Genomic DNA, 576,716 nt, shown 5'->3' with positions numbered 1-576,716 from the left:
CTCATTCTGCGTGATCACTCAGTAATTTCTTCTATTCTGACGGCGCACCTACCGTGCCAAGATATGAATTTGAATAGTGGATTGAAGCAGGAAATTGATGACGTGCAAATGGTTTGTTCCCAAAGTAAGGACGTGCAGAATTGAACGCACCGCACCCCAACTATAACTCATTGGGTTCAACGTACCCGGTTGGTTGGAAAGGTTACTCCTCTCGAAGGTAGCGATAGGGTCAAACATGGGAAAGGCGGGGCCAGGAGTAGATATACCCATTTTTTATTCGACGAAAACACTCTCCGTCAATTGTCTATTTGCATAGGCAGGCCAGGTTGCAGAAGCAGAGGCGTGGGCTCCGTTGTTATAGTGTAACTAAACTGAAGTTCAGGGTTACTATGCTGTGATAAGAAGGAAATGTAACTTTTTCAAATTCTACACTTTACAGCTAAATGCACTATTATGTGCAAAGCGGATACTATAACAATTATTTTAAGTCGGTTTCTCTAAAAACTGAAATTGAAGGCCTTGGGCGGAAAAAAAGAAACTTGAGGTATGTGATATTTCATTTTAAAATAAGGGCTGCCATGATTTAATTGTCGCTTTTGTAAAACGAGCGTTTTTGTAAATAATAATAATGATAAAACGCGACGGCGAGGAGGATGCGTTTAACTTAAAGCAGCACTATTGGGTTTCCTTAATCGCGGTGTATTATAATCAGTGCCTAATCTTTTAACAAATACATAATTATATGTATAGTGGCGCTGAATTTAGTTTTTCTTTATGGTAAAATTGAGTGTTAACAATAACAAAAAATTATTTAGCTATTTCTACGCAAGCCACTGGGGGGGCTGTGTGGCCTACGGGAACAGAGGATTGCAAAGTTTTTACAAAGAATCCGCTTTTTTGAAAGAAAGGGAACACGGAGCAAATGAACCCTCAAGTAAATGAAATAAATCCAAATAGTCTGAATCATCAATGGGTATAAAAATAATACTATTAACCCTATATGTCGTGTGTGATTGTAGGAATAGTTTCAAAACGTTTATAATTTTGTGTTAAACGCATTAGCGCCGATGACATTATTATGGGGGACTCGCTGCCTTGTGGGCCTTTTAAATGGATAGGAATGGGATCCTTTACGCTTTCCCTAACTTTATTTTTTACATTTAAAATGTACATGGTCTCCCGTTTGTGTGTTTGCAGAACACCCTGACCAGAACTGAATTATCCAGAAGCCGGTAAGCCACTGACTAACGCACATTGTGTCTCTTTGCGTTCCCACTGTGCGTGTGACAGCGGCTAACCAGCTTCTCGGGCAGCGCTCCCGGACCCGCGCCCGCGCCTGCGCCTTGATCGACAGAGAGAAAGCGAAAGCGAGAGCGAGCCTGGAGAGGAGGAGGAGGAGGAGCAGCAGCAGCAGCAGCAGCAGCCCACGGAAACCTGGACATCTTCAGCACAGCCATGGCGAGTCGAGGAGGCAGCATGAATCATCATCCTCAAGCCCTTCCCTATTACTTCCAGTAACACTTCTGCGTGGTCATTTAAGTACGTTGTGCCGTTTCTCAAATTGTGTGCATTCAGTATGGGAATCGCTACACAGAGATAGGAATGTCATAACATTTTATCAAGTGAGTTTGATGGACCGAATGGTCTGTTCTTGTTTCTTACACTTGTGTTCCGACTACATATCGAATGAGCTAGAGTCCTATAAAATATTATTATAGTGGGCTTTGTGCTGTTGGGTTTGTCATGTCATAATTCGGGTTGCACCTTATTAGGGCTTAGCAACCTAATGACACTTGGTAGTTTTTTATTTGTAAAAATTAAAAACTGCAATCGGGAATTCAGCTTCACATTCCTAATATACTGTGTTGTGATGAGTCCTACTACTAAGCCACCAAAGTCAAACAGACCATTCGGATTCCTTGGAGGGACCAGAGACACGTGTGCACACACAGTAGTGTTTAATATATAGAAGAAGATAGTGGGGTGTCCAGTTCTGATCCTGGAGGGCCATGGTGCCTCCAGATGCCACTTTCTTAATCAGTGACTATTTTTTTGCTGTTAATTGTCTGCTTTTTTCCTCTTCGTTTTAATGGCCATTTTTTTTAAGACTCTGAATTGCTTCTTTTCTCCTTAAATGTTAGCCACACCAAAATGAAATGTGAAGAGGAACAACTGATGATTAGGGCTTCAAAGTCCAACTATTTTGTTAATTGGAAGCAGATTCTTGTTGTTAATTAAAGCCATTATTCAATTCTCTAGCTTGTGCATGCTCTCATTCTTTCACAGAAGACATTTTCAAAACTGATGCTTTCCTTTATTCTAAGAGCACCACTAAAATGTTTTGTGGACGCTGGAAGATAAACATTACTGAGACCTTCACCTTTCTTTATTTTTAAATATTGTTTGATGAGCACAAGTTAGCTGGTCAAGAGTTGGCTTGTTTTGTACCTGATTATTGTTTGGCTGCTAAATAAGGAGAAAAGAAACAATTAGGAGCCAGAGTCGTAAACAACAAGTCAGTTCGAGGATATGAGGGGGCCTGAGCATATCCCAGCAGTACAACATTTATGCACATTCCTGCACATGTGCAATGCCAGGTTCCCTGCCCTGCATGTCTTTTGTGGATGTGTGACAGGAACCCATGCAGACAACAAAAACTGATTCCTTGTACAGCCCAAATCACACAAGGAATTCTTCAATGGACTTAAACAGGCCCTGTTTTTGACAGCCCCCCAGCCTTAATTCTCTAAGACAATGAGCAGAAACTTCAAAAAGCTTTATAAGAAAAAAATGGAAATCTTAGGAAGGGCAATTAAGAGAGAGAGACCCTCGTCCAGGTAGGATGGGCATACACTGGGTGCCAATAAAATGGGGTAAATACAACACCCAAAAGAGAACAGAAATAATCTTCACAGAGCTAGATGGCCAATTTATCATGACCACCTCAGAAATACAACACAAGAGTGGACACTATTTTGCTCTTGCACAGCACTTCTCACCAAGTGCAGGTGCAGAACGAGGTGACCACTCTCAAGGCAAAACTCAATAAATACACAACTATCACATATAACGATACAAATTTGTTCAAATATATCAAAAACAAAGTAGAAACAGAATTAATATAAATGAAAAAAAAAATATTTGTCTATCAGTAAATCGTAGAATCACAGATTGTAGAAAAGGAGTCGGAGACAAGACAGACACAGAGTCCAGGAGACCTCCGCCAACAAGCCGTGTCCCTCCAATTGGCCGTCCCATAGCTGAGTTAGTGCTTGGCTGGCCAATCAGATGAAAGGACCCTCCTACCTAATGATTCCAGTGCTCCTTTATCTGAGATGACATTTCCATGGGCAGTAAAATAGTGCCACCAAGTGCCACATGATTGTTTGTGCAGTTCTTCCCAGGTTTCATCAGGCATGAAATTTGAAAAGCAAAGCCCTAAATCCATGTTGTGCCACTCCTATTTTGGAAAATGAATAAGTTAACCAAATAATGATTATTTGAAGTCGCTGTAGTGAAAAGTCAAGCAAAATGACACCTTTCATTGGCTAACTAGAAAGATTACAATATGCAAGCTTTCGAGGCAACTCGGGCCCCTTCTTCAGGCAAGAGGTATGATTACATCTTACATACAGATGTTGATAACATCTCGCCAGAACAAGGGGCCTGAGTTGCCTCGAAAGCTTGCATATTGTAATCTTTTTAGTTAGCCAGTAAAAGGTGTCATTTTGCTTGACTTTTCACTACATTCATAATGGCTAACACGGTACAACACCCTAGTACTATGGAAGTTTCTAGAAAGTCAAAACCACACAGTGGGTGCATGGCAGAGACATCGTACACAGATTTTACAAACACAGACCCATTCTCATTTTCCTATTGGCATGTCTGTGGATTGTGAAGAAGAATTCATACCAATACAGGAGAAAACTGTCATGACTTCACAGAAAACAGGTATCTGCTATGCTGTACCAACTTCAGTCATTCATTTTGGGTTGTTGGAGGTGAGAAACCATCATGGCAGCATCCAAAGCTGGAGGATACTGTAATCCATCACAGGACCAATACCAACCAATAATTTTAGAATAACTGAATAGATCAGTCTGTCTAACTCATCTGTCAAAACTCCCATATAGTATCTATATATCTATCAGTCATATTGTGCCTTCCATATCTATCAGTCTGTCTGTCTGAGTCATGCTTCTAGTATTAAAACACACTGCAGGGGTCATCAAAGATGTTCTCTTGTAGAATGGAAAACATGTAGGAGTGGCAAAAAAGAGTGACAGTGCAATAAAAAAATAGTAAACACAGTCTGAGTCAAGCTGAAGATGATTTTAGGCCTACGAAGCACACCCTGTCTTGATCTCTACTTATTTTGTCCCCACCCTCTAATCACACTGCCAACTGTCATCTAGCATGACTGACAACTACTGTCATTCGGACTGCTTTGGGTATGCTGCCTGGTGTGTCCAGTTTCAATCTCTTTCAGTCAGATATCCTTACCCTTGAGTCAATTTAGAGTTGTTGATCAACCTAATGTAAGGTATTTGAGATGTGGGAAGGAAACTGGACCACTGGAGAAAACCAGCAAAGCAATGATGAAATGGAGACTTAGTGGGTCTTCTGTAATTAGAATTCAAACTTTTATGTATGGTAGTTATTTCCGATAAGGAATACAGAAGTTTTAGAGTAAGGAATATAAGTTTCAAGGTAAGATTGTTATTCTCGCTAATCATGACACAGGAGAGTGGCAACTAGTAATGCGCAAACCCCATAGAGCATGGATGTTAAACTCCGGTCCTGGAGGGCCGCAATGGCTGCAGGTTTTCATTCTAACCACCTTCTTAATTAGTGGCCCATTTTTGCTGCTAATTAACTTCTCTTTCCTTAGTTTTAATTAACTTGATTCAGGCCCCTTAGTTGTCTCTTTTTCCTTAATTGGCAGCCAAACAATAATGAGCTGCCATGTGACCAGCTAACCACATTATCTGAAGGTAAAGAAAGGTGAAGGTTGATCTCTCAGGTCACCAAACATTGTGATGGTGTTCTTGAAAAAAACAAGAAAATCAAAACTTTTGGAAATGTCAGCTGTAGCAGAATGAGAGCAGAATTGAATAACAGCAAGAATTGGCTTCTCATTAAGGAATTGGTTGGAGTTTAACGCTCCAGTTCAGCTGTTGGCTCGTTTCACATCTTATTTCTGCTTGGCTTCCGTTTAACGAAGAAAAGAATCGATTGAGAGGATTGAATCCTTAAAAACAGGGCTATTAAAATGAAGGGAAAAGGAGTTAATTAGCACTGAAAACTGGTCAATTATTAAAATGAAAACCTGCAGCCACTGTGGCCCTCCAGGCCCAAAGTTTGACACCCATGCCATAGAGTTTGCTTCATCAGGCTTTCAGCAAAATCATGAACACGTTTGCTTTGCGTTTGAAGTCAATACGGAAGGAGGAACTGCGCTCGTTTTGAGAGGATTATGATGGTGTGGTGGCCTTTCAAGGAGCCCTGAGGGCTGGGGAAAAGGTCTGCCAACTATGCTGTGAGGCAGCAGTGCTAACTACTGCACCACCGTGCCTCAGAGAGAGAGAGATAAGTAACGTGAGCTTTTTTCATGGACATTTTTGATACTGTTTGTCATGGTCCAGTGTTGTGCTCCATGGACACGAATTCAGTCAGAAACTTCTCCATTAAAACATAAAACTAAAACTTTTTCTCGGCCATCACTACAAACTACACAGGGAAAATAATTTTTTAGGTGGAGTATTCCTTTAAGCATTTTTACCAGTTATAATTCTATTTCCTCTCTAATGGCCACCATTGGGTTACTGACACCATTATTTTTATGAGCTTGATTGTAATCACCTGTCATACTGAATTAGCCATGCTACCTTTCAAAAACAGGTAATGAAATAAATTAAAAATATTCGCTATCTCTTGCCCTATGTGTACCTTCAGTGTCTTTCCTCTGTACAAGTATTTGCCTGCGTGTGGACGTCTCTTAACCGGCGCCCGCTCTTTTGACTGTGTTCCTGTAAAGCCTGCTCTCATTAGTTTTGAGGCACCTTTCTCACCTCCTGCCCACTTTTAAACTTTCTGTCTTTGAAGGTGGCTCTCAGCATGCCTCCTCTGCCATTTCTTCTCTTTGTGTGTCTAACACTCGCTCTTCATCATTCGATCGCATCATCAAAGCCATACAGACCAATCATGCTGCTGTAAAGCAGGGGTTCCCAAACTTTTCAGCTCACGACCCCCAAAATAACCGTGCCAGTGACTCGTGACCCCCACTATCCTCAGAAGTGGTTAAAATATACAAATGTTGCATAGCGGTGCACATGCGCCAATAGGCCTATCCAAACATGAGCATGACAACACGAAATAACACAATGGTCTAACAACCATATAATTTTTTTTTAATAGTAATTTACTCATTTGTTTAATTTCAACAAAATATCCTATCCAAACGAGCATGACAACAAAAAAGAACATAATGCTCTAACAACCATATAACTTTAAAAAATTGTTATTTACTCATTCGTTTAATTTCAACAGAACACCTCACCTAATGAGATGGGTGGGCGCAGCAAGTCCATTCTTGGGTTAATTTTGGAGACCGCGACTCAGAGATCATCCTCTAAGTTCAGTCGTGACCTGTATTTATTTTTAATCTACGTGCGTGCCGAAAAAGTCTTTTCGCACAAGTAGGTAGTGCAAAACGGCATCAGTACAGCCAACATACGAAATGTTATTTCTAAAAAATTAAATTAATTAATTTCTTAAAAGTTTTAAAAAAGTATTTGATTTCTTGGAAATCGTCTCACGACGCCCCAGAGGGTCGCAACCCCTACTTTGGGAACCACTGCTCTAAGGGACAGGACACTCACACACGTTTATAGTAGAGAGCTATGAATAGCCCACCCTTTAATTTTCTAACCTCCTTATCCAGTTCAGGATTGTAGGCAGCCAGTTTTATCCCATGTCCCAAAGATGTGTGTTACGTTAATAGGCAGCTGTAAACTGGCTCAGTGTGAGTGTGTGTGTGATTTGTGATCGTCTGGTACACCATTTGGTGGAGATGGCTTAATGCTGTGTGAGAGTGAAGAGTGCCACACGAAATACTGACTGATTTACAATGTAAAATCCTTGTAAATGTGCTTAGTAATGAAACACGCGGACACACAGTCCAAATTAGTTTTGTTACATCTGTAAGCTTTTGATTATGATTAAGATCAAGATTTGAGCCTTATTAGTATGTGACAGATGTTATAGTTTAGGTACTGCAAAAACGCATCCATTACTTATTTACCCTTATGTAACAAGACCCTAACACAAGCTTCTTTTGGTCTGCACAACGCTTATTAAACATTAGAGAGTTTATTCATGTCTGTGTTGTGTGGCATATTGGCATGATGTTAAAACTACTTGCTGATATGAAGGATTCACTGGTCTTGTACTAAATACGTAATATCAAGAGAAGTGCCTCTCCCTGAAGCCGCCTCAGACCATTCCAAAATGACGTTTTGTTAATAGATTTCATTGCAGGGATGAATAAACACTTCATTGGAGCTTTGTAAGTGTTATGAAGACCCAAAAAGTGTTAAAAGGTCCTGTTACATAAGAGGAAATGAGTAATAGGTACATTTTTGTAGTACCTAAAGTGTTACTGGATTATTATAAGCAGTATTAAAACCAAAATGGTGGCGTCTGATCATTGTCTGTGTAGAGTTAGCAGGTTTTCCTCAAGGTGCCCCTGTTTTTCTTCTTCATTACCCAAAGACTGAATTGTTAGTTTATTGGGGACTCTAAATTGGTCCATCAAACATATGTAGTTTTTAATATCTGGAAAAGATTTGGGATTAAATCGCTTAGAGATCTTTATATAGACAACATCTTTGCATCCTATGAACAACTTCATTTCAAATTTAACTTTCCAGCTACACATTTCTTTCACTATCTTCAAATTAGGAACTTTGTTAAACAGAACCTGCCCGATTTTCCTCATCTTGCACCCTCCTCCATGCCGGAAAAAATATTGCTCAATTTCAAGGACTCAGACACCATCTCTGCAATATATAAAATTATTTTACAGTCCCTCCCTTTCAAAGATCCAAGAGGATAATGGGGGAAAAGATCTCTCATCATCATCTTATCAGAAAAGGAGTGGAAGGTAGCAATGCAGAGACTTCACTTGAGTTTCATATGCGCAAAGCATACAATTATTCAACTCAAAATTATTTATCCAGCACATCTATCTCGCTTAAAACTGTCCAAAATGTTTACTCTGTTGGGCATGCTCTCTTTCTCATAGGTGGGGTCGATTTGCTTTCAATCCCATTTTTTGTAAAACTCGATCTATTTGTATGGAATGATTACAACAAAATAAAAAAAAAATAAAAAACAATAAAATAAATTGGTCTATCATGACTGACTTTGCCCTATGATGGACTCGTACTCAATTTGGGGGTTGGCAAATACTATGAAGAGTGCTATATGAAGTAAACGTTGGCTGATTGACACTTGGCGTGCTTACATGTGCTTCAATAACTCGATTATTTACAGAAACCTGATTTCTAAAATGCCATGTAAACCCTTATCCCAAATAGAGAAATCAGGTTATTGGACTCTGAGAAACCTGATTAACAGAGGTAGATTACTCTGCGAATAAACCAGTTATGTGGGAATGTAAACCCTTAACCAGGTTACCGTGAAGGATTTTGTAGTTGTGTACATTTCCACTGCATTCTGTTCGCCTGATTAGCTTTGCATACGCTTTTAGCAGCCACGGGTACAAGCATTCACAAATTAATACGTTTCCATGGGCTAATGTTTGGGTGAAATAATGTCTCTCAATTTTTCGGAAAAATCTGAAATTTTGTTGATGAGTTGAACACACAGTGCTAAACTTAGCAGCAGAATCTCGAGAGCAGTAGGGCAACACATTAAAAGTAACTTGCGTTGCGTAGTCTGATTTCTTAGTATTGTAACGAGTAACGTAATGTAAAGCTAAATTTCTTGAAGTATAAATACCTCAACATTGTTATTGCAGTGGCACTGGGTGTAAGGTTAAGAGAGCACTTACTGGTATGGCGGCCCTTTGCAGGGCTCAATCACTCGGCCTAGCAGAAAAGAGTTTGCAAAGTGCAATCCGCTAACAGAAACCTATAAATAAAACATCGATTTGACTTAACATCCATCCATCCATTATCCAACCCACTATATCCTAACTACAGGGTCACAGGGGGTCTGCTGGAGCCAATCCCAGCCAACACAGGGCGCAAGGCAGGAAACAAACCCTGGGCAGGGCGACAGCCCACCACAGGGCGCAGCACACACACACCAAGCACACACTAGGGACAATTTAGAATCGCCAATGCACCTAACCTGCATGTCTTTGGACTGTGGGAGGAAACCCACACAGACACGGGGAGAACATGCAAACTCCATAAGGAGGACCCGGGAAGCAAACCCGGGTCTCCTAACTGCAAGGCAGCAGCGCTACCCACTGCGCCACCGTGCTGCCATTGACTTGAAAATGATTACAGGCATCATGCTTATTTTCTGATTCATGGTGGCCAATGATAACTTCACTGATTTTAGAGGAAACTTCCAGAAGATTACTTACAAGTGTAAATGCGGATTATTAAGAGACCAGGTTTCTGCCTTAACCGTATTTTGTTTGTGCATGTAAATGCACTGACGGAGTATTCTTATAAATTAATTAAATTAGTACTGCGAAGAACATTACATTGAAATAGCAGCAAGGAGACTGCAAATCATTGTCTATGTAGATAGAGGGTGTATGTTCTCCATACTGTGTGTCTCCTTGAGGTAGCCTGGTTTTCTTTCTGCGTGCCAGAGACAAGCTGAGTGGACTGGTGACTGTAAATTGAGTGTGTGTGTGTGTGTGTGTGCCAATCTGAGTTGGATTAAAAGTATCTGAGAATGTTATTTGTACAGTCACATCCATACGTATTTGGACAGTGATACGATTTTCATAATTTTGTCTCTGTTCACCACCACAATGGATTAGCAATAAAGCAATCCTTATGTGATTGAAGTGTAGGTTTACCAAAAATATCATTATGAGGCGCTTTAAGACTGACAGCCACCATATTTCCATGGGTTCAAAAGTATATGGACATTTGACTGACAAGCTATTCCATAGCGAGGTGTGAGCAGGCCCCCCATTATTTCCTTAACTGTTAAGCAGGCAAAAGGTTTGAAGTGATTCCAAGTGTGAAATTTGCATTTGGAAGCTGTCACTGTGAACTCTCAATGTGAGGTCCAGAGACCTGTCCTTGCAAGTAAAATATACATATAAAAAAATAAGTTTTAAAAACCACGCTTATATTTAAAAAGTTTACAGTAAACCCTCGTTTATCACGGTTAATCCGTTCCAGACTCTACCGCGATAAATGAATTTCCTCAAAGTGGGATTCTTTATTTATAAATCAAATATTTTTGCACTTAGAGCATAAAAAAATCTGTTTACGACCTTCTAAATAAGTTTTTTAACATTATTAGAGCCCTCTAGACTTTATCTTTTTACCTTTTTTACTCTATTTTTCTCTATTTCAATGATCACTTCTATCACTTTCTTTTATGTGGAATCACTCCCTGGACACTTTTTACTACTTCTGCTACTTGACATGGATTTTTACACGCCGAGACTCGCCTATTCAAATAGTCAACTTCAAGCACTGAGAAGAAATGCGCACGCTGGTGTGGTTCCCTATTTACCTGACGAGGTCAGAAGATGATATCGGGGCAGCCGAGCCGGCGCTAAGATAAAAGCCAAGTGGCTTGCGAGAAAGTGGCGCTATAAAACCTTCAGTGCCTTCTGTGATCCTGGGAAAGGTGAACTCACTACTAATTTTTTGTGAATTTCCCCTTGGGATTAATAAAGTATCTATCTAGACATGAAATAACACCCTTTAGTCAAACGTTTAAACTATGCTCCATGACAAGACAGATGACTGTTCTGTCTCATAATTAAAAGAATGCAAACATATCTTCCTCTTCAAAGGAGTGTGCATCAGGAGCAGAGAATATCAGAGAGAGAGACAGAGAGAAGCAAACAATCAAAAATCAATACGTGCTGTTCGGGCTTTCAAGTATGCAAAGCACCGCACGGGAAGCATATCATATATCATTGAGGAGTTTTATTTAATACGTAATACATGCTCTGATTGGGTAACTTCTCAGCCATCCGCCAATAGCGTCCCTTGTATGAAATCAACTGGGAAAACCAACTGAGGAAGCGTGTACCATAAATTAAAAGACCCACTGCGTGATATAGCGATGGATCACTGTACTAAAAAGTAAAAAACAAGTCTTTCATACATCACTCGTAAAATAAAAGGTGGGCGATAGCAGAAACACCAGGAGTAGTCAAATCAACCATCTGTTACATTCTTAAAAAGAAGGAACGCACTGGTGAGCTCAAAAACACCAGGTCTGGAAAACCAAAGACGATAACTGTGCTGGATGACTGCAGAATTCTGTCTTTGGTGAAGAAGAACCCCAACAGTGCAACATTTAGCCAAACCAAGAACACTCTCCACGAGGTCGACCTATCATTGTCAAAATCTACAATGAAGAGAAGACTTCATGAAAGTAAAGACAGAGGGTTTACCACAAGGGACATTTTTTAAAAGCCTGTCCAGTCCTGGAACAATGAAAGTAAGCTTAATATCAGAATGCTGGAAAGAGAGGAGTATGGAGGAGAAGAAACGGCTCATGGTCTGATGAAATGCCACCTCATCTGTAAACCATGGCGGAGGTAGCATTGTGGTCTGAACCTGCATGGCTGTGAATGGAGGTCAGTGACCGATGTTTATTGATGGCTTTGCCCCCTGCTAGCTTCGCTCGCCCACCCCTTCCCCCATGCTACGCGCCAGCCACTTCGCTTCTCTACCACTCACGTTGTGTTGGGTTGAAAGCACGCTAAGGAGATGCGGTCGGATCATCTGCTGCCGAGCTGCGTGTTCTGCTTGTCGAGCTGCATGTCGATCATCTAAACGCCTGTACAGCAGCTGTCCTTTTGTCTCATGGGACGTCAAAGTGTCCTCCCAGAACATCACGTCTCGACTCAAGTTTTTTTTTTTATTATAATACAGAGATATGACTGCTGACAGAAGCAGCAAGATTAGGGGAGTCCCGCATGTCATTCCCGGGCTCCCGTGAATGACACAGTGCACAGGCATCTCACATGTGAATGGTTTTTGAACGGCCGACACTTATTTTTAGTAAAATTACAGCAATATGTTGACACCAGTAAAAGACTAACCTTAACTACAAGCAGTTCATGCTGTCATATAAGTACATGTATCTAGTTAGTTGCGTAATAAGAGCGTAGAAAGCACAACGTGTCGAGCGTGTGGTCGTCCAGGCAAGAGCGCACCTTCATGCAGAGTACACCAGCCGCCGAGAAAGCACACTCTGCCTCCACTGAAGTAGCGGGCACAATCATCAGATACTGATACACTTGTTCTAAACAACACCCGTGCATGCCGTTGCTCTGAAACACCGCCATTTCAGATTTTACTGATGCATCCAGTTTCCTGCCATCATTCTGTGATGGCAAGTTTCTTGGCACAGCTAATGCGGATGCAACATTGCAATTTCAAGCTGCTGTTCAAAGCTGTTGTCTGATGAAGACACCAGCCTGTACTGTCAACAGCACGTGCCGCAGACGTCAATGAACTCTGCCCCGTCCCGGCATTCGTGATCGGGAGCCCAGGATTGGATTCCCTAAGCAGGATGATTTCTAAAGTGTACAGAAAGTGCTATACTGTCTGCTCAGATCCAGACAAATGCTGCAAAACTGATAGGACGACACTTCACGGTACAGATGGACAATGAGCTAAAACACTGTGACAGCAAACCAAGTGCTTTACAACACAAACAAGTGGAATATTCTTCAATAACCAAGTCAATCAATCGACTTCAACCCAACTGGCCGTGCATTAAATTTGCTGAAGACGAAACTGATGGCAGAAAGTCCATCAAACAAGCAGGACCTGAAGACAGCTGCAGGCTGGCAAATTAACAGCAGGGTAGGGTGGATGCCCAGCACTTGGAGATGGCCAGGGGTTTGGCAAAGGATTTTCAACCAAATATTGAAAATTATCCTTATATATAATACGCTACCGTGGCTGTCCGTTTGTCTGTCCAGGTTTTTAAATCACTTGCAGCTCGCAAACCGTTTGACCTGAACTTTGGTACACATATACTACGTGATGTCTGTTATCCGCTTTTGGGGTGATGATTGACCTCCAAGGTTATTCCTGGTTTTATTTCTCAGCATTAGAAAAGCAGAGGAAGGAGCGAACACGGGATATGTGACGGAGGTGAAAGTAAGAAAGTTTCTTAATGTGATTTATGTGGGCTGAATAAGAAAGGGAGGAATCAAAAATGACAGCGAGATTCTTTTCAGTAGAGGCAGGTCTGATGAGATCACCGCCAAGATGGACTGGGAAGGAGCTCATTTTATTAAGTTGCATTTTAGTGCCAATTTGCAGGAGTTCCCTTTTTTGTTACAATTTAATTTTAAAGAGTTCTGCTCCATCCAGGTTTTAATTTCACTAAGGCAGGTTGTGAGCTGAGAACGCTCTGATGAAGTTCCACTTTAACATTGAAGTAGAGTTGAGTATCGTCTGCATAAAAATGATAACCAAGTCCATAGCTATAAATAATATGGCCAAGGGGAAGCATATAAATACAGAAGAGAAGAGGGCTGAGGACAGAGCCCTGAGGAGCTCCTTGTGTGACTGGCGCTGAGCTGGATCTGCTGTTGCCAAGACTAACAAACTCTTGCCTATCAGTCAGATAGGACTTGAACCACTGGAGGGCAGTGCCAGAGATACCCAGTATGTTCTCCATTCTGGACAGTAGAGTGTCATGTCTGACCCGAGTGTCAAAGGCTGCACTGAGGTCTAACAGAATTAATATGCTGGTTTGTCCAGAGCCTGCTGCCATAAGCAAATCATTGGTTACCTCGTAGCAGAGCAGTTTCACAGCACTACGTCGTTACTGGTCATTAATATAATGATTGTCTGTCCAAATACTTCTGAGACCCTGAAAATGGGGGGACCATGTATAAAAATGGCCGTCTTTTCTATTTCTAAACAGCTCATGTTTTTGTTGAACCCCTTGAATTAAAAATTTAAGTATACACTTCAATCACATCTTGACTGCTTTGTTTCAAATCCATTGTGGAGGGTCACAGAGCTAAAATTATGAAAATTGTGTCACTGTCCAAATATTTATGACCTGCCTAGTATGTAAAAATCTAAAATGTCCAGTATTTTTGCTTGGCTGTGGCACAAATTCTAACCGTGACTTGTGTAACAAAGTTTTGACTGTTTGATCAAACTGACATGCCGTTTTTAAAATATTTTCTGTATGAAGGGTTTGTAAAGGACTGTATTGAATCCCGCTTGGTGTGTAATGTTAATCCAAATCAAAATTTAAAAATAAAGCAAACCTGGTGTACAAAATGTTCTCCAGCTTATTGTGTGCTTTCTTGAAGCTGCCGGAGCTCAGAGGCTGACTGTTTATGCAGTCAGGCGTTTGCCATTTTGGTTTTACTTTAATGTTGTTTCATTAGTTTTGGGTGGTGGGCATCATTTATATTACTTCCTAATTGTCACAAAAGCTTTTAATGAATAAAATGTAAAAACTGAACAAGGTTCTTCATTAAAAATTATACAGTCATATGAAAAAGTTTGGGAACCCCTCTCAGCCTGCATAATAATTTACTTTCAACAAGAAAGATAACAGTGGTATGTCTTTCATTTTCTAGGAACGTCTGAGTGCTGAGGTGTTTTCCTAACAAAGATTTTTAGTGAAGCCGTATTTAGTTGTATGAAATTAAATCAAATGTGAAAAACTGGCTGTGCACAAATGTGGGCCCCCTTGTCATTTTGCTGATTTGAATGCCATTCACTGCTCAATGCTGATTACTTGCAACGCCAAATTGGTTGGATGAGCTCGTTGAGCCTTGAACTTCATAGACAGGAGTGTCCAATCATGAGTGGTCAAAGGTATTTAAGGTGGTCAATTGCAAGTTGTGCTTCCTTCCCTTTGACTCTCCTCTGAAGAGTGACAGACAGCATGGGATCCTCAAAGCAACTCTCAAAAGATCTGAAAACAAAGATTGTTGAGTCTCCTGGTTTAGGGGAAGGCTACCAAAGGCCATCTCAGAGGTTTAAACTGTCAGTGTCAACTGTAAGGAATGGAATCAGGAAATGGAAGGCCACAGGCACAGTTGCTGTTAAACCAACTCAGGTCTGGCAGGCCAAGAAAAATACAGCAGCCGCATATGAGCAGGATTGTGGGAATGGTGACAGACAACCCACAGATCACCTCCAAAGACCTGCAAAAACATCTCGCTGCAGATGGTGTTTCTGTACATCTGGCAATATTCACTATTAAGTACAAAGGGGATTTCAGAAACCGAGCTTCCATGAACAAACACTAAGCACAGAGAAAGCATTTTGAAGGACTATTAATCGGCCCTGTTCTCCAAGAGGGGGGTCTCTCATGGTACAGGTTGGCCTATGCTGCCCACTGCAGAACACAAGATGCCCAAAACCATTGGCAACAAAACAAAAAAAAGCAAAGTATATGGCGTGATATACTTTCCGAAAAGCAGCACTAAAGGTTCATTTTGAAGCTAGAAGCTGTCCGCTTCAGAGCGAAGTTAGGAACCTGGACATCAAGATGGTTAGAAATACAGATGTGATGAGGAGCGACAAGGGACTATGTGGGCCAAAGAGTGAAGGGAATGGAAGTCAAGGGGAAGAGAAAGCGAGGGAGGCCAAAGTGGAGGTGGGTGGATAAAATAAAAGAAGAGCTGAAGGAAAACTGGGGAGAAGGTGGATCAAGCACATGGACCCCACATAGAAGTGGGAAAAAATGAAGAGGAAGAAGAAAAGAAGGGATGAGGTCAGAGGTGAAGGTCCACTAGTCTGTCTTTGGGCAGTTACTTTTTCAAATTTATATTAATAGCATTTATTTTTCTATGACACTAAGCTTGTAGGCAGCAAAAATAGTTCAAAAAGACCTGAACCATCTTCAAAATTGAACACATATATATGGAAAATGGATTTTAATGCAATCGTGTACTAAAGGGTACACAATTGACAAAAATGATTTTTAATTATATGGTAATTATGAGATGGGTTGACGCTGTCTACCAGGAAATAAAGCCTTAAAGGGATTTTAGGAGTTTACATGTACACCAGTTTTTCAGCCCCTATGCAATACCCAGAAGAAATTTAAAAAGGCAAACAAGTTTGGTTATATTATAAAAACTGCGGAATACAAATCAAAAATGGTCACGTTCAGACCCTAGGTCTGCCTGGTGTCCTGTGTGTAGTTTCCAGTCACTGCCCTACAAAATGTCATGACAGCCCTAGAAATGTGCAGAGGAGAGCAACACACTTCGAGAACTACTGATTCTTTAATGGCTGTTTATGGTTTTTACTGGGTTGTGTGGTCCCTCATAGCTCCATTGATTGGCAAAACACCATTTCATTCTGGGAAGGGTCCTTGGCACATCAGGTTGTGCTTTGCAAAACTTCCTAATGGGTTAGGAAAAAAAACCCTGAAATCTTTAATGTGTGGTAGGCTGCCTAGCAGGACTCCTGGACTTGGCCAGAGTTATTGTATACACAAAGGGTCCTTTTTAAAATCATGACCGGTTGATACTTCACAAATCTGTTACTATCTATTCAAGATTACTTGCTGTGTGGAGTTGGTTATAGATCTAAATAAAATAAGCTCTTTCTAAAAACCGTTCTGTGGATGGAACCAAAATGGTTCCCCGTGGCATCGGGGCCCAATTAAGGTGGGAGCTACTGATGCTGCAGCATTAGGTCCATTCCTGAAATAGGCTCAGATGAGAATTTTCCGGAAGCTGAACAGTTTTCCTTTGCCATATTAACCTCCAAATAATTCTTAAGAGTAAAATTTGGAGTCCGACTCTCAGACGCTAGACACAGCGATACTTATTATACAGTTACTATTGTTCTTTGCGCTGTTACGTAACTATAACGTCGTTGTGTTTATTGTTAACCGAAGATTTCAAGTTAATGCTATCAATTTTACGTTAAACAATTTACTCTGTGTTTTTTTGCAATATCTTGGGGATTCTTGCCACTTTATTATTGTTCGGTAAGTGCCACGTAGTCAATTGTTCACCTTGAAAGTTAGTTGCACAGTAAAAATCGATGGCTATTTAAATGGTTATCTGTAAAGGTAAAACTAAAAGGCCCGCGGGTACCGTCATGGATGTTTAGAATTTTTAAAATCCTCGACAGGATTCTGGTCTATTAGGAAATTAAAATCGTGGACAAATTTTTACCCTCAAGAGCCTGAACTGAGTCACATTGTAATAAAGGTAAGAAAGGTCAGAACAGACTATACTTTCTGAGAAGGTTGGCATCCTTCAACATCTGCAATAAGATGCTGCAGATGTTCTACCAGACGGTTGTGGTGAGCGCCCTCTTCTACGCGGTGGTGTGCTGGGGTGGCAACATAAAGAAGAGGGACGCCTCACGCCTGGACAAACTGGTGAGGAAGGCAGGCTCTGTTGTAGGCACGGAGCTGGACATTTTGACATCCGTGGCAGAGCAACGGGCGCTGAGCAGACTTCTGTCAGTCATGGAGAATCCACTGCATCCACTGAACAGGATCATCTCCAGACAGAGGAGCAGCTTCAGTGACAGACTGCTGTCACCGTCCTGCTCCACTGACAGACTGAGGAGACCTCACACTATGCGACTCTTCACTTCCACCCGGGGGAGTAAATGCTAACATTATTCAAAGTTATTGTCTGCTTTTTTATTTATTTTTTTCATTTTTTTTTTTTCATTTTTATTACTATTTAATTTAATATTGTATCTTTGTGTCAGTATACTGCTGTTGGATTATGTGAATTTCTCCTTGGGATTAATAAAGTATCTATCTATCAATCAATCAATCAACATTTATTTATATAGCACATATTCATACAAAAAATGTAGCTCAATGTAGTCATCTATCTATCTATCTATTATATAGTGCCTTTCACATCTATCTATCTATTATATAGTGTCTTTCACATATCTATCTGTCTATCTATCTATTATATAGTCTTTCATATCTATCTATCTATTTGTTATATAGTGCCTTTCAATATTATCTATCTATCTATCTTACTCTGTTTGCAAATTCATTTTTTCTTACTCTGTTTCGTAAGAGAATTGTGAAATTTTGTGTATTTCATTGTTAGGTTTTCTGCATTAAGTGTACTTTTCAGACCATTGCTATTGAATGTTGATGTTACATAGTTTGATGTTAATCTCGAGTTGTTACGATACTACGTCGTCATTATTATTCATGTTCAATAAAGGCTGGCTGGTTGTGTCGCAAGCAATTAAGGCTCCTCGTTCGGTCTGAGTGCGCGTGTGCGGTGAGCGTCGAATGCACGAGCGCCAATGCCCAGAAAAAAAATAGGCCTTTTTTGCGCTGCAGCATCAGGCCCAATTTCATCGTAATCTGGCCCTGCGTGGCATAACTCTGAAGAACCACTCGGGCACCTTCAGCTTTAAGAGTGTGGGGCTCAAGGGCATGGCACGTCTTACTGTGAGTGGCTCAAGGAATGAAACCACTTTAGTCTTAAGCAGCAAGGGCTGCATGTGGACCTACAGTTCCTAAGTGAGATCTTCAATAGAATAGATGCACTTCTTTCACCCCCATAACTTCCACAATGAAGGGCACTGACAAACACTATCTTTACACAGACTTAGGGAACCCTCGAGAAAAAAACAAATTCTAGATGACACATTGGAGGAACTTAGCTATTAAGATATTTTATCAAGAACACGGGGACACGGTCAGAAACTTGTTAAGGGGACATTTCACACAAACATTAGGAAGTTTTTCTTTACACAGAGAACCACAGACCAAGTAGTGTGGTAGACAGTAAGACGGTGGGAACTTTCAAAACTCGACTTGATGTTTTATGGGATGAAATAAGTGGAGAGGACTGGCGAGCTCTGTTGGGCTGAATGGCCTGTTCTCATCTATCTAACCATCCATCCATTATCCAACCCGCTCTATCCTAACTACAGGGTCACGGGGGTCTGCTGGAGCCAATCTTAGCCAACACAGGGCGCAAGGCAGGAAACAAACCCTGGGTATAGGGCACCAGCCCACCACATATGCACACACCCACACACACCAGGGACAATTTAGAATAGCCAATACACCTAACTGGCATGTCTTTGGACTGTGGGAGGAAACCCACGCAGACACGGGGAGAACATGCAGACTCCACACAGGGAGGACCCGGGAAGCAAACCCTTAAAGGTCTCCTAACTGTGAGGCGGCAGCGCTACCCACTGCGCCACCGTGCCGCCAGATTATTCTAATTTCAAATTCTAATTTGTTAAAAGGTAAGTTTGGTATTTTTCATATCACGTTTATTTCTTCTTATTTGACACATAAAATTAGGTTGTAAAGTGAAGCGTTTTTATAAATTTGACAAATTCCTGGGGCATCAATTGTAAAAGTTTGCATGACTTCAAAAGTGTGAAAATACACATAGACCAAAAAAACAGGAATATGCGTATGCCAAAAAAAAAAAAATCAGATTTATAAATATTGGTTTTAACCCCTTAAAAAAATCCTGGTTCTTTAAAGGCACTTTATGCCTCTTTACTGAGTTGTGTGGCTCCTGGTAGAGCAGGGGTGTCAAACTCCAGGCCTGGTGGGCCGCAGTGGCTTTAGGTTTTCATTCTAACCCTTTTTCCGAATCACTGACCAGTTTTCACTGCTAATTAATTTATTTTCAGCTCATTTTCATAGTCCTGTTTTTAAGGATCCAATCCTTTGAATTGATTTTTTTCTTCATTAAATGGCAGCCAAACGAAAATGAGACATGAAATGAGCTGACGGATGACCAGTTAAATTGGGTCTTCAAACTCCGACCAGTCTCTTAATGAGAAGCCGATTCTTGCTGTTAATTAAACTCGTTATTTAATTTTGTGGCCTGTTGCTGCTCTCATTCTGCCACAGCAGACATTGCCAAAACTGTTGATTTTCTGATTTTTCTAAGACCGCCGTCAAACTGTTTTGGTGGCCTGAGAGATCAGCGTTACTAAGACCCTCACCTTTCTTTATTTTCAGATATTGTGCGATGGGCTGACATTTCCAAAAGTTTTGATTTTCTTGTTTTTTTCAAGAACACCATCACAATGTTTGGTGACCTGAGAGATCAAACTTCACCTTTCTTTACCTTCAGCTAATGTGGTTAGCAGGTCACGCGGCGGCTCGTTTTGTGTCTCATTATCGTTTGGCAGCTAATTAAAGAAAAAGAAACACCTAAGGGGCCGGAGTCAAGTTAATTAAAATTAAAGCAAAAGAAATTAATAAGCAGCAAAAACAGGTCACTGATGAAGAAGATGGTTAGAATGAAAACCTGCAGCCCACCAGGACCAGAGTCTGGCATCGCCATTTCAGCACCATTTCATTCTGGGGCAGATTCTCTGCATATGATGGTAGCTCCTTGTGCTTTGAAAAGCTTCTGAAATCTTTCATATATAGTGGTCTACCTACAGGACACTAACAGATTAGAAGACCCCAAGAGATTCTTTCAGTATTTTAGTAGTAAAAGAACAGTTAAGGAGGAGGTCAAGTCCATCAGGAATAGTAAAGGGGAATTAAAAGATACAGACAATGAAATAGCAGATGCCCTAAACTTACATTTTTCTGAGGTGTTCACAAGTGAGCAAGTGGATAACCTCAGAGTGGTAACAGGGACTACTAAGGAGGTACTGAGGGATTTGGAAATTGTAGAGGGAGAAGTGCTGCTCAGATTAAATAAGATGAAATCAAACAAATCACCAGGACCAGATAATATTTATCCTCGTGTTCTTAAGGAGGCTAGTGAGTACATATATAAACCCTTGACACATATTTTTAGGAAGTCACTGTGCACTGGAGAGATTCCAAAGGACTGGAAAATGGCAAATATCATCCCATTATATAAAAAGGGTGACAGGGCAGATCCAAGCAACTATAGGCCAGTAAGCTTAACAAGCATCACAGGAAAATTAATGGAAGGAATTATTAAGGATAAGATTGAGCAACACATGACAAGGACAGGAGTTATTCTGAACAGTCAGCATGGGTTCAGAAGGGGGAGGTCGTGTTTTAACTAACATGCTGGAATTCTATGAGGAGGCAACAAAAGGATACGATCAAAGTGGAGCTTATGATATTATTTATCTGGACTTTCAGAAAGCATTTGATAAGGTGCCACATGAGAGGTTGGGCATCAAGTTAAAAGAAGTGGGAGTTCAGGGTGATGTTTTTAGATGGGTGCAGAATTGGCTCAAACACAGGAAGCAGAGGGTGATGGTGCGAGGAACCTCATCAGAACTGGCGATGTTAAGAGTGGTGTTCCACAGGGGTCAGTGCTAGGGCGCTGCTATTTTTATATATATATAAATGATTTAGATAGGAATATAAGTAACAAGCTGGTTAAGTTTGCAGATGATACCAAGATAGGTAGCAGATAATTTGGAATCCGTTATATCATTACAGAAGGACTTGGATAGCATACAGGCTTGGGCAGATTTGTGGCAGATGAAATTTAATGTCAGTAAATGTAAAGTATTACACATAGGAAGTAAAAATATTAGGTTTGAATACACAATGGGCGGTCGAAAAATCGAGAGTACACCTTATGAGAAGGATTTAGGAGTCATAGTGGACTCCAAGCTATCAACTTCCAAACAGTGTTCAGAAGCCATTAAGAAGGCTAACAGAATGTTAGGTTATATAGCCTTGATGTGTGGAGTACAAGTCCAAGGAGGTTCTGCTCAACCTTTATAACACACTGGTGAGGCCTCATCTGGAGTACTGTTTGCAGTTTTGGTCTCCAGGCTACAAAAAGGACATAGCAGCACTAGAAAAGGTCCAGAGAAGAGAGACTAGGCTGATTCCAGGTCTACAGGGGTTGAATTATGAGGAAAGATTAAAAGAGCTGAGCCTTTACAGTTTAAGCAAAAGAAGATTAAGAGGTGACATGATTGAAGTGTTTAAAATTATGAAGGGAATTAGTACAGTGGATCGAGACTTGTATTTTAAAATGAGCTCATCAAGAACACGGGGACACAGTTGGAAACTTGTTAAGGGTAAATTTCGCACAAACATTAGGAAGTTTTTCTTTACACAAAGAACGATAGACACTTGGAATAAGCTACCAAGTAGTGTGGTAGACAGTAAGACGTTAGGGACTTTCAAAACTCGACTTGATGTTTTCTTGGAGGAAACAAGTGGATAGGACTGGCGAGCTTTGTTGGGCTGAATGGCCTGTTCTCGTCTAGATTGTTCTAATTCTAATTAAGAAAACCCGAACTTAGCATGAGTTAACTCGGGGTGGGCAAAGTTATTCCTGGAGGGCCGCAGTGGCTGCAGGTTTTTGTTCCAACCCAGTTGCTTAATAAGAAGCACTTACTGCTCAAGTAACACTTCTGCTTCATTTTAGTTGTCTCGCTCGTTACAATTCAGAACTCTTATTGCTTGTTTAAGTCTTAAACTGCTGTTCTCTTGGTTTTTATTGGCTTTTTATTAGCAATAAGATTCAAATGACAAAAGAAAGCAGCTTGTTACCATTTACACTTGTGTGTGTTTATCATGCACTATTGGGTTTAATTAAATACTTGGAAGGAAAGTGAAGAGAAAAAAGTGAAAGATTGAGAATCACTCATCCATTTTAGCCTTCAAATCATTTGGATGATTTCCTTACAAAGGGGAAGAACATCTAGGATATGAGAATGGCCTGACATGGCAGAGTTAAAGCACTAAACAAGCTATGAAATTCAATTATTTGCAAGGATTGTTTTCCAATTAAGCAACTACGTTGGAGCAAAAACCTGCAGCCTCTGCGGCCCTCAGGACTGACTTTGCCCACCTCTGAGTTAACTGGACATATTCGGCAAGAGTCTTTTTAAAATCATTAGCCATTTGGTATTTCTCAAATCTGTTACCGTCTATTCACAGCTATTCAGTGTATGGAGACTTTCATGCATCCTCTGCAAAAAATGAAATCTAAGCAAGTGAAAAATATTTATATCATGACATTAAAGTTTGTTTTCCTGATTGTAAGAATGGTTGACTTATCAAAAAAATTTTAAAAAACGAGCAGACCCCCGTGACCCTGTACTTAGGATATAGCGGGTTGGATAACGGATGGATGGATGGATGATTAGAATTATATATACTATAAATGATTATTATAAACGTTATTTGATTAAAAATAAAAAACAATTATTTAGCTTACTTTAAGAAATATTGTCAGGTAAATTTTGCTTACCCCACTGGAAGACTGTTTTGCTAAATAACACAACTCCCATTTAAAGTTTTTTTTTTTTGTCTAGTTTTTGCATACGAATTTTTGCAGTGTCCGAATTAATAAAAGCGTTTTTCAGGAACCTTCATGTGGATGAGTCTATTGAGAATCAAAAATGGATCCCCTATAGCATTACTCTGTATATCCACTCTGGCCCCTTTATTTTTAAGAGCTCAAAGGCACTTCAGCCTTTATAAATCACAATCATCTCGTAAATTTGCATTCGTGAACGCAACTCAAACCCCGCCCAGTTCCGCCCCGAAACAAAGATATATGCACCATGCTAATCAATCTCATACATATGCAATTGCAGTGCTGCAGACCTCCATTGGCTGGTAGTGTGGTCACGTGACTCATGCAGAACCGCAAAATAGAAGTTCTTGTAAAGGCACGTCATCAATCTTTATTTGGTTGCCTAAGCGCTGGTGTCAGCAACAGGCGCAAATGTGTTGAGTGGCAACATGTTACTCCAGTTGTAAACGTCGTAAATCGCACCATAACTGCAATAAAAAATAAGGTCTGACCCCTGGCGACGAACCGGATTGCTAATCCCCAGCAAAGTGTGTGTGCAATGGCATGAGGAAAACACACTTCTACACTTGCTGATTTCGATCTGCGAATGGCATCTGTAATTGGAGATGCCTTTTAATGCGATCCTCACGATTTGTCAGCCTCTACCTGGCATCACAGATGACTTGTATTTTAATGCAATGTTACTGCTTACAGTTAAGAAAGGCAGCTTCATTCTCGCTAGTTGCCCTTATCACAATATGAGTGCCTTAAAGTGCTTCGATTACGTTAGGAAATGGGGACGCTGGTCAAATAGCCTTTTTATGTTGGAAAAAACATGTTCTGTTTTATGTATGTAACTCACACCATACGAAAACTGGATGAAACAATTTGTCGGTCGGTTAAATTGCTTGCAGCATAGTGGACAAGATGGAATGAAGCTCGACTGGGATATTCCTAACCTGACACCTGACAACCAGTTATCGGAAAAGTGACAACACGTAGTTTAAAGTAAAGAGGAAAACAAAAAAGTTCATTCACCATGTTTGAGCTTTAATATTGCAAAGGCCAGCATTGTCAATCTAGAGATGGGCGGGTTCTAGACAGGTGATTGACAGCAGGGTATTCACAGGCGTGCTAAGCACGGAGTTCCATCAACCCCTGGGACTTTCCCTTTATACACTGTTTAAGTTCGAGACGGCAGGTGGAGACTTCCGTGGCATTATAAATACAGCCTTGCTGATGACTTTGAGATATCTGGGAAAAGGGACACGACACGACACGAGACGAGATTCTAAATTGTCCCCAGTGTGTGCTTGGGGATTGTGTGTGTGTGTGTGTGTGCGCCCTGCCTGGGGTTTGTTTCCTGCCTTGCGCCCTTGTGTTGGCTGGGATTGGCTCCAGCAGACCCCCGTGACCCTGTAGTTAGGTTAAAGTGGGTTGGATAATGGATGGATGGATGGATGGACACGAGACGCTGGAGGACGATCGAGAACATTGCCAGAGTGTAACATCTACCCAGTGAGGTGACTTGTGTGTCGTTTGCGAATTTAATTTAGCTAGAAAACCGCTATAAATTATTTTTTGTGGAATAAACGCGCCGGTTATTGAACTTAACCTCAATTCTGTGTGTGTCTCGGTCATTCCATAACGCACATTATAATAACGGCATGATGATATAAATAACTGTATACCGGTCATCATTTAGCTGGTTTGCATTTCCCTACTTGATCGAGGGTGTCCCATTTCCCAGTTTCTCTGAAATGTTACGCACACATCGATCAGTTGCCGTAAATATACGCACGTCCCCCACCAACAATCAAGTTTTATTTTACAAATCTTGACGTTTGCGTGGGAAGTTGCCAGTACACATTTTTGAGCCCCTTTTTGTGCATGCGCAACGTTTTTAAATAAGGCCCCTGGTATTTTCGTGCTGCTTACATTGGGGATTAAGAGTATATGAGTCCATAGGTGAATGAAAAAGACTTACAACTTACCGAATACATCCACCCGGAAACAAGTTAAGGTTTCGATGTTAGAAAACGTGTCTTCAGCGTTTATGATGCGCCCATGTGATAACTAAAGGAAACTAGAAATATTTTAATTACAGATTCTTGGAACTATTTTTCTTGAGGTAAGAATACACACCCGTTCCACGGTTGCACTTCGGTCCCAATCCGGGTGGTAAAATCAGCGCATGCTCTCAACCCTCTCCTCCGCAGAATTCATTTCCAGTTCGCTTGTCTGTTCACATCTTAGGAGTGCATACACTGTGTGCACAATTATTAGGCAAGTGAGTATTTTGACCATTTCATCATTTTTAATGCGTATATTCCAACTCCAAGCTGTATTAACTTGAATGCTTATTGGATTTAAGCACGTCAGGTGATGTGTATTTGTGTAATGAGGGAGGGTGTGGCCTAAGGAGATCAACACCCTATATCAAGGTGTGCAGAATTATTAGGCAGCTAGTTTTCCTCAGGCAAAATGGGCCAAAAAGAGATTTAACTGACTCTGAAAAGTCAAAAATTGTAAAAAGTCTTTCAGAGGGATGCAGCACTTTTGGAATTGCTAAGATATTGGTGTGTGATCACAGAACCATCAAACATTTTGTTGCAAATAGTCAACAGGGTCGCAAGAAACGTGTTGAGAACAAAAGACGCAAATTAGCTGCCAAAGATTTGAGAAGAATCAAACGTGAAGCTACCAGGAACCCATTATCCTCCAGTACTTTCATATTCCAGAGCTGCAACCTACCTGGAGTGCCCAGAAGTACAAGGTGTTCAGTGCTCAAAGACATGGCCAAGGTAAGGAGGGCTGAAACCCAACCACCACTGAACAAGAAACATAAGTTGAAACGTCAAAACTGGGCCAAGAAATATCTGAAGACAGATTTTTTCAAAGGTTTTATGGACCGATGAGATGAGAGTGACTCTTGATGGACCAGATGGATGGACCTGTGGATCAGTAATGGGCACAGAGCTCCACTCCAACGTGGAGGTGGGGTACTGGTATGAGCTGGTATTTTTAAAGATGAGCTAGTTGGACCTTTTGCATTGAAGATGAACTCAAAATCAACTCCCAAACCTACTGCCAGTTTTTCAAGACACTTTCTTCAAACAGTGATACAGGAAAAAGACCATGATTTTTATGCAGGCCAATGCTCCATCACTTGCATCGAAGTTCTCCACTGCATGGCCAGCCAGTAAAGGCCTTAAAGATGAAGGAATAATGACATGGCCCCCCTTCCTCATCTGACCTAAACCCTATCGAGAACTTGTGGGCACTTCTTAAACGCTAGATTTACGGGGGAGAAAAACAATACACCTCTCTGAAGAGTGTCTGGGAGGCTGTAGTCACTGCTCCACAAAAAGCTGATCGTCAACAGATCAAGAAACTGACAGACTCCATGAATGGAAAGGCTTATGACTGTTATTGGAAAGAAGGGTGGCTATATTGGTCATTGATTGATTGATTTTTTTTTGAAATGTCAGAGATGCTTATTTGTAAATTTTGAGGTGTTTGTTTATTATTCTCACTATAACAGATGAAAATAAACAAGTGAGATGGGAACATTTTCATTTTTCCTTTAGTTGCATAATAAATCTGCACACTAATAGTTGCCTAATAATTGTGCGCACATATGTATTCCCCTGATGATGTTCACACTCACATTTCCGTTGTGAAACATTCAGGTTTCAGGTTTATTAACATTTTGGATTGACTGATAGCACTGTGTTTGTTCCATATTAAAATTAATCCTCAAAAATACAACTTTCCTAATAATTCTGCACTCCCTGTATATAATGAAGTTTATCAGCACGCAAACAAACCTCTCTTTGAAGCTGCTGACAAATTTTGTCTTTTGCGAAAAAGGTTTCAAAATACAGTACAGGCCAAAAGTTTGGACACACCTCCTCATTCAATGTGTTGTCTTTATTTTCATGACTATTTACATTGGTAGATTCTCAATGAAGGCATCAGAACTATGAATGAACACATGTGGAGTTATGTACTTAACAAAAAAAAGGTGAAATAACTGAAAACATGTTTTATATTCTACATGTAGTTTCTTCAAAATAGGCACCCTTTGCTCTGATTACTGCTTTGCACACTCCTGTCAGGTGACAACCCGTTGAAGCTCCTCGAGAGAATGCCAAGAGTGTGCAAAGCAGTAATCCGAGCAAAGGGTGGCTATTTTGAAGAAACTACATGTAGAATATAAAACATGTTTTCAGTTATTTCACCTTTTTTTTGTTAAGTACATAACTCCACACGTGTTCATTCATAGTTTTGATGCCTTCAGTGAGAATCTACCAATGTAAATAATCATGAAAATAAAGACAACACATTGAATGAGAAGGTGTGTCCAAACTTTTGGCCTGTACTGTATGTGTATCCATGCTGTAAACAAAATCTTAAAAAATGTTTTTTTGCAGTTTCCGTCAACTTCCTTGTGGTAGTTAACGATACCATAAAGTTACGGCTTGTAGTGTTTAGGAGGAAAACAAAGCCATTCAGTGCAAGAGGCCCATACATCCTGTTCACTTAGATTCTCCGGAATGACACCAAGTTCTAATTCGAATGTCCCTAAAGGCGTATCTGTCTACCGCAGTTCTTGGTAATTAATGGTTCTTTGTATGATGACAGACTTTGTTATATTTGTGCAAAATTTACAAGTTTCCAACTGTGTCCCCGTGTTCTTGGTGAACTCATTTTAAAGTCACCATCTCGATCCACTGCACTAATTCTCTTCATAATTTTAAACACTTCGATCAGGTCACCTCTTCACCTTCTTTTGCTTAAACTGTAAAGGCTTAGCTCTTTTAATCCCTGGAATCAGCCTAGTCGCTCTTCTCTGGACTTTTACTAGCACTGCTACTTCTTTACTTTCTCGTATACGAAGTATTGTAATCGTCCAAAAATTCAATGTAGAGATTTTGATGAACCTCGATGTTTTAGACTTCCCTAAGTCTGATTTACTTTCTCGTAGGGAAAGTATTGCAATCGTCCAAAAAATTCAATTTCAAGATTTTTATGAATCTCGACATTTTAGACCTCCCTGAGTCCGAAAATACCATTTCTGGAATTATGTCTGTGTGTCTGTGTCTGCATTTATATATGTATGTGTGTAAACACGATAACTTGAGTACGCTTTCACTTAAGGTCAACCAAATTTTGCATACAAGTACAGTATTAGGTACAAAACATAGATTTCTAGCAACCTTTGGGCAATTTCCGCTAACTGGAAGTGGTACGTTTACTTTTATTCATGCAGAGTCCGATTTGTTCAACTTTACTTTTTTAATAACCAGGCTCGCTAACCCCCGGCTCGTGCGCTATGTGCTGACCACTTTGTGCTTCTGTCACTCGCGTATGGGGAAGCGGATGTACAATTAAAACATATTGTTATTTTCATGGGAATTGTTACATATGCATAATAGAACTAACTATTTTACATTACAGCGAGTAATCATCCACAGTAAAAAATAGTAAAACATAATAAATTGCAGTTAGACGTCTTATATCATTGAAAGATGCTGAGAAATTAGTTCACGCTTTTATTTTCAGTCGACTAGATTACTGTAATGCACTCCACTCGGGACCACACAAAAAAGACATCAATCACTTGCAACGAGTGCAGAATGCAGCGGACAGAATCCTAACTAGGAAGAGAAAATCTGAGCACATCACACCAGTCCTGATGTCACTACACTGGTTGCCTGTGCCATTCAGGATTGACTTTAAAATACTGTTTATGGTTTATAAAGCCTTCAATAATCTGCTCCATCTTATATCTCAGAATGTCTCTCACCTTACACTCCAAATCGTAACCTTAGATCCTCAAATGAGTGTCTGCTTAGAATTCCAAGAACAAAACTTAAAAGAAGTGGTGAGGCGGCCTTGTGCTGTTATGAGCCTAAAATCTGGAATAGCCTGCCAGTAGGAATTCGCCAGGCTGATACGGTGGAGCACTTTAACAAACTGCTAAAAACACATTACTTTATCATGGCCTTTTCATAACTTCATTTTAGTTTAATCCTGATGCTGTGCATATTCAATTAATTATCATAACTATTCATGGTGGCTCTAAAATCCGTACTAACCCCTACTCTCTCTTCCGTTTCCTTTCCCGGTTTTCTGTGGTGGTGATCTGCCCCATCACCACCTAATCAAAGCACCGTGATGTTCCTACATTGATGGATTAAAAGCCAGAAGTCTGCATGAGCATCATCATCAAGTCCTCTCATGAGAACCCTAAATACCAACAGGACTGTTTCATTTATGTGCGGTAGAATGTCTAGAGGGGACTGGGTGGTCTCGTGGCCTCAGACCCCCTGCAGATTTTTTTTTGTTTGTTTTTTCTGTCCTTCCTGGCCATCGGACTTTACTCTTATTCTATGTTAATTAGTGTTCTCTGATTTTAATTCTTACTTTGTTTTTTATTCCTCTTTTCTTCATCATGTAAAGCACTTTGAGCTACATTATTTGTATGAAATGTATGTGGTTGTTGAAAATTATGTTTCATGTTGCGTTACAGGTTTTCATTGTGTTATACGTTTTCATTCAGTTTAGCTTTGAAATTAACGCACTATTTAAACTTACACTTTTACTGTAAAACTTCAGTAACAACAATATTTGGAATGAACTTTTCGTCACTAGCACATTGAATTTTGATTCCGTGTTTGGAGTTACAACACAACGTATGTATGAGTGAATTTCGTTTCTTTCTCTCTAATAAATAAACTGACTTTTTTGAATGTTTGTCCCTGCGATTTGTTAATTGTCATAGCCAAAGCTATTCTAATGGGAAAGTGTAGATGTTTTAATATGAATGGCATACTGTATCAAGATCTCCTTTGGTGTCTAATTTGCTCCGTACTTGTAAAATTTTTATTCTTATATTGTATTGAGGATTTGTTCTGTTCTGTGTATTGTATTGTATTGTATTGTATTGGGGTGGCGCGGTGGGTAGCGCTGCTGCCTCGCAGTTAGGAGACCCAGGTTCACTTCCCAGGTCCTCCCTGCGTGGAGTTTGCATGTTCTCCCCGTGTCTGCGAGGATGCGGGTTAGGTGGATTGGCGAATATAAATTGGCCCTAGTGTGTGTTTGGTGTGTGTGTGTGTCCTGCGGTGGGTTGGCACCCTGCCCAGGATTGGTTCCTACCTTGTGCCCTGTTGTTGGCTGGGATTGGCTCCAGCAGACCCCCGTGACCCAGTGTTCGGATTCAGCGGGTTGGAAAATGGATGATTGTATTGATGCCCTTCCTTTTGACACCCATTGCACACCCGACCTACCTGGAAAGGGGTCTCTCTCTCTCTCTCTGAACTACCTTTCCTGAGGTTTCTTCCATTTTTTCCCTAAAAGGGTTTTTTTTTCTTGTCTTCTTAGAGAGTCAAGGCTGGGGGACTGTCAAAAGGCAGGGCCTGTTAAAGCCCATTGCGGCACTTCTTGTGTGACTTTCTGATATACAAAAATTGTATTGTATTGTACAAACCGGATTCCAAAAAAGTTGGGACACTAAACAAATTGTGAATAAAAACTGAATGCAATGATGTGGAGATGGCAAATGTCAATATTTTATTTGTAATAGAACGTAGATGACAGATCAAACGTTTAATCCGAGTAAATGTATCATTTTAAAGGAAAAATATGTTGATTCAAAATTTCACGGTGTCAACAAATCCCAAAAAAGTTGGGACAAGTAGCAATAAGAGGCTGGAAAAAGTAAATTTGAGCATAACGAAGAGCTGGAAGACCAATAAACACTAATTAGGTCAATTGGCAACATGATTGGGTATAAAAAGAGCTTCTCAGAGTGGCAGTGTCTCTCAGAAGCCAAGATGGGTAGAGGATCACCAATTCCCACAATGTTGCGCAGAAAGATAGTGGAGCAATATCAGAAAGGTGTTACCCAGCGAAAAATTGCAAAGACTTTGCATCTATCATCATCAACTGTGCATAACATCATCCGAAGATTCAGAGAATCTGGAACAATCTCTGTGCGTAAGGGTCAAGGCCGTAAAACCATACTGGATGCCCGTGATCTCCGGGCCCTTAAACGACACTGCACCACAAACAGGAATGCTACTGTAAAGGAAATCACAGAATGGGCTCAGGAATACTTCCAGAAACCATTGTCAGTGAACACAATCCACCGTGCCATCCGCCGTTGCCAGCTGAAACTCTACAGTGCAAAGAAGAAGCCATTTCTAAGCAAGATCCACAAGCTCAGGCGTTGTCACTGGGCCAGGGATCATTTAAAATGGAGTGTGGCAAAATGGAAGACTGTTCTGTGGTCAGACGAGTCACGATTCAAGTTCTTTTGGAAATCTGGGACGCCATGTCATCCGGACCAAAGAGGACAAGGACAACCCAAGTTGTTATCAACGCTCAGTTCAGAAGCCTGCATCTCTGATGGTATGGGGTTGCATGAGTGCGTGTGGCATGGGCAGCTTGCATGTCTGGAAAGGCACCATCAATGCAGAAAAATATATTCAGGTTCTAGAACAACATATGCTCCCATCCAGACGTCATCTCTTTCAGGGAAGACCCTGCATTTTTCAACAAGATAATGCCAGACCACATTCTGCATCAATCACAACATCATGGCTGCGTAGGAGAAGGATCCGGGTACTGAAATGGCCAGTCTGCAGTCCAGATCTTTCACCTATAGAGAACATTTGGCGCATCATAAAGAGGAAGGTGCGACAAAGAAGGCCCAAGACGATTGAACAGTTAGAGGCCTGTATTAGACAAGAATGGGAGAGCATTCCTATTTCTAAACTTGAGAAACTGGTCTCCTCGGTCCCCAGACGTCTGTTGAGTGTTGTAAGAAGAAGGGGAGATGCCACACAGTGGTGACAATGGCCTTGTCCCAACTTTTTTGGGATTTGTTGACACCATGAAATTCTGAATCAAAATATTTTTCCCTTAAAATGATACATTTTCTCAGTTTAAACTTTTGTTCCGTGATTTATGTTCTATTCTGAATAAAATATTAGAAGTTGGCACCTCCACATCATTGCATTCAGTTTTTATTCACGATTTGTATAGTGTCACAACTTTTTTGGAATCCGGTTTGTATTGTAATGTTATCTGCGGAATATGTACTACATTACCTTTCTTGTCGCCTGTTAAAATTTTACGTCAAAATTGTTTGACCAATTTTCAATACAACTAATCTGTCCAATTGCCTAGCCCATCACTCATAAATAAATTACAAATTGTATAACATTACGATACGTCCTTCTTTCAACAGTAATTCAGAAGACCGGATGGTGTTAACGGTTGTTGATATTCTTCATGATATTGTAAGTTGATGTTTTCATCTTCTGCACCATCACCACCAACTTTTTCAGCAGAGTCTATTGCAGGGGTCCTCAATCACAGTCCTGGTGGGCCGCAGTGGCTGCAGGTTTTTGCTCCAACCCAATTACTTAATAAGAAGTACTTATTGCTCGAGTAACACTTCTGCTTCACTTTAGCTGTCTCGCTCGTTAAGATTTTGAAACCTTATTGCTTATTTTAGTCTTAAACAGCTGTATTCTTGGTTTTTAATTGTCTCCTAAGTAGCAATAACATGCAAATGGCAAAAGAGACCAGCATTTCTCCATTTAGCTTGTTACCATTTACACCTTTGTGTATTTATCATGCACTATTGGGTTTAATTCAGGGCTGTGGAGTCGGAGACGGAGACAATTTTGGGTACCTGGAGTCGGAGTCAGAGTCGGCAAAAAGTTAACCGACTCCGACTCCTACTAAATTTAAATGGGAATTAAAAAAGTAAGTTGAAATGTCCCAATTCACAAACAGTCATAATGAACTACTTCTCTGCTGTAAGTGTAAAGCCCAATGCATGCAGTGCATAATGTTACCACAAAACGAACATGTCAAGTAACCATGAAGCATGCTTTTCATTGACTGTATGCGTCACTATATGGGATGTAATGCACAGGTAAGGTGCGGCACCGCTTTCCATTGTGTCGTGTTCCACTGTTACAGGGAACTGTGAACCTAGCCTAAAGCCCCCCATACATTTACAGATGCACTGCCGATTTTTCGGCCGTTCAACGAGTCATCATGCGTCAAACGCCTGAAAAATCATCTGGTGTGTTCTCAGCTCCGTCGGCTCCCCTTCGCTATGCGCTAGGAGCCGGGAACACAGATCTCCCTACCCGTCTCCAGCAGAGGCTCGTTCTGCTGATCAGCTGGCCGGTGAGTGACACAATGCACTAAACTTCCGGCTGGCTGACAGAGGAGACAGCCACTGCAGCAGACAGAGGCATCACATTACTTTGGATGGGGGCGGTGGTCGAGATTTTCGGCAAGCTGGATCTGCCCGTCTATGTGGACACCCGCAATCTGCGGCCGCCAATCAATTGTGTTTGTCTTTAATCTGGCATTATAGTAGAGTGTTGGCTTCCTAGCCAGTAGTTCTGTGGTGAAATGATATGTATGTTGCCTTCCTTTCCTTCAATGGATGTAGAAAATACATTAGCATAGTATATACATACAGAGGAGTCGGAGCCGGGAAGTCAGAGTCGGAAGATTTAGAAACTGAGGAGTCGGAGTCGGAGCATTTATCTACCGACTCCACAGCCCTGGTTTAATTAAATACTTGGAAGGAAATTAAAGAGAAAAAAGTGAAGGACTGAGAATTACTTATCGATTTCAGCCTTCAAATCATTTGGATGGTATCCTTAGAAAGGGGAAGAAAATCTAGGATATGAGAATTACTTGACATACCAGAGTTAAAGCACTAACAAGCCATGAAATTATTGGCAAGAATTGCTTTATAATTAAGTAACCGGGTTAAAACAAAAACCTACAGCCACTGTGGCCCTCCAGGACTGTGATTGAGGACCTCTGGTTCTATTGGTATGAATTTAACCAATTTGCCGTGTAACCGATCGTCAATTTTCGCGTTAATTCATTTGACTTCATTGTTTCTTGGTGCTAGGATTGCCCGTGTACTCATTTCTTCTGTTGATAATCCTTCGAGATAAAATTCTTCAATAAGATTTGGACATAATACGTCTTTTTTTAATTGGGAACTTTAAGAGAGGAAAATGTAAAAATGTATAAGAGCTGAGAGTGCAAGAACTGTGTCTGACAAAAGCATTCACGTGAATGAGACATGAGAGGACCGCGGGCGTGGGCCGTGAACCGGAAATGTTTGAGAGGAGGGCGGGACCCCCTCTGCCAACTTGAAAAAATCTCTTGCCAATAGTCTTGTCTCAAGCTTTTCTTTTATAACAGAGAGATTGTTCAATATATTATTAATTTGATTTGACTTGTTGATCGTTCTTTAATGTACATAATATAAAAATATAATCATTGTCTTGCGGTTTACTCCTCAAATATCCATCCCCGTATACGAGATAGTCGAGGGGAGACCACTCGCGATTTTTTTTCTAATATGGAGACCAAAACTGTCCACAGTAGAGCACTGTACAGTGCATTACTTCCATTGACTTGTACTCCGCACATCATGACATATAACCCACAATTGGCTAAGCCGCTTTACCGATAGGTTAGGAACGCTAAACTGTTTTTAATCCGACTCGGGGTGGCTATGACAATTTTCTTGGGCCTTGTTTCTTTGTTATTTTGTTTTTAGCCTCCCTTGATTTTCTGTGCTCCAAATTCACCATGATGCCCCCATTTCAATACCCACATGCAGTAAATACGCAGAAATTAATACTCACAGTTGACTTCAGAAACACTGGCACTCCTTAAAAAAGTGAACAAAAACATTAATAAAGATAAAACATACAATGACTCAAGTATTCCTCAAATATTTGGAGAAATTGATGACCCTATATTTAATACAAAACAGTTCCTTCAACGTATGTCTTTGGGTAATAATTTATCTTGTGTCAGAGGTGGCTGGGGTGGTGACCCGGCCGGGACGCCCAGGAGGACTTGCGACTTCCCCAGACCATCTGGGGGCGACCTCCCTGGTTCCATTGGGGGCCCTACAGGGTGAAGCTTCAAAGCTCTGTACCCGTGGTCACCGCCAGGGGGCGTCCCCATGCCTTTGGAGCCCTGGACCTCAGCACTTCCGCCACACCAGGAAGTGCTGGGGGGAAGAGGAGCAGGGACACCCGGAGTGCTTCTAGGGATACAGCCGGCACTTCCGCCACACGGGGCGTCGGGGGGAGATTCCCGGGGAGCACCTGGAGCACATCCGGGTGTGGATAAAAGGGGCCGAGAGTCGGGAGCGGAGTGGACTGAGCTTGCTGGAGGCGGCCTGAAGAAGAGAAGTAAGGCATTGTGTGGCCAGGACTTTGAGGACTTTGGGGGTTTTGTGGTGCACTTGACTGTTATATAAATTGTAAATAAACGTGTTTGTGGGTGATATGAACGTGTCTGCCTGTCTGTGTCCGGACCAGCCTCCACACTTTGTCAAAAACGTATATAAACAAGACCAAATAAATTTGCATCTATGGGGAAAAAATGTTTCTTGGTGTTGTTTATAGTGAACTTTTGTTGTCTAGGAACTTATGTCTCTGGCCATTTCCTGTATCAGTGGGGTAAAAATATGAGGTAACACACATGAAAAATCCTTGTCATCAATCAACATGGGTAAAACCAAACAGCTCTCAACTCAAATGAGAAAAATAAAGTTGTTGAGCAGCATAGTTTGTGGAATGGCTACAAAAAATAGGCACTTGATTGAAAATACCAGTAAGCACAATCAGGGCCGTAATAAAGAAGTTTGAAAAGCACCCAACTGTTGAAAATATGCCAGGGAGGTGACGCATCTCTGCATGTTGTGTCCAACCCCCAGTGAGGACGATGCTAAGAGAGGCAAAGAGGAGTCAAAGTTTAGATGAAACTTGGGGATTCACTGTTTCAAAGTCAACTGTGAGACGACACCTCCATGACCAGAATATTTATTGGCATGTAGCACAAAAGAAACCACTCCTGAGTCCCAAGATGCAAATATCACCATCTCAACTTTGCCAAGCAACATTGGAGATACAACTGGAATTGTGTGTTGTGGTCAAATGAGGCAAAAATTGAGCTTTTTTGGCAAAGCACATCATTGCCATGTTTGGTGAAAAATGGAAACTGCATGCAAAGCAGAGCACCTCATACCCACAGAAAAATATGGCGGTGGCCCTGGAGATGACTATATATTGTCCTTATATACTTTAGGGGGAAGCATGGTGGCATTGTGGTAAGCAATGTTGCCTCACAAATCCAAAGCATGATGCTTGTATTTCACATTCTCCCTGCGTCTGTGCGAGTCTTTTTCCTGACACAGTTACTTACATTTCAAAGACGGGGGTGTGCCATCAATGTGAGTTTAGATGTGTGGGCATTGCACCCAGTGCTGGCGGGATAAGCTGTGGCCCTGGAACCTGAACTGAGCTTGCGAATGTTATGCTATGTTATATATATGAGTACACAGGTTTGTATTCTTTTTGTTAATTTGTAGCAGTGACATTTATACAGCTCATCTTTATTAGCTACAGATGGAGACACCATTGTCAGTCTCACACAGCCACGCACATGAAGCAATGACATGTTCAAGCGTGTGCTGAGGCAAGCTAAACCTGGCCTTTCCAGACAAACGTGTTTAATTACAACAACGTTATGGAAGATTGCTCTCATAATATCACTCAAATCAAATTACCTGCCTAGATTTTTAAAGTGGTATGGCAGCTCAGTGGTTTCCATTCCCCCATAACACCCTCAGACCTGGCATCTTGTCCAGGACGGTTTGCATACTCTTTCCCTCCATGTTTTCTCTGGAGTCTTGTGATTGGAGAATTGGCAGCACTAAACTAGATCAGTGTGCGTGTAAATGAAAGGGTGGCATCTCATCTGGTCTGGTTGGACTCGATAGTGAAAACAGAAACTTCACAAAATACATGAATGGATGCCAGGGTCCTGCTTAGATTATCTATCTATCTATCTATCTATCTATCTATCTATCATATAGTGCCTTTCCTATCTATCTATCTATGTGTTATATAGTGCCTTTCACATCTATCTATCTATCTATCTATCTATCTATCTATCTATCTATCTATCTATCTATCTTATAGTGCCTTTCATATCTATCTATTATATAGTGCCTTTTCATATCTATCTATCTATCTATCTATCTATCCATCTATCTATCTATCTATCTATCTATCTAGCTATTATATAGTGCCTTTCCTATCTATCTATCTATCTATCTATCTATCTATCTATCTGTCTATCTTATAGTGCCTTTCACATCTATCTATCCATCTATCTATCTATCTATCTATCTATCTATCTATCTGTCTATCTTATAGTGCCTTTCACATATCTATCTATCTATCTATCTATCTATCTATCTATCTATCTATCTATCTATCTATTATATAGTGCCTTTCCTGTCTGTCTGTCTGTCTGTCTTCTATCTATCTATCTATCTATCTATCTATCTATCTATTATATAGTGCCTTTCCTATCTATCTATCTATCTATCTATCTATCTATCTATCTGTCTGTCTGTCTGTCTGTCTGTCTGTCTGTCTGTCTATCTATCTATCTATTATATAGTGCCTTTCCTGTCTGTCTGTCTGTCTATCTATCTATCTATCTATCTGTCTATCTTATAGTGCCTTTCACATCTGTCTATCTATTATATAATGCCTTTCATATCTATCTATCTATCTATCTATCTATCTATCTATCTATCTATTATATAGGGCTTTTCCTGTCTGTCTGTCTGTCTGTCTGTCTGTCTGTCTGTCTGTCTGTCTACATGTCCATAGATGAAAACATGAAAGCTCTCAAAGAAAAGAACACACCATAGCTACTGTGAAACATGGAGGAGGCTCACTTATGTTTTGAGGTTGCCTTGCTGCATCTGGCACAGGGTTCCTTGAGTCTGCGCAGGATAATCTCAAGACTATCAAGACATTCTGGAGCAAAACGTACAACTGCCCAGGGTTCATTAAGCTCTGTCTCAGTCACAGCTCATGGATCCTCCAACAAGATAGGAGCCAAAACACACAGCTAAAAGCACCCAAGAATGGCTAAGAAGAAAATATGGGGCAATTGTGAAGTGGCCTTGTGTGAGGCCTGATTTGAATCCCATCTTACATCTATGGAGGTAACTGAAACAAACTGTCTGGAGAAGACCCCTTCAAACCTGCCACAGCTGGAGCAGTTGGCTCAGGACGAGGGGGCCAAGCGACCTGTGGACAGGAGCAGAAGTCTCACAGGGAGCTGCAGGAATCACTCGTGTGCAGGGATTGCAAACTCTAAAGGTTGTGCATCAAAATAATAGATGACGGGTCACATCATTGTTGTCCATGCCATTTTCATTTGTGTTATTATTTGAAATATTCTGTTGAATCAAAACTCTAAATCCAAGTCTGATTTTTGTTAAAGACAGAATAAACAATGAGACAACTGTGGGCTCTTTTTTTTCATAGTCGGGTATCAACAAATTTGGCCAAGTCTGTTATCAAGTATCGTGTTATGTTGGATGCCTTCTGTTTACCCCTGCAGGTCTGTTTGATTAAACTATAATTCAACATCCCAATCAGTCTGACCATTATCTCTCTATTATAAAAAAAAAAATCCTGGAAAGGAAAAGCAGGGTGACGAGACGTGATCTTCTCAGAAGTTCTCGGGAAGACATTTAAAAGACCTGCGAGACAAAAAAGACTGACCACGGAGCGTCTCACGGAGACCTTAAATATGAGACTTGGTGCCAAGAGATTGTCCCAGGGCTGTCTTGCGGTGTGACCCGACATTTGCGCGATAGACATATGAGCGCCGACAAAATAGCGCCGATTAAAACGCGGCATCAAAATCGCACAGACAAAATCGTGAAAGTTTTATTAAATATGAATTACTAGTTTAAAGCATATATAATAATGTTTATTTTAGAAGTCAATATTATGAGACAAGGCACGCAGATAGTCCTTAAGATCACGCCCTGCATATGTAGGAAGAATCGCAGCAAGACGTCTTGATAGTTGAGCGTATTTAGACTTGCTGGCTGCCTGACTGCTGGTAATTCCGCTTTGTATACGACGCGTTATGCCGACCCTCGACTGAGTTACTTGTTCGCGGTATGCCATCAGCAGTTATAACAGTTATAATCTAGCACATAATGTGTACATAAGGCGCACGTACGCATCCCACTCTCTTGGCCTCTCTCGCGATTTTGTCGTGCCAATTTTGTCAGCGCGCATTTGTCGAAAACCAGTTAGCGAGTTTGTTGGCGCTCATTTGTCCGTCGCGGTTTTGTCGGGGCGCATGTCTATCGCGCTTTTGTCGGTGAACCGTCTTGCGGGGACGTGGAACACGAGTTTCTTGCAAGACACACCTTACTTACAAAAGATATCATATAAAAGCACACCCATCAAAAAACACTCGGTCGTGTAAAGGCACATAGCACACACAGATCCTGTGCTCTCAGCAAAGAAGAAAGAGCAGCGCGGAGAAAAGAGACCCAAAAGCGTTGGAGAGAAAAAAAGACAGATAAGAGATAATGAAAGCAGCGGAATTCGAAAGGCTCAAACAAACGATGGCATGATACACATACAGAGAAAGGTACAGAATATGAAAGCCGTAAAATTTTAAAGTATTGTAGCGTCCTAGCCAGGGTGAAGCCTTTTTTGTTTTAAGTGACTGTTAGGTTCGGGGTATTATTAGCGGGGTATTGATTGATACGGTAAGGGGGGGCGAGACCCGGGGGATGAGGGGTTGGAGAAGGTGCTAGAAAGTTGTATTTGGGGTTACGAAGTCGCCGATTGTTCAAGTAAAACTTTTGTGACACTTTATTACGTCAGTCGCTACAGTATCTTAAAAAAAGATGGTAAAGATCACATTAGCGCAAACAAAAGGAAATGAATCATCAGGACCAGGTGTAACTGAAAAAACAGCAGGACAAAGCGAGGTCAGAAATAAAAGGCAAAGAGTAGACAACAAAATCTTTTCGCCTTCGCATCATTCAATGCACAAAATGTGGATTTACACAATAATGGACCATACGAGAATCTGTGGTCCCGTAACAGTTAAAGCAACGATTCCAAAGGAAAAAAAGAAACTTAAAATTGTATATCTGATTAACCAAACACAGGGGTTGGCGAGCGAAGCGTGCAGGGGGCAGAGCCCCCTAGTTTCATTAAAGGGCTTCTTAAACTCTGGGTTACCACCGTTAGGTTGTGAGGTATTATCATATTTAATGGTAATGGGTTAATGATCTGCATTGTGGGTCACAGTGGCTCATTGCTCCAACGGTCATCCTCGATTAAAGCTCTGACAATTACTGTTCAAGATTCATCCAAGGGGATGGCACCTCTGCCCCCTTACTGCACTGATGATCAGCCATGTATTCAACATGGAATGGGTCTCAAAGACAATAATAAAGGCAAATTTGGATCACGACCAAAAAAAAAAGAAGGTTGAATAGTTTTAACACTATTTTTAAATAGCTAAAACTTCAAATGAAAAAGAAATGGGATTACTGCCAGGATAATAGAGTTAAAGCAAGCAATTCTTGAGACGGCACATCACCCAGTCGTCGGCTCCCTGTTGGAGAAACTCACTGAATGTTATGACTACAAGTCACTTCACATACTTAACTCTTTTAGGGTTGATGTTGACTTTTGTTGAAATTCAGGGGTAGAGGATGGTAATCAGCTGTAAATTGCGACAAAAGTCGCCCTTACTTTTTAGTTCGACTCTCTTTGCTTGAAGGAAAGTTATGTAGCTTTGCTGATTTGACGTCGATTCCCTGCACGTGCATGAGAAGTGAAGAGCAAACATCTGGTGAGACTAAAGCAATTCTCCATGGACGTTTTACATTTTATCACTGAATCGCACTCTGACTTTTCAGAGTCTGAGTTTGATGCAAGTGATCTGGAAATGTATATCGAAAATGAAAATGAGGTGCCAGCTGATCGTGGTGCTGAACACATAGATGATACGCTTACAGCAGCGTTCGCCTAGGAGGACCACCACTTGTGATGACGTGAGGTACAAACCAGACTGCATCACACTGGGACTGCCACCGTCGCCCACCTGTTGTGCAAAGACAGAGGGGTTGCCGGCGTGCCATGCATTCCTGCTGGCCATTCAAGCCGCCCCTGTGCAGCCACTGCTGCAAGAGATGCCGAACAGGCGTGTGGTGTAGCGGGTCCACAGCTCATTGTGCAAAAGCCATTCGTTTTAAATAAATGATCGCGGCTTAGCGAGGGGACGTTGGGCCATAGCGAGCTGTGGGGCGATCCGTAGGGTGTGGGCGTTTCTCAGAGTGCACAGGTGAGGAACTGCCCACATTCGTGATTGTCCCATGGCTAATGGTGCAGCTGCTGTGGCCCTCGTCATTTAAAAAGAAGCGCGAGTCGGTTGTGAGGGTGGAAAAATGGAAAGAGGAGAAAAGAGAGATAAGGAAAAGAGGACGGAGGTTACAGGGAGCGAGGAAGCAGGCGGTGCGTGCGTGTGGAGAGCGCGATTGCGCGATCGAGGGCAGCTGTGAGGAAGCTGGGTGTAAGGCCGTCACCCGGGTGTTTGAGTGGATGTTGCTCCCGCTGAGCGACCATGTAGCGGGAGTGACCTGGTGAAAGCGATGAGCCGCAGAAGGCCGCGGAAAGGCAGCGGAAGTCGGGAGGCTTGGTGGTGGAGTCCCCAATGTGTGCGTCCTGGCCATTGGGGTAATCAAGTCTCGGGGACTGGGATGAGTGCCATACCGGAGCCAGGGATCGGGAGGTCTCCAGTCTCGAGTGTGTAGAGGAGGGCAGCTGCAGAGAGCGTCTTGCCTGCTGCTAAGCCCAAACGGGATAAGCAGGTGAGACGCTAACTGAGATGCTAACAGAAAAGAAGCACCGAGCTTATTTGTTGTTTTTAAGACTGCTTCCTAAAGAAGATTTTAACCTCTGGTTTTTAAGGATAATGTTTTTCTATTGGTTTTAACCTCATGTTTTATTGGATTATTTATTTAAAGAACTTTGAGAACTGCACTATTTGAACACCTGTTTTGTTGACTGTTTTAAATAAAAGCACTTTTTGCACCACCCCTTGCTCAATTGTTTATTTGCCTCCATTGACTAGCTCACTCGGTTTCATTATCGACGGTGTTGGGTTCAAGTGCTTCCAAACCTCAAAGGGAGTGTGGAGCCAGAACCCACATCGTCACAAGGCGCCAACAGCAGCCACAGCACGTAGCAACAGACATTTTATGTGTGAAACTGGTGCATTGTGTGCTGTTCAAAAAACTTAGTTTTTTGGAAAAAATATTCAGCCCTCAAAGAGTTAAGGACGAACTGTAAGAACATTTGAACAGTGGAACAATCAAGACAAGAACATACCAGTCATATCCACTGAATTCTTCTAAAATAACATCAAGTCCACTACTTGGTCACTTATCCCAGGTGTCTGTGGTTCTCTGTATAAAGAAACACTTCCTAATGTTTGTGTGAAATTTCCCCTGAACAAGTCCACGAATGTGTCCCCGTGTATTTGATGAACTCATTTTAACGCCACAGTCTCAATCCACTGGACTGATTCCCTTCATAACTGTAAACACGTCAGTCAGGTCTCTTGTTAATCTTGTTTTGCTTAAACCGATTTTGAATCTTTCTTCATAACTTTAGTTCTAGAATCAGCCCAGTCACTCATCTGCGGACTTTTTCCAGTGCTGCTATGTCCTTTTTGTAGCCTGGAGACCAAAGTTGACAATAGTTTCTGGTATAATTTCACAGGCAATACTAATGTCACTGTTGCTATTGCTGCCACCTGACAGCACTCAAAATCCTCTCATTCTCACATCTTCCGATATCCAGTTTGGGGTCACAAGGGTTTGCAAAAAGCGGAAAGCAACCCCAGATGTGCCACGAGTCCAACTCGTTCACACACCCAAATCACATTGGCTGGCATCTGTACAGTGTTCATCCATTCTCTCTGTGTCTGTGTAGTTCACGCCAGTGTACTCACAGCTATGTGCACTGGATCAACTGGTAATTCTGAAATGTCCCAATGTGATTTGGGTGTCGGACTTGTGGCACATCTAAGGCTGCTTTCTGCTTTTTCCAAACCCTTGTGACCCCAAACTGGATATCGGAAGATGTGAGAATGAGAGGATTTTGAGTGCTGTCAGGTGGCAGCAATAGCAACAGTGACATTAGTATTGCATGTGAAATTATACCAGAAACTATTGTCAACTTTGGTCTCTAGGCCAAAGTAAAATATGTGCGAATTGTTCTTAAAAGTGGGTGAGGACAATAAGATGGCTCACTGAGTGTCACATTTCCAAACCAATCCAACGTCTCCTAAAGGTGGCACTCAAAGTCGGGGCGGTGATTTTGAACTGCAAGGAGTAATGGAGCTCTCCTTAACCTGTTCCAACAAAGAGCAAGCTTGTGACTACGATAAGCTGAAAAGTCTTCTAAGAAAACCCCATTAAACATAACTGTGTGTGTCACATGCGTACAGAACACATTGCACATGTTAAAACTAAACACACTCTGCTGCAAGGGGGAAACCTTTCTGTGACATCAGATTATATACCGGCATTCAAATACGTTAATGGACGAGTGGCAAAAGTGAACGATACATTGTCGCAAGTGCGGTGTGTGCTCCTGGTTGTTCGTTTATAGTGATGGTGTCAGATTCGAAGTAAGGGTGAAAGAATTCACGTCTATGTTTGTGAAAAAATGAATTGCAAAGTATACATTTGAAGTAAGCGGTGTGCCACTCCATGTCAAAAGAAGACAAAAAGGACAACCGTTAAGAAAGCCACAAGGGGTGCAGTCTTCAGTATTCAAGACACCCAAATCAGTAATGACACCAGTAGAACAATGGACAACGGCAACAACAACAACATTTACTTATATAGAACATTTTCATACAAGTTCAGTGGGCTGGCGCCCTGCCCGGGGATTGTTTCCTGCCTTGTGCCCTGTGTTTGCTGGGATTGGCTCCAGCAGACCCCTGTCACCCTGCAGTTAGGATATTGCAGGTTGGATAATGGATGGATGGATTTTCATACAAGGGCAGCACAGTGGTGCAGTGGATAGTGCTGCCGCCTTGCAATTAGGAGACCCACCTGGGTTCGCTTCCCGGGTCCTCCCTGCGTGGAGTTTGCATGTTCTCCCCGTGTCTGCGTGGGTTTCCTCCCACAGTCCAAAGACATGCCAGTTAGGTGCACTGGTGATCCTAAATTGTCCCGTGTGTGTGTTTTTGGCACCCTGCCCAGGGTTTGTTTCCTGCCTTGTGCCCTGTGTTGGCTGGGAGTGGCTTCAGCAGACCCTTCGTGACCCTGTAGTTAGGATATAGTGGGTTGGATAATGGATGGATGGATAGATGGATTTTCATACAGCACAGTGGCGCAGTGGTAGTGCTGCTGCCTCGCAGTTAGGAGACCCGGGTTCACTTCATGGAGTTTGCATGTTCTCCCCGTGTCTGCGTGGGTTTCCTCCCACAGTCCAAAGACATGCAGGTTAGGTGCATTGGCGATCCTAAATTGGCCCTAGTGTGTCTGCTTGGTGTGTTTGTGTGCCCTACGGTGGGCTGGCGCCCTGCCCAGGGTTTGTTTCCTGCCTTGTACCCTGTGTTGGCTGGGACTGGCTCCAGCAGACCCCCATGACCCTGTAGTTAGGATATAGTGGGTTGGATAATGGATGGATGAATAGATGGATTTTCATACAGCACAGTGGCGCAGTGGTAGTGCTGCTGCCTCGCAGTTAGGAGACCCGGGTTCACTTCATGGAGTTTGCATGTTCTCCCCGTGTCTGCGTGGGTTTCCTCCCACAGTCCAAAGACATGCAGGTTAGGTGCATTGATGATCCTAAATTGTCCCGTGTGTGTGTTTTTGGCGCCCTGCCCAGGGTTTGTGTCCTGCCTTGTGCCCTGTGTTTGCTGGGATTGGCTTCAGCAGACCCCCGTGACCCTGTAGTTAGGATATAGCGGGTTGGATAATGGATGGATTTTCATACAGCACAGTGGCGCAGTGGTAGTGCTGCTGCCTCGCAGTTAGGAGACCTACCTGGGTTCGCTTCCCAGGTCCTCCCTGCGTGGAGTTTGCATGTTCTCCCCGTGTCTGCGTGGGTTTCCTCCCACAGTCCAAAGACATGCAGGTTAGGTGCACTGGTGGTCCTAAATTGTCTCTAGTGTGTGTGTGGGTGTGTGCGCCCTGCCCGGGGTTTGTGTCCTGCCTTGAACCCTGTGTTGGCTGGGATTGGCTCCAGCGGACCCCCCGTGAACCTGTAGTTAGGATATAGCGGGTTGGATAATGGATGGATGGATTTTCATACAAACAATGTAGCTCAAAGTGCTTTACATGACAAAGAAAGAGAAAAAAGACAATAATTAAAATTAGGGAACACTAATTAACATAGAATAAAAGTCCAATGGCCAGGGAGGACAGAAAAAAACAAAAAAAAAAAAACTCCAGACGGCTGAAGAAAAAAATAAAATCTGCAGGGGTTCCAGGTCACGAGACCACCCAGCCCCCTTTAGGCATTCCAACTAACATAAATTCAGTCCTCAGGACGAGGCCGCATAGCATCCGCCTTCTGACAGCACGTGTAAATGAATTAGCCGAACTCAGTCTATTGGTACTGGATAGGTGGGCCTAAGAAAGTCCAACTGAGTTTGTCACACTATTCAATAGTAGTAGAAATCAGTACTGGATGGGGTTCTCTATATAAAATAAAAATCACAGTTGTCACCACCGTTGACGGGCTTTGGGACCCTGAATGATTCACAGTACCTGCTAGAACAACTTTCTAGAAGTATGAAAACAAACAAACTACAGCTTTGGACTTGTAAAGTGCCTTAGGATTATTTTATTACTTAAAAGTGCTGCATAAATCAAAATCACAGGTTCAATCTCCACATCTGACTCACAGCGTAACCCTCAGCATTTCACGTCACCTACTTATGCAATACCTGCATTACATACAAAATAGTTGTGCAGATCAACTTTCCATTAGGTTCACTGTAAAAATACAATATATAAATAGAAATCAGGTTTGCATGAACTGTTACGCGGGCATGTTGGTAATCATCCTTGCTAAGATGGGAGGTAAATGTTGTTTTGTTTCCCCTATTTAGTTTAAATTATGTTGTCAGTGTACATTTTCCAAAAAGGAGGTTTACCTCATAGTTAATAGTTTGTTAATTGTATGTTTTTTTTCTTCTTTTATTGTAAAGCTCTTTGGCCACATCATTCCTATGTTGTTTTAAATGTCCTATAGAAATAAATTGACATTGACATTATGCCTTATAAATTACTTAACCCGCTAGGTATCAAAATCTACTAAAATGAAAGCAATAGCCAATTAGCCTTGGATGTTCATAGTGCCTTGAGTTGGTTTTATTGTGTAAAGATGCTAAATAAAAAACACAGACTCAGTGCTCATTGAATCTTAGCAAATCTGATCCATCCATCCATTTTCCAACTGGCTGAATCCAAATACTGGGTCACGGGGGTCTGCTGGAGCCAATCCCAGCCAACACAGGGCACAATCCCAGGCAGGGTGCCAAACCACCACAGGACACACACAAACACACACTAGGGACAATTTAGATTCCACCTAACCTGCATGTCTTTGGGAGGAAACCCACGCAGACACGGGGAGAACATGCAAACTCCACACAGGGTCTCCTAACTGTGACGCAGCAGCGCTACCCACTGCGCCACCGTGCTGCCCTAGCAAATCTGATGCTCCAGTTAAATAATATACAGTACATATACAGTATACTGTCTTAGAATGGCGGAGTACCTAGAGAGGAGCTGTGGTATTGTATGAGGAAGTCGGGAGTGGCAGAGAAGAGTTGTACAGGATATGTACGAGGGTAGTGTAAAATATCTATATATATAATTCACTAAGCCGACAGAACAAGCAAGACAACCATGGGATACGCACGGCATAGCCACGCCTGCCAACTCACAGAGACCCGCCCACCAACTCTAATGAGACGAGAACGCCTGCACGCCCGCCCGCCTGAATGTTACCAGCATTCACCGCAATGCATTCACCGCAATGTACTGGAGTGTAAAACCATCGCAGCTTTTAACTCACCAAACACCGCCACCCTGTCTCTCAAGGCATTCACACTGCAGGAAGGCAACCATGGGAGATGCAAGAAATAGCCACGTCCGTCAACTCGCAAAGCCCCGCCCATCAACTATAACGCTGTAGGATACGACGACAACTCACAGAGACACGCCCACCAACTCTAAGAGTATGGGACGAGAACGACATGACGGTTACCAGCGCTCACCGCAATGTACTGAAGTGTTAAACCATCACAACTGCAACAATTCACCAAAAACCGTCTCAGTCACTTTCTATACCTAAGAAGATATATAGATACTCATTATTCCCCGGCACGCGTCCACCCACGTTCTCAAGGCATTCACAGTGTCTGCTCATGTGCCCGGACGCAACAACTCACCAAACACCGCGTCACCAGCTTTCACCGCAATGTACTGGAGTGCAAGACTATCGCAGCCGCTACCTCACAAACTGTCCTTATTCACCGGATATCCCTGACCCGATCAGATTCAAAATTGCCTTTTACTTTTACACGGAGACAATTTCCAGTAAGATTGGCCTTTGCAATGACAATTAATAAAGCACAAGGCCGAACTTTCAAAAAGATATGCCTGTATCTGCCAAAACCAGTTTTCAGTCGTGGAGAATTATATGTTGCTCTCTCCAGAGTTCCATCTTTTCAATTACTTACAATTGTATCCTCAAAACCACCCCATTTGGATAACTGTGTCTTTCCGGAAGTATTCAGCCATCAATAAATTATTATGCGGCGTATGCTATGCTGCGGGTTGGCTAGTAATATATATATATATATTTTAGGGGAGAGGCTTGAAGGCTTGGGTGACAGCAATTCATCCACCTGGACCGACCTCTTTCTCCCAGAATGCCTTAAATACTGAAGAGGTGCTATCCTAACTAGTCTACCTTGGATGGAAATCAGGACACTCAATCTAGCTTTATACCATACATTTTTTGCATTTATTGTTAAGAATTACATGGGTTTGGCCACAAGATGCCCCAAAAGTCTAACCTTGTCTTGTTCTTACTTTTACAGTACGTATATTTTAATGGAGTCTTTGAGAAAAATAGCAGTAAACATGGACCATATTATAACAAGTTGTGAATCCTGGTGCAGCAGTTCATTTTTAGAAGGTCCATTGACTGGACCTTCTGCCTGGTGTGTTGTGAAGTGGGTTGCAAGTGGGTTGATTTCCACCTTTGGATTGACAGTCGTGCTTGAATTACCAATGGGGAAACACAGCCACCGGAGGGTCGTGAAGGTACTTATATGGGGAAGAGTGGGCTGTGACACCAAAAAGGTTGAGAAACGCTGCCCTAGGGGATCCACCACACAAAGTTTGACACTACGTACAAATATAACCAGCTTGTGTCTACTCGTTATCAAGATGAATTATGTAGGTTACCAGATGTGAAAAGAGCCAGCATGTTTTTCCATAAAGTTTCAGGTGATGGGAGCACAGAAATAGGAGTAAAGAGTCCATTAGGTAGGCTGATTTGTATTTTCCATTAAATAAAATGAAGATATTGTATTTTCGTACATTCTTATTGAGCATGGCACTGGAGAGTTGTAATGTGTTGTATGTTGGTCGGACATTAAGAATTTCAATGTACTCTCAGTTCATGTGACATTATTATTACTACTGCTCTCAACTAGAGCTCCCAATGAGAGTAAAGTTCAAAGTGAGCATCACCTCTCTCCTGACATATGACATAAACACAGAGGCGGGGGTCTTCCATCCCAAAGGGGACTGGGCGACCTCGTGGCCTGGAACCCCTGCAGATTTTATTTTTTCTCTCCAGCCATCTGGAGTTTTTTTTTTTGTTTTTTCTGTCCTCCCTGGCCATCGGACCTTACTCTTATTCTATGTTAATTAGTGTTGTCTTATTCTAATTCTTACTTTGTCTTTTATTCCTCTTTTCTTCATCATGTAAAGCACTTTGAGCTAAATTATTTGTATGAAAATGTGCTACAGAAATAAATGTTGTTGTTGTCCTCCTACTATATGTACATACTTCTACCCTAAATATAGAGTGGATTTAAAAATAATTGTGACCCCTTCACTTCCTATAGTACATATTTACTGTGCTGTGCGTGCGTTTCATTTTAAATGGACTAGGGGGCTGTGCCCCCTGCTCGTTTCGCTCTTTTCGCTGTTCCGTTATTTCACCGGGTAATATTTTCCGTTTGTTTGCGCTAATGAGATCTTTACTATCATTTTTTTGAGACTTTCGAATTTTCCTACTTCCATTGTCTCTGACCTGCTCTGCACGTGTATCACACCGACGTTTTTGAATTCTTTACGATGCACTACTTTGTCTTTTTCCGGCCCTGGGCTTTCTGTTTTGCATTCTTTTCTCTCCAACGCTTTTGGGTCTCTTTTTGACGCACTGCTCTTTCTTCTTCGCTTGGTCGTTGACGTCTCATTTAGAACGTATGAAATTTTTAAGCCCTGAGAGCACAGGAAGTGTGTCTGCCAAAAGCATTTCAACAACTGAGTGTTTAGATGACTGTGATCTTGTGTGAAAATGGTTGTAAGTAGGATGTGACTTGCAAAAGTCACTGTCTCGCGGGACTTGCTTCCAAAGGTTGTAAGTATCAAGTGACTTGACCATCTCATGGGATGTGAAAGTGTCTCTCTGTCTCTCTTCAAATGAAAAGTCAGATTTTTTTTTTTAAAATAGAGAGATATACTTGCCAATTTTGTCCATCAATCTACTCTCCATAACCCAAAGTATTTTTACAAAGGTTTGCACATTTATTAAAAATCAAAACAATAGACCCTTTGCTTTGGCACTTCAAATTGTGGTCAGGTGCATCCTGTTTGCTTTAGTTCTCATTGAGATGTGCCTAGAACGTGATTGTGGAGTCCACCCATGAACATTTAGAAAAGCACACATGCACCTGTGATTATGAGGCCCACAATTCACCTGCTTATGTACACAAACCAGGAAGAAGTTTGGAACCACCTAGAGTTGACTATCCAGCCAATCAACAAAGACCTTGATCAGAGAGGTGACCAATAACTCAATGGTTACTCTTATAGAGTTTCAAAAGTCTTCTGCTGAGATAGGAGGAACTGTTGGAAGGATGACAATCTCCACAGCAGTGCATCAATCAGGTGTTTATGACAAGAGTGACTAGATGGAAGCCACTCTGGAGTAAAAATCGTGCGACAGTTTAAATGACTCAAGAGAGCATGAGAAAAAAATTCTCTGGTCTAATGAGACAAAATTTTAACTCTTTGGGCAGAACTCTAGCAGTTTGTCTGGTGAAGACCACACACTGCTCATCACCTGCCTAGTACCATCCCTGTGATGAAACATAGTGGTGACAGCATCATGCTATGGAGGTTCAGGGACAGGGAGATTGGTCAGAACTGAGGGAGAGATGAACACAAATACAGAGAAGTCCTTCAAGACAACCTGCTCCAGAGACGGGGACGATGGTTCACCTTTCACTGTGACAATGGCCTAAAGCACACAGTCAGGACAACACTGGAGTGGCTTCATGACAAGTCTCAGACTGTCCTCGAGTGTTTCAGCCAAAGCCCAGACTTGAACCCCACAGAACATCTGTGGAGAGACCTGAAGATGGCAGTTAATAGATGCTTCCCACGCAGTCTAAAGGATCTTGAAAGGATGTGCCAGGAACAATGGGAACAACTGCACAAATCCAGGTATGCAAAATTTGTAAAGACTTGTCAGACCCAAAAAGACAGACACAGAGTTGGAATTGCTGCCAAAAGGGCTTCTACAAAGTAAGGAATTATGGGTCTGAATACATCTATGAATGAGAGTTTTCAGTTGTTGATTGTTAATAAATTTGCAGACCTTTCTGAAAGCAAGTATTCTGGCAAATGTATCCATTTAAAACTATACATCATAATAAAGTGTGCAGAGAATCATGGGGTCTGAATATTTTCTGAATCCACTGTATATTTATTGTCACACATGTGCACATGGGAGGCAGTCAATGGGCTTAACTAAGAGTAAAACGCCAGGTCAGGTGTTAACAAAGTGCACTAATGTCTGTTCTCCATCCTCTGCAGATCACCAGAAGGAAAGACCACCTAAACCCCAACCAGGTTACACTTCCATCTCCAGACCACGCCCTCCTACTGACCTCACGTCCACCTCTTCCCTGTTGGACCCTCCTCTTCCTTCCCACTGCCTATAAAGCCAGCCACTTGCCTTTGCCCAAGGCAATGCCAAAGGGCGGGCTGTCTGTCATGCAAAAATTTGCGTACCCCTGGCCTTGAATTTTCATCTTGGTCTCAGTCAAGAATTGCACACCACCACCCATGAACTGAATGTGTAAGTCACGGTGGGCACAAAATTGGACTTCAAGTCCTTCTCACAACAAACTGGACACCAGCAGTGCGCATCAGCTGACAGGAAATGCTCATCCGTGCACACCATGTGTCACATCAGCGGCATGCAACCATATGACATAGCCGACATGAAAACAACAGGTAGGCAATCACCCTGCCCATCTGGCATGAAAACAGCCTGGGCGACAGAACGACATTACAGAAACCTCGGCAGTCGCCAGGACCGGTGTGTGCACCGCCTGATCACTTACTTATACAGTAAGTCACTGTATAAAAAACAGTTTCTAAATGAGTAGATCTGCATAATAGAGATTATTTTTTTATACAGCACCAATAGTATTTAGGATTAAGTTGTGCAGAAAATAAGTAAAATTGTACGCAGTGATATTTTTGGGGATGTGTATAATTGATTCAGAAGAAAGGCAAGCGGCTACAAATGCCAGATGAATGCACATCGATGGAACTCATGTTTCTTTGATTTATTAATACTAAACCTTTGTTGCTATTCAGAATAAATACTCAGAGTTTATAAAAAGCTTCATTTTGAAAATGTTTCAAGTCGTATGGTTCCCAAACTATGTGATTTCCCTGCTTGTCTCCTTCCATGATACTTCCATGAAACAAGGTCTTTAAGTAGGCTCATATGAAAATGTCTACAAGCATTTAAATGGCTGTAGATAATGCCATAATAGGGTAGAGTAGACTGAGTATTAATATTTCAGTTAAATATTTGGTGTGGCACTCTGTCTGCAGATTTTATTTTTTTCTCCAGACGTCTGGAGTTTTTTTTTGTTTTTTCTGACCATCAGACCTTACTCCTTTTCTATGTTAACTAATGCTGTCTTATTTTAATTTCTTATTTTGTCTTTTATTTTTCTTTTCTTCATTATGTAAAGCACTTTGAGCTACACCATTTGTATGAAAATGTGCTATAGAAATAAATGCTGTTGTTGATCGGATGTGCATTTACATGACATATCTATGTAGGAGGAGAACAGGAATCCCAGTCGGATCACAGGATGTTTTATTACCTGGACGGGAGTCCAGTATGATGATGGCAAGGGGTGAGGGAATACATTTGTACCCAGCTGATATGATTTAAAGGACGGCCTAAGAAAAGCAGAGGATCAGGAGTCGTTCCGTTCCTCATACATTGAGTGGCAGTGGTCCTTGTATGGTAACCCAGTCAGGACACCTGCAGGGAAATGGGAGTCCCCACGTGCAGAACTTTCAGGGTCCCTGGGTATCGATAGAGGGCGCTGTCAATGGCCTGGAAGTGTTTCCTCAAGGAAAAAGCGTGACACCAGAAGCATTCCTGGGTCCAACTTAAAAAGGAGTCCACTGCCTCACATCGGGGAGTCAGAGTCGGGAGGCATCGGGCAACACTCAGTGACGGTATAGAGGGAGGAAGAATTGAGTACTTGGTATTGCTATTGTGGCCGATTAGTGGAGAAGTGTCTTATGAGAATAAAAAATCTTTTCTTTTATTCTAAACTAGCTGTCCCCCATGGCTCCGCCCGCATAGTAGTGAAACAGGACAAACATTAAATATCAATTAAAAATGTAATCATTTGTATTGAGAAGAATTTATATTGATAGCTTTTGTATCCGAGGGCCTCTTGATATACAATAGTTTTGTTTTTGCCATCAGGGGCGATAATGCAGCTGTGATCTCTTTGCCAAAGATGTAAAAATTTGGCAAAGTATCTCTGGCCAAGCGGAAGGTAGGTGCACTCCAATGTCAAACGTTACCTCCATACATAATCGTGTTCAGCTTTAATGGGAGAGCATCTCCCGCATGGGGAAAAGAGCACATGGCCGTGATATCTCTTCCAATTAGCAGGTACCCTCTAAAAACACATGTAGCTGTGATCTCTCTCTCTCAAAAACGACTTTAACAATCTCTAGATGATAAGCGGGGTGCCACACATAAGCCAGACACTCGCAAACTAAAGCAAACCAAAATCCCTGATGCCATAAGTTTACAAAAAAATGTGAAGGCGCCCTCGACAGAGTGTCCGGATTGCCAAGTTTCCAGCTGCTTAATGTGAAGTGGATTGCGTAGGCCAGTCATACCAATGACAAGAAGACTGGCAGCGTCATCTGTTGACCGTCACCATCGAGATACATACTTCATACACACCGGCAAAAATTTTCAAACCCCTTAAAAGCTTGTTCCTGGTTTCACGTGCTACACAACCTTTGAATTAAACGGGCACACTTATGGTGGCCCCAATTTTGGGCCTCGACTCCTTCTCAAGCAAGGTTGCCTTGTTCAGTAAAAAAATGTCTAGCCAAAGGACAGGTCAAAATCTGTATTGTGACACAAGAAACCAGTCCAATACCTGACATCTACAAACTGGTACCATCAAAGAGTTGGGGGTGGGATGCTAATAGAATTGTGCTAATTGAAAAATAATCTAAAATACTTCACAGTCCAAAAAAGACACAACCAGCGGAAGCCCAATTTTCCCTGTGGACATTGGTCAAAAATAGCCCCACTGAGCTGTAAAATCACAGACCTGACAATACTGTTCTCCTGGCAGGTGGAAATGCAGCCATATGCCTAGCATGACAGGAAAAACAAATTGATGCACACGGCATGCGTTCACGCAACATAACTGACAGGAAAGTAAAATCTGTGACAGCTGTCCACGGCAAAGAACACTGGACAGGCCGCCTAATCGTGTTCATCACACAACTTTCAGACACTTTGAAAAATGAAACAAAGTTCTGAACGCCGTTGGTTAAAGAAAAAGTTGGCAGCCCCCTCGGCAGAGTGACCTGAGTGGCTGGATTTTGTGACATCCACATTTCTAGCCACTCACCATAAAGCACACTGTGCAGGCAGATCATGAGAACGATAAGAAGAACAGCAGCACCATCTGCTGACCATCAACTACAAGGTGTGCACTTCAATGCAAAAGAAAGTGATACACACAGGCATGTCACGACACAGGCTGTGAGTAGGACAGCCATAAACAAGTGTCTGTCGAGAAATGAACAAATCTTCAAGGACTTGCAACTCCCGCCAGTATCCGAGTGTTGATTTTACATCCTAAAACCAAAGATGAACGCGACTTGGGAAACGAATCACCATGGAGCACCTGAAGGACTGTGGGCTACTGTGGAGTACTTAGATCAATATGGAGCAGTTAGATAACTGTGGAGCACTTATATCAAAATGGAGCACTAAGATCAGAGTGGAGCACTTGGGTCACTGTGGAGCACTAAGATCAGAGTGGAGCACTTGGATCACAGTGGAGCACTAAGATCAGAGTGGAGCACTGTGGAACACTTGGATCACAGTGGAGCACTTGAAGGACTGTGGACTACTGTGGAGTACTTAGATCAATATGGAGCAGTTAGATAACTGTGGAACACTTATATCAAAATGGAGCACTAAGATCAGAGTGGAGCACTTGGATCACTGTGGAGCACTAAGATCAGAGTGGAGCACTTGGATCACAGTGGAGCACTAAGATCAGAGTGGAGCACTGTGGAACACTTGGATCACAGTGGAGCACTTGAAGGACTGTGGACTACTGTGGAATACTTAGATCAATATGGAGCAGTTCGATAACTGTGGAGCACTAAGATCAGAGTGGAGCACTGTGCATCATTTGGATAACCTTGGACCACTGTGGAGCACTTAGATCAATATGGAGCAGTTAGATAACTGTGGAGCACTAAGATCAAAATGGAGCACTTGGATCACTGTGGAGCACTAAGACCACAGTGGAGCACTTGTACCACTGTGAAACACTTGAAGGACTGTGGACCACTGTGGAGCACTTAGATCAATATGGAGCACTTAGATCAGTGTGGAGCATTTGAAGGGCCGTGGACTATTGTGGAGCACTTAGATCATTGTGAAACATTTGGATCACAGAGGAGCACTTGTATCACTGTGGAGCACTTGAAGGACTGTTGGCCACTGTGAAGCACTTAGATAACCAAGGAGCACTTGGATCAATGTGGACCACTGTAGAGCACTCAGATCACAGTGCAGCACTGTGGAGCACTCAGATCACTGTGGCACACTATTTTTAAGGGGGAAAACAAAAGACTGTATTGCCAAAATGGAAAAGTATTGCTTGCTCAATATAAACTACCACATGGACTCAACATTACGCCTCCCACAGGAAGTGCAAGAAGCAGCTATGTAGACCAAATACAAACTATCAACAGCTCCTTATCTTCTGCGTCCATATGAGCCTCTATTGATAATCCCCCAGAAGATGATTATCTACAATTTCAGAATTCATAATCAGGTTTGTCATATTGATGGACTACACCCCTTTTAGCGGAAGAGGATCTAAGGTTACGGGATGGAATGGCAACATGTAGAAGGTCAGACAGATATGGAGGTGCGAGGTTATGGATGGCCTTAAAAGTTAGCAGCAGAATCTTAAAATCAATATGAAACTTGATCGGGAGCCAATGAAGCTGCTGCAAGACCGGAGTAATATGGTGAAAAGATGGGATTCCAGTGATGATAAGTGCTGCCGAATTCTGGACTAACTGAAGCTTGTGAAGAGATTTATTAGGGAGACCAAAGAGGAGTGAATTGCAGTAGTCCAGCCGAGAAGTGACAAGACTATGAACAAGAATGGCAGTGGTATGAGGAGTGAGGGAGGGACGAATGCGATTAATATTACGTAAGTGGAAGTAAGCAGACCGGGTGATGTTATTAATGTGACATTGGAAAGATAGAGTACTGTCGAGGATGACACCCAGACTCTTGACCTGAGATGATGGGGAAACAACAGAGTTATCAATAATAAAAGAAAGATTATTGGTTTTGGATAATGATGATTTTGAACCAATGAGGAGAACCTCAGTTTTGTCACTGTTTAATTTAAGAAAATTTGAAGAGAACCAGGATTTAATTTCAGAAATGCAGTCAATAAGTGAGGGTGGTGGAAAAGAGGAGGTGGGTTTACCATCAAGGTAGAGCTGGGTGTCATCAGCATAACAGTGAAAATTAATGTTATATTTGCGAAAAATATTGCCAAGGGGAAGAAGGTAAATAATAAAAAGAAGAGGCCCCAGGACAGAGCCTTGGGGCACACCAGAAGTAACAGCGGTGGGTTGGGATATGAAAGTTGTAAGCTGTATGAACTGAGTGCGGCCTGAAAGGTAAGATCTAAACCAATCAAGTGGAGTGTGGGTAATGCCAATCAAAGATAATCTATCAAGGAGAGTGGTATGACAAATAGTATCAAAGGCCGCACTCAGATCAAGAAGGATGAGAATAGGTAGACTTCTGTCTCTTTTCTGTCATATAATAATATTAGTTGGAAATTTCCTAAGACAATGCACCACGGTTATAGTGTCACTAGTTAATCAGAGGTACAGTATCAGAAGGACAATGTAACTAACTCAGTTCTTTGCTGTATATGGTAAAGTTTCTAAACTTGTTTGGGACTGCCCCCAACAGGATGACACGCCAAAGAGTTTCCCGAAGCACGATCGCTGTGTCTGTTGCTGGGGCAACCGCAGGCACCCAGTGCTGCTGTGGCTTGCAGCTAAAGCAGATCCGCTATAAGCGATTGCCATCGATGGGTGATGCAACGAACATTATAAATGCAGGTAACAGGACTACTTGGCCACTAACCTGGCCACAACCCTGCCGGATTGCTATGTCTGTGTATAGGAGAGTGGTAGATCCTGCTACAACAAATAACCATGCTGTTCCTGTTTCAAGCTGAATAAAGCTGCTTTTGCTAAAGTGCTGAGACTAAAGTACTGAGATGTAAGACAGGGACTCGCACGTCACAATACAATATTTATAGTTATTTCCAAGGAAGCTACTATTATTTACCAGTAATAAGTGAGAAAACTATCTCTGCTGAGCCTTGACACTCCTCTGTATAATTGGATTCTGGTCTTATTCATGGAGAGGCCACAGTCAGTGTGCATTGGCAGCAGAACATCTAATACCATCAGGGATGAGCACAGGTGCCCCCCAAGGCTGTGTGCTGAGCCCACTATTGTTCACACTGCTCATCCACGACTGCACCGCCAAGTCTGAGTCCAACATCACTGTCAGGTTTATGGGTGATGCAACCATAGTGGGCCTCATCAGCAACGATGACGGCACATCCTAGTGGGAGGAGATTGATCATTTGTTGAGGTGGCGTGGTGAAAATAGAGTGACAGTCTCCAAAAGACTGTGTCGATTTCAGAAGAACATTGGCTGACTATTCACCCTGCTCATCAATGGCTCTGCTGTGGACAGAGTCAGTAGCAACAAGTTTCTTGGGGTGTGTTATTTGTGATGACCTCTCCTGAACAATCAACACCAATTCTCATCTCGAGAAGGCACAACGACGCCTCTTTTTTCTGGGGAGACTGAAGCAAATTGGCTTGCCACAACCCATTATTACCATCTTTTACAGAGGAACTGTGGAAAGTGTTCTAACAAGCTGCATCACTGTGTGGTTTAGACTGTAAGACTCAGCGGCGTGTAGTGAGGGCCGCTGAGAGGATCATAGGGGTCTCCCTCTCCTCAGTCCAGGACATCTTTTAAGACATGCCATCTGAGTACAGCCTACGCCATTGTGAAAGACGTCTCTGACCCATTACACGCATTGTTTGACCTCCTGTCGTCAGGTAGAAGATACCGCAGCATTAGAACCAGCACGGCCAGGTTCTTTAACAGCTTCTTTACCCAACCTGTCAAGACTTTTCAACTCCTACATTTCTCCCAGTACTATATCCCTATAACATTCCACCAATTACGTACTGTCACTTTGCACTCTGCATTTTAATATGGATATTCAAACGTTATAGTCTTCCATCTTTTGTCTTGCTTATATTGTATTCTTGCTCTGGTTTTTGGTAATGTTATGGTGTATGTTAAATGAATGTTGTTTTGCCTATGCACCTGGGACTGTAAAGAACAAACTTTAAGTCGAGTTGGGTAGAGTTGAGTATTAGTCCACTAGAGCTCCTCACTCTTGAATATATTGCTCTATTATAAAAAAAACCTTGGAAGGTTGGAAGGAGACGAGCATTGATTTTCTCAGACAGACACTTTCATGTCCTGTGAGACGAGTCTTTGTGCCAAGAGATTTAACCACGCGCAGGGCCGGAAATAATATGATATCCAACCATCCATTTTCCGATCCTGTTTCATTCAGTTCAGGATTGCAGTGGTAGTATTGTATGCATACAATCACACATACGCACTACACCAATTCAAACTCACTGTCCTTCAGTTTTTATATTAAATTTGAATTATTTTAGTCAAATGAACCAGGATGAATCAAAATTACAGGACTTTCATTGCAGGGTATTGCAAGCACCCTTTGTTTTATATTCCTCCTATATTGTACCAGTAATTTATGCATCTGTTCCAGTCAGTCTCTGTTTCAATTAATTTGTGATGTGGCAATAGGAAGCAAGTATATAGCCACAAAACCTGCTTTCATTAATTTATAAATTGGGAAAGGATGGACGCCATGGGTCCAGGAATTCTAGTATTAGCTTAGTTTTAGAAAGGAAGAAGTACGGAGACACTTAAAAGATCCAACACTCTGATCAGAGTCATTCGTCATCAGGATGTGACAGCCAATCAAATGTGTGCAATGTCACATGTCCTGAAACCCAACATGTGCATTTTACACATAACCATGGCTCATCAAAGGGACGATGACAGAAGGGCAGCAGAGGAACCAACGTCACAGATCGAGACTCATGTGAGCATTTCATCTGGAAGTCGGAGAACGCAATCTATGAATAACACCAACTGCTCATTCAGAAGCTGCCCGGGACAACATCCACCCCTTGACATTTCTGATTTTCTGTAATCTTTTATAAGACACTTTATTTCCAGACTTCGCTTTCTATTTTACTTTCTATTATATTTTCTTCTATTTGGTATTTTTATCTTAATCAATACCATGTTGCCTTTATATTTTCTATACTTTGTCTTTAATCTAGAATGACTGAAATAATAAAAGGGCACCAAGTGTGAGCAAAATTGCCTCTTTCTTTCTTGTCCACAGGGCTTACTAAGTGTTTTGATGTGAGATTTTGCATATAAGTGGATACATATTTTGTATGTCTTTATTTGTAATTTAGGCAAAACTAAGTCAGGAAAGTGAATTTTACGACAGAGTTGTGGGAAGTGTTTGAAACAAATGTTTCTCTGCTAGAGTCTCTCTCTAATCCCCCACACAAAGCCAGGTTACCTAACTGCCAAGCTTTACCTCAACAAATTGTCTTGGGGGATGGCAGGTGATAAGATGTTATATTTGTATGGCTGTTTGGAATTGGCTTGGATCAGAAACCTTTAAGTACCACGATGCCCTATTGGCTGTAGGGGTTGGACAGAACATCTATAAAATGTGCTCAGTTAACCTCACTCTCTCTCTTACTAACAACTGATGAAGGAGCATCTCTCTCTCTTACCAAACTGATCCATAAACTGAAAGGACAACACAATGGAGGGCACAACCATATTGAGACAGGCATGCGGCCTGTTCTGAAGAAACCACAAATGATGCCTTAACTAGAGACATTAAGTAACAAACAAGTCTGTGTGCCGCCTGAAAATACACATGACCATTTAATCAGGTTGGATGGTTGCCAATATTCAAATGTACTTTGCATATTGTTATAATTTATGAATACAGTAATCCCTCCTCGATCGCGGGGGTTGCGTTCCAGAACCCCCCGCGATAGGTGAAAATCCTCGAAGTAGAAACCATATGTTTGTATGGTTATTTTTATACATTTTAAGCCCTTAGAAACTCTCCCACACTGTTTATAAATATTCTCCGCACAGTTATACAGTAAACCCTTGTTTATCGCGGTTAATCCGCTCCAGACAGATAAATGAATTTCCACGAAGTAGGATTCTTTATTTATAAATCTAATATTTTCGCAGTTAGAGCATAGAAAACCTGTTTACGACCTTCTAAATACGTTTTTTAACATTATTAGAGCCCTCTAGACATGAAATAACACCCTTTAGTCAAAAGTTTAAACTGTGCTCCATGACAAGACAGAGATGACAGTTCTTTCTCACAATTAAAAGAATGCAAACATATCTTCCTCTTCAAAGTGCGCGTAAGGAGCGGAGAATGTCAGAGAGAGAGTAAAGTAAACAATGAAAAATCAATAGGGCTGTTGCGCTTTTAAGTATGCAAGCACCGCGATAAAGCAGCGGCAATGAAGGGATCAATGCGAAGGTAGCCTTTCAGCATTTTTTACAGGAGCGTCCGTATCTTCTAAGCAAACAGCCTCTGTGCAAAAAGCCCCTCTGCTCACATCTCCTCCGTCAAGCGCAGAGAACGTCAGAGAGGGTGAGAGAGAGAGAGAGAGAGCACGAGATTAAAGCAAACAATCAAAAAATCAATAAGTGTGCTTTTGGACGCACCTCTATAAAGCGGCATTTCTTAGAGGATCGTCCGTATCCACTAGGCAAACAGCTTCTGTGCAAACAGCACCTCTGCTCACAGCCCCTCCGTCAGGCGCAGAGAATGTCAGAGAGGGTGAGAGAGAGGCAGAGACAAGCAAACAATCGAGCACCGTGCAGGAGGCATATCTTATAGCATTGAGGAGTTTTAGTTAATATGTAATACGTGCTCTGATTGGGTAGCTTCTAAGCCATCCGCCAATAGCGTCCCTTGTATGAAATCAACTGGGCAAACAAACTGAGGAAGCATGTACCATAAATTAAAAGACCCATTGTCCGCAGAAATCCATGAATCAGCGAAAAATCCAAATATACATTTACATATGCTTACATATAAAATCCGCGATAGAGCAAAACCGCGAAAGTCAAAGCGCGATACAGCAAGGGATCACTGTATTACCAATAAAACATTGTTTAAATTTTAACTTAACTCCTGCTTGTCTTTTACTATGCCTAATTGCCTTAGGTTATAAATGTAGAAGGGAAGGTGGGGAAAAGTTATCATCTTATATAATACGCTACCGTGGCTGTTCGTTTCTCTGTCCAGGATCTTAAATCACTTGTAGCTCGCAAACCGTTTCACCTATTGACTTGAAATTTGGTACCCATAAACTATGTGACATCTACTATCCGCTTTCGGGGTGATGATTTTTATTACTCTTTTTATTTTTATTTTATTTTATTGTAGAATCAACTCTCAGCAGCGAGCAGCAGGGCGGCAGTGGGGCGCAAGTGTATGGGCGTTGTTTTCATTCCCCACCACCTTCACTAATCATTCTTGAGGTAGATTGAAGACTTAAGTGAAAAATTAAAGAAAACGTACTAAGTAATTGCAACACAAAAACTAACTTAATCAGTTTTAACGCGAAAAGATGCCAACAAAAGAAGAGAAGCAGCGGGGCGCTAGGGTGGAGAAAAGAAGAGCTGCTCAGGAAGCAGCAAGCGCATCAAACAAATGGTAAACAGAGACAGAAAGAGGATGAAAACTATGAATGCTCAAGTCAAGTGTATTCACTACACGTTATCGTGCAGTACGCCGTTACTGGTATACTATAATACCTTATAAACAGTGGTAAGTCTGAGAGACATGAGGCATTCTAACATCCATCCATCCATTATCCAACCCGCTATATCCTAACTACAGGGTCACGCGGGTCTGCTGGAGCCAATCCCAGCCAACACAGGGCGCAAGGCAGGAAATAAACCCCAGACAGGGTGCCAGCCCACCGCAGGGCATTCTGACAAAGGCTACTTATTAATAATACAAAAAGAGAAAGTAGAGCAATATATTACTCTACCAAGACAAAAAACTAAGGCTATAGAGGCTGCTTCTTAACAATTAACACAACTGCAGTAAAAGTAAGACATTTTTTAATTAGTAAGTGGCAAATAACAAAGAGTTGAGCTTTTATGTGTGTCGCAATGACACCCGCATGTTTGTCAGCGCTGGTGATAGTGAGACCCTATAAAGAGAATCTTGTGTGGAATATTGAGGAGTGACTGGCAACTGGCACCACTCGAGACTTTGCCTGGCTAAGATGTCTCTGTATGTGTGTGTTAATCTTCAAGGCAGAGAGAAGGTGAACCCAGTAAACATTCACACACACTTCACGATAATATACTCACCACTTAACATTACTAGGGTGACCACATTTTCAAAGCCTTGTGTAGCATGCATGTACTCTCCGAGTACAGTACTGTACTGTGCGTTAACTCACATGCCCACACATCACATCCATCCTCATTTGTTTAATGCCTGCTTGGTCTCATCATCATCATCATCAAAAATGGGCCAGGGCAGGGGAAAAACAAAAGAGTTTCATCACAAATAAACACAAATGCTTCTACATCAAATCTCTACTCATTTTTTTTAAATGAAATCTCAGAGCATTTGTTCTATTACATTCATGGATACACGTCATATTTAATAGTGCATAAACATTCACTATTGCTTTTTGAGCAAACCCAGGATGTTTGATTAGTTTTCAAAGATTCGTATTAAATATTTACGCTTTGCCAAATACATTAGTTATATCCAGTTGTTTTTTTTTTTAAACAAAGTAGTGGCGGTATGCATACGTTGTGTTTGGATCAAGTTTGATCAAGCTGCGGTGACGTCACGATGGAATGATTAAGCAGGGACAGTGTTTTAATTAAATCCAAAAAGAACTAACAAGGTTGTTAAGCAATATGGACAAATGCAGTATGTACTGGAATGGGTTAAAATAGAACGGATGTATACATGTAAAAATATACACCTTTGGATAGCACACAACTGATTAGAGAACCATTTAATATTGCAGCTTCCCAGCTGTGGTGAAGCCTGGAGGACAAGGGACTACTGAGTCTAGTGGCGAGGGTGTTGAGTGGGACAGAGGACTGCTGTCGGGGATATGATTGACAATAAAAGGAAGAGAAAGGGTGGTAACTTGAGCGGGGGGAGTGAAAATGGAGGTGGGGATTTGTGGACAGATTGGGAGATAAGGACGGGTGGTGAGCTTGGATGAGAGGAGTGGATTCCGTGTAAGGAGCCAGAGTTGTTCTTTTATGGCCACAATAACACTGGTCAACAAACATTATGCTACTGGGATTCCTTCATCTGTACTTGAACAAATTTCACTTGCTGACTCCAAATCTGAAAACAGTTTTTCTCCAGCACATCCCATTTTTTTAGTTATGATGTTCCAGGTCTTGGACCACTAGGGTGACTGGACAGTAAAGACGATGCGTTTTAGCATTTAAGAAATAAGTTTGGTCTCCAGAAAAGTGAAGCCAAAATTAAGGAAGGTGTTTTTGTTGGCCCAGAAATCCGTGAACTGATGCTTGACGATGAGTTCAAAAGGGAACTGAAGCCAACTGAATCAGCACCCTCATTCGTGCAGGTTGTCCAGAATTTTCTTGACAGTCACAGAGCAGAGAATTATACTGAGCTTGTGGAGAATATACTGAAAGTATATGGAAGAGAGGTGAAAAAGAGAGTGCAGGCAGGGTGGAATGGGTGGAGAAGAGTGTCAGGAGTGATTTGTGACAGACGGATATCAGCAAGAGTGAAAGGGAAGGTCTACAGGAGGGTAGTGAGACCAGCTGTGTTATATGGGTTGGAGATGGTGGCACTGACCAGAAAGCAGGAGACAGAGCAGGAGGTGGCAGAGTTAAAGATGCTAAGATTTGCATTGGGTGAGACGAGGATGGACAGGATTAGAAATGAAGACATTAGAGGGTCAGCACAGGCTGGACCGTTTGGAGACAAAGTCAGAGAGGCGAGATTGTGTTGGTTTGGACATGTGCAGAGGAAAGATGCTGGGTATATTGAGAGAAGGATGCTAAGGACAGAGCTGCCAGGGAAGAGGAAAAGAGGAAGACCTAAGAGAAGGTTTATGGATGTGGTGAGAGAGGACATGCAGGTGGTGAGTGTGATAGAACAAGATGCAGAGGACAGAAAGATATGGAAGAAGACGATCCACTGTGGTGACCCCTAACGGGAGCAGCCGAAAGAAGAAGAAAATATTAGCTTACGGGAGCCAGAATGTGACTGAAGGTGCATTTTTTACATTCTCATCTTTTTTCCACCAAATCTCAGCATTCTCAGAGATGAGCATGGAGAAAGATTTCATCACGATACAAAGGTGACGGAAAACCGATATCAGGGAAAATTTACTCCGAGCATGATGGGTGACTACTGTTGGTTCACACGAAGAGAGAAGGATGTGCAGTACAAGCGCAAAAGCAATTGCCTCAGACAATTTTGAGCACACTGACCTCGCTTTTATATTGAGGTAAATTGACATAACCGTGTTTTAAAATGTCTGTGGTGTCATCTTCTGGTTTGTTTTCAGAATAAACACAGAGTTTAAACTCTAGATATCGTGTTGATATAATATATTAATATTCAAAAGTGTCAAAACGGAAATGATGTGTATCTCAAAAACCTGACGTGCTAGCTTAATTCTGATTTCATATATGAAATCAGCGTTAAAAAAAACTTAATAAAGAGCTGCTCTGAAGTTCCCAGTAGCAAACAAAAAATATTCTTTTGTAGACCAGTGTAATGAGAGGTTTACAGATAATGGTAAATAGTTTTGGTTCAATTTCATTTGTTTTTTGATTTACATTTGTGCATTCTTCTTAGACTGTCGCAGTCATTTCTGTGTCCTATGTGTCTTCCTATCCAAACCTGTTACGGTGAGGCTGCTACAGTATATAGTTGATGGCACAACCAGTTGTTACAGCCGAGATGCAGGTGTTCTGTACCAGCATACTGTCACAAAAACACAAAAAACGGTTATATCCATCTGTAAACATCAGGTTGTTTTGCTAGCTTAATTTGTGTGGTAGAATATTTGCCTGAGGAAGGGATTCTTCTTAAAGGCTTTTTGTGGATGGGACAGATGGTCATCAATGTCTAACTCTCTACTGTGCATGACCGAAAAAATGGTTTTGCAAAGAGTGCACAAATCTTTAGCTGCTAATTACGAGTATATACAAGCATGATGTGGTCCGGGACGCCCAGGAGGACGAGAGGAGAGCTTGTGCCTCCTCCAGACCGCGAGGGGGCGTCCGTACTGGTTAGGTTGGGGGCCTCAGGTACAGGGCTTAGAAGCCCAATCCTGTAGAGGCCCATGGCCACCGCCAGGTGGCGCCCTGGAGCCTGAGGAACCCTGGAGCCCAGCACTTCCGCCACACCAGGAAGTGCTGGAGGGAAGACTTGTTGTGGCGACCGGAGAGCTGCTGGGAGGACAGCCGGCACTTCCGCCACGCTGGGGCGTGGCCAAGGAGGGAATGCCGGAAACACCTGGTGCTCATCCTTGAACACTATATAAGGGGCCGCCTCCCTTCAGTCTGGAGCAGAAGTCGGGTGGAAGAGGACGGAGCTAGCGGGAGGACTGGAGGCGGCCAGAAAAGAGAGAGAGAAAAGAGAGAAAGAGGCATTGTAAGGCCTGGAATTGGTGAATCGGTGCAAGAGGCACTGGGGAGTTGAGCGCGGGATTTGTAAATACTGTAAATAAACGAGTGTGTGGTGCAAACAACGATGTCCGTCTGCCTGTGTCCGGATTCAAGTTCACAATGAGCAGCAGGCCAAGAAAGAGAAGGAAAAGGCATCTTGTCCTCCTTAACCTGTCCGCTGCCTTTGACACCATTGACCATGAGATATTGCTGTTGTGGCTTGAACATCTTGTTGGGCTCATAGGGGCTGCTCTTAACTGGTTCAAGTCATATCTAACTGGTAGACACACTTCAGTGACTTTAAATCTCTCTTTTTCATCTACTGCTCCTCTTAAATGTGGTGTTCCTCAGGGATCCATTTTGGGGCCTATCTTATTCTCTATATACCTTCACCCTATTGGAGCTCTTTTTAGGAAATTTAACATTTCTTTTCACTGCTATGCTGAAGCCACTCAGGTTTATATTCCCGTCTGCAACTCTGCAATAAATCAACTGCACAACTGTCTTTCTGAACTAAGATCCTGGGTGGCTAATAATTTTCTTGATCTGAATTAAAATAAAATGGAGGTGCTTATAGTGGGTCCATCAGCTAAAGCCCAAATTGGTCTTGGACTTCTCAGCTATTTCTCTGTCTTTTGCAAACCTCAAGTCCGCAATCTTGGTGTCATCTTTGGCAGTAACCTCTCTTTTGAGAAATAATAAGGTTAATTCTGTAGTCAAGAGTTGCTTTTTCCAGCTTCATCTTTTAGGTAAGATCAAGCCTTTTTATCTTCTAGGGATGTTGAGAAAGCTACTTGTGCTTTTATCTTTTCTCGCCTTGATTACTGCAACTCGCTGTATTCTGGGATTAGCAAATCCCAGACACGCAGGTTACAGCTGGTCCAGAAGGCTGCTGCTCGCTTTCTGCAAGAAAATCTGATTCTGTTTCTCCAATATTAGCTTCTTTACACTGGCTGCCTGTCAGTTTTTTCGAATTGATTTTAAAATCTTGTTGCTAGTTTTTAAATCTTTATATGGTCTTGCTCCTGCCTATTTATCTGAATTGTGTGTTTTACACCAGCCATCCAGAGTGCTAAGATCTTCTAGTCAGTTGTCTCTTGTTGTCCCTCATACGAAGTGTAAGACTGAAGGGGACAGACAGGACTTTGGCTGCTGCTGCTCTTTGCCTGTGGAGCTCTTTACATCGTCACATAAAGGAGTCGTCTAGAATTTACCACAAGATTAAAGACTCATTTCTATTCACTTGCATTCTGTGACCTTCAGTAATACTGATGGTTTCCTCATTGTGATTATGTAACATTACTTTTATTTATTATTTATTTTATTTATATTCATTTATTTTATTTCTATTTATGTTATTTGTTTGTTTTTCTTTTATTCAATTATTGTAAAGCACTTTGGCCACAGCATTCCTATGTTGTTTTAAATGTGCTATATAAAGTTGACATTGATATTTGACATTGACATCTAAATCTTCATCAAAGTCTAAACCGGGCTCAAGTTCAAGTTCACGATACGGCCTGTCAGACACTGACATGGAAGACACGGGCAAAGGAACACATCTTCTGGGACCTCAAGCTGCTGCATCAGCTCCATTGAAAGTGGGATCAAAACTGCGAGTGAGGCGGGCAATGAGAATTCGCAAATCTCAGGAGGATTATCGGAACTAAGAATGGCCTTTCTATTTCCCACTGTCAACTACTACCAACACCCCCAAGTGACTCAATATCATCAACTCCCCTCGTAACTCCACCTTTGAAGCACAAAGAAGGTGGAAATGAACTGTCTGAGCTGAAGGTAATGATTACCGGACTCATATAAATGACATATAGAGTAACATAAAGGATATAAAGAAAGATATACACAAGAGAAATGACATCAGGATGTCAAAGACCAGGAGGTACGTTTATGTAATAACTTTCCTGAAACCTTTAAAGTACTAGGGTGTTGTACCGTGTTAGGCATTATGAATGTAGTGAGAAGTCGAGCATTTCGCCTGAAGAAGGGGCCTGAGTTGCCTCGAAAGCCTGCATATTGTAATCTTTTCAGTTAGCCAATAAAAAGGGTCATTTTGCTTGACTTCTCACAGAAATCTTTAAAGAAATTCTACCAAGAATTGATTAAAAAATAAAGGAAAAAACAGATAAGTTTGAGAATAAAATGAGTGTACTTGGTGCTCAGCTTGAAGAAAGTAAGCAAACTCGTATTGCAGAAGTTGAACAGCTGATACCCACCGCTGATTTGTGAGATTCAAAGCATGGGTAGCAGCCTCTTCTCCAGGTTTTATACCTCACTACATGCAAATAACTTGGGAATGTAAACAACCAATTGTGGCTGACAGCTATACGAAACATGAAGGGCGTGGCTTTGCTTGTGTGTGATTGGTCAAGTGTTATCTCTGTCAGCTGAGCTCTGTTGTTTTAGATGAGCAGCCGGTTAAAACCAGGACCTGTTATTATTACAATTAAGGTATTTTGTGGGATGCCAGGACTCATAGCTTGAAATTGGGACTGTCTCGGTCAAAACAGGACGTTTGCTCACCCTAAACGTTACACCAGCTTTCAGAATATTCAATAAATGAAAACTGCACAGTAGAACCTACAGAGATAAAGGGTGAACTCCACACAGACAACACAAGCCTAGGATTTCAGCTCATGACTGCAGAGCAGAGGTGCTAATCATTCTGCCATGCTGCCCATTTTTCATTTCTTTTAAACGTAAAATTAACATAATTAACATTGAAAATCGATCTTGAGTTACTTGAAATTCCAGGACTGTCCACTTCTTGATCCTGCAATCATTATCATCAGCAAACGATCAACACAGAGCGTGATCTCCCAGCTGCGGTTGTGGTATAGTGTGGCAGATCCGAGATCTTGACGTTGGTTTCTACCAAATGGTTTTTCTTCTGGCCACCACGTGTACAATCTCAGTTTTTCAGTTGGATCATCCAAGATCTTATTTTCAAACAGGAGGTGTATCCTGGCAAATGAAACGAGAAGAGACAAAACTTTAGTCATTAGAGGTTAAACCCAGGGAAACATTTTCTTAAAAACTGGAATGGGACCGAGGTTTCCTTTAATTAGATTAGTGCCCTCGTGGAGTATTCGGTAGTTGAAGGAATAAATAAATACACCATTGTCCATCCATCCACCCAGAGCCGCCCCTCCTATATGCACATCACACACTGTGTGATTGGAGGCCCATTGGGGGCTCACAGACCTCTCTAATTCGGGATCTTTGCTGAACAACCAATTGGATTGCATATTGTTGTCATGTGGTTTACGTGACTTGAGTCAGATAACTCCTCCCACAACTCTCTTAGTCATAGTGTAGAATCACTGACTTATAATCTAAAGTGACAGCCCCCTCAATGGAGCTGAGCTATGGAGGTCTGCAGTTTGACTCTGTTGGGGTTATTGCTGTTTGATGAATCGTCACCTGTTTGAGATGATTTTAAATTAATGAGCAGAGAGACGGCTTGACGTCAACACCAGTCAGGAGCGCAGAAAAGAAAAAAATGAAAGCGTGAAGAAACAGCTCACGATGCACTCGTAGGTATTTTTGGAAATCCAAACTTGTCCAACTTTCAGTAAGCTTGTCAACGTTACTTCAATTGCCACTACTCTAAAGCTAGAGATTTACTAGAGTAACAATGGAGTAACAATAGCACTATGTGTGATAGTCTTGATGTTCACAGAGTTACAACACCCAGCTGACACACAGTTCAGGATTATTTATCACCACCGTATTAACCTCAGGACTGATTCACGCTGTCAAAGGCTTACGAATGTTTGTCGACATATAAGGTGGTCTCAGTGTTGTTGAATTGAGGACACATTTATACATGTCACCAACATTGCCATTAAATATTGAAGTCCAAATCTATGGGTTGACCTGCAGATTGCAGCAAGCCCTCCAGTTACCAGATTTTTTAAAACTTCATCTCATCAGGACTTCTTGAGGACCTCCATGGCATGAGAACGTATGAGCAGTTTGGCTATCATTAGCATCACCTCAGACCTCGCACAGAAGCTCCGGTGTGATGGCCTCATAGAGGACTTTGCCTTCAGAAAATGTACACGTGTGCTGTTATGATATGCAACAAAGAGACTGAAGAAACCCTTAACTATTCAATATTCCAGTTTAGATTATTTTTAAGAGTGTTTGTATTTTATGTGTTAATAGTTAAGTGTGTGATGTGGACTTTTTGTTTATTTATAAATGTATTGCTAAAATTAAAGCTGTTATAAGGAACAGAAGAGCAGTAGATCCAGATAGAGGTGGGCTGGGAAGGCCCAAGAAGATTCAGTTTGGCTACAGGTAGCACTACATCCTTCCATTACCTTCTTACCAACCCCTTCATAAAGTTGACTCACAGAGGGGGAAGCTTGGCCTGAAAACAACACAAACAGCCAAATAACTCTGACGAAGCCCGGACATTACAGCAAGAGATCAAAAAAGTATTTGAAACGTCAAAAGAGAAACCATAAAAAAATAATTACTAGTGAAACCAAAACAAACAGCAAGCATTTTTTGAGTATGATAAAGACGATAAAAGAGAGAATTAGGGACACAAAAAGCGAAAAACATTGAAAATGAAAAGGAAATAGCACATGAACCGAATAAATATTTCACGCAAGTATTTATAAAGAAAAAACGAAAGGAACACCCCATGTAGAAGTAAAAACATAGCCTTTAAAACAGAAGAGTCAGATGTGCCTCAAGGCCTCCATAAATCCATCCTGCTATATCCTAACTACAGGGTCACTGGAGCCAATCCCAGCCAACAAACCCCAGGCAGGGCACCAGCCCACACACACTAGGGACCATTTAGGATCGCCACTGCACCTAACCTGCATGTCTTTGGACTGTGGGAGGAAACCCACGCAGACACGGGGAGAACATGCAAACTCCACGCAGGGAGGACCCGGGAAGTGAACCCAGGTCTCCTAACTGCGAGGTGGCAGCACTACCCATTGCGCCACTGTGCCACCCTGCCTCCATACAATGAAGTCTAATAAAACCATCAGACCTGATGGGATTTTTACCAATTGTGTTGAAAGAAATGAAGAACATCATCCATAAACTCTTATTAGGCTTATCTGAGCAGCCACTTCAGAAAGGAGAAGAAGCGGAGGACTGGAAAGTTACAAATGAGACTCCAATCCACATAAAGGAGACCTGCTAATTACAGGGCAGCCAGTCTTATATACTGTATGTGCCATGCAAAATTATGGAAGCTATAAAAGATATAAATTAGAAATCTAACTATATGGAAATAAAATACTAAATAACAGCCAGTTTGGGTTTTTGAGAGGAAGGTCTTACCAAAGCCATCTATTTGATGTTTTTGAACAGGTTGGCAAAAACAAAGAAAAATGACATAATTTACTCTGAGTTTTAAAAAGCCGTTGACTCAGTCGTCCCACACCAAAGATTAATTATGAAACTCAAAGCTGAAGGCATCAGACGTGACCTGCAAAACTGAACCAACTCAAGTAGGTTAAGTGGCAGGAGACAAAGAGTACAGAGAAGAGGAGAATAGAGTGAGGTCATCTGTGGAGACCCTTAGTGGGGTCTGTCTTTGGACCCTTGTTACTTTATCTGATTTATATTAATGACGTTAATTCAAGAAGACCTGGACAAGCTGGGCGAAAACCTGGAAAACAGAGTTTAATGTAAAAAAGTGAAAAGTGCTGGACAAAAAGAACATCAGTTATAAATACAAGATGGGAGACACCGCACCGTCATAGAGGAAGCAACCTCTGCAAAGGGGGTTTCCAGAGGGGGTTTATCCCGATACAATATTTTCATTATCTAAGCAATGAGCAGAGGCAATTAAAAATTTAAATAAAATGTTAGGGTACGTCTTAAAAACTGTTGAATATAAATCGAGGGATGTTATGCTTGGACTTTATAACGCACTAATACAGTTGTCCCCAAACATGGCCCTGGGGACCCCCTGTGGCTGCAGGTTTTTGTTCCAACCAGATTCACAATCAGTGATAATAATCGATAACAACTGATCTCATTTGATTAGCTTAACGAAATCTGTACCAACCCCTACTTTCTTTGTTGTTCTTTTTCCGGTTGTCTGTGGTGGTAATTTACGCCATCACCACCTGATCAGGGCACCGTAACGTCCCTACATTGATGGATGGAAGGCCAGATGTCCACATGACCATCATCATCTAATTCTTCCTTCCACATGAAGCTTCAAAACCATGAGGACTGATTGAGATCATTGACGTGAGGTAGAATGCCCAGTGGGGACAGGGAGGTCTCGTGGCCTTGGAACCCCTGCAGATTGTTTTCTTTCTCCAGCCCTCTGGAGTATTTTTTTTTCTGTCCTTCATGGCCATCGGGCCTTAGTTTATTCTTTGTTAATTAGCATCGCCTAATCTTATTTTTATATTTTCCTTCATCCTGTAAAGCACTTTGAGCGCCATCATTTGTATGAAAACATGCTTTAGAAATAAATGAAGGTGGATTGGCGATTCTAGATTGGCCCTAGTGTGTGCTTGGTGTGTGGGTGTGTTTGTGTGTGTCCTGTGGTGGGTTGGCACCGTGCCCAGGATTGGTTCCTGCCTTGTGCCCTGTGTTGGCTGGGATTGGCTCCAGCAGACCCCCGTGACCCTGTATTCGGATTCAGCGGGTTAGCAAATGGATGGATGGATGGTGTTGTTGTTGGTGGTGGTGTTTTCCTTCTCTTCTTTTATTCTACATTCAGAAAAGCACAGCAGTATGTTTTTTACATTTGTAATATGTTTAGAAATGTTTATTTTTTCTAAAGATATAAATGCTTAACTCTTTTGTTGTTTTCCTATTATCTATCTATCTATCTATCTATCTATCTATCTATCTATCTATCTATCTATCTATCTATCTATCTATCTATCTACATTCATTTTTAATCTTGCCTACTACACTATCTATCTATCTATCTATCTATCTATCTATCTATCTATCTATCTATCTATCTACATTTTTAATCTTGCCTACTACACTATCTATCTATCTATCTATCTATCTATCTATCTATTTTCCCCTTTTAGTTTAGTTTGCTCCCTTCACGTAACCCTAATAGTGAAAATTAGCAACAAGGAGAGCAGACACCCGGGATGAAGAAAGCAGCAACTACTTCATAGTCTGATCCACTAATTAGTAAATAATCAATAAATATCTAGAATGAAAACCAGGATGGAAACTATCAGTAACACATTAAAAAAAACCCTATATATTCCTAATATAACTGCTTTATCTTTATCCATCCATCCATTATCCAACCCGCTATATCCTAACTACAGGGTCACTGGGGTCTGCTGGAGCCAACCCAAGCCAACACAGGGCACAAGGCAGTAAACAAACCCCGGGCAGGTTGCCAACCCACCACAGGGCGCACACACATACCCACACACCAAGCACACAGTAGGGACAATTTTGAATCACCAATCCACCTAACCTGCATGTCTTTGGACTGTGGGAGGAAACCCACTCAGGCACGGGGAGAACATGCAAACTCCATGCAGGGTGCAGCATATGCCATGCTTTATACATTTAATAAAAATTTGCCAAACTTAAGTTTTATTATTTTTACATTGACCCCCAAAACACAGAAACTAGGAAATAATGCCTCACTTAATTGGACCACAAGTCCAAAGAAAAAAAGAAGTTGGATCGAGCAAACACCTGCAGTCACAGGGGGTCCCCCAGCACTTTGGTTTGTGAACCACTGCACTAGTGACACCACATCTGGGGTGTTGTGTGCAGTTCTGGTTACCACACTACAAGAAAGACATATCAGCACTTGAAGCTGTGCAGAGGAGAGCAACCAAGTGCATCATGGGACTGAAGGACATGTCCTACTGTGACAGACTCAGAGAATTAAACCTGTTCAGTCTCAAGCAGAGGAGACTGCATGTGGGCCTATTCCAGGTCTGATGATGTAGATCCAGCAGACTTTTTTCAAATTAGCAGAAAATCATGTAATCAAAGACAACGGTGGAAATTAAGAGGAAGGGCATTTAGGACTGAAGCCTGGAAGCACTTCTTTACATGAAGAATTAAAGAAAAAGCAGCTGGATGACATATTGGGACATCTTAGCTATTAGTTAAACAAACAGGCTTGATGGAATCCCCAGGGCTGTCGTAACGTATGGGCACAATGGACACTGACAGGGGGGCTCCAGGAGCATAGGGGCCCACAATGTTTCTGATGCTTATGTATCAAAACAGGGCCCCCAGCACACTACTTTGCCCAGGGGGCCTATGATGCTGTTAAGATGCTCCTGTGATGGCCTGAATGGGCTCTTTTCATTTGTCAGGCTTCTTATGTTCTGAATGGAGTGGCAGGGAATGCTTAGTCACATAAAGATTAACCTAACAAGGACGATGTTGGGTTTCGAAAGAAAAGGTTTCTTCTCTCTTAAAACCACATCAATGTAATAAATTGAGCAAAACACAAAGAGCTATGGTTCTAAATTAAAATGCCAATTAAAACAGTTTTTCAAGCAGATGAGGTGAGGTGAGGCTCCATCAGGATCTGATCTATCACATAATGATTGGCATGGGTTAGATCTTGGATTTGGCACGGGTGTAGTCCACAAATATAATGATGAACCTGACTGTGAATTCTGAACATGTACTGTACATACCATGCGCTGGTAATTATCAATAGACACTTTTTTTAATTCATATGACTTTTAAACACATATTTACAAATTAACATTTAGACTCGGCAGATAGTCCTTTGCAGTGGATCACAGCATGACATTTAATCCACCGTCAAATCGCCTATTTGGACGTGTGTCTAACATGTGCTGAATTGTCTGCCTCTCAGCTCCACAGTCACAAGATGGTGTTTCTGTGATAAATCATTGTTGCATCAGATAAGCGCACCTTCCTTGGTCCATTCTAATTCTATTCAGCAGTACCCAATCGCGTCTTCTATAGGTCAAACCCAGGCACTCGGGACGTCAGATTGTCGATGAGGTTGGGATTAATGGGGTTTGCAGCAATCCACATTTGTTTCCAATTCTTGTCTAAACAGAACTCTTCGCCAGTCAAAGCTGGGTCTTCTATCCATAATGGTTTACATGAATGCAATTGGAGGTCACGTAGATTTGAATTTCTACAAATAATAAAGAGTTTGCAAACTCGTGACACTTGGTAAATTTCTCGTATGGTGACAGCTTCACACCTTCATTTTGGCTGTATTGGTTAGCACTGGTAGCCAAGCAAGCTGGGTTGATCTTACTAGACCAGTGGTTCTCAACCTGTGGGGGGGAGCGCAAAGTAACAAAAAGGGGGGCGCGAAGATGTGAAAAAAAGAAAACAAGAATCAACAATCTGAAAAAAACATCTGCTGAAACCAAAACAAATTAACAATAAATATAGAGTTAGACAAATGTCGATAATAGTTAAGTAGGTATAATAAAATATGCATCTACATTTCAAAAAAATGATTGAAACTGTTATGAAAACTTGGGTCGCAAATACTTAAAGGTTCAGAAACGCTGTACTAAACATTGCGTTATCTAGTTGAACGCCAATTTTGGATACAAAATACTAAAAAAATGTTTCTTACATTTTCTAAATACTTATTTCAGCACCACTAGAACACCGTTTCTTAAACTACGGGTCGAGACTTTTTGGGTCACACACGGTCGCGACTCACTGTTGCATTTAATGGGAAAAGGTTGTGTATGGTTTGTGAAATGTCTCACGATGAATCGTCACAAGCAGTATTGACTGTCAGGAGAGATTCTCCTAGTAGGACAGGATTTGATGGCCTACATTGAAGAAGCAAAGCGCAAGTCGATACCCTAAGAATTCGCACCTAATGAATTGTTTATTACTTTTAAGGAACTACGGAGCTTCGCCCCCTGCTCGCTTCGCTCGCCAACCCCCATTTTTGTTTTTCCGGATACACACTTTTAAGATTTTTTTTTTCTTTGAATTGTTGCTATTTCATTAGTTTCACTTTTATTTCAGAACTTCTGTAAAAACAGTATTTGTAATCTTTCAAGTCCCAATGTGCTGAATCTTTTTAATGAGGTCAGTGAGACGTGTTTAATGACTTTGTACCATAATTCAGGTTAGGTTTCTCTGCTTGGAATTTCAGCACAGACAAAACGATCGACATCATCAGCAGTTAATATTTTTTTTTTGCAAAGTAACCAATAAATGCATGTGAGGTAAACTCCGTTTTTGAAATTCCCTTAACTTAATCTTCAAAGCCTTACAATATTTACATACGGTACTTCTGACATATCACCTGTGTCCATATATTCGATCTCCATGTGCCTTTCCGTTATTTCTCCGAGTAATAATTTCTCTTTCTTTACGCTAGTGCGATGTTTGCTTTCTTTGGTTTGACCCTGCCATTTTTTTCTGCTTTCATATTCCGTGTCTTGCTCTGCATGTGTTTCGCACCTACGTTTTTGTTGAGTCTTTTCAATTCCACTGTTTTCATTTTCTCTAACCTGCTCTGCATGTGTTTGGCCCCCTTGTTTTTTAACCTTTTTTTGACGTTTTACTTTGTTTTCTACTCTTTGTCTTTTATTTCTGACCTCACTTTATCCTGCTTGTTTTTTTAATGACACCTGGTCCGTGGTGATTACTTTCCCTTTTTCGAGTAATAATTTCCATTTGTTTGCGCTCCTGCGATCTTTACTTTCTTTTTATACTTTCTAATTTTCCTACTTTCATGTGCTTTAACTTTCTCCACATGTGTATCGCGCCAACTATTTTTTTTTGAGCCTTTTGAATTCCACTGCTTTCATAATCTCTAACCTGCCCTGCATGTGTTTAGCGCCAACCTCCAGACTGATCATGCTTTTTTTTCAATTCCACTTGTTCCGGGCTGATAATTACTTTCCTTATTTTCTGAATTTGCACCTAGATTATTCTTTTTCTTTTTTGTCTCTCCAACGGTTTTGAGTCTCTTTTTTCCGCGCTGCTTTCTTCTTCATTTAGTCGTCTACGTTTCATTTATAACGTATTATCCTTATACACTTTATATGCGCTGAGAGCCCTAGATCTGTGTGTGCTCAAAGCCAAAATATGTTGCTGGCTGCCCTTGCTGTTATTTATTTGTAAGTAGGGCGTGTCTTGCATGAATCTCATGTTCTACATCATGGCGAGACGGTCCTGGGTCAATCTCTTGGCACAAAGTCTCAAGTTTAAGGTCCCCGCAAGACGCTCAGTGGCCAGTCTCTTTAGTCTTGCGGGTCTTTTAAGTGTCTTCCGTGATCTTAACATGATGATCACGTATCATCTCCTAGTCATTCCGTCCCACAGGATTTGTTTTTATAATAGACAGATATCCATATGCTTTTTGACACAGTTCTCCAGACAGTTATAAAGTGCCACGTTAATGACATCACAATGATTAAAAGATGTGGCCACGCCCCTAGCAACGTATTGTGCAACACGGCAACTAACTTCACAAAATGGTGACACACAGAGGAAAAACAAAGAGGGTGCCATGGTAGACCAAAACCAATAGCGATAAATAATTTTTTCCCAGAAGGTAAACTAACGCAAATATGTTCTGACTTTAAAAAACATCAGAAATCCATTTGATCCAAATGCATTTAATACACAAAAATTAATAATCATGGCAGGGACGTTTCAGCATCGTAAGTCATGAACAGGCACAATTCCAAACCAGATGTTCCTTAGATTAGAAGAATTAAGACATACATTTGTTTCCTCTGCAAAAGCCAAATGACAGCTTTGTGGCTATGCAAATTTTGAATGCTCATATTATAATATGGAACAATTATAATATTGTATGGACACAACAGAGGTTTCAAGATAAGGTCCATGTTTGACTAATAATACTTGCCAATCCTAGTGCCGGAGAGTACTAAACATCTTGCATGTTAGTCTTACTTGCACGTAATAATGTCATTGTATGTCACATGTGATGGTAACCCTGAACTTCACTTCCTACAAAGATCAGATGATCTGCTGTAGCATAGATTGCTGCTATAAAGATGTCTCAAGTGACGTCACACGCTATGCAATATGTGCTAAAAATAACATTGATGATAGCAACTCCATCCTACCTCCACCATAATTTCCAAAAGCCTCCATCCATCACTTCACCCCTACTCCTGGAAAAATAAGCTCACTCCTCCCTTTCCTTGCACCTCCCTTAAGGAAGCCCCCAAATAAATAATTATTTAAAATATCCCCCGAGGTTAAAATAGAATTATTACCCAGGGTCCTTATGTTAAGATTTTCTTTCTTTGTTTTTGTTTTTTTTATAATACAGAAGAAACCCTAATAGTCAGCTCAGGGGGATAATATAGGATGGGGGCCTGATGTTAAAAATCAGTCTCCTTTGTTTTAAAGAACAAATAGTAGTGCTAGTGGCTCTAAAATCCGTACTGACCCCTACTCTCTCTTCTGTTCTTTTCCCGGTTTTATGTGGTGCCGATCTGCGCCACCACCACCTGATCAAAGCACCGTGATGTCCCTACATTGATGGATTAAAAGCCAGAAGTCCACGTGACCGTCATCATTAAGTCCTTCCATGAGAACCCTGAATACAAAAAGGACTGTTTCATTTATGTTAGGTAGAATGTCCAGAGGGGACTGGGTGGTCTCGTGGCCTGGATCTCCTGCAGATTTTATTTTTTCTCCAGCCAATCTGGAGTTTTGTTTTGTTTTTTCTGTCCTCCCTGGCCATTGGACCTTACTTTTATTCTATGTTAATGAGTTTCGTCTTATTCTAATTCTTCCGTTGTCTTTTTTCTCTTTTCTTCATCATGTAAAGCACTTTGAGCTGTATTATTTGTATGAAAATATGCTACAGAAATAAATGTTGTTGTTGTTGTAGTTCATTAGAAAATTTGAATACCTTTTTAATCACTATAGTCTTATAACCTCGTTCTTATTGTCCTTTTGATGTCTGTTATGAGCAGTTTCTAAATATCTATTTAGATTTGAATTTAAAGTCATTTCAATTTGACCAGTAGAGGGGCACCATTTTTTGAACCCCCTACTAGGCATCAAAATTTTAAAACGAAAATTTAAAATATGGTAGATATAATCAAACTTGAACTGTTGGATATGGTTTGGAGAAATTTAAAGGGTCTTTAAACTTAATAACAAATAATTAATAGAAAGGGTGTTGTTTGTTTAAAATAATTGACTTATAGATAGAGCAGTGTACCCATGCATCAGCCTTCGGCTTATTATCCCCTATCCTCATCCTGACTCAAACTGAAGAGCTAATTACATTATCAACGTTCTAAACCCAACGGCAAAACACAAACATTTAATCTTAGCATGTCCACAGCCTGACATTGTGGTTTTTACACTCTTTTACACTCTATCACAAGATAGTCTGGTCAACATGGAGTGGTGGGCATCCCTTCTCGTCAATTTACAACAGAAAGTTTCTTAACAAGAAATAATCTGACTGATACAAAATGGGTGCTCTTGCCGTTTTATCCTCAGAATGGTTCTGGTTATCACAACAGATACCTTGGTATACTCTGACTCAAAGGAGGACTTAGTCAATTTGGATTTGCATTTCCACCTGGGAATTAATAAAGCATTATCTAATCTCATCTAAGGTCTTATTTTGACATTTTGGTATCAAAATGGGTCTGGTTATCTTAGATGATTACTTGGTACTCTGAATGAATTGCTGCTTCTGGAATTTCCCCTTCTTGGCCTTTTTCTATCTAAATGGGAGTGGAAATCTGTCAGTTTGATTGATGGTCCTGGCATCTAGAAATGGATGCTCTATCTGTATTCTTGCTATCTGGGCTGCAATACAATGGCTTACCCTGGTCTCTAACCTCCAAAAGGTCATGCAAAAAGACAATTTCATCTCTGGGATTAAGTAAGTACAGTCGACCCTTGATATACGACTGGCCTGACATGCGAACAACTTGATTTATGACCAAAATTTTTGTTTTGAATTACGACCACCATCTTGTGTTACGACCCGAATGCGGTCACGTGTATCCACTTGTGCAATTGTAAACAAACAGCCGAGAGCATTCGTAAGCGTCAGTCGGAGCCCAGATACATGTGTTTGTGGACGTAATTTCGTCAGTGCAGTGATTTATCTATATATATAATTCACCATGGCAAGCAAGACGCATAATTGCTAAGGAAGGAAGAGAAGGTAACGAAAGTAAAGAATGCGATTGTTAAGGGATGTTAGCTAGCGGTCTGGCGCGGCACATGATGATGTTCAGCACCGGTTTGCTTTGGAGTGTATTATTACAGCAGTTCACAACACGACCAGCTTTGAACTGAGTGCTCGACTACTGTCATTATTAACTTGAGAAACAGCGATCACAATCAAAACGAAGAAGGAAATTGTGCGGAAATATGAGAGTGGTGTTCGTGTGACCGATCTCGCTAATATGTACAGCATGTCGAAATCCATCATCTCGACAATTTTACAAAGAAAAGATTTGCATAAGGAGGCTCCTTCTAAACAATAATCACCTTCCGTTTCATTCTCCTCCTCCTCCCTTCCTGCAGCCCAAAGATGTCAAATTAAATGGTGAGTACAGTATGAAATTGTTGTTTCTGGTAGGCTAGGCATTTTTTATAACTTTTTGGTTAGTACATTAGAAAAACTGTTGGTGTTTTGGTAAATTATGCGCATTATACAACCATTTTTTTATGATGAAAAGGTTAAGTAAGTGTTGCTGTGGAAGGATCGAAGCGCATTATGGGTATTTCCATTATTTCTTATGGGAAAAATAGTCTTGACTTACAACCAACTTGAGTTACAACCAGCCCTCGCGAACGAATTGAGTTTGTAAGTCAAGGGTCCACTGTATATCAAATTAAAAAAAAGAGAGAATAGCTTTCAAAATAATTGGCTTGATATTTTGGAAAAGAAGCATGGGAATAGGGGGAATGGACACTATTATAGCAGTGACCCAACCACAGCAATTCCTTTTCTTGGGCATTTTACTAATATCACAGAAGTGGTTTCATTAGACAACCACTTTATATTTTGACCATGGTATAGGAGTGCGCCCCCTCTGCAACGTACCATGGAAATGGATAAAGAGATTTAAGCTTTCTTTCTTCACATTCTGACATCCTGATTGGTATAGTTTCCACAATCATTCACTTAACATTGGGTCATGTTAATGGGTGCCCCGTTCGCATTTTAAGTTGTTATTACAATTGATTGCAGGGCATTTTAGCTGAAAAAGTGGTGTGAAGAGCTTCCCTTCTTGAAATTTTGCTATTAAAATGGAGAGGAGAATTCAGAGTCAGTTGCTTCATGTTCACATCATCAGGAAACAGCTGCTTTACTGATATTCTTCCCATCAAAATGGTCAGAGTTTCTAATTGTTTAGCACTTCAGATGAATGGGAAGTCTTACAGCTCGCTCTGCTGTACATTTGTCATATTTGGTTGTAGTAATGAACATCTCTTTGGCTTCAAATACCCAACGAATGACACAAATCCAGTGTTTGCTGATTCATTTTCAGCCATGAAGTTTGCTCTTTCAGTAGAACCACTAACTCATCAATGAGATTTTGGGCTTCTATTACATGTTGTATTATTCCAAACGTTTGCCTCATGCTTTAAAGGTATTGTGGCATGAGCCACATGAATTGCAGGCCAGTATCACAGTTTTGAAAAACTAACATAAATAAGTTTTATTTTGCAACAAACATATAATTGACATGCCACAGGTATGGAGATCGCCAATGTTTTTGAAACATAGCGTGATGATTACTTACTACACTGTTGTTGGTGATGCAGGATGCTTTGATTTTCTCCATAACATCCAATAGATATGCAGCTTAGATTATCTGGAGACCCTAAGGCTTTGCTCACACTACTACATTTTCATTTAAAAATGCAGACATTAGTCTCTGTTGTCATCTTTCATCCACACTACCACAGCATTTTTAATACCAAAAAACTGAGACTTTTGAAAAGGTTCCCTATAGCTATTGTCACAGATTGCTGGGGCCCTTACCCAGCCGCGACACCTGGAAGGACCAAGATGTGGCACTTTTGTCCTCCGGGCCATGAGGGGGCAACTGCCCTGGACTAGGAGAGGACCACGGGAGAGGAGCAAAGAGGTTCTAACCTGTTGGGACCTGTGGCCACCGCCAGGGGGCGTCTCAAGCCTCGTGGGACCCAAGAAACAGTTACTTCCGCCACACCCGGCAAGATGGCGGATGAGACTTCCCGGGACGCCCGGAGTGCTTCCCACACCAGGAAGTGCTGCTGGAAGGATGTCATTGGACACCTGGAGCACATCCGGGCGGGAATAAAAGGGGCCACCTTCCTACAGTCGGGGAGCTTGAGTCGGGACTGGGCGCAGGACGAAGCTCCCATAAGGAGAAGAAAGGCGGCCACGGACGTTGATAAAGAGGTGATCGGTGCTGAGTGTACTGTGTACTGTGTTTGGGACTGTGTTTTTGTACTTTAATAAACGTGTGCATTTTTATAAAGATGTGGTTTCCGATTGGTGGTGTGCGGGTTAGTCTCACACTATGTATTTCTGAAAAAGTTGTAGTGTGGATGGGTGAAAATGAAGAGGCAGACTCTAATTGTTCTCTGATTGGTTCATGAGTTCTCCTATGGGAGAAAACCACATCGTAATATAGTGGAAAAAGGGAAGTTGCCTTCCATGGCACTGGTTGTGTTAGAAAAAAAAATGTTGAAATAAGGATGCAGTTCACCCCAACAGGTTTGCCAGCCCCATCCACCTAATTCTTCCAAAACAACATCAAGCAGAGCTTTGATGGTCCATAAAATCCTACTGTCTGCCACACTCACTTATTCTATGTGTCTATATTTCGCTGTGTGAAGAAAAACTTTCTAACGATTGTGCAAAATTTACCCTTAACAAGTCTCTAACTGTGTCCCCCATGTTCTTGATGCACTCATTTCAAAATAGCCGTCTCAATCCACTGTATTAGTTCCTAAACACTTCGTGTCACCTCTTTATCTCAATTTGTTTAAACTGACAAGGTTTTAATGCCCTTCGACCCTTCCTCGTAACTCATACCCATGCAGTCATGGAGTTTTTCGAGCACTGCTGTCATTTTTATAGCCCAGAGACCAAAACTGCATGCTGTACTCCAGTTTGCTTACCTGCGTTTTCTACAAAATGAATGCGGAACACATTTGCAAAAGGAAAATGATTTATCAGTTGCTACAGATTTGCGATAAACCCCATAGCTGGCATCTAATGGAGGACGTTCCCACTTCCTATTTCCACCGATGTGCACATTCCCTATGACATGGGACACGGCAGCACGAGTGGACGCAATGGTTCTCGCCTCTCTGTTTCAGTGCTTGGTTGTATTAATATGTGTGTATGTAATATGTGCAAAGTGGTCAATGACTTCAGGATGCACAGAGCAGATGCACACTCTGCATCAACAAGGACCTGGTGGAGAGGGTCTCACCTCAGTTAAGCTCCTGGGAAGATGTTTTTATAGAAGAAATAAGTGGATAGGATTGGTGAGCTTGTTGGGCTGAATAGCCTGTTCTGGTCTAGACATTTCTAATGTTCTAAATCATGGGTGTCGAACTCCAGTCCTGGAGGGCCGCAGTGGCTGCAGGCTTTCATTCTAACCATCTTCTTAACTAGTAACTAATTAACTTCTTTCGTCTTAATTTTTATTAACTTGACTCAGGCCCCCTTAGCTGTTTCTTTTTCCTTAATTAGCAGCCAAACAATAATGAGATCAAAAACGAGCTGCCACATGACCAGGGGTCTCATGCATAAACGGTGCATACGCACAGAAATGTTGCGTAAGAATGTTTCCATGTTCAAATCGCGATGTATAAAACCTAAACTAGGTGTAAAGTCACGCACATTTACACAGTACCTCATACCCTGTCGTACGCAAGTTCTCTGTTCGGTTTTTCAGACTGGCGGCACCCAGCGTCAAAGCAGTGCTACTGTTCGTGTGTGGTTACCCTTTATTTTCCTGACACAGCTTTATAAATACACTGAAACTATCCGCAATCAATTGCTCCTTGTAGAACTGATTGTACTTATCCCAAGAACTATAAACGCACTCAATCAATTGCTCCTTGTAGAACGGTTTGTACTTATAAGTACAATTACCTCACTGTAAACTTGCACTACAGTTATAATATCGCACAACCTGAGCCACTTTATAAAGCGCGTATTTACATATGATGATGGTATCATTTTTAAGATGAAATGCAGCAAAATATGTTGATTATATTATAAAGATAAAACTTTAAGTTCATTTAAATAATCTGTATTGTTAATAATTAAACATGTGAGGACACGGTGCCGCAGCGTTAGCTAGTTCACAGATTGATCCTGATTGATTGCTGTATGCTGGAAGGATAGATGGATAGCATAATTAAACACATACTACGAAGATATTTCAATGTTTTGAAGAATCGTCATTGTAAGCTTACAGATGGCTTAACGTCTATTACAGAACTGATTGTGTGGCGATTGGGTATTTGGAGAACGAAAAGTAAGGACAGGAATTGGGTGTTAATACGTTTGAAAGAGACAGTACCGCCACCGTGTTCCCATGTTTAATAACATGCTTTCATTCCTATCATCATGAAAAAGATATCACGTATATATCTCAGTACTTTAATTATTTAGACAGCTGTAATATCATGAATGTAATGGATTCTGTGTCCTGTCGGAGCAAGAGGAAGCCAGTTTAAGAACCACGTAGTGATTCACTTACAGAGCACAAAGAAGATCAAATACAAAACAAAGCATTTAACGTGTTACTTTAGTTACGATGGGATTTGAGAAACTGGTAAATTAATCGATTTTAAGATGAAGTTTATGATGTTCTACTTTAATGACAAAATAAACTACGTGATTAAAGTGGAAATTTCGAGATTATTTTTTTTTAATTTATTTTATAAATTTTATTACAATCAATACATAGCAATCAAGTTTTTACAAAAAAAAAGAATTAAGAACAGATCGATCCCCACCCCTGAGAGAGAGAGCAAGCCAAACGGTGTAAAATTTAAGGCTTGTAAAATACCTAAATTAATAAATTCTCTGTGCTTTATAAACTTATTTTAAAATATTACTGATTAGATCCTGCCATGTTTTGAAAAAGTCTGTACAGATCCTCTAACTGAGTATTTGATTTTTCCAATTTCAAATAATATAACACATCAGTTTCCCACTGACTTAAAGAGGAGAGTTTGGGTTCTTCCAGTTTATCAGAATAAGTCTGCGTGCCAACAGTGTAGTGAATGCAATCACAATTTGTTTGTCTTTCTCCACTTTAAGACCCTCTGGAAGAACCCCAAACACAGCTGTTAATGGGTTAGGAGGGATTGTGAGTCCAAGGCTGTCTGAGAGGTAATTAAAAATGTTTGTCCAGAATAATGTTAATTTGGTGCAGGCCCAGAACATGTGACCCAGTGAGGCTGGGGCTTGGTTGCAACGTTGCAGGTTGGATCATGCCCTGGAAACATTTTGAGAGTTTTAGTCGAGACAGATGTGCTCGATATATAATTTTGAGTTGTATAATTGTATGCTTTGCATATGGAGCTCGAGTGAATTCTCTGCATTGCTACTTTCCACTCCTTTTCTGATATATTAATTGAGAGATCATTTTCCCAGTGTCCTCTTGGATCTTTGAAAGGAAGGGATTGTAAAATGATTTTATATATTGTAGAGATGGAGTCTAACTCCTTGAAATTGAGCAATATTTTTCCAGCGTGGATGAGGGTGCAAGATGAGGAAAATCTGGAAGGTTCTGTTTAACAAAGTTCCTGATTTGAAGATAGTGAAAGAAATGTGTAGCTGGAATGTTAAATTTGGAATGTAATTGTTCATAGGATGCAAAGACGTTGTCTATATAAAGATCTCTAAGCAAGTTAATTCCAAATTTTTCCAGATATTAAAACTGCATATGTTTGTGAAGGTTGAAAGAGGTGGTTCTCTTGCAGGGTGCCACAGAAGAAGCTTCTCCGTCTTAAAATGCTTTCTACATTGGTTCCAGATTCTAAGTGAGTGGAGCACAATTGGGTTATTAGTGTATTGCCGATAACGTGTGTTTATTGGAGCACAAGCAAGGAATACAAAGAAGTACTGCAGGATTTTACTTCTATTGCGGTCCATGCCTGTGTATGTTCTTCTATTTGTGTCCAGGTTCTTATCGCCTGTATATTTGCCACCAGTAATAAAACTGGAAGTTAGGTAGAGCCATGCCGCCTTCTGCCTTTTGTCTTTGTAGGGTCGCTCTTTTGATGCGTGGATGTTTTGAATTCCAAATAAATGAGGTTATTGTTGAATCTAATTGCTTAAAGAATGATTTATTAATGTATATTGGATGTTTTGAAATAAAAAGGAGCTTAGGAAGAATATTCATCTTAACAGTGTTAATTCTTCCAGCTAGTGTGAGATGAAGGGTTGACCATCTATGCAAGTCTTGTTTAATTTTTTCCATGCAGACGATAAATTTTGTTGATAAAGAGCTTTATGTTTACTTGTGATGTTTACCCCGAGGTATTTAAACTGTTCTGCAATGATAAAAGGTAGGGTGTCTAATCTAATATTATATGCTTGAGAATTCACTGGAAAGAGTACACTTTTATTCAGATTAATTCTGAGACCAGAGAGCTTTTGAAATTCTGTGAGTGCTGCTAAGACTGCAGGCACAGAATTTTCTGGGTCCGATATATACAGTACCATGTCATCTGCATATAATGAGATTTTCTGTTCCAGTCCTTCTCTGCTAATCCCCTTTATCTGATCAGTATTTCGACAATGTATTGCCAGTGGTTCAATGGCAATTGCAAACAGCAGGTGACAAAGGGCATCCTTGTCTTGTGCCACGCTCTAGTTTAAAGTAGTCTGAGCAAATGTTATTGATGCAAACTGAAGCTTCTGGGTTAGTATACAGTAATTTAATCCATGCACAAATGTTGGGCCAAACCCAAACTTCTCCAATAGTAAAAGGTATTTCCATTCAATCATGTCGAATGCTTTTTCTGCATCCAATGATAATAATATTTCTGGGGTGTTTGATTTAGTTGGTGAGTATATTACATTAAACAGGCGTCGAAGATTTGAAGATAAGTGTCGGCCCTTAATAAATCCAGTTTGGTCTTGTGATATTACGAGGGAGCATTTTCTCCATCCTTCTGGCTATGATTTTAGAGAGTATTTTAACGTCGTTATTCAGAAGTGATATTGGTCTGTATGATGCACATTGTAATAAGTCCTTATTTTGTTTTCGAAAGACAGTGATTAGTGCTTGGCGAAAGGTTTGTGGAAGAGATTGGTTATCTCTGGCTTCTGTAAATGTTGCTAATAGGAGTGGAGCTAGCTGAGCGGAGAATTTCTTGTAAAACTCTGCAGGGTATCCGTCAGGGCCTGCTGCTTTTCCACCTTGGAGTGACTTTATAGCATCTAGTAATTCTGATAATGACAGAGGTTTATCAAGTTCCTCCACACTAAAAGCGTCAATTTGTGGTATCTGTAATGTATCCAGAAATGCATTAGATTGTATATTGTCTTCTTTAAACTCAGTAGTATATAGGGAGTTATAGTAGTCTCTGAAAGTGCATTATATTTTTGTGTTCGACGATTTTATCTCCGTTCGTGTTAGTGATTACCGAGATTGCGTTGCGTACATCTTGCTTGTGAATTTGTTGCGCTGGAAATTTCAAAATTAAAGTTAACATTTCTTACTTTTTTCTCCACTGTGTGCCTATATTTTTTTTCTCTGTACCCTAATAAGCTTTCATACGACACTCAGACGTTGGGCTACGACTCACCTTTTCACAGCAACTTGGATATGTGACAATTTTTTTTTATTTCGGGTAATGTGCGACTTTGTGGACTTGAGCTTTCGAGTTTCTCCAACACGCTATGTCACTCGATCAACTTCCTTTTGTTGATTATACCACGGTTTAATTAAACAAATAGAATGTTTTTCCTTTGCCATCACTTGGCATTCGTTGAAATTCTTATATTTTCCCCCGTGCTTTTCCCATTGTCTTTTCACAGAAGGCTGAGCTTAAGGGCTATTTATATTGATTTGCATATTCATAGAGGTGTAATTCTGGGAGGAGTTGGGGTGGGACAGAAGGCGTGTGCAAGAGCGTTACTTTTCACGTGGACCGGAATTTATGGAGCAGAAGAACGTGGAAGTTGGAGTACGCACAGATTCCTGCATCTGGATTTTTCTGTGCGTAAGCACATTCCGGCTTTTGTGCTTACGTCATGTTATAGTGCGAATTCTACGCATGACATTATGCATGAGGCCCCAGCTCACCTGTGCCCATTACACAATATCTGAAAATAAAGGTGAAAGGCTCAGTAAGGTTGACCTCTCAGATCACCCAAACATCTTGATGGTGCTCAAAAACAAGCCTAATTAACAGAATGAATGGGATTCTCAATAAAAATCTAGTTGGAGTGCAATTGGTGGGAGTTTGAAGCCCCAATTAAGCTGGTCATCAGTTGGATTGTTTCTCATTTCTGTTTGGCTATCGTTTAGTGAAGAAAGCAATCAATTCAGAGGACTGAATCTTTAAAAACAGGGCTGTTAAAATGAAGGGAGAAAGAATTTAATTAGCAGTGAAAACGGGTCACTAATTAGGAAAAGAGTTAGAATGAAAACCTGCAGCCACTGCGGCCCTCCAGGACTGGAGTTCGACACCCCTGTTCTAAATGATACATTTCGGAGGACTTGTCCTGGGCTGTAAACATTCTGCCCGTGGTCAAAAAGTCCCAGCAACGACTATATTTCCTGAGACTTCTCTGGAAAGTGGAAATGAAGGGGGAGCTGCTGCTGACCTTCTACTGCTCAACCATCGAGAGAGTTTTATCAGACTGTACCTCAACATGGTGTGCTGGCAGTACAGCAGCAGACAGAAAAGCTCTACAGAGGGTAATACTGTATCTACAGTAGAGAAAATCATTGGCTGCTCTCTGTCCTCCCTAGAAGATCTCTCCAGCGCCCAATGCCTCTGAAGAGCCAGGAAAATAATTAAAGACCCTCCCCATCCTGGCCACTCATTGTTACCACTACTGCCCTCCAGCAGGTGGTACAAGGACAATAAAAGTAGAACGAAAAGATTTGCAGATTGTTTTTATTCTAGTGCCATCAACATTTTTAAATTTAAAAAACTCATACAGCTATAATATTTTTTTTTCTAGTAAGTACAATGAATAATTTAGTGGATAATAATGTCTATTTATTAGTTATAGGATGTGTGCTTTTTATTTTTTTTGCTTGTCATTGTTGCTGTACTTGCAACATTTACAGATGTACAGTAGCTTTTTCAATTACATTGTACTGGTACAATGACAATAAAGGCTTCCTTATCTTAGGCAAACTTCTATCGTCATTTTAGTGTGGGTGGAGATGCTTTTTGTAAGCAATGAGAAAACACTGGTTAGATGAGACTAAACTTGGACTTTTTGAGCATCATGTGAAAATCCATGTGTGGTACAAACCCAACACTTCCCATCACCCTGAGAACACCATTCCCAAAGTGAGGCATGGTGGTGACAGCATTATGCCTGGGAGGAACATGAAAACTGGTCAGGATTGAAGGAAATATGAATGGCATTAAACACAGGGCAATTCCTGAGGAAAACCTTTTTCAGTCTGCCAGAGATTTGAGACTGGGGTGAAGGTTTACCTTCCAACAGGACAATGAATGACCCTCAACATACTGCCAAAGTGACACTGGAGTGACTTAAAGGGTGTGATAGACGGCCGGCAACTCAACCCGGCTGGGACGCCCACAGAGTGGAAAGATGGGGGAAATTAACCTGTTTGGGACACTACTTCCCCCCAAACGTTAGATGGCAGCTTCCCTGCAGTGTAGCGGTGCCCCGGATTCCTGCAGGGCACCATGGGACATGTAGTTTTATATCACAGCCCTACTGGGTACCGTGTGTGCTGCCAGGGGACACTGCAAAAGAACCTAGGGAGTCATATCTTCCCCATAGCCCGGAAGTACAAAATCACAAGGACGGAAACCAAGAAGTTCTTCTGGGCTGAAGAAAATTCAAGTTCTCCATCTAATCCGGGCACTATTTAAAGGACTGCTGTGAACCCAGAACGTGAGCCAGAGTCGGGTAAGGGTGGATGAAGCTTGCTGGGTGGTGTGAAGGAGAAAAAGAGAAGAAATGTGTTTATTATCGTGCTTTGTGATTTACTTGCCTGCGTTATTGTGGCTGTGGTGCTGGGGGAACACTGGGAAGAGAATTATTAAAAGATCTTCTTGGTGCTTTTACCTGGTGTCCTGAGTGTCTGTCTGTTGAGTTTAAAGGGGCAACAGTGTCACATAGCATCCACAAGGGAGACACTGAAATGTCTTGAAATGGCCGAGTCAAAGCCCAGACCTCAATTCAGTTGAGAATCTGTGATATGACGTGAAGATGGCTGTACACCAACACACCCCATCACACGAAAAGGAATTGGAACAGTTTGGACTTGAGGAATGGCCAAAAATCCCAAGTGGCGAGATGTGCAAAGCTAGTCGAGGCCAATAGACCTGCAGCCAAAAATTCAGCAAAAGAGATTCTACAAAGTGTACAACAACAACATTTATTTATATAGCACATTTTCATACAAAAAGTAGCTCAAAGTGCTTTACATAATGAAAAATAGAAAAATAAAAGACACAGTAAGAAAAAAAAATAAGCCAACATTAATTAACATAGAATAAGACTAAGGTCCAATGGCCAGGGTGGACAGAAAAAACAAAAAAAAAATTCAGACGGCTGGAAAAAAAATAAAATCTGTAGGAATTCCAGACCATTAGACCGCACAGTCCCCCACTATTGACTTTGGAGATCAATGCCTATGCATACTCAGGATTTGTTCTTTTTTTTTTCTTCATTATTGTTTTCCAACCATTAACCAACCTGCCACATCCTGACTACAGGGGTCTGCTGGAGCCAACACAGGGTGCAAGGCAGGAAACAAACCCCAGGCAGGGCACCAGCCCACCGCAGGGAGCACACACCCACCCACACTAGAGACAATTTAGGGTCGCCAATGCACCTGACCTGCATGTCTTTGAACTGTGGGAGGAAACCCGCACAGACACGGGGAGAACATGCAAACTCCATGTAGGGAGGACCCGGGAAGTGAACCCAGGTCTCCTAACTGCGAGGCAGCAGCGCTACCCACTGTGCCACTGCGCCACCGTGCCGCCCCATTATTGTTTTGTCTCAAAATAAAAATATTTTCCATCTTCAAAGTGGTTAGTATGTTATGTAAATCAAATGGTGCTAACCATGCAAAAATCCACTTTAATTCCAGATTGTAATGTGACAAAGCAGGACAAACACCGAGGAGGAGATAAATAACAAAGGGGGATGTATGTTAAGTTTTAAATCAACAGGAAAGTGTCTGCTCTATGGAATAAAGAATAAAGATGACAGACAGACAGAGGAGATTGTTCCTCCCTCACACTATGCGACTCTTCAATTCCACCCAGGGGAGTAAACACTAACATTAGTTCAAGTTATTGTCTGTTTTTACCTGCATTGTTATTACTCTTTAATTTAATATTGTTTTTTGTATCAGTATGCTGCTGCTGGATTATGTGAATTTCCCCTTGGGATTAATAAAGTATCTATCTATCTATCTATCTATCTATCTATCTATCTATCTATCTATCTATCTATCTATCTATCTATCTATCTATCTATCGCCTTTCATATCTATCTATCTATCTATCTATCATATAGTGCCTTTCCTATCTATCTATCTATCTATCTATCTATCTATCTATCTATCTATCTATCTATCTATCTATCTATCTATCTATCTATCTATCTATCTATCTATCATATAGTGCCTTTCCTATCTATCTATCTATCTATCTATCTATCTATCTATCTATCTATCTATCTATCGTGCCTTTCATATCTATCTATCTATCTATCTATCTATCTATCTATCTATCTATCTATCTATCTATCTATCTATCTATCTATCTATCTATCTATCTATCTATCTATCGTGCCTTTCATATCTATCTATCTATCTATCTATCTATCTATCTATCTATCATATAGTGCCTTTTCTATCTATCTATCTATCTATCTATCTATCTATCTATCTATCTAAAGATTGAAGGATGCTAAATACTTTAGTCAGTTTCAACACATTTCATGTTAGAGTATAAGGAGACCAATACTTTTTAGCCACCCATCAGATGTCAAGTGTTGCGGTGTCACATCTACAGAGAGGCACAACAGGAAGAGAGATGGCCAGATAACAGTGTAGGACAGCCTACCATTACCCATCTTGCTTTGCTACTCAAGCCTTTTGCTTAAAAAGCAGCTGCCATACCCTCCTAACTTCTCTCCGCTGGACCTCTTCAGAATGCAGTTTCTGAGCCTTATCTGATAAGGCAAATCAATCTCTGACAAAGTGGCAGGCAGGGATGTCTCCTCCTTGCACCATGTAAACACTTGGTGAGGGAACAAAGAGCCACAACTCAACAACTGGCGACCTGGATGGACAAACCTTTGCGCCAGTTGTCAACCAAAAGATCAGCCTTATGCACACCCAAGGAACCAATGGCAAAACACTAAGCCCTTCCTTTAAAAGCCATTACAAACACCAGATCCATGCCCTCTCTACCTTCAAAGCTCTCGGCCTGGCCATAAATTCTGCTCCATAGCAGGAGCACTATTGCCTGGAGTTGAATACTAGCAAGAGCTGGAGCAATCCCTTTTACTCTGAAGGGTTACCTGGTACTGAACTGCAAGAATGGAGAGACTTGACAAGGGTGCCACAAGTCCAAACGTTGCTAAAGTGAAGCAAGTTGCATGAGCAAGAGTAGAACAGTACGTAAAAACCATGCATTTATCTTGAAAAAGATGGGAGTTCAGTGATCACCAGATAGACCGCAGATGTAGACCTTATGCTAGCCAAAGAGGGCACCTGTGGGCAAAACCTTGAAAAGAAACCTACAGTAGTAATTGCAACCAGAAGGTGCAACCAAGACAAAGAAGGAGATGAGCTCCTAAACAAAGAAACTTCTCATGTGCTGGAGAAAACCAACCCAGAATGAACAAAGCATGGCCTATAGCAAACCGTAAGTACACCTACTTTGACTCTGAGGGCTATCATTTTTCCCTACAAGGTTTTTTTTGAGAGTTTTTCTTGTCTTCTCAGAGAGTCAAGGCTGGGGGGCTGTCAAGAGGCAGGGCCTGTTAAAGCCCATTGCGGCACTTCCTGTGTGATTTTGGGCTATACAAAAATAAACTGTATTGTATTGTGTATTGTATCAGTTGTAACTTACTAGTTAGAATAAAGCCTGCTACTGTATTGTGGTATTGGTATCACTGTAACTTAGCAGTAGCAACTTTGTGAAGGACAATTCTTTAGCTTTACGTTTTTTTCCTAAATGAAGTAGGAAAATACAGAGTTGCATCTCGCTCGTATGCACAGAAACTGTCTGTGTCAGGAGTTAGCCAGTGTAGAATACGGTTTGAGTAAACCCATGCCATGGTGCAGATCCTAGGGGCTTAATAACTAGCTAAACAACTTATCTACAATAACCACAAGAACTGAAAGATCAGAATTCATACGTCATATGCCTTTTTCTATAGGAGAGAAAAAAGTTCAACTAAGCTACCTTTAATGTATGTTTTGTCTCGTTTGTTATTGTTCTGCATCATGGAATGTTGCATCCATGATGTGCTTCTCTCAACTGAAAGAAGGCCCCATGGCGGATGTTTGCCGAATGGCAGACCAGCCACATGAGTTACCTAGTAGGTAACCACCCATACAATCAGGTCGGAACTCAGACTATGAATGCAATGAATATAAATACTCCCAACTCCAGGTTGTCAAATAAACAAACCACACGCCGTGGCGCAGCGTAAAGGGACTTCGTCGCTGATGTCCGAGGTTCGATCCCCGCAAGGGGAGCAGTGGAGTGTGCACGCCTGATGAGCCCAAATGAGGGAGAAACACGTGTCACATACTCTTTGCATTATTTGACACACTCAACTAAAAACATTTTTTGCTGATGGTATTAAAAAGTTGGTATGACGCTGAGAAAAATTGCATCGCAAAGGAGGGTGACTATGCAGAAAAGCGATGTTATTTGGTTTTGAAATTCTTAATAAAGTTTAAAAGAAGTGCAGAAACTTACTGAACATCCCTCGTATGTTTTCTCCACTCAACATCCAACTAGACTTAGCTATGATAGTTTGCACCAATCACATTAACTTTTACTCAAATTAATTGTGTGTTTGGAAGAATATATGCTCAGCTTGTATTGTATTTATGCGGACATACAGTAGGTGTCTATTTAGGGTTTGCATTCTGCTAGGTCTGCGGTGGGTTGGCACCCTGCCCTGGATTGGTTCCTGCCTTGTGCCCTGTGTTGGCTGGGATTGGCTCCAGCAGACCCCCGTGACCCTGTGTTCGGATTCAGCGGGTTAGAAAATGGATGGATGGATGGATTCTGCTAGGTTGACTTTAAATCCTATCACTAAGGAAATATAAGCTGTTGTTTAACAATAAATAATGAACTGGGATTCATGTCTATTAAATAGTTTCATACTAGTTATTTTCTTTAATTTGTAACCAAATCTGTAACTTTATAGGTATGGAATATTTTGGAGTTTCAAGGACAGACAATTTAAGATCTCTGTAAGCAATAAAACTGATTAATGTATTGCTAACTATGGATCCCCAGACATGACCCAGAACTTGTTGGTACGAAGTAAGCAGGTTGACATTGCTTGATAGAATGGCAAGGTTTGGGGGAGATTTCCAAGCTATAAAAAACTGGAGACTGCGTTAAGTGGTATTCAGAGTTTTAATGTAAAGTTCTGGATCAGCATTAATGCTGCTAAAGACCTCCTTTTGTTAAATTAAAATATTGTTATCTTATTTTCTTCCTCATGTGTGATACCAAACATTTACAGTGGTGCAGTGGCTAGTGCTGCTCCATTGTGATGTGGTAGCCTGGTTTACAATCCATTGTGCAGAGTGGCATGGACTCCGGATGTTCTCTGTGTGCGTATGTAGGGTTTTATTCTGCATTCTTTGTTTTTTTCCTCTTCTCCTACAGTTTCACTAATGTCCCCCTATGCCGGTTATTAATACTAAATTTACATTGTGTGGGCGCGCGTTGGCCTTGCAATAGACTGGCACCTTATCTTCTCTTGCACTTGATGCCGAGGGGATACTCTTATCTCTCCGTCACCCTGTGCTTCTTCAAGAATATTTTGTTATGCAAAAACACATAACTATTTAGAATCTGCACTGAAGGGCTGCATTGACATAACGTAACTTATTAAGTGGTCTCTAAGTAATACATGACTGGGTTTGTATCCATCAATGTACATTTACATTTATTTGCCTAGCAGACACTTTTAACTGAAGGGGCTTGCAGAAGAGGTCAACATAATCGAGTAATCATTAGGCAGGGGAACTTTTTGGGACCAAGTGTTACAGGACAAGAGTACAAAGCTGTACAAGTAAAGAGCTCAGAACAAAATACATGCCAATTAATTAGATTATAAAAATCTAACAGACATAAATCCACCAAATAACAGTCTTCAAACCAATTGATGGAGTCAGCAGTTCTGAGTTCTGATTCCACCAGCTAGCTACACATGAAAAGAGTCAGGATTGACATTTGATGACCAGACCAGAGTTCATCAGCAGACGTGAGTGGTCGAGACGGAGCAGAGGACCCCCATATACTGTAGATAAGTGCTGTCTCTTATGCTCCTCTATAGGAGGAGCATCAAGGATTTGAACTAAATATGGGCCACTATAGGAAGCCAATATAGAAATGAAATAAACTGACATGTCATATATTAGTAGATTTCAAAGCTTTAGAGCATATTGCAATGTAGCTTCTCTAACACACACACAGCAAACACTGAGTTATTTTTATGTTAAAATACCAATGAAAACTTACTCATGAGGTCTCAAGCCTACATCAACGTCACATGTAAGGTCTGGGGCTGGATGAAGGAGGCGGAGGATTTTTCTGTCATTTTCAGATTGTTCCATTTCTTTACTGGGGTCCCACTAATGGGACGGTTGCTGCTAAATTACTTTGATTTTATGTACTATGGCCACAGGCAATTGCTTGTATTAATTGTATTTAGTACGTCTTTACACCAAATGGATTCACTGCATGAAATAATTTACCCTTAACTTGTCTCAGGACCCCGATTTGGTACAATCTTTCTGGATGCAAGGAGACAGCAATAATCACTGAAACAGCCAACCAAGATTTAACACTTAGTTTACACATCCATCCATCCATTCATTCATTTCCTAAACCTGCTTATGCATAGCAGGGTCACGGGGAAGCTGGAGGCTATCCCAGCAAGCACTGGACATAAGGCAGGAACCATGAAGGTGACATTGAAGACATTGTCACCACACGGGGTGCCACTGAGCCCCGAACACCAGACACAACTCCACCAACCACAGTTTAGGGATAAAATAAAAGATTATTTATTACCAGAAGACACGTTTCAATCTAGCAATACACTTGTCATAACTAAAGCTCCTTCTCCATCTTCTTCCACTCTTCATCGCAAGTTTCGCCATCTTTCTCCTCACTGTGAGGCAGAGTGGCTAATGTTATGTCAAACTTGGAAGCAGGTTTGGTGCCTTGGCACGGCATGCACTTCTAGGTCATTCAGAAATTCCCCAAAATAGGACGCTCCATTCTTCACAGTAAACCCCATGGCAACCAAGGACCCCAACAGGGTCACCCTTCTGTATCACAACACCCAGGCAACCCTTCCAGTGTCCATGATGGGTTCCAACCAGGGGAACATGGCCAGCTCTCTTGTTGTGGTTTGAATTGTTCAAAAGATCCACTCTTCCCTCGTCCATCCTTGATTTGATCGTCCTGACTAGAATAGAAACTGAAGACCATCACGCCCAGGTTGTGTCTCCATTCTTGTGCTCTATCTATCTCTTAAGAAATCATCCCCGAGCCCAGCCCATCCAGTCCATCACTTACAACATAGCAGCACTTGAATCTGTTCAGAGAAGAGCAACCAGATGCATCCCAGGAGTTGAGGACATGTCACACCTTGACAGACTCGAGCAGAGGAGACTGCATGGGGACCTATTTCACACCTTCACAATCCTCAAAGGCATTGATAAAGCGGATCTAGCACAATTCTTTTAGCTTAACAGTGAATCACATATGACACAAACTAAGAATTAAAAATGACAAAAACAATGTCTTTGGAAGTGACATGCAAAATACATGTAAAATATAGAAAACTGCAGCACATGCATCTGGAATAACACATGCCGAAATTGGTGTGAGGTAAAACAACCATTCTTCTTCTTCTTCTTCTTCTTCTTCTTCTTCTTCTTCTTCGTCTTCTTCTTCTTTCGGCTGCTCCCATTAGAGGTTGCCACAGAGGATCCAAATCTTCCTGTCCTCTTCATCTTACTCTGTCACACACATCACCTGCTTGTCTTCACTCACTACATCCATAAACCTTCTCTTAGGCCTTCCTCTTTTCGTCTTGCCTGGCAGCTCTATCCTTAGCACTGTAAGACGCTAGGGGTCGCTGTTGTCCCTTTAACCCCAACAGACAGAAGCTCAGGACACAAAGTAAAAGCATGAAGACGCGGTTTAATCGCTTTTCTTCTAATTAACAGCGCCCAAAGCACCACAGCCACAATATTATAGGTACAGGAGTGGAACCACGGTTCACGAACGTCTCGGAACACGTACAAATCGGTTTACGACCAAAACGTTCGCCAAACTTTTGCATCTGTTCACGACCACACACTCGGTATACGAACAAGCCAGTTTCTCTTTCGTTTGTGCGCGCCGATGATTTCCGCACGTGTTCAGTCTCTCCCTGTGCATTCCCTGTGCAGCAAGCGAGGCGCACACACACAGGCGCGCGAGAGAGAGAACGAGGGAGATGGCTGGACGCATAAGGCAGAGAAGGTAGTTAAAGAATGTACCAGGCTTCTTTTTGTTTTCACTTCTGTTTACAGCGATCGGTTCGTAGCGTGTATTGTTGCAATGTTACTTTCTTGGTGGTATATTAAATTACAGATTTTTCAAATGTTCATTTTTTTCCCTGTGCTTAAAACTCATTAAAAAATGTGTTTTTAGCGAGTGGTTCCTAGGACTATAGCGCGAACTCTTGCAGTGTTAGTTTTCTCTGTTGTTCAAGGTTTTCTCAGTGTTATTCAATGTTTTGACATTTAGTTTACTATTACGCTGTGCATTCTATGGTGTAATTAAATATATTTGTGCTTAAAAACTTTAAGAAATATATATTTACATACAGTTTGTACGGTCTGGAATGGATTAATTGTATTCACATACAATCCTATGGGGGAAATTACTTCGGTTCACGACCAAATCGGGTTATAACCAGAGTTTTGGAACGAATTACGGTCGTGAACCGAGGTTCCACTGTATTTTACAGGTACAATATCTCTTTCCTATTTCTTCTCCTCCACACCTCCCAGCAAACTTTGTCCACCCTCACCCGACTCTAGCTCGCTTGTTGGGTCTTCTGCAGTCCTTTATATAGTTCCTGACCCGGAAGTGCTTCTGTTCTTCCTCCCACGTGACTTGCCAGCGGAGAATTCAAGTTGTGTTAATCAGCCCTGAAGTACTTCAAGGCTTCCGTCCTCATGATCCACTAGTACTTCCAGGCTATAGGGAAACTATGACTCCCCAGGTCCTTCGACAGCTCCCACTGGTGGCACCCATGGCACCCAACAGGGCTAAGAAACCGAATTCCAAGTCCCAGGATGCCCTGAGGGAAGCCGGGGCACCGCTACACTCCAGAGAGCTGCCATCTAGCGTTTTGGGGGAGGCAGTGTCGACAAGTAGCTGCCTAACCCACATCTTTCCATTTAGGGGCATCCCAGCCGGGTTGAACTGCCAGCCGTCTATCACAGTACCCTTCCCTCATTATACCCAGAATCTCTCCTCTACACATGTCCCAGCCAACACAATCTCGCCTCTCTGACTTTTGTCTCTAAATCGTCCAACCTGAGCTGTAACTGTAATAAAAAAATTGTACTGTGATTTTTTTTTAAACCTATGTGGACTAATATAGATAGATAGATAGATAGATAGATAGATAGATAGATAGATAGATAGATAGATAGATAGATAGATCTTTATTGTCATTGTCACCCTCTAATGTCCTCATTTCTAATCCTGTCCATCCTCGTCACACTTCTGTTACCATCTAATGGCAACGTATGCCTTCGAATAAGGATTGTTTTCATATATTTCATATATTTTTCTATTTAAAAAATATATTTTCAAAATATATGTAACATATTTTATACTTTTATATATTTTTTCACTATTCATTTATATTTGAATAATCATGTTTACTCTGATAGCCCTAACATGCTTGCCTTCTCCACATCACAAGAAAATCAATCAAACAATTGTCATATTTCTTTGTTATTCTCAATTAGGAAACATTGCACATACTATTATTGCTTATTTCAATGTCAAATTACAGTTAATTATTTCAATATCGATGACATAGATTCAGGTGTACCAGCTCAGTAAGCTTGGGAAATTCACAGATGATACTAAAATTGGAGCAATGGCAGATACTAAAGAGAAGGAGTCATATTGGGAGCATGCACTGATACTAAGGACACAGCAAAAATAATTCATATTCAAAAAGACACAGACAAGCTACAGAATGGCCAAACAATTGGAAAAATTATTATGTACTGAAACGCAAAGTGCTACACATGTGGGGCAAAAGGAACGTCAATTATAAAAACAAGATGAGACACCCCATCCTACTCAAGGACACCAGTGGAAATTAAGGGGAAGTGTATTTAAAATTGGAGCCAAGAAGTTCTTCTTTAAACAAAGAATTGTGGGAGTCTGGAAAAAAATACCGAGACGTGTAGTTGAAGCAGAAACCTTCACAACATTTACAAAGTATCAGGATGAGATATCAGAACAGCTTAGCTATTAGCTAAACAAACAGACTTGGTGGACTGAATGGTCAACTCTCATTTGTCAAATTTCTTATGAGGAACATTATATTCAGACTATATAATGCACTAGTGAAACCATATCTGGGGCATTGTGTGCAGCTCTGGTCACCATGCTATAAGAAAGGCCTAATCCAGGTCTTCAAAATCCTCAGAGGCATTGATAAAGAAGATCCAGCACGATTCTTCCAGGTTAAAGGTGGTGTAGGTACTCAAGGACACCAGTGGAAATGAAGGGGAAGTGCACTAAGGAAAGACGCCAGGAAGGACTTCTTTATGCAAAGGGCTGTGGGAAATCTGGAAGAATCTACTGGTTTCCTCCCACAGTCCAAAGACATGCAGGTTAGGTGGATTGGCGATTATAAATTTTCCCTAGTGTGTGGGTGTGTGTGTCCTACAGTGGGTTGGCACCCTGCCCGGGATTGGTTCCTGCCTTGTGCCCTGTGTTGGCTGGGATTGGCTCCAGCAGACCCCCGTGACCCTGTGTTCGTATTGCAGCGGGTTGGAAAATGGATGGATGGATATAAATCAAAACCTTAATCATTATCTCCAATCTTTATCCTAGAGACCGGCCATTATTAACAAAAACCTTTTTTTTTTTTTGCTCGTGTCGGTACATGTAGGTACACTAAAATGTCAGCTAATATTACAAAGAGCTACTTTATTTGAATTTCACATGCTGCATAAGACTGTTAAAGATAAATGGCAATGTCTTTCTGTACCTTTCGCTGCTATTCGTTCTCCGTTGCTGTCCAGTTCACTATCGTCTTCATCTTCTTCCAGGTTTGTCCGTATTTTGGTCAACCCAGCACGAAAATGAAGCAGTTTTAGAAACCGGTATATCCGTATTCCTTATATATACACACGCAAAGATACAGACGCTTACAATGTACGCTAGTAGGCAAATATCAAAGACCCGGCTACTGTTAGAGACCGGCTACTATTTGGCCGCGTCCCCTCTGAAGCCCGGCGCTTATTAGAGACCGGCGACAATAAGAGACTCGGTGTTTATTGGAGCATATACGGTATATCTCAAATGTTGTAAATCATCTGGATAAAAGAGTAGGCCAAATAAATAAATGTAAATGTATGAAAAACGCAGTAACACCAGTGGTAACGGGTACTCTCGGGCTGGTCAAGAAAAGGATGGAGAACTACACCAACAAAATCCCTGGTAATTTCAAGGTACAAAACGTTCAAAAGATTGTCCTCCTTGGCACTGCTTATGTACCGAGGAGGACTTGATCCATCAAGTGAACCATCACACCCTCATGGTAGCCCTAAGGTCAAGGGATGGACTCCTGTTCACGAGCGAATAGAGTGGGATTTTAAGGAAAGATAATAATAATACATTGCTTAATTATATCCCAGGAAATATTTCTAGGTATGTTTATGTATACTTACATTGGGTATTGAAAAGAACCCTCCAAATATTTCCATATTTTTGCTTTACAGCCTTAAATGAAAACACGCAAACCAATATTTTTTCCAGCTTTACTAACTCAATGCAATCTCTAACATCCAAGTGAAGGATATCACAGCTACAGTTCAGAAGAATTTTAAAAAATAAAAATCAACATTATTTTCAATACCCACTGTATATTTATTCATTCATTACGTATTTATTTTTTATATTAATATAATGTACACAACTGTGGCCACTATAAATATGGTTACATATTTACTGCTCACATTCTTTTCATTTTGTTCTTAATAATGCGCAACTCTTTTTAATTTAGCAAGTGTAAGTAAGCATGTCACTACATATTCGACTGAGTATGGTTGTATGTGATAAGGTTTAATTTGTTCAAGTTTATGACACGGACGTGCTCCTCGTGAAAGCAAAACTGTTTCCACCCGGTTTCGAACCGGGGACCTTTCGCGTGTGAGGCGAACGTGATAACCACTACACTATGGAAACTATCACGACTTTAAAATTATAGAAAGCCAAAGATATATGTGGGAAATTGTTATTGTTATTTTTAGATGTGTTATTTTGTTTCATTTTAAAAAGTACATTGATTACGATTCCCTACCAACCCAATACTTCACACAACGCTACACCGTCATTCAGACCGGAAGGTATGAGGAAACGAGAATCGATTCGTTTTTTTAGCGAGCCAATCAACAACGAGTGACGCCCGGAAAGAGCAAATCGTCTGGGAGCAGGAATTGTCAATCATTTTGATCGCGCCAATCATCCTCGAGAAATGTTATGCGGGCTAATGGATCAGCTACAAGCTGTAGGTGGGGAATAAGCTGCACCGCTCTGCCTTTTACAAATGGCGCACTGTTTTAATTTGTTTTACTTTGCAACTTCACTGCGAGTTAGGTGAGTCGAGGTGAAAGCGTAGCATAATAATATTTTCGTTGTCTCTGTGCCACTGTCGACTTCCAAAAGTGCTCCGCGCTGCAAGAGTGTAGCAAGCGGGGGCGTTTGTAAGACAGATCCTAAGGCACATTTTTATCATGTGAACCTTTCATTTGTCCGTGTCAGTCGTTCTTGTTTTATGTTTTAATCTACGTTAATATTAGCTTTATTTTCATGACCGATGAAAATAATGCTGTTTCCACCCGGTTTCGAACCGGGGACCTTTCGCGTGTTAGGCGAACGTGATAACCACTACACTATGGAAACTTACATGAAAGTGCTTGTTAGTGAGGAATCAATCAAAATGACAAAAAAAGGTGTCACTTTGTTTGACTTCTTAGTGTATTTATAACAGTTAATGCGGTACGACACTTTAGTACACGGGTGTCGAACTCCAGGCCTAGAGACTTTGGCTGCAGGTTTTCATTCTAACCATCTTCTTCATTAGTGACCAGTTGTTGCCGCTAATTAACTTCTTTTGCTTTTGTTTTAATTAACTTGACTCATGCCCCTTAGTTGTCTCTTTTTTATGTAGCAGCCAAACAATAGATATAAATATAAACAAAATGAGCCGCCACATGACCGGCTCACCCGTGCCCATCACACAATATCTGAAAATAAAGAAAGGTGAAGGTCTCGGTAAGGTTGATCTCTCAGGTCACCAGAATGTTTTGACAAGCAGAAAATCAACAGTGTTGGAAATATGCTGTGGCAGAATGACAGCAGCAAGAAGACACAAAATTAAATTATGGGCTTAATTAACAGCAAGAATCAGCTTCTCATTAATAGATTGGTTGGAGTGAAATTGGTTGGAGTTTGAAATCCCAGTTTAGCTGCTTATGTGTTGGCTTATTTCCCATCTCATTTCTGTTTGGCTGCCATTTCATGAAGAAAAGAATCAATTCAGAGGACTGAGTCCTTAAAAACAGGGCTATTAAAATGAAGGGAAAAGGAGTTAATTAGCAGTGAGAAGTGATAAGGAAAAGGGTTAGAATGAAAACCTGCAGCCACTGCGGCCCTCCAGACCTGGAGTTTGACACCCCCGTCAGTACTACGGACATCGTAATAAGATTTCTTATTAAGTGTTCCCCGACCCAGTTATTAATCGCTACGTATTTCTTCAACTGACTTCCTGAGAGGAGCCGCAGGAAGCGATCGCTACACAGAATACATTCACTTCGTGATATTAACTGCTTTCTGAACATTTACAATGTTAAGATAAATACTTGGTATCATTTTCATGATGAAATGTATTAAAGCATATATTAAACATGTGGGGGGCACTGTGGCATGGCGGTTGCGCTGCTGCCTCGCTGCAACTGAGTCTCGGGTGTTCCCCGCCTTGAGTTTGCTTGTTTTTTTTTGGCGGGTTTACTCGGCGTGCTTCCTTTCAAAGTCTCGTAGGACGTGGGGTTTTGTTATGGAGGAAGAGGAAGGCAGTTTAAGAAGCACATAGTGGTTAACATGAGTCAGGAAACACTTAATACAAAGCATTTAAAGTGCTACATTAGTTATGACGGGGTTTGAGAAAACCAGCTAAGTTAAACATGGATTTTAAGTTTACGACATTCAGCGTTAATGGCAAAATATTCTCGACATACTCTTTTTTTTTTTTTCTTCTCTGTGGCCCTAATACGCTGCCGTAAAATCCCCTAAAAATATACCTACTTGTTTTTTTTTGGCTATGTTTAATGTATACATTTCACGATGGATTAGCACTGGGCTGTCAAACCTTGGTCCTGGAGGGTCATAGTGGCTGCAGGTTTTCAGTCCTTTTTTCGTTTGTTTTATTGAATTTATTAATATCAAATAACATTCCATGCACATAACTTTTACAAAAAAAATAGAAAAGGTTCTAAACAAATCAATCTCCACCCTTGAGATCTAGGCTGGCAGTGTAAAACTTCACGCTAGTTAAGACAAAAGAATAGATAAAATAATAAATGAATGAAGATAAATGGAGTAAAGGAAGGGAGAGATCCTGCTTCCTCGATTTAAATACTAATTCTAAAATGTTGTTGATCACACCCTGCCAGGTTTTGAAAACGTTCTGCACAGATCCTCTAAGTGTGAATTTGATTTCTTCAAGTTTCAAATAGTATATCATATCAGTTACCCACTGACTTAGAATAAGAAAGTTAGGATTCTTCCAGTTGAGCAAAATAAGTCTACATGCCAATAGTGTAGTAAAGGCCATTACAGTTTGTTTGTCCTTCTCCACTTTAAGCCCCTCTGTGAGCCCACCAGACACATCTGTTAGTGGACTAGGTGGGATTGTGACACCAAGGCTGTCTGAAAGGCATTTCAAGATTTTGGTCCAGAATGATGTTCATTTGGTGCAGGCCCAGAACGTGTGGCCCAGTGAGGCTGGAGCTTGACTGCAGCGCTCGCATGTTGGATCTCGCCCTGGAAACATTTTGGACAGTTTTAAACGAGAGAGATGCTCTCGATATATAATTTTGAGTTGAATAATTGTATGCTTTTCGCATACGGAGCTCGAGTGAATTCTGTGCATTGCTACTTTCCACTCTTCTTCTGAGATGTTGAGTGAGAGATCCTTTCCCCATTTTTCTCTTGTATCTTTGTAAGGGAGGGACTGTCAAATGGTTTTATAAATTACAGAAATGCTGTCTTAAGTCCTCGAGACTGAGCAAAATTTTTTCGGGCATAGAGGGAGTAGGGAGGTGAGGAAAATTGGGCAGGTTCTGTTTAACAAAGTTTCAGATTTGAAGGTAGTGAAAGAAATGGGTTGCGGGAAAGTTACATTTGGAGTGTAATTGTTCGTGGGATGCAAAGACGTTGTCTGTGTACAGATGTCTAAGTGATTTCATTCCGAATGTTTTACAGTAGGGCAGCACGGTGGCGCTGCTGCCTCGCAGTTAGGAAACCCGGGTTCGCTTCCCGGGTCCTCCCTGCGTGGAGTTTGCATGTTCTCCCCGTCTCTGCGTGGGTTTCCTCCCACAGTCCAAAGACATGCAGGTTAGGTGGATTGGCGATTCTAAATTGGGCTTGGTGTGTTTGTGTGTGTCCTGCGGTGGGTTGGCACCCTGCCCAGGATTGGTTCCTGCCTTGTGCCCCGGGACTGGCTCCAGCAGACCCCCGTGAACCTCTGTCCGGATTCAGCGGGTTGGAATATGGATGGATGTTTTACAGTAAAATAAATAGTTGGATACATTTGAGAGGGTGGGAAAAGGTGCAGAGGGGCGGCACAGTGGTGCAGTGGTAGCGCTGCTGCCTCGCAGTTAGGAGACCTGGGTTCGCTTCCCGGGTCCTCCCTGTGTGGAGTTTGCATGTTGTCTGTTTGGGTTTCCTCCAGGTGCTCCAGTTTTCTCCCACAATCCAAAGACATGCAGGTTAGGTGGATTGGCGATTCTAAATTGGCCTGTTTGTGTGTGTCCTGTGGTGGGTTGGCACCCTGCCCAGGATTGGTTCCTGCCTTGTGCCCTGTGTTGGCTGGGATTGGCTCAGATTCAGCGGGTTAGGAAATGGATGGATGGAAAAGGTGCAGAGGTGCCACAGATAAAAGCTTCTCCATCTTAAAGTACTTCCTACATTGGTTTCGTATTCTGATTGAGTGAAACGTAATTGGGTTGTTAGTATAATGGCGATAACTTGTATTTATTGGGGCACAAAGCAAGGAATATAAAGAAGTACTGCAGGATTTTATTTCCATTGCGGACCAAGCCTGTGTATGTTCACCTATTTCTGACCATGTCCAGGTTTTTATAGTTTGTATATTTACTGACCAGTAATAAAATTCGAAAGTTAGGTAGAGGCATGCCACCTTCTGCGATTGGTCTCTGTAGAGTCGCCCTTTTGATATGTGGATGTTTTGAATTCCAAATAAATGAGGTTATGGTTGAGTCTAATTTCTTAAAAAATGATCTATTGACATATATTGGAATGTTTTGAAATAAAAAGAGAAGCTTAGGAAGGATATTCATCTTAACAGGTTTTCATCCTAACCATCTTCTTCATTAGTGACATGTTTTTGCTGCTAATTAACGTCTTTTTCCTTAGTTTTAATGAACTTGACTCCATAGTTGTCTCTTTTTCTTCATCTCACAAAGGTGAAGGTGGTCTCAGTAAGGTTGATCTCTCAGGTCACCAAAACATTATGACGGTGCTCTTAGAAAGAACAGAAGAACAACAGTTTTCGAAATGTGTGCTGTGGCAGAATGAGAGCAGCAACAGGCCATGGAACTAAATAACGAGTTTAATTATACCAGCAAGAATTGGCTTCTCATTAAGAAACTGGTTGGCGTTTGAAGCCCCAATTTGGCTTGTCATCTGTCGGCTCATTTCTGTTTGGCTGTCATTTAATGAAGAAAAGAATCAATTCAGAGGGCTGGAAGGGAAAAGGAGTTAATTAGCAGTGAAAACTGGTCACTGATAGGAAAAGTGTTAGAATGCATCCAGGCCTGGAGTTCGACACCCGTGGTGCTGCCAAGATAAGCTCCAACCACCCCACAACCAGGTGGTATGTTAAATTATCTTAATACTTAACGTACACATTAATAATTATGTGCAGACTTGATTGCTATGGTGGATCGATGTGAAAAGAAGTCATTTTGTTTTCATTGTAATGTAACTCCAAATCTTCTATATAACTGTACAATGCCTACCTGTGGCGCCTAGTGGTCTTTCAAACAGGGGAAGCACATTTTAGGCCTACATCATAAAACAGTTCATTATTGCCTCATGTTATTTATACATAAATTCTGCCCTCCTGTAACCCAAAGACTTGACTCATTTCCTCTCAATAGCCAGCAGACCATGGTTGCTTAAAATGTGGTTTTGGCCCATTGTGTTGTGGCTGTTTGACTTGATTCGTGTTAAGCAGGAGAGGCTCCTCTCTACACCTGCTAATGGAGCTCCAGTTGTTGCCACTAAGCACAGCAGCTTGTATAGCTGAGGCATTGCACTCTCCACCTCCTTGTATTTAAAAAACACCATTACATTGTGCCTGAAGAAGGGGCCTGAGTTGCCTGGAAAGCTTGCATATTGTAATCTTTCTAGTTAGCCAGTAAAAGGGGCCTATTTTACTTACTGCAGTATGAGATTCTTCTTCATGCTTTCATTTTTTTCTTTTCTGCTCTCCTGACTGGTGTTGACGTGAAGCCGTCTCACTGCTCATTAATTTAAAATCATCTCAAACAGGTGACGATTCATAAAACAGCAATAACGCCAACAGAGTCAAGCTGCAGACCTCCATATCTCCACTCCATTGAAGTGGCTGTCACTTTGGATTACATTGGAACCTCGGTTTACAACCGTAATTCGTTCCAAAACTCTGGTCGTAAACCGATTTGGTCGTGAACCGAAGCAATTTTCCCCATAGGATTGTATGTAAATACAATTAATCCGTTCCAGACCGTACAAACTGTATGTAAATACAGTAATCCCTCCTCGATCGCGGGGGTTGCATTCCAGAACCCCCCGCGATAGATGAAAATCCGCGAAGTAGAAACCATATGTTTGTGTAGTTATTTTTATATATTTTAAGCCCTTATAAACTCTCCCACACTGTTAACATTATTAGAGCCCTCTAGACATGAAATAACACCCTTTAGTCAAAAGTTTAAACTGTGATCCATGACAAGACAGAGATGACAGTTCTTTCTCACAATTAAAAGAATGCAAATAGATCTTCTTCTCTTCAGGAGCAGAGAATTTCAGAGGGAGAGAGAGAGGAGCTCGCAAAGAAAAGCAAACAATCAAAAAATCAATACTTGTGCTTTTAAGTTTGCCGCGGCATTTTTTAGAGGAGCGTCAGTATCTTCTAAGCAAACAGCCCCTCTGCTCACATCTCCTCCGTCAGGCGCAGAGAACGTCAGAGAGAGAGAGCGAGATTAAAGCAACAATCAAAAAATCAATACGTGTGCTTTTGTGCTTTTAAATATGCGAGCACCGCAATAAAGCGGCATTTTTAGAGGAGCGTCAGTATCTTTTAAGCAAACAGCCCCTCCGTCAGGCGCAGAGAATGTCAGAGAGGGTGAGAGAGAGGCAGAGACAAGCAAACAATCGAGCACCGCGCAGGAGGCGTATCTTATAGCATTGAGGAGTTTTAGTTAATATGTAATACATGCTCTGATTGGGTAGCTTCTAAGCCATCCGCCAATAGCGTCCCTTGTATGAAATCAACTGGGCAAACAAACTGAGGAAGCGTGTAGCATAAATTAAAAGACCCATTGTCTACAGAAATCCACAAACCAGCGAAAAATCTGTGATATATATTTAGATGTGCTTACATTTAAAATCCGCGATAGAGTGAAACCGCGAAAGTCGAAGCGCGATATAGCGAGGGATTACTGTATATATATTTTTTTTAAGTTTAAGCACAAATATATTTAATTATACCATAGAATGCACAGTGTAATAGTAAACTAAATGTAAAAACCTTGAATAACAGAGAAAACTAACACTGCAAGAGTTTGCGCTATAGTGCTAGGAACCATTCGCTAAAAACACTTTTTTTTAATGTGTTTTAAGCACAGGGAAAAAAAAATGAACATTTGAAAAATCCGTAATTTAATAAACCACCAAGAAAAGTAACATTGCCACAATGCACGCTATGAACCGATCGCTGTAAACAGAAGTGAAAACAAAAACAAGCCTTTTCTACCTTATGCGTCCAGCCCTCTCTCTCTCTCACTCTCTCTCTCGTGTGTGCGTGTGTCTCTATTGCGCACCTGTGTGTGTCTCTCCATCGCGAGCCTGGAGCACCTGTGTGTGTCTCTCTCTAGCACGCTCCTGTGTGTGTGTGTGTGTGTGCCTCTGTCTCGCGCGCCTGTGTGTGTGTGTGTGGCTCTCTCTCTCTCTCGCTCGCTCGCTCGCTGCACAGGAAATGCACAGGGAGAGACTGAACATGTACAAACCGAAAGGGAAACTGGCTTGTTCGTATACCGAGTGTGTGGTCGTGAACCGAGGCAAAAGTTTGGCGAACTCTTTGGTCGTAAACCGATTTGTACGTGTACCGAGATGTTCGTGAACCGAGGTTCCACTGTATACGTCAGTGATTTTACACTATGACTAAGATGAGGGTTGTGGGAGGAGTTATCTGACTCATGTCACGTAAACCATGTGACAACAATATGCAATCCAATTGGTTGTTCAGCATAGATCCCGAATCAGGGAGGTCTGCGAGCCCCCAATGGGCCTCCAATCACACAGTGTGTGATCTGCATATAGGAGGGGCGGCTCTGGGTGGATGGATGGACAATGGTGTATTTATTTATTCCTTCAACAACCGAATACTCCATGAGGGCACTAATCTAATTTAAGGAAACCTCGGTCCCATTCCAGTTTTTCAGAAAATGTTTCCCTGGGTTTAAACTCTAATGACTAAAGTTTTGTCTCTTCTCGTTTCATTTGCCAGGATACGCCTCCTGTTTGAAAATTAGATCTTGGATAATCCAAGTGAAAAACAGAGATTGTACATGTGGTGGCCAGAAGAAAAACCATTTGGTAGAAACCAACGTCAAGACCTCGGATCTGCCACGCTCTACCACAACCGCAGCTGGGAGATCACGCTCTGTGTTAATCGTTTACTGATGATAATGGTTGCTGGATCAAGAAGTGGAAAGTCCTAGAATTTCAAGTAACTCTGATCAATTTTCAATGTAAATTATTGTAATTTTATGTTTAAAAGAAATTAATAATGGGCAGCATGGCAGAATGATTAGCACCTCTGCTCCGCAGTCATGAGCTGAAATCTTAGGCTTGTGTTGTCTGTGTGGAGTTCACCCTTTACCTCTGTAGGTTCTACTGTGCAGTTTTCATTTATTGAATATTCTAAAAACTGGTGTAACGTTAAGGGTGACCAAACGTCCTGTTTTGACCGAGACAGTCCCGATTTTAAGCTATGAGTCCTGGCATCACACAAAATACCTTAATTGTAATAATAACAGGTCCTGGTTTTAACCGGCTGCTCATCTAAAACAACAGAGCTCAGCTGGCAGAGATAACACTTGACCAATCACACACAAGCAAAGCCACACCCTTCATGTTTCGTATAGCTGTCAGCCACAATTGGTTGTTTACATTCCCAAGTTATTTGCATGTAGTGAGGTATAAAACCTGGAGAAGAGGCTGCTACCCATGCTGTGAATCTCACAAATCAGCGGTGGGTATCAGCTGTTCAACTTCTGCAATACGAGTTTGCTTAATTTCTTCAAGCTGAGCACCAAGTACACTCATTTTATTGTCAAACTTATCTGTTTTTCCTTTATTTTTTAATCAATTCTTGGTAAAATTTCTTTAAAGGTTTCAGTGAGAAGTCAAGCAAAATGACCCTTTTTATTGGCTAACTGAAAAGATTACAATATGCAGGCTTTCGAGGCAACTCAGGCCCCTTCTTCAGGCGACATGCTCGACTTCTCACTACATTCATAATGGCTAACACAGTACAACACCCTAGTACTACAAAAAACACCAAGAAATCACACAGCTTACCACTATGTGGCATGGATCGTGGACTATCTTACAGACAGACCTCAATATGTGCGTCTTGGGAACTGCAGGTCTGACATTGTGGTCAGCAACACAGGAGCGCTGCAGGGGACTGTACTTTCTCCGGTCCTTTTCAGCCAACATACATCAGACTTCCAATACGACTCGGAGTTCTGCCACATGCAAAAGTTCGCTGACGACACTGCTATCATGGGCTGCATCAGAAATGGGCAGGAGGAGGAGGAGTATAGGAACCTAATCAAGGACTTTGTTAAATGGTGTGACTCAAACCACTTACACCAGAACACCAGCAAAACCAAGGAGGAGGAAAGCTGGTGGTGGATTTTAGGAGGCCCAGGCCCCTCATGGACCCCGTGATCATCAGAGGTGACTGTGCAGAGGGTGTAGACCTATAAATACCTGGGAGTGCAGCTGGATGATAAATTGGACTGGACTGCCAATATTGATGCTCTGTGTAAGAGAGGACAGAGCCAACTATACTTCATTAGAAGGCTGGTGTCCTTCAACATCTGCAATAAGATGCTGCAGATGTTCTATCAGACGGTTGTGGCGAGCGCCCTCTTCTACACGGTGGTGTGCTGGGGAGGCAGCATAAAGAAGAGGGACGCCTCACACCGGAACAAACTGGTGAGGAAGGCAGGCTCTATTGCAGACATGGAGCTGGACAGTTTGACATCCGTGCCAGAGCGACGGGCGCTGAGCAGACTCCTGTCAGTCATGGAGAATCCACTGCATCCACTGAACAGGATCATCTCCAGACAGAGGAGCAGCTTCAGAGACAGACTGCTGTCACCGTCCTGCTCCACTGACAGAATGAGGAGACCCCACACTATGCGACTCTTCAATTCTACCCGGGGAGGTAAACATTAATATTATACAAAAGTTATTGTCTGTTATACCTGCATTGTTATCACTCTTTAATTTAATATTGTTTTTTATCAGTATACTGCTGTTGGAGTATGTGAATTTCCCCTTGGGATTAATAAAGCATCTATCTATCTATCTATCTATCTATCTATGTATCTATCTATCTATCTATGTATCTATCTATCTATCTATCTATCTATCTATCTATCTATCTATCTACTATCTATCTATGGCAATGCAAGTCATGATTTGAATAATGGACTGGGAGTTCAGATCTCATTCTCCCTGAATCAAAGAAATGGCCATAACTTTCAGGAGTTACACTTTGGAATGCCTCCTCAGGAAACACCTGTCTCATTTCATCAGATTTCCATGGATCGATTAGCTCTAGGAAGCGCATACTTTCCAGATTTGAAAAACACAGAGAAATCTGCCCTATATGATTGTCTAGGATGGCCATGTGCAGATTTCCGTATTCCTGCAGTTGTGACAGACGCTGATGCTTTGGCCTAGGCTCGTTTTAAGGGTCAGACATGAGACGTGCTGCTTTTGCATAAACAGCTTTGAAAACCTCTTCTGGCCTCTTCTCCTTTGCAAAAGCAAGGAGGCTCTCAATTACGTCTTTGCAGTGAAGACCATCCATAGCCAGCCCTCTGCTATACAACGTCAAAGACCACATCTGTTTCTGAGACAATGTGGTTGTATGTGTTCAACATGAAACCAAACTCAGAATCCTCTAACAATAGCAACAACAATAACGTATACTTCTATAGCATGTCTTCATACAAATGATGTGACTGCAAGTGTTATACAAGATGAAGAAAGAAAAAATATAAAAATAAAATTGGGCAATACTAATTAACGAAGAATAAAGTAAGGTCTGATGGCTAAGGAGGACAGAAAAAAACAAAAAAAATCTCTAGAGTGCTTGAAAAAAAAAATCTGCAGACCATGAGACCACTCAGCCCCACTGGGCATTCTTCCTCACATCGATGATCTCAGGTTTTCAGGCTTCACGTGGAAGAATTAGATGGTGATAGTCATGTGGACCTCTGACCTTCAGTCCATCAATGTAGGGACTGCATGGTGCCCTGATCAGGTGGTGGGGGCGCAGATCAACACCTCAGATAAACAGAAAAAGAACAATAGAGAAAGTAGGGGTTAGTATGGATTGTGGAGCCATGAAAAAAATGGTAATTCAATGCATATACAGAATATCAGGGTTACACTAAAATGAAGCTACAAGAAAGCCATGTTAAAGTAATGAGTTTTTAGCAGTTTGTTAAAGTGCTCCACTGTATCAGCCTGGTGAATTTCTGTCGGTCAGCTATTCCAGATTTTAGGTGCATAACAGCAGAAGGCCACCTCACCAGCTCTTGGAATTCTAAGCAGACCCTGATTTGAAGATCTAAGGTTACAATTTGGAGTGTAAGGTGACAGACATTCTGAAATATAGGATGGATCAGATTATTGAAGGCTTTGTAAACCATTAGCAGTATTTTAAAGTCAATTCTAAATGACACAGGTAACCAGATTTTCTTTTCCTAGTTAAGATTCTGGCATCTCAATTCTGCACTCGTTGCAATTGATTGATGTCTTTTTTGGGTGGTCCTGACAGGAGTGCATTACAGTCATCTAGTCGACTAAAAACAAAAGCGTGAACTCTTTTTTCAGCAAGTTATAAGGGATCTAATTTCTGCTATATTTGATAGTTATAATTTGTTACTAACCCTCACCTATTCTGTTTCTGTTCCTGGTACTCAAATGTGGCACTTGGTGCCACGGCCCACCTGCCAAGTTGTTTTGCCTGCCTAAGGTAAAGTCATCCCTGATGGAGGATCGCAGGAATTGTGGGGTAGAGGGCTCCTTTCATCGGATTGGCTGGCCCAGCACTATGGAATGTCCAAATGGAGGTGGCAGCTTGATGGCCGAGGTCTCCAGGACTCTAAACAAATCCAAATCATATTATGTGATATCATCTACTGTTAAATTCTGCTCAATACTTGTAAAATTTTTATTTTTATACTTTATTGAGGATTTGTTCTGTTCTATGTATTGTATTGTATTGACCCCATTCTTTTTAACCCCCACTGCACGCCCAACCTACCTGGAAAGGGGTCTCTCTTTGAACTGCCATTCTCAAAGTTTCCTCCATTTTTTCCCTACAACGTTTTTTTGGGAGTTTTTTCTTGTCTTCTTTGAGAGTCAAGGCTGGGGGGCTGTCAAGAGGCAGGGCCTGTTAAAGCCCATTGTGGCACTTTTGGTGTGATTTTGGGCTATACACAAATAAATTGTATTGTATTGTATATTTCTTAAGTGAATCTGATTAATATGCGATTTAAAATTTAGGTTACAGTCAACAGTTACCCCTAAATTCTTTACATCTGTCTTGACTTTTAATCCTAATAGCTCAAGTTGATTTCTAATACCCTCATTATATCCATTTTTTTGCCAATCACTAAGATTTCTGTTTTCTCCTCATTTAGTTACTACTAGAAAATTACTGCTCATCCATTCAGAAACACAAGTCAGACATTAGGGTCAGTGAGCCAAGAGAGTCGGGGTCATCAGGCGCTATTGATAAATACAGTTGTGTGTCATCAGCAGAGCTGCGGTAGCTCACGTTATGCCAAGAGATAATCTGATCTCATGGAAGCATGGAGATCGAAAAGAGCTGCGGACCCAGGAGAGAACACCATATAGAATATCAGGGGTCTTTAAAGTAAAATTACCACAACTAACAAAGAATTGTCTACCTGTCAATCACTTCTTAAATACATTGAGGGAGTCAGCATTACGAAAGGAGGTGGGCAACCCGTTCCACCAACTAGAAACTACCCAGGAAAAGAGTCTGGATTGAGACTTGATGCCAACGTAGAGGTGGCATCACCGCATGCTGTTCACTGGCAGACATGAGTGGGTGAGAAGGAGCAGAGTACCTCACCAGTGTCTCCATGTACTCAGGTGCTGACCCACTGACTACCCTGTAGGGCAAGCATCAAGGATTTGAACTTAATGTGTGCTGCTGCATGGAGCCAATGTAGCGACCTGAAGAGAGGAGTGACATGTGCCTGTCTCAGCTAGTTAAATACAAGGTGGGCCGCTGCATTCTGGATGATCATTGATAGCAGATGCTGGTTCTCCTGCCAGAAGCGAGTTGCAGTAGTTCAGCCGCGACAAGACCAAAGCCTGGACCAGAAGTTGTGTTGCATACTCTGTCAGATAAGATCTGATCTTGTACAGCGTGAACCTGCATGAATGAGAAACAGTAGAAATGTGGTCAGAAGAAGTTAGCTGCTCATCAGTCACAACCACAAAGTTACACACTGACTTGCCAGGTGTTAGCAACTGTTTTGTCTTGGTAGAGTTCTCTATTACTCTCCTCTGCCTTTTTGTATTCTTTATTGTGTAATATTTGTCAGAATACCTCAAATCCCATAGACCAGGGGTGTCGATCTCCTGGCATGGAGGGCCGCGGTGGCTGCAGGTTTTCATTCTAACCCTTTTCCTAATCACTGACCAGATTTCCCTGCTAATTAACTCCTTTTCCCTTCATTTTAATAGCCCTGTTTATAAGGCTTCAGTCCTCTGAATTGATTATTTTCGTCATTAAATGAGAACCAAACAGAAATGAGACGTCAACCGAGCCGACAGATGACCAGCTAAACTGGGATTTCAAACTCCATCCAATTTCACTCCAACCAGTCTCTTAATGAGAAGCCGATTCTTGCTGGTAATTAAACTCGTTATTTAATTTCATGGCTTGTTGCTGCTCTCGTTCTGCCACAGCAGACATTTCCAAAACTGTTGATATTCTGTTTTTTCTAAGTCCACCATCACAATGTTTTGGTGACCTGAGAAATCAGCGTTCTGAGACCACCTTCACCTTTCTTTATTTTCAGATATTGCAAGATGGGCACAAGTGAGCTGGTCATGTGGTGGCTTGTTTTGTGCCTCATTATTGTTTGGCTGCTAGTTAGAGAAAAAGAAACAACTAAGGGGCCTGAGTCAAGTTAATTAAAATTAAGGCAAAAAGAAGTTCATTATCAGCAAAAACAGGTCACTGACGAAGAAGATGGTCAAAATGAAAACCTGCAGCCACTTCTGCCCACCAGGACTGGAGTTCAAGAACTGTGCCATAGAATTACCAGTTTATAAGATACTAGCAACATACACGCGCTTCGCAGAGGAGAAGTAGTGTGTTAATTAAGTTATGAAAAAGAAAAGGAAACATTTTAAAAATAAAATAACATGTCAATGTAATTGTCGTAGACTTATTTTAGATAGATAGATAGATAGATAGATAGATAGATAGATAGATAGATAGATAGATAGATAGATAGATAGATAGATACTTTATTAATCCCAAGGGGAAATTCACATAATCCAGCAGCAGTATACTGATACAAAGAAACAATATTAAATTAAATAGTAATAAAAATGAAAAAAAGTTAAAATAAAATTAATGTTAGCATTTACTCCCCCGGGTGGAATTGAAGAGTCGCATAGTGTGGGGGAGGAACGATCTCTTTAGTCTGTCACTGAAGCTACTCCTCTGTCTGGAGATGATCCTGTTCAGTGGATGCAGTGGATTCTTCATGATTGACAGGAGTTTGCTTAATGCCCGTCGCTCTGCCACAGATGTTAAACTGTCCAACTTTAATCCTACAATGGAGCCTGCCTTCTTAACAAGTTTGTCCAGGCGTGAGGCGTCTTTCATCTTTATGCTGCCACCCCAGCACACCACCGCGTAGAAGAGGGCACTCGCCACAACCGTCTGGTAGAACATCTGCAGCATCTTTTAGTACTGAGAGTGAATTTAATGTTTGTAAAGAGTTAAATTTTTGATTGTAAATGCTGTGTATGAGAAATGCACATTTTTAGGCAGGGAGCCAACCACATGATAGGTGCACAGACAGAGGCCGTGCGGAAAAAGGAAGGGGGACCGGGGACTCCCCTTGTGCATCTCTGCCATGAAATAAATCCTCTGTTAACGGAAATAAGGAATGAAACCACCAAAAGGAGAGCTCAGGTCCGAAAGTTCGTTACGGCATAATGGTGAGAACCGCTAAAAAGAAGACGTTATTTTGAACGTTTGTTACTGGGCACGGCGCGAAATGAAACATCCTTAACGTTTGTAAGTACAGTGTAAAGGATGAGCATGGGAAATGTGGGCTTCCTACGTATATTGGAAGTTGCAGAAATAGTGAGGAGGGGTTTCCCCTATCTAAATATACTGTTTAGGGGGTACACCCGTTTCCCCCCTTGGGTGTTGCAATAGGACATGAAACATACCTGACTTTTGTAAGTACACTGCAAGGAATGAGCATGAGAAATTTCAGCTTCCCACCTATAAGGAAAATGGGAGAATTAGTGATGAGTCAGTGAGGGCTTTGCCTTTATATGTGTAGATTGTACTTTATAACTTCTCCCTAACTTCCCTTCTACATCTGTAACTTCAGGCAATTACATAGAGTAAAAGACACGCAGGATTAAGTTACAACTTTAAATGATGTATTTTTGGTAAATTTCATAAAATAATAACAATAAGCAAAGTACATTTTAATATGGGCCACCATACAACCTGATAAATGCTGATGTGGAGTTTCAGGCGACACAGAGACTTTCTAATTACTTAAAATGTCTCGAGTTAAGCCTGTCTCAATATGGCTGCCCAGTTGTGCTTCTCAGTGTGGTCTTCTTTTCAGTCCATGCTGTGTGTGTTAGATGTCCCTTATAATACAACTTACAAAATACCCGCGCTTCGCAGCGGAGAAGTAGTGTGTTAAAGAAGTTATGTAAAAGAAAAGGAAACATTTTAAAAATAACGTAACCTGATTGTCAATGTAATTGTTTTGTCATTGTCATGAGTGTTGCTGTCATCAAGGATTTGATTATCATTATTTCTTTTTATCATGTTTGTATTTGGAGGACGTGTTGTGTTCAAGTTATATTCCGTGTTTGTCAACCGTGGTAAAGATAACAGGTTTCATTCATCGAAGTGTTCACTGCCCAAATCGGTACTCGTGAATCTAAGATGTTTAACAGGCATTCCCGGTATTAAGTTGTGGATTTGCCTGCGAATATTTAGCGGCAGCGTGTCTATGAACTTAATTTAAACTTAAGCTTTACACCTTGCTTTCCTATTGATATGTCTACAAAGGCTTGTTCAGATTCAGAGGGTTGTTCCTTCTTTACTGCATCAATAAACAGCTCGTCTTCCTCTTTATCTGAGACATCACACACTGCATGCACAGGTTTACCTTTCCCAGTCCTGCAAACTTTAGCGAAGTGGTTCAATTTACCACATTTTTTACACTGTCTTTCTTTAGCTGGACATTGACTTTTTCCACCGTGTGCTTTGTTTCTGCACTTATGAATATGCGTGTAAGCGTCACTCGCTTCATATTCTTTTGCTGCCTTCTCAATTGTGTAATGCGTTTTTTCTCAGCGCTCTTTGGAGCTCTTGCTTTTTGTGTGCGTACTGTGTTCACAGTCAGTTTACGTTAAGTTGAACACATACTAGAGCACTCTTTGTAACAGCAATGTAAATATAACAAGACTTATTTGACTTTTTTTTTTTTTGTGGCATTTTATTGGAGGCGGAGCTTCCCGTGTAGTCTTAGAGCAGTCGCCTCTGATGCCTACGCTACAAAGGATTTATCACTTGGAATTACAGATTAAACTCTTTAACTCAATACCAGAGGACAGTTTTGCATTTTGAGGGCAGAAGTATCTCACTCCTACATTTTGCTTGCATCTTTACAATACATTTGACCTCACAGCATATTTACAGTCATAGGAAAAAGTTTGGGAACCCCTCTTAATTCTTTGGATTTTTGTTTCTCATTGGCTGAACTTTCACAGTAGCAACTTCCTTTTAATATCTGACATGCCTTATGGACACAGGAGTATTTCAGCAGTGGCATTAAGTTTATTGGATTAACAGAAAATATGCAATACGCATCATAACAAATTTAGACAGGTGCATAAATCTGGGCACCCAACAGAGATATGACATCAATACTTAGTTGAGCCTCCTTTTGCTCCTTTGAGCCTCTCGACGCTGTCCTCCTATAGCCTTTGATGAGTGTCTGGATTCTGGATGGAGGTATTTCTGACCATTCTTCATACAAAATCTCTCCAGTTCAGTTCAATTTGATGGCTGCTGAGTATGGACAGCCTGCTTCAAATCATCCCATAGATTTTCAATGATATTCAAGTCAGGGGACTGTGACGGCCATTCCAGAACATTGTACTTCTCCCTCTGCATGAACGCCTTTTTAGATTTCCAACTGTGTTTTGGGTCATTGTCTTGGTGGAATATCCAACCCCTATGTAACTTCAACTTTGTGACTGATGCTTGAACATTATCCTGAAGAATTTGGTGATATTGGGTTGAATTCATTCGACTCTCGACTTTAACAAGGGTCCCAGTCCCTGAACTAGCCACACAGCCCCACAGCATGATGGAACCTCCACCAAATGTGACAGTAGGTAGCCGGTGTTTTTATTGGAATGCGGTGTTCTTCTTCCGCCATGCAAAGTGCTTTTTGTTTTGACCAAATAACTCAATTTTGTTCTCATCAGCTCAAAGCACTTTGTTTGAAAATGAATCTGTCTTGTCTAAATGAGCATTTGCATACAACAAGCGACTCTGTTTGTGACGTGAGTGCAGAAAGGGCTTCTTACTCATCACCCTGCCATACAGATGTTCTTTGTGCAAATTGCACTGAATTGTAGAACGATGTACAGATACACCATCTGCAGCGAGATGTTCTTGCAGGTCTTTGGAGGTGATCTGTGGGTTGTCTGTAACCTTCTCACAATCCTGCTCATATGCCGCTCCTGTATTTTTCTTGGCCTGCCAGACCTGAGGTTGGTTTAACAGCCACTGTGCCTGTGGCCTTCCATTTCCTGATTCCATTCCTTACAGTTGACACTTACAGTTTAAACCTCTGAGATGGCTTTTTGTAGCCTTCCTCTAAACCAGGAGACTCAATAATCTTTGTTTTCAGATCTTTTCAGAGTTGCTTTGAGAATCCCATGCTGTCTGTCACTCTTCAGAGGAGAGTCAAAGGGAAGGAAGCACAACTTGCAACTGACCACCTTAAATACCTTTGACCACTCATGATTGGACACCCCTGTCTATGAAGTTCAAGGCTTAACGAGCTCATCCAACCAATTTGGTGTTGCCAGTAATCAGCATTGAGCAGTGACAGGCATTCAAATCAGCAAAATGACAAGGGGACCCACATTTGTGCACAGCCAGTTTTTCACATTTGATTTAATTTCATACAACTCAATACTGCTTCACTAAAAATCTTTGTTCAGAAAACACCTCAGTGCTCAGATTTTCCTTGGAAATGAAAGACATACCACTGTTATCTTTTTTGTTGACAGTCGAGTCAATTATGCTGCAGGCTGAGAGGGATTCCCAAATTTTTTCATATGACTGTATATTTGTATAAAGCTCTAATCTTGCTCCTTCCTATATTTTGGAGTGTCTGACCATTCCCAAGTCATAAATCAGGGTCGTCTTAAGAGCATCATAGGCCCCGGGGGCAAAGTAGTGCACTGGGGCCCCTGTTTTGATAGCAAAACTGAAACATACATAGGCATCAGAAACATTGTGGGCCCCAGCTAGTGCCCATTGTGCCCATACGGTAAGACAGCCTCGGCATAATCTTAGATCTTCAAACACAGGTATGCTTATAATTCCAAGTGATAAGTAAAAGAAATAATGAGGTGGCCTTTTTCCTGTTATGCACTGAAAAATCTGAAATACATTACCAGTTGAGATATGTCAGGTGTGACAGATATGGGGCGCTGTTGTCCCCTTGAATCCTCAGACCAGACGCTAGACACCAGATAAAAGTCCAAAATGTTGACTTTTTATTATAAATAAGTGCACAAAGCACCCTCCACTCCACAATACTCATATAAATCACAATAATCAATAATCCAATAACAACCCTCCTCTCACAGACGCATTGTTCCCTTCCTCCCAACTCAGCTCCCCCGTCTGGGATCTCCCACAGTCCTTTATAGTCCTTGACCCGGGTCAGGTGAAAACTCTGGAAGTACGTTGTTTCTTCTGTCCCCGTGACTGTGACATACTTCCAGGCTGTATTGAAAATATAAGTCTCTTGGCCTCCCTGCAGTACCCCCTGACAGGGCTGTGCATTAAAACTCCACATACCATGATGCCCTGCTGGAATTCGGGGCATCTCCACGTTGCAGGGAGGGCTCCATCTGGCGGCTTGGGGGTATTGGCCGGGATGGACTGCCGGCCATATATCACACAGGTTAACAGCATAAAATATTTAAAGAAAAATTCCAAAAACCCCACTTTTAATTTTGACATTTCCTTACCTGCATTTGGCACACGTATAGAAATATCACGGATTTGCAGTTATTATTTTTCTCGACCTTTCTTCATTTTCTTTTCCAGAAATGCCACCACCATCTAATCAAAGCCCTTTACAGCCGCTTGTGATGCTGCTCCTGTTGGTGAGACCCGCTCATCGAATCTTTGAGGACGAAGCTAAAAACAATTCAGGAACGAGTGAAGCACATTTATGTCAGGTAGAATGCCCAGTGGGGGGGCTGGGTGGTCTTTTGGACTGCAGAATTGTTTTTCTTGTTTTTTCACCAGCTGGAGTTTTTTTTTTTCCCTATACAGCCATCTAATCAGAGCATCACACTCTTTATTAGAGACTTAAAATCAAACCTATAAATTAGGGCTCTACTTTATCTATTACTAGCCATCCCCCATGGCTTCGCCTCCGTATTAGTGAAACAGGACAGTGAGGAGGGTCCCTACTCCTGGCGTCACGCTTCCACCTAACTATGGCCTGCAGCCTCTGTCTCAGAATAGTGTGAATATATTGCTCTTGTAATTATGATTCTTAGCGCGAAGCGAGAAGTCGCAAAATCAACCGGAATGTTCAAGCAAATTCTAGAAAAAAAAGATCTAAATCCGTTAAGTAGTTCTCTCGTTCGCTAGCTAAGCGGAGGTAAAGTACAGTAAAGAGTGAGGAGGGCCGCACTCCCCTCTCCTCGGCCCGCTGCTTCTCTGTCAGATTCGTGCAAATAAATCGGTACCGCAAGCGAACTATGATACTTAGCACAATGAGAAATTTGCTAAATTAACTGAAATGTTCAAGAAAATTATAGAAAAAAACTCGATCTAAATCCGTTAAGTAGTTCTCTCGTGAAAAGACAAACAGACAGACTGACAGACAGATGTTGGTTTTTATATAAACTGCTCAAATAAATTAAAGGACCACTTTGAAAACACCTCAGAGCTCAATGGGAAAAGAAATCCTGCTGGCGATCTCTACTGATATGGACTGATATGGTGATGTGTTAGGAGCGAAAGAATGGCAGCCACATGAAATGAAAATGATCAACCTACAGAGGCAAAGACACCCCGAAAATCAAAGGCGAGTCCATTTTGTTGAAATGTCATTGCAGCAACTCCAAATCGTACTCAGTAGTTTGTATGGCCCCCACATGCTTGTGTGCATGCCTGACAATGTCCTAATGAGATGATGGATGGTGTCCTGGGGATCTCCTCACAGATCTGGACCAGGGCATCACTGAGCTCCTGGACTGTTTGAGGTGCAACCTGGCGGCATCAGATGGAATGAAACATAATGTCAGACCCAGAGGTGCTCTACTGGATTGAGGTCAGGCGAGTGAGCGTGGGGGCCAGTCAATGGTATCCATTCCTTCAACCTCTCGCAACATGAGGCTGGGTATTGTCGTGCACCAGGAGGAACCCAAGAGCCACGGCACCAGCATAGGGTCTGACAATGGGTCCAAGGATTTCATCCCGATACCTAATGGCAGTATAGGTGCCTTTGTCTAGCCTGTAGAGGTCTGTGTGTCCCTCCATGGATATGCCTCCCCAGATAAACCATCGCTGATCCACCACCAAACCAGTCATGCTGAATGATGTTACAGTCAGTATAATGTTCTCCTCGGCTTCTCCAGACCCTTTCATGTCTGTCACTTGTGCTCAGGGTGAACCTGTGCTCATCTGTGAAAAGCATAGTGCACCAGTGGTGGACCTGCCAATTCTGGTATTCTATGGCTAATGCCAATCGAGCTCCATGGTGCCAGGCAGGCAGTGAGCGCAGGGCTCACTAGAGGACGTCGGGCCCTCAGGCCACCCTCATGAAGTTTGTTTCTGATTGTTTGGTCAGAGACATTCACACCTGTAGCCTGCCTGCTGGAGGTCATTTTGTAGGCTCTGGCAGTGCTCATCCTGATCCTCCTTGCCCAAAGGAGCAGATACTGATGGGTTAAGGACCTTCTACGAGGGGCCCTGTCCAGCTCTCCTAGAGTAACTGCCTGTCTCCTGGAATCTCCTTCATGCCCTTAAGACTGTGCTGGGAGACACAACAAACCTTCTGGCAATGAAACGTATTGATGTGCCTGCCATCCTGGAGAAGTTGGACTACCTGTGCCACCTCTGTAGGGTTCAGGTATGGCCTCATGTTGCCAGTGGTGACACGGACCATGGACAAATGTAAAACGAGTGACAAAACAGACGAGGAGGGAATAATGTCAGTGGCCTCCCTCCACCTGTTAAACCATTCATTCCTGTTTTGGGGGTCGTCTCATTGTTGCCCCTCTAGTGCACCAAAGCAGCTGAAACTGATGAACAAGACCCTCTGCTACTTACCTGATAGCCCACAAGTTTCATTGACTTGATGTTATATTCTGATTAAAAAGTTTTCCTTTAATTTTTTTGAGCAGTTACTATAGAGACTAGTAGTTCTGTCGTGTCAGTGTGTGTTGATTTATTCTATGTTACTGTTTTTTGTATCTCATTTATTCGTTTCTATTTTATTATTCTTACCTTTCAACTTTTTCTTTGACATCTTGTAAAGCAATTTGAGTTACATAATTTATATGAGAGTGTGCTATAGAAATGAACGTTATACTGTGTTGAATTATGATTATGTTTGATAATAGCCCACTTCCAAGTAAATCAGAGGTTCAGCGTGTTCTTACATTTCAGAATATTAAGCATGTAGATCCTGAGAATTTTATTGGTTTACTTAACCTAAAGCCTGTTTTTCCTTTTACTGCCCTGCCATCAGAATTAATAGATCATTATAATGCTGTTTTGTCTTCTGCGTTCAAAAACACAGACTGTTTTATTTACTTGTACTGCTCCCTGGTTTAAATCTGAACTCCGTCAGCTCAAAACTATGGGCCGGCGGCTGGAGGCTCTGTTTAAGAAAACTGGTCTTGTTGTACATAGGGGAGTATACTTAGGTCATACAGCATGTTATTCTACAAAAATGCTCTTTCTGCTGTAAAAATTTGGAAAATTATTCTAACATTTTTAGTACAGGAGGGAATAATGCTAAACCTCTTTTTTTTTTACCGTGAATGGGCTAATTACACCACCAGAAAATGTCGTCCACTATTGACTTATTGGACTTCTTCAGTTCCAAGATTAGGGAGATTCACCAGCAACTTGCATCTCGTATTCCTGCTAAACAAAGTGACATGTTTCCACTATTACCCATATGCCCTTACTGAATACCTTATTCCCAGAATTAACTCTACCAATTGAAAATGATTTTTCAAATGATTTTCGGCAGCTTTTAACAAAATCCGATTCCTCTACTTCTCAGCTGGATCCAATGCCTACTAGTCTCATTACGTTCTGCTTGCCATGTGTTTCTTCTTTGATCTTCTTCTTCTTTTGTTGCCACAGCAGATCATCTTCTTCCATATCTTCCAGTCCTCTCCATCTTGTTCTGTTACCCCCATCACCTACATGTCCTCTCTCACCACATCCATAAACCTTCTCTGTTCCTCTTCCCTGGCAGCTCTATCCTTAGCATCCTTTTCTCATATATACCCAGCTTCTCTCTTCTGCACATGTCCAAACCAATGCAATCTCGTCTCAATGACCCTCTAAGGTCCTCATTTCTAATCCTGTCCATCGTCGTCACACCCAATGCAAATCTTAGCATCTTTAACTCTGCCACCTCCAGCTCTGTCTCCTGCTTTCTGGTCAGTGCTGTCGTCTCTAACCCATATAACATAGCTGATCTCACCACCATCCTATAGACCTTCCCTTTCACTCTTGCTGATACCCGTCTGTCACAAATCACTCCTGACACTCTTTTCAACCCACTCCACTCTGCCTGCACTCTCTTCTTCACTTCTCTTCCACAATCCCCATTATTCTGTACTGTTGATCCCAAGTATTTAAACTCATCCACCTTCACCAGCTTTACTCCCTCATCCTCACCATTCCACTGACCTTCCTCTCATTCACACACATGTATTCTGTTTTGTTTTGAGGGTCTCCTTAACCTGCTCCCTACTTTCGCTACAGATCACAATGTCATCAGCAAACATCACAGTCCACGGTGACTCCTGTCTAATCTCGTCTGTCAGCCTGTCCATCACCATTGCAGATAAGAAAGGGCTCAGAGCCGATCCCTGATGTAATGTCACCTCCACCTTGAATGTATCCATCACTCCTACTCCAGACCTCACCATGGTCACACTTCCCTCGTACATATCCTGTACAACTCTTACATACTAGTCTGCCACTCCTGAATTCCTCATACAATCCCACAGCTCTTCTCTCCTCACCCTGTCAGATGCTTTCTCCAGGTCCACAAAGACCAAATGAATCTCCTTCTGGCCTTCTCTCCATGTCTCCATCAACATCCTCAGAGCTAACATCACAGCTCTTTCTTGGTATTAATCCATACTGCTGCTCACTGATCATCACCTCCCTTCTTAACCGAGCTTCCACTACTCTTTCCCATAACTTCATGCTTCATGTGTTTCTTCTTTGATAACCTCTATAATTAACTCTTCCATTGCTGTTGAACTGCTTCCTCCTTCATTAAAAATGGCTTCAATTACACCAAGTTTGAAAACAAAACAACAACAACAACAACAACATTTATTTATATAGCACATTTTCATACAAACAGTAGCTCAAAGTGCTTTACATATTAAAGAATAGAAAAATGAAAGACACAATTATAAAACAAAATAAATCAACATTAACATCAATAAGAGTAAGGTTTAATGGCCAGGGGGGACAGAAAAAACAAAAAAACTCCAGACGGCTGGAGAAAAAATAAAATCTGTAGGGATTCCAGACCATGAGACCGCCCAGTCCCCTCTGGGCATTCTACCTAACATAAATGAAACAGTCCTCTTTGGGTTTAGGGTTCTCACGGAAGGACTTGATGATGATGGTCACGTAGACTTCTGCCTTTTAATCCGTCCATCATTGTTGGAGCATCATGAAGCTTTGAGTAGGTGGAGGTGGCGCAGGCCGGAAAAAGAAACAGAAAAGAGAGTAGGGGTCAGTACCGATTTTACAGCCACCATGAATAGTTATTTTGAGGAGATTAAACATATAGAGTATCAGGATTAAGTTAAATTACGATTAAAATGAAGTTATAAAAAGGCCATGTTAAAGTAATGTGTTTTCAGCAGTGTTTTAAAGTGCTCTACTGTATCAGCCTGGCGAATTCCTATTGGCAGGCTATTCCAGATTTTAGGTGCAGAACAGCAGAAGGCCGCCCGCCTCACCACTTTTTAGTTTTGTTCTTGGAATTCTAAGGAGACACTCATTTGAGGATCTGAGGTTACGATTTGGAATATAAGTGTCAGACATTCCGATATATAAGATGGGGCGAGATTATTTAATGCTTTATAAAAAACCTGGTTTAGCCCCAGAAAATGTTCGTAATTACCAACCTATTTCTAATCTTCCATTTATAAGAAAAATTCTTAAAAGGTAGTTGCTTCTCATGAAATAACCTGTTTGAACAGTTTCAATCGGACTTTCATTCGAAACATACAACTGAAACTGCACTGTTCAGAATTACAAATGATCTTCTCCAGGCAGCAGACATGGGACTTTTAACAATTCTTGTACTTCGGGATCTCAGTTCTGCATTTGATACTACAGTACATCCCATCAGATACTTTTGGAACACTTAGCTAATTTTAGAATTTGTTTGAAGTCCACTGAACATAATACACTGATTCTTATCCAACTTCATTGTCTCCCTCTCTACTGCCGTATACAATTTAAACCATTGATCTTAACATTTAAAGTTCTCCACAGTCTCGCTCCTCCCTATCTTAGTGATCTTTTACAGACTCGTACCCCTTCTTGCCCTCTCAGATCCTCATCTGCATCTTTACTTTCTGTGCCACACATTCAACTTTGTTCCATGGCAGCCAGAGCTTCCTCTTACAGCCTCCGCAACTCAGGAATTCTCTCCCTGCTCACATGGGCCAACTACTGCTGATTCAATGATAAGATTTAAAACTATTCTTAAAACACACAGCTTCATATTGGCATATCAGAATATGATTTTACTATTTGTCACTGAATTTAATGTACGTTTGTTACTTCTTTCTTGCTGTATTGCTGTTGATTTTATCTGTTCCTGTTTAGATTTTATTGTTGTTTAATTCACTGTAAGGAGAACTTGAGTGTTTGGAAAAGCGCCCTATAAATAAAGTGTATTATTCAGTCAGTCATTATCCAACCCGCTATATCCTAACTAGAAGGTTAGCAGGGATCTGCTGGAGCCAATCCCAGCCAGCACAGGGCGCAAGGCAGGAACAAATCCTGGGCAGGGCGCCAGCCCACCGCAGGGCATCCACACACCAAGCACACACAATTTAGGATGGCCAATGCACCTAACCTGCATGTCTTTGGACTGTGGGAGGAAACCCACGCAGACACGGGGAGAACATGCAAACTCCATGCAGGGAGGACCCAGGAAGCGAACCCGCAGGTCTCCTTAAATGTATTATTAAATTACTATTATTGTTATTATTATTAATAATAATAATATTACTAGCTGTGCTACCCGTCTAAGACAGGAACACATCTAAGCAATAAATGTAGTCCTCAGCATTATCATTTTCTGTGCACCATGCAATAACTACCTCTTTGTTATATGCCATTTAGTATAGGATTCTTAAAAGCAGTGTTAACCTGTGTGATACACCATCTGTTGGAATGACAAATGCAATGAAAATATCTCTGCTTGCTGTATGGGATTTGTAAAAGCAGTGTTAATGTTTGTGATGTGCCATTTGTTGAAATGACAAATGCAATTCATCTGTCTCTGTTATATGTCATTTGGTTTTGGATTCATAAAAACATTTTTAACCGGTGTGATGTGCCATCTGTTTGAATGACAAATGCAATAAAAATATCTCTGTTGTATGCTATTTGGTATGGGATTTGTAAAAGCAGTGTTAATGTTTGTGATGCATCATCTGTTGGAATGACAAATGCAATGCATCTGTCTCTGTTATATGCCATTTGGTAATGGATTAATAAAAACATTGTTAACTTGTGTCATATAGTGGGTCCACGGCTCAGAATAAAAGGCCAGTTTTAAATAAATAATTGCCGCACTTGCAGCTTATAGAAGGGGCGTTGTAGTTTGGTTCTCAGGCGCGACATGCTATGGCCGTTTCCTTGCTTACGTGCACAGGTCAGGAATCGTCTGCATCCATAATTGAGGCCAGTAGCTGCTAATCGCCACACCTGTGCCACGTCCCCATTATATATATTAGGAGCGCGAGTGCGGAGGAGGAAAAAAAAGGTCGGAAAGAGAGAATGGAGGTTAAGGAAGAAGAGGAAAAGGCAGAAAGTGAAACAGACCTTCATTCCTCTCCTCTCCAGAGCAGATCTCCACCTCTCCAGGGTCTCCTCCACCAGCTCCCTACTTTCGCTACAGATTCGTCTTGTAAATTATAAATAATGTTTTGTTATTATAATTATCATTGCACAGAATTTAACATCTGTTGTACATGCACAAGCAGGCTGAGGGTCCGGCCGCAGGACTACAGTGCCAGGAACAGCTCATCACCTGGGCAAGAATGTACTTTAAACCTGCCAAATCCCAGACCCTGGTGTTGAGGAAGAGTCTCGTGATGGACAGGTTTCATTTTACCTTGGATGGCACTGCCATCCCATCCATCACCAATAAGCCAGTGAAGAGTCTGGGGAAGGCCCTCGACTGTAACCTTAGGAAAGCAGCCATTCTCCAAACAGCTTCCAAGGACCCCCCAGAGCTGGCTCGCCATGGTGGTTATCCCACATTTACCTGGCAGGTTCAAAGCCTGGATCTATCAATTTAGTACCTACCTACCTCAAACCCTATGGCCTCTGCTAATATACGAGGCCCCCTTGAGATCTGTGTAGTGCTGGAGAAGGAGGCCAGTTAGCTATTAGTGATGGCGGCTGGGCACTATCTCACATTTTGAGCAGCACAGCATGGGCATGGAAGGAAGAACAAGTCCATTTAATAGTTTGGACAAGGAGTTCAGGGTTTCTCCGTAAGGTGGCAGTGACGTGCCACAGTACATGGACTCCAAGGACCCAAAGTGGCAGCAGAAGCAGGCATTTAGGTAAGGACGGCTAGGAAGTGGAAAGTGCAGGAAGGAGTGATGATGGCAGAGTCCCAGTTTAGACATAGGGCTCTGGTGGGGACAATGGCAACTGGGCAAGTGGGGCCGGGCTCCTTTCCTCAACCCCGCTATGACAAAACCAAAGGCAAGGACATTCAACAAGTAATCCTGAAGGAAGTATGGGCTGGGGCTGAAGAAGAGAGCTACAGCAAGATGGTGGGCATGCGAGATGGGAGGATGTGCTCGTGCGAAGGATCTCCTGGGCTGACATCTGTCAGGCAGAACCCCGGGACATTAAATTCATGATCCCAGCTGTCTACAATGTTTTACCAAGGCCTGCAAACCTCCACGTCTGGGGCAAAAGTGATCCCCATTATAGAGGATTGCTGGGGCCCTTACCAGGCCGGGAGCTTATTTTGGACACTGTGTCTCCTGGAACACTAGGGGGCAGCCCCTCCTGGCTGGCAGTGGGGTCACTGGTTTGGAGCATAGAAGCTCAACCCTGCTGGGGTCCGTGGCCACCGGAAGACGCTCATTGCACACTTGGTGTCCTAAAAAAGGAGCCAGCCGCCACTAATCGAGGAGCCAGAGCTGGGAGGAGGCTTGCCGGGAGAGAAGTGGAGGCAGAGAAGTAGAAGAAGAAGCTGGAAAGGCTTTCGGCTTGGACTCTGTTTTGGTGCTTGGTGTACTGTGCTGTGAAGCAGAGAAATAAATGTGTGCTGTGTGGCAAACTCTTGTCTCTGCCGGATTGTGTCGGGTTAAGGCGGCAGTACGCACCCCTGAACTTCACACCATGCATGGCCTGTCTGTCCTGGAAGAGGATCACTGAAGCACATCTTTAACAGCTGCCCTAAAGCCTTGGAGAAAAGTCGCCAATGCTGAAGGAAAGGGCAGAGTGCATTACTTACTGCCATTACTACCAGCAAACAATGATAATTGATAGATACATAAATAAAAATAAATAAATAGAAGTTTATTGTGGGCGGCATGGTGGTGCAGTGGGTAGCGCTGCTGCCTGGCAGTTAGGAGACCTGCGGTTGCTTCCCGGGTGTTCCCTCTGTGGAGTTTGCATGTTCTCCCCATGTCTGCATAGGTTTCCTCCAAAGACAGGCAGGTTAGGTACATTGGCGATTCTAAAATGTCCAGCAGGTGTGTGTTTCCTGCCTTCCACCCTGTGTTGGCTGGGATAGGCTCCAGCAGACCCCCATGACCCTGTAGTTAGGATATAGCGGGTTGGATGATGAATGGATGTTTATTGTGCAGAAATTTCAAAATGGACTATTGAAATATTGAATTGTCTGATCGCAGTGGACAGAAAAGACCCCTCAGAGATGCTTCTTAACCTGGGGGTAAAAGTGCTCCAAGACAGCGCCGCCTGGAGGGGATTTTTTCATGATAGCATTCCTTTTGTCATTTAGGAAACAGTCGTTTTCAGATTAAGAGTAAATTGTCAGTCATGTCAGGGAGCCAATCGGCCAAAAGACAACGCGCCCCCTGCAAACCGATTCGCGAATCATCTGTGAGAGCTAAGAAATTTGCATATCCATTGAAAAATACCATCAAGTGCGCGCGGCTTTTCAAGGCAGGACAAGGAAAAAAAGGTGCTGGACAGGACAGCAGACCTTCAGAGGTCCACCATAACTCCGGCACTCGCGAGTTGAGTCGATCTGTAAGCGCAACAGAAACGCGATCGAGTCCGACTGAGCCGGAAATGCAAATAGGATGAGAAACATTTGGAGGGCCATCGAATGGTTGATTGCATTTGATTAGATAATCTTGTTTATCCTATGAGGTAATTCAGAAGTTCGTAATGGAATTAAATTGACGGGGACGAGTATTAATCAAACACGAGTTTTATCTTTAGGGGTTGGTGATCAAGACCAAACTACAGCACATTTAAGCTTTTGTATGAATTAAGCCTTTTTTTAATAATTCACTGGCACGATCTTTGAAAATAATTCTGTTTCCACCCGGTTTCGAACCGGGGACCTTTCGCGTGTTAGGCGAACGTGATAACCACTACACTATGGAAACTCACATGAACAAAGGAGTAACAGGTCGGCATACACCATGTGGTTTTTGCCCGACCTGCATGTGAAAGTTGTAGTTTGCAAAGTATAATGAATCTTCTTCTTTCGGCTGCTCCCGTTAGGGGTTGCCAAAGCGGATCATCTAACACATGTTATTTATATAGCGCCGGTGTGACGTGCGAACAGCCTCGATAGTTTCTTGACACTGTCATTAAATCGGACGCCGTCGGCTTCATGTCGACAGCTGTGAGAATTCGTCGGAGCGGACAGTGAGCGTCTTCCTTAGACATATACTGTATAGGTAGACGCCGCATTCACTGTGTTGCCCAGTCGACACGATACGTCAGCGCGTCCGCCTTATTGCGAGTGGCAAAAGTGCCATTTAAACTAAAACAGGTAGACGTGGAAAACGGTTTTCTGATGAAAAAACAATAACGTTTAAAACAGTATCGTTTACATACAACAGATTTGGCGAATCGTTTACTTGCAATTATTTATATCCATTTATACACATAATGGCAATTATTAAATAATAATAATAATAATAATATTATTATTAAATAATTCCTCCCATGTAAGTAACATTTCTCAGACTGCCTTCTTCCATCTCTGAAACATTTCTAGACTTCGTCCTGTTCTTACGCAGCACAGTACTGAAGTATCGGTTAATGCCCGAGTCACCTCACGTATAGATTACTGTAATGCTATTCTATCTGGCATCCCACAAAAACGTATCCATCGCTTACATCCATCCATCCATCCATTTTCTAACCCGCTGAATCCGAATACAGGGTCACGGGGTTCTGCTGGAGCCAATCCCAGCCAACACAGGGCACAAGGCAGCAATTCTGCTGCCAGGATAATAACCTGCGGTTCTAAATCCACTGAACATACCACACCGATTCTCTCTCGGCTTCACTGGCTCCCTGTTAACTAGAGAATACAATACACAATCCCGCTCTGAACATTTAAAGCTCTCCACACCTCACTGATCTCCTCCAGACTGGCACTCCTCTCGCTCCCTCAGATCCTCATCTGCAGCTCGACTTTCTGTACCGCACGTCAGACTCTCTTCAATAGGAGCTCGACTGTCTCTCCTGGTGCTCCTCAACTCGGGAATTCTCTTCCCTCTCATATTCATCAGCTCGATTCAATAACACATTTTCAAACTGGCATGCCAATTGTGAATTCTGCACTGTTACTGCCAGTTATCTTTGTTTGTTTGCTAATTATTGCTTTTTGATTTATCATTCTCTTGTTTTAATTTTACTATCCATCCATCCATTATCCAACCCGCTATATCCTAACTACAGGTTCACGGGGGTCTGCTGGAGCCAATCCCAGCCAACACAGGGTGCAAGGCAGGAAACAAACCCTGGGCAGGGCGCCAGGCCACCGCAGTTAATTTTACTAATGTTGTTGATTTTTATTGTAAGGTGACTCTGAGTGCTAAGATTATAAAACAGGATTTTCTAATGGCCAAATATAACCAATACAATTGTTCAGCATTACCTATGAAATGTAATCCCCCTGTGATCTGGTTTGGAGCGTACAGCGGTTTGTACAATCCCAAGCAGCACATTATCCATTACTTCACTCCACAGCTGTGCCACTCGCAGTATGGCGGCGACATTGACATACGATGCTGCTGGTCAAGTGGTGTCTAGATAGATAGATAGGGTGGTGCTTGAAAGTTTGTGGACCCTTTAGAGTTTTCTAGATTTCTCCATAAATATGACCTAAAACATCATCAGATTTTCACTCAAGTCCTAAAAGTAGATAAAGAGAAACCAGTTAAACAAATGAGACAAAAATATTATACTTGGTCATTTATTTATTAAGGAAAATGATTGAATATTCCATATATGTGAGTGGCAAAAGTATGTGAACCTCACAGATGATCAGTTAGTTTGAAGGTGAGGTGTCGGGTGTTTTCAATCAATGGGATGCCAATCAGCTGTGAGTGGGCACCCTGTGTTATTTAAAGAACAGGATCTATCAAAGTCTGCTCTTCACAGCACATGTTTGTAGAAGTGTATCATGGCACAAACAAAGGAGATGTCTGAGGACCTCACAAATAGAGTTGTTGATGCTCATCAGGCTGGAAAAGGTTACAAAACCATCTCTAAAGAGTTTGGACTCCACCAATCCACAGTCAGACAGATTGTGTACAAATGGAGGAAATTCAAGACCATTGTTACCCTCTCCAGGAGTGGTCGACCAACAAAGATCACTCCAAGAGCAAGGCGTGTAATAGTCGGCGAGGTCACAAAGGACCTCAGGGTAACTTCTGAGCAACTGAAGGCCTCTCTCACATTGGCTAATGTTCATGTTCATGAGTCCACCATCAGGAGAACACTGAACAACAATGGTGTGCATGGCAGGGTTGAAGGAGAAAGCCACTGCTCTCCAAAAAAAAAACATTGCTGCTCGTCTGCAGTTTGCTGAAGATCACGTGGACAAACCAGAAGGCTATTGGAAGAATGTTTTGTGGACGGATGAGACCAAAATAGAACTTTTTGGTTTAAATGAAAAGTGTTATATTTGGAGAAAGGAAAACACTGCATTCCAGCATAAGAACCTCATCCCATCTGTGAAACGTGGTGGTGGTACTATCATGGTTTGGGCCTGTTGTGCTGCATCTGGGCCAGGACGGCTTGCCTTTATTGATGAAACAATGAATTCTGAATTATATCAGAGAATTCTAAAGGAAAATGTCAGGACATCTGTCCATGAACTGAATCTCAAGAGAAGGTGGGTCATGCAGCAAGACAACGACCCTAAGCACACAAGTCGTTCTACCAAAGAATGGTTAAAGAAGAATAAAGTGAATGTTCTGGAATGGCCAAGTCAAAGTCCTGACCTTAATCCAATCGAAATGTTGTGGAAGGACCTGAAGTGAGCAGTTCATGTGAGGAAACCCACCAACATCCCAGAGTTGAAGTTCTGTATGGAGGAATGGCAGCGTGCAGGACTGAGAAAAAGTTACTGGAAACGTTTAGTTGCAGGTATTGGGGGGTCACAGCAGATACTGAAAGCAAAGGTTCACATACTTTTGCCACTCACAAATATGTAATATTCAATCATTTTCCTTAATAAATAAATGACCAAGTATAATATTTTTGTCTCATTTGTTTAACTGGTTTCTCTTTATCTACTTTTAGGACTTGAGTGAAAATCTGATGATGTTTTAGGTCATATTTATGGAGAAATATTCTAAAGGGTTCACAAACTTTTAAGCACCACTGTAGATAGATAGATAGATAGATAGATAGATAGATAGATAGATAGATAGATAGATAGATAGATAGATAGATGACACACACACACACCAGAATGACTAAAATGGAAGACATTTCAAAAAGAAAGAAAACTTCCACCTTGACAGTCTCAGTCCCAGTGAGTTTCTATGCAGCTGTATTGCTGTTAGTATAAAGGAGCCCCCATTGTGTTTCTTGACACATGTCTCCTGAATGATTTGTTGGCTGAAAATCCTCAGTGTTGATGTGTCACAGATAGATGGAGGAGTAAGTAAACCAGACAGGCCTGTTCCTTGTGGTGCTCCAGTGTTGCTCACACAGCCCTTGAGTCTCACAGACTGTGGTCTTCCTGACAGATAGTCCATCATCAGGACACCACAGGCTCATCCACCTGCATATCTCTGAGTTTGCCCCTTAAAAGGGATGGCTAAATCAAAAAACATCATCCTCACAGTGCGGCCAGCTTTGTCCAGGTGACAATAAGCCTTGTGGAGCAGACTGATAATTGCATCCTCCACTACAATCTTTGTCCAACAGGCAAACTGCAGTGGGTCCGGGTGGTCTATCACACGAGGACTCATACAGACTAGGACGCCATGGTGGCTGGTTCGCTTACTTGATGGGGTAAAAATCATAGTATTACATTCCTAGGTCTGAATCGCAATCTGATTATTTAGGTGTTTGTCTACCAGGTAACGTTTGTGGTTGGTCGGCTGAGGTTCGATCCCCGTAAGGGGATTCAAAAGTGTGTACGCCTGATGAGCTCCAATAAGGGTGAAATACACCTTGTGTACTATTCGGCAAATACTGTATCACGTAGTCATATGAAAAAGTTTGGGAACCCCTCTTAATTCTTTGGATTTTTGTTTATTATTGGCTGAGCTTTCAAAGTTGCAACTTCCTTTTAATAAATGATATGCCTTATGGACACAGTAGTATTTCAGCAGTGACATTAAGTTTATTGGATTAACAGAAAATATGAAATACGCATCATAACAAAATTAGACAGGTGCATAAATCTGGGCACCCCAACAGAGATATGACATCAATATTTAGTTGAGCCTCCTTTTGCTCCTTTGAGCCTCTAGACGCTGTCCTCCTATAGCCTTTGATGAGTGTCTGGAGTCTGGATGGAGGTATTTCTGACCATTCTTTATTACAAAATCTCTCCAGTTCAGTTCAATTTGATGGCTGTCGAGTATGGACAGCCTTCTTCAAACCATCCCATAGATTTTGAATGATATTCAAGTCAGGGGACTGTGACGGCCATTCCAGAACATTGTACTTCTCCCTCTGCATGAATGTCTTTGTAGATTTCGAGCTGTGTTTTAGGTCATTGTCTTGTTGGAATATCCAACCCCTGCGTAACTTCAACTTTGTGACTGATGCTTGAACATTATCCTGAAGAATTTGTTGATATTGAGTTGAATTAATCCGACCCTCGACTTTAACAAGGGCTCCAGTCCCTGAACTAGCCACACAGCCCCACAGCATGATGGGACCTTCACCAAATTTGACAGCAGGTAGCAGGTGTTTTTCTTGAAATGCGGTGTTCTTCTTCCGCCATGCAAAGTGCTTTTTGTTCTGACCAAATAACTCAATTTGTGTCTCATTAGTCCAAAGCACTTTGTTCCAAAATGAATCTGGCTTGTCTAAATGAGCATTTGATACAACAAGCGACTCTATTTGTGGTGTGACTGCAGAAAGGGCTTCTTACTCCTCACCCTGCCATACAGATGTTCTTTGTGAACGATGTCCAGATACACCATCTGCAGCGAGATGTTCTTGCAGGTCTTTGGAGGTGATCTGTGGGTTGTCTGTAATTATTCTCACTATCCTGCCTCTGCATATGCCGCTCCTGTATTTTTCTTGGCCTGCCAGACCTGAGTTGGTTTAACAGCAACTGTGCCTGTGGCCTTCCATTTCCTGATTCCATTCCTTACAGTTGACACTGACAGTTTAAACCTCTGAGATCGCTTTTTGTAGCCTTCCTCTAAACCAGGAGACTCAACAATCTTTGTTTTCAGATCTTTTGAGAGTTGCTTTGAGGATCCCATGCTGTCTGTCACTCTTCAGAGGAGAGTCAAAGTGAAGGAAGCACAACTTGCAATTGACCACCTTAAATACCTTTTACCACTCATGATTGGACACTCATGTCTATGAAGTTCAAGGCTTAATGAGCTCATCCAACCAATTTGGTGTTGCCAGTAATCAGCATTGAGCAGCGAATGGCATTCAAATCAGCAAAATTACAAAAGGGACCACGTTTGTGAACAGCCATTTGATTTAACTTCATACAACTAAATACTGCTTCACTGAAAATCCTAGTTCAGAAAACACCTCAGGACTCAGATGTTCCTAGGAAATGAAAGACATACCACTGTTATCTTTCTTGTTAAAAGTCGAGTCAATTATTATGCAGGCTGAGAGGGGTTCCCAAACTTTTTCATATGACTGTATTTATGATCTGAATCTCAAAACTGAGAGAATGTAACAGATGTTCGTTTATATATAATAGTCAGCATTGATCAATCCATCCACCTGGCTCCTGAATGCTTCCAACACAATCCTCAAGTATCAGACCTGGATGGTACCATGAAATAAAATGAGGCTCCATCACTGGTACTCTGGGGGTTCACTCCACCTTTGTTGCCATTTAGAATTTTTTTTTCTGCATCCCCTTCCACTCTTCACTCCAGGGGTAAGTTCAGTTCGTGCTGTAATTTCTTCCTATTCTCTCTCTATGCCATTTCATGGAGAGCCACATGGGGGCGCACTTGACCGTTAGTTTACTCAATGCGTTGTATTTTTAAAGGTTTGAGTAATTTAATGGGATAATTCGAGGAGATCAACTACGACAGAAAACGGACTGATTTATTCGGACTAATTTTCCAATAAAACTGTACCTTGCATCTTCATTTTTTTGTTGAATAATAAATTATGGTGGCACAGCACAGAAAGATGAAGTTCAACAATTAATTATTGGACAGATATTTCTGGACTCAATTTATGTTAATGAATTTCAAACTGCTTTGTTTCATGTCTGTTTAAACAAATGCATGACTTTATGTGTAGTCACTGTGTAATTGGCAAAGTTTGTATCTGAATCTGTCTGTGAACTTGTCATAGTGTTCACTCTGAGCCTCAGTAAAAAGTGCTATAAACGACAAAGACACTGAATTGAATTGAAAAACTCTGTATGTGAAATGCACTATATTAAACAGATAAGTGAGAAAGATGCTATTTAGCAGATCTGGAGGATACTAGATAGTTGCACATACAGGTGCTGGTCATAAAATTAGAATATCATGACAAAGTTGATTTATTTCAGTAATTCCATTCAAAAAGTGAAACTTGTATATTAGATTCATTCATTACACACAGACTGATGTATTTCAAATGTTTATTTCTTTTAATTTTGATGATTATAACTGACAACTAATGAAAGTCCCAAATTCAGTATCTCGGAAAATTAGAATATCAATTAAGACCAATGCAAAAAAAGGATTTTTAGAAATGTTGCCCAACTGAAAGGTATGAACATGAAAAGTATGAGCATGTACAGCACTCGATATTTAGTTGGGGCTCCTTTGGCCTGGATTACTGCAGCAATGCGGCATGGCATGGAGTCGATCAGTCTGTGGCACTGCTCAGGTGTTATGAGAGCCCATGTTGCTCTGATAGTGGCCTTCAGCTCTTCTGAATTGTTGGGTCTGGCGTATTGCATCTTCCTCTTCACAATACCCCATAGATTTTCTATGGGGTTAAGGTCAGGCGAGTTTGCTGGCCAATCAAGAACAGGGATACCATGGTCCTTAAACCAGGTACTGGTAGCTTTGGCACTTTGTGCAGGTGCCAGGTCCTGTTGGAAAATGAAATCTGCATCTCCATAAAGTTTGTCAGCAGCAGGAAGCATGAAGTGCTCTAAAACTTCCTGGTAGACGGCTGCGTTGACCTTGGACCTCAGAAAACACAATGGACCAACACCAGCAGATGACATGGCACCCCAAACCATCACTGACTGTGGAAACTTTACACTGGACCTCAAGCAACGTGGATTCTGTGCCTCTCCTCTCTTCCTCCAGACTCTGGGACCTTGATTTCCAAAGGAAATGCAAAATTTACTTTCATCAGAGAACATAACTTTGGACCACTCAGCAGCAGTTTTGTCTTTAGCCCAGGCGAGACACTTCTGACGCTGTCTCTTGTTCAAGAGTGGCTTGACACAAGGAATGCGACAGCTGAAGCCCATGTCTTGCATATGTCTGTGCCTGATGGTTCTTGAAGCACCGACTCCAGCTGCAGTCCACTCTTTGTGAATCTCCCCCACAGTTTTGTTTCACAATCCTCTCCAGGGTGCGGTTATCCCTATTGCTTGTACACTTTTCTCTACCACATCTTGTCCTTCCCTTCGCCTCTCTATTAATGTGCTTGAACACAGAGCTCTGTGAACAGCCAGCCTCTTTAGCAATGACCTTTTGTGTCTTGCCCTCCTTGTGCAAGGTGTCAATGGTCGTCTTTTGGACAACTGTCAAGTCAGCAGTCTTCCTCATGATTGTGTAGCCTACAGAACTCGACTGAGAGACCATTTAAAGGCTTTTGCAGGTGTTTGAGTTAATTAGCTGATTAAAGTGTGGCACCAGGTTGAAAGTTTCACAATATTCTAATTTTCCGAGATACTGAATTTGAGACTTTCATTAGTTATCAGTTATAATCATCAAAGTTAAAAGAAATAAACATATGAAATACATCAGTCTGTAATGAATGAATCTAATATACAAGTTTCACTTTTGGAATGGAATTACTGAAATAAATCAACTTTGTCATGATATTCTAATTTTATGACCGGTACCTGTACTGTATCTCCTGTTTTGTCTAAATAACATTTAATTATTCAATCAAAACTCTTCATAAAATATTTAAAAACAAAAGTAAAACATACTAAAAAGAGAATATGTTAACATTATGATAGATAGATAGATAGATAGATAGATAGATAGATAGATAGATAGATAGATAGATAGATAGATAGATAGATAGATAGAAAGGTACTAATACATACAGTAGATGTGAAAGGCACTATATAATAGATAGATAGTTCAACTGATATAATGCAGAACTCAACAGTAGATGTGATGACTGCAAGCTGCCCAGGCCCTGGAGCAACATGGCAACCTCAAATCATAACATTTCCACCAGTGTGCTTCACAAGTGGTATGAGGCTCTTCTCCAGAAATGCTGTCCTTGGTTGGCACCCAACATGTCTACTGTTATTGTGGCCAAACATTTCTCTGTCCAGAGCACATTGTTTCAGCAGGCCTGGTCTTTGCCCAGATGTTCAGTGGCAAACTGCAGTCCTGCTCTGGTGTACCTTTTGGATACCAAAGGCTTTTTCCTGGCTCACCTCACATGCAGATCACATCTGTGCAACTTCTTTCTGATTGCAGATCCTGAATGCAAATTTGGGGGTCTTGGAGATTTCGTTTAGCATCAAACTGACAGATCTTGGAGTGATTTGCTGGGCCCAACTACCATAGAAATGAGAGACTGTTCATTTCTTTGTAAGTGAGCAAACTCACAAATTCAGCAGGGGAGCACATACTTATTTCTCAGACTGTACAGCTGTTGTTCCCACCAATGGACCACACAGTATTTGCGAGAATCTCTGTGTGTCTGGCCTAGCACAGATATTCCATCTCGTCTGTCTATTCGGCACCCCATTTCTTTTCCACTTGGCTCCTTACCACTAACATTCAATAAGTTGGCACACAACCTTGAGGTGGTGATCAATGACCAGCTGTCCTTCAGTGGCCATGCTGCTGCAGTCTTTCAGTTTTTCGCGTTTACTCTCAACATCCATAAAGATCAGACTATTTCTGACAGAACATGCGGCACATCTAGTCCATGCTTTGCATTTGTCACCTCTGGACTACTGCATGTCTCTGCTGGGAGGAGTGTGGGTGTGTACTCAGCCACTGCAGCTGGTATTTTACCAACTGAGATGGGCACATGTCACAGATGTCTTTTCAGATCTCTACACTGGCTTCCTGTAGTGACATGTATTAAGTTCAAATCCTTGTTGCTGGCCTACAGAGTAGTCAAAGGGTCAGCACCTACATATCTGGAGACACTCCTGAGGTCCTCTGCTTCTTCTTGACCAAACAGATCTTCTGATGAAGAACATCTGGTGATGCCATCTGTGTCTGGTATCAAATCTCAGTCTGGACTCTTTTAATGTGGAATGAGCTCCATAAGAAACAGCCAGGTCTTTTTTCAAAAACATGTATAGTTCACCCAACCTCTGGTAGTTTTCTTAATTATAAATACACACATTTCTTTAACATTATAACTTGAGCACACAGGCTTCTAACTTTATACTTGAGCACAAGGCTTCCAACATGTAAGACATATTTATAAAAATAGTGAAACAGGACAAAGATGGAGTAGGGTCCCGCCTGGCTCCCCACTCCTGACGTCACACTTCCCCTACCCCTCGGCCCACAGCCTCTGTCTCAGATTAGTGAAAATAAATCACTCCTGCAAGCGAACTATGATTCTTAGCGCAATGAGAGAAGTCATAAAATGAACCGGAACGCTCAACCAAATTATAGAAAAAAACAGATCTAAATCCGTTAAATCGTTCTCTCGTTCGCTAAGTAAGTAGAGTTAAGGTTACACCCCGAGGCAGACAAGAGAATAAGGAGGGCCCGCAGCCCAATGAGTCTCTCTCGGATTTGCGCTAATAAATGTGTACCACAAATGAACTATGATAGTTAGCGTGATGAGAGAAGTCTCAAAATCAACCGGAACGCTCAACCAAATTATAGAACAAAACAGATCTAAATCCGTTAAGTTGTTCTCTCGTTCGCTAACTAAGCGGAGTTAAGGTTACACCCCGAGGCAGACAAGAGAATGAGGAGGGCGCGCAGCCCAATGAGTCTCTCTCGAATTTGCGCTAATAAATTTGTACCGCAAGCAAACTATGATAGTTAGTGTGATGAAAGAAGTCGCAAAATCAACCGGAACGTTCAAGCATATTATAGAAAAAAAAACAGATCTAAATCCGTTAAGTCGTTCTCTCATTCGCTAACTAAGCGGAGTTAAGGTTACGCCCCGAGGCAGACGCGTGAGTGAGGATGGTCCTGCCCCCCCTCCCCTCAGCCTGATGAGTCTCTCTCGGATTCGTGCTAATAAATCGGTACCGCAAGCAAACTATGATACTTAGCACGATGAGATAGTCACAAAATCAATGGAACATTCAAGCAAAAAAACCAATCTGTCCGTTAAGTAGTTCTCTCGTGAAAAGCAGACACATACAAATGGGTCTAAAAAACTATAAGAAATTTTGCACTTGGACAATGAAACTTTTAAAACTGTTTCTTAGCGAGCACCTATGGGCTAAGGGTGAACTACATTCCAAAGTCCTGAGTCTTCATGGTTTGGGAGATTTCGTGATGAGTGAGTGGCTTTTATATATATATACAGTATATAGATAACAGGTCAGGTAAACAACCCTTAATTATAGGTAACACGGTCCAGAGGGTCAGCAAAGCCGTAGTATCCATGATTTGGACTTCTGACAATGAATATTCATATCGTTGTCCATCAGGCCGATGCGTTTCAGGACCCTACCCCTTCGTCAGGGCCGGACAAACTAGAATCTAAAATTAAATAATCTTCACATCTCGAGAGAGACAGAGGTTGGGAGCATACGCTGATAACGCGTTGCCATATGCACCACAATGATGATCCAACTGAATTGGGACCCGAGTGCAGCGGGTGACACCTCAGCACCACACTGGAACAGTGGGAGTTTTTTATGATAACTGGAGTGCCAGTCCTGCCACCAACCGCAAAGTTTTCCCTGCAAGTCAGAGGACCCGCTTGCAGATTAACATCACACCCAGAATGAAGCAATCGCTAGGTTAAGGGCCTTCCTCAAGAGTCCAACGGAGTCGAGTCACTTTTGGTGGGATTCGAATTGCAAACCTTCCAATTACTGGCACAGATCTCTAACCTCAGAGCCACCACTCTGCCCCTCATCTCAAGACACTACATACGTAGACTGTATACTCAGAAAGGGGTATTCACAAAGAAAAAAAAAAACGACCGGAATTACAAGATTTTGGAAAACTTCTCAGGCAAGGAGTCTACAATTTAAAATGACGGACATCTCCAGTATTTAAAGAGCACCAACTAGTTAATAGATCCTGGTGGGCCTGTTAGTCCAATACATGAATTAATTCAATTAGGGCCTTCTTTAAGACCGCATAGCCTGAGGAGCATAATACAATGTAATTAACTGAAACAACTCTCACAATTACACAACAGAGCATATATAAAATTTACTAAAAGTTCATATATATGTTTAACATGTTAGAAGTCTGTGTGTTGAAGTTATAATATTAAAAAATGTGTGTATGTATAGTTAAGAAAACTCCTTGTGTTACAGAGGTTGGGTGAACTATAAATGTTTTTGAAAAATGACCTGGGTGTATCTTATCTCGTGTCTTTATTAACTTGCAGCTGGTTTAGTATAACTCTGATGGTCTTTTGATTAAGTGGTGGAGTGAGCAGCCCACCTCCATTTCGAACTACTGACTTCCTTAACTCTTTGAGGGCTGAATATTTTTTCCAAAAAACTCAGTTTTCTGAAAAGCACACAAAGCAATAATTTCAACATAAAATGTCTCTTGCTACGTGCTGCGGCTGCTGTTGGCGCATGTTCAGCAACTCTGGCGGCAGTGGCTGCACAGGGGCACCTCGATGGCCAGCAGGAATGCACGGTGGGCCAGCTGCCTGGCTGTCTTCACACAGCCGGTGGGCCGCGGTGGCAGTCGCAGTGTGACACAATACGGGTTGTACCTCTTGTCCTCAAAAGTGGTGGTCCTCCCAGGCGAACGCTGCTGTAGGTGTATCAGCTGCACAAACGATCCACTGGGGACTGATCAGCTGATGCTGGTACCTCACTTTCATTTTTGATGTCCATCTCCTGATCACTTGCATCAAATTCCAAGTCCGTCAAGTCAGAGTCCGATTCAGTGATAATATGTAAAATGTCCGTGGAGTATTTAGTCTCTCGCCAGATGTCGATGCCATTTTAGAGGTTCTTTGTTCTTCGCTACTCATGCAGGGAGTCGAGGTTAAATCAACAAAGCTACTGAACTTTCCTTCTAGCAAAGAGAGTCAAACGTAAATGTAAGGACGGGTTTCGTTGCAGATTACAGCTGATTACCGTCCTCTACCTCTGAATTTCGACAAAAGTTGACATCAGCCCTGAAAGAGTTAATGTGTTCAAGAGGTATTTGAAGCCCCCGTTGTTTGGTGAATTTCTTTCTGTTATTTGTTAGGTGGTGCAGTGATAGTGGGGAGCGTGCACTGGTACAGCGTTGCCGCGCCCGCCACACAATGAAACAGCTCGGGATCCTGGTTGGCAACTGCCCAGGCAGACATGCGGTCCAGTCCCACCCTCTGGAAATGACCCTCTATTTGCCACAGCCAGGTGTTACTTGGGTGTCCCCTTGGCCTGGTCCAGCTGCTCAGGTCCCTGACAATGAGGATCCTGTGATCGCATCACCCTCAGGGAATTGTGCCACACGGCTGTAGTGCCTAAACTGATGCTTCTTCACAATGCAGGTCATGTGCCTCATTCGGGACTCCATGAGCAACACAAAGTCAGATCAACGGTACCCAAGAGACACAGTACTGAAGGAGTCCAGTCTTCATCTCAGGTCACTGGATAGCGTCCATGTCTCACAACCATATAGCAAGACAGGAAGCACCAGGACAATAAAGACGTGGACCTTCGTCCTTTTGCAGAGATATCAGGAGAGCCACACACCCCTTTCTAGCAACCTCATGACCCCCCATGTTCTCCATTTCGTCTACTGACTTCATAGGAAGAGTCACTAGAGACATGAATGTCACTCCTGAGGTAAGTGAACCTCTCGATGAGGTCGACGCTCTCTCTGCAGACAGACACACTGCTGATGGCCGTGCCCAAGAGGTCATTAAAGGCCTGGCTCTTTGGTTTTTATCAGGACACTTGCAAGCCCAGACACTCAGACTCCTCACTCAGAATCTCAAGCGCCTGATCATAGCCTCCATTGACTCCGCGAAGATCACAGCGAAGATCTCACTTCACCAACAGATGCCCCACAGCTGATGCTGATGCCTCACAGTAAACAGATCAGCACTCACATCTTGGGTTCTCCCTGTTTGGAGTTTACATGTTGTCGTTGACTGTGAAAAAAGCAAGAGTCCAAATAAAAGGTTGGGGTGCCAGCCTGTTTACAACAACAACATTTATTTCTATAGCACGTTTACATACAAATGATGGAGCTCAAAGTGTTATACAAGATGAAGAAAGAGAAAAATATAAAAATAAGATTAGGCGATACCAAGTAACAAAGAATAAAGTAAGGTCCGATGGCCAGGGAGGATAGAAAAAAAACTCCAGACGGCTGGAGAAAAAAAAAATCTTTAGTAGTTCCGAGGCCACGAGACCACCCAGCTCTGCCCAGGGCATTTTACCTCACATCAATGATCTCAATCAGTCCTCATTGTGTTCAGGGTTCACATGGAAGAATCTGGCCTTCAATCCATCAATGTAGGGACTGCATGGTGTCCTGAACAGGTGGTGGGGGTGCAGATTGGCATCACAGAAAACCGGAAAAAGAACAGCAGATAAAGCAGGGATTAGTATGGATTGTGGAGCCATGATAAAAATGATAATTCAATGCTTATACAGAATATCATCCATCCATCCATTTTCCAACCCGCTGAATCCGAACAGTGGGTCACGGGGGTCTGCTGGAGCCAATCGCAGCCAACACAGGGCACAAGGCAGGAGCCAATCCTGGGCAGGACACACACAAACACACCAAGCACACACTTAGGGCCAATTTAGAATCGCCAATGTACCTAACCTGCATGTCTTTGGACTGTAGGAGGAAACCCACGCAGACACGGGGAGAACATGCAGTCTCCACGCAGGGAGGACCCGGGAAGCGAACCCTTAAAGGTCTCCTAACTCCGAGGCAGCAGCGCTACCCACTGCGCCACCGTGCCGCCCACAGAATATCAGGGTTACACTAAAATGAAGCTATGAGAAAGCCATGTTGCAATAACGGGTTATTAGCAGTTTGTTAAAGTGCTCCACCGTATTAGCCTGGTGAATTTCTATCGGTCAGCTATTCCAGATTTGAGGTGCCTAACAGCAGAAGGCCGCCCGCCTCACCACTTCTTTTAAGTTTAGCTCTTGGAATTCTAAGCAGACACTCATCTGAAGATCTGAGGTTACGATTTGGAGGGTAAGGTGTAAGACATTCTGACATGGAGCAGATTATTGAAGGCGTTGTAAACTATAAGCAGTATTTTAAAGTCAATTCTAAATGACACAGGTAACCAGTGTAGTGACATCAGAACTGGTGTGATGTGCTCGGATTTTCTTTTCCTAGTTAAGATTCTGGCAGCTCCATTCTGCACTCATTGTAATTGATTGATGTCTTTTTTGGGTGGTCCTGAGAGGAGTGCATTACAGTCATCTAGTCGACTGAAAACAAAAGCGTGAACTCTTTTTTCAGCATCTTGCAAAGTTATAAGGGATCTAATTTTTGCTATATATCTCAAGTGAATCTGATTGATATGTGATTTAAAATTCAGGCTACAGTCAATAATTACCCCTAAATTCTTTACCTCTGTCTTGACTTATAATCCTAATGGCTCAAGTTTATTTCTAATACCCTTATTATATCCATTTTTGTCAATCACTAAGATTTCTGTTTTCTCCTTATTTAGTTTGAGAGTTACTACTCATCCATTATATGAGACAAAATAGCGGGAGCACTATGGTGCAATAAAGAAATAAAAGCTATGCTCAGGCATTGGCTGCAGCTGAGAAGCTCTAGAGAGTGGTCCGGCTTTAGGGTCAGAGCTCCATAGGGTGGGTGGCCCATCTCTCATACGAGACTCCTCCTTCCGGGAGTGCCCTGCTTTTATATCTCAGGGACTGGAAGGGGAGGAGTCACTTGTCCTCAATGGGCATCTTCTTGAAGTTTTGGGTGGAAAAAAAAGTAAGAAAAGAGTCAGCGATCGCGTTCCTTGGAGTCTGACGAGCCTGGAAGGAGACCCTCTGACACACATGCGTGACAATGTTCTCCCCACTTCTGTGAGGGTTTCCTCCCACAGTCCAAAGTCATGCAGGTTAGATATATTAGCAATACTAAATTAGTGTGTGTGTGTGTGTGTGTGTGAGTGAGTGTGTGCACCCGGTGACGGATTGACATCCTTTCCTGGGGGTTAGATCCTGCCTTGTGCCCTGTGCTTGCTGGGATAGGCTCCAGACCCCCATCATTTTCCTTCTCAGGATTAAGTGGACTTGGAAAATGGTTTGGCATGAAATGAGTTATTAGGAGGGTGGCACAGTTAGGAGACCCAGGTTCGCTTCCCGGGTCCTCCCTGTGTGGAGTTTGCATGTTCTCCCCGTGTCTGGGTGGGTTTCCTCCGGGTACACCGATTTCCTCCCAAAGTCCAAAGACATGTGGATTGGCGGCTCTAAATTGTCCTTGGTGTGTTTTTGTTGTTGGCACCCTGCCCAGGATTGGTCCCTGCCTTGCTCAGTGTTGGCTGGGATTGGCTCCAGCAGACCCCCCGTGACCCTGTGTTTGGATTCAACGGGTTGGGAAATGGATGGATGGATAGTTATTAGGATTTTTTTAAGCAAAGAATTGTAATCTGCTTGTATTTTGTTCTGAGCTCTGCACTTGTGGGGATCAATTATGTCCCTTTGTCCTAACACTTGTTCCCAAACGGTCCCCTGACTGTTCCCTCATTAGATTGGGGGAAATAAGTATTGAATGAGTCATTCCCTGTCATTACCCGTACCTTTATTTATGGCCTTTAATGTTGTCAGCTCTTTAAAATTTGTGAATTTCTTGAGTTAATAATATCTATGTCTGGTGAGAAGTTCATGCCAATAAACTCATTGGAAATATATTTACGGAAAAAATGTTGACGCGTTCAATACTTATTTCCCCACTGTATATTGACCTCATTTGTAAATGTCTTTGGACAAAAGCGTCTGCTAAGCAAATAAATGTATATGTAGGCCGCGTCGGACCAAAAAAGATAAAGAAAAAAAAAAAAAGATTTCAAAACGTTCGTTAGTCATTCTTATAAGCGTAATATTGGTCCATCCAACCATTTTCTGACTCGCTTATCCCATGCGGGGCCTACCTGAGCAGCCTAGACAGGAATTATCCCTGGACGGGTCGCCAGTGCATCGCGGACCCTCACACAAAGCCATTCAGAGATGTCACTCATCCTTGGACGTGGCAGTAAAGTCCACGCGCAGACGGGGAGAACGCGCGCACTCCGCACAGACAGTGCACGGCCTGAGATTCTAACTCAAAAGGTGCACCTAGAGTGATACACGTTTATTAGCTTTTCTACTTAAAAACGAAGGGGTTTATTGGTTCTCCTTCCCGAAGTGTTTATTTCGTCCTTCCTCTGTTCACGCTTGTCATGAATTGTCCCCACTGAATTGCCATCAACTGGCTATTTCTGACGGAGTTTGCGTTTTTCGTGAAGAGAGGTAAAATGGCCCGGTCCCTAAGCTGACAGCCAAGCGGACGCCGCGCCGCTAGTGCGCCTGCTCGCTGGTAGGCAGAGCAGAGGGGAGCATCCTGCCCAGGGCTCCTCTCAGGTCTCTTGTGTCATTGATTTGCAATGCGTTACTGTCCGGCTTGTTCGCTTCGGCTTCAACGTACTGCTCGGGCTTGTTTTTTGGAGTGACAGCTCTGCGGGATTTGTACAGCCTTTTTCGTGAGTGGAGGAAGAATGAAAAGAGGAGAACGAAAGTCTGCCCTGGTGAAAGAAGGCCATCGCAGCAAAAGGTAGGGATCGGTCTTTACGCGAGCGGCACTCGTTAAGTGGCAAATTAAACGCAGACTCAGCCCTTGTCGGTATTAACGGGGGCTTTCAAGTCCAGTTCCGCCGTCGCTGTCACTTTTATAACTTCCCACGCCCAGGGACTTAAAACAAAGCCTCGGCGTCATTATTTTTTAAACAGAACGCTTTCAGTTGCGAAGAAGCGCTGTGCGAGGACAAAAAACCGTTACATTTTTTCATGGCCATATATAGAATAAACTGTGATTGTGTTACAGTAGGTATACCGCCTCAACAAAAAAACAAAACAAAAAAAAAAAAAACCGAAAAATTAAACTTGGCTTTGAACGGTGTTATTTTGATCGGATCGAGTTGCAACGTGGGAGCAAAATGCGCTTCCTAAATGGGCACCGGCCCTGGGGTGATCAAATATCCGCTTCAGAAGCGATGAGACGATGAGGTCGCTCGAGATGACTGACCCATGGCGGTTTGGTAGTTTGGGGAGTCTGGAATGGAGCTGACGGGCTCTTTAGGAGTCTAGCGGTGTGCGTTATGAAGTTGTCTGGCCGTCATTCCAAAAGTCGTGATTTCCAAAAAAAAAGCATGGAATTTTGTTATTCTGTTTAAAAAATAAAAAAAACAAAAAATCACAGAAGACTAACACTGTATGCGGTGGGCTGACGCCCTGCCCGGGGTTTGTTCCTGCCTTGCGCCCTGTGTTGGCTGGGATTGGCTCTGGCAGACCCCTGTGACCCTGTATTAGGATGTAGCGGGCTGGATAATGACTGACAGACTAACACTGTATCTGTGCTCAAGCTACCCATCCGTCCATTATCGCCTAATCCAGTGCAGGGTCTAGCGCAAAGATGGAATCAACCCGCTATTAAGCGATTCAGTAACATCCATCCATCCATCCATCCATCCATTCATTTCCTAACCTGCTTACCCAGGGTAGGGCCATATGGAAGCTGGAGCCTATTCCAGCAAGCATCGCCTGCAAGGCAGGAACATCCATCCAATTCCTAATGTGTTTGTCCAGGGTAGGGTGGCAGGCGGACTGGAGCCTATTGCAGCAAGCATTGGGAACAAGGAAGGAATATACGTTTCTATCCATCCTTTTCCTACAACAGCAACAACATTTATTTCTATAGCACATTTTCATACAAATAATGTAGCTCAAAGTGCTTTACATGACGAAGAAAAGAGGAAAAAAAAGACAAAGTAAGAATTAAAATAAGACAACACTAATTAACATAGAATAAGAGTAAGGTTCGATGGCCAGGGAGGACAGAAAAAGTAAAAAAGAAAAACTCCAGACGGCTGGAGAGAAAAAAATAAAATCTGCAGGGGTTCCAGACCACAAGACCGCCCAGTCCTCTCTGGGCATTCTACCTCACATAAATGAAACAGTCCTCCTTGGATTTAGGGTTCTCATGGAAGGACTTGATGATGACGGTCATGTAGACTTCAATGTAGGGACATCACGGTGCTTTGATTAGGTGGTGCTGGTGCAGGTCGCCACCACTGAAAACCGGGAAGAGAAACAGAAGAGAGAGTAGGGGTTAGTACGGATTTTAGAGCCACCATGAATAGTTATTATAATGAATTGAATATACAGAGCATCAGGATTAAACTAAAATGAAGTAATGAGAAGGCCATGTTAAAGTAATGTGTTTTCCTAAACTGCTTATCTAGGCTGGGGTCGTGTAGAAGCTGGAGCCTATCCCAGTAAGCATCAGGAACATCTCATCTTATTTTCTGAAACTTTTTTTCCTGGTGAGAATTGTGATGGCAGCAGGCCAGGCAGGTCAGCCCAGACTTCCCTGTCCCCAGCTACCAATTCCAGCTTTTTCTGTTGAATTCCCAGGCATTTACAAGCTGGATGTGAGATGAAATCCTTCTAGCGAGTCCTGGGTTTGCAGCAGGGTCTCCACATGCCCGGAGCAGCTTCAGGTGGAAGCCACTTCGGGGTCTGAAACCACCTCAATAGAGTCCTCCTGATCTGCAGCTCTACTCCGAGGCTCTCCAGACTCTCTGAGCTTCTCATCCTATCATGGAGTGTCAGCCCACCACCCTGTGAATAAACCACATTTCTGCCGCTGGCACTCACACTCTCATTGTTTCGGTCATTACCCATAGCTCGGGACTATAGGTGAGGGGTGTTGATCGACTGCTAAATCTCGGAGTTTTGTCTTTAGAGTCCGCTCCTGCTTCATCACCCCATACCGGTCAGTACAGCACCCACAAAACAGCTGCCACCGCTCCAATCTGCTTGTCAATCTCACATTCTCTTTTTCCATCACTCGTGAGCAAGATCCTGTGATTCGTGAACTCTTCTTCTAAGAGAAGTTGTTCTCAATCTCACCTGGGTTCAGACTGATAAAAGTTGTCTAAACACAAACAGAGACTCTCAATATGTATTTGCAACTCTCTGTGCAAAAGTCAGGATTTATAAAAGCAAACAGGAGAACTGGTGGATGTTTATGGCAACTCTGACCCATTTTGAAGAAACGGGGAAAACGACGACATCCTCGATAAAATAGGGTAATGCGGCCAAACCAACTACCGTATATACTTGCGTTCTACGTTCTCCTGCGGATAAGTCGGGGCTTGATTTTATCGTATAATTTCTGGTATTTTATAACGTCAGTCATATAAGTCGAATGTGGAAAAGTCACTCTATTGGTCCAAGAGATTATGATCTACTAACACCTGCCCACCTGAGAGAGTAACCATGGAGCACGCGGCCTTTTGTTTCTATGCATTGTGCCTACGTGACCACACAGTGATACCCAAACTATTCTGAAGAGATGTTTGCACCATTTTGTGTTTTTTTTGTATCTCACACCCTCATACACCTTTATCGTAAAAGCATCCCTTATCTACGATCGAAAGAAAATATGAAGCTGGTTTTAAATTAAAAGTCAATAAAGTAGCGAAAGAAATTGGCAACAAAATTCGATGTGTCTGAGAAGCTGATGTGAGATTGGAGGAAGATTATCATATTTTTGAATGGGCATATAAGTTGGGCTCTGATTTTATGATCAGTGGGTTTCAAGAGCCGACTTTTACGCGAGTATATACAGTAAATAACAACTCAGGTGTATGATAATTCATGTCACTGAGCCGCTATTTTAATGCGTGTTGACGTGACGAACATTTTAAACCTCAAATGTGAGAAATACGATTTATGGACTTTATTTTAATTCTCGTTTAAGGAGATCAGTACTGCGTATTTGCAATGAGAAAAGTTTTTGTTTATTCGTCGGTACGTATCGGACACCTCTGGTCACGTCTCAGAATCCGAAACCAAAGCAAAGTAAAAACACAACCGTGATTCACTCCTTGTGTACGGAAAACTGTAAATCTCAGGCGCTTCTGCCTGTTCATAGCCTAAGGGTTTCATACAACATGGCTGGTCTGGCACTGCTTGAAAATTATGCATATAGCCAAATATGAAAGGAACGAGCTTTATGGACCGGCAGGATTTATTTATTTATTTTTTACCCATGATGATGGCGAGTTTTTCAGCTGATTCAGGTGCCCAGGAGCTACTTGGTTTTTCTAAAGTAATTGGGGGCAATTGACTGCACTCATGACCTCATAGTCAGAATGACGCTGCCTGTGTTAACTGTGAGCAGTGACAGTCCCTTAACACACAATACATATTTTGGTCAACTTAGAAAGGTAAACTGCAGCAGTGTCCCGTTCACCTAACGTAATCAGGGCAATTGACCGCACTCGTGTTGCAATAAGGGCACCTAGTGAGTAGGATGCTGCCTGTGTTAATTGTGAGCAGTGACAGTCCCTTAAGGCACAAGCTGTTAACCGACCAGTGAGGTGCTACATCCTGTTTTCATATTGTGTGGGTACATAAAAATAAAACATAATGTATTTTGGCCCTCAACACACGATACATGTTTTGGCCAACTTAGAAAGGTAAATTGCAGCAGTGCCGCGTTCACTTAACGTAATCGGGACAATTGACCGCACTCGTGTTGCATTAAGGGCACCTAGTGAGAATGACGCTGCCAGTATTAACTGTGTTAAGTCACCGTCCCTTAAAGCACAATACATATTTTGGTCAACGTAAAAAGGCAAATTGCAGCAGTGTTAAGTTCACATAACGTAATCAGGGCAATTGACTGCATACATATTGTAATAAGGGCACCAAATTAGAATGATGCTGCCCATGTTAACTGTGAGCAGTCACCATCCATCAACACACGATACATGTTTTGGCCAACTTAGAAAGGTAAATTGCAGCAGTGCCGCGTTCACTTAATGTAATCGGGACAATTGACTGCACTCGTGTTGCAATAAGGGCACCTAGTGAGTAGGATGCCGCCTGTGCTAACTGTGAGCAGTGACAGTCCCTTAACACGCAACACATATTTTGGCCAACTTAGAAAGGTAAATTGCAGCAGTGTCCAGTTCTCCTAACGTAATCGCCTCACTTAGTTAGAATGATGCTGCCTGTGTTAACTGTGAGCAGTGACAGTCCCTTAAGGCACAAGCTGTTAACCGACCAGTGAGGTGCTACATCCTGTTTTCATATTGTGTGGGTACATAAAAATAAAACATAATGTATTTTGGCCAACTTAGAAAGGCAAGTTGCAGCATTGTCAAGTTCATCTAATGTAATCAGAGTGATTGACTGAACTCGTGTTGCAATAAGGGCACCTAGTGAGAATGACGCTGCCAGTATTAACTGTGTCCAGTCACCATCCCTTAAAGCACAATACATATTTTGGTCAACGTAAAAAGGCAAATTGCAGCATTGTTAAGTTCACATAACGTAATCGGGGCAATTGACTGCACACATATTGTAATAAGGGCACCAAATTAGAATGATGCTGCCCGTGTTAACTGTGAGCAGTCACCATCCATCAACACACAATACATATTTTGGTCAACTTAGAAAGGTAAACTGCAGCAGTGTCCCGTTCACCTAACGTAATCGGGGCAATTGACCGCACTCGTGTTGCAATAAGGGCACCTAGTGAGTAGGATGCTGCCTGTGTTAATTGTGAGCAGTGACAGTCCCTTAAGGCACAAGCTGTTAACCGACCAGTGAGGTGCTACATCCTGTTTATATATTGTGTGGGTACATAAAAATAAAACATAATGTATTTTGGCCCTCAACACACGATACATGTTTTGGCCAACTTAGAAAGGTAAATTGCAGCAGTGCCGTGTTCACTTAACGTAATCGGGACAATTGACCGCACTCGTGTTGCATTAAGGGCACCTAGTGAGAATGACGCTGCCTGTGTTAACTGTGTTCAGTCACCGTCCCTTAAAGCACAATACATATTTTGGTCAACGTAAAAAGGCAAATTGCAGCAGTGTTAAGTTCACATAACGTAATCAGGGCAATTGACTGCACACATATTGTAATAAGGGCACCAAATTAGAATGATGCTGCCCGTGTTAACTGTGAGCAGTCACCATCCATCAACACACGATACATGTTTTGGCCAACTTAGAAAGGTAAATTGCAGCAGTGCCGCGTTCACTTAACGTAATCGGGACAATTGACCGCACTCGTGTTGCAATAAGGGCACCTAAGGAGTACAAGACTTCCTGTGTTAACAGTCAGCAGTGACGGTCCCTTACTGCACAAGCTGTTAACTGACCAGTGAGGCGCTACATCCAGTTTTTGTATGGCGTGGGTGTATTAACATAAAACATATTTTGCCCAACTTAAAAACGCAAATTGCAGCCGTGTCCCGTTCACCTAACATAATCGCGGTGATTGACTGCACTCGTGTTACAATAAGGGCACCTCGTGAGAACGACGCTGCCAATGCTAACTGTGAGCAGTGACAGGCCCATAACACACAAGCCGTTCCCTTTTAAAATGCTGCACATTTGCACTGAAGAACTTTTTCGGGGTTTCGTCATTGTGTACCGGCTGACAGATCAGGAATCTCTTAGCCATTAATTGACCAGTGAGGCATGACATTCAGTTTTTATCTGCACACACGTAAAACATGACACAAGGATGTGTTTCGAGTCCGACTTCCGCCATGCAAAGTGCTTTTTGTTCTGACCAAATAACTAAATTTGTGTCTCATCAGTCCAAAGCACTTTGTTCCAAAATGAATCTGGCTTGTCTAAATGAGCATTTGCATACAACAAGCGACTCTGTTTGTGGCCTGAGTGCAGAAAGGGCTTCTTTCTCATCACCCTGCCATACAGATGTTCTTTGTACAAATTGTGCTGAATTGTAGAACGATGTACAGATACACCATCTGCAGCGAGATGTTCTTGCAGGTCTTTGGAGGTGATCTGTGGGTTGTCTGTATCCATTCTCACAATCCTGCTCATATGCCGCTCCTGTATTTTTCTTGGCCTGCCAGACCTGAGTTGGTTTAACAGCAACTGTGCCTGTGGCCTTCCATTTCCTGATTCCATTCCTTACAGTTGAAACTAACAGTTTAAACCTCTGAGATGACTTTTTGTAGCCTTCACCTAAACCAGGAGACTCAACAATCTTTGTTTTCAGATCTTTTGAGAGTTGTTTTGAGGATCCCATGCTGTCTGTCACTCTTCAGAGGAGAATCAAAGGGAAGGAAGCACAACTTGTAATTGACCACCTTAAATACCTTTGACCACTCATGATTGGACACCCCTGTCTATGAAGTTCAAGGCTTAACGAGCTCATCCAACCAATTTGGTGTTGCCAGTAATCAGCATTGAGCAGCGACAGGCATTCAAATCAGCAAAATGACAAGGGGACCCAAATTTGTGCACAGCCAGTTTTTCACATTTGATTTAATTTCATAACTAAATACTGCGTCACTAAAAATCTTTGTTCGGAAAACACCGCAGTGCTCAGATGTTCCTAGGAAATGAAGAACATACCACTGTTATGTTTTTTTGTTGAAAGGAGAGTCAATTATTAAGTAGGCTGAAAGGGGTTCCCAAACTTTTTCATATGACTGTATATATAAAATTGAATGTCTGTCTGCTTTTCACGAGCGAGCTACTTAACGTTTTTTTTTCTATAATTTGCTTGAACGGTTGATTTTGCGACTTCTGTCATCGCGCTAAGTATCATAGGTCGCTTATAGGTGCAATTTGTTCACGGGCCAAGTGGAGGGGGAAGCGTGACATCAGGAGTGGGGAGCCGGGCAGGTTCTCCTCAGTCACGCGCCAGCCTCCATTCGAGTCGCTCTGCCTCTCGTCACGTGTTGGAACGCACCTTGCCTCCTCTTAGCCAGTGATACCTGTTTGTTCAGCAGACATTATCATCTAGTTCAGGGGTCTCCAACCTTTCTTCCCCTGAGAGCTACTTTTACAAAATGAAAATGGCCGAGAGCTCCTCATGTTTTCTAACGTTTATTCTCATCGCTTATTTCAACCCAAACAAACTGAATAAGCTTGTTTTGCCTGAACATTTACAAAATGTCGGTGTCCACAACTCACATTTTGCATTTTTGCATCACAAAAAATTCACCTCCAAGTGCATTTTGTACGTCTGTATTCATTTTCTGGTGTATCTCACACTATTGAATTAAAACAGGAATGCTGTCAACACAAAACAATGCAATTCCAAATCCACAGATATTCCTCATTCATTTGTCATTTTGTCACATGTCACTGTGTCACTTTATTCACAGGTCCAGTTACATGTGTGACGTGTTGTTTAGTTAGTCAGATGACTCAACAAGAGAGGCAGGTGTCTGGTGGAGTGGAGCCACTGAGGTTCACTCTGATGGAGTCCTTTAAATGTTCGTCTCTCAGTCTTGTTCTGCACTTTGACTTCATGACATTCACATCAGACTCGCAGAGGTATGGAGACCCAAACAACCAGACATTTCCAGAGCTGCTTGGTGAAGATTCTTATAGTTATCTGGCTCTACTGAGCTCCAGAAATGCTGACAATGCTGTTGAGACTTTAGGTTTACTAATATTTAAAATATAAAATCTAACGTCTATATGTCTGTATGTCTGTCCGCTTTTCACGAGAGAACTTCTTAACGGATTTAGATCGGGTTTTTTTGTATAATTTGCTTGAACGTTCCGGTTGATTTTGCGCCTTCTCTCTTTGCGCTAAGAATCACAGTGTGCTTGCCGTACCGATTTGTTTGTGCGAATTCTAGAAACACGCAGCAGGCCGAGGGGGGCGGGGCCTTCCTCAGTCACTCGCCAACTTCGGGGCGTGGTCCTTAACTCCGCTTAGCTAGTGAACGAGAGAACAATTGAATTGAACTTTGTTTGATATTTAAAATAAAGTGTTACTTAGGTCTCAATGAGTTTGAGTCCGGATATTCTCTTAAGTGTATGTCAGTCGGTCATTGTCCAACCCACAATATCCTAATACAGGGTCAACAGGGGTCTGCTGGAGCCAATCCTAGCCAATGCAGGGTGCAAGGCAAAAACAAACCTGGGCAGAGCACACACACACCCACACACTAGGGACAATTTAGGATCACCTAAGTGTCTTTGGAGCACCCAGAGGGAACCCACGCAGACACGTGGAGAACATGCAAACTCTACGCAGGGAGGTCCCAGGAAGAGAACACAGGTCTCGCTACCACTGCGCCACCCTCTTAAGTGTATGCCACATTGAAAAGATAGATTGCAATTCAGATTGTGGATCGTGATTTTGTGTTAAAAGGATCGTGACATGATTTTTTGGAAAGATCATTCACCCCTAATTTGACTAATCAAGATCTCAAATTTATGTAGGATTCATTAACCCTTTGGAGTTAACTACTTGGAAAGGGGTTGTGAGCTACTGGTATCTCGCGAGCGACGTGTTGGAGACACGCAAGATCAGAGCTACGTGTGTTTTTGAGGGTAGCTGCTGATTGGCACAGATATCACGGTCACGTGCTTTTCTCCCCACGCGGCAGACTCTCTCCCGTCAGAGCTGAACATGATCAGATATACAGTGCCAACGTTTGACGTTGGAGCATACCTACCTTCTGCTTGGCCAGAATTACATTTTTTTAAAATGTATTGATTTTTGAAGTTTGTCCTGTTCCACTGCTACTTGGGCAGAACCACGGGGGACAGCTAATATGACAATAAAGTTGAAGTTGAGACTAATGAACGTCATGATTCGCTGGCCTGGGTCAACCTGTGATTCGTTTACTTTGAAACAAAGTAGCTTTGACAGACGTGTCGGTGCTGCACATGGTGGCTGGCTTGGTGGTAATTTAACTGACTGAACCCCCCGTGTTTCATATTCATTGCAACAGCAATCTTGTGCCAGGTGATAGTGGCTCAGATGATGGCACCCTCCTATGCCATTCTTTGACCTCCGTGCTTCAATGCTGTGTATAGAGGCAGGCGGTGGTGTCTCGGTGCATCATGCAGGTGTCTGCTCTGCCAGCCAGGGAAGGATGGTAGAACCGTGAGTGCATCTGTATGAGGTTGATTAGTATTGTCTATATTCGTTTTTTTCCAACGGGTGGCGTTAGAGGTGCTGTCCCGTGTGCGCGTACACCCCCCTCAGCCCAAGACCATCCGTCGGGCGGACCTAACCGAGAGGTCGTGGACGCGGGGAGAGGGCATCGGCGTTGGCCTGAAGGCCGCCAGCGATAAGTGACCGTGAACTTATAGGGCTGCAAGTCCAGGAACCACCTGGTGACTCGCGGATTCACTCCTTGTGAAGGGACATCCACTGAAGCGCAGCGTGATCAGTCACCAGAGTGAATTCGCGACCCAACAGATAATACCGAGATAAGTCACGCCCACTTAATAGCCAGGGCTTCCCTCTCCACCGCCGCGTACCTGGTCTCGGTCCAACAGTTTCCGCTTAGGTACATCACGGGTGTTCGACACCATCAACGCTTTGGCTCAACACGGCGCCGAGGCCTGTGTCCGCGCCGGTCTGGAGGATAAAGGGTAGCCCAAAATCCGGGGTCCGCAATACCGTGCCGACGTAAGGGCCTGTTTTAGGTCACTAAATGCGTGTTCGCTCTGTCGCCCCATACCACATGCAGGGGAGCCTCTTCGTCAAACTAGTCAAGGGTGCTGCCCTTGGAGAAACGGGGCACGAACCGGCGGTAGTACCCCGCTAGCCCCAAGAAAGCCTGCACCTGTCTCTTGGTATTCGGACGGGGCCATTCCAGGATGTCTTTGACTTTGGAACACTGGGGCCTCACCTGTCCTCGCCCCACAAGGTAGCCTAAATACTTGGCCTCCTTTAAGCCAAAAAACATTTACGGGGTTAATACGGAGGCCGGCTTTAGCCAGTGTCGCGAGGACAGCCGAGAGCTGCAATAGATGTTCCTCCCAGGTGCCGGAATAGATGACGACGTCATCCAGGTAGGCGGCACTATAGGACTGGTGGGGCTTCAGCACTTTATCCCCCAGACGCTGAAAGGTCGCTGGGGCCCCGTGCAGCCCAAATGGGAGGACCTTGTATTGCCAGTGTCCGCTAGGGGTGCTAAAGGCAGTTTTTTCTTTTGCAGATGCCGTTAAGGGAATTTGCCAATACCCTTTTGTCATATCAAGAGTAGTCAGATATCGAGCCGCACCCAGCCGCCGAGGAGGTCACAATGCGGGCATAGGGTAGGCATCGAACTTGGAGACCTGGTTCAGACGTCTAAAGTCGTTACAGAATCTCCAAGACCCGTCCGGCTTAGGAACGAGGACAATCGGACTGGACCAGGGGCTGTGGCTCTCCTCGATGATGTCCGAGTCCAGCATCCGCTGTACCTCCAGTTCCACCTCAGCGCGTTTTGCCTCCGGGAGTCTGTATGGCCTCTCCCGGACGACTACTCCGGCTCGTGACTATATCGTGGGCAATCAGCGCAGTCCGCCTGGGGACTCGCCACCACCTCGGGATGGCGAAGATGGCCTGGGCAATCTCCTGCCGTGTGGCGCTAGCTCGTCGCCGAGGTTAAGGGCAACCGTGCTAGCGAACAGGGAGAGGGATCTATGTGTTTCGGGAGTCTCCTCCCGCTCCTTCCATGGCTTCAATAAATTAACATGATAGATCCTCTCGCTCGGTCGACGATTAGGTTGCTTGACTAAATAGTCGACGAGCCCCTTTCTTTCCTTAACCTCGTATGGCCCCAGCCAGTGAGCTAGTAATTTGGAGTGGGAGGTGGGAACGAGTACCATCACTCGATCCCCCGGGCGGAACTCCCGGAGGACGGAGTTGCGGTTGTAGCACCGGACCTGCGCTGCCTGCGCACGAGTCACGTGTTCTTTGAGGAGAGGCCTGATTTTGGTGAGCCTGTCGCGCAGTTGCGCTACATATTCCAATATATTAGAGGAGGGAAGGGCCTCGGCCTCCCAACCTTCTTTTAGGATATCCAAAAGTCCCCGGGGTTGTCGCCCATATAACAGTTCAAAAGGGGAGAAGCCCGTAGAGGCCTGGGGTACCTCCCGGTAGGCAAAGAGCACGAGCGGAAGGAGTTGGTCCCAATTCCTGCCATCAGCGCTGACTACCTTGCGCATCTGTTTAAGCGCCTGGTTAAAACGCTCTACCAGACCGTCTGTTTGGGGTGGTAGACAGACGTCTTCAGGTGCTTTATTCTCAGTAATCTGGCAACCTCCCTGAACGTATCTGAAGTGAAGGGAGTACCCTGGTCCGTGAGGACTTCTTTGGGATACCCACTCGGGAGAAGAGGTTAACAAGTTCCCGTGCGATGTTTTTGGTGGTAGCGGAGCGCAGGGGAACCGCCTCTGGGTATCGGGTCGCGTAATCAACCATGACCAATATATATTTGTGGCCCCGGTTGGAGGGCTCCAGAGGTCCTACTAAGTCGACCCTATCCGTCAAAGGGAACATCTATCAGGGGATCGGACGAGAGGAGCACGGTCCCTCCTAGGAATCTGGCGAATCTGGCAGTCCGGACAGGACTGACAGAAGCGCCGGACCTCCTCGCTGATCCCGGCCAGTAAAACCGAGCTTGATCCTCTCCAGTGTTTTCGCCCCAGGTGGGCGCCTAAGAGGTGTGCATGAGCCAGCTCGCATACCTCCCGCCGGAAGGTACGCGGAACTAGCAGCAACTTCCGCACCTCGCCCTCGTGAGTTGCCACCCGATACAACAGATCATTTTCCAAGACAAAGAAGGGACCCCGTGGTATGGAACTGTCCGCTTGTGAGCCGCCTGGCAGAACAATCGCATTCCTGGCAAACCGCAGGGAATCATCATTCCATTGTTCCCTCTTAAATGAGGCAGGCGTGGAGCGAAACTGGTGGTCCAGGCCGCCAGGGATCTAACAAAGGGCTGGGGATGAGCTCCTTGGCTCGTCCCTTCGCCGGGTGGGAGGTCCGCTCAGAGCGCTGGCCTGAGAACTCACCCCCTTGTGCCTGCGCCATTTTGGCTTGCCTCAGTGCATGGCGTGGAGACCGCGGGAAGGGTGCCTTGTCCCTCCATAGCCAGACCCAGTGAGGCCCCAGGAGTGGTGCGTGGCTTACCGCTTTTTCTTTGCGACCAGTCTTGTCCGAGGATCACTGGAAAGGGGGTTCGGGTAACACCGCGACCACCAGTTTGGACAAATCCCTCCAGGAAAGATAGCATGCTGTGGAACGGTAAGCCCTGGTCTCTCCGTGTACACAAGTGACCCGTACATGTTTGTTTAGCCACTGTCGCGTAAGACATAACGCAGCGACAATAGTTATGTTGCTGCCGGAGTCGAAGAGAGCCACCACCGAGTGCCCATTTACTAACACCACTCCCGTGTTCGGACTTGCCAAAGGGTGCGGCGGAGTACAGTACCTTTCCGCCGAAGTCCAGGTGCAGTCCATCGGCTCCATGGGGGTGTTCAGCGGGCAGGTGGGTAGCAGGTGGCCAGTCTCCCCACACTTGTAACAGCGCGGAGAGGCCGGCTTCTCTCGGGCTCTGGGAGGTGCTTCTGCAGCGCCGAGGGCTCGGGGTGGCCGCCCGTCCCGCCGGTTCCCGCGAGCTTGCCTTTCTGCCCCCGCTCGAAGACCGCGAGCTGGCGCCCAGGACTTCCAGGAGTCCTGGCATGTCCGTGATAGGGGTGGCGCCCGAACCTGCTGGGCGAGGGGGCCGGGCAGTGCGTTGACCAAGCCCTCACAGGCCACCTGTTCAACAACCTTCCGGGCTTGAGGGCCCTCGGGCCGTAGCCACCGCCCATTTTCCCCAGAAGTCGGCGGCCTGTGCTCGGGCCGGCTTCTCGGGGTCAAACTGCCAGCCCCGCCATTCACTCGCCTGCTGGCTCGGCGTAATGCCGTAGCGCGCCAGGATCTCCTGTTTCAGGAGCTTATAGTCCGCGGCCTCCTCCTCAGGGAGGTCATAATAGGCCCGCGCCCTTTAAGTAGGGCGCCAGAAGGGACGCCCACTCGGACCGCTGCCACTGCTCCGGTGGCCGCCCTCTCAAAGATCCCTAAGTAGGACTCGATATCGCCCGCCTCCGCCATCGGTACAAGGGACGGAGGCTTTGACGAGGCGGTTCGCCCTTACCCTCTCGGCATCCGCGAAGTTTCGCCTTCGCCTCCAGCTCCCGGTAGTAGTAGCCTGTGCTTGCTGCAGGGACTGGATCTGGGCATTCATGCCCTGCAGCACGGTGTTGAGGTCCTGCCTTTTGCGTGACAACGTTTAGAAGGTGATTGTGAGTTAGTGCATGTCAGTGGGCATACGCCAGGTTTTTTAAATTGGATTTCTTTTTTGGCATATGCATTTTCCAGTTTTTTGTCCTCCAAATATTTTCACGCACGGGCCCACGCAAATGCGAGCCCTGGAGAGAGCAATCCACTCTTTTCTGTGTTGAGAGCCCTGACCTCAGACTCAGAAGTGCTGATCCGCATTTCTGCCGCTTCACACTTGGCCGTGAATCTCTCAGGAGTGTGCGCTGTGGGTCACGGTCAGGTGAGGCAACGAGGACAACATCATCGGCGTTAGGCCTCCCCAACCGGACACCCTGATATCCTGGCCATGGAAACCACAACCAGGAGAGGGGACCGAATGCTACTAATGTAGGTGTGGAGGTGATGCCAGCTACTGTATACCCAACTGGTACTTTTCCACCTCCGTCCCTGGTCAGAGAGGTCCTAAAGCCAGGGTTCATTGGGAGGGTCTAGTCCAGGGCTTCTTAACTTGAGATCCGTTGACCCCTAGGGGGGTTTCAGGGATGTTCAGATAAAAATGCACATTTATATTCGCTATACGATTTTTCTGGTGCGTTACTTCTCCTGCTGTTATTTTTCTCGTAAGGATTTATCTCACCTAAGCCTACTAAGACTTACATAACATGCAAGAATAATAATGGCAAGAAAAATCCATCCATCCATCCAGCTATATCCTAACTATAGGGTCACATGGGTCTGCTGGAGCCAATCTTGGCTAACACAGGGCGCAAGGCAGGAAACAAACCCCGGGCAGGGTGCCAGCCCACCGCAGGGCACACACACACACACACACCAAGCACAATTTAGAATCACCAATACACCCAACTTCCATGTCTTTGGACTGTGGGAGGAAACCCACGCAGGCACGGGGAGAACATGCAAACTCCACGCAGGGAGGACCCGGGAAGCGAACCCGGGTCTCCCAACTGCGAGGCAGCAGCGCTACCCACAGCGCCACCGTGCTGCCCGCAAGAAAAATTACACGAGAAAAACTGTAGTCACCATACAGTACATGTGAATTTTTCTGGGGAAGGGTCCATAGCTTTCATCAGATTCTTAAAGGGGTCCGTGACTCAAAAAAAGGATAAGAATCACTGGTCTGGTCCATCCATAATCAGGTAAGCTCACAAGACGACCACACGTTACCATTTTGGGCTAAGCCCGGCCAGTTTATGTGGGTCTGCTAACCACAAGGCCCTCACTGGTGAACACCACCAGGCAGAAACATACATCCATCCATCCATCATCCAACCCGCTATATCCAAACTACAGGGTCACGGGGGTCTGCTGGAGCCAATCCCAGCCAACACAGGGCGCAAGGCAGGAAACAAACCCCGGGCAGGGTGCCAGCCCACCGCAGAGGCAGAAACGTGTTTTCCAAAATATAAACCAACTGCTGCAAGGTACATGTGCTTTGTTTAAAATATTGGGTTGAGTTTTATTTGTATTCCTGACATTTGGGTTTGCTTATTTAGGTTTTATCCTCATCAAGGATATATGAATGAAAACGGGTGGAAACTCTTGCTTTTCCATCCATCCATCCTACTATAGCCAGCCAAATTCAATTCAGGGTGGCACTGAGCCACTTTCTACCCTTACAGCACTTGGTGCAAAGCAGAATGCGGCCTAGATGGGATGGCAGGATACCCTCCCACACCTTCAAACTGGCAGCTTTGGAGTCTCCCGTCTCCATGAAGCGCAGTCTCCGTTTGTTCTTTGTGGCCAGCTTTGTTTTTCCAAACCTCAGACTTGACTTGGCTAACAGGGGCTTCAGTTCAGTTTATTTTCGTATAGCGCACTTTACTGAGTGCCTCAAATTCACAGTCAGCGGGACACCTTAGGATTGGAGCGAGCAGCATGAAATACTGCAGAGCCATCCAACCATCGTCTAAACCTGCTAAGTCATGGCAGAGTCGAGGTCTCCAGATAACAGAGCAAGATACAGAGGACAGTGAGATAAGGAAAAAGGTGATCCGCTGTGGCGACCCTTAACGGGAGCAGCTGAAAGAAGAAGAAGAAGAAGATGATGAAGAAGTCGAGGGCTCCAGGACCATCACTGTGTCTTTGTCTCGTTTATAATTTTAATCTCCTCCTCTGTTGTCGTCTGGCCATAGCTTATCAACTATTTAATAGACAGACATTGTTGGTTTCCATTTCCTGCTTTGTTCTCTGTGTGCTTTAACAAATCTGCATTTCTATGTGTACCCGTTCTGTATTTAGTAGTTGGTATCGTCTGTACCTGTGTGTGGAACTGAGACTTGTTCACAGCACTCTGCACCTGCACTCACTGAAGAGTGCGAAACCAAAAAATGAGTTGCAATGCAATGAAATGTAATGTAATGTGGAGAAGCTGGAGCGTATCCCAGTAGTCATTGGGCACAAGACAGGAACAGTCCCAGGGCAGAACTACAGTGCATCACAGGGTGAACACACACACACACACACACACACACCAGGGACAGTTTAGCCAGCCATGTATCCATCTTCACCACCCATTTATACATTGCAGAGTTATTAGAACACTGAAGTGTATCCCAGCAATCATCAGGGGCAAAACAGGAACAATCCCAGTACAAAACTACAGAGCATCACAGGCTGAACACAAACACACAGACACACAAACCAGGGCCAGTTTAGCCAGCCATCCATCTTCACCTCCCATTTATCCATTGCAGGGTCTTGGGGAGGCTTGAGCGTATCCCAGCAATCATCAGGGGTAAAACAGGAACAATCCCAGTACAGAACTTCAGAGCATCACAGGGTTAATTCACACACACACACCAGGGACAGTTTATCCATTTATCCATCAATTCTTCCATCTTCACCCCCCATTTATCAATTGCAGGGTCATGGGGAAGCTTGAGCGTATCCCAGCAATCATCAGGGGCAAGAATGGAACAATCCCAGTACAGAACTACAGAGCATCACAGGGTGAACACACACACACACACACCAGGGCCAATGTAGTCATCCATCCATCTTCACCAGCCATTTTCCATTGCAGGGTCACTAGGACTCTGAAGTGTTTCCCAGCAATCATTGGGTGCAAGACAGGAATAGTCCCACTACAGAACTACGGTGCATCACAGGGTGAACACACACACACAGGGCTATTCATCCATCTTCAATGCCCATTTATCCATTGCAGGCTCACAGGGAGTCTTGAGCGTATCCCAGCAATCATTGGGTACAAGACAGGAATAATCCCAGTACAGAACTACAGAGCATCACAGGGTGAACACACACACACACCAGGGCTATTTATCCATCTGTTCATCCATTCATCCATCTTCAGTGCCCATTTATCCATTGCAGGGCAACAGGGAAGCTGGAGCGTATCCCAGCAATCATTGGGCACAAGACAGGAACGGTCCCAGTACAGAACTACAGTGCATCACAGGCTGAACACACACACACGCACCAGCGCCAGTGTATCCATCCTTTCATCCACCCAACTTCACAACCCATTTATCCATTGCAGCGTCACGGGGAGGCTGCAGCGTATCCCAGCAATCATCGGGCGTAAGGCAGGAACAGTCCCTAGAAAGACCCCAGTCCATCGCAGAGGTCTGTGTGGTCCATTGACAGAGAAGACGGCTCTGACAGTTTGAATGCTTGCCTTTCAGCCATGAATAAGGCTTTTGCATTCCCATCCATTACACGGCCCTTTTAATTGCCCTCAGTTTTGCCATCATGGCCTCATCCTCTCTGAGTGCACCAGGAAGTCACTAATGTTGAACTAACGTTTGAGGTGTAAATTTGGAAACGCTATTGTCAAGACGCACTTCTTTGGGTTACTGTAAAATCTATAAGAGGCAGCTGTAGTTTGGCCGTTTTGCTGCGTGGGGCCTTGCTGTCTGCACAGTTATTTATGGTTGCGCCATTACACCACCACTGCAACCTTCCCACCACTGCTTCTCAGTCATATTTAAAGCTGCAGAGTCAGGTGTTTGACAAACAGGTAGGACTCGGTTACACAGGTAGATAAATTCGATAAACTTAGAGTGCATGTCCCAAGGGGGAAAATGTACAGTAGCTTTTTACAGGAGCTCAAGAAATATACTAAGAAACAACAACAACAACAAGCCTCAAGTACACACCAGAGTCACAAGAGAGAATGGAAATGTCAGGCTTGGCTCGAGATAAAAGGGCAGTCACAGTCCGGCGTTACAAGAGGGTTACAAATGAGTGACATTCCTGTGGATGTTCGTAACCAGATTTTGTAAGTTGGAACTTGAAGAAAAACACGTAATGCTTTCTTGCTTGTTTTACAGAAAAATGGAAGTGATGCAATATTCTAAAGCTTTAAATTACAAAACACTAAATAATTGAAACTATTGTTTTAGCCATGGGTATTTACAGTGAGGGTGGCACGGTGGCACAGTGGGTAGCTCTGCTGCCTCACAGTTAAGAGACCCGGGTTCGCTTCCCGGGTCCTCCCTGCGTGGAGTTTGCATGTCCTCCCCGTGTCTGTGTGGGTTTCCTCCCACAGTCCAAAGACATGCAGGTTAGGTGGGTTGGCGATTCTAAATTGGCCCTAGTGTGTGCTTGGTGTGTTTGTGTGTGTCCTGCGGTGGGTTGGCACCCTGCCCAGAATTGGTTCCTGCCTTGTGCCCTGTGTTGGCTGGGATTGGCTCCACCAGACCCCCGTGACCCTGTAGTTAGGATTCAGCGGATTGGAAAATGGATGGATGGATATTTACAGTGAGTTCAGAAAGTATTCAGACCCCCTTCACTTGCTTATTGGGGTGCAGATTTAATTTTAAAGTTAAATTCAGTCTACATGCAATAATCCTTCAGAAAGGCTTGTAAATTTATAAAAAATTTAAAACTGAAATTTCTTCTTTATGTGAGCATACAGACCCTTGGAGCATGTGCTCGTGCGCCATGCTCGAGGCTCCGCCCCGCGGGTTGGAGACAGCCAATCAAGGGGCAGGTAAGTAATTTTTTTTATAGGGTGTGCTGAACAGTGTGCACTCGCATCTAATGTTTTAGAGCATCCGCCTGCCTGCAGGCACTCCCATATCATGTTTTAGAGCGTCCGCTCACCTGCAGGCACTCCCATATCATGTTTTAGAGCGTCCGCTCCCTGCAGGCACTGGCATATCATGTTTTAGAGTGTCCGCTCGCCTGCAGGCACTCCCATATCATGTTTTAGAGCGTCATTTTTCCTGTAAAATTGATTTTTTTGGGGGGTTTTGGGCATGTTTTTGTCAGTCTGTTAAAGTGGCGTACAACTTGGACAAACTGGTTCCCAGCAGCGACTTGGGGGTCCAAGACGCATTCAGACATCGTCCCCATGCTGTTCCCGGTCCATTTGGGTGGTGTTTCTGTCAACTTTCTGACCTTTTCCAATGGAGCAGGCGCCCTCCCCTCTTCAGAGCAGGGGGTGCCTGGTTGTCTCCCATTGATTTACATTAGAGCACACGAACATCGCGATGTGTTCGGACCGAACACACAAACACTTTGGTGCTCGCTCATCACTACTTTGCACCTTTTTGAGGGAAGTCTCAACAAGCTTGGCACACATTTGGATTTGGGCAGCTGATCCCAATCTTCCTGGCAGATCCTCTCAAGCTCCGTTAGATTGTGTCGGTACAGCGCCATCTTTAGGTCTCTCTCCACAGACGTACTGTGGGGTTTAGCTCTGGGCTTTGGCTGAGACACTCGAGGACACTCAGACACTTGTCCTGAAGCCACTCCAGTGATGTCTTGCCTGTATGCTTCAGTTTATTGTTGTGCTGAAAGGTGAACCGTCACCAAGTCTGAGGTGGTGTGCACTCTGAGCAGGCTTTCTTCAAGGACCTCTCAGTATTTGGCTAAATTCATCCTTACCACACCTCTGACCTGTCTCTCTGTCTCTGCGACCCCATAGCATGGTGCTGCCACAACAATGGGATGGTGCCTATCAGGTGATGAGCAGTGCCTGATCCATGCCAGACATAATGCTTACAGTTCTGTCCAAAGAGTTCAATTTTTGTCTCATTAGACCAGAGAACCTTTTCCTTCACGCTCTCAGGGTTCCTTACATTGCATTTGGCAAACTTCAAATGGAGTCTAAGGCGAGTTGAAATCTAAGTAATTAACGTAGACCTCGGCGTGGATGTTTGCAGTGCACCATCTATTGGAATGTATTTTATAATGCATGTACTAATAAAAAGCATTGGATTTTTTAATTCCAACAGATGGTACATCACAAACCTTTGTAGTAATAAAATGCATTCAGTTACCTTGATATAAGTCTGTCTGACAGAGATCTGCTTCCTGCAACAGAGAAAGGTAAGGAAAATAAAGTGGGTGCCACTTACTGAATTATCTAATTAACTAGCTGTTAAGTAATCAACATAGATCTCAGCATTAATGTTTGTAGTTCACCATGCAATGCATATGTCTTTGTTACAGTACATGCCATTTGGTGTGGGATTTGTAGAAACAGTGTTAATATTTGTGATGCACCATCTGTTGGAATGGCATATGCAATGCATATGCCTTTGTTATATGCCATTTGGTATGGGATTTGTAGAAACAGTGTTAATGTTTGTAATGCACCATCTGTTGGAATGGCAAATCCAATGCATATCCATCCATCCATTTTCTAACCCGCTGAATCCGAATAGGGTCACGGGGGTCTGCTGGAGCCAATCCCAGCCAACACAGGGCACAAGGCAGGAACCAATCCTGGGCAGGGTGCCAACCCACCGCAGGACACACACAAACACACCCACACACCAAGGCCAATTTAGAATCGCCAATCCACCTAACCTGCATGTCTTTGGATTGTGGGAGGAAACCCACGCAGACACGGGGAGAACATGCAAACTCCACGCAGGGAGGACCCGGGAAGCGAACCCGGGCCTCCTAACTGCGAGGCAGCAGCGCTACCACTGCGCCACCGTGCCGCCCCCAATGCATATGTCTTGCTATATACTATTTGGTATGGGATTTGTAAAACCAGTGTTAATGTTTGTAACGAATGACCAAGGCATAGCAAGCAGAGAGACACACCGATAGACACACATTCTGATTTAGGTGGATAGTTTGTTAAGGTAAGAAAGTAAATATTTATCAGTTTCTCTCATGAGTCAAGAACTTGTTCTTTTTGGATATGATTGGATTCGTAATTGCAGCGACTCCTTGCTGGGTTGGAGCCATTTGTATTTTCTAATTTACTTTTACTTTTTTTTTTTCATTAAAAGATGTTGAATGCCATATTGATAATGGGATGTCTTGTTGAATAACTGAATCAATGATACTGTATGCAAGCTGGGCAAAGCAACCATTTTTTAATGTTTTTCCATCTGTAGAACTCCTGTTCATGATGACATAAACTCTGTGTTAAGTTGTACAGTTAACTATAACATATTTGTAAAACCTCATATTGGGTGTAAAGTCTTGTTTATTATGAATAAGTTCTTCTTAAGTTTGCATATGCTGGGTTTATGTCCAAGTGTCTGTTGATGGCGTTCTCATTTGATAACCAGGATTCAGCCAGCTCTCTAGCACTTTTAGTATTGGCTTTAAATTTTACTTGTACATCGTCCCAATTAAATGTATGTCCTGTTGATTTAGTATGCGTAGATCAATGATAGTGATTCCCTTTCTTCTGACGGCGTTGTGGTGTTCCTGTATACGTGTTGCGATTCTTTTTGAAAGTTTGTCCAATGTATACCGCAGAGCACGAACTGCATGGAATGCCGTACACTGTGTTTCGTGTTTCTGCTATCGATTTCTTGTTTTTAGCATTAAAGAGGACCGTGCGCAGATTGTTTTTGGGTTTGTGTGCTATTCTGACACCTGACTTGGCCAGGATGTGTGCAGCACCTTCAGACACATTGTGGTGATAAGGGAGTGAGTGCCAGCTGGGGTGGGGGTTCTGATTCAAGTCAACTGTTTGCTGAGTTTTTTGGCATCTTCTCTGTAGGCTTTGATTAATATGAATATATATATATATATATATATATATATATATATATATATATATATATATATATATATATATATATATATATACACACTGTGAGTGGAAAAAAACCACACCAAAATGTTTTTCATCACATCTTCAACAATAGTCGGCTGATTTACTTAATGTTTGATACAAAGTGTATGTAATATGTTTTCCAACAACAGTTGTATTAATTACTCACATCAAACAAACAACATCGCTGCACTAGCTTATTAAACTTAACGATTCTTAATAAAAATTCGGTCTTCTGTACTGAAACCCATTTTTATCTGCAAATTTAGCAAGGGTCAAACTTGTTTACAAACTTTATCGTCTGCGTTCGCATGTATCCATGGCAACCAAATTTATAAATAAGTAAGATCTTATACTGCTTTGACACAAGTTTATACAATGTTCCAAATTTTATCAAAATCGGCCGACTATTGTTGAAGATGTGATGAAAAACATTTTGGTGTGTTTTTTTTCCACTCACAGTGTGTATATATATATATATATATGTATATGTATATATATATATATATATATATATATATATATATATATATATATATATACAGTGGTGTGAAAAACTATTTGCCCCCTTCCTGATTTCTTATTCTTTTGCATGTTTGTCACACAAAATGTTTCTGATCATCAAACACATTTAACCATTAGTCAAATATAACACAAGTAAACACAAAATGCAGTTTTTAAATGATGGTTTTATTATTTAGGGAGAAAAAAAAATCCAAACCTACATGGCCCTGTGTGAAAAAGTAATTGCCCCTTGTTAAAAATAACCTAACTGTGGTGTATCACACCTGAGTTCAATTTCTGTAGCCACCCCAGGCCTGATTACTGCCACACCTGTTTCAATCAAGAAATCACTTAAATAGGAGCTGCCTGACACAGAGAAGTAGACCAAAAGCACCTCAAAAGCTAGACATCATGCCAAGATCCAAAGAAATTCAGGAACAAATGAGAACAGAAGTAATTAAGATCTATCAGTCTGGTAAAGGTTATAAAGCCATTTCAAAAGCTTTGGGACTCCAGCGAACCACAGTGAGAGCCATTATCCACAAATGGCAAAAACATGGAACAGTAGTGAACCTTCCCAGGAATGGCGGCCGACCAAAATTACCCCAAGAGCGCAGAGACGACTCATCCGAGAGGTCACAAAGACCCCAGGACAACGTCTAAAGAACTGCAGGCCTCACTTGCCTCAATTAAGGTCAGTGTTCACGACTCCACCATAAGAAAGAGACTGGGCAAAAACGACCTGCATGGCAGATTTCCAAGACGCAAACCACTGTTAAGCAAAAAGAACATTAGGGCTCGTCTCAATTTTGCTAAGAAACATGTCAATGATTGCCAAGACTTTTGGGAAAATACCTTGTGGACTGATGAGACAAAAGTTGAACTTTTTGGAAGGCAAATGTCCCGTTACATCTGGCGTAAAAGGAACACAGCATTTCAGAAAAAGAACATCATACCAACAGTAAAATATGGTGGTGGTAGTGTGATGGTCTGGGGTTGTTTTGCTGCTTCAGGACCTGGAAGGCTTGCTGTGATAGATGGAACCATGAATTCTACTGTCTACCAAAAATCCTGAAGGAGAATGTCCGGCCATCTGTTCGTCAACTCAAGCTGAAGCGATCTTGGGTGCTGCAACAGGACAATGACCCAAAACACACCAGCAAATCCACCTCTGAATGGCTGAAGAAAAACAAAATGAAGACTTTGGAGTGGCCTAGTCAAAGTCCTGACCTGAATCCAATTGAGATGCTATGGCTTGACCTTAAAAAGGTGGTTCATGCTAGAAAACCCTCAAATAAAGCTGAATTACAACAATTCTGCAAAGATGAGTGGGCCAAAATTCCTCCAGAGTGCTGTAAAAGACTCATTGCAAGTTATCAAAGCGCTTGATTGCAGTTATTGCTGCTAAGGGTGGCTAAACCAGTTATTAGGTTCAGGGGGCAATTACTTTTTCACACAGGGCCATGTAGGTTTGGATTTTTTTTCTCCCTAAATAATAAAACCATCATTTAAAAACTGCATTTTGTATTTACTTGTGTTATATTTGACTAATGGTTAAATGTGTTTGATGATCAGAAACATTTTGTGTGACAAACATGCAAAAGAATAAGAAATCAGGAAGGGGCAAATAGTTTTCACACCACTGTATATATATATATATATATATATATATATATATATATATATATATATATATATATATATATATATATATTATAATGCACTCGCGCACTTGCGTTTGAAACGGAAATTACGTATGTCCACAACAGTCAGGTTACACAGAGAAAGTGAGACAGAAGCAGACCGAGAGAAGGCTCGCTGATCAGCATATACGACAAATCACAATTGACGGCCTCACAAACACCCAAACAACGTGCTGAACAGAATCGAATTCGACGGATGCAGTATTCACAGGCTACCACGTCACACAGGCGTCAGGGTCTGTATATGGAGGGATTCAATTACAACATTGAAAAAGATTATTGCCTACATCCAAAAGTTACAATAGGAGAAATGGACATCATGTGTGAGTACTGCCAAGCACAGAGGGTTACATTTGAATCACGTGGGATGTGTTGTTCAGACAGCAAGGTGAAATTAACACCTTTAAACCATCCACCTGAACCATTGTTGTCTCTTACAGTATTTCTGGCGCAAATCCACATTCAACTCATTTTCTACAGAACATTAGGAAATACAATTCGTGTTTTCAGATGACATGGTTTGGCACCACGGCTACTACTGAGGAGTCTGGCTTTATGCCAACATTTAAAATGCGGGGGCAAATCTATCATAGAATTGGGTCATTAATGCCGTTGCCTGATGAGAGCCACAAACTTTTCCCTTCCACTCAGTGAGCGAAGCCACTGGGTAATCTGCTAGTGTGTGTGTATGTATATATATGTGTATATATATATATATATATATATATATATATATATATATATATATATATATATATATATATATATATATATATATATATATATATATATATACTGTATCTATACTAATAAAAGGCAAAGCCCTCACTGACTGACTCATCACTAATTCTCCAACTTCCCATGTAGGTAGAAGGCTGAACTTTGGCAGGCTCATTCCTTACAGCTTACTTACAAAAGTTGGGCAGGTTTCATTTCGAAATTCTACGCGTAATGGTCATAACTGGAAGGTATTTTTCTCCATATACTGTAATGAAGTTGAGCGAAAGCCGTGGGGGGCGGAGTTTCGTGTGACATCATCACGCCTCCCGCGTAATCACGTGAACTGACTGTCAACGCAGTGCATAGAAAACCAGGAAGACCTCCAAAAAGCGCTGAAGAAAACATGCATTATATAATTGAGAAGGCAGCGAAACAATAAACGAGTGACTGACATATACTACCATATTCATGAGTGCTGCTACTTCGGAAACAAAGCACGGTGTATACCTAAAGTTTTAATTAAGTTCATAGACAGCCTGCCACTGGCGTTTCACATGCCCACAGGTAATGCGGGATACAAGTTTAATGAGAGGACGCAGGATATAAACGAGAGTTTTGATCACTTTGTAACTAAGTTAAAATTGCACGTGAAGGGGTGTACTTATGCAAATTCCGAGAGACTGTGTTTGTGGGGGATTGACAGTTAAGGCGGGTGGGGGAGTCACGTCATCATCTCGCCTCCCATTTACCTCATTTCGCTCTGAGCTGAGCTCCGTGGCTAACGCCGTCTTCCGAAGCAACTTCGTCAGACTGCCACCAAATACTCATAGAAAAATCATAGAAAAGTTAATACACACGCTGTCTCTAGAGTTTCTCCACACTGAATCCTCCAGACACTACTTACAAAAGGTTACATTGACAATCGTGTTACATTATTTTTAAAATCATTCCCTTATTAGCACAAGCACAGCTGAGAAGCTTCGATGCATGTGCTCCATAACGCGTTAAAAAATAATGCATTTAATCACACTTTGCATTCCAAACAAAGGGGAACTTCTGACAATGCATGATTACCTGGTACACCGATTACATTGATCAGCGTTTCCCGATTCATTTAACTCTCGCATCCAATTGGTTTGAGAAGAAGTATGAAAAAATATGAGGTTAACAAAGAAAAACAGATCACCAATTGAATTTTTATGAATAATCGATTCGCCATCAATAATTGTTTTGGTAAAGCCATACTCAGTGTAATCCTCCTTCCATTTTATAATTTTTCTGCCACTAGCCATGATTAAATGAACGGTAAAAAAGTAGGAGCGAAGTGAGGGTGACTTATTCAGGCAGGCAGGCGACAGCTCAATAGCTCGAATTTGGATATAAGTAGATTCTATTTAGTCGCCAGAAATATCTTTGGTAGGAATGGAAGTTGAATTTAGTCTTTAAATTTCTATGGTAAAGAAAAAGTTATGCAATGATGACCAAATTTAACTATATAAAGTCAAACTTGTATATATAAAGTCATTTGGCAATGTATAAAGTCAAAACTTGAATATATAAAGTCAGCGCTGGAATATATAAAGTCAAATCTTGAATATATAAAGTCACCGTCGGAATATATAAAGTCAGCGCTGGAATATCCATCCATTTCCCAACCCGTTGAATCCGACCACAGGGTCACGGGGTCTGCTGGAGCCAATCCTAGCCAACACTGGGCGCAAGGCAGGAACCAATCCTGGGCAGGGCACATGCATCATTTTCAAAACATTAACCAAACAGTGTTTTTTTAATTTACTTTTCTGAATACGTTTTTGTTAACTTAGTTCAGTTCAGAGTCGTTTAAATCAATATATTTTGACTTTGACTTTATATATTCAGGAATGAGTTTATAAATTCCGACGCTGACTTTATATATTCAGGTTTTGACTTTGTATATTAGGGAATGACTTTATATATTCAAGTTTTGACTTTATATATTCCAGCACTGACTTTATATATTCCGACAGTGACTTTATATATTCATGTTTTGATTTTATATATTCTGATGCGGACTTTATATATTCAGAAAATCAATGTATTTGCCTGTTTGGCATCCCATAGTATATGTGTGTATGTATATATGTACACATACAATATATATATATATATGCCAGCAACACTCATGACAATGACAAAACAATTACATTGTCAATCATGTTACGTTATTATTAAAATGTTTACTTTTTACTTCTCTGCTGCCAAGGGTATTTTGCTATCTATATATATATATATATATATATATATAATATTATATATATATATATATATAATATTATATATATATATATATATAATATTATATATATATATATATATAATATAATATATATAGATATAGATATGACAACAACACTCATATCAATGACAAAACAATCACATTAACAATCATGTTACGTTATTTTTAAAATTTTTCCTTTTCTTTTTCATAACTTCTTTAACGCACTACTTCTCCGCTGCGAAGCGCGGGTATTCTGCTAGTACTGTATAAGACATCATGAAGGTTTGTGGCAGCCACCTGTATATTATTCCAAGGCTGCAAAACAGGTTTGAATTTGAGCAGAGATGTTTACAGATCCGAGTCCATAACAGAACTAACTCCCTGCTATCGAGGATGGCGTCTTTATTAGTCCATGTACGAAATGACGTCATTGTCTTCAGAACAGGAAGTGACGTCATTATAGGTACCGGGACTGGAAGCGATATCTTCAGAATCGCTGGGACTGGAATTGACGTTATCAAAGATTCCAGAACTGGAAATGACATTTTCAGGGGCAGCGGAGCTGGAAGTGACGTCATCAGGTGCACCGTAAATGGGCGGGATTTACTGAGAATGGTCTGCAAGGAACTGAGAGAGACAGTTAGCGCACCCCGCTAACATGTAGTTTACTGTCACTCAGGCCCTTTAGCTGCCTCCTACTCCCACGTGTGTGACAATAATATATATGTAGACTTTATTATCATGGCATTGTTTTGTTGATTTGTTTGATTGATTGGTTGTCTTGATGTACAGTGATCATGCTATTTTACACTGTTGTGGGCTCTGTTGTGGGCTTTTCTTGATCATTTGAAGAAAGAACAGATGTGGTTTTGCACAGTACTGTACCACCATATTACATGTTTTTCAACTTCTGGCTAGATCTTTTGCAGGTATTAGTAGTGTTGTTTAGCATTGAGATTCTGACATGTTTTTCTGTTTAGGTTTCCTGATCTATTGTATTTTGCAACTATGGGAGTGTTTTTGTGAAGTGATCACCCCACCGAGCCTTTTTTGTTGAGGGATCAGGGTTAGTCCCTTATTAGTTGCATGCAGGAAGAGTAAAGGCCATGATGTGTGTGTGCAATGGCAGCCATGTATTTTGAGACCCTCCCCGCTGACTCAGTCATACTGCTCTGCTATTTGTTATTACAAAATTGAGTTGATTTGATTTAATTGTAGTGAGTTTGTATTTGTGTTGACACCAAAAAATTATATATTTTTATATGTCATTTACTTTGGTTTGCAGCGATAGCCAGGAAACATTTTTAATTACCTGTATTAATGGAGAATTGAGATATACAAAGTTTTTGAAGCAATTGGTGTCTATGAAACCAACAGTAGACAACAGCAAAATGTTGTCAAAAAATTTACTAGAAAAAATCTCCTGTTACTCGCCTCACATAATCCACATGTCAAGTCACTCAGTTGCAGGGTTGTAGAGTCGGTACACAAAACCTTTGACTCCAATGTTCAATTTATGGTACCACAGACTCAGACAGTGTTAGAGGAGTCAGAATTGCCATCGATGGTACCATAAATTAAGGAGTCAGAGTTGGAATTGGTGGTACCATAAATTGAGAGGCTGGAGTCTGTGGTAACATAAATTGAGGAGATGGAGTCAGTAGTACCATAAATTGAGAAGTTGGAGTTGGAGACAGTGATTCCAAAATCGAGGAGTTGGAGTTTGTGGTACTATAAATTGAGGAGTCAGAGTTGAAGTCGGTGGTACCATAAATTGAGGAGTCGGAGTTGGAATTCGGTGGTACCATAAATTGAGGATTCAGAGTTGGAGTCGGTGGTACCATAAATTGAGAAGTCGGAGTTGGAGACACAGATTCCAAAATTAAGGAGTTGGAGTCGGAGTTCATGGTACTATACATTATAGAGTCAGAATTGGAGTCGGTGGTGCCATAAATTGAGGAATCGGAGATGGAATTGGTGGTACCATAAATTGAGAGACTGGAGTCTGTGGTACCATGAATTGAGAAGTTGGAGTTGGAATCAAAAGTTTTGTGTACCGACTCCCAAGTGGGCTGGTACTGCTTACCTTGACAGAGGCACACATCCATGACAATAGATAAATAGATAGGCATATTTAATAAGCATTTTGATGAAAATTTACAGGCATACTTAATAAAAGTCACCATAAAAATCAAAGCAACCCTATACCTGTTATCTAGTCTTTTGTGCAGCAGTCATCGACACAATGCATTTCAAATTGTGCTGCTGATGAGCCTTAGTGATTTTTTTTTTGTTTTTGTAGCCTCTCTTCAATCACTAATTTACTGTGCAGTTGATATTATTGATTTTGCTGTCAAGGTTGTTATTCATATTTCATTTTTTCTGGGCCATATGGACAGTAAGATGTCTTGTTTTGCTAATTCCTTTTTTAAGAGATTTATTGTTTTCTGAGTTTTATTGTTCTAATGTGACAATAGCTTTAGTAGTCTTGCAATAGTTGATAGAGTCATTGTTGTCATGCAACATGCAATAAGCTGCAACCCATGATTAATGAGTACAATTGCCTTTCCTCAAAACGTCTGTCTTGTAGTACTTTTTGAATAAACAGATGTAGCAAAAAATCTTGAGACATAGGAATAAAGTAAAGTTAAATATTGGATCACAATGGCAATATTGCTCTAAAATTTCACTTATAGTTATTTTCCGAAGTTCTACATCCTTTAGCTACTAGCTAAACAAACATGCCTGATGGAGTGATCTGCCTCCTCTCATTTGTCACATTTCTTATGTTCTTATGAACCATGATGTAAAGATGTGAGAGAGTCGTTTAGTCAGTCAGCCCACCGTAGTTCTTTGCTGTATAGTCTGACACCCTCGGATGCAATGAGGCCAGCTGTTAAATCCAGTTGGGTTGTGTGATGTGAGGCCGGCTTTAGCTGCTGTATTGTCACACGAGCCCCAGGCTTACGTGTTTAATTTAGAATCACTAGTTTGTCAATCCCAATTTGTCTAAATATGGGAGAAGAAAAAAAATGGAATTTTGTTGATCAAAAACCTTGTGGATACTGAAATTATAGGCAAACTCTACACTTTCTGTAGAGAGTTGTACATATTGGGCTTATTCAACCTCCAGATAGTGTTCAGAAGCCATTAAGAAGGCTAACAGAATGTCAGGTTATATAGCGCCTTGATGTGTGGAGTACAAGTCACAGGAGGTTCTGCTCAAACTTTATAACACACTGGTGAGGCCTCATCTGGAGTCATGGGTTCAGTTTTGTTCTCCAGGTTACAAAAAGGACATAACAGCACTAGAAAAGGTCCAGAGAAGAGCGACTAGGCTGATTCCAGGTCTACATGGGATGAGTTATGAGGGAAGTGAAAAGAGAAAAAGAAGATTAACAGGAGACCTGACTGTAGAGTTTAAAATTCTGAAGGGAATTAGTCCAGTGGATCGAGATTGTGGATCAGTGCTAGAATTTTGAGTTTGGTATTGATACCTTCTTTCAGACCTCAGTACCGGTATCCAAATAATTCCAAAGCAAATAATGGATAACTCCAAAACCCCCTGTCTTACTGCAGCCTACTTGGTGTGCTGCACAATAGCGTGCCACTCTGGTTTGTTGTGCCATCACGCCACAGTACACACCGCTTCCCTCTTCATAGCATGAAGGCATAAAGTGTGCAATCACTGAAACGAAACAGTAAGCTTAGTCCTGATTACATTGAAGCAGTAAGGGGTGGGTCCCCCTGTAAAGTCTCGAACATGTCGAAGCCTGTGGCTTCCTTTCATGTACTACAGAACAAAAGTTGTTTGACGTATACACTACTGAGTGTTGAGGGAAAGGTTGGGGAGTGGAATTGACCTTTACTGTATATACTCGCATTTAAGTTCTCCCGTGAATAAGTCGGGCCTTGATTTTACTGTATAATTTCCAGTATTTTATAATGTTGGTCGTATAAGTTTAGTGCGCTACTCATGCTATTGGTTCAAGAGATTCTGATATGCTAATGCCCACCTGCGAGAATAACCATGGAGCACACGGTCTTTTATTTTCTATGTATTGTGCCTATGTGACCACACGGTGATACCCGAACTATTCCCAAGCGACATTTGCACTGTTTTGTGTTTTTTTGTATCTCACACCCTCATACACTTTTATAGTAAGAGCATCCCTTATCTACAATGGAGCGTTTGATAAGAAGAAAATATGAAGCTGGTTTTAAATTAAAAGTCGTTGAAGTGGCGAAAGAAATTGGTAACTGCGCTGCAAAAAAATTAAATGTCGTATTTTTGAACAGGTGTGTAAGTCAGGGTGTGACTTTTATGTTTGATTTTTCCGATTTCAAGCCCCCGACTTATATGTGATGTGACAAATAATGGCAGAAGACATGATAAAGGTTTGGGGCAGCCTCCCGTATATTGTATCCTAGCTGCTAAAATTGAAATGATTGAACAGAGATATTCACAAGACTGAGTCCAAAACAGAACTGAACTAAGACAAGAAAGATGGTTGATTTAAAGGCCCGGTCAGGAAGTGACGTCCTCTTTAGGGCCAGAAGCGTAAGTAATGCTATCGGGACCGGAAGTGACTCCATCTCTGGGGCTGGACCCAGAAGTGATGTTGTCGGGACCGGAAGTGGCGTCATCTCTGAGGCTGGAACCGGAAGTGATGTCATCAGGGCGAAATAAAGTGGCATCATCTTTGGGGGTGGGACCGGAAGTGATGTCATTGAGAGTGGCAGAAACTGGCCGGATTTCCTGGGAATGGTCTGCAAGTAACTGAGAAAGGCAGTCCGCACACTCCGCCACCCTCTGGTCGGTGGTGGTATTACAATTACTCAGGCCCTTTAGCTTCCTCCTACTCGCACGTGTGTGACAGCGATTATATACGGTGCTTCTGGTACCACAAATCCCTAAGTGCTGGCACCGTACCATTTTAAAATTTGGTATTTCGTTACTGGTACACCCCACAACCGTATTACATTATTGATTATTAGCCTACGCCTGCCGTAGCATACGGCGGTGTAAGAATAGGAACAGAGTGAGAAAGGAATTCAGAAGTCAAGAAAGAAGAAATACTTCTTGAAAGACGCAGTTGTGAATAGGTGTTTGTTTTGCTGGAGACAACAGATAATGAGTCAAAAGATCTAATCTCGGAAAGAGCTTGAATTTTGGCTCCACCACCATAAACTCCAGATGTTGCCATGTATTGATTGTACTCCTAACTTGTTGTGATAACTCGACTTGCGTTGGAAAGAACAACAGGAAGAACGTCTCCAAATCTGTCCCAATGTGATGCAACGAAATCTACTGCCCTATGTCGTAGAGTGCATTGCCTTCGTCAACCATTTGTGTCAAGAAATAACCCACTGATAGGAGCAGGCAGTTACCGGATCCCGCAATACAGATGACGTTGTACAAAAACCCATTGATAGAGAAGATACTGTCGTTCATTTTATAACAAAGGCTTAGGAAACGACCGTTGCAGTATAACGAAAATAGCAAGGAGTGAAACCAATGCCAATGGTCGAGAGAGTACCTTCCTGTAGCAGGCTACGGAAAAAACTCCCAGGTGCACACAAGTGAAAGGTCACGTGGTCAGGCTAGATATCGTGCGGTGACGTGACACCAATGGGGTCATGAGAGAGGAGCGGGGAACGCGGTAGTCCGAAGGAGGAATAGGAATCGAGAAAAGTGGCGTGGGGGTGTATGGGAGGCCGCAGGCAGCGTGGGGAAGGGTTTGGAAGAGGACAAATAGGAATCGAGAAATGCTGTGTGGGGGGACCGGCTTTGAAGAGGAAGCAGGACGAACCAGAAGAGAAATATATATGAGATGTTCTGCATCAGAAACAGGGCAGGATCCAGTGCCACGCCACGCAGTCAATACTTTCGTTTGTACCCACACTCGGTCACAACTCCGTCAGGCGTGTATCGTGAGCTGACCTTAGTTGGAATGTCAGTCTAGAATGGCAACATCTGATGGATATGAAAATTCTTGGCTTACGTGAAACTTCTGAAAACAGTTTTCAAAATACTGAAGGCCAAAAACTTTTGTTTTGGTGCCTTTGCATGAGACCTAAATGACTTTGACTTATGCTTTACAATTCAATTGATCAGTTTTATAAATCAGTTATTCACGTCAGCCTTTTCATAGAGGACACATGAATAAATGTAATGAAAATAAATAATTAGCTTGTCAGGGTGCTTTTTCCATTCCTTAGCTGGCACGCTGTACAGATCCATGCTGCTTATTTAAGCTCAGCTTGTTTAAATGGCGTTGCTTTATGTCACAGATCGGGTTGTCTTCTCCTGCACCTTTGCTTTGTCCCATTTGCATTCTCTTTCATCAAAGCATTGAGGTTTTCTACAGTATGTCACAACTTACTGCTCCCTTGTTGTAAAGAAAGCAATACCAATCCTGTAAAAATGGTGTCCACGCCCTGCAATGCAATGCAATGTGATGTACAAGTCACTCATTCCCTACAGGGAGGATGAGCTCTTTGAACAAGCCAGCCATTACCAGAGCAGGAGAGTAACAGGAACAGCTTCACACTATTGGCCCAACAAAAATGTAACATTTATTTTCTAATTTGGCCAGTGTTCCATTTTGTGCTGTTTTTGGATGAAAAAATCTCTAACATTGAGTCTTATCCAAGATATTACAAAAAATTACATTGCTCCAATAGTCCTACCAGCATCCAGGAGCTACCCCTGGGTAGGATGCCAACCCACCACAGGGTGTGCTTTTACTTCTGAACTCCCCCCTCACTCCAGATATTGAACTAATTAACCAACACTCGCATCCTCCCAAATTCACGCTTGTCCATTGTGGACACCAGGGGGCGTACAGCTTCCCAGACACAGAAGCCAAGTTCAGCACACAAGACATGTTTATTCCCATGGGGGACGCTTTTGTCTCTTTCTCCACAGTGTCACAGTTCCCAAGCACAATACAATATAGCTTCCTTTCTTCCTTCTCTCTTCTTTGTCCTTCCCCTCCATGCTTCCCCCGCTTTGTCCTCTTCCTCCCGACTCTGGCTTCCCAAATGGAGTGAGGCGGCTCCTTTTATTCAGCTCCTGGTGGATCATCAGTATTATCTAGAATCACTCCCAGGTGTGGTGGAAGTCCACTGTAGGGCTCTGCAGCTCCCCCTTGGTGGCCCTCCACAGAACCCAACAGGGCTGTACCAAACTCCAACTCCCAGAGTGCCTTGCAGGAATCCGTGGTGCTACAGCCTCCCCGGAGGGCTGCCCTCTAGCGTCCCAGAGAAGGTAGTGCCTCACTGATGCTCTCACCGCTGATCCTTCTGTCCAGCTGGCATCCCGGCCGGGTAATGGCCGAGGCCACCCGTTACACCATGTTCAGTTTTCCTCATAATAGGGGCTGCAGGTGAAATATACCTTGTGGTGGACCTGCACTTCATCCTGAATTGGACCACATGCTGAAATAAGCAAGTTCAAGGTTTATTACTGAAAAAAATCGTGCAGGTCTAGCATCCCAGGATTCATTGGATGGGAGATCTGTAAGAAGTGGTGGGGGAGTTGTGGAGACTGACGCTCTGCCACAGGGTACGCTTGACCGGTGTAGACCTACACTCTGCATTGGCAGGGTCCTTGATCCAATATCATTCGTTGGGCTTCTATTCATTCACCTTCAACCAATCAGCTTTAAACTCAACTTCTTCCAACAGGAACCAGGAGGAGCATGGGAAAAAAAAAAAATATAAAAAAGACCCTTCCTGTCCCGTTCACAAGTATTTGTGAAAAATCTGCAACGCATGGGTGGAAAAAAGACTCATCATTTAAACCGTTGTTAAGAAAATGTCAAGTTGTGTACCTGCAGTACTTTAATTTTAGAGCTGATTGGCTAAAGGTATAACAACAGTCCTGGAAGAACCTGTGAGTGGAACCACAGAAATCCACCGATATCAGTCTGACCTTTCACTGATAAAGCTGCCCCATTCACCCTGGCAGAGAGGGGTACCTGCCGTCATCAAATTCCTATAAAGCTTTCTGGTGGCTTTCTTTTCTGTGCTGGTATAAAAATAAACTCCTACTTCTTTTCAAGCAGGATCTAAATCGGACCCCTGGCTGGAAGTGGGCTGTCTGCGTAAATAAAGTTGCCTCCTTTGGCATGTGTGGCATTTGACAGTGGAATTGAGTGTGTGGCACATTTTAGCCCAAGTTCACACTTCTGAAAAGTGACATACTTAAGTTGCAGTCTGGTAAATTTAGGATTCAGGAATCCACAGGGCTGATTTGGGCTCTCTGTGTGGGCGGTTTGTTCTTCTGCCACCCGTTCATTTTACCAAATCTGCTCAATAAGTGTCGCGTCTCAGCAAGGGACCCTCACCTGGCTGGGGGTGAAATTCATCATCTTGTGTGCCTTTTGTTGTTTATGCACATCATTCTTTATTGTTGGTTTTGTCTATGTATATAAGCTGATTTGGTTATGTTCGATGTGTTTTGTGGGTGGTACCCCAAGAGACGGGGCCACCTGCCAATCACTGTCAGGATCTGCCCTATAAATCCAGTGGATCTTCCACAGTTCCTGGCTGTTCATTTTGAATTTTCTTGGGAGTTTGGTGAGTGCTTCTTAGTTTCTCTGCTTTTGGCATTTATTGGCATTTTAATTATTTTGTCCTGTGTTTTTTACTTTGCCATTGGTTTGTGTATCAGGACTTGCAGGCCTTGGATTTCCCTTGCTGACAACTCCTTTTTTGCCTTTTGTGCTCCAGAGAGCTTCATATATGTATTCAGATTGTCCCTTTTCCCTGTCTAATCTAATCAATAGATCATTTTGCGAAATTAGCCTTTATTTCTATCTATTATAATAAAAAAAGACTTTTTGGAAGATGTTTTTCAAGTCCTGTGAGTCGAGACTTTGGCTAAGAGATGTTTTCAAGTCACGCCCTCCTTTCATCCATAGAAAACCATGCCCGCGGTCGTCTCACCTCTCATTTGTGTGAATGCTTTTGTCAGACACAGTTCCTGCTTTCTCTGCTGTTATAAATTTTAACGTTTTCCTCGCTTTAAGTTCCCTATAAAAGAAGACGTATTATGTCCAAATCTTATTGAAGAATTTCATCATGAAGGGTTAGCAACAGTAAAAATGAGTACACGGGCAATCCTAGCACCGAGAAACGATGGAGTCAAACGAATTAACACGAAAATTGTCAATTGGTTACACGCCAAATTGGTTAAATACATATCAATAGACTATGCTAAAACAGTTGGTGGTGATCGTGCGGAAGATGAAAACATCAACTTACAATATCATGAAGAATAACTACAACCATTAACACCATCCAGTCTTCCTCTGCACGGATTACTGTAGGACGAAGGATGTATCCAAGAAAGGTAATGTACCACATCTTCAGGGGATAACATTAGACAACAAAGGAGATCTTGATATGCCATTCGTATTAAAACATTTACAGTTTCCCGTTAGAATAGCTTTTGCAAAGACAATTAACAAATCACAGAGACAAACATTCGAAAAAGTCGGTTTATTTAATAGAGCGAAAGAAACGAAATTCAATCACAGGCAGTTATACGTGACATTGTCACGATGAAAGTCCAAACACAGAAATTCAGTGCGATATTGACAAAAAATGTAATTCAAAAAATTGTTTTTACTGAAGTTTTACAGTAAAAGTGTAAGTTTAAAAAGTATTCGCGTGTTAATTTCAAAGCAAGAGGTTAGGAGCACACACTGATACAGTGCATTGCTGCACCCACCACACAAGTAGAGTGGTGGCTCTGAGGCTAGGGGTCTGCAGTGGCAATCGGAAGGTTGCCGGTTCGAATCTCGTAATATGCCAAAAAGGGTTTCTGCACTGTTGGGCCCTTGAGCAAGGCCCTTAACCTGCAATTGCTCCGTCCTGGGTATGACGATAATCTGCATCCATCCCTGCATGTAGGCCCTCCAACCTCCAGGGAAAAAAAAACTTGAATTGTCACTCCAGCCACCATAAAAATCCTCCCACTGTTCCACTACATCTGGTGTGGTGCTGAGGTATCACCTGTTGCATGGCTGCACTCGGGTCCTAATCTCGATCCTGAGCTTGTTAATTACTCGCTGTAATGTAAAATAGTTAGCAAATTGTACATCCGCATCCCCATAGGCGAGCGGCAGAACCGCATAGTGCAAGCATGGGGGTTAGCTAGCGAAGTGAGCAGGGGGCAAAGCACCTTAGTTTTTATAAAGATTTGGTGCTTGCCCCTTTAATTCGGTGGAGTTTGATGGTATATCCCCCTCTAGTGGGCTGTAGTGGAGGTTTTTTGAGACTATGTGCTTTGGAGCTCAATGGACTTCTGTGTTTTGGGGCTTCTAAGTTCATGACAGTAAGTGAGTAGGGCAGCCCTGGATGGGGTACCAGTCCATCAGAAAGCATAGCTAACCCGATTAAAGTCTCCCAGATTTGTTGTGTTGGTGGTGGCAAAGCACGACTTTTAAATAAATAATTGCGCCCGGAGTGTGCAGGCTCTAATTGGGTGTAGTTCTCACCTACTATGAAAAAACCTGGCATGTCACGTCTTTCAAGTTTTCAGCAAATTGAGAAACAGATGTCGTCCCTCTAATTAACTATCTCTAAATTTCAATTTTTCCTGAGCTGCACATACACAGGATTGTTATTTTCACGAATCAACAACACCTGCCATTTAAATCAGGCAATTGCAGCATTTGAATCATGTGATCGTAATCCAATGTTTTCATTGGTAGGTGGTCTTTCCTCATTGGTCAGTGGAGTTGCAGTTTGTAAAATACAGTGTCCATACTCACTTCTTCCATCGTGCTATGACCAGAATGAAGACATATTTGGCCATTACCTGCACCATATAACATCAGGAAAGACCTAGGAACTGCAAAAAGTAAATAAAAAAAACTAAATTTCGAAAAAAAAATGTCAGTTGCTAGGTTTTTCCATTGTACGTGAGAGTTGTGTGTGAGCATGCATCGCTCCCGGGTTGATTGGGGTGCTTGGCAGATCGCACACTCGAACAAATGCAAGCAGATCAGCTCAGATGCCTCATCCACACCTTGGAGTGTGAAGGGTACCACACCTGCATCCAATCATGGCAGGATAAAGTAAGAGATGGAGGATAAAGAGATGATAGAAAGAAGACAGGATCAGGAGGAGAGCCGGTACGAGAAGGAATGGAGGCAGGTAGTCGGGATGAGTCCCAGGAGAGCCAGTTAAAACATGGTAGGACGCCTCTTCCGGTTGCAGGATACAATACAATACAATTTATTTTTGTATAGCTCAAAATCACATAAGAACTGCAACAATGGGCTTTAACAGGCCCTGTCTTTTGACAGCCCCCCAGCCTTGAATCTCTAAGAAGACAAGAAAAAACTCCAAAAAAAAATGGAAGAAACCTTGGGAAAGGCAGTTCAAGGAGAGACCCCTTTCCAGGTAGGCTAAACGTGCAGTGGGGGTCAAAAACAATACAATACAATACACAGAACAGAACACAAGTAATCCTCAATACAATATAAAAATAAAAATATTACAAGTACAGGAGTTCAGCAGTAGATGATATTCCATAATAGGATTCAGATTTGTTCAGAGTCCTGGAGACCTCTGCCATCAAGCTGCCTCCCCCATTGGCCATTCCACAGCTGAGTCAGCACTGGGCCAGCCAATCCAATGAAAGGACCCCTCTACCCTATGATTCCTGCGATCCTCCATCATGGATGACTTTACCTTAGGCAGGGAAAACAACTTGGCAGGTGGGCCATGGCACTAAGTGCCACATTTGAGTACTGAGCAGAGAAACAGAATAGGTGAGGGTTAGTGTCCAATTCTAACTATCATGTTACTTATGTTTTAGTGCTAATGACTAACAACAGAGATGCAGACTGTACAGTTAATCAGCAGCTCTAGTCATGGTGTGCTAAACTGAAGTCGTGAGTCTTCAGCCGGGATTTAAAAGCTGAGACCGTTGGGGCATCTCTTATAGAAGCAGGCAGACCACTCCACAGTTTAGGGGTCCTGTCACTAAAAGCTCGACCTCTCACTGTTATTTTATTAATCCTTGGAATTACAAGCAGACCGGCATCTTGAGATCATAATGTGCGCTCCCATCGAGGGTCAGCTGAGGAGACTTGTGAGTTTTTATAGAGCTGCTTCCTGTTGTGTTTTTTAACTTTGATTTTATTGGGACTATTTTTTGAACATTCGTAACCTCCACAGATCAATCAGTTTTATGGATTATTTATTTATTTGTGGACTTGCAATGCACAGAATTTGCACATTAGGATTTTGAACCTTTGTTTGTTTGGATTTTAATAAAAGCACCTGATCACTATTGTCCCGGCCCCTTACTGAATGTGTGTGTCCACACCTCATGCTTCAAAAATTAAGCACTGGGTAGAAATATTCATATTTTTCTATATGGGTGCTTTAAGAACCTCTTGCATGTTTCAGTATTGTAAGTAATGACAGCGAGTAATTCCAAAATTCAGGTTAACATTACCGGCATATGCATTAATACTTGTGATATGGGACCTTTGAGAACCTTCTGCATGGCACAAGAATGGCAGTAAGGAACTCTGGCATTTCCATTGATTGACCACAGAAGATAAGAAATTTGACAAATGAGAGGAGTCCATTCAGTCCATCAGGCTCATTTATTTTGCTAATAGCTACGCAGTCCCCAGTATACAATACAATACAATACAGTTTATATTTGTATAGCCCAAAATCACATAGGAAGTGCCGCAATGGGCTTTAACAGGCCCTGCCTTTTGACAGCCCCCCAGCCTTGACTCTCTGAGAAGACAAGGAAAAACTCCCAATAAAAACCTTGTAGGAAAAATGGAAGAAACCTCGGGAAAGGCAGTTCAAAGAGAGACCCCTTTCCAGGTAGGTTGGGCGTGCAGTGGGTGTCAAAAGTAGGGGGTTAATACAATACAATGCACAGAACAGAACAATTCCTTAAGACAGCATAATAATAAAAATTTTAGAAGTACGGTTTAACAGTAGATGATATGACATAATTAGGTTTGGATATTTTTAGAGTCCTGGAGACCTCATCCATCTAGCTGCCTCCTCATTTGGCCATGCCACAGCTGAAACGTTGCTCCGATGAAAGGACCCCTCTATCTCATCCAGATCTTCTTTAAGGTCCTCAAGGCTTCTGCTTCAACTCCATGTCTCAGTAGTTTGTTTCAGATTCCCACAACTCTTTGAATAAAGAAGTGCTTCCTAGCTTCATTCCTAATTCCTAATTTCCACTGATGTCCTTAAGTACATAATTTGCCGTTAATTTGAAAGAGTCTGCTGGATCGACTTTATTAAAGCCTTTGAAAATTTTGAAGATGTGGATTATTAGGTCCCAATGCAGTCTCTGCTCGAGACTAAACAGGTTTCAATCTGTGTCTGTCACGGTAGGACATGTCCTTAGATCCCATGATGCTCTTGGTTGCTCTCCTCTGTACAGCCTCAAGTGCTACTATGTCTTTCTTTTAGTGTGGTGACCAGAACTGTGTAGTTTCACCAGTGCATTATATAGTCAAAGCATAAGTCCCTCGATTTATATTCAACAGCTTTAATGATGTAACGTAATGTTTTATTTGTATTCTTAATAACTTCTACCCATTGCTTAGATAATGAGAAACATTGTGTCAACGTCAACACTTAAATCCTTTTAAGAGGTTGCTTCCTTTAGGACAGTGTCTGCCATCTTGTATTTATAAGTGATGTTCATGTTGCCCACAGGTAGAACTTTGCACTTTTCTCCATTAAACTGCATTTTCCAGAGGTTTGCCCAGTTCTGAAGCTTGTCCAGGTGGTCTTAGATTCTTTTTGTTGTCTCCTCAGTGTCTACCATTCTCCCAACTTTAATGTCATTTGTGAATTTCACAAGTTTACTAACTACACCAGAATCAATGTCATTATTGTAAGTCAGAAAAAGTAATGAGGGTCAAAGGACAGACCACTGAGGGGACTCCACTGATGGCCACACTCCATTCTCCTCCATTCTGTACTCTCTGCCGGTTAAAGATCTTGAGATCCAAAAGTCGGATTGGCAATTCTAAACTGGCTTTATGAATGTGAGAGTGGGTGTGTGTGCCCTCTTAGCGGATAAGTGCCCTGTGAATGGCTGGTTGCTCCTTTGTACCCGGTATTGTCAGGTTAGGCTCTGGCTCTCCACAATTCACGGTTGAATTGAACTGTTTTGGAGAGTGTTTCTTAAACTGTGGGTCGTGTCATGTGATGTCTGCTTTTTGTGTACAGTCGTGGCCAAAGGTTTTGAGAATGACCCAAATATTGGTTTTCACAAAGTTTGCTGCTTCAGTGTTTTTAGATCTTTTTGTCAGATGTTTCTATGGTGTACTGAAGTAGAATTACAAGCATTTATCAAAATCAATATTTGGGGGGTTGGCCCTTCTTTCTTTTTCAAGAACTCTGCAATTCACCCTGGCAGGCTGTCAGTCAACCTCTGGGCCCAATCCTGACTGATGGCAGCCCATTCTTGTATAATCAATGCTTGGAGTTTGTCAGAATTGGTGGGTTTTTGGTTGTCCACCCGCCTCTTGAGGATTGACCACAAATTCTCAATGGCATTAAGGTCTGGGGAGTTTCCTGGCCATGGAACCAAAATTTAGATGTGTTGTTCCCCAAGCCACTTAGCTATCACTTTTGTCTTATGGTCCGGTGCTCCATCATGCTGGCAAAGGCCTTGTTGGTCAACAAACTGTTCTTGGATGGTTGGGAGAAGTTGCTCTCGGAGGATGTTTTGGTCCTATTCTTAATTCATGGCTGTGTTCGTAGGCAAAATTGTGAGTGAGCCCACTGCCTTGGCTGAGAAGCAACCACACACATGAATGGTCTCAGGAAGCTTTACTGTTGGCATGACACAGGACTGATGGTAGTGCCGTTCACCTTTTCTTTTTTCTGGATGCCCCAAACAATCGGTAGGGGGATTCATCAGAGAACGTGACTTCCCCCCAGCAGTCCAATCCCTGTACTTTTTGAAGAATATCAGTCTGTCCCTGATGTTTGCCTTGGCTTCTTTACTGCCCTTCTTGATACCCACCAGGCTATCCCCCAAAAATGTTCACCTCACTCACACCTGCCTGCTGCCATTCCTGAGCAAGCTGTGCACTGGTGGTGCCCACAGCTGAATCAACTTTAGGAGACGGTGCTGACGCTTTCTGGACTTTCTTGGGCGCCCTGAAGCCTTCTTCACAACAGTTAAACTTCTCTATTCTGACTCAATCAGTATGACAGAATGATCTCCAGCCTTGTCCTCATCGACTGGGTGGTCTCATGGTCTGGAATCCCTACAGATTTTATTTTTTTCTCCAGCCGTCTGAAGTTTTTTTGTTTTTTCTGTCCCAACCTGGCCATTGAACCTTACTTTTATTCGATGTTAATTAATTTTCTTTTATTTTTCTATTCTTTATTATGTAAAGCACTTTGAGCTACTGTTTGTATGAAAATGTGCTATATAAATAAATGTTGTCGTTGTTGTTGACTCTCTCACCCGTATCAATGAGAGGATCACAGAAATGACATCAGCAGGTCCTTTGGTAGCAGGGCTGAAATGGTTTTTTTGGGGTTAAGTTCATTTCCATGGCAAAGAGGGACTTTACAATTAATTCCAATTCATCTGACCGCTCTTCAGAACATTCTATGGTATATGCAAATTGCCATCATTAAAACTGAGATGGCAAACTTTGTGAAAATAAATATATGTGTTATTCTCAAAACTTTTGGCCACGCCTCTACTGTAGACCATTTGAAATATCAATTAAAAAGATGTATTTATAGGGAGACTTGTCACTTGTGGTTTGCTGAGCAAGCTGCAGGTGCATTACACACATAATGGTACTAAAATGAATTCCGCTCGTTGCTAGATGAGCACTGGGTAGTTAATTTTAGCTGGAGGTTTTCTTTACTTCAGTTGACTAAGGTAGTTACTGCTCATTCTCCATGTCCTTGCTCTGCTATGATCCTGGCATTGGCCATACAAGAGGGATGGCAGTGTTGTGGACTTGCCACCAGTGTTTCCACAGTATTAGTTCTTGACTTCAGACAGTTTTCGTCTTGTGAATCCATTACAGTGTTGCTCTGGACGTCCGTTATTATGGATTATTGTCCTTCTGAAACATAATCGTCTTCTCCAGCTTCAGGTTCAAGTCAGAGGAAGTTTGATTTTATTCAGCTACTTTTTGCCCTTCTGTATTTCCTGCATCCTTCTGTCAACAGTGGTATCTAATGAAGTGTGGCATCCCATCCATGGTCAGTTCCCACTTTCCACCCAGTGCTGGCAGAAGAGATTCCACCTGGTGGTCCTCCTACAGTACATTCAGAAATTATTCAGAACTTTTCAGTATTTACTAATTTTTTATGTCATGTGTCATCAATTAAATTCCTTTTTTTCACCACATCAAGCAACACTCAATACCCCAAAATGACAAAGCGGAAACAGGATTTTGGAATTTTGAGCAAATTTATTTAAAATAAATAACTGAAGTATCACATTAGGACAGAGTAACGGGGATTGTGGAAAAGAGGAGAAGAAGAGAGTGCAGGCAGGATGGAGTGGGTGGAGAAGAGTGTCAGGAGTGATCTGTGACAGACGGGTGGTCAGCAAGAGTGAAAGGGAAGGTCTACAGGATGGTAGTGAGACCAGCTATGTTATATGGGCTGGAGACGGTGGCACTGACCAGAAAGTAGGTGGCAGAGTTAATGATAAGATTTGCATTGGGTTTGACGAGGATGGACTGGATTAGAAATAAGGACATTAGAGGGTCAGCTCAAATTGGGAGACAAAGTCAGAGAGGCGAGATTGCGCTGGTTTAGACATGTGCAGAGGAGAGATGCTGGGTATATTGGGAGAAGGATGATATGGATAGAGCTGCCATGCAAGAGGAGAAGAGGAAGGCCTAAAAGAAGGTTTATGGATGTGATGAGAGAGGACATGCAGGTGGTGAGTGTGATAGAACAAGATACACAGGACAGGAAGATATGGAAGAAGAAGATAATCCATTCTGGCAAACCCTAACTGGAGCAGCTAAAAGAAGTAGTACAAAGAAAGAACTGAAGTATCACATTGACACAAGTATATAAACCCCAAACCCTTTCCTCACTTGAAGCCCATTTGGTGAGGATTACAGTCTGGAGTCTTCACAGTAAGGTTCACACACCTTGGTTTCGGGATTTTCTGCCATTCTCCTTCTGCAGATCCTCTCCAACTCTGTCATGCTGGATGGTGACAATTGTTGACCAGCTATGTTTAGGTCTTTCCAGAGATTGGGTTCAAATCCAGGTTCTGGCTGGGCCACGCAGGAATATTCATGGTGTTGTCCCTAAACCACTCCTGTGTTGTCTTGGCTTTACAGTTAGGGTGATTGTCCAGTTGGAAGGCAAACTTTCCAGCAAAGTCTGAGGACCAAAGTCCTCTGGAACAGGTTATCATTAAGGATATCTCTGTGCTTTGTTCTATTCGACTTTTCCTCAACTCTGTCTAATCTCCCAGTCCCTTTTACTAAATGACAACCCCACAGCATGAGGCTGCCACCACTGAGCTTCGCTATTTGGTTGATATTGGACAGGTTATGAGCCGTCCCTGGTGTCCACTACACATGACGCTTGGAAGTGATGTTGAGCAGTTCAATCTTGGTTTTGTCAGAGCATATAGGCTTGTTTCACACTGTCTGAGAGCCCTTTAGATACCTTTTGACAAACTCCGAGTAGGCTTTCATCTGTTAAGTTTGCAGATGATACCAAGATAGGTGGATTAGCAGACAATTTGGAATCCGTTATATCGTTATAGAAGGACTTGGGTAGCATACAGGCTTGGGTAGATTTGTGGCAGATAAAGTGTAATGTCAGCAATGTAAAGAATTACACATAGGAAGTAAAAATGTGAGGTTTGAATACACAATGGGCGGTCGGAAAATCGAGAGTACACCTTATGAGAAGGATTTAGGAGTCGTAGTGAACTCTAAGCTATCGACCTCCAGACAGTGTTCAGAAGCCATTAAGAAGGCGATCAGAATGTCATGTTGATGTGTGCAGTACAAGTCACAGGAGGTTCTGCTCAAGTTTTATAAGGCACTGATGAGGCCTCATCTGGACTACTGGGTGCAGTTTGGGGTCTCCAGGCTACAAAAAGGACATAACAGCACTAGAGAAGGTCAAGAGAAGAGTGACTAGGCTGATTCAGGGGTACAGGGGATGAGTTATGAGGAAGGATTACAAGAGCTGAGCCTTTACAGTTTAAGAAAAAGAAGATTAAGAGGCGACCTGACTGAAGTGTTTAAAATTGTGAAGGGAGTTAGTCCAGTGGATCGAGACGGTGACTTTAAAATGAGGACATCAAGAACATGTGGACACAGTTGGAAACTTGTTAAGGGTAAATTTCACACATACGTTAGGAAGTTTATCTTTACAGAAAGTACCACAGACACATGGAATAAGCAGTGTGTGGTAGACAGTAGGACTTTAGGGACTTTCAAAACTCGACTTGATCTTTTTTTGGAAGAAATAAGTGCCTAGGACTGGCGAGCTTGTTGGGCTGAAAGGCATCTAGATTGTTCTGATGTTCTCTGGTCACTCAGCCTCAAAGCTCAAATCAGTCGAGTGTTGCACTGTTGCAGTGCTAGTTGTCCTTCTGGAAGTTTTTTTCCTTCTCCACACAGGTTCTCTGGAGCTTAGCCAAAGTGACCATCAGGTTCTTGGTTACCTCTCTTACGAAGGCCCTCAGCTTAGCCCCGGTGACTAGCTGTAGGAAGAGTCATAGTTGTTCTAAAACTATTCCATTTCAGATTTTTGGAGGCTGCTGTGGTCTTGAGGACCGTCAATGCTGTAGCCATTTCTGTAGCCTTCCCCAGACCTGCACCTTGATGCAGTCCTGTCTCTAAGCTCTGCAGGCAACTCCTTCAACCTCATGGCTTGGTTTTCACTCTTCTGTAGACAGGCTTCTGAGTTTCCTAATCAGTTCAGTCAATTGAAGTGACCACAGGTGGACACCAAACAAGGTGTAGAAACATCTCAATGATGATCAATAGAATGGCATGTACCTGAGGCAGATTTCCAGTGTCATTAAAAAAAAGGTCCAAATCCAAATTTCAGTTCTTTTAATACATTTTCAAAAATTTCTAAATTCCAGTTTTTGCTTTGTCATTCTGGGGTTTCAAGTGTTGCTTGATGAGAGAAAAAAAAAATGAATTTAAATGATTTCAGCACAAGGCTGCAACATCACAAAATGTGAAACAAAAACGTGAAGGGGTCCGAATACTGCTCTGAAGGTTGTTGTGTAATGGGGAAACTAGGCATTCAGAAAGTGAGCAGATGGATCCATCTTTGGTCATTATTTTACAACAGAGTAATCTTAGCAGTATGCTTCTCCCGTTTTTTCGTCATAATTCTTTGATTAGCAAAGACACTGATGAATTTTTCTTTTTTCTCAAATGAGTGTGCGTCATCCTCCCGTCAAGACATTTGCTGTATACACATCAGTGGGACCGGAACTCGTCTGTGGTTTCTGGGTTGGTTCCTGTCCTTCCTGTTGCATCTTTGATGTATTAGCTCTGAAGATTTAGGTTTACGCAACGACTCGAGACATCTCGGGCCTTCTAGTGGGCTACGTACAGTGAATATGAATCCAGTAGTCTGGAATTTTGTGTCTAGCCGATTGCTTCCGAAAATGGTTTCCCCACATTTGTGTAGTACCCTGAATGGGGCCTTTCTTGGTATTGAGCACTTTAGGCCTTAATGTGGTGCTTCACCCATACCAGTTTATCAAGTTTTGGAGCCAGGACTTGAATCCAGGGCCCCGAGGCTGTGTACAGTCGTGGCCAAAAGTTTTGAGAATGACACAAATATAAATTTTCATAAAGTTTGCTGCCTCAGTTTTTATGATGGCAATTTGCATATACCCTAGAATGTTCTGAAGAGTGATCAGATGAATTGCAATTAATTGCAAAGTACCTCTTTGCCATGGAAATGAACTTAATCCCAAAAAAAACATGTTAGCCCTGCCACAAAAGGACCTGCTGACATCATTTTTAGTGGTCCTCTAGTTAACACGGGTGAGAGTGTCGACGAGGACAAGGCTGGAGATCACTCTGTCATGCTGATTGAGTTACAATTGAGAGGTTCAACTGTTGTGAAGAAGGCTTCAGGGCGCCCAATAAAGTCTAGCAAGCACCAGGACTGTCTCCTAAAGTTGAATCAGCAGTGGAATCGGGGCACCACTAATCTCTTTGCCTTGGAAATTAACTTAATCTCAAAAAATGCATTTCCACAGAAGCGATTATTTCCCAGATCCCCTTTGTTGTCACAAACATACGTCAGAAACAGACAAGGGATGGTTTATCAGAATTTAAAAAGGACATATTCAGTAAGTAACTTTTATTAACTTTTATGGACAGAATTTCTAGGCGCAGCAAGGGTGTTGAAGGGGTCCGGTTTGGTGGACTCAGGATTGGGTCACTGCTTTTTGCAGATGATGTTGTCCTGTTTGCTTCATCAAGCCGTGATCTTCAGCTCTCTCTGGATCGGTTCGCAGCTGAGTGTGAAGCAGCTGGGATGAGAATCAGCACCTCCAAATCCGAGAGCATGGTCCTCAGCCGGAAAAGAATGGAGTGCCCTCTCAGGGTTGGGGGAGAGATCCTGCCCCAAGTGGAGGAGTTGAAGTATCTCAGGGTCTTGTTCACGAGTGAGGGAAGAATGGAGCGTGAGATCGACAGGCGGATCGGTGCGGCATCCGCAGTGATGCAGGCTCTGCATCGGTCTGTCGTGGTGAAAAAAGAGCTGAGCCGTAAGGCAAAGCTCTCAATTTACCAGTCGATCTACGCTCCTACCCTCACCTATGGTCATGAGCTATGGGTAGTGATCGAAAGAACGAGATCGCAAGTACAAGCGGCTGAAATGAGTTTCCTCCGCAGGGTGTCTGGGCTTTCCCTTAAAGATAGGGTGAGGAGCTCAGTCATCCGGGAGGGGCTCAGAGTAGAGCCGCTGCTCCTCCGCATCGAGAGGAGTCAGATGAGGTGGCTCGGGCATCTGATCAGGATGCCTCCTGGACGCCTCCCTGGTGAGGTGTTCCGGGCATGTCCAACCGGGAGGAGGCTCTGGGGAAGACCCAGGACACGCTGGAGGGACTATGTCTCCCGGCTGGCCTGGGAACGCCTTGGGATTCTCCCGGAAGAGCTGGAAGAAGTGGCTGGGGAGAGGGAAGTCTGGGCCTCTCTGCCTAAGCTGCTGCCCCCGCGACCCGACCTCGGATAAGCGGAAGAGGATGGATGGATGGCATATTCAGTAAGCTGCAGTGGGCTAGCGCCCTGGCCGGGGTTTGTTTCCTGCCTTGCGCCCTGTGTTGGGTGGGATTGGCTCCGGCAGACCCCCGTGACCCTGTAGTTAGGATATAGTGGGTTGGATAATGGATGGATAGATATTCAGTAAGTTGCTGGACTTTGGAACACAATTTTGCATGGCGAATGCCCATATACCATGTATTTTAAAGAAACGAGTCCAACTTTAAAGATACCAGACTTATCGTGGAGTAGAGGGGTCCTTTCATCATATTGGCTGTCTCAGCTGTGGAATTGCCAAATGGAGGAGGCAGCTTGATGGCCGAGGTCTTCAGGACTCTAAACAAATCCAAATCATATTATGTGATATCATCTACTGTTAAATTCTGCTCCGTACTTCTAAGATTTGTGTTTTTATGCTGTATTGAGGATTTGTTCTGTTCTGTGTATTGTATTGTATTGACCCTCACTTCTTTTTGACACCCACTGCACGCCCAACCTACCTGGAAAGGGGGCCTCTTTTTGAACTGCCTTTCCTAAGGTTTCTTCCATTTTTTCCCTATAAGGGTTTTTCCTTGTCTTCTTAGAGAGTCGAGGCTGGGGGGCTGTCAGAAGGCAGGGCCTGTTAAAGCCCATTGCTGTACTTCTTGTTTGATTTTGGGCTACTATACAAAAATAAATTGTATTGTATTATCCATTATACATAGACCACCATGTTCAAGCTGTTAAGCCAATGTCACGTTACGCAACTTCTAGCCAGAGGGCATGTCTGACTTACCAAATGAAGTTGCCAATCTTGTCCCAGAACCATTTCAGTGTTCGTCACTGAAAAATCACTGGACAGGTCGGATTTAGTGTCTGCATGCTGAACTTCCAGCAAGGTCCTTCTCGCCCATTTTAGTGAACGTGTTGCCTGACGGAGCTGGTACTTTACAAAAGGTTACAGCGTGTTCAACTACAGTCTTGTCCCTTTTGTCTTTTTTTCCATTTTTTCATGGTATGTAAAGCGTGGGACATCAGACAGATGAGCTTCTCTTCTGTTTGTGAGGTCCAAAACACCTGCATTCCTTATTCCTTGTCGCTGAGTTCTATCCATCGTCCTTCTTGGTGAGCATTTATTGGTCATCAGCTGTCATGCCCACAGTACCCGCCATTTTGACTAAACACAGAATTATACCTGTCTGATTTTGTTGGAGTGAACCGTGGACTAGTTGGAGTGACTCTCTGGATATTTCGAGCTGGACGACTGACCCTCACAGAAACAAAGGGTTCAACTTAAAATCACTGGAAAAGTCATCTAATGCAGGGGTTCTCAAAGTCGGTCCTGGGAGCCCACTGTGGCTTCAGGTTTTTGTTCCAGCCAGATTTATAATCAATTTATAATCAGTGACAACTGGTAACACTGATCTCAATCAATTATCCATAAGCACACACGTTTATTTTCATCCCATTTTGTACACGGCACAACACAGCAATCCCAAATAGCCACAATAAACCCAGTCCTTTAATTTTCTTTCTCCATACTTTTTTTCCTTCTCTTTTCTTTTGCCGCCTCCCGACTCCAGCTCCTTTAATGGAGTGAGGCGGCCCCTTTTATAATGCACCCGGATGTGCTCCCTGATGACCTTCCTGCAGCACTTCTGCCACCCCAGGATGGACATGCGGAAGCACTCCAGGTGTACCTGGTTCCTGTTCCGGCAGCACTTCCTGGTGTGGCGGAAGTGCTGTAGTCCATGGCTCCGGAACCATCCAAGCATTCCCTGGTGGTGGCCACGGGCCCCCACTGGGTTCTTCCAAGCTCCGTGGCCCTTATGTAATCCATGGGGGCTGCCCTCGTGCACACAGGGGAAGGAATAGCCCCTCTCTCGGTCCTTTGCTTCTCCAGGCGTCCTGGTGGGAAAGGTCCCTGTTGTCTCTCACGATTTAAATGCTTAATTCCCTTTTGTTGCTTTCATTCTATTTTGCCCTTTCTCTGTGCACTTTGCTCCCTTCATTGTATCTTCTATCCATCCATCCATTATCCAACCTGCTATATCCTAACTACAGGGTCACGGGGGTCTGCTTTAGCCAATCCCAGCCAACACAGGGAGCAAGGCAGGAAACAAACCCTGGGCAGTCATTGTATCTTAAAAATGACAATTAAAATTGAGCAGAGCAGACAGCCAGGCAGACAACACTGAATTGTGAAAGGCTGCAGCTACTTTAGCGTTAGACCCACTAATTAGTAAATAATGGATTAATTAAAACAATTAGAACACCCAGAAAAATAGAATGATGAAAGCATTGTTAAAAAGAAAAAAAAATACATTGTTCCCATATAACTGATTAGTACATTTTAATATATACAGTATTTTTTATTTACCAAACTTAGTGTTTTGTCTTTGTAGAGCTCTCTGTTACTCTACTTTCCCCATTTGTATTCTTTTATTGTGTAGCTTTTGTCAGAATGCCTCAAATCTCACAGACTTACTTACTTACCACTGTCTGTAAGATATTGTACTTTATAACTTCTCCTCACCTTCTCTTCTACAAGTATAACCTCAGGCAATTAGGTGTAATAAAAGACAAGAAGGAGTTAAGGTGCACTTTAAATAATGTATTTTTGATAATATTCATGAAAATATAAACAATAAGCAAAGTACAAGTGAATATTGGCAACCATACAACCTGATAAGTGGTGATGTGTAGTTTCAGGTGGCACATGGACTTGTTAGTTACTAGTTGTCTCTAGTTTAGTCCTCATTTGTGGTCAGTTTTCTTCAGAACAGGCCGCATACCTACCTCAATATGGCTGCCGAGCTGTGTTCTTCATTGTGTTGTCCTTTTCAGTTCATGGTGTGAGATGGTCTTTCATCAGTTTGGTGAGAGAGAGAGGGGGGTAAAGCAAGCAAATTTATAGGTTCACTGTCCACACCCTACAGCCAATAGGGCATCATGGTCCTTAAAGGCTTCTGATACAAGCCAGTTCCAAACAGCCATACTTCAGACCATTGGGGGACAGAATACCTTCACACCTGCCCCCAAAACCAAGTGTTAAGGTGAATCTTGACACATATGCATTCTGGCTTTCCTGTGGGGGTTGATTGAGAGGGTTCCTGCAGAGAATCACTGGCCAAACTGGTTTGACGCCCTTTCCCCAACCCTGTCGTAAAATTACAAAGAGACTTAGTCCTAAAAGGGAGGAAGGGGTCCTTAACCATCAAACCATTCCTGTTCTTATCAATAATGTAACACTAATATTACATTGCTTTGTCTAAGTTACAAATAAAGACATATAAAATATTTATCAACTTGTATGCAAAATTTCACATCACAACACTTTGTTTTCTAATTTCTATATTGTTCCCAAAACAGAGACTCTGGGCAATAACACATCATTTAATTAGCAGAGGAGTCCAACTAAAAACAAAAGCTGGTTGGGACAAAAACCTGCAGCCACAGTGTGACCCCAGGGCCGAGGTTGAGGACCCCTGATCTAATGTGACAAGGCCCTAAAGCAGCAGTACTAATCACTTGTCCACCATGCCACCTTAAGCACAGACCACCATGCTAAACTTGTATCCATTCAGTTTCATATTATAATATTCTCAAATCCACTCAAGAGTTATAAAGTGATGGAGTCTATTGTTGCAGAGTCAGGCACAGGGCAGTAAACAGTTTCTTTTAAGGCTCCATCAGACACACCCAAACAGGGCCAGTATAGAATTGGCAATAAACCTCACACACACGTCTTTAGGATATGGAATGAGAGTGTCCCACACAGATGGTAATGGGTCATGGGATTGCAGCCGAGGGCTCTGGATCTGTGAGACTGCCACTGTGTTCTTTATCAAACCTGCTTAGTCCAGCTCAGAGCCACAGGAAACCACAGTCTGGCCTGGCAGCATTGGGCACAGTGGAGTAATGAGACTTGAATGGGTTGCCAGTTTGTTTATTAAACCTTTTCTTTTATTCCGTTTACCTTCTGCCAACCTCCCAGGCAAAGACAGACCCTCACTACTAAGTCTGAAGTCTCCATGGAATCACCATATGGGCATCCATAAGGGTTTAGTGTTCTTCAGCGGCACATCTTTACCTGCGCTTCATTTGCAAGCATCCATTAGTGCCATCCATGTATTATAGGACAATAAAGAAATGGAAAAGAATTCCCTTATGATTATTAGGGACCTCCCACCATTTCCCAATATCCTCCTCTGGCAGCTTAAATATTATTTGGTTGCTAAGGCATTGGACTTTAAGGTTGGTGGTTCACTTGCCACCTTCTAGCTTACTATGTGAGTGTAAAAGATCGGGAGTGGCCTCCCCTCAACTCTCTCGTATACTCAGATATGGGGATGGTTATTTGAGGAGTAAACCGTGAGACAATGATTATATTTTTATATTATGTACATTAAAGAACCATCAACAACAAATCAAATCAAATTAATAATATATTGAACTATTATAATAAAAGTAAAGTTGAATAAACCGGACTCTGCAGCTGCATGAATAAAAGGTAAAGTACCACTTCCGGTTAGCGGAAATAGCCCAAACGTTTTATATCTAATACTTGTATGTAAAATTTGGTTGACCTATGTGAAAGCGTACTCAAGTTATCATGTTTACATACACACACACACACACAGACATAATTTAAAAAATGGTATTTTCAGACTCAGGGAGGTCTAAAACGTTGAGATTCTTCAAATTTCTCGAAATGGAATTTTTTAAGGATTCCAATACTTTCCCTGTACTTTGTATACGAGAAAGTCAATGAGGTATATAATGTCAAGATTCATCAAAATCGGCACATTGAGTTTATGAATGATAACAATACTTTTCCGATACTTTGTGTACGAGAAGGTCAGGGAGGTCCAAAACGTTGAGATTCATCAAACTCTCGAAATTGAGTTTATGGATGATTCCAATGCTTTCCCTATACTTTGTATACGAGAAAGTCAGGGAGGTCTAAAATGTTGAGATTCATCAAAATCTCCACATTGAGTTTAGAAACAATTACAATACTTTTCCTATACGAGAAAGTAAAAATGATATAATGAATACTGATCTGCTGTCTGAATTCAGTGGAATAGAGTAATCTTCTAGCATAACGTCTGAAGGGGCTACTGCCAAGATGGCCTGTGAGCCAATTAAGGTAAATCAGAAACGGAAGGGCAATGTCACTGGTGACGCCTTGAGACCCGATTTAGAGTCAATGAATCTAACACATTGTTGGGAAGAGCGGGTGAGCAGAATCGATCTGTGTTAGTTAATTACTGGGCCTGTCTTAGGCAATGCCAGTAATTTATGTGACGGTTCTCTAAGCCTCCTGCTTTATATTCTTTGCCTGTAAGGTAATCTCCAGCCATTAGATCTACAGTATATTAAGGTAACTGAAGCACACTCATTTTAAGAAACAGAATGTTACAGATGAACACGGCCACCTGTTCAGGGAATATGATTACTGCAAATTGTGACCAAAAGGAGGCACCCCAGGAGCCCTTGACTCCAGACACAAGTGTACAAATACAGTCAAGGGTACAAACAAATTATATTTTATTTTACTAAATACCTTCCACAAGTTCTTCTTTCAAAACAGAATCACAAGCACAATCCAAGGTAGTGTTTCCTCCACTCACCTCCAGGCAGGTTTTGTCCTCTACATCCCGACTCCAACTCCCCAAGTGAGGCGAGACGCCTCCTTTTATCTTGGACCCAGGAGCCCTTCCAGTGCCACAGCATTGCAAGATGGGAAGCACTTCTGGGTTACGGTTGTAGAGGACCACTCCCAACAGTGCCCCCTGGCGGCACCCAAGGATGCCAACAGTTTTGCCCTTCCACACTACAATCCCCAGGAAACCTTACGGGTGTTCAAACCGGGACCTGTTCAGAGGAGCACTGCCACCTCTCGTTCTGGGGAATGAATTGCAAACTCATTAATTGTTTCTGTCGAAAAAGATGTAAGCCCTTCCCTGCTGGCTTGTGCCTCCATTCTTGCAGTCCTTCCATTACAACTTCCTGGTTGAGTAGAGACTTTTCCTCAAACCCAGTTGGAATGCCACTCCTGCACTTATATTATATATTGACATAAAAGATGAGACATAATACAGACGAGACAGGCAATCGTACGTCTTCCTGTTTCTCCAGATTTCTACGTGATACACTCATTCTGAAATATTTGCGTTTTAGCTCAGAGCTGTCTATCATCCATCCATCCATCCATCCATTCATCCATTGTTCAACCCGCTATATCCTAACACAGGGTCACAGGGGTCTGCTGGAGTCAATCCCAGCCAACAGAGGGCGCAATGCAGGAACAAGCCTCGGGCAGGGTGCCAACCCACCGCAGACTGTCTATCATCCATCCATTATCTAACATAATCATCAAAAATATTTCATGAAGAAAAACTTGAGAAAAAATGTGTGAAATTATCAAGATCCGTTCTAGTTACAAACTTAGTGCCTACTAATAGCTGCGCTATTTGGTCTGTCAGTGTCAGCCAGAGACCGATGGCTATAAGCTTAAAATGAACATCCGTTTGGACCCTTTTTTGTCTGAAAGGATCACCCTATAAATAGGACTGCCCACCTTTGATAAACAACTCGGGTTATCAGATCAGATTTCGAAAGCAAGCTGACCAGATGTTTATTCGAGCTGTGGTTGAGCCACTCATTATCGTGTTCATGCTGATTTGTGTGGAGATGGTGCGCTTGGCTTTCTGCATTCTTGTTAAATCTGCCCACTTGTGTGTCACTGAAGGCCTACAAAAATGGGTTGTCCTATGCCACCGACAGTGTCCTGGCTGGGATTTGAATCCATCCCTGAGCTGTAAGGCAGCAGCATAAAATAAAACCTGAGGTCCGTGGACACCTAGGAGGTCCATGGATGGGTTTCAGGGGGTCTGTGGGGGTCAGATAAAAATGAACATTTATATTCACTATGCAGCCCGGTACTGTTGATTTACAGTAGATGTAGTAGTAGTAGATCTGTTGGCACAAGAGGATCGTATTTCCTAATTATAATGAGTGGCCATTAATTTTTGCATAGATTTTTAAGATTGTTTACTTTCAAGTTTATTACTACTTTGTGAATGTCATATATGTATGAGACAAACAAATCTCGATAAAGTACATTATATTCATTGCATGCAAAGTTGTGTTTATGTGAATATTTCTGGGGAAGGGGGATCCATAGCTTTCATCAGACTCTTAGTGGGGTCCGTGACTCAAAAAAGGTCAAGAATCGCTGAACTAAAAGTGTCATCGCGCCACCCGACAATATTGTCATTTTTTGTAGTTTTTTTTATGGTTGGAGTGCACTGAGACAAAGATGTTCAAAGTCGGTTTACAGTCCAGTTAACAACCATACCTGCAGCTAATGACGATTAAAGACCTCATTGCCCCCATCTGCCAGCACCATGCTCCGTATTCCAGGGCCCCAGTCCTTCTGCTGTGTCACCAGCTCATAGACAGTGCCAAGTGACAGCTGCAGTTGAAGTCAGACATTTGCATCCACTCAGGGTGACTTCTTTAAAACTTTGCTTTATAAGCCCTCCACAGATTTTATGCTAACAACTATAAATTTGGCTTATTGTTTAAGACGTCTACTTTGTGGAGGGTAAAAGTAATTTTTTCCACCAATGTCCACAGAGGAGTTTGCATGTTCTCCCCGTGTCTGCGTGGGTTTCCTCCCACAGTCCAAAGACATGCAGGTTAGGTGCTTTGGCGATTCTAAATTGTCGCTAGTGTGTGCTTGGTGTGTGTGCGTGTGTGTGCCCTGCAGTGGGCTGGCGCCCTGCCCGGGGTTTGTTTCCTGCCTTGCGCCCTGTGTTGCCTGGGATTGGCTCCAGCAGACCCCCGTGACCCTGTAGTTAGGATATAGCGGGTTGGATAATGGATGGATGGATGGATGTCCACAGAGCTCAGAGTCACCCTTCACTTTTTATTAACCAGATCACAATTCCAGTGTGGTCACACGTTTACAGACACTTTGTTCATATTTGATAGCTTTGCCTTTAAATTGTTTAACTTGAGCCAAACCTTTCGGGTCGCCTCCCACAAGCTGCTTACAATAAGTTGCTGGAATTTTGGACCACAGAACTGGTGTAACTGGGAAAGGTTTGTAGGCCTCATTCTTCTTCAGGTCAATTGGATTGAGTTCAGGACTTTCTGACGGCCACTCCAGTACGCTTACCTTGTTGTCTTTAAGACATTTTGCCACAACTTTGGAGGTCCTTTTCCATGTGGAAGACCCATTGGTGACTGAGCTTCAACTTCCTTGCTGAGCTCTTGAGATTCTGCTGCCGTGTCTCTCCATCATTTACCTTCCTCCATTTTGTGAAATCCCTGCTGCAGCCCCCATAACATGTCGCACACACCCTCGTGCTTGATGGTGTTCTTTGGCTTGCAAGCCTCTCCATTTTTCCTCCAAACGTAACGATGGTCATTTTGGCCAGACAGTTCAATCTTGGGTTCATCAGACCAGAGGACATTTCTCTAGAAGGTCAGATCTTTGTCTACATGTGCCATTGCAAACTACAGTCTGGCTTTTTCATGGCACCTTTGGAGCTGTGGCTTCTTGCTTGTTGAACAGCCTTTCAGGTGATGTCGATGTCAAACTCATTTTTCTGTGGATATGGAGACTCGTCTACCTGTGTCCTCCAGCATCTTCACGGGGTCCTTTGCTGTTGTTCTCAGATTGATTTGCACTTTTTGTGCCAAAGTCCATTCTTCTCTAGGAGACACAATGCATCTCTTTCCTGATAGGCTGGGTGTGTCCCGTGGTGTTTACACTTGTTTGTACAGATGAACGTGAAACCTTCTGACATTTGAAATTGTTCCCGAGGTTGAACAGATTTGTGGAGGTCCACCATATTTATTTTCTGAGGTCTTGGCTGATTTCTTTTGATTTTCCCCATTATGTTAAACAAAGAGGCGGTGAGTTTGATGGTCGGCTCCAGTTAGGCTAATTGTCTTAATTGCCTAAAGCGGGGTGTCAGACTCCGGGCCTGGAGGGCTGCAGTGGCGGCAGGTTTTTATTCTGACCCTTTTCCTGATCAGTGACCAATTTTCACTAACTAATTGACTTCTTTTCCCATTATTTTCATAGCCCTGTTTTTAAGGATTCAGTCCTCTGAATTGATTCCTTTCTTCATTAAATGGCAGCCAAACAGAAATGAGACGTGAAATGAGCCGACAGATGACCAGCTAAATCGGGGCTTCAAACTCCAATCAATTTCTTAATGAGAAGTCAATTCTTGCTGTTAATTAAACTTGTTATTTAATTTCACAGCTTGTTGCTGCTCTCATTCTACCACAGCAGACATTTCCAAAACTTTAGATTTTTTCTTCTACGACCATTGTGAAAATGTTTTGATGACCTGAGAGATCAGCATTACTGAGACTTTCACCCCTCTTTATTTTCAGATATTGTGAGCTGGACACATGCTGGCTTGTTTTGTGTCTCATTATTGTTTGGCTGCTAAGTAAAGAAAAAGAAACAACAAAGAAGCCTGAGTCAAGTTAATTAATTAAGGCAAATTAGTAGCAAAAACTGGTCAGTAATGAAGAAGATGGTTAGAAGGAAAACCTGCAGCCACTGCACTGAGTTTGACACCCATGGCCTAAAGGCTTGACATCATTTTCTGGAATTTTCCAAGCTGTTTAAAGGCCCAGTTAGCAGCAAAGTGTATCTCAACTTGTGACCCACTCGAACTGTGTTATGGTCAATAAAACGTCAAATAGTCTGTGAACATTGTTGGAAAAAATGACTTTTGCCCTGCACAAAGTAGACATCTTAAACGATATGCCAAATTTATAGTTTGTTAATATAAAATCTGCGGAGGGCTTATAAAGCGAGTTTTAAAGAATTCACCCAAAGTGCATTGCAACAACTTCTACTGTATGTTTCTTCAAAAAGATTCTTGTTCAAAGCCTTCATAATACATTTACCCATCATGCCTAGCCGCCTGGGCTTTGGCATAATAAATCAAAAGCCAAAATTTTGTGGAGACCCCACACTTTGGGACAAAAATGAGCTGCAAAGAGAAGTGCTTTGTCCCTTCTTGTACCAGAAGTGGCAGTGCTGGCTGAAGAGCCTGCTGTTTGCTCTTGTTCTCTGTGAGGCTGGTGGCAGTCGGGGATGGCACTTACAGATCCCTTTAGCCTGGCAAAGAATCCCTTGACTGTTAAAGGCTTTTGCTGATCTTCCTCAATATATTTAGTGTTTTGAGCGTCTTGTTTGAGGGCTCATTTGTCCTGCCGCTTTAACTAATTCTGAATGTGCTAGCAGGGTGCCATTTTTAGTTTTGCGTGTGGCCTAAACAGTATGTCTGAGCTAAAATTGGTGTTGTGTGTGTCATCCTGTGAAGCTGAGAAGACCACATGACTTTTAAGAAGAACCAGTTAGTCATATCTGTCATCGTCACACAAACAGGTAATTTGTGCACTTACTGTCTTTCATGTTCAACTCTCTGTGGTAGAGAAATAAAGACTTATTATGTAGAGGGTGTATGCAGAGAAAGGGAGAAGAAGGGTTGGCATTCATATACACTTTTATTAGCATTACTTATCCATCCATCCATCCATTAACCAACCTGCTATATCCTAACTACAGGGTCACGGGGGTCTGCTGGAGTCAGTCCCAGCCAACACAGGGCGCAAGGCAGGAAACAAACCCCGGGCAGGGTGCCAGCCTACCGCAGGCATTACTTATGGGTATTGTAAAAGAACACAAGAGAGACAGGAAGAAAGTTTGGGCATCCACACCGTATATAGGGACCTACGGAATCTGTTTTATTTTTTCACAAATCCCATTTAATGTTTTTTGATTTTCGGTTTTCGCTGTTTTATTTTTTCTTGATTAGGATTTTTTGGGGTTTTATGTTTTTTTTTAACTGTAAGTAGCAACAACTACAACAAAACAAACAATAATGAAATGGCACTTTACATTCCATTTCAAAGTGAGTGCCCTCCAGAATTGTAAGAGCTGTTACTAGTTTGATGCATTCTTCTGAGATGAAGGTTAACTTCACTTTTAGGGTCTAGGATATTTCTTAACAGCCTGGGCTGATGTGTTCTCAGTGAGAAAGAACTTTTTGTAGAGGTGAATATGTTCAGCAAGGTACCCTGTAAGGCCGATTCGCTCTCCGAAACTGGCAGCTACACCACCAAGACCCGTGGCCTGGCAAGTTAAGGACGTTAGACCCGACAAGCTGTACTTCTTCTAAATAAACTTCCCCAATCGCCGATCACAAATGAGCCAAAAATCCAGCAGTATGTAAAATAATAAAGTGAGTATATATTGAATGCAACAAGGATGGGCAGGATTAGAAATGAGGACATTAGAGGGTCAGTTCAGGTTGGGCGGTTGGGAGACCAAGCCAGAGAGGCGAGATTGTGTTGGTTTGGACGTGCAGAGGAGAGATGCTGGGTATATTGGGAGAAGGATACTAAGGATAGAGCTGCCAGGGAAGAGGAAAAGAGGAAGGCATAAGAGAAGGTTTATGGATGTGGTGAGAGGGGACATGCAGGTGATGGGTGTGATAAAGCGAGATGATTCCAAACACGGAATCAAAATTCAATGCGATCTTGAAGAAAAGTTAATTCCAAATATTGTTTTTACAGAAGTTTTAAAGTAAAAGGGAAAGTAATGCATATGTAACAATTCCCATTAATATAACAATCTCTTTATATTGTATATCCAGGAAACCAAACCCGGGGGTGAGCGAGCAAAGCAAGCAGAGGGCAGAGCCCTCTAGTTGATAAAGAAAAAATTGAACAAACTCCAAACAATATAAAAAATAATATATATATATATATATATATATATATATATATAATCACACCCCAACCATTCCCAACATAACATACAACCCCAAAAGTGTCTGGCGGAAAGTAATAATAAAAAGAAAAAGTGCAGCACAAAATTAATATACAGTACAAACCCTTCCTTGACCCCACACTGAACACGAGCTCAAAAACACGCACAGAAAATATGAAATGCACAGGAAAGTCCAGAAGATTTAACAGAAAATGGATAATGTTTGTGAATATGGTTCAGCTGGAAAAATTGTCCTATGGAAAGTACACGGATGAAAATTTGCTCCTCTCTCCAAGACAACAAGAAAAAGTCTCACCGTGCTTATCCTCTGTACATGGCGTAGTCCAGAACCCCGGGGTTTTGCGGCACAAAGATGATGATGATGGGCGTTGAAAGTGGCAGGTATACAAAGGGGTGAATGATTTCGATCGGTGGTTTCTCCTGTCTCTGTAGCGGAATGGGGGCCTAGTAGTGTTGTGTTTTTTTTTTTTTTCTTCTTTCTGTCCTTCTGTTTAAATGGTGAATGATCGGATGCAGGGGATGGAATTGACAGGACCAGTTATCATGAGGGGCCACGGTTCCACAGTGTTATCATTCCCCCCCCCCATTGTTCTTAGGGGAGCATATTTACATAGACACAGACCATGTAAACAGGACAACATGACAAAAGATGGGACTCGGCACAAGATACATTTACGACGACATTAATCACGTAGCCCCCGCTACAACCCAACTGATTTCAACCAGCTATTATTCCACCTGGTGTTTCCTGGCAGGCTTTTTGAAGAAGGCAGACTTTACCCACATCACTAAAGTATTTCTAGTGCTGCCAGGTCTCTCCCACCAAACTGATGACATGACACAAGCGGGTTGAATGTACACTGTTAGGCAGAACCCCTTTTAAAACTTCCTGGTTTGCTTTCAGACAATATGATACACCGTCTGTGACCACTGCTAAAATGTCATTAAGGTTCAGCTGGTTGTTGTGAAGGAACTGAAGTGCTGCCTGTTGTGGCAGACAGCCAGGACCCATGCCCGGCCGGGATGCCCCTTCAAGTTTACAGTCATATGAAAAAGTTTGGGAACCCCTCTTAATTCTTTGGATTTTTGTTTATCATTGGCTGAACTTTCAAAGTAGCAACTTCCTTTTAATATCTGACATGCCTTATGGACACAGTAGGATTTCAGCAGTGACATTAAGTTTATTGGATTAACAGAAAATATGAAATATGCATCATAACAAAATTAGACAGCTGCGTAAATTTGGGCACCCAACAGAGATATGACATCAATACTTAGTTGAGCCTCTGTTTGTTAATCTAACAGCCGCTAGACGCCTCTTATAGCCTTTGATGAGTGTCTGGACTCTGGATGGAGGTATTTCTGACCCCACTCTTCATACAAAATCTCTCCAGTTCAGTTCAATTTTATGGCTGCCGAGCATGGACAGCCTACTTCAAATCATCCCATAGTGACAGAACTACAGATTATTCGGTCATTTAATTTTTTGGGATGTTTTGCAACAGTCACACCTTCAGTCTCTAAATTCTGCAAATTTACGTTTTTTTACATCTGAAATCCGTTCTTATGCGTTAATTCAGTTTGTGTTTTCTGCATCGTGAAAATCATAGGGCCCTAAAGTATACTTGAACTTTTGTGTAACTTTTAACTGCTAGGAAAACACCAAGCGATTGTCTCCACACATACCGCTTAGAATTAAGGCCAAAAAGTTCTATCTTGGTCTCATCAGACCAGCGAATCTTATTTCTCACCATCTCAGGGTCCTTCAGGTGTCTTTTAGCAAACTCCAAGATTGAACTTTTTGTCCTTAATTCTAAGCGGTATGTGTGGAGATAACCAGGCACTGCTCATCACTTGTCCAATACAGTCCCCACAGTGAAGCATGGCGGTGGCAGCATCATGATATGGGGGTGTTTTTCAGCTGCAGGGACAGGACGACTGGTTGCAATCGAGGGAAAGATGAATGCGGCCAAGTACAGGGATATCCTGGACAAAAACCTTCTCCAGAGTGCTAAGGACCTCAGACTGGGCCGAAGGTTTACCTTCCAACAAGACAATGACCCTAAGCATCCTAAGTGTACATTAATGAGGGAAAAAATTAATTTAAATGATTTTAGCAAATGGCTGCAATATAACAAAGTGAAAAATTGAAGGGGGACTGAATACTTTCCGTACCCACTGTATATACTAGCAGAATACCCGCGCTTCGCAGCGGCGAAGTACTGCCTTAAAATTTTTATTAAGAAGAAAATCTTTTTAAACTGAGGGAAAATATGCCAATAATTATTTGTTAAGGATCTCTTTGTATACCACATTGTCAGTTCGGCCCTCCAGTTGTAATATGACCAAGCTGTGCGCTGAGCTTACTCTTGAGCATGCAACGTACAGTTGGCCATGTGAACAGTAATCTTGTTTCAAATCGCACAGGTTGGATTGCTGCTGTCATAATCGGTTTGAGTTTCATGGTTTGTTTCAATTACGTTAGTATTTGCAGGACTTGTTGTATTGATGTGACATTCGGCATCTGTCAAGCGTTGTAAGCATACAACCGGTTTCATCGATAACTTCACATCCAGCTTTTGAGAGTTTAAACATTCATAAAGATCAAAGTGTCCACTACTCAAATCGTTACCTGTCAATCTAAGATGTTTAAGAGGCATTGGCGGTTGTCGAAAGGTGTAAAATATTTGGCCATTTTGGTACACTTGAAAGCGACAACCGAACAATTCAGCAGCAGCCATCAACTCACATGCAGAATCATAGGTGAAGGGCTTAAGCATTTCACTCTTCTAGTGCTCCTGTGTAGTATAATTATCTCCTGTACCGTCATCAGTCCACACCTTGAACCTGTCCCAGTCATTCAATACATAAGACACAATGTTCCTCCGGATATCAAGAGTGAGCCTGATATGGCCGTGCAATATGTAACAAAGAGAATGGAAAAGGCAGGTGCCATCTCCGGGCATGGAAACCACTCAGTAAGTGACAGTTCTTTGATCGATGGTCATCACCTCGATAGACATGGTAATGGGGGTACGGTTGGAATGATAAAGGAAATGGGTACCTGAACAATGTAAAGTAAGTGTAAAATACCTACACAATAACTATAATCGTAATAAACGAAAAATAAAACAGTGGAGAAGCTGTGGATTAAATAAAAAGGCTGCAGTTATCAGCAGGGAGACTTGAATCCCGTGGCGAAGCAAGGAAGGGAATGTAGAGACCGGAGCAACGGACGGCCTTATATAGGCAGGCAGCCAACAACGTGGGAGGCGTGGGGATGGGGACCCAATGCCGCCTCACACGGTGACCGAGCTGCAGGCTATGGACGTATATATGTACGTAAGTAGGATTCAGTTAGCGTTGGGAACCCGTGTACCAAATTTCTTGAAGATGGGCCCATAAGTAACAAAGACCATTGGAAAGTTCAATATGGTGGCAGACAGTCGCGTCATACCACCGAAATAAGTACGTACATTGGTTTCAGTTAGCGCAGGGAAGCTGCCTACCAAATTTCGTGAAGATGGGGCCATAAATAAGAAAGTTCAACATGGCGGACGTTGTCGACCGTTATGACCGTTACGCGTAGAATTTCGAAATGAAACCTGCTTAACTTTTGTAAGTAAGCTTGTAAGGAATGAGCCAGCCAAATTTCAGCCTTCTACCTACACAGGAAGTTGGAGAATTAGTGACGTTGGAAAGTTCAATATTGCGGCCGACAGTGGCATCATACCATCGAAAAATAAGTACGTACATCGGTTTCGGTTAGCGCAGGGAAGCTGTCTACCAAATTTCATGAAGATTGGGTCAGCCTTCTACCAACACGGGAAGTTGGAGAATTAGTGACGTTAGAAAGTTCAATATGGCGGCCGACAGTGGCGTCACACCACCGAAATAAGTATGTACATCGGTTTCGGTTAGCGCAGGGAAGCTGCCTACCAAATTTCGTGAAGATGGGGCCATAAATAAGAAAGTTCAACATGGCGGACGTTGTCGACCGTTATGACCGTTATGTAGAATTTCGAAATGAAACCTGCTTAACTTTTGTAACTAAGCTGTAAGGAATAAGCCTGCCAAATTTCAGCCTTCTACCTACACAGGAAGTTGGAGAATTAGTGATGAGTGAGTGAGTGAGTGAGGGCTTTGCCTTTTATTAGTACAGATAGAGAGAGAGAGAGAGATTGCTGTAACAACAATAACCAGGCAGGAAAGAACAACATGGCTACATGTGCTGGGGACTGAAAGCACTGGTCAGTCACGTTATGTAGCACTGAACACTTCTGTCCCACCAACCCCAAATTAAAGGCTACGAGGAACACGTTTTTCTTTTGTAGTCACTTCCTGACCTGATTGATTTCCACATGCAGTCTATCTCCTGCTTCAGTGTCATGGTCCTGAACCACGCTAATCCGTCCCTCTCTCTATCTTCTCTTGTGTTATTCCCACACACCTCATTGTTCCTTCTTGTACTTGCACTACGCTGTTCTACTTGTGCCGTGCTGCTACTACAGTCCAGTAAATTCCTATTCTCCCAATCCATAGCTTTCCGAATCCTCTGCCTTCGTGAACCTTCCGCCAGCTGACCGTGGACTCTTATGCGCCTTCCGATTTCGTCTTCACTGTCTCCAAACCTCCTGAGCTCGTTGCAGTGCTTCATTTGCCTACAGTCTGGTCATTACAATATGATTACTAACAGATTTCTTGTTTCTGTCCTGACTTGGCAGGAAAACAGATAATTAGTTTCTTGATTAAACCGGGAGATGTGAGCAAAATAATAATAAAAATAAAACAAAGCAACCAAAGCCCAGACGAGAGGCAAAATTCAAAAACAGTTAACAGGCAGTAAGTCAGAAAACCAGGCCAGACATGAAAAGTAATCACACGAGAAGTCAAAAATGTTTATGAGGATTTATCCACACATTGGATAAGACTCAGAATAAAAGGCTGAAATTTTAATTCAAGATCACAACCTGGAGACTGCGTCCCAGAAATGCAGGGAGTGACCCTGAAAATGGTGCACAAAATGGCTTCCCGTACAAGAAAAGCCTACAAAACCTCAATCTTCAGCCTAAATCATAAGACTGCTTCACAAAAGGATCCCCTTTTATACCCGTAATATTTAATTGAGATTGGGTGCTTAACTTTAAACTATATAAGGGTGCCTAATCTTAAGTTTATTTTTCTACTTTTTTGTTAACCCTAATTTTAATTTAGAATCCCAGAACCCTAATTTATTTACCTATAGAGCCCTAATGCACTGAAATTATTACTTTATTTTAAACCTAATGAAAAACTTTTTATTGGTATCTAAAACTTTGACACACCTTGTTTTTAGCGAAATTTTAATTTTGCCCTTTTAGGTCATTATAATATTTTTTAGGTAGATTATTATTGAAACTGTTATAATATGCATATCGAAACGTCTGGTTTTTTGAGGCAAATATATCAGTATGTTTGAAAATATACTTATACATTTTAAATGATCTGGTGGCCATTTTTTTTATAGGACTTGTTTTAAGGTTGCATTTAAAGTTATAAATTACCTAGGGTGTTTTTATGGGTTATAAGTATATGCTATACATACGCGGGGAGTGTACCCGTACACCTGTCCGTTCATGGACACCCAATCTCTGTTAACCCTAATCTAACCTGCCTAAAAGATGCCCACCCTAATTCATCTCACTCCATGGGGTCCCAACCTAGCAGGCCTCAAAAATGAGAAGCTTGCTTAAATAACTAGAAAAGTCCCAAAATACAGGTGAAATTCCGTTACAACGAACTGCCAGGGTCCTAAAAAAATATTTCGTTGTAATTTGGTAATTTCTTGTTAGGTAGATATGTTTCACTGCTCATCCAAGCAGCTTCTTCAGTCTGAGGAATGTTGTTAGAGACCACAATTTTACCCTCCAGGTTAGTTTCACTTCACATCTGCCCTGATTAGGCTCATTGAGTAAAACAAAGGAAGGGGAAGGTGTGGATAGATGTAACAGTCTGACTCTAAGTAACATCACCAGCATAAATTCACACCTGATCTGACGCTGTTCTATTACAAATAATATTGCATTAGTGCGATGATGTTTTCACATATATTGTCTCTTTCTTTCAGTTGTGTAATAGAAACCACAGCATAGAGAGAAGTGTGTACATTGTAAAAGGTACACATGTTGTAAATGTAGGAAGGACGATCCTTGTGTGTGTGTGAACTGTTAACATTTGAATCTGATAATTGCATATAGTGCTGAACTTACTGCTCTGTACTGTTCTTTCCTCCGCATGTCCTGGAATACAAAAGAAACAGCACCATACAGCAACATGTGGGGACTGGCAAGATCGGGGGGACAAAAAAACACGTGGTCACTGATTACAGACCTCAAGATGTTATGCGAATGAATATGAATAATATGAATAATGTTGCATCCGTGCTACAAAGTTTTCCGAATACTATACAAGTCATAAAATAATAATAATTCCAAATATCATATATACCTATGTGTCTGTTTTTTTTTTTGACATCATAGACCATAAGGCGCATACTAATTCAGCGTAAGCAGGAAGACTCAATAAAATAAAAAAACACCACTCACCTCTCCAGTTATTCCCAGTTTCAAATAAAAACTAATAGAATCTGATTCCTAGGGGGGTGGTAGTATGTATCGTGAACGTGACCGAGAGAATAAAAGTGAAAAAAAAAAACGGTAACTTTTACAAGTCCTATAAATGTACACAGTGTGTTACAGACGCAAACCAAGTGTAAGTGTGTACTGTATAATATTAACAATAAGAGAAGCTCACGATTGAAAACGGCAAATATAGGAGACAGTCAGGATCGAACGGGTGCCCCCTTGATTACAAGTCAGCAAATCTTACCGCTACGCCACGGATGCTGTTGTCTTTTCCTTGAACCTATTGTGAAAGTGTTTATTTGATGCTTGGACTTCAGGCTTCATACATTATACAGTTTATGCCTACATTTTGTCATTTACTACTAAAATATAAAAAAAGTTTCTGTTTTAACAATGTGTTTACACAGATTACTGTAGAAACGGAACACACATGAAAACCATGTGTTCCAAATAAAGATCTATTATTTCCACTCTAAAACTCCACTTCACTCCCAGATAATCAATCAAGGCATGAGCTGGGAGAAGTTCGTGTACGTTCTAAGTCTGTGGGGGGATGGAATAGCCGGCTGCTGCTGCTTGTCTTTATCGGCACATTTACAGGACAAAAGACGCTGGCGGAGAGGTGCGAATGGATTTAAGGTGGGCCGGATCTACGAGTTTTTTCGTAGGCTCTGGTAATTCTAGTTTTAACAGCCCCTCCTATCCCCATAGAGTGGGTTGTTAAGAGTGCTTCACCTGGTGGAGGTGTGAATTGGGCCTGATTTCCCTGGGGATGGATGAAGGGGCAGCATGATAAATTGAAGACAGGTTATGCCTAAGGCCTCCACCTGTGTTAAGTGAAGGGTGCTTGATTTGCACATGCAAAGCTTCCCTCACCCCTCTCTCAAACCACTTGTCTTCTCTATCCAATATCTGGATGTTAATGTCCTCAAATAAGTGTCTTTTGTCCTTCAAATGGAGGTACACTGCCGATTCCAGCCCCGAGGTGTTCTGTTCTGGGCCATCCTCCTGTGTAGCGACTGTTTGGTCTCTCCGATGTACGGTTCAGGGCACTGTTCACTGCATTGAACGTCATATATTACATTGCTCTTCCAACTGTTCTGGAGTCCCAGGACCAACGGAAGAAGCTGGCTATTCCATAAATGGCAGGTGTGTCCGAAAAGTTAAAAAGGATTTTTGGAAAACACCACATACCTGTCCACTTCAAACCCACTTAAACAGTGAGACAGAGACTTGTCCAACCCAAAGACCGGATACCAAAACAGAAGATCACTGAAAACCACCGAAAACCAAAACAGCAAAAAAAAAACAGTTCGAGGAAAGTTCGAAGAAAGAAAAAAATGTACGATGTGTCGGTTTGGGAGATCGTTGGTACACAACTGAGCTGCGACCGCAGAACTAGCTGCTCTGTGGATGATTCATTCAGGCATTTCAAGGTCACTTTGTTGTAATGAAAGTATCTGCTGAATGTACTTCGTAATAACAAGATTTCTATAGACTCGTGTCATATGGGGAAACTGTCGGGACCATACAAATACTTTGTTGTAATGAAAATTTTGTTGTAAAGATATTCGTTGTAATAGAATTTTACCTGTAGATCAAAAGCCCCAGAATATGAGGGATGACCGTAAATCCTTGGCTTGTAAAAAAAAAGGATAAATAAAGATCTTTATGAATAAAATATCTATCAACAAAAAATGAACATTTACTTATTGGCTGATGCCTTTATCCATGGTGACTTGCAACATTTATAATACAATTGGTTGCATTTTTTTTTTGTTTTTTTCAGCTGAAGCACAGGAAGGTCAAGTGACTTACTCAGGGTCACATAGCATCATTAGCAGGATTTGAACCCACAACCTCAGGGCTTGAAGTCCAAAGCCTTAACCATTACACCACACTGCCTACAACAAAGAAGCAGTAAAATATGAGCAAAAGGTGAAAGTAGACAAAAAGGTGATTCTAAGCACAAAGCACAATCCAGAAGAGGAAATCCTTAAACAGAAACCAGAAAGTCACACAAACCAGTAGATCTTAACAAAAACAGTAATATTTATGATATTTCAAACTCCAGCGCAATGATGTCCTGAGCTGAGCCTACTCAGGTCTGACCTTAAATAGCCAGAGGGAGGGCTCAGAAGGAGTGATGTCAGGGTAGACCCGCCCCCTAAGGTTCCACCCACAAAGCAGAAGGGCTGGAAGTGCAGTGCAGAGACAATACACAATTATGAACATAGACATATGACAATGACAATTTAAATCTGACAATCATAAAATTACAGATCATCAATGGGAAGTTACGGGGACACCCTCCTCCTCTTTCTCCCCCCACCATGTCAATTTTTTTTTCCAAAATGTAGCTGCATAAACTTGGTGTTCCTTATTTGTAGCAGGGGTAGCAGCTGCCATCTGTTCCTCATTGCAGCTTTTGCTCTCCATCTGCCAGAATGGAGGAATGCCTCACAAGCACAAGCTCATCAAAATACACCAAAAGCATTACAGACATAGCGGAACCTCAAATTGGTTCCAGAACGTTGCGCTTCTAAGAACAGGGGAGACAAAAAAAAAACAATGTGGTAATGAAAGCTTATTTTGCTTACAGGGGCAATAAAATTAGCGAAAAACACGGGTGTGTGAAAGAGCAGTCCAGTCGGTCACACTGGTGTCCATACGTCGATTTTATTTTAAAAATCCCCATATGTAATTTTGGATCCTGGTTTGGATTGCTTTTGGGATCAGAGGCATCTGCCTTTAGTTTATTTATTTTCCACTTGATTTCATTTAGTCAATCTGAGGGATGCCATTATTATTTCTTTTATGATTTCAAGCTTTTTAGAGTCAGCTAGAAAGGCTCGGCTTTTCTTCATTCCTCCCTGCGCCGCTCTTGCTGACTTTTATTTTATTTGGAGCGTGAGGGATGCTGTTACTCTCCATTACAATTTTTGTAGTCCGCATGCCACCCCCACCCCCATTCTTCTGAGAGCCAAGAATGAAGATAATAAGCAGTTATGTCTGTCATTCGCTTAATGTTTCATCGTTATTTTATTTTGGAGCGGGGAGAAGAAACGGGATGTCCTCAGCAATTTGAGTGTTAAACTTATAAACAGAATCTGCCTTTGGAGACATTTTTTTGTTCAGACTGGAAAAAGAGTTTGCTTCTAAAAGAATCTTGATATGGAAAGTTAGTGATGATCAACCAAATAAGAAATGTGGGCCTGCTCTGTCCTTGGGGTCTACCGTGTGTCTTTGTTCTTAATACTCTGTGGAGCTTGCTTACCAGGTCAGTAGACGTACCGTCATTGGTCCCAAGGTTCCATTTTTGCCTGATTAGATTAGATAAACTTTTTTAATCTACACGGGAAATTAAAACATGACATTTTTTAATAACATGTACTGCAGTAAAAACATAGAATAGACAAATACCAACTCAAAGGACAAAACATATAATAATAAATATTATGCTAAAGTTGGTCATTTTCTAACCCACATAGTCCTGAACAGAGTTGTGTGGGTCTGCTGGAGCCTCTCCCAGCTAGCATAGGGCACACGGCAGGAACAAATCCTGGACAGGATGCCAGTCCATCGCAGGGCGAACACACACACCCCCTAGCCACACACTAGGGCCTATTTAGGGTCGTCAGTTTGCCTAACCTGCATGTCTTTGGACAATGGGATGAATCTGGAGGACCTGGAGGAAACCCACGTTGTCACGGGGAGAACATGCAAACTCCATGCAGGGAGGACCCGGGATGCAAACTGTGGTCTCCTTACTGAGAGGCATCAGGGTGTGAAGGATAAGAACACACAGAGAAAACCGTTAAGAGTTGGAGAACTGTCCCCGTATCGTGCGTAGTACTCAGGCCGAGAAGTCAGCACTGCAGTACCAGTCACAAGCATAACTCCAGTTCTTAAATCCTTACACTGGCTCCCGGTTAAGTTTAGGGCAGATTTCAAAATCCTCCTTTTAACATATAAAGCCTTAAATGACCGAGGTCCAGCTTACTTATCTGAACATATCGTGACTTACAAACCAGATCGCATAATAAGATCGCAAGATGCTTAGGTATGTTTACTGCTTATGATTCCAAAGATTAATGCAGTTGTGCTTGAAAGTTTGTGAACCCTTTAGAATTTTCTATATTTCTGCATAAATATGACCTAAAACATCATCAGATTTTCACTCAAGTCCTAAAAGTAGATAAAAGAAACCAGTTAAACAAATGAGACTAAAATATTATACTTGGTCATTTATTTATTGAGGAAAATGATCAAATATTACATATTTGTGAGTGGCAAAAGTATGTGAACCTCACAGATGATCAGTTAGTTTGAAGGTGAAATTCGAGTCAATGGGATGCCAATCAGGTGTGAGTGGGCACCCTGTGTTATTTAAAGAACAGGATCTATCAAAGTCTGCTCTTCACAACACATGTTTGTGGAAGTGTATCATGGCACAAACAAAGGAGATTTCTGAGGACCTCACAAAAGAGTTGTTGATGCTCATCAGGCTGGAAAAGGTTACAAAACCATCTCTAAAGAGTTTGGACTCCACCAATCCACAGTCAGACAGATTGTGTACAAATGGAGGAAATTCAAGACCATTGTTACCCTCCCCAGGAGTGGTCGACCAACAAAGATCACTCCAAGAGCAAGGCGTGTAATAGTCGGCGAGGTCACAAAGGACCCCAGGGTAACTTCTAAGCAACTGAAGGCCTCTCTCACATTGGCTGTTCATGTTCATGAGTCCACCATCAGGAGAACAACAATGGTGTGCATGGCAGGGTTGCAAGGAGAAAGCCACTGCTCTCCAAAAAAAAACATTGCTGCTCGTCTGCAGTTTGCTAAAGATCACGTGGACAAACCAGAAGGCTATTGGAAGAATGTTTTGTGGACGGTTGAGACCAAAATAGAACTTTTGGTTTAAATGAAAAGCGTTATGTTTGGAGAAAGGAAAACACTGCATTCCAGCATAAGAACCTTATCCCATCTGTGAAACATGGTGGTGGTAGTATCATGGTTTGGGCCTGTTTTGCTGCATCTGGGCCAGGACGGCTTGCCTTCATTGATGGAACAATGAATTCTGAATTATATCAGAGAACTCTAAAGGAAAATGTCAGGACATCTGTCCATGAACTGAATCTCAAGAGAAGGTGGGTCATGCAGCAAGACAATGACCCTAAGCACACAAGTCGTTCTACCAAAGAATGGTTAAAGAAGAATAGAATAAAGTGAATGTTCTGGAATGGCCAAGTCAAAGTCCTGACCTTAATCCAATCGAAATGCTTTGGAGGGACCTGAAGCAAGCAGTTCATGTGAGGAAACCCACCGACATCCCAGAGTTGAAGCTGTTCTGTACGGAGGAATGGGCTAAAATTCCTCCAAGCCGTGTGCAGGAATGAGAAAAGTTACTGGAAACGTTTAGTTGCAGTTATTGGGGGGTCACACCAGATACTGAAAGCAAAGGTTCACATACTTTTGCCACTCACAAATATGTAATATTCGATCATTTTCCTCAATAAATAAATGACCAAGTATAATATTTTTGTCTCATTTGTTTAACTGGTTTCTCTTTATCTACTTTTAGGACTTGAGTGAAAATCTGATGATGTTTTAGGTCATATTTATGCAGAAATATAGAAAATTCTAAAGGGTTCACAAACTTTCAAGCACCACTGTAAAATAACAGTGGGAGTTCAAGCTTTTAGTTACAGGACCCCTAAACTGTGCAGTGGTCTGCCTGCTACTATAAGAGATGCCCCTTCGGTCTCAGCCTTTAAATCCTGGCTGAAGACTCACTACTTCAGTTTAGCACACCCTGACTAGAGCTGCTGATTAACTGTACAGACTGCATCTCTGTTGTTAGTCATCGGCACTAAAACATAAGTAACATGATAGTCATAATTTGTTACTAACCCTCACCTATTCTGTTTCTGTTCTCGGTACTCAAATGTGGCACTTGGTGCCACGGCCCACCTGGCAGGTTGTTTTGCCTGCCTAAGGTAAAGTCATCCCTGATGGAGGAAGGATCACAGAAATCGTCAGGTAGAGGGGTCCTTTCATCGGATTGACTGGTCCAGCGCTGTTTCAGCTGCGGAATGGCCAAATGGGGGGGCTGCTTGATGGGCCGAGATCTCCAGGACTCTAAACAAATCCAAATCCTATTATGTGATATCATCTACTGTTAACTGTGGTGGGTTGGCACCCTGCCCGGGGATTGGTTCCTGCCTTGTGCCCTGTGTTGGCTGGGATTGGCTCCAGCAGGCCCCCGTGACCCTGTGTTCGAATTCAGCGGGTTGGAAGATGGATGGATGGATGGATCTACTGTTAAATTCTGCTCCATACTTGTAATATTTTTATTTTTATACTGTATTGAGGATTTGTTCTGTTCTGTGTATTATGTTGACCCCCTTCTTTTTGACAACCCACTGCACGCCCAACCTACCTGGAAAGGGGTCTTTTTTTGAATTGCCGTTCCCAAGGTTTCTTCCATTTTTTTGCCTAAAAGGGTTTTTTTTTGGGAGTTTTTCCTTGTCTTCTTAGAGAGTCAAGGCTGGGGTGCTGTCAAAAGGCAGGGCCTGTTAAAGCCCACTGCGGCACTTCTTGTGTGATTTTGGGCTATACAAAAAATAAATTGTATTGTATAACAGAGTTACACTGGAGACAGAGAACAGTTCCCAGGGGGAGGTTTTTATGTGTTGGAACCGGAAGGGAACAGCTGTAGGGAAATTAGACTGACGGACCAGGAGTGGGGTAGCAGTGACGTCATCAGATGGAGCTGAAAGTGAGGACATCAACGGGGAGTCTGAAATGAAGTCATCGCGGGTGGACGGCAGGTTGATGAGGGAGTGCGGTGGTGTTGGTGTCTTCGAGTTTCCTGGCGAGGAAAAGAGAAAGGCATTAATGCGCTGTCCCGTAACCCCATCCTGTGTTTTTTTGAGCTCCCCCATACTCGCTCGTGTGTGACAAGTGCTATGGCTAGTAAACTAGTAGCATGAGTCTTTACGGTCTTCCTATGGCTTCTTAGTGTAGCTAAGGACGGGATGTCAGAAGGAAGAGTTGAACTGCCTAATGGCACTAGCTTATTACCCAGTGGCTTTGCAAGGGAAAAAAATAAAATGTAGTATATAAATTATTAAGCAGTAAAACATTAACATTTAAGAAGTAAAGATACATTGAGCAGTACTGGAGTACTTTCAGGAAAAGTACATTTTAAAGGCGCTATAACACAACAGGTAAGTAGCACTAACAGTAGCTTAAATGTATTTGGATCATCTCACAGTTGCAGATCCCTTGTGAAAGGCGCTACACGGCTGCTGTGGTATAGAAATTGCATTTCATCTATGTGACGCAATTTACCAAGAGAGTCACGCTTCGATGGCGCCGATTACACTCATTCGCAAAGATTTCCACTGTCCAAGGAGCCGACGGGGCACTTGAAGTGTCACAAACCGTGCGAGAAGAGAGGACGCTACCCGAAACTGCAAAGCTCTCGACCAGGCGGAGCAGCCCGACATTCCACGCCTCCCAGCGTCCACTTTGTTCTTACGACCCCTCGCATCTGAAGGCGGTCTCGTCTTCACATTGTTTACAGCTCGGCGGAATTAAAAAGTAGAGAGACGCAAAGATATTTTCCTCATCTCATCTACTATCACGTACTGGCAATTAAAAAAGTTACAATGTGGCAGTTTCCGCATGGCAGACTTCTATGGGATAGATTGGTGTGTTTGTGTTTACTTCTTTTCAATATCAGTAAGAAGAAATGATTCGAGCTTTGTGACATGGTGCATTATCCTGCTGGAAGTAGCCATCAGAGGATGGGTACATGGTGGTCATGAAGGGATGGACATGGTCAGAAACAATGCTCAGGTAGCCCGTGGCATTTAAACGATGCCCAATTGGCACTAAGGGGCCTAAAGTGTGCCAAGAAAACATCCCCACACCATTACACCACCACCACCAGCCTGCACAGTGGTAACAAGGCATGATGGATCCATGTTCTCATTCTGTTTACGCCAAATTCTGACTCTACCATTTGAATATCTCAACAGAAATCGAGACTCATCAGACCAGGCCACATTTTTCCCGTCTTCAACTGTCCAATTTTGGTGAGCTCGTGCAAATTGTAGCCTCTTTTTCCTATTTGTAGTGGAGATGAGTGGTACCCGGTGGGGTCTTCTGCTGTTGTAGCCCATCCGCCTCAAGGTTGTGCGTGTTGTGACTTCACAGATGCTTTGCTGCATACCTCGGTTGTAACAAGTGGTTATTTCAGTCAAAGTTGCTCTTCTATCAGCTTGAATCAGTCGGCCCATTCTCCTCTGACCTCTAGCATCAACAAGGCATTTTTGCCCACAGGACTGCTGCATACTGGATGTTTTTCTCTTTTCACACTATTCTTTGTAAACCCTAGAAATGGTTGTGCGTGAAAATCCCAGTAACTGAGCAGATTGTGAAATACTCAGACCGGCCCGTCTGGCACCAACAACCATGCCACGCTCAAAATTGCTTAAATCACCTTTCTTTCCCATTCTGACATTCAGTTTGGAGTTCAGGAGATTGTCTTGACCAGGACCACACCCCTAAATGCACTGAAGCAACTGCCATGTGATTGGTTGATTAGATAATTGCATTAATGAGAAATTGAACAGGTGTTCCTAATAATCCTTTAGGTGAGCGTGTATATATATATATATATATATATATATATATATATATATATATATATATATATATACGCACACAAGGTATTTTATTTTCATTCCGCTTCAGTAATCTGGACTATTTTGTTAAGTCAGTCAGTCCATTACTAAAAATCCAGATGAAAATCCATTCCATTTTAATTCCAGATTCTAATATGACAAAACAAGATAAACACGGAGGGGGATGAATGCTTTTCACAAGGCACCGTTCGACTGGCAAATTCTATCATGCAGTGTGAGTAGTCGCTTGACCACAATTTCATGGTTTGTGCCAGGAATGACCAGTATTGCTTCATTTCTCTTTCCCTTCTCTGTATCCTGCTTTAACACTTGGTGCAACTGTCGACTTGACAGTGCCATATTTCCTAGAATGACTTAGTCATGAAAGAGTACTTTCAAAGCACTACAGTAGATTAGGTTTTAGCACAGTTGGCACAGCTGTGGAATTCCGCATGTTCAGCAAGGCCCACAGAATGCCCTGAAGGGGGAAAGGCAGCCAGCTGGCCAAGCTATTCAAAAAATTTGACAGTTGCTTATTAAAGCATTGTTATCTGGTGGTGGTGTTGACATGATAATGCCAAGAGGGTACTGGGCACTGTTTTAGTGTCAGATCTCACTGATTTACAATGGCAGTGAACAGCAACTCTGACCTGGTTTGATATTGATCTGGATGGGATGCCAGTTCATTTCTTGCTACCCACCCAAACTCACCCATAGCAGGTCGGGGTAAAGCCGCCACTGAAGATAACACATGTGCCATTGACGTGGGAGGAAATTGTAGTAAAGGAAGGAGACCTCCACAAAGAGAGTGACCAGAGCTGTAATGGAACCCATATCCTTGAACGTCTGAGGCAGCAGGAACTACCGTGCCACCATTTGGGTCATTCATTTTCAGAATCCATCTGTCCATTCATTCTTTGTCAAACCTGCTTAATCTGAGATTGTGGAGCTCATCCCGGCAGAATCCAACTCATGAGGGTCGCCAATCTACCACAGGGCACACTTGGACCCAGTCCTCTTCCAAGAAACTGCCAACTGATTAACATGCAGCTCTTAAACCCCGGGCGTCTCCTGAATCGATTCTAACAGCGCCAATATAAATTCACACCTGATCTGATGCTGTTCATTTTCAAATAATATTGCATTAGTGCGACAATGGTTTCTGACTGGTACTATTCAGGTCATAAAATGATTTCTTCAAAATGTTGACATCGTGCACCAGAAGGCGTAAGCTTATTCAGTGCGGCAGGAGGTGGCCAGTTGCTTGTACTATAAAAAGGTTGTACCTGGCGATCAACGTACATGTACTGTGCAAGGCATACACGGGGGCCACTGAGAAAAGAAGAGCGTTCATGGCTCACCTTGCAGGGGAACTTCATCGTCGCCTCTTACAAGAAACAGCGATGAATAAAGCAGAAGAGGATGCAACATCGACAAGCTTCTGTTCCAATTCCGCCGCTTCCCATAGTAACCACAGCACATAGAGAAGTGTGTACATTGCAAAAGGTACACATGTCGTAAACGTAGAAAGGACGGCCCTTGCTTGTGTGTGAACTGTTAACATTTGAATTTAATGATTGCATATAGTGCTGAACTGACCTCTCTGTACACATTCTTTCCTCTGCATGTCCTGGAGTACAAAAGAAACACCACTATACAGCATCATGGAGGCTGGCAAGATCGGGGATGAAAAAAAAACGCGGACACTGATTACAAGCGCAAGAAGGCGTGCGAATGAATATGAATAATATGAATAATGTTACATCAGTGCTACAATGTTTTCCGAAATTATACTATACAGGTCATAAAATGAATAATTCCAAATATCATATATACCTATGTCTCTGTGTTTTTTTTTTTTTTATCAGTGCGGCTTTGACATCATAGACCATAAGGTGCATACTAATTCAGCGTGAGGAGGAACACTCGATTAAACAGAATAAAAATAAAATCAAGTGACAGTGAGATACGAAGAAGGCAGGCAGATTCTCAGCTTTTATCCCTCCAGGTCAGAGAATTTCCAGTTCCATTGTCTCAAAACACCACTCACATCTGCAGTTATTCCCAGTTTCAGATAAAAAGTAACCACGTCATATCTGGGGGCGGGTGGGTATCGTGATCGTGACTGAGAGAATAAAAGTACTATAAATTTGCAAAGGCTTTTACAGACAAAAGTCAAATGTATGTTTTTATTGTATAATATTAACAATAAGAGCAGCTTATTACTCTAAATGGTAAATTTTCCAGGGAGCTGGTTTCTAACTCACGGACCTCCGGATTATAAGGTCATATTGTGCTTGCACCTTTTGTGAAAGCGTTTATTTGATATTTGGCCATCAGCCTTGCGTTATACAGCTCAAGTCTACATTTTGTTATTTATTACTTAAACATGAAAAACTTCGTTTACATTTTACATTTTGTAACAAACTCAATTATTTCTACAATTTGGATCCCCAACTCAACGACTGGAAATTAAAGGATTTCCCTCATCTCATTTGCAAAGATTTCCACTGTCAAGGAGCCGACGGGGCACTCGAAGTGTCACAAACCGTGCGAGAAGAGAGGACGCTACCCGAAACTGCAAAGCTGTCGACCAGGCGGAGCAGCCCGACATTCCGCGCCTCCCAGCGTCCACTTTGTTCTTACGACCCCTCGCATCTGAAGGCGGTCTCGTCTTCACATTGTTTACAGCTTCGGCGAATTAAAAAGTAGAAAGGCCAAAGATATTTTCCTCATCTCATCTACTATCACGTACTGGCAATTAAAAAAGTTACAATGTGGCAGTTTCCGCATGGCAGACTTCTATGGGATAGATCGGTGTTTTTGTGTTTACTTCTTTTCAATATCAGTAAAATAACTCACACAAATAACAATTCGTAAAGACGATATAAAAATGGCATCCACAAACGAAGTGATTAGTTCCTCTATTATAATATGTTCTGTGGTCATACGTAATTTCCATTTCAAATGCAAAAATAATTATATATATATATATATATATATATATATATATATATATATATATATATACACACACACACAAGGTATTTTATTTTCATTCTGCTTCAGTAATCTGGACTATTTTGTTAAGTCAGTCAGTCCTTTACTAAAAATCCAAATGAAAATCCATTCCATTTTAATTCCAGATTCTAATATGACAAAACAAGATAAACACGGAGGGGGATGAATGCTTTTCACAAGGCACCGTTCGACTGGCAAATTCTATCATGCAGTGCGAGTAGTCGCTTGACCACAATTTCATGGTTTGTGCCAGGCATAACCAGTATTGCTTCATTTCTCTTTCCCTTCTCTGTATCCTGCTTTAACACTTGGTGCAACTGTCGACTTGACAGTGCCATATTTCCTAGAATGACTTAGTCATGAAAGAGTACTTTCAAAGCTCTACAGTAGATTAGGTTTTAGCACAGTTGGCACAGCTGTGGAATTCCGCATGTTCAGCAAGGCCCACAGAATGCCCTGAAGGGGGAAAGGCAGCCAGCTGGCCAAGCTATTCAAAAAATTTGACAGTTGCTTATTAAAGCATTGTTATCTGGTGGTGGGGTTGACATGATAATGCCAAGAGGGTACTGGGCACTGTTTTAGTGTCAGATCTCACTGATTTACAATGGCAGTGAACAGCAACTCTGACCTGGTTTGATATTGATCTGGATGGGATGCCAGTTCATTTCTTGCTACCCACCCAAACTCACCCATAGCAGGTCGGGGTAAAGCCGCCACTGAAGATAACACATGTGCCATTGACGTGGGAGGAAATTGTAGTAAAGGAAGGAGACCTCCACAAAGAGAGTGACCAGAGCTGTAATGGAACCCATGTCCTTGAACGTCTGAGGCAGCAGGAACTACCGTGCCACCATTTGGGTCATTCATTTTCAGAATCCATCTGTCCATTCATTCTTTGTCAAACCTGCTTAATCTGAGATTGTGGAGCTCATCCCGGCAGAATCCAACTCATGAGGGTCGCCAATCCACCACAGGGCACACTTGGACCCAGTCCTCTTCCAAGAAACTGCCAACTGATTAACATGCAGCTCTTAAACCCCGGGCGTCTCCTGAATCGATTCTAACAGCGCCAATATAAATTCACACCTGATCTGATGCTGTTCATTTTCAAATAATATTGCATTAGTGCGACAATGGTTTCTGACTGGTACTATTCAGGTCATAAAATGATTTCTTCAAAATGTTGACATCGTGCACCAGAAGGCGTAAGCTTATTCAGTGCGGCAGGAGGTGGCCAGTTGCTTGTACTATAAAAAGCTTGTACCTGGCGGCGATCAACGTACATGTACTGTGCAAGGCATACACGGGGGCCACTGAGAAAAGAAGAGCGTTCATGGCTCACCTTGCAGGGGAACTTCATCGTCGCCTCTTACAAGAAACAGCGATGAATAAAGCAGAAGAGGATGCAACATCGACAAGCTTCTGTTCCAATTCCGCCGCTTCCCATAGTAACCACAGCACATAGAGAGTGTGTACATTGCAAAAGGTACACATGTCGTGCGATAGAAAGGACGGCCCTTGCTTGTGTGTGAACTGTTAACATTTGAATTTAATGATTGCATATAGTGCTGAACTGACCTCTCTGTACACATTCTTTCCTCTGCATGTCCTGGAGTACAAAAGAAACACCACCATACAGCATCATGGAGACTGGCAAGATCGGGGATGAAAAAAAAACGCGGACACTGATTACAAGCAAGAAGGCGTGCGAATGAATATGAATAATATGAATAATGTTACATCAGTGCTACAATGTTTTCCGAAATATACTATACAGGTCATAAAATGAATAATTCCAAATATCATATATACCTATGTCTCTGTGTTTTTTTTTTTTTTATCAGTGCGGCTTTGACATCATAGACCATAAGGTGCATACTAATTCAGCGTGAGGAGGAACACTCGATTAAACAGAATAAAAATAAAATCAAGTGACAGTGAGATACGAAGAAGGCAGGCAGATTCCCCAGCTTTTATCCCTCCAGATCAGAGAATTTCCAGTTCCATTGTCTCAAAACACCACTCACATCTGCAGTTATTCCCAGTTTCAGATAAAAAGTAACCACGTCATATCTGGGGGCGGGTGGGTATCGTGATCGTGACTGAGAGAATAAAAGTACTATAAATTTGCAAAGGCTTTTACAGACAAAAGTCAAATGTATGTTTTTATTGTATAATATTAACAATAAGAGCAGCTTATTACTCTAAATGGTAAATTTTCCAGGGAGCTGGTTTCTAACTCACGGACCTCCGGATTATAAGGTCATATTGTGCTTGCACCTTTTGTGAAAGCGTTTATTTGATATTTGGCCATCAGCCTTCGCACGTTATACAGCTCAAGTCTACATTTTGTTATTTATTACTTAAACATGAAAAACTTTTCTGTTTTAACGATGTGTTTAAACAGATTGTTGTAGACACAAAACACATCAAATTATTTCCCCTTACAATTCTGGGTAGCTCACTCCCAGATAATCAATCAAGGCAGGAACTGGGAGAACTTCTTGCCCGTTCTGATTAGGTGGGGTGGATGGTATAGCTTGCTGCTTGGGCTTATTGACAGATTTAGAAGACAAAAGACGCTGACAGAGAGGTGCGAAGAGATTTAAGGTGGGCCGGATTTACGAGGTTTTTCGTTGGCTCTGGTAATTCTAGTGTTAAAAGTCATTCAGCAGGCGAATGTAAGGACAGCAGTTTATGACCTCCAGCTTTAGACAGGTTTGGGTCAATGAGCAAAAGCACACAAGTTAATCAACTATTGACTGCCTGAAAATGAAGAATGGCCAAGTCAGAGTAGATAACGGCTGTTCACTCGCAATCAACATGCAGCCAGATCTGTAAAGCTAATGGACAGAGGGATACCTGAGCACACAGACTCAACTCTGCTAAATACTGACTTGAATGCTTATGAGAGCAATTATTTTGCGTTTTTGTATTGACCTTAACCTGATTGAGATGATGTGGCATGATCTGAAGAGGGCTGTGCAGTTAAGACCACCCAGAAATATTGATCAACTGAAACAGTTTTGTATTGGGGAATGCTCCAGAATTCCTTCTCAGTGTTGTCAAGTCTTACAGGAAACGTTTGGTGGAGGATGTTGCTACCAAAGAGGGATCTGCTGTTTGAGTGCTAAATATGTTTTCCAAAAACCTCACACAAAGCAATGCTTTCATGCAGAAATCAACATAAAACGCCTATTGCTGTGTGCTGTGGGCATCGGTTTGCCAGGAATGTGCGGCAGGCTGGCGTGGCGGTGGGTGGGGTCGGCAGCAGCGATCGTGGTCACAGTGCACCTCAGTCTGGTTTGTACCTCTTGTCGTTGTAAGTGACCGTCCTCCCAGCTGAATGTTGCCGTAGACATGTCAGCTACACGAACCTCTTCAGCACCACCATCAGCTGATGCTGATACCTCACATTTGTTTTCGATCATTTATATCAGAATCAGAGCCTGACAAGTTGGAGTCCAATTCAGTGATAATACTTAAAACGTCGTCCAAGGTGTATTTTGCTTTTCACATTTGCTTCGATCTGCCGACAGATGTCAATGCCATTTTTGTTGCTGTTTGCTCCTCGCTACTCACGCTAGCTGAGGGAATCTCCATTTGATCCTTGGCTCTGCCCTCCCTCTCCTCCCCTTCTTCTTGATCTCCAGCATCATCCTACAGACCACCATCCTATGCTGCTTAACTACAGTTTCCCCTGCCACCACTTTGCAGTCTTTAATCTCCTTCAGATTGACTCTTCTGCATAGGATGTAATCTACCATGTATCTTCCTCCACTGTTGTACATCACCTTAAGTTCCTCCCTCTTCTTAAAATACGTACTCACCACAGCCATGTCCATCCTTTTGGCAAAATCCACTATCCTCTGACCTTCATTCCTCTCCTTGACACCATATCTACCCATCGCCTCCTCGTCTCCACTGTTTCCTTCACCAACATGCCCATTGAAATCCGCTCCAATCACCACTTTCTGTCCCTTGGGTACACTGTTCATCACTTCATCCAACTCACCCCAAAAATCTTCTTTCTCATCCACTGCACACCCAACTTGCGGGGCATATGCACTAACAACATTCATTATCACACCTTCAATTTCCAGCTTCATAATCATTACTCTGTCTGACGCTCTTTTCACCTCCAAAACACTCTTGACATACTGTTCCTTCAGAATAACCCCTACTCCATTTCTCCTCCCATCCACACCATGATAGAATAGTTTGAATCCTGTCTTTCTGCCTCTAGACTCGTCTCCCAACTCTTCTTCTCCACGTCCACGTGACCGTCATCATCAAGTCCTTCCATGAGAACCCTGAATACAATGAGGACTGATTTAGCTCATTTATTTTAGGTAGAATTCCTAGACGGGGCTGGGTGGTCTCATGGCCTGGAACCCCTGCAGATTTTATTTTTTCTCCAGCCATCTGGAGTGTTTCCCTAGCCATCGGACCTTACTTTTATTCTATGTTAATGAGTTTTGTCTTATTTTAGTTCTTACTTTGTCTTTTTTCTCTTTCTTCATCCTGTAAAGCACTTTGAGCTCCATTTGTATGAAAATGTGCTATAGAAATAAATATTGTTGTTGTTGTTCTCCTCCTTCAGCCAACAGTAGCCCAATTTCCGCCAGCACCCTGCTGGCTAACAGTACTGGTGGCGGTCATTGTTAACCCGGGGCTTGACCGATCCGGTATGGAAATTTGAATCATTGTCTGCATATTGATCTGGCAAAATTTTATACCGGATGCCCTTCCTGACATTAATCATCCCTGTTTATCCGAGCTTGGGACCGACACGAAGAAACACACTGGTTTGTGCATCCCCTGTGGCTGGGTTAAAGTTAAAATTCACAATAAAATGCATAAATATTCCACTCTTGCTCTTCCGGCCCGCTGCCTCTTCTCCTCTTCATCACACAAGCTCACCCTACTGGTCTATCCAGCTGGAGGGGACACAAGCAGCTGCAGTTCCATCCTCCATCTCTGACCGCCACTGCCTCATTTGGCATCTGCTGTGACACTCCAAGCTGGTCATACCCTTCTGGTGCCTACTGGATCCCTAGGCGGGCTCCTGTTTCGTGCCTCACTCCTATTACTCAGTGGGTGTTGATCTGCCCCTCGAGTGTTAAAATGTAAATGTAGAATAGTTGCTCAAATCATCCTGTTGTTTGTGTGCTCACAATGTCCTAAATACTTCTGGGGAGTAAACATGCTCAGACACTCCTGACCCACATTACATCGTTACATTTACGCTACTGGTCAAAACTTAAAGAACACCCCCAGATCTCAAGTCCAGAGAATAATCTAATTGTGATCAGTTTTCAATTAACATTGCAATTGTAGATCGATCGCTGACCACATGCTGCCCGATCACTGCACTGGCTTTGGCACCCGAATTCTGCCTCCTTGCTCGTTCCTTTCTTGCCTTCTTCCCTCTTTCCTGCCCAGGCTCCTTTTTACCTTCCTCCTGTCCTTCTGCTTCTAGACACGTCTCCCAACTCTTCTTCTCCTCCTTCGGCCAACAGTAGCCCAATTTCCACCAGCACCCTGTTGGCTAACAGTACTGGTGGCGGTCGTTTTTAACCCGGGCTCAATCGATCCAGTATGGAAGTTTGTATCATCGTCTGCATATTGATCCGGCAAATTTTTTTACCGGATGCCCTTCCTGACATTAACCTTCCCTATTTATCTGAGCTTGGGACCGGCACGAAGAAACACACCCTAGCCTCGGAGCCACCACTCCGCCCGTTTGTGGCTATACAATGCAATACAATACAATTTATTTTTGTATAGCCCAAAATCACACAAGAAGTGCTGTACTGACCTTTAACAGGCCCTGCCTCTTGACAGCCCCCCAGCCTTGACTCTCTAAGAAGACAAGGAAAAACTCCCAAAAAAAATCCCTTGTAGGGAAAAAATGGAAGAAACCTTAGGAAAGGCAGTTCAAAGAGAGACTGGTTATGCTTTCTGCTGAAATCCCCTCATGTCTTTTAACAAATCAGAGTGAATATTGCGATGGTGCAAGCCAACAAACCAATCAGAGTATGATATGTAAGCCTTATGTCAGCACTGTTATATAAATTCACTTGTTTATAAATCTATTCTTATCTTATTCTTTGACCATTTTGCTGACAGCCTCTGCCCAGGGCAACAACATTTATATCTATAGCACGTTTTCATACAAATGATGGAGCTCAAAGTGCTTTACAGGATGAAGAAAGAGAAAAAAGACAAAATATATTAAAAAATAAAATTGGGCAATAGTATAAAGTAGGTCCAAAGGCCAGGAGGACAAAAAACTTGAAGAGAGCTGGGGGGAAAAAAAAAACAAAATCTGCAGGGTTTCTGAGGCCACGAGACCACCCAGTCCCCTGTAGGCATTCTACCTAAAATCAATGATCTCAATCAGTCCTCGTGGTTTTCAGGCTTCATGTGGAAGAATTAGATGATGATGGTCATGTGGACCTCTGGCCTTCAATCCATCAATGTATGGACTTCATGGTACCCTGGTCAGGTGGTGGGGGCGCAGATTGGCACCAGAGAAAACCAGAAAAAGAACAGCAGAGAAAGTAGGGGTTAATACGGATTGTGGAGCCATAATAGAAACAATAATTAAATGTATACACCGAATTTCAGAGTTACACTAAAATGAAGCTCTGAGAAAGCCATGTTATAATAATGTGTTTTCAGCAGTGTTTTAAAGTGCTCCACCATATTAGTCTGGTGAATTTCTATCGGTCAGCTATTCCAGATTTTAGGTGCATAACAACAAGGCCACCCGCCTCACCACTTCTTTTAAGTTTAGCTCTTGGAATTCTAAGCAGACACTCAAAAGACACAATGAACAAGTTTCCTCCTGCCTGGTTCCTGACTCAAAGAGGTCCTAGTTGAGGATAAGATTTCTTCTTTTTAATATATGTACACTTTAATTTCTACCACAAACTCTTGGCTGGCCAGTTAACTTACTAATAACCTGTAGCCAGTCTGCCACTCTACCACCTGTGCCTACTCCCCTCTGCCCGAGTGCCTCGTTTATTTAATTAACTCTTTTAGGGCGGATGTCGACATAAAGGGTTGAGGGGCAAAAGGTGCTAAAAGCTGTAAACATTGATGCACTCACTGTTATGTTCTGGGTAGACCCTCTTTATTAGGAGAACTGGTAGACTCGTTGACAATGAATCCCTGCGTGTGGGTGAGTAGCATAGAGTAAACAACGTCTAAAATGGCAGCTGCATCAGACGAGAGAGCGTAGTGAATGCACAAAGCAAAATACTTGGTGAGTTTTGCTTATTTATCCATCTATCCATTATCCAACCCGCTATATCCTAACACAGGGTCACGGGGGGTCTGCTGGAGCCAACACTGGGCGCAAGGCAGGAACAAATCCCGGGCAGGGCGCCAGCCTACCACAGGACACACACACACCAACACACCAGGTACAATTTAGGATCGTCAATGCACCTAACCAGTATGTATTTCGACTGTGGGAGGAAACCCACGGGGAGAACATGCAAACTCCACACAGGGAGGACCCGGGAAGCGAACCCAAGTCTCCTTACTGCGAGGCAGCAGCTCTACCACTGTGCCACCGTGCCGGCCTTTACTTATTTATTTATTGTGCATTTTTGCTGAATTGGACTCTGACACATTGAACTCCGATTTTGATGCAAGTGATCTGGAGCTTGAAAACAAAAGTCAGGTACCTGCATCCGTTGATCGGTCCTCCGCTAGTCATGCAGCCTACAGCAAAGATCGCCTGGGAGGACTACAGAGAAGCTTAACGAAATTTTGATGCACATGATCAGGAAATCAAAAATGAAAGACAGGTACCTGCATCAGCTGATCGGTTCCCAGCTGATAATAGTGCTGAACACGCTTGTGTAGTTGACGCACTCATCCATAGGAGGCAAACTGGCAACTGGATTTCATGAAGTGACACAGCGTGCTAGTGGACACTACGGTTTGCCAGCCATTCGACTACTTCAGGCTGTTTTTTTTTACAGAAAATGCCTTTCAGCTTATAAGTGAAGAGACAGACAGGCATGTAATTAGTATGTAAATCGACATGCTGTAGGTGCTCACGGAACATTTCTCATGAATAAGTATTGAATGTTGACTTAAATACTCAGCAAAAAAAGAAACGTCCTCTGACTTTCAACTGTTTTTACTTTCAGTAAACTTAATGTGTAAATATTTGTATGAACACTAAAAGAGTCAACGCCATAAGACATAAACTAAAAATGTTTCACAATGTGTCCCTGAATGAAGGGAGGCTCAAAATCAAAAGTACCAGTCAGTATCTGGTGTGGCCACCAGCTGCTTGAAGTACTGCAGTGCATCTCCTCCTCATGGACTGGACCAGATTTGTCAGTTCTTGCTGTGAGATGTTACCCCACTCTTCCACCAAGGCACCTGCAAGTTCCTGGACATTTCTGGGGAAAAATGACCCAAGCCCTGCGATCCAACAGGTCCCAGACGTGCTCAATTCCTTCGACGATAAACACGAATCCGTCCATCACCCCTGGTGAGACAAAACCGTGACTCATCAGTGAAGAGCACTTTTTGCCACTCCTGTCTGGTCCAGCGAAGGTGGGTTTGTGCCCATAGGCGCGTTGTTGCTGGTGATGTCTGGTAAGGACCTGCCTTACAACAGGCCTACAAGCCCTCAGTCCAGCCTCTCTCAGCCTATTGCGGACAGTCTGAGCACTGATGGAGGGATTGTGTGTTCCTGGTGTGACTCGGGCAGTTGTTGTGGCCATCCTGTACCCGTCACGCAGGTGTGATATTCGGATGTACCGATCCTGTGCAGGTGTTGTGACACGTGGTCTTCCACTGCGAGGATGATCAGCTGTCCTTCCTGTCTCCCTGTAGCGCTGTCTTAGGCGTCTCACAGTGCGGACATGGCAATTTATTGCCCTAGCCACATCAGCAGTCCTCATGCCTCCCTGCAGCATGCCTAATGCACGTTCACGCAGATGAGCAGGGACCCTGGGCATCTTTCACAGTCGGTCGACAAGTCTCTTTAGTGTCCTGCATTTTTAGAGCTGTGACCTTAAATGCCTACTTTCTGTAAGCTGTTAAGGTCTTAACGACCATTCCACAGGTGCATGTTAATTAATTGATTATGGTTAATTGAACATGCATGGAAAACATTGTTTAAACCCTTTACAATGAAGATCTGTAAAGTTATTTGGATTTTTAAAACATTATTGTTGAAATACACAGTCCTGAAAAGGACGTTTCTTTTTGCTGAGTATATATGAAAGCATTGCTTTGTGTGCTTTTCAGAAAATGGAGTTTTTTGGAAAAATATTCAGCAATGGAACAAATTAGCCCTAAAAGAGGTAAAAACCCATAGATGCCACGAACCCTAATGGGCGTCACTACAGTTGGATTCTGCCGATATGTACACAGAAACTGAGAGAACATTCGAACTGCACACAGCCGGTGGTGACCAGGCCACGAGCTGACTGCAGTCTTTGAGAGCTGTGAGGTGGAAGTGCCAACGCCTGGGCCACCTACCCACCCAAATTTCATAACCACCTAACATGTTCACAGTTGCTCAGATTAATCCAGGGTTGCCAGACCCTATCAAAGCAACAGAAACCAACCCTTTAAAGGGAAACAGTCCATCACAGGACCCCCACCATGCCATGCACACACTGAATCTAATAAGAGGAGAATGCAGAATTCAGTTATTAAAAAAGAGGCACATGACTAGCTGAAGGCAGGACATGTCATCTTTATTGTTAAAAATGGTACAACATTTATACACAGAGCAGGAAGATGGTCCGGGGTGAACCGTCTTTATTGGCTCTACAACAGTTTCTTATAAACTGACTCGATCTCGCTGATGACTTTTTAAGTGTTTCCTTTCCTCATATGGTTTCTCTATGGCTTTGGTTTTAGTTTTGTGCACGGAGTATCACATATTTGTACACCGCTTCCTTTTTTAAATGCACATGTCAGTTTCGTTTTTGTAGATCCTCTCTTTCTCAGGCGTTTCTTCACGACTTGCTAAACTAATGAAAGAGCTAATGACAAAGTAGAGAGAGAGAGAGAGAGAGGGGGACTCTTGGGAAAGCACCAAAATCAAAAAAGGTTGAGAACGCTGTCAGTCCCAGTGCTTTGTGCTGCTGACTCTGGTAACTCACGTCTGGAATATGAAAGCCCAGCTCTGTCGAGTCCGTTTTGGTTAACCAGCTTTGACGTAGTGACTTGGAGACCACTCAGATCATGGCCAGCCTAGTAGGTGTGCGGGGCCTCGGGCTGACCATCTCCACATGGGGCTGGTTATGTCAAACGCTGTTACCGGTACGTGTGGACTGTGTAAACTTGCATGCGAATTTAATCAAAATAATGTTAACATTCCTGTTTTCTCATTGCAATATTCAGCAAAATTTTTGCAAGATAACACGAGGACTTGACAAATCCGCTCAAACGGGACACACCGACCTCAAAATCGGGACCCCCGTAGGTGCGGTACCTGGGGCGGTCGGCCCACTTGCCACCCCCAAACGCCGCTCTTGCCAGCCTATCTGTGCGAGGATTAAATTAAAAAGGGCTGTTGACATCCTGCTAGGCGTGAACATTTTGTAGGAATATTCTACCCTAAAATGACCCTGGGGTGACCGATCGTCAAACGGGGCAATGAGACTGAGCGCCGCTTTTGCGGACTTCTCCTGTGTTTCACAAAGGATTTAAAAAGGCACGCTATTTGGGCTACACGTCTTTGACCGTGTGCCCTGGAACCCGTTTCTTGAGCGATGATTTAACACACAAGCATACCCCTCTAATTTCGGTCCTCTGAGGACTCTCGGTTCCATCTCCTTTGGCAATTGTTGACCCCGGCCGCTTTTATCCACCTGAACTTGCCCGTCCTCTACTCAGAATATGTCAGCCGTCCACATCATCCTTTCCTTCAATGTTGACCTCTTGCTACAGAGAACACGCTCTTGTAGGGGTCAGTCGAAGCAGTTTATACCTCAGACGTTTTTTCCAGCCTGCTATAGTCCGGCCTTTTCGCTAGAGATCGCTCAGCAGGTGATACGCAATGAAGTCCGAATCGCCCAGGAATACTCACCTGTGGAAACCGTGAGAGAGGCAGACAAAAATAACACTCTCGGTGGAACTTCAAAGGAAGATTCACGAAGCCACGGTCCATGGCACTGCAAACATTCAAATCCATCCCTCTTTTCTACATTGCAAACAGCAAAACTAGAAATAATACTTTCAAGGAAAGAGAATCTTTTGCTTACTTGTGAACACTGTAAGAGACGCTCGACTGCCTTGCGTAACGTTGTCTTCAGTCATGATTTTGTGTTACTTACCCCATGTAGTTTGGATTGATGGCCATCATGCTTTTGTGCAGAACAGAGGTAACCAAGTTTCTCATGTATCTGGGTGACCAATGCTGGACAACAACAACATTTATTTCTATAGCACATTTTCATACAAATAATGGAGCTCAAAGTGGTTTACATGATGAAGAAAGAGAAAAAAGACAAAATAAATTATTAAAATCAGGGAACGCTAATTAATATAGAATAAAAGTAAGGTCCGGTAGCCAGGGAGGACAGAAAAAACAAAAAAAAACTCCAGATGGCTGGAGAAAAAAAATAAAATCTGCAGGGGTTCTGAGGCCGTGAGACCACCCAGCCCTCTCTAGGCATTCTGCCTAACATACATGATCTCAGTCAGTCCTCGTTCAGGGTTCTCATGGAAGGACTTGATGATGACGGTCATGTGGACTTCTGGCCTTTAATCCATCAATGTGGGAACATCACGGTGGTTTGAGTAGGTGGTGGTGGCGCAGATCAACACCACAGAAAACCGAGAAGAGAACAGAAGACAGAGTAGGGGTTATTATGGATTTTAGAGCCACCATGAAGAGTAATGATAGTTAATTGAATATGCAGAGCATCAGGATTAAACTAACATGAAGTTATGAGAAGGCCATGTTAAAGTAATGTGTTTTCAGCAGTGTTTTAAAGTGCTCCACCGTATCAGCCTGGAGAATTCCTATTGGCAGGCTATTCCAGATTTGAGGTGCATAACAGCAGAAGGCCACCCGCCTCACCACTTCTTTTAAGTTTAGCTTTTAGAATTACAAGCAGACACTCATTTGAAGATCTAAGGTTACGATTTTGAATATAACGTGTCAGACATTCGTATATATAAGATGCAGCAGATTATTTAAGGCTTTGTAAATCATAAGCAGTATTTTAAAGTCAATTCTGAATGACACAGGTAACCAGTGTAGTGACATCAAAACTGGGGTGATGTGCTCGGATTTTCTTTTCCTAGTTAGGATTCTAGCAGCTGCATTCTGCACTCGTTGCAGGTCATTTACTACTCTTACAAGTGCAGTTTCTGTGCTGTGATTTGTTCTGAAACCCGACTGAAACTTATCAAGAAGAGCAGGTTTATTGAGATGGTCATTTAGCTGCATAATGACTGTCTTCTCTAGAATTTTACTTAACAAAGGCAGGTTAGAGATGGGTCTAAAACGTTCAAAAGCAGAGGAGTCGAAATAATTTTTCTTGAGTAGGGATTTAACTACAGCAGTCTTAAGACAGTCTGGGAAGACCCCCGTATCATCAGCAAATAGTATCAAAGTGTCCATGAAATAATCTTGAGATACTTTGGCTGCATAATCCACATGTCAAGTCATCCTGTCCTTCGTACTCTCACAACCTCCTAAATACTAAAAGACGCTGTTAACGAAATCACTTCCGAGGTGTGGATGTTCTTGTGAACTAAAACCAAACGTACTTGGACTCTCGTGTCCCGGCGTTACATTTACACTGCTGGTCAAAGACTTTAGAACTCCCCCATTTTTACAGTTTTTATTGAAATTCAAGCAGCTCTCAAGTCCAATAAATAACCTGAAATGGTGCAAACTGATTAAAGTGTAGATGATACTAATTACTACAGAAAATTTAAACTATTAATGCAGATTTGTTCAAACATACGAAGAACAAGGCAGAAACTGATTAAATGTAAATGTCCATTAATTCATTTATGAACTGTGGCCACTTGACAACGATGGAGATTAAAATTGTAAAAGAGAAAATCAAAGACAAAGTTGCAGTCCTGGAGACCTCGGGTTTTCTGTAGTGAAGTCTGCGCTGGCCGTCCAGCCTGATGAGAGAATCTTTCCATCCGATGATTCCAATGCTCCTTTATCTGAGATCACTTCCTCATACACAGGAGAGCAGCCTGGCAGTAGAGCAGGGACACCAAGTGACACATCCAGATACAGAGAAGGGAAACAGAATAGAGGAGAGTTAGTAATAGTTTATAAATATCAGGTCAGGTTAGAATGAGGAGCATGGTATAGAGTATTGCTGCACCCAACACACGATGAAACAGCTTGATATCAAAGTTGGTAACCCCCCCCCCAGGCAGACACGCAGTCCAGTCCCAGCCCAGAAATGACCCTCTTTCTGCCACAGCCAGGTGTTTCGTGGCCATCCCCTTGGCCTGGTCCAGAAACTCAGGTCCCTGACAATGAGGATCCTGCGAGTCGCATCACCCTTGGGGAATCATGCCATGTGGGCGTAGTGGCGTAACTGACACTCCCTCACAATGCAAGTAATATGCCTCATTCTGGACTCCATGAGCAACACAAAGTCAAACCAGCGGTACCCTAGGATTCTCTGAAGAGACGCACAGTACTGAAGGAGTCCAGTCTTCATCTCAGGTCACTGGATAGCGTCCATGTCTCGCAACCATATAGCAAGACAGGAAGCACCAGGTTTCTAAAGACTTGAACCTGTGTCCTTTTCCAGAGATATCAGGAGTGCCACACACCCCTTTCCAGTGACCTCATGAGCCCCCCATGCTCTCCCAATCCGTCTACTGACTTCATAGGTAGAGTCACCAGAAGCATGAATGTCACTGCCGAGGTCAGTAAACCCCTCAACGCAGACAGACAGATTCCTGAGGTCATTAAATGCCTGGATGTTGGTTTTTATCTTGACATTCGCAAGCACAGACACTTGTCTCCTTACAGAGTCAAGGCTGGGGGGCTGTCAAAAGGCAGGGCCTGTTAAAGCCCATTGCGGCACTTCTTGTGTGATTCTGGGCTATTTAAAAATAAATTATATTGTATTGTGTTGTCCTCAGATTCCTCGCTCAGTCTCTCGAGAGCCCCAATCAGAGCGTCCATTGATGTTCACGAAGATCACAGCATCATTAGTAAGACCAGTGAATCTCTCTTCACCAACAGATGCCCCACAGCCACTGGACTCCATGATCCTGCCCAACACCCAGTCCATGCAAGCATTGAACAGAATAGGAGCAAAAACACACCCCTGATGAACACCAGAATCAACTGGGAAAAACGCAGAGGTTCTGCAATCACTCTTCCTACCAATGTACAGGCCGGCCATGATATCCAGCAATCTTGAGGGGATCCCGTGAAGTCTCAGGATGTTCCAAGGGCAACTCCGCTAATCTATATTTATCATATTACGTATATTTCTGTACCAATGACAAACAGAAATGCAGTCTGCACAGTTCATCAGCAGCTCTAGTCAGGGTATGCCTAACTGAAGTTGTGAGTCCTAATGATTTAAAAGCTGAGACTGTAGGGGCACCTCTTATACTGGCAGGCAGATCATTCCACAGCTTTGGGACCCTGTCACTAAAAGCTTGACCTCCCATTATTGTTTTATTAATCTTTGAAATCCTGAGCAGGCCGGCATCTTGGGATCTCAATGTTTATTCTTGTGTTTATGTTTTGTGTTTGCTTATAATGCAAGCAGTTAACTGCTAGAGCTTAAAAAAAAAAGTTTGTTAGCAAGAATTTAATACTTCTTTTTTTGTGACTGAAAGTTATTGTACTGATTAATGGGATCATTAATGTAATTAACACAGATGTGCCTTTTATCCATCACCACATTACAACATCATAGCGTTAGAACAATTATGACCAGGACAGTCCGTTCAGATCAACAAGCTCATCCATCCTGCTTGCCGACATTATCCAAAGTAACAGATCTGAAGGTTGCTAAACACCTAATCTCTATCTAATCTTTTCCAGTGGAATGGGTATGTGCACACAAACTGGGACTATACCACCTGAGGAGGGGGCATCTCCTTATGGATTTAGTAAATGTGTGTGCAGTTATTTATGAGAATTTGAAAGAGTGTGCATGGTAGTTTGACTGGCCCACTGGGTAATCTCCCCTCATCCCGTGGTCTGGATCCACTGTATTACATAAATTCCCTTCGTAATTTAAACACTTCAGTCATGTTCCCTCTTAATCATTTGCTTAGACTGATTGTAATCTTTCCTCATAACTCATCCCCTGTAGCCCCTGAATCGGCCTAGCCGCTCTTCTCTGGACCTTTTCTTGTGCTGTTATGTCTTTTTTGTAGCCTGGAGACTCAAACTGCACCCAGTACTCCAGATGAGGCCTCACCAGTGTGTTATAAAGCTTGAGCAGAACCACCTGTGACTTGTACTCCACACATCAAGGCGCTATATAACTTGACAGTCTGTTAGCCTTCTTAATGACTTCTGGACAATGTCTGGCAGTTCATAGTGCAGAGTTCACTGTGACTCTTAAATCCTTTAACATTTCCTCATAACTCATCCCCTGTAGCCCTGAATCGGCCTAGTTGCTCTTCTCTGGACCTTTTCTTGTGCTGTTATGTCCTTTTTGTAGCCTGGAGACCAAAACTGCACCCAATACTCCAGATGAGGCCTCACCAGTGTGTTATAAAGCTTGAGCAGAACCTCCTGTGACTTGTACTCCATACATCAGGGTGCTATATAATCTGGCAGCCATTTTAATGGCTTCTGAACACTGTCTGCCAGTTGATAGTGTCAAGTCCACTGCGACTACTAAATCCTTCTCATTAGGTGTACTCTCAATTTTCAGACCTCCCATTGTGTCCTCAAACCTCCTCCATGCAATGCTTTTGATTTATTTCCATTAAGTTTAATCTGTCACAGATTTGCCCAAACCTGTTGTTTTGTCTTGGTAGAGTTCTCTATTACTCTGCTTTCCCCTTTTGTATTATTAATGTGTAGCCTTTGTCAGAATGCCTCAAATCTCACAGACTTAGTATTGTACTTTATAACTTCTCCCCACCTTCCCTTCTACATCTATAACCTCAGGCAATTAGGTGTAGTAAAAGACAAGCAGGAGTTAAGTTACAATTTAAATAATGTATTATTGATAATATTCATAAATAATAACAATATGCAAAGTACAAGTGAATATTGGCAACCATACAACCTGATAAATGCTGATGTGTAGTTTCAGGTGGCACACAGACTTGTTAGTTACGTAAAATGTCTCTAGTTTAGTCCCATTTGTGGTCAGTTTTCTTTAGAACAGGCCGCATGCCTGACTCAATATGGCTGCCGAGCTGTGCTCTTCATTGTGTTGTCCTTTTCAGTTCGTGGTGTGTGATGCTTCTTCATCATTTGGTTGTAAGAGAGAAAGGGGGGTAAAGAAAGCAAACATGCAGATCTTCTGTCCAACCCCTAAGCCAATAGGACGTCATGGTACTTAAAGGTTTCTGACACAAGCCAGTTCCAAACAGCCATACTTCAGACCAATGGTGGGACAGAATACCTTCACACCTGCCCCTAAAACCATGTGTTAAGGGGATGCTCGCCAGCTTGGCAGTCTGGCTTTCCTGTGTTGATTGACTGAGAGTCCTGCAGAAAATCACTGGCCAAACTGGATTGACGCCCTTTCCCCAACCCTATCGTAAAATTACAAAGAGTCTTAGTCCTAAAAGTGGGAAGGGGTTCTTAAACCATCAAACCATTGCTGTGTAACACTAATATTACATTGCTTTGTCTAAGTTACAAATAAAGACATACAAAATATTTATCAACTTCTGTGCAAAATTTCACATCACAACACTTGTGTGACTGTCCACCTAGTTTGGTATCATCTGCAGACTTGACCCACTTATTGATGATATTCAAGTCCAGATCCTTTATATTTATTAAAAAGAGAAGTGACACCACCTAATATTGGAAATGTTCCTCTGCCCGTAACTCTACCTGTTAATGCTCTGCTACTGAAATAGACTGGACTGCAGATGTTCACCTCTCGTGAGCCAATAACAGTGCACCTTTGTTCTTTCTCTCTTTTCTATCTCTGTCCATTCCTTTTGCACATGTCTAGCACTTTGCACTTTTGAATGTAAAAATGTGTTTGTCCAGTTCTGTTGTCTTTGATTGTTTTTGCTGCCTCTTCTGTGTCTGCCATTGCTCCGATTTTAATATCATCTACACATTTCACAAGTTTACTAACTATACTAGAATCTGTGTTTTTAATGTAAATCAGAAAAAGTAACCGTCCCATGACAGACCACTGAGGGACTCCACTGATGAACTCACTCCACGTGGTGCGTTGTCCTCTTATCTGTACTCTGTGTCTCCTGCCAGTTATCCAACTTGTAGTTTTGTCAATTCCAAACTGGCTTTATGAATGTGATGGTGGCTATGTGTCCCCATAGAAGACAAGGGCCCTCGGCAAGGCTGGTTCCTGCTTTGTACCCGGCGCTGTCAGGATAGACTCCTTCTCCCCACTATCCTCAATTAGATTGACCTGTTTAGAGCAGTGTTTCTTAAACTATGGGTCATGTTGTGTGATATCCGAACTTGGGTTGCGCCGAGTTGTGAATCACCATAATACTTAAAGGGAAAGGGTCAGAAACGGCTTGCAGGAATGCCCTGAGGTGGGTCTTCAACCTTGGGAACAACGATCAGAGATGATTCTCTAAGAAAGCCAATTGGCATCAATTCTGACGCTCAATGGTAATTGTGGGTTGCAATGACACAAAACAGGCAAAATTGGATCGTGAGAAAAGATTGTTTAAGAACCACTGATTTCGAGAATGTATAAGTAATAGTAATGTCTTGTGTGCCTGCATGTCAAAACAACATGGTATGCTGAACTTCTGATCCTGGCCTGCTAATTGTCTGAGTTGAGCTTGCACGTTCTTTGCTTACACGAGTTGCGTTCTCCTCAGGGTGCTCAAGTCTTCTCCCTTCATCCCAAAGAATAATTCACAACTCCTAATTGCCATTTTGTGCTTGTCATGTGATGGATTGGCACCCCATCCAGGATTTCACCCCATTCTTATGATGTAATTGGTTTCCGCAATTTGCTCCATGCTCAGCAGGTGTCGCTGCTCTTCTTTTTTCTTTCTGCCATGTCACCTTCTTGATTAGTTCACCTGTGGAGTTTGCCATAAGAGAGACTCAAACCCTAATAACTTTACACTGGTCAGGGCTGGTTCTCGCCATGTACCCAGTGGTGCCAGGATATGCATGCACTTCTTGAACTCTGAACTAGTTAAGTAGGGAAAAAAACAATAATCGAAGAATTGTTATGTCATAGTAGAGTCCTATCTTTTGTGCTGAGTGTTGCCAGGCTAAACATCCCAAAGATTTGTATATTAACAATGTCGGTCGAAGCCCTAGAAACAGTATGGTGGTGGTATGGGGTAGGTTGATGTGGTCCCTCTCAGATGCCCCTTGAGTTACCAGAATGCCACCCCTCGTTGTCCGTAGCACGTTCAGTATTATTAGACTTTGAGCACCTTTGCGATTTTGGATCATGCGTTACTTGACTTACATAAACGGCACCTATTAGACTCCGGAGCGCATGCACCCCTTAACTTTCATAACCGTTGCCGCACTGGTCGGCTGCCTATGTCACCTAATGGATTTACTGGCTCAGTGTGTTAAGTCAGTTGGCCACTGTAACAGTCCAGGTATGCGCATGACAGGGCCAGGCTAATGTCGCACACACGGAAGTGCACGGTTTAGAAGCTGGCTCGTTCGCCAAGTGGACAGAGAGGTCCAGGATTAGACGGCTTCCTCGCTGTCCAGCGGCCCCTACTTGATGACTATGAATTGCGATTCCGCAGATTTTAATTCATCAGCAACTCTAAAATTCCCTAGTATGTGCGAGTTTGCAAGTGTGGGTAAAGTGGCCTGGCCAGTGGTTCACTTTATTACCAGTGCTGCCAGGATAAGCATTGGATCTCCACAGCTTTGATCTGGATAATGGGAATGGGAATACAAAATAAGTGAATTTAATCACAAATGAAAGAGGAGCTTAGAGGTTTACTGCCTTAGCTGCTCGGCCACACTGCCTGCCGGATTCTAATTCAGTCTGCTGCCATATTTAGCTTGATGTATCCCACCGCATACACCAAATGTGTTTTTTTTTTTTTTTACTTCCTTTCATTGACAGCCATCAATTGTCACATCTCCGCCCGAAGGAGATGTTTTGCGGCTTCTTCATTCTACTTCTGCTGTTCAGCACAAAATGAGTTTCCGTGAAAGATCCTTGGATCTGCTTAACATGGCTGTCCACATCACCTTCTGTGGCTTGAAAAGCAAACACAGCGGGCAGACCGTGGATCATTTAACTGCTGCGTGACGCCTTAGTTATACAGCAAAATAAATAAGCAGCTCTTCTGTCAATGCACTGCTAGTCTGAGAGCTCGTCCGCTGAGGTCAGAGCAGGAAACGCAGCTCTCTGTAAGAGTGGGCCGCTCGTGCACTGCACTGCACTGCCTGTCATATTCTTTGCGGTTTTCAGCTACAAGTCGTCCAAAGGGATCCTGGGCACACATGTCGTAACTTCCAGGTGTGAGAAACACACTGCCAGCCAAAGGGGGTGTCTCTTCGATAAAGCATCTGTTTAAATTAGAGAGTTGGAAAATTTTTTATTTCTCACAAACTAAACTCCATGAGTTAGCACCGCTTGTCTCGCTGCTTCAGAGATGTGCGTTCAGCTCCTTGCTGTGGCCACAGAATGCGATTATCTTCTTAGAGTACTTTAGTGTCATCCATTTTCTGGCATGATGGGGGACATGGACATTGAGTGTCGGTGATGGATTGACATTTGTAAAGGAACCCATTTATTATGTATTTTTTTTTCTATATTTGTATATGTTGTAGTCGAGGAAAGCACTGCAAGCTCCATGGATAAATGTCCAGGCACCAATCCGGTCGTCCTCATTTAATTCTGTCTATGAAAAGGAAGAAGGGCCGCTATGCGTGCCAATGCAAGGGTTCAAAATTAACAAAACAAGAAAGCCATCCGGCTAAGCAAATGCTGAAGGAAGAAGGAGCTCCATCTTGCGGTGCGGATTATTCTAAGCCAGGGGTGTTCAACTCTAGACCTGGACAGCCTGTAGTGGCTGCAGTTCTTCATTCTAACCATTGTATTAATTAGTGACCAGTTTTTACCGTTAATTAACTTCTTTTGTCTTAGTTTCACCTAATTTGACTCAGACACCTTAGTTGTTTCTTTTTCCTTAACACCAGAATTACCAGAGCCTACGATAAAACTTGTTATCCCGGCCCACCTTAAATCCCTTCGCACCTCTCTGTCAGCGTCTTTTGTGTTGTAAATGTGTCAATCAGTACAAGCAGCAAGTAGCCTGCTAGCCCATCTCCCCACCAATGCAGAAAGGGCAGAAAGTTCTCTCAGCTCAAGTCTGTTTACCTGCGTGTGAGTTGCCAGGAGTTGTATAGGGTTAATAATATATCGTTATTTGGATTACCTGCATTTCATGTGTGTTCTGTGTCTACATCAATCTGTGTAAACACATTGTTAAAACAGAAACGTTTTTCATGTTTTAGTAATAATTGGCAAAATTTAGACATGAAGTGTATAATGTCTAAATTCCAAATATCAAATAAACACTTTCACAAAACGTACAAGTACTGTATTACAAAACAAGTGTGCTTTTATTCAAGAATCTAACTGAAGAAAAAGAACTCGCATTAGGGTGTGACATTGGCACACACTTAATACGGCCGCTTTGGTGGCGCAGTGGTAAGAACTGCTGACTCGTAATCAAAAGGTCACCGGTTTGACCCCAGATGCATCAGAAGTATAGAGAAGGAGTTGCAGTGCGTCTTTGTGGACCCAGAGAAAGCATATGACAGGGAGCCTCGAGAGGAGCTGTGGTATTGTATGGGGAAGTCGGGAGTGGCAGAGAAGTATGTAAGAGTTGTACAGGATATGTATGAGGGAGGTGTGACCGTGGTGAGGTCTGCGGTAGGAGTGACGGAGGTGGGATTACATCAGGGATCGGCTCTGAGTCCTTTCTTATTTGAAATGGTGATGGACAGGTTGACAGACGAGATTAGACAGGAGTCCCCATGGACTATGATGTCTGCTGATGACATTGTGATCTGTAGTGAAAATAGGGAGCAGGTTGAGGAGACCCTGGAGAGGAGAGGAATGAAGGTCAGTAGAAACAAGACAGAATACATGTGTGTAAATGAGAGGGAGGTCAGTGAAATGGTGAGGATGATGCAAGGAGTAGAGTTGGCGAAGGTGGATGAGTTTAATTAGCAGCCAACATGAGCAACCATGTGACCAGCTCAACACCGTATCTGAAAATAAAGAAAGGTGTGGGTCTCGGTAAGGCTGATCTCTCCCGTCACCAAAACATCTTGACAGCATTCTTAGAAAAAGCAGAAAATCTACAGTTTTGGAAATGTCTACTGTGGCAGAATGAGAGCAGCAACAAACCAAGGAATTAAATAACGAGTTTAATCAACACAGAGAATCGGCTTCTCATTAAGAAACCGTTTGGAGTTTGAAGCTCTGATTTAGCTGGTCTTTTTCTGGTTTCTTTGTGGTGGTGGCCTGCGCCACCTCCACCCACTCAAAGCATCATGATGCTCCAACAATGATGGATGGATTAAAAGGCAGAATTCTACGTGACCATCTTCATCAAGCCCTTCCATGAGAACCCTAAATCCAAAGAGGACTGTCTCACTTATGTTAGGTAGAATGCCCAGAGGGGACTGGGCGCTCTCATGGTCTGGAATCCCTACAGATTTTATTTTTTCTCCAGCCGTCTGGAGTTTTTTTTTGTTTTTTCTGTCCCCCCGGCCATTGAACCTTACTCTTCTTCGATGTTAATTAATGTTGATTTATTTTGTTTTCTTATTGTGTCTTTTATTTTTCTATTCTTTTTTATGTAAAGCACTTTGAGCTACTGTTTGTATGAAAATGTGCTATATAAATAAATGTTGTTGTTGTTGGTTTAGTGTTGACTCATTTCTGTTTGGCTGCCATGTAATGAACAAAAGAATCCATTCAGAGGATGGAATTCCTAAAAACAGGACTATTAAAATGAAGGGAAATTAAGTTAATTAGCAGTGAGGGGGTTAGAATGAAAACCTGCAGCCACTGTGGCCCTCCAGGCCCAGAGTTGGACACCCCTGTTCTAAGCTGAACTCCTCCTTCTGGCAGCTGCAGGCTTTATAGGTGGTGGACCAGAAGGGGCGGAGTCAGTTAATCTCACTGGGCATCGTCTTTGTACAGCGGAGGGAGAAGGTTAGCGTGAGTGCCCCCTCTCAGCCTGGGATGGTTGTTGCACATCGGTGGCAGTTGAAGTGGCTCCTTACTCACTATGTAAAGTGCTTTGAGTAGTGAGAAAAGTGCTATATAAATGGAAAGAATGATCATTTGTTATTATTATTAATATTACACTTAACATCACATTACCATAAGTAAAACACAATTCATTAAAGAATGTCATCACTTTATTATTCCTAAAATCAAGATGCCTTAAGCTATAATGAACACTTAATATCCCACTCTGATTAAGGTAACAATGTGAATAAATAAGTTGTGTATTATAACATCACGTTACCAGTAGTGAGAAAAGCGGTATATAAATGCAAAGAATTATTATTATGATTATTATTATTAGAAACAATGGGTTAAGTTAATATTATTATGTTTTGTTTTTCAGCACATGGACAAGTTGGACCCCGTGCAGAGTTGAGCTTTAAGGTTCACATCCAGGATTAACTGTTTGCTGTGGACTGCAGCGCCCCGATCGAATGAATCTCCCCTGTGTGTTTCGCAATAATGCCTTTACCAGGTAAGGAAGTCCAGATTTACAAGTTAACCGTCGTTGTGCTTTGGGAAGCGAGGTGGATATGAGAAGGGAAGATGGAAAGATGGGAGCACAGACGTCTCTGGTGGGAGCTTTTGTTTATCCTTCGGTCCTGATCCATAATATAGGGTGGTGCAGGGAAATGGGAAATTTTCAATTACCAGAATAAACACATTACAAAATACATTTAATGATGAAATGTATTGTACAGGAAATGCAATTAATGATGGCAATTAATATTCATTTTATGTTTTGAAGAAAACATCATGAAGGTGTTGTCCATTTCTCCGTGTACATTCTAAAGCCTGTTGTGAAAATTCTGCATTGCTCGATGTGACCTGTCAAGAGGAATGCCAGCAATTTCCTCTTCAGTCCTCCTTTTTAGTTAAGCATTGGTTGCACGACATGTGTGGTACACTTGATGGAAAAAAATCACAAACAATGAGATCTAGGGAAGACCTTGGAATGTCACCATTGTGTGAAATGACACGCCTTCCAAACAAATCATCAAATTGCTGCCATCGATTGTCGGGCAGTATGAGAAGTGGCTCCACCTGGGGACCTCTTTTTTAAGGCTGAACCCGTTTCTTCAGAATTATGCACCCATGTTGTAATTGCATGTGCAGACGGGACACGATCACGACATCCTAACTGGTAATGACGCTGAAATTCCCTTTGTGCTGCAGTCACACTATCACCATTCATATAAAAGGCTTTCACAGCGAACGCTCCACTTCTCCATTATAACTAATGGCAAGGGGTTCTAAACGAGGTGGCATTGGTCTCAAACAACTGCCAATGCCCCAGGGTCACCAACACCTAGTTCCAGACTTTCCCGTTTCCCTGCGCCACCCTGTATAAGCTTATCCTTGAAAAGCGTGTTTCCTTATTTACAGGTTTGGATGGTAAATGTTTGTGGCAGGGTGGTCTGCTGCCTCTGGTGTTGGCAGCCCAGGCTTCTTTGTGTTTCTGTCATTGTGATTTCTGTGGCACGCTAATGGGTCCTGCCCATTGTGGATTTTGACGTCTCCTGTATTAATCTACTGCTACGACCAATCAATACCTTGGTGATCTTTTTTTTTCTTTTCTTTATTTCGCCTCATACAATTTCTTGTATTAGGAATTTGTTAGTTTTCGCATGTGCTCCAGGTGTGTTCCGGCAATCTCCCACCGACATGCCCCAGTGTGGCGGAAGTGCCGGCTGCATCCCCGGAAGCACTCTGGGTGCCCCTGCTCGTCTTCCCGGAGTGCTGAGGTCCAGGGTTCCAAAGGCATAGGGGCGCCCCCTGGCGGTAACCACCGGACCCTACAGGGTTGAGTTTCAAAGCTGTGTACCCGTGGTCCCCAAAGGTACCAGGTTGGTCGCTCCCACGTGGTCTGGGGAAGATTGCAAACCCTCCTCCGGTCCTCCTGGGTGCTCCAGCCAGGTCTCCACCCCAGCCATCTCCGACAATGTTTTCTAATAAATCAAATGTGATTAATTATAAACTGGTATCCAGTGCAACAATCAATAAATATTACACTCTCTAACCTGCTTAGTCTGACTCAGGATCACAGGGTCTGCAGCCTGTCCCACCTGGAGATGACCCAGAACTGCTCCTTATTAGCAATAAGATGCAAATGACAAAGGAACCAGCGGTTCTCAATCTCCATGTCCAGCCGTGTGTATCCATCATTCACTATTTGGTTTAATCACTGTATATACTCCCGTATAAGTCAGGTCTTGAAACCCAAAAATTCGATCATAAAATCAGACCCTGACTTATACGCCTTATACAAAAAACACAAAACAGTGCAAACTTTGCTTCGGAATAGTTCAGGTATTAATTACCGTGTGGTCACGTAGGCACAATACATAGAAAAGAAAGGCTGTGCGCTCTGTGGTTACTGACTCAGGTGGGCGTTAGCATATCAGAATCTCTTATACCAATAACATGACTTAGCACACTAAACTTATAAGACCGACATTACAGAAATTATATGGTAAAATCAAGCCCCAACTTATCCGCGAGTATATACAGTAAGTACTTCGAATGAAACTGAAGAGAAAGAGAAAAACTGTAAGTCATTCATCTGTTTTAGGCTTCAAATGACATGGATGAAAATTAGAATGGAAAAAAATATCTATGATTTAAGAATGAACTGACATCCATCCATCCATCCATCCATCCATTCATTATCCAACCCGCTATATCCTAACTACAGGCTCACGGGTGTCAGCTGCAGCCAATCCCAGCCAACACAGTGCGCAAGTCAGGAAACGAACCCCGGGCAGGGCGCCAGCCCACCGCAGGACACACACACACGGGACAATTTAGAATCACCAATGCACCTAACCTGCATGTCTTTGAACTGTGGGAGGAAGCCCACGCAGACACGGGGAGAACATGCAAACTCCACGCAGGTAGGACCCAGCAAACCCAGGTCTCATAACTGCAAGGCAGCAGCGCTACCGCTGCACCACCGTGCCACCCATGAACTGGCATGGTAGAGTTAAAACACTAGAACATTAGAACACTCTCTACAAGGACAGGCCATTCATCCCAACAAAGCTTGCCAGTCCTATCCACTTATTTCTTCCAAATAAACATCAATTTGAGTTTTGAAAGTCCCTAACGTCTTACTGTCTACCACACTACTTGGTCGCTTATTCCAAGTGTCTATCGTTCTTTGTGTAAAGAAAAACTTCCTAATGTTTGTGCAAAATTTACCCTTCACATGTTTATCATTAAAAAGCCATGAAATTAAATGAGATCTGTTATTGGTGAGGCAGGCCAAGCGGAATGCGGCTTCGGTGGTTGCTGAGGCAAAAACTCGGGCATGGGAGGAGTTTGGAGAGGCCATGGAGAACGACTTTCGGACGGCTTCGAGGAGATTCTGGTCCACCGTCCGGCGCCTCAGGAGGGGGGAGCAGTGCAGAGTCAACACCGTATATGGTGGGGATGGTGCACTGCTGACCTCACTGACGCTAGGGTCGGTGGGGGAGTACTTCAAGACCTCCTCAATCCCACTAACATGCCTTCCAATGAGGAAGCAGAGCCTGGGGACTCTGAGGTGGGCTCTCCCATCTCTGGGACTGAAGTCACCGAGGTGGTCAAAAAACTCCTTGGTGGCAGGGCCCCGGGGGTGGATGAGATACGCCGGAGTTCCTTAAGGCTCTGGATGTTGTAGGACTGTCTTGGTTGACACGTCTCTGCAACATCGCATGGACATCGGGACAGTGCCTCTGGATTGGCAGACGGGGTGGTGGTCCCCTCTTTAAAAGGGGACCGGAGGGTGTGTTCCAACTATAGAGGGATCACACTCCTCAGCCTCCCTGGAAAAGTCTATTCGGGGGTTCTGGAGAGGAGGGTCCGTCGGATAGTCGAACCTCGGATTCAGGAGGAACAGTGTGGTTTTCGGCCCTGGTCGCAGAACAGTGGACCAGCTCTACACCCTTAGCAGAGTCCTGGAGGGTGCATGGGAGTTTGCCCAACCAGTCTACATGTGTTTTGTGGACTTGGAAAAGGCATTCGACCGTGTCCCTCGGGGAATCCTGTGGGGGGTGCTCCGGGAGTATGGGGTACCGGACCCCCTGATAAGAGCTGTTCGGTCTCTGTACAACCGGTGTCAGAGCTTGGTCCGCATTGCCGGCAGTAAGTCGAGCCGCTTCCAGTGAGTGTTGGCCTCCGCCAGGGCTGCCCTTTGTCACCATTCTGTTCATAACTTTTATGGACAGAATTTCTAGGCGCAGCCAGGGTGTTGAGGGGGTCCGGTTTGGTGGACTCAGGATTGGGTCACTGCTTTTTGTAGATGATGTTGTCCTTGTTTGCTTCATCAGGCCGTGATCTTCAGCTCTCAGTGTGAAGCGGCTGGGATGAGAATCAGCACCTCCAAATCCGAGAGCATGGTCCTCAGCCGGAAAAGGGTGGAGTGCCCTCTCAGGGTTGGGGGAGAGATCCTGCCCCAAGTGGAGGAGTTCAAGTATCTCGGGGTCTTGTTCACGAGTGAGGGAAGAATGGAGTGTGAGATCGACAGGCGGATCGGTGCGGCATCCGCAGTGATGCAGGCTCTGCATCGGTCTGTCGTGGTAAAAAAGGAGCTGAGCCGTAAGGCAAAGCTCTCAATTTACCAGTCGATCTACGCTCCTACCCTCACCTATGGTCATGAGCTATGGGTAGTGACCGAAAGAACGAGATCGTGAATACAAGCGGCTGAAATGAGTTTCCTCCGCAGGGTGTCTGGGCTTTCCCTTAAAGATAGGGTGAGAAGCTCAGTTATCCAAGAGGAGCTCAGAGTAGAGCCGCTGCTCCTCCGCATCAAGAGGAGTCAGATGAGGTGGCTCAGGCATCTGATCAGGATGCCTCCTGGACGTGTGCCCTGGTGAGGTGTTCCGGGCACGTCCAACCGGGAGGAGGCCCCGGGGAAGACCCAGGACACGCTGGAGGGACTATGTCTCCCGTCTTGGGATTCTCCCGGAAGAGCTGGAAGAAGTGGCCTGGGAGAGGGAAGTCTGGGCCTCTCTGCTTAAGCTGCCCGACCTCGGATAAGCAGAAGAGGATGGATGTTATTGGTGAGGATTGGCTTCTGATTAACCAACTGGGTTGGAACACAAAAACCTGCAGCCAATGCGGCCCACCAGGATCAGAGTGGGCCACCCCTGGACTATATTTAGTAGACTATTATTAAGGCTTTGTCATTTAGAATTCCTAATCAGTGCTGTTCATCTGTTTACCAGGGTGGATGTACAATCCACATCCTCACATGCGAAAGTTTGGATTTCAACCTCGTCCCTGAAAATAATTCAAAATGGGGAATGGCTACACTGACTAAAGTGAGAATTTTGCGGAAAACCATCTGTTTGCAAAGTAACACTTTTGTGATTTTTTTTTTTTTTTTAAGGTGGTGGTACCTTGTCATATTCCAATGGAATTGTGAATGAATTCCCTGATCTGGGACATTAAGGAAAGCCAGCAGTAGACTTTGTCTTTTATTCTTTTCTCTTTGACTGTTTGAATGCTTTAAGAACATGTATGGATTTTTCATCTTTGTACTCCAGTCTCTCCCTCCCACATCCCTAAGACATACTTGTTAGGTTAATTAGTAAATCTTAATATGAGATAAAGCAATCATTCTAAGAATTGACTGTCGTGGGAGGCGTACCACCATTCCTGACCCGTGTGATGCTTCCCAAGGCTGGCTTCATTTTCTTACCTAATTAGTTTTACACATCACTGGCAGTTCGTTTGTGGCAGCTCATCTTGCAGAGGCCCGATTTTGTGCTGCTTTTGGAGGAAGTTCAAAAGCAACTAAAAATAAAACTTGCATCATCCAGTGATCTTAGGGGCAATGTAGCAAAATAGAGCTTCATACTTCTTGGCTTGTCTTTCTGCCTCGGATTGATTTATGTATTCGCTGTCTGTTGTAAATAGACGTGTCCTTACCCCTACCCCTTGAACCCGACTGAAAAAGACTTGGGTTTTGATAACAAAAAGGCAGTGAGAAGAAAGCAGGGTATCTTTGGGCACATCATATGATGGTAAGTATACACTAGAGTGCCCACCTTTTGTGCAGTCATTCATTCATTCTTATCCCTCTTATTTCACTACGCCAAGGTCATGGCGGCAGAGTCTGTTCTTGCCACATAGGCAATGAAGCAGGAAACAACTGCAGACTGGATACCAGGGCATTACAGGGCATACACACATCAGAACTAAAGCTGCTAACACCGGGCAAGTTTACAGACACTAGTCATCCTAAGGATGTGCGAAGAAACTGGAGTTTTGTTCCTTTCTTTTGTCTACTGTGATGCAAGCACTCACTCTAGAGCAGGGTCGTCAACCTTTCTTCCCCTGAGAGCTACTTTTACAAAATGAAATTGGCAGACAGCTACTCATGTTTTCTAACGTTTATTCTATTTCAACCCAAACAAACTGAATAATGTTGGTGTCCACAACTCACATTTTGCATTAAAACATCACAAAAAATATTGAGTTCACCTCCAAGTGCATTTTGTACGTCTGTATGCATTTTCTAGTGTATCTCACACTATTGGATTCAAACATGAATGCTGTCAAAACAAAAGAATGCAATTCCAAATTCACAGATATTCCTTATTCATTTGTCATTTTGTCACATGTCACTGTGTCACTTTATTCACAGGTCCCAGTTACATCATCGCATCCGAGTGGCAGCCTTTCCAGCAGCTCTGTATATGACTTTAACTTTTTACCTTTTTATCTCTATTTTTCTCTATTTCACGAAATGGTGCGACTCAAACCACTTACACCTTAAACACTTCAATTCCACCCGGGGGAGTAAATGCTAACATTAATTTTATTTTCATTTTTTTCATTTTTTTTCATTTTTATTACTATTTAATTTAATATTGTTTCTTTGTATCAGTATACTGCTGCTGGATTATGTAAATTTCCCCTTGGGATTAATAAAGTATCTATCTATCTATCTATTATATAGTGCCTTTCATATCTATCTATCTATCTATCTATTATATAGTGCCTATCACATCTATCTATCTATCTATCTATCTATCTATCTATCTATCTATCTATCTATCTATCTATCTATCTATCTATCTATCTATCTATCCATCCACATGTGTGATGTGTTGTTTAGTTAGTCAGATGACTGGCACTTCATGGAGTCATCAAGAGAGGCAGGTGTCTGGTGGAGTGGAGCCACTGAGGTTCACTCTGATGGAGTCCTTTAAAGGTTCGTCTCTCAGTCTTGTTCTGCACTTTGACTTCATGACATTCACGTCAGACTTGTAGAGGTATGGAGACCCAAACAAAGCAGACATTTTCAGAGCTGCTTGGTGAAGATTCTTATAGTTATCGGGCTCTACTGAGCTCCAGAAATGCTGACAATGCTGTTGAGACTTTAACTGCATATTAGGTTTACTAATATATAATATATAAAATCTAATGTCTCTCTCTCTCTCTGTCTGTATGTCTGTCCGCTTTTCACGAGAGAACGACTTAACGGATTTAGATTGGGTTTTTTTCTATAATTTGCTTGAACATTCCGGTTGATTTTGCGACTTCTCTCATTGCGTCATGTATCTCAGTTGCGGTACCGATTTATTTGCGCAAATCCGAGAAGCACGCAGTATGCCGAGGGGGGCGGGGCCTTCCTCACTCACTCGCCAGCTTCGGGGCGTGGTCCTTAACTCCACTTAGCTAGCGAACGAGAGAACAATTGAATTGAACTTTGTATGATATTTAAAATAAATTGTTACTTAGGTCTTGATGAATTTGAGTCCGGATATTCTCTTAAGTGTACACCACATTGAAAAGATAGATTGCAATTCAGATTGTGGATCGTGATTTTGTGTTAAAAGGATCGTGATATGATTTTTTTAGAAAGATCGCCCACCCCTAATTTGACTAATCAAGATTTCAAGTTTATGTAGGATTCATTAACCCTTTGGCGAGCTACTTGGAAAAGGGTTGTGAGGTACTGGTAGCTCACAAGCGACGTGTTGGAGACCCCTACAGTAGGGCAAGATGCGGAGGACAGGAAGATATGGAAAAAGATTATCCTCTGTGGCAACCCCTAACGGGAGCAGCCGAAAGATGAAGAAGAAGATGCAAGCACTCGCAGCGACAGGCTATCCACAACGACTCTCCGTTGTTCCTGTATCCTGTAGCAGTTGTTCAGCATCCACTAGAGACAACTCCATTAATTTACAGTCTTCTCTGGTGTTACCCAGCCAATGCTTCTTTTATCCTTCTGCAGATCTTTTGCCGTGAAATATGACCACATTACAGAACATGAGGAGTTGTGTCTGTTGTAAAACGTACAATGTGTCCAAAGTACGTTAACCTTCTCTTCTGAATCTGTTACATCAAACGGAGTCCCAAGGGTGCACCTGATGTTTTCATTCCATAAACAGTCTCTTCTAGCATTCGTCCACGTGTTACCATTTCAAAAACACGTAACTAACTGTTGTCTTCTTGTTTTAGTGTCCATTGTACAGCAAAACAGAAGGAACAAGAGTTTCATAAAACCGGAGTACCAGGGAAAAACCAGCCAGGCACTGGGAAAATGTGCAGATTATACACAGACCGTGACCCCAGTGGAGTTTACCATTTACCAATTATTAGCTCATACCTTTCACAGCAAATAAGCTAACAAAAATGAATAAATGTGTGGCTGGCCTGCCCTGCTATGTTCAGCTTTCGAACACAAGAACATAAGAAATTTGACAAAGGCGAGGAGGCCATTCAGTCCATCAGTATCATTTTTTTGCAAATAGCTAAGCTGTCTCCAATATCTTATCCAGATTCTTCTTAAAGGTTGTCAAGGTTTCTTCTTCAACTACTGTACATGTCTTGGTAGTTTGTCCAAGAATCCCACAACTTTTACTGGCCGCAGTCCTAAATGTACTTTCCCTTAATTTCCACTGGTGCCCTTGAGTACCCGATTCACCCATAAGGTGGAAGAATTCTCCTGGATCTTCTTTATCAATGCCTCTAAAGATTTTGAAGTCCTGGATTAGGCCTTTCTTATAATGTGGTGACCGGAACTACACACAATACTCCAGATGCCGTCTCACTAGTGCATTATATAGTCTGAATATAACATTACCCATGAGAACACAAGAAATTTGACAAATGAGAAGAGACCGTTCCATCTATCTATTTTTTTGCTTAGCAAATAGCAAAGCTGTTCTGATATCTCATTATGATGTTTCATAATTTTGTTGTCAAGGTTTCTGCTTCAACTACATGTCTCTGTAATTTTGTCCAGATTCTCACAATTCTTTGTGTAAAGAAGTGCTTCCTGGCTCCAGTTTTAAATATACTTCCCCTTAATTTCCACTGGTGTCCTTCAGAAGAATGGGGTGTCTCATCTTATTTTTATAATTGATGTTCCTTTTGCCCACATGTGTAGCTCATTGCATTTCTGTACATGCAGCTCTTTTTTCAAGTGTTTGTCCTGTTCTGTAGCTTGTCTGTGTCTTTTTGAATATGAATTATTTTTACTGTCCCCTTAGTATCAGTGCATGCTCCCAACCTCCTCCTCCTCCTTAGTATCTGCCGTTGCTCCAATTTTAGTGTCGTGTGAATTTCCCAAGCTTACTGAGTACAGTATACCTGAATCTGTGTCATTGATACTACAATAATTAAATGTCATTTGACTTTGAAATAAGCAATAATATAATATATGCAAGTGTTCCTAATTGACCAAAAAGCAAGAATAATAAAAAAATATGACAATTGTTTGATTGATTTTCTTGTGATGTGGAGAACACATGAGTGTTAGGGCTGTCTGAGTAAACATGGTTATGGTTATTCAAGTATAAATAAGTAGTGAAAAATAAATAAAAGTATGAAATATATTACAAACCGGATTCTAAAAAAGTTGGGAAACTATACAAATCGTGAATAAAAACTGAATGCAATGATGTGGAGGTGCCAACTTCTAATATTTTATTCAGAATAGAACATAAATCACGGAACAAAAGTTTAAACTGAGAAAATGTATCATTTTAAGGGAAAAATATGTTGATTCAGAATTTCATGGTGTCAACAAATCCCAAAAAAGTTGGGACAAGGCCATTTTCACCACTGTGTGGCATCTCCCCTTCTTCTTACAACACTCAACAGACGTCTGGGGACCGAGGAGACCAGTTTCTCAAGTTTAGAAATAGGAATGTTCTCCCATTCTTGTCTAATACAGGCCTCTAACTGTTCAATCGTCTTGGGCCTTCTTTGTCGCACCTTCCTCTTTATGATGCCAAATGTTCTCTATAGGTGAAAGATCTGGACTGCAGACTGGCCATTTCAGTACCCGGATCCTTCTCCTACGCAGCCATGATGTTGTGATTGATGCAGAATGTGGTCTGGCATTATCTTGTTGAAAAATGCAGGGTCTTCCCTGAAAGAGATGACGTCTGGATGGGAGCATATGTTGTTCTAGAACCTGAATATATTTTTCTGCATTGATGGTGCCTTTCCAGACATGCAAGCTGCCCATGCCACACGCACTCATGCAACCCCATACCATCAGAGATGCAGGCTTCTGAACTGAGCGCTGATAACATCTTGGGTTGTCCTTGTCCTCTTTGGTCCGGATGACATGGCGTCTCAGATTTCCAAAAGAACTTGAATCGTGACTCGCCTGACCACAGAACAGTCTTCCATTTTGCCACACTCCATTTTAAATGATCCCTGGCCCAGTGACAACGCCTGAGCTTGTGGATCTTGCTTAGAAATGGCTTCTTCTTTGCACTGTAGAGTTTCAGCTGGCAACGGCGGATGGCACGGTGGATTGTGTTCACTGACAATGGTTTCTGGAAGTATTCCTGAGCCCATTCTGTGATTTCCTTTACAGTAGCATTCCTGTTTGTGGTGCAGTGTCGTTTAAGGGCCCGGAGATCACGGGCATCCAGTATGGTTTTACGGCCTTGACCCTTACGCACAGAGATTGTTCCAGATTCTCTGAATCTTCGGATGATGTTATGCACAGTTGATGATGATAGATGCAAAGTCTTTGCAATTTTTCGCTGGGTAACACCTTTCTGATATTGCTCCACTGTCTTTCTACGCAACATTGTGGGAATTGGTGATCCTCTACCCATCTTGGCTTCTGAGAGACACTGCCAGTCTGAGAAGCTCTTTTTATACCCAATCATGTTGCCAATTGACCTAATTAGTGTTTATTGGCCTTCCAGCTCTTCATTATGCTCAAATTTACTTTTTCTAGCCTCTTAATGCTACTTGTCCCAACTTTTTTGGGATTTGTTGACACCGTGAAATTTTGAATCAACATATTTTTCCTTTAAAATGATACATTTACTCGGATTAAACGTTTGATCTGTCATCTACGCTCTATTACAAATAAAATATTGACATTTGCCATCTGCACATCATTGCATTCAGTTTTTATTCACAATTTGTTTAGTGTCCCAACTTTTTTGGAATCCGGTTTGTACATATATTTTGAAAATATGTTTTCTTAAATAGAAAAATTTATGAAATATATGAAAAAAAATCCTTATTCGAAGGCATACACTGCCATTAGATGGTAATGGAATGGTCCTTTATTTTACTTAGTACTGACTGTACTGCACTTTCCTATATTTTGCTTGTGATTTTGCATGTCACTTCCAAAAACAGTGTTTTTATAATCTTTAATTGTTAGCTTGTATCATCATTTATGAAAAGGACAGATTTTTCTACTGCACTTCTCTGCTTTTTGGTTAATGGCCCTACAAACAACAGATTTTAAAACACTTGTCCAGCACCATAAAAGTATCATTTTGCTTCTGATCATTTTCCATTTCACTCCTGAATCTGAGATCTCTGATTTGCTGTTGTTTTATATTAATAATGTGAAACACTCTTCGTAGCAAACCAAAGCGGATTTAATTTCTCATTATACATAATGACAAATTAGTTTCCATATTTCTGAATTTCTATTTGCTATTATATTGGCCATTTTAAATGAGCATTTTCAGTCTGCTAACATGTGTCTTTTGGTGGCTACTGGCTTGACATCTCTCTCTCTCTCTCTCTCTCTCTCTCTCTATATATATATATCTATATATATATATATATATATATATATATATATATATATATATATATATATATATATATATACAGTACTGTGCAAAAGTTTTAGGCAGGTGTGAAAAAATGCTGTTTCATGTTCCATGAAGACAGTTTCATGTCATGGCAAGATTGAGCACAGCAACAAGACACAAGGTAGTTATACTGCATCAGCCAAGTCTCTCCCAGACAAAGATTTCAAAGCAGATTGGGGTTTCAAGATGTGCTTTTAAGCTCTTTTGAAGAAGCACAAAGAAATGGGCAACGCTGAGGATCGTAGACGCAATGGTCGGCCAAGGAAACTTAGTGCAGCAGATGAAAGACACATCAAGCTTATTACCTTCCAAATCGGAAGATGTCCAGCAGTGCCATCAGCTCAAAACTGGCAGAAACCAGTGGGACCCAGGTACACCCATCTACTGTCTGGAGAAGTCTGGCCAGAAGTGGTCTTCATGGAAGAGTTGCAGCCAAAAAGCCATACCTTCAACGTTGAAACAAGGCCAAGCGACTCAAGTATGCATGAAAACATAGGAACTGGGGTGCAGAAAAATGGCAGCAGGTGCTCTGGACTGATGAGTCAAAATTTGGCTGTAGCAGAAGGCAGTTTGTTCGTCGAAGGGCTGGAGAGCGGTACTCATTATTGTCTGCAGGCAACAGTGAAGCATGGTGGAGGTTCCTTGAACGTTTGGGGCTGCATGTCTGCGAATGGAGTTGGAGATTTGGTCAGGATTAATGGTGTTCTCAATGCTGAGAAATACAGGCAGATACTTATCCATCATGCAGTACCATCAGGGAGGCGTATGATTGGCCCCAAATTTATTCTGCAGTAGGACAACAACCCCAAATGTACAGCCAAGGTCATTAAGAACTATCTTCAGCGTAAAGAAGAACAAGAAGTCCTGGAAGTGATGGTATGGTCCCTACAGAGCCCTGATCTCAACATCATCGAGTGTGTCTGAAGAGACAGAAGGATGTGAGGAAGCCTACATCCACAGAAGATCTATGGTTAGTTCTCCAAGATGTTTGGAACAACCTACCAGCCGAAGTTCCTTCAAAAACTGTGTAGAAGTGTACCCTGAAGAAGTGGTGCTGTTTTGAAGGCAAAGGGTGGTAACACCAAATATTGATTTGATTTAGATTTCTCTTCTGTTCATTCACTGCATTTTGTTGATTGATAAAAATAAATGATTAACACTTCCATTTTTGAAAGCATTCTTTGTTTACAGCATGTTTTCACACCTGCCTAAAATTGTTGCACAGTACTGTGTGTCTATATATATATATATATATATATCTATATCTATATATATATATATATATATATATATAGATAAATATATATGTATAGATATAGATAGAAGATATATATATATATATATATATAGATATATACAAAATCCGTCTGTCTGTCTGTATGAGGGAACTACTTAACAGATTTTTTTCTATAATTTGCTTGTACATTCCAGTTGATTTTGCAACTTCTGTCATCATGCTAAGTATCATAGTTCACGTGCAGTATCAACTTATTTGTGTGAATCCGAGAGACACATAGCGGGCCGAGGGGGAGGCAGGACCTCAGGAGTAGAGAGCCGGGCAGGGCCCTCCTCACTTACACGCCAGTCTCCATTCGAGTCACTGTACCTCTCGCCACGTGTTGGACCGTACCTTGCCTCCGCTGAGCTAGCAATGCCTGTTTGTTCAGCAGACATTATCATGTACAAATTGTTAAGGAGTAACATTTGATGTTTTTGAGAGATCAGAGCAATGTGTGTTTTAGAGGGTAGCTGGTGATTGCCAGAGATATCACAGCCACGTGCCTTTCTCCCCACACGGTGGATGCTCTCCTGTCAGAGCTGAACACGATCAGATACAGTGGCAACATTTGACGTTGGAGCGCACCTTCCTTCCGCTTGGCCAGAATACATTTTTTTTATAATTTGTTTTTTAAAGTTTGTCATATTTCACTACTACCTGGGTGGAGCTGCTGGGGACAGCTAGTCATTCCGAAAGCAAAGGTGTAATGAAAAATAAATAATAAGGTTACACGTGTTATATTTCTGCTGCAAAAGAATCCTGTTTAGTTTAATTTATCAGAACATGTTACTCCACACACTTAATCCAGCTTCCACAAACTGTTTTTTTAAGCTATAGCCTAAGATTCTTCTGATTTGTTTTTAAGAATTGTTATGCATCATTTTTGTTTACTTAGTAGTAGAATTTTTAAGTTGCTGTTAATGAAAGTTTTTGCCAAATAAAAAATATAATTAGGAGGGAATGCTTAAAGATCATTATGGTACAGCATTTAGTCTATTCAGTTGCTCCATTTGTGAAACATGACTACACTGACTGACTTATCTATACTAATAAAAGGCAAAGCCCTCACTCACTCACTCACTGACTCACTCACTGACTCACTCACTGACTCATCACTAATTCTCCAACTTCCCGTGTAGGTAGAAGGCTGAAATTTGCCAGGCTCATTCCTTATAGCTTACTTACAAAAGTTAAGCAGGTTTCATTTCGAAATTCTACACGTAACAGTCATAACGGTCGATAACAGTCGACAACGTCCGCCATGTTGAACTTTCTTATTTATGGCCCCATCTTCACGAAATTTGGTAGGTGGCTTCCCAGCACTAACCAAAACCGATGTACATACTTATTTCGGTGGTATGACACCACTGTCGGGCGCCATATTGAACTTTCCATTGTCACAAATTCTCCAACTTCCCGTTTAGGTAGAAGGCTGAAATTTGGCAGGCTCATTCCTTACAGCTTACTTACAAAAGTTAAGCAGGTTTCATTTCGAAATTCTATGCGTAACAGTCATAACGGTCAACAACGTCCGCCATGTTGAACTTTCTTATTTATGGCCCCATCTTCACGAAATTTAGTACGCGCCTGCCTGCGCTAACCAAAACCAATGTACATACTTATTTCAGTGGTATGATGCCACTGTCAGCCGCCATATTGAACTTTCCAACATCACTAATTCTCCAAATTCCGGTGTAGGTAGAAGGTTGAAATTTGGTACTTATTTCGGTGGTATAATGCCAATGTCGGCCGCCATATTGAACTTTTCAACAGTCTTTGTTACTTATGGGCCCATCTTCAAGAAATTTTGTATGCGGGTTCCCAACGCTAACTGAATCCTACTTATGTACATATATACGTCCATAGCCTGCAGCTCAGTCACCGTGTGAGGTGGCATTGGGTCCCCCATCCCAACGCTTCCCATGTTGTTGGCTGCCTGCCTATATAAGGCCGTCCGTCGCTCCAGTCTCTACATTCCCTTCCTTGCTTCGCCGCGGGATTCACGTCCCCCTGCTGATAACTGCAGCCTTTTTATTTAATCCACGGCTTCTCCACTGTTTTATTGATCATTTATTACGATTATAGTTATTGTGTAGGTATTTTAGACTTTACATTGCTCAGGTACCCATTTCCTTTATCGTTCCAACCGTACCCCCATTAACATGTCTATCGAGGTGATCACCATTGATCAAAGAACTGTCACTTACCAAGTGGTTTCCATGGCACCTGCCTTTTCCATTCTCTTTGTTACATATTGCACGGCCGTATCAGGCTCACTCTTGATATCTGGAGAAACATTGTGTCTTATGTATTGAATGTCTGGGACAGGTTCAAGGTGTGGACTGATGACGGTACAGGAGATAATTAGACTACACAGGAGCACTAGAAGAGTGAAATGCTTAAGCCCTTCACCTATGATTCTGCATGTGAGTTGATGGATGCCACTGAATTGTTCGGTTGTCACTTTCAAGTGTACTGAAATGGCCAAATATTTTACACCTTTGGACAACCGCCAATGCTTCTTAAACATCTTAGATTCACAGGTGACGATTTCAGTAGTGGACACTTTGATGTTTATGAATGTTTAAACTCTCAAAAGCTGGATGTGAAGTTATCGACGAAGGCGGTTGTATACTTAAGATTACCTAAGATTACTGTTCACATGGCCAACATTATGTTGCATGCTCAAGAGTAAGCTCAGCGCACAGCTTGGTCATATTACAACCGGAGGGCCGAACTTACAATGTGGTATACAAAGAGATCCTTAACAAATAATTATTGGTATATTTTCCCTCAGTTTAAAAAGGTTTAATTTTCTTCTTAATAAAACTTTTAAGGCAGTACTTGCCTGCGCGGGTATTTTGCTATATATATATATATAGTGTGGAGGACTGCCGGCTTCTCATGCCGGTCCGCACCCCCAGGCTGCCAGGAGGAGCTCTCCCGACAGCAGGATCGTGCCCCGAGTTCCAGCAGGGCCTTATGGACTATGTAGTGTTTTTACACAGCCCTGCTGGATACCTTGGGGACCACCGGGAGTCGCTGTAGGGAGGCTCATGGGCTCTTGTGTGCCCTATAACCCGGTAGTACTTCACGGTCATGTGAGAGGAAGGAACGACCTGCTCCCGGGTTGAAGAAAAGGACTGTTTGCCCTGACATGGAAGGAATAAGGAACTGTGGACTGTTGTGACAGGAACACCTCCGGGTCAGGGGCTATAAAAGGACGGTGCCACAGTCCAGACACTGAGCTGTGCTGGGCGAGGAGGAGTGGATAGTGTTTTGGGAGTAAAGTGGTTTAATGTGTGGGTTTATGAGTAGTGTGGAAGTTGCTTGGTGCACTGTAGAAAATAATAAAAAGTATTGGACTTTTACCTGGAGTGTGGAGTCATCCCTGAGGGTTCAAGGGAGCACTAGCGCCCCCTACTGCCACAGTCGATATAGATATAGATATAATGTGTGTGTGTGTGTGTGTGTATATACTGTGTATATATATATATATATATATATATATATATATATATATATACAGCAACACTCATAACAATGACAAAACAATTACATTGACGATCATGTTACGTTATTTTTTAAGATGTTTCCTTTTCTTTTTCATTACTTCTTTAACACTACTTCTCCGCTGCGAATCGCGCGTATTTTGCTAGTATACAATATACGGTGGATGGACAATAACTTTTCATCTTTTCCACCCAAGAACCAGACAGATTGGAGAAAGGTGCGGGGACTCAAGTAATGTGTGTGTACAACGTGTTTAAGTAATTCTGAGTGATTTTGTAAGATTTTCACGTATGTCTTACACGCATGTGAAATGTCCCGGATCCTCTCTTCTTTTTGAACAAATCACTTTCCATATAGAGAGAGTGCTATTCTTACTGAGGGCGGTATTTTTAAAGTCTAGTCTGTGCAGTGCAGGAGTTGCATGCTTTGCAGACACATCGGCAGCAAAAATATTAATAATAACAAAGTATATGAAGGCACTTTAAAAACAAATGTATATATAGTAGCACATTGAACTTAACATTCTAATATTGGCTTGTTTTTTATTGTGATGTAAATTGCATAGGGGACAAATGGGCATCCCAACCGGGATGGAGTCTTTTGGAGTATCATAGGAGTATCAGAGTTCTTACCCAGACTAGATGCCATAATGGATGGACTGCAGGACTGGAGACACAACCCGGCTGGAACACCCCATAATCTTCATCTCGGCTTGGGATCGGTCTATAAGGATGGATTCCAGAAAAGTTCGTACCACAACATAAAAAGTGTCAGTGTTCCTCAACACTGATCTCAATCAGGAAACCTGCAGGGTTGCATGGGAATTGGAGTGCGAAAGTGTAGTCCAGTTGTGGTCCTTGGGTGTCACCAGAGGGCGCTGTCAGGGGAGGACAGTACTGGTTGTCCACGTGACCCAGAAGTTCTCCCAACATGCAATGAAGTGACACTAGAAGCCCGCTGCCTCCTGACTCTGACTCGCCGATGTCTCTCTTGGAGGAAGTAAGACAGCATTGTGTATGGGTTACTGATGTTTGCGCGTGTGTTTTATTTAAAATGTGTGCCAGCGAAATAAACATCTTTTATGTAAACCCAGAATTGCATTGGGAATTACTGTGTCTGTGGTTTGGGGCTCAGGAGTGCCACCTGGTGGTTACAGTGCATCTTCAAACCTTCATTTTTGTACAGTTTGACAGCCCTAAAGCACATCTCGCTAGCTAGGGAGTTTTCCCACTTTGTGTATGCATTTGTTACAAGATGTTTTGTTAAAATGTGTCAGAGGTTTGGCTTGCATGCTTTAACAATTGAATGAGAGTTTTCAAAATAATGTTTGTTGGCTTTTTATAGTGTTCGTGTTTTTTTTCCAAGTTTTCCTCACATGCTTTTTCCTTCTGTTAGCTTCCCGTTGTGTTTCTAATTTGTCAGTAAATTAGCTTAGTTGCACTTCTTGTGTCTTAAGAAGCAATTTGACTTAATAAATCTCATTGAATTAGTATTTACTAGAGATAAAAAGTATGCCTTAATTTTGCAGTGCGTGTAACTTTAAAAAAAAAAAAAAAGCAGATTTCAGAAAGCACAAAAGTGTGATGACTGAAAATAGTTGTCAAAAGTAACACTTAAATTTAAGTGTTAAATTTCATTTTGGTTGAGTATTCATGACTTCCCTACAAATCGCACAGTTTCCTTTTTAAAGTAATTTTTGTTATTTCTGTACTTAAACACAATTTTTTATCCAGTTAACTTCTGGTGCATTAGAAATATTATTTGATTTAAAGGCTAAATACAGCCAAGGTCTTCAGTATGCAAATGAAAGCAAATATTGCGCTCTGAAATGATATCTCCTAAGAGCAACATATTAAAAGAAAAGAGCACTGGTCCATCCAACGTATCAAACCCTGATTGGTGCCCGGTTGAACTAAAAGGAATGATTGAGTATTGTCCTTAGACTTCTTCACATATTACAAAGGACCTGATATAAATGAAGTAAACAGCAAAGAACAGACTCTCACAGGGCAAACAAATTCTCAAGGCCTGTATATTAGAGTGGTGTAATCAGTAGGATCAGAAGTAGCTTAGCACTGCTGTGCTGACTGCATAGATAGATAGATAGATAGATAGATAGATATGTGAAAGGCACTATATGATAGATAGATAGATGTGAAAGGCACTATATAATAGATAGATAGATAGATAGATAGATAGATATGTGAAAGGCACTATATGATAGATAGATAGATAGATGCTTTATAAATCCCAAGGGGAAATTCACATACTACAGCAGCAGCATACTGATAAAGAACAATATTAAATTAAAGAGTGATAACAATGAAGGTATAACCGACAATAACTTTGTATAATGTTAACGTTTACCTCCCCGGGTGGAATTGAAGAGTCGCATAGTGTGGGGGAGGAACGATCGCCTCAGTCTGTCAGTGGAGCAGGACGGTGACAGCAGTCTGTCTCTGAAGCTGCTCCTCTGTCTGGAGATGATCCTCTTCAGTGGATGTAGTGGATTCTCCATGATTGACAGGAGTCTGCTCAGCGCCCGTCTCTCTGCCACGGATGTCAAACTGTCCAGCTCTGTGCCTACAATAGTGCCTGCCTTCCTCACCAGTTTGTCCAGGCGTGAGGTGTCCCTCTTCTTTATGCTGCCTCCCCAGCACACCACCACGTAGAAGAGGGCGCTCACCACAACCGTCTGATAGAACATCTGCAACATCTTATTGTAGATGTTAAAGGACGCCAGCCTTCTAAGGCAGTATAGTCGGCTCTGTTCTCTCTTGCACAGAGCATCAGTATTGGCAGTCCAGTCCAATTTATCATCCAGCTGCACTCCCAGGTATTTATAGGTCTGCACCCTCTGCACAGTCACCTCTGATGATCATGGGGTCCATGAGGGGCCTGGGCCTCCTAAAATCCACCACCAGTTCCTTGGTTTTGCTGGTGTTCAGGTGTAAGTGGTTTGAGTCGCACCATTTAACAAAGTCCTTGATTAGGTTCCTATACTCCTCCTCCTGCCCACACCTGATGCAGTCCACCATAGCAGTGTCGTCAGTGAACTCTTGCACGTGGCAGGACTCTGAGTTGTATTGGAAGTCTGATGTATGTTGGCTGAAGAGGACCGGAGAAAGTCCAGTCCCCTGCGGCGCTCCTGTGTTGCTGACCACAATGTCAGACCTGCAGTTCCCGAGACGCACATACTGAGATCTGTCTGTAAGATAGTCCATGATCCATGGCACCAGGTATGAATCTACTCCCATCTCTGTCAGCTTGTCCCTAAGGAGCAGAGGTTGGATGGTGTTGAAGGCGCTAGAGAAGTCCAGAAACATCATTCTTACAGCACCACTGCCTCTCTCCAAGTGGGAGAGGGATCAGTGTAGCATATAGATGATGGCATCCTCCGCTCCCACCTTCTCCTGGTATGCAAACTGCAGAGGGTCAAGGGCATGGCAGACCTGTGGCCTCAGGTGGTGAAGCAGGAACCGCTCCATGGTCTTCATCACATGTGATGTCAGAGCGACAGGCCGGAAGTCATTCATCTCACTAGGACGTGATACCTTTGGGGGTGGGGTGGTGCAAGATGTTTTCCAACGCCTCGGTCAGCAGCAAAATAGACTGTACGCACACGGTGGTGCTGACGCACTTCTGGTAAAGTCTCAGCCACCTCAGTTACTTCTGTTGTCCATACTGTGTTGTGATTTTTGTTTGATGTTTAAGTTCATTAAGTTCATTGTACAGATAGCACTACAGCTGAACGGTTTTGTGTATCTTTATGCCATGCCTCCAGTAAGTACAACAAGGTACTTGGTTTTCATACATTTCCTTCCGAAGCGAATTGTCGATATCCGCAGAGAGAGCTTAACGTTTAGTCCCCGTACCCGATTTGTAGCCAGCATTTTAAAAAAAAGCGGGTTTTGCACGAGCCAGGGTCTAAGACAGGGTGGCGACTGTTGAAGAAGGGAGCAGTTCCAGCGTTGTTTGAGTGGAACGATTTCTCTGGTCCAATTTCAAGTCTGGGGGTTTGGAAGAGGAGAAAGTGACCGATAGAGGATGACACACTGGGGGAGGAAGACGAGGAGGAGGAGGATGATGATGATGATGATGATAAAATCCTTGAGGACCACAACTACGCTTCGGCTCTGGATTCAACAGTTGTTTCCATCAAGAGCTAGGTCGACATGTCTGTCAAAGAGGAGATCCTCCAGCTGAGGAAACAAACTGAGACCCTCACAATGAAGCAGCAGTTTGGTATTCACCGTTTTTACGGGCTCAGACAGAGACATTTGCTTGCTTACAAGGTAAGATGTCCAGCAGACTCGTGTTATTGTGTTAAGCTTACATACTGTACATATTCACCTGTCCCTGAGTAAGGCTAATTATTAGACTAATTATTGAAATTCTTGCATGGGTTACCATAAGTCTGGGCAAGAAATCAGTTTTGATATCAGCGCCGAAAGTGAAACAGCTGGCTGACAGCAAATTTAGGATAGAGTGTACAGTCGTCCCTCGCCACTTCGCGCTTCGACTTTCACGGCTTCACTCTATCACGTTTTTTTCTCATACACGCTTCTACCAACATCTTTGTTTATTCCATGTTTAACACAAATCGGATTTGGCTTTAGAGTTTTGATTCAATAGAATATTTCAAATAATAACACAAATGAAAATGGCATGGACAACAATGATGGGAACCCAGGCCTAATATTTTGTTGCACAACCTTTAGAGTTTGCAATCCCTGCACACGAGTGATTCCTGCAGCTCCCTGTGAGACTTCTGCTCCTGTCCACAGGTCGCTTTGGCCCCCTCGTCCTGAGCCAACTGCTCCAGTGGTGTCAGGTTGGAAGGGGGTCTTTTCCAGACAGTTTGTTTCAGTTCTTCCTATAAGTGTTTGATGGGATTCAGATCAGGTCTCCTAGAAGGCCACTTCACAATAGTCCAATGTTTTGTTCTTAGCCATTCTTGGGTGCTTTTAGCTGTGCGTTTTGGCTCCTTATCCTGTTGGATGATCCATGACCTGCGACTGAGACAGAGCTTTCTGACACTGGGCAGGACGTTTCACTCCAGAATGTCTTGATGGTGTAGAGATTTCATTGTTCCCTGCACAGACTCAAGGCATCCCATGTCAGACGCAGCAATCAGCCCCAGAACATAACTGAGCCTCCTCCATGTTTCACAGTAGGCTTGGTGTTTTTTTCTTGGAACGCTTCTGAGGGCGCAAAACTGATGTGACTTGTCAAAAAGCTGTTGTTTTGTCTCATCGGTCCAAAAGACATTCTCCCAGAAGCATTCTGGCTTGTCAATGTGCATTTTAGCAAATTCCACTTGGGCTTTTTATATGGAGTCCTCCTGGGTTGTCTTTCATTGAGCACACAGTCACTCAAAAAGTAACAGATAGTGCAATCAGAGTTTAATGGAACTTTACCTTGGAGTTCAGCTTGTATCTCTTTGAAAGTTGTCCTTGGATTTTTGTCTGCCATTCTCATTATCCTTCTGCCCATTTTGAGGTTGATTTTCCCCTGGAGGTCTTGTCCAGGAAGGTGTCACATGGACCTTAACTTCTTAATAATATTTGCAACTGTTGTCACCAGAACATCAGGCTGCTTGGAGATGCTCTTCTAGTCTTTGCCTTTAACACACGTGTCTGTTATTTTCTTTTTGATCTTCTGGGATGACTCTCTCCTTTGCTTTCCCTGGTCCATGTCCAGTGTGGGACACATAATGACACCAAACAGCAGACGTGTGTGATACGAATTCAGAAACACAGCAAGCTGGAAAAATCACTCAAGTCCAATTCTTTAGGATCTTTTCTAGGGGTCCCAACAAACGTGTTCAGCCCGTTTTAGAATCTTGTTGTAGAATAAGTCATACTTGATGTCTTTTCACACTTGCTTTGCTTTACTCAATGGCATATCAAAGGCATGCAGGTAGACAGGGGACAATTGTTTTTCATTTTATCACTTTTTAGGAGGCAGACGGCACATTTTCAATGAGCTGCAAGGGTGCCGACACATTTGTCCACGTCTGTGTATGCAGTGGAACCTTGTTTGTGCACCATGCAATGCATATGTCTTTGTTACAGGCCATTTGGTATGGGATTTGTAAAAAGGGTGTTAACATTTGTGATGCACCATCTGTTGGAATGACAAATACAATGCATATACCTTTGGTATAAGCCATTTGGCGTGGCATTCGTAAAAACGGTGTTAATATTTGTGATGCACCATCTGTTGGAATTTCAAATGCAATGCGTGGAATCACGACTGTAATTTGTTCCAAAACTCTGGTTGCAACCCGATTTGGTCGTGACCCGAAGTAATTTCCCACATAGGATTGTATGTAAATACAATTAATCCGTTCCGGACCGTACAAGCTGTATGTAAATGCATTTTTTAAAAATATTTTTAAGCAAAAAAATAGTTAATGATACCATAGAATGCAAAGTGTAATAGTAAACTAAATGTAAAAACATTGAATAACACTGAGAAAACTTTGAACAGGGAAAACTAACCCTGTAGTCTCTTTAAAAACAAGCCCGGTGCATTCTTTAACTGCCTTCTCGCGCTCTCTCTCTCACTCTCTTGCTCGCTCACTCTCGCTCTCTCTCACTCTCTCTCTTGCTTGTTCGCTCTCTCTCTCTCTCTCTGGCTCTCTCTCTCTCTTGCTCGCTCTCTCTCTCTCACTCCCTCTTGCTCGCTCTCTCTCTCTCTCTCTCTCTCAGGCTCTCTCTCACTCTCTCTTGCTCGCTCTCTCTCTCACTCTCTCTCTCTCTCTCGCTCTCTCTCACTCTCTCTCTTGCTTGTTCGCTCTCTCTCTCTCGCTCGCTCGCTCTCTCACTCACTTACTCACTCTCTCTCTCACACTCATTCACTCTCCCTCTCTCAGGCTCTCTCTCTCTTGCTCTCTCGCTCTCTCGCACTCTCTCTCTCACTCGCTCGCTCACTGCACAGGGAATGCACAGGGAGAGACTGAGCACGTGCGGAAATCATCGGCGCGTACGAACCAAAAGGGAAACTGGCTTGTTTGTCACCTGAGTGTGTGGTCGTGAACAGATGCAAAAGTTTGGCAAACCTTTTGGTCGTAACCCGATTTGTACGTGTTCCGAGACGTTCGTGACCTGAGTTTCCACTGTATTTTGTTTCGCTTATGTTCTTTACGTTTTAATTACGACAGTTACAGCTCGATTCCTGATGCTTTGCTGCAGATTCAAGATTTTTTCTTCTTAATGTACACATGTCTGACAGGCCAAAAGCAACTTACAAAGATCGGAACACATTACAATTGTTCATATGTATCTTCACAGCTGGAGCCCAGGAGAGTGAAGTGACACAGTGAGGCTGAGGCAGGAATTGAACCCTGTAGTCCAAACTCACCACATTGCCTGTGTCATTTTATGAAAATCATGCATTTCTATTATATATGTTACCCATGGTTATTGTATTCAGGAAATCTGGGCCATCAGCCCTGTGCACCCAGTTTTTAAACTGCTAGGCTCCTGGTGTAGCTCCTGGGGCCTAATGCACTCTATCTCTCTAATCGGCATATGCTTTTGTGCTGACTCTTTTGTACTTTGGGCGCTTTGCTTTATGTTCTGACTAGCTGCTGATACGCTAGACGGCTCCTTTCTATATCTTGTCATTTTTCTTTTTCTTGGTTGTGCTTTTGTGAAATGTAATGACCTCCACCCTCTGGCAATTGTCTGTTAGAATGAGCAGGTTTGAAACATGAATGAATACTTAAAGTTGCACTTTGTGCTTGTGAACTATTAAAAAAAATGAAACGATTTAGTGAATAATTATAAATACTTAGGAGCTAACTTAGATAACAACCTTAACTGGAACGGAAATACAAAACAAATATTCTGTAAATGCAATCGGCGTGTAATTCCTCTCCGTAAACTAAAACTATTTATTTTTATGCAGTCTGTCTCTCAACTGAATTGCATGGCATTGAAATAAATTTCACAAATTATATTGGCACAAATAATCTTCTTGCTACAGCAGCCTTGTGCTAAAATCATTTAAATTCAGTGATCTCAACATCGAGCAAGAATCAAACTCACAGAATGACAAAGTGAAAACAGGATTTTAGAATTTTTTTACAAATGTCTCTATTATAAAAAATAAATCCTGGAGAGAAACAGTAGGTCGACGAGACATGATCTTCACGTTAAGATCACAGAAGACACTTAAAAGACCCGCGAGTGTCTTGCGAGGACCTTAAACATGAGACTTTGTGCCAAGAGATTGACGCAGGACCGTCTCACGATGACGTAGAACAGGAGACTCTTGCAAGACACGCCCTACTTACAAATAAATAAGGGCACGGGCAGCCAGCAACTTGAACACACTCAGTCGTGTTTTGGCTTTGAGCACACACAGATCCAGGGCTCTCAGTGCATATAAAGTGTAGAAGGACAATACGTGATAAATCGACAAAGCGAAGAAGAAAGCAGCATGGAGAAAAAAGACGCAAAAGCGTTGGAGAGACAAATAATCTAGGTGCAAGTTCAGAAAATAAGGAAAGTAATTATCAGCCCGGAACAAGTGGAACTGGGAAAAAAAAAAAGCGGGTCCAATCGGGATGTTGGCGCTTTACACATGCAGAGCAGGTTAGAGATTATGAAAGCAGCGGAATTCGAAAGTCTCAAAAAAAAAAAAATGTTGGCGTGATGCACATGTGGAGAAAGTTAAAGAATATGAAAGTAGGAAAATTAGAAAGTGTAAAAACAAGAAAGTAAAGAGCGCAGGAGCGCAAACATACAGAAATTATAACTCGAAAAAGGGAAAATAATCACCACGGACCAGTTGTCATTAAAAAAAAAAAAACAGGATAAAGCGAGGTGAGAAATAAAAGACAAAGAGTAGAAAACAAAGTAAAACGTCAAAAAAAGGTTACAAGGGGGCCAAACACATGCAGAGCAGGTTAGAGAAAATGAAAACTGGAATTCAAAAGACTAAAAATAAACATTGGCGTGAAACACATGCAGAGCAAGATACAGAATATGAAAGCAGAAAAAAACGACAGGGTCAAACCAAAGAAAGCAAGTAAACATCGCATTAGCACAAAGAAAGAGAAATTATTACTCGGAGAAATGACGAAGAGGCGAATAGAGATCGAATATATGGACACAGGTGATATGTCAGAAGTACCGTATGTAAATATTGTACGGCTTTGAAGTTTAAATCAAGAGAATTTCAAAAACGGAGTTTACCTCGCATGCATTTATTGGTTACTTTGCAAAAAAAATGATTAACTGCCGATGATGTCGATCGTTTTGTCTGTGCTGAAATTCCAAACAGAGAAACCTAACCTGAATTAATGGTACAAAGTCATTAAACACGTCTCACTGACCTCATTAAAAAGATTCAGCACATTGGGATATGAAAGATTCCATTCCATTGTTTTTACAGAAGTTCTAAAATAAAAGTGAAACTAATGAAATAGCAAAAATTCAAAGAAAAAAAAAAATCTTCTAAGTGTGTATCCGGAAAAACAAAAATGGGGGTTGGCGAGCAAAGCGAGGAAGGGGTGAAGCCCCCAAGTGTTAGAAATATAAAAAAGTGAAATATCCCATGGACACGAGTGTTCAGACCCTTCTTGAAATTTGACTCCGGTGTATCCCCTTCTATTGATCATCGTTGAGATGTTTCTACACCATATTTGGAGTTCACTGGTGGTCAGTTCAGTTGATTGGACTGATTAGGAAATGCGCACACACACACACCTGTCTATAGAGGGTCCACAGTTGACAGAAAGCAAGCCATGAGGTGGGATGAATTACCTGCAGAGCTTAGAGACAGGATTGTGTGTAATCTGGGGAAGGCTACAAAAATGCCTGCAGTATTGAAGGTCCCCAAGAGCACAGTGGTCTTCATAATTCTTAAATGGAAGACATTTGGAGCAACTGGGTCTCTTCCTGGAGCACGTTACTTTTGCCATCACTCTGATCAGATCCATCTTTGTCTTGTCTGTCCACAAGACTTTTCCCCAGAATTCTGTAGGCTCTTTGAAGTCCTTTTTCACAAACTTTAATCTGGCCATCCAGTTTTTGTGACTAACCAGTGGTCTTCATCTTGCACTGTGTCCTCCGTGTTTCTGTTCATCAAGTCTTCTGCTGATATTCGTCTCTGATATGTCCACATAGGCCCACTGTAGACTATTTCAGATCTGTCAGACAGGCGTTTGGGGCTTTTTCTTTACCATGGTGAGGATTCTTCTGTCCTCAGCAGTGGAGGTCTTCCTTGGCCTACCAGTCCCTTTGTGATTACTGAGCTCACAACCGCATTCTTTCTTCTTCATGATATTCCAGTCAGTTGATTTTGGTCATCCTAAGGTGTCACAGATGTCTCTAATGGTTTTATTCTTGTTTCTCAGCCTCATGATGGCTTCTTTGACTTTCATTGTCACAGCTCTTGCCCTCATGTTGAACAATGACAACTACAGACTCCAAAGGGCAGAAGCGAGCCGAGGTATCTTATGAATCCATGAAACCCATCTGAAGAATCACAAACACCTGTGACACCAAACATTATGGAGCCCTGCAATGGGGAGACCATGTGGGAAAAGTGTTGTCATTTCTACATGGTGAAACTGCAATGTACGCAAATCCCCTTAAATGAAAGTCAGCAATGTGCACCTTAATTATGATGTCGGAAATTGTTTAATTTGTAATTTTAAACTGTGGAGCAGAGGCATAAATCAAGGAGAAATGGGTCTTTGTCCCAAATATTATGGAGGGCGCTGAGTATTCTCACACATTGTTTCAATGAACTGATATTGATTCCCCACATGCTTCAGTGACCCTACTGCCACTTTTCCGGTTGTCCTCCCTTTGACCACCTTTGGTTGGCACTAACCACTGCATACTGGGAACACTCCACAAGACCTGCTGTTTTGACGATGCACTGGCCCAGTCATCTAGCCCAGGGGTCGCTAACTCTGGTCCTGGAGGACCACCGTGGCTGCAGGTTTTCATTCTCACCCTTTTTTTAATGAGTGCCCTGTTTGTGCTGCTAATTGACTTCATTTGAATTAATTTTAATTGACTTTAAAAGATTTGTTCCCCTGAATTTCTTCATCGTTCCTCTGATTTGCTTCATTTCTTTCCTTAAATGGCACCCAAACAGAAATGAAATGTGAAGTGAGGGAGCCAGCAGAAGACCAACTAAGTGAGGGCTTCAAACTCCAACCAATTGCACTCCAACCAGTTCCTTAATGAGGCGCTGATTCTTGTCGTTAATTAAACCCGTGGCTTGTTGCTGCTCTCATTGAGCATTAGCAGACATTTCTGAAACTGTTGATTTGCTCTTTTCTAAGACCACTATTAAAATGTTTTGGGGTCTTGAGCAGATCAACATTCCTGAGACCTTCATCATTCTTTATTTTCAGATATTGTATGATGAACACCAGTTGATTTGGCTCATTTTGTATCTCATTTTTGTTTGGCTGCTAATTAAGGAAAAAGAAATGAAAGAATTAAGGGGTCTGAGTCTTCAAGAGCAAGTCAGTTATAATTAGTTCAAAAGAAGTTAGTTAGCAGCAAAAACAGGACACTCATTAAGAACAGGGTTACAATGAAATCCTGCAGCCACGGTGGTCCTCCAGGACTGGAGTTTGAGATCCCTGATCTAGTCATCCATCACAAGCTGGCCTTTGTCATAGTTGCTCAGATCCTTATGCTTGCCCATTTTTCCTGCTTCCAACGCAATGCCTTCAAGAACCGACTGTTCATTTGCTGCCTAATATCTCCCACCTCTTGACCAGTGCCATTGGTGAACGAGATAATCAATGGTGTTCACCTCACCTCTCAGTGCTTTTAATGTTGTGGCTGCTTGGTGTAAGTACAACTAGAAAATGAATGAATGACGGTGAACTGTAAGTAGGCCTCTCTACTAGATTGACCCAAACTCTAGTGTGCCATGAAGGTAGACACTGAGGAGAAACCACAACCTTGCAGGGAACCAAAAAATCATTTTCAGATCAGATGGTATAGAAAGTCAGAGCCATTAAAACGTTGGAGGTGAACTGTCATCTTCCTCAGACCTTTCAGGACACTTTATGCTCTGCTTTTAACGTGGAGGAAATAACGTCATTGTTAAAAGAGATAACAGACAACATCTGAGTGCAGAGCTGAGCTGAGCCACGGCTCGCTTACTCCACACCTCTTCCTCCAACTGATGGTGTAAACCTACAGTAACGGAAGTTTTGGGTTTTTTTCTTTGTGTATTTTTATCAGATTACAAGCTCTGACTGCCCAGACAGTTGCTTCTCGTCAAGTTTACAATGCCCCTGTGCTTATTTACACAAAATGAATTCAGTTAGCGTTGCTGCATTCAATGTTCTCCGGTGACCTTTTCATCAAAATGAACCAACTGAGGCCATTGAAGTGTAATAATCTCTGGGAATACAAATGGCCTACTGGGTGGGGAGGCAAAGAATTCAGAAAGGTTATGTAAATCTTGGACGCCTTCCAAATATTTTGGCAGACTCACTTGCTGCAGGGGCTGGTATGGGTGGCCTGAAGGGGACACGAACCTTGTGCTGTTGGGGTTCGCTGCTGGGTTAGGCAATGGCGCCCCACAAGCAAAGAGTGGGTAAGTGGGCTTGAAAGCGAACAGGTGGACGATGATGATGATATTATTATAATTATTATTACTGCGGTGGGCTGGCGCCCTTCCTGGGGTTTGTTTCCTGCCTTGCACGTTGTGTTGGCCGGGATTGGCTCCAGCAAACCCCCGTGACTGTGTAGTTAGGATATAGCGGGTTGGATAATGGATTCGTGGATAATAATAATAATTATTATTATTATATCTAACATGTAAGTAATAATTTCATCGTTCTCCTATAGTCGTGGCCAAATGTTTTGTCAATGACACAAATATTAATTTTCACAAAGTTTGCTGCCTCAGTTTTTATGATGGTCATTTGCATAGATTCCAGAATGTTCTGAAGAGCTATCAGATGAATTGCAATTAAATGCAAAGTCCTTTCCCATGAAAATGAACTTAATCCCAAAAAACCCTTGTCAGCCCTGCCACCAAAGGACCTACTGACATCATTTCAGTGATCCTCTCATTAACACGGGTGAGAGTGTCGACGAGGACAAGGCTGGAGATCACTCTGTCATGCTGATTAAGACAGAATAGAGAGGTGAAGAAGGCTTCAGGGCACACAAGAAAGTCCAGCAAACGCCACGACCGTCTCCTAAAGTTGATTCAGCTGCGGGCACCACCACTTTTGTGGATAAATTTCCCTGGGGACAAATAAAGATCTATCTCTTATCTATCTATCTATCTATCTATCTATCTATCTATCTATCTATCTATCTATCTATCTATCTATCTATCTATCTATCGATCATCTTTCATTCTTTATCTATCATATACAGTGGGGGAAAATACGTATTTGATCCCTGGCTGAATTTGTACGTTTGACACTTACAAACGAATGAACAGTCTCTAATTGTTATGTTTTTTTCATTTTAATGGAGAGCGACACATACTATCAACCAAAAATCTGGACGAATCACATGACTTAAAGGTAATAAACTACTGGGGAGGATGTTCACTGGCAAACTTAAGACTGGCCTGTATGTGTGCCTTCTTGAGCATCAGGACTTTGTGGGTGCTGCCACCTTTCAATCCATTACAGCATAGTGTATTACCAATGGTGTTCTTGATGACTGTGGTGGTCCCAACTGCCTTTAGATCATTAACAAGCTCCTCCTGTGTAGTTTTGGGCTGATCCATCACTTTTCTCATGATCATCCTCACCCCATGAGGCAAGATCTTGCATGGAGCTCCAGACTGAGGGCGATTGATGATCATTTTATATTTCTTGTTTCTCTGAATTATCGTACCAATAGTTGTCACCTTCTCACCAGGCTTGCTGATGGTCTTGTAGCCCATTCCAGTCTTGTGCAGGTCTTGTCCCTGACGTCCTTTTTCAGATCTCTGGTCTTGTCCGTGGTGGTGGAGAGGTTGGAATGGAAGACATTGATTCTGTGGACAGGTTTGCTTTATACACATCACGAGTTGTGGTCAGGAGTGTGTGGAATTGATTGATTGATTGTGATCTCTGTGTGCCATGTAGGCAAACAGCCAATCTCTGTGGGAGCCACAATTCTGGCTGGGTTATAGAAGATCAAATCCTTATTTCTATCAATGACATGCAAATCAATTTCTAGCCTTTATGTTATGTGTTTTTTCTGGATTTATGGTTGACATTCTGTCTCTCTCCATTAAAATACAACTACCATAAGAATTAGAGACTGTTCAAGTCAGCAAACTTACAAATTCAGCAGGGGATCAGTTTGAGTTTGCAAATAGTTTCAAATGCTATGATTTCCATTTAAAAGATCAATTAGCTGAAAAAAAAGCTAAATTATTTTTAGAAAATCGTACACTATGTGTACTTCATACGTGTGTTGTGATAAATCTTGCTGAATGTTTCCCCCACTGTAGTACCTTTTCTGCCTGTGTATCAATCGCTCTGTCTGTCTATTGCTTCTTTTGAAAACAGCAAATCTGTGATTACAGTCATACAGCAGTGGGCTTAGTAAAAAACTAATCCTGGCACAGAGTTGGTTTCTGTAAGAAAGATGTCATCTTATGGTCGTTTTCCCAGGAGGCTGAAGTTTCACTTTCACATGAGAGCTGAGCCGTTTAAAGCTGCTTTGATGTGTCTAATACGGACAAAAGAGAGCGGCCATGTTATCTTATATGTGTGTGTGCCCCTTTAATCTGAAAGTCTCAGGCTGCTGACCCACATTCATACCCAGCAGGTCGCATGGATTTAAATCAAATACATTTTGGGTTCTGCCGTGTAATTCGTCCACCTGCAAATTTGTACTTGGATGGGAGACCATCTAAGAAAAGCTATGGTTGCTGCTAGAAGAGGTGTTGGTGAGGCCAGCAGGGGGTGCTTACCCTGTGGTCTGAATGCGGATCCCAATGGCCCACTGTGCTGTAAAAATGGTGCCGCCTTTTGGATGAGACTTAAAAACGAGGTCCTGACTTTCTCTGGGCATCCTTCATAAAGAGTAGGGTGTATCCCAATGTCCAGGCTAAATTGCCCAACACAGCCTAGTCATTCTGGCCCCCTAATCATCCCCTATCTCTCTGTCACCACTTCACCACCTAACAGCTAATATGTGGTGAGCATACTGGCACCAAAATGGCTGAGTCACATCGTCCAGGTGGGTGCTGCACATTAGTTGTGGTTGCAGTGGCTCCCCACTCAATGTGAAAAGTGCTTTGAGTAGTTAGAAGAGATCTATATTTATGTAAAGAATTATTATTATTAAGCCATAACTTGGTGATCGCAGCACTGGGCACGCCAGGCGGATGAGACGCCATTACAGGACACGGTCACAAAGGGTCAATTTGGACAAATATGAGCTTTGGATTTGGGAGCAAATGTGGAATACCTGGAGAGGATATGTGTGAAGTGTCAGGGTCTCTCCCTGGCTCAAGCGTTTATGTATCAAATGTTCATTTTGTATCTTCTATTATTACTTAGCTTACCCTGAATGTCAGTATTAATGAGAAGTTCACCGAAAGTCTGCATTTTCTATTGCTCCTTTTTTTGCCAACAATTGAAGCATTGTTAATATGTCAAAGTAATTAAACAGTTGCCATTACCACTGAGGTGGGAGAGGATCTGGGACCACAGTTAGTCATGAATTGGCATCTCAAGTAGCAAAAATGCAAACGTCTTTAGTGGTTTACAAAAACTGAAGCTTTCCTACCTTGGTGTCTCCTGACATCACTCGTAATTTTACATGACGCTGCTGAATGTGCGAGATTCATACATTATCTATCTCCATCTCTATATATAATCTTCATTTGGGTCTTGATCTTTGTTTGTCCGCGAATGAATTAGAAGAAGAAGCGCTAGATGGCAGTAGAGAGACAGCTAAAACATAGGCATTGCATTAAGAATCTCCTCCAGGCTTATACTACTGAAGACTGTAGTACGCCAGTCACACCTCAAAACACAGACATTCAAACTAAACAAATTGTTGTTCTTAAATTAACTAAAGAGATCTTCATTTAGATCTTGATCTTTGTTTGTCCGCGAATTCCACGCATGGGTTGACCACCTTACAGTTTAGTACGTTGTTGTTACTCACGGATGTCAACAATGTGCCAGAATAACGAAAGGGGTGGTGGACAGTGTTACGCTGGTTAGCTCCTGAGGCCTGGTTAGAGAATGAGATTGCCGAAGATAAAAGGTACGTGCCTACGTAACATATGAATGAAAGAAAGACAGTGGGTAAAATGAGTGACAACGTAACAGCACGTTCGGGAAATTATTATTGTTACGTTGTAGCCGGCGAGTGCTGCACGTCTCACAGTTGTACCGTGGCTTGCTCACATGTCAGTGAAGTGATCCCTATTTATGCTTTAAAGAGCCTGGATACCTATGTGTCCCCCTTTTATAACCATTGCTCCGTGTATATTGCCTTACTCTTTGGATTGCCACAAAGCAACCTGCGAGATTAGAGAAAGGTTGAGAAGACATCGTGAGAGGAAATGACAGCATCGTGAAAACGAGACAGACTGTGAACGGACAGAAGCAGAAATGCTCCTACACCACCACATAATTCCTATTCGGACAGTGATTCTGAGTAGGCCGTTCCTATCGAATCAATGTCCAAGGGTTTTCCTTTGTAATTTTGTTTCCCTTATAAAAAATCATAATGCTGTGTGACGAAGGGTCCAGTTCACGACTGGCAGCCGCGTTTAAACAAGGAGCCCTTCACAGAGAACTTTAACACGCGCATCGTAGTTGGGCACACATGGCTAGTATATATATAAAATCCAACATCTGTCTGTCTGTCCGCTTTTCACGTGAGAACTACTTAACGGATTTAGACATACTTTTTCTCTTTTTTTTTTAATTTTATTGATTTTATTGTAATCATTCCATATAAATAGATCAACTTTTACAAAAAATAGGATTGAAAACAAATCAACCCCCACCCCTGAGAAAGAGAGCATGGCCAACAGAGTAAAACTTAAAGCTAGTAAAAATACATAAATTGATGAGTTTAATAGGCGGATAAAGATAAATGGAGAAGAAAAAGAAATGGGAAGAGAATCTGCTTCCTCAGAGCTTACTAGCCGAAGCCTGCCGTAGCATACTACGGTGTAAGAATAGGAACGGAAAACGGTGAGAAAGGAATTCAGAGATCAAGAAGAATTAAATACTTCTTGAAAGACGCTGTTGTGAATAGGTGTTTTGGTGGTGATGACAGATAATGAGTTGAAAGATCTAACCCTAGAAAAAGCCACGTACATCTGACCGTGGCTGAAGACTGGTTGTTAGAATTATTGTGAAGAGTAAACAGCATGTGGGTATGAGAAAGGCCGCGCTTCTGAAATTCGATTACGTAAATATAATCAATAGCAACCTCAAAAAGATGTTGTTGTAGAATGTCTCTAAGTAATTCCTGCAGCTTAATCCAAAAGACTCGTACTACAATATCAGGTCTTTGCTCCGGTCTTTGGGTATCTGACAGGGCATGTAGAATTTCCGGCCAAGCAGGATTACATGAGAAAGTGATAAATAAATGAGGCTGTCCGAATTTATGTACTATGGCCATGGCATCCTGCTAGTTTTGTTGCATGTATCTTGGACTCCCTGGAAATGTGGACGGTAATATGATCATTTTGCCTACACGTACGTTATTTTCAGCGTTTGCTTGCAGTGCGTCTGACAGTCCTTTGTATTGTTTCCACGCTCAGATCTTGTTGATCTAATCTGAGATAGTTGAGACGTGCACCCTCTGTTTTAACATACGCATCTACGACGTACTGTTGGAATAGTTTGCCGCTGGAGTGCAAAATTCTAAATGTATTCCTCATTGCTAATCTGTATGCGTAAAATTGGCATTGAGTAAGCCTTATTCGCTTGGCGGTTCTTTTATCGGGAACATGTTGTAAATCTTTGTGCCAGCCAATGTCTCCGTAAGGGAATAAAAGTGGGTAAACCATTGGATCGCAATTCATATTGAGCGTGGAAATCTGTTTACAAGAGTTGCATATGGGATAGATGCAAATGTCCCATTCGGCAGGTGGTTCGCCATCTTCTCCGACGAAAATTGCTGCAACATTGGTGTGACATGTTGGGGCATTGTATCGTCGTAAATCCTGCCTAGGGTTTTCCTCGAAAAGCATTCGTACAGATGCTGTTGGATTGGATTGAGCGATTTCATGCATGTGTTTGTATGATTTAGCGAAGGATTTGATGGTTCTGAGCAAGGAATCTAGCTGGAGAAGTAAATTTTCAGTGCATGTAGAGTTTGCTTTATTTTGTAAGCGTACTTCAGAAGCTTGGCGAGAAATGCCGTGTCGGCTGCGTGTGGGTGGGACCGGTTTTGAAGGGGAGCCGCTGGCAGCATGGGGAGGGGTTTGGAAGAGGACGAATAGGAATCGAGAAATGCCATGTCGGCTGCGTGTGGGCGGGACCGGTTTGGAGGTGGAAGCAGGACGAACCAGAAAAGAAATATATATAAGAGATTCTAAAATGTTATTGATTAGATCCTGCCAGGTTTTGAAAAAGTTCTTCACAGATCCTCTATATGAGTATTTGATTTTTTCCAATTTCAAATACAGTACAATCCATCTTAACTGGCCTCGCATTAACTGGCCAACGGATTAACCGTCCTGTTAAATTAAAATCATTTTTTTTTTTAATCCTGAGTTCTTCTTTATATTATACTAGCAGAAGTACCTGCCGTTGCCCAGGAATCTATGTTCTACTCGTTTGTTCCTCCACTCTGGATTCTGTCTGCTGTGGCGTTTCAGACGCCCTTGAAATAGACTTTTTTCTGGCATCTGAAGTGTACCTTCCAATTCTACGTCTTTTTTTTGGTGGCATGGGTATATTAGCGAAAAGCAGGACAATTATAATGTGTTACATGGTATTACGTACAGAATAAGCACCACAGTGAGATGAATTTACCTTACTTACAATACGTTGGAAAGCGAACAAATAGCACCAGTCAGTCAGAAAGAGCAACACTGAAATTGTATTGTGAGTCGGATAGCGAGCAGATAGCACCACAAATATGGAAAGCCAGTCATGCTTACTGGGTCGTTCCCCTTCACCCGATGAAAGCAGTCAGCCTTCTCATACTTAGACACTTCCGCCATCTCTTGCCAATTTAAAGAAACATGGGTAAAGAGCGACGCACAGTGACCAAACGTGCCGCTAGATGGCGCCGCCGTTAACGTCTGTTGCAATGTGTGGCCATCTTATCGATGATAAGTACTGCTGAATGTTGTGTCGGTGAAAAGGTGCCCTGCGCCTCACCATGAATATTTTTCCCAACCAAACATACCCCATGACCTCCTCCTGGTCACAAAGGAGCCCCATCCCCAGTTTGGTGGCGATCAGACGCCCGGTGCAGATTTGTATGGCGGACAAACAAACATACATACACACATACATCGACTCTGCTTTATATATTAGATGTATGCACTTCCTTCTTTCCTGGAAGGTGAGAGGGATTTTAAAACCAGCAAACAACAAAACTGTGTTCAAATAAAATAAATAATCCATTAAAACGAGTGAATTAGTGGAGGTTAAAATCCATTAGTAAAAAAACAACGCAAACGAGGTTAAAAGCAATGGCTGGAAGTGGTCTCTTAAAATCCAAAGCACGGTGCCTTCTTCTTTCTACCTGGCGGCTCCCCTGCTTCTCCCATCGGGCTTTGCAACAGGGGAGTCGCCCTACCTGCTACGTCAGGCTCCATCCGGACCGAGACTTTGGGTTGTTTTACCCAGCCAGGTAAGGATCTTCAGTCTCATCCTTTCAGGACAGACACTTTCAAGATGGCATCTGCCAATCTTCTGGCTGAGTCAGGAAATTTCCAGCCATTCTTCTTGCTCATTCAGTACGGTGGCATCCCAGCTAGATATGGAAACATGCACCATCACGATTGGGACACCAGCCCCTGCCTGCCATCCATCACAGTGGTTTCACATGATAAAAATGTTCAGATAACACAGTACAGTAAACCATCGTTTATCGCGGTTAATCCGTTCCAGACTCTGCCGTGATAAATGAATTTCCACGAAGTAGGATTCTTTATTTATAAATCAAATATTTTCACTGTTAGAGCATAGAAAACCTGTTTACGACCTTCTAAATACGTTTTTTTTTAACATTATTAGAGCCCTCTAGACATGAAATAACACCCTTTAGTCAAAAGTTTCAACTGTGCTCCATGACAAGACAGAGATGACAGTTCCGTCTCACAATTAAAAGAATGCAAACATATCTTCTTCTTCAAAGAATTGCGCGTCAGGAGCAGAGAATGTCAGAGACAGAGAGAAAGTAAACAATCAAAAATCAATACCTGCTTTTGGGCTTTCAAGTATGCGAAGCACCGCTCGACAAAGCAGCCAGGAGCCATGTGAAGGCAGTCTTTCAGCATTTTTTAAGAGGTGCGTCTGTATCCTCTAGGCCAGTGTGCGAACAGCCCCTCCGTCAGGAGCAGAGAATGTCAGAGAGAGAAAAGCAAACAATCAAAAATCAATATGTGCTGTTTGGGCTTTCAAGTATGCGAAGCACCGCGCGGGAAGCATATTGTATATCATTGAGGAGTTTTATTTAATACGTGCTCTGATTGGGTAGCTTCTCAGCCATCCGCCAATAGCATCCCTTGTATGAAATCAACTGGGCAAACCAACTGAGGAAGCATGTACCATAAATTAAATCTGTGATATATATTTAGTTATGCTTACATACAAAATCTGCAATGGATTGAAGCCGCGAAAGTCGAAGCGCAATATAGCGAGGGATCACTGTATCTTGTATTCTGATTGAGTGTAAGTAGGCAACTCAGTGTTGAAATGATCCCCGTTTGCGTTTAAAAATAACGATGATAACAATATCATCTCTACATATGTATAGATAAGATGATACGCAGCAAGGCAATACAAACTGTTTTTAAAAATGTTGTTCGACTGCCTTGAGGACGTTAAGGCTTTTTAAATTTCAATGAGAACAAAATTGAGTTCGTGATGATTGGGCCAATTGGTATCGGCAGTGTCAGGATGACACCCGACCTGTTGCTGCATCCAAACGGTGCCATCTTTCACCTTTACGCCTGGTGCAGTTGCGTTGTTCTTATATGTGAGTGGACGTTTCTTTCGGGGAGGTCTTCTGTTCTCTTTCTTCAATGTAGAACCCTCATCCTCATCTGAGTTCACCTCTGCACGTCTTTATTTGAAAATAGCAAAATAGCAGTGTCAGATCGGGGCGAGCGTGAACGTGACTGAGGGAATGAAACAGAATCAGGAAACAAAATGGTAACTTTTACAAGTACCATAAATGTACATTGGCTCTTACAGATTCAAATAAATCAAATGTATATTGTGACAGTAGGGGGCGCTGTCGCACCTCCAAACCCGCAAACAATACGGCAAAACACCAGATTAAAAAGTCCCAATAATGAATTTATTACTATAATAATGTGCACCGAGCACCTCCACCTCCACTATACACAATAACAAATCAATAAACACTAATCAGTCCTCCTGTCCACCCAGCAGCTCTGTCACCCTCCCTCCCAACTCCGGCTCAGTCTGCTGGGGTTTCCCATCATCCTTTTCAAGACTATGATCCGGAAGTCCTTCTTTTCCGGGTCAACTCCACATCGTCCTTTCTCAAGTGTCCCGGAAGTACTGCAGGTTTCCGTCCTCGTGACTCTGAAGTACTTCCGGGTTGGCATAACTGTAACAATCCCCAGGTTTTGGATGAGCTCCCCCTGGCGGTACCCATAGCACCCAACAGGGCTAAAGAAATGGACTCCATTTTCCATGATGTCCTGCCGGAATCTGGGACACCTCAAGGCTACAGGGAGGACGCCGTCTAGTGTCCTGGATGTGTCAGCCGGGATGAGCTGCCGGCCGTCCATCACAATATTTTTTTCTATAATAGTAATAATAATAAACTGTTTATAATAATAAACCGTTAATGTGTGAAGATCTCGGGATCGAACCTGCAGCCTCTTGACTTGGAGACACCAGTTCTTACCCCTGACATATATGTTGTGTGGAAGCCAGCCCCGGACACAGACAGACAGACACCTCCATGTCTACAGAAGCACACGTTTATTTACAGTACAGTCCACAGCACATGGTGCCCCGGCACAAATGACCCTTTTTCCTGTCCTTCAAAAGGTCCTTCACCGCCTCCACTCCTCTCCCCCGAGCTCTGCAGCCCCTGAATGAAGTGAGGTGGCCCCTTTTTTTCGGCCCCGGATGTGCTCCAGGTGCCTGACAATGTACGTCCGGCAGCACTCCCCAGCATGGCGAAAGTGCTGCCCCTGCACCCGGAAGCACTTTGGGCAAAAACCATCCCTGGTTTGTCAGCATTTCCTGGTGTCCCAGAAGTGTTGTCTCCCCAGGGATCAAGGACCGGCCGGGTACCCCCCAGCATGGCAGGGCTCCTGGCCTTATATCACAGTTGTGTCCTGTCCCGATTTCTTTTACTTTGGTTAAATTCTAGAAAAAAGCGCACTTGTTGTGTTATATCTGTGTCTTTTGTGAACATGTTTATTTGATTTTTGGACTTCAGCATTTTGCCAGTTATTAGTAGAATGTGAAAAAAGTTTCTGCTCTAGCTTTGTGTTCAACATTTCTTGCCATCCTACATTTACTCAGATCATTGTAGATACGGAACACACATGACATGCATTTATTCCAAATAACGATATGTTATTTACCCGGTACAACTCCGGGTACCTCACACCCAGATAAACAGACTTGAACTGGGAGAACTTGAACCCCCTTGAACACTGAAGGGTATGAGGTTTTTTTTTTTACCGTGGCTGGAGTGCCAATCGTGCCACCAACCCCCAGGTTATCCCTGTCAGTTGGAGGACCTGCTTGTAGGGCTGGGTGAAGATTAATGTCATACCCAGGACGGAGCAATTGCAGGTTAAGGGCCTTGCTTGGAATTAGAGTCACTTCTGGCATTTTACGGTATTTGAACTGGCACCCTTCTGATTGTCAGTGCAAATCCCTAGCCTTAGAGCCACCACTCTGCCAGGAACAAATTAGGAAAAAATTCGGGGTCGCCGACAATGTAATCAGGTCTTTCTCAGAGCAAATGGTGGCACAAGCGGATGCCATGGCTACAGGAAAAGAACAGCCATGCAGACTTGCACTGTGGCTAACTGGAGAAGAACAACAGTGACATCTGCTGAGAGTGAAGCACATTGCGCAGGACAAGCAGACTCGTGTCAACAGCAGGATACACAATGCAGACACGGCAGACATCGACAGCTGCCTGCGTAAACTGACGTCTGCTAAGGTCTTTCCAGCGGACTGGTCGTTTTCACCATGCACTCCTATCACAAAGAAAAGTCATAGACTCCGCTAAGCAAGATCCCTTCTTCACCTCAGCATCTTACCAGAAGCAGAAGCCATTACACTGACAACGAATGAAAAACATTGAAACAGCAGGGCACAGCCGCATGTACCAAAGCGAGAGGTCAGCCCCTGAGCAGCTTGCCAGCACTGAAGCCCCTCACCTTGCCAGACAGTGTCCATGGTACAAAATGCATGGTATGAATTTACAGAGCATGATACTCCATCTGCAGTGGGCTGGCACCCTGCCCGGGGTTTGTTTCCTGCCTTGCGCCCTGTGTTGGCTGGGATTGGCTCCAGCAGACCCCCGTGACCCTGTAGTTAGGATATAGCGGGTTGGATAATGGATGGATGGATGATACTCCATGATAGTAAGAAGGAAAAAAGAAGGGCATGAATCCACGCAGGAAGTGCCTCGCAGTAAGGAGATGATGGGTTCATGTCCCGGGTCCTGCCTGCATGGAGAGCTTTGAGTAGTGAGAAAAGCACTCTATAAATGTAAAGAGTTATTATTATTATTATTATGGACCACCTTTCCTTGAGGACCAGAATTCCAAGTGTTTCCCAGTATTATATTATTTGGTATTGTGTTATGCCATCCATCTGTTCTTCCGTTACCAAACCTCTTCAGACAAGTTGAGGGTGTCATGTGCTGGAGCCCCTCCTGGCAGCACCAGTCTCATGGCAGGACCCGACCCTGGAACTGTTTGTGTGTAACTCTGCTGTAATATCTCTGAAGTAGATCCATGTTTCTTGACTAAAGAAGGTGCTCTGCTGTTTGCACTGCAGCGTTGATATGTGAAGGCCTCCCAGTGTGAGCGGCGGTGTGATTGTTCCTCTAATTCATCGTAAACACCTCACGCTGTGCTGAGCTTTCAAGCCCGGTGCTTCTAAGTGTGCAAAGGGAATCCTTTTGTTCCCTCATCGACTGGCTGTAAATTTGAATAATTCAATTACTCATCTCGAGGTGTGATACCACAGGTCGACTCAGGAGTGTTCCTTGCTTATGCTTGTCGCTTTGCGTTCTGGGCCCCAGTAGACATTTTCTGGCATCTGAAATACCAGCAGAAGTGTGAAAGAGTTTAGAAGAAGAGGGACTAAGATGTGTTGTGGGATCTAAAGCAGGAGATCAGTGACAAGGAGTGAATGTGGAGAAACAGTGTGATTGTACCAGGACGATATTCAGCATTGTGGAAGGTATAGAGGGATAAAGCTGATGTCTCAGACAATGAAAATTTGGGAAAGAGCTATAGAGAGAAGGTGTGGACCACCAAGGGGGCGTACCAGCCACCCTACCTGACACGAGACACGAGTTCTGTCCAGCACACATGTTTATTTCTTTTCCACGTGGGCAACGCTAAAGCGGTCAGGGGCCGCTAAGATTCACGATTTATTTATTTTAGTGCTGGATTACCAGGGACAACCCCAGCCTTGGAACAACACACACACACACACACTACAGAGACCAAATGAAGCATGCTGGGAACATTAATTGATAAATAATATAATGAAATTAAATGAACTAAATGAAAACAATAATACCACCCCTGACCCCTTGGCGATATTACATTTAACAAAGAAACACAATAAACACGCAGCAAAGTCCATGTAAACCAAACCGGATGAAATGAGAAGTGGTGAAGTTAAGTCCAGCGATCTGTATGTTGAAAGGGTGAAAGAAAACTCAGTCCTACCGGTAGTTACTGAAAGGATGAAGTCAGATGGATGGTTCAGGGGCGCTCCAATCTTCCGGAAAACCAATAAATTCCAACACAGTCCTCAGTGCACAGGTAGACAGGCGATCCAGACCCCAACACACGAATACAGTCCAGGACACAATGATTAATTAAGGTTCAACAACAGCAGGAAGCACGACAGATAAACGTAACACACAATGCACCAAAACAAAACAAGCTTTTCTCTCTATTTGACACCTGCCCTCCTTTTAAACCCCTCTGGCCACCTTTGACCCAAACAGCCCCTGCAAGGACTGCTGGGAGATGCAGTTCTAACTATTAGTAGCATTGCTACAGCGCTTTCCCCCGTTCCCCACACTCACAGCACAGAAGATTCTGATGCCAAGTGGAAAAAGGTTGTATGGTCAGATGACACCAAAATCCAACTATTTGGTTCAATACCAAACGGTACACCAATGCAGCTCGCCATCCACAACACACCATACCGACAGTAAAGCATGGAGGGGGCAGCATCCTGTTGTGGGGGTGTTTTTCTGACTCAGAGCCTTATTAGGATATAAGGAAAATGGATGGGGCAAAATGGCGTCAGATTCTTGAGGAAATCCTGCTACCCTCTGCCAGAAACTTGAAGATGGGCAGAATGTTCACCTTTCAACACGTCAACGACCCGAAGCACACAGCAAAACTGACCACCCTGTGGCTGAATGTCCTGGTGTGCCCAGTCAGAGCCCAGACCTAAATCACACTGAAAATCTGTGGAAAGATCTGAAGATAGCAGACCACCAACGCTCGCCAACCAATGTGACTGAACTTGAACAGTTAAACCGTAAAGAAGAGTGGGGGGGCAAATATTGAGTGGGCGCTCAATCTAGGTGTGCAAAGCTGATAGAGAAGAATCCCAACAGACTCAAGGCTGTCATTACAGCAAAAGGTGGGTCAACAAAATGACATTGACATTGGGGGCTGATCCTTTATTCATCTCAGCAGGTCTTGTTTTTGATTTTTTATAATTCTTCTGAACTCTGGTTGTGATATTTTTCACTTGGATATCAAAGGTTACATTGAGTAAGTGAAGCTGGGAAGACATTTTGTTGTGTGTGTTTTCATTTAAGGCTGTAAAGCAAAAAAAATAGGAATATTTTAAAAAGAGGGGATTCTTTTCTATACCCACTGTATATGAATGAAGGTGGGCATGTGTGTGCAGCGTACTGGCATCCCGTCTAGGGTTGATTGTTGCCTTGAGTCCAATTCTGCCACAACAGGCACTGGATCCTGAAGACCCTGAACTGGATAAATGAGCGGGTGGGCGGACAGGCAGGTAGGCAGGCAGACACTTTATTAATCCCAAAGGGAAATTCACAAACTCCAACAGCAGCATACTGATAAAGAACAATATTAAATTAAAGAGTGATAACAATGAAGGTATAACAGACAATAACTTTGAATAATGTTAACGTTTACCCCCCGGGTGGAACTGAAGAGTCACATAGTGTGGGGTCTCCTCAGTCTGTCAGTGGAGCAGGACGGTGACAGCAGTCTGTACCTGAAGCTGCTCCTCTGTCTGGAGATGATCCTGTTCAGTGGATTCTCCATGATTGACTGGAGTCTGCTCAGCGCCCGTCGCTCTGCCACAGATGTCAAACTGTCCAGCTCCGTGCCTACAATAGAGCCTGCCTTCCTCACCAGTTTGTCCAGGTGTGAGGCGTCCCTCTTCTTTATGCTGCCTCCCCAGCACACCACTGTGTAGAAGAGGCGCTCACCACAACCGTCTGATAGAACATCTGCAGCATCTTATTGCAGATGTTGAAGGACGCCAGTCTTCTAATGAAGTATAGTCGTCTCTGTTCTTTCTTGCACAGAGCATCAGTATTGGCAGTCCAGTCCAATTTATCATCCAGCTGCACTCCCAGGTATTTATAGGTCTGCACCTTCTGCACAGTCACCTCTGATGATCACGGGGTCCATGAGGGACCTGGTCCTCCTAAAATCCACCACCAGCTCATTGGTTTTGCTGGTGTTCAGTTATAATTGGTTTGAGTCGCACCATTTAACAAAGATTAGCTTCCTATACTCCTCCTCCTGCCCACTCCTGATGCAGCCCACGATAGCAGTGTCGTCAGTGAATTTTTGCATGTCGCAGGACTCCGAGTTGTATTGGAAGGATGATTTTAACTATAACTGCTAGACTTTTCATATGCATTTAAAATAAAATTACAACTTTGTGCTACTCTGTGCTCTGAAGGAGGAGCGTACTGACGTCCCTGTGCCCTGGCGGGCTTCAATGTATTTAGACGTGTCACACTTCCTTACATTGTAGACAGTTCAATTTAAAGGTTTCCTTTCGTAAATGTCTGAAAGCCGACTGGGGCAGACACTTCCGTATATTATGGTGTTTGAAATGAATATCATGGGAGAGACCACACCAGACGTGAAAGAAGCTTCTGAGCAAGCGAGCACTGATTGTCCATTAGCTACAGCAAAATTGCAGTGGATTGGGGAAATATCGAGAACCCTTTGGTGTCTGCACACTTTATTGCTCTATTCATCGAATTTTAAATGTAAGGTGTGTCATTTTTGCCCATCAGTCTACACTCAGTAACCCAAAATGACAAAGTGAACACACATTTCCAGAAAGGTTTGCAAATTTCTTAAAAATCAAAAACTGAATTCTCTCCTTCATGTAAAAGTTTTCAGACTCTCAATTCAGTATTTTGTAGAAGCCCCTTCGGCAGCAACTACAGCTTTGAATCTTCTTGGGTAAATCTTTACAAGCTTTGCACTCCTGGATTTATGCAGTTTTGATTCCTAGCAGATCTTCTCACGGTTCTTGGGATTGGATGGGGAATTCCTGTAAACTGCCATCTTCTGGTCTCTTCAGAGATGCTCTATGGGAGTCTGGGCTTTAGCTGGGTCACTCACAGGTTCTCCGACATTTGTCCTAAAGCCACTCTGGCGTTGCCTTGGCTGTATGCTTCAGGTCATTGTCATACTGAACCGTCACCCCCCGTCTGAGGACACATGTACTCTGGAACAGGTTAAGGACCTCTCTGTATTGGGCTTCATTCATTAATTCCTCAATTCTGACCACTCTCCCTGTCCTCATAGTGTGATTCTGCCATCACAATGCTTCTCTGTAGTGATGGCTTTAGACAGGTGATGAGTGGTGCCTGGTCTTTGCTAGGCATAGTGCTTGGCATTCTGACCAAAGACTTCAATGTTTGTCTCATCAGATCAGAGAATCTTTTTCCTCAGCTCTCTGAGTACTTTAAATGCCATTTGCTAAACACCAAGCTGGCCAGCATGTGTCTTTTACTCAAGAGTGGCTTCCACCAAATTGATGGGAATGCTACTGAGAATGTCATTCTTCCATCTGAGCAGAGGACTGAGTTCCATTGTGATCTTACTCACCTTCCCTGACCAAGGCCCTTCATGCCCAGTTACTCAGTTTGGCAAAACATCCAACTCTAGAAAGAGTTCTATTGGTTTCCAACTTCATCCGTTTCACAATTAGCTAGGCTCCTGGGAACACTCAAAGCTTTAGAAATGTTTTTTTCCTCTTAACCTAATTTGTGCCTCATCACGATTTGATTGCTGAGGTCTACAAAGAGTTCCTTGGAGTTCATGGCTTGAGTTTTGTCCTGAAATATAATATTTATTTTGGACATTATAGAGGCTTTAGAAAATAATCAGAACTCTTTACTTTTTTGCACACTTTCTAAAATCCTGCTTTCGCTTTGTCATTCTGGGGTATTTAGTGTTGTTTGATGTGGGGGAAATAATGAATTTAAAAGATTTTTAACAAAAGACTGCAACATAACAAAATGTGAAAAAGCATAGGGGTCTGAATACCCTCTGAATCCACTGTATCTACATATCTGTTACAGTATACAGAGCCTACCTGTCTATTACAGTATTTAGTGCTTTTGATATCCATCTGTCTAATGTCCACTGGTCAGTCACAGGTTCAAGGATTGGGGCACCAGCCTGGTATTCCTCTTTTAACTGAAACAATGGAAAGAAAATATAATTAGCAAAAGTAACAGCACATGCCATTCTCCTTCTTTGCATTCAAAACTGATTAGTTACAGAGCTTCATCTGTTTTGGAGCCTGGCACCCAAGCTAATGGCTGTCTTCGCCCAGCAGAGTGAATTTATAGAAAATGTCCTGGAAGGGGTGTGGCTTAGGCTGGAAAAATGGGACGTGGTCTGAGGTCTTCTGGAGATGAACAGGATGTCAGTGACAACACTATTATATAGTGCCCTTCATAGCTATCTATTTATCAAATTGTGCCTTTCGTCTATCTATCTATCTATCTATCCATCCATTATCTAACCCTATATCCTATATCCTAACTACAGGGTCACGGGGGTCTGCTGGAGCCAATCCCAGCCAACACAGGGCTCAAGGCAGGAAACAAACCCCGGGCAGGGCGCCAGCCCACTGCAGGACACAAACAAACACACACACACACACACACACACCCACACACCAAGCACACACTAGTGACAATTTAGAATCGCCAATGCACCTAACCTGCATGTCTTTGGACTGTGGGAGGAAACCCACGCAGACACGGGGAGAACATGCAAACTCCACACAGGGAGAACCTGGGAAGCGAACCCTGGTCTCCTAACTGCGAGGCAGCAGCACTACCCACTGTGCCACCGTGCCGCCCTCTATCTATCTATCTATCTATCTATCTATCTATCTATCTATCTATCTATCTATCTATCTCTAAATAATATAATGACTTTTATATCTATCTATTTATTGTGACAGTAGAGGGTGCTGTCGCTCCTACAAACCCGCAGACAACACATCCTGACACCAGGTAAAAGTAACAGAAATAATTTGAATTTCGTATATAAGGTGCACAAAGCATCTCCACCTCCACATTACACAATAATAATCAACAATAATCAATAACATAATCCTCCTCTCCACCCAGTAGCTCCGTTACACTTCCTCCCAACTCCGGCTCTGCTTGCTGGGCTTCCCATAGTCCTTTAAAGGGTCCCGGAAGTGCTCCTTTCCTCCAGTCCATGTGTTACACTAGCACTTCCGTGTCGGAATATTTTTATATTTTTCTTCAGCCCAGAAGTACTTCTGTTCTTCCGTACCTGTGACTTGGGAGTACTTCCGGGCTATCCTCAGATGGCACCCCCAGCAGGGCTGTAAAGTCACACTCCATCTCCCATGATGCCCTACAGGAATCTGGGGCACCTCCACGCTGCAGGGGGGACTCCATCTAGCGGCCTGGATGTATTTGCCAGGATAAGCTGTCATCTATCTATCTATCTATCTATCTATCTATCTATCTATCTATCTATCTATCTATCTATCTATCTATCTATCTATCTATCTATCTATCTATCTATCGATCTTATATTGCCTTTTCTATCTATCTATTATTCTATCATATAGTGCCCTTCATGTCTGTCTATCTATCTATCTATCTATCTATCTATCTATCTATCTATCTATCTACTCATGTGGCTTGTTCTCCCAGCTCTCGTTTCCGTCGAGTATTTCTTTGGCTGAGTGAAGTCCCGGTGCTGAGCACATCTACAGTATATATCTATCTATTATATAGTGCCTTTCATTTCTATCTATCTATCTATCTATCTATCTATCTATCTATCTATCTATCTATCTATCTATCTATCTATCTATCTATCTATCTATCTATCTATCTATCTATCTATCTATCTATCTATCTAGTGTGAGACTCATGTGGCTTGTTCTCCCAGCTCTCGTTTCCGTCGAGTATTTCTTTGGCTGAGTGAAGTCCCGGTGCTGAGCACATCAATTTTGTGAAGCACACAGCAACCACAGCTGTTAATTACAACATGGGGACCTGTGACCTGGCACAGCTGTGCTGCATCCTATTACTTGTTTAAATTTTTTCCTTGAAGCCAAAGCACGCGAAGAAGCCAAGCAGGAAACCACAGCGTGTTCTCCAGTGCAGTTTGCGCCCTCCCACCTCTGAGGACTGGGATGTTTGGATGCCAGTGATTGCATTTATGTCACAAATCATTTTTGTCTGGCCTTTGTGAGGGAAAAAGAGGCAAGCTTTTTTCTTTGTTGGATTTTAGGTGGGCTGAGTGTTCAGAAACTGTGGAGAGGGGACTGGCACGGCAGATCCAGTGATCAAGGATCTCTCATCAGACACTTGTAATAAGATGAAATTTAACAAAGGCTCAGCCGCCGCTCCCTTTAATTTTGATCCCTTAGTTTTATTTACTGGGTGTTTAATGTAGCTCATGTGTGCTTTGTCGAGATGTGTGTCAGCGAGCACTTGAAGTGAAGCAGTGCTTAAATAAATCATCATGTGTGCCAGGAGGGTATGTCAATGAAGCTGTGAATAATAAATGTTGTATACAATGTCCGCATTCCCATACTTGTGTATAAAAGCATTTGACGTGCCAAGAAATGAAACTATGTATGTTAGCGCAGTAGGCAAGAGAGAGCATACTGTGGATAAGAAGAAATGGCAGCAGTGTGGAGAAGAGGTACAGTACGTTAATCAGAAAGCCAAAGGAACAGCATTTGTTGCCACACTTCAGGGGTTCTTAAACTTTTTAATCTGAGGACCCACATTAGAAAAGAAGTGGATTAGTGTCATAGCGACAACAGAGTCTACAGATAAAGAGAATTGTCTTCAAGGTTGCCAGTACCCCTTTAATATAGCCAGTCTTTTTTTCCATCCATACCTAGCATTGTGTTTTACTTTAATGGTTGCTACTGTTTGTCTTGTGGAGATTTCTAAGAGGATGGCATTTGAAGGAGCAACAGAGGGGTCAAAGGAAAGTAGAAGAAGGAAATCATGGCAATAATTGGGCTACGTTTGGGACGGCGAGATCTAAAGTGGAGAAAATGAGGAAGAGTTTAGTTGTGGTTGTTGTTGCTAAAGGTGCTGCTACCGAGTATTGAAATTATGGGGGCAGTTACTTTTTCACATCAGTTTATTAGGGTGTTTCAGTCACAAAAACGAGTGAAAGTGTCAGTTTTATTGCAAGCCGTATTTCATGATATATTTGGAGGAATATTATGGACAAAATTAAAGAAATAAATAAGCTACAAAAATATATATTTCGTGGCACATTTACTGTATATACTCACTTATAAGTCAGGTCTTGAAACCCGAAAAATCGATCATAAAATCAGACTCCGACTTTTATGCCCGTTCAAAAATGCGACACGTAAATCTTCTTGCCTCCTCCAATCTCGCATCAGTTTGTCAGATGCATCGAATTTTGTTGCACCAGTACAGTTACCGATTTCTTTCGCTACTTCGACGATTTTTAATTTAAAACCAGCTTCATGTTTTCTTCTGATCGAATTCTCCATGGCAGGTAAGGGATGCTCTTACAATAAAGGTGTATGAGAGTGTAAGATACAAAAAAACACAAAACAGTGCAATCGTCGCTTCAGAATAGTTTGGGTATCACCGTGTGGTCACGTGGGCACAATAGAGAGTGATACAGCGCATTGCCACACCCACATAGGAAAAAAAGGCTGTGTGCTCCGTGGTGACTCTCTCAGGTGGGCGTTAGCAGATCATAATCTCTTGGACCAATAGTGGGAGTTTTCCGCATTCGATTTATACGACCGACATTGTAAAATATCAGAAGTTATACGGTAAAATTAAGTCCCGACTTATCCGCGTGTGAACTTATCCGCGAATATATATGGTATTTATTTATGCTCACATTTAATGACACATTTATTTGTTTATGCTCACATTTCACAATATTTTATTCATTTATTTAATTTTATCCAAAATATTCCTCCCTAGAACAGTGGTGTGCCTTAGGAATTTTTTGGTTACGAAAAGTGTGTTGCCACAGGAAAAACGTTGGGAAACACTGCTATAAAGACTGATGAACCCTTCAGTCCTTTGCAGTTCATTGACTGCACGTGGTGGTTTTTCTGAGATCTTTTGATTGTTATTGTGCTTTTGTTGATTTTTTTTTCCTATTTGATTTGTGCACTTCCGCACCATAACCAATCGTCTGTGGGTTGAGAAGCAAATGTTTTAGATTCATCAAAAATTTCAGTGTCTGGTTTTTGACGGATCTCGATGTTTTAGGGTCCCCTGACATCGATAACATTGAAATCTCAATGATGGGTGTGTGTCTGTGTGTCACAGTTTCTTAACGACAGTCTAGAGCTAAAACAACTGGATGGAAAACTCGAAACGTATGACTGTTATGAGATGACGATATGCTGATTAGTCTTTGAGCCAAATCGTGCAAGAGAAAGAGGCACTCTAGAGGAACCCTCAAATACCGTAATTCTACAATTATTATAAATTCTTCTCATCAGTTGTTATCATAATGACTTATTTTATGATCAGAAAGATCAGCATCAGAGCGGTAAATAATTTCTGAAATGTTATCGGATATTTCGAGTGTACGCCCAGGAGTACTGAAGGAGGCCTTGTACCTCCTCCAGACCGCGAGGGGGCGTCCGCCCTGGTTATGTTGAGGGCCACGGGGTAAAGGGCTTGGAAGCCCAGCCCTGTAGGGACCCGTGGCCACCGCCAGGCGGCGTCCAGGTGCCTGAACGACCCTGGAGCCCAGCACTTCCACCACACCAGGAAGTGCTGGGGGGAAGACGACAGGGGACACCCGGACGGCTTCCGGGTGCGCAGCATGGGACTTCCGCCACACTGGGGCGTGTCCACGGAGGAGTGCCGGGGAGCAGCTGGAGCCCATCCAGGTTCCTATTTAAGGGGTCGCCTCCCTTCAGTCGAGAGCGGAAGTCGGGTGGAAGAGAGACAGAGCTGGAGAGAGGACTGGAGGCGGCCAGGAGAAAGGCAGTTGGACTGTGTGCCCTGGACATTGGGGGAACGGCGCAAGAGGCACTGGGGAGTGCACGTAGAACATTGTATATAGTTGTGGAAAATAAAAGTGTGTTGGGTGAAGTAAAGATGTCCGTCTGTCTGTGTCCGGGTTCAAGTCCACACGGGTAACTTGGTTCCGAGGGCGCAAAGCCTACTGATGCTCAAGTCCAAATTTATTTGACTTCACTTTATGGATTTATGGTTTTGGGACTTGTTTGCCGTGGATTGCCTTTGCTGTTTAAGGCGATATTTTCTGGGCCCTTTGTGTTCTTCAGAACTTCATTGTTTCAGAGCATTTTTGTCAAATACTGTAAATATTTTAATTTGTAAAGATTTTTTTATTGGTCCCTTTTTGTTTTAAGCTGAAAGTTGATGGATTCTTCCACTTGTGGGGCTGTTTGCTTCAGTCTTTGGGACTTGATGCTGAAGTTCTGATAGGCGTTGGATAACTTGTTCACTGAATGAAATGAAGGAAACTGTGTTGTGTGTTCCCTCTTGTTCCCTTTCACCAATATTGTATTTAGTTTAAAGGTCAAAGGCCTTCCATTGTGTAAAATATGCAAAAACAAAGGTTATGAGGAAGGGGCAAATAACTTTTGTATCAACACTGTAGTACTAGGATGTTGTACCGTGTCGGCCATTATGGACACAAAGAGAAGTCAAGCAAAACTACACCTTATATTGGCTAACTGAAAAGATTACAATATGCAAGCTTTCAGGGAAACTCAGGCCCCTTCTTCAGGCAAGTGAGTTGAAGAAGAGAAGCCACAAGTGTGGACCTCAAAATCTGAAGGATCTCAAGCGGTTCTGGTTCAGGTCACTGGCCATGTGGTTTTTAATCTCATGAAGCATTAAATGAGAAGACTCCGAGCTGTCATCATGGCATAGGGGAGTTGCACAAAGGATTAAATGACGGAGAGAGAAAAATATTTGTTCTCGTACTGAGAATTTCTTTTTCCTTTCAATTATTTTACTTCTGTTAAAGGTTAGCTTTTCATTAATGTTTTGAATTAAAGATCATAAGGATAAACAGCAAAGAAATTTTTAGCAAAGCCAGTTTTCCGTTCATTTACCAATAATATGGGTTCCAATATTATTGGAAGGCATTGTAGAGCATTGCTTGAAAGGTGCTACATAAACGTCTGCAAATGGAACCTGCCCCTGTTTTTCTCAGATAGGTGAAGAATTCAACTTGGTGGATTCTTTTAAGCCAGACTGAGGCTTCATCTTGACCTTAACGGAGAAGAAAAAAAACAAAAAAAACAAATAATAATAAAAACTGAACAGCAGGCAGCACAGCCTGACTTCGGGAGATGAAATGATGTGTCTGCATCATCTTGTAGCTATTTAAATAATTCACCAGGCAGCGACATCTTAACCTCCCCTTTGAAATTCAGAGTTTCCAGCTCTTGTGAAGAGACTGTAATGACACCGCCGTGCATAGCTTTAACATCAAGTCACTGTGAGATCATCTGAGGTTTTTCTCTTCGAAGACGGTTGCTGAACAGACAGCCAGGGGCCTCCAGACAGAAGTGCACTTTACATAACGTACACGAGTCGGGACAGATCAGGCCTCGGTTCATGTAGTTTGAAATCAACTGAATGAACGAGGGAGACTATGTAAGTGATATCATGGATTTACAGGAAGGATGAACTGCCTGATGAATTGGCATTGTCTTTGTCTTCCATTTGTTATCTTAAAATCCTGTAACTTCTCACAACAGTCCTTACTTCAATGTGTCCCAGACTTAGCTCTGTTCCTATGTGTTTCCTGAAAAGGATAACTGGAGTTAACAATCAGATCTTGTAACATGCTAGTCAAAGACTCTTTAAAGAGCCATGATAGTGCTGCTGGGTTAAATGTCTGATTCTTATGTAGTTTCAGCCACATGTTTTATGTTCAGTTTTTTTCTTTTGAGATGTAAATTAGAATATGTCTAAACTGGTCATGCCTACTACGCCAAATCCCAGAGTGGATGGTTCTCATGTAGTTTCAGCCACATGTTTTATGTTCACCTTTTTTTTTGAGATATAGATTAGAATATGTCTAAACTGATCATGCCTACTACGCCAAATCCCAGAGTGGAGGTGTTTTGTAACAGTCGGGCAGTGTTTTTCAACCTTTTTTTCTGGGATGACTCACATTTTCTAACCAAAACCATCCCAAGGGCACACTATTGTTCTACTAACCACAAATAAATTTCTTACCTGTCCAAAGAAGTGGGACTAGCAAAGAAGCCAATAAAAAAGCAGCTCCGATATCTGCATTCATAGACACGGCACTTAGTGAGCACTTTGGTGGCCCCTCTCAGCTGCTTTGTCACCTTTGCTGTCCCCTTCTGCTTCAGTGGTAACTCATTTGCTCACTATCCACTGGCCCTGCGAAACTCGCTAACAACCACACACACCCAGGCAGATGGACTCTAGCAGCATGGAGCCATGCCTGAAGTGCCCTAAGTGCCATTTCTGCTATGTAGCAATTGCGGAGCTTGTTTTATGACAGCTTCTCCAGGTAGTCCTGTACTCCTCAGACAGATCCTGACCACCTGAAGAGCTTGTCCCTCTCAGGTTCAGACCCAGGTGCGCTACAATATTATTTCCACGGAACACCTGGGTAGCTCTCATGGTGCACCACTGTGCCACGGCACATTGGTTGAAAAACACAATTTTAGGGTATTAAAGTAATTCAGTTCTCTGCTTTATAGTCTTTATTATGTAGGACTTAATAGAATGCCTCGGATCATATCCTTAGCCTTTCTTACCAGCTTGGCCACTGTTAAACACCTCTCTCTTTCTTTTACATCTGTAACCCCAGGAAATTAGATGCAGTGCCAGAACAGGCAAATGTATTCATCATGTAGTAACAGCGCACTGCTGTAACGACAACGTGCAGTGAATACAACTGACTTGAGCATTCCTAGTTCTCATCATCTTTCTCTGTACGTTTACCATTTGTTTACTCAGAGGTTGATGTTCTTGCTGCTTCCTGAGCAGCTCTTCTTTCCTCCACCCTAGCGGCTCACTTCTTCTCTTCTTCCGTCGACATCTTTTCACGTTAAAACTGATTAAGTCGGCGTTTGTGTTGCAATTACTTAGTACGTTTTCTTAAATTTTTCACTTAAGCTAAGTCTTCAATCTGCCTTAAGAATGATTTAAGATATGAAAAAAGAAATAATTAAGGGGCTTGAGTCTTAAGTTGTGTGTCAATTAAAATCAAGGCAAGGAGTTAATTTGCACCAAAATCTGGTCACTAATTAAGGAAAGAGTTAGAATGAAAACCCGCAGCCACAGTAGCTCTCCAGTACTGGAGTTGGAGACCCCTGGCATAGAGTAACAGATATGCATAGGATGTTATTCAGGCCAGCCGGGTTTTAATGGTAGATAGGTGGGCCGATATAGAAGCCTTTCAGGTCTATCCCGCTAAGCGGTTGCCTGCAAACTGGCCTGCCAAGCTCAAAGGGCTATGAATTTCTAAGATCTTATGGTAAATCGAATATCACATTACACGACTTCTCGTCACGGTGTATGTCAGACATGCCGATCTCATCGATGCACTGTGTCAGTTTACACAACTGAAAATCGAATTAACTGTCTGTGAACCCTTTCCAGCACCATCGTGTTTGTACCTTTTTCTAACAGCTAATAGCAGGGTGCCTGACAGAGCCAGTGCTGTACAAAGGGTTAGCAGGTACGGCGAGTTTGGCTGCCATCTCGCCCCTTTTGTTTACTTTTTTTTCTGTTCTGTAATGGTGCTTAAAAAAGGAAAGCATCAGTCAGATAGTCTTCTCTTCTCTGTTTCCTGTACTACCTAACAGCTAAGTTAGTGAAGGGTGCTTTCTGTTCTGTTGGATTTTCAGAAAATTTAAAGAACATACACTAGTAGGGCATGAAATTTAATTTACAGAGGTTTTCATTTCCTAACACGATTGTAGAAAATGAATATCTATCTATCTATCATATAGTGCCTTTCATATCTATCTATCTATCTATCTATCTATCTATCTATCTATCATATAGTGCCTTTCCTATCTATCTATCTATCTATCTATCTATCTATCTATCTATCTATCTATCTATCTATCTATCTATCTATCTATCTATCATATAGTGCCTTTCATATCTATGTATCTATCTATCTATCTATCATCGTAGTGCCTTCTATTATCTATCTATCTATTATATAGTGCCTTTCTTATCTTATCTATCTTCTATCTATCTATCTATCTATCTATCTATCTATCTATCTATCTATCTATCTATCTATCTATCTATCTATCTATCTATCTATCTATCTATCTATATATCATATAGTGCCTTTTCTATCTATCTATCTATCTATCTATCTATCTATCTATCTATCTATCTATCTATCTATCATATAGTGCCTTTCATGTTTTATTACTGATCTCCCAATGTGTGGTTTGTTTTATAGTGCCATTCCTATCTATGATCATACCTATTTCCTATCATACCTATTCATCTGTCTGACTATTTGTCTATGATATAGTGCCTTATTATTGATCTCTGAATATATTGCATCTTTATTATAGTACCTTTTCTATCTCTCTATATGATATAGTGCCTTATGTCGATCTGTCTGTCTGGCTTTGTCACATCAGCTCCACCTTCTCCCAGCTCTCTATTGCTGATCTCACACTGTAGTAGGGTGAGTTGCTTACTTCCGTTGTGGATTTTTTTTTTTTTGTGTAGAAACTGTATAATTGCCAGTGACCGCTCTGGTGTGTGTTTAGTGAATTGTGAAAGAATTTAGGCAAAGGCTTGAAATTTGAAAATGAATGAAATCTTACCTGGTAACTGATTCATATAAGAAAAGAAAGAGCCACTCTCTTTATGTTTTTATGATGATATAAAATAATGAGGTGATTTTATCTGCTTTTTTTTCAGACTTTGACATGAAGAAAAATATTGAGACAATAATCGCTCAAGAACGAGCCGAGATCATTGAGAAATATGACAAGGTATTGTTGTCGCCGATAAGAACGTATTTAGTATAATGCAGAACAAACACTAATCGACACAATGGAAGCTTTTTTTATTTTGTTATTATTAATAATAGTAGCCTCCTTAGAGTTATGTTAACCCCCCCCTGAAAATCGAGGCAAAAAATGTTTAAAAAAAAAGGTATAACCTGTAACTCAAACACATAAATATTAAAAGATCATTAGAACTACAGTAGGTAAGGTATCTGCAGTGTCCCTGGATTTAGTACATGTAACTTTCTCCATGTATTTAGGTAACAATTTCATTGTCTTGCTGGATCAGTGTGTGTCTTTTTGTCTTGTCGTGGGTTTTGTTTACCCATGTTCAATTTCAAAAAGGTATTTTTTTCCTGATATATTTGCTGTCTTACCATAACCCATTATACAAATATACTGCAGGGTACAGCGACTAGCGCCTGAGACTTGTACAGATATGAGTTGTAAAATGGAGACAACAGATCTAACCACTGCTCCACTCTGCCATCGGCTACGCTTCCCTTTTGGGGAACTTTGGATGTTTGTTAGAATTGGTGAGAGGTGGGAGGGCGAGGATGATTGTCGGAGAAATGCCGATTTCTGTTTTCTGGCACTGCCACGAACGGGCACCTACAACAGTAGCTCCATGTTTCTCCATGTCTTTTTTTATGGATAAAGCATAAGGAAGGACTTGCACTCACTCACACACAACAGCAACTGCTCGCTCTCTGCCCGTTGCCTACTAGAGCATCTGATCAAATTGGTGAGCTGCCAGCACAGCTACTGCGTAGATGTCGGAGAAAGCGGGAAGGAGCTCCACAACAGGAGAAGAATCTGCCTTCGGTTATCTGGAGCAATGTCAAATCTCTCAATGATGATCAGGATTCAATGGGAACACAAACTCTGCAGTCTCATGTGCATCACTTAGATCCGACTTAGGGCTGAAAGTCCAGACTGCGCGGTTTAAAATTGTGTGGGCATACAGAAGCAAGATCAAAAGCAGCAAGTAGAAAGGAGACAGACTTGCCGTTATTGTGAATGACAAAATGGTGCAACTCTGGACACATTACAGTTAAAGCACAGGTATCTGACCTGAATGTTGAGCTACTCGCAATGGGCTTACAACCTTCTTATATGCAGGGAGAGTTTATATCCCGCCTTTGGCAGACGCGACAATTGTATCAGACACCGTCTGTTCTCAAATAAGCAAACTCTCTACTGACCATCCCAGTGCTTTCATCACAATTTCTATGTTTCACTTTCCTCCACCCTCACTAATTTTTACCAGTTTGTGGAGTGCACAACAAGAGAAAACAGGACCCTGGACTTGTTATATGCCACAGTTGAAGAAGCGTATAACTCTGTTGCTACCATCGTTTGTTACGCATATAAACTCATTGTCTAGAGGTCGCCAGCCGCCACCAGGACCATGAAGGAAAGGGGCAACGGAGACTGAGGAGGCTTTGAAGGGTGTCTTTGAGAACACTGACTGGGATATGTGAGTCACACGGTCAGGTCATTGAGGGTCTCAGCCATTGGATCACAGACTATATCAAGTTTTGTGTGGATAACACAGTCCACGCAAAGACAGTGAGCCGTTTTTCCAACCACAAGTCATGGATCACAAAGACTCGAAAACCCTACTGAGTATGAAGAAGAGAGCCTTCAAGTCTGGAGATAAGGATGGAATCAAGCAGGTGCACTCACAGAGCTAAAGAAACAGGGGCAGACCACTAGAGAGACAAATGTGAGCACAAGTTACAACAAACCAGCATGAAGGAAGTGTGGAATGGGATGAGGACTATCACTGGCTACACGCAGGCTGATAAACATGCAGAGAATGGGAACAAGAACAGAGCTAATGAACTGAAGCACTTCATCCACAGGTTTGACTCATTTTTTGTCAGTCCAGCCCTCCACCAGTGCTGCTAGCCTCTGGGTGAATGCTGAGGAGGTTCTGGAATCCCTACTTCCATCAGCACCCTTCCTTTACAATCACATCAGACCTGTAATCTCCAGCCCCCCTCCACTCCCTGGACTGTGTGTCTCTGCTGATCAAGTGAGCGGGGAAAACTCTGCATAAGCACGGCTTCAGGGACGGATGGAATCGGCCTCTAGGTGCTGGAACCAAACGCCAGCCAGCTCTGCAGAGTCCTTCAGAAACGGTTATCCCTTTCCCTGAATTTGCAAAGGGTTTCCCAGCTGTGGAAAACATCTTGTGTCGTCCCATCGCCAAAGAAAGTTGATCAAATCCAATCTAATCTAGTCTAATAAACACAGTGACCTGCTTTGCAAACCATCTGTGACCCGTTCCCATTATATACAATAGCGTCTCGCTACCAACCGGTGGCAGTCCTGCACCAGACAATAGACTTAACCTTGAACTTGAACGTGGTCAGTCTAAGCACAAGCTTATTGGTAGCGAATTACACTCAACTTACTGAGAGGTCAAACAGGCCTTTCACAACACAAAACAAGGGGATTAGCGCCTTTTTCGTAAATGTTCATAAATTTCTGAAGGTACACACTGTGGCTGGGTGTAGGAACAACAGAAGACCTCAAGAAAATTTGGGGCCCCAACCTGGTCGTCCAGTTTAATAAAAAGGCAAAATTTAGGATGAGGCCTGTTGTGACATCGTTCTGCCTTATCTTCAAGCTTAAAGAAAATAAAGGCAGTGAGAAGTTCAGTCCATCTTTCGAGGTTCGACTAGTGGTAGTTTCCTCTCATGAAAGACGCCTCCTTCTGGGAGTCTGGCGGCTTTGTCCACACGGAAATGGAAGGGGTGGGACTAAGTGTCCTCACTAGGCGGAGTCTCAGCCCCGTGGAAAGGGAAAAAGAGAATAGGGTTAGCAGCAGTGCCCTCTTGGGGCAGGGCAGGTCGTTACATACCTTGTCGGAGCCCATGAGAAGATCCAGAGACGTGCATGTGTGGCAATACATGGAAATAGAGGAGCAAACATGAAAAGAGCCTGAATGCTGTTAAATTAGGCCATCGTACAACTTTGCTACGGCTGTCCCTGTTGGTGTGGTTTTCAATTAAGAGCTCAGTAATCACAAAGGGGCTGCCAGGCCGAGGAAAACCTCCTCCTCCTCCTCTTTTCAGTCAGGAAATTTCAATAAATACCAATTGTTTGAAGTCAGTAAGTTGATTAGCAGGTTGATGAATTTTAATTGAATGAAAATGCCCTTCAAACTCCTTTTTTCTTTCTTGAATCATATTTTAATATTATGGGTGTCTTGATCTCTGCTCACAGGGTAGGCATGAAGGTGCCCAGATTGACCCCTGGGAAGACGCAGACTTCACCATCTACAAAGTCACGGACCGTTTCGGCTTCCTCCAGTAAGTACTTTTCTGGGTAATTTGAAACCATCCATGCGAGCAAACTGTGCTTTTGAACTGACATGTACGTTCTCTCTCTGTTTTATTTTGTCTTATGATAGCGAGGAGGAGCTGCCCACACCAAGCGCCTTTGAGGAGAAGGTAAAATGAACATTCTCTTCTTCTTCATCTTCTTCTTCTTTCGGCTGCTCCCATTAGGGTTTGCCACAACCGATCTTGTTCCATATCTTCCTGTCCTCTCCATCTTGCACACCCACCGCCTTTTATGTCCTCTCTCATCACATCCATGAAACTTCTCTTAGGTCTTCCTCTTCTCCTCTTCCCTGGCAGCTCTATCCTTAACATCTTTCTCCCAACATACCCAGCATCTCTGCTCTGCACATGTCCAAACCAACATAATCTCGCCTCTCTGACTTTGTTTTCCAACCGTCCCACCTGAGCTGACCCTCTAATGTCCTCATTTCTACTCGTCTCCATCCTCATCACAACCAATGCAAATCTTAACATCTTTAACTCTGCCATCTCCAGCTCAGTCTCCTGTTTTTTGGTCAGTGCCATCGTCTCCAACCCATATATAACATAGCTGGTGAACATTGAACTTTTTCTGTAACCTGGAATTGCTCCTTTACAGTTTACATCTGATGAAAATGAGATACTTCAGTGCTTAAAGATCAGTCCGTTCATTTATTGCCAAAGCTGTTCAAGCCAGTTGAAAGGTCAAGTGGAGTCACAGCCTACCCAGACAACTTTTGGTGCAAACGCAGATCAGGGCCTGGCCAGCAGAGTGAAGTGAGCAGGGGGCAGAGCCCCCTAGTACAATAATAAAATTACATTGAAATGTATCAGCTAAAATTATCAGACAGAGTCAACCAGCTTAAAAAGATGTGTTTTACGGTGAGATTTAAAGGTAGCAAGAGAGTCAATGTCACGAATGTCTTGTGGGAGAGAGTTCCAGAAATGAGGGGCCGCTCAACCGAAAGCTCCAAGCCCCCCACGGTAGTCGAGCATGTAGGAGGGACAATACGAGGGACGTTCAAAAAGTTTCCGCACGTTTATATTTTCGTTGGAAATTTGTGAAGGCGTGAGGTAGGAGTCATCGGTCGTGTCTGAGAGTGTCATGTGACTGGGAAAAATTGCATCGCAGTGGAAGGTGACTACGTAGAAAAGTGACACCATTTGTTCTTGAAATTCTTAATAAATAGAGTTAAAACAAAATGTGCGGAAACTTTTTGAACGTCCCTCGTCAAGACTGATAGAGGAAGAAGATCTGAGGATACGAGAAGGACTGGAGATGTGAAGAAGATCAGAAAGATAAGGAGGTGACAGATTACGGAGGGTCTTGTAAGTAATAAGCAGAATCTTAAAATCAATGCGGTGTTTAATAGGGAGCCAGCGAAGCTGCTGAAGGACTGGAGTAACGTGTTCTGCATTCTGAAGCAATCGGAGTTTGTAAAGGAGTTTATGAGGAAGAGCAGAAAGGACAGAATTACAATAATCAATACGAGACGGAAACAGAGCATGAAGAAGAAGAAAAGCAGTGCTGGTAGCTGAAAGAGATGGACGTACACGGCCGATATTAGTCAGTCAGTCAGTCAGTATCCAACCTGCTATATCCTAACACAGGGCCACGGGGGTCAGCTGGAGCCAATCCCAGCCAACAAAGGGCACAAGGCAGGAAGCAACCAGCCCATTGCAGCGGCTGATATTATGTAGATGGAAATATGAAGACTGAGTGACATTATTAATATGTGCCTCGGTACTATCAAGAATAACACCTAAGCTTTTAAGTCTTAATTAACAGACAATCTGAGAACAAAAGAATCAAATTGGCACCCTGACCAGGAAAACACAAAGTTTTCAGAAGGCTTACCTCACGTCTCATTGTCATTTTCTTTGCACATTTATTTCAGAGGTGACTGCAGTGCTGTGCTCCTCTCCCTTGATTTTCATTTTTAAAAGTCTGGTCACCCCAATGTCCAGCGAGAGACACTGATGGATAGCCACCTTCCCCGACGCCCAGACACTTTTCTTGACGTGAGGCTCCATAAACGGTTTATCCGTCCATTCAGCTCCTTTCCAAAGTTGGTTTCTGCATTGTGAGACTGCAGGAAGCCCAAAGCTGTGCCAACACCAATGGGTTACGAGGATGTAAGGACACAGGGGGGGCACATAAACACACGCACACACACACACATGCGTTGGGCCTGTTTTAGGAGAGACTGTGTCTTTGGCATACGGAGGTGAACCCACCGTCACCAGTGATGAATTACTCAGGGTCTGACCCCTGTCCGTTTCTAATCGTCACGCTGAGAGGCTGGCCATTAACACATGGCCTCTGACTCTGACTTATCCATTTGATCAAGCGGCCTTGTGACTCGTAAACTGCAGCTGACAGGATATCACGTTACAGAGCCGCGGCGGCAGGCCATCTCTTTCTCAGCCTTGCTCCACTTTCACCTCCCGTTACACCAGACAGCCACTCAGACATGGGATGACGGTCATGTCCCACACGTACCGTGACTTAAGTCACAAATTGAACGCAGGGTACCTGGGCTCCATGAGACAGAAGCACCAACGTCTCAGTTACATGCTGTATGTTATTTCTTCAGGGTTACCCTTTTGAACTGTTAATATTTTTCTTTTTTTCTGGCTTGCGTTGATCAACGGTGGGCGAGCCATTCAAGTCTTCTGGTACGCGCTGCCCACAATTCTGAGACACCCTAAAAGCCATTAAAGCCGGCATTTTGGTATGAGTCAGTGGCTCTGTTAGATAATCACACTGCTCAGACAAAAGCTGTAAATTAGCCGCCCCTGTTTTGTTATGCCTAAAAAAAGACTCGCATCTGTTTGTTAACTTCTTCACAAAAATGTTCTCAATTTCAGCAAAAACAACAAGAGGTCGAAAGAGTGGACAAGTGGCTGAAAATGTTGAAGAAATGGGAAAAATACAGGAACAGTGAGAAGGTAAGAAGGAAAGCCTCGACTGAAAACCACGCAGGCCGTCGCTGTGAAAGTGCAGTGCAGTGCAGCCGTCCACGCTGCCTTTCTGCTTCTTCAAATCAAAGCTTAGAGCTTCCTGACAGTGGACAGCGTTTATTTAGTGGGCAGTATCCACTCACTGGTCAAATTATTAGGGACACTCGTACGCTTGCTAATCCATGCAATTATCTAATCAGCCAATGATATGGCAGCAGCGCAAAGCTTCAAATCCTGTGGGTTCCTTCAGGTCAGGAGCTTCAGTTCATGTTCACATCAAACACCAAAATGGGGAAACAATGTGATGTCAGTGATTCTGACTGTGGCATGATTGTTGGTACCAGGCAGGTGGTAACTGCTGATCTTCTGGGATTTTCACACACAACAGTCACCAGGGTTTACTCCGAATGGTGCAAAATAAACATTCTGTGAGCAGCAGTTCTGCTCTGGGGTCCGTGGACATGATACAGACTACGGGAAGTCAGATAGCCAACCGTGGTGAGCAGAACAGCATCTCACATTGAAACTTAATGCAGATGGGCTACAACAGTAGAAGACAATGTCAGGTTCCACTCCTGTCAGCCAAGAACAGAAAGCTGAGGGTGCGGTGGGCACAACTCACCAAAACTGGACAGTTCAAGACTGGAAAATCGTAGCCTGGTTTGATGAATCTCGATTTCTGCTGAGACACATAGAGATGGTGGACTGAGCACCATGAATCCATGCATATAACCAGCCTTGTGTCAACAGTTCTTGCTGGTGGTGGTAGTGTAATGGTTTGGGGACGGTTTTCTTGTCACACTTTGGGCCCTTTAATACCGATTAATCATCACTTCAATGCCACAGCCTGTTTGTTGCTGACCAAGTGCTTCGTTCATGGGCACAATTTACCCATCTCCTAATATCAGCTGCCAGCATAATAATGAACTGTCTCACAAAGCAGAAGTCATCTCAGACTGATTTCTTTGACATGACAGTGAGTTTAGTGTTCGTTAGTGGACTCCCCAGTCACCAGATCTGAATCCAGCAGAACACCCTTGGGATGTGGCAGGACAAGAGATTCCCAACATGAATGTGCAGCTGACATATCTGTAGATATTTTACAGTCAAGTCAACCTGGACCCGAATATGAAAGGAATGTTTTCAACATCTATTGAAATCCATGCCATGAAGAATAGGAGGCCCCTACCCAGCTTTAGTATAGTGTTCGTAGGAATTTGCACAGTGAATGTATGTGTGGCTGCACTTAGACACCTCTTTATTAGGTCCATCTGCACAAATACCCCTCTCCTCTAAACTGCCAGTCAGGTGGGGACATCTCACCGTACAGAGCATGCAGCCATGGCCAAGAAATTTAGTGGATATTTGACGCAACACTGCATGTGGCCAAGGTGTCTGTTGTAAGCAGCTCTGTGCAAGCTATGATTATTAGTACAAGACATTTTCTTAGATTGCAAACTGGAGAATTTAGAGAGAATGGTACAATAAATACAACATCTGGAGAGCAGTAGTTTTTTAATGAGAGAGAGGAGAGTGGACAGTCTCATTCAAGACAGCAGAAGACCAAACATACATAGAGAGAGAAAAGGCGCTATATGATAGATAGATAGATATGAAAGGCACTATATGATAGCTAGATAGATAGATATGAAAGGCACTATATAATAGATAGATAGATATGAAAGGCACTATATGATAGATAGATAGATATGAAAGGCACTATATAATAGATAGATATGAAAGGCACTATATAATAGATAGATAGATAGATATGAAAGGCACTATAAAGATATGAAAGGCACTATATAATAGATAGAATTGAAAGGCACCATATAATAGATAGATATGAAAGGCACTATATATTAGATAGATATGAAAGGCATTATATAATAGATAGATACAGTATAAATAGATATGAAAGGTACTATATGATAGATAGATAGATAGATATGAATGGCACTATATAATACAGTAGATAGATAGACTTGGCAAAAGTCCCAGTGAGACATTCAAAAGGCATATTTCTGTTTGTATAGAGGACCCCCACCCATCATGTTTCTTGTCCCACTTTTGCTCAGTGATTTGTTGCTGAGAGTCCTCAGTGTTAGTGTGACGGTGACAGAGAGGATGTGCAGCCTTGTTCATGATGGCACTCTGTTTTGTCTTTATTCTCTCCTCTTCTTGTACCTCCAGCAGGTCCAGAGTGTGTCCCATAACTGAGCCTGTCCTTTTATAAACAGCTTGCTGATTTTCTGGGCATCTCTTAAGTAACGTTACCAGTCCAGCACACCACAGCATTACAAATCACACGGACCATCATAGAGTTGTAGAAGATGCAAGGGATGTCTCAGCCTACATTAAAAGAACTCCGTTTTTTAAGATAAAAGAGTCAGCTCTGCTCTGCTCTTATGTATGCTGCACAAAAACATGAAGGTAACACTTAATTGTCCCAGTCCAACACCAAGTCATTTAAGCTTCAGGGATATCAGTTAGGAAACATAATCAACTTCACCTGCTTTGGTGCAAATGAAAGTGACAGCAGGTGACCTGAAGAGGCAACAGCAAGATAACCCAAAAAGTGAATGTGGCCACAGAGAATTGCTCTCTCCTTATCCTTCCTGACTGATTATTCTCTATTGTTGTGTTTTGTTAGTGTCCTTGTTACTACTGATAGCAATAGAAGACAACAGAAGACTGGAAAACTGTTGCCTGGTCTGATGAATCTCGATTTCTGCTGCAATATTCAGATGTTAGGGTCAGAATTTGGTATCACCAACATGAAAGCATGGATCCGTCCTGCCTTGTATCAACAGTTCAGACTGCTGGTGGTGCTGTAATGGTGTCGGTGTATTTTCTGGGCATACTTTGGGACCCTTAGTACCAACTGAGAATCATTTAAATGCCACAGCCTACCTGTGTGTTGTTGCTGACCATGTTCCCCCCCTTTATGACCGCAGTGTACTCATCTTCTGACAGCTCCTTACAGCAAGATAACACGCCATGTCACAAAGCTCAGATCATCTCAAACTGGTTTCTTGAACATGACAAGGAGGTCACTGGACTCAAATGGCCTCCACAGTCCGCAAATCTCAATCCAGTAGAGCACCTTTGGGATGTGGTGGAATAGAAGATTGACATCATGGATGTGCAGCCAACAAATCTGCAGCAACTGTGTGATGCTATTATGTCAATATGGACCAAAATCCCTGAATCCCCTTGTTGGATCTTTGCCATGAAGAATTACGGCAGTTCTGGAGACAAAAGGGGGTCCAACCCGTCACTAGCGAGGTGTACCTAATAAAGTTGCCAGGGAGTGTTGTGACTGCATAGATTGAGATTGTATAGAGATGATCAGGAATTGAATCGTCTTTATATAGAAAAGTGCACTGCATCTAATCTCAGGAACCTGTAAAAGCTTTCGGATTTTAGGTGTTTATACCAAAATCTGATTTGCGTCACGTATGTGGAAAAATTTCAGTCAGGTCACATGAGAGCAGTGCATTCTGAAATCGCACATACGGTGCCATGGTGTAAGGTAAACTTTGAACTTTTTTTTTTTTTAATTATTGTTGTGTGTCCTCATTAGCATTATAAGACATCTATTTCTGTGACGTGTCAAGGTGGTTATTATTTTTTTTATCTTCCTTCAGATGATGAGAAGAGTTTACAAAGGAATTCCCCTGCACCTTCGGGGTCAAGTCTGGTCGATGTTACTGGATGTGGAGAAACTGAAAGCTGAAAATCAAGGGAAATATGAGGTAATCACTTTTTGGCTCTTTCTTCTGCGTGTACAGGGCCTGTAAAAAGAATTCCTCCTCCTTGGAAGCGTTCACATTTTTCTTATTATACAAAGAGAATCAAAGTGGATTTAATTTCATGTTTGTGTCACTAATCAATAGAAGAATGAAACCTTCTAATGTCAAGTGAAAACACATCACTATAAATGTATTGCGAATATATCTCTCTATTATAAAAAAAAAAAATCCTGGTAAGAAAAAGCAGGGCGACAATACGTGATCTTCTCGGAAGTTCTCAGAAGACACTTAAAGACCCGCGAGATGCAAACAATATCAAATAGCACTGTAAAGGCACGTAGCACACACAGATCCTGTGCTGTCTGCACATATAAAGCGTATATGGACAATACGTTCTAGATGAAACGTCAACGACTAAGCAAAGAAGAAAGAGCAGCGCAGAGAAAAGAGATCCAAAAGCGCTGGAGAGAAAAAAAGGTAGATAAGAGATTATGAAAGCAGTGGAATTCGAAAGGCTCAAACAAACGATGGCGTGATACACATGCAGAGAAAGGTACAGAATATGAAAGCCGTAAAATTCGCAAGTATTGTAGCGTCCCAGCTAGGTTGAAGCCTTTTTTGTTTTAAGTGAATGTTAGGTCCGATTGAGGGATGGCAGAGTGCAGCACAGAAGACCGATAGCAGCGCAACGGCACCTCTTTAGCATGCATAGATAGATAGATAGATAGATAGATTAGATAGATATGAAAGGCATTATATAATAGATAGATAGATAGATATGAAAGGCACTATATATTAGATAGATAGATAGATAGCCGCCCCCCACCCGTTGACAACGTGAGCAGCATTATACGTCCTGAGAAAGACATTTAACCACACCCAGGGCCCGGAAATAAAGGACAAGTATTGTGTTTATAACGTCACGTGAGACATCATTTAAAACAAGTCCACCGACATCTGACCTGTTGGATTGCTATTGGCAGACACGCTACATGTGCTCCCAGCTCTTAAAACAACGACAACAGACAAGCAAAACATGCAGCTCGCCAAGCAGCAAAAAGTCTGCAGATGATCAGACTGCTTCTCCTTAGCGTGTGTTCAGCCAAACTAAGCGAGAACGCGAGCGACAGAAATACGAAGTGGCAAAAGGACAGCTGCTGTAAAGGCTTTGAAATGATCGGGCAGCGAGACAAGCAGAACAGGCAGCTTGCCAGCAGCAGAAAGACAGTAGATGATCTGACGGCATCTCCTTAGCGTGTGTTCAGCCGCACCCCCTCCACAACGTGAGCAGCGTTATACGTCCTGCGAGAAAGAGATGTAACCACGCCTGGGGCCGGAAATAAAATTATTGTTTTTACAAAAGTTTTAAAATAAAAGTGAAAATAATGCATATGTAACAATTCCCATGAAACGAACAATCTTTTTTAATTGTATATCTGGTAAACAAAACCCGGGGGTGGGCGACCGAAGCGAGTAACACAAAATAATTGATTGCATAAGTCGTCCAGGCCTTTAATGACCTTTTGGGCTCAGCCATCAGCTGTGTGTCTGTCTGCAGAGAGAGTGTCGACCTCATCGAGAGGTTTACTTACATTGGCAGTGACATTCATGTCTCTGGTGACTCTTCCTATGGGAGAGCATGGGGGATAATGAGGTCACTGGAAAGGCGTGTGTGGTGCTCCTGATATCTCTACAAAAGGGCGAAGGTCCAAATCTTTAGAGTCCTGGTGCTTCCTGTCTTGCTATATGGTTGCGAGACATGGACGCCATCCAGTGACCTGAGATGAAGACTGCACTCCTTCAGTACTGTGTCTCTTCAGAGAATCCTTGGGTCTCGCTGGTTTGACTTTGTGTTGCTCACGGAGTCCCGAATGAAGCACATTACCTGCATTGTGAGGGAGCGTCAGTTATGCCATGTGGCGCGATTACCCGAGGGTGGTCCGGCTCGTAGGATACGCATTGTTGGGGACCCAAGTGGCTGGACCAGGCCAAGGGGTTGCCCGCATAACACCAGGCTGTATCAGATAGAAGGTCATTTCTGGAGGGTGGGACTCGACCGCGTGTCTGCCTGGGGGGTTGCCAACCGGGACCCTGTACTAGTGCAATCTCCCCATCTTGACTTGATAAGTTGTCACTCCCTTCAAGTCAGTATTTAGTAGACTGCAGCCATGACAGCCTTGAGTCTGCGTTGAGCTCTTTCTCTGTCTGCTTTGCACATCTGGGGTCTCATCTATAAAACAGGAAAATGCCCAGTAAAAAGTCAGATTTGTAAAATCTGGTGTATGCATATTTCCCCTTTACCCATTATAAATCACAATCATCTTGTAAGTGTGCATTGTAAATTAATAACAGTCAAGAGACGACAAACGTTTAGGGCACCAGAAGTTGATCCCTGTGTCACTGAAGTTGAAATGCAGAAAGAAAAACATGCAACGAATACGGAGACATATCCTCAGACGTGAGTCGCATCATGACTGACCCCAAGATGGTAGTAGAGTCGGTTTTCACTGCTGAGATGCAGAAGTTAGAAGTGATGCCAGTGATGTTCTGCCCATCAATCATAAATCTTCAGAAAGAGGAAGAGAGGCATTACGTAACAGCACCAACCCCTGATGTGGAGTGAAATTACCATTTGATGAGCCCCGAAGTTTTCTCCCAAGTGCACGTGTTTGACAGTATGTGCAGACACACCTTTAACCTCACCCGCTTACTACCCTGGAAATGCCATACAAGTACAATCATCTGGTAGAACAGACTCCCACATGACACATCCAGTAGTGCGAGATTGAAGTTCTCGTCTCTAAATTAGAGGCACACAAAGAACCTTTATCTGGTGTCCTAAGCGTGGCTGTCACATGAATGGCACATGTTACTTCTGCTGTGAATGCCATGAGCTCTACAAATCTGATTTCTGGTAATGAAGAGGGTCACTGGTCACCTTAGGTGTGTATGTGTAACAGAACGAGGAGAAAAACGCATCTACAGTACACTCTTGATTTCAAACTGTGTATGGCATCTGTCATTGGAGAAGCCCTTTGATGCATTATTATGCCAGAGCAGTCCTGAGGATTGTCAGTCTCATCTTGGCACCATGGATGACTTGTGTGTTAATAGAATGAAACTGCTTATGGTTATCAAAAGACAAACAAGTCAGAGAACCAAAGGAAGGTTAGGAGTACCACCCTGGTAACCCTGTTTTATGACAGCCAATAACTGCTCAACACAGAAAAGTATTATCTTTAGGGGCAAACGTGGCAGTGGCTAGAAGGAGCTCTGCCCTCCACAGTAGTCAGTATAGAAAATGACGGCACCTTACAATATGTGACGGAATACGCAGATTTAGACACGTCCCCACCACTCCATTTGAGTTAATGATAAAGCAAACTGCGTTCATGCAAATTGGCACACATATAAAGATCATTTCCCCAAGTGTGATCCTGCTGAATTTTACAAAAGTTTTCAGTTAAGTTCTCTATTAGCAACATTTATAGAAGCCAAAGACAAAAAATTATTTTCGCCAAGCATTAATTTTCCTAAGAAAAATAAGTACTTATTACGATGTGCATCATAGAGACCAATCTCACTTCTAAATAATGATGTTAAGATACTCTCCAAAGCCCTAGCTAGAAGGATTCAGAAAGTTCTTCCTTCAGTAATATCACAAGACCAAATCAGATTTATTAAAGGTAGACATTTGGCTTCCAGTCTTCTACGCCTATTTAATGTACTATGTTCACCCATGAAGTCTAACACTCTGGAGATCGTATTATCTTTGGATGCAGAATTAGCATTTGATATGGTTGAAGGGGATTACCTGTTCACCACTTTATATAAATTTTGGTTTGGCCCAAACATATGTGCATGGATCAAACTACTGTATACCAGTCCAGAGGTTTCAGTTTGTATTAACAACATTATTTCAGACCAAGTGTGGATGAGTATGTACTGTATGTGTCCACTGCAAGCGATGTCACAGTATATCAACACACAGGTGGTCATGGATGTAACCTGGATTGTAGTAGCCAGCGTATTACCCTGGCGATAAGCAGGGCTGGACGCTTTACAAGCTTGGGGAGGTTCAAGAAGGTGGATGGAGAGTCCAGAGGCATTGGGTAAATAGAGACTTGCAGACAATAAGGAGCGGTCACAGAGTAGAAGACAGTTGGAAACTGGAAGTATGAACGTGACATCAGTAACAGTGTTAGAATAGCTGTGGCTAGTTTCAGTAACTGTTACTTTATCAGGCATTTCATTTCCCATGACGATAATAGCGGGATGGCGATTCTTCTGAAAGCATTGCTGTGGATCATTCATGGTTAAGTACTCTCATTCAGTGTGTGTGTCTCAGTCTTTACAACTTGGTGATCATTGCAATATTATTCATGAAGTTGCAAAGTGGCAGCATTTATGTACAGCTTAGTGCCCCATCCTACCTTATTATGTTTCCCTTCTTCTTTGATGATGATGATTATTATTATCATTATTGATGTTATTATTTTTATATTAGTATCAGAAAACTACAAAACGTCATCATAAATGTTCATTTGCGGCAAGAAGTGCTGTAAAATCGTGACGTCATTCATTCTCAGACGTTGGCCTCCTACTCCTCACGTAATTTTTTCTCATTTCAAATTCTTATCCTAGTGTGACGTTTAGTGTAATTAATTTTAGTAATTCTGAGATGCTTGATAAATACTTGACCTTGACGTGGTCACTCCTGGACATTCACATTGTTGTTGTTTTGAAGCCATTCTTGTGTCATTTTTTTACTTTATGCTTGGGGTTGTAGTTTTACTGAAAAATAAATCCCCGAGCATGATGCTGCAGCCACCACACTTCACGATAGTAATGTGGAGCCACACCATACTATACTATTACTAAGCCTGCTTAATCCTAAACATGGCTGTGGGGGGGCTGGAGCCTATCCCAGTATTCAAGCATAGGGTGTAAGACAGTGACAGCCACTGGATATGACATCAGACACCAGTCCATTGCATAGTAAACACACACACACTAGGGCCGATTTAGTGTCTCTGGACTGTGGGGGAATGCTGTGTTTTTGATAAAATACAGTGTGGCACAGCATTTAGTCTGATGACCCGAAATCTCCATTCAGGTCTCCACACACCATTGAACCTTCTTGCAGCTGCTTTTGGGATTTCCCATGTGTCTTCTGGCAGACTCCAACTAAGATGTCCTGTGAGTTGTTTTTTTACTCTTTGACATTCTACCATAAAACTGCACCCAGTGACTCACGCGGACAAACCCACTGTACTCGTAACTCCTTCAGGGTTCTCAACGGTCTTTTGGTCGCCTTCCTCACTCATCGTCTTCTCGCACGTTCACTCAGTTTTATGGATGTCCTGCTCTAGCACATTTCCAGCTGTCCCACACTTTCCATTTCATGCTATTCAGTGACTTAGATATTTTCTTTTCTCCATCTCCTGACTTATACTTTTCAGTCTCCTTTTCACGGAGTTGCTTGGAGTGTTCCTTTGTCTTCATTGTGTAGGTTAGTCCACCATACTGACTCTCCACAAGTTGACCTCTCCACATGCTGCTGCCGCCTTTAGACTACAATCAACTGAAACCCCTGACTGGTGATCTAAATCAGACTCAATCTGGGACCTATAGATAGATAGATAGATAGATAGATACTTTATTAAAAACCAATTTGCTGCACCAGTGATGGTTTAGGGATGTCATATTAAAAGGCGGTGGCGCGGTGGGTAGTGCTACTGCCCCGCAGTTAGGAGACCCGGGTTCACTTCCCGTGTCCTCCCTGCGTGGAGTTTGCATGTTCTCCCCTCCGGGTGCTACAGTTTCCTCCCACAGTCCAAAGACATGCAGGTTAGGTGTATTGGCGATTCTAAATTGTCTCTAGTGTGTGCTTGGTGTGTGTGTGTGTGTGTGCGTGCCCTGCGGTGGGCTAGCACCCTGCCCGGGGTTTGTTTCCTGCCTTGCGCCCTGTGTTGGCTGGGATTGGCTCCAGCAGACTCCTGTGACCCTGTAGTTAGAATATAGCGGGTTGGATAATGGAGGGATATTAAAAGGCTGAATTCTTATGTGGTTGATTATTTTTGTTTTATATTAATTCATGTATTTATTTGGCTGATGCCTTTATCCAAGGTGACTTACTACATTTATGATACAATTGGTTCCATTTCTTTTGGTTTTCCTCAGGGTCACACAGTGATGTCTGTTGTGGGATTTGGACCCTCAACCTCAGGGTTTGAAATTTACCAATATTCTCTCTTCACTCTGACATGCACTTTTTTCTGTTGGTCAGTGTCAAAAAAGCCACATTAAATCTTGTGTAATTTAATGTTATATAAGAATAAAAGGTGAAAACTTCCAAGGGCTGAATGCTTTTTTTATAGGCTCTCGTATCACTGAGCTGTAATTGCATGGCATTCATTTTTAACAGCCGTGTTTTGCACATTGTGGGCACAGGGTGCCATACAACACCCCCCTATTTTTACTAACAAAGAATAAGATTCATTAACTTACTTGCAAGTTAAAATATCGCAAATTCATTCAAAGGTATGTGATGTATTTTTCATTTCTGTTATGCTGGGCACACTGGAATGAAGTATTTTTTATGGTGACTAGGAAAAAAGACAAAATAGAAGAAGCTGGGAAGTCAATCTGCAGTGCAATCAGAGTCATAAATCATGGTTAAAAACAAAACATAAATCAATGCCAAAAAAACACAGATTAGATTAGATTAGGTAAACGTTAGTAATCCCAAGGAGAAATTCAGATGCATATAGCAGCAGAAACATAAAAAACAATAATACACACTCAATGGATAAACAGATGGGCGGCACGGTGGCGCAGTGGTAGCGCTGCTGCCTCGCAGTTAGGAGACCTGGGTTCGCTTCCGGGTCCTCCCTGTGTGGAGTTTGCATGTTCTCCCGTGTCTGCGTGGGTTTCCTCCGGGCACTCCGGTTTCCTCCCACAATCCAAAGACATGCAGGTTAGGTGGATTGGCGATTCTAACTTGGCCCTAGTGTGTGCTTGGTGTTTGTGTGTGTCCTGCGGTGGGTTGGCACCCTGCCCAGGATTGGTTCCTGCCTTGTGCCCTGTGTTGGCTGGGATTGGCTCCAGCAGACCCCCGTGACCCTGTATTCAGATTCAGCGGGTTAGAAAATGTATGGATGGATGGATATTGTACATATATTTCAAATTAAATTTAACAATTACATTGGCAGGAAGCTTTGAACTGCCTGATAGCGGTGGACGGTAAAGACCCCCAATAGGCCCGTCTTAGCCCACTGTGGTGGAATGAGCCTGTGGCTGAAAGTGCTCCATTACAGCACCTCCTGGAGGGGTTGGAGAAGATTTCGCATGATGCCGTTCAGTTTTGCCACTATCCTCTTGTCCATGACAGCTTCCAATGTGTCCAGGGTTGGCCCTGTGATCGGGCAGACTTTCCTAATAAGTTTGTTCAGGTGTTGCGCATTTTTTGAGACGTCAGCGTAGAACACCACAGTGGCTACTATGGACTGTTAGAACATTTCCATCAGTTTGCAGCACAGATCCAAAGACCTGAGTCTCCTCAGTAAGTCAAGTCTGCTCGGGCTCTTCTTATCCAGCACCACTGTGTTGTCAGACCAGTCCAATTTGTTGGTTTTGTGGACCCCCAGGCCCTTGTAGCTCTGCCCCATTTCAGTAAAAGAGTTTTAAAATGATTAAAAGGATTTTGTTATCTACAAATCTGGAAGCTCTGAAAGATGACCTTTCACCCTGTCACAGTATTACTGGGAGACCATAACCATTTGAGGACATCAAGGATTGCTGTCCTAACTACGGGAGACACATAAAGTGGTGAAAATGGCCTTGAAAATATTACAATTTAAGCTTCATTTTTAAAACAGAATTGTAGCATCTGATTCCTGAATTAGAAATCCCCCCAAAACAAGTGTAGGAACACTCGATTTGGGCAAACTAAACACGCGGGGGTTGAATGAAATACGGATTCCTAATAAGTTCTTTCTGATTTATCTCACCTGTACGTTAAGATGCCTTGACATATCTTTCTCATCATCTCTCTATTATAATAAAAAAAATCCTGAGACTAGACGTGACTTTCTCAGAGAGACACTTCCACGTCCCGCAAGACGAGACTTTGTGCCAAGAGATTTAACTACGCCCGGGGCAGGAAATAAAAGACAAAGAGTAGATGACAAAGTAGAAAGTTGTAAAGAATTCAAAAACGTTGGCGCGATACACATGCAGAGCAGGTTAGAGATAATGGAAGTAGGAAAATTCGAAAGTCTCAAAAAAATGATAGTAAAGATCATATTAGCGCAAACAAACGGAAATTATTACTCGGTGAAATAACGGAACAGCGAAAAGAGATTGAATATATTGTTCGGATTTAAACTTTAAGTAGGGAAACTTGTACTGTAGATTGTCTAATTTGTGTTGCCATCAGGGGAAAGTAGTGTTTCTTCCCAATGAAGAGGCGTATCCGCGAGAATTAAAAGATTTGTTATTTGGTGAAAGTGAAATCCACATACGCGAGTGGCAGAGACAGGAAGTGGTGTAGCGCAGGCCGGTGGGGTTGGCGAGCGAAGCTAAGTCTTTAAGATATCTTCGAATTTTCTAACTTTCTTTAAAATTGTATTTTTTTCTGTCCCTTGAAGGTATCTGGAAACTTTTGAGGTATCTTGAAATATAGTGGAAGGTAATTCAAGATATCAGGAAATGCATTTGAGATATCTTGAAATGTTCTAGGAGATATTTTAAGATATCCTTCCACCTATTTTCTAAACCGGCTTATTCTGGTGCAGCATTGCAGAGAAGCTGGAGCTTATCCCAGAAAGCATCGGGCTGGGTGATATTCTTAATATCTCACACTACAAGATATCTTTGAACACTTTTGAGACATCTTCAGATGCACTGGAAGATATGTTAAGATATCAAGATGTCTTTAACACATTTGAGATATCTTAAAATTGATATGCATTTGGGATATGGGAGGTACATTTTTAGAGATCTCAAACTCATTTTTAGATATATTAAAATGTGTCTTTTTTCCATTTGAGACATCTTCAAATGTATTTCATGACATTTCAAACCGCATTTTAAATATATATGAAATGCATTTTAAGGTGTCTTTTCAAAGAGAGGAGGAGGTTGGGAGCAGGCGCTGATTACTGCACGTTGTCGCTCCCACCACACGATGAACTACCCAGATTGGGACCCGAGTGCAGCCTTGAGACAGTTGACACCTCAGCACTACATTGAAACAGTTTTTTTTACAGTGGCTGGAGTGCCAATCTTGCCACCAACCCCCAGTTTAAAAATAACTGAATATCATTTTGTGAATCATCTAAAGTACAAATAAAAATATCTCCACTGCTTCTCTAGGTCTCAAAATGTCCATTCAAAGAGCGTTCAGATGAAAATAGAAATAAGTGGTTGTCACATATCCTGATATGGCGAGTCACTTTAAATTTTTTTTATTTCACCAACGCTTTTATCCAAAGCGACTTACAACATTTGAGATGCAATCGGTTACATTTTCTTTTTGTTTTTCCATTTGGACTACAGGCAGATGACGTGACTTGCTTGGGGTCACACAGGGTCAGTGGTGGGATTTAAAACCACAACCTCAGGATTTGAGATCCAAAGCCTTAACCACTGCCCCACACTCTGCACCATTGTATAAAGGCATCCACTGCTGTGCCTTGTCTTTGCCCCATCCTGACATCCTTTTTTTCTCTGTTTTTGCTCATTTCTATTTGTATCAATAATAAAAGAAGACACGGGTAGTTTTTTGACTTTTGCAGTCATTCTTGGCAAAACCACTTGTGCGTGAGAAGGCCATGACAGCAGACTTTTGGGAGATACCAGAAACGACAGACCTAGCGCCAGCTATCATGCCATGTTTAACGTCACCAAAGTCACTCGTGTTTCCCATTCCGACGCTCAGGTAAACATTGACTCACATGGCTATCACATGCCATATTTTATGTGTTTTGTCATGATGGAGTCCTAGGCGACCCGATTTTCCTTTTTGTATTCTTTATTAAGTAGACTTTACCAGATTGTCTTAAATCCCACACTAGGTGTGTTTACATGCACTTCAATAACCCGATTATTCACAGACTCCTACTTTCTGAAATGCCACGTAAACCCTAAGTCCGGTTAGAAAAACATGGTTATTGGCCTCTGAAAAACCTGATTAACAGGGGTAGATTACTCTGCAAGTAATCCGATTATGTGGTCTTGTAAACCCTTACCAGGTTACCATGAAGGATTTTGTAGTCTTGTGCATTTCCTCTGTACTTTGTTCGCCTGCTTAGCTTTGCACACGCTTTTAGCTGCGACGGGTAGAAGTGTCCACAAAATACAGTACATTTCCACAGGCAAATGTTCAGGTGAATACATTATTCCTTGATGAAATAATCTGTCTCAGTATTCCAGAAATCTCTAAATTTGTGTTGATGAGCTGAACGTGCAATGCTAAACTCAGCAGCACGATCTCGAGAGCAGTACGGTAACACGTTAAAAGTAACATGCATTACATAGTTGGATTACTTTTTCAAGTAACGAGTAACCTAACACAATACTTATGTTATTGAAATAAAAGTACCTGTGCTATACTTATCCCAGCAGCACTGGGTCTAAGGCAACAAGAACATGTATTGGAATGGTGGTCCTTTGCAGGGCTCAATCACACAGCCAAGCTTCACACAACCCAGTAACAGAAACCAATAAATAAAGCGTCAATTTGACCAGATATATTTTTATAAAACACAACAAAATTATCACAGTCATCAGGCCTATTTTTGGTTTTGCAGTAGCCAAAGACAACATTTAACTCTTTGCCAAAGGAGAACTCCAGAAGATTACTTGCACATATAAACACAGGTAATTAACAAACCAGCTCTCTGACCTAATTGAGTTGTTCACCTTCACCTGATTATGTGTGTGCATGTAAACACACTCAATGTCAGGGACCTGAAGTCGGCACTTCATCCCCACTTCCTTTTTACCTTCTTATATACAAAGTATAAGGAAAGCATTGTAATCATCCAAAAATTCCACCTCGAGATTTTGATGAATCTCAACATTTAGACCTCTCCAAGTTAGATTTCTTTTCTCGTAGAGAAAATATTGCAATCGTCCAAAAATTCGACCTCGAGATTTTGATGAATCTCGACAGTTTAGATCTCCCTGAGTCCGATTTACTTTCTCTTAGGGAAAGTATTCCCATTGTCCAAAAATTCGACCTCGAGATTTTGATGAATCTTGACAGTTTAGATCTCCCTGAGTCCAATTTACTTTCTCTTAGGGAAAGTATTCCCATTGTCCAAAAATTCGACCCCGAGATTTTGATGAATCTCGATATTTTAGACCTCTCTGAGTTAGATTTATTTTCTCGTAGAGAAAGTATTGTAATTGCTCAAAAATTCGACCTCGAGATTTTGATGAATCTCGACAGTTTAGATCTCCCTGAGTCCGATTTACTTTCTCTTAGGGAAAGTATTCCCATTGTCCAAAAATTCGACCCCGAGATTTTGATGAATCTCGATATTTTAGACCTCTCTGAGTTAGATTTATTTTCTCGTAGAAAAAGTATTGTAATTGCTCAAAAATTCGACCTCGAGATTTTGATGAATCTTGACAGTTTAGATCTCCCTGAGTCCAATTTACTTTCTCTTAGGGAAAGTATTCCCATTGTCCAAAGATTCCACCTCGAGATTTTGATGAATCTTAACATTTTAGACCTCTCCAAGTTAGATTTCTTTTCTCGTAGAGAAAATATTGCAGTCGTCCAAAAATTCGACCTCGAGATTTTGATGAATCTTGACAGTTTAGATCTCCCTGAGTCCAATTTACTTTCTCTTAGGGAAAGTATTCCCATTGTCCAAAGATTCCACCTCGAGATTTTGATGAATCTCAACATTTTAGACCTCTCCAAGTTAGATTTCTTTTCTCGTAGAGAAAATATTGCAGTCGTCCAAAAATTCGACCCCGAGATTTTGATAAATCTCGACAGTTTAGGTCTGATTTACTTTCTTGTAGGGAAAGTATTCTAATTGTCCAAAGATTCGACCTCGAGATTTTGATGAATCTCGACGTTTTAGACCTCCCTGAGTCAGATAATACCATTTTTGGAATTATGTCTGTCTGTCTGTGTGTGTGTGTGTAAACATGATAACCTGAGTACGCTTTCACTTAGGTCAACCAAATTTTGCATACAAATATTAGGTACAAAACATCACTTCTTTCAACTTTTGAGCCATTTCCGCTGACCAGATGTGGTACTTTTGTATTCATGCAGCTACAGTTTGATTTATTCAACTTGACTTTTATAATAATTGTTCAATATATTGTTATTTTGTTTTGATTTGTTGTTAATAGTTCTTTAATGTACATTATCTTGAGGTTTATCTGAGTATACGAGAAAGTCGAAGGGAGACCACTCACGATTTTAATGTTTATAACCTCAGACAATTAGATAGAGTAAAAGAGCAGGCAGGGGTTACATTACACATTTATTTATGTATTATTGTTAATATGGGCAAAAATAATCAGGAAGTAGAATAGAAATGAGTGTTGATAAAATAATATTTTTACGACCTGGGTGACACGTTGTCAGATTTTGTTGATCCAGCATTCCCTCTGCGTGGAGTGGCAGAGACTGTAGCTCTTTTACTTTGGCGACACAGATAGGGAAAACAGAAGAGAGGAGAGTCTGTGTGTTCCTGTCTTTATACTGGTCCTTGGTATACCTCTGGACCAATGAGTGCAGGCGACTCCCATGCTTCGTCCAATCCTGTTTCAGCATAACTGGATCAATGGGTGCACAAACTACCTTTTCAAAGCCACATTTTAGTCTAGGCTCCCCCATAACCAGTTACACAGCTTTCTTCCCTTTTAATCTTATAAAAATATAGCTAATTTTACAAATAAGGATCTAAAAAATATATATGAACCTATATGCTAGATAATGCCCATTTTTTACACCCCACCACAGTGTGTTCAGATGTGGAATTTGTGTGAAAGTGCAGGAAGTGCCTGTTAAACTGCCTAGTCCGTGTGTACATCTACAAGGCTGCCCTCTACCCACTCTGTGCTCCCGAACGAGTCACTTAATCTCCCAGGGTTCACGTTGTCAAATGATAGAAGGAATTATACTGCAGTTGCGAAGTGTTTTAAGGTGTTGCTCACAAGGCACTATATACAGGTGCTGGTCATAAAATTAGAATATCATGACAAAGTTGATTTATTTCAGTAATTCCATTCAAAAAGTGAAACTTGTATATTAGATTCATTCATTACACACAGACTGATGTATTTCAGATGTTTATTTCTTTTAATTTTGATGATTATAACTGACAACTAATGAAAGTCCCAAACTCAGTGTCTTGGAAAATTAGAATATCAATTAAGACTAATGCAAAAAAAGGATTTTTAGAAATGTTGGCCAACTGAAAGGTATGAACATGAAAAGTATGAGCATGTACAGCACTCAATATTTAGTTGGGGCTCCTTTGGCCTGGATTACTGCAGCAATGTGGCGTGGCATGGAGTCGATCAGTCTGTGGCACTGCTCAGGTGTTATGAGAGCCCATGTTGCTCTGATAGTGGCCTTCAGCTCTTCTGAATTGTTGGGTCTGGCGTATTGCATCTTCCTCTTCACAATACCCCATAGATTTTCTATGGGGTTAAGGTCAGGCGAGTTTGCTGGCCAATCAAGAACAGGGATACCATGGTCCTTAAACCAGGTACTGGTAGCTTTGGCACTGTGTGCAGGTGCCAGGTCCTGTTGGAAAATGAAATCTGCATCTCCATAAAGTTCGTCAGCAGCAGGAAGCATGAAGTGCTCTAAAACTTCCTGGTAGACGGCTGCGTTGACCTTGGACCTCAGAAAACACAATGGACCAACACCAGCAGATGACATGGCACCCCAAACCATCACTGACTGTGGAAACTTTACACTGGACCTCAAGCAACATGGATTCTGTGCCTCTCCTCTCTTCCTCCAGACTCTGGGACCTTGATTTCCAAAGGAAATGCAAAATTTACTTTCATCAGAGAACATAACTTTGGACCACTCAGCAGCAGTCCAGTCGAGACGCTTCTGATGCTGTCTCTTGTTCAAGAGTGGCTTGACACAAGGAATGCGACAGCTGAAACCCATTTCTTGCATACGTCTGTGCGTGGTGGTTCTTGAAGCACTGACTCCAGCTGCAGTCCACTCTTTGTGAATCTCCCCCACAGTTTTGTTTCACAATCCTCTCCAGGGTGTGGTTATCCCTATTGCTTGTACACTTTTTTCTACCACATCTTGTCCTTCCCTTCGCCTCTCTATTAATGTGCTTGGACACAGAGCTCTGTGAACAGCCAGCCTCTTTAGCAATGACCTTTTGTGTCTTGCCCTCCTTGTGCAAGGTGTCAATGGTCGTCTTTTGGACAACTGTCAAGTCAGCAGTCTTCCCCATGATTGTGTAGCCTACAGAACTCGACTGAGAGACCATTTAAAGGCTTTTGCAGGTGTTTTGAGTTAATTAGCTGATTAAAGTGTGGCACCAGGTGTCTTCAATATTGAACCTTTTCACAATATTCTAATTTTCCGAGATACTGAATTTGGGTTTCAGTTATAATCATCAAAATTAATAAAAATAAACATTTGAAATACATCGGTCTGTGTGTAATGAATGAATCTAATATACAAGTTTCACTTTTTGAATGGAATTACTGAAATAAATCAACTTTGTCATGATATTCTAATTTTATGACCAGCACCTGTACATAACATCTGAGGATTCCTAGTTTATTTGCCAAGACAGACGCAACAACAGTGTGACCCTAAGAGAGTCGGGGTCTCACAGTGTGAAAACGATCCAGATGCTACAGTCATGTGAAAAGTAAGTACACCCCATGAAATGTTTGTTCTAAAGGTAAAGGTGATATCATTTTCAATGTGCAATAATGCATTCAACAAAAAATTAATGGATATGCCATTTCCATCTGTGGAAAAAGCAAGATTGCGCTTGGCTCTAATAGCTGCTGTTGACCCCTCAAAGTTGGCATTTCCTCTTACAGTGTAGCAGTGTCAGACCTCAATTGGGAGAAAGATTTTCCCACTCCTTTCTGCAGTATTCTTTCAGATGTGTGATTTTTGTATGGGCTATCTTATGCGTAGATTCTAGGAATGTTAAGCTACCTGATCCAGCAAAGCAGCCCCAAACCAGGGCATTTCCACCACCATGCTTTACAGTTGATTTCCAGTTATTCTGGTGAAATACTGTCACTAAATATGTCTTCTGGTATATTGGCAACAAGCTCTGCCTTTGTCTCATCTGTCCAGAGCACATTGTTCCAGAAGCCCCGCTCTTTGCCTAGGTGTTCAGGATAACTTCAGCCTTGCCTTGATGTTCTTTCTTTTTTCTCTTGGCACCACTGCCATGTAGATGTCATTTGTGCAGCCTTTTTTCTAATTGTAGACTCGTGCACTTTGACATCAACAGTGGAAAGAGCTGACGGTAGGCCCTGTGATGAAATTCTGAGGTTCTTCCAGACTTCTTTCATCATCTTACATTCTGTTCTCGGAACTTGCTGGGGTGACCAGGCCTGGACACATTAGCAGCTGTTTGAGATCATCCCTACTGGTAGATGATCTTCCAGATGGTAGAATGGTTGGAAAGCAGACTCATAAACATCTATAACCTTCTTTCTGCAAGTCTCTGACATGTTCTTTTGATCTCAGCATGGTGATAACACACACTTCAACAACAAAGAGAAAACCAAACTAAATGTCTGTGGTTTAAACAAGACAGGGTGAGACAAGATCATCTCTCATTATTTGCTAACCATTGGCACCTGATTCAAATTTGAGGTAAGAGGGACGTTCAGCAAGTTACCTTGACTCCCCCTCGTACGTCCACCAGCATCTCAGTATAACTGTACTCAAATCATTTTTTTTCTAAAAGCACCTCATTTGTGGCCAAATCAAAACTTTTATTGTTCCTTCCATGTTAAAAGAATGTCCACCATTCATTTGCATACATCATTAGGTGATTAGGTCATTAGGTCTGTGGAAGCACTGTAAGTGAGCCGACTCCATCCACTATGTGCAACTACGCATGTTCTCTTTTCCGCATGTTAAATTAATGTTGACACTGCACTTTGTATTCCAAGTGTGCGAAAACATTGCAGTACAATTTCAGGTATCTATACTAATAAAAGGCAAAGCCCTCACTCACTCACTCACTCACTGACTCATCACTAATTCTCCAACTTCCCGTGTGGGTAGAAGGCTGAAATTTGGCAGGCTCATTCCTTACAGCTTACTTACAAAAGTTGGGCAGGTTTCATTTCGAAATTCTACGCGTAACGGTCATAACTGGAAGCTATTTTTCTCCATATACTGTAATGGAGTTGAGCTTGAAAGCCGTGGGGGGCAGAGTTTCGTGTGACATCATCACACCTCCCACGTAATCACGTGAACTGACTATCAACGCAGTACGTAGAAAACCAGGAAGAAAACATGCATTATATAATTTAGAAGGCAGCGAAACAATAAGAACCGAGCGATTGACATATACAACCATATTCATGAGTGCTGCTATTTCGGAAACAAAGCACGGTGTAAGCCTAAAGTTTAAATTAAGTTCATAGACAAGCTGCCGCTGGCGTTTGTCATGCCCACGGGTAATGCGGGATACAAGTATAATGAGAGGACGCAGGATATAAACGAGAGTTTTGATCACTTTGTAACTAAGTTAAAATTGCAGGTTAAGGGCTGTGCTTATGCAAATTCCGAGAGACTGTGTTTGTGGGGGATTGACAGTTAAGGCGGGTGGGAGAGTCACGTCATCATCTCCCCTCCCATTTACCTCATTTCGCTCTGAGCTGAGCTCAGCTACGCCGTCTTTCGAAGCAACTTCATCAGACTGCCACCAAATACTCACAGAAAAATCTACAAGTTAATACACACGCTGTCTCTAGAGTTTCTCCACACTGAATCCTCCAGGCACTACTTACAAAAGGTTACATTGACAATCGTGTTACGTTATTTTTAAAATGTTTCCTTTTCTTAGCACAAGCACAGCTGAGAAGCTTTGATGCATGTACTCCATAACGCGTTAAAAAATAATGCATTTAATCACACTTTGCATTCCAAACAAAGGGGAACTTCTGACAATGCATGATTACCTGGTACACCGATTACATTGATCAGCATTTCCCGATTCATTTTACCCTCGCATCCCCATTTCAATACAGATGCCTCCAATTTCCAGTAAGGCTCTGCTGTGCGATGACAAGTAATAAGTCTCAGTGACAGACCCTACAAAACGATGCCATTGATTTCAGGCAAGATTGCTTTTCTCCTGGACAACTTTACTTGCATTCTCAAAAGTGAGCTCGCGCAGCTTCGTCATATTACAACCGGAGTGCAGCCAGAAACTTTTAAGTGCCGGGTCTTAGCTAACATTAAATTAAGCCGTGGACATCGCAACATCACACGAGAGCAGCTCACGTGAACTGACTGAACGCTGTACGAGTGATCACTTCCATGCATCAAACCCGTTCAAAAAAACGCATTACACAATTGACAAGGTGATGGCTTTATATGGCGTTCGTTTATAAAGCAGTGGAGAGGCTGTGTAAAGGCAGCTACACAAAAAAACAGCAGAGCGCCACACTCTGAATGTATTCCTGGCATCACCGTTATACCCTCTGATCTCCTATTTCAATTGAAATGCCTCAAATTTCCAGTAAGGCTCTGCTTCGCGATGACAATTAATAAGTCTCAGCTACACACCCTACAAAAGGTTGCCATTGATTTGAGGCAACATTGCTTTCCTCCTGGACAAAACTATACATTGCATTCTCAAAAGTGATATATATATATATATATATATATATATATATATATATATATATATATACACACCCCGATCTACATACCGTCAAATAAACGAACCACACACCCTAGCGCAACATGAGAGGCTTTGCCTTTAACGCTGACGTCTGAGGTTCGATTTGCGAGAGTGAGTGCAGTGAGTGTGTACTGCCTGATGAGCCCAGAATTAGGGCGAAGCACGTGCCGCGTACTGTTTGCATTATTTGATAGTAAAACTATTTCAGTATATTCAACATATATATATCAGCGCTTCCCGATTCATTTTACCCTCGCACCTCCTTGGTTTGGGAAGAAGTATGAAAAAATATGAGGTTAACGCAGAAAAACAGATCACCAATTGAAGCTTTATGAATAATGGATACTTTATTCGCCATCAATAATTGTTTTGGTAAAGCCATACTCAGTGTAATCCTCCTTCCATGTTATAATTTTTCCGCGACTAGCCATGATTAAGTAAACCGTAAAAAAGTGAGAGCGAAGCGAGGGTGACTTATTCAGGCAGGCAGGCGACCGCTCAATAGCTCGAATTTGGATATAAGTAGGTTCTATTTAGTCGCCAGAAATATCTTTGGTAGGAATGGAAGTTGAATTTAGTCTTTAGATTTCAATGGTGAAGAAAAATTTATGCAATGATGATTAAATTTAACTTTCATTCCTACTAAACATATTTCTGTCGACCAAATAAAAATTACTTATATTTAAAATTTAAATAGAACTTGAACAAATACAATAGTTTATAATACCCACGCAGCACTAAGTGCACGTAAGATTAGGAGTCATCAGTTTTAACAAGCAGCGTATTGCAATGATACGAAATAGCCTGCCCATTTAAATATTTAGGAATAGATAGATAAATTAAGATTTTGTAAAAATAATGTTTTAAATTTTTCTTCCTCAATGGATTCTGGCACCCCCAGCAACAGCTGCTTGCACCCCAAAGGAGATATATATATAAATATATATACAGTGGTGTGAAAAACTATTTGCCCCCTTCCTGATTTCTTATTCTTTTGCATGTTTGTCACACAAAATGTTTCTGATCATCAAACACATTTAACCATTAGTCAAATATAACACAAGTAAACATAAAATGCAGTTTTTAAATGATGGTTTTATTATTTAGGGAGAAAAAATCCAAACCTACATGGCCCTGTGTGAAAAAGTAATTGCCCCTTGTTAAAAATAACCTAACTGTGGTGTATCACACCTGAGTTCAATTTCCGTAGCCACCCCCAGGCCTGATTACTGCCACACCTGTTTCAATCAAGAAATCACTTCAATAGGAGCTGCCTGACACAGAGAAGTAGACCAAAAGCACCTCAAAAGCTAGACATCATGCCAAGATCCAAAGAAATTCAGGAACAAATGAGAACAGAAGTAATTGAGATCTATCAGTCTGGTAAAGGTTATAAAGCCATTTCTAAAGCTTTGGGACTCCAGCGAACCACAGTGAGAGCCATTATCAACAAATGGCAAAAACATGGAACAGTGGTGAACCTTCCCAGGAGTGGCCGGCCAACCAAAATTACCCCAAGAGCGCAGAGACGACTCATACGAGATGTCACAAAAGACCCCAGGACAACGTCTAAAGAACTGCAGGCCTCACTTGCCTCAATTAAGGTCAGTGTTCATGACTCCACCATAAGAAAGAGACTGGGCAAAACGGCCTGCATGGCAGATTTCCAAGACGCAAACCACTGTTAAGCAAAAAGAACATTAGGGCTCGTCTCAATTTTGCTAAGAAACATCTCAATGATTGCCAAGACTTTTGGGAAAATACCTTGTGGACTGATGAGACAAAAGTTAAACTTTTTGGAAGGCAAATGTCCCGTTACATCTGGCGTAAAAGGAACACAGCATTTCAGAAAAAGAACATCATACCAACAGTAAAATATGGTGGTGGTAGTGTGATGGTCTGGGGTTGTTTTGCTGCTTCAGGACCTGGAAGGCTTGCTGTGATAGATGGAACCATGAATTCTACTGTCTACCAAAAATCCTGAAGGAGAATGTCCGCCATCTGTTCGTCAACTCAAGCTGAAGCGATCTTGGGTGCTGCAACAGGACAATGACCCAAAACACACCAGCAAATCCACCTCTGAATGGCTGAAGAAAAACAAAATGAAGACTTTGGAGTGGCCTAGTCAAAGTCCTGACCTGAATCCAATTGAGATGCTATGGCATGACCTTAAAAAGGCGGTTCATGCTAGAAAACCCTCAAATAAAGCTGAATTACAACAATTCTGCAAAGATGAGTGGGCCAAAATTCCTCCAGAGCTGTAAAAGACTCATTGCAAGTTATGCAAACGCTTGATTGCAGTTATTGCTGCTAAGGGTGGCCCAACCAGTTATTAGGTTCGGGGCAATTACTTTTCACACAGGGCCATGTAGGTTTGGATTTTTTCTCCCTAAATAATAAAACCATCATTTAAAAACTGCATTTTGTGTTTACTTGTGTTATATTTGACTAATGATTAAATGTGTTTGATGATCAGAAACATTTTGTGTGACAAACATGCAAAAGAATAAGAAATCAGGAAGGGGGCAAAGAGTTTTTCACACCACTGTATATATATAGATAAATATAGATATATATATATATATATATATATATATATATATAGAGAGAGAGATAGATAGATAGATAGATAGATATATACATTTAGATAGATATATAGATATCTAAGGGCAAATTTTCACACCACTGTATAGGTGTATGTATATGTGTGTGTGTATATATATATATATATATATATATATATATATACTGTATAAGCCAGCAACACTCATGACAATGACAAAACAATTACATTGTCAATCATGTTACATTATTATTAAAATGTTTCCTTTTCTTTTTCATTACTTCTTTCACACACTACTTCTCTGCTGCGAAGCGCGGGTATTCTGCTAGTGTTTATATACTTTTTATTTAGCTAACTGAAATAACTGAAGCATCAATAGTTTTTAGATTACTGTATAATTTTTTTATTACATTTACTGTAAAAATGTGATTGATATTTTTCCTGTGATTATCATATAGGTTTCTGTAGGAGAGTGAGAGAGCAACACACATTTGGGTCGCAACAGTGTAATTTAATTCATGCACCAGTACTTCAGTTTAACGGTACTCAATATTATGTGCTATCTTATATATCCTGTGTTGTGTCAGAAGGTAACAGAATCTCGACTACCCACCATGCCACTACAACATGTGTGTCAGTTTTTCTACACAAACTTTCCACACTTCTCTTTTTTAAATCTTTATTAAGAATTTCAAAAACAAATGACATGACATCTCTTTTCTGAATATTTACCTTCCTTTGTGATGCATTTTTCTCAGCGTCGTACCAACTTTTTAATGCCTTCAGCAAAAAATGTTTTTAGTCGAGCGTGTAGCCACTGATGCACCGCTGCTTTCACATCATCATCATCACATGGCTGTAGCTGGATGTCCAGAATGCTCTGCATATCTGTCACACTAGTACGGCCATTTTCAAACATTTCAATCCACTCACAGACGACTCTGCGAGAGAGAACTTTATCCCCATACTGAGCACACATGCGGAGATGAATTTATGCTCCTGGCACACCTTCTTCCCACAAAAAGCATCTGACACAATGCTGTTCTTCTTTGGCGCAATCTATAAGTTGCACAGCCATCTTCACCACAGGGTGACAACTCTTATACTAAACTGCAAGGGCAGCCAGCAGCTTGCCAGACAGAACGAGTCACATGACCCTCTCAGACATGCCCAGTGACTCCTCCCTCCACCTTCGCCGTTTCCAACAAAAATATTAAAGTGTGAAAACTTTTTGAACGTCCCTCGTGTTTGAGGGGTGAATTTTTATGTTTTATTTTCAATTATACAGTGGACTACAAAATGTAAGTGTGGATATGCCCTTTTACCTATTGATACTTCTTCAAATAAAGATCAGATCTTGATATATAGGCATATGCGAGAAAAGGACAAGCATTTCATGGGGTGTACTGACTCGGTTTTTCACATGACTGTATGTAAAACCTCCACCTTATCAACCTCCAATTCTGACTCACTTGGTGACACTTGCCTGCGCACCATCACACAGAAGTAACTGTAATATATTTAATATGCATTAATAAAAATAGTATTTAAAGATGGCAGAGTTTGTGCCATTCTCTCTGATACTTCCTTCAAGGCAGACGAGGCACCTTAATAAAAATGCCAACGTCCTGGAAGCGGCTTAACGTCTTTTAACAAAGCAGTGGAGGAATGAGTTTGACAGATGGCCTCAGTGCAACTGAGCGTCTCTGACGGCGAATACTCAGTGCGGAGAACGGGATCGTTTTAATTGACTGGGCTGGGGATTAGACGTATCCTCTCTACGTGATAGGATTACTGATAGAAAATGAAACCTGATCTTGTGAAGAGCCACGGTAAGATGTTGATGGCCCAGGAGTGGGCACAAATGACTGCTTATGTGCTCCCTGGGATTCAGACCAAATTAGATGTTTCTCTGGGCACTTTTTAGAGCTTTATTATTTCCACTGAGTGCTAATATTGTGAGGTTCTCATGAGGCATCAATAAACCTGACAAGAGAGTCAAAGGGACCAAGAAGGTATAGAAAATGACATATAAAGGATACACAAGTGAACAAGGGGGACATCAAGCAACCTGCTGCCCCATGGGCCTGCCCGAATGACATTTGACCTCATGGAGTGAGTAATGTTTTTATTCACGTTGTGTTACAACACACGCTTCTTAACAGAGTGTTTTTTCGCCCTGTCTGGTCTTGTCCATAGATGTCTTCACACCCAACTCCAGGCCCTTATGATCAGAACGCCCATTTAAACCCCAGTACTTGTGGGCCATCAGATCAGAGTACCGCATTCAGTCAGAAGATGGTAGCTAAACTGTATATCATAATATTTAAAAATATTGGATTGTAACTGTATATATCACAATATAGTCCTAAAAATCACAAAAAGTCCTCTTGACTTAATTTATAAAAGAGTATTTTTTAACTTGAGATCAAACAAGATTTCTTTTTATTATAGTTATGTCATGTTAATCATGTTAACTGTAATTAACCAAGTAATACAGGGAACAAATTTACCAAATAAAAAGCTGTTTTTAGAATGAAATTTATCTGGCAGCAGTGCGAAAATCTCTGCAATGTCAAAAAGTCTGCATTGTGCCACCTCACATGTGATGTTTTCACACAATTTGGAATACAAAGGACGCAAACCATTTTCCAGTTTCATCAAACTGTGCCAAACAGCAAAGCTGTTAGTATGCAAAGTACCCAGCCAGGGCCAATTTGATGTGAGGAAAGGAGAACACACAAGGCTGGTGGAAAAACCTGTCGGATGGAGCAAGCTGTATGTACAGAGTCCGGTGATGAAGAGCACAGCAATCGTCAAATTTTGTGCACTTTCTGTATTCCAAGGTATGTGAAAAAGTTACAATGCACAGACACTGCATACCCAACAATGTATGCAAAGGCATGAATAAACCATTGGTGTTCTTCACTTATGAACACCTTTGCCATTAAACGTTGTGTTTAAGTGTGTGTGTAGGTGTGTATATACGAGGGGGAGTCAAGCTAAAGTTAGAAAATGGAACGAACCTTCACAAAACTGATGCTGTCATTTCCCAATGGAGTCTCCACCCTTCTCAATGCACTTGTGCCACCTGCCTCGAAGGGCCGGGATAGCAGCAGAATGAAAGGTTTTGTCTCATCCTCGCAGCCACTCGTGCACCCGAGTTATTGTCGTACACGACATGCTGAGAGGTACTACAGTCACTAGATTAAGTTACTAGGACTGGCTGGAGACCAATGTGTTGCCAGCTGTCTCAATGAGTCATTTTGCTACAAGACAATGACAAACTGCTAAGAACACCAAGGCTTGTCTGGAGAAACTGGAGTTGGAGGTATTGCCTCATCCTCCTTATTCGAAAGATTTGGCACTGTGGTGTGATCTCCACCTTTTTGGACCGCTAAAAAACATTTGGGTGGTCGTCAGTTCAAGACAGATGACGATGTGACGAAAGCGGTGCATGAGTGGTTGAGCGAACGAGACAAAACATTTTATTTTGCTGGAATCCAGGGACTGCCAGGCAGGTGGCGCAAGTGCATTGAGATGTGTGGAGACAACATTAAGAAATTACCTGATCAGTTTTGTGAAGGTTCATTCCATTTTCTAATAAATCCCATTTTCTAACTTTACCTTGACTCTCCCTCGTATTTCAGTATAGTCAGTCAGTCATTGTCCAACCTGCTACATCCTCACACAGGATTACAGGGGTCTGCTTTAGCCAATCCCAGCCAACACAGGGCACAAGACAGGAACGAACCCCAGGCAGGGCACCAGCCCACCGCAGGACACACACACCCCAAGCACACACTAGGATCGCCAATGCACCTAACCTGCATGTCTTTGGACTGTGGGAGGAAACCGAAGCACCTGGAGGGGAGAACATGCAAACTGCACGCAGAGAAGACCCGGGAAATGAACCTGGGTCTCCTAACTGCGAGGCAGCATGGCTGCCACTGCGCCACCATGCCAAACGGTTTCAATATAGCTGTGCTCAAATAATTTTTTTTTAAAAGCACCACATTTGGGACCAAATAAAAACTTTTATCGTTCCTTCCATGTTAAAAGAATGACCACCGTTCATTTGCCTACATCCTCAGGAGGTCATTAGGTCTGTGGAAGCACTGTGAGTGAGCCGCCTCACTCCGTTCACTGTGTGCCACTTCGCATGTTCTCTTTTCCGCTTTGTTAAATTAATGTTCGCAGTGTTATTTGTATTCCAAGTTTGCAAAAACATTGCAATGCAGTTTCATGTATGTTTATCTACTTTTTATTTAGCTACCTGAAATAACTGAAGCACAAATAGTTTTTAGATTACGGTTTAATTTATTTATTACATTTTCTGTAAAAATGTGATTGGTATTTTTCCTGTGATTATATTATAGTTGTCTGTAGGAGAGTGAGAGAGCAACACATATTTGGGTAGCAACAGTGTAATTTAATTCATACGCCAGTACTTCAATGTAATGGTACTCAATGGTTTTTTTTTTCAAAAAGACACCTAATTCATGGTCAAGTACCACATTATATCGGCCTGTCTATCGTAACAAAGAAAGCCGCCTTTGTACCATCTTGCATATCATGTGTTGTGTCAGAAGGTAACGGAAAGCTGCTTCCCCACTACAGCATGTATGTCACTTTTGCCACTAATAGCAAGGGTGGCTTCCTGAAGTACTAAGACACGGCAAAAATGACGTACAAAAAAGTTTCAAATTTCAAGCGGAGTCTCTTTTCTGCTGGAGTATTGCACACCACCACTATTGGCCTTTACTGTCCCTGTAGTTCCACTGGCATAAATTCATAATGTGCGGTCCAGCAGGCCCCTGGCAGAACATGCAGCTCCCTATTGAGCTAAAGCTTAAAGTGTACTTGCAAAATTTAAATATTGTGTTTTTAAAGCACCTGCTGATGGTATCCTTTGTCAAAGGGGCTTAATAAATTAGTCTGTTTGATTAAATACTAGTATTAACTTTCCCAGGTTTAAAGAATTTGCTATAAAGGTGTGGACCAGGTAGATTTAGAACATTTCAGCATTTCTGGCTGCTATGGATGAGTGGCAGAGGGGCAGCAGTGGTGGCTCTCAGGGCTCGATTCCTGGCTGGGGTTCCTTTCGTATGTTCTTTCTGTATTTTTCAGGTTCCTTTCTGCAGTCCATAGTAATGTTTTCAGGATGATCAGTGTCCAGGCTTGTGCCATTGTGTTATGTTTCAGCCAAGGGGAAAGTCACATACTCCAGCAGCAGCATACTTTTTTTTTTCTTCTGTTTTTGGATGTGGATTGCTGGATTCCTAATTTTCATTTGTTGCTGTGGGTCGCTTTCTTAGACAAACCCATTTTGCATTTGCATTTTTGCCTTGATATAATTTTTTTACTCTTTTAATAAATAATAAATAAATAAATTAGTAAAGGTTTTGGACTGGATTTGTCTCTCAAGACATAAGTTTTTACGGTTGTTGTCCCTTGTGAGAGTCCCTTTGTTTTATTTTATAATTGTGTCTTTCATTTTTCTATTCTTTAATATGTAAAGCACTTTGAGCTACTGTTTTGTATGAAAATGTGCTATATAAATAAATGTTGTTGTTGTTGTTGTTGTGGGCCATTTGTGTGTGTATAGTTTGGGACATTTAAAGATAAAATTTGAACTTTCAAAAACCAGATTCTCGTTTTGGTTATGTGTAGGTCAAAGGCTCTCTGCAGAGTTTTGGGTCAGGCTGCCTTGGATGAGGCCTTTTCTGGGATGTTTGAAATGTGTGATGCTGACCTTTATACCATCACCTGGCCGAGCAGCAGCCAGGCATCCTAGCATTAGAAACAGCTAGCAATGGTGACGCCATTGATAAAATTAAAATGACACCTCAGGAAGATGATTTCAAACTTGTTGTCTACAAAAATGTCATTAAAAATTAAGAACAGACCTCTAAAATCCCCCAAAATTGTCTCCATTGTTTTTAAAGGCCAAGGAAAAGGTTGTAAAAATTAAATAAATTATTAAAAATAAAAATAAAGTCCAGATCATCATGCCACTGATGATTTGATCCACATGACTGAAGAAGTTGTAAATATCTTGTTTTACACTAGTCATAGTATCCTGATAATATACGGGCAGGACCACTTTAAGGTGTACACCCCACAGAGCAGGGCTTTATTGAAGAGTTTGTAGAAAAATGCCATTACTTAAAGAAAAAACATTTGTAATTTGCCAATCCGCATGTGGTGAGCTCCCCAAAAAAAAGGAAGACAGTTCTCTGGTCAGAAGAGACTAAAATTGAATTTTATGGCCATCATGTGTGGTGCAAGCTGAACACTTCCCATCATCCCGAGAACACCATTGCTACAGTGAACCATGGTGGTGACAGCATCACGCTGTGGGGAAAGGAAAACTGGTCAGGACTGAAGGAAAGATGGATGGCAATTCTTGAAGAAAACCAGAGATGAGGTTGGGATGAAGATTCACCTTCCAGTAGGACAATGAATAACCTTCTAGATACTGCTAAAGCGACACTGAAGTGGCTTAAAGGGAAACATTTCAATGTCTTCGAATAGCCTTATCACAGCCCAGACCTCAATCCAATGGAGAATCTGTGGCAGGACTTGAAGATGGAGGTTCAGCAATGCAACCTATCAAACTTGAAGGAGTCGGAGCAGTTTGGCTTTGAGGAATGGCTGAAAATCCTAATGGCGAGGTGTGCAAAGCTAATGGAGACATTCCCCAATGAGTCTCGCAGCTGGAAGTACAGCAAAAGTGGGCTCTAAAAAATATTGATTTCTGTTTGGGGTGAATACCTATGTACGCTTAGGATATCTGCTTTTATGTTTTATTTTTTGTGTCACAATAAAAAAATATTTTGCACCTACAAAGTGGTAGGCCTGTTGTGTAAATCAAATGGTGCGAGTCCCCCAAAAAATGTTGGAATGTGACAAAACAAGACAAACACCAAGGGGGATGAATACATTTGGAAAATACTGCATATAAAACAGACACCAAAAATCACATAAAAGAATTTCTGATTGGACTAAGAGAGCTGCTGCTGTTGATCCCAGCTTGTAGGTGGTGGTCAGATGTGGTCAGATCAGCTCAGTTGTGCTGCAGGCTTACATTTAAAGACATTGACATTCGAACAGAGCTGTTGTGTCCACCAATCCAACATGCTCGTTCAGGTTTGCTCGTTCTGATGCCCCCTAATTAAACCAACAGCATTCTAGCATCAGAATATGTGAAAGTTTTTTAGTGTGCTAGAAGTGAATGCAAAGTGTGTACAGGAGTCATCAACAGAGGGACAACATTTGTGGAGGTTTAATCCTTTTTAATGTATGCCCATTTGAGAGATGCTATACTTGGAATGCATTGCTAAAAGCTGATTTAACACAAAGTCTACATTTGCAGGCCTGTTGCTATGTTGATTGTTTAATTTTAATTAAGATAATATTGAACTTTATTTTTTCTCATGCATCATCTGTTGGAATTGCAAATGCAATGCATATGATTTGGTATGGGATTCATTAAAGCAATGTTAATAATGTTTGTGACGCAGCATCCGTTGGAATGACAAACATAATGCATTTTATTACTATACTAGCAAAAATACCCGCGCTTCGCAGCGGAGAAGTAGTGGGTGAAAGAAGTTATGAAAAAGAAAAGGAAACATTTTAAAAATAACGTAACATGATTGTCAATTTAATTGTTTTGTGACTGTTATGAGTGTTGCTGTCATCAAAGATTTGATTATCATTATTTCTTTCTATCATGTTCGTATTTGGAGGATGTGTTGTGTTCAAGTTATATTCCGTGTTTTTATCAACCGTTGTAAAGATAACAGGTTTCATTCATCGAAGTGTTCACTACCCAAATCGGTACTCGTGAATCTAAGATGTTTAACAGGCATTCCCGGTATTAAGTTGTGGATTTGCCTGTGAATATTTAGCGGTAGCGTGTCTATGAACGTAACTTAAACTTAAGCTTTACACCTTGATTTCTTATTGATATGTCTACAAAGGCTTGTTCAGATTCAGAGGGTTGTTCCTTCTTTACTGCATCAATAAACAGCTCGTCTTCCTCTTTATTTGAGACATCACACACTGCATGCACGGGTTTACCTTTCCCAGTCCTGCAAAGTCAGTTCACGGAGCTGGAGTACATGCATCGAAGATTCTCAGCTGAGCTTGTGCTATCTCTTGCAATCTTGCGATGTCCACGGCTTTATTTAATGTTAGCTAAGACCCGGCACTTAAAAGTTTCTCTCCAACTTTCACTGAGTTTGTGCCAAACACTAGTCTATCCCTGACCATCTCATCTTCATTTGCATAAGCACAGTCCTTCACCCGGGAATATTTAGCGGCAGCGTGTCTATTGGATAGTTGCTGAGGGACGGCCTTATATGGGCAGGCACTCAATTACGTGGGAGGCGTGCCTCACACGGCGACCGAGCTGCAGGCTATGGCCGTATACTGTATATGTACATAAGTAGGTTCCAGTTATGACCGTTACGTGTAGAATTTCGAAATGAAACCTACCTAACTTTTGTAAGTAAGCTGTAAGGAATAAGCCTGCCAAATTTCAGCCTTCTACCTAAACGGGACGCTGGAGAATTAGTGATGAGTCAGTGAGTGAGTGAGTGAGTCAAGTCATGCCCCTAGTGTTTATGACCATTCAGCAGCCAAACTACTGCATTTTGTTTCTACTTTGTAAAATGGTGTTAACTTCTGGAATATACCGTATATACTCGCGGATAAGTTCTCCCGCAGATAAGTCGGAACTTGATTTTATCGTATAATTTCTGGTATTTTATAATGTCGATCGTATAAGTCGAATGCAGAAAACTCACGCTATTGGTCCAAGAGATTATGCTATGCTAACGCCCACCTGGGAGAGTAACCATGGAGTACACGGCCTTTGTGTTCTATGTGGGTGTGGCAATGCGCTGTGTCAGCGTGTGCTCCTGACCTCTCTCTCTCTCTCTCTCTCTTTATTGTGCCTACGTGACCACACGGTGATACCCAAACTATTTTGAAGCGACGTTTGCACTGATTTGTGTTTTTTGTATCTCACACCCTCACACACCTTCATCGTAAGAGCATCACTTATCTACGATGGAGCGTTCGATCAGAAGAAAGTATGAAGCTGGTTTTAAATTAAACGTCGATGAAGTAGCAAAATAAATTGGTAACTGCACTGCTGCCACAAAATTCGATGCGTCTGAGAAACTGATGTGAGATTGGAGACAAGAAGATGTAAAAAAAAAATTTACATGTCGTATTTTTGAACGGGTGTATAAGTCGGGGTCTGATTTTATGATCGATTTTTCGGGTTTCAGGACCAGACGTAAGTATATACAGTATTTAAGGTGTCTTATAATACCTGTGTTTTGTTTTGGTAGAGTTCTCTATTACTCTACTTTCCCCTTTAGTATTATTAATGTGTAGCCTTTGTCAGAATGCCTCAAATCTCACAGGCATACCACTGTTTATAAGGTATTGTAACTCCTCCTCACCTTCCCTTCTATAGGGTGGTCCAGATCTAATTATGCAATTTTCATTACGCTATAACTTATTAAGTTTATTACATAGAAAATCACCCGAAAAATCCCGACCATCGAGAAGTGTGCGAACTGATGACATGAAGAATCGCTGAACTGGAATCGTCCCCGCATAAATCAAAGTCATCCAGACGATCTGGATCTGCATAATTAGATCTGGACCACCCTCCATCCATCCATCCATCCATCCATTTTCTAACCCGCTGAATCCAAACACAGGGTCACGGGGGTCTGCTGGAGCCAATCCCAGCCAACACAGGGCACAAGGCAGGAAACAATCCTGGGCAGGGTGCCAACCCACCGCAGGACACACACAAACACACCCAGACACCAAGCACACACTAGGGCCAATTTAGAATTGCCAATCCACCTAACCTGCATGTCTTTGGACCGTGGGAGGAAACCGGAGCGCCCGGAGGAAACCCACGCAGACACGGGGAGAACATGCAAACTCCACGCAGGGAGGTCCTGGGAAGCGAACCCAGGTCTCCTAACTGCGAGGCAGCAGCGCTACCACTGCGCCACCGTGCCGCCCTCTGGACCAACCCTGTACATCTATAATCTCAGGCAATTACATAGAGTAAAAGACAAGCAGGAGTTAAGTTACACTTTAAATAATGTATTATTGATAATATTCATAAAATAATAAGCAAAGTACAAGTGAGTATTGGCAACCATACAACCTGATTAATGCTGATGTGTAGTTTCAGTCGGCACACAGACTTGTTAGTGTCTTTAGTTAGGTCCTCATTTCTAGCTTTCTTCAGGACAGGCCACATGCCTGTCTCAATATGGCTGCTGAGCTGTGCTCTTCATTGTGATGTCTTTTTCATGGTAATGGTGTATGAGAGAGAGAGAGGGAGGGAGGGGTAAAGCAATCGAATTTATACCTCCTCTGTTTGTAGTACTAGGGTGTTGTACTGTGTTAGCCATTATGAATGTAGTGAGAAGTTAAGCAAAATGACAACTAGAAAGATTACAATATGCAAGCTTTTGATGCAACTCAGGCCCCTTCTTCAGGCAGTTTGTAATAAAGAAACAGGAATTCCCTGTGACACCCTATAGACACCAGGACAGAGATGGCATTTCAGAACCTTTAAGTAAGACATCTTAGATGTTAAAAATGAACCGATCTCTCCAGGCTAAGATTCTTTAAGCTAGAGAGGAGAACAATCTACAGTCAAGATCTTATGATAAGATAACTGTCTAGTCTTTTGAAGTTTCTAATGAGTCTTCCATAAATTGTGGATCTGTAGTCAGGCTGTCTGGGACAATCCAGAGATGTAATACGTCTAAGTCTAAGTCATTTGTATATGTTCAAAATAGCACTGACCCCTGCTGGAAACCACTCTCAACACACTGATCAACAAGCATTTTGCTACTGGGATTCTTTCACCCATACTTTAACAAATTTCACTTGCTTACCGTAAATCTGAAAACCGATTTTCTCCAGCATGTCCCATTTTTTAGTTATGATGTTCCAGGCCATGGACAACTAAGGGGTGGACAGTAAAGGCTATGCGTTTCAGCATTTAAGAAATAAGTTTGGTCTCAAGAAAAGTGAAGCCAAAACTAAGGAAGGTGTTTTTGTTGGCCCTGAAATCCGTGAACTGATGCTTGACGATGAGTTCAAAAGGAAACTGAAGCCAACTGAATCAGCACCCTCATTTGTGCAGGTTGTCCAGAATTTTCTTGACAGTCACAGAGCAGAGAATTATACCGAGCTTGTGGAGAATATGCTGAAAGTATATTAGCTTACGGGAGCCAGAATGTCACTGAAGATGCATTGTTTGCATTCTCATCTCGACTTTTTTCCACCAAATCTAAGCAATGTCAGAGATGAGCATAGGGAAAGATTTCATCAAGATATAAAGGTGATGGAAAACTGATATCGGGAACAATTCACTCCGAGCATGATGGGTGATTACTGTTGGTTCTTGCAAAGAGAGACGGATGTGCAGTACATGCGCAAAAGCCTCAAACATTTTTGGGCACGCTGACCTCACTTTTATATTGAGGTAAATTGACATAAATATGCTTTAACGTGTCTCTGGTTTGTTTTCAGAATAAATAAACACATCAAAACAACTTTGGTGGGACGCAGTCCAAACTCCAGATATCGTGTTGCTATATTATATTAATATTCAAAAGTGTCAAAACGTCAATGATGTGTATTTCAAAAACCTGACGTGCTGGCTTAATTCCGATTTTATACATGAAATCAGTGTAAAAAACGTATTAAAGAGATTCTCTGAAGTTCCCAGAAGCAAACAAAAAATATTTTTTTGTAGACCAGTGACATCGTACAGTTCTGATGAGGTTCCTCACACCATCACCCTCTGCTTGCTGTGTCTGAGCCAATTCTGCACCCACCTACACCCCACACCCTGAACTGCCACTTCTTTTAATTTGATGCCCACCCTGTCAGGTGGCACCTTATCAAATGCTTTTTGAAAGTCCAGATCAATAATATCATGTGCTCCACTTTGATCGTATCCTTTTGTTGCCTCCTCATAGAATTCCAGCATGTTAGTAAAACACGACCTCCCTCTTCTGACCCCACGCTCACTGTTCCTAATAACTCCTGTCCTTGCCATGTGTTGCTCAATCTCATCCTTAATAATTCCTTCCATTAATTTTCCTATGATGCATGTTAAGCTTACTGGCCTATAGTTGCTTGGATCTGCCCTGTCACCCTTTTTATATAATGGGATGATATTTGCTATTATATGTATTGTGATGGACGGCTGGCAGCTTATCCTGGCAGACACATCCAAGACGCTAGATGGCGTCTTCCCTGCAGCATGAGCCCTTCTGGGTGCCATCGTGGGATGCTGCAGGGAGACGCGGGGGTTTCTATTTTCCCAGTAGCCCAGAAGTACTCCCCAGTCACGAGGATGGAGAAACAGAAGTACTTCCGGGCTGAAGAAAAACACAAGTCTTCGTCTGACCTGGAAGTGCTAGGGAATCACATGGACAGAAGAACTGCAGCACTTCCGGGTCAAGGACTATTGAAACCCAGCAAGCTGATCCAGAGTTGGGAGGGAGTGTGACAGAACTGCTGAGAGTAGAGGACTGGTTATTTGTGATTTATTAATTATTGATTTATTGTTTATGGTGGTGGAGGTGCTTTTGGACATTTTATTGAAGAATATTAAAATACTTCTGGGTGCTTTTAAACAAGTGTCTACATCTGTCTGTTGGATAACACACGGGGCAATAGCGCCACCAAGCGTCCATTAACTTACAGTATATTAAGAGTATCAACTCATGTTTGGTAAAGATATTTGGGGTGGGTGTCAAAAATGGATCTTGCCTCAGGCAGCATTACCGTATTTAAGTGTTAATGTAAGTTATAACTTTTTTCTTCACTGTTGGGGCACTTTAATTAAAGGTACAACAGAGAATAACTGCTGTCACACCTCAACAGCAGGAGCACTGGCAGGTGACGTGGTTCACTAAGAGTCATCCAGTTAAACAATAATGGTGGTAAAAGACTCAACCTGAGCAATGGAAATAAAAGAATCCCAACTCTGTGTTGTAGTTCATGTGGAGTGTGCACATTCTGCATGGTGCCCCCTACAGGTAGAGTTTATATGATCATTTTTGCAGCTTGTTATCTTGTCTTCTTTATAAATTCTTTGTACGGCAGCATCACTTTGTTTCAGTGGTTTGTGCTGCTATCTTGCAGTTCCAGAGTCCTTGTTTGTGCAGAGTTTGCATGTTTTTCCCGGGACTCTGTCTCTTGATATTCCAGTTTTACTCCCCCTTGCCAAATATGTGCCTATCTGGTTATTTGGCAGCTCTACACTGGCACATGTGCAGGTGTTTGTGTGCGTGAGTGGCAGCCAGTCCAGGGCTGATTCCTCTCTTGGTGAAATGGGCTCTGGTCCCATTAATACAGTTTATGTTATGTTATGTTCAACTACTTTATGTATCATTGGGGAATTTGTAATTACAGGCAGCAGCCATAGCAATTTGAGTAATAATGGCTAATAGAAAATGGGAATGTGTTCTGCTCTACAGAAAATGAAGCAGCAAGCCAGAAGCTTCTCCACAGAGATCAAGCAGATCGATCTGGATGTCAACCGTACCTTCCGCAACCACATCATGTTTAGGGATCGCTTTGGAGTGAAGTAAGTGCCATGAATGTTCTCCTCTTGTCTGTGCTCTCTGTTTCCTGCCATTCATTTTAGGATCAATGCTGGCAGCTTCTTCTGTGTGCAACATGCTTGCACGTAGCTGGGATGGGATATCAGGTCTGAAACCCCCTGAAATTTGTTTCAGGACAGTTTGTACTGATTGATTGTAGGCGGAATTATAATTCATTTGCTTTGTTGTCCCCAACAGACCCAAAATTAATGCCAGGCTATGCCTCTGGTGGGCAGAGGTTGGTGGCAGATGATGGGACTTAAAATAATCCAATATTACAGACATGAACAAAGTTGTTGGTACCCCTTCACAAAAAAAAGAAGAACCCACAATGGTTTCTGAAATAACTTGAAACTGACCAAAGTAATTGGCACCCATCATTTTTTTATTCCATATTTAACAAAAATCAGACTTTGCTTTAGAGTTTTGACTCAGCAGAATATTTCAAATAATAACACAAATGAAAACGGCTTGGACAAAAATGACGGGACCCCTAACCTAATATTTGGTTCCACCACCTTTACAGTTTTCAAATCCTTACACACAAGCAATTCCTGTAGCCCCCCCATGAGACTTCTGCTCCTGTCCACAGGTCACTTGGCCCACTTGTCCTGAGCCGCTCCAGCTGGGTCAGGTTTGAAGGGGGTCTTCTCCAGATTTCATGTGTCAGTTCTCTCCATAGATCTTTAATCTTTCTTTAATTAATCTTTAAAGTCAGGGCTTCTAGAAGACCTCTTCAGAATAGTCCAATGTTTTGTTCTTAGCCATTTTCAGAGTAAGCAATAATTCAGTACTGTTACGCAAATTCAGTTATCTATAAGAATGACTCTCTGTGTCTGTTCTGTGGCCATTCTGTGGAAACCTCTGGTCAAGGCCCAGCCCTTAGCAGCCAGCTGTGATGGTGTTAACCCTCTTCATGAAGAGATAATTAAAGACACACAAACAAGCTTCCTTCTGCCTGATTCTTCAAGTTGATTTCATTCTTTTATATTCAAAGAGGTCCGAGTGGAGGATACAAATTTCTTACTTATATTTCAAATGTTTTTCTTGCACAAGGGGGCCTTCTCCAGACTGCTTGTTTCAGTTCTCTCCATAGGATTCAAATCAGGGCTCATAGGAGGCCACTTCAGAATAGTCCAATGTTGTGTTGTTAGACATTCTTGGTGCTTTTCGCTGTATGTTTTGGCTCCTTCTCCTTTTGCAGGATACAAGAGTTGCGACTGAGACAAAGCTTTCTGACACCTGGTAGTGCATTTTACTCCAGAATGTCTTGATGTTCTTGAGATTTCATTGTTCCCTGCACAGACTCCAGCCACACCCCGTACTAGACAAAGCAAAGCAACCCTAAAACATAACTGAGCCTCCTCCATGTTTCACAGTAGGTATGGTGGTCTTTTCTTTGAAAGTTTCTTTTTTTTTCCATATGTGGACATGGAGGTGATGTGACTTGTCAAAAAGCTCCAGTTTTGTCTCATCTGTTCAAAGGACATTCTGCCAGAAGCACTGTGACATGTCAATGTGCATTTGAGCAAATTCCAGTGGGCTTTTTTTATGTGGAGTCCTCCTGGGTCTTCTTCATTTGATCCCCCTGTACTCAAAAAGTAACTGCATACTGATGGACCTCGCTCTTGGAGATCAGCTTGTATCTCTTTGGAAGTTGTCCTTGGCTTTTTGTCTACCATTCTCATTAACCTTATGCCCATTCTGAGGTTGATTTTCCTCTTGCAGCCAAATCCATGGAGGTTGGCTACAGTCTCATGGACCTTAAACCGCTTAAGAATATTTGCAGCTGTTGTCACAGGGACATCAAGCTTCTTGGAGATGGTCTTCTAGGCTTTGCCTTTAACATGCTGGTCTATCATTTTCTTTCTGATCTCCTCAGACGACTCCCTCCTTTGCTTTCTCTGGTCCATGTTCAGTGTGGGACACTCAATGATACTTAACAGCAGAGTGACAACTGTTCTCCATTTAAATCAGCTGAATGAATGAGTGCATGACTGGAGGCAAATTCAAGAAAACAGAGAGTTTGAAAAGTCACTCATATCCAATTATTTAGCATCTTTTCTATGGGTACCAATAAATGTGTCCAGGCCATTTTAGAATTTCTTTGTAGAATAAGCCACACTTGATCTCTTGTCACACTTGTTTTGCTTTACTTGATGACATATCAAAGGCAGGCAGGTAGACCGGAAACAATTGCTTTTCATTTAATTAGCTTCTCAGAAAGAAGACAGCACTTTTTCAATGAGCTGTAAAGGGAGCAACAAATTTATCCACGTCTGTACCCACAAACATTCTTACGTACTTATGTTTTCCTTTACTGGTGAGTGAGATATTAGCTTATGCCATAATTAAGATGGAATTTTAGAACATTCATCATTCATGTATGTATTCCTTCATTCATGATTGTTTTCTGTCATACAATATATTCTGTCTATAAAAAGTATTCACCCCATTTGAGGTTTCCACGTTTTATTGTTATACAAACTTGAATCGCAGATTTGTTGAAATCTGCACGCAACCCTAGGGGCTTCTTCCCTGCTGCCTGCCTTCTTTCTCTGTCTCTCGCACCAGCTCTCTCCACGTCCTACCTTCTCTCTTTTCTTTAACCTCCGTCTCCGTTCGATCTCTACTCTATTCTTTCAACTGACCCCCCCTCATATTGGCTCTTCTTTTTATGCCTCTGTGGGTGGAGCACCTCCATCGCGGACCATGGAAGGGCAATGGAGCAATCAAGACAGACCACACCCGCTAAGTGCGAATTGGATTTTTTCCAGTTTCAAATAGTATATAACATCAGTTACTCACTGACTTAAAAGAGGAGCCCCTCTGTGAGCCCACCAAACACACCTGTTAGTAGATAAGGAGGGATTGGGACTCCAAGGATATCTGAAAGGCACTTGAAGATTTTGGACCAGAATGATGTTAATTTGGTGCAGGCCCAAAACATGTGACCCAGTGAGGCTAGAACTTGATTGCAACGTTCGCAGGTTGGATCTCGGCTTGGAAACATTTTGGACAGTTTTAAATGGGATGGATAGATAGATAGATTATTAATCTCCAGCAGCAGCATACATAAAGAACAATATTAAATTGGAGTGATAAAAATGCAGGTATAACAGACAATAACTTTGTATAATGTTAACGTGGAACTGAAGAGTCGCATAGTGTGGGGTCTCCTCAGTCTGTCAGTGGAGCAGGACGGTGACAGCAGTCTGTCGCTGAAGCTGCTCCTCTGTCTGGAGATGATCCTGTTCAGTGGATGCAGTGGATTCTCCATGATTGACAGGAGTCTGCTCAGCGTCCGCCGCTCTGCCGTGGATGTCAAACTGTCCAGCTCCGTGCCTACAATATAGCCTGCCTTTCTCACCAGTTTGTCCAGGCGTGAGGCGTCCCTCTTCTTTATGCTGTCTCCCCAGCACACCACCACATAGAAGAGGACGCTCACCCCAACCGCCTGATAGAACATCTGCAGCATCTTATTGCAGATGTTGAAGGACGCCAGCCTTCTAAGGAAGTACAGTCAGCTCTGTCCTTTCTTACACAGAGCATCAGTATTGGCAGTCAAGTCCAATTTATCATCCAGCTGCACTCCCAGATATTTATAGGTCTGCACCCTCTGCACAGTCACCTCTGATGATCACGGGGTCCATGAGGGGCCTGGGCCTCCTAAAATCCACCACCAGCTCATTGGTCTTGCTGGTGTTCAGGTGTAGGTGGTTTGAGTCACACCATTTAACAAAGTCCTTGATTAGGTTCCTATACTCCTCCTCCTGCCCACTCCTGATGCAGCCCACGATAGCAGTGTTGTCAGTGAACTTTTGCACGTGGCAGGACTCCGAGTTGTATTGGAAGTCTGATGTATGTTGGCTGAACAGGACCGGAGAAAGTCCAGTCCCCTGCGGCACTCCTGTGTTGCTGACCACAATGTCAGACCTGCAGTTCCCGAGACGCACATACTGAGGTCTGTCTGTAAGATAGTCCATGATCCATGCCACCAGGTATGAATCTATTCCCATCTCTGTCAGCTTGTGCCTAAGGAGCAGAGGTTGGATGGTGTTGAAGGCGCTAGAGAAGTCCAGAAACATAATTCTTACAGCACCACTGCCTCTGTCCAGGTGGAAGAGGGAGATGTGCTCAATATATAATTTTGAGTTTAATAACTGTATGCTTTGCTCGAGTGAATTCTATGCATTGCTGCCTTCCACTAAGAGATCCTTTTCCATCTGTCCTCTTGGAACTTTGAAAGGGAGGGACTGTAAAATGGTTTTAAATATTGCAGAAATGCTTTCTAAGTCCTTAGAAGCTTAGGGAGATTATTCATCTTAACAATGTTAATTCTTCCAGCTAAAGTGAGATGAAGGGTTGACCATCTATGCAATTCTATGCTTAATTTTTTCCATACAGACAGCGAAATTTTGTTGATAAAGAGCTTAATGTTTACTTGTGATGTTAACCCCTAGATATTTAAACTGATCTGCAATAATAAAAGGGAAGGTGTCCAATCTAAAATTCTGTGCTTGAGAGTTCACTGGAAAGAGCACACTTTTAGTCAAATTAATTCTGAGTCCAGATATCTTTTGAAATTCTGTAAGTGCTGTTAAGACTGCAGGCACAGTATTTTGTGGTTCTGATATATACAACTAGCAAAATACCGCGCTTCGCAGCGGCGAAGTACTGCATTCAAATTTTTATTAAGAAGAAAATTAAACTTTTTTAAACTGAGGGAAAATATACCAATAATTATTTGTTAAGGATCTCTTTGAATGCCACGTTGTCAGGTCAGCCCTCCGGTTGTAATATGACCAAGCTGTGCGCTGAGCTTACTCTTGAGCATGTAACGTACAGTTGGCCATGTGAACAGTAATCTTGTCTCAAATCTCACAGCTTGGATTGCTGCTGTCATAATAAGTTTGAGTTTCATGGTTTGTTTCAATTACGTTAGTATTTGCAGGACTTGTGTTGAAGTGACATTCGGCATCTGTCAAGCGTTGTAAGCATACAACCGGTTTCATCGATAACTTCACATCCAGCTTTTGAGAGTTTAAACATTCATAAACATCAAAGTGTCCACTACTGAAATCGTCACCTGTCAATCTAAGATGTTTAAGAGGCATTGGCGGTTGTCCAAAGGTGTAAAATATTTGACCATTTCGGTACACTTGAAAACGACAACTGAATAATTCAGCGGCAGCCATCAACTCACATGCAGAACCATAGGTGAAGGGCTTAAGCATTTCACTCTTCTAGTGCTCCTGTGTAGTCTAATTATCTCCTGTACCGTCATCAGTCCACACCTTGAACCTGTCCCAGTCATTCAATACATAAGACACAATGCTCCTCCGGATATCAAGAGTGAGCCTGATATGGCCGTGCAATATGTAACAAAGAGAATGGAAAAGGTAGGTGCCATCTCCAGGTATGGAAACCACTCGGTAAGTGACAGTTCTTTGATCGATGGTGATCACCTCGATAGACATGTTAATGTGGGTACGGTTGGAATGATAAAGGAAATGGGTACCTGAGCAATGTAAAGTAAGTGTAAAATACCTACACAATAACTATAATCGTAATAAACGAACAATAAAACAGCAGAGAAGCCGTGGATTAAATATAAAAGGCTGTAGTTATCAGTAGGGAGACGTGAATCCCGTGGCGAAGCAAGGAAGGGAATTTAGAGAACGGAGCAACGGACGGTCTTATATAGGCAGGCAGCTAACAACGTGGGAGGCGTTGGGATAGGGGACCCAACGCCGCGTCACACGGTAACCGAGCTGCAGGCTATGTACGTATATATGTACGTAAGTAGGATTCAGTTAGCGTTGGGAACCCGTGTACCAAATTTCTTGAAGATGGGCCCATAAGTAACAAAGAGTGTTGAAAAGTTCAATATGGCGGCCAACAGTGGCATCATGCCACCGAAATAAGTACGTACATCGGTTTCAGTTAGCGCAGGGAAGCCGCCTACCAAATTTTGTGAAGATTGGGCCATAAATAAGAAAGTTCAATATGGCGGACATCGTTGACCGTTAATACCGTTGCGCGTAGAATTTTGAAATAAAACCTGCTCAACTTTTGTAAGTAAGCTGTAAGGAATGAGCCTGCCAAATTTCAGCCTTCTACCTACATGGGAAGTTGGAGAATTAGTGACGTTGGAAAGTTCAATATGGCGGCCGACAGTGGTGTCATACCAACGAAATAAGTACGTACATCGGTTTCCGTTAGCGCAGGGAAGCCGCCTACCAAATTTCGTGAAGATTGGGCCATAAATAAGAAAGTTCAACATGGCAGATGTTGTTGACCGTTATCGACCGTTATGACCGTTGCGCGTAGAATTTTGAAATAAAACCTGCTCAACTTTTGTAAGTAAGTTGTAAGGAATGAGCCTGTCAAATTTTAGCCTTCTACCTACACGGGAAGTTGGAGAATTAGTGATGAGTGGTGAGTGAGTCAGTCAGTCAGTCAGTCAGTGAGGGCTTTGCCTTTTATTAGTATAAATATATCATCTGCATATAGAGAAACATTCTGTTCACGTCCTATTCTAAGTCATTGGGTAACTGATGTGTTCTACTGATTGGAAAAAATCTAATTCGCACTTAGAGGATCTGTGCAGAACGTTTTCAAAACCTGGCAGGATCTAATCAATAACATTTTAGAATAAGCTTTTACAGCACCGAGGAAGCAGATTCTCTCCCTTTTTTCCGTTTATCTTTATTCACTTATTAATTCATCTATTTACTTATTTTTACTAGCTTTAAGTTTTACTCTGCTGGCCTAGCTCTCTTTCTCAGGGATGGGGGTTGATTTGTTTTTGATCCTATTTTTGCAAAAATTAATTCATTTGTATGGAATGTTGTGCGATTTTGATAAAATCGATAAAATCAAAAAAAAAAACCAAAAGACGGACCACACCCTCACGCACACGAGTATTCCGTCTCAATTTCCCCACCAACCTCCCGCAGCCACGTGAGCACACACACCCATGGAGATCGAGCTGGCTATCCAATTATTTATTTACTTGAAAACAGACCCTGTCCTGCATAGCCGCGGACCCACTATTCCACACCTGTTGTTAAAGCTTTCATTTACGCTGGGGTTGCCCAATTTCAGGCAGTCTGTCTTCCTAACACTTGGCACCTAATTCTAAGAGAATGGCTCTTGAAAGCCTCGATCAGCTCATAAGCTAATCATCATGGGAACAAAAATCATGCCGATCTGAAAAGTTTGTTCCCTTTATTTTTAGCCATTTGTGTAGCTGAAATGGATTGTGTACTTGTGTCATATGATTTTCGCAACGTCACACTCTGAAAAGAGGTCTGGCTGAAGTACGCAACACATCTACTATATGCCACGGCTGCCAGATAATTGTCATTGTTACTCCAGAGTAAGAGAGCCCCACCGCTGCCCTAACCTTAACCATAGTGTGAGGAGGATTTATGAGAATAGTGTGCGAGGTACAACTTGAGAGGAGAATGTCGAGAAAGACGAAATTGAATAGGAACATCACATAATATGACTGACATGTAATGCAAAGGCCACTAAATGTCATTGGATGTGTGCAGTTGGATTGGCTTGTCAATGGAGCAGAGCTCTGGGGGTCTGTAGCTCCACTGTGTTATTACCTGGTGTTGCTGCAGTCCTGAACCCCCAGTGCACACTTGAAGGGTGGGGTAACACTCAGGTAACCAAACGCCATAATAATTAAGATTAGGAAGAAAGGCTCTTGTTGAATTAAACTGGGTTCAGAATGAATGGATTGTTTATCTGCTTCCCCCTTATTAACGAAAGTACTGAAAAATGCCAGCTGATTCGTTTTAAATGGCCGGCTGACTCTGAAGCTCGATTTGCATATCCTGCTGTGATTGCCCAGGAAATAGTTTTATGCTTTATCTGGTCAAATGGTTAGGAAATTGCATTTCCTCACAGAGTAAATGGTAAGTGCGGATACCACTAATGCTGAATGGTGAGTGTGGTTTGAAGCTTCTTCTGTCGTTGTTTTGTCTAATGAAGGAACAGACAACTTCAGGCCTGTAGGGCCACTACGGGGGCAAGTCTGGTTCTGTATTCATGGATTCATTAATTAGCCTTCTTTTAAAATTTTTACTCATTTCTGTCCTACAAAATACTTGGTCACAATAAATGAGGTATTTAAGCAGTAACTATGCACATGTATTCATTTGCCCCACCACACTAACAACGTTTGTTTTATATACAGTAGCACTTTTCCACCCAAAGGTACTGTACAAGCTCAGATTAGAACTGTGTCCGTGCAGTGGGTTCCTCTGTTCCTTTTGTGAATTTCCCCTTGGGATTAATAAAGTATCTATCTATCTATCTATCTATTATATAGTGCCTTTCCTATCTATCTATCTATCTATCTATCTATCTATTATATAGTGCCTTTCCTATCTATCTATCTATCTATCTATCTATCTATCTATCTATTATATAGTGCCTTTCCTATCTATCTATCTATCTATTATATAGTGCCTTTCCTATCTATCTATCTATCTATCTATCTATCTATCAGTGACTGGCTGAGGGTCACATCACTGAGCTGGCAGCCTCTCCACTGGTTTGAGTCCATTTTTAGATCCTGCTTTTTCAGAATAATAATAATAATAATAATTCTTTGCATTTATATAATGCTTTTCTCACTAATAGATTAAGGGCCTTGCTCAAGGGCCCAACAGAGCAGAGTCCCTATTGGCATTTACAAGATTTGAACCGGCAACCTTCCTATTGCTAGTGCAGATCCCTATCCTCAGAGCCGCCCACCACAGTAAGCGATGGTTTTCATTGGTTATCTTTGTCCTCCTGGAACAACGCTTCCGAGTAATGTTGCTAGTTTTGTCACCCAATTGGGGATTTTTTTTTTTTTATTATTTTTTAATCATTTTTTTTAGTTTTTTAGAAACAGTATGGTATTTTGGGCTGTTTCTCAACCACTACTACATTTGTAACACATTTTTCATCTGTATGGCACCTCTTCCGGCTTGGGCTACTTTTTTTGGTAAATTTGTGATTTTTATCCACCTTGGGGTATATACATTTTTAGGGACCTGGCAACTCTGCTTCTGAGTTGCCTCCCTTTAAAAATGTACTTAGGAACTATATGCTGGCGGCACAGTTGGCAGTGACACCAGGGTTCGTGGTTCACGTCCTGCTTGGAGTTTGCATGTTCTCCTCATGTCATGTTCAAGTACTCCGGATTCCTCCCACAGTCCAAAGACATGCAGGTTGGGTGAAATAGCTGCCATAATGTGTGGTTGGTGTGTACATGTGTGTGCTGCCTTCCTCATAATGCTAGCTGGGATCAACTTCAGCATCCCCTGGGACCCTGTTCAGGACTAAGTAGGTTAGGAAATGATTGATTGATTTATGATGAGGGCGGCACACTGGCGCAGTAGGTAGTGCAGCTGCCTCACAGTTAGGAGACCCGGGTTCTCTTCCCGGGTCCTCCCTGCGTGGAGTTTGCATGTCCTCCCCGTGTCTGCATTTGTTTCCTCCGGTTAATTTGGTTTCCTCCCACAGTCTAAAGACATGCAGGTTAGGTGCATTGGCGATTCTAAATTGTTGTGTGTGTGCGTGCGCACCCTGCGGTGGGCTGGCGCCTTGCCCGGGGTTTGTTTCCTGCCTTGCGCCCTGTGTTGGCTGGGATTGGCTCCAGCAGACCCCCGTGACCCTGTAGTTAGGATATACTGGGTTGGATGATGGATGGATGATTGATGATGACTATGTGCTGCCACCTAGTGGACTGGTGAGGTAAGACTGGCCTCTTGGACTGCACCTTTACATTTACAGTTCCCCAGTTTACAACCGGGGATTGAAACTATTGAAGAAGAAAGAAAAAAAGGAGAACGAGCCCTATGTTGAATCCATGCGAATTTAGCGATCTGTATGCCCATGTCGATCAAACAGAGGAAGCTCTGCAGTCTACTTGTGACTTTACGCTGTAGGAAGATAAGTAAATAAATCAAGGTAAATAACATTCAATCTGACTTTTATATACAAAGTACACTGACGGCAAAAGTGCAACGGCAGCTTCCACCTGCAAGACTCTTCAGTACGCAAGCGGCTCTCCACGCTAGTGTTAAGATCTGGACGGTGTATGTGCCCAAAAAAGAAGTCTGACTGCAGACTTGTACCACTGTTTGCGTACTGAAGTGTCAGCAGGCATTTTTCGTGGCATTATACGTGTACTTTGTGAGCATCTCCTTGTCAATCTAACAGAAGAAGCTCTGCAGGCTACTTGTGACTTTACACTGTAGGAAGTAAATAAATCAAGGTAAAAAACATTCAATATGGCTTTTATATAAGTAACATAAATCATCACAAACAGGTTTTTGCACGATACCTTGGCGAGCTCTGTAAGCCGTGCTGTTTAGTGTGGGGCAGACTGACTGGCAGGACGATGCCGGACCTCTTCCTGCCATCTTTCGCCTTTACGCCTGCTACAGCTGTGTTGTTCTTATATGTGAGTGGACGTTTCTTGCAGGGTGGGCTTCTGTCCTCTTTCTTCAATGTAGAAGCCCCGTCATCATCTGAGTTCACCTCTGTTATAGGACGTCTTTATTTGAAAACAGCAGTGTCAGATCGGGGCGAGCGTGAACACGACGGAGAGAATAGAACTGAATAAATAAACGCTGACCTTTACAAGTACCATTGCATTTACAGCGGTTGTTACAGACTGAAGTCAAATGTATGTTTTTATTGTATGACAGTAACAATAAGAGCAGCTCACTACTTAAAACATTTATTTTGTGCCTCGGCAAGTTTTGAACCCACGACCTCTTGATTATGAGTCAGCAGTTCTTACCGCTGTACTATCAAAGCAGTCGTGGCAACGAAGTTCGCTAACCCAATTATTTTTTCTTCGGTTATAGTCTTGAATAAAAGCTTACTTGTTTTGTTATACGTGTACCTTTTGTGAAAGTGTTTATTTGATATTTGGACTTCAATCTTCACATATTATAAACTTCATGTCAAAATTTTGCCGTTAGTACTCTTCTTCTTTCGGCTGCTCCCATTAGCGGTTGCTACAGCGGATCATCTTGTTCCATATCTTTCTGTCCTCGTCCTCGTTCTGTTCTGCCACACCCATCACCTGCATGTCCTCTCTCACCACATCCATAAACCTTCTCTTAGGCCTTCCTCTGTTCCTCTTACCTGGCAGCTCTATCCTTAGCACCCATCTCTCATATACAGTATACTCAGCATCTCTCCTCTGCACATGTCCAAACCAACTCCATCTGGCCTCTTTGACTTTGTCTCCCAACCGTCCAACTTGAGCTGACCCTCTAATGTACGAAAACATGAAAAAAGTGTTTTAGGTACGTGTTCAACATTTTCTGTAATGCTACACTTACATAGATCATTGTAGACACGGAACACACATGAAATGCATGTGTTCCAAATAACGAAATATTACAACACCTGGTACCTCACTCCCAGATAAACAAGGATTGAGCTGGTGGATGTGATAGCAGGCTGCTTTGCTGCTTTTATTGATCTACTCATTTATAACACAAAAGACGCTGAATGGAGAGGTGCGAATGGATTTAAGGTAGGCCAGGATTACGAGTTTTTTCGTAGGCTTTGGTAATTTAAGTGTTAAAGTATATGGGAGGATGTGCGTAGAACATGAACAAATATTCTGCCATTTTATATAAGGAACTTGAGCATCCGTGGAATCTATGGGGGTCCTAGAACCAATCCCCTGCATTTGCGCAGGTTCTAATTGTACATTTCTTTGCCTAGCAGATGCTTTTATTTAAATTAGCTTGTTAAAGGGGCCCGTATAATCCGGTAAACATCAGTCTGGGCAGAGTATGTCACAGAACTCTGGGTCCTATACTTAAGCAGCCTCTGTGGGCCCCTCCCGGTTGAAAACAAACTTTGCATTCCAGGCTTCAAGTAGAACCCACCCAGTGGATTCTGGGTAATCAGTACCCGTTTTTTTCTCCCTCCACTACAATGTCCATGAGTCTGGGGAATGTTCTGAAACAAGTGTTACAGGACAAAGTGACAGAAATAATCACCACTAGTGAAGAACACAGAACAAAATGCAAGCGAGTTGCACCTCCGTGGTTACAAGGACCTAACAAAATCATTTGAAAATTAGACAATTATAAAAGAACAGCCTGATCCGGCTTCTTCCATCCTGGAGAACATGTAGCGGTACTGTCAGAGTGCAGTGAAATTCTTAGCTACATGTCAGACCAGCATGCAACATGTTCTGTCGGCCCTTTGTGGCCTCACTCTCTCTCAGTTACTAAACAGTTGGCTGTCTCTGGCAACTGCTGGATCTCATGCCCTTTAGTGCCCACCACATGCTTTCTCTTCACCTGGGACACCTAAGGGACCCACCACCTCCAGTAGGTGCCCATCTTTCTGCGCTCACATGCTAATCTGTACTGTCTGTTTAGGTTCCCCCGTCATCTATTAGCCTTGCAGGGCCCTATTCTTACCCTATGCCACCATTTCCTGCCAGGCAATCAAGTCACAATAGCTTAACAGAGGAAACCCTCAGTGCCACTTACTCCAAATGCAGGAGAAGCTAAACAGGAAAGCAAGTTATTTTTTACAATGACGTCTGGGAGCAACAGAAGCGTGCAGCTGCTGCAGTCCTCCAAGGCCAAACGGCGTCTAAGAGGTGCAGTAAATCTGAATATGCTGCAACTGGACAGTAGTGGTCTGAGCAGGGGTTTGGCCTCTGAAGCCCAGCCCTGGTCTGGATGCCACATCCGCCGAGGCTGCACTAGAGCTGAAGCAATAAAAACATCAGTCATTTCCTGCGCCCTTGTTTTACCTTCCTGAAGCTAAATTTAACCACCGAGTGTTTACAGGAAAGGTGACAGGAAAAGTTTTAAACTGAAATGCTGGACACACACACACAGAGTACTCCTCTAATGTTGTTGTCTCTTCGTTATTCTTGCAAGCAGTCAGTTAGTCAGTCATTGTCCCACGCCCACACACCAAGCACATACACTAGGGACAATTTAGGATCGCCAGTGCACCTAACCTGCATGTCTTTGGACTGTGGGAGAAAATCCACGCAGACAGGGGGAGAACATGCAAACTCCACGCAAGGAGGACCCAGGTAGCGATCCCAGGTCACCTAACTGCGAGTCAGCAGCGCTAGCACTGTGCCACCGTGCCACTCTTTCTTGCAAGCAATGAGGAATTATATAAAATTCATCCATATTGTTTTTTGTGTTTGTTTTTTTTGTCTCATACAGTCCAAACTTTATATTACCATTCTCATTTCTGTAGTATAGAGGATATCGTGTTCGCCTAACATGCAGAAGGTTGCCAGTTCGAATCCAGATGGAAAAACCTTTATTTTAAGCTACATGGGTGGCACAATGATAACACGGCTGTCTCACAGTAAGGAGTTTGTGAGCCCATGTCCCGGGTCCTCAAAATGTGTCAAATATTGTAAAAAGCGTTATTTTCAGGCAGAGTGGTGGCCCTGCTGGGCGGAGTGGTGGCTCTCTGGCTAAAGGATCTGGGTGGGTAACTCATAGGTTGCCAGTTCAAATCCCGGCAGTGACAGAAGCAATGCTACTCCATTGGGCCCTTGAGTAAGGCCCCTAACCTGCATTTGCTCCTGGGGGGCGCTTTACAAATACCTGACCCTGCAATCTGATCCTAAAACTCTCTGTTGAGTAAGTTGGGGTATGCAAAAAATGACAGATTTCCAATCCAAGAAATTATATATGGTGACGAAAGGAAAATAAAATCATTAGTTGACCTGCAGTATAACCTCACAGATCTGTCTGTGTGCTCATTTAAGTTCAAGTGTTTTGTCGTGAGTACCCAGTGTAGTGAGATTCTTACTTTTATGTCATCCACCGACTAGCAACAGTCGTACAACACCAACAAGACGACGAAGACCTCAGACACAGGTTTGCTAAAGCAGGTGTCAGTACGAGTGGTTGTTAGATAGAACTTTATTTGTCCCCAAAGGGAAAATTGGATTTTTACAGAAGTTCAATAAATAACTACACACACACACACACACACACTAAGGACCTCCATATTACCAAGACTAAATTCATGTCAAGAATCTTGCTTCCTGCTGTATTTTTTCTCTTTGCAAACAACCCTGGACAGTAAACAGGACACCTCTTCTATGTACAAACCGGATTCCAAAAAAGTTGGGACACTAAACAAATTGTGAATAAAAACTGAATGCAATGATGTGGAGATGGCAAATGTCAATATTGTATTTGTAATAGAACGTAGATGACAGATCAAACGTTTAATCCGAGTAAATGTATCATTTTAAAGGAAAAATATGTTGATTCAAAATTTCACGGTGTCAACAAATCCCAAAAAAGTTGGGACAAGTAGCAATAAGAGGCTGGAAAAAGTAAATTTGAGCATAACGAAGAGCTGGAAGACCAATAAACACTAATTAGGTCAATTGGCAACATGATTGGGTATAAAAAGAGCTTCTCAGAGTGGCAGTGTCTCTCAGAAGCCAAGATGGGTAGAGGATCACCAATTCCCACAATGTTGCGCAGAAAGATAGTGGAGCAATATCAGAAAGGTGTTACCCAGCGAAAAATTGCAAAGACTTTGCATCTATCATCATCAACTGTGCATAACATCATCCGAAGATTCAGAGAATCTGGAACAATCTCTGTGCGTAAGGGTCAAGGCCGTAAAACCATACTGGATGCCCGTGATCTCCGGGCCCTTAAACGACACTGCACCACAAACAGGAATGCTACTGTAAAGGAAATCACAGAATGGGCTCAGGAATACTTCCAGAAACCATTGTCAGTGAACACAATCCACCGTGCCATCCGCCGTTGCCAGCTGAAACTCTACAGTGCAAAGAAGAAGCCATTTCTAAGCAAGATCCACAAGCTCAGGCGTTGTCACTGGGCCAGGGATCATTTAAAATGGAGTGTGGCAAAATGGAAGACTGTTCTGTGGTCAGGCAGTCACGATTCAAGTTCTTTTTGGAAATCTGGGACGCCATGTCATCCGGACCAAAGAGGACAAGGACAACCCAAGTTGTTATCAACGCTCAGTTCAGAAGCCTGCATCTCTGATGGTATGGGGTTGCATGAGTGCGTGTGGCATGGGCAGCTTGCATGTCTGGAAAGGCACCATCAATGCAGAAAAATATATTCAGGTTCTAGAACAACATATGCTCCCATCCAGGCGTCATCTCTTTCAGGGAAGACCCTGCATTTTTCAACAAGATAATGCCAGACCACATTCTGCATCAATCACAACATCATGGCTGCGTGGGAGAAGGATCCGGGTACTGAAATGGCCAGTCTGCAGTCCAGATCTTTCACCTATAGAGAACATTTGGCGCATCATAAAGAGGAAGGTGCGACAAAGAAGGCCCAAGACGATTGAACAGTTAGAGGCCTGTATTAGACAAGAATGGGAGAGCATTCCTATTTCTAAACTTGAGAAACTGGTCTCCTCGGTCCCCAGACGTCTGTTGAGTGTTGTAAGAAGAAGGGGAGATGCCACACAGTGGTGAAAATGGCCTTGTCCCAACTTTTTTGGGATTTGTTGACACCATGAAATTCTGAATCAACATATTTTTCCCTTAAAATGATAAATTTTCTCAGTTTAAACTTTTGTTTTCCGTGATTTATGTTCTATTCTGAATAAAATATTAGAAGTTGGCACCTCCACATCATTGCATTCAGTTTTTATTCACGATTTGTATAGTGTCCCAACTTTTTTAGAATCCGGTTTGTATCTTGTCTCTTTTTACACCTATTTGACACACCTAGGTGCGTCAGACTAAGACAACTCTCCGACTTGCTAAGATTATGAAAATGAATGCAATGGCTAAAAAATAAAAAATTGCTGGAACAGTCAAAGTCATGTGACATGGCCTTTAGTTGTCAGATGTAGCTTTTTGTGAATCAACTAGAGACTAAGCTGAATTTTTCTTACACAGTTTTGTCTTAGTTACATAGACATTGATTTTTCCCCAGGGAGATATTTGACTTTTCTCAGAAGCTCTTTAAATAAATATTAGGGGGCTCTGCCCCCTGCACGCTTCGCTCGCCAACCCCCGGTTGTCTGCTACACGCTGGCCACTTCTCGGATCTGCCATTTGCATATGAGGATTCGGATGTACAATTTAAACAGATTGTTATTTTCATGGGAATTGTTACATATGCATAATAGAACGAACTATTTTACATTACAGCGAGTAATTAACCATAGTAAAACGTAATGAACTGAAAGAAAATTATGTTTCATGTTGCGTTAGAGGTATTTGTTGCATTGTACGTTTTAGTTCTGTTTGTCTTTGAAATGAACACACAAATACTTTTTAAACTTACACTTTTACTGTAAAACTTCCATAAAAATAATACAGTGATCCCTCGCTATATCAACGCTTCGACTTTCGCGGCTTCACTCTATCGCGATTTTTTTTCGCATACACGCTTACGTCACTACGCATGCGCTTTCTGAGAACTTTTATCTAAGCCCTACGATGGCTCCTAAACATGCTGCTTTTCTAAGCCTTCTGACAATAAAACTAAGCGCCGGAGGAAGATGCTTACTATCCAGGAGAAGGTGAAACTCTTGGATATGATTAAAGATGGCAATACCCTACAAAAGCCTCCTCACACATGTGAAAAGACAGCGCCAGCAACTGCCTATCAAGATGTTCTTCAGCCGCGCACCCAGACACCCACTGCCTACTCCTAGTACTCCTTCACTGAAGACAACAACGCACCTGCTGAAGATACTGCACCACCTGAAGACTCTCCTACTGAGGTCGTGCCTTCATAGGTTAGTGATTGTGTGTAATTAAATGTACAGTACAATAATCTACTATATAAAATCGTTCAGGATTGTTCTTCCATCCCGTGAGTGCAAAGCATATTCCGCTTATCACAGACTTACTACTTGCGGCTTGAGTGCAGGCGGCGATGTGAGCAGAGTTCTGAATGCCCATCGTTCCCTTGCTTTTGTGCGCGATGCACTGGAAAAATAGACAAAATTATGTCTCTGGAAATAATGAATGTTGATGGAGTACAAATGCCTCACCGTAGTAAATATCAGGGGAGATGGTGCTTGCTTATTCTCATCTATAGCTTATTTAGTGCATGAAACTCCGTCTTTAGCGGTACAGATTCGGGCTGACATTGTACGACTTTGGACAGGCACTTGAGGAGAAAAAAAAAACGTAGGTTTTCGGGAGATGTTATGAATGGGCACTTTGATGTTCTCATTCCCTACACTTACATGCCTGATGTACACATGGAGCGCACAAAAATTGAGGATAAAAGTCGGTCGCCTTAAAAGGCGGGCGAGCCTAGTAATAATATGATATTTGTAACGTCTAATATGTCTTATTTTCTCTTATTTTGTCTAATATATTGGGTAATAAGAGTGTAATGGTGACTAAAGGGTGTTATTTCATGTCTAGAGGGCTCTAATAATGTTAAAAAACATATTTAGAAGGTCGTAAACAGGTTTTCTATACTCTCTTGAAAATATTGATTTATAAATAAAGAATCCTACTTCTCGAAAATTCATTTATCACGGTAGAGTCTGGAACGGATTAACCGTGATAAACGAGGGTTCACTGTATTTAGAATTAACTTTTCATCAATATTGCATTGAATTTTGATTTCGTGTTCGAGTTACATCGTGACAACACAACATATAACTGCCCGTGGGTGAATTTCGTTTCTTTCTCTCTAATAAATAAACTGACTTTTTTGAATGTTTGTCCCTGTAATTTGTTAATTGTCATAGCAAAACTATTCTAATGGGAAACTGTAAATGTTTTAATACGAATGGCATATCAAGATCTTCTTTGGTGTCTACCGTTATCCCCTTAAGATGTACTATATTACCTTTCTTGTCACCTGTTAAAATTTTACATGTTAGAATTGTTTGACTAATTTTGAATACAACTAATCTTCTCATTTTGCATAGCCCATCACTCAAAGACATAAATTACGCAATAACATTACAATAAATCCTTCTTTCAACAGTAATTTGTGCGGTGGAAGACCGGACGGTGTTAACGTTTGTAGATATTCTACGGGATATTGTAAGTTGATGCTTTCATCTTCTGCACCATCACCACCAACTGTTTCACCATAGTCTATTGATACGCATTTAACCAATTTGCCAATTTGATCATAAAAATTTATGAGCTGAGAGCGCAGGAACTGTGACTGACAAAAGCATTCACACAAATGAGAAGTGAGAGGACTGTGGGTGTGGGCCGTTAACCTGAAATGGCAATAGTCCCGTCTGAAGATTTTCTTTCATAATAGAGAGAAATACATAAATAGATATATAAATCCTTATATATAATTTGATAGTATCCGTATGTGTGTTGTTCGCGTCAATACCCCGTATGTATGACGATGTATGGTGTTCGCATCAATATGTATTGACCATGCAATGGGACTCTGCCTCTGTAGTTAGAACATAACGTGGCAAACGGGAACGCAGTATTACATGATTGGCTAAGAATGTTCGAATGCTACAGTGACGCCGCTGGACGGCCGAGTATAGTAAGTCGGTGTTGGATCGAGCAGATAACAGTAAGTTTGGTGTTTTAAAATGTGTTTTTGAATCAAGCTGACATATATGAGGCCGAAGAGAATTCCCAAGTTGAGGAGCACTATGAGAGACGCTCGAGCTCCCATAAAACAGAGTCTGACGTGTGGTACAGAAACTAGAGCTGCAGATGACGATCTGAGTGATCTCTGTAGATCAGTGAGGTGTGGAGAGCTTTAAATGTTCAGAGCGGTATTTTGTATTGTATTCAGTAGCTAACAGGGAGCCAGTGAAGTCGAGAGAGAATCGGTGTGATGTGTTCAGTGGATTTAGAACAGCAGGTTATTATCCTGGCAGCAGAATTTTGAAGAAGTTGTAAGCGATGGATACGTTTTTGTGGGATGACAGATAGATCAGCATTACAGTAATCTATACGTGAGGTGACTCGGGCATTAACCGATACTTCAGTACTGTGTTGGGTAAGAAGAAAAGTCTAGAAATGTTTCGGAGATGGAAGAAGGCAGTCCATGAAATGTTACTTATATGGGAGGAATTATTTAGTAATAATAATAATAATTATTATTAGTAGTAGTATTATTTAATAATTGCCTTTATTAGTGTATAAATGGATATAAATAATTACATTTAAACAATTCCCCAAAATCTGTTGTATGTAAACAATACTGTTTTAAAAAAAATTTTTTTTTCATCAGAAAACCCAGTTTCCACATCTACATATATTAGTTTAAATGGCACTTTTACCACTCGAAATACGGCAGACACGCTAACGTATCGTGTCGACTAGACAACACAGTGAATGCGACGTCTATCTATATATATCTATGATTTGTTCACTTTCCGACATAGTATAAATAAAGTTAATTCATCTCGCTGTGGTGCGTATTCCATACGTAATACCTGCTTTACACAAATATACCCATACAACCGAAAAAAAGACGTACAATTCCACGGTCCACTTCAGATGCCAGAGAAAAGTCTATTTCAAGGGCATCTCAAATGCCACAGCAGACACAATCCAAAGTGGAGGAACTTGCAATAAAATTTGAATCAGAAAACTGTTTGTTCTATTTCTATGTTCTGTTTCTTTCATTTTGGAAATTCACCAGTTATAGATTCCCAGGCAACGCTGGGTACTCCTGCTAGTAAATATATATACACACACACTATGGTCTGAACACCCACCAGAATGGCTAAAAAGTGTGGCAGTAGGGGGCAGTGGTGCACCCTTGAACCCTCAGGTACAACTCCAGACACCAGGTGAAAGTCCAGAACCTTTTTATTTTGTTCTTCCGTGCACCAAGCACTCTCCACACTACTCATACAATACTCTATCAATAAACACTCCTCCTCGCCCAGACACTTAGCCACCCTTCCTCCCAGCTCAGCTCGGTGTCTGGACTGATGCACCGTCCTTTTATAGCCCCTGACCCGGAGGTATTCCTGTCCCGACAGTCCATAGTTCCTTACTCCTTCGGGTCAGGGCAATCAGTCCTTTTCTTTAACCGGGAGCACGTCGTTCCTTCCTGTCATGTGACCCTGGCGTACTCGGGTCATAGGGCATAAAAGAACCCATAAGCCCCCCTACAGCGACTCCTGGTGGCCCCCAAGGTATCCAGCAGGGTTGTGTTAAAACACTACAAAGTCCATAAGGCCCTGCTGGACCTCGGGGCATGGTCCTGCTGTCGGGAGAGCTCCTCCTGGCGGCCTGGGGGTGTGAACCGGCATGGGAAGCCGGCAATCCTCCACAAAAGGAAGAAAACTTCGGATCTGAAAGTCCTAGTCCCAGTGAGGTACGATACAGACATATTGCAGATGGTATAAAGGAGCCCACTTAATGTTTCCTGCCACACTTCTGCTGAACGATTTCCTGGCTGAAAGTCCTCAGTGTTAGTGTGACAGTGAGAGGATATGCTGCATTGTTCATAATGGTGATAAATTTTATACTCATCCTCTCCTCCTCTTCTACCTCTAGGGGGTCCAGAGTGTGCCCCATAAGTGAGTCTGCCCATTTAGGGTGGACTCACACTAGGCCCATTTGTTCTGTTTCGTGCCCAAGTGCGATTGTCCGCACTCTCTACTCCTCTCCTGGCCTACACTCACACTGTGCTTAATGTTCTGGGCCCGAGCCCGCTTTCGTCATCACCATGTGACGTCGTGTAAAGCCAAAACAAGATCTGAACACGGAGTGACAGCATGCATGTCCAAATGATTTGACTTGTTTTGTAGTTTTTTTGGAGTCGTGTTGGGCAGGACAATGCTCCTAACCCCTTAGAGATTTATTGAGTGTGCCACACAGCATTATGCTGTTAATCGCGCTGCATGTAAGATTTTTAAGCAAACAAATGTTGTTAAGGGAGGAATTTGCAGCTTTTTTGCCAACTACAATGCATGTTCATCTCAAAGGGAGGAATAAAAACATGTGGTACCGAATGAAATGAGAATTGCACTATCTGACTTGTCACATCGTTGATGTCATGTCTGTGTTCCGTTCTCGGGTACATTTACCGATCCCACTGTTCTCTAATCCTACTGAACTGTGCCCGGGCACACCTCTTCCATCAGACTAGACTTTGGGGGGGTTACATGCGGGCAAATTGCTAGTGTGAACACACCCTTTGTTAGCTTGTTGACTGGGTGGGCCCCTCTTGAAGTGATGTTACAGGCCGAGCACACCACAGACTGGCCATCACAGAGTTGTAGAAGATGTGAAGGATGTCACTACTCACATTAAAGGAACGCAATCGCCCAAGAAATAAGAGCCTGCTCTGCCCTTTCTTCGTTAGTTCCTCTGTGCTACAAGACCAGTCCAATCCGTCATTGATGTGAACCCCCAAGTACTTGTACTTGAATAGTGACTGGACATCGAGCCTCTATGGCAGCGTTTCTCAACCTTTTTGCCCATGTGGAACCCTTAAAATAATATTCATGTTCTAGGGAACTACTATATAATAATTATATCATTAGTGTTTTTTTTTTTTTTTTAATTTATAAATTTAAAGATCATAAGGAAAACCTGTATAACATAATAATAAGTGCTATACTATTTGCAGTTTTCAAAAGAATAAAATAAATCAAAGTAAAATGTTATATAAACAAATGTATGTGCCAAAGAGATGTTATTCTTGAAACATATATCTCTATATTATAATAAAAAAATCTTGGTTTGAGACGCGATCTTCTCGGAAAGACACTTTGATGTCCCGCGAGACAAGGCAGTGAGACAAAAGGACAGCTGCTGTACAGGCTTTTAACTGATCGACGCACAGCACAACAAGCAGAACACGCAGCTCGGCAGCAGCAAGACAGCAGCTGATCCGACTGCATCTCCTTAGCGTGCGTTCAGCCTCCCCCTTCACAATGCGAGTGGCAGATATGTGAAGTGGCAAAAGGACAGCTGCTGTACAGGCTTTTACATGATCGACACACAGCGCAACAAGCAGAACACGCAGCTCGCCAGCAGCTGATCCGACCGCATCTCCTTAGCGTGCGTTCAGCCTCCCCCTTCACAATGTGAGTGGCAGAGATATGAAGTGGCTGGTGCGTAGTGCACCCTGGGGAGGGGAAGGGGGTGGGCGAGTGAAGCGAACAGGGGTCAAAGCCCCCTAGTGATTAATAAAGTGTACTTTTCTAATGTGAAACCTATGCCACATTTTCACGGTTAGATATCTCTATAAGATTAAAAAGAAAACGAAAAGATGATAAATAAAACATAGACTAATAAAACTGAAGCAGGTCGTGTTTTTAAAGTACACTAGATGTTCGAACAAAATATAATCGAACAGAAATTCAGTATACTTCAACACTGTTTGAAACAATGAAATTTAAAAACATCGTGTGCATGACATGATGTGCGTCTGACTTGGTCAACATAACCTCAAAGTAACAAGTTAATAACTTTGGGATAATTATTGTTAGTAGTTTAATTATTTTCATACATCAACATAAAAATTACTACTGATTAGAATAGCTAAAACAATATCGAATAAAACGGTGAAAACCACAGTCGGATAATACACTTTTGGTGTTATGTTCAGAGAGTAAAGAATTTTTAAGGTTTAATTTTCGTATGTGCTCTAGCGCACCACCTTGCAATTTGGTGAATGAAAATCGTGTTTGAACGCGTGCTTATCAACTCAAACTGTATTTAAAAAACAGCAATTTTTAACTTTGAATACTCAAACTGTTGTTCGAGAAATTAAAAAACGCGGCCTATGTAAAAGCAAACAAAAGAAATACATTAGAAAGCGGGGAAAGAGCAAAAACGTATAAACTTTTCATATTAATGAGCGAATATGTACCAGCACGGTTCAAAACACATAGGATTGATAAGAGACTGAGTGAACATCTCACGTTTCTTGCTTGCACCAGTTAACTCATAAGCGACACTAGCGCTAGTTACTGTATGATAAGTGAAGCACGGACAGCATTGCCGGGCATCCTAGTGGCTGTAATTACAACTAACACAAACTCAAATGTATTCCCTTTAGACAAGGTTTATTATTTTCTCCCACTGTTCAATTTCATTTATTTGCCACTGCTATCCATTACCATTTCAGAATCCTAGCGATGTCTCGCGGAACCCTAAGGTTCCACAGAACCCCAGTTGAGAAAAGCTGCTCTATGGTGTGGCGAAAGTCAATAAGCAGTTCCTTAATAAAGTATCTATCTATCTATCTATCTATCTATCTATCTATCTATCTATCTATCTATCTATCTATCTATCTTATAGTGCCTTTCACATATCTATCTGTCTGTCTGTCTGTCTGTCTGGGTTTTGTTTGACAGATCTCAAAGTTCTCCCCCCGACTCCTCTTCTCTGTCTCGTCCCCCTTATCAATATACCCCATAAGTGTAGAATCATCTGAGAATTTCTGCAAGTGACATGACTTGGTGTTTTATTTATAGTCGAGGGTGACAGGAGCCTTATGTCTTAAGAGTACAAACTGCCCTAATGTTGTAGGTGCTTATGGTCCAGAACAGAGGAGACTGCTGAATCAGCTTAGCTCTTTTAGGGCGGATGTCGACTTTTGTCGACACAAGGAGCTGATGGTGGATCATGACTAAAGTCGACATCCAGGCGCAGAGGGCAATAAAAGATGTAAACGTCAATGAAACTCACCATAGAGCCTCTTTGCTAGGAGGACTGTCAGACTTGTTGACTTGACATTGAATCCCTGCGTTTGCAAGAGTAGCGTAAACAACATCTGCAATGGCATCGACGATGGCCGAGAGAGCAAAGTGAATGTTCAAGGCAAAATACTCCGACTCTGACTTCTCAAACTCCGATTTTGACGCAAGTGATCTGCAGATCGAAAATGAAAGTCGGGTGCCTGCATCAGCTGATCAGTCCCAAGCTGATCGTAGTGCTGAACTGATGCGCCTACAGTAACGTTCACCTGGGAGGACTACACACACATCGATCCGTGAAAGGCAAGCTGGCAACATGGCGTGCCAGTGGACAATACGGATTACCAGCCTCTTGACTACTTCAAGCTGTCGTCCCCTCCCATCACCCACAAAAGTGCCTTTCAGCTTATGTGTGAGGGGACAAACAGATATGTAATACGAATGAGAATTTACATACTGCAGAAGCTCATAGAACATAAGACAGAGTGACATCTATATATATAATTCACTAAGGCAAGACAACCATGGAAAGCACGCCGGAAGGGGCATGGATTCACTAAGCCGCCGACAAGTGAGACACCTATGGCGCGCACTGGAAGGAGCCACGCCCACCAACTCCAAGATCATTGGATACGACGACAACTCACAGAGCAACGCCCACCAACTCGGACGCAGCGACACAGAAAAACCGTCGTCATTTATATTCGTCTGTCGTAGAGGTCACATGCAGCTCCGACCCACGTTGACTGTTAATAGAGGCATGTTTCTCAGGAGGTGAATCGCCATATGCGGCGTGTAAAACTGTTTGCGAGGGGTATCCCATGGGATCCTTAAAACATTCCTTTACAACTGAGGTTAAAACACAATGAAGTGAGCAGCAATTCGCATCCTTTACAAACATGCGTCTTCTTAGATACTCCTGCACTTTGTACACACCCCCCTCCACTGTCTTGGTGGATTATATATAGAAAGGCAGCCAAAACCGCACAGAGCAGTGAAAAGTCTACGTGAGTCACAGGTGCATCTGGACTGTACAAAGACGACAACGACTCAAATGACGAGTTGGAGGTGGGCACATGAGCAGGCAGTGTATACTGAGCGCGAAATCAGCAGACTAGCATGGCGGAGGGAGCGGAGTGGATGTCCTTCTCCTCTCCTCCCGTTCCACCCTGGCGCCGCGGACAATTGTGTGTTGGTTCGTTCCGTGCATTGGTTAAAACCCAATGAAGGAAGCAGTCTTTAAAAACCTATAAGCCCTGCGCCTCTGTTTCATTACCGTCTCAACTGCTTCACCAATGCAGGCCCCGCAACAGGCAGCCAACCGGGTAACCAAAGTCTTTGGGTTCAGGGGGGAGTATGGTTACAAAGCTGAAACTTAAAGGAATTGACGGAAGGGCACCACCAGGTGTGGAGCCTTTCGCTTCATTTGACTCAACACAGGAAACCTCACCCGGCCCGGACACAGACAGGATTGACAGATTGATAGCTCTTTCTCGATTCTGTGGGTGGTGGTGCATGGCAGTTCTTAGTTGGTGGAGCGACTTGGCTGGTTATTTCAGCGAGCGAGACTCCCGCCTGCTAAATAGTTACACGACCCAACAGCGGTTGGCGTCCAAAATCTTAGAGGGACAAGTGGCTTTCAGCCACGTGAGATTGAGCATTAACAGGTCTGTGATGCACTTGTATGTCCGGTACTGCACGCGCGCTACACTGAATGGATCAACATGTGTCTACCCGGCGCGGGGAGGCATGGGTAAGCCATTGAACCCTATTCGTGATGGAGACCGTGGCTTCCAATTGTTCCCCACGAACGAGAAATTCCCAGTACGTGCGGGTCATACGCTCGCACTGATTACGTCCCTGCCCTTTGTAAAGCCCCCCATGGTCGGGTGACTTGGTGGATTATATATAAAAAAGCAGCCGGAACCACAAAGAACAATGAAAAATCAACGTGGAAACCGACTGAGGCGGTGTTTGGAAAATTAACAGTCAACGTGACTCACAGGTGCATGTGGACTGTACACAGACGAAAGCGACTCAGGTAGGGAGTTGGGGCGGGCACGTAAGCGGGCAGTGCGTACTGAACGGCGCCGTTCAACCCGTCCTTCGCTTTGGAAGGAGAACACGCGACGGCGCTCCTCCGGTTTTCAGTCACGGACAATTGTATGTTGGTTCGTAGCGTGCATTGCTGCAATGTTACTTTTCTTGGTGGTTTATTAAATTACGGATTTTTCAAATGTTTATTTTTTCCTCTGTGCTTAAAAATCATTTAAATTAAAAAGCGGCCTGATTATGCGGCATATGCTACGCCGCGGGTTGGCTAGTTTGTCATAAATAACAAGTCAATTCAAGTTGGGGAGCATGCACTGGGACACCCACCACACGATGAAACAGCTCAGGATCCTGGTTTTGTAACCCCCCAAAGTGCAGTTCCTGGTCCAGCCACTCGGGTCCTCAATAATGAGGATCATGTGAGTCAGATCACCCTCGGGGATTTGCACCACATGGCTGTAGTGCCATAACTGATGCTCCCTCACAATGCAGGTTATGTGCCTTATTCATAAATAACCATGTTGATTTATGTGTGAAGCCATTGCTGTGTGTGCTTTTAAGAAAACTGAGTTTAGTTAGCCCTAATAAAAGAGGTCGAGAGGCTGGAATGCACAACATGCAAAAAAATAGGGAAGGAACCAGAAGGTGAATTGGTTCACCGCGACAAGCCTGCACTCAGATAAGTGTGCTACACTACAGTAAATTGGAGCGACCTGAAATAGTCAAAAAGAAGACGGCAGAGGAGCAGGCAGAGGTCACAGAACAGTTGGCCAGGTCTTCCTGGTTCAGTGTCTGGAGGGTACGTGGGAATTTGATAACTTAGGAGACGTGTGTTTTGTTGATTACTGCGTCATTCTGCATGCATTATGGGAGACGTTGCAGCAATGTGGGGTTACGGAGCTATTTGTCTCCTATCTGAATACCGTGAAGAGCTGAATACTTGGCATTAAGTCAGATTCCTCCACTATGGGTGTCGGACTCCATCAAGGCTTTGTCTCATCACTGCTGCTGTTTTGCGGTTTTCATGGACTGAATATCAAGGCAATGCTGGGTCCATTTGGGGAGACGAGGGGGAGCTTTGACGTGTCATGCAGATGAAGTTGACCTCTTTGCTTCATCTGATTATGACCTTCGCCACCCATTTGAGCAAATTTGCTGCCGAGTGTGAAGCAGAAGGGTGAGGACTAGCACCTGCAATTTGGATATCTTGGGTTTTTTTCATGGAAAGGAGTGGATTGTTCTTTCCAGGTGAAGGAGTACAACTGCCATTACTGGAGGATTTCAAGTATCTTAGGATCTCGTTAACGAGTGATGGAAGTAGGGAACGTGAGATCGATAAGCAGATTGGATTGGTGGTGGCTGTTCCATGGTAGTGAAGCGGGAGACGATTCTAACACAAAACTCTCGGTTTACCAGTCAGCTTACATTGCTGTCCTCACCCTATGGTCATGAGCTGTGAGTAGTGACTTAAAAGAATGAGATCACAAGTACAGGGTGAGCCAAAAAGAAGTACCACATTTCAAACATTTATTCTACAAAAACGCTACAAGATAAAATGAATTTCATTACGACACAAGGGGATACAACATAAATTTGATTCACTGTGTTTTAAAAATGATGTCTTCAAGGTGGTGGCCATCATTAGCGATACACTCCACAAGATGATTTCTGAACGCTCGCATGACTCGTTCGGCCATTTCAAGGGGAATAGCGTCTTTCAGGGCGTCGGTGTGTGTATACCTTCAACTTGAGATAGAAATCGCATGGAGTGAGTTCAGGCGAACGTGAAGACCACCCGACATCGCCGGACAGGGAGATCAGCTTCTCTGGAAACATCTCCTGCAAAACTTGCATGGATCTCTGCACCGTATGAGTTGTTGCTACATCCTGTTGAAACCAGGCATCCACCACATCCATTTTTTTTTTCCATTTGGGGCCGCAAAAAGTTCTCTAGCATTTCAATGTAATGTTCTGAAGTGACGGTGACCGTTGCTCCCCACTCCTCAAAAAAGTAAGGGCTTGCAATGTTAAATTCTGCAATGGCACATCAAACTGTAACACGTGTGCTCACTGTGCAGGGGTCTCTGATGAAGTTCACCAGGGTTGGTTTCAGCCCAGTAGCGAAAGTTTTGTTTATTTACACAACCATTCAAATGTAAATGTGCCTCGTCGCTGCACATGACGATGGCATCTCAATGAACGGTTTGCTGAATGTTCGCTCACAACTCTCTACGGCTCTCCCAGTATCTGTCAGTGAGTTCCTGCACTGCCATCATTTTGCATGGATGGAAATTAAGGCCCTCATGCAAAATCAAAGACATGTTGGAAATGCGTAATGCAGAAGTGTGCTGAACATCTAGGAGACTGCAAAATAGATGCCCTTATAGCTTGGATGTTTTCATCCTGGACATTTACTGTTCAATGTTGTACCCGTCTGTCTAAATTTAGCCATCCACTGAAGTATTGTTTTCCGATTTGGGACGTCGCCGTTAGGATTAATGCTGAAGTGAATTTGAAAGGTGCGTTGTGTAGTGATGATGGTTTTGTTGTTTTTGAGGAATGGTTCAACAGTGAAAGCACAGTGCACACCGGACCACTGTTGCCAATTGAAAACAAGAAGGGATTGCCTATCAAAGGATAACTCGGCCACCTCTACCTCGCGCAATGACCTTGACAAATGTGGTACTTCACTTTGGCTCACCCTGTACAAGTGGCATAAATGAGGTTCCTTCACAGGGCTTCCACTGGGATTAACACTCCATGATAAGCCGAGAAGCTCAACGATTTGAAAGAGCCTCAGAGTAGAGTAACTGCTCCTTTAGATCCAGAGGAACAAGTTGAAGTGGTTTGGGCCCCCTGAGTGGCTCCCCTTGGAACTACTCACTGGGTGAAGACCCTGCGGCTGACCTAGGATACGCTGGAGGGATTAAATGTGTCGTCTGGCTGTAACCAGAGACAGGGAAGTCTGGGTTGGCCTGCTTGTCCTGCTGCCACCGAGACTGACACCAGGATGAGATGAGATGAGGTGACAGTATTTATATTTAAACATTTGTACATACTCAGTGCTTTTATGGTACAATATTTATTAAAACCCTCTTTAGTTCAGTAACCTTGTGACCTGCAGGCAGAAACTGTCCCTGAATCTGCTAGTATGGGTGGCAAAGGTCGTGAGCTGTGTATTCCTCAGCTGTTTCCAAGATGGAAGAAGTGAGAAAAGCGACTGTGCAGGATGCCGGGGGTCTTTAATTATCCTGGTTGCCTTACTAAGGTAGCGAGTATTGTGTGTGGTAGGTTCCTGGACAGAAGGCAGCTGTGCACCTGTAATATCCTGTGGCAATTTCAGCACCCTTTGTAGTGCAGTATTTCCCTGGGCCAAGCAGACACCATAGCAGGATGTTATGCAGCCAATGATGATAACTCCACTTGTAGAAGCTGGTGAGCATAGATGGAGAGACACATCGGCTTTCCCCAGACGCTTGAGGAAGTAAAGATGTTGGTAAGCCATCTTGATGGTAGCTGAGATATGTGGTGTCCATTTCAGTCCAACTCATCAATGATGGTCACTCTGAGAAATTAAAAGCTGCTGACTTTCACAGCATCCTCTCCAATGTAGAAGTCCACTCCATGAAGTCTATGATTTGGGTGGGATTGGAAATAGGCTGTGCATGCCAGACACCCCTCAAACATCACACAGATGAAAGAATTCTCCATGGTGGAGTGGGGCAGGCCTTCTCCCAGTCAGTGTCAGAGACTGTTAGACAGTTAGTTAGAAGAAATGATGACCTGATGGGTGAAATCAGGTGTTAGAGACAAGGGTGGGGATGACTTTTCCCCACAGATGAAAATGGCATATCTGTTGTCCTGGATGCCACGTGTGGACTGGCATTCAGGTCTGGATGGTTGTGAGGCACCTTACCTGGCTGGAAGGCCAGTTTGCTTCACCAGTACAACTAGATTGCAGTCTCACTGAGCTGCATTGCCTGTATGGATACCTACAGGGACAGGCCGGGAAATGCAGTCCTGTTACATAACCCTGCTGGGTGCCACCAAGGGGGGGCTACAGGGACAGGCCCTCCCAACGTGTAGTGTGGTAACACCTGAAGTACATCTGAGTCTGGTATAAAAGGGGTCCGATGCCTCACCTCAGGGAGTCAGGAGGTGAAGGATGAAGCTCACCTGGAGGAGTGGAAGGAAAAGAAGATGAAGAGAGAGAGAAAGAAGAGAATTACAGCATACTGTATTAGGCATGAAAGAAATTTGTAAAGGAATTATGAAAATAAAAGTCACTTTACTGAACCTGAGAATCGTCTTGGTGTACTGGGTTTGAAGGTTTGTGTGTTGGGGCCATGTGGTGCCCCCTGCAGGTCACTCTCTTAATTTGTATTTGAATAAATTATTGCAAAGTCAATTTTTTTTTTTTTTTTACAATGACATGACCTTATCTAAAGATACTTTTTAAATGAAGATATGTCCACATATGTTAAAAACGCACAGACATTTCATGGTGTGTACTTACTTTTTTCACCTGGCTGTATGTTTTAGACCACTGGTGTCCAACTCCAGTCCTGGAGGGTCGTAGTGGCTGCAGGTTTTCATTCTAACCCTTTTCCTAATCAGTGACCAGTTTTTGCTGCTAATTTGCCTTAATTAATTAACTTGACTCCGGCCCCTTAGTTGTCTCCTTTTCCTTAATTAGCAGCCAAACAATAATGAGATACAAAACAAGGCGCCACATGACCAGCTCACCTGTGCCCATCACACAATATCTGAAAATAAAGAAAGGTGAAGGTCTTGGTAACGCTGATCTCTCAGGTCACCCACATTTTGACGATGTTCTTAGAAGAAAAAAGTTACATTTTGGAGATGTCTGCTGTGGCGGAATGAGAGCAGCAACAAGCTGTGGAAATAAATAACGAGTTTAATTACCAGCAAGAATCGGCTTCTCATTAAGAGACTGGTTTGAGTTTGAAATCCCAGTTTAGCTGGTCATCTGATGGATCGTTTCACGTCTCAATGCTGTTTGGCTCTCATTTAATGAATAAAGGAATCAGTTCAGAGGGCTGAATCCTTAAATACAGGGGAGCTATTAAAATGAAAGGAAAAAGAAGTTAATTAGCAGTTGTGACAGATTAGGGCTTTGTCGTCCCCTTGAACCCTCAGATCTGATGTCAGTCACCAGATAAAAGTCCAAAGATGAATATTTATTATAATAATAAAGTGCACAAAGCACCTCCACTCCACAATACTCCAATACCAATCAATAATCAATCACAATACAATCCTCCTACTCCCAGACGCATCGCCACCCTTCCACCCAGCTCAGCTCACCTGTCTGGGATTTCCCAGAGTCCTTTATAGTCCATGACCCAGAAGTGCTTCTGAACCCTCGGTCCATGTGATTTCCTAGCACTTCCGGGTCAGATCAAAACTCTTCTTTTTCATCCCGGAAGTATGTCATTTCCTCTGTCCATGTGACTAGTATGTACTTATTCTATTCTATTATTATGGACCTTACTTATTCTATGTTAATTAATGTTGACTTATGTTTATTTTTTATTGTGTCTTCTATTTTTCTATTCATTTTGTAAAGCACTTTGAGCTACATTTTTTTGTATGAATATGTGCTATATAAATAAATGTTGATTGATTGATTGATTCCGGGTTATAGGGCAAGTATAAGTCTTTGAGCCTCCCTGCAGCGTCACCTTGTGGCCCCCATGGTATCCAGCAGGGCTGTGAAGGAAAACTCCAATATCCATGATGCCCTGCTGGAATTCGGGGCACCTCCATGCTGCCGGAAGAGCTCCATCTAGCGGCGTGGGGGTATTGGCCGGGATGAACGGCTGTCCATTGTCCACACAGTGAAAACTAGTCAGTGATTATGAAAGAAAAGGGTTAGAATAAAATCCAGTGGCCCACCAGGAGCAGAGTTGGACACCCCTGTCTTAGACCAGTGGTTCGCAAACTCAGTCCTGGGGGTCCACTATGTCTGCAGGTTTGTGTTCCAAGCAGATTCCTGATCAGTGACAACACCTGATCACACTGATCTCATTTCATTAGCTGGTATTTTTTTTCCTCTTCTCTTATTCTACATTCAGAAAAGCACAGCAGCATGATTTTTACATTTATAGGAAATTTCGAAATATTTCTATTTTTATTGTAGATTTAAATGCTTCACTCCCTTTTGTTGATTTTGTTATATTTTGCCCTTTCTCTGTGCAGTTTGCTTCTTTCATTGTATCTTAATAATGATAATTAAAATCGAGTAGAGCAGACAGCCAGGCAAACAACACTGAATTGTGAAAGGCTGCAACTACTTTAGCGTCAGACCCACTGATTAGTAAATAATGGATTAATAATAATAATACATTTTATTGATATAGTGTCTTTCCCATGCTCAAGGTGCTTCACAGAGTCTTAGTAAAACCAACAGGGTATACGTAACACTGGATACAAATGTTTTCCTGAATAGAACAATGAAACAGATAACCGCATTAAATAGAATAAAGGACAGTAAACCAGAGTAAAATAGTAAATTCAATACTAAAAGGAAAGCCTAACCAATAAACTCATTTGTGATATAACAGGCACACAAATTATCCTGAGCACCTGGACAGAGACGTAAACTGAAAGAAAGGACAGAATGTTAAGTTAAGTTAAAAGCCTTCCTAAATAGATGAGTTTTAAGCTGTTTTTTAACTGAATGAATGGAGTCAGCTGATCTCATTAATTTCGGGATATCTTTCCAAAGTCTGGGTGCTATGGAGCTGAAGGCCCTGCTGTCACCCATAGAGTGCAGGTTAGTGTGAGGCACAACAAGATTACCAGAATAAGAGGACCTGAGTAGGCGAACACGAGCAGAGTGATGGAGAAGGTCACTGATGTAGTGCGGTGTGAGGCCATTTAAAGCTTTGTAGGTTTTAGTAGAATGTTATATTCAATCCTGTAAGACACAGGGAGCCAGTGAAGGCGAAGCAGGATGGATGTGCTGTGCTTGCTGCTGCTGGTTCGAGTAAGGACTCCTGCAGCAGAGTGTTGAACCAACTGGAGCTGTGATATAACATTAGAAGGGGCACCCGCCAGCAAACAGAATAAAAGTCAGGATGAAAATATTGTTACAAAGAAAAAAAACATCATTGCCATATACAGTATTACTTTATTTGTTTGTTTATTTATTTATTTTACACCAAACTTAGTTGTCTAATTTCTATATTGTTTCAAATGACACTGAATCTGGCCAATAACACTTCACTTAATTAGCCCAGGAGTCCAATTAAAAACAGAAGTTGGTTAGAACAAAACCCTGCAGCCACACACAGGGGGTCCCCAAGACCGAGACCGAGAACCCCAGTTTTTGACTAAATGCTCAGCTCATTCAGTTGCCTGTGAAGTCGCTCAAGTCATGCAGAATCGGCGCCCACCTCTTACATGGTGACCCTGAGAAGCTCACATAGCCAGCGTTTTTCCCAACCTTGGTCCTTTGGGGCCACTGTGGCTGCAGGTTTTTGTTCCCACCAGATTCTGAATCAGTGACAACACCTGAAAGCGCTGATGTCATTTAATTACCTGGTATTTGTTTTCTCTTATTCGACATTCAGAAAAGCACAGTAGCACGAGTTTTACATTTATAAGACATTTACAAATATTTCTGCTTTTGCTAGAGATTTAAATGCTTAACTCCCTTTTGTTGATTTCATTATATTTTGCCCATTCTCTGTGAAGTTTTTCCCCTTTGTTGTATCTTATTGATGACAATTAAAAACACGCTGGCAAACAACACAGAATAATCAAAGGCTGCAACTACTTTAGCATCAGACCCACTAATTAGAAAACAATAGATTAATTAAACAATTATAACACCTAGAAAAGGAGAATGAAAACCAAATGAAAATATTGTTAAAAAGAAAAAAAAAAATATTATCCCCATATAACTGCTTGGTACATATTTATATATATATATATATATATATATATATATATATATATATATATATATATATATATATATATATATATATATATATACACACACACACAGTCATATGAAAAAGTTGGGAACCCCTCTTAATTCTTTGGATTTTTGCTTATCATTGGCTGAGCTTTCAAAGTAGCAACTTCCTTTTAATATACGACATGCCTTATGGACACAGTAGTATTTCAGCAGTGACATTAAGTTTATCAGATTAACGGAAAATATGCATCATAACAAAATTAGACAGGTGCATAAATCTGGGCACCCCAACAGAGATATGACATCAATACTTAGTTGAGCCTCCTTTTGCTCCTTTGAGCCTCTCGACGCCTTCTATAGCCTGTGATGAGTGTCTGGACTCTGATGGAGGTATTTCTGACCATTCTTCATTACAAAATCTCTCCAGTTCAGTTCCATTTGATGGCTACTGAGTATGGACAGCCTGCTTCAAATCATCCCATAGATTTTCAATGATATTCAAGTCAGTGGACTGTGACGGCCATTCCAGAACATTGTACTTCTCCCTCTGCTTGAATGCCTTTGTAGATTTCGAACTGTGTTTTGGGTCATTGTCTTGTTGGAATATCCAACCCCTGTCTAACTTCAATGTTTGAACATTATCCTGAAGAATTTGTTGATATTGGGTTGAATTCATTCGACCCTCGACTTTACCAAGGGCCCCAGTCCCTGAACTGGCCACACAGCCCCACAGCATGATGGGACCTCCACCAAATTTGACAGGAGGTAGCCGGTGTTTTTCTTGGACTACGGTGTTCTTCTTCCGCCATGCAAAGCGCTTTTTGTTCTGACCAAATAACTCCATTTTTGTCTCATCAGTCCAAAGCACTTTGTTCCAAAATGAATCTGGCTTGTCTAAATGAGCATTGGCATACAACAATAATAATAATAATAATAATAATAAATTGTATTTATATTGCGCTTTATATTTAACAATCTCAAAGTGCTACAAAATAAGAATAAATTAACAAACAAGATAATCTATAGAAATAATTTAACAAAATGACTTTCTAAAAAGATAAATTTTTAAGTTTCGTTTAAAAGCATCAGTCGACTGTGGGGCTCTCAAGTAGTCAGGGAGGGAATTCCACAGCCACCGAAGAAAAGGCCCTATCACCCACACTGCTGAGCTTAGTTCTAGGAACTTGAAGAGTGTTAGTATGCACAGAGCGGAGGGTGCGTGAGGAACTATGAGGGATAAGGAGTTCCTGTAGATACAGGGGAGCAGATCCATAGATGCACTGATGGGTAAGGAGGGAAACCTTGTACTCAATTCTAAGTGGTACAGGGAGCCAGTGAAGGGTTTTCATGATAGGAGTGATGTGGCTATGCTTTCGCACCCTCATCAGGATTCTGGCACCGCTGTTCTGAATGTATTGGAGTCTCTGGATACTCTTGCCAGGAATCCCAATGAGGAGCGCATTACAGTAATCCAGCCTGGACGAGACAAAGGCATGGACAAGCCTCTCCTTATCTGCCAGGGTAAGTGTTGGACGAAGTTTAGCAATGTTCCTGAGATGGTAAAAAGATGACTTACAAAGACAGACAACAAGCGACTCTGTTTGTGACGTGAGTGCAGAAAGGGCTTCTTTCTCATCACCCTGCCATACAGATGTTCTTTGTTCAAATTGCACTGAATTGTAGAATGATGTACAGATACACCATCTGCAGCGAGATGTTCTTGCAGGTCTTTGGAGGTGATCTGTGGGTTGTCTGTCACCATTCTCACAATCCTGCTCATATGCCGCTCCTGTATTTTTCTTGGCCTGCCAGACCTGAGTTGGTTTAACAGCAACTGTGCCTGTGGCCTTCCATTTCCTGATTCCATTCCTTACAGTTGAAACTGACAGTTTAAACCTCTGAGATCGCTTTTTGTAGCCTTCACCTAAACCAGGAGACTCAACAATCTTCGTTTTCAGATCTTTTGAGAGTTGCTTTGAGGATCCCATGCTGTCTGTCACTCTTCAGCGGAGAGCCAAAGTGAAGCACAACTTGAAACTGACCTCCTTAAATACCTTTTATCACTCATGACTGGACACTCCTGTCTATGAAGTTCAAGGCTTAACAAGCTCATCCAACCAATTTGGTGTTGCCAGTAATCAGCATTGAGCAGTGACAGGCATTCAAATCTGCAAAATGGCAAGGGGACCCACATTTGTGCACAGCCGGTTTTTCACATTTGATTTAATTTCATAACTAAATACTGCTTCACTAAAAATCTTTGTTCGGAAAACACCGCAGTACTCAGATGTTCCTAGGAAATGAAAGACATACCACTGTTATCTTTTATGTTGAAAGTCGAGTCAATTATTAAGCAGGCTGAGAGGGGTTCCCAAACTTTTTAATATGTCTATATATATCTATATATATATATACAGTATATATATATATATATATATATACAGTATATATAAAACCAAACTTAGTTTTCTAATTTCTATATTGTTTCCAAAACACAGAACTTGGGAAATAACACATCAGTTAATTAGCCCAGGAGTCCAATTAAAAACAGAAGCTGATTGAAACAAAAACCTGCAGCTACAGGGGGTCCCGAGGAACGAGTTTGGGAAACACTGCTCTAACTGTAAAAAGTGAACATTTTCTCCTTGTAAGTTCTTGGCGGTTGTACTGCTGAAAGGCGCTATATTAAATAATAGCTGGCGTTTTGTTTTCCCTGCTTCGGGTTTGCTCTCATTAGTTTGGAAGAAATGAAGCAAAGCATATTGTAACCAGACTTTTCTCTCCGCAGGCAGCAGGCTCTGTTCCACGTTCTGGCAGCGTATTCTGTTTATAACACTGTGAGTATCAAATCGACGAAGTGACACAGAGCTGAGGGGTGAGGGGGGTGACATGTAAATATAGCAGCACACATTTTTTTATTTAATGATAAATGTTCTGTAGGCTGTTTTTATTTTTTAATTGCAAAACAGCTTTGCCTCATTTGTACCTCTTGTGAAATGCCCTTCCAGAATATAAGAGCCGCTTGGCACCTGTGCCTGCTGTGCCTTTTCTCTTGTGCCATCTTCTGGCCATGTCAGTGAATGTTTTGAGCTGTTGATGTGTATTCTCTTGCAGGAGGTGAGCTACTGCCAAGGAATGAGCCAGATAGCAGCCATATTACTTATGTATTTAAATGAAGAAGATGCTTTCTGGGCACTCTCCCAGCTTCTCACCAACCAGAAGCATGCAATGCATGGTGAGGACTGCAACCGTCTTTAATAATCATCATAACGTTATTGATATAGCAATATACATTTATTACAGTGCAGCTCAAAGGGCTTTCCTTGGACTGTAAAATGGAATCACTGAAAGAAAGGATAAAATAAATGAAATCTGTAATTAAACTTTTTAACACCTTAGGAGGATGCGCACTCTGCCGCATTATGTTATTGAAATTACTATTCAAATTTTAATTTTTGATATACTTTGTTAATCTCCGAGGGGAAATTATCATTTCACGTCCTGAAAATTAATTTAGAGATCAGTGCACAAGGTTAGCCATTGTAAAACACCCTGGAGCACTTTTTAAGTTAAGGGCCTCGGTCTAGGGACCACCACAGTAATGAGATTTGAACCAAACACCAGCGCAGGTCCGTAGCCACAAAGCCACGACTCCACCATCAAATGTGGCATTTACGGAGTACTGAGAAGTTTGAAGACAGTGACAGGACCCTTCAGAAAGTGTTCAGTCCTCTTCACTGTTTTTGCATTTCGTTACGTTGCAGCCTTTGTGTTAAAAACATTTAAATTCATTTCCTCCTCATCGAGCAACACTCAGTACCCCAGAATAACAAAATGGGAACAGGAGTGTAGAGACTTCTTCAAAAGTCACATTAACACAAGTGTTCTGACCCTCTGCTGTGACGCTTGAGCTTTGGCTCAGGTGCACCCCATTCTACTGACCATCACTGAGATGTTTCTACACCTTCATTGGAGTCCACTTGCAGTCAGTTCAGTTGATTGGACCTGATTAGGAAAGAATCCCACCAGTCATGACTGTTGGTGCCACTGCAAAAACAACAAATGTGTCCACAGACCCTCTGGAGCCTCCCAGCAGCCCAGGGACCAAGACAAGTGGTCTCATCTACCCCATCAGAGACCCTGATTAGGATGATAGGGCCACCGTGGCAAGAGCAGAACACTCACTGCAGTCTCCATGTTTGAAGTCAAAGTGAGTGATGTCAACGCCAAAAGAGAGAGAGGGTGACGGGTAAACTATCTATCTATCTGTCTATCTATTATATAGTGTCTTCCTTATCTATCTGTTTTGTCTATCTATTTATTATATAGTGCCTTTCATATCTATCTATTATATAGTGCCTTTCGTATCTATCTATCTATCTATCTATCTATCTATCTATCTATCTATCTGTCTGTTTTATAGTGCCTTTCATTTCTATCTCTATCTATCTATCTATCTATCTATCTATTATATAGTGCCTTTCATCCAACTATTTATCTATTATATAGTGCCTTTCATTATCTATCTATCTATCTATCCATCTATCTATCTATCTATCTATTATATAGTGCCTTTCATCCAACTATTTATCTATCATATAGTGCCTTTCATATCTATCTATCTATTTATTATATAGAACCTTTCATATAGTGCCTTTCATCCATCTATCTATCATATAGTCCTGTTCATATCTATCTATGATATAGTGCTTTTCATTTTTATCAGTCTATCAATTATATAGTGCCTTTCATCCATCTATCTATCTATCATATAGTGCATTTCATATCTGTCTATCTATCTATCTATCTTTCAGTGGCTGGTCTATTCTCTACGCGTTGATCTTTATATTCTCTGTTTTAAGCTTTGTCCTCCATATTGATGGGCCGATTGAACCAAATGATATCCTTGCTCAATTCATAGCCACGTTTAAAATGCTGTTGTAACTTTGCAGTAGAATATTTGAATTTTCTCAGTATGGCAGATTGCATATGTTAGCATCTGTAATGTGTTCCCTGTAAGTAAATTAAAAACACTAAGTGTGAATCAGATTTCCATACTGATCGCCTGGCAGCGCCTAGCATGAGGCCTTCTGTCTCCTCAGACGCAGAGTGCTCCTCACTTGTGTTTAAATTAGCATTTATCATTAATTGGTTTCCAACGTGTGTGTTTTAATCTCTTGGATACAGATGTCAGTAAATGTGAGATCCTGTAAGCAGATTCCAGAGTGACTGCATTTGCCCTGCAGCTCATTTGCCTTTAATCTCTGATACAAATCACTTATTTTTAATTTTTTTTCTTTCTTTCTCTCTTTTCCTGTTCCCGGCCTCCCTACAGGATTCTTTATTCCCGGATTTCCAAAACTCCAGAGGTTTCAAGCACATCACGACCAAATATTATCAAAGCTGATCCCCAAGCTAAAGAAGCACATGGTAACGTTTTCTTTCAATTGAACGCTCCTCCTGTTTTCTGTGCCCCCATTCATTCTCGTGCTCTTTTGCGCAGTCACACTTTTAGCTCCTGTGCCAGCATGTGGTTCTGCTCGTCTTCCATTAGCCACCTTCTGTGTTGATGGATTTTTTTTTTATTTCCACTCTGATGTGGTAAAAATAAAAGACTGAATGTAAGCGAAAACAAAACACAAAAAGTGCCATCACTCATTTCTCCTGAGAGTGTGGCTGAGCTTGGCATATTTTTACTCCAAGCTTTACATTTAAAAGGTGCTTTGACTTTCCATGCCTACAACAGTTTGTGCCACGCAGTGCCCAGCAGACTAGGGAAAGCACTGGACCTGTACAGTCCCTGAGGATTTATGTATGTGTCTAGGACAGAGCTTGGGGGGGTATCACTGTATCAGGGGGCTTGTTAGAGTAAAGACCCCAGTTTGCCAGTTGTTTTGTTAATAGGCTCTGATTTATTATGCAAGGGACGTTCGAAAAGTTTCCACACTTTTCTACACAGTCACCTTCCTTTTGCACTGCAGTTTTCTCAGCGTCGTGCCAACTTTTTAACGCCATCAGCAAAGAATGTTTTTGGATGAGGGTGTAGCCACTCGTGCACCGTTGCTTTCACATCATTCCTCTTGGTCGTGGCTGTAGCTGGACGTCCAGAGCGCTCTGCATCCGTCACAATAGTACGGCCATTTTCAAACTTTTCAATCCACTCGTAGAGGACTCTACAAGAGGGAGAACTTTATCCCCATACTGAGCACACTTGCGGAGATGAATTTGTGTTCCTGACACACCTTCTGCTCACAAAAAGCGTCTGACAGAACACCGTTCCTCTTTGGTGCAGCCATCTTCACCACGGGGTGACAACTCTGATACTAAACTGCAAGGGCAACCGGCTTGCCAGACAGAGCGAGTCACATGACCCTCTCAGACACGCCCAATGACTCCTCCTCCCTCCCGCCTTCACCGTTTCCAACGAAAATATACAAGTGCAGAAACTTTTTGAATGTCCCTCGTATATGCTGCGTGCACAAATTATTTTGCTGCTTTATCTAATAGATGAATATTTTGTGTTTTTGTTGGTAGCTCTCGACTTTTGTGACAAAATGTAACAACAACATTAGGTGTTAGGTTCATGTAGATTTATTAATATTAAAGCCAAATTGCTAGAATAATAGAACCCTCTCAGAACCCACCTACTCAAATTCAGGATTGAGGGCGGCCAGGGCTCAGTAGCCAATCACAGGGCAAAAAAAATTGGAATGGGCCATTAACCAAACGTATTGAGGCTGAAAAAATCAATGCAGCAGAACAGGCTTCATGCAGACATCGGGAGGACATGCAAACTCCAGACAGACACGTCCAGGGTGTGGGGTTTGTGTGACCACCTGGGTTGGCTTGAACCCGGGGCCATCGATAACGAAACTGAGAATGAGCCAGGCAAGTGAGGACACACACAGAGCCAGTGTGAGGTAGGTGCAAATGCTTTGTGCTTTTAATAAAACCAAACAATGAAGTGTCCAAAGTACAGAGCCTCCATAAGTAAGTAATTTATAAAATCAAGGTGATCAGTGCTGAGGTTCAAATCCAGTAAAATATGAACAGCCCTTTAAAACGAGGGTAAATTCCAAGGTAGAATCCTTCCTTTAATATCAACTGAGCCACGCATCTCTTGTCTAAAATCTGACGTTTACTCTGCTTACCTCCGATGGAACCCAACAGGCACAGTCAACCTCAACCTTCAAATCCTGCTTGGGTCCATCAGTGTTTGCAGGGTGCCATGCTGAGCTGCGTTCCTTTCTCTCGCCCGCAATTCCTTTAGCACTTTAATTTTTGTTTTTTTTTTTTAACTAGGGGGCTTTGTCTCCTGCTCACTTTGCTTGCCAACCTCTCCAGACCCAAAGCACTACACACTGGTGTGAAGAGGGTGGCTGAACGCACCCCAAGGAGACACGGTCGTTCCTCTGAAACCCCTCTTAAACGGTGATACAATGGGAAACAAATTCCTTTCTTTTTACCTCCTCTTTGCTCGATCAGCTGCTGGCTTGTAGATGGAACGCAACCCCCGCGATCGAGGAGGGATTACTGTAGATACTGTTTTAGATAAATCACAAAGCCAGTCCAGGATGAGAAGAGCGCCTTTATTGACGTGTGTGAAGCCACTCAGTACATGTAATGCTTGTAAAAGACAGAAGTGTGAGATTAGTTTCACATCCCATGTCCTTACTAGTAACTCATAAACAAGACCCTTGGAGTCGGGATTCTGCTACACTGCATTCTTATCCATACTTGTCCTTGCAGAGAAGAAGCACCGGGACTGAGTCACAGATCAAGAGGCTTTAATTAAAATGCTACTTAAGAGTGCTAAAGACAAAAGCTAAGAGTTAATAAGGACAGAAAACATTCAATATAATCAATATACAGTGTAATCAATTAGTGAAAATCATATTTATTATTAAAAAGTCAATTTCAAGATAGATTGATATGACAGGCACTATATAACAGATAGGTCTTTTTCTTTGGTGGAAATTTGGCAATACACTCCCCATCTCCCAAGTGCTTTTAAATAAACAGCAAGGGATTGTGGGTTGAATGCCCATCCTTTGCAGTGATGAGCAGGTGGTCCCACCTCTTGGGGAACCACCCACAAGGCACTAGGAATATAAACCAGGCGTACAGACACAGTCAAATACCAAGAACAATTCAAATGCAAAAGAAGAATTCAGAAGAATTAGAAATGAGCAAAGAAGACATAAAGCAGGGATTTGAACCCCAGCCAGGGAGAGGAACCCTGGCTGAATTACGCCTCAATCCATCTTTTTTTTCCTGCGCTTAGATGTGGCAATGTTGGCTCTGGTTTCTTGTCATCTGAAATGGATATATGCATAGATTTGTCATTTGTAGCTGATGTCAGTCTAAAAACGAGCATTTTAAGTGTTAAAATCTGTCCCTCCGTTATCAAACCTGCTTAATCCAGTTCAGGGATTACTGATTCAAATGAAAACGTGAACACTCACTGCAGTGGGGCAAAACGCAGCGCAGCGCCTTTGTCAGAAGTGAAACAGATGGTGCTTTTTGGCGGTGCACACGCAGTCTCTCCCAAAGAAATGAGATTTCAAAAGCAAAGGCAGATTTGTGTTTGTCAAAAAGTTTCTTCTCACAATGGGAGTTGCCAGCTGTAGTCAGTGTCTGGTGCCTTTAAGGTGACCCAGTTGTGTCTTCTGGGAGACGCTCCTGAAAAGCATCACGGGTTTATTACTGTGCACTGTGCAGATCATCCAGTCTTACAGCTCATAGAACAAAACTAAAAAATGAAATAAAAAACCAAAACTGGATTTTGCATGTTCTCCCTGTGTCTGTGTGGGTTTCCTCCCACAGTCCAAAGACATCCAGTTTAGGTGCATCGGCGATCCTACATTGTCCCCAGTGTGTGCTTGGTGTGTGGGTGTGCCCGGGGTTTATTCCTGCCTTGCGCCCTATGTTGGCTGGGATTGGCTCCAGGAGACCCCCATGACCCTGTGTTAGGATATAGGATATAGGGTTGGATGATGGATGGATGGATGGATGGAATACACGCAAAGTGTAATGTTTCCAAAGGGAAGCTCATTCTGGTTAGACGATTCAGATCTGGTGGGACAGCACTCGATCCTTTCATTGTTGCCCTCCCTCGTGTCTTTGCTTCTAATTGTTCAATTTCATTGCAAATGTTTCCACCATGATGGTGGCTTTTCTTTGTACTAATGCTGCTTTTTTGTTTTATTTAGGAGAAGGAACAGATGACGACAGGAATTTATACCACTAAGTGGTTCCTGCAGTGTTTCATTGATCGAGTGAGTCTGCCGTTGTACTCTTGTTTTGTGGAAATCGACATCATTTATATCTAAAACTAAAGGGCTACCGTTCAGTCCGGCAAGCCTGCCTGGTGTCCACTGAGCTTCTTTGAAAACAAATTGTGTTTGTCACCTGTAGATTATACAAACAGCACAATATGTAATGAAATGCTGAGTTACTCACCTCCAATTCCTGTGCCTTTCAAAAAGAATATAAAAGTAGATAGATAGATAGATAGATAGATATGAAAGGCACTATATGATAGATAGATAGATAGATATGAAAGGCACTATATGATAGATAGATAGATAGATAGATAGATAGATAGATAGATAGATACTTTATTAATCCCAAGGGGAAATTCACATAATCCAGCAGCAGTATACTGATACAAAAAACAATATTAAATTAAATAGTAATAAAAATGAAAAGAATTAAAATAAAATTAATGTTCGTATTTACTCCCCCGGGTGGAATTGAAGAGTCGCTTAGTGTGAGGGAGGAACGATCTCCTCAGTCTGTCAGTGGAGCAGGACGGTGACAAAAGTCTGTCACTGAAGCTACTCCTCTGTCTGGAGATGACACTGTTAAGTGGATGCAGTGGATTCTTCATGATTGACAGGAGTTTGCTTAATGCCCGTCGCTCTGCCACAGATGTTAAACTGTCCAACTTTAATCCTACAATGGAGCCTGCCTTCTTAACAAGTTTGTCCAGGCGTGAGGCGTCTTTCATCTTTATGCTGCCACCCCAGCACACCACCGCGTAGAAGAGGGCACTCGCCACAACCGTCTGGTAGAACATCTGCAGCATCTTACTGCAGATGTTGAAGGATGCCAACCTTCTCAGAAAGTATAGTCTGCTTTGACCTTTCTTACATAGAGCATCAGTATTGGCAGTCCAGTCCAATTTGTCATCCAGCTGCACTCCCAGATATTTAAAGGTCTGCACCCTCTGCACAGTCATCTCTGATGATCGCAGGGTCCATGAGGGGCCTAGGCCTCCTAAAATCCACCACCAGCTCCTTGGTCTTGAGATAAGATATAACTTTAGAAATATCAAAAATCAGGAAGAGAAAGAGAGCTGGTATCGATACCCAAGTCAAACATTTAGTAACAATCCAATACTAATGTGCCTTGTGATGGACTGACTGCTTCCCACACTGTGGCAGATGCTGCCGGAATGAGCTTCACCTCCTGATTCAGGAAAGGAATCTGAATAATGAAGAGTAAAATCTTTCATTATGAGAAGAAATCGGGAGTGGTCTCCCCTCAACTAGACTCAGATATTGGGTGGATATTTGAGGAGTAAACCACAAGGCAATGACTATATTTTTATACTAGATAGCCGACGCCTGCCATAGCATACGGCGGTGTAAGAATAGGAATGGAAAACGGTGCATTGCCTTCGTCAACCGTTTGTGTCAAGAAATAACACACTGATAGGAACAGGCAGTTGCCAGATCCCGAAATAGAGATGACGTTGTACAAAAACTCGTCGACAAAGAAGATACTGTCGTTCATTTTATAGCAAAGGCTTAGGAAACAACCGTCGCAGTTTAACGAAAATAGCAAGGAGCAAAACCAATGCCAATGGTCGAGAGAGTACCTTCCTGTAGCAGGCTACGGAAAAGACTCCCAGGCGTACACAAGTGAAAGGTCACGCGGTCAGGCTAGATATAGGGCGGTGACGTGACACCAATGGGGTCATGAGAGAGGAGCAGGGAACGCGGCAATCCAAAGGAGGAACAGGAATCGAGGAAAGCGGCGTGGGGGTGTATGGGAGGCCGCAGGCAACGTGGGGAAGGGTTTGGAAGAGGACGAATAGGAATCGAGAAATGCCGTGTGGGCGGGACCGAGTTTGAAGAGGAAGCAGAACGAACCAGAAGAGAAATACTGTATATATAAGAGATTATGTTCATTAAAGAACCATCAACAACAAATCAAATGAAGTTAATAATATATTGAGCAAATATTATAAAAGTAAAGTTGAATAAATCAGACTTTGCAGCTGCATGAATAAAAGATAAAGATCCCCTTCTGGTTAGCGGAAACAGCCCAAAAGTTGATAGAAATCTACACTTTGTACCTAATGCTTTTATGCAAAATTTGGTTGACCCAAAGTGAAAGTGTACTCAGGTTATCGTGTTTACACACACACGCAAACACACACGCACACACACACAGAGACAGACACACAGAAATAATTCCAAAAATGGTATTTTCGGACTCAGGGAGGTCTAAAATGTTGAAATTCATCAAAATCTCAACATTGAATCTTTGGATGACTACAATAATTTCCCTATACTTCATATATACGAGAAAGTCAGGGAGGTCTAAAACAATGAGATTCATCAAAATTTTGACTTTGAATCTTTGGACGATTACAATATTTTCCCTATAGTTTGTATACAAGAAAGTAAAAGTATACCAGGGGCAGTCAACAAGTTCCTGGAATTGTGATATAGCGGGAGATTGAGGGAGCATATTACGCGCACATTGTGGTGGAGGGGAGTGCAGCACGCCTGTTGACCAGTTACAACAGGTCTGGATTGGTTTTGCATGTAGTATCGCCATTTTAATTACCGCTTGAGTTCGGCGCAATGTCCCAGTTCGAACAACGTGCTAACGTCAAGTTCATGTGCAAATTGAGGACTAAATCAGCTTCAGATACGCTAACGGGACTGCATTTCCCCAATTTGCACATGAACTTAATGTTAGCACGTTTTTTGAACTGCGACATTGTGCCAAATGGCTATGCACACGTCTAACTCAAACGGTAATTAAAGCGATGATATTACACGCTGAAACCAATCCAGACCTGTTGTATCTGGTCTACAGACGTGATACGCTCCCCTCCACAATAATGTGCACGTAATCTGATCTCTCACTCTCCCGCTATATCACAATTCCGCAAACTTTTTCACTGCCCCTCGTAATTACTGTATTAGTAGATGAGTCTTAAGCTATAATAATGTGAATGTCTGATTTATTTATTTTTTTTTTTTTTTCCTTTTTCTGAGCAGACCCCTTTCACGTTAACGTTGCGATTATGGGACATCTACATCTTGGAGGGAGAGAGGATTCTGACAGCAATGGCCTACACCATCCTAAAACTGCACAAAAGTAAGACATTCATCCCTTAATTCATACAGAGGATGCAGAATTGTTTCAGACTCCTTCACTTTATTGTGTTGATTCCATTTTAAATGGATACATTTGTCATTTTTTTCTTCGTCATGCTCTGGTTCCATCTCGTATTGATCATTGTAATTCTATCCTTTCTGGTCTTCCTCACAAACTCCTTCACAAACTTTGACTGGTTCGGAATGCTGCAGCTCATATTATTACCAGAAGCCTTTCTGCTGAACACGTTACTCCAGTCCTTCAGCAGCTTCACTGGCTCTCTATTGAACATCGCATTGATTTTAAGATTCTCCTTATTACTTACAAGACCCTCCATAATCTGGCACCTCCTTATCGTTCTGATCTTCTTCACATCTCCAGTCCTTTTCATATCCTTAAATCTTCTTCCTCCATCAGTCTTATTTTACCTCCTGCTCGCTTGACTACCATGGGGCTTAGAGATAGATAATCGAGCGGCCCCTCGCCTCTAGAACTCTCTCCCACAAGACAGAGCGTCTTAAGAGCCGAGTCCTGACAAAGAGGCATGCAGAGCACCACGGAGCTGGGAGGGCACAGAGGAGCTCCATGGCCGTGATGCCATCCCTCTTAAAAATGACAGCCAATGGCAACCTGGGAACAGTTAATGGTGAGCGCCGGTATAATCAAAGCAAAAAAGTGTTCGCTCAGTGCAAACAAGACCCAAACATCTGAAAGACAATTCAAAATGAACCCAAGAAAACAACACTGGTAGTGTGACTTCTCCAAACAACAAGGGGTCTCTCAGTGAATGGACCACTAAAGGAACCCACTGCCTAGCCCCGCAGTGGGGGGAGGGATCCAACAATTCCCAAAAACCAGTCAACAGCATAGGAATAGGGTGCAGTTCTCGACTCTTCCACTAGGTGTCATCTGGTTAATGAGTCCACCCAGTGGCTAATGGTGCTAATCTGATCAAGCGTCCATCTAGGACTCCTACTCTACCATTGTGTGCCTGACTTGGCGTTTTCCTAAGCCACACTAAGCACGTCAGATCACATTGAACATCGAGATAACGATCACATTTTTGCAAACTGACAGACTTCTTAATAATTCTGCGTTCCATTTGAAATGGGAAGTTGGAATTCCAAGTTCCTAGTTGGAATTTTCAATTGGAATGGTCAGTTCCAGAATTTTAAGATGGCTTATTCTGTTTGATATAAATTTAATTTGATACATTTAAATTTCATTTTATTATTGTATTTATTCTGGTGTTATTGTACTGTAATATTTTATTAAATTTGCATTGTGACTGTTGTTATTAATGTGTTCTATAAAATAAATTATTATTATTAATATTATTTTTGCCTATCAACCTTCACTTGATAACCAATAATGACAAAGTGAAAACATGTTTTCCGAAAAGGCTTGCAGATTTATTAAAAATCAAAAACTGTCATTCAAAGAAATACTTAGACCCTTAATTCACACTTCGTAGAAGCCCCTTCAGCAGCAGTTTCATCTTCAAGTCTTCTTAGGTAAGTCTCTACATGCTTTGCTTACCTGGATTTTGGGCAGTTTATCCCAACCTTCCTGGTAGATCCCCTCCAGCTCCTTTAAACTGAATGGGAATCGTTTGTAAACTGCCATCTTCAGGTCTCTCCACTCATGTTGGGCTTTGGTTGGGCCACTCACAGACACTCAAGAGACTTGTCCCAAAGACACTCCAGCATTGTCCAGGCTGCGTGTTTCAGGTCATTGTGGTGCTGAAAGGTGAATCGTGGTGTGCACTCTGGTTTTCTTGAAGCACCTCTCTGTATTTGTCCTTCCCTCATTCTGACCAGTCTCCCTGTCCCTGCACCCCACCATGCGTCACCACATGGACAGTATTCGTGAGGTGTTGAGCAGCGCCTGGTCTTCACAAGACGTAGAGCGTAGAGTGTCCCACGTCTTATTTCCGTGGCCTCCTCTTTAAAATACTATCTCAGCAAGCAGAGGCAGTACAGAATCAAATTAAAGGATGAAAAAGCGTTAAAAAATAATTAGAAACAAAACCTGACATTAGGGCCTACTTGGTATAGAAGGTAACTACCACTATTAGAGTTTTTAATTTCAAAATGTGAGATAATATACCATCAGATCATGGAAGCAATGATCGCAGTCGCAGAATGCATCCTACCATGTCACGTAAAGAAAGGCGAAAACAGGATAGAAACAAAATTACAATTTTGTCAAAATGGTTTGAAATTACAAAAAAAAAAAGAAATCCAAATACACCAAAATACGTGTAAAAAACGAGTTAACTGTTATAGCCCATGTAGAATTTTCTCTGGAAACTCAGATTTTCCTCCCACATCCTGCAGATGTGCATTCATTCGTGAACCTAATCTGTCATTTTATGTTTGTTTGTGGATATGTAACTTTCAAACCTCTCGGGGACAGGAACAGGGAAAAGGTAACAATTATTATCATGTCATTAATAGTCATTAATCGATTAAAATACACCACTAGAATAGCAAAATGGCTTCAGGTGATGATATGTTTTTCTTCATGTAGAGCAATTATTGAAGATGTCACTGGAAGACCTCAGAGAATTCCTTCAAGAGACGATATCGAGATCCTTCTGTCTTAACGACGATACCATGGTGGAGCAGCTCCAAACATCGATGTCTGAGTTGCGGAAAATGAAACTAGATCTTCCACCTCCAGGTATCACGCTACATCTACGAGGGATGTTCAAAAAGTTTCCACACTTTTTCTTTTAACTCTATTTATTAATAATTTCAAAAACAAATAACATCACTTTTCCACATAGTCACCTTCCTTTGCAGTGCAATTTTATCAGCGTGGTACCAACTTTTTAATGCCCAATTACTAATACTCATGCCTTATCTTCCAACGAAAGTATAAAAGTGCGGAAACTTGTTGAACATCCCTCATAATATTTTTTCTCAGAAAAAAATATTTCATATCAGTTCTCACTACTTTGAAATATTATTGATTTTATTTGAAACAGGTTTGTGCTAAAATTCTACAAAAATTTTATTTCCCCCAATAAAGAGGTTAGCATTCTGTCTGCTGTTTGTTATTCCGGTGCTAATATCCACTGTTTGGATGGGATTAGTTTTACACCAGAAGGTGGGATAAGGTAATACTTACTGGAGGTCCTCTGTAAATTTAGTCACATCTGAACCGCTCGCGTCAGGGACTTTTTACGAACTCCACATTTACATCTCAGTAAAGATTACAGAGCCTATTACCTAAATAAATAACTCCCAAGTTAAACTAGTCTCGTGTGAATCGACATGTTGGTAAACTTCTGTCTTTTGAGCGATTTGGTCGAGTCTAAAATTACAGGGGTCATCCTAGAAGAATTACTTTACTCCACCTCTCGATGTGAAGCAAATCTGTGTAAAATTTTGACCACCCTTTTATTTAGTGATAAAAATCGAAAAAACATCAAATTTTGGGTGTTTTTCACCCTAAGGAATTCAGTTCTGCATTATGTTTTGTGATTTTCTACTTAACTTAAAAATGATAAATCCTTGCCATCATTTTCCACGCCATTTTGTTTTGTTATTGGTCGTGGCCATTTTGAGAAGGTAGCGAGCTCTGTTGCTATTTTTCCGTGTCCCTTCTGGGAGTGTGCGATTGGTAACATCATCATGGGCGATGTTGTAAAGGTCATCACCGGACTTTCTTTTCTGTCAGAAATTTGGATAACAACAAGTGGTTTACTTTCTGACTTTGTTTGTGACTCCTGCTTTTCTCTTTGACACCGAATATTTTGGGCAGTGTCTGGATTTGACGTCTGGTTCTCTTTGATCTTCTGGTATTGACATTGCTTTCCTTTCCATCCCACTTTCCTTTCCTGGCTATGATTTTCTCCCGGTTCTCTCAAAAAACATATTCAGACTATTCCTCTAGGCAGTACACAGTCAGAGTCCACCGGCTCAAATCTGGGAATTCTAGTAGCCTCCCGTTGACATAAAACTTGCTTTTAGGGTGGAATTTTGACAAAATCTGCCCAAATGGCAATGAGAGTGGGATGGCCTGGCAGCCTCAATGGGTCTCATTTTGAAATGTTTGTTGTGTGCTACTGAGATACAGTAATTGCATCCATCCAACACCCTGCATGTGAAGAAGTAGGTTAAGAAAATTAATCAGTCAGTTAAAATACGCTTCTCTATAACCCCTTTACTACTCTGGTAAAATAAAGAAAACTGAGATGACTTCTTTTTCTTTCGGCTGCTCCCATTACGGGTCGCCACAGAGAATCCCGTTTTTCCATATACTGTACATATACAGTAGAAAACTCAGACGTCTTCTTTCAATAGTCTATTATGAATTTTGACTTCTTGCATTTTACTTAAGAAGCTGCCGGGGTTCTACAATGTATGATTATGTTTCTGGACTTCTCTAGCGCCTTCAACACCATCCAACCTCTGCTCCTTAGGGACAAGCTGACAGAGATGGGAGTAGATTCATACCTGGTGGCATGGATCATGGACTATCTTACAGACAGGCCTCAGTATGTGCGTCTCGGGAACTGCAGGTCTGACATTGTGGTCAGCAGCACAGGAGCGCCGCAGGGGACTGTACTTTCTCCGGTCCTGTTCAGCCAACATACATCAGACTTCCAATACAACTCAGAGTCCTCCCACGTGCAAAAGTTCACTGACGACACTGCTATGGTGGGCTGCATCAGGAGTGGGCAGGAGGAGGAGTATAGGAACCTAATCAAGGACTTTGTTAAATGGTGCGACTCAAACCACTTGCACCTGAACACCAGCAAAACCAAGGAGCTGGTGGTGGATTTTAGGAGACCCAGGCCCCTCATGGACCCCGTGATCATCAGAGGTGACTGTGCAGAGGGTGCAGACCTATAAATACCTGGGAGTGCAGCTGGATGACAAATTGGACTGGACAGCCAATACTGATGCTCTGTGCAAGAGAGGACAGAGCCAGCTATACTTCATTAGAAGACTGGCGTCCTTCAACATCTGCAATAAGATGCTGCAGATGTTCTATCAGACGGTTGTGGCGCGCCCTCTTCTCTGCGGTGGTGTGCTGGGGAGGCAGCATAAAGAAGAGGGACACCTCACGCCTGGACAAACTGATGAGGAAGGCAGGCTCTATTGTAGACATGGAGCTGGACAGTTTGACATCCGTGCCAGAGCGACGGGCACTGAGCAGGCTCCTGCCAATCATGGAGAATCCACTGCATCCACTGAACAGGATCATCTCCAGACAGAGGAGCAGCTTCAGAGACAGACTGCTGTCACCGTCCTGCTCCACTGACAGACTGAGGAGACCCCACACTATGCGACTCTATCTATCTACTAAGGTTTCACTTTCGAAAAAAACATCTTTTCGATATTCAGTTGCTCAGCTGTGTATTTAGAGTTCAGATGTAATTTCTGAAGGATTTGACTTGTCAAGGGGATTTTCTTTTGCCTTCCATTGTCTGTCTTGATAAATATACTAATCATCACAACGATGGGGCTGCGTACGTCAGCTTTGCCGTTAGTATTTGAATGGATTCGCATATTGTGGTTTGAGTTCTTGTCATTCGTCTGTTCATCTTGATGATATGTGAATATGGCTTTAACTGAGAAAAAATGATGTGCATCCTCAAGAACTGTAAAAATCCAACAGATGTGGCAATCGTTTTAGTATGAAGAATCGGAAAACGTGTAAATGTCGACAAGCCCCAGACCAGAAGTGATGTCACATGTCGTCGGCCCCGTGATTCTCTATAAAGAATTGTGAGGTGTCTGTAGAGCAGTGGTACACAAAGCGTTTTGGACTGCAGACCACTTTGTCAAATCTAACATCAGAGCCCTGGAATCTGAAAGTCATTTTTCAGCAGTACTGTGTGTTACATTTCCCAAATTTTCATGTACCGTATATACTCGTGTATAAGTCAGGTCTTGAAACCTGAAAAATCAATCATAAAGTCAAATCTCGATTTATATGCCCGTTCCAGGTCTGCTGGAGCCAATCCCAGCCAGCACATGGCGCAAGGCAGGAACAAACCTGGGCAGGACGCCAGCCCACCATAGGGCACACGCTAGGGACAATTAAGGATTGCCAATGGACCTAACCAGCATGTCTTTGGACCGTGGGAGGAAACCCACACAGACACGGGGAGAACATGCAAACTCCATGCAGGGAGGACCTGGGAAGCGAACCCTGGCAGCAGCGCTACCACTGCACCACCGTGCCACCCGTTCAAATATGCGACACTTAATTTTTTTTTTCTTCCCTCCTCCGGTCTTGCACCATTTTCTCAGACGCATTGATTTTTGTTGCAGCAGCGCAGTTACCAATTTATTTTGTCGCTTCAACGCCATTTAATTTAAAACCAGCTTCATATTTTCTTCTGATCGAACGCGTAATCGTACATAAGGGATGCTCTTACGATAAAGGTGTATGAGGGTGTGAGATACAAAAAACACAAAACAGTGCAAACGTCTCTTCGGAATAGTTCGGGTATCACCGTGTGGTCACGTAGGCACAATAGAGAGTGAGAGGTTAGAAGTGCACGCTGATACGGCGCATTGCTGCACCAACATAAAAAAAAAAGGCCGTGTGCCCCGTGGTTACTCTCTCAGGTGGGCGTTACCATATCATAATCTCTTGGACCAATAGCGTGAGTCTTCCGCATTCGACTTATATGACCGACATTATAAAATAGCAGAAATTATACGATAAAATCAAGTCCCGACTTATCCACGAGTATATACGGTACATTTATTTGCTTAACAGACGTATTGAATTGTAAAGTGTCCTTGAGTGTATGAAAGGCGCTACATAAATAAAACTTATCATTATTATTATTTTATCCAAGACAACTTACAAAAGTGTTCAGCATAATTCGAGTAAACATCAGTCTGAGGGAATATTTAGGAAACAAGGACAAATTTACAAAGTTGAAGTGAAGAGCTCAGACCAAAATACAGCAAGTTATAAGAAACTATCAAAGCAAGCATCCATTAGACAGAAATTCACCAAATGAGAGTCTTCAAATGTTTCTTAAACACATTGAGGGAATCAGCATGGAGGTGGGCAGCTCGTTCTGCCATCTAGGAGCTACATATGAAGAGTCCGGATTGAGATTTGATGCCACGCAGAGACATTGCCACATGCTGATCATCAGAAGACCTGAGAGGACGAGAAGGAGCAGAGGACCCCACAAGCGTCTCCACATATAGGTGCCTACCCATTGACTACTCCATAGGCAAGCATCAATCATTTGAACCTAACATGTGCTGCTACAGGAGCGAACATAGGGATCTGAGGAAAGAAGTGGCCTGTGCCCACCATGGCTGGTTGAACACCAGATGTGCCTTTGCATTGTAAATTGTCTCCAGTGACCTGGTGACACATGCCTTTACTTCTACCAGAGGAGAGAGCTGCAGTAGTCCAGATGTGACAAGACTAAAGGCTGGACCAGGAGTTGTGCTGCATACTCCATCAAATACGGTCTGATTTTGTGGATGGTGCACGGAGTAAATCTTAAAAATCAAAACACTGATACAATATGGTCAGGTAAGGACAACTGGTCATCAATCACCACTCCAAGGTTGTGTCCAGACTTGACGGGTGATTATAGTAATGAGCCAAGCTGACATAGAGATGGGGTGCGGAGATAACAAGGAGGTCTGTCTTTGCCAGGTTTAACTGGAGATATTGCTCCTTCATCTAGGCTGAGATATCAGTGAGACGTGCAGAGAGGTTAGCTGATATTGTGTGGCCCTCTGGAGAGAATGATAATTTGAGTTGCATATTATTGACATACAGTTGCTATAGTATGAGGAACTGTGGGACTGGATGATGGGGCCTAGTGAGGAGGTGTATAGAGAGGAGAGGAGAGGGCCCAGCACCTGTCCTTGGGGTACTCCTATGCTTGCCTGGTGCACCTTTGACATGTCTTCTTGGCAGGATACACAGTAGGATCTGCCCAGTACGTAGGTCTCAAACCATCTAAAGGCCATCCTAGAAATACTTATTTTGTTTCAGTGATGAAGATATTTTATGAACTGCATAATACTAAGGTTCACGCCTGACATTCTTGTATTTGTGTTTCAAAGTCCCAGATTTCAGTCCTTTAACTGTGAAGATCGATTAATAGCAGGTTGTCTGTTAGCATGGCGTCACCAGATGTGGTTAGCTGCAATTCTTAATTGGTTAGAAGTCACTATGTCTAAAGGCAAGCCCATTGAGATGCCAGGGCAGCCCCAGAAACTAGATACAAAATGGCTCCCAACATACCCATTCAAGATGGTGGCAATAACAGTATAAATGAAATAATAATAGAGAGAGAGAGAGAGGTTAGTAGCACACGCTGATACAGTGCATTGCCTCACCCACCACTTGACAAACCAACTCAAGATCCCAAATTAGGACCCAGCAAAGGTAAAGTTGCATTTGCAAAACCTAATGGCAGATTCATGATCTGCAGTACTGAAAACCCTCAATCAAAGTGTAAGATGACCTCAAAAGAATGAGCGAAACTTAGAAAAATGACAAATTAAAAGGTCAAGGTAACAGCTTGTGGACCACTCAACCCACAGTTGGGGACTACTAGTGGTTGTCAGACGACACTTTGAGAACTACTGCTCTGGAATGTCTGCTCGCATGACAGGAAGTCTTCTGCTTATGTAGCTGATTGATGCCTGAACTTTAAGAAGTGGGGTTTCCGATCTGCAGCATGTGCTGTCCTGTTTGTTCCCATGTTTTGCCCTGTTGTCCTGCGCTCTGCCTGTCCCTCTTGCTCGCTCCTTGCCAGGAAAAGCAGCACGGCAGACGCAAAGTGAGTTAAAAAGCAGCTTGTTGGCTGATTCTGCCTGTTTCTGTTTGATTTTTAGCCCTTCAGCCTCATTTCAAAGTGTGAAGAAAGGAATTTGGACGGTAGACGGAGGGAATTTTATCAACTACATATTCATCTACTTACACAACGATGAGTACAGCAGTTCTTAGTTTGCACATTTGTGAGCTCATCTCCCATTACAGCAGGGTTTCCCAGACTCGGTCCTGGGGAACCCCCTGTGGCTGCAGGTTTTTATTCCCACCAGATTCCTAATCAGTGACATCACCTGATAATGTTGATCTCATTTAATTAGCTGGTATTTGTTTTCTTTTATTCGACATTCAGAAAAGCACTGCAGCATGATTTTTTACAATTATAAGACATTTAGAAATATTTCTGCTTTTGCTAGAGATTTAAATGCTTAACTCTCTTTTGTTGATTTCATTATATTTTGCCCTTTCTCTGTGCAGTTTTTCCCCTATCGTTGTATCTTAATAATGACAATTAAAAATGAGCAGAGCAGACACGCTGGCAAGCAACACGGAATAATCAAAGGCTGCAACTACTTTAGTCAGACCCACTAATTAGTAAACAATGGATTAATTAAACAATTAGAACACCTAGAAAAGTAGAATGAAAATCAAGATAAAAATACTTGTAAAAATACATTATTCCTACAGTGCATCCGTAAAGTATTCACAGCACATCACTTTTTCCACATTTTGTTACAGCCTTATTCCAAAATGGATTAAATTCATTTTTTTCCTCAGAATTCTACACACAACACCCCATAATGACAACGTGAAAAAGGTTTACTTGAGGTTTTTGCAAATTTATTAAAAATATAAAAACTGAGAAATCCCATGTACATAAGTATTCACAGCCTTTGCTCAATACTTTGTCGATGCACCTTTGGCAGCAATTCCAGCCTCAAGTCTTTTTGAATCTGATGCCACAAGCTTGGCACACCTATCCTTGGCCAGTTTCGCCCATTCCTCTTTGCAGCACCTCTCAAGCTTCATCAGGTTGGATGGGAAGCATCGGTGCTCAGCCATTTAAAGATCTCTCCAGAGATGTTCAATCAGATTCAAGTCTGGGCTCTGGCTGGGCCACTCAAGGACATTCACAGAGTTGTTCTGAAGCCACTCCTTTGATATCTTGGCTGTGTGCTTAGGGTCGTTGTCCTGCTGAAAGATGAACCGTCGCCCCAGTCTGAGGTCAAGAGCACTCTGGAGCAGGTTTTCATCCAGGATGTCTCTGTACATTGCTGCAGTCATCTTTCCAATTATCCTGACTAGTCTCCCAGTTCCATCCCCACAGCATGATGCTGCCACCACCATGCTTTACTGTAGGGATGGTATTGGCCTGGTGATGAGCGGTTCCTGGTTTCCTCCAAACATGACGCCTGGCATTCACACCAAAGAGTTCAATCTTTGCCTCATCAGACCAGAGAATTTTGTTTGTCATGGTCTGAGAGTCCTTCAGGTGCCTTTTGGCAAACTCCAGGCGGCCTGCCATGTGCCTTTTACTAAGGAGTGGCTTCCATCTGGCCACTCTACCATACAGGCCTGATTGGTGGATTGCTGCAGAGATGGTTCTCCTTCTGGAAGGTTCTCCTCTCTCCACAGAGGACCTCTGGAGCTCTGACAGAGTGACCATTGGGTTCTTGGTCACCTCCCTGACTAAGGCCCTTCTCCCCCGATCGCTCAGTTTAGATGGCCGGCCAGCTCTAGGAAGAGTCCTGGTGGTTTCGAACTTCTTCCACTTACGGATGATGGAGGCCACTGTGCTCATTGGGACCTTCAAAGCAGCAGAATTTTTTCTGTAACCTTCCTCAGATTTCTGCCTCAAGACAATCCTGTCTCGGAGGTCTACAGACAATTCCTTTGACTTCATGCTTGGTTTGTGCTCTGACATGAACTGTCAACTGTGGGACCTTCTATGGACAGGTGTGTGCCTTTCCAAATCAGGTCCAGTCAACTGAATTTACCACAGATGGACTCCAATGAAGCTGCAGAAACATCTCAAGGATGATCAGGGGAAACAAGATGGACATGAGCTCAATTTGGAGCTTCATGGCAAAGGCTGTGAATACTTATGTACATGTGCTTTCTCAGTGTTTTTATTTTTAATAAATTTGCAAAAACCTCAAGTAAACTTTTTTCACGTTGTCATTATGGGGTGTTGTGTGCAGAATTCTGAGGAAAAAAATTAATTTAATCCATTTTGGAATAAGGCTGTAACAAAATGTGGAAAAAGTGATGCGCTGTGAATACTTTCTGGATGCACTGTATATAACTGCTTGGTACATTTTAATATTTTTTTTAGCAAACTTAATTTTCTAATTTCTATATTGTTCCCTAAACTCAGAACTTGGGAAATAACACATCAATTAATTAGCCCAGGAGTCCAACTGAAAACAGAAGCTGATTGGAACAAAAACCTGCAGCCACAGGACTGAGTTTGGGAAACACTGCATTACAGCAAACTCCAAGAAGTGTCCTGCATACTCAGGGGCTACACTTACAACACCAACATGCTGCAGTTCTATGAGGAAGCAACAACAGGATGTGCTCAGAGTGGAGCTTATGATATTATTTATGTGGTCTTTCAGAAAGCATTTGATAAGGTGCCACATGAGAGGTTGGGCATTAAATTAAAAGAAGTGGCAGTTCAGGATGATGTTTTTAGATGGGTTCAGAATTGGCTCAGACACAGGAAGCAGAGGGTGATGGGGTGAGGAACCTCATGAGAACTGGCCGATGTTAAGAGTGGTGACCAGCAGAGGTCAGTGCTGGGGCTGCTGCTATTTTTAATAAATATAAATGATTTAGATAGGAATATAAGTAAGAAGCTGGTGCAGATGATAGCAAGATAGGTGGATTGACAGATAATCTGAAATCTGTTAAATCATCACACAGGGACTTGGACAGCATACAGGCTTGGGCAGATGAAATTTAATGTCAGCAAATGTAAAGAATTACACATAGGAAGCAAAAATGCGAGGTTTGAATACACAATGGGCGGTCGGAAAATCGAGAGTCCACCTTATGAGAACGATTTAGGAGTCATAGTGGACTCTAAGCTATCGACTTCCAGACAGTTCAGAAGCCATTAAGAAGGCTAACAGAATGTCAGGTTATATAGCGCCTTGATCTGTGGAGTACAAGTCACAGGAGGTGACACTCAACCTTTATAACACACTGGTGAGGCCTCATCTGGAGTACTGAGTGCAGTTTGGGTCTCCAGGCTACAAAAAGGACATAACAGCACAAGAAAAGGTCCAGAGAAGAGCGACTAGGCTGATTCAGGGCTACAGGGGATGAGTTATGAGGAAAGATTAAAAGAGCTGAGCCTTTACAGTTTAAGAAAAAGAAGATTAAGAGGAGACATGATTGAAGTGTTTAAAAGTATGAAGGGAATTAGTCCAGTGGATCGAGACGTGACTTTAAAATGAGTTTAACAAGATCACGGGGACACAGTTGGAAGCTTGTTAAGGGTAAATTTTGCACAAAAGTTCTAAAGTTTTTCTTTACACGCAGAGAACCACAGACACTTGGAATAAGCAGCCAAGTAGTGTGGTAGACAGGAGGAATTTCAAAACTCAACTTGATGTTATTTTAGAAGAATTCAGTGGATAGGACTGGCGAGCTTTGTTGGGCTGACTGGCCTGTTCTCGTCCAGATTGTTCTGATGTTCAAACTGCAAGTGAAGAGAAACCGTTAGGCCAAACATGACATGCTAATGTATTCTCCTCCACTAAAAGAATTCTACATACTTTAAAATGGAGGGATACTCCTGTAGATCGCTGAAGTGCTTTTTAAACAGCAGTGACTTCAGGAGTTTTTGACAGCAGTCACAATGAGTCACTAGGATATGAACGTCTAGGTTAAAACAAGATGAAGAGCACTAATGGGCTCTTGGACGTTTCAAAGTAAGAATCCGGGACCGTGTCGCATCGCTCGCCTGTGTGTTTGTCTCTGCTTGTTCTCTTTTCTCCTCCTGGTGTGCTCTAATGGCTGAAGTGCATATGCATGGTTTGACACCTGATCAACTTATGTAAAATAAACATGAGTGTCACACCGATTGTTTTTATGTGTCTTGCAGTCCTGACCACAAGGGAGATCACCAGGAGATAAACATACAAACCCGGCAAGTGGAGAAAATGTTCACAGATCTGTGACTTGTAGAGAATCTGTTTTAAATTCATTTAAATGGTCAACTCTATTTTGAGAAGCTAATGCAAAGTATTTAGTTCTGCAGTTTATATTGTAAAAGTGACCTTTTTCGCCCCTGTAATGTTGTGTGTGTGTCTATTACAGTTGGCGTAGTCCGTATTTGAAATGTGCTGACGACTTTGCAACAAGCCCAGTGTGACTGAGGAATGAGAGTAAAGCAGACTTAATAGGCTCCCCTCCATCTTTCTCAGTGTTTTGGTGCAGGCCGTTATTTAATTATTTTTATATTTCCTAAATGGTTATCAGTTTTGACTCAGCTAAATGTTTAAACGGTTTATATTCACAGTCTGTGCAGTGATTTTAAAATGCAAACTTTACTGAATGACTCGGTCACTCACGAGTGTTGAACTCCAGTCCTGCTGGGCCGAAGTGGCTGCAGATTTTTATTCAAACCGTCTTCTTCATTAGTAACCAGTTTTTGCTGCTAATAAACTTCGAAAAGTCGAATGCTTAAACCACCCATGGCCACCCAACACTTCTCAAAACTATACATATTACACGACCCGTTCACATTAAATACAATGGTGAGTTGAAAACCGTACACAACCCAACTCCAGGAAACCGAGACCCAAAGACACTGCGCTGTAGAGCAGGGGTCGCCAAGTCCGATGACCACCATGGCTGCAGGTTTTCATTCTAACCCTTTTTTAAATGTTTGTGCTGCTAATTAACTTCTTGTGAATTTGTTTTAATTGACTTGTTTTTTAAGATTTGTTCCCCTGAGTTTCTTCATTTCTTTCCTTAAATGGCACCCAAACAGAAATGAAATGTGAAGTTAGGGAGCCAACAGAAGACCAACTAAGTCAGGGCCTCAAACTTCATCCAGTTGCTTAATGAGGTGCCAATTCTTGCCGTTAATTAAACTCGTCTTTAATTCCATGGCTTGTTGCGGCTCTCGTGGTGCATTAGCAGAAATTTCTGGTCAAATGTTCAGATCGACATTCCTGAGACCTTCATCGTTCTTTATTTTCAGATTTTGTTGGATGGACACCAGGGGCCTCATGTATAACGCCATGCGTAGAACTCGCACTATAATATGGCGTAAGCACAAAAGCCGAAATGTGTTTACGCACAGAAAAATCCAGATGCAGGAATCTGTGCGTACTCCAACTTCCACATTCTTCCGCTACATAAATCCCGATCAGCGTGAAAACTAACGCTTGTGTACGTGCTTTATGTAACGCCCCAAATCCTCCCAGGATTACGCCTCTTTGAATATGCAAATCAATATAAATCACCCTTAAGCGCAGCCTTCTGTGAAAAGACAATGGGAAAAGCACTGGGAAAATATAAGAATTTCAGTGAATACCAAGTGGAGGCAAAGGAAAAACATACTATTTGTTCAAATAAGCCGTGGTATAATCAACAAAAGGAAGTTGATCGAGTGACATAGCGTGTTGGAGAAACTTGAAAGCTCAGATATCAAAGTCGCACAGTGCCGGAAATAAAAAAGAAGTCACATATCAAAGTCGCCGTGAAAAGCTGAGTTGTAAGCCCACTGTCTGAGTGTCATATGAAAGCTTATTAGGGTACAGAGAAAAAAGGCACACGTGGGGAAAAAGCACGAAATGTCAACTTCAATCTCGACATTTCCACTTTAATCACGTAGTTTATTTTGTCATTTAGTAGAACATTATAAACTTCATCTTAAAATCGTTTAATTAACCAGTTTCTCAATTCACATCGTAATTAAAGTAGCACGTTAAATGCTTTGTTTTGTATTTGATCTTCTATGTGCTCTATGTGTGTGAATCACTACTTGCTTCTTAAACCGGCTCTCTTCCTCCAACTGGACACAGAGTCCATTACGTTCGTGATATTACAGCTCTCTGAATAACTAAAATACTGAGATGTATACGTGATATCATTTTCATGATGATAGGAGTTAAAGCACGTTATTAAACATGTGTTTCACTTCGATTAAATAATTTATTGCAGCAGTACAATCAGGGGCGGCTCTAGGCTTGTGGTGGCAGAATCGGTGGCTCCTTCGTCGGCCAATGTCAAAATGTTATCTAATGCACGGAGACACTGCACTGCACTGCATAGCTGCCTCATGCTCATGACACAAGCATTTAACTTTTGCTGAAATTTGTCGCTGCGTTTTTGCTGTGTCGTTATTTTCTCTTTCTGTATTATATTCAATATATATTGGCGTAGCCGTCACTGCAGTCAGTGCTTTTCTTTCCCCAAGTAACCGATCGCCATACAATCAGCTCTGTAATAGAAGTTAAGCCATCTGTAAGCTTAGCGATTCTTCAAAACGTTTAAAGAACATTGAAATATCTTCGTAGTACATGTTTAATTATTCTATCCTTCACGACACTCCCAGTGAAGAATATAGATTATTTAAATGAAGTTTAAAGTTTTATCTGTATAATTTAACAAACATATTTTGCTGCATTTCACCTTAAAAATGATATCGTCATCATATGTAAATACGCGCTTTATAAAGTGGCTCAGGTTGTGAGATATTATAACTGTAGTGCAGGTTTACAGTGAGGTGATTGTACTTATAAGTCCTAACAGTTCCACAAGGAGCAATTGATTGAGTGCATTTAAAGTTCTTGGGATTAAACTGTTTCTGAACCGCGAGGTCCGTACAGGAAAGGCTTTAAAATGTTTTGCAGTGGCTGAGACAGCGTGTCCTTGAAACTGTATACCGATAATTCTCTTTCCGATCAGCTGCTGCTCTGATTCACACTCAGATACAGTGATATAAATACTCCGAGTGGTGCAGTGAGAGCAATATGGAAAAAGATGATCCGCTGTGGCAACTCCTAACAAGAGGAGCTGAAAGAAGAAGAAAAATAAGAGGAAGGTGCAGTGAGAGTAACAACGCTAAAGCAGTTGAGGTATTTGGAATACTATGGCTGTTCCCTGAACCATTATATTGTTACGAGTTAATTACAATCAGATATTACACTAATAAACAATATGCGGTTAGTTTCAGTGTATTTATAAAGCCGCGTCAGGAAAATAAGTTGTAACCACACAGGAACAGTAGCACTGCTTTTTAACGTTGGGTGCCGCCAGTCTGCAAAACCGAGCGGAGAACTTGCGTACGACAAGGCATGAGGTACCGTGGAAAAGTGCATGGCTTTACGCCAAGTGTAGGTTTTATACATCGCGATTTGAACATGGAAAAGTTCTTACGCAACATTTCTGTGCGTACGCACCGTTTATACATGAGGCCCCAGTTGTTTTGGCTCATTTTGTGTCTCGTTATCGTTTGGCTGCTAATTAAGGAAAAAGAAACAATGAAGGGGTCCGAGTCTTCAAGAACAAGTCAATTAAAATTAGTTCAAAAGAAGTTAATTAGCAGCAAAAACAGGACACTCATTCAGAAAAGGGTTAGAATGAAAATCTGCAGCAGGACCGGAGTTGGCGACCCCTGCTCTAGACCAGGGGTTCCCAAAGTCGGTCCTGGAAGCCCACTGTGGCTTCACGTTTTTGCTTCAACCAGATTCATAATCAGTGACAACTGATAACACTGATCTCATTTAATTCGCTGGCTTTTTTTTTCTCTTATTCTGCATTAAGAAAGCATAAATGCATGATTTTTACATTTATAAGTATGGAGATCAAACTCGACACAGATAGGCAGACACCAATGGTTAAAAAAAAAAGACATTATTCCCATATAACTGCTTGGTACATTTTAATCTCACATGTTTATTTACAATATATTTATAATCTCAGTCCCGCACACAACCCAGTGCCCCTGCACCACACACCGTCAGTACAGGCCTCTCCTCTCCTCTCCTCTCCTCTCCTCCGAGCTTCGTCCTCTTCCACCCGACTCCAGCCGATGACTGGAGGGAGGCGGCCCCTTTTATTCCCACCCGGATGTGCTCCAGGTGCCTCCTGATGAGCTTCCTGCGGCACTACCTGGTGTGGCGGAAGTGCCGCATGAGTACCCGGAAGCACTCCGGATGTCCCTGATAATACTTCCACCAGCACCTCTGGGTGTGGCGAAGTGCTGACGTCCAGGGCTTCAGAGTCTTCAGGGCACCCCCTGGTGGTTACCACAGGCCCCTATAAGGTTGAGCTCCCATGCTCAATTCCCATGGCCCCCACACAAACCAGGGCATGTGCCCTCTCCTGGTCTTCTCGACGTCCCGGCTGGGGGCCGCCACATAAGACATTCAGAAACATTTCCATTTTTGCTATAGATTTAAATGTTTAACTCTCTTTTGTTGCTTTCATTCTGTTTTGCTCTTTCTCTGTGCAGTTTCCTCCCTTCATTGTGTCTTCCATCTATCCATTATCCAACCCGCTATATCCTAACTACAGTAATCCCTCCTCGATCACGGGGGTTGCGTTCCAGAACCCCCCGCGATAGATGAAAATCCGCGAAGTAGAAACCATATGTTTGTCTGGTTATTTTTATATATTTTAAGCCCTTAGAAACTCCCACAATGTTTATAAATATTCTCCGCACGGTTATACAGTAAACCCTCGTTTATCGCTGTTAATCCGTTCCAGACTCTACCGCGATAAATGAATTTCCTCGAAATTCTATCTAAAATGTTCACAGTTAGAGCATAGAAAACCAGTTTACGACCTTCTAAATACGTTTTTTTTTAACATTATTAGAGCCCTCTAGACATGAAATAACACCCTTTAGTCAAAAGTTTAAACTGTGCTCCATGACAAGACAGAGATGACAGTTCTTTCTCACAGTTAAAAGAATGCAAACAGATCTTCTCTTCAGGAGCAGAGAATTTCAGAGAGAGAGCGCTTGCAAAGAAAAGCAAACAATCAAAAAATCAATACTTGTGCTTTTAAGTTTGCCGCGGCATTTTTTAGAGGAGCGTCAGTATCTTTTAAGCAAACAGCACCTCTGCTCACAGCCCCTCCGTCAGGCGCAGAGAATGTCAGAGAGGGTGAGAGAGAGGCAGAGACAAGCAAACAATCGAGCACCGCACGGGATGCATATCTTATAGCATTGAGGAGTTTTAGTTAATATGTAATACATGCTCTGATTGGGTAGCTTCTAAGCCATCCGCCAATAGCGTCCCTTGTATGAAATCAACAGGGCAAACAAACTGAGGAAGCGTGTAGCATAAATTAAAATACCCATTGTCCGCAGAAATCCGCGAACCAGCGAAAAATCCGTGATATATATTTAGATATGCTTACATTTAAAATCCGTGATAGAGTGAAACCGCGAAAGTCAAAGCGCGATATAGCGAGGGATTACTGTACAGGGTCACGAGGGTCTGCTGGAGCCAATCCCAGCCAACACAGGGCACACGGCAGGAAACAAACCCCGGGCAGGGTGCCAGCCCACCGCAGTCATTGTGTCTTATTAATGACAATTAAAAATGAGCAGAGAGGCAAACAACACTGAATCATGAAAGGCTGCAACTACTTTAGAGTGAGACCCACTAATTAGAAAATAATGAATTAATTAAACAATTAGAACACCCTGAAAAATAGAATGTAAATCCAGATGAAAATATTGTTAAAAAGAATAAAAAAATACATTATTCCCATATAACTGCTTGGTACATTTTAATCTATTTTTTTTTAACCAAATTTAGTTTTCTAATTTCTTTATTGTTCCCAAAACACAGAATCTGGGAAGTAACACTTCACTTAATTAGTCCAGGAGTCCAACTTAAAACAGAAGCTATTTGGAACAAAAACCTGCAGCCACACACAGGGGGTCCCCAGGACCGAGTTTGAGAACCCCTGCTCTAGACCAGGGGTCCTGGAGGGCCGCAGTGGCTGCTGGTTTTCATTCTAACCTTTTTCATAATTAGTGGCCTGTTTTTGTTTCTAATAAACTTAATTTGAATTAATTTTAATTGACTTGTTCTTGAAAACTCCTTAATTAGCAGCCAAACAATAATGAGATACAAAATGAGCCAAAACATGACCAGTGAACTGTGACCATCATATAATATCTGAAAATAAAAAAGGGTGGAGGTCTCAGGAATGTCGATCTGCTCAGATCCTCAAAACATTTGACCAGAGCTCTTAGAAAAGAGAACATCAGCAATTTTAGAAATGTCTGCTATTGCACCACGAGAGCAGTAACAAGCCATGGAATTAACTCTTTCAGGGCGGATGTCGACTTTTGAGAGCAGTAAGCAACTGAAAACGGTGACAAACCCCGCCATTACATTTCCGTTCGACTCTCTTTGCTGGAAGGAAAGTTAGCTTTGTTGGTTTGACCGAGATTCCCTGCGCATGCAGGAGTAGTGAAGAGCAAACAACAACAAAAATGGCATCGACATCTGGTGAGAGATCAAAGTGAATGCACAAAGTAAACTGCTCTGTGGACGACGTTTTGTATACAGTATTATCGCTGAATTGTAAAAGTGAGGTACCGGCATCCGCTGATCGATCTCCAGCTAATCATTGTGCCAAACACGTTTGTGTAGATGAAGACCGCCACTCATAGTGACATAAGGTACAAGCCAGATTGCATTGTGCTTTGACCGCGACTGCTGGTGCCGTCCCTGCTCCCATCACATGAAGACAGCCTGGCAGCCAGCCGTCATGCCACCCGCGAGCGTCTCGAGCCACAAGAGACTGTGAACTGCTGGCCACAGCAACCCAGCAAATGATATTTTAGGTTGATTTATGTGGGAGACCCTTACTTTGGGTGCTGTTCAAAAAAAATGCGTGTTTTGGAAAAAATATTCAGACCTCAAAGAGTTAAAGAACGGGTTTAATTAACAAGAAGACTCGGCGCCAGCAACTGGTTGGAGTTTGAGGCCCTGACTTAGTCATCTGTTGGCTCCCTCACATTTCATTTCTGTTTGGGTGCCATTTAAGGAAAGAAATGAAGCAAATCAGAGGACCGATGAAGAAACTCAGGGGAACAAATCTTAAAAAAGCAATTCAATTAAAATGAATTCACAAGAAGTTAATTAGCAGCACAAACAGGACACTCACTAAAAAAAGGGTTAGAATGAAAACCTGCAGCCTCGGTGGTCCTCCACTTGGCGACCCCTGCTCTAGAACAATGGGGCAGACAACTCCCTTGGTTCATCCAGTCTTATTTCAGCCACAGTCCAATTCCATTGACTAACATTGACTAAGTCTGCTTGTCACCTCCCGGGTCATTCACCAATGACAGTGCTCAGGTACAACTCGACCTCGAGTTTGTTTGTTCATTTGTAGTCTCCTGCTGCCACCCAGGCAGCTCGAGGCCTTCCTGAAGAGGATATCTTGTAGGCTCATGTAATGTCTAAGCAAAGCCTGTTACCAAAGCACTTCTGTGGAGGCTCCCATCATCCCCCATCATCCAAACCAGCACTTAAGCAACAGTAATGGCATTCCTAAAACACAGGCGGATGAAGGAAGTTACCATGGTTTACTTAACCCCCTTAGCGTTAGACCCGAGCGTTACTTGGGTCGCAAAAAACATTCTAAAAGTGTCGCTCGGGCAACTGTACAGATGCGTATTGCGTAACCAGTGCTGCCGTTCTTTGCAGAAATGACGTCAGAGTGTAGGTTTTCACTAATTATGAAATATCTGTACTTTACTAACAATAAAGACTTTGATGAAAATATCCATCCAGCACCCAAACTGAAGAAAATCAGGGAGATATACCAAAATTAAAAATAAAATTAAAATTTCGGAGAGTTTACGGTGTTAGCAAAGATGTAAATCTCATGGCTTATAAGGGCAGACTGTCATGGATAACAGTACATCACGTCAAAAAGAGCAAGATTTGGCATAAAGCTTTACGAGCTTTGTGAATTTAAAATGGGATGCATTTGGAATTCGGTTCTGTGCACAGGGAACGGGACAATGTTTGATCCAAAATACAATCAGCACGGTGTTGACTGTGATAGGTTCTCTGCTAGATAAAGTTACTGTGTAACCATGGACAATTTTTAGATTTCGCCACAGCTACAGTCATATGACAAAGTTTGGGAACCCCTCTTAATTCTTTGGATTTTAGTTTCTCATTGGCTGAGCTTTCAAAGTAGCAACTTCCTTTTAATATACGACATGCCTTATGGAAACAGTAGGATTTCAGCAGTGACATTAAGTTTATTGGTTTAACAAAAAATATGAAATACGCATCATAACAAAATTAGACAGGGATATGAGATATGACATCAATACTTAGTTGAGCCTCCTTTTGCTAATCTAACAGCCTCTAGACGCTGTCCTCCTATAGCCGGTGATTAGTGTCTGGATTCTGGATGGAGGTACAGTACAGGCCAACAGTTTGGACACACCTCCTCATTCAATGTGTTGTCTTTATTTTCATGACCATTTACATTGGAAGATTCTCACTGAAGGCATCAAAACTATGAATGAACACATGTGGAGTTATGTACTTAACAAAAAAAAGGTGAAATAACTGAAAACATGTTTTATATTCTAGTTTCTTCAAAATAGCCACCCTTTGCTCTGCTTACTGCTTTGCACACTCTTGGCATTCTCTCGAGGAGCTTCAACGGGTAGTCACCTGAAATGGTTTTCACTTCACAGGTGTGCCTTATCAGGGTTATTTAGTGGAATTTCTTGCTTTATCAATGGGGTTGGGACCAGCAGTTGTGTTGTTCAGAAGTCAGGTTAGTTGGATGATCATTTATTTTTCAACAGGACAATGACCGCAAACACACCTCCAGGCTGTGTAAGGGCTATTTGACCAAGAAGGAGAGTGATGGAGTGCTGTAAATGGTCATGAAAATAAAGAAAACGCATTGAATGAGGAGGTGTGTCCAAATTTTTGGCCTGTACTGTATTTTTGACCCCACTCTTCCATACAAAATCTCTCCAGTTCAGTTCAATTTGATGGCTACTGAGCATGGACAGCCTTCTTCAAATCATCCCATAGATTTTTGATGATATTCAAGTCAGGTGACTGTGACGGCCATTCCAGAACATTGTACTTCTCCCTCTGCATGAATGCCTTTGTAGATTTTGAACTGTGTTTTAGGTCATTGTCTTGTTGGAATATCCAACCCCTGCGTGACTTCAACTTTGTGACTGATGCTTGAACATTATCGTGAAGAGTTTGTTGATATTGGGTTGAATTCATCCGACCCCCAACTTTAACAAAGACCCCAGTCCCTGAACTAGCCACACAGCCCCACAGCATGATGGAACCTCCACCAAATTTGACAGGAGGTAGCAGGTGTTTTTCTTGGAATGCGGTGTTCTTCTTCTGCCATGCAAAGTGCTTTTTGTTCTGACCAAATAACTCCAAAGCACTTTGTTCCAAAATGAATCTGGCTTGTCTAAATGAGCATTTGCACACAACAAGCGACTCTGTTTGTGGCGCGAGTGCAGAAAGGGCTTCTTTCTCATCACCCTGCCATACTGATGTTCTTTGTGCAAATTGCGCTGAATTGTAGAATGATGTACAGATACACCATCTGCAGCGAGATGTTCTTTCAGGTCTTTGGAGGTGATCTGTGGGTTGTCTGTATCCATTCTCACAATCCTGCTCATATGCCGCTCCTGTATTTTTCTTGGCCTGCCAGACCTGAATTGGTTTAACAGTAACTGTGCCTGTGGCCTTCCATTTCTTGATTCCATTCCTTACAGTTGACACTGACAGTTTAAACCTCTGAGATGGCTTTTTGTAGCCTTCCCCTAAACCAGGAGACTCAACAATCTTTGTTTTCAGATCTTTTGAGAGTTGATTTGAGGATCCCATGCTGTCTGTCACTCTTCAGAGGAGAGTCAAAGGGAAGCACAACTTGCAATTGACCACCTTAAATACCTCTTCTCATGATTGGACACACCTGTCTATGAAGTTCAAGGCTTAATGAGCTCATCCAACCAATTTGGTGTTGCCAGTAATCAGCATTGAGCAGTGACAGGCATTCAAATCAGCAAAATGACAAGTGGACCCACATTTTTGCACAGCCAGTTTTTCACATTTGATTTAATTTCATACAACTAAATACTGCGTCACTAAAAATCTTTGTTTCTGAAAACACCGCAGTGCTCAGATGTTCCTAGGAAATGAAAGACATGCCACTGGTATATTTTATGTTGAAAGGAGAGTCAATTATTAAGTAGGCTGAGAGGGGTTCCCAAACTTTTTCATATGACTGTATTTGATATCTTGCTGCAATGAAAGACTGATGCATATGAAACAATGCATCCTAACCGTCGTGGCATGCCTTTGGCAGAACTAAATTACAGCGAGGTGTGCTAGAAGATTGGCAAAGGGGTTAAGTAGAAGTGATTAGAATTGCCCACACTATCAGGGTCGGCAGCTTTCCCATAGTTCTTTCTTCATCCAGTCCACTGTGAAGGTCAGTTGTAGTTAGCTGGGAGGTAATATGAAGAAAGTTAGGGGGATAAAAAAGCGTAATGCGTGGAGCATAAAGGATGAGTGACATTGTGCAATGTGCCAAAGTGATAGTTATTTTTTAAAAGTGGTTGTCAAATGTATCCATTTGTCATCTTTGTAAAATACCTTAGCATGTTAATCTTACAGACATTTTTTTTCTCACTTTCTCACAGCCAAACCTGATGAGTTTCCCAAGGAGAAGCTTGGCGTAGAGCGTTCCATCACTCTGGTACCAATAGAACCCCCCCAGCCTGCCAACGGAAACAAGAAGCCTGCCCGAGCAGAGTCTGTGGATCTCCAGATTGAAGTAGCCGAGGAGAAATCACCTACGTCTGAGAGCACAGTTGTGCCCGATCACATTGTGACAGTACCCTCTCCTGAGCCCGTTTTGGTCCACGCACCGGAAGTGCAGAGCAATGCTTCTCCAGAACTGTCCCATTCTTCCAGTCCTGAAAGTGGTGAGGATGGTACATCACAGGCAGAACTGGAAGTGATGGAAAAACCCGTCAGTGATTCACAAGTTGAAGCCTCTTCTCCGACAAACGAGCACAGCAGTGAAAAGAAGGAAGTAAACAGCAAAGATCCCGTCTCAGAGGTCGTCCCTCTCAGTTCTTTAGACATTTGCATCCAGCCAGATGAAATGTTCATTTTGGCACCATTGCCCAGACAAAGGAATAATATGGAGAGGAGTGTTGGTGTGGATAAACAGCAGGAAATGAGCGAATGGCCTCCACCGTATGACCCCATAATGAACGAGCCAAATTTTACAACATCGGAGAAAGCTGAGTCCGTAGAATCGAATGTACAGGAAAGTGAAAACGTCGACCAGCACTTTGATCTGCTGCCACCACCACCACCGGCGGAGGATCTTCAACAGTTTTCACAGAACCCTGACGAAGATTGGGGCCCTGATTGCCCGTTGTCAAATACGGATTTACTTCAGAAGAATATGCCTTTCTTGGAGGATCCACCTCCTCCAATAGATGCAGCTGCCCTTGTGGTAGATATACCATTTCCTCCTTATGTGCCAGAGGATAATATGGATACTCTTGAGCTGAGGGAACACCTGGGTGAAAGACGACCATCCAATATGTCCCAGTATGACAACTTGCTCATAGGAAACCTGGATGATAAGTGCATGGCCCCCGCTGATCCCATGGCTATTCCATCACAAACCGTACCTCAGTTTCCAGGCCCAGAACCAAGAACATCTGAAATTCCAAGCTCTCTTACCTGTGGCTCGGACACACCAGAACTTTTAAAGAACAGTTTGCCATCTTCTCCACCTCTACATGTGCCATATTTTGTACCTCATCAAGTTGTAACAACTTCGCTCACCACAGTCACTGCAATATGTGAAAGCGACCAGCCTCTCGAATGTGAAACGCAGGAGGGTAGACATTATTTACCAAGCCAATGCTTAGAAAATAAGAAAGCCGTCACACACTATGAGCTGGTCGAGTCCAACTATCAGGACCACAAGGCCTATGCCGGACTTTACCAGCTCTCACACCAAAAACAGACGGTAGCTCCTATTCTGGATGACGGTAACTTCATTAGGAGTTGCCAAGAATCATCAGATCAGAGGTTTGTACCTGATGGAGGGCCCTCGGACGGGCACAGGCTCATTTCAGAGGCGTTAATACGGACATCGCCTGTGGTGGTGAGAGCCTCAGCCATCCCTCCAGCACTACCGCCAAAACAAAGGAGACCAAAGCCCCCTCCGAGTATCTCCTCGACTCATTCAGATACGGATTTCTACCGGGCGCACTCGACGACTGCGCCACTTCCAAAGTCAATAACGTTTTAAGAGTTCGCGTATTTAATCGTTTAGTTTCAAGGAAAACTGCTGTGGTCCATTTATAACGTACTTTTTAAAGTAATGGCTTTGACCGATTTTAGCGCACAGCAAAAGCTTAATATAATAGCAGCAAATGTTTTTAACATTGTTCTTTTTTTTTTTTTTGTAATTATCAGACATTTTACATTCAGACTGAATTTTACATTTCAATTTTTAGACCTTCACAAACCGTTGCATTCATACCAGCACCTCAGTGTGTTTCTCATCGTAATTCGATTTGCAACTGTGTGATCGAATTGACGCTCGATTTTTTTTTTTTTTAATGTAAGAACTGTTTTTGTTCTATTTATATACAGATATATATTTATAAAATGCAAAAGAACTCTTTTTTTTTTTTTTTTTAGACACGTAATATAAAGTGGTGGAAAGGGAAAACATCAAAATGTGCAAACTAAACCAGCGCTATTAAGAGGAAATAACGTTTTTGTGGGGTTTTATATTGTGGGTCAGAAGCGAGCACCATTTTCAACTGTGACCGTTTACGCCTTTGCTGCTTCATCGTAAACGCTATCACTTTATGAAGCACTGGCGCTCTTACAATATGGAGTGGGCCGACGGTTTGAGGGGCTGCCGGGTTTTAGTAGCTATGGGGCAGATGCTCCCGTCTAGACATCCACGGAGTGGAATTGAAATCGGGCGAAGCAGACCTCGTGCTCGGTGATACCTTCATCACCAGAGTGAGAGGCTTTACTCCGAGTTTGACCAGACGACAGAAGGTAAACCTGAGCAGAATTTGGGTTTGCAAAAACGGGCTTCATTCTAATCACAGATCTCCTTGGTTATGGTTTCATGTAGTAGGTAATCACTCTCTCACTGTATACTGTTAGAGAACCGGCAGTCCACAATAAAGAGTTGGGGCCCCACCCTGATGACCCCATATATTTGAAATGCAGCAATACAAAAGAAAATGAGCAATGATTGTGAAAACGTCGTTACAGACTTGAGTTCCAAAGTGAACTGTTTTCAAAATGGCCGAACTTCCGATCACAAGTCCTTCCGATCAGGAAGAGTCGGGTCCAGGCGGCCGGACACCGGAAGTGACGTCAGAGGTGGTACAGCTGTCATTCATCCGGTCTGCAGAGGGAAGAAGAGAAAAAGCATTAGAACACAGCGCCACCCCCTGGAGCCAAGGGGAATTACAATCGTCAGAGCCCTTATGCTGTCCCCTGTGCTTAGGCACGTGACATAAGAACTTTTAACAGACAAGAGGAGACCATTCAGTCCATAAAGCCTGTTTGTTTAGCTTATAACAACTAATGCAGATTTCTGCATCAGCTCCATGTCTTGGTAGTTTGTTCTAGAGCCCCACAACTCTCTGAGTAAAGAAGAGCTTCCTGGCTGTGCCTATATATATATATATATATATATATATATATATATATATATATGTCCATCCATTATCCAACCCGCTATATCCTAACTACCGTTTCTTTCGGTTGTCTGCTTGGAGCACAGGCAGGTCACATGACTTGCGCCGGGTCACACAGTGGTGTCAGTAGCAGGAGTTCAACTCACAGCCTCAGGGTTTGAGGTCCAAAGTCTCAACCGCTCCACCACACAGCCTGCTTGTTTTTCCTTTTATTATGACACATTGGAGTCCAGCATACGTCACCATTCTGCTGTGACATTTGTAATTCTATAACACTAGCCGTGTAAGCCCGGGGTCCTTGAAACTATTAAAATCGCCAGAAAAAAATTGTAATGTCGAGATGTCAGATAATTGAAGGGAACTACTCTGGGTGTCTCTCTCTCCTAGGAGGATTCGTTTTGCCGACGTGCTCACCTCGTTTGTGCATTAGCGACAGGAGGAAAAGTCAAAGGGATACCATTTAGCTGATGTTAGCAGCTAAGCAACTTTGTCTTTCTTCGGAGGTTTCATTTAGCCGATGTGCTCGCCTCACTTGTGTTATTAGCGGCTAAGCGAGTTTTCCGTTTCCTTACCCCCGACTCCACCTCTCACTTCCAGGCTGGACAGACACGCACACACTTCCACACATAGACGTTTATATACATAGATAACTGAAATCTATCATTTTCTTTTATTTGAAAAATCCATTTCTTGTAAAAGAGAACAGGCAAAAGGTAAGGTAAAAGGGTTGGGGGGTCTTCTTAAAGAACTCCGTTTAATGACAGCAGTGCAAGTCATGCCAAGTTTCTTTAGCAAATCAAAGTCCTCAAATGAAATGGCTGTGTAGGTTCAGCCGGGGCTCCCACAGACGCTGATTCTAAATGAATGGCGACTTCCCGTTGGGTCTGTTCCTTCATTTGGTTTTGAGGTGGGACTTCCAAAGCAATGGTGGTAGTGAGGTGATTCATCTGGGCTTCCTCCTCTCTGGGATGGAAAAAGGACGAGACATTGGCAGCTAAACCCGTCACCCCCCGTTTTTTGCCGCAGAGCCTCCAGCACACTACCCTGACACGCGCGCGGGCACGTGTGCTTGTGTGACGTCATATTATAACACCCCGTGTCACTTTATGTAACCTGCAAATGGTCACCGATTCACATCAACAACGATCAGTGCCGATATGTAAAAGTGACTTAGGAACTCAAATCAAACAATCAACACCAGAACATTCAGCAGGAAACCATATTGGCGAGACCCCAATAGTATAAAGGGTGGTCTTGTGCGCTATACAGTGATTACAAAGGACTTGCGGTAAAACTCTGCCTTACGTGAGGTGCCAGTTCATAAAGTGAAATGTGCCAAATGGATAGTTTGTGATTATAAAATCTATGGAGGGATTATAAAGATTTCACCCAAAGTGGATAGAAACTTGTGACTCCCACCGTGCACTTGCTCAAGAGTAAGCCTGCCATCTTCATGAGAATGACAGCTATGTGTTCATACAGATTAATTCAGGCCCTCTCGTCATCTGAGCGCCTCAGAAATAATGCCTGTCCGCTTCTCCCCGCTCTTAACCGGCACGCTGCTCTCATTATCCAAGCTTCAGGCTGCAACCGTAATGCGCCGAGACGTCCATTACGTCGTACAGTGAGGCGGAGGATCTCTGACTCAGTCCTGGAGACCCCCGTGCGGCTGCTGCTTTTTGTTCTCCTTTTTTTTAATTGGGCTCTAAGTCTGTTATTTCCCTTTTTCTGTGTTTTGGGTCAATGCAGAAATCACAAACCTTAAGCGTGGCGTATTTTTATTTGAATGTACCCAGCAGTTCCATGTATTACGTGGAGATAATTTATTTGATTTTTATTAACCTGATTTTTAAAATTGTCATCACCAATCTGCTTTTCACAGATTTCCGATTCTTTACTCCGTCATTTCCTGATTAGTGAGTGTGACGCTGAAGTCCCTGCAGCCTTTCAGCATTCGGTGTCGTTTTCCTAGGTGTCCGCTCTTCTCGTTGTTGTCATTAGGATTCAATTAATAAAATAAATGTAAGTTAAAGCTACCGTATCGCTTCCAAGTTGAGATGTACTTTATTGTGTGTTTCCAAAGTTAAAATTAAGGCGCATCTTCAATTTGAGGGACGTCACTGTCACACCTCATAAGACCTCCTGCAGCCGAAGAAACAACAGGAAAATATGCTCATCCAGGGCTTGTGATTGGACGTGGAAAGGGTAATCGATTCGGTTTATTTGGGCTTTTGATTTCCCAGGGAAATCGAGTTGGTTTATGCCGGCTTCTGAAAGCGAAATGGATTCTGTTTTACGTAGACTTTTGATAGGGAAATTGATTTGATGTGCACAGGCTTCTGAAAGCAAAACCAATAAGGTTTATGTGGGCCTTCGATTTCTCAGGGAGGTCAGTTTGGTACACACGGGACTCTGAAAGTGAAATCGATTCTGATTTATGTAGGCTTTTGACACGGAAATCAATTTGGTGTGCGCAAGCTTCAGAAAGCGAAATCGATTTGATGCCTACAGGATTCTGAAAGGGGAAGTGGATTCGAAGTGCACGGTCTTCTTAAAGTGAAATCGATTCGGTTTACGCAGGCATTTGAAGGGGATAACGATTTGCTGCACACAGGCTTCTTAAAGTGAAATCGATTTAGTTTACACAGACGTCTGAAATGGAAATCGATTTGGCACATTCTGGCCCCTAAAAGCGAAATCGATTCGGCTTTTGACAGGGAGATCGATTTGATGTGCGCTGGCTTCTGAAAGCACAATCAGTAAGGTTAATGTGGGCCGTTGAGTTCCCTGGGAGATCGATTTGGTACACGTGGGCTTCTGAAAGTACAATCGATTCGATTTTCGTAGACTTTTGACAGGGTGATCGATTTGATGTACACGGGAAATTTTGAAAGCAAAACCAATAAAGTTTATGTAGGCCTTTGATTTCCCAGGGAGATCGATTTGGTACGCGCGAGCCTCTGAAAGTGAAACCGATTCTATTTTATGTAGGCTTTTGACACAGAAATCAATTTGGTGTGCGCAAGCTTCAGAAAGCGAAATCGATTTGGTGCCTACAGGCTTCTGAGAGGGAAGTCGATGGGGTTTACGCAGGCTTCTTAAAGTAAAATCAGTTTGGTTTACGCAGGCATCTGAAATGGAAATCGATTTGGCACATTCTGGCCCTAGAAGCAAAATCAATTCCGTTTTCACGGACTTTTGACAGGGAATTCGATTTGATGCGCACTGGCTTCTCAAAGCAAAACCAATAAGGTTTATGTAGGCCTTTGATTTCCCAGGGAGATCGATTTGGTACATGTGGGCTTCTGAAAGTGAAATCGATTTGATTTTCGTAGACTTTTGACAGGGAGATCGAATTGATGTACACGGGATTCTGAAAGTGAAATCGATTCGGTTTTACACAGGCTTATGACACGGAAATTAATTTGGTACACACAGAAAGGGGTGTTGATTTGGCACGTACTGGCGTCTGAAAGCGAAATCGGTTCAGTTTTAACGGGCTTTTGACGGGGAAATTGATTTGGTGCACGCAGTCTTGTAAAAGTAAGATCGATTCGGTTTTTCGCAGGCTTTTGATAGGGAAATCAATTTGATGCATGTAGACTTCTGAAAGCAAAATCAATAAGGTTTATGCAAGCCTTTGAGTTCCCTGGGAAATCAATTTGGTACACACGGGCCTCTGAAAGTGAAATCGATTTTGTGTTAAGTAGGCTTTTGACACGGAACTTAAATTGCCGTGCGCAAGCTTCTGAAAGTGAAATCGATTTGGTGCCTACAGGCTTCTGAAACGGAAGTTGATTCGGAGTGCTCAGTCTTCTGAAAGTGAAATCGATTCGGTTTACGCCGGCTTCTGACGGGGATATCGATTTGCCGCACATAGGCTTCTTAAAGTAAAATCAATTTGGTTTACGCAAGCTTCTGATATGGAAATCGATTTGGCACATTCTGGCCCCTAAAAGCGAAATCGATTCGGCTTTTGACAGGGAGATCGATTTGATGTGCGCTGGCTTCTGAAAGCACAATCAGTAAGGTTAATGTGGGCCGTTGAGTTCCCAGGGAGATCGATTTGGTACACGTGGGCTTCTGAAAGTACAATCGATTCGATTTTCGTAGACTTTTGACAGGGTGATCGATTTGATGTACACGGGAAATTTTGAAAGCAAAACCAATAAAGTTTATGTAGGCCTTTGATTTCTTACACGCGGGCTTCTGAAGGTGAATTCGATTTGGTTTTACGCAGGCTTTTGACACGGAAAACGATTTGGTGTCCACAGGCTTCACAAAGGGAAATCAATTCAGTTTTCATGTACTTTTAACATTGAAATTGACTTGGTGCGCACAGGACTCTGAAATTGAAATCAATTTGGTTTTCACAGGCTTCTGGTAAGGTAATGAATTTGGTTTTACGGAGGCTTTTGATAGGGAAATAGATTTGTTGTGCACAGCCTTCTGAAAGCTAAATTGATTCGGCTTTCACAAACTTTTAACATTGGAATTGACTTGCATGCCAGGACTCTGAAATTGAAATGAAGTTGGCGCCAGGGCTTCTGAAATCGAAATCGATTTGGTTTTCACAGGCCTTTGACAAGGAAATGGATTTGTTGCGCACAGGATTCAGAAAGCGAAATCAATTCAGTTTTCACAAACTTTTAACACTGAATTTGACTCGGTGCACACAGGACTCTGAAATCGAAATCAATTTGGCTTTCACAGGCCTTTGACAAGGAAATGTTGGTGCACACAGGCTTCGGAAAGGAAAATCGATTCTCGATTCAACCGATGCGAGCTTCTGAAAGGGAACGTGGCGCAGCGTGCGTGGGTGGGCTGACCAAGTGAAACTGATTCCATGAAAGGGAAGAAAATCCCTTATCTCATGTTCTTATACATAGCAGGCATGTTTTTCCACACAATCTGTTTTTGAAAATTCAGGGGGGTGCATCTTAAATTTCAGGGCATCTTAAATTTAGAGCAATACGGTATTTTCAAATGTCTTCTAAGTGCTTTCGGAATGCAGAATAAGAGAAGAGAAAAACATAAACAAGCCGACTAAATGGGATCAGCTTAGAGGTTTGTGAAACTGGTGGGAAATAAAACAGCAGCCACATGGGGGTCCCCGGCACTGAGTTTGAGGGCCATTGCGTTGATGTATTCTTCTGACGTCTGTTTTAGTACTTTGAAGCTGTCCTCGTGTAAAACGTTTACGAAAATCCTTCCATTTTTGCTATTCAGTGACCTGGAGACATAACTGTACGGATGGACCCAACACAAATGATATGGAGATTTGGTTAAACTGGTGGACAGTTGTGATGAGAACAGGCCTTTTGGCCCAACAGGCTTGCCCGTCCAAATTCAAGATTAGTCGAGATTAGAAGGTCGCTAAAGTCCTGCTCTTCACCACACTACTTGGTCTTTAATTTCCATGTGTTTGTGCTTCTTTGCGTGAAGAAGAACCTCCTAACACTTTATTTATCCTGATGTTTCCAACCGAGTCCCCACATTGCAGAAACAAGTCCACTGTGCTAATTCCTTTCGTAATTTTAAACACTTCAGACGTGTCATCGTGACGTACAGAATCCTAAAAATAGTTGGCGGTGCCACGACTGCGACAAGAGCCTTCCAAGAAGTAAACGGCCGATTTGGTCTTGGTTTAGCAACACAAAACTGAGGACTAGCCAATCCGGCTCTGTTTCAGTGTGTCTCCGCCCTGGTAAAGATAGACTCCCCCTTCCTGAGGAATGGCTGTTTTTATATGCTCTGGACCAGAAGGGGCGGAGCCTTTTGGAGTGACTGGGCGTGATCCATTCACCCTCCTGGGTTGTCTTCTCTGAGCTACAGAGAGAGACTGTCACCACCATTGCCCCCTCGAGAGGTGGTATTGAATACCTGAATCAGAGCCGGCGAGGCGATCCTCAGACGTGCACGCATGACACACCTCTTAATCTCCGAAATGCAAAGATTCCCCTCCTTCGGTCTCTCCTCTTAGCTGGTGCCTCTTAATCCCAGACTCTGCCTCGTCGCTCTCTTCTGGCCTTTCTTTAGCGCTGCTATGTCTTTTTTTTTTTTTGCGATATGGAGACCACTCTGCACACTGTACTCCCGGCGCGGCCTCACCAGTGCGATACAGAACTCACTTGTATTGGTTTTAACTAAATACCGCCATCTGTTGGTAACAAAATGTAACAAGTTCAGTTTCTGCCTACTGATGTGCATCAGTTTCTTTGATTTGCAAATGCTGCTCACTTCTTTTCCCACACATCTCCCTACAGGGCGTGCTGTCACATGATGGCACTGGGTGGTGACGACGACGTGCTGCGCGTTACACATGCAAGTGAGAATTTCACTGCAACCATAAGGACCTCATAAGCTGATGTTGTATTGGTTACTGATGCCCATTACTTAAACAATACCACCACCCGCTGGATTCAAGTTGTATTACATGTTCTATTAATTTACAGAGCACTGTTCTCGCTACTCAAGGGAGTGGGGAGCCTCTTGGACCACCACCAACATGCAGCACCCACCTGGATGCCATTCTTGTGCCAGTACGCTCACCGCACATTACACTATTAGTGGTGACAGAGATAATTAAGACAATTAGGGACAGGGATGGGCGGCACGGTGGCGCAGTGGTAGTGCTGCTGCCTCGCAGTTAGGAGACCTGGGTTCGCTTCCCGGGTCCTCCCTGCGTGGAGTCTGCATGGGTTTCCTCCGGGCACTCCGGTTTCCTCCCACAATCCAAAGACATGCAGGTTAGGTGGATTGGCGATTCTAAATTGGCCCTAGTGTGTTCTTGGTGTGTGGGTGTGTTTGTGTGTGTCCTGCGGTGGGTTGGCATCCTGCCCAGGATTGGTTCCTGCCTTGTGCCCTGTGTTGGCTGGGATTGGCTCCAGCAGACCCCCGTGACCCTGTATTCGGATTCAGCGGGTTAGAAAATGGATGGATGGATGGGACAGGGGACGATTAGAGGGTCCGGAATGACCAGACTGGGGTGGGCAATTTAGTCAGGACATCGAGAAACCCCCTACTCTTTATGACCACAGAGAGGCCCAGAACCTCCGGTTTTTTTGTTTCATCCAAAGGTTGGCCCCATTGTTTTTTTTTTCAGCAAGGTGAGTTAGGATCCCCTGGCTGGCATCACCAACACCACTGCCAGCAGCAATGTAAGCTTTCCTGGTTGGTCTCCCATCCAAGTACTCATCATATCCAAACATGCTTAGCTTCAGCATGATGCCCCGTTCTTGTGCTGTAGCAAGATCTTCCATCCATCCCTCCATCCATCAGTGTTCCTACCACAAACACACTCAAAACTCTCAGGCCAATTTAGCAGTTCACAGTTTTCTAAAAGTGCAATTTCTGTTCTGTTAACAAAAGGTAACATCCACCTGAACAGAGTAACCCCTTTAGAGACACAGCGCCCCCGTTATTCATATCATTCTTTACTTAAAATACTCATACAGTTCAAGGCCATGAGGAACCAGAGCCCACCCATGGCGGGTGCCCGCCGGTGTTGCCAGGTCCACAGTTTTCTGCCCCCCTAGTTTGGCTGATTTCATTTGGTTTACACAGGGAGAAAAGTGGACTTTCAAGGGTTTCATTTTAGGGTTCAGTGCTGCTTGATACAACAATGGGAACGACTTGGATGTTAGCACTCCGAGGGGGAAGCAAACTCTTCACTGTTTTAGTTTGTATTTTGGTCAATGGGAAAAACACACCATGTTTACTGGGCTGGTTTCTAGTGCTATTGGGTGAATTTGGGCTGGCAAACCTTGGCACCCACTCATTAGAACAATCCAGGCATGAACAGACCATTGTGTGCCCAACAAAGCCCGCCAGTCCTCTTCACTTAAATCCTCCAGAATAAGATCAAGTTGAGCTTTGGTGGTGCCTAAAAGTCCTTGGTCACTTATTCCATGTGGTTCTCTGTGTAAAAAGAAAAACTTCCTAATGCTGGGGTAAAGTTTCCCCACTGTGTTCTTACTGAACTCATTTTAAAGTCACCGACTCCATCCACTGCACTAATTCCCTTCATAATTTCAAAAGAACTCAACCGAGAAACCCGTTGGGGTGAAGCTGAGGAAAATGAAAGAATTGGCGCAGCATCACCACCTGGTGGACAGCGAGAGGCATTGCAGGCTCAAAGATCTCCCAACACAAATCGGCTCCTTTTATTAAACAGGAAGGTGACAACCGCCGGTGCAGGTGACGTGTTGGAAATGTAAACCCACTTTTGGTAACTGGGGTACCAGAGAGCTTTTTTTTTTTTTTTCTAAAAGTGGTAAAGAACTGGGTAATTCTACTATTTTAAAAAGTGTGCTTATATTGCAATTTTATATTAAAGGACTCAGTAAGTGTACATTAAATGCTGCATTTTTATATGTTTTTCAAGTTACCTTTTTATTTTATTATTTCATGTATGTCTTAAGTAACGTAAAGCAAATGCCTAAAATTAATATATTTAAACCCTTCTCCCCAAAAAGGGCTGACTTTAAAAAAAAAGGAAACCCCATTGTTTTGTATGAAAAAGCTCAGGAAAAGAAGTGGTAGCTTCTGTTATGGACAGACTCCAGTAAGGACCGCTACAAGACCACCCTTCATCGCTGGATACGTTGAGTATTCTCGTTCTGTCTCGGTTTTTTTTTTTTCTTTCAGTTTGCACTTTGTTTTTTATTAAATGACCATAAATGTATTTATCCTTAAAGAAAGAAAACTCTTCAAGTGCTTCCTCGATGCTCCGTGTTTCATTTGTATTATTTTTGTACTCTGTGCATTCCTTTTCTAAGGAGTGGGAGAGCTCCGACCAACTTGTTTTGGTTTTATTCTCATTTTTAACTTGTAAATATTGTATGCATTCATGTGGCTCTTTGTATTTGTTCTTTTTATTTTTTAATTTAAATGGGGAAAAAAAAAAAGGTGTTCAATCTGACATGGCTGCCGTGTTCTCTCTCTCTGTGTCTTAACGGGAATCTTTCTCGCAGGGACTTTCAAATCCTGTCTTGATGGGTCAGTCGGTGTCGGTAGGGGGGCGGCTTGTGCTTCACGGTGGGCCTCTGGGGGACGCTTTTTCTTTAAACCCTCCACTAGGTGGCCTCCAGTGAGGTGTCACCTTTCCAGAGGGATGAGTAACGTCTTAAAGCAGGGGGTGTCCAGCTCCGGTGTCCTGGTGGGCCGCAGTGGCTGTTAATGAACTCCTTTTCCCTCCATCTGCATCCACCCCTGCGTGTCGGCCTTGGGGTTGGTGGCAGAACTGGCACTCCAGCCACCATAAAAAAACCGTCCCAGTTATCTGAACTGGTGTGGTGCTGAGGCTGCACTCGGGTCCCAATCTGGATCCTGAGTTAGTTGGGCATGTGGTGGGTGCAGCAGTGTGCTGTATCAGCGGGTGCTCTTCACATCATCCTCTTCCTCCTCCTCCTCCTTCATTTTATTAGCCCTGTTTTTAAGGATTCAGTCCTCTGAATCGATTCATTTCTTCATTAAATGGCAGCCAAACAGAAATGAGACGTGAGACGAGCCGACAGATGACCATCCATTATTCAACCTGCTGTATTCCAACACAGGGTCACGGGGGTCTGCTGGAGCCAATCCCAGCCAACACAGGGCACAAGGCAGGAACAAATCCCAGCCCACCACAGGGCACACACACACACAGAGGACAATTTAGGATCACTAATGCACCTAACCTGAAACCCCGGGCAGGGTGCCAGCCTACCACAGGGCACACACACACGGGACAATTTAGGATCGCCAATGCACATAACCTGCATGTCTTTGGACTGTGGGAGGAAACCCACGCAGACACGGGGAGAACATGCAAACTCCACGATGGGAAGACCTGGGAAGTGAACCCGGGTCTCCTACTGTAACTGCAAGGCAGCAGCGCTACCCACTGCGCCACCGTGCTCTCCCACATGACCAGCGAAACTGGGATTTCAAACTCCAACCAATTTCATTCCAACCAGTCTCCTAATGAGAAGCCAATTCTTGCTGTTAATTAAAGCCGTTACTGAATTTCAGGACTCGTTGCTGCCCTCGTTCTGCCACAGCTGACTGTTGATTCTCTGTTTTTTCTAAGACCACCATCAAGATGTCAAGACCAACGTGACCGAGACCTTCACCTTCACCTTATTTTCAGGTTAGCCGGTCATTGGACGGCTTGTTTTGTGTCTCCTTATTGTTTGGCTGCCCATTAAGGAAAAAGAAACAACAACATTTATTTCTATAGCACGTTTTCATACAAGATGAGGAGAGAAAAATATCAAAATAAGATTAGAAACTAAGGGGTCTGAGTCACGTCAGTTAAAACGAAGGCAAAAGAAGTTAACTAGCAGCAAAAACTGGTCACTAATTAAGAAGAGGGTTAGAATGAAAACCTGCGGCCCACCCCCCCCCGAACTAAGGGGTCTGAGTCACGTCAGTTAAAACGAAGGCAAAAGAAGTTAATTAGCAGCAAAAACTGGTCACTAATTAAGAAGAGGGTTAGAATGAAAACCTGCAGCCCACCAGGATCGGGGTTGGACAGCCCTGTCTTAAAGCATAGGAAAGGCGCTATATCAATGTATTATTATTATTATTATTATTATTAATCATCCTGAATCCCTACACAGTTTATAGTGGTCTGGTGCCATCGCCATAAGGACGGTGATTTGTTTATTTTTTTTGGGTGGGATTCCAGGAATGTAGCCAGCTTCGGGCCGAGTCGCACCCCTCGGACACAGAGACACGAAGTGACAGGACGTGAACTAATAAAGCTTAATATTGACTGAACAAAAAATATGAGCACCAAATAAACAGGTAACCCTCCCTTTACCCCCCGACGATATGAAATGCGAACAGAACAGTAAAGACTAACAGCAGCTCCATGCACTGCGGTAGAGGAGAAGACGACGATCCAGGGGTGGGCAATGTCGGTCCTGGAGGGCCGCAGTGGCTGCAGGTTTTGGTTCCAGCCCAGTGACTTAATGAGAAGTCAGTTATTGCTGATGAAGAACTTACTGCTCAAGTGACATTTTGAGGCTTCATTTTAGTGGTCTCGCTTGTTAAGGTTGCCCACCCTTAATTGCTTATTTCAATCTCAAACATTCATTGTGTTTAATGGCTCCTTATTACTATTAACAGTAAGATGTAAAAGACAAAGCAGCCAGCAGTTCTCCATCTTGCCTGTTTCCATTTACATCTGTGTGTGTTCATCCTGCACTGTTTGAATTAATAAAACACGTAATAGAAAAATGTGACAGACTGAAAATTATTAGTTTTAGGCTTCAAATCATTTGGATGATATCCTTGGAAAGGAATAAAATCGACGATATAAGAGCCTTACAGACTAACGAGCCATAAAATTAAATGAGGTCTGATGAAACAATTGGGTGGGAATGAGAACCTGCAGCCACTGCGCCCCTCCAGGACTGGCGTTGCCCACCCCTGCATTAAACAGTCGTGATGTGGTGAGGGGTGATGAGATCTGGGCAGCGCGCCCCCCCGATGAAGCACTCACGTCGTTACGGTTCAGCACAGACGGGACAGACGGGTGAACGTGTCTGCTTAGCCGACTCCCTTTTGAGATTCCTGACAGCTCCTCTTGTTCCCAGCAGCCCCTGCGTTCTCCTCAAACGTCCAATCAGGGCGATACCCTGGGGGGAGCTGGGAAATGGAGTCCTCTAAGTTGTACGAGTTGCGCTGCTACAAGTTGAAGTTGAATACACTTCTGTAAAACTCGCTTTCTAAGCCCCTCCGCAGATTTCACTATAATTTTCTAAATATTAATTTCTCGCCATGCAACTTCTCGTATTATTAATTTGTCAGTTTTCGTATACCCCTTAGGGTCAGCCATTGTACGGCGTCCCCAGAGCAATTGCATGTTAAGGGCCCAGCAGAGTAGGACCCCCTTTGTCAGTAACGGGGATTTGAACTGGCAGCCTTCTGGATCCCAGCGCAGACCCTTAGCCTCAGAGTCACCACTCCGCCCCATCGTTTAAGACGTCTACGTTGTGGAGGGTTAAAGTCATTTTTTTCCACCAATGTCCACAGACCTCAGAGTTCACTTTTTATCGAGCAGATCGCAATTCCAGTGGGGTCACAAGATTACAGACACTTTGTTCATATTTGGTGGCTTTGCCTTTAAATTGGTTCACTTGAGCCAAACATTTCAGGTCGCCTTCCATGAGCTTCTTGCAGTGAGTTGCTGGAGTTTTGGCCCACAGAGCTGGTGTAACTGGGACAGGTTTGTAGGCCTCCTTGTTCAGTTCAATCAGATTCAGGTCAGGGCTTTGTGATGGCCACTCCAGTACGCTGACCTTGTTCTCCTTAAGCCATTTTGCCATCATTTTGGGGTCCTTGTCCTTTTGGAAGACCCATTGGTGACTGAGCTTCACCTTCCTTGCTGAGCTCTTGAGATGTTGCTGCCGTGTCTCTCCATCATTTCCCTTCCTCTGTTTTGTGAAATCCCTCCTGCAAGTCCCCACAACATGTCGCTCACACCCTCATGCTTGATGGTGTTCTTTGGCTTGCAGGTCTCTCCATTTTTCCTCCAAACATAACGATGGACATGATGGCCAAACAGTTCAATCTTGGATTCATCAGACCAGAGGACATTTCTCCCAACTGTCCAACAGGGCTGACCCTCTAATGTCCTCATTTCTAATCCTGTCCATCCTTGCCACACCCAATGCAAATCTTAGCATCTTTAACTCTGCCACCTCCAGTTCTGTCCTGCTTTCTGGTCAGTGCCACCGTCTCCAGCCCATATAACACAGCTGAGATTGTGAGTACTGGCACAGAAATGAGGTTTCTTCACAGGCTGGCTGGGCTGACACTCCATGACAGGGTGAGAAGATGGAATGAGGATCAGCACCTCCAAGTCTGAGGTTGTGGTTCTGTCTTTCTTGGATCAACTACCCTTAGTGGAGGAGTTCTAGTATCTTGGAAAGTTGATTATGAGTGATAGTAAAAGAAAATGTGAGATCGGTGACGAGATTTGAGCAACGGCAGCTGTCCTGAGGGTCCATGGGAGTGAAATGGGTGTCGAGTCTAAGAAGTAAACTCTCAGTTGACCGGTCACTCTGTATGTCTGTCTTCACCTATGGCCATGAGCTTTGGGTTATGACTGAAAGAAAGAGATCACAAGTACAAGCTTCAGAAATGAGGACTCTTCACGGGGTGGCTGGGCTCTCACACTCCTTGATAGATAGATAGATAGATAGATACTTTATTAATCCCAAGGGGAAATTCCCATACTCCAGCAGCAGCATACTGATACAAAAAACAATATTAAATTAAAGAGTGATAAAAATGCAGGTAAAAGCAGACAATAACTTTGTATAATGTTAACGTTTACCCCCCTGGGTGGAATTGAAGAGTCGCATAGTGTGGGGTCTCCTCAGTCTGTCAGTGGAGCAGGACGGTGACAGCAGTCTGTTGCTGAAGCTGCTCCTCTGTCTGGAGATGATCCTGTTCAGTGGATTCTCCATGATTGACAGGAGTCTGCTCAGCGCCCGTCGCTCTGCCACAGATGTCAAACTGTCCAACTCCGTGCCTACAATAGAGCCTGCCTTCCTCACCAGTTTGTTCAGGTGTGAGGCGTCCTTCTTCTTTATGCTGCCTCATCAGCACACCACCGTATAGAAGAGGGCACTCGCCACAACCGTCTGGTAGAACATCTGCAGCATCTTACTGCAGATGTTGAAGGACACCAGCCTTCTAATGAAGTATAGTCTGCTCTGACCTTTCTTACACAGAGCATCAGTATTGGCAGTCCAGTCCAATTTATCATCCAGCTGCACTCCCAGGTATTTATAGGTCTGCACCCTCTGCACAGTCACCTCAGATGATCACGAGATCCATAAGAGGCCTGGGTCTCCTAAAATCCACCACCAGCTCCGTGGTTTTGCTGGTGTTCAGGTGTAAGTTGGTTTGAGTCGCACCATTTAACAAAGTCCTTGATTAGGTTCCTATACTCCTCCTCCTGCCCACTCCTGATGCAGCCCACGATAGCAGTGTCATCAGCAAACTTTTGCACGTGGCAGGACTCCGAGTTGTATTGGAAGTCTGATGTATGTTGGCTGAACAGGACCGGAGAAAGTACAGTCACCTGTGGCTCCCCTGTGTTGCTGACCACAATGTCAGACCTGCAGTTCCCAAGATGCACATATTGAGGTCTGTCTGTAAGATAGTCCACAATCCATGCCACCAGGTGTGAGTCTACTCCCATCTCTGTCAGCTTGTCCCTAAGGAGCAGAGGTTGGATGGTGTTGAAGGCGCTAGAGAAGTCCAAAAACATAATTCTTACAGCACTACTGCCTCTGTCCAGGTGGGAGAGGGATCGGTGTAGCATATAGATGATGGCATCCTCCACTCCCACCTCCAGGTATGTGAACTGCAGAGGGTCGAGGGCATGGTGTACCTGTGGCCACAGGTGGTGAAGCAGCAGCCGCTCCATGGTCTTCATCACATGTGACGTCAGAGCAACAGGCCGGAAGTCATTCAGCTCACTAGGGCGTGATACCTTTGGGACTGGGGTGATACACGATGTTTTCCAAAGCCTCAGGACTCTCCCCTGTTCCAGGCTCAGGTTGAAGATGTGCTGTAGAGGACTCCCCAGTTCCAACGCACAGGCCTTCAGCAATCGTGGCGATACACCATCTGGACCTGCTGCTTTGCTGGCACGAAGTCTCCTCAGCTCTCTGCTCACCTGTGCTGCTGTAATTGTGGGTGGGGATGTCTCACCTATGCTGGTATCAGCAGAAGGATGGTTGGAGGATGCAGTACTCCGAGGTGAGAGTGGGTTAGGGTGGTCAAACCTGTTAAAGAAGTTGTTCATCTTGGTTTGCTCCCTCCATGTCTCTCTCGATGGTGGTACCCCGCTTCGAGCTGCAGCCAGTGATAATCTTCATCCCATCCCACACTTCCTTCATGCTGTTGTCCTGCAACTTCTGCTCCAGCTTTCTCCTGTACTGCTCTTTCGCCGCCCTGAGCTGGACTCGGAGTTTCTTCTGCACGCGTTTGAGCTCATGCTGATCACCACCTTTAAAAGCCCTTTTCTTCTGGTTCAAAAGGCCTTTGATGTCACTTGTAATCCATGGCTTGTTGTTAGCATAGCAGCGTACTGTTCTTACTGGAACTACAATGTCCATACAGAAGTTGATGTAATCAGTTGTGCAGTCAACAGCCTCTTCAATGTTCTCACTATGTGACCCCAGCAGGATATCCCAGTCTGTAGTTCCAGTCTCTCAGAGTCTGCTCTGCCTCAGGGGACCACTTCCTGAATGAGCGTGTAGTTGTAGGTAGCTCCATCACTCTTGGTCTGTAGTGAGGCTGAAGCAGAACCAGGTTATGATCTGCTTTAATAGTATGAGGAGTTCTGAGATTCGGGAGACCCTCGGTGTAGAGTTGCTACCCCTCCAATTTGATAAGAGCCAGCTGAGATGCTTTGGACATGTAAGGAAAAGATGTCTCCATCAACGGCTCCCCCCCTGATGGTTCTCCAGGCAATTCCCACTGGATGGAGACCCTTTGGCAGACCCAGGACACGCTGGGGGGATTCTGTCTCTCGCTTGGCTTGTAAACACCTGGGAATTCTAAAGGAAGAGCTGGAATCTGTCACTGTCTGGGGACAAGGAGGTCTGGGCTGGCCGGCTGTCACCGTGACCCTCACCAAGAAAAGTGGTTTCAGAAAATGAGACGAGACCCCCAGCCACACACTATCGGTTACCATCAGTGGTGTGTCTGCATTAAGGGCCAGTGTGGCACAGCCTCATCATATAAAGTGAAAATGAAATAATAAGCCCCTCATAGTCATTTAACTTACTAGCATTATGTTTAGAACAGACCCCTTTTTTCTCTTCATGAACAATTTTTCCGCAGCTTTCTGTCTGATGCTCTACGTAATAATTTATCTAGAAAAATCTTTCTTCTTACAGTAGGTAAAAATTGCCTTTACGGTGTGTGCTGTAAGCCTGTTTCGAGCTCGATGCACTGACTCCATTGGCCCTGCAGTGGTCTTACACGTCCAACCTGACCTGCCCAGTTTAGCGTCTAATTCTCAGATTTCAAATGAGGACACCTTCCCCGTTTAGACATTTCCTACTGTAGACCAGTATGGTTCTCAACGACTGGCTCGTGACCCGCTCTTGGGTTACAGGAGATTCTACGGGTGGGCTGCAAGTTGCTATAATGGTAGTGGGTCATGTGGAGGGCTGCGCAGTGACTCCTCACTCTGAAGATTACGCTGTATCCCCCACCCGACAATCGTTGTCGGTTCACCAAGGGGACCCCCACCTTGACAATTGTGTTCAATTTAGCCAGGGGGACCCCCACTCTCAATTTATGAAGGGGGTGTTCAGACGATTTCACTTGTCTCACCAAAGGGGAGACACTAACATGGAACAAAGTGGGTCACAACCCCAGAAAGGCCGAGTAGCACTGCAGTAGACTATGAGTGTGCTGTACGTTAGTGAAGTGGGACACAAAGTCCAGCAGCCATGGCAGGTGTGCAGATCGGGACCAGCAACAAACAAATTTACAGACATAGTAAGCTAGATAAAGTATGTAACAGTTGGGCTTGAAAGTTTGTGAACCCTTTAGAGTTTTCTAGATTTCTGCATAAATATGACCTGAAACATCATCAGATTGTCACTCAAGTCCTAAAAGTAGATAAAGAGAAACCAGTTAAACAAATGAGACAAAAATATTATACTTGGTCATTTATTTATTGAGGAAAATGATCGAATATTACATATTTGTGAGTGGCAAAAGTATGTGAACCTTTGCTTTCAGTATCTGCTGTGACCCCCAATAACTGCAACTAAATGTTTCCAGTAACTTTTCTCATTCCTGCACACCGGCTTGGAGGAATTTTCGCCCATTCCTCCGTACAGAACAGCTTCAACTCTGGGATGTTGGTGGGTTTCCTCACATGAACTGCTCCTTCAGGTCCTTCCACAACATTTGATTGGATTAAGGTCGGGACTTTGACTTGGCCATTCCAGAACATTCACTTTATTCTTCTTTAACCATTCTTTGGTAGAACGACTTGTGTGCTTAGGGTCGTTGTCTTGCTGCATGACCCACCTTCTCTTGAGATTCAGTTCATGGACAGATGTCCTGACATTTTCCTTTAGAATTCTCTGATATAATTCAGAATTCATTGTTCCATCAATGAAGGCAAGCCGTCCTGGCCCAGATGCAGCAAAACAGGCCCAAACCATGATACTACCACCACCATGTTTCACAGATGGGATGAGGTTCTTATGCTGGAATGCAGTGTTTTCCTTTCTCCAAACATAACGCTTTTCATTTAAACCAAAAAGTTCTATTTTGGTCTCATCCGTCCACAAAACATTCTTCCAATAGCCTTCTGGTTTGTCCACGTGATCTTTAGCAAACTGCAGACGAGCAGCAATGTTTTTTGGAGAGCAGTGGCTTTCTCCTTGCAACCCTGCCATGCACACCATTGTTGTTCAGTGTTCTCCTGATGGTGGACTCATGAACATGAACATTAGCCAATGTGAGAGAGGCCTTCAGTTGCTTAGAAGTTACCCTGGGGTCCTTTGTGACCTCGCCGACTATTACACGCCTTGCTCTTGGAGTGATCTTTGTTGGTCGACCACTCCTGGGAGGGTAACAATGGTCTTGAATTTCCTCCATTTGTACACAATCTGTCTGACTGTGGATTGGTGGAGTCCAAACTCTTTAGAGATGGTTTTGTAACCTTTTCCAGCCTGATGAGCATCAACAACTCTTTTTGTGAGGTCCTCAGAAATCTCCTTTGTTTGTGCCATGATACACTTCCACAAACATGTGTTGTGAAGAGCAGACTTTGATAGATCCTGTTCTTTAAATAACACAGGGTGCCCACTCACACCTGATTGGCATCCCATTGACTCGAATTTCACCTTCAAACTAACTGATCATCCGTGAGGTTCACATACTTTTGCCACTCACAAATATGTAATATTCGATCATTTTCCTCAATAAATAAATGACCAAGTATAATATTTTTGTCTCATTTGTTTAACTGGTTTCTCTTTATCTACTTTTAGGACTTGAGTGACAATCTGATGATGTTTTAGGTCATATTTATGCAGAAATATAGAAAATTCTAAAGTGTTCACAAACTTTCAAGCACAACTGTATTTATACTGTATAGCTGTGTAAGCCTGTGCTGTAAAAAGCCCGGGGGTCCTAGAAACTACTGAAATCCTCAGAAAACAAATTGAAATGTAGAGATGTCAGGTGATTGAAAGGAACGACTCTGGGCGTCTCTTTTCTAGGAGGATTCGTTTTGCCGACATGCTCGCCTCAGTTGTCTATCAGCGGCTAGGTGAGTTTCTCTCTCCTCGAAGGTTTCGTTTTGCCAATGTGCTCGCCTCGCTTGTGTTCTTAGCGGCTAAGTGAGTTTTTGTTACCCCGACTCCACCTCTCACTTCCAGGCCGGACAGACAGACAGACAGACAGACACACACAATTCACACGCGTAGACCTTTATATATGAGATACACCTACTGTAAATACATTTATATGTAACCGTCTATAAATAACAACCTAAGAAATCTGACAAACGAGAGGAGACCACTCGGTTTACTTGTCACTCGTTTATTTAGACGTCTCGATATCTCATTCAGATACTTTTTAGAGGTTGTCAGCTGACGACTGAACGCTGCTCGACACTAAACAGGTTTAGTTCTGTGAGTCTGTCACAGTACGACTTGTCCTTCGGTCCCATGATGCACTTGGTTGCTCTCCAATGGTCGTTTGCTGCGCCACTTCTCCCATTTCTGATAACATTTCCTGCACTCCTCTTTTGTTACCGAGTTTAGAGTCTCTGACGTTTTCTTCCCCCTCGATTTCTTCTACGGTAGCAAATCTTCTTCTCATCAAATCTCAATTTTAATTAAAAGAAGGAACGGGGAGGAAGTGATCTGGCGACTACAGTTTGGTGAAAAGCAACAACCACATGGTTTTTGGCCAAAAGCTCTTTGACTGACAACGCGGCGTGTGCAGGCGTGCATGTCATGGTGGTGAAGTCAGAGAGGTGCCTGGCGATGCGCGGTTTTATTGAGAGGAGACCACTCGGTCCATTTGTCACTCGTTTATTTAGCCGTCTCGATATCTCATCCAGATACTTTTTAAATGTTGTCAGTGTTTCTATTTCAGATGACGACTGAACGCTGCTCGACACTAAACAGGTTTAGTTCTGTGAGTCTGTCACAGTACGACATGTCCTTCAGTCCCATGATGCACTTGGTTGCTCTCCAATGGTCGTTTGCTCTTGTTTATGTCAACACAATATTTTCATCGTCTAAGCAATATGAAGAACTGATCAGCAAGGCAAATAAAATATTAGGTTATATCATAAAGTCTGTCGAATTTAAGTCAAAGGATGTTATACTCCAACCATATAATACTCTAGTGAGACCACATCTGGAGTACTTTGTGCAGTTCTGGTGACCACGGCAGAAAAAAGACATAGCAGCACATGAAGCTGTGCAGAGGAGAGCAGCCAAGTGCATCCCAGAACTTAAGGACACGTCCTGCTGTGACAGACCTGGAGAATTAAACCAGAGGAGTCGGCGCGGCCCTCATCCAGGGATATAAACACCTCAAAGGCATCGATAAAGTAGACCCAGCTTAAGGGTGAATCACGTACTCGAGGACATCAGTGGAAATTAAGGGGAACTGAAGCCAGGAAGCACTTCTTTACACAAACTACCGAGACATGGAGTTGAAGCTGAACACCTGACAAGCTTTAAGAAGAACCTGGACGAGATGTTGGGACAGCTTAGCTATCAGCTAAACAAAGGGCTTTGAAGGACTGAATGCTGTCCTCGCGTGTGTCAAATTTCTTATGTTATGATTCCAGGTCGGTTATTTTTTTTACCGTTCACGTTTCTCCAAAAGAATGGAATCCTGTGTCAGGGGAGTGAAAATGTTCAGAACCGAGCTGCCGTGAGAATGCAGCCTTAAGCATTCGGCCTCGTTACTAACTTGAAATGATGAATCCTGCACAAAACACGGCATACCAAAGCTTCTGCAACTTCTCTTCTGTTTTTGTAGAATTCAGGTGGGAAGATTTTCAAAAAAAAAAAAAATCAATAAAATAAAACATGCTGGAAGGATTAAGTTGGTCTGAAATAAACTGCCACGTAGGAAACAGAGGAACAGAAAACTACACTGGCTTAATGACAAGGACACTCCCTCGCTCTAGACAAGCCCCACCCACTGTATGATGGGCGGAGCCTGCCCACCACACCCATTATCAGTATATATCATTATTGGCTGCAACCAAGAATCTCAATTTAAATATTTCTGTACTATTAATTAAAAGTATTCGTTAGCCTTTCATAGTATTTTATAAGCAGTTCACATACCAGGTGAGGGTGAGAGCGGAGGATGCCATCATCTATATGCCACACCGATCCTTCTCCCACTTGGACAGAGGCAGTGGTGCTGTAAGAATTATGTTTTTGGACTTCTCTAGTGCCTTCAACATCATCCAACCTCTGCTCCTTAGGGACAAGCTGACAGAGATGGGAGTAGATTCACACCTGGTGGCATGGATTGTGGACTATCTTACAGACAGACCTCAGTATGTGCGTCTCGGGAACTGCAGGTCTGACATTGTGGTCAGCAACACAGGAGCAACGTGCAAAAGTTCACTGACGACACTGCTATGGTGGGCTGCATTAGGAGTGGGCAGGAGGAGGAGTATAGGAACCTAATCAAGGACTTTGTTAAATGGTGCGACTCAAACCACTTACACCTGAACACCAGTAAAATCAAGGAGCTGGTGGTGGATTTTAGGAAGACCAGGCCCCTCATGGACCCCATGATCATCAGAGGTGACTCTGCAGAGGGTGCAGACCTATAAATACCTGGGAGTGCAGTTGGATGATAAATTGGACTGGACTGTCAATACTGATGCTCTGTGCAAGAGAGGATAGAGCCGACTATACTTCATTAGAAGACTGGCATCCTTCAACATCTGCAATAAGATGCTGCAGATGTTCTACCAGACGGTTGTGGTGAGCGCCCTCTTCTACGTGGTGGTGTGCTGGGGAGGCAGCATAAAGAAGTGGGACGCCTCACACCTGAACAAACTGGTGAGGAAGGCAGGCTCTATTGTAGACATGGAGCTGGACAGTTTGACATCTGTGGCAGGCGGCAGGGCTGAGCAGACTCCTGTCAATCATGGAGAATCCACTGCATCCACTGAACAGGATCATCTCCAGACAGAGGAGCAGCTTCAGCGACAGACTGCTGTCACCGTCCTGCTCCACTGACAGACTGAGGAGACCCCACACTATGCGACTCTTCAGTTCCACCCAGGGGGGGTAAACGTTAATATTATACAAAGTTATTGTCTGTTATACCTGCATTGTTATCACTCTTTAATTTAATATTGTTTTTTGTATCGGTATGTTGCTGCTGGATTATGTGAATTTCCCCTTGGGATTAATAAAGTATCTATCTATCTATCTATCTATCTATCTATCTATCTATCTATCTATCTATCTATCTATCTATCTATCTATCTATCTATCTATCTATCTATCTATCTATCTATCTATCTATCTATCTATCTATCTATCAAGGAGTGTGAGAGCCCAGCCACCCCGTGAAGAGTCTTCATTTCTGAAGCTTGTACTTGTGATCTCTTTCTTTCAGTCATAACCCAAAGCTCATGGCCATAGGTGAAGACAGACATACAGAGTGACCGGTCAACTGAGAGTTTACTTCTTAGACTCGGCACCCATTTCACTCCCATGGACCCTCAGGACAGCTGCCGTTGCTCAAATCTCGTCACCGATCTCACGTTTTCTTTTACTATCACTCATAATCAACTTCCCAAGATTGTCTGTTATACCTGCATTGTTATCACTCTTTAATTTAATATTGTTTCTTTGTATCAGTATACTGCTGCTGGATTATGTGAATTACCCCTTGGGATTAATAAAGTATCTATCTATCTATCTATCTATCTACAGTATAAGTGTGACTATTGGACCAGCTTGTATTCAACGCCTTTGACCCCACATGATTGCTGCCAGATGAATTAAACTAAAGGCATGTTTAAAACACAAACACTAAACTCCATAACGTTGGTCATATTTCTAAAACAAAGAAGATCTATCAAGGGAACAGTTAACAGATTGTATTTATTTGCCTTGCAGAAAAGTACATTGGAGTTCTTCCGTCCTCACACCCTTTAAAAAGCAAGGCGCTACACTAAGAAACAGACAAAGCAAGACATTTGCTCCCTCGGTTAAACCCCTCAGCAAACAAGCCACTGCAGCCGACGTCGTTACAGGACGTCAGGGAAGGAGACGGCAGGCGGGTGGGCGGCCTTTCCAGAGCGACCTGTTGAAGACTCCTGGTGGACTGCGTGAAGACTCCTTTGCGTCGTAACGGCGAGTAAGGCATTCCGATCCAGCACACGAGCGCCGGTTAAACGCCAGTGTTGAGACAATAAAATAAGTTAACTGCGATTCCAGATCTACAGCTTTATACAGTTTATACAGTTGGGGAGAAAGTGGCAGACAAAAATAGAAAAATCGACTCCCGTTTTTACACGTGACGGGAAGCTGCCACTCAACATAAAGTCTTTCTCGACTTCCTTCTCCTCCTCCTCCTCCTCTTCGTGGATGAGGTCGCAATCTCTTCTTGGCTTCTAGTCGGTCCTGTCCGCTTTTCTTGGAAAATCCAGCCTTGGACTGTCTGGAAAACAGAAAAAAACACGTTACCAGGGATGTGCTCTTTTAGGCCTAAATTGACACCAATATTGTTTCATCAACGTTAAATAATTCCTTTGGTCAATGATGGCTTTTAAAGTTGTTGGAAATGCTGCAGAAGTTTCTCTGTCCACACTTGCCACTTCTTCGTTTGTTAAATCTATTGGACCAGCCTCTGTGCGCGGTATTCAATGTTTTGCTGGAGAAGGTGGGAAATCTATCGTTGTGCCTCGTTCGAAATCGGCGCCTTTCGCTGATTCACTTGGTTTTGTTTGAGCGTAACAGCGTTATAACAAATCATCATTAATGTTGCAGTTTTTTTAGGGTTTGGAGCAAAGCACGTTATACCGAATCAGCGTCAATCGGGATAGCGTTAAGTCATTAAAAAACGTACAGCAATCCCATGTACGTCAGTTCGGAGCTCAAAATGCTCTCCCCATGTGCCGCGCCGCCTCTCCCATTTCTGTTAACATTTTCCGCACTCCTCTTTTGTTACCGTGTTTAGAGTCTCTGATGTTTTTTTCCCCCCTCGATTTCTTCTACGGTAGCAAATCTTCTTCCCATCATATCTCAATTTTAATTAAAAGAATGAACAGGGAGGGAGTGATCTGGCGACTACAGCTCGGTGAAAAGCAACAACCACATTGTTTTTGGTCAAAAGCTCTTTGTGTGCAGGTGTGTATGTCACGGTGGTGAAGTCAGAGGGTCCGTGGCGATACGCGGTTTTAAATTCATGTGGTGGGGGGACCTGGCTGGCCATACTCTCACGTGCAGATGTTTGCCGTAGACAATTTCCTCGTTAGCGCTCTGAGATCCGTAATTGTGGCACCAGTGTCCGAATGGAGTTTAAGGTGTGGCCTGAGCAGGAAACAGGGGAACGGGATGAAAAGAGAGAAGTACATTTCGGAGGTTAAACTGAAAGAAATAAGAAGACATATTAGCGGAACTATGGCAGAGCCAGTGCAGATGAGGAGAAGACGCAGGCGGTCAGTAATCAAGTCACCAAGTGGAGTGCATTGCCGGCACTCGAGGGACAGGGGTTGCTCTTGCTGAGCACACTAGAGAGCAGGAGTCCTCTACTGCTTGGGATGTCTCCCGGATGAAGGGCGAAGAACAGTGGCAGGAGACGGGAGCGGTACTCGTGGTTCAGCGCTGAGTACCGAGAGTGGTGGCGAGGGGCAGAGCCAGTTTTATAACGAATGACTGCACCTCTGGCTCCTCAAAATGTCATTTTAGGTGCTCCACTACTTTAGATGTTTGTTTTTATTTTTTCCTGTTGCTTTCCCAGAGACTCCCCAGCAGTGATCAACAGTCTGTTCACAAGGAACAGATGCTTTATGAACAAATCCATCAATGTTGAAAAACGTGATTGCAGTTTTCTCTTAACAACAGAATCCCTAAAGCCTACGAAAAAACTCGTAATCCCAGCCCACCTTAAGTTCTTTCGCACCTCTCCGTCAGCGTCTTTTGTGTTGTAAATGCGTCCATCAGCACAAGCAGCACGCAGTCTGTTGTCCCATCCCCTACCTCGATGGAGCTCAGCTTCTGGGCAAAAAGTTCTCCCAGCTCAAGCCAAGACTCCTTATCTGCATGTGATGTGCCGGGAGTTGTATTGGGTACATAATACAGTATATCGTTATTTGGAATACATGCATCTCATGTGTGGTCCGTGTCTACAAAGATCTGGGTAAGTGTAGGATGAGAGGAAATGCAAGAAATTCAAGGAGTGCTGAAAACATATCTAAAGCAGAAACTTTTTCCATGTTATACTAATAATGACCTGAAGTGTATAACGTGTGAAGACTTTAGTCCAAATATCAAATAAACACACACATGCTTTTATTCAAACATATAAACAAAGGGAAAAAAAACATTTGATTATACATGTTGCTGTCACTGAGTTAAAAACCCAAACTCAAATGTCAATTGACAGGAAGTTGATATGTGTTCTTGAATGGTGCAGAGGTAAGAACTGCTGCTTTACAACTTGAAGGTACCAGGTTCGAGACTGGTGTGCACAATGGTCGGCCAGTCATCCCGGCCAATACCCCCAGGCCACCAGGTGGAGCTCTCCTTGCAGCATGGAGGTGCCCCGAATGCCAGCAGGGAATTCTGGACATTGGAGTTTTCATCCACAGACCTGCTGGATACCACAGGGGCCCCTAGAGGACGCTGCAGGGAGGCCCAGAGAGTCATATGTGCCCAATAACCCGGAAGTACGCCCTCTATCTGTCACACTGGGTGCTACGTGTTTTGAGAAGTGAGCGGCTATTATTACGGGATTACGAGTTTTTTCGTAGGCTTCAGGGATTATAGTGTTAAAAATATGCCATGCTGGCTTGGAGAAACGAAATGGCCGAAGTCTAATGTATGACTGTAGAATAAACAGTAGAAATACGCACTGCATCAACTCAGTGAACTGGCTAACTCGACTGTGGGCATATGACACCTAGTGGCACAGTTTATAACTACACCCTACTCCTGTGCTAATGTCCGATTTGTTTGGTCCTTCCTCATACTGTACATAGATATTTATTATGTTACAATATTTAAATTCTTACAATTGACTGTTCAGAAAACCTTACAAATCGTAGGTAGAAACTGCCCCTGAATCTACTGGTGCGAGTGGCAGTGGTCCGGCACTGTTTAGCAGAAGGGAGAAAAGCGACAGTGCAGTGCCTTTCTAGGTTGTGTAGGTCCTGAACAGAAGGCAGATGGGTGCCACTAATATTCTGTGCCACCTTTGCCACTCTGTGCAGTGCTTTACAGTCTTGAGCCAACCAGCTGCCATACTAGGAGGGCATGATGCAGCTAGTGAGGATGAAATATAGAAGTTAATGAAAAGAGATGGAGGAAATCTGAGCTGTCTCCAAATGTCTGAGGAAGTACAGGCATTGGAGAGACGTTTTGACAACATCCAAACTTAGTTTTTGCCACTCCACTTGTCACGGTCACTTCAAGACATTTAAAGCGGCAAACTTATTCAGTATCCCCTCTGATGTTGACAGAAGTGTGGTCTGCCTTCTCCTCCCTGAAGTCTATGCTTAAAATAAATGATAACTGTTGTTGTAGGAGAACAAAAGGGGGGGCTTGTGAAAGTTAATTCTTAGTGATAAATATGATTTTCATTATTTGATTATACATTAAACTATGAAAAAGTTTGGGAACCCCTCTTAATTCTTTGGATTTTAGTTTCTCATTGGCTGAGCTTTCAAAGTAGCAACTTCCTTTGAATATCTGACATGCCTTATGGACACAGTAGGATTTCAGCAGTGACATTAAGTTTATTGGATTAACAGAAAATATGCGATACGCATCATAACAACATTAGACAGCTGCGTAAATCTGGGCACCCAACAGAGATATGACATCAATACTTAGTTGAGCCTCCTTTTGCAAATCTAACAGCCTCTAGACGCCTCCTATAGCCTTTGATGGTGTCTGGACTCTGGATGGAGGTATTTCTGACCATTCTTCATACAAAATCTCTCCAGTTCAGTTAAATTTGATAGCTGCCGAGCATGGACAGCCTGCTTCAAATCATCCCATCGATTTCGATGATATTCAAGTCAGGGGACTGTGACGCCATTCCAGAACATTGTACTTCTCCCTCTGCATGAATGCCTTTGTAGATTTCAACTGTGTTTTGGGTCATTGTCTTGTTGGAATATCCAACCCCTGCGTAACTTCAACTTTGTGACTGATGCTTGAACATTATCCTGAAGAATTTGTTGATATTGGGTTGAATTCATCCGACCCTCGACTTTAACAAGGGCCCCAGTCCCTGAACTAGCCACACAGCCCCACAGCATGATGGGACCTCCACCAAATTTGACAGTAGGTAGCCGGTGTTTTTCTTGGAATGTGGTTTTCTTCTTCCACCATGCAAAGCGCTTTTTGTTCTGACCAAATAACTCAATTTGTGTCTCATCAGTCCAAAGCACTTTGTTCCAAAATGAATCTGGCTTGTCTAAATGAGCATTTGATACAACAAGCGACTCTGTTTGTGGCGTGAGTGCAGAAAGGGCTTCTTTCTCATCACCCTGCCATACAGATGTTCTTTGTGCAAATTGCGCTGAATTGTAGAATGATGTACAGATACACCATCTGCAGTGAGATGTTCTTGCAGGTCTTTGGAGGTGATCTGTGGGTTGTCTGTCACCATTCTCACAATCCTGCTCATATGCCACTCCCGTATTTTTCTTGACCTGCCAGACCTGAGGTTGGTTTAACAACAACTGTGCCTGTGGCCTTCCATTTCCTGACTGACAGTTTAAACCTCTGAGATGGCTTTTTGTAGCCTTCCCCTAAACCAGGAGACTCAACAATCTTTGTTTTCAGATCTTTTGAGAGTTGCTTTGAGGATCCCATGCTGTCTGTCACTCTTCAGAGGAGAGTCAAAGTGAAGCACAACTTGCAATTGACCACCTTAAATACCTTTTACCACTCATGATTGGACACTCCTGTCTATGAAGTTCAAGGATTAACGAGCTCATCCAACCAATTTGGTGTTGCCAGTAATCAGCATTGAGCAGCGACAGGCATTCAAATCAGCACAATGACAAGGAGACCCACATTTGTGCACAGCCAGTTTTTCACATTTGATTTAATTTCATACAACTAAATATGGCTTCACTAAAAATCTTTGTTAGGAAAACACCTCAGTGCTCAGATGTTCCTAGAAAATGAAAGACATACCACTGTTATCTTCTTTATTGAAAGTCGAGTCAATAATTATGCAGGCTGAGAGGGGTTCCCAAACGTTTTCATATGACTGTATTTGATTATACTGAGTGACTTCTGTCCTTGTTAATTGTTAGCTTTTGCCTTTAGCACTCTTAGAAAGCATTTAAATTAAAGGCCCTTGATCTGTGAGCCAGTGCCACTGCTACTTTAGCACAAAGACAATTATGAGTAAGAGCACCAGTAGAATGTTGTGTAACAGAATCCTGACTCCAAGGGTCCAGTTTATTAGTAACTAGCAAGGACATGAGAGGTGAAACTAATCACGCACTTCAGTAATTGACGAAGTGTATTTAAGAGACATTACCACCATCTGTTAAGTCAGGCATTTCTTCTTATCCAGGACTGACTTTGTGATTTAACTTCCATGGATTTTGCTGACATTAAGGGTGAAATTATTATCCTCACACCACTAAATCAGGTAGAACTCTTCTGTGTAAGCCGTCTTGATATTTTTGGTGATCAGATCTAAGATGGTGGCGTCTTTAGCAAATTTAATGATGAAGCTGGAGCTGCGTCTGGCCACACAGTCACAGGTAAGCAAGGACTAGAGAAGGGGACTCAACACACGATATTCTGTATAGCCTGAGTTGATGCTGCCCATCCTCAGATGCCGAGGTTTGCTAGTTAGGGAGTCCAAAGTCCATATCAAGTCCTAAACTGAGAAACCTGGTGGTTGGCTTTTAAGTTCCAGCAGTTTTAAATTTTGAGCTGCAGTCCATAACTGGCATAACAATTTTCATTATCCAGATGGGCTAGGGTGGTATAAAGTATGAGGGATATGGCATCCTCTGTAGACTAGTTGTGATGATGCGCACACCACAGGTGGTCCGGACTATCTGAACTGTTCTGTTTAATGTGTCCCAGCACAATCACCATTGGTGCGAGTGCCACCAACCAGTATGTTGTTCTTCACACAGTCCACCTTTGTTTTCTTTGCCACTGGGATAATTGCTGCCCTTTTGAAGAAGATGGGGATAGCAGATTGTCAAGGGAAACATTATATACTCAGCACAAAAAGAAAGGTCCCTTTTTCAGGACTGTGTATTTCAACAATAATGTTTTAAAAATCCAAATAACTTTCCAGATCTTCATTGTAAAGGGTTTAAACAATGTTTTCCATGCATGTTCAATTAACCATAATCAATTAATTAACATGCACCTGTGGAATGGTCGTTAAGACCTTAATAGCTTACAGAAAGTAGGCATTTAAGGTCACAGTTCTGAAAAGCAGGACACTAAAGAGACTTGTCTACCGACTGTGAAAGATGCCCAGGGTCCCTGCTCATCTGCGTGAACGTGCATTAGGCATGCTGCGGGGAGGCATGAGGACTGCTGAAGTGGCTAGGGCAATAAATTGCCATGTCCGCACTGTGAGATGCCTAAGACAGCGCTACAGGGAGACAGGAAGGACAGCTGATCATCCTCGCAGTGGAAGACCACGTGTCACAACACCTGCACAGGATCGGTACATCCGAATATCACACCTGCGTGACAGGTACAGGATGGCCACAACAACTGCCCGAGTCACACCAGGAACACACAATCCCTCCATCAGTGCTCAGACTGTCCGCAATAGGCTGAGAGAGGCTGGACTGAGGGCTTGTAGGCCTGTTGTAAGGCAGGTCCTTACCAGACATCACCAGCAACAACGCCGCCTATGGGCACAAACCCACCTTAGCTGGATCAGACAGGAGTGGCAAAAGTGCTCTTCACTGATGAGTCCGCGGTTTTGTCTCACCAGGGGTGATGGACGGATTTGTGTTTATCATCGAAGGAATTGAGCACGTCTGGGACCTGTTGGATCGCAGGGCTAGGGCCATTTTTCCCCAGAAATGTCCAGGAACTTGCAGGTGCCTTGGTGGAAGAGTGGGGTAACATCTCACAGCAAGAACTGACAAATCTGGTCCAGTCCATGAGGAGGAGATGCACTGCAGTACTTCAAGCAGCTGGTGGCCACACCAGATACTGACTAGTACTTTTGATTTTGAGCCTCCCTTCATTCAGGGACACATTGTGAAACATTTTTAGTTTATGTCTTATGGTGTTGACTCTTTTAGTGTTCATACAAATATTTACACATTAAGTTTACTGAAAGTAAAAACAGTTGAAAGTCAGAGGACGTTTCTTTTTTTGCCGAGTATAGATGTCACTGAAGATGTCAGCTAATTCAATGCAACGGGTTTTTAAATTGTGATCTGAAATTCCATTCGGACCAGATGCCTTGTGGACATTAACTCGTTTAAATACGCTTCTTAGTTCATGTTCTGAAAAGGAGAAGAATGAATTAGGTGGCCCTGTAGGTAAGCAAAACAACAGAATACTTATTGTCACGATCAAACCGGGCTTAGAAAACATTAAGATGATCTGAAAGGGAGAATACAGGTGATACTGGGTGAGGATTACCTTGGAGTCAGTCTATGAGTATCCCTATTCTTTGCCAAGTTTACACAACTTGTTAAAGCTGCTAAACGACGTCACTAGTTCGCTCCCATAATGACATTTGGACACTATTACTGCATTTCTTAGTTTGTAACTTCATTTCCTGTATATTTCCACATAGCTATTGCAAAATACATTGCTGTGTGCAATCAGTAAAGCCTCAATGTCAGCAGTGATCCACGATTTCTTATTTGAAACTGGCAGATTATTTTCATAGACCCATAGGCATCCACACATTTTTTGATGAATCCCGTTATGACGTCAGAATACTCGTTCAGATCTAACCTGTTCCTGTTTACACAATCAAAGTAGTCCTGCAAGCTTCTGACACCAAGCACTGCTTGTGAATGTGCGAGGGTGCCTTGTGAGGACTGGTATTCCATATAGGCTAACGTTGATGCTACAGATATGGGTCATGGGGTGTCATGTTCTCTAAAAGAAAAGGGACCTGTCACGTGACAATAGCTCCCTCAATCATCCATCCTCAAATGGACAGATAATAAGTGATAATAGAGGGAGAGTTAGCGAACAAACCTTACTAGAGTTTAACTGGCGCAGCTCTTCCATACGAAGTTCTTAAGGTATAAAAGACTGATTGTCGAAATCGCCGCCACCCACGTACAAATGGAAGTGATTCAAAAACAAAGGGGCATATCTGGACATTAAATGCCCGTGACAGGATCCAAAGAGGATACTAGCAGTGATGGGGCAAGTGAGTGGCCCTCTAGCCTCCCATGTGTCAACGCTGCCAGTATCTAGTTTTACATTTGAAAAAATGACATTTAACCTCCGATGAAACCCACACACACACACAAAAAAATTAACAGTTCAGGCCGAGTCTAAGACCTTGCACTTAATGGATGGCGCACATGAACTGGTGTCCCGGCTGGGGTGAGGCAGGGTTCCTTTCCTGGATGGCACAAGAAACCAGGCAAAAATTGTACTGCCTCAGCCAGGAGACGGGCAGAAGGTACCAGTGTGACAGTGGGTACATTGGCATCCCAGCATGGTCGGACCAAGGAACAATACCCCACCAGGAGGCCAGTGTGTTGGAAAGTCAAGGTGAGACAACCGGCCTGGTTACACGTCCCCCTGACACACTAGGTGGCAGCCTCCCATGCTCGACCTTCCACCACATAACACACACAAGAACTTTGATCATTTATGTCCATTCAAGAGCTGTAATTTTTTGCAGGAACTCACCATGGTCACGAAATGACACATTTACAGCTGATGCAGTCCTGTCCGCTTTCATCTGGAGGGTTCAGCTTTCGGAGTTTATGCTGCCGGATTTCCCGCACCAAAGTGTAGAAGGCATCCTCTACTCCCTGTGAAGCGGACAAACACACACATACACAGATAAGTTGTATGTTTTCATGACTTCTCATGATGGCACCTCAAAGTATTGCATGTTTCATTTCTGGACCACTTTTGACGATGTCTCATATTTTAGCATTCAGATTTTAATGCCACCTCAACACAGTTTTCATGGACGACTACAACCATTTTGCTTCTTTTTACTAAGCCCATGTCACGTGACATGTTTCTTCGTCACACTTCTCCTATAATGTAATAGCAGTGCGTAGTAACTTGTTACTCTAGCACTTGATCGATTTCTGAAGAAGAAAACAAAGGAAACGTCTTGGAGGAATTAGACTAGTTGGGTGAAAGACGATAGTGTAGCGTTAGGACTTTTTTCCCCCGATGTTATTTTCGACTTCGAATTCTGTTGAGTGTTTTGGATTTGACGATCAGCCTGGTTAGTGTTTTGGTACTCGGATCCCAGTCTACCATACCAGGATGTTCTACAGCCAGTGAGAATGGACCCCACTGTGTACCTGTAGATGTTAGAGAGAACATTTGTCAAATTCTGCCCTTGCCTTGGGCATCTGAGGAAGTAGAGGTGTCAGTAAGCTCCTTTGATAATGGCTGAGACGTGTTGTTGTTGCTTCTATGGCATCCCCTCTGATATATTAGGGAGTGTGGTCTGCTTTCTTAAGTCTATGACCAGCCCTTTGGTTCTATAGACATTATGGGTGAAATTCTTGATTCATCAAGTAGGGTGCAAACTATTACCAGCAACACCCAGCTGCCTACTTTTCTCGACACGCGTCACACACTAGCTGGCCTAGTCAAAGTGTTCTGTCATGGTAGGGTCCGAGGGTGACCCTATTTTCCCTTTCACGCTCTTGACTACCTAGACCTTAGCAGAATGGTCCAAATCCCAATATAGCCCTTGTATGTTTATTCACCCTCTTTATCCGAGGCTAAATCAAAAAGTAAGGACAATTTAAACATTATAGGGTAACCACAATGGATAGAAGCTGACGCACTACAACACATTTGTAAAGACTTATGGGTAGTTTGAACATCCACAGTCCTCTGATATTATTCTAGTTGCAGCCAAGGCCAAATGAACATGGTTTTTTTTTTGTTCTTTACATCACCTTATACAATTCCTTGTATTAGGAATTTGTTAGTTTTCTCATACCCCTTAAGGTCAGAGCAGAGGGTCAGCCATTGTACAGCACCCCTGGAGCAATTGCAGGTTAAGGGCTTTCCCAATGGCCCATCAGTGTAGGGCCCCTTTTGGCAGTAATGGGGATTTGAACTGGCAACCTTCCAGATATCAGCGCAAATCCTTAGTCTTAGAGCCACCACAATCCATTGCAGGATTGAACAATACACTGCAGTGAGATGTTTCTGGGCAGAGAAAGTGAAATCTGCTGAAATTCATTAAATGTTTGAATGATTTAAAAGAAAAGTCTTGAATCCATAAAGTTTAATCAACAGGCTAACATTCACACTGCTCAAATTCGCAATTAGTATGTGAGGCTGGATGATGTTGAAAAATCCAGAAATAGTGTGCGGACATATGAGCCAGGTGTATCGAGAAAAGTGTAGATTTGATGTAAAGTGACTGGCAGAGCACCTTCTACACTTTGGTTTGTATGGTAAGCAAATTGGTGGTGCAGACTGGATGACTGATGGCTAGAACACCTCTGATGTCACTTCTGGTGTCCGTCCACCTAGACCTGCCTCGAGACAGAAGATCCGCCATCTTAGTCAGTTCTGTTGTGAACTTGCATCTGTAAAGACATCTCCACAATTATTGTGTGTTTTCTTTGTTTTTTCCTCCAAATTCAATTAAAAGGGGTGACCAGGCTGCTACCCCAACTCTTTATCGTTGCTCTGTCATTGTCTTACAGGCTGCTACCCCAACTCTTTATCGTTGTTCTGTCATTGTCTTACAGTGGTTGTCTTGAAATGACTGAAGCTGATGCCACATTACGTGACTTCTATTCATGGAGTATGTCAGATTTGCCAACCACGGTCTCTGACCTCATCGCCTGGCCGTGTCAATTTACGAGACTGAAAATCGCTGACCATGTCAGATTTACCGGCTGAGTGCCAGCGTTCTAACACCGTCATGGTTGATCATTTTTCAGACAGCCAATGACGTGAAGACTGATACATTGTTATGTCTTAGCCAGGAATCCTCCTCTGGCTGGGGTTCAAATTCTTGTATTATGCTTGTTTTGTTCAATTTTGATTCTTTTGTCTATGTCAGCATTGTTACTTACTAAGTTTCTGTATCCTTGTGTAGCCCTTGTTATGTGCCTTGTGTTTTGTGAGTGGTTCCACAAGATGGTTCACTGCCAGGGACTGCCCTCAGCCCTATAAAGGCAAGGGTTTCCCATAGTTCCTGGTGGTTCATTTGAATGTGCCTGGGAGTTGGCCAGACATTTTTTTGCCTAGCGATGCCTCTGCCATTTTTGACCTTCTGCTCTGTTTTTTTTACCATTCTCTGGGTTACTGTATTGGGACTTTATATTCACCATATTGCCTTCTTATTTTGGACAACTCCTTTTTGACTTTTTGTGCTCCACGTAACTTCATGTTACTTCTGAGCGTTTTCGTTAGGAATAAATCTTTTATCCTAACATTTTATTGAATTAATTAACGCTAGAATCCCTGAAGCCTACGAAAAAAACTTGCAATCCTGGGCCACCTTAAATTCCTTCGCACCTCTCCATTAGCGACTTTTGTGCTGCAAGTGTGTTGATTAGCACAAGAAGGAAGCAGCCGCAGAGAGCAGAAGTCGCAGAGAAGACTCTCAGAACTCAAGTCTGTTTATCTGAGTGTGAGGTGCCTGGAGAAGTGTTGGGTAAATAATATACAGTGGAATCTCGGTTTACGAGTAACTTGGTTTACGAGTGTTTTGCAAGATGAGCAAAAGTTTTTAATAAATTTTGACTTGATAAACGAGCGATGTCTTGCAATACGAGCAGTATGGATACACTTTGTCTGCTGAGCGTCATGTGATCACAACTGAGCTGATGGTTCTTCTCTCTCTCTCCTTATCTCGCTCGCTTGCCCAGCACCTCTCTCTCTCCTTATCTTGCTTGCTCACCCAGCGCGTCTCTCTGTTTACAGCGTCTCTCTCTCTCTCTCCTTATCTCGCTCGCCCAGCGCGTCTCTCTGTTTACTACAGCATTGTGACTGTGTGTGTGTGTGTGCTGTGAAGTGCGAGTCCCCATCTTGCTCCCCAAAACACGAAGCTGAGTCTCAGTACTTTAACACTAGTTTTATTCAGCTTGAAACAGCAACAGCGCTGTTATTTATTGCAGCGGGATCTTTATAATATTCCTTGTATGACCCATTGATGGCAGGCGCTTATAGCATGTCTGCGATCTTTTTGGATGCGCTTATACGGCGAACTGCTACAGCGCTGGGAGACTGTGATTGCTTTGGGACGCTCTTCCAAGTGTCGTCCTGTTGAGTGGAATCCCACATGAGTTTAGAAACTACTCACACCAGCCATGATTCTTTTTAAAGGTAAAGTGCAGGTCAATTTGTATTATGTATTTTACTTTATATTTTGTCTTAATCATTTTTATATGAATAGTTTTGGGTTGTGAAACGAATCATCTGAGTTTCCATTATTTCTTATGGGGAAATTTGCTTTGATATACGAGTGTTTTGGATTGCGAGCACGTTTCTGGAACGAATTATGCTCGCAAACCGAGGTTCCACTGTATTGTCATTTGGAATACATACATTTCATGTAAGATCCATGTCTGCAACGATCCGTGTAGATGTAGGATGACATGCAAGGCAGGGATTGTTGAACACAAAACTAAAAAAGAAATGTTTTTCGTCCATCCATCATCCAACCCACTATATCCTAGCTACAGGGTCACGGGGGTCTGCTGGAGCCAATCCTAGCCAACACAGGGCACAAGGCAGGAAACAAACCCCAGGTAGGGGGCACACACAATTTAGACAATTTAGAATCGCCAATGCACCTAACCTGCATGTCTTTGGACTGTGGGAGGAAACCTACACGGGGAGAACATGCAAACTCCACGCATTGAGGACCCGGGAAGTGAACCGGGGTCTCCTAACTGCGAGACAGAATGTAGACATGAAGTGTATAATGTGTGAAGGCTGAAGTCCGAATATCAAATAAACACTTTCACAAAAGGTACAAGTACTGTATAACGAAACAAGTGTGCTTTTATTCAGGAACATAACTGCCAGTAAGGCTCGGGACTTCAGCTGAATTCTCAGTCTTGTTTTCTTTTTTTCCATTCTGTCGTTGTATGTAATACACAAGACATCAGACAGGTGAGCTTCTCGTCTGTATGTGGTTAAAAGCAGTCACATTCCTTATTCCTCGTCCCTTGTACTTTCAGATGAGCATTCATTGGTGGTCAGCTCTCATGCGCACAGATTCCACCCCTACAGCCTGTTTTGATTTTATCGGAGTGAGTCACAGACTAGATGGAGTGTGTCATTCTACATGATTGGCCTTCACGGGAGCACGCCATGCCTGTCTCTTACTCACTAAGACTATGTGAACGACGGCTTTGACTGAAAATCGCTGGAAAAGTCGTGTAACGTGACATAGGCTCTGGTCTTGGAGGGCTGCCATTATTCCTTTGTTCACTTTGCAGCACTAATTAAAGACACGAAGGAGAGGACCCCATCGGCAAAAATTTTCATCTCGGGTCCACTACCTCTCGTCAGACGATCAAATGAATACTATAGTCGTCTGCTGGGATTAAACAACTGGCTGAGAGGCTTCTGCGAGACTCAAGACATCAGGTTCATCGATAATTGGGACCTTTTTTGGGAAAGACCGCGTTTCTTCAAGCAGGATGGCTTGCACCCGAATAGATTCGGCACCCGGGTCATCTCCGAAAACATTGCTAAGGTAATTTGTCTATATTGACTGTCTGTTTCTACTTTAAACTCCCTCCGTAATACTACTGCTTTGCTAGGACATAATGGCTCAATAAAGTCTTCTGTAAAAGTGCACAACATTAATACTTTAATAACCAGTCTTAATGCACGCAAAACATCTAGGCAGTGCGGCATAAACACCAATAATTTAGTTGCAATTACTACTTTAGATCAACAATGCATTAAAACTATAAAAACAGATTGTAGATTACATAAAAAATACACTCAGAGCGGCGCTAACAAAAATAATTTAGTTTCTGTTCCAATAACTAATAACGCGCATAGAATTCACCTCTGCCCCTCTGAAACATTAAATATGGCGCTATTAAATGTTAGAGCTTTAACTAACAAGACGTTTTTTATCAATGATCTTATTAGTGATAGAAACATTGATTTTATTGCACTAAATGAAACATGGCTTAGTTCAGACGGCGCAGCTGTTTTAATCGAATCAGCGCCTCCGGATTACAGTTTTACTCGTGCAGACCGTCAGGGAAAAAAGGGGGCCGGATTGGCAAACATTTACTCGAGCCGATTAAAATGTAAAGATGTTAGTTTTGGTGAATTGAAGTCCTTTGAGTATCTCGCGTTGTTATTCATGGAGATTCTCACGTTCTAGTTTATCCATGTATATACCTCCTAAATTTAACGCGTCTTTCATTGAGGAATTCTCAGACTTAATGTCAATTTTAATTACGAACTATGACACACTCTTAATTGTAGGCGACTTTAACTTTCATATCGATAATCAGTGTGACCTAAAAGTAAAAGAATTTATGAACCTCCTGGACTCTTTTGATTTGAGACAGCTCGTTAATCAGCCTACACATAAAGCAGGTCATACGTTAGACTTAATTATCACCAAAGGACTAAAGTTGATGTGAAGCAGATCATTGATATTGGTCTATCAGACCACTTTCTTCTACTATTTAATATAGAAATAATGATAGAAAACATTCATGAGAAGCATTTTGTTAAAAAACGCTTCTTTGACTCATCAGCAGCTTTAAAACTTACAAACATCTAAGCAATCAGTCCGTTTATAGTGCCAGCTATAATAGCAAGGATGATGTAAATAGTAAAGTGGAAAATTTAATTCTAAAGTGAGAGCTGCTGTTGACATAGTTGCACCTGAAAAGACAGTTAAAAAATCTTCTAGCATTGTTATACCATGGAAGACCCAAAGAGTGTCTGATTTAAAAAGAACATGTCGTAGAGCTGAGCGTAAATGGAGGAAAACTAAACTAACTATCCATTATGAGATATTGAAGGTTAAAATAACAGAATACAATAACACTGTCTGCCTTGAGAGGCGCTGCTATTTCTCTAATATTATAAATAACAATGCTAGTAATCCCAGAGTCTTATTTTCAACAATTGATCGTTTGCTAAACCCAGGTAACACAAAGGAATGCCCCCAGAATACTTCCAGCGAAACCTGTGAGAACATTGCTATATTTTTTAATCAAAAAATTAATGATATTAGAAATAACATAGTATATCTCCCCAACACTGTGGAACCTCCTGAGCCCCAGTACTCCGTTATAAACAAATTAAATTCTTTCACCAGGATAGATTTACCTGAATTACATAGTATAATCTCTCAACTGAAACTCTCCACCTGCGTCCTTGATCCAATACCAACAAGGTTTTTCAAGACGCTCTTACTGATAATATCCTTGACATAGTAAATTCGTCATTAGATACGGGGGTCTTCCCAGACTGTCTTAAGACTGCTGTAGTTAAACCCCTTCTTAAGAAAAATAATCTTGACCCCTCTGCTTTTGAAAATTTTAGACCCATCTCTAACCTGCCCTTCTTAAGTAAAATTCTAGAAAAGGCAGTCATTATGCAGTTAAATGACCACCTCAATAAACCTGCTATTCTTGATAAATTTCAGTCAGGTTTTAGAACTAATCACAGCACAGAAACTGCACTCGTTAAAGTAGTAAATGACTTGCGATTAAATGCAGACAGAGCCCGTTTATCTGTTCTCATCCTCTTAGATTTGAGTGCCGCATTTGACACCATTGATCATAATACAGTAATCCCTCGCTATATCGCGCTTCGACTTTCGCGGCTTCACTCCATCGCGGATTTTAAATGTAAGCACATCTAAATATATATCACGGATTTTTCGCTGGATCGTCGCTTTCTGCGGACAATGTGTCTTTTAATTTATGCTACATGCTTCCTCAGTTTGTTAGCCCAGTTGATTTCATACAAGAGACGCTATTGGCAGATGGCTTAGAAGCTACCCAATCAGGGCATGTATTACATATTAACTAAAACTCCTCAATGCTAAAAGATATGCTTTCCGCGTGGCGCTTGTTTTGTTTGCTTCTCTCCGTCTCTCTCTGCCTGACGGAGGGGGTGTGAGCAGAGGGGGCTGTTTACAGAGGGGCTGTTTGCCTAGAAGATAGGACGCTCCTCTACAAAATGCCGCTTTATCGCGGTGCTTCTGTATACTTAAAAGTACGTATTGATTTTTTGATTGTGCTCCTTTGAAGATAAGATATGTTTGCATTCTTTTAATTGTGAGAAAGAACTGCCATCTCTGTCTTGTAATGAAGCACAGTTTAAACGTTTGACTAAAGGGTGTTATTTTATGTCTAGAGGGCTCTAATAATGTTAACAGTGTGGGAGAGTTTATAAGGGCTTAAAATATATAAAAATAACCATACAAACATATGGTTTCTACTTCGCGGAAATTCATTTATCGCGGCAGAGTCTGGAACGGATTAACCGCGATAAACGAGGGTTGACTATATTCTTAGAAATCGCCTTAGTCAATGGGTGGGCCTCTCTGGCAGGGTCTTAAATTGGTTTGAATCCTACCTGGCAGTGAGAAAATTCTTAGTTAGTTGTGGTAATCACAACTCAAACACACATGATATCCTATATGGTGTTCCACAAGGCTCTATCCTGGTCTGCTGCTCTTTTCAATCTACATGCTTCTGTTAGGTCAGATTATCTCAGGTTACAACGTGAGCTACCACAGCTATGCTGATGACACACAACTGTACTTATCAATAGCACCTGATGACTCCGACTCTCTTGATTCACTAACACAATGTCTTACTGGTATTTCTGAAAGGATGAATAGTAATTTTCTCAAGTTAAATAAAGAGAAAACTGAAATTGTATTGATTGGCAAAAGCAGTTCAGTGAGGTTATCAGAAATAAACTTGACGCATTAGGATTAGAAGTTAAGACGGAAGTAAAAAACTTAGGGGTAACCGTTGACTGTAACCTGAATTTTAAATCGCATATTCATCAGACCACTAGGACAGCATTTTTTCACTTAAGAAACATAGCAAAAGTTAGACCTCATATCATTGAAAGATGCTGAGAAATTAATTCACGCTTTTGCTTTCAGTCGACTAGATTACTGTAACGCACTCCTCTCAGGACCACCCAAAAAAGAAATAAATCGTTTGCAACGAGTGCAGAATGCAGCTGCTAGAATCCTAACTAGAAAAAGAAAATCCGAGCACATTTCTCTTGTTTTGATGTCACTACACTGGTTACCTGTGTCATTCAGGATTGACTTTAAAATACTGCTTATGGTTTATAAAGCCTTAAATAATCTCGCTCCATCTTATATATCGGAATGCCTGACATTTTATATTCCAAATCGTAACTTTAGATCCTCAAATGAGTGTCTCCTTAGAATTCCAAGAACAAAACTTAAAAGAAGTGGTGAGGCGGCCTTCTGCTGTTATGCACCTAAAATCTGGAATAGCCTGCCAGTAGGAATTCGCCAGGCTGATACAGTAGAGCACTTTAAAACACTGCTGAAAACACATGACTTTAACATGACCTTCTCATAACTTCACTTTATCTTAATCCTGATACTCTGTATGTTCAATTCCTCAAAATAACTATTCATGGTGGCTCTAAAATCCGTACTGACCCCTACTCTCTCTTCTGTTTCTTTTTCCGGTTTCTCTGTGGTGGCAGCCTGCGCCACCTCCACCTACTCAAAGCATCATGATGCACCAACATTGATGGACTAAAAGCCAGAAGTCCACGTGATCATTATCATCATCATCATCAACAAATCCTTCCGTGAAAACCATAAATACAAAGAGGACTGTTTCATTTATGTTAGGTAGATTGCCCAGAGGGGACTGGGCGGTCTCATGGCCTGGAATCCCTGCAGATTTTATTTTTTCTCCGGCCATCTGGAGTTTTTTTTTTTGTTTTTTTCTGTCCCCCTGGCCATTGGACCTTACTCTTATTCTATGTTAATTAATGTTGACTTATTTTATTTTCTTACTGTGTCTCTTATTTTTCTATTCTTCATTATGTAAAGCACTTTGAGCTACATTTTTTGTATGAAAATGTGCTATATAAATAAATGTTGTTGTTGTTGTTCAAAATCAGTGCAGACCATCCACACGTCTGTTTTGTCAGCTTGAATTGAGTTCGTGCACATTCAGGCCATCGGTATGAAAAGAAAAACTTGTTCCAAGCGTCCTTCCGAAGTAAAGATGTTCGTGTTGGGATGTAGGAGGGATAGCAGAGCACAGTATAGTCAACGGCATTGCCAATATTCATTCACACAAAAGAAACCAAAGGCTCTCCTACCTGTCTGGTCTTGGCTGAGGTTTCTATATACGGGATGCCGTAGCTCCTTGCAAGCTCTTGAGCTTGTCTCGTGTCCACAGTCCGCGCCGGCAGGTCACATTTGTTTCCCACAAGAACCATGGGAACGTCGTCTGAGTCTTTCACTCTTTTTATTTGTTCCCTGCACAAACACAAAAACAAATGGAACATGAAACCAAAAGCATTCCTGGTGCAGCCATGGCCCACACTTGTCCTAAGTGACCGTAATAAATAATAATAAACATACGTCGATAAACAGATGGAAGATTTATTTTGAAAAGCTGTTGATTGAAGGAAACCCAACAGTAGTATTTGGGGATGGAGTCCTAAATGAAGGCCTAGTACCAAAAAAAGGAGGAAGAAGGTAAAGGAGGCACTAAAAAGTATGAAACATGGAAAGGCAACAGGACCAGAGAAGTGTGGAAGGGTTTAGGAGAAGAAGGAGTAGATGTGTTGTTGGATCAACTGTAGAAGATCTACGAACAGGAGAGAATACCAGAGGAGTGGCGGAACTGTAGGATTAAAGAAGGGCAACATTCAGGATTGTTGAAACTATTGAGAGATTAGGTTGATGTCACACACAATCAAAATTTGGAAAGGCCACCATAGGGGAGGAGCAGTTGGGTTTTATGTCAGGAAGAGGAACCACTAATGCAGTCTTTGCATTGAGACAACTGATAGAGAAGCATCAAGAAAAAACAGAAAGGTTTGCATATGGTGCTTACTGATATGGAGGATAGAGTGTGACGTCAAGATGTCTGGAGGTGAAGGAGAGAGACAGGAGGACCACAGCAGTATGTAAGGATTAATCAAGACATGGATGAGGAAGTGAGGACTCAGGTTGGGGTAATAGACAATACCCCTGTCAGAGGAGAAGGAGGTCTGTGCAAGGGATCATCTTGAAGTCTTTACCTCTTTGATTTGCTTATGGATGTTTTTCGGGTCATGGGATAAAAGACCAATCCTGCTGGTGCAGGCTTTGTGCAGATGACATTGTGTTGTGTAGCACCAAACAGGAGGAAGTGGAAAGGAAGTTGGAAGAATGGAGAAAGGCTTTGGAAGACGGAAGGTTGAAGATAAATAGGAAGAAGACTGAATATCTGAGGTTTAATGATGATCAGGATTCAGATGTTAGCCCGCAAGAAGAGCAATTGAAAGTAATTATTGTGGGTTAAGTTTAAATGTCTAGGATCAGTGGAAGCCCAAGATGGAGAATTAGATGCAGAGATAACCTACAGAGTGCAGCGTGGATGGAACAATTGGAAGAGGGTACAAGGAGTTTGTGTGATTGAAAAATTAGAGTGAAGGTTAAAGGTCAGGTTTTAAATACAGCAGTGATGTGTGGAGCTGAGACATGGACAGTAAAGGGAGTGCAGGAGAAGAAGCTGGACGGGGCAGAAATGAGAATATTGACATGGATGTGTGGAGCTACAGAAAAAGACAAAATAAGAAATGAGACAATCAGAGATGCAACGAACGTGGGAGAGAAATCTAAGAAACTGCAGGAAAATAGATTGAAGTGTACGGACAGCTGATGAGGACAGACAATGAATATGTGAGCAAAAGAGTGATGGGAATGGAAGTACAGGGGAAGAGAAAGTGAGGGAGGCCAGTGTGGAGGTGGATGGATAAAGTCAAAGAAGATCTGAAGGAAAAGGGCTTGACTGGCGAGAAGGTGCAGGAATGAGCCGCGTGGAGAATCCCGATCAAGCACATCGACCCCACATAGGAAGAAAAAGGATGACACGCATGTCAATGAACAATCCAAGTAAGCAAACGAGGCTTAACAATTTATAATGTTTACAGTAAAACGTCCCCATCATTTTTATGTTTGCCGTCTCTATGGACTCCACATTCTGACTGCTTAGCTGTGTCTGGTAACAGAATATCGAAGACCACACTAAATAACAATGACATCACCAATCATTTATTCAATTTTTTTTCACGTCTAAAAAAAAGTTCACGTCAAATGTTCAAAGTTGCTCAGAAAGTTTCAACACCCGAGAATTTGATGAATGTTATTTGAATAATGTACAGTAGATGTAGCTAAAACAAATCATACAGTTATGAATAAAATATTTGGACAGAGACAACTTTTTTCTCATTTTGGTTCTGTACATCACCACAATGAATTTTAAATGAAACAACTCAGATGCAGTTGAAGTGCAGACTTTCAGCTTTAATTCAGTGGGTTGAACAAAACAATTACATAAAAATGTGAGGCGACTAAAGCATTTTTGAACACAATCCCTTCATTTCAGGGGTCAACAGTAATTGGACAATTTAAATAACTGGAAATAAAATGTTCATTTCTAATACTTGGTTGAAAACCCTTTGCTGGCAATGCCAGCCTGAAGTCTTGAACTCGTGGACATCACCAGATGCTGGGTTTCCTCCTTTTTAATGCTCTGCCAGGCCTTTACTGCAGCGGCTTTCAGTTGCTGTTTGTTTGTGGACCTTTCTGTCTTATGTTTAGTCTTAAACAAGAGAAATGCCTGCTCAGTTGGGTTAAGATCAGGTGACTGACTTGGCCATTCAAGAATTTTCCACTTCTTTGCTTTAATAAACTCCTGGGTTGCTTTGGCTGTATGTTTTGGGTCATTGTCCATCTGTATCATGAAACGCCCGCCGCGTTTAGCTGGATTTAGCTGGATTTGAGCAGACAGTATGTCTCTGAACACCTCAGAATTCATTCGGCTGCTTCTGTCCTGTGTCACATCATCAATAAACACGAGTGTCCCAGTGCCACTGGCAGCCATGCACACCCAAGCCATCACACTGCCTGACTCCACCGTGTTTTACAGATGATGTGCTATGCTTTGGATAATGAGCTGTTCCACGCCTTCTCCATACTTTTTTCTTGCCATCATTCTGGTAGAGGTTGATCTTGGTTTCATCTGTCCACAGAATGTTTCTCCAGAACTGTGCTGGCTTTTTTAGATGTTCTTTAGCAAAGTCCAATCTAGCCTTTCTATTCTTGAGGCTTATGAGTGGCTTGCACCTTGCAGTGCACCCTCTGTATTTACTTTCATGCAGTCTTCTCTTTATGGTAGACTTGGATATCGATACGCTGACCAAGCCCTGGAGAGTGTTGTTCACTTGGTGGGCTGTTGTGAAGGAGTTTCTCTTCACCATGGAAATGATTCTGCGATCATCCACCACTGTTGTCTTCCGTGGACGTCCAGGTCTTTTTGCGTTGCTGAGTTCACCAGTGCTTGCTTTCTTTCTCAGGATGTACCAAACTGTAGATTTTGCCACTCGTAATATTGTAGTAATTTCTCGGATTGGTTTTTTCTGTTTCCGCAGCTTAAGGATGGCTTCTTTCAGCTGCACGGAGAGCTCCTTTGACCGCATGTTGTCTGTTCACAGCAAAATCTTCCACATGCAAGCATCACACCTCAGATCAACTCCAGGCCTTTTATCTGCTTAACTGGTAAGACATCATGACGGACTTGAACACACCTGCCATGAAATAGCCTTTGAGTCAATTGTAAAATTACTTTTGAGCCCCTGAAATGAAGGGATTGTGTTAAAAAAACGCTTTAGTTGTTTCACATTTTTATGCCATCGTTTTGTTCAACCCACTGAATTAAAGCTGAAAGTCTCCACTTCAACTGCATCGGAGTTGTTTCATTTCAAATTCATTGTGGTAACGTACAGAACCAAAATTAGAAAAACACTGTCTCTGTCCAAATATTTATGGACCTAACTGTATATATTAAGACCTCTGATTTCTCTGATGGCAAATGTTTGTATAACACTTGAGCTCAGGTGAAAGAACTGATTTTGGGTCCAGACATTAGCGCGGCAGAATGACTTTGACTCTTCTACTCTTTTCTTCATAATAGTTTACTTGTCTATACCAACAGGCATAACAGTGTGCTTTCTATTCAAAAAGTGTCTAACTATCCCTTCACACCATCTAATTTTAAACCAGCCTCCTCCCAAACTGCTACTTGCAGGCTTCGGCCTAGAAGGGCCTGTAAACGTTAAAAGTTCAAAATACAAAGAAATCTCTAGAAATACCAAAAATGCTCATGTTATGAACTAGGGAGTTTCTAAGCACCAAAGTCCCAAAATATTTCAAATTGAGAGAAACTACCAAACCCCATCTAGTTACGTGAACGGCAAACATAAAATGTCCATAAATAGAGAGATTTATTTTTTCATAAAAAATAGCAAAGCTCCAAAGAGCACAAAAGGCACACCAGGGGGTACCTGACAAGGCTTGGCAATGCAAGGCAAAGAAGGCGCAACAGTCGGTTCCAGAGAGTTGTCAAAAAACAGAGCAGAAAAGGGGAAAACTTTGAATGAAAAAATCAAAAATCCAACAAAACTCACCAACACTAGCACTTTCACAATGAACCGCAAGGGACTGTGAGGTGTCCTTGCCTTTAAAGGGCTCAAAGCAGTCCCCTGTGATGATGGACAGGTGACCCTGCCTCTTGGAGGACCACCCACAGAACATCTTGGCATTGTAATGCTATTACCATAAAAGAAATGAACAAAACAAACCAAATTGTGACATTTGAACCCTACAGCCATTGGGAACCCTGGCTGAAACATGCCATGACAGCTGACATGGAATGGCCGCACGCTTAAAGATACAGTACATATATATTGGGATGGAAGGCAGGGATCCCACCACCTATTGATGATGTCCCTTTACGTGGCCAGGAAACTTTCAAATGGATGGACAGGGTGGATGAAGGGCACCCCATCCAGGATGATTGGTGTTCCCTTTCCTCCCCAGGCCATCATAATGGAAGGCTGGAGACACACTACCCCCACTAGGTGGCCGCAGCCTCTGATGAGGTTCCCATTTGGACACCTGCAGGGCTGTATGGGGGATGTCCAGCCAGGAAAGGGGCTGCTCAACTTCAACCAGCAAGTCAGAGTCAGGACAGGAAGAGGAAGAGGAGGAGGAAGAGGACAAAACTCACCTAGGGAGGAGTGGAAGAAGATGAGAGAAGAGTGGAAGATGGAAAAGATTTTAGAAGAATTACATAGTGAAGAAAGAAGCCTGTTTTGAAGGTATTTTGCCTTGAATAAAGGGACTTTCAAGCCAGGAACTTGTGAGAAGTAGGGTTTTGCGGTATATCGGTAATGGAAAGTAACAGTATGGTACTAGATTTTCCCCTGCTCCCGCTTCTCTCGACACTCGCTACTGCAGTTGAGGAAAAAGTCCACATCGTAGACTTCATGAAACACAACTATACACTTTGACACGAATACAAATTCACTATGGACCACCTCCACCTGCTTCAATGCGATCGGGACTTCACGGCTATCAAAAGGGAAGATGTGTGTATTGTGGCACGATGGCGCTATGCACCACGATGGCTGGTATAAGATGTGGACGTTTTGTAGTTATCCAGCATTCACTTTGGAACTGGTAACAAGGTCCTAAAGCTGGTATTGTTACCAAAGTCAAAATTTTAGTACTGATCCAACACTCGTGTGAAGTGTAGTTGTGTTCTGAGTTAGGGATCTGAGACGCCCCCAGCGGTTACAGTATTTACATACACATTTATACCACCCATCCATTTTCTGTTCAGGTCAGGGTCGCCATGTCAGTAGTTGGAAGAAACATTCTCAGGCATCCATTATCCCCGCCACCTCATCCAACTTCTCCTGGGGGGCGAGGTTTGGTTTGCAAAGTATTCCTAGGACAGCTGAGAGACAAAAACTCTCCAGCATGTCCTGGGTCTGGCCCAAGGTCTCCTCCTGGGAGGACATGCCCAAAACACCTCTCCAGGGAAGCATCCAGGAGACTCGCTAATCAGATGCCTAAACCACCTCAAATGGCTCCTTTCAATGTGGAGGAGCAGCGGCTCCCACCAATCGTCTACACACCTCATGCTATCATTAAGGCTGAGCCCAGACACCCTGAAGCTCATTTACTCCACTTGTACCTGAGATTGAGTTCTTTCAGTCACCACCCTGTGCCTGTGCCCATGAGGACAGGGACATAAATCGATTAGTAAATCAAGACCTCGATATCCCCGTCCACATAGTTGTGGACACCACTCTGAGCTGCCTGTTAATATCCCACTCCCTTCTTCCCTCACCCATGAACAAGACTTCAAGATGCTTACACTCCTCTGCTTGAGGCAGCACTGCACCCGCAGCCTCAAGAGGGCACTTTAACCTTTTATATACACTAAAAAATATATACTGTACATATATAAATATTGTCACACATTCGCATCTATGGATCTCCTCACCGGCTCTGTCAACTGACCTGCCGGACCACAAGGGGGCGCTGCTGCTAACTCTATCTTCTCCTTCACTCGCCGCAGCTCCGAGAATCCACCCAGTGAGTGTAGCTAGCCCAGCCCCTTCTGGACCCACCAGAACAAAGCCACCAGACATTTTAGTGCATGTCGCTTGTGAGATCTGCCTAAAAAGTGACTAATCAGACGAAGAAGTTAGAGACCTGTGTTTATTTGTTTTCTTTAGCCCAAAGCTAGGACAGAGCACCGCCACGACAGGCGTCACCTTTATGTTTGCTTTTTCATTAAACGGGATGACTTGGTTGGTGCTCCAAATGATCATTTCTATACCCAGCCACAAAATACACAGCTCAAAAATATTAAGGGAACACTTAAATCACACAATCGGCTCTCAATGAACAAAATAATCTTTACCGAGTAATCCTGTGTAACTTGTTGAGAACAAAATGATATAACAACAGTCAATGGAAACCAAAACCAGAAACTCACTGACGGCTGATCCAACATCACACCATAAATCAAAGTCAAAAACCGAAATCACAGGCTGATCCAACGTGTGTGAATTTCATCACAGCAACTCCTAATGTGACTCAGTAGTGTGCATGGCGTAAGTATGCACTCCTGACAATGTCTGGGCCTGCTCCTGATGAGACGGCGGATGGTGTCCTGGGGGTTTTCACCATTTAAAACAGATCTTGAAATATCATCGAAAACCAATGCAGTTATCACTGCAATTCTCCATTAAAATTGCCCAGACCATGGAACATCTGTGTGATTTTGGGCTATACAAAAATAAACTGTATTGTATTGTTGTATTGTAGTTGTAGTTACATACCCTGATGTTTTTATTACATTTTGAAAGTACAGATACATTGTAACTATGTAAGTACACTTGTTTTTGGATCAGTGATAAATTGTTACATTGTAATTACATACACTGTGGAATAACAATGACAACTGAGTAATTAACTATAGCGTTACTTTGTATTACACAGTAAGTACGGAGTAATAACTCATAGTTACACTGTACTTACACAGTAATTACATAGTAGTTACAGTGTAATTATGGACACTTAATGTAAAGTGTTACCAACAGATAACCTTTTAGGTTTATGTCCTATAAATCTCCTTAGCAAACCAGTACAGGGTGGTCCAGATCTAATTATGAAAATTATCTGGAAGACTGATTTATGCGTGGGCGAATCCAGTTCAGCGCGAAGATGATTCTTCATGTCGTCAGTTCGCACACTTCTCGATGGTCCGGGATTTTTCGGGTGATTGTCTATGCAATAAACTTAATAAGTTATAGCGTAATGAAAATTGCATAATTAGATCTGGACAACCCTATATTTGAAAAGTGTCTTGACACCAGGTGAGCTCAGGAAGAGCATGCAGACAGCACAGTCAGCCATTGTAAAAGGAGCTGAATGGCTGCATCCCCCAACCACCACGCCAATACCGAGCCCACCCCTCATCATTACCATCCATTATTTTCCTCACTGGTGACTGTGTACCCGATTTGTGGCTTGTCAACAGCCACCTTGAGAAGCCCCCCGGAATACACACCTGTACTGATGAATGTCCTCAAATGATTTGGTGTTATTGATGGCAAAGACACACAGGAAGCCCTCTCCAGTTCTCATGTACTGATCTCGCATTGCGCTGTACTCCTCTTGACCCGCAGTGTCCAAAATGTCTAACAAGCACGTCTCCCCATCGATTACTACTTGTTTTCTATAAGAATCCTGTGGCCACAGACAGGGGAAATGCCAGGAAAGAAAGAAGAAAAAAAACACATTGAGGTTAGGAGATTCTTCCCAATACGTTTATAGAGTTCATCTGATTCTGTGTGCCAGCACCATAATGTGCCGGGGACACAGTGGGCCAAGTCTATCTTCAGGTCAGGTCATTTGCACCTTCATTATCCTTATACGCTAACCTACTAATCGAAAAGGGTGACATTAATCTGTCACAATCCAGTTCAGGGTCAAAAGTAACTGTGCCTACTATCACCAATGCTTTTTGCACTAGCCATGGAGCCACTGGCTATTCTGATATTTAGGGGATTAGCAGAGAGAAACCTGAACAGAAAAACCACTATATGTAGACAATACGATGCTTTATATTTCAGACCCACAATCGCCTCTGCCATTAGTCTTAAACCAGTTAGAAAAACTTAACAAGATTTCTGGTTTCATATTTAATAAGTTTGCTTTTCACTTTCAATGATAATATCAAAACAGTTTAAATATCTGAGGATTACTATCATTAGTAGATACAATATTGGAAGTACTGTGGATAAAACCAAACAAGATGTTCTCCTTCCATCTCACCTTAGCAGGGAGAATTAGTACTGTCAAGATGAACATCCTCACTACAGGAAGCTGCTCCGTCTATTCCAGAGAATCCCACAGTACATAAACAAACAATTCCTTAAGAAATTGCACTTAACCATAACATCATTCACCGGCAAATCCAAAAGATGACTCTACAAATATCTAAGGCAAAAGGTGGCATGGCACTACCTACCTTTCACTTTTACTACTGGGCAGAAAACATATACACAATAAAGTCTTCAAAACTGGACGGAATTCATGAGTTCACAGCAGCCTGGCTTGCAATGGAAAGCAAATCCTGTTCTAAATCTTTCCTGTATCCCCTGCTCTGTGGTCCAAGCAATGCTAACTGTTGTCAATTTACCAGCAATCCAGTCATCCACCAATTACTTAAAAGAGGGAAATAATGTAGGACGCATTTCAAGGTAGAGAAGATCTTACTCCTACCCATGATTGTCAACCTTTTCTACCTTTCACAAACCTACTCAACTTAACTTAGAAAAAACAATGGAGATTAAGACACCCAGAGCTCTTTAACTAGACAATGTGTTTGCATTTTATGAACATGTACACTCCAAATTGAACCTTCCAGCTACACATTTTTCTCCTTCATAAAAATTTGAAATTTTGTTAAAAGACACCTACCCAGCTTTATACATCTCCCACCCATATATAAAAATATTTCAAAGAGTCAACCCTTCAAAGATCCTGAGGAAGACTGGGAGAGGGACCTTTCAATTGGCATCTCAAAGGTGTGGAACAAAGCCATCCGCAGAATACACTCTAGTTCTAGATGCAACAAGCATTTCATAATTTAACTAAAATTCTTCCATCGATCACATCTATCATGTGGTCTAAAATGTAATCAGGGCAAGACCCAACTTATGAGCATTGCCATCGACAAAGAAATGTGAAAACGTTTTCTTCACACAGAGAACCACAGACATGTTGAATGTTACCAAGTAGTGTGGTAGATAGCAGGGCGCTAGGAACTTTCAAAACTCCACTTGATGTTATTTTGGCAGAATTAAGTGGATGGGACTGATGAACTTTGTGGAACTGTTCTTGTCTAGACTCCCCTGAAGTTCTAACATTTTGTTTTCTGTCTCAAGTTCCTACTGGAGAGGTGACACAGCTTTTTGTTTTTGTTGTTTTAATGTCTCCATTTCAGAGTGAGTAGAGTCCTCCAGCAAAGGAGTGAAAATATATAAGATGGTCACTTGCTTCATGGCATTTGGCTGATGCGATGCACAGAATGGTGCACCAGGGAGGTACCCATGAAGAAGTGTGGTGCAATCAGGAGTTCACAGGTGACACCTCCACCTTATTGCTTCAAACCAATCAAAACTTCACAGAGGAGATTGCTTTGAACGCTGCATGGCATAGCACAACAGGGAGGTGGCTATGAACAGTCATGCGGTGCGAAGTGCTACACTCCATCTTCATCAATAACTTGTAAGATGGCGCCAATGCTTGTGGTCACCCAAATCAGCAACATTCAATGACCAAGCCCCAACCACGATAGCTCATGGTTGAACGAAAAGAACATACCCTGGAGTAGGGGCTAAAAAAAGTACCAGGAGCTACATATGACCCAAACTGCTGTAGCGGGAATGCTACAAGTCCCCGGTTCCTACAAAAAGTTCCTGCAGTAGAAATAACTTGGCAGCTAAGTGACATTCTGCATTATCTCAAATGAAAAAATATATAAATCACTCTTGTAGGCAAGGAGCTGGACAGTTTGACTCCCATGGCAGAGCGACGGGTGCTGAGCAGACTCCTGTCAATCATGGAGAATCCACTGAACAGGATCATCTCCAGACAGAGGAGCAGCTTCAGTGACAGACTGCTGTCACCGTCCTGCTCCACTGACAGACTGAGGAGACCCCACACTATGCGACTCTTCAGTTCCACCCGGGGGAGTAAATGCTAACATTATACAAAGTTATTGTCTGTTTTTACCTGCATTGTTATCACTCTTTAATTTAATTTAATTTAATTGTTTTTATTGTATTTTATCAGTATGCTGCTGGAGCATGTGAATTTCCTGTTGGGATTAGTATCTATGTATCTGTTATAATAAGTGTGTTATAATATTAAGATTTATGTCACTGTCTCTGTTCAGACCTTTGTAAAATGTATGTTTCATTCTTTTTCTGTGTAACATGCTGAGCTGAGCCAGATTTAGCACAGAGTGTCAGCATCCAGAATTGCTAAGCCAAGCATAAGATAAGACAGACAGGGACAGCTGGAGGAATGTGTCGTCAGCCTGAAGCAACCTGAGTGTTATTTGAACCTGCTCTTTGAGGTCAGCACAAAATCTTCTGTCCTTGTTTGGAATTTGTACTGTGGACCATTTGGGGGCCTGCACGTGTAGAAAGCAGTAGAAAACACGCCTGGAGAACTGCCAACTTTGACAAACTGTTTGGACGGAAGAAGACTATGTCAAAATTGGTCCAAAAATCCTCCGACGCTGTGACAATAAATGCATTTTCTACACGCCGAGCACTCCACACTTTTGGACTGAAAAATGCTTTGTGTTTCTCCCGTCTGCTATGCAGCGTAAGCCAATATTAAACAAAGCTAAGTGTATCCTTTCTTTTCTGTGAGTTTGTCGCCGCCTATCGCTTAAGAGAGGGATGTCGCCGTTATAAGTATTTAAATACAGGTTCATTAAAACGCCGCAATACAAAAGAACATATTTCCAAGGAGTTAAAACCTCCTCTCGGAAACACTATCTATATATAGGACACATCTGAAACTTTTTAAAAACATCCCAGGAATTCATTAATATCTTCTTATATAATACGCTACCACGGCTGTTCGTTTGTCTGTCCAAGATTTTAAATCACTTGTAGCTCGCAAACCGTTTCACCTATTGACCTGAAATTTGTACACAGATACTACGTAACCTCTACTGTCTACTTCCAGGGTGATGATTGTAATTCCTCTTGTCATTTTTATTTTATTTTATTGTAGAATCAATGCTCGGCAGTAGTAGTACCATAACTTACTAGTAGTACCATTACTTCTTCTACCTCATATCTTAAATCATTCTTGAGGAAGATTGAAGACTTAAGTGGCAGCTTAAGTGACAAATTAAGAAAAACATACTAAGTGTTGTGATGTGGGATTTTGCATATAACTTGATAAATGTTTTGTATGTCTTTATTTATAATTTAGGCAAACCAATGTAATTTAGTGCTACTTTGGTGAGAGGTATTTGTGTTTTGCCAACCCCTTTTACGACAGTCTCTTTGTAATTTTATGACAGGATTTGGGGGGATGTGTCTTAAATCAGTTTGATGAGTATTTCTTTGCTAAGGTCTTTGTCTCATCCTCCACACAAAGCCAGGTTAGCTTAACGTATGGTCTTAGGGGTTTGCAGGTGTTAAGATGTACTATTTCTCCCATTGGTCTGAGATATGGCTGTCTGGATTGGCTGGAGGGGTTGGATAGAAAACCTATAAATTTGCTTGCTCAACCACATTCTCTCTCTCTAACCAACATATGATGAAGAAGCATCTCTCTTGCTAACCTGTGATGATGAAGACAACACAATGAAGAGCACAGCACAGCAGCCATATTGAACAGACATGTGGCTGAAAGCTGAGCACCAACGATGCCTTAACTAGAGACATTTTAAGTAACTGCAAGTCTGTGTGCCACCTGAGCTACACATCACCATTTAATCAGGTTGTATGGTTGCCAATATTCAAATGTACTTTGCATTTTGTTATTATTTATGAATATTATCAGTAATACATTATTTTATGTGTGACTTAACTCCTGCTTGTCTTTTTACTACATCTAATTGCCTGAGGTTATAGATATAGAAGGGAAGGTGGGGAGAAGTTATATACAATAATACCTTATAGACAGTGGTAAGTCTGTAGCGGTGCCACATAGTTAGTGTTTAAATGTCAGTTCTGTGTGTGTCTCGTTTCATTGTCCCATTGACTGGGTGTATGTGTATCAGTTAATGTTGTCCCCGTAAAGGAGGACGGATGATGGGAGGAGTTCACAACCGCTAATCTGGAAAGCACCTGTGTATCAATTAATCAATTACTGCCGTCACTGACTATTTAAGGAGAAAAGAAGGAGACGAAGGAGGAACTAGCAAGAGAGAGAGAGAGAAAGAGGAGAACCAATATCGCATTCACAACTACATTCTGCCTGCCGATTCATTTCATTGCGCTTTGATCCAGTTTGTTTTTCATTCATCCGGACTGCCTTTCAACCTGCTTGCCGCTGAAGACCCCGGGGTCGAATCATCATTCGCCACACGCCGAGGAATCACGGTGAGGTTGTTCCAAACGCCGGGAAATACAAACATTACAATTGCCGCTAATCAGTATCCGTATTCAGGACATTTATTCACGTTCGGACTCAAGTTCACGATCATTCTGTTTGCTAGTCATTTGTCGTTTGTGTGGTGTGTGTTATATGTTACGTGCACAAGGGAGGGGATTTGTATATATATTTTCGGTGTTGCTTTGGGTTTGTTGGGGTGGAGGAATAATTGGGTGTGCTTTTGTTTTGTGGCGTGTCTTGTCTCATTTAATACATTTATTCCTGTTTAATTTTACATTCTGCCTACCGTGTCTTTGCATTTCAAACCGTCGATTGTGGGGAAAGTTTATCTGTGTAGAGATGCGGCTTGACAGGAAAGGTTTCTCAGTAAATTATCCAGGCCACAGGTCTTGGAGGTGTAGCTGCCGGCTGGGAATAAGGGGTCGGCCGTTACAAGTCTGTGAGATTAGGCATTCTAAGGCTACATATTAATAATACAATAGAGAAAAGTAGAGCAATATATATATTACTCTACCAAGATAAAATACTAAGTAATTGCAACACTGACTTAATCAGTTTTAACGTGAAAAGATGTCGACGGAAGAAGAAAAGAAGCAGGCGGCTGGTTGGAGAAAAGTAGAGCTGCTCAGGAACCAGCAAGCGCATCAACCTCTGAGCAAATAAATGGTAAACGTACAGAGAAAGAGTCTGAAAACTGTAAGTCAAGTGTATTCAGTGCCCGTTAGCGTGCAGTCCACCATTACTGGTTACTTTAGAATAAGCATGCTAAGATATTGGGCCCGTGATTGACTCTCTCACGTTATGAATTGTTTTATCATTTTTAAAAAGTCTTTGTTTTCTTTTGCTCATGTTTCTCTTTTTGTTCTCTTTCTTGTTTTGTTATTTTTCTCCTTTGTATTCATTTTGATATAAATGGTTGTATCTGTTAAGTTCTTATTATTTGTTTGATTGAGTAGTATCCCATTGTGATGTTCTGGTCTTTGAAAATAAAATAATTAGCAGGCCTCTGTCACTGAGGGCTAAGGCAAAAAATGATAGAATCCACCCCAGACCGGATGCCAGTTCACTGAAGGGTACACACAAGGGGGCAGTTTAGAGTCGCCAACCAGCCCGAATGCATCTCCCTTTGGTTTAAGTAAGGTAAATCCATCCAGGCAGGGTTGAGTTCATGGTAGGAAGCCGACCTGAACATGACGAAATGAGTACAATTTACATTCAAACAAGTCAAAAGGCTGAGAACCTGTAAACACCACCCAGGCAGTGCCAGGACTCTGAGGTGGTGAGGTGGAGGTGGCACTAACCACTGACCATCTAAAAGGAACATCGGACACCAAAACTGCACCCCACCAGCTAACACATCGCCACCATTTACAGTTGTGGTTGAAAGTTTGTGAACACTTTAGAATATTTCTGCATAAATATGACCTGAAACATCATCAGATTATCACTCAAGTCCTAAAAGTAGAAACAGAGAAACCAGTTAAATGGTCATTTATTTATTAAGGAAAATGATCGAATATTACATATTTGTGAGTGGCAAAAGTATGTGAACCTTTGCTTTCAGTATCTGGTGTGACCCCCCCAATAACTGCAACTAAACGTTTACGGTAACTTTTGATCATTCCTGCACAACGGCTTGGAGGATTTTGAGCCCATTCCTCCGTACAGAACAGCTTCAACTCTGGGATGTCGGTGGGTTTCCTCACATTAACTGCTCTCTTCAGGTCCTTCCACAACATTTCGATTGGATTAAGGTCAGGACTTTGACTTGGCCATTCCAGAACATTCACTTTATTCTTCTTTAACCATTCTTTGGTAGAACGACTTGTGTGCTTAGGGTCGTTGTCTTGCTGCATGACCCACCTTCTCTTGAGATTCAGTTCATGGACAGATGTCCTGACATTTTCCTTTAGAGTTCTCTGATATAATTCAGAATTCATTGTTCCATCAATGAAGGCAAGCCGTCCTGGCCCAGATGCAGCACAACAGGCCCAAACCAAGATACTACCACCATCATGTTTCACAGATGGGATGAGGTTCTTATGCTGGACTGCAGTGTTTTCCTTTCTCCAAACATAACGCTTTTCATTTAAACCAAAAAGTTCTATTTTGTTCTCATCCGTCCACAAAACATTCTTCCAATAGCCTTCTGGTTTGTCCACGTGATCTTTAGCAAACTCCAGACGAGCAGCAATGTTTTTTTTGGAGAGCAATGGCTTTCTCCTTCAACCCTGCCATGCAGACCATTGTTGTTCAGTGTTCTCCTGATGGTGGACTCATGAACATGAACATTAGCCAATGTGAGAGAGGCCTTCAGTTGCTTAGAAGTTACCCTGGGGTCCTTTGTGACCTCGCTGACTATTACACGCCTTGCTCTTGGAGTGATCTTTGTTGGTTGACCACTCCTGGAGAGGATAACAATGGTCTTGAATTTCCTCCATTTGTACACAATCTGTCTGACTGTGAATTGGTGGAGTTCAAACTCTTTAGAGATGGTTTTGTAACCTTTAACTCTATTTGTGAGGTCCTCAGAAATCTCCTTTGTTGGTGCCATGATACACTTCCACAAACATGTGTTGTGAAGAGCAGACTTTGATAGATCCTGTTCTTTAAATAACACAGGGTGCCCACTCACACCTGACTGGCATCCCATTGACTGAAAACACCGGACACCTCACCTTCAAACTAACTGATCATTCGTGAGGTTCACATACTTTTGCCACTCACAAATATGTAATATTCGATCATTTTCCTCAATAAATAAAAGACCAAGTATAATATTTTTGTCTCATTTGTTTAACTGGTTTCTCTTTATCTACTTTTAGGACTTGAGTGAAAATCTGATGATGTTTTAGGTCATAATTATACAGAAATACAGAAAATTCTAAAGGGTTCACAAACTCAAGCACAACTGTATACAACACCAGAAGCCTTCAGTTAGACACCAGCCCATAAATATTTCAATACAACTTTACAAAGAAAAGAATCGTGCAGGTCTGAGGACTTGAAAAGATAGAATTTTTAAAGAAGGTGTGCTTGCAAAATGTGTAGACTTTTAATCAAATAGTTAACAGGAGAAAAAGTAAAGTGAATATCAACTGTATAATAAAATGCTAAAGGTGTGTGTGTGTGTGTGTGTGTGTGTGTGTTTGTGTTTGTGTGTGTGTGTTTGTGTTTGTGTGTGTGTGTGCGCTCCATCCCTAGAAGCAATCTGATTGGTCAGTTTGGGTTTGGTGATGCGAGACTTGGAGGTGTAAAGGTGTAGGAGGTGAGCAAAATGACAGACTCTGAGAAGCAGACTTTATAGGAACTCGAGAGAGAGGCTCAGATACACAAGGACACCCAAGAAAGGGGCTCAAGGAACACGTAGGACAAGAGATAGCAAATATGTTAAATGATTCTATTACCTGCCTAAGATAGGTAGTGTGGCTAGTCAGGGAAAAACATGGCACTAATTGGCTCTTCCAGTCAAGACATTAATCAAAATACACAACAGCAGAAAGTGTTCAGTGCTGGGAGGCAGCAGTTTAATAAATCACGTGTGCATCACTGATGTCAATAAAAAAGCCATTATGGTATCGGACTCTTCAAGAAACGTGCCACATGAACAAGTCATTAGCTTAAAGGGAGAGGAAATTAGGAGCAGGATGAGCTCAACCTCATTAAACATTAACCACTGGGGTCTTTGAGATGCAATCACACAGCATCTCAGCAGGAAGGGCCCCAACCTATGGCTGACTGGGTAAAATACACAAACCAATGGTGACCAGTGAAGAGACTAACTGATAATAATGGCCAGTGAAGTGGCTGGCTGGTGAGGAACATAAATGAAGGTACTGATGGCCAACAGTGACACTAGCTGTTTATGAAGATCCGTAAGGACATCATCTGCTTATATTGACCAATACAAGGCACAGGCATATGTTAGAGCAAACAGTGACAACTCCTGTGTGGCTCCTTATGGTGATAAGTGAAGCAACTGTCTCCTTATATACAAATAAGAGAGACGAGAAAGACATGACATTAGATCAGCAGGTAAGAACAGCATTATATGACAGACACACAGACAGAGAGAGATATAAAAGGCACTATATTACTGATAGATAAATATGGAAAAGCACAATCATAGAGAGAGAATGAGAAATGGATATGAAAGATGGGCTGATACAGTATGAAAGGCACTATATGATAAATAGATATGAAAGGCACAACGAGAGAGACAGGTAGATATATATGAAAGACTCTGAAGATAATACAGACACTGTATGATAGATAGACAGATATGAACAAGAGAGATAGGTAGTTTTATATAGTGCCTTTCATATATTTACCTCTGTCTCTCTCTTGTTGTGTTCTTCATATATGTCAATGTAAAATATAGAACCTTTCAGATTAGACAGATAATAAAAAGGCATTACATTACATAAATAGATGAGAACAGTACTCTAGACAGACAGACAGACAGATAGGCACAATGTAATGGACAGACAGATATGAAAGGCAACATATAATAGATAGATAGATAGATAGATAGAAATGAAAGGCACTATATAATAGATAGATACATAGGTACATAGATAATTTAGATAGTGTGGAACGTGATCCGGACACAGACAGACGGACACTGGTTTTGCACCCAACACACTCATATTTATTTACAGTATTTACAAACAGTTCATTGCACAACCCAGTGCCTCCAGCACCGATCCCCCAAAGTCCAGGCCTCACAGTCTCCAATGCTTTCCTTCTGGCAGTCTCCACCCTCTCTCTCAGCTCCGTCCTCTTCCACCCAACTCTCGCTCTCGAATGCAGGGAGGCGGCCCCTTATATACCAGCCCGGATGGGCTCCAGCTGTTTCCCGGCAGTCCTCCGCGGACACACCCCTGTGTGGCAGAAGTGCCGGCTGCACACCCGGAAGCCCTCCGGGTGTCCCCTTGTCTTCTTCCCCCCAGCACTTCCTGGTGTGACGGAAGTGCTGAGGTCCAGGGCTCTTCAGGCACCAGGGCGCCCCCTGGCAGTCTGGTGGAGGCACAAGCCCTCCTCTGGTCTTCCTGGGTACCACCCCCAGCTGCCCGCCACAATAGACAGAAAAGCACTATATAATAGATAGATAGATAGATAGATATGAAAGGCACTATATAACAGATAGATAGATAGATAGATAGATAGATATGAAAGGCACTATATAATATAGATAGATAGATAGATAGATAGATAGATAGATAGATAGATAGATAGATACTTTATTAATCCCAAGGGGAAATTCACATGATATGAAAGGCACTATATAAGAGATGCAGTAGATGCACATACACACACACACTGAAAGTCACCATAATAGGCACATGGCTAGTTCTTTATTGAGGTGGTCTTACTCCAGCAGTAACATCACACATGATACCAAACATTTTTTAAACAGCTCCTTATCATGGCCAGTGAGCAGGCTGGCTGGCTGTGGTGTCCAAAGACAGAAGTAGTTGGTTAAGACAATCAATGAAGACCCTGGCTGTCTGTGGTGTGCTACTGAGAGGATATTGGACTAATAAATACAGTGCTTTATTTTTGGGATGGAAAAAAATGAATTATCAGTGGGGACCACTAAAGACCCGGGGTATTGCTGATGACCATGAAGCCTTACTTGCCCCTCCACAGGGTGACAATTTGGATTTGTCTAATTCTGTAAAGCAGCACGTCACAGTTCTGAAGGCACAATCATCAACTATGCACAAAGTACCTGATATGGTGGATCTACGGGGGGCTTTGAGCCCACCCCATTACCCTCCAGAATGTCTGAAATAAAAATAGTGGCAGAGGTTTGTAAAAGTACATACATTTTAAAAGTCATACAGCGTCTCTAGAGAATATCCATCCCCTTAGAAGCTTTTACACTTTACTATTTTTATAAAACATTGAATCCCAGTGGATTGAATTTTTTTTTGACACCGATCAAGAGAAAAAGACTCTTTAACTTCAAAGTGAGAACAGATCTCTGCAAAGTGCTAAAAATGAACAAAGTGGATTAAAACAGAAACCCCCCGACTCCCCCGTGTCATTCCAAATATTCATATAAAGAGATATGTATCTTCACTGGGTACAGTGCTGCCCTTAATGCACACACGTCAGCGCGTCACTCACCTCTATCGTTGGGTCGTATTCGTCCACAAAATGGTTCTGTATCAGCTGGATGGTCAAAGCGCTCTTCCCAACGCCACCAGCTCCCACCACCACCAGCTTGTACTCGGTCATTCTCTAAGCCCGGCCAGCAAGCTTCTCCCTGGAGGATAAGAGGGGAGGAATGGACAAGTTAGGTGGGCACAGCTACTTTCTTATGGAGTAGGCAATGGAAACCATGGTCATCAAGGTAATCACAACAGAATCACAGCACCATCACAATAATCAAAATAACATGGCTGCAAAATAAATGAATTGGCAGAGATCTATGAAATATGCAAGGACAGAGACCTTGTTTAGCCTCGGCCTTAAAGGAGCTATAAACTAATATGAATAAAAATCACTTAAAGATTACGCAGAAAATAACATTCTGAAGGCTGCCTCTTCCAATTCAGGGTGCCCAGCCTAGCAGCACTGGACAAAAGGCAGGAACCAACCCTGCTTTGCATGCTTATTACATTACACCTTTTCCTATTTCCACACTTAAACCAGCAGGAAAAGTTCCATTCTTTTTACAGGTCAGTGTTGCCTCCTGTTCCTGTGTAAAGGCGCTATATAAAAATCACACCATCCCTGGGGAACCTTCAATGGTTATGTAATTACAGTTGCTTTCATACAGCATTTCCTCAGTTGTAGCACTGCCATGATCAATGTCACACGATGGACCAGTGTTACCACTTGGGATTCTATATAGCGCCTTTATAAAGTGAACACCATCCCGAGGACCTTTAGATGCTCATTTCATTACAACCCTTTGCATAGTTTTACAAGGCAGGGTGATGAGGGACAGTAGGTTAAGTGTTAGGCCTTCCCTTGTTATATCATATTGTGCCTTCATGCCATGCCAATCATTCCTAGAAGCATAATGTGCTTATATTTTAATTAGATACAGTAGATAGATAGATAGATATGTGAAAGGCACTATATGATAGATTGATAGATAGATAGATAGATAGATATGAAAGGCATTATATAATAGATAGATAGACAGACAGACAGACAGGAAAGGCACTATATGATAGATAGATAGATAGATAGATAGATAGATAGATAGATAGATAGATAGATAGATAGATAGATAGATAGATAGATAGATACTTTAGTAATCCCAAGGGGAAATTATTTCAATACTTCCAAAATAACAGGACAAGTGGGAAGCTGACGGTTACACAATGGTCACATTTTCGCTTAGGATTTTATACAGCGCCTTCACACAGTGAACCCCTTCAACTAGAAGATAAAAATACTCCTTAGACTTTACTTACTTAAAGATTTTCAGAACTGGAGCCCCATAAAAGTGAAGTGAGCCACTCAAGTTTACAGAACACTGCAATGTCTGATTTGATATAGCGCCTTTACACAGTGAGTACATTCACTAGCACACTAAAATGCTCTTTATTCCAGAGTTGTTTAGGGATTTACAGTTGGCGCACAGCAGGGTGCAGTAACTCACTCAAATTGACAGACCACTGCAGTGTGTGATTTTATATAGCGCCTTAACACAGCAAACCCTTTCGCTTGAACATTACTCTGCCTGTTATTCTATGAGTTGGAGCAGTGTAAAGAGAAGTGAGTCACAACTCAAGTTTACAGAGCACTGCGATGTGGGATTTTATACAGCACCTTTACATAGCGAACACCTTCACATTAAAAATTCTAATGCTCTTCATTGTACAGGGTGGGCCAAAAAAAATAAAGAATAAAGTTACGTTAAAACCAAGCACACCATTGTTTTTCTTGTGAAATTCCCAATACGTTTGATGTGTCAAATGACCCTCTTCCTATTGAAAAAACAAAAGTTGGATCCAAAATGGCCGACTTCAAAATGGCCACCATGGTCACCACCCATCTTGAAAAGTTTCCCCCCTCACATATACTAATGTGCCACAAACAGGAAGTTAATATCACCAACCATTCCCATTTTATTAAGGTGTATCCATATAAATGGCCTACCCTGTATAATTATTTAAAGATTTTTTTATACTTTGAGTACTGTAAGGTGAAGTGAATCACTTAAGTTTACAGAACGCTGCTCTATGGGATTTTATATAGTGCCTTTACACACTGAACACTTTCTCAAGAACTTTTACATGCTCATTAGATGCCATTTTACTTCCATATTTCTGCAGTTCTAGCACTGTACGGTAAATCGATTAATCTCCGGTTACATAATAGCATGGTGTCATCTCTCATACAGTATTGATTTTATATAGCGGAGGTGTCACCCAATGCACTCGGGTCCCAATCCAGGTGGTTCGGTGTGTGGTGGGTGAGACAACGTGCTATGAGCACAAACTCCCAACCTCCTCCTCATTACAAAAGGTATACAGTGGAACCTCGGGTCGCGAACGTCTCGGAACACATGCGTGCATGCAAGGTTACTTTTCTTGGTTGTTTATGGTTAGTTTTTGTATAAATTAAGGATTTTTCAAATTTTCATTTTTTTCCCTGTGCTTAAAACTCATTAAAAAAAAGAAAGTGTTTCCAGAGAGCGGTTCGTAAGGCTGTAGCGTGAACTCTTGCAATGTTAGTTTTCTCTGTTCAAGGTGTTCTCAGTGTTATTCAATGTTTTTACATTTAGTTTACTATTACGCTGTGCATTTTATGGTATAATTAACTATATTTGTGCTTAAAAATCGTTAAAAATATATATATTTACATACAGCTCGTATAGTCTGGAACGGATTAATTGTATTTACATACAATCCTATGGGGGAAATTAGTTCGGGTCTCGACCAAATCGGGTGGCGACCAGAGTTTTGGAATGAATTACGATCGTGACCCGAGGTTCCAGTGTATAGTGATCCACCCTAAGAGCCTTCCATGCTCCTTACAATACAGTTCTTTGCATTTTTCTAATTAGAGCACGGCCCTGATGAAAGTGAGATGGCAGTTCAGCACTGCCTCTTGCGATTTTATAAAGCGTCTTTATACAGCGAGCACTGACCCACGGGCCTTTATATTGCCATTAGGTTTCAGATCTTTTCATAATTTGTTCAAATGCAGAGTGATTAGGTGAAGTGAGTCACTCGACGTAAAATGCTGAGATAATGTTGTGATTTTATATACAGCGGGGAAAATAAGTATTGAACACATCAACGTTTTCCAAAGAATATATATTACTAACGGGGCTATTGACATGTTTACGTTCGGTAACAACCCAAGTAATCCACACATACAAAGAAATCAGAACAAATAAGTCCATCAATTATGTGTAATAAAGTGGAACGACACAGTGAAAAATTATTAAACACATGAAGAAGATGGAGGTGCAAAAAGGCCTGGAAAGCCAAGAAATAGGCTGACATCTGTCAGTATTTAGAAAGCAATCCTGATAGCCCCCCATCAGTGCAAATGAATATCAGCTGGTTTAGTCCTAATCGGTGGCCTATAAAAAGGTTTCTCATTCTTGAAGAGTCACACAAGAAGCACCTCATGATGGGTAAAAGCAAAGAGCTCCCTCAAGACCTTCACAACCTTATTGTTGCAAAGCATACTGAGATGGCATTGGTGACAGACGTATTTCTAAACTTCTGAATGTTCCAGTGAGCACCATTGGGACCATAATCCGGAAGTGGAAAGAACATTTCACCATAAACCGACCACGACCAGGTGCTTCTCGCAAGATTTCTGACAGAGGAGTCAAAAGAATAATCAGAAGAGTTGTCCAAGAACCAAGGACCACTCATTTGCTGAGATCTTCAGAAAGACCTGGAATTAGCAGGTCCAGTAAGTAATGCACTCCACCGCCATGGCCTCTATGCACGCTCACCACACAAGACTCCAAGCACATTGAAGCTCGTTTAAAGTTTGCTGCACAACATCTGGACAAGCCAATGAAATACTGGGAGGAGAGAGTCTGGTCAGAATTTAACTCTTTGGATGTCATTGCACACACCATGTTTGGAGGAGAAATGGCACTGCACATCACCCCAAAAAGCACCACACCAACAGTGAATTCTGGAGGTGCGAACATCATGGTGTGGGGCTGTTTATCAGCATATGGTACTGGCAGACTTCATATAACTGACGGAAGGAAGGATCAATGGAGAAATGGAGCGGGACATTCTTGATAAGAATCTGCTGCCATCTACCAGGATGCTGACAAGGGGGGACATTTCAGTAAGACACACACAGCCAAGGAAACTCTCGGTTAGTTTCAGAGAAAGAAAATAAAGCTGCTACAATGGTCGACTTGAATCCAATTGAAAATCTATGGAAAGAACTGAAGATCAGAGTTTATAGAAGAGGCCTCCAGAACCTTCAAGATTTGAAGACAGTTGGTGAGGAAGAACGGGCCACATTCACACCTGAGCAATGCATGCGACTCGTTTCTCCATACAGGAGGCGTCTTGAAGCTGTCATTACCAACAAAGGCTTTTCTACTAATTCAATACATTTCAGTAAGCGTATCATTCCACTTTATTACACATAACTTCATTTATGGACGTATTTGTTGTGATTTCTTTGTATGTGTGGATTACTTGGATTACCGACATCTCGTGTAAATTTCATGTCAATAGCCCCATTAGAAATATATTTACTGAGAAAAACGTTGACGCGTTCAATACTTATTTTCCCCGCTGTAGCACCTTGCAACATGTGAAAGCTCTTCTCCGGAGTCTATTATGCTCATTATACAACACTTTTTCCATATTTTCAAAGCGACATTACTTTTAGTTAAAGGGCCATTTTTGAGGTTATACTGTGTTGTTCACCGAGAGCTTTAAATTATTGCTAAATTATGATCATTAATCCTGCTATTCACACAGCTCCAGCACCCTAACATATGGTTTAGGGTGGTCCATCGAAATTTTATATAGCACCTTTACACACAAGCATTTCACTGGAAAGGGGTGTGTGGCACTCCCGATATTAAGTCTTTAGAGTCCTGGTGCTTCCTGTCTTGCTATATGGTTGTGAGACATGGACGCTATCCAGCGACCTGAGATGAAGGCTGGACTCCTTCAGTACTGTGTCTCTTCAGAGAATCCTTGGGTACCACTGGTTTGACTTTGTGTTGCTCAATGGAGTCCTGAACGAGGCACATGACCTGCATTGTGAGGGAGTGTCACTTACGGCATTACGGCCATGTGGCGTGACTCCCCGAGGGTGATCCGGCGCACAGGATTCTCACTGTTGAGGACCCGAGTGGCTGGACCAGGCCAAGGGGATGCTCACGTAATACCTGGCTGTGGCAGCTAGAGGGTCATTTCCGGAGGAATGGACTGCGTGTCTGCACGGGGGGCTTGCCAACCAGGATCCCGAGCTGTTCCATCGTGTGGTGGGTGCAGCAACATGCTGCACCAGTGCAGGCTCCCCAACCTGACCTGGCCTTTACACACACCATTCCTTGCCGATTACAGGGTGCTAAGTAATTAAAATCGAGGTGACGTGCACATATGCTGATTAATGTTTAGTAACATCATAATTTCTAATTTAACATTTCTGTGTGATAAGTGCTGGCCAGAACCACAGGCCCCATAGGCAGCAGCAGCCGCTCATTACCCATACAGGTGGGCAGCCTGGCAGGTGGAGGGAAAAAAAGAAATAAATAAATCAGGGGGCAGTTTAGACAGCTTCTGAAACCCAAGATCAACCCGACACAAAATGTCAAGTCGATAACACGTTTTCAGTCGTTTAGTTCGGAAACGTCACCGATGAAACGAGAGCTCATCTGGAAGGCTGTGATTCATTCATCCGAATGGCAAAGACCACCAAAGGAGGGCTTGAAAACACTGGGAATTTGAGAGAGCTGGATTGGTGAGTGGGCAGACTGAAAAGTGACACAATCTTCCTATATCTAAACCAACGGCTAACTTCAAGTTTCGTACAAAACAACCAACGAATCTCGTTTTTTTTAACCCCAACGTTTGTTTGCATTACAAAATCGTGTCAAGCGAGAGTCCATTGTAGACACATAGGGAGTGAATCCTGGATGGGGAAAGACACGTGTTCACGGTTGGGAATTGAGAGTGACCAACTGGCCAGACAAGTATGGAATATCTCTCACCTCTCCATTCTATCCAAAACACGTGAGCGTGCCGTCTCTAACCACGTGTCTTCCTTTCTTCTACAGAACTTGATCTGCATGATTCAGGTTCAAGTGGGGCCATTGTAGTGCATTGCTGTCTCACTGTCCTGTGATCAAATCCTGACTCAGTCTCCAACCCCGATTCCCAAAGAAATTAATATCAGGTGACATGGTGGCTCTAAAGTCAAGTACCATATATACTTGTGGATAAGTCAGGACTTGATTTTACCGTATAATTTATGGTATTTTATAATGTCGGTTGTATAAGTTGAATGCGGAAAACTCACGCTATTGGTCCAAGAGATTACGATATTTAACACCCACATGAGAGAGTAACCACGGAGCACACGGCCTTTTGTTTTCTATGTGGGTGCGGAAATGTGCTGTATCAACGTGTGCTCCTAACCGCTCTCACTCTATTGTGCCTACGTGACCACACAGTGATACTCGAACTATTCCGAAGCGGCGATTGCACTGTTTTGTGTTTTTTGTATCACACACCCTCACACACCTTTATCGTAAGAGCATCCCTTATCTACGAGTGAGCGTTCGATCAGAAGAAAATATGAAGCTGGTTTTAAATTATAAGTCATTGAAGTAGTGAAAGAAATTGGTCACTATGCTGCTGTAACAAAATTCGATGTGTCTGAGAAACTGATGTGAGATTGGAGGAGGCAAGGAGATGTAAAAAAAAATATGTATTTATATATTTATATTTTGGAACAGGCGTCGGGGTCTGATTTTTAACCCGAGTTATACACAAGCATATACGGTATGTGTGTGTGTGTGTGCATCTGACTGGTCAGTGCTGGTCTGACGTCCCTCCCACCACTGGTGCTGCTTCTCAACAACCCTAAACATGGCTTACGTTTGACTAGAAACTGAGCACACTGTGTCCATCTACACTTAGATTCTGAAAACGACTAAATAAAACCCTTTGTATACTTTGAAAACAATCTGCAGCGGCGCAAAAGTGGGTGAGGTAAGTGTAACATTTCAACAGGGAGCCTAGCTGGTGTTCAATAATTAATTTTGCGCAGACAGTCAATGAGGAAGCCTGATGAAGGCCATTAAACTGATTAAATATACTGGAAGGTCTTGTGGCTTTATTTCTTTTTTTTTTTGTTCAGCGGTTGGGTGGGTGACTTTAAAACACAATGAAGGGATACAGCTGGAAAGTCAACAAAGGCAAACGTGAGGCAGATGAGCCGATTACTTCCCCTCATTCAAAAGGAATGGAACAGGATACTCGGGCCGATGGATCCTCTCTAATTTATCAAAAAGGGAATCCGGCACAGCCGGTTAACGTCCAGAGATTTTCTTACCTTCTTTCAAAAAGGCGTACTATAGACAGCTTAGTCTATAGAGCTTACAGGCACTGTGCTCGCTTGGTTTAGTTCTTATTTATCAAATCGATTCCAGTATGTACAGAAATGTGCAGACAGTACTCCATCATTATACACAGAAGTTCAATATGGTGTCCCGCAGGGCTCAGTACTCGGACTTTTACTGTTTTCACTTTACATGCGTCCACTGGGATCACTCATTAGGAAACATAATGTTAATTTTTACTCGTATGCAGATGACACCCAGTTATACTTTTCATTTAAATCAAGTGAAGTTTCTCCGATGTTGTCTTTAATTAGTTGTGTTAGTGAATTAAAGGAGTGGATGGATGAGAACTACTTGTCTTTAAACACAGATAAAATAGAGATGTTAATTGTTGAAAGCAAATGACACTGATCACAATATTCTGTCATCATTTAACTCAGTTGGAATCTCCATTAATTTTGCTGAATCAGCCCGCAATCTAGGAGTTATCTTTGACTCTAGCGTATCGTTTAAAGCGCACATTACAAAGTTGTCCAAATCATGTTTCTTCCATCTTAGAAATGTTGGGAAATTAAGGCATTTTCTAAATCAACAGGATTCTGAGAAATTAATTCATGCATTTATCTCTAGTAGGATTGACTACTGCAATGCGCTGTTCACTGGACGTTCAAACTGTTCTTTATACAGCCTCCAGTTAATCCAAAATGCTGCTGCAAGAATTATTACAAGAACAAGAAAATACGAACACATAACTCCAGTTCTTAAATCCTTACACTGGCTCCCGGTTAAGTTTAGGGCAGATTTCAAAATCCTCCTTTAAACATATAAAGCATTAAATGGCGGAGGTCCGGCTTACTTGTCTGAACTTATCATGACTTACAAACTTGAGCGAACATTAAGATCTCAAGATGCCGGTCTGCTTAGGATTCCAAGAATTAATAAAATAACAGTGAGAGGTTGAGCTTTTAGTTATAGGACCCCTAAACTGTAGAGTGGTCTGCCTGCTACTGTAAGAGATGCCCCTTCAGTGTCAGCTTTTGAATCCCGGCTGAAGACTCACAACTTCAGTTTAGCACACCCTGACTAGAGCTGCTGATTAACTGTACAGACTGCATCTCTGTTGTTAGTCATTAGCACTAAAACATAAGTAACATGTTAGTTATAATTTGATACTAACCCTCACCTATTCTGTTTCTTTTCTCGGTACCCAAATGTGGCCATTGGTGCCACGGCCCACCTGCCAAGTTGTTTGCCTGCCTATGGTAAAGTCATCTCTGATGGAGGATCACAGGAATCATGGGAAAGAGGGGTCCTTTCATCGGATTGGCTGGCCCAGCACTGTTTCAGCTGTGGAATGGCCAATAGGGGGAGGCAGCTTGATGGATGAGGTCTCCAGGAGTCTGAACAAGTCCAAATCATATTATGTGATTTCATCTACTGTTAAATTCTCCTCCGTACTTGTAAAATTTTTATTTTTAAACTGTATTGAGCATTTGCTCTGTTCTGTGTATTTTATTGTATTGTATTGAGCCCCTTCTTTTTGACCCCACTGCACGCCCAACCTACCTGGAAAGGGGTCTCTTTTTGAACTGCCTTTCCCAAGGTTTCTTCCATTTTTTTCCCTACAAGGGTTTTTTTGGGAGTTTTTCCTTCTTACAGAGTCAAGGCTGGGGGGCTGTCAAGAGGCAGGGTCTGTTAAAGCCCATTGTGGCACTTCTGGTGTGATTTTGGGCTATACAAAAATAAATTGTATTGTAATGTGTTCAGGTCTTCGAAAGCAAAAGGTGTGCATTGGCACAACCCTGAGGGGCACCACTGCTGGGTACCCTGGACTGAAAACAGCTCTTGATCTCCAAGGGGCTGCAGCTGCTCCTCTGCCCGTTCCACAGATCGGTTTTTCGCACAGACAGCGAGCTCACTGTTGCTTTCTCAGACAATAAGTTATTTGTGTTGTACACTGCAATTAAACAAGCATTAATAGTGTTGGCGTAGAGCCAAAGTCTGCACTGGCAAAGAGGAGCACTCATCCGGCTGTACAGGAAAAACTGGACAAGGCCTTCACAGAAAGCCCACCAATATAATAATAATAACTCTTTAGATGTATATAGCACTTTTCTCACTACTCAAAACACTACAACACAGGGAGGACCCAGGACATGAACCCACAATCTCCTTACTGTGAAGCAGCTGTGCTACCACTGTGCCACCTGTGTGGTATGCCGAAGAAGGAGTTGGGCAGAGTGCAAACTTCAGTGCCGAGATGCCTGACTGCCAGGGGATAAAGAAATCAGCCAGTATCACATCCATCCACTATATGCTAACACAGGGTCACGAGAGGTCTGCTGGAGCCAATCCCAGCCAACACAGGGCACAAGGCAGGAACAAATCCAGGGCAGGGTGCCAGCCCACCTCAGGACACACACACCAGGGACAATTTAGGATCACCAATACACCTACTGTAACATGCAAGTCTTTGGACTGTGGGAGGAAACCCACACAGACACAGGGAGAACATGCAAACTCCACGCAGGGAGGACCCGGGAAGCAAACCCAGGTCTCCTTACTGCGAGGCAGCAGCGCTACCACTGCGCCACTGTGCCACCTGCCACTATCACTCATCAAGGAAATGTAGCAGTCTTATATTGTTAGAAAGGGTAGAGACACCCAAAGTCACAATGTGATGAGCACTTTTTGAACACAAGATAAGATGAACATAAGATGGATAGTTGGGGTAATGAAAGGTTCAGGGAAGTCTGTTAGGTTGCAGGCTACTTCACTGACTGGCCACTGCTGACTGATTTCCTATTCTCTCCTGCCTTTTAAAGGGGCAAGTAAGCGTCCTGTGATGGACTGGCATCCAATGGTTTATGCCGAAAGCGACTGTAAAAGACTCCAGTTTTCCTCCGTCATTAAAACTGATTAAATAGTGTCACTCATGGGCATCTGAGGAGCACCTTCTGGACTCTTACTATGGTGTGTAATACCACCCCGGGACAAGATGGGGTGCGGTCGCTAACCATGTCTCTGCAGCACCGAGAAACAGCCCCATGAGGGCAACTGAACTCCGCCCACAGAGTCCTAGAGGCCCCGCCCCGTGGATGCTATAAAACCAGAGGTGGGCGTGTCACTTCAGGGAGAAGCCTCCACATGTTGGATCACCCTGTGGCTGACCCGCACAGACAAGCCCCTTTTTCCAAGGAGCCAAACTGGCTAAGACAGCACATATGAAGCCGGTTTTCTGTGCGCTTGTTTTTGTTCAGTTTTTTGGGCAATTGCATTAAACAGGGTAAACCAGTTGGCACCCCAACCTTTCTCTGGGATTCCAGTCATCCTTCCGGGCATCACAGTAAGTTCAGTTCTTCTATGTCTGGGTTGGGGGATCCCTGTGGCTATGGATTCCTAAGGGGTCACTTGGCTTGCTTAGGCCTATAAATGACCTACAGAGACTAATAGGGTAGTACAACGTAAAGAGATATGATGTGGGTGAAAACCACAGAAAGTGACAGGGCTGCAAGTCGAACCCAGGACTCTCCACCTACACTGCACCTCAAAGAAACACTCCCGTCAGAAAAGATTTTCATGCACATCAATATCAAGACACGTGTACCAAGAAGGACAAGTGCAACAAGGAGCCCAACAACCAAACATTGGTGCAAAAAGGGCTCAGTGCTTTTATTCATACAGTGTCCAACAATAAAGTGAGGTGCAGTTCAATAGAAATTAGTGTCCACATGGATATTATAATCCATCAAAAAAAGAATTCCATGAAAAGGTGAAAAATCAAGTCAGGATCAGTTCATTAAAAACACCAGCCTTGGAGTGACCTTCCTCAGCCTCGTCTCCGTGGCTCCCCCCAGGGTCTCTGATGGAGACACATACTGGCAAACACGGTCATGTCCCCTTGGCATGTGTGGGGTTCACCATGAGCCCTGCATCCTTGTCCCCATGCCTTGCCTCTGTGTCCATGGGACCTCAAGGAAGTGATTGGCCACGCCTGCTCTAATTTGTGGCTTGGTGGGAGTGAGCCTACCCCTGAAGTGCCATTGCTCCATCTGGGGCTTCCCCAAACACCTTGCCCCCTTGTCTGTCTCGCTGACGTTTGCTATGATCCCGACGATGTCTCGAGTTAACCTCCCATTTTTCTTTCTCTCTAGGAGAACATAACTGAGATGCTTCAACAACTGGAAGGTCAATTCACTGCTGTTAATATAAATGTAATGGTGGGAATGTGGTGTGGTGCGTTAGCAGTCCATGGCGGTGCAAGATTTATAATAAAAACAGTGCAGCCCAGACTCAGTGGGTGTAGGTGCGTGCCGCTCAGATGCAGTGTGATGTCCAAGGTGCCGCTAAACCCCAGCCTGGGATAATCTCCACAAATCACTTGACCTGAAAGCTCTGAGACCACCCTCAAAAAGATCTCCCTTTAGTGGCTTCAGGTGTTCCTGCAGATTTGATGCACTGCTGTTATTTACCCCTAAACTGTCAATTAACCCCTCCCTCCACCAACGATAGCATGGTTCTCCAGTTCAGAGCAACTGCCCAGCCAACACAGGGCGCAAACAGAGGCCAACACTGATGCTTGCAGGGTACTCTAGTGCAGTGGCTGAATCCCAGGAACAGTGACGCTGATTCGCTAGGGGGCGCCAGTGGTCATGAGCTGCCTACTCAAAGAATGTACGGCACGGAGTGATCAGCTCCTGCTTGCTGGCAAATTGCATTGTGAACCGACTATAGCCGATTGCTGTGGTTTAAGGGTTAAGGTTTGTTTCGATTTTTGCCACACCACGTGGCTAATGCATTCAGCCTGTACTGCCTTCCCTTAGAGCCGTGTTTTTCAAACCTTTATGGTCCCTGACTCCCAAGACCCTAGACTGGCCTTTTTAAATTCATTGAAGACTCACTACCAATTGCACACCACTCCTTTAATGAAACAAGCACAATCAGGGGTCCCACTTGGTTGAAACAAGCTCACTTAGAAACAGAGCTTAGGTGCCCAACTCACAACCCACGACTTCCCACTCGCAAACCAAAGACGGCAACTCGGGTCAAGACCAGCAATTGAGAAACACTGGCCTAGGAGTCCCACTGCAACCCATTTGCGAACCGACAATGACAACCCACAATCCATCATTGGCAACCTAGGTTGTGTGAACCAGTGGTTGAGAAGCACTGGCTTAGGCGGTCCACCGTGACCCACTCATAAACTAATGATGGCAACCCATGATCCAGTAATTGAGAATCGCTGCCTTACACAACCCCAACGTGTGAACTTGAAGACTGGCTTCTCCATAACTACTCCATACTGGCAGTTAAAGTATGCGTACCAGTGACCAACACCAAATGCAATGACCTGTACACTTTGTGACTGACATATGGCCAAATGGCTGGCCCCAAACAGAGCCACAATTCGCAGATTATTTGTGCCCAATCCCATTGCCGTTTACCCCCACTCCCCCTTTAGCCTGCAAGGTCAACTTCCACCAGGTCCATCTGTAACATGTAAATAGCCTTTTAACTTTTTATTAAAATAATCATAGAGAATTGCCATCTGCTTATTTTATCACTTAACAAGTTCACATCCTGTGACAAGTACACAGAAAAGAATTCAAGAGGGAGGCCGTCTGGGAAACTGACCTCCCCTGAATCAGTTACGCTCTGGGCTACAAATGACTGGCATACGATTTTTATGTTATATAGTACCATCAACATCATGAAGAAAGTACTACAGAGTTTAGCACTAACTCAGGCACACAGCTTCAATGACAACCTAACTCATGGACACATTCTTCCTGTACCTTAGGTGGATTAGCCTGTTGTTGATATGGAAGTGTTCCTGATTAATGGCCAACATCACATTCAAGGTTGGTTTCTATGTCACATTTGATCCCTAAATCCTAAATCATGCATTAAGTGTATTAGAAAGGGGATGGAGGCCTAGACAAAGACCACCCACATTTCTAAAGTGCTTCATGTAATCTGGCCTCGATAAGGATCTCTCGAGTTCAGGAAATATATGTCAAAAAACACACTGATGAAGCACATCAGATAGTTAGTGATGAGGTTGGCTCATTTCACAGAAGTCAGGCACAATTTAAAGAATTGATTGAAGGAGATAAGAGCTTGGGTGCAGACGAAGCAGATAGTGGAGACACCTGAAGGTCATCCATGTTTGGGTTAATTACAAAAATGAAGGGAATTTGCACGACTAGGGAGGCCCAGAATCTCCAAGAAAGCAAATTGATATTTTTATTTAAATAAAAAGTGTTATGGGGAGATGTACATACAATCTAGAAGCTCAGCCATTTTCATTAAGGCTAAAAGACAATGAGGCTCCACTTGAAGCTTCAGCTTGCTTAGGGTACTCCTGGTAACCTGGCGCTGTCTTATGATTTTATATAAAATCTTTAAAGTGAACATCCCAGCAAGACACTTTGAGGTTATACTAAAACTATGGAGGGCAGAACAAGCAGTTGACCAGGCTATCAGCAAGCTGAAACACTAGAAGATATTTTAGTTAGGTCGTCGCATCCAGGGTGGGCCCAGCTTAGGAGGGGACCAGCTCCCAGGATATGGTCCAAAGCCACAAAGAGGGAGAAGAAGCAGCTGGGGGTTTCAAAAGCAACCAGAATGGAGGACCTGATGTACGAGATCAGAGCTGCAAGCCAACTGCAACAAGGGAGGTGCACAAACTGAGAAGCAGTCAATACCAAGGCTTTGACATGGACCGACGCGTGGAAGATCCCACAGGCAAGACTGAGCTTTCTCATTAGGTCCACATATGACACATTTCCTAGTCCCAGAAATGTACATCTCTGGTATGGCTCAGAGGAGAACTGCCAACTCTGTGATGCCCAAAACCCCAACTTCTAGCATATTCTATCAGGCCACAATAAAAAATATATTGTGATGGACCTGGGGTGTCAGCAAGCCCCAAACCCTCAAACACGATCACACCGAGTCCCGGGTTCAAATAATGGTGTGTTTATTATACAAAATATCTCAAAAGTTGCCAAAAGCACAAAGTTGTCTCTCTTTCTTCCACAATTCCTCTTTTCTTCTCACTGCACTGCCCTCCTCCAGTCGAGTGTTGCTCTTTCTTCGTCCCAGCTTCAACTCGCCTGGATGAGGGAGTGCGGTCCTATTAATTAAGGACCTGGGAGAACTTCCGGTGCCAGGGCTCCTCCCCGATGGAAGAACTTATGGGTCGTACAGAAGTTCTGGGAAGCGCATCCCCCTGCTGCCGGACTACAACTCCCAGCATTCTCTGCTGGTTCCAGAAAGGACACCGATAAGGAGATCTGCTGCCATGTAGCGCCTCGGGGTGGGGGTGGGGGATCATTGAACGTTCTCCAGGAACAGTCCTTCCTCGTCCTCTTCTTTCATGGCATGGGAAGATGTTAAGTCCAATCGGGGTGTCTTTATGTTGCCTTGGGGCCTCCCGTCCATGTAAGGGATCCGGACGCCCGTCCATCCTGCGTGCTTCCTCCAATATATACTGTGTGTATATATATATCTTTCCTTTTAAGCATGGGAATAACCTTTAAGCTTTTTTCCTTTAATATTATACAGCCTCTTAAAGCTGCTTAATTCAACTCAGGGTTGCAGGGGCCCACTGCCTACCCTGGCAGTCCTGGGCATAAGGTAGGAAACAGCAGCACTTGGTGCCAGTCGATCACATCACGTCTCAAACTCATACAAGAGCCAACTTCCAGCTAACATAACATGCAGCAGACACTTAAGGATGTGGTAGGAAAACCAAAACCCAGACACTGGATTTAAACCCAGCACACTGGATCCATGAGATATCAGCTTTAACCACTGTGCCACCATGCCAGCCCCACTTCATATGCAGCATATACGGTACGTGTGCATGTACAGGTTAAGGACTGAAAGCGGCGCATGACTTTTCTTTTTGTCACACCATGATGACTGTTTGCCGTGGCATTCATTCCAGGAACCTGCAGTGCCCACGCCTTTTTGTGACACACTGTATATCCTGGCCAGCTGATTTCTTGGAAAGACCAATCTGACACACAGTTCACATCCGCCTTGACGGATTTCAGGAGGGCACAAAATTGTGTGGAATGCGTCTTCTGTACACCACTATTGATTAGAATCTGTGGCAGTTTGGGAATGTGTTTTGCCTGCCAGGTCAAGCTATCCATTTTGCATAGCGCCTTACCATAATCAAAAGCACTCAATGGAAATCGGTCAATGAACGTGTCTTTAACACGTTTTGTTATGTCCATAAATGAACATGAAGAACAATGCGTTGTGTGGCAGATTTTAAACAAGGAGAGAGTCATACTACAAGTAAGAGCAAGTCACCAAAGTGGAAAAGTAAAATCAGAGAGGAGCAAAACAAAACTCTAACAACACTTGAAGGATTCAGCTTCTTACATGAACTGCAGACACGATTCTCTCAAGAATGAGTTCCCTTTCCTTTTACATAGTGGAGACGATACACTAACACGGCGCTTGTTCTTTTAGAAGATGGCCACGCTAACTTCAAATGGTAGCCACAAGTGCAGAATCGACAGTCGCAGTGGCAGCCGTGTCCCAAGAAACGACCACAGCAAACTTGAAAGACGATGACATAATGAAGAACATCAAACTGAAATGCAAATGTTATCAAAAGATTGAATCACATTAATATGAAGTGTGACCCGACATTTGCGCGATAGACATAATAGCGCAGATTAAAACGCGTTGTCAAAATCACGCCGACAAAATTGCCTCGACAAAATCGCGAAAGTTTCTTTAAATATGAATTACTTGTTTAAAGCATATACTGTATAATACTGTTTATTTTAGAAGTCAATATTATGAGACGAGGCATGCCATCAGCACAGCACGCAGATAGTCCTTAAGATCACGCCCTGCATATGTAGGAAGAATTGCAGCAAGGGCGTCCCACTCTCTTGGCCTCTCTCGCGATTTTGTCGGCGCGCATTTGTCGAAAACCAGTTAACGGGTTTGTTGGCGCTCATTTGTCCGTCGCGGTTTTGTCGGGGCGCATATGTCTATCGCGCTTTTGTCGGTGAACCGATATGAAGTAATGGAAAGGCAAAAATCAAATGTGAAAATCAAAAGGTCAAGTAGCTCTTATAGCCTGACATATTTTTATTACAGAGTGACAGAAAAACACTTTTTTAGCTTCCCGCCTATTCATGCGCAGCCCTGTTTCCTTTAGGGCAATTGCTCCCTAGTTGGAATAAGTTCTTTTAAATTGCGGCATTTTAAGTAACCAGAAACTACATACAGTAGATATAATGTAAAAGGCGATATCCCTCCCATAGTGATACGGCGGTAAAAATAACTTAGCTTTCTTTAATGACGATTTACGCGGCATAACAGACGGGAAGCCATAGTAAGACAATATCAAGGTGGGATCTTGATCTATAGAGTCTGACATTTTTCATCACTGCGCTGAAAGGATTTTCTGGATGGATGATGATATCATCTGTCCGTCGGCTTCGAAGTGTTTGACTGCTTGTCCAGTATTTACACTGTCTTCCATGTGTAGGCCTACGTCTATGTGAAGTCTAAGTGACCATCATCATCAGGTCCTTCCATGAGAACCCTAAATACAAAGAGGACTGTTTGACTTATGTTAGGTAGATTGCCCAGAGGGGACTGAACGGTCTCGTGGTCTGGAACCCTTACAGATTTTATTTTTTTCTCCAGCCTTTGGAGTTTTTTTGTGTTTTTTCTGTCCACCCTGGCCATCGGACCTTACTTATTCTATGTTAATTAATGTTGACTTATGTTTATTTTTTATTGTGTCTTCTATTTTTCTATTCATTTTGTAAAGCACTTTGAGCTACATTTTTTTGTATGAATATGTGCTAATATGAATAAATGTTGATTGATTGATTGATTAATCCTGATACTCTGTATGTTCAATTTCTTCATAATAACTATTCATGGTGGCTCTAAAATCCATACTGACCCTTACTCTCTCTTCTGTTTCTTTTTCCGGTTTCTTTGTGGTGGTGGCCTGCGCCACCTCCACCTACTCAAAGCTTCATGATGCTCCAACAATGATGGATGGATTAAAAGCCAGAAGTCTACGTGACCATCATCATCAAGTCCCTCTGTGAGGACCCTAAATCCAAAGAGGACTGTTTGACTTATGTTAGGTAGATTGCCCAGAGGGGACTGGGCGGTCCCGTGGTCTGGAACCCCTACAGATTTTATTTTTTTTCTCCAGCTTTTGGAGTTTTTTTTTGTTTTTTCTGTTCACCCTGGCCATCGGACCTTACTTATTCAATGTTAATTAATGTTGCCTTATGTTTATTTTTTATTGTGTCTTCTATTTTTCTATTCTTCATTTTGTAAAGCACTTTGAGCTACATTTTTTTGTATGAATATATGCTATATAAGTAAATGTTGATTGATTGATTGATAGGCTCTTCTTTGGTCTTCAAACAAGGAAAGGAAAGGATTCAATTTCATCTCTAAAATACAAGAATAGTACAATGCCAATTGCAGCTGTCACCTTCATTCTCCAAATGCTAGCAGTTTCTAAATGCTGACTAGCCCCTGTGTGCTAACTTTGTTAATTTCTTGTACAGAGCACAGTGACATTAAACTTACATTCGTGTTACAAGCCCGAGTATAAGCGCTGCCCTCCAAACAGCCTCAGATTCAGGAGATAATAATGGAGTCTGCTTCTGAGTAAGGGGCCGTTACTTAAATAAAACATACTAGGGGGCTTTGACCCCTGTTCGCTTTGCTTGCCAAACGTCTCTGCCACTTAAGTTGTGAAGAGAGGGGCTGAACGCACTGCAAGGAGACGCGGTCGCTCTTCCGAAACCCCCTCTTAAATGGTGATACAATGGGGAACAAATACAGTTTTTTTTACCTCCTCTTTGCTTGATCAGCTGCTGCTTCCACCACCACCACCACCATGCTGCATGATCTGCATCTCCCGCAGCGCACTTTTGTCATATCACCTATGTCTATATATTTGATCTGTTTTCGTTTTTACCTTTCCATCACTACTGCATTGAATTTTGATTTCGTGTTTGGAATGACATTGTGCCAATGCAACGTATAACTGCCCGTGAGTGAATATCGTTTCTTTCTCTCTACAAGAAATGTGCCTGACAATAGCATTCACACAAATGACAAATGATTTCTCTCGCGGGATTTCACCAAACAACAAATCTTTCAATTCTCACTTCATTGGGAAGAAACTCTACTTTTTTTTTATTATTATTAGATGATCTACAAGTCTCTGACTTAAAGTTTAAACCCAAACAATATATTTGATCTCTTTCCTTATTTCACTGAGTAATAATTTCCGTTTTGTTTACGCTAACGCGATCTGTACTATCCTTTTTTTGAGATTTTTGAATTTTTGTACTTCCATTATCTCTAGCCTGCTCCGTATGTGTATCGCGACCAACGTTTTTGGATTCTTTGCCAAGTTCTACTTTGTCATCTACTCTTTGTTTTATTTCCAGACCTGGCATGGTTAAATCACTTGACACAAAGACTCATCTTGCAGGACGTGAAAAAGTCACGTCTCGTCTCATCTCCTTCCAACCTTCCAAGTTTTTTTTTAATAATAGAGAGATTAGAACAAACTGGACAAGAACAGGCCGTTCAGCCCAACAAAGCCCGACAGTCTTATCCACTTAATTCCTCCAAAATAACATCAAGTCGAGTTTTGAAAGTCCTTAAAGTACAACTGTCTACCACACTACTTGTTCACTTATTCCATGTATCTGCGGTTCTCTGTGTAAAGAAAAACTTCCTAATGTTTGTGCAAAATTTCCCCTTCACAAGTTTCCAACTGTGTCCCCATGTTCTTGATGAACTCATTTTTAAGTCACCGTCTCGATCCACTGGACTAATTCCCTTCATAATTTTAAACACTTCAGTCAGGTCTCCTCTTCATCGTCTTTATTTTAAACTGTAAAGGCTCAGCTCTTTTAATCTTTCCTCATAACTCATCCTCTGTAGTCCTGAATCAGCCTAGTCGCTCTTCTCTGGACCTTCTCTAGCTCTGTTGTGTCCTTTTTGTAGCCTGGAGACTCAAACTGCACCCAGTACTGCAGATGAGGCCTCACCAGTGCATTATAAAGGTTGAGCAGAGCCTCCTGTGACTTGTACTACATCAAGGCTATATAACCTGACATTCTGTTAGCCTTCTTAATGGCTTCTGAACACTGTCTGGAAGTCGATAGCTTAGAGTCCACTATGACTCCTAAATCCTTCTCATAAGGTGTACTCTCAATTTTCTGACCGCCCATTGTGTATTCAAACCTCACATTTTTACTTCCTATGTGTAATACTTTACATTTACTTACATTAAACTTCATCTGCCATAAATCTGCTCAAGCCTGCCTGCTCCTTTTAAAGTCACCGTCTCGATCCACTGGACTAATTCACTTAATCATTTTAAACACTTCAGTCAGGTCTCCTCTTAATCTTCTTAAACTGTAAAGCCTCAGCTCTTTTAATCTTCCCTCCTAACTCATCCCCTGTAGCCTTGAATCAGCCTAGCCGCTCTTCTCTGGACTTTCTCTAGTGCTGTTATGTCGTTTTTGTAGCCTGGAGACCCAAACTGCACCCAGTACTCCAGATGAGGCCTCACCAGTGTGTTATAAAGCTTGAGCAGAACCTCCTGTGACTTGTACTCCACACATCAAGGCGCTATATAACCTGACAGTCTGTTAGCCTTCTTAATGGCTTCTGAACACTGTCTGGCAGTTGATTGTGTCAAGTCCACTATGACTCCTAAGTCCTTCTCATGAGGTGGACTTTCAAGTGTGTTTTGAAATGGTCACCACTGCACAGCCAGATGTCACAATCAGGACAGGAGACAACTGCTTCTTTACACTCCTCTTCTGTTGCTTGTGCATGAGAGGGTAGAATGTCAGTGCCTGACCCACACAATGGATGCACTCCTTGTGTTATTGTAGACTACCACAGCTCAAGGCTTAGTGACCTCCATATTTCCCAGACACGGACACTGACAGCTGCTCCACTGTGAACAGCACTTAAGGGGCTAATGTCATTCTTGTCCTTCCACTTGATTGCACATTGTGAATTTTTAACTACTTGCACGCCACTGCAGCTTTGTGCAACTGAAGTCACCAGACACATGTGAGAGGCAAATAATTTGGTTTGCAGTGCACTTTGAAATGAAGAAACATTTGTTTTAGAAATATCATGAAGAGATCTACTGAAATGGTTAAGTGAATAAAAGACAAGCGTAAACTAGAAGGAAGGTTGATGTAATACACAAAATGTACCAGGAGATGATTAAGAGATCAGCAGATGTCCTGTAAACAATAAAACTGGACAGTTGTCACGTACACAGAGATTTCAAGGGTAATAGCCAAACGTAAAGGACATAAGAAGAACAAGAGTGTAATAGAACAGACTTATTTTAATAAGTCATTTGGGTGTAAATTAACAAACCAAATCAGAATAAAGGTAAGCATTGATCAGCACTGTTATGTAAATCCAGTCGTTTATAAAGCGTCCCTCTGTCCGTTCTTTATTGATCATTCTGTAACAGACCACCGTGATCAATGCTCCTTCTTCAGCATTTGCCGAGGAGTAAATTAAAGGCACATTGGACAAGCTTCCTCCTGCCTGGTTTCCAACTCAAAGAGATTTTACCAAACTTGTCCTAGTAGAGGACAGGTTTCTTTCTTTAATTAATATGTTGATTTCTTCCACATAACTGTTCAGTCACCCAGTGCTGTGTGCATCAGTTTCACTGGCCATGCAAACGTCTTATGAAGACAATTGACATTGTCGCCACTCATGGATTAGTTCTAAAGCTGGCATAGCAGCGTCTCATTTACATGGCCATGTGTTTTGATTGAAAGCTCCGCCCCACTCAAATATTGATTAGACACAAAATGCACAGAAGTACCCTTGGTTTGCAGCATGATATTATTTCATCCACTAGATGGCAGCAGAATACTGTCCAAAGTGTTAAATGATCTGCTTAAAACTGTAAAGCAGATCATCAAACATCACTCCGAGTCTGACTTGGAAATAACTACATAAGAATCCTGAGCCTGAGTCATGTAGGTTAATGCCAAGGAGAGTAAGCATCAAGGAAGTAAATGCTGGGGCTGCATGGTGGTGCAATGGTAGTGCTTTTGAGACCGGGGTTCACATTACAGATCCTCCCTGCATGGAGTTTGCATGTCCTCCCTGTGTATGTGTGTGTGTGTGTGTGTGTGTGTGTGTTCCCCCCACAGACCAAAAATGTGAAGGTTAGATGGGTTGGTGACTTTAAAATGACCCAAATGTGTGTGTGTGTGTTAACCCTGCGATGGACTGAAGCCCTGCCCAGGGATTATTTCTGCCTTGTGCCCTGTTCTTGCTGGAATTGGCTTCAGCCTCCCGCAGCCCTGCCCAGGCTTAGAAAATGCTATGTTTTACACTTTAAATCATTTATAATGTACAAAAATTCATATTACAAATAATATTATATGTAGTCCCAAAGTTACGGACAAATGACCTACGACATACGAAAGGGGCCGCAGCTGCGACACATGAGCCTCAGTAACTGCCGCTCCGTCATCTTCGGCCTGGGGATGCTGCAAGCACTGGCTGGACGGAGGCTGGAGGGGGGCGATTTTGTTGCCCGCACAGTGTAGTTTCCCTTGGGTGGCTCCCGGCGGCAAGCGATTTTACTGCCCGCCCACCACAGGTTGTGTCGTTTATTCTCAGTGGGTGGCTGGTAATGCTGCAAGCGGTGGCTGGACGGAAGCTGGAGGGGGGCAATTTCGCTGCTCTTGCAGTGTAGTGTACCTTGGGCAGCGCCTGCCGGCAAGCGGTTTCACAGGCCGCCCACCACACACGGCTGCCCTGGTTGTTCTCGTTGGGCGGCTGGTAATGCTGCAAGCAGTGACCCGGTTGTGGCCATTGAGGGTGAACGGGGTGGCGAGGGTAGCATTGTAGTGTGCATCGGATGGCTGCCTATTGAATTGGGTTTGGGCGATTCACTACCCGCCTTTGGCCTGTGTTTGTTCTCGGCAGGCAGCATACTGTAGTGGGGGTGACTGTGAGGTGGGCTGGTGATGAACCCCCCTCGCTGCCCCCATTTATTCTCAATAGTAAGCCTGCTTGTACTGTTACACACATAGCAGGAAGTTGTCTCTTGTCAGTACATCAGACGTGTTGACGACAGGTGCCTTCCTGCTGTGTTAGCGTGTATAGCGCTGTGCAGAAGAGCTCATCTTTTGTCTTCACCCTTCAAGAATGAGAAGAGAGAAACCATCACCATTGAAAATAAAGTAGAAATAATTAAAAGGTCAGAGAGAGGTGACACTCCATCATTCATTGGCAGAGCACTTGGTTACAGTCGGTCAACAATAGCATTTATTAAAATAATGGACCTGTTCTGACTTACATACAAATTCAACTTAAGAACAAACCTACAGTCCCTATCTCGTACGTAACCCGGGGACTGCCTGTATAAGCAAAACGCCATAATGTGTAACGACCTGCAAAAGGAGGAGCTTCAGGGAAATTTTGAAGTGGATGAACACAATTGGCTATCTAAAATGTATTCCCGCCCATATAAAAATGATTGATGGCTGCCTCGCTCCATTCCCAAGAGCCCAGCTAGCATTTGTCTTGTTTTAGTGTCTGACGTAGGAGTGATGAGAGAGATCTGTCGGGGACAGCAAGAAGGATGTCCCCTTTCTGGACAGTGGAATGGGAATGCAGTTTTTTGTCGAAGGTCAGATGATGCATGCCATTTTGAAAGAGAAAGGGAGGAAGATGGAGTTTTGTTGGAAGGAGAAGGCCGTCCTAAAATGGACTCCGTAGGGCAGCAGCTATATATAATCTTAGGAAACAAAACCAGGAGAAAGACACGAAACAGTAAAGGGTCAAAACCAGGAGATCGAAAAGTGCCGAAACAACAAAGCCAAACAGCATGACAGAGATTGAGTAAGTGAGGTACCTAAGAGATCAATTCAGAAAAAAAGAAATATTCACAATATGTTTAACAATGGTAACGAACCCAGATGCCACACAAAAATGAAGGCAAAGAATATCAAGGTAACTGGAGCAAGCTGCGGTACACTCGAGTCACACACAAGGAAGTAAAAATCAAAAATATAACAGCAGCCCTAAGCCGTGCACACCCCAGCCACCTGACCTACTCCAATAATTTGTAGAAGGTGTCGGTTAGATAAACAAATTCAAAAGTCAAGCAAATATAAATAGTAATTCAACTGCTGGAAAAAGACAAATTATTGAATTATTCTTCCCAGTACACACCTTTACAGAACTCCCCTTGCCACTCTCTACCTGCGCCATTATTGAGGTGGCACTTGTGTGGTGGGAGAAGCAGATGGGGGCTCTTTATCTGTGTGCATTTACAAGTGTGAAAGAAGAGTACATGGTGGGCCGCCCCCACCCTTAATGCCAGCTTCTCCACATGAAAAGCCAAGTTAGTGGACTGGCATGGCTCACCTCTCTGTTAAGGGTGCCTACCAGCCGACGCCTTGACGGGTGTATAGATGGAGACGTGCAGGCAGATAGTAGGAAGTGGTGAGAAGTGGTGAAACTAATCAGGTTATCATATTAATTAGTCCAAGATACAAAAGAGCCGTCAGAGACTCAAATGAAAAACCGAAAAGGAAAACAGAAAAAAAGGGATCTAAAACATGAAATGAAGAAGAAAGCGTGACATAAATGTTAAGAAAGCATCAAAATCTGCAAATCACTACTGACAGATGCTTTTGCAACAGCAGGAAGCACAGCAGCCTTCGTCAAGCTTCCTCTTTTATTTCTCCTGCCCCTCCCATCCCATAACTGCCACCTGATCAATGGCACCTAGCAACAGATATGGATAGGAGGGGCCAAGAGCAAACTCCAGGAAAGGGGAGTGACTAAGGGGGTGGAGATCTAGCCAAACCCTGCTCTAGGATTTACAAAATAAACAGCAATACATTTCAGAGTAATATGATTGTCCCCAAGCACACAAATCCCAAATGACCACTTGGTGACCGTTAACCCCCAGCTAGTAGCAGAAAGGGCAATGAAGAATCTTTATAAATAAAAAGATTTATTTCAACAAAAGCTCTGTTGAATAAAAAGATTTATAAAAATGAGTTCCAAGGACCATAAAAGGAACAGAAGGTAAAAAAAAGTAAACATAAAAATCCAAGAGTGATCAATAGACTAAATCCAATAAATCACAATAATCATAAAAAGACCCAAAAACACAAGAGAACTCACCCCCACCACAAGCGCATTCAGTGAACTGCAAGGAATTATGAATTATGAAGATTATGGTCTTTCCTCATCCTTTATAGGGCTAAGGGCAGCTCCCTGCGGTGATGAGCAGGTGGCTCCGCCTCGTGGGGAACCACCCACAAAACACAAGGAACATACAAGTTATTTTGACATATAGAAACTAAATAAAATCAACAAGATTCACATAAGAAACAAACAAAATAAATATAAATAAGATATTTGAACCCTGGGAACCTTGGCTGGAATCAGACTATGACAAAATATTTCCCTGCTTATTTCTCAGAATGCTTGTCTGATGTCATGCTTTGGGTAAGTACCAGGCTTGCTTTTTTGGGCTATTCAGGCCTTGCAGAGCAAAAACTTGGTTCACATTACCAGCAGTAAATTGGACTCATTCCCGGTGGGTGTGGAACTCCACCAGGGCGGCCTTCTGTCAATAAGTCTGTTCATTATTTTTATGGACAGAAGGAGCGAAGGGGTCCAGTTTGGTGACCTCAGGATATTCTCTGGTTTTTGCAGATGATGCCGTCTCGCTGGCTTCATCGAGCTAAGAGATTAGATGGTTTGCAGCAGAGTGTGAAGCTGTGAGGATTAACACCTCCAAGTCTGAGGTCATGGTTCTCAGCCAGAAAAGGGTGGAGTGATCTCTCCAGGATGGTCATGAGGTGTAGCCTCAAGTGGTGGAGTTTAAGTAACTCTCAGTTTACCTGCCAATCTCAATTCCTATCCTCACCTATGGTCACAAGTTTTGGGTAGTGACCAAAAGACCTAGATTGCAGATTCAAGCCAGAGAAATGAGCTTCCCTCGCATGGTGTATGGGCTCACCCTCAGGCTGAGGAGCTCAAATTACAGCTGCTTCTCCTCCGCATGGAAAGAAGCCAGTTGAAATGCATCTGGTTAGAATCCCTCCTGAGGCGTTTCAGGTAAGTTCAACCAGGAGGTAACCTCAAGGAGGACCCAGAACATGCTGGACAAATTTTTTCCTCCCCTCTCAACTGAACTGGTAACACCCTGGTATCCCACCGAAGGTGTTGGAGGAGGAGACGAGGAGAAGGGACGTCTGGATGATCTTTGCTCAGACCGCTTTCCCCATGACCCGGATCCAGATGAATGGAAGGACTTGTCTGATAGAGCAAGCGGACCTGGGAATCAAAGAGGAAGTTCCACCCTGAATCCGTGAGCGTATTTTGCACAGAGGTGCTCCACTGATTGCTACAACCCGACCGACTTCTTTCTAATGTCACCATAAAGGAAATGACGTCTGACAGTTTGCAGTTTTAAAGATAAGATATATCTTTGTCAACACCTGATACTGACTTGTCAGCTCATCACCTGATTAACACTAGAATTACCAGAGCCTACGAAAAAACTGGTAGATCCGCTCCCACCTTAAATTGCTTTGCACCTCTCCATCAGCGTCTTTTGTCCTTTAACTCGCAGAGGGCCAATTTAGAATTGCCAGTCAACTTAACACACACACGTGGAGAGATATGAAGGCTTTGCTCATCTGGACTCTGCCATTTCTCTCCATTCTAATTCATAAAACTGCTCAAGCTCTTCAGGTTCATTGTGGTCAAATACAGTCACAAATTCTTTTTTGGATTGAGATGTGGACTCTGACTTGGCCAGTCCAAGATATTCATGTTGCTGTTTTGAAGCCATTTTTGTGCATCTTTGGCTTTATGCTTGAGCTTCTTGTCCTGCTGGAAAACAAATCTCCTCTTTAGGTTTTCCTCCAGGATTTCCATGCATTTTGATGGATTTATTTTACCCTCATAAGCCTTCCAGGGCCTGCTCCAGAGATGCATCGCCATAGCCCAATGCTGCCACCACCATGTTTCATGTGCAGTGTAATGGCATGGCGTTTAGTCTGATGGCCAAACAACTCCATTTTGGTCTCATCAGACCATAAAACCTTCTTTTAGCTGAATTGAGACTTTATTAACCCCCAACAGGATTGTTATTGTCAACCAGTTCATGCCGAGGGGTACTACATTCAGTAGAGCAAGTTACTGTGACTTGCTGGAGACCAATGTGAAGTCTGCTATTTAATACAAGCGGCAGGGTCTGCTGTCTCAAGGAGTCCTTTTGCTGCCAGACAATGACACACTGCTAAGAACACAAGGGCTTGCCTGGAGAAACTGAAGTTGGAGGTATTGCCACATTCTCCATAATCGCCAGATTTCCACATTTTTTGGACTGCTAAAAAAACATCTGGGTGGTCGTCGATTCAAGACAAATGACGACATGAAGAAAGCAGTGCACAATTGGTGGTGAGGACAAGACAAAACCTTTGATTCTGCTGGAATCCCAGTCCTTCCAGGCAGGTGGCGCAAGTGCGTTGAGAAATGACCTGATCAGTTTTGTGAAGGTTCGCTCCATTTTCTAATAAATCCCATTTTCTAACTTTAGCTTGACTCCCTCTCGTATTTGGAGTGAATGTTGACCACTCTGCAGAGACCCGTTTTCAGTTTGATATTAAAGAAAGTCTTTTTCTGTAGATCAAGATCAACAAAAACCAAACTCAACTCTCTGTGATTCACTGTTGTATAATGAAAAATGTGAGAACTTCCAAGGGGGTAAATACTTTTTATAGGCACTGCACATGATGGAGTGTTGGAGGCAGAAGGAATAATCTGCTCCAACCTTTTACCTACAAAAAAGAAAAGCTACTAACGTTAGCCTTTTTTCCTCTACTTTGAGCAGTAGCAGGTTGTGTTTGCACCAACACTGGGAAGTTTTTCTTCACACCGAGAGACGCAGACACATGGAATAAGTGACCAAGTAGGGTGGCAGACAGTAGGACCTTAAGGACCTTCAAAACTCAAGGAATGAAGTAGATTGGGCTGGCAAGCTTTGTTCGGCTGAATGGCCTCTTCTCGTCCAGTGGTAGATTGTTTTCCTAAAGCAGGGGGTCTCCAACTACGGTCCTGGAGGGCCCCAGTGGCTGCAGGTTTTCATTCTAACCCTTTTCTTAATTAGTGACCTGTTTTTGCTTCTTCTGAATGAACTTTTTTGGCTTGCTCTTGAAGACTCAGACCCCTTAATTGTTTCTTTTTCCTTAATTAGTTGCCAAACAATAATGAGACACAAAATGAACCAAAACAGGACAAGCAGACTGTGACCGTCATATAATATCTGAAAATAAAAAGGGTGGAGATCTCAGGAATGTTGATTTGCTCAGGTCCAAAAAGCAGCGCTCTTAGAAAAGAGGAAATCGACAATTTCAGAAATATCTGCTATTGCACAATGAGAAGCCATGGAATTAAAGAACGGGTTTAATTAACAACAAGACTTGGCGCCTAATTAAGGAACTGGTTGGAGTGAAACTGGTTGGAGTTTGAGGCCCTGACTTAGTTGGTCTTCTGTTGGCTCCCTCACTTCACATTTCATTTCTATTTACAGTATGGAATTTCTGTCCGGGAAACAAATCTTTAAAAAAAAAAGTCGATTAAAATTAATTCAAAAGAAGTTAAGTAGCAGCAAAAACAGGTCACTAATTAAGAAAAGGGTTAGAATGAAAAACTGCAGCCACTGGGGCCCTCCAGGACCGGAGTTGGGGACCCCTGTAGGACCTAAAGGAAGGGTGAAGTGAGGACACGTGGGCTTACGGTTAGTTCACTTAAAAAAACAGCAATAACAACAACTTTGGTCTGGAAGGCCACACTCCTCACCTCATTTCCAAAAATGACCCCCAGACAAGGTATCTATTTGAACTCAGACTGTACGCGTGACCCATTTCTTCTCTCTGTTCTTTTTTTATATCAATGATCTTCTGTTGATTATTAAAAGCTCAGAGCTTGTATTCAGTGCCCCATCAGGATCCACTTACTTGAATTATACTCTGCTTTTTGAGTTCTTCCAGCTATCTGATTATACGTACGCACAAATCTCATACCACAATCTCCTGGTACTTTTCAAGTGAAACATATCAGTTATTACAGATAGAGGCATCAATGAAAAATGCTGTGTTTATTTAACATTTCATAAACCTTCCTGTGAAGTCCCCCCCCACCACCACAAACCATGCTCATGATGGACTGGAAAGCCCACCCAGAGCTGGTTCCTCCCTTGAATCTGAAGCTCCCAGTGACCTGAATCTGAGAAGTTATTTATGTGCATAACTGCCATTGCACTGCCATCCCATTAGAGGTTTGTGCCCAGTAATGTTGGGGTATTCCCTTCTCTAGTCCGCTACGACTAGTGGGTTTCAAAATGTAGACCACCAAATGCTGCTAGTATAGGCTTCAGCCGCCTATGATCCTGAACTGGATTAAGCAGATTGACATTTAATGTATTTATGTAAAACCTTATTGGGATAAACTGGCATTTCATACAGGACTCGCTCCAGCCTTGTAGCCAATGCTGTCAAGGATAGGGCTCCCTCCCCAAGACCCTGAACTGGCATGAATGGGTTTGAAAATGTATGCATCCACGTATGTAAATCTCACTGCAATGGACTGGCATCTCACCCAGTGTTGATTCCTGCCTTGCACCAAAGGGCCCAGCCCAGAGGGGACTGGGTGGTCTCGTGGTCTGGAACCCCTACAGATTTTATTTTTTTCTCCAGCCTTTGGAGGTTTTTTTTGTTTTTCTGTCCACCCTGGCCATCGGACCTTACTCTTATTCTATGTTAATTAATGTTGACTTATGTTTATTTTTTATTGTGTCTTCTATTTTTCTATTCATTTTGTAAAGCACTTTGAGCTACATTTTTTTGTATGAATATGTGCTATATAAATAAATGTTGATTGATTGATTGATTGATTGACCAAGTGTTGTTGGTATAGGCTTCAGCCCCCATGACCCTGAACTGGCATGAGTGGGTTTGAGAATGCATGCATGCCTCTACTTAAATCTTGCTACAATGGACTGGAATCTCATCCAAGGTTGGCTGCCACTTTGTGCCCAGTGATTAGAACACTCTAGACGAGAACAGGCCATTCAGCCCAACAAAGCTCGGCAGTCCTATCCACTCGTTTCCTCCAAGAAAACATCAAGTCAAGTTTTGAAAGTCCCTAAAGTCTTACTGTCTACCACACTACTTGGTCGCTTATTCCAAGTGTCTATCGTTCTTTGTGTAAAGAAAACCTTCCTAATGTTTGTGCGAAATCTACCCTTATCAAGTTTCCAACTGTGTCCCCGTGTTCTTGATGAGCTCATTTTAAAATACAAGTCTCGATCCACTGTACTAATTCCCTTCATAATTTTAAACACTTCAATCATGTCACCTCTTAATCTTCTTAAATGTGTGATGATAGCCTCCAGTACTCAAAATAGTAGTAGTTTCAAAATGTAGTCATGCATGTATGTAAAGCCCACTGCAATGAATTGGCACCTCATCCAGGGTTGGTTGTAGTCTTGTGCCCAGTGCTGCTGGCATAGGCTCCAGCACTATATGATCCTCAACCGGATTAAGCAGTTTGAGAATGTAGGTATGTATGTATGTATGTATGTAAGCCCTACTGGGCCATCTAGGATTCACTCTAGCCTTGTACCCAATGCTGCCAAGGTTTGGGATCCCCCAGACTCCTTGAACTGGCATGGGTGGGTTTGAGAAAGGATGTATGCATGTAGAGTGCATAAATCACACTTCATTGGACTGGCATCTTAGCCTTGCACCAAGTGCTGCCATTATAGTTTTCTGCCCCCCACAGTGCTGAATGGGATTTAAATGGTCTGAAAGCTCATTTAAGTATGTTTGTAAATCCTACTGCAACAACCTGGCTTCACATCCAGGATTGGTTCTCACTTTGTACGCAATGCTGCTAGAAATGGCTGAACTGGAGTAAACAGGTTTGAGCAGGACTCTGGGTATGAAACTCTCCCATAACCCATGATAGACTGTCATCCCATCAAGGTTTGTTCCAATCTGGCTCCCAACACTGCCGGCATAGACCCCCGACTACCAACGACCCTCAATTAAATCAAACAGGCTTCAGAATGTGACGTTGAGCTCTACAAACAACAATCCTCACCAATCTGTTGCACAACAACATGGCTTCAATCTTTCACAACACACTGCCTCCATCTCGGTTGTGCCCCTTCACCCTTGTGCCAGCTTCGCAAGCCTGCCATCTGAATTGCGATCAGAGACGTTATTGACAGGGTGGGTGCGGTCAGCTGTGTGGCTTGTAGCTCGTAGTCATAACAAACACACAAATTAGGTTGAGCAACAGCAAACGCTGCGGCCGCAAGCCTTTTGCAAGTTCTCTTTGCTTTGGTGTAGAGCCGCTCCCTTGTCTTCCATGGCGTGAAGGCAAAGAGAAAGAAGTGTGCAATCTGATGAAAAAGAAAAAAAAAAAAAAGGAAAACGCTGACATCACCATGTCAAAGTGAACACGACACTGGCGTAGAGCAGTAAGCGATCCTGTTACACTAAGATATGGTAGTTGTGACGTTGTTCTGCTTTATATATACTGTATATATATATATATTTATATATATATACACACACACACACACTTATAGTGTGTGTGTACAAATGGTTCGGCACACCGTCCAGGGATGTTTCTTGCTTTGTGGGTACGAGTTGAATCTCTGCCTCTATTCTTTAAAACAGACAAATGTGAAAGGGCCGATTTGAAACTCCCTTAGATACTCTGTGTGTGAAAAGTTATATACAGTACTGGATGAAAGACACCACACACTGAAAGTAGATCTGAAAGGTGCTACACAAGATACATAGATACAAAACGCACAAAATATGTTGGATATAAAAGATGCTATATAAAACAGACATGCACGCAAGGCAAATAAAAACCGACATACAAGATGCTATATGGAAAGCGGTATATTAGATAATTATGAAAGGTACTATACAGGATAAGGATAGATATAAAAGACACTAAGGTACTATATAATATAATAAGGTACTATACAAGATACACAAACGATATGAATGATGCTATATAAAATAGACAGATCTGAATGTCACTATGTAAAACTGATCTAAAAACTTACATGTAAGATATAAAATGTATGTGTGAAAGGTGACATATTAAATAGATATGAAAGGTGCTATACAAGATATAAAAATGAAAGACACTACATAAAATAAAAAGGTACTCTACACAATACATACATAAGAGAAAAAAACACCAGATAAGATAAATATCAAAGATGCTAAAAAAATGTAAGAGAGAAATAAAAACCTTCATATAAGATGCTATATGAAAAGTGACATATTAGATAGATGTGAAAGGTGCTATACAAAGATGAAGATAGATATTAAAGACACTACGAGATAAGGTACTATACAAGATACAGAAAGATACTGGATGAAAGTTGCTATATAAATCAGACAGATCTGAAAGTGCAAGATATGTATGACAGGTGACATATTATGAAAGGTGCTACACAAGACATAGATAGATATGAAAGACCAATATAAAATAAAAAGGTACTATACAAGATACATAAATAAATACACAAAGTAAATCTATACAGACATGTATCAAAGATACTAAATAAAATAGACATGTATGTAAGAGTGAAATAAAAACCTTCACATAAGATGCTATATGAAAAGTGTTATATTAGATAGAGGTGAAACATGCTATACAGGTTACAGATACTGTAGATATGAAAGACACTATACAAGGTGAGGTGCTATACAAGTTACAGAAAGATATGAAAGATACTACATAAAATAGACAGATCTGAAAGTCACTTGGTAAAAGAGATCTAAAAACCTCCATGTAAGATATCTATGAAAGGTGTCATATTATATAGATATGAAAGGCACTACATAAAATTAATATAAAAAGTTACTATACAAGATTCATACGCAAGAAAAAAAAACAGTATATAACATATGAAAGATGCTAAATAAAACAGACATGTATATGAAAGCTAAACTGATATGAAAACCTCCATATAAAATACTGTATTGAAAGTTGTTGCATTACATAGATAGGCAAGTTACTATACAAGACACAGACAGATATGAAAGGCACTTTATAAGATAGATATGAATGGTGCTATATAAAATGGAAGAGAAAGGCACCGTACAAGATCAATAGGCATGAAAAATTCTGTATAAAGATATACAGGAATGGCGCTCTATTAGAAATAAGACGGGTGCTGTGTAAAAGAGATATGAAAAGGACAATATTAACAGATGGTCAGGAAAGGTGCTACACAATATATATTAACCAATATACTGTATATTAATATATATATTAACCAAGACAACATTCAACACAAGACAAGAAACAAAATTTTAACATCAGGGACCAGGGCAACAATGTTGTTTTTAACCTCAGGGCCCTGTTTAAAGGGGTTAAGATAAGGATAAGGGCTAGGGTAGACACTATAACAGACAAGAAACAAAACTTTAACATCAGGGACCTGAGTGATAAATCTATCCTTAACCTATAATATATATATGAGAGAGAGTAAGAGAGAGAGTAAGAGAAACAGATTAACCTTTTAACACCCATTTTTAGCATTTGCAAGGAAAACACAGAAAAAATCCAGCAGAAGACGGAGCTGGAGGTGGCAGAGTTAAAGATTCTAAGATTTGCAATGGATGTGACGAGGATGGGCAGGATTAGAAATGCAGGTTGGACAATTAGGAGACAAAGTCAGGGAGGAGAGATTGCGTTGCTTTGGACATGTGCAGAGGAGAGATGCTGAGTATAACTGAGAGAAGGGTACTAAGGATAGAGCTGCCAGGTAAGAGAAGAAGAGGAAGGCCTAAGAGGAAGTTTATGGATGTTGTGAGAGAAGACATGCAGGTGATAGGTGTGGCAGAACAAGATGACGAGGACAGGAAGATATGGAAGAAGATGATCCGCTGTGGCAACCCCTAACGGGAGCAGCCGAAAGAAAAATCAACATAAGGAGTCAGACCATTGATGATGGATCAAACAAATGGCACAGAGATTTATGCTTTTCAAGTTTCTTGTGATGGCAGCATATTTGACTGCTTGTAGCTTGACAAATCTGCCAATCCACACTGTCATACTGATTGGCACGACACAAACTTCAACCACTGCCAACCGTTGAGAACCAGAGAGGGAACAAATTATTCAAGGTGGTCTTGTGTACCACGTTGCACACATGTAATATTTATGTGAATTCTGCCCAAAAACGTCTGCAATAAGCTGGGAGGCTGTGGCTGTGCATGAGAGTTGGCCTTGCGATTTACTGCCACCCTGTCCAGAGCTGGTTTCAACCGGCCTAATGCTTGATGCTACCAAGATAAGCTGAGAACCTCCCGTTGACCCTTAATTCAATGTAAGTCTGTTATTTTATGTTACGATTTCTGTGAAACTGAAACGTATCCGAGTACATGTAAAGCCAAATGGAAAGTACAGCAGCCAGAAGAGCCCTAGTTACTGATTAGACAGCTGGCTGGAAGGACGGACAAAAATATCACACACACAGTTAAAAGGTGAGTTTGCAGTCTAAAAAGCAGGTGAACTTTTCAAAGAAGTCTCAGAGCAGTGGGCACACACGCACACTTAGCGACTAATTCAATTTCGTTGTTCCTTTGTAAAAGTGACAATGACAATAAAGATCTATCTAATTAATTAAACCCCGCAATGATAAGGCAAAGTGCAAACTCCAAACTGAACCAACCAGGACTCTGGACACGCAAGCCACCAGTGCTAAGCCATTACTCACTATAACATAACATTTTTGAACCTGCAAACTTCAAACTGGGGTCATATGGGGGGCAAAGTCTACCATGCCAGCATCTGGGTTAAGTCAGGGACCAACACTGGAAGGGATGCCAGTTAATCACTTGGCTGGCTGAAGGGCACCCCCCACAATGGACTAATTGAGGAACACCAGCCTGCTCAACATACAAGCATTTTGGATGTAGGAGAAAGACATGAGCAGCCACACAGAGGCGCAGGGAGAACATGAGACATCCACATAGACAACTGAGTAACCAAGAAATAAGGCCTTTGGTCAGGGAGGTGACCAACAACTCAATGGCCAGTCTACCAGAGTGTAATGGATGGCATGTGTTCCTGCCAGGATGGACTCCCTTCCCCTACCTGGCCTGAAGGCCCAGGTGGCAAATGGGCAGTAAAAAAGGCTGGGTGTTCCCTGCCTTAGCCAGGAGGGTGGCTGAAGATACCAGTGCAGAAGTGGGCACAATGGCGTCCCGGCAGGGTTGGACCAAGAAATCATAATACCCGACTGGGAGGCCACTGTGATGGAAAGGTGGGGAATCAGTGGGTATGGCTGACAACCTGGCAGGACTATATCCTTTGGTTCAGCAGGTGTGGGATGCTGAATCTGTGAGAGAGCAGCACTAACCACTGAGCCACTATGCCACCATAAAAAAGAGACTTTTTTTGTAAAAAAAAAAAAATTGCTTCTCAACAGTACACATGGGGGTCAGCAGAATCCAGCCACTGCTGCCCTCCAGACAAATTACAGAAAAGTCACAACGCAAATGGCAGGGAGAACACAGCTTTCATGTTTCAATCAGACTTCACTCCATATTTCCTCTTGGCCAGGCTCTCCTTGATACCTTCAAAAGAGAAACATTTGGGTCCGTGACAGTGGATTGAGAAAGTTTTTCGGACCCCCTCACTTTCTGTACATTTTATTGTGTTTCAGATTTCATTTGGAGTTAGGAGACCCGGGTTCACTTCCTGGGTCCTCCCTGCATGGAGTTTGCATGTTCTCCCCGTGTCTGCGTGGGTTTCCTCCCACAGTGCAAAGACATGCAGGTCAGGTGCATTGGTGATACTAAATAGTCCCTAGTGTGTGCCTAGTGTGTGTGTGTCTGTGCGCACCCTGCCTGGGGTTTGTTTCCTGTCTTGCGCCCTTGTGTTGGCTGGGATTTGCTCCAGCAGACCCTGTAGTTAGGATATAGCGGGTTGGATAATGGATGGATGGATGGATAAGTTGGGAATTCTTATAAATAGAACAGTCTCGTTTGTGGTTTCAGATGTAGTATGTGATCCTGAAGGGAGATATGTGATTGTCATGGGAAATTTATTTAACTGTAAAGTGATTTTGATAAATATTTATGCACCCAGTGTTGATGATAGGGAATTCATGCAAAATATATTTGCATCCATTCCCAATGTGAACATATTCCTTCTACTCACCAGTGCATCACTGCTACTCAAGAATTGATTCTTTCTTTATCGATAACAATTTCTTGCCTACGATTAAATTTTGTAAGTACGACGCTATTGTTATCTCCGACCATGTCCCTTTGATCATGGAGCTAAAATCTTTATGTCCCACATACTCATTTCGCAGATGCCGTCTTAATCCACTTTTATTAGCAGACGAGAACTGTACAGAATTTATATCCAAGCAAATCAATTTTTTTTAGAGACAAATACATCCTCAGACGTTTCTGCAGGAACACTCTGGGAAACCCTGAAGGCCTTCTTAGAAGGCAGATTATCTCATACCTTTCCCACAGAAATAACAATAACATTTTAGAATAAGCATTTAAATTGAGGAAGCAGGTTCTCTCCCCTCTTTTACTCCATTTATCTTTATTCATTTATTAACACTTTAATTACCAGAGCCTATGATCCATCCCACCTTAAATCACTTCTCACCTCTCCGTCAGCGTCTTTTGTCCTTTAAATGTGTTGGTAAGCAGCAGCAAGCAGCCTGCTATCACATCGCCCACCCCACACAGTTTTCTCAGCTCAAGTCTGTTTCCCTGCGTGTCAGTTGCTTGGAGTTGTATAGAGTGAGAAGTCAAGCAAAATGACACATTTTATAAATACTGTATCGTTATTTGGAAGACTTGCATTTCATGTGTGTTCCGCATCTACAACGATCTATGTAAACACATTAAAACAGAAACGTTTTTCATGTTTTAACAATAATTGACAAAATGTAGACATGAAGTGTATAATGTGTGAAGCCTGAATTCCAAATATCAAAGAAAGACTTTCACAAAAGGTACAAATATAATAGAATAAATGTGCTTCCATTCAAAAATATAACTGCAGAAAAATAACCCGTGTTAGGGTGCGACATTGACACACAGTTGCTACGACAGCTTCGGTGGTGCAACTGTTGACTGGTAATCAAAGCTTCAAGGGTTCGATCCTGCAGGAGTCCGTCTTGAGAAGTGAGCTGCTCGTATTCTTACTATTTTAGAATAAAAACATACATTTGATTCCAGTCTGTAACAGCCGATGTAATTTATGATACTCATAAAGGTTAGCTTTATTTTTTTTTATTCAGTTTTATTCTCTCAGCCGCGTTCACGATCCCAACATTTGACACTGCTGTTTTCACATGGACGCGCTATAACAGAGGTAATCTCAAATCATGACGACAGTAAATGGGTAAATAACATTCAGTGTGGCTTTTATGTAAGTAACACATAAATGTTAATGTTTTGGGCACATGCACCGTCCTTTGTATGTAAGAGTCAGATCAAATGTTGACTCATGATTTGAGTTTACCTCTGTTATAGCGCGTCTATGTGAAAGCAGCAGTGTCTATTAATCTATCTATTCACTGATCTTTACTAGCTTAAAGTTTTACTCTGCTGGCCTAACTCTCTTTCTCAGGGGTAGGGGTTGATTTGTTTCGAACCTTTTTGTTTTTTTGTAAAACTTGACTTATATGTATAGAATGATATTTGATTTTAATAAAATCAATAAAATTAAAAAAAAAAAAAGGTTAAGTTGGACCCGTCAATCAACACTCAATAACCCGCCATGAGGAAGGTTGGGAGCAAATGCTGATAACACGTTGCACCACCCACCACATGACGAACCACTGGGAGGGCATGTTCTCACAAAGGTTTGCAAATATACTGAAAATCAAAACCTAGAAGTATTGAGACCCTTTTTGTGGCTCTCCAAATTGTGGTCAGGCGCATTCTGTTTGCTTTAATTCTCCTTGAGGTGTTTCTAGAACTTGGTTGGAGTCCACCTGTGGCAAACTGAGTTGATTGGATGTCATTTAGAAAGAGACATGTGTATCTGTGTATAGAAGGTCCGACAATTCACCCTGCATGTCAGGACAAAAACCAAACCATGAAGTTCAAGGAAGTCTCTGTAGATGAGGCAAAGATCAGGGCGAGGAGATCAAACCATTTCTAAAGGTGTTCCCAGGAGCACAGTGGCCTTAAGAATTGTGAAATGGGAAGACATTTGGGACCACTAGGACTCTTCCTAGAGTTAGCCATCCATCCAGGCTGAGTGACCGGCCTCGGTCAGGGCAGTGACCAACCCAGACTCTAAAGGATGGCACGTATCTTTAACAGGATAGACGCTCTTCCCTTACCTGGCCAGAAGGCCCAGGTGGCAAATGGACAGGAAGAGTGGCAAAGTGTTCCATCCTTAACTAGGGGAGTGTCAGAATATACTAGTGCAGAAGTGGGCATGCTGGCATACAGGTACAGTTAGACCAAGAAATAAAACCCCGCCACAAAGCCAGTGTGATGGAAGGGGTTTACGGAAAAGTCGCCCCTAACAATTTGCCTCGAACATTTCACCCCCACCACATTTCACCTTCCACAATCCCCCCCTCCCCCATAGATAATGAGTAGGTTACAGAAATGTAAATAATCCACCTAATTTTTTTATATCTTGTAATTTATTTTGGTTTAATAAATGCGTTAAAATTGCCAAAAAATTAAACACGCCCTTTGCAGGTGGAACTTTTCTCACAAACCCAGATTCCATGTTGTTCATCTACCGTTCTCTTTGAAACCATGTAAATGTGGTGGCCATCATCTACCAATTTTCTTTTGCCTCTTATTGATGGAACTCTCTTTGCCATTGTAAATGTTTATAATACAGGTGGTCCCCGAGTTACGGACATCCAACATACGACTTACGACTGCTCCTTCCTCTGTCTGGGGGACGCGACGCAGGCTCATCAGGAACTGCCGCTCCGTCACCTGGGGACGCTGCAAGCGGTGGCTGGAGGGGGCGGTTTTCCTGCTCACGCAGTGTAGTGTCTCTCAGGGGCTCCGGTTGATGAATGGGGCAGTGGCTGGGTGTGCGGCAAGTGCTTGTGTGCAGGACGAAGGACTGATGGGGCGGAGGAGGGCTTTTCACTGCCCCGTTCGTTCTCGGTGGGTGGCTGGTGATGCTGTAAGTGGTGACCCGGTTGTGGCTGAACGGAGGCCATTGAGGGTAAATTGGGCAGCAGGGGGCAGCATTGTAGTTTGCTTTGGGTGGCTCCCTGTTGAATGGGGGCGGTGGTGGGCGATTCACTACCTGCCTTTGGCTGCACCCTGTTCGCACTCGGTGGGTGGATGCTGCAGGCAGCATACTGTATGCAAGTGGAGGTGACTGTGTGGTGGGCGGGTGGTGAACCGCCCCTCGCTGCCCTCAGTCATTCTCAATAGCAAGCCTGCTTGTACTGTTACGCACATAGCAGGATCGTTTACAGAGGTGGGCAGTAACGAGTTATATTTACTCTGTTACATTTAAAAAAATTGTACTTCCAAGAGTAGTTTTAATGCACCATACTTTTTATTTTTACTTGAGTACATTTCTGAAGAAAAAAACACAACTCTTACTCCGCTACATTGGGCAACTCTCGACTCATTACTTTTTTTCCCATTTACACATTAGATGTGCTATATTTTTACCAGAGAGAAGTCGCCAGTGGATCTACTGCATGACTGTTTCACTAATCAGAGACGTAGCAACAATAATCACATGACTACGTTTCACCAATCAGACTTAGCAACAATAATCACATGACTATGTTTCACCAATCAGACTTAGCAACAATAATCACATGACTACGTTTCACCAATCAGACTTAGCAACAATAATCACATGACTACGTTTCACCAATGAGACTTAGTCATGCAGTCACATGACCACATACAAACTTCCTGCGTCTGCAGCCTGTGAGAGACTTTTTAGTCATGCAGGGCTGCTGTTCACTGCTAAGATGGTCAAAGCTTCACTGCAAGCACCCTGAGAGCCAACACCTGCTGAAGCTGAACCATCACGTCACTGAGTGAAGAACAAGCACGTGTTAACCAAACATGCACAGACACAGACAGTCCTGGTAAAGTGAGACCTCTTGGACGTGCACAAGCTGCCTTGTCCTAATGTTATTTTCTATCAGCTGTGCTATTTTGAGGGTAAGTGAATCTGCAGTATTATACTGTCAGTGTACAGGAGATCTCGTCACTGTAAGTAGTTTGCACTGTTCAAACATACATGTTACCTACTGGAGGTATCGGCTTTTGTTGTGAAAAACTGAGATTTGGAACTTTGTGTTATTTGTGCATCTTTATTTTGTAAAGATGTTATTTATTTTTACTCATTTTTATTTTATTATTCGGAAATAGCAGAATTTTAACATTTATATTTGTGTCTGTCTTATTACATTTCCAAGAAATAAATCATTTATTGTGTTCAGTTACTCAGTACTTGAGTAGTCTTTTCACTAAATACTTTATTACTGTTACTTGAGTAATTTTTCGGATGACTACTTGAGGCATATTATTTTGAAGTAACGCTACTCTTACTTGAGTACAATTTTTGGCTACTCTACCCACCTCTGGTCGCTCAGTACACCAGACGTGCTGACGTCCGGTGCCTTCCTGCTATGATAACGTGTACAGTGCTATGCAGAAGAGCTCGTCTTAACCTTTTGTCTTCACCCTTCAACAATGTCTCTGAAACACAAATCTGATGCAAGTGCTGCTGATACAGTAAAGAAGAGAAAAACCATCACCATGGAAAATAAAGTAGAGATAATAAAAAGCTGAGAGAGAGGTGAAACTCCATCATTCATTGGCAAAGCACTTGGTTACAGTCGGTCAGCAGTAGCATTTATTAAAATAATATACCTGTTCTGACTTACATACAAGTTCAACTTAAGAACAAACCTACAGTCCCTATATCGTACGTAACCTAGGGATTTTCTGTATTAAATGGTGCGCTGCATGGCATGGCGGTGTATACAGTAATGTGAAAAACTATTTGCCCCCTTCCTGATTTCTTATTCTTTTGCATGTTTGTCACACAAAATGTTTCTGATCATCAACCACATTTAACCATTAGTCAAATATAACACAAGTAAACACAAAATGCAGTTTTTAAATGATGGTTTAGAAAAATCCAAACCTACATGGCCCTGTGTGAAAAAGTAATTGCCCCCTTGTTAAAAAATAACCTAACTGTGGTGTATCACACCCAAGTTCAATTTCCGTAGCCCCCCCCAGGCCTGATTACTGCCACACCTGTTTCAAGAAATCACTTAAATAGGATCTGCCTGACACAGAGAAGTAGACCAAAAGCACCTCAAAAGCTAGACATCATGCCAAGATCCAAAGAAATTCAGGAACAAATGAGAACAGAAGTAATTGAGATCTATCAGTCTGGTAAAGGTTATAAAGCCATTTCTAAAGCTTTGGGACTCCAGTGAACCACAGTGAAAGCCATTATCCACAAATGGCAAAAACATGGAACAGTGGTGAACCTTCCCAGGAGTGGCCGGCCGACCAAAATTACCCCAAGAGCGCAGAGACGACTCATCCGAGAGGTCACAAAAGACCCCAGGACAACGTCTAAAGAACTGCAAGCCTCACTTGCCTCAATTAAGGTCAGTGTTCACGACTCCACCATAAGAAAGAGACTGGGCAAAAACGGCCTGCATGGCAGATTTCCAAGACGCAAACCATTGTTAAGCAAAAAGAACATTAGGGCCCGTCTCAATTTTGCTAACAAACATCTCAATGATTGCCAAGACTTTTGGGAAAATACCTTGTGGACTGATGAGACAAAAGTTGAACTTTTTGGAAGGCAAATGTCGTAAAAGGAACACAGCATTTCAGAAAAAGAACATCATACCAACAGTAAAATATGGTGGTGGTAGTGTGATGGTCTGGGGTTGTTTTGCTGCTTCAGGACCTGGAAGGCTTGCTGTGATAGATGGAACCATGAATTCTACTGTCTACCAAAAAATCCTGAAGGAGAATGTCCGGCCATCTGTTCGTCAACTCAAGCTGAGGCAATCTTGGGTGCTGCAACAGGACAATGACCCAAAACACACCAGCAAATCCACCTCTGAATGGCTGAAGAAAAACAAAATGAAGACTTTGGAGTGGCCTAGTCAAAGTCCTGACCTGAATCCAATTGAGATGCTATGGCATGACCTTAAAAAGGCAGTTCATGCTAGAAAACCCTCAAATAAAGCTGAATTACAACAATTCTGCAAAGATGAGTGGGCCAAAATTCCTCCAGAGCTGTAAAGACTCATTGCAAGTTATCACAAACGCTTGATTGCAGTTATTGCTGCTAAGGGTGGCCCAACCAGTTATTAGGTTCAGGGGGCAATTACTTTTTCACACAGGGCCATGTAGGTTTGGATTTTTTTTTCTCCCTAAATAATAAAAGCCATCATTTAAAAACTGCATTTTGTGTTTACTTGTGTTATATTTGACTAATGATTAAATGTGTTTGATGATCAGAAACATTTTGTGTGACAAACATGCAAAAGAATAAGAAATCAGGAAGGGGGCAAAGAGTTTTTCACACCACTGTATATTAATATTGCATTTTGGGTGATCTGCTGCTTGTTCTTCAGCACCACAATGCACTACCAATAGTCAGGCGGTGAAAACAGCAAACTTGCGCTGCGTAACGGCAGTAGTGTGTACAAATGCATTAAACTGAGTTACAGTGCTGATGAAAAAACTCTGCAAAATCCAGTTCTATGGAATGTTATTTCGATATTTAAAATAAAATAAAAAAAAAACAATAAAATACAGGTAGTAATAATTAAAAAAAAAGTTAAAATGGTCTAGGTAGGTGATAGGAAAAATATCTGGGGTGAAGTGTGAGGAGCAAAATGTGGGGGGGTGAAATTGTATCGGGGTGAAATGTAGGGAGCAACATTTCCAGATCCCGATGGGGGGACAAGGTGAGACAACCTGACAATGCACTAGGTGGGAGTGTCCCAGGGTGACGTTACCCATGTGGACCCCCGCAAGGCATGCTGGGAACTGAAGTCCCACAGGGCAGCCTTCTCAGGTTCTGTGGGTGCCACCAGGAAATTCAATCTCTACTATGTGGGACCTTCCGTTTGATCCAGAAGCACTTCCATCAGGCTAAAAAAGAAAACAAGTCGCTTAACCCAGCGTTTCTCAACCTTTAAGTATTTGTGACCCGAGTTTTCATAACAGTTTTAATTGCGCCCCCCTAACGTTTTTTTGAAAGGAGCCCACTAATACCAATTTGTTCTTTTTTAATTAATGATATATCATAGATGCATATTTTATTATACCTACTTAACTTTTATCGACATTCATCTAACTCTAGATTTATTTTTCTAGTATCAGAATGTAGTTTAAGTTAATTTGTTTTGGTTTCAGTAGATGTATTTTTCATATTTTTGATTCTTGTTTTCTTTTTTCACATCTTCGTACCCACCTTTTTGTTACTTTGGGGGGCCACAGTTTGAGAACCACTGGCTTAACCTCATCCAGGCAAGCTGGAGTCGGGTGGAAGAAGGACAAAGCTTGCCTGGAGGAGTGGAGGGAAAAAAAGACAGGAGAAGAATACTTCACTCCTGAAGCCTTTTAGTAAGACATTTGTACAAATAAATCTTTAGTTTGAACCCGTCACCTGTGTTGTATGCAATATGGTGGTGCAGTGGTGGCAGTGCTTCCTCGCAGGATGGAAACCAGGGTTTGTGCCCCAGGTCTTCCCTGTATGGCATTTCCGTGTTCCCCCCCATGTCAGTGTGGGTTTCCTCCAGGTGGTCTGGTTTCCTCCCACAGTCCAAAGACATGTAGGTTAGGAGGATTGGCGATCCTAAATTTGCCCATGTGAGTGCTTGTGTGTGTCTGGGTGGTCACCCTGTGATAGACTGACGTCCTGTCTAGGGTTTGTTTCAGCCTTAAACCCTGTGTTGGCTGGGATTGGCTCCAGCAGACTCCCGTGATATAGTTAGGATATAACTTGTGTGATGGTGGTTGTGTCAGATGTTAGGGGTGCTGTAACGCCCCCTACTGGCCACACAGATCTTAGGTAGAACTCTGCTGAAATAGGAGAACCTGTCAGAAAGAGGGCCATCTCGGTAGGACTCCATCAATTAGGAGTTTATGACAGAGTGGTGAAGTCCCAATTGGAGTTTGCCAAAGGACTCTGAGGGCATGAGGGAAAAGAACCTCTGGCCTGACGAGACAAAAAACAAACTCTTTGAATAGAACTCCAAGCATTATGCCTGGCGTCGATAAGGCACTGCTCATCAACTGCCCTGCTGATTGCAGCATCATCCTATTGGGGTGCTACTCAGCAGGAGGGATAAGGAGACTGGTCAGAATTGAGAGAAGGATGAATGCAGACAAATACTGAGAGGTCCTTAGAGAAAACCTGCTGCAGATTCACCTTTCAGCATGACAATGACACAAAGCCACTGGAGTGGCTGTGGGACAAGGCTCTGAGCGTCCTGGAGTGGCTCACATTTAAACCTCATGGAACAAGTGGGGAGAGACCTGAAGATGGCTGACACTTCCCATCCAATCTAATGGAGCCTGAGAGGATCTGCCAAGGAAGAATGGGATAAACTGACCAAATTCAAGTGTAGAGACTTACTCCAAGAGGACTCAAAGCTGGGATTCCTGACAAAGGGACTGCTATGATTAACTCAAAATGCTGCTACAAGAATTATTACATGAACAAGAAAATATGAATACATAACTCCAGTTCTTAAATCCTTACACTGGCTCCCGTTTAAGTTTAGGGCAGATTTCAAAATCCACCTTTTAACATATAAAGCCTTAAATGGCAGAGGTCTGTCTTAGTTGTCTGAACTTATCATGACTTACAAACCAGAGCGCACATTAAGATCTCAAGATGCCAGTCTGCTTAGGATTCCAAGGATTAATAAAATAACAGTGGGAGGTCGAGCTTTTAGTGACAGGACCCCTAAACTGTGGAGTGCCCTGCCTGCTACTATAAGAGATGCCCCTTCGGTCCATCCATCCATCCATCTTCTCTTATCCGAGGTCGGGTCGCGGGGGCAGCAGCTTAAGCAGAGAGGCCCAGACTTCCCTCTCCCCGGCCACTTCTTCCAGCTCTTCTGGGAGAATCCCAAGGCATTCCCAGGCCAGCCGGGAGACATAGTCCCTCCAGCGTGTCCTGGGTCTTCCCCGGGGGCCTCCTCCCGGTTGGACGTGCCCGGAACACCTCACCAGGGACGCGTCCAGGAGGCATCCTGATCAGATGCCCGAGCCACCTCATCTGACTCCTCTCGATGTGAAGGAGCAGTGGCTCTACTCTGAGCCCCTCCCGGATGACTGAGCTCCTCACCCTATCTTTAAGGGAAAGCCCAGACACCCTGCGGAGGAAACTCATTTCAGCCGCTTGTATTCGCGATCTCGTTCTTTCGATCACTTCCCACAGCTCATGACCATAGGTGAGGGTAGGAACGTAGATCGATTGGTAAATTGAGAGCTTTGCCTTACAGCTCAGCTCCTTTTTCACTACGACAGACCGATGCAGAGCCCGCATCACTGCGGACGCTGCACCAAGTCGCCTGTCGATCTCACGCTCCATTCTTCCCTCACTCGTGAACAAGACCCCGAGATACTTGAACTCCCCCACTTGGGGCAGGATCTCGCCCCCAACCCTGAGAGGGCACTCCACCCTTTTCCGGGTGACTGAGCTTCTCACCCTATCTTTAAGGTCTCAGCTTTTAAATCCCAGCTTCAGTTTAGCACACCCTGACTAGAGCTGCTGATTAACTGTACAGACTGCATCTCTGTTGTTAGTCATTAGTACTAAAACATAAGTAACATGATAGTTATGGCGCTTTTCCACTGCATAGTACGGCACAGCACGGTTCAGTACAGCTCACCTTGGTTCGGCTCAGTTCGGCTCGGTTTGCGTTTCGACTGCAGTTTAGTACCGCTTTAGAGTGGGCGAGATTATTCACGCGTCGTTATAGTTGCGCCGCGTCGCCCCATCCAGCTCTCGCTGAATCCGCTCCTCGGCTACCAACGAGAGGAACGTCTGTACTTCCTCAATAGACCACGAAACAGCCATTTTTGGTTAAAACAAAATGGTGCGTCCGAACCTTCGTTGGCTGTGCTAAAAATCTAGCGGGTCTGTTGTGTCTCGTGTCGCAAGTTCAGTGACGCAGTAATGACGATTTTCTCCGGCCAATCAGTGACCAGCAGAGTTTACACGTCACGTTTTGGTAACGGTTCGGCGCGCTTGGAACCTCGGCTGAGGTGGTACTAAAAAAAAGGACCAGGTACCAGGTACTGTTCCCAGTGGAAAACCCCCCAAAAGTGAGCTGAACTGAACCGTGTCGTGCCGTACTATGCAGTGGAAAAGCGCCAATAGATTTTGTTACTAACCCTCACCTATTCTGTTTTTTTTCTTGGTACTCAAATGTGGCACTTGGTGCCACGGCCCACCTGCCAAGTTGTTTTGCCTGCCTAAGGTAAAGTCATCCCTGACGGAGGATCACAGGAATCGTCAGGTAGTGGGGTCCTTTCATCGGATTGGCTGGCCCAGCACTGTCTCAGCTGTGGAATGGCCACATGGGGGAGGCAGCATGATGGCCGTGGTCTCCAGGAGTCTGAACAAATCCGAATCCTATTATGTGATATCATCTACTGTTGAATTCTGCTCTGTACTTGTAATACTTCTATTACACTATTATATTATATTAAGGATTACTTGTGTTCTGTCCTGTGTATTGTGTTGTATTGACCCCCTTTCTTTTGACACCCACTGCATGTCAAACCTACCTGGAAAGGGGTCTCTCTTTGAACTGCCTTTCCTGGGGTTTCTTCCATTTTTTTCCCTTTAAGGGAGTGTCGCCTGTTAAAGCCCACTGTGGCACTCCTTGTGTGACTCTACGACGCTATACAAAAATTAATTGTTTTGTGTTGTTTTTAAGGGTCTGAAAACTTTTCATTTTTGATTTTTTATAAATTGGCAAACCTTTCTGAAATCACGTGTTCACTTTGTCATTATGAGTAATTGAGGGATAAACTGATGAGCCAAAACGCTACAACAACATAAAGTGTGCAGGAAGGAATGGGGTCTGACTATTGTCCGAGCCCAACCGTAAATACAAGACAAGTTAAAGTAACTAGCGCTATACATTACTCCTCTATTCAGCCATGCTATTTTCCAAACTGGCACTGCTATCCACCTGCCTCCCCCCTTTTCAGGGAATAAAAGCCACCTCAGCGCATGACATCACCCCGGAATGGAAAGTAAGAGCTCAAAGCGATGAGCCTCTCAGGCCCAGGGGGACTCAAGTGATAATCTTTTCTTGGACAGCTGATATTCTCGGCCTCAGCGGCTGACAAATTGCTCAATATGGCTTTCAATTAAGTGATGGCAAAATGGCCAGCTTACGTACGAACAGCTAAAAAGGCTCCATTAAGAGTCTGGATGCTAAGCCCGTATTGATCCACGAGAGCTCTGTGCCTCCTGGTTCACTAATGCACATTACAGCCTGCTTTTCAGAGCCGCTGGCATGCGGTCTTACTGGCTTGAATATATATTTTTTTTTTCTGTTTTGATCAGAAACTTTAGCTTTCTTTTCAGTCCTAAGTGCAGCAAAATGTGCCTTTAGATGCGTATCTTTATGGATTACGAATGACAGGGAGGCGAAGGTTCCCTCCAGACTTTAGTAGCACATCTAAATGTCAAATAATTTGAGGCTTCCCATTATTATTAAAAAGTCACATTGTGCGACTTCTAGCAGTTGGGTATGTTAGACTTGCCGACTGCCATTTGCTGATCGTATCACTGGACCACATGAAGTCACGTGGCCAGGTCACATTTACTAACTGTGTGACGACTTCTTAGCACAGTCGTGCTCGGCCCTGTCTGAGACAGCCAACGTCATGCTGTCTGCACCGTACTAAGGATTAACTGCTACGGCGACATTAGCTGCAATCTCGGCCCATTTTCATTTTTTTCTATTCTGTCATGGTACATAAAACACAAGACACCAGACAGAGAAGCCTCCCTTTTGTTTGTGAGGCCCAAAGCACAAGTGTGTTCCTTAGTTCTGGGTGAGCATTCATTGGATGTCAGCTTTAATGCACACAGAGCCCACCCATATGACTAAACCCGTTTAGGTTTAGGTTAGACTGGTTGGACTGAGTCGCTGGGTATGTCACACTACATGAATGACCTTCACAGGAGTGCGACGTCCATTAACTGCTTGCAAGCTACTTAGGGTTAATAGCTGACAAAGCCATTTTGCTAGAACGGCAGGTTATTCATACAGGTGTCTGTCATAAGACAGGGGGCAGTAAGCTGACCAAAAACAATTTCCAGTTTCTCAAGAACGCGACTATTTGACACAAGAGAGCCGACCTTTCCTTCTTTAGGGTCTATCTGATCAGTGAAAAAAATAAGAACAGACGGCCCATTAGCGTACTAAAACAAAATGCTTAAGAAAACGATATTATGTTTATTTTTGAATAATAAGGAACAGGGGGAGGAAGAAGAAATTATAAAAAGGCAATAGAAAAAAAAATGTAACTTTGCTCTTCTGCCTTGCAATGTAAAATCCACGTACTCATCTGTGACTGAATAAAAATCTAATTGATTGAACTTGTCCTGTCTTCGTCTGGGAAGTTCTTTACTTCCACAGTAGCTTCAGACTTATTAAGATTATGAAAATGAAGGCTATGACTGAAAATCGTTGCGTAATGTGACACAGTCTTAAAGTAGTGTATAAACATACTAGAAAATACATAAACATAACATACAAAACTCAAATACGACAAAAACAACAATCCACCTTAATTAAAGGGCAAGTGTTTGTGTTTCTGTGCACCACCTGTTGGAATGGAAAATGCAATGCATTCTATGACTATAAATGTTTGGGATGCGTCATCTGCTGGAAAAGGTAAATGTGATGCACTGTATTACTGTACCTCACCCGGAAAAGGGTGGAGTGCCCTCTCAGGGTTGGGGAGGAGATCCTGCCCCAAGTGGAGGAGTTCAAGTATCTCGGGGTCTTGTTCACGAGTGAGGGAAGAATGGAGCGTGAGATCGACAGGCGACTTGGTGCAGTGTCCGCAGTGATGCGGGCTCTGCATCGGTCTGTCGTAGTGAAAAAGGAGCTGAGCCGTAAGGCAAAGCTCTCAATTTACCAATCGATCTACGTTTCTACCCTCACCTATGGTCATGAGCTATGGGCAGTGACCGAAAGAACAAGATCGCAAATACAAGCGGCTGAAATGAGTTTCCTCCGCAGGGTGTCTGGGCTTTCCCTTAAAGATAGGGTGAGGAGCTCAGTTATCCAAGAGGGGCTCAGAGTAGAGCCGCTGCTCCTCCGCATCGAGAGGAGTCAGATGAGGTGGCTCGGGCATCTGATCAGGATGCCTCCTGGATGCCTCCCTGGTGAGGTGTTCCGGGCACGTCCAACCGGGAGGAGGTCCCGAGGAAGACCCAGGACACGCTGGAGGGACTATGTCTCCCGGCTGGCCTGGGAACAGCTAGAAGAAGTGGCCGGGGAGAGGGAAGTCTGGGCCTCTCTGCCTAAGCTGCTGCCCCCGCGACCCAATCTTGGATAAGCGGAAGAGGATGGATGGATTGATGGCTGTATTACTGTAAATTGTTGTAATGCGCAACCTGTTAAAATGTGTTGCATTTGTCATTCCATTAGTACAAATGTCTGTGATGAGCCATCTGTTAGAATGGCAAACACAATGCATTCTATTACTACAAATGTCTCTGATAAGCCATCTGTTGGACTGACAAATGAAATGCATTTTGTTACAAGAAATGTTTGGAGTAACCCAACTGTTGGAATGACCAAACACGATGCATTTGATTACTACAGATGCTTGGGATGAGCCATCTATTGAATTGGTAAATGTCTGTGATGAGCCACCTCTATTGGAATGGCAAATGCAATGAATTTTATTACTACAAATGCTTGGGATGTGCCATCTGCTGGAAAGGCAAATGTGATTCACTGTATTACTGTAAATGTCTGTGATGTGCAATCTGTTAAAATGTGTTGCATTTGTCATTCCATTACTACAAATTTCTGTGATGAGCCATCTGTTGGAATGGCAAATGCAGTGCATTTTAGTAATACAAATATTTGGGGTAACATATCTATTGGAATGACCAATTAAATGAATTTTACTACTACACCTTTGGAATGAGCCATAAGTTTGAATGCCCAAAGCAATGCATTTAATTACTAGAAATGTTTGTGATGCGCAATCTGATGGAATGACAAATGCAATGCATTTGTACTACATTTTTACTACATGCATTCAAAAAACACATTCCAACAGATGGTGCACTGCAAACATTAATGTGTATTACTTAGACTTCTTAGGTGGGTAGCAGACCTAGTAAAACACATAAGCACACGTAATACCATAACACTTCCAACTGACACTGTGTTTAATGGCAATAATTATTGTGTACAAATAGCATCTGAAAACCAACAATGTAAGCATAAGGAAGAATAACATTTGAAGTGTAATTAAACGGATTAATACACAATTAAGTAACAATTGTTCTAATTAAGCATAAGAAATATGTAAACTGATAACTTTACAAAGACCACTGCGGTCACTTTTCTTCTTCCTAATTTCTGCAATCTGCCTCACCCTCAGCAGGTGTCACTGCAGTTCTGTTTCTGCCACGTCTCCTTCTCAAACAATTTACACGTAAGACCTTGTGAGACTATCACAGAGGGAGCCAAGAACCCAATACCTGCAAATCCCTGAAACGACCCTGGACAGGTGGCATCAGTTTAAACACAGAAGTTCAAAATGGTGTCCGTCAGGGCTCAGTACTGGGACCTTTACTGTTTTCACTTTACATGCTTCCACTGGGATCTCTCATTAGGAAACATAATGTTAATTTTCACTCGTATGCAGATGACACCCAGTTATACATTTCATTTAAATCAAGTGAAGTTTCTCCGATGTTGTCTTTATTTAGTTGTGTTAGTGAATTAAAGGAATGGATGAATGAGAACTACTTGTCTTTAAATACAGAGAAAACAGAGATGTTAATTGTTGGAGGGAATGACGCTGATCACAGCAATATTTTGTCGTCATTTAACTCAGTTGGAATATCAATTAATTTTACTGAATCAGCCCGCAATCTGAAACAGGATTCTGAGACATTAATTCATGCATTTATCTCTAGTAGGATTGACTACTACAATGCGGTGTTCACTGGCTGTTCAAACTGTTCTCTATACAGCCTCCAGTTAATCCAAAATGCAGCTGCAAGAATTATTACAAGAACAAGAAAATATGAACACATAACTCCAGTTCTTAAATCCTTACACTGGCTCCCAGTTAAGTTTAGGGCAGATTTCAAAATCCTCCTTTTAACATATAAAGCATTAAACGGCCAAGGTCCGGCTTACTTGTCTGAACTTATCATGACTTACAAACCTGAGTGAACATTAAGATCTCAAGACGCCGGTCTGCTTGTGATTCCAAGAATTAATAAAATAACAGTGGGAGGTCGAGCTTTTAGTTACAGGGCCCCTAAACTGTGGAGTGGTCTGCCTGCTACTATAAGAGATGCCCCTTCGGTCCCAGCCTTTAAATCCCGGCTGAAGACTCACAACTTCAGTTTAGCACACCCTGACTAGAGCTGCTGATTAACTGTACAGACTGCATCTCTGCTGTTAGTCTTTAGCACTAAAACATAAGTAACATGATAGTTAGAATTTGTTACTAACCCTCACCTATTCTGTTGTTGTTCTCGGTACTCAAATGTGGCAATTGGTGCCACGGCCCACCTGCCAAGTTGTTTGCCTGCCTAAAGTAAAGTCATCCCTGATGGAGGATCGTAGGAATCATGGGGTAGAGGGGTCCTTTGATTGGATTGGCTGGTCCAACGCTGTCTCAGCTGTGGAATGGCCAAATGGGGGAGGCAGCCTGATGGATGAGGTATCCAGGACTCTAAAAATATCCAAATCTTATTATGGGATATCATCTACTGTTAAATTCTACTCTGTACTTCTAAAATTTTTATTTTTATGCTGTATTGAGGATTTGTTCTGTTCTATGTATTGTATTGTATTGACCCCCTTCTCTTTGACACCCACTGCACGCCCAACCTACCTGGAAAGGGGTCTGTCTTTGAACTGTCTTTCCCGAGGTTTCTTCCATTTTTTCCCTACAAGGTTTTTTGGGAGTTTTTCCTTGTCTTCTCAGAGAGTCAAGGCTGGGGGGCTGTCAAGAGGCAGGGCCTGTTAAAGCCCATTGCGGCACTTCCTGTGTGATTTTGGGCTACTATACAAAAATAAATTGTATTGTATTGTATTGTAAACTTAAAGGGTCCCCCACCAGCTTTGGGTGAGCCAAAATGAAGTGGCACATTTGTCTAGGTCATTGTGCGAGGTAGAGGCAGCCGAGTGGGTAGGGGTGGAAGTCCTTTGATAGTCGATCCCTTGTAGTTTTCAGTCGGCAACATGCCTTGGTCCGGTACACACCATGCTTTTGCTGTAGACCCATTCTTCAAAAACAGCAAATCCATCATCACTATTCAATGCACCTTCCGAACACACTTCAGCATTCCTCCTAATGGTGACATCCCAAATCTGAGAACAATTCTTCAGTGGGTGGCTAAATTTAGAAAGTCTGGTACAACACTGAACAGAAAATCTCCAGGCCGCCCTCTGACTGTACGAATGCCTGAAAACATCCCAGCTGTAAGGGCATCAATTTTGCAGTCTCCTAGATGTTCAAACCTGCTTCTGCCTTAGGCATTTCCAACACGTCCTTGAGGAGGATTTTGCATGAGGGCCTTAATTTACATCCATACAAAATGATGGTAGTGCAGGAACTCACTGAGAGAGACTGGGAGAGCCGTAGAGGGTTGTGCGCGATCATTCTGCAAACTGTTCATCGAGATGCCATCGTCATGTGCAGCGACGAGACACATTTCCATTTGAATGGTTGCGTAAATAAGCGAAACTTTCACTACGGGGATAGAAGCAACCCTCATGAACTTCATCAGGGACCCCTGCACAGTGAGCACATGTGTTACAGTTTGGAATGCTGTTGCAGAATTTAGTATTGTAGGCCCTTACTTTTTTGTTTGGGTGGGGAGCAACGGTCACCGTCACTTCAGAACGTTAACACTGAAATGTTAAGAGAACTTTTTGCGGCCCCAACTGGAAGAGATAGATGTAGTGGATGCCTGGTTTCAACAGGAGGGAGCAACAGCTCATACATGCGCAGAGATCCATGCAAGTTTTGCAGGAAATGTTTCTGGGGAAGCTGACCTCCCTGTGCGTTCACCTTCACGTTCACCTGATCTCGCTCCGAGTGATTTCTTCTTGTCGGCCTATCTCACACACTGACATCAAAACCTCAAGCCCTCAAGGATGCTATTGGCCACAAAATCATGTCATGCGGGTGTTCAGAAATCGTCTTAAAGAGCGTATCGCTAATGATGGCCACCACCTTGAAGACATCATTTTTAAAAAACACAGTGGAAAAAGAAACCTATGTTGTATACCCTTTCTTGTGTCGTAATGAAATGTATTTTATCTTGTAGGGTTTTTGTCGAATGAACGTTTGAAATCTGGTACTTCTTTTTGACTCACCTTGTACTATACATTCGCATTTATGATGGACTTTGAAAGGACGCCCCTGCACTGACCCCCAAAATCACTAAAATTTACAACTATGTCTGTTTACTTTGAATGGGGATACCTCTCGGGAATTCTTTTTGCGGACTTTAAAGGGGACAACGTACAATTGATGAAAAAAGACAAAAAGAAATACTTGAGTGAATGACATAAACAAAGGAAAATGGGAAACATCTAATAATGACAATAACATTGTGGAAGTTCAGCCCCCTTACACAGGCAGACAGACACCGAATGTCCAAAAGCAGACATGTTTAATGCCTTTCTTCACTGTACAACACCTCACAATGCCCTTCTTTCTCTCTTCTTCTACTCTTCTGTCGCCCTCACTCCTACTCTCACAAGCTGCCTTCTTTGTCCAGACTCGGGCTCCTGGAATGGAGTGACGTGCCCCGGATGTGCTCTAGGTGCTCCACGACGATATTCTGGCAGCACTTCCTGGTGTGGCGGAAATGCTGCCCTTGCCCCCGGAAGCACTCCGGGTGTACTTAGGTCCTGTTCTGGCAGCACTTCCAAGCCAGGGCTCTGTAGCCATCTTCCAGGTGCTCCCTGGCAGTGGCCATGGGCTCCAACAGGGTTAAGCTTCCAAGCTCTGCTCCCGTGGGCCACAGGTAACCCAGGGCGGGTGCCCTCTCATGGCCCGGGGAAGGTATGGTCTCTCTCCTGGTCCTACCCAGGTCTCCAGCCAGCCACCACAACATATACTCAAATTTCACACTATTGCTACAGAGCACCTGTTTCACTTCAGTTCAGTTCAGAGCACTGGTTTCAGACCATCAACAAAAGCCAAGTCACTGGGAAATGAAGGAATTGATCAAATGCAACTGGGCAACTCTGATAATAATTAATAATAGCAACTATTTCCATTTATATAGCGCTTTTCTCACTACAGTTCTCAAAGCACGTTACACAATGCATGGTGAGCCGCTTCAGTCACCACGAATGTGCAGCATCCACCTGGATGATGTGACGGCAGCCAGTTGTGCGCCAGTATGCTCACCGATGGCGAGAGAGCTGAAGAAGATATGCAGGATGTCACTTCCCACAATAAAGGAACACGATCTCCTAAGAAAGAAGAACCTGCTCTACAGTCTCTTCTTTAGTTCCTCTGTTTTACGACACCAGTCTAACCTCTCAATATTGTGTACTTGCAGGAGTGGGCCTCGTCTACATCCACTCCTTGAATGGTGACTCCTTACGGTCGTTACCTTTTTGGAACTATCACAGAAACTTACAGATACGGTACTCTGGATCGCTGCCTCGTTCTTCTTTATATAGCGAGCGGTGCTTTCATTAATGCTATAATGGTGCGCTACTGCAGCATAACTTTTTAGTTCCCAGAGCAAATCCAGTAGTTCAGCCTTCTCCTGGAGTGTTTTAAACTTCTTCTGGTGCTTAGGCTCAGTGCCAGAAGCCTTTGAAGGTGCAGGGCGATTTGGCGACATCTTGTGCATTTAAGAATAACAATAACAAAATGGAAAACACGAGGACACTCAGCTGGAGACACGTCAGGGCAGCAGTCAATCAGCAGCAAGGAGAAATGAATAACAGTCTCCGATTGGCTACTTTCACCATCCCATAACCGCGTTTCCCTCTGCGGTGGAAAACACGAGGACACTCAGCTGGAGACACGTCACAGGGCAGCAGTCAATCAGCAGCACGGAGAAATGAATAACAGTCTCCGATTGGCTACTTTCACCATCCCATAACCGCGTTTCCCTCAGCGGTTGCTTCCTATTCTCTCTACAGCACAGTATTGCCACGAAAAAAGCCATAAAAATTGCGGAGGATATTTGCGATTTCCGCTAACAATTAATAGTTAGGTTCTAAGGAAAAATCCGCGAACGACTGAGTGTGTAACCCCGGAAACGCGACTTCACGGGGGTCTACTGTATATTGTATTGTATTGTATTGTAAGTGCACAATCATCTGAGAATTCCTGCAGGTGACCTAACCGGAGGTCTACAGAGACTAGCAGACCAGACTGATCCTTGTGGTGTTGCTCATCCAGTCCTCGAGTCTCACAGACGGTGGTCTGCCTGACAGACAGTCCATCATCCATGACACCACTATACAGGACTGATCCGTGGATTCATGCTGCTTACATCAAACTACAAACTTACCATTTGCATTTTATAAATTGTCTGACCAGGCTGCAGTTTTCCAATCACCTATCATCTGCTTTTGTAGGGGGTGGCCGCCCCGTGTGGCCCCAATCTCTTCAAGCACCCCATGTAGAGTATCTACAGCATTTTTTTTTTCTTTCTTATCTCGAATGAGTATGGCCGTTCTCGCTACCTAACAGAGCGGCAGCTCACGGGATGCTTTCTGTTTATTACACAATGCTCTGTAAACTCTGTAGAGATAGAAGTGCATGGAGACAGAATGACAGAAGGGCAGCTGCTCCCGAGGTGCTGGAGGCGCCATGTCTGACACCAGCAATCAGAAAACAGTCAAAGCGGCCGAGATCACATCTTGTACATTTTAAAGTTTATCGTGGATCAACAACAACAAAACCTCTTCAAAGAGACGGGCGGTTTTCGAGGAAGCAGGCGATGTGCGTTAATAATAAAGCGACTCACCGAGAGCAGGCTGGGTTCTTCAGCGCAATTTGAAACTTCTCATAATAAATGAGTTTGTGGCAGTGTTTGTTCTTTCTGCATTGCACTACATATCCTAGTAAAAATTTCTTCAACCACAACAGCACTGTAGAAGATGAAAACGTGAAGCGTTTCTCACAGAGCTCTACCTGCAAGCCTTAGACACCCAACTCTGCTGTTATACTTCTAGTCTGAGGTGTACAGAGTGAAGAGTGTAAAGCAGGCAGGCCTCGTCCTCGTGGTGTGCTCCAGTGTCGCCCACACAGTCCTCGAGTCTCACAAACTGATTTCTGGGCCAATCAGGAACATTTTTGTCATGACGCTTGGTAAATTTGGGCACCGACCTCAATCCGATGGAGAATGTGTGTCAGACTTGACAAAGGCTGTTCACTCTTGGATCTCCAAGGCACCCGACAGAGCTTGAGCAGCTTTATAAAGGAGAATGTCAAAAAGATGGCAGTGTATCAATGTGCAAAGCTGATAGAGAGAGGCCGGCGTACACAAATTCAAGGCTGCCATGACACAAATTCAAGGCTGCCATGGCTGCCACCTACTAAATAATGGCTTGATGGGGATTAATTAATTTTGTGTTTTACATTTGTAATTGATTTTGCTAAGATTTGCATTGGGTGAGATGAGGATGGACAGGATTAGAAATGAGGACATTAGAGGGTCAGCTCAGGTTGGACGGTTGGGAGACAAAATCAGAGAGGCGAGATTGCGTTGGTTTGGACATGTGCAGAGGAGAGATGCTGGGAATATTGGGAGAAGGATGTTAAGGATAGAGCTGCCAGGGAAGAGGAAAAGAGGAAGGCCTAAGAGAAGGTTTATGGATGTGGTGCGAGAGGACATGCAGGTGATGGGGGTGACACAACAAGATGACAAGGACAGCAAGATATGGAAGATGATCCGCTGTTGCAACCCCTAACAGGAGCAGCCGAAAGAAGAAGAAGACATTTGCAATTGATTTAGACCACTTTGGAGAGATCCCTTTCAACTTTGATATTAAAAAAGTCTTTTTCTGTTAATCAGTGACCAAAAATAGCCAAATTAAATCTGAGGTGTCGTAGAATGATAAAATGTTTCAAGGGGTTGAATACTCTTCATATGCACTACGTGTGTTTGCCCTGTGATGGACTGGCACCCTGTCCAGGGTTTGTTCCTGCCTTGCGCCCTCTGCTGGCGGGGATAGTCTCCAGCAGACCCCCACGACCCTGTTCAGGAGTAAGCGGGTTAGAAAACGACTGACTTGACGATATCCAGGGGTGCTGTACAATGGACTGACACGGTACCATGACCCCCAAAGGTATTGCAAAAAAGACAATTTCCCCTCAGGGATTAACAAAGTTAATCAACAACTCAAAATGATCAATAATAAAAATGTTTGTAAATGTTATAGAATTATACGACGTGAGAGGCCGCAGGAACACACGTCCATATGGACAGAGAGACTTTCTGTAGACTGTACACTCATTGCGACCAGGCTGGAAGTCAAACCCAGGTATCCAAAAAATATCATCCAGTAATACAAATCATTGTGCCACCAAGCTATCCTACATAAAACGAAATAAATAAAAAGGAAAAGTACAAACACAGAGGGGACCGCCAGGCTGAATAAGGTTAGACGTCAAAGAACACCTTTCTATGTCACGCTACAGTGCCCTTGGCTAAAGTTTGGTCTTATTATCCAATGAATGAAATCAACATTTAAAAAAAGATGAAAAACAAAAACAGAAAGACATATCCTATATATGACAACTAAACGTTCTCTTTTAACAAACCACCCATATATTAGTTAATCGTAATGAATGTGTGTTGAAGAGCAGCCATCGCTCATTTGAATCTGCAGCTGCTGCTGGGAAGACGCCACATTTGCTATAAATAGCTGAAGACCTCAGGCTGCGGTAATGCGCATCTTCATCTAAAAGGGAACAGATTGCAGCCGATCGCTAACCGAGGCGGCAGAGTGCGTCTCCCAGACAGACATTCTCCCAAGTGTCTTATCATCCTCCAGGAAAGACGAATCAAAAATGGCTGGAAGAGTGCAAAGAAGAAGGACGCCCCTTGTAAGAGGGTGGTCTCATTTAGACGGTTCAAACCATTAAGGATAGACTTTAACAACACACCCTTTTCTATTCAGCTTTGAGTGGGACAAAATAAATAAATAAAGGCAGGCTGCATAAATAAAATGTTGTCAAATTAATATTCGGCTAGAAGCCGTCTAATGCAAATACACGTCTGTTTGCAGCCCCTGCCATTTACATTGTCTAATCATTTATATGGTAATAGGAGGCCATATAATGAAAGTCAAGCCTAATAACATTTGACAGGGGAAATAACAGCTGCTACATGCAATTTCCACTTGGAACAATAAAAACAGAACAAGCTAAGAGCTTCTGCGGTGATCTGAGACAATAAAGAAAAGAAAGACATCGTTATTGAGTATGGATTTGTTTGAACAACTACAAGTTACTGCAACATTTTATCTATAAGCCACGTTTTTACCTTAAAATCTGCCTAATCCATGTCAGTGTTGAGGAAGTCAGAGGGTATTGTGGAAACATTGGAAACATAGCAGGAATCCGTCTTGGACAGGGTGCCAATACATCTGTGATGCCCCCATACCATGATACCTGGTTCAGACTACGGGCATCGGTAGTACCCAAGCGAGGACAGAGAGAGAGAGAGAATGGACAGACCCAAAAAACACACACACACACATTATATACTGGCCGCCCCCCACGACTCTGCCCACATAGTAGTGAAACAGGACAGTGAGGTGGGCCCTGCCTGGCTCCCCACTCCTGACGTCATGCGTCCCCTCGGCCCGCAGACTCTGTCTCGGATTGGCACAAATATATCGCTCCTGCAAGTAAATTATGATTCTTAGCACGATGAGAGAAGTCACAAAATCAACCGGAATGTTCAAGCAAATTCTAGAAAAAAAACCTGATCTAAATCCGTTAAGTGGTTCTCTTGTGAAAAGCAGACAGACAGACAGATTTTGGATTTTATACAGTATATATATCTATCTACTCTGTTCAGCCTATATACATCGGACTTCCAATACAACTCGGAGTCCTGCCACGTGCAAAAGTTCGCTGACGACACTGCTATCATGGGCTGCATCAGGAGTGGGCAGGAGGAGGAGTATAGGAACCTAATCAAGGACTTTGGTAAATGGTGCGACTCAAACCACCTACACCTGAACACCAGCAAAACCAAGGAACTGGTGGTGGATTATAGGAGGCCCAGGCCCCTCATGGACCCCGTGATCATCAGAGGTGACTGTGCAAAGGGTGCAGACCTATAAATACCTGGGAGTGCAGCTGGATGATAAATTGGACTGGACTGCCAATACTATACTACTGGACAGCCGACTATACTTCATTAGAAGGCTGGCGTCTTTCAACATCTGCAGTAAGATGCTGCAGATGTTCTATCAGACGGTTGTGGCGAGCGCCCTCTTCTACACGGTGGTGTGCTGGGGAGACAGCATAAAGAAGATGGACACCTCACACCTGGAAAAACTGGTGAGGAAGGCAGGCTCTATTGTAGACACGGAGCTGGACAGTTTGACATCCGTGGCAGATGGCAATAATTATCTCTCCCGGGGTAGTAGAGGGCAGCCCCCCTGGGTTGCTGTGGCACCATGCATTCCTGCAGGGCACACTGGGAGTTGGAGTTTTCTGCAGCTTTGTTGGGTTCCATGGGTGCCGCCAGGGGGAGCTGCGGAAGCTGCAGAGCTCTATCATGTCGGGCTTCCCTCACAACTGGGAGTAATTCCAGACCTCCCTAACGAGCCACCTGGAGTACTCCCAGCTGCAGCTTAAAAGGAGCCGCCTGCCTTCGTTCCAGGAGCCAGAGTTGGAGGAGGAATAGGAGTAGAAGAAGAGGAGAGAGAGACGAGAAATGAGAAAAGAAAAATTCCTGTGTGCTCTGTATTATACTGTGCTGCTTGTGGAAACGGTTTGGGAAGCGTTCCCAATGTAGTGAGAGGATGCCATCTGTGCAGTAAGTCCCCTCGTGAAATTTCCTCGCTACAGTCAACTGTAAGTGGTATTCTAACATGTGGAAGCCATTGAGAACAACAGCAAGTCAGCCACAAAGTGGTAGACCATGTAAAAATCACAGAGCGGGGACAGCGCATGGTGAGGTGTAAAGAAGTCACCAACTTTCTGCAGAGTCAATAGCTACAGACCTCCAAAGCCTCAAGAACAGTGCAGCGTTGAGAGAGAGCTTCATGGAAAGGGTCTCCATGGCCAAGCAGCGTGACATCACCAAGTGCAATGCAAAGCGTTGGATGCAGTGGTGTAAAGCCCACCGCCACTGGACTCTACAGTAGTGGAGACATGTCCTCTGGAGTGACGAATCATGCAATCCAATGGACGAGTCTGGGTTTGGCGGTTGCCAGGAGAACAGTACTTGCCTGACCGTATTGTGTCAAGTGTAAAGTGGTGTGGGGTTTCAGCATACGAAGCCATTTTGGACAATTTCAGTTTGGAGATGGCCCCTTCTTGTTCCAACATGACTGCCCATGCACCAGGGCACAAAGCAAGGTCTATAAAGAAATGGATGAGCGAGTTTGATGTGGAGGAACTTGCCTGGGCTGCACAGAGCCCGACAGAACACCTTTGATATGAATTAGAGCGGAGACCGCGAGTGTGCCAGGCCTCCTCGGCCATCATCATTGCCTGACCTTATAAATGCTCTCCTGGAAGAATGGTCCAAAATTCCCATAAACCTACTTCTAAACCTTGTGGAAAGCCTTCCCAGAAGAGTCGAAGCTGTTATAGCTGCAAAGGGTGGCCCAACTCCATATTAAAGCCTACGGGATGTCATTAAAGTTCATGTGTGTGTAAAGGCAGGCGTCCCAATACAATATTGTGGATGATGCCTCTTTCTTCCTCCTCCAGACATACCACTGATCCATAGGCCTGAAAAGTTCCACTTTTGTTTCATAGCTCCAACAGAACTGAACCCCAAAACTTCTGTGGCTTATTTATATGGTTTTGAGCATACTGGAGCCGACCTGTCTGTCAGTAGTGGTGTACATCTTGGAGTTTGGGCATGGAGACCTTCAACGTTTAACAATTACTGTAGAAACTGAAACCTCAGTGCCTGCTGCCACCAACTTTTGAAGTCACTCGAGGGTTTTTGGCCATCTGCCACCTCAGAAATGTGATGGCAGCTGTTGATAGCTTCCTCTTTCTACCAAGTCCAGGCAGTGTAGCCAGTGTCCCTTTAACTTTGAACTTGTGAACTATGCTGCCAACAGTATCTCTAGGAACATTCTGTGCCTTGGAGATCTTTTTGTGCACTTTTTCTTGTTTGTGTAAGGCAATGATCTCTTCTGTTAACATTTCAGGACACTTCTCTTGACTTGCCCATATTTCTAACATGCAATCAAACCTCACTGCGAACACTCAGAAGCCTAGCCAGCCCAGGTGCTTGATGTGTTCTGTCTCAAGCACACCAGATGAACTAATGGGGTCCTCGATTAGTCACATCAGGTGTGCTCGAGACCACACCCGATGTGTAAATGTGTGCTGCTATGGGAGATTCTGTTCAGGGAGTTGAAGACCGCAGTGGTCACTAAAAGTAGAGTTTTATGTTCAATGTGGAGAAACCCCTATTAATATTAGTTCTGTTGAGCTATTTCAATTGTTCACATTCGATTTGTTTACTGCAAGCAGCTGAAAGCTCGTAAATTTTGCCGATAAACCTAATATGCAATGGGGGTTGAATAAGTTTGCACGCCACTGTATGTAAAGTGCATTTGAAAAGTGCTAACTGTTTATTTCTGTAAGCTAAGAGAAGTGAGAAATGAAGGGGCAGCATAAAAATGGATGTAAAATTGGCGTCAACAGAAGGGTCAGAGTGAAGGGAACTTAGAATTAGGCCATGTCAGATGTGGTGTGGCTGTGTTCACTTCCCGGGTCCTCCCTGCATGGAGTTTGCATGTTCTCCCTGTGCCTTCCTCCGGGTGCTCCAGTTTCCCCCCACAGTCCACAGACATGCAGGTTAGGTGCATTGGCGATTCTAAATTGTCCCTAGTGTGTGTGCTTGGTGTGTGGGTGTGTGTCCTGCGGCCCAGGATTTGTTCCTGCATTGCGCCCTGTGCTGGCTGGGATTGGCTCCAACAGACTCCCGTGACCCTGTGTTAGGATATAGCGGGTTGGAAAATGACTGACTGACTGACGGATGTGGTGTCCATCAGAGATCAGCGCTGTGGCTGCTGCTCTTTTTAAAAAGGTACAGAAATGATCTTGATAAGAAGAGAAACAGCAAGCGGTAAAGCTGTCATTGTTACAAGTACTCCTGGTGTTCAGGTCAATCGGGTTCATGCAGACGGCATAGAAGAATTACATCATCCGGACATGGTGTTCATGGTCTCCATGGCAACACAGAAATCACATAAGACTAAGCCAAACAAGAGGGAAGAATAAAAACAAAATCTGCTGTTTTAGAGTTTGGTTTAAGAGACAGATGCTCTTGTAGGCACCACAAGTTACTGCACCTTCACTGCATTATCTCCCCACTTTTTAACAGAAAGCAAACAAAAAACAAAAAACGTAGACCGACCGTTCAGATTTACTAGATAATGACACCCACTTAGTAACTGTGAAAATAAGACACCTTCCTCCTTATCTCTTCTCACTTCTACGCAGGGTTAATGTGTTTGGTTAGATGTTTTCATACGGCTCGGTCCTCTTCCTCCTACCTCCTTCTCAGTGAGACCCTTTTCCTTCAGATCTTCTTTTACTTTATTCACCCACCTCTGCTCTGGCCTCCTAGTTTTCTCATCCCCTGGACTTCCATTCCCATCATTCCTTTGCCCACATACAGTATCTCTCCTCGTCACATGTCCATACCACTTCAGCCCTCTTTCCTGCACTTTCTGGATTTCTCTCCCACTTTTGTTATACCTCGTATTTCTCATTTCTTATTCTGTCCATCTCGACCTTCTCATTTCTGCCACATCTAACTTCTTCCTTTGCTGTGCTCCCTTTACTGTCCAAGGCTCAGCTTCACATATCACTGCTGGTAATGACCGTCTTAAAAATCTTACCTTGAACCTTCACTTTAACTCTTTGATCACGCGATACTCCTGACACCTTTTTCCAATTATTCCATCCACACGGCACTCTCTGGGTTATCTCTGCATCTTGTTCTCCATCTTGGGCTACCACTGATCCTAAATATTTAAACTTCTCCACTCTTTTCAATGGCTCCCCATGTAGGCTAACTTCTGAATCCTGATCATCATTAAACCTCAGATATTTTGTCTTCTTCTTCTTCCTATTTATCTTCAGTCCTCTGTCTCTTGATTCACTAGCACAATGTCTGACTTGTATCTCAGAATGGATGAATAGTAACTTTCCCAAGTTAAATAAAGAGAAAACTGAAATCTTAGTGATTGGCAATACTGGATACAATGAGGCTATTAGAAATAAACGATACATTAGGATTAAAAGTCAAGACGGAGGTGAAAATCTTAGGGGTAATTGTTGACTGTAATCTGAATTTTAAATCACATATCAATCAGATCATTAGGACAGCATTTTTTCACCTAAGAAACATAAGTAAAGTTAGACCTCTTATATCTTTGAAAGATGCTGAGAAATTAATTCACGCTTTTGTTTTCAGTCGACTAGATTACTGTAACGCACTCCTCTCAGGACTACCCAAGAAAGACATAAATCACTTGCAACGAGTGCAGAATGCAGCTGCTAGAATCCTAACTAGGAAAAGAAAATCCGAACACATTTCTCCAGTTTTGATGTCACTACACTGGTTACCTGTGTCATTCAGGATTGACTTTAAAATTCTGCTTATGGTTTATAAAGCCTTAAATAATCTCACTCCATCTTATATATCGGAATGTCTGACACCTTATATTCCAAATCGTAACCTTAGATCTTCAAATGAGTGTCTCCTTAGAATTCCAAGAGCTAAACTTAAAAGAAGTGGTGAGGCGGCCTTCTGCTGTTATGCACCTAAAATCTGGAATAGCCTGCCAATAGGAATTCACCAGGCTGATACAGTAGAGCACTTTAAAAAACTGCTGAAAACACATTACTTTAACATGGCCTTTCTATAACTTCAATTTAACTTAATTTAATTTAATCCTGATACTCTGTATGTTCAATTCTTCATAATAACTATTCATAGTGGCTCTATAATCCGTACTGACCCTACTCTCTCTTCTGTTTCTTTTTCCAGTTTCTTTGTGGTGGTGGCCTGCGCCACCTCCACCTACTCAAAGCTTCATGATGCTCCAACAATGATGGACGGATTAAAAGGCAAAAGTCTACGTGATCATCATCAAGTACTTCCGTGAGAACCCTAAATCCAAAGAGGACTGTTTCATTTATGTTAGATAGATTGCCCAGAGGGGACTGGGTGGTCTCATGGTCTGGAATCCCTACAGATTTTATTTTTTTTCTCCAGCCGTCTGGAGTTTTTTTTTTTGTTTTTTCTGCCCCCCCTGGCCATTGGACCTTACTCTTATTCGATGTTAATTAATGTTGGCTTATTTTGTTTTCTTATTGTGTCTTTTATTTTTCTATTCTTCATTATGTAAAGCACTTTGAGCTACTGTTTGTATGAAAATGTGCTATATAAATAAATGTTGTTGTTGTTGTTGTTGTTGTTGTCTCTGTCAAAGCCCTCCTCCATTCTTCCAACTTCCTCTTCACTTCCTCTTTTCTGGTGCTTCACAACACAATGTCATCAACGCAAAGCCTGCACAAAGCCTCCCACATGTCAACACATCCAAAGAGGTAAGGGCTTCAAGAAGATCTCTGGTGCAGATCTCCTCTAACTGGGGTCTTGGCTGTTCCCCCAACACTGCTTTTAACCCGAGTCCTCACCCCCTCATACATACTGTATCCTGAACAGTCCTCACATATGTCTGTGGTCCTCCTTTCTCTCTCGTGAACCTCCAGACCTCTTGACGTGACACTCTATCCTAAGCCTTCTCCAAATCAGTAAACGCCACATGCAGACCTTTTCGTTTTTTCTCAGTGCTTCTCGATTAGCTCTCTTAATACAAAGACTACATCAGTTGTTCATCTTCATGGCATTAAACCAAACTGGTCTTCCCCTATGGTGGTCACTTCCCTAAGCCTTCTCTATATAACCCTTTCCGAAATTTTCATTGTGTGTGATGTCAGCTTTATCTCTCTATAGTTTCCACAATCCTGAGTATCGCCCTTCTCCTTATTAATGAGTACAATTACACTGTTCCTCCACTACTCTGGTATTCCCTCATTTTCACAGATCTTCTACATTAGATCCCACTTAGCAGTTGTGAGAACAGCTCACAATATACTTTTATATTTACAAACACCAACAGGAGTTGTGCACAAATGTGATAAAAGCAACAGAGAGTTTACAATAAGTAGACAGATTTATAGGACCTCTATACTAAAACTGGGTAGAGTCTTCTTGAATGTAAAAAACAGCCTCAGTTCTTCATGGCATGGACTCCAAAAAATGTTGGAAACATTCCTTAGAGATTCTGATGGCATCATGCAATTCCTGTTGATTCCTGTCAGCTGCACATTCATTCATGCTGTGAATCTCACATCCTGCCACATCCCAAAGGTGTTCTATTGGATTCAGATCTGGTGACTGGGATGTCCACTGAAGGACACTGAACTCATGTCCACATCAACTTCTGCTTTGTGACATGGTGCATTATCATGCTGGAGGTAGCCATCAGAAGATGGTAAATTGTGACCATGAAGGGATGCTCAAGGTCAGCAACAATACTCGAATCAACTGTAGCATTCAAGAGACGATTGATTTTGTCTTAAAGGGCACAAAGTGCACCAACAGCACATTCCTCACACCATTACACGACCAGAACTAACCTGGACTGTTGGCACAAGGCAAGTTGGGTGCCTGGACTGATGCTGTTGAGTCTACCATCTGTGTGATGTTCTTCCAGTCTTCAGCTGTCCAGTTTTGGTGAGTCTGTGCCCACTGCCGCTTTAGCTTTCTGTTCTTGACTGAGAGGAGTGAAACCCAAAGTGGTCTTCTGCTGTAGCCCATCCGCCTCAAGGTTCGGCATGTTGTGCATTCCAAGATACTTTTCTGCTCACCACATTCAGTTATCGGGGCTCCAGTAAGCCATTCTGTCAGCTCAAACCAACCCTCCGACCAACAAGGTGTTTCTGTCTGAAGAACTGCTGGAGGTTTTTTTTTTTTGAACCATTCTCAGTAATCTCTACAAAGTGTTGTGCCTGAAAATCCCATGACATCAGCAGTTCCAGAGATACTCAAACCAGTCTGTGTGGCACCAACACTCATGCCATGGTCCAAATCACTATAGTCACGTTTTTCTACCCAACTTGGTGTTTGATGTGGACTTTGCCTGAACCTCTTGACCTTGAATTTCTCAGCTGCCACGTGATTGGCTGATTAGATAATTGTATGGATAAGCAGGTGTACATGCGTTCCTAATAGTGTCCTCAGCGAATGTATATCAGTTATGCAGTACTAATAACATAAGCTGCTTATCAAACCTGATAAATCAGGGATTTCATTTAGAGCCACTGGAGACAATCGATACAAATCAACAGCACTGGTTTGTTTAGGCCGATAGCATTACTTGCATTGTGTGGAGTGTTGACGTGTGTACAAGAACTTGTCATTAACTCTGGGAAAGTCTCGTATACATTCAGCAATATCTGTCACTACACGAAATTCTGTTTATCCAAGTCAAGAACTGCAATTTTGACTGGCCGAGGCCCTTTCCTTAGGTCCAGCTACCTACTTCACAAAGTATTCAGACCCCTTTGCTTTTCCAAATTTCATTACACTGCAGCTACATCCCAAAATCATTTAAATTCAAGTTTTCCAACATACTCGAGCAATACTCAAGCAATACTCGATAGCCCAGAATTGCCTGATGAAGGGGCCTTAGCTGCCTCGAAAGCTTGCATTTGTAATCTACTTAGTTAGCCAATAAAAGGGGTCATTTCACCCTACTTTCTCCTGTATCAATGTGAAAACAGGAATTTAGAAATTTTTGCTATCTCTCTTTCTCTCTCTCTCTATATATATATATATATATACAGGCAGTCCCCAGGTTACGGACATTCAACCTACAACTTACGAAAGAGGCCGCAGCTGCCATGCATGCGCCTCAGTAACTGCCGCTCCATCATCTTCAGCCTGGGGATGCTGCAAGCGGTGGCTGAAGGGGGGCGATTTCGCTGCTCGCGCAGTGTAGTGTCTCTTGGGCGGCTCCTGGTGGCAATCGGTGACCCGTGGTCCATAGTCACCGGGGACACAGCTATCGCTCGTGTACAGGACAATGGTTCGCTGCCTGCCCACTACGCCGCCGCAGCTACTGCTCCTGACTGGACGCAAGCTGGATGTAGCGGAGGGGGCGTTTCACTGCCTGCGCAGCACACACGGCTGGTAATGCTGCAAGCGGTGACCCTGTTGTGGCTGAATGGAGGCCATTAAGGGTAAACGGGGTGGCAGGGGTAGCATTGTAGTGTGACTCGGATGGCTGCCTGTTGAATTGGGGATGGGCGATTCACTACCCGCCTTTGGCCACATCGTGTTCATTCTCGGTGGGCGGACGCTGCAGGCAGCATACTGTAGTGGAGGTGACTGTGTGGTGGGCGAGTGATGAATTCTGAATAGCAAGCCTGTTTGTTCTGTTACGCACATAGCAGGAAGTTGTCTCTTGTCAGTACACCAGACGTGTTGATGACTGGTGCCTTTGTTGTGATAGTGGGTACAGTGCTGTGCAGAAGAGCTCATCTTAACCTTTGTCTTCACCCTTCAACAGTGTCCCTGAAACACAAATCTGATGCAAGTGCTGGTGATACAGTAAAGAAAAGAAAAACCATCACCGTTGAAAATAAAGTAGAGATAATAAAAAGGTGAAACTCCATCATTCATTGGCAGAGCACTTGGTTACAGTCGGTCAACAACAGCATTTATAAAAATAATATACCTGTTCTGACTTACATACAAATTCAACTTAAGTACAAACCTACAGTTCCTATTTCGTACGTAACCCGGGGACTGCCTGTATATATATATATATATATATATATATATATATATATATATATATATATATATATATATATATATATATATATAACTGCTCAAAAAAATTAAAGGAACACTTTGAAAACACATCAGATCTCAATGGGAAAAAGAAATCCTCCGGGATATCTATACTGATATAGACTGGGTAATGTGTTAGGAACGAAAGGATGCCACATCGCTTTGATGGAAATGAAAATGATCAACCTACAGAGCCCTGAATTCAAAGACGCCCAAAATCAGAGTGAAAAATTATGTGGCAGGCTAGTCCATTTTGCCAAAATTTAATTGCAGCAACTCCAAATTGTACGCAGCACTTTGTATGGCCCCTGTGTTCTTGTATACATGCCTGACAACATCGGTGCCTGCTTCTAATGAGATGACAGATGGTGTTGTGGGGGATCTCCTCCCAGATCTGGACCAGGGCATCACTGAGCTCCTAGACAGTCTGAGGTGCAACCTGGTGGCATTGGATGGACCAAAACATAATGTCACAAAGGTGTTCTATTGGATTTAGGTCAGGAAAGTGTGGTGGCCAGTCAATGGTATCAATTCCTTCATCCTCCAGGAACTGCCTGCATACTCTCACCACATGAGGCCAGGAATTGTCATGCACCAGGAGCCACTGTACCAGCATAGGGTCTGACAATGGGTCCAAGGATTTCATCCTGATACCTAATGGCAGCCAAGGTGCCTTTGTCAAGTGTAAAAGGCGCTATATAGCGCCCGACCCGGCACAGACCACGCAGAGGCAACGTGTACAAAACACACAGGCTTTTATTATTTTTCTTCAGCTGTGTGACACGTCTTCCCCGTGCCAAACAGCCCAAAACACAGTCCCAAAAGTACAAAGCCACAAACTCACTTCTCCACCTTCTCTTCCACCACTCCTCCGCAAGCTTAGTCCTCCTCCTCCTCCCAACCCTGGCTCTCTGAGTGGTGGTGGCTGGGGCCTTTTATAGCCCACCCGGAAGCATTCCAGGTGATTAACCACCTGGTCCTAATTGAACTTCCGGGTGGGGCTGAAAACTCGTCCAGCCAGGCTGTGGGAAGCAGGCAGCTCCCCCTAGCGGCCATGCTGGGCCCCAACCAAGCTGTGGAGGACTCCATCTCCCATGGAGCCCTGCGGGCGGTTGGGGAATCATCGTCGGCCAGGGAGGCTGCCACCAAGCGTCCCGGGGGAGGTATTGGACTGCCCATGGCGAATCCCCCGGGACAGAAGCAGCAGGGGCGTCCCTGCCGGGCATGGGACCCGGCTGTCCGTCACACAAGCCTGTAGCGGTCTGTGTGACCCTCCATGGATATGCCTCCCCAGACAATCATTAACCCACCACCAAACTGCTCATGCTGAATGATGTTACAGGCAGCATAATGTTCTCCATGGCTTCTCCAGACCCTTTCACTTCTGTCACGTGCTCAGGGTGAACCTGCTCTCATCTGTAAAAAGCACAGGGCACCAGTGGTGCATCTGCCAATTCTGGTATTCTATGGCGAATGCCAATCGAGCTGCATGCTGCTGGGCAGTGAGCTCAGGGCCCATTAGAGGACATGGGGCCCTTGGGTCACCCTCATGAAGTCTTTCTGGTTGTTTGGTCAGAGACATTCACACCAGTGGCCTGCTGGAGGTCATTTTGTAGGGCTCTGGCAGTGCTCATCCTGTTCCTCCTTGCCTAAAGGAGCAGATACTGGTCCTGCTGATGGGTTATGGACCTTCTATGGCCCTCTCCAGCTCTCCTAGAGTAACTGCTTGTCTCCTAGAATCTCCTCCATGCCCTTGAGACTGTGCAGGGAGACACAGCAAACCTTCTGGCAATGACACGTATTGATGTGCCATCCTGGAGAAGTTGGACTACCTGTGCCACCTCTGTAGGGTTCAGGTATCGCCTCATGCTACCAGTAGTGACACTGACTGTAGCCAAATGCAAAACTAGTGAAGAAACAGTCAGAAAAGATGAGGAGGGAAAAATGTCAGTGGCCTCCACCTGTTCAACCATTCCTGTTTTGGGGGTCATCTCATTGTTGCCCCTCTAGTGCATCTGTTGTTAATTTCATTAACACCACAGCAGCTGAAACTGATTAACAACCCCCTCTGCTACTTAACTGACCAGATTAATATCCCAGAAGTTTCATTGACTTTATGCTGTACTCTGATTAAAAAGTGTTCCTTTAATTCTTTTGAGCAGTATATTATATAAAATCCAACGTCTGTCTGTCTGTCCGCTTTTCATGAGAGGACTACTTAACGGATTTAGATCGGGTTTTTTTCTAGAATTTGCTTGAAATTTCCGGTTGATTTTGCAACTTTTCTCATTGCGCCAAGTGCCATAGTTCGCTTGCAGAAGTGATTTATTTGCACTTATCCGAGACAGAGGCTACGGGCCCCAAGCATGACGACATCAGGAGTAGGGAGTCGGGCAGGGCCCTCCTCACTCACATGCCAGCCTCTGTTCGAGTCAGTCTACCTCTTGCCATGTTTTGGAGTGTACCTTGCCTCTGCTTAGCTAGCAATACCGGTTTGTTTATTGATTTTGAAACTTTGTCCTATTTCATTACTACATGGGGAAAAGCTAGTTTATTATAAATAAAAACTAAAATATCACATTGACACAAATATTCAGGCCCTACCCTCGGTACTTCTCTGCTCCTCCGGCAGCCATTCTAGCCTGGAGTCTTCTTGCGTCTGATGCAACTTGTTCACATATCAATACATGTATGGATTTTCTGCCATTCATCGCTACAGATTGCCTCAAGCTCTGAAAGGTTTGATGGAGACAGTGGGTAGACAGCTATTTTCATGTCTCTCCAAGGATGTTCAAACTGGTTCAAGTCCAGGGTCTCAGTAGGCATCTAAAGAACATTCCCAGAGTTGACCCTAAGCCACTCCTGTGCCACCTTTGCTTTGTGCTTAGGGTCATGGCACCACTGAATGGTAAACCTTCGGCCCAGTCGGAGGTCCAGACTGCTATGGATACAATTTTCATTAGGTATGTCACAGTACTTTGCTCAGTTCAGTTTTCCCTCAATCCTGACTAGTCTGCCAGTCCCTAACCCCACAGCATGATGCTGCCACTGCCATGCTTCACCACTGGAATGGTATTGCACAGGTGACGAGTGGTGCCTGGTTTCCTCCAGACATGATGCTTAGACCCAAGTCTACACAGTTCAACCCTGGTTTCGTCAGTCCAGAATTTGTTTCCATTGTCTTAGACAGATTCCTATGTGTCTTTTTGCAAACTCCAACTGGGTTTTCTTGCATTTTTTTTACTGTGGAGAGGCCACTCTTAAATAAATCCCACAATCGATGAAGTGTTGCAGTAATGGTTATCTAAATGGAAGCTTCTCTCATCTCCACACAAGTTCTCAGCCAGAGTGGCCACTGGGCTCTTTATCACCTCTCTTATGATGGCCCTTCTCACATGACTGTTCAGTTTGACTGTGGTTTTCGCAAACTTGTTCCATTTAAGAATTACGGAGGCCAATGTGCTGTTGGGAATCTTCAATGCTGCAGGAATTTTTGTTTTGTAGCCTTTCTCAGATCTGTGCCACGACAAAATTCTGTCTCTTAGCTCTGGAGGCAATTCCTTTGCGCTCATTCGCTTGGTTCTTACTCTTAGTGTAACACATTACTTTAACATGGCCTTCTCATAACTTCAATTTAACTTAATTTAACTTAATCCTGATACTCTAAATTGTTCAATTCATCATAATAACTATTCATGGTGGCTCTAAAATCCGTACTGACCCCAACTCTCTTTTCTGTTTCTTTTTCCGGTTTCTTTGTGGTGGTGGCCTGCGCCACCTTCACCTACTCAAAGCTTCATGATGCTCCAACAACGATGGATGGATTAAAAGGCAGAAGTCTACGTGACCATCATCATCATCAAGCCCTTCCGTGAGAACCCTAAATACAAAGAGGACTGTTTCATTTATATTAGGTAGAATGCCCAGAGGGGACTGGGTGGTCTCATGGTCTGGAATCCCTACAGATTAAATTTTTTTTCTCCAGCCGTCTGGAGTTTTTTTGTTTTTTCTGTCCCCCCTGGCCATTGGACCTTACTCTTATTCGATGTTAATTAATGTTATTTATTTTGTTTTATAATTGTGTCTTTCATTTTTCTATTCTTTAATATGTAAAGCACTTTGAGCTACTGTTTGTATGAAAATGTGCTGTATAAATAAATGTTGTTGTTGTTGTTGTTATTAAGAATCAAGTACAGTGGTACCTTGATATACTGTACGTCCGCTTTGGAATAAGTCCAACTTGGTATGCATCCTGTTTGGACGCGAAAAATTCTGCTTGGTATACGACTCGCGTGCTAGAGCACCGTACGCTACCCGGTACGCTGTTTAAGTCTCTCGAGACAAAGCCATGACTGCCCACGAGCGTCAGTACGCCAGTTTCTAGCATTCAGTGAACAACACGTGCTAGAGTGTCCCAGAGTTGCCCAGAGGGGACTGGGTGGTCTCTTGGTCTGGAATCCCTACAGATTTTATTTTTTTCTCCAGCCGTCTGGAGTTTTTTTTTTGTTTTTTCTGTCCCCCCTGGCCATTGAACCTTACTCTTATTCTATGTTAATTAATGTTGATTTATTTTGTTTTCTTACTGTGTCGTTTATTTTTCTATTCTTCATTATGTAAAGCACTTTGAGCTACTGTTTGTATGAAAATGTGCTATATAAATAAATGTTGTTGTTGTTGTTGTTATAACTCTATGTGAATTTTCACGTGATTTTGTGATTTTTCGCGTAAATTTGAGTTGATTTTTGAAAAGCGTGAAGGTGGCATGCGTATCCGGGACATGGCTGCTGCATACCGTATGCCAAGAACGACGGTATCTACGATTGTGAAAAACAAAGACGTTATTAAACAGTAAAGTGAGGTTACATTTTCATTTATTTCATCTAATTGCTTTTGTATTTATGTATCATAGTATTAAGCAGTGTTTAAATTATGCTATACAACTCCATCAATGTATAATATGCCAATAACAATAGGATTTTTTTTCATGGGAACGGATTAATCATTTTCCCTTTATTTCTTATAGGAAAAATTTGTTTGGTATACGTCCTGTTTGGTACAAGTCAAAGGATCTGGAACGGATTAAGGACGTATACCGAGGTACCACTGTATCATGAAATTTCACTGGAATTGGTGTCAAATGCAGAAACTCAGGTATCGTGACATCCCTAATTAAAACTACAACAAAAGTGGGGAAAGGGAGGAAATGGCATTGGTGACAACAGCCACCACATGATACATGGCCTTAATGGCACAGTGTGCAGGACCCTACTATCTCTCTAAAACAGCAAGCATGGAGGTTTGGTCTTTTGAAAGGGGTGCAGCTAAAAGTTCTGGTGTGCTCAGAGCAGCGTCCACCCCAAATCTGAAAATGATTCAAGGGCTTAGCCAGAAGTGAGGCAAGGATGGGGCCTAAAGTCACCTCAAACTCGAGGGCGACTGAGTGCAGAGTCTGGAGGACAAGGGACAAACGCTCAACTGGCACGTGGAAGAGAGGACAGACAGGAGGTGAGAAGTGCACCATACCAACCTATCAGACAGAGGTTCAACCACTGTTTAGGAAGACATAAGTGAGGCGGCACACTAGCTGTGGTACACCTGCTTAACTGTTCTGCCATCTTCATCCATCCTGTATGTTATTCATACAGGCTAATGGCATCCTCAAGGAACAGCGGTCGGTTAAGTGCCTCCCTTAACCACTGGTGGAAACTAAACCTGGGACTGTTTTTAGAAAGCATCATTCTGAAATTAACACCACTTTATAAGGACACAGTATTAGTTCAATCATTTACATTAGAGGGTCAGCTCAAATTAGATGGTTGGGAGACAAAGTCAGAAAGGCGAGATTGCGCTGGTTAGGACATGTGCAGAGGAGAGATGCTGGGTATACAGGAGAGAAGGATGCTAATGGTAGAGCTGCCAGGTAAGAGGAGAAGAGGAAGGCCTAAGAGAAGGTTTATGGATGTGATTAGAGAGGACATGAAGGTGATGGGTGTGACAGAGCAAGATGACGAGGACAGGAAGATATGGAAGAAGATGGTCCGCTGTGGTGACCCTAACGGGAGCAGCCTAAAGAAGAAGAAGAATTTAAATTTTGTTTTTACAATTATTGTACAGGAAGTCTAAGCAACTCCCGCTTGGTCTCACTTGCTGGGCATGTAGTTTACGGTCCAGAATTGAATCCAGTAAGCCTTTCATTTCCTTTCCATCCACGTTACTGCAAAAGGAGTATACAGAGTATTTAAATGAATATTAAATAAAAAATTGATTCATTTTTAAAATGTATAAAAAGTGCATAGCTTATTCACGAGGGCCAGCTTTTCACCTTAACCAACATGCTTTTGAATTGTAATGGTATGCAGTTAGTAAGCTCGTATGACTGGCACTGCATAAAACTGTGACTGATCAATTTTTGTTTTGTGCTTCTTTCTTTGTTCCTGGAATCCCATAATGAATTCCATAATGACAGCTTGAATCACAGCCCCGGCTCTGCCCATCCCTCCCACTTTCTGTACAGATATTACAATTCCAATACGTGATGACAGTGACCTCATTTCTGTAGACAGCGATACCAGGACGTCTGAGTCAGTCCTGCCTCTAACTGGGCACTCCATTAACTGTTCAGTCACTAAACACCAACGGTGCCGCACAAAGTAACAGAATATAATGTAGGATGGCATTCTCCAAGCCGCTTAATCCAATTCAGGGTCACGGGGGCACCAGAAAGTATGTGTGATGCCTTGGGCCTGCAGCCAGTGAGCAATCTTGTGGTTCATGAGGTGAGATGGACTGAGGTAAGTGTGTAGTCCTTAAATAATCTGCCCCATCGTATATATATCAGAATGTCTGACATCTTATATTCCAAATCGTAACCTCAGATCCTCAAATGAGTGTCTCCTTAGAATTCCAAGAACAAAACTTAAAAGAAGTGGTGAGGCGGGCGGCCTTCTGCTGTTATTCACCTAAAATCTGGAATAGCTGACTGATAGAAACTCGCCAGGCTGATAGAGTAGAGCAGTTTAAAACACTGCTGACAACACATTACTTTAACATGGCCTTTTTATAACTTCAATTTAACTTAATCCTGATACTCTATATGTTCAATTTCCTCATAATAACTATTCATGGTGGCTCTAAAATCGGTACTGACCCCTACTCTCTCTTTTCTGTTTCTTTTTCCGGTTTCTTTGTGGTGGTGGCCTGCGCCACCTTCACCTACTCAAAGTTTCATGATGCTCCAACAATGATGGACGGATTAAAAAGCAGAAGTCTACGTGACCATCATCATCATCAAGCCCTTCCGTGAGAACCCTAAATCCAAAGAGGACTGTTTCATTTATATTAGGTAGAATGCCCAGAGGGGACTGGGCGGTCTCATGGTCTGGAATCCCTACAGATTTTATTTTTTTCTCTCCAGCTGTCTGGAGTTTTTTTTTTGTTTTTTCTGTCCCCCCTGGCCATTGAACCTTACTCTTATTCGATGTTCATTAATGTTGATTTATTTTGTTTTCTTATTGTGTCTTTTATTTTTCTATTCTTTATTATGTAAAGCACTTTGAGCTACTGTTTGTATGAAAATGTGCTATAGAAATAAATGTTGCTGTTGTTGTCCTCAATATCGGTCCTGGAGGGCCACAGTGGACGCAGGTTTGTCCTTGCTGATAATGAAACCTGGTGTTTAACTCTATGGCTTGTCAGTGCTTTCAGTCATCTAAGAGAAATGTTAATTGTACTGTAGAGTTTCCTTCTCTGAGGACATTATCTAGGAGTTTTGTGGACCAGAACAGATTTAAACTTAACGGCCCTTCCAGCTCCCCTCTCATTTATTTCTAAACATTTTTTTAACATGGATACTCAAAGGTGTATATGCACAGGTTTAAAAGGAAGCACGTTTGCTGCAGAGCTGCTGGTTTATTGGTAATCTGAACTTCATTATTAATTAATGTCTGGTTAAGAAAACCGGCAGCAATTGAAACTTAAATGTAGCTGTTAAAAACTAAAATAGGCAGTAAAGGGGTCTGAATTGTAACAGGCAATATAACCAAAATTTAGTCCAAAAAAAAAAAAATGTAGTGCTTTAGTAGTAAATAAATGGGGTCTGATTAAGATTAAGTGGTTGAAGTGAAAACCCGCAGCCACTGCGGACCTCCAGGCCTGTAATTGAGGACCTCAGAATCTAAAATGTAACTAAAATTTGTCTTTTTGCTAACAAGGCATAGATTCAAATAGCACGTGTCATCATCAGCAAGGACTGATTTCTAATTAGGAAACTGGCTGGAATGAAAACCTGTAGCTATACCCTCCAGGCCCGCAATGGAGGACCCCCTGGTGTAGCAGGTCATACAGATTATGTTTACTCCGTTTCTGCCGCCTTGTTCTCCTTGAAAATTATACACCCTGTGAATTAAATAATTGTAGGATATCACTTTAAGGGGAGAGGGAGGTCAAGCTGCACCTGCGTAACGTGCCATTCTATAATGTAAGGGGATGCACTTTGTTCTTTTTGAAAAGAACGACAGAAGCAACACACAGAGAGAGAAAGAGAGACAGAGAGTTCAAGGGGCGCTCCAAAAAAAGCAAGAGATTCTGACGTGTGTGGATTGGTTTCTGTGCACACCATTAAACATATCGGCAAACCATCGGAGGATGTCCATTTGTGCGGCACTGCCTTTTTGCTGTTGAAACTCGCATCTTCTGCTATATAGGCAGGGATGCTATGTGCCATGACACCCAGGTAAGGTGTGCAATGGCTTCAAGGACAGGATTTGGCTCTGAACGAGGGAGAACACTCCTTTTGTAGCTTAAATGGAAAATGCACCAGTTGTTTCATTTTTCCTGTAAACTGGACTTCACTGTGGATTATCCAGTCAGGTTGGATGTTTTTAGAAAATACACAGGGATAAGGATATTTATTTAATAAAAGGGCTGGGGGGCGTCACAGTTAGGAGACCTGGGTTTGCTTCCCGGGTCCTCCCTGCGTGGAGTTTGCATGTTCTCCCCGTGTCTGCGCGAGTTTCCTCCCACAGTCCAAAGACATGCAGGTTAGGTGGATTGGCGATCCTAAAATTGTCCCTAGTGTGTGCTTGGTGTGTGTGTGCGCGCCCTGTGGTGGGCTGGCGCCCTGTCCGGGGTTTGTTTCCTGCCTTGCGCCCTGTGTTGGCTGGGATTGGCTCCAGCAGACCCACGTGACCCTGTAGTTAGGATATAGTGTGTTGGATAATGGATGGATGGATGTTTAATCCTCTTTCTTCTTGAAATAGTGCCCAAAAGCACCTCCGCCACCATACACAGGCAATACAATACTAATAAGGGGAGGCATGGTGGCACAGTGGTAGAGCTACTGCCTCACAGTTAGGAGATCTGGGTTCACTTCCCGGGTCCTCCCTGCGTGGAGTCTGCATGTTCTCCCCGTGTCTGCGCGGGTTTCCTCCCACAGTCCAAAGACATGCAGGTTAGGTGGATTGGCAATCCTAAAATTGTCCCTGGTGTGTGTGTGCGTGCCCTGTGGTGGGCTGGCGCCCTGTCCGGGGTTTGTTTCCTGCCTTGCGCCCTGTGTTGGCTGGGATTGGCTCCAGCAGACCCACGTGACCCTGTAGTTAGGATATAGTGTGTTGGATAATGGATGGATGGATGTTTAATCCTCTTTCTTCTTGAAATAGTGCCCAAAAGCACCTCCGCCACCATACACAGGCAATACAATACTAATAAGGGGAGGCATGGTGGCGCAGTTAGGATATAGCGGGTTGGATAATGGATTAATGGATGGAAAAGGACTGGGGTTCTGTTTATTGTGGGGTACAAGAAAGGTGTGTGTCTGTCTAATATATATATATTATATATATATATGTATATGTATGTATGCATGTGCGAGTTATATTCTTGTTCTGTCTGTAATTAGGAGTTATTTTTCTTTTCTTTCCTTTGTGTCCACATTAGGCCATTTCTATTATAGAGGTGGGTATTCCATAGTATTCCCATTTAAATTGTTACTTGTTTATTTGTTTTGTTTTCTTTATGTATGGTAGTCTATGGGAGAATACATTTATTATTATGTTTGGATTTTTCTAATATATGCACTGCCTGTTTCATTGTGTTAATGTAGTCTGGGGGTTGCTTTCTCTTTCCTGGTTTACAAAAGTCACCATCAGATAAAGGGATCAACTTGGTGCTAATGTTCTGTCCATTTCCGAACCTATCGTATTAAACTCTAACTATGCGTAAAAGGTTCTTATGTGTGTCCGGACCGCTTATTGTAATTAAAGAAATTTGTTTCAAGCGAGGAAACAGCAAGTTTTAAGTGCAAAGTGCACAAACTTATTAAAATGCAAAAAGCAACAGTATCAATAGTGCTATGCAGCTGTATACCATTCTTCAATAAATCATCCCCCATAAATGAATCCATAAAATACAACAATAAGAAAATACATCAAAATCGAATAGTTAAAACACAAAGTTAAAATCCAAATCAGCCATCTCACATTTTCTTACAAGAGTGTCCCTCTTGTCTCCTCTGCTTTCACTGTAACAGGCGTGAGACACCAATGAACCTGGTCTTCAGGACTGCAGTTTGTGAGTTTCAAGGACTGTGTGAACAACACCGGAGCACCACAAGTAACAGGCCTGTCTCCACTCCTTTCCTTTTTTATAAATATAATACCAGTAATTACAGTAATTCTCTGATGGTTGTGCACTTAAGGGGTGTATTGATAAGGGGAACGAGACAGAAGAGTGGAGTCAGGTGGAGAAATTTGAGAATTAGGGTTAGGTTTAGGGTTAGGGTTAGGGTTAGGGTTAGGCCTGCAGCTTAAATTTGATGCTCTTGTAGGTCCATTCATTGTTTTGTATTTGGACTGTACTTTCATAAAGATAGCTCAATTTTAACATTTTCTACGCAGCTGCTTATTCGTCTTGTTCAGGATGTGCTCTGTCTCTTGGCATGTCAGAGTGAAGTGTGATCGGCCTCACTTGGGGAGGCAAAATGGAGGGGAGTAGGGAAAGAGAGCAATGCTATTTTTATTGATCCTTTCTACCCCAATAACCACAAGTGCCAGCATAACAATAGGCTCCAGCGCCATAATATGAAATCTAGGACAAATCAATCATATGTAACAATGTACTACCTTAAAGACTACAAAAGAACAACAAAAGTTCTGAAGCAATGTCTCTATGACCAAACAGTGAACTGGAATGTGAGCTGGAATGTCAAAGGTCCATCCATCCATCCATTTTCCAACCCTAGATCAGTTACTGTGAGAAAATTATTTCTTTCTCTTTAATTCATGTCAAAGGTCTCAATCATGAATTAAAGACAAATAAATAATTTTCTCATGTAACAGATCTAAACTCCAAGATAGTATTTTTAGAGGACAATCACTTAATAAGTAAAGACAAGTTTCTGTTGCAATGAGAGTGGATTGGCCAAATTTTTCACTCCAGCTATACAAAGAAAACTAGGCATATGGGAATCTGAATACACAGAACTATCCCATGTGTAGTGTCAGACATGCAGAGCATCCGGAAAGTATTCACAGCGCATCACTTTTTCCACATTTTGTTATGTTACAGCCTTATTCCAAAATGGATTAAATTCATTTTTTTCCTCAGAATTCTACACACAACACCCCATAATGACAACATGAAAAACGTTTACTTGAGGTTTTTGCAAATTTATTAAAAATAAAAAAACTGAGAAATCCCATGTACATAAGTATTCACAGCCTTTGCTCAATACTTTGTCGATGCACCTTTGGCAGCAATTACACAGCCATTTTTTTTCAGTCCTATCCACTTAATTCTCCCACGATAACATCAAGTTGAGTTTTGAAGATCCCTAAAGTCCAACTGTCTACCACACTACTTGGTCACTTATTCTGTGTCTGTGGTTCTCTGTGTAAAGAAAAACTTTGTAACGTTTGTGTGAAATTTCCCCTTAACAAGCTTCCAACTGTGTCCCCGTGTTCTTCTAAAAACTCCTTTTAAAGTCACCGTCTCGATCCACTGGACTAATTCCCTTCATAACTTTAAACACTTCAGTCAGGTCTCCTCTTAATCTTCTTTTACTTAAACTGGAAAGCCCTACTATGTCCTTTTTGGAGCCTGGAGATCAAAACTGCACTCAGTACTCCAGATGAGGCCTCACCAGTGTGTTATAAAGCTTCAGCATAACCTCCTGTGACTTGTACTCCACACATCAGGATGCTATATAAGCTTACATCCCGTTAGCCTTGCTGAATACTGTATGACATACGCACTTCCCCAGACTTTCAATCGTTCATTCAAGAAAGATGGAGACACGTTCATCCTGTTCTCACAACAGTGGTGTAAGAAGTAGGGTTGCACACGCTTTACATACTTTCTCGCTGTCTTACTGCATGGATCTGTTCAAGTATAGACCTTGCCTCGCTAAAAAGACTTTTTTGAAATGAAATCTTTGTTAGAACTCTGATGTAGCAGATTTATGGAATGTGCAATGTCCGCCTCTGCTGTAGGGTCAAGTGCAATACCCGAGTTCCCAGCTAAATTAAAATTCATAACTACCTTCATTTAAACTGTTTGATGTACATCTGTATTAAATAGGTAGAGGCAAATAGGTTTTTTAATATTTAAAGTATATACAGTGGATTCAGAAAGTATCCAAGCTCCTTCATTTCTTACACATTTTATTATGCTGTAGCTTAGTACTAAAATCATTTAAATGACTTTTTCCCATATCAAGTAACACTCAATGTCTCAAAACAAAGTGAAAACAGGAATTTAGGAATTTTTGCAAATGTATTAAAAATAAAAAACTGAAAAATCCCATAGATAGATTAGATAGATAGATAGATAGATAGATAGATAGATAGATAGATAGATAGATAGATAGATAGATATGTGATAGATATGTGAAAGGCACTATATGATAGATAGATATATAGATAGATAGATAGATAGATAGATAGATAGATAGATAGATAGATAGATAGATAGATAGATAGATAGATAGATAGATAGATAGATAGATAGATAGATAGATAGATAGATAGATATGTGAAAGGCACTATATGATAGATAGATAGATAGATAGATAGATAGATAGATAGATAGATAGATAGATAGATAGATAGATAGATATGTGAAAGGCATTATATGATAGATAGATAGATAGATAGATAGATAGATAGATAGATAGATAGATAGATAGATAGATAGATAGATATGTGAAAGGCACTATATGATAGATAGATAGATAGATAGATAGATAGATAGATAGATAGATAGATAAGATAGATAGATAGATAGATAGATATGTGAAAGGCACTATATGAGATAGATAGATAGATAGATAGATAGATAGATAGATAGATAGATAGATAGATAGATAGATAGATAGATAGATAGATAGTGACAGCAGTCTGTTGCTGAAGCTGCTCCTCTGGAGATGATCCTGTTCAGTGGATGCAGTGGATTCTCCATGATTGACAGGAGTTTGCTCAGCGCCCGTCGCTCTGCCATGGATGTCAAACTGTCCAGCTCTGTGCCTACAACAGTGCCTGCCTTCCTCAACTGTGACATGTATTCAGACACTTTGCTATTACACTTGAAGTTGAGCTCAGATGCGTCCCACTCTGTCGATCATCCTTTAATATTCTTCTTAAAGTAACCATCACTGGAGTTGATCAGCTAAGCATTTCACTATATATTGTGCTGTATGTATAATTTTTATGTTCCAAATACAATTTGATGGGTTTCAATGCCTTGCTTGGGGTCACCAGTGAGCATTGGACTTGACTAAGAAAGGCGCACAGCCATCTGAAGAAGGTCCACAGTTGAGTGAAAACTAAACCAGGTGGTGGAAGCTTAGAGACAAAATTGTGTCATGGCAAAGATCTGGAAAGAGCTACAAAAAACATCTGCAGCATCGATGGTTCCCAGGAGCAGAGTGGCTCCGTACTTTATCAATCCCCAAGGGGAAATTGTCTTTTTGTGTGACATTTGGAGGTCAGAGCACAGGTTTAGCCACTATACAGTGACCCTGGAGCAATTGTAAGGTTAAGGGCCTTGCTCAAGGGCCCAACAGGACCTTCCAGCAGTAACGGGAATTGAACCGGCAACCTTCCACATACCAGTGCAGATCCTTAGCCTCAGGACTACACCCACAATTCTTAAATGGAAGAAGTTTAGAACAACCATGACTCTTGCTAGAGCAACTGGGGAAGAAGGGCCTTGGCAAGTATATTGACCAAGAAACTTATGGTCACTCTGGCTAAGCTCAACAGAGAGAGAGAGAGAGAGAGAGAGAGAGTTGGGAGCAGACGCTGATTACAACGTATTGCAGCACCCACCACATGATGAACCACCCAGATTGGGATCAGAGTGCAGCCATGCAACAGGTGAAAGCTCAGCTAAGGAGGAGCTGTGTGAAAATGGAGAAACTTCCTGTAGGACAACTGTCACTGCAACACTCCGTCAATCTGGGCTTTATAACAAAGTGGCCAGACAGAAGCCTCTCCTCAGTAAAAGACACACAGAACAGGCTCTCTGACTGCGAAAGACAACAACAACATCATTTTAGGCCTATAAGGATATTTAGGCCCAGAGGATATAGCCCACAGTTCTTTACTAGATGTCAAAGTTACATGCAAAGAAAAACAAATGTAAATTAGATCAAGAAGCAATGCATAAATTGTATACAAAGAATAATGCGCACTTAATTATATATCTGTCTTAAGTAACACATTTTTTTAAGTCTCTACATGAAGGGCCAATGATAAGGTCAGTTGGCCAGGGTGGAGAGAAAAAAATGACTCCAGTCAAGCTGGAGAAAATCAAGATTCTTTGGTCTGAATGAAGCCAAGATTAGTCCCAAGTCTGGAGAAAACCAGGCACTGCTCATCACCTGTGCAGTACGTTTCCTCCTCTAAAAAAAAAGAAAAAAAGAAAAATCGGTTTGCTTGGATATAAATACCGTACAGTTCTCGTCTGCTAATAAAAACTAGCTGCGAGATGAGTATGTGGGGCATAATGATTTTAGCTCCATGATCAAAGGGGTGTGGTCAGAGAGAACAATAGTGTCGTACTTACAAGATTTAATCATAGGCAAGAAATTGTTGTCTATAAAGAAATAATCAATTTTTGAGTAGCAGTGATGCACTGGGGAGTTGAAGGAATATGCTCTTGAGTTTGGGTTTAGAAATCTCCAGGGGTCTGATAAGATATGATCTGTTACAAACTGTGCAATTATCTTTGCAGTGTTAGATGTCATCATCTCTGTGGCAGGAGACCTATCTAGGTCTGGATTTAAAACACAATTGAAGTCCCAAGCCATTGTAATTTTAAGAGTGTTTACATCGGGAATGGATGCAAATGCATTTTGGATGAAGTCCCTATCATCCACATCGGGTGCGTAGATTATTATCAAAATCACTTTACAGTTAAATGAATTTCCCATGACCATCATCACATAGAGCATCTCCCTTCAGGATCAGAAACTACATCTGATACTACAAATGAGATTGTTCCATGTATAAGAATTCCCACCCCTCTAGTTTTCTTTGTAAAGCTGGAATGGAAAATTTGGCCAGTCCAGTCTCTGTGCAGCCGAAACTGATCCTTGCTTAATAAGTGGGTCTCCTGTAAAAATACTATTTTAGCATTTAGACCTGTTAGGTGAATGAATACTTTCCTTCTCTTTCATTCATGATTCAGACCGTTAACATTCCAGCTCACAAAGTCAACTGTTTGGACATGGAGACATTGCTTCTGAACTTTTGTTGTCATTTTGTAGTACATTTCCAATGGTGAAGCATGCTGATAGCAGCATCACGCCATAGGGGTGTTTATCAGCAGCAGGCACTGAGAGACATACCATGGAGGAATGAAACTTGAATGGCGCAAAGTGCAGAGGTATCCTTAATGAAAACCTCCTCAGAGTGCTCTGGGCCTCAGACTACGCTGAAGGTTCACCTCCCAGCAAGACAAAGCAAAGACGACATTGGAGTGGCATAGGACAACTCTGGGAATGTCCTTGAGTTACCCAGCCAGAGCCCCTTACTGAAAATAGGTGACCACCGAGACTCTCCATTCAACCTGACTGAGCTTGAGCGGATCTACAGAGAAGGATGGCATGAAATTCCCAAAATGCTGGAGTGTGAATTGTTGCAACAAACCAAAGAAGACTCCAGGCTGCAATGGCGAAGCTTCAATGAAGTACCGAGTAAAGGGTCTGAATACTTGTGTCAATGTGATGGGTCAGTATTTTTTTTAGTAAATTTGCAAACATTAACTACAATCCTGTTTTTGCTTTGTCATTCTGGGTTATTGAGTGTCACTTGATAAAGGAGAGAATGAATTTAAAGGACTTTAGCACAAGGCTGCAACATAACAAAATGTGAAAAATTGAAGGGGTCTGAATATTTTCTGAGCGCACTACACATGCATATATAAGATATACTGTACATTACTCCATCAATATGCAATCTATATTTACATTTATTTGCATAGCAGATGCTTTTATCCAAAGTAACTTACAAAAGTAGTCCACATAATCGAGTAACATCATCATGGGGACTGTGTCAGGACAAGTTTAATAGGACAAGGATACAAAATAATCATCCCAGGCAAAGAGATTAGAACCAAATACAACAGAGTTAGACAGAAATTCACCAAACAAGAGGGTCTACAAATGCTTCTTGGACACATTGACAGAGTCAGGGTTTCAAATGAAGGTGGACAGCTTGCTCCACCAGCCAGGATCTACACATGATAAGAGTCTGGATTGTAATTTAAATACCACATACAGGTGGCATCACCAGATGCCATTCCTCAGCAGTTCTGAGTGGTCCAGAAGGAGCCGAGGACCACACATATAAAGGTGCAGACCCACTAGCCACTCTGTCAGCAAGCATCAGGGATGTGAACCTAATATGTGCCGCTACATGAAGCCATTGATCTGAACAGAGGATTGACATGTGTCCGCCTTGGCTGTTTGAACATCAGACTGCGTTTGGAATCATCTGCAGCAGCTTGGTGACACATGCCAGTATTCCTGTCACCGGAGGCTGGACCGGGAGTTGTAGCTTGATATATCTGACTGAATATGCAGCACATGTCTCTATCTGACTAACAATTCTTGGCTATTGGCAGACAACGTTTTTCACTAATGAATCAGGGCCATGAAAAATCCCACTTTAAAAAAAAAAAAAGTTAATTCAATGGTGATAAAAACAATCATAGAAAACTGTGATAATGTTTCACATTTCATAGCCAAGAAGGGTGACCTCAGTCCTGGTCAACAGTGGTTGTAGAACAACACGGATGACAGCATGTGTGACTGCAGATCAGCGTCATCGTGATTCATGTGTCACGTGTATACCTTTTCATCTTGATTTCATTTATGTTTTGTATGCAAAATTACATGAACAATAATAATAAGAACAACAACAACAAGATGACGAGGGCAGAAACATATGGAAGAAGATGATGTGGAGACCCCTAACGGGAGCAGCCGAAAGAAGAAGAAGAAGCAAAATTATATGCAGAAAAATGATTATCAATACCACGTGATTCTAAAATTGTTTAGTAATATACAATGATTTGTTAACGTAGAAGAAACATCTCTCTATTATAAAAGAAAATCTTGAGACATGACTATTTCCAACAGATTTTTTTAGGTCCCGACCTCCTGTCAACCATTTCCAGTTGCTCTCACCTCTCATTCACGTGAACGCTTTTGTCAGACACAGTTCCTGCTCTCTCAGCTCGTACAAATTTTTACGTTTTCCTCACTTTAAGTTCCCAACAAAAGAAGACGTATTATGTCCAAATCTTAATGAAGAATTTCTTCCCAAAGGGTTATCAACAGATGAAATGAGTACACAGGCAATTATAGCACTGAGAAACGATGAAGTCAAACGAATTAATGTGAAAATTGTCCATCAGTTACACGGCAAATTGGTTAAATGCGTATCAATAGACTATTCTGAAACAGTTGGGGGCGGCACGGTGGCGCAGTGGGTAGCGCTGCTGTCTCGCATTAGGAGGCCCATGTTCTCCCCGTGTCTGCGTGGGTTTCCTCCCACAGTCCAAAGACATGCAGGTTAGGTGCATTGGCAATTCCAAATTGTCCCTAATGTGTGCTTGGTGTGTGTGTGTGTGTGTGTATGTGCCCTGCCCGGGGTTTGTTTCCTGCCTTGCACCCTGTGTTGGCTCCAGCAGACCCCTGTGACCCTGTAGTTAGGATATAGCGGGTTAGATAATGGATGGATGGATAAAACAGCTGGTAGTGATGGTGCAGGAGATGAAAACATCAACTTTTAATATCCCATACAACCGTTAACACCATCTGGTCTTCCACTGGCCGAATTACTGTTGAAGGAAGGATGTATACAGATTTTATTTTATTTTTTCTCCAGCCGTCTGGAGTTTTTTTTGTTTTTTCTGTCCACCCTGGCCATTGGACCTTACTCTTATTCGATGTTAATTAATGTTGACTTATTTTGTTTTCTTATTGTGTCTTTCATTTTTTCTATTCTTTATTATGTGAAGCACTTTGAGCTACTGTGTGTATGAAAATGTGCTATATAAATAAATGTTGTTGTTGTTGTTGTTGTTGTATTGTAATGTTATTGTGTGATGTATGTATGAGTGATGGACTATGCAATTGGACAAGATTAGTTGTATTCAAAATTGGTCGAACCATTCTAACATGTAAAATTTTAACAGGCAACAAGAAAGTTAATGCAGTACATCTTCAGGGGGTAACGTTAAGACACCACAGGAGATCTTGATATGCCATTCGTATTAAAACATTTACAGTTTCCTGTTAGAATAGCTTTTGCTATGACAATTAACAAATCACAGGTATAAACATTCGAAAAAGTCAGTTTATTTATTAAAGAGAAAGAAACGAAATTCACTCATGTTGCGTTGTCAAGATACAAGTCCTAACAGAATCAAAATTCAAAGCTATATTGACGAAACGTTCATTCCAAATATTGTTTTAACTGCAGTTTTACAGTAAAAGTGTAAGTTTAAAAAGTATTTGCATGTTAATTTTAAAGCCAAACAGAACGAAAACATATAACGCAACAAATACCCAAATACCTCTAACAAGGGCCCCAGTCCCTGAACGAGCCCCACAGCCCCACAGCATGATGGGACCTCCACCAAATTTGACAGCAGGTAGCCAGTGTCTTTCTTGGGATGCGGTGTTCTTCTTCCGCCATGCAAAGCGCTTTTTGTTCTGCCCAAACAACTCAATTTGTGTCTCATCATTTCAAAGCACTTTGTTCCAAAATGAATCTGGCTTGTCTAAATGAGCATTGGCATATAACAAGCGACTCTGTTTGTGGCGTGAGTGCAGAAAGGGCTTCTTTCTCATCACCCTGCCATACAGATGTTCTTTGTGCAAATTGCACTGAATTGTAGAACGATGTACAGATACAACATCTGCAGCGAGATGTTCTTGCAGGTCTTTGGAGGTGATCTGTGGTTGTCTGTAACCTTCTCACAATCCTGCTCATATGCCGCTCCTGTATTTTTCTTGGCCTGCCAGACCTGCTGGGTTGGTTTAACAGCAACTGTGCCTGTGGCCTTCCATTTCCTGATTCCATTCCTTACAGTTGACACTGACAGTTTAAACCTCTGAGATGGCTTTTTGTAGCCTTCCTCTAAACCAGGAGACTCAACAATCTTTGTTTTCAGATCTTTTCAGAGTTGCTTTGAGGATCCCATGCTGTCTGTCACTCTTCAGAGGAGAGTCAAAGGGAAGGAAGCACAACTTGCAATTGACCACCTTAAATACCTTTAACCACTCATGACTGGACACTCCTGTCTATGAAGTTCAAGGCTTAACGCGCTAATCCAACCAATTTGGTGTTGTAAGTAATCAGCATTGAGCAGCGACAGGCATTCAAATCGGCAAAATGACAAGGGGACCTACATTTGTGCACAGCCAGTTTTTCACATTTGATTTAATTTCATAACTAAATACTGCGTCACTAAAAATCTTTGTTCAGAAAACACCGCAGTGCTCAGATGTTCCTAGGAAATGAAAGACATACCACTGTTATCTTTATTGTTGAAAGTAAATTATTATGCAGGCTGAGAGGGGTTCCCAAACTTTTTCATATGACTAACATACCATTCATTCATTATCCATCCATCCATTATCCAACCCACTATATCCCAACTACAGGGTCATGGGGGTCTGCTGGAGCCAATACCAGCCAACACAGGGCACACGGCAGGAAACAAACCCCAGGCAGGGCGCCAGCCCACTGCAGGGCACACACCAAGGACAATTTTGGATCGCTGATGCACCTAACCTTCATGTCTTTGGACTTTGGGAGGAAATCCACGCAGGCACAGGGAGAACATGCAAGCTCCACACAGGAAGGACCCGGGAAGCGAACCCGGGTGTCCTAACTGCGACGCAGCAGCGCTACCCACTGCGCCACTGTGCCGCCCACTGTAACATACCAATATTTAATTTCATAAACAATGTAAAAAAAATATATTACCTTAATGCTTTTCAAATACCTTAGATGCTTTCACTACAAAAAAAGTGATAAGTAAAAGAAAGAGTGAAGGCAAATCATAAGGTTTTAGCCTTTATAGCCTATGACCCTCAGCAAGAGACAAACACTACCACTGCTGGAAGGGCAGAGATGTAGAAACTGCATAATTACTGTGATAAATCCACTGACTAAACCTTGCCATCCATTTACGTCCATAATAAATAGGTGACTCAGTGAAGTGCTTTGTGATGGTTCATCCAGCCATCAATCCATTTTACTTAATAAATAGGTTACTCAGTAGAGTGGTCTGTGATAGTTCATCAATCCTTTGATTTGTATCGTTGGCTGCGTCCCTCTTTTCTCTTCAACACATACTGTATCTATGACTGATACAATTACATTCTATGAATCGACCAATCAGTACACTGGGATGTGTGGCAGGAAAACTGGAGTGCCCCACTTCTGTGGGTGCAGACACCAAACATGGCAAACTCATGTAGTCAGTTACTGGGGCAGGATTCAGATCTGGGACACTTGCTCTGTGAGGCAAGAGAGCTAACTGGCATTAATGGTGTGATGAGGCTCTAGAAGTTGAAGTTTTGTTTTTTTTTTGTTAGCACCTTCTTAAAACTAATGCTTCTTTAATGGCACTTAATGGTTCATTATTGGGTTGTGAGGTTCCTCTTAGAACCATTACTTGACAAAGCACCATTTGATTTTGGGAAGGGTTCTCTGCATATGACGTTGGCTCTGTAGTTAGTATATTGTAAGTCTGATTCCATAGTAATAAGGAATTATGGGTATTGGGGAGCTGTCAGGAAGGACAGTATATAATAATAATAAGGTGATGCAACGTGTACTCTGAAACGATCTTAGTAAAAGGACCTGTTAAAGTTTATCACTTTGAACCTGTCTCCATCTTCTTCCTTTTTATGAGTCCAATATTATTGCCTATAGATATAACTGGCTCATTGTGCTTTGAAAAACGTTCCAATATCCATCCATCCATTATCCAACCCCCTACATCCTAACTGCAGGGTCGCGAGGGTCTGCTGGACCCCCAGCCAACACAGGGCACAAGGCAGGAAAACAAACCCTGGGCAGGGCACGCACACACACACCAAGCACACACTAGGGACAATTTAGGATTGCCAATGCACCTAACCTGCATGTCTTTGGACTGTGGGAGGAAACCCACGCAGACACGGGGAGAACATGCAAACTCCACGCAGGGAGGACCTGGGAAGCGAAACCCTAACTGCGAGGCAGCAGCGCTACCCACTGCACCACCGTGCCGCCCACGTTCTAATATACAGAAAGACAATTTAAATGTAATGTAGGCTTCCTGGAAGAACACTAACAGATTAAGAAAACCTGTGCCTAGCCTGTGTTTTCATAAGCAGCAAGAATCCTTTTAAAATCATGTGCCATTGTTACACAAGAACATTGACAAAGCAGAGGAGATCATTCACTCCATCAAGCCCCTTTTGTTTAGCTAAATAGTTTAACTGTCCCAATATCTCATCCAGATTTTTCTTGAAGGTTGGCAAGGCTTCTGTTTCAACTCCATGTCTTAGTAGTTTGTTCAAGAATCCCCCCACATGTCAGCATCTATTCATTGTTATTGACCTTGTGGACCTGTTAACAGATCTAAATAAAGGTTCTTCAAGTGGATGAGTCTTTTGGGAACCAAAAATGGTTCCCCTATGGCATTACGCTGATGAATCACTGGAACACCTTTATTTTTGAGACCAGTGGGACTGGCACTCTTAAAAATCTCATCCATAACTTCATTTATCAATCCACTGACTTGACCTGCGGGAGTCCAATTTAAGAGACACAGGCTGTTATCGTCTAACCCTCCACATTATACAATAAAACGGTCAGCCCCTGAAGTGCTTCATGCAGCCACTCATTTTTATGTAATAAATAGGTTACCCAGTTACAGTCCATCAATCCTTTCATCGGTCCATTTTCTAACGCACTTTTGCAGTTCAGGGCTTTACTAACAGAGCATACTGGTAAAAATGTACTATATAAACCATTTGTTCGACTAACTAAAATGGATATACGACCCCAGAGCTTTTAACGGAATATCCTGCAATGTATAACTACTGACTAATTATGAAAAAAAGGTGCTCGATGGATAAAAATAACAAATGATCGATCGATTAATGGAGCACGATTGTGTCAGTCACAGACACGTGTTGCAGAGAAAGGGGGGACGCAGAAGAACGAAGCAAACAGTAGAAATGAACTTTTGAAAACAATAGCCTGCCAATGTTTTAATTCGTCTTCAATTCAATTAAAAAGGATCCTACATTTTTATATATATATCAATATATTTCCCCTTTTCTGCGGGTTTGCGGGCGGGACTCAGATGAAGTAATGCTGCGCAGCCAAGGCGCTCTATAGGAATGCGACTTCCGCAGAGCCCCGGGCTTGAAGCTTTCAGTTTTACTCGGGCGGGGCATCGCTTCTGCTGGATTTCACACAGCCGCAATCGCTGGAAAGGAAAGCCATGGGGTTGGGGTTGGGGTTGGGGTTGGTGAAGGAGGGGGATAAGCGATTCAAAGAAAGACAATCGGAACTGCACGCTCGCTCCCCTATATCACACGGGAGAATTTCCACCGAGAACTGAATGCAGTATCTAAACGGATGATTTCGACTCAACCTAGATGGCGATTCTGATACAATTAGAAAAGGAAACAAATGCGATCGATTTGTTAACGATTGCAAACTCGGACTTCCCACTTTGCGTATCTCACTTGTGCAGAAGCCAGCACTTGAACCGTTACATAAAGACAACCGCATTCTAAAACGTGCAAACGGTACACCATGTCATAAAATATCGGTCACCACCACCATTATCATCAATAAAAAGCTTCAGGCTGAAGGTCTCGAATACAAAAGGCGCTCCCACTAAAATAAATAAATAAATAAATCATGCAAATATTAAAAATGCATAGCAGCTGTAGCGTTCAGCACTTTATGGTCTACCCGAAAAAATTAAAAAACATATCATTAAAAGCAAGTTACATGCATTCATATTCTTTTACTTACAGCTGTGGAAAACGATGCAGTCCAAGCAGAAGCTCGCGAAGCCAGAGATGAAATAATCCAATACTGATCAGGGGATCGTCAAAAATTATAATAAATAGATAAACAAACTCTTCCTTCTTGCTCTTTTTGTCTTCTTTCCCTGTAGACCGTTTTGTTAGTGCTTTTCAACCCCTCACCGGTTAACCTGCATTTAACCCGTTCTTCCCAATGAGCTTTCGCCAACGTTTTCGAACAATGTGCCGAGAGAAATACTGCAACCCACGCCCAGTAGGTCTTACCGCCCCGCCCACATGACCTGTCAATCTCGCAGCAAACCGCGGCCCCTGCTGCAATCCGATTGGCTAACACGCTTCCAAATAAAACGCGGGTAAGGAAGAGACAGTTTTCAATTGGGTGACAGCAAGACAAATCAAAGTTCACTGCTCAGGTAACAGCTTTCTGCGATACTTGTTGCTTCAAAACCTCACAAAGCGAGTGAGAATATTTCATTCTGGAAGGCTTAAACCGTCACGCACGACAGTATAGAGAAAAGAAATGTCTCTCCGTTGCTGTGAAGCTTTCATTTAACATTCATGAGTCCAAAGACCTCAGTTGATAAGTGAATTTTTTAATATAACAGTGCATTTAACAATATCAATCAATTTATCACATTTCTACCGTATACAACACTAGACAGATTATTAGGAACACCTGTACACCTTCTTATCCATTCATTTATCTTATCAGCCAGTCATGTGGCAGCAGCGCAACAATCACCCAGGTACAGGTCGGGAGCTTCAATTAATGTTCACATGAAACACCAGAATGAAGAAAAAATGTGATCTCAGCGTTTTTGACTAAGCAAGTGAGAATATTTTATCTTCACGCACAACAGTATGGAGAAAAAAAAATTGTCTTTACATTGCTGTGAAGTTGTCATTTAACCTCCATGAGTGTTAAGACTTAAATTGATCAGTTTGTTCTTTGTAATACAATAGTGCATTAAACAATATTAATGAACTGATCGCATTGCTACCATATACAAACATTAGGCAAATTATTAGGAACAACTGTACACCTGCTTATCCATACAATTATCAAATCAGCCAATCATGTGGTGGCAGTGCAATTCATACAATCCCACAGATTCAGGTCAGAAGCTTCAGTTAATGTTCACATGAAACACTGCAGAATCTGGAAAAAATGTGATCTCAGTGATTACGACTGTGACATAACTGCTGGTGCCACATAGTTGGCATGAGTATTTCTGTAACTGCTGGTCCCCTGTGTTTTTCAAGCATAGCACTCTCTAGAGTTTACACAGCATGGTGCAAAAAACAAAAACACATCTAGTGTGTGACAGTTCTGTGGACAGAAATCCCTTACAGATGAGAGGGGTTAGAGGAGAATGATCAGATAGAAAAGCTACAGGAACTCAGATAAGCAACTGTGGTGAGCAGAAAAACATCTCAGCATGCATAACATGTCAAACTTGGAGGCAGTCAGGCTACAAAAGCAGAAGGCCATGTTGGTTACCACTTTTCTCACGCAAGAAAAGAAAGCTAAGGCTGCGGTGGACACCGGCTCACCAAAACTGGCCAACTGAAGACCGTTGAATCTCAATTTCTGCTGAGGCACACAGATGGTAGGGTCAGAATTTGGCCCCCGCAGTGTGTATCTGTGCTGTGTGTGGAAAATCCTGGCTGGTGGTGCAGCCACCCATATATTATATCCACCCATCCATCCATTATCCAACCTGCTATGTCCTAACTACAGGGTCACGGGGGTCTGCTGGAGCCAATCCCAGCTAACACAGGGCGCAAGGCATGAAACAAACCCCGGGCAAGGCACCAGCCCAACACAGGGCTTGCACACGCACACACACATCCACATACCAAGCACACACTAGAGACAATTTAGAAGCACCTAACCTGCATGTCTTTGGACTGTGGGTGGAAATCCACGCAGATACAGGGAGAATATGCAAACTCCATGCAGGGAGGACCCGGGAAGCAAACCAGGTCTCCTAACTGTGAGGCAGCAGCGCTACCCACTGCGCCACCGTGCCACCCACCGTATATTATAGCCAGGCTGCAAAAGATTGAAAAAAGTTTGAACAGAGATGTTCACACAACTGAGTCCAAAATAGAACTGATTAGGTAGAGGTAAGATGGTGGCTTTAAAGGCCCAGATCTGAAGTGACGTCATCAAAAGGGCCGGAACAGGAAGTGACATCATCGGGGTCAGAACCGGACGTGGTGACATCAAAAGGCCCAGAACTGGAAGTGATGTCATCTATTGCGCTGGAACCTGGTGGGATTTCCTGGGAACGGTCTCTGCAAGGAACTGAGAAAGAGAGTCAGTACACCCTGCTGCCCCCCAGTCTGATATGGTATTACCAATACTTAAGCCCTTTAGCAGCCTCCTAACTCCACGTGTGTGACACGTGTTACTGACAAGTAGAAACCATCATACAGTACTTGCTTCTATATGATAAAAAACATGAAATCCTGATCATTTAGTACATTTTTCTCTTCTGATTTTAAGAATTAAATCTCTAAACTACAAAGTCATGTTGTGAATGCTCAGGGAATAACAAAGATAGGTTACTGGGACACATTGCCACTCCTTATTGCTGTGGTGTGGCTTTCACACAAAGATTTCAATTTAGAATCACCAAGTAACCGTACCTCCATATCGTTAGCAATTTGGGATACAGACACAAGGAGAACATGCAGACTCCATACAGAAAATGTCCATCCATAGATATTGTTGTCAATTGCTGTGTGGCCTATCTCTGTGACATATGTTGTGTGTCATTTCATCCATCCACCCATTTTCTAAACCTGCTCGATTCTGAGTAGAGTCAAGGGGCAGCTGTAGCCAACCCCAGAAAGCATCAGGCACAAGGCAGGAGCAAACCCTGAACAAGGGTGCCAGTCCATCACAGGGTGAATGTACACACATGCAAATAAACACTAGATAGATAGATAGATAGATAGATAGATAGATAGATAGATAGATAGATAGATAGATAGATAGATAGATAGATAGATAGATAGATAGACCTGTGGCCTCAGGTGGTGAAGCAGCAGCCGCTCCATGGTCTACACAATAAAAGAGATGATTGTTGAGTTCCAGTAGGTCCATGTTACCCAGACCCCACTCTATATTGACGGTTTCATGGTGGAATTGGTCAAAAGTACCAAATTCCTTGATATGCACTTGGCAGTTTACTTCATCAATTAATACAACTTCCATTGCCAAGTAGGCACAGCAGTATTTCTACTATCATTGGTGAGTGAGGAAGGCATGGCCACCTCCCCACATTTTCCCCGCATTCTACAGGGGCACCATAGGAACTGCAGTGTCTCGACAGTAAGGTCGTACAATGTATAGTGCATGCAGCAGATAAAATCATTGGGGCATTTCCGCCTTCATCAAGCGTTGTATCTGCAAAGCCGTCTTCATTTTGAATGACAGCTCCCACCCTTCCCAATTTCTCTTTGTCTCGCTTCCATTTGGCAGAAGGTACAGCCAAGTTATTTATGCCAGGTTCTGGAACAGCTTCTACTCCTCGGGTGTCTGGGCTCTGTGCTGTCCTCAGATCTGTTCCTATAGTGAATCTTTACACAGGACATCTTACACTACTGCTGTCTCTGTTATTGTTTATATCAATAAATGATTTATTTCCATCTATTTGAATGTATCACGGCCTATTCATTTGCCTTCAATTTATTCTCTGATCTATTAGTATAGTGTAGCATATATGGTTT

General features: G+C 42.6%; 2 protein-coding genes, 1 long non-coding RNA gene and 3 other non-coding genes across 7 annotated transcripts; 2 read left to right on the top strand and 4 right to left on the bottom strand.

Moving 5' to 3' along the window:
* Positions 1 to 348: 348 nt before the first annotated feature.
* Positions 349 to 2,258, top strand: LOC120523278. Its single transcript, XR_005632577.1, has 2 exons — positions 349 to 544; positions 1,198 to 2,258. It is a non-coding gene; the product is annotated as an uncharacterized LOC120523278 (long non-coding RNA).
* Positions 2,259 to 101,990: 99,732 nt separating this feature from the next.
* On the bottom strand, positions 101,991 to 102,063 carry trnav-cac. The gene has a single exon. It is a non-coding gene; the product is annotated as a tRNA-Val (tRNA).
* A 644-nt stretch (positions 102,064 to 102,707) lies between these two features.
* Positions 102,708 to 102,780, bottom strand: trnav-aac. The gene has a single exon. It is a non-coding gene; the product is annotated as a tRNA-Val (tRNA).
* A 28,481-nt stretch (positions 102,781 to 131,261) lies between these two features.
* Positions 131,262 to 131,334, bottom strand: trnav-aac. The gene has a single exon. It is a non-coding gene; the product is annotated as a tRNA-Val (tRNA).
* Positions 131,335 to 148,262: 16,928 nt separating this feature from the next.
* LOC120523266 (USP6 N-terminal-like protein) lies at positions 148,263 to 422,235 on the top strand. Of its 2 annotated transcripts, XM_039744448.1 has the most exons (16): positions 148,263 to 148,485; positions 249,413 to 249,544; positions 304,456 to 304,542; positions 304,782 to 304,855; positions 308,108 to 308,193; positions 308,295 to 308,334; positions 311,077 to 311,157; positions 314,820 to 314,927; positions 348,950 to 349,059; positions 385,537 to 385,585; positions 385,863 to 385,983; positions 388,084 to 388,178; positions 391,961 to 392,026; positions 395,051 to 395,150; positions 397,683 to 397,835; positions 418,639 to 422,235. In XM_039744448.1, the coding sequence occupies exons 4-16, from the start codon at positions 304,790 to 304,792 to the stop codon at positions 420,273 to 420,275; spliced, it is 2,712 nt and encodes a 903-aa protein (XP_039600382.1). In that variant the 5' UTR covers positions 148,263 to 148,485; positions 249,413 to 249,544; positions 304,456 to 304,542; positions 304,782 to 304,789; the 3' UTR covers positions 420,276 to 422,235. The 2 variants fall into 2 exon arrangements, with proteins under 2 accessions (XP_039600382.1, XP_039600374.1); XM_039744440.1 differs by lacking the exon at positions 304,456 to 304,542.
* A 21,589-nt stretch (positions 422,236 to 443,824) lies between these two features.
* LOC120523258 (GTPase HRas) lies at positions 443,825 to 573,226 on the bottom strand. Its single transcript, XM_039744430.1, has 6 exons — positions 572,962 to 573,226; positions 481,483 to 481,621; positions 470,264 to 470,442; positions 462,444 to 462,603; positions 452,805 to 452,929; positions 443,825 to 444,402 (listed from the first exon to the last, which is right to left on the bottom strand). Exons 2-5 carry the CDS (start codon positions 481,591 to 481,593, stop codon positions 452,810 to 452,812), a joined length of 570 nt encoding a protein of 189 aa, XP_039600364.1. The 5' UTR covers positions 481,594 to 481,621; positions 572,962 to 573,226; the 3' UTR covers positions 443,825 to 444,402; positions 452,805 to 452,809.
* Positions 573,227 to 576,716: the final 3,490 nt, after the last annotated feature.

Source organism: Polypterus senegalus, chromosome 1, assembly GCF_016835505.1.
Source record: "Polypterus senegalus isolate Bchr_013 chromosome 1, ASM1683550v1, whole genome shotgun sequence".
Lineage (NCBI taxonomy): Eukaryota > Metazoa > Chordata > Cladistia > Polypteriformes > Polypteridae > Polypterus > Polypterus senegalus.
The sequence above is the reverse complement of the archived record's forward strand: the minus strand, read 5'-3'. Positions and strand labels throughout refer to the sequence as shown.

Bases quoted from the DNA above. Each gene is read 5' to 3' on its own strand.
- LOC120523266 (XM_039744440.1), top strand. The intron at 311,158-314,819 runs GTAAGAAGGAAA...ATCTTCCTTCAG, and splicing joins AATACAGGAACAGTGAGAAG to ATGATGAGAAGAGTTTACAA. The intron at 349,060-385,536 runs GTAAGTGCCATG...TTCTCTCCGCAG, and splicing joins AGGGATCGCTTTGGAGTGAA to GCAGCAGGCTCTGTTCCACG.
- LOC120523258 (XM_039744430.1), bottom strand. From the start codon at position 481,593: ATGACCGAGTACAAGCTGGTGGTGGTGGGAGCTGGTGGCGTTGGGAAG. The intron at 470,443-481,482 runs GTGAGTGACGCG...CTGTGGCCACAG, and splicing joins AATACGACCCAACGATAGAG to GATTCTTATAGAAAACAAGT. The intron at 462,604-470,263 runs GTGTGTATTCCG...GTGTTTGTGCAG, and splicing joins GAGGACATTCATCAGTACAG to GGAACAAATAAAAAGAGTGA.